General features: G+C 37.8%; 3 protein-coding genes across 4 annotated transcripts; 2 read left to right on the plus strand and 1 right to left on the minus strand.

Moving 5' to 3' along the window:
* The first annotated feature begins 36,541 nt into the window (after positions 1–36,541).
* On the plus strand, positions 36,542–120,986 carry LOC150080464 (uncharacterized). Its single transcript, XM_090381979.1, has 3 exons — positions 36,542–37,226; positions 75,602–76,157; positions 120,906–120,986. Exons 1-3 carry the CDS (start codon positions 36,704–36,706, stop codon positions 120,967–120,969), a joined length of 1,143 nt encoding a protein of 380 aa, XP_090238105.1. The 5' UTR covers positions 36,542–36,703; the 3' UTR covers positions 120,970–120,986.
* Positions 120,987–239,628: 118,642 nt separating this feature from the next.
* Stt3B (catalytic subunit 3B of the oligosaccharyltransferase complex) lies at positions 239,629–487,161 on the minus strand. Of its 2 annotated transcripts, XM_090381685.1 has the most exons (18): positions 486,966–487,161; positions 472,494–472,602; positions 444,769–444,878; positions 435,987–436,075; positions 425,710–425,798; positions 406,964–407,029; positions 392,075–392,174; positions 384,084–384,182; positions 373,640–373,786; positions 355,503–355,706; positions 321,641–321,867; positions 315,054–315,241; positions 294,669–294,840; positions 271,386–271,559; positions 271,132–271,245; positions 256,668–256,874; positions 244,544–244,595; positions 240,603–240,691 (listed from the first exon to the last, which is right to left on the minus strand). In XM_090381685.1, exons 1-17 carry the CDS (start codon positions 487,145–487,147, stop codon positions 244,593–244,595), a joined length of 2,280 nt encoding a protein of 759 aa, XP_090237811.1. In that variant the 5' UTR covers positions 487,148–487,161; the 3' UTR covers positions 240,603–240,691; positions 244,544–244,592. The 2 variants fall into 2 exon arrangements, with proteins under 2 accessions (XP_090237810.1, XP_090237811.1); XM_090381684.1 differs by lacking the exon at positions 244,544–244,595 and having other exon boundaries at positions 239,629–240,691.
* A 29,588-nt stretch (positions 487,162–516,749) lies between these two features.
* LOC150080466 (dietrich's hyaluronidase-like) lies at positions 516,750–546,961 on the plus strand. The gene is made up of 6 exons (XM_090380700.1): positions 516,750–517,019; positions 532,251–532,495; positions 532,853–533,002; positions 535,244–535,439; positions 541,404–541,751; positions 546,827–546,961. The coding sequence occupies exons 1-6, from the start codon at positions 516,750–516,752 to the stop codon at positions 546,959–546,961; spliced, it is 1,344 nt and encodes a 447-aa protein (XP_090236826.1).
* Positions 546,962–550,365: the final 3,404 nt, after the last annotated feature.

Below are 550,365 nucleotides of genomic sequence, written 5' to 3' on the forward strand. Positions count from 1 at the left end.
CCTTCCTTCATCCTTCCTAAAATGAAGTCTCCAGACCTATATGCAGTACTCAAGATGCGGCCCAACCACTGCCTTATAAAATGAGATAATCACTTTCTTATCCCTGCCAGATGGGCATATTACAAGACTAAACCATTTCATTATAAAAGGACAATTAGAGGCACTTCTTTTCGTAGTATGGAATCCCCAAATAAGCCTTCTTATACCTGAATCACCATCATGTGTTATTGTTAAATCAAATCTCAATCTGTTGGCATTTTAATACCTTTAAAAGGTAAACGTTCCTTGAAATTCTTTTCCCTTCAAAGGTGGTACTTGTGCATATGTCCGCTCTGATGTTCCCTGTCAAAAACTTAATAATTTGGAATCTCCTCTTTTCCGGCTTAAAATCTCTTTACCTCGTTCTATCAAATTATTCCGCTGCGTTTACCGATTTCCCAATTCCACTAATGTTTGGAACGCTTTGACTTCCTTTTTTTTAAACTCAGTTTTCTCTGGTCCAACTTTCCTAACAGTGAGGTAATTTTCCTTGGAGATTTTAATGTTCACAAGTCCAGCTGGCTTCAAATTTCTAGTCATACAGACCCAGCTGGTGAAGAGGCTGGGACTTTTGAAATTACAAAGACCTCGCAGAGATGGGTAATTTACTTACCAGAATAAGACAATCCGAACCACGCAGCCAACACACTTGATCTTTCTTTCACAAACAACCCTTCTAAGTACACGGTCGAGGTGAGTGGTCCACTAGGCACCTAGATCTCATTTTGCTGATGGTCTCTTCTTTAATAGAGCCTTACTCTTTGGCCACACGGCCTCCGTAGCCGAGTGGGCAGGAGCGGGAGTGTAGTAGCACACGCTCTTTGAGTAGACCGGGGTTCCAGCCCCTGACTGCTGAATACGGTCGATCTGCCAACCCGCACTGGACCAGCGTGGCAGATTATGGTCCATTTCCCTCAGCATGAATTGTTGAGGAGGCTTCCATCCTGCAGTGGGTTGATATTTTTACTCTTTGGCCAATCTCAGCCTCCTGTTATTTGGTATTACAAGAATGAAAAATGGAATCATTTGCGAAATTTCTCTTCTTTTCCTTGGTTGGATTAGTTTTAAATCTTCTGATGTCGATGTTTTCTCAGATCGCGTCAATGAAATTATTTTTGTAGGGATGAAGTCCTTTATTCCATACGCCATCTATCTGAAACTTAGTTTTCCAATGAATGTGCTAAGGCGGTTCAGGATTAGAGCGTTACAAATCGCAATTGGCTTATATCCAAATGTTCAAGTTAATTTTCTGCCTATACCAAAAGTAGTAACGATTGTAAAACAATTATTAAGCTGTTTCAAACAAGATTTTGTATAGGCTAAGATTACAAAACATGGTTCAGGTTCAAACGGTAATCGAACATTCTTGTCTCTTACCAAGGCTCTTCAAAAAGTGCAAGTTTTGTCTATCTGTATTCCCACCTCTGGGGATTCCATTGCCACCTCAACTAAAGTTATACACAGTAAAAAGTATCGCAAGTTCCAATACCTTTTTCTTGTTTGGGGTTTTCATTAAATAAATCGCTGTAATTGCAACCTCCACTGACCTGATGCGGTAGTCATCATCATCATCAGCCATTTTCAATCCACTGCCGGATGAAGGCCTCTCCAGCAACTTTCCAGTTTCTTCTGTTTTGTGCAATGGCCATCCATTTACTACCCACAAACTCATGAATTTCATCTATCCAACTCCGTCGTTGTCATCCAGGTTTTCTTCTAGCTCCTCCTGGGTACCATTCTGCTGTTATTTTCTTAGTCCATCTGTCATCATGTCTTCGAGCTATGTGTGCTGCCCAAGACCATTTTAGTTCTTTAGTTTTGATAAGAATGTCCTTTATTTGTGTTTTCTGCCTAGTCCAAGTGTTTCTCTTCTTATCTAACAGTCTGATTCCCAACATAATTCGTTCCATTCTTCGCCGTGTAGTTCTCAGCTTCTCTTCCATTCTTTTGGTGAGTGCCCAAGTTTCACTTCCATAAGTCATGGTGGGGAGTATACATTGGTTCATTTTTTTACGTTTCAGACAAACTGGGATATTGTTCTTCAGTATGTGACTATATTTCCTGAATGATATCCATCCAAAATTTATTCTTCTCTTGACTTCCAGCCTTTTATCATTATTACAGCTAATAACTTGTTCCAGATAAGTATATGACTCCACCTTTTCAATTACTGCTCTTTCAGTCATTGTGTCCCTTTCTGTGGCATATTTGTTCATCATTACTTTTGTTTTAGCCATATTCATCTTTAGTCCAAAATCCTTACTAACTGTGCATAACTGATTAAGATTTTCCTCTATTTCTTTGGGATCGTGGCTTATGACCACAATGTCATCTGCAAATCGTAAATAGTTTAGGTACTCTCCATTCACATTGACTCCTTTGTTGTTATTTGGTTTTTAGGAGCATTAGCAACTAAAGCCATATTGCTCCGGGGATATGCGATGGTCATTCCCTGACCTTTCCGCATCCTTCGTCTTTGGTGGTCACGGGCTCGAACCCCGGTCTAATCAAGAAGCGTGTGCTACGCACTGCCGCTCCTGCCCACCTGGCTACTGGGCGCCCTTGACTCCTTTCTGCGACCAGTCTAATCTTCTGAAAGCTTCCTCAAGGGCAGCAGTAAATAGCTTATTGTGTTTCCTTGTCGAACTCCTTTCTCGATTTTAAATTTGCTACTGTCTTTGTCTAGTCTAATAAAGGAGGTAGCGTTCTCATATATTTTCTTCAAAATCATAATATATGGGGTATCTATGCCTTGTCTTTCCAGTGCCCGAAACATTGCCTTATGCTGTATGGAGTCAAATGCCTTTTCATAATCCATAAATGCCAGGCATAATGGTGTTTTATATTCATTTGCCTTCTCCATTAGCTGTGATATTATGTGAAGGTGATCCATAGTTCTTTTTTTTTTTTTTTTTTTTATGGAAACCCCAAACACGAAAGGTATCAAAATCTATAGTACTTAGTACCGTCCATGGGTTGAAAGAGAAGTATGGGGGGGGGATGCCGGAAGCTTTGCTCTAGAGACTAAACATGGGTTTCACCACTTCAAGCCTCCAATAAGCAAAGTGGTGGTATTGAGAATCCTGTCAGTATTCTTTCTGACCTGTTAGTAATGACCCTTGTGAACAACTTGTAGATGTGGGATATCAAGCTAATTGGTCTATAATTTCCAATTTCCAATTTATCTCCTTTCTTATGCAGCAAAACTATGATTGCATTATTCCACTGCTTAGGCGTCACACCTTTTCTAATGCACTTTGTGAAGAGCCTTGCCAGTTTTTGTGTTATGTCTCTTCCTCCCAATTTTAACAACTTTATAGTAACTTCATCTTCCCCCGGGGCTTTCTGATTCTTCATTTTCTTCAATGCATGTTCTACCTCATCAGGAAGAATATCGGGTATGTTGTATGTGTCGCTAATTTGCGATCCAACTTCCCCACTGCTGGCATCATTCCCATGCTCCTTGTATAATTCTCTATAGTACTCTTCTGCTATTTGAATTATGCCTTCTCTGGTGTTTATAAGTACACCATCGCTATTCTTCAGTTTCAGTATCATTTGTCTTTCTGTATTACTGCTTATGGCTGCTGATTTAAATCCTTTGTTTTCCCTTAATGCTTGTTCTACTTTTCTTGTGTTAAATCTTCTTATGTCCTCTCTGAGTCTCTTTCTAATGGCTTTGCATAACTCAGTATACTCAATTTTCTCCTTGTCAGTGTTTATCTTGTCATTTGTCGCCTTCGGTTCATCATAACAAGTGTTTCTTGACTAATTTTTTCTTCTTTGGATTTCATTTTCCCTATAGGTTTCTTGGGCTTTGTCACTTTCAGAAAGTTGTAATATTCCTCGTCGATATCTTGGTCCTGAGCAGAAGCTCAAACTTGTTCTTAACTTCCAGTACATACTGTTTTTTTCCTCTTCTGTTATCTCAAAGACCTTTGTATTATTTACTCGAGCCAGTTTTTAACTTTCCTTTCCTGCATCTATATCAAGTGTACATCTTACCATTCCGTGATCACTTCCAACATTTACCTTATTCAGGACGGTAACATCATTCACGATATATCTTCTGTTAGTGAGGATGAAGTCGATTTCATTAGTAGTTAATGCATTTGGACTCTTCCATGTCCACTTTCTGTTCACCCTTTTCTTGAAAAAAGTGTTCATTACTGAGAATCCTTGAGATGAGATTCTGCAAATTCCACAAGTCTTTCACCTCTTTCATTTCTTTCACCAATTCTAAAATTTCCTATAGTTCCTCTTTCTTTTTTTGCGCTGTTTTGTCTTTTTCCAACCTTAGCATTGAAGTCCCCCATAATAATAGTGTAATGGGTTTTTTGCTCATCCAGAAGACTCAATTTCGGTGTACGTTTTTTCAACCTCTTCATCATCATGGCTCGATGTTGGTGCATAAATTATTATAAGCTTTAGCTTGTACCTCTTAGAAATCTTGAGTGTTATTCTTGACACTCTTGGCGATGTACTTTTGTATTCCAAAATGTTTTTTAATCTTTATGGACCAGAAACCCAACTCCACCTTCACTCCTTTCACTGTTTCCATTGGTGTACAGTAGATTTCCACTTGATAAACTTGTAAGAGATTTATTTCTTCTTCTTGTTTCAGCCAAACCGATGATATTCTAATTCACATTTTCTAACTCCTTTTCCAGCTGTAATATCCTGTCTTCACCGATGAGCGATCTTACATTGTAACAAGTCAAGTTCAGTTTCCGTGCATGGCAGCCTAGTCGTACCCAGAGATTCTTAGCACCCTCTGCTTCCACTCTGATCCTCTCGCTGCCGTAAGAGGGGGAGGGGGTGAAAGCCGCTGGGGACTGAGGGCCATTTGTTTCGTCGTGCTGTCATATGCTGGAGGGTTTGGTCTTTTCGTCTTCACGCTGGACAGGCGTCTTAAAGAGAACCACTCTACACGTTCGTTGCCACCTAAGTGTCGTAACAGGGCTTACCATTGAGAAGGTGTGCATGCGTGGATTTTAGGGAGGCAGGCCAAGCGGACTTCTAAATCTTCTGTAATAGAAAGATATTGGTTCCATCACTGTTTTAGACTGGGTGTCTGATAATACACAGAATACCTGTTCCCTTCTAAGTCCCGATGCGGTAGTGCAGGAGCATAAATATAAAATTTTTTTATTATTCAATAACTACTTTTTTTTTTTTTTCATTTATTGCACTGTGCGGTCCCAGCCAGCTTTCTCAGCAATCCTGCAATCCATTTACAACGCTGTACCACTAACAAGGTGGATTACAATTATCACAGATTCCCTCGCAGAGGCTCAATTCGCTCTCAGTGTAATGTCCATATCATAATGCAATATTATGAAGGTATGTGACACTAGAAATTCCCAACATAAGGTTATGAGGATTAAGCTGACACTTGTATGTCCACTGTGAAGATTTAAAATACTGTAATTAAGTATCTGGCTAATGCCCGTCCATTTTCAACGAAATCATCCTTCTGAATAATTGGATCGAAATTTTTCGAAGTGCGTAAAAATCTTCATTTGTGCTAACTAACAGTCTTTCACATCTAGGAGTAAGAGTGGAGATTAGGAGCTTCTTCAATTAATTATCTTCTCAAGTCACAATATTCAACACATTCATAGAAAAGTGATTCCATTCTTTCGGGAATCCGCAAGTACTAATGGTAAATGATAATGGTAAACCAAGTTGCCAACTGTTTACGATTATGATTTACTATCGGAAAAAAATTTGCGGTATTGTTCCAACGTTCTTGCCACCATTTTACCAATTATGTCCATAGACACTTCCTTTCCTCTTTGTAACTCGCATCACAATCTTTTTCAAGTGGCAAACAGTTATATGGCCCCTTTCTCAGATAACTCATCGATAGAAAAGAGGTGTGTGTGTGTGTGTGTGAGAGAGAGAGATGGGGGTTTAATGGCGCACGAGCTGCTGGGGCTATAGTTGAAAATGATAAAAAAACAAATTTCAGATATAATCACTTTGTTTTATTAAAGAGATATTTTAGAATTTATGATACATTCCAATTTTTTTTCAAAAAAGAGAAAAATTCATTGATGTTTGCATGGTCACCAATAACATGTTTTAATGTCTTCGGTTCTCGAAGATTTCTTAGGGAAAGGAGGATGGATATTCTGTCCTGATGATAGTGAGGGCAGTCAACGAGAATGTATTTGACTGTTAAGTGTGAGGAACAGTATGGACATTGAGGAGGTTCCTCTCCTGTAAGTAGATGAAGGTGAGTCAGGTATGTATGTCCTATCCGTGCTCGTGCAAGCATTACTTCTTCTCTTCGTACTGTTTTGGTGCTAGAGCGCCAAAGCTGTGGATCCTGTTTCAACTGATAAAGTTTATTATTGGTTTGGGTGTGCCATAGCTCTTTCAACTGTGCAAAATATGTTGTTTGTATGATATGATTATAGTCAGATTGGAATAGGAGCAAGGGTTAAATCATAAGTTGATGGATTTTTGGCAGTTTTGTCAGCGAGTTCATTCCCTTTTATCCCCGAATGGGCTGGGATCCAGCAAAAGGTCACTGATTGATGACGTTCCTCAAATTTTAATAAGAGGCTTCTGATTTGGTTTAACATAGGATGAACCTTGTAAGAAAAGTTTTGTATTGTTGTAATTGAGCTTCGAGAGTCAGTGTATACAACATATTTTAGAGATGGGTAGAGATTCAGGTTTTCTAAAGCTAACGGAATTGCACAGAGTTCTGCAGAGAAGCTGCTATACTCAGGTTGAAGGGAAGCAGAAATGATTGTAGTGGGAAATACTGCTGCTGTTCCAAAGGCTGAATGTGATTTGGAGCCATCAGTATATATTGGCAATAAATTAGCATATTTCTGCATCTGTCTTGTATGGAGTTGTTTCACGTTGAGTGACGGTAGGTGATTCTTTCCCCATTTTTGAAGATAAGTATCACAAGTTAATTGAGGAGGAGGTGTCCAAGGTGGGTGAGAGCATTTCACTACTTCTAGCCTGTTGACATTAGGAATATTCCAACTCTGTGTTATCTCAATTAGGCGTAAGCCTGCAGGTCTTATTTTACTGGGTTTATTTCTATAGAGGTTTTGCAGTGGTGGATTAAAGAGGTGTGGCTCAATAGGATGCTGACAACAACTTTCTATTCGGGCTGCATACTTAAGAAGTAATGTTTTCCTGCGGAGACAAAGGGGGGGGGTTCATGTGCTTCAATATATAAACTACGGGTAGGAGATGTCCTGAATGCACCAAGGGCAATCCGCAATGCACTATGCTGTATTGGGTCCAACCAGCGTAGTATACTCTTTCGGGCAGAATCGTAGATTGGAGCACCATAATCCAAACGGGATCTGATCAATGCTCTGTATAAGAGAGCAAAGATGTACGGTCTGCTCCCCAAGACAGGGCAGATAAAGCTCTAAGTATGTTCAGTGTTTTGAGGCAGGATATTGTTGGTCACTGGAATGGTAAAATTTGACATCTGAAGTTCAGGATTTGTATGCATTTTTCATTGATTACAAAAGTGGATTGCAACAGTTTTCTGTTGAGATAGACGATAGCCATTGAGTCCTGTCCACCTTTGGACCTTATTCAAGGATATCTGCAATTGCCGTTCAATGGATTTCATATTCTGAGAGTGGCAAGAAATGGAGAGATCATCCGCATAAAGATAGGTCTCAACTGTATTTGGAAGTTCTTTTGTGATATAATCAATTTTAAGGGCAAAGAGGGCTGCGCTCAATACAGAACCTTGTGGCACTCCTTCCTGTAAAAATGTCATAGAAAGCGAGTTGTGGTATCGAACTTGGAACGAACGATTCTGGAGAAAGTTCCTGATGAATATAGGAAGGTTGCCTCGTAGACCAAGGGCATGGAGGTCGCTGAGAATGTCATGGTGCCAGGTAGTGTCAAATGCCTTCTCTATATCTATGGAAACCAAAACAAGATGTTCATTTTTTTTACGAAGGCATTGCGAATTGCAGACTCTGCCTTGATCATGAGATCTAAGGAGGACTTGTTCTTACGAAAGCCATGCTGATTATTATTCATTAGGTGTTGTGTTTCGATGATCCAAACAAGTCGATTAAGAATAATTTTTTCAAGTAATTTACCGAGGCAAATGGGGAGGGAAATTGGTCGGTAATTGTATGGCTTCGTTGGGTCTTTTCCAGGTTTCAAAAAAGGCAAGAACTGTGGCTTGATGCCAAGAGCTGGGATAAATGTTTTCCAAAAAATATCCGGTTACAGTAGACCAGAAGTATTTGCAAATTTTTGTCACCAAGGTTTTGTAACATAATGTAAGATATTCCATCTGGCCCAGCTGCGCTGTTGCGGGTTGTTTTAATGACATGTAGAAGTTCATGATATTGAAGAGGCTGGTTATATGGAAGGAAAACTGAGGTTCGAAAGTTGATGGCTCCTTGTTCAGTCTTGGTCTTTATTTTCTGAAAATCCGCAGAATAAGTTGAGGCTGCTGAAAATTCAGCAAAGGTTTTGCCCAAGGCATTTGGACAAAACCTTTGCTTTTTAGGCATTAAGATTAACCGTGGTTGGTGATCTACGAAATAAATTCCATGCTTTATTTTTTTAACCATTTTTTAACCCAATAGTTAAGGTGCCGTCGGGACTGGGGATTCGACAATGGAATTGAACATTTAATGTAAGATATTCCATCTGGCCCAGCGGCGCTGTTGCGGGTTGTTTTAATGACAGTAGAAGTTCATGTAGAAGTAATGTAATCTGTGGCTTCATCTATCTACTGTGTTCGTATATATTGCTCATCCAGGGTGACAAAAGATTGAAATTTGACCCAGTTAGCTTGAAAGAACTTCCATTTCCTGCAGGGTTTGACTTGTGGTGGTTGTGCAGTGAGCAGATCACAAATAATCGAAAAATTATCACTGCCCAAGGGGTCCTCCATAACAGACCATTCTATGATTGGAAACAGAATCGGGGAACATATTGATAGATCGATTGCAGAAGTTTGTCCAGTTGGTAATTGTATGTGGATGGGTACACCAGTATTAAGAACAGTAAGGGTTTGCTTATCTAGAAAAGCATCAATTAGGCGGCCGTTTGTATCTAATTTTGTTCATCCCCATAAGGGGTGGTGGCCATTGAAATCACCCAAGAGGCAGACAGGGAGTGGTAATTGCATTAGCAGGTTTTCAAGATCTTCGTAAGATAAGGTATGGCTTGGTGGGAGGACTGATACTAGTGTTAACGCAATCTGGGTTATCAAACGTACGGCAACAACTTCAATTTCAGTTTGCAAAACAATTTGTTTGGTCGGGATCTTTGAGCTGACCAAGATGGCCCCGCCTCCACAAGCAGCCTTTGAAGTATTACGATCTTGTCGATAGATGGCATAGTTCTTTATGTTAGTGGAAATTTGAGAAGTTAGATAGGTTTCCTATAGACAGAAACCAACTGGAGAGTACCAGTTAATTAAGACTTGAATATCATTAAGGTTGCTAAGAAATCCTCTGCAATTCCATTGCAGAATATAAGGCATTACTGGTGTTTAGTAGAAGAAGCTGTATCTGAATGTTTTTTTTTTTTTTTAATGTGACTGGCTTGTGACGTCCAGGCTTTGGTTTTTCTTTTTTGGAGAAGAATGGTCGACCGGTGTCCATTTCTTCTTCCGCATGTATTTCTAAGATAGGTTCTTCTTGTCTGGATGAGTCAAGTGTATCCATAGATGTTTCTTGGATATTTTTTTTAAAATGTGAGCTTCGATTATTCGATGTAGAAGCAATCACTTGGGGAGGAGAAGGAGATGTTGCTGGTACTGTAAGTGCAGTATTATTTGCCTGGTTCAACTGCTTAGGGATAATAGACTGTTGCTGGGAGCGAAGAGCCCGAGCCCAGTCAGAGATTGAAGTGTTTGAAGGGACTGTAACATCAGTTTGGGTGGCCACTGATTGATATTTTTGCGCAATAGTGGCGTATGTACGCTTAGTCATACTGTGAGCAATTACTTTCCTTGTTTCTTGAAAACTTACTTTGTTTTCAATCTTATAATTCACAATTTTCTTTTCAGTTTTCCATTTTTCGCATGACCTTGAATAAGCAGGATGGGTTCCTTTACAGTTGGGGCAGGCCATTTCTTTTACTGAGCAATCATTTTGAGTGTGGTCAGAGGACCCACAATTGGGACAAATTTGATTTCTTCTGCATACCGTTTGAGAGTGGTCATACTTTTGGCACTTAAAACATCTCAATGGATTAGGAATGTAGGGCCTAATGCGACAAAATAGATATAGCCTAGATATAGTAGATCGAAGCTGGTATGTAGGGTCTTTGGCACCATACCGGTGGTTGACACGATGGAGATTGTCGTTACTTGTTGCATATGCCATATCTCTTTGATCTCCTTCCTTAGATTCGTGTCCTTCCTGATTTTTTTTTTTTTTTTTCTCATGGATTTTCTGGACGTTGCAACGGCTGAATACCGCTATGTCAATCAGGTAGGTAGCTTGGGCCTTCTTGTCCATGAGGGTTATGCCCGGTCTGTTGTGCAGGTTGTTTTATCCTTTATTATGGCGCGATCCCAGTACAGCTTGTGGATTGGGATCTTTAATACTGCTGGGGTTCATGCTTTTAGTACGGTACACTTTCTTTGATCAACTGGTATTTCTTTGCTAGTTTCTGATGTATTATCCTCGCTACCTGGTCGTGTCTACGAGTGTAATCAGTCTGGGTGATCACGTTGCATCCCGCAGTGATGTGATGGATCGTTTCTGAGCAAGGTGGCATCGTCAACATGTGTCATCTCGCACTCCGGGCTCTTTGACGATGTATTTTCTATAGTTTCTGGTGTTGATTACCTGTTCTTGGATGGCGAGCATGAATCCTACAGTTTCAGACAAGAGCGTCCCTCTCGTGAGCCATGCATTGGAAGCAGTTTTATCTATGTGATCTTGATGGAGGTCATTGCAGTGTCTTCTTTTCCCGTCGTTCTAGCTTCGTTTGTGCCGTCTGGGTAGGCGCATCATAACCAAAGTAGCTTATGCGCCATGAAAACGCCCACAACAACAACAGCCGTCTGGGTGGGAAGGGACTCCTCGCTTAGGGTGAGTGGGGTATACCGCTTGTCTATCTTCCTTATGGTCTGATTATTAATTATTATCACTTTCTTTGTCCACAAAAATGTGGGCCACTCAGGAACGGCTGTGTACAAGAAGGGTGTGCTATTTACAGACTGAGGTACCACATGAACAATTTATTATAAGTAGAGTACATGCGGGCATATTCTGAAGAGAGTATCTAGAAGATTAGTAGTTGATCTTTTGTGTATAACGGCATGTAGGTACTCAAGCTTTGGTCCAAAGCAGTGCGAGCAATTGCTGGTTGAATTACTTTTTCATATATTTTGAATCGAGAACATCAGTTAGATTGATAGCAAGTCTTTAGAAGATTTTATCTTCTTAATCTTTGGAATAGGCTTGAATGATCTCCAAATTGATGGAACGATTCTAGAATTTGTTTGAAGATGTGAAGGGGAGAAGGTCTACTATGTATGTGCTGCATATTTTTATTATGAAAAGTGGGAAATCATCTGGACCCACAGTAGCTTTGTTTGTTTGGTAATTTGTTTACGACATCAATAAGGTTCTCTCTAGATATTTCGATATCATCCATCTGCGGCTTAGGTAACCAGCCCTCCTGTGAGAGAGAAGATTATAAATCAGGTAAATCTCTCTGCTTAAAATTGCATTGTGCCCATTCCTGGACTAGTTTTTGGTCAAAGAATGATGTGGATACTGAGAAAGAATCCTTGTACCCCTCTTCAACCTATCTAGGACAACTTGATTGTCGACTTGCCTTTCCTTTTTCAAAAAACATGCTCTTTCTTTCTTACAGATGCTAAGGTCTGGAGGAAGTTGAGATTTCTGCCATTTTCGGTAGGCCTTCTGCTTCCTGATGAAAGCCAACTTAGTTTCCTTATTAAAATCCTGATTGGACTTGTTACAAATCCTGCCTTCTTTGGCTACACCATGGAGAGCAATCAACTTCAACTGCTTCGAAAAGTCAAGAATGGCATTCTCTAATGACTCAGAATAAAGACGACCTCAGTCAAAACGATTTAAGCGCTGTAACTTGGTGTCTGGCTTCAGATATTAATAGAGAAGGAAACCTTTGGCGACTTTGAGAAGTATGCATCAGATAACGCAAGGGAACTGCTCTGTAGAGATAGTTGACATGTAATTCGCAAGTGATTTGATTGAAATTGGAAGGTGTTAGGTAGACGTTTGATGTCCGGCAGGTTATGGAAAATTAGCCCTTTTCCTCTAGTTGCTGGGGTAATTATCCACATGAAGTCAAAGGTCCGAAGTGCGACCTCGAGGTCTACCAGATCATCTCCATGCTTAGGCGGTGGCAAGTTGAAGTCGCCCGCTACCACAGTTGGAATTTTTGGCATTAAATGTGTGGCTAACCATGTTAAGATCTGAGTTCTAGAATCTTCATTGTGATCTGGGGGATGTATACCAAGCTGCATTGAATTTGGTGAAGGATGCTCCTCAGCGTCGTATAGATTGCCTCAAAGTTGCTCGATTGGCTTGCTCGTATCCTTGTTGGATGTAAGTGACCATTATAGAGGATTTCAACACCTCCACTCCGTCTGGTTTCCCAAAATTTCCCAATACGTTTGTAGGTGTTTATGGGAATAAGATCCAGCTGCCTATATCCACGATAATCATTTTTTTTTAAGATAGATGACATCGAACTCAACTAGAAATAGGAAGGTCTAGAGGAGATGAAGCTTATTTTTTCAGACTGCGTACTTCTGCATAAACCAAAGAAGCTTTTTTCCTCCATGTGATTCTGGTTGCTATGCTTGCATATCTTGACTGGGTCTACTCCTCTCCTGACATGGCTTTAATGACGGTGCCTGCGGCCGAGCACCTAATAGAAATAAAGTAAGAGTATGCCGGCTATCTAGTTTTGATAGACTTTACATCAATATTTATCCCGTGTTCTTGATACTTAAGTTGTTGGTCCCAGTCTTGAAACGAATATTCTTTCCCGGATCTGGACTAATGATATATTATAGACCTCTTCAAGTCTTCTCGACTGGAAGACAGAGGCTCGCATGGGCCAAATACTTTTGGCTCATGCATAAAAGAAAATGTTCGTGGGGAGCTTTATCTCTCTCATGGGTGCGCCTCTAGTAGTCTTCGGAGTTTCTGGGCACAGTACGACCGCCAAAAGTGCTAGACCATACCATGAAAAACTACCCTTCCATAACTCCACCTTCTCCAAACTTAATTTTGCCACAATGCACTTCAGCAGCAGACGTTCTTCAGGTATCCTCCAGACTCCCCATCTGATCGGAATAGGATGTAGAGTGGAGTGTGTAGAGTGTGTTTAGTGTCAAACGGCACCAGGGGTTTCCCCCATCTCCGCGGGCTATACATTGTGGGTGTGAAACAGAACACTGTCAATGCCAGAGGTTTAAAAGTGTATGGATTTTGTACATGTGTAGTGTCGTGTACCGTTGTTCCTCTGGTCATTTAGCCGCTGGGCCCCTAATGGGACCCAACGTTGTCCACACTCTGCCTCGTGGAGGCAGACCAGGTACACCAGTATTATAGTTATTTACTCTGGCAGGTCTTGCCACCTAATTTTCTGAGATTTCAGTGGCAAGGACCTTAAAAAAAATAATAATAATAAATAAAAAAAATAAAAATAGAATAAATAAATATTAAAAAAAAAAAAAATAAATAAATAAATAATAAAAAAAAAAAAACACGTTATAGTTATGGGTCAGCCAAAAAGAAGTACTATTTATGCAAATAAATGTTGTTAAGTTTTTGGGTGTAGGGTTCAAGCAATTTAACAATGGTTCAGACACTAGTAATTATAATTAAAAGAGAGAGAGAGGGGTGGGGAGACTGAAGGCTGGGGGGAAAAGACAGAAATAAGGGGTCCATAGAGAAGATGACCCCCAAATCAGTGGAGCAGGCCCATGCCCCACCAGAGAGAAGGGAGGGGCGGCGAGGGAGGAGGAGACCAGAAGTCACCTCCCCCTCTCGCCCGGGGAGTGGAGGCAAAGGGCCACGCAAGGAAGCGTGGCTTAAAAAAAAAAAAAAAAAAAAAAAAATTCTATAGAGTCCCAAAGGAAGGTCTTGTATCTGAGTGAGAACCAGTTTCGTTGAGTCCAAGGATGGTTAGTTTAGTCGTGGTGCCTGTTCTTGATCCCTGTAGATAGCAATAAGTGTCCTCCTTCGGGTGAACAGTCCCTGGGCGAATTTTGTCAACTCCTTATACTCCTCTTGCGAGTCCAACAGGTTTGATTCCCTGTCGCGAGGGAAGTAAGTCAGTATTGTCATCAGGAGGCAGCGGAGATCCTCATAATTTTCACAGTTGTACATTATGTGAGACCATGTCTCCACTTCCCCACAGACACATCGGGGATCGTTTACTAATTTAAAACTGTTTAGTTTGGCATTCAGATAGTAGTGAGTTTAATCACTTAATGATGACTGCTTTCGCAGCTAGCAACAGTGGCTCCGGATTTTGATCTTTCTACACTGCATGGAAAAGGCCTCAGTTCTATTACCGTCAAGAAAGGAGGAACTTATGGGAATTTAACACCGAGCTTAGTTGATTAAATCTTGGGTGAGGGATGAATGCCAGCCCCCTTTCCTGAAACTCTGGTTTTAGATAATGTAGATAGAAAACAGCGACTTTACTTTCTTTTTAATCTAACACCACGAGCGCTAATTAAGATCCAGTTCCATCAGAATAATTATTTCTCAGCGGATGGTCTTTTACCGCACGTCTTTTAGAACACAAATAGCTGGTTAAGATGTTTTATAAACTCCATGAATAGAACTTGATAATGTAGATGAACTGAGAGAGAGAGAGAGAGAGAGAGAGAGAGAGAGAGAGAGAGAGAGAGAGAGAGAGAGAAGAGAGAGGGGCGAAACAAAAGAGACAGACCGATAGAATTTCTTAATAATATGATCAATCAGTAGATTCGTTTCCAGAGAGAAAAAGGGGGGAAGGATAGCGCGATATAAAATGGATCGATAAGAATAGAGAGAGGGAGGGATGGAGAAGGTAGACAGATATCATAAATTTGTGATAAGAATGAAGCAACTATACATGAGAAGAGTTCCGAAAGGTAAACGAAATGATTTATGGTGTTGCAGACATGGAGAGGAACACACCAAAAGGTTGACGCATTTTTAAACATGTTAAACAACATCCGTTTCAGTGGCATGAACGACTTGTTATCCCGCTCATATTGCCACGGGAGCCGGCTAAAGTCCAGTAATGGCTGCAGCTGGGGAACACATGGTAGCTGTTATTACTCTCCCAAAATGCATTAGTGGCTGCCATCCACGGAATAGGATCGTTATGGCCGGTGCTCCTCAGGAACACGACATCTGCTGCATGAAGACTTCAGTTTTCTTCGCCTGACGGTGGCCACAGTGAAAGGCCTTTTATCCGTAACTTACATTACAGCAGCAGTGAAGGAGATTAGCTTTATTAGTTATCCGCGCTGGAATAAGCTGCCCAAACATTAATGGATTGATTTCGAAATAAAAGTGCCCTATACACACGCCGCGCGAGATCAGATACAGAAATAAACACCGTGATGGGCTACTGCAGATGGGGGTGTGTAAAGACTCCAAGTAAATGGTTCGATACCACTTTTGCCCCATCTCCTTCTAAAGCCTGCTCGGTTAAATTTCATTCTCTCGCTCCATCCTTTATTCGCTGCGGTTTCAAAATGGCCGACAGGAGTCAGCCAGATCCGATGACGTCAGAGACGTCCTCTTTCGGAGTCGACGATGTGAGAAATCGTCCACCGGCGCAATCCAGATTAGTAACCATGGTTACACAAGAAAGCGAACGAATGACCCACATTTGACTCTAATTAGGCTGCCAGCTCGGGAACTCTTTAATCGACTTCCTTTTCGGTTTCAGTATTTTCGCGTTTCCTCTCAGTACGGATTCACGCTATGTATTTAGCATCCAGGATTGCGAATTGACTCGGATTTTCTTTAGTTGGGATTCTAAGTTGAATCTCTAACTTGCGTGACCCTCCATCTGGTGTTGGAACTTTTAGTGAGAACCATCCTTGATTACACATGCCTTTTTGACAAATTCTTCTTTCATTTCTCAAAAAGTAGTCTTCCTGATTGATGTAAACCGTATTCTGATTGTTTTGGAAGTTTGGGAGTAATGTCTAAATCATCGAAGCCACAGAGAGATGCTGTGGAATTCTTTAATAATGTTATGGCATGAAATTTTGTCTAATAACGTTATGGCAATCTTTGAATTTGGGTGAGGTGAAGCAAAGGAAGATTGTAACTATCTGTCAACGGTGCAACAATGTACGATATGATCCAACAAATAAATAGACCCATGTGTAAGTTTAATGGGTTTTGTATGGATTAGTTCGGAGATATTACGAGGGACGTTCGAAAAGTTCGTGGTCTGATTATTAAAGGGTTTATTTGAGAATACTGGTAACAAATTACTTTTTAAGATAATCCCCTTTGGCGTCAATAAACTTTTACCATCGATGCCCCAATGCGTTGATTCCAGTTTGCGAAGAAAGTTTTCTCTTGTTCCTCCAGAAATTCATCCACTGCAGCAATGACTTTACTGTCTTTGGGAAAATGAATGCCAGCCGGGTATTTTTTTCAAATTAGGAAACGAATGAAAGTCCGATGATGAGCTAGAGCTAGTAAAGAGAGATGATCCTAGATTTCAGAGCCGCACTCATCAGTGCAGCTTTGAAATCTAAGATTGCAGTAATGGCGATAGTGGTCTTTGGAGAAGTTAAAACGCATGACACTGTCCGATGAATCCTTTTTCACTCCGTTTATCACAATATGAATGACAATATGGAAGGAGCAGCAAGAGACAATCGATCTAATATGTACTGGACTCTAAAGAGGAGAGCTCCCGTTGGGTGTTTCTGGTGTACAATGTACTACCACTCGCCACCCTGAAGAGTTCCAACTCTCGTGTGTACAGTACTTACTGCCAGCAGCAATAGGTACTGAGTTCCAACCAACACTGATGGTGTTGCACCCAAACGGCCTTGCCATTGTTCAGAGGGCAAGGACTGAAGTGCTGAGATTTTTTGGGAAATCCTCCTTGACCCTCACAATCCTGGGATTTCAACCGAACCAGGAACCTGCGGTATTGGAGACCTAGTTCGATTCAATCAAGTGTCTGATACCGCAGAGAAATCCAACCAAGATCCTTAGAGAATCCGACCAAGGAACTGCAATTTCAAAATGGCCGAAACGGGTTAGTAAGATCCAATGACGTTAGCGATGCTATCTTTCGCAGTCAACGATGTTAGACATCGTCTGGCAGTGCAATCCAGATTAATAACCACAGTTACACAAGAAAGTGAGCGAATGACCCCATTCGACTATAATTGGGAGATCAGCTCGGGAACTCTTTACTTGAACACCATTTCAGTTCAGCAGTTTCAGCTTCGTATTTCCTCTCAATATGGCTTCGCGCTGTGGAAATTCGTATTAAAGTGACATCAACTGCCAACGAATATGCGGAAACTGAAGAGAATGCCGTTAAAAGAACCAACATTGCATTGCCAGAAAAACGTGCACACACATTAATTTCGTCCAGTAGGCGACTAAATACAGCGACCAACTCGCTACTGATTACACTCATTCGGTACGGTAATATATTAATTTATCAGGAACCATTATGTGGTTCCTGATAATTACAACTTTCAAGTCCAAACCTTTTATAATTAAGGCAACCCTATAAATAAATTTGAAAAAAAAAAGAGTCGAATTATTGCAGCAAACTTCCACAATTTCTACTACTATGGTGTGGAATAAAACCGAATCAGTGAGGAAAACTGGATAGACACGCATGGAATTTGTGGTTCACACAAAAGGTTATACCCACATATTTCTCCAAGTCTGTGGGATCTGACATGTCTGTTTGTTTATTTGCTAACGGACTTGCTAAAGATGGTGGGGCAAGGAGACCAAGAAAAAAAAAAGTAATTTTTACTTCATTATCACGTACGAGACAACTTTCCCTCCCTCCCCTCTCCTTCGGCGAATAATTGGGTATAAAGATGGCCGAAGCTGCGGTGAGGATGTCAGCGAAACACTCCAGCGTTTGTTCCCTCCACAAAGGAGCTATTCATAAATTCGGTTAAACCAACTGTTCAGCCTCAGCAACTTCACACATTTCGTGCAGCCGAGTGTGGTGTTGTCTCGGTAATAATACCGGCGGGGCCGTAGAAAAGGCGGGCAACTGTTTCTAAGGGTCACGATGTATGGCTGGGGGGTTCTGCTCTCCAGACTTAAGGCCAAACGGTTATCTGAGCACGCTAATTTTCCGACCTGATCTCACGTCCCGATTACATCTACTGATAAGCATAATTACGCGGTCAGCACGCTTGTAATTTTCACACCTGCACGCATGCGCGCGCCTCTCCTACGTGCGTGGAACCACTTGCGCCAATTGGCAATCTCGCGTGAGGGTGTGCGGAGGGGGGGGGGAGAACAGAATGGAAAAAAAAAAAAGGAGAGGGGAAGAAGAGAGAGGACGCATAACTATAATCTGTACGTAGCGCACACGGGGCCCGAGCAACGCGTTTTCATAACGTTTCATTATTCCATACGACGCTATAATGAATGACCAGGGTCAGAGTTCAGGGCAACAGGTTGCATTGTCACTCCGTACTTCCAGCACATCTCTGCTGAACACAAAACGCTCCGGCCGAAGACCAGTTCCTTTTTTCGTGCTTTCCGGCCTACATTTTCGCTGAGCGGTCACATGGAAGGAGGCAAACTGCTCGTGAAATCCCATCTTAAGAAGTGGGCTGCGACACGCATTCCTCTTGAAACCATCTCTAATGCATCCTCCCTGGAAGTCTGCAGTCGCTAATTATTCCGCAGCAAAACAATCACTGTTATCGGGGAGGGGGGGGAAGAGACTTAGAATTAATACTGAAGGGGGGCAGAGAGAGAGAGAATAGACTTAAACCAGCTCCCGACCTTCCTCACCTTTTCATTCGATCAGAAACTCCAGGCACGTGTTCCTAACGCCCCCGTGTCTACCGCGGCTTTCCAAAGTAGACGCAATTTGATGGTCATTGAGCTCCCCTCACCCACAGAAAGGTTATTTATCTTCTCACACACCAGCTGTAGGGTGTTGGTTATCTTATTAGCATGCAAAACAGACTTTTTGACTGCTCAAGCCGACTTGGCAAAAAGCAGCCACAAAAGCGCCCCACCGAGTGGAATACAATACATCATTAGCTATTGACTATAGCGGGGTTATGGCCTCGTTTCTTGTAAATATTTATACTTCCAGCGTTACAAAATCATGGGGTAGATATACTTATCAAAGAAGAATATTAGACGGTTATCAATCACTGAGCAATTTTCTGTGACATAAATTTGTGTTTGAATAATTTTTTTCTCTTTTGTATCCTGTATGACACCGTTTACTCTAGCTTGAACAGTTATGATTCTTAAAAGGTATTTCTTAGTGAAGGGTTTATGGCTAGGAAAAATCCTGGTGGTCACGCACAGAGAGAGAGAAAACAGATACGTTCAAAGTGTAATTCGAGTGCAAAGAAGTCATTAAAATGAATTAAAAGGCAGTTAGATTCTTTCAAGATGCTCTGCCATTAATTCGGAAACAAATTCTGAAGAAACTGGATCAGTTGGACAATCTGAAGGGTGTTGCTGATGGTATAAACAGAAATAAAAGTGATTCCCCGAATATTAAATTACAAAAACATTTTAGTTTATTTCTTAACTGCATAGTTAGCAAAGTTATCTTAGTCCTTTAATGGACTAATCGGTTTTATTCTAATTGTACACTAATGGACAAAAGTTAAGGTACAGATGCAACTGTTTCAAAATGACTGATACAAGTTGATAAACTTTTTTTATTAAAGTACATTGTTATGATGAAACAGTCCGTTGAACTAATGGGAAAAGCCCTCAATTTCTGAATTTTATCTACTCATCTCATATTAAGAGTCACATAAACTTACTTGAAGTTTCAAAAGAATTTATTACGCAATTCTACTTCAAAAGAGCATCTTAACTGGCATGATAAATCTTAAACTGGTGTAATTTCTTTAATATGTTTACCCTGCAACTAAAGGCTACATTCGGATGATTTAAAGTTTGTAAATAAACTCATTAATTGCGTGATAGATGTTTCTGGAATACTTCGTGAATCTTTTTTTAATTGCCCTATTGCCCTGGAGACATCATCCATTATTACGTCATCCACCTGCCAAAACTAATTATGCTCATTAGGTTTTTTCAACCGTGTCAATGTATTTAAGTTGTGCCAACATTGATATTTTTCTTCGCACAATTAAAAATAAATAAAAAAGCCGAAGGAAGAAATGCAGGGAAGAGAAATAGTTTTATAATATTGTAGGGTTTCATTTTTTTATTGCTTGTAATTAGTTAAAATATTATTGATTAATCGTTTGGATAATTACAAATTTCATTTAACTTTAATCCGATTTTTAAACAAATATATTTGCATAAGTTCTTTTGCACCTTCAAAAACAGGTGATTGTATAAAAATGCGTAATAATCTACTTTTCTTTATGCCACTATTGGCATACAAAACTCTTCTCTCTTCACGCGTCCGTCCGACCGCATGTAATAACTCTACTCTCAATGGATAAATTTTCATTAAATGTTATATTTGGCTCTTTTTTGGCAGATTTGTAGAGTCATCCAAACTTTCATCAAAATGAGACCAACAAAAACCGCCAGTTATTTCTTTTTTGTTTTCATATGTACAACGTAGGCTATCCATACACCATATATTGTAGCTGAAGCTCTGGTTGGCGCTTACAAGTCATGGCTTTTTGCATATCGTAGGACTGCATTGGAGATGCTTTCTGAGAGAAGAAGTACTCAAACTGTGCCGTTTTTCTCTAAAAGACACATGGTGTCTTCCACACAAATTAACTTGAAAGGTAAATAAATAAAGCGCACAATTTTCGGATCAAACAAGGCTAAACAAACCCCACACTGTCATCTACACGTGACTGGTTATAGCATTACGAGCGCGAAGTGCTGGTCCATTCGTCACAGTCCCAACCTTACTCCTTCTGACTTTCATCTGTTCTAGCTCTGAAAAGCAACTGGCAGAGAACCGAATCAATGATAAATATGAAGTTCAACGATGCGCTCACGTCATTGACCAGATTCAAACTCAGGTCTTTTCCATCCGTTGTGGGGAAGACAGCAATTCTACCAACTGTGCTACCCAAGAGGGCATAGCAAGTACTGTGTTCTAAAGAATCTCCTACACCTGCCTAATTTCAGAAGATAAAGTGAGTAATTAAAGTAACAAAACCTGATTCAGGAGTTGTCAGAGGCCATTGACAGGACCTTGTGTACCATAGGTATACATTCTGTCCTGTGGATTTTACTTTTCTACATCCTGTAGTTCTTTAAGCCTTTGAGATAACAGGAATAGTTCACCAAACACAATCTTGGATGGTTTATCCAGTTTTCTGGTGTGAGCGTATGAAAAATGATCGGATTCCATGTTTGTTTTCCTCAGACAAAATCGGATTTTTAATCCCTAAGAAAACCGACCATAGAACACAGGAAATTTACAGTCCGATGTACAGATGCTAGCCTTAAGCTACTTTGCCCAACTAATCCACCCAAGCCTCCTTTTATGTCCTCGGTAGGCCTTTGGCCAACTAGTTTATACTTTGGCATAACCTAAACTGTATTAGAATTTGCTGCCTCTTTGTGGCTACCTCCGCCAAATTAACTTAGAATTTAAGAGAACTCCAGTTCTGTTTAAAATTCCAAAGCCTACAGAAATTCAAATCCAATATCAACCAACTCTTTTTTGACTTCAACTTTTAACCCATTCACATCTCTAGAAGCTAGATGGTTCGACAACTTCTCGCGTAATTTCAACCCAACAAACCTGATAAATCAACAATTGAGCATGTAATTGACAAACACTGCAAATATTAATCTCTATCAACTCAAACAGCTAAACCACTAAAACCGCATGAAGTCTTGATGAGTAGAAACGTCCGTTAAAAACAGCAAAGGATGGTATTAAGAAAACGGTTTCTTAGAGATATTTTTTAATATCCTGATGATGCTGGATCCGGAAAAGCAATGAAATAATTGACTGGTAATTATTTTATCTGACAAAACAAAAACATCGTGGTAGAAGTATAAAAGAAGGAATTAGTCATTCGGTTTTTTACCAATACTTAGGAGGGATTGGGGAAGCGAAAGGAGGGGAGTTGAAACACATCGTGACTATGACCGCAGCAAAAAGCAGATCAGTGCCGGTCAATTAAGGAAATATTTCCATGCAAACACATTCGTAAGAATTTCTCATGAGCCACAGATGGAGCGCGTGTCTTGGTGCGATGGGATTCCAGACAGAGTTTAATGGTTTCCAAAGTAAATGAACACAGTGCAGCTAAAGTATTGCCGTGAGGTTAAAAGACGAAGGTCAAACTAATCAATTTCTTTGAGGTTTGCAGTTTTGTACTTGCAACTTCTTAAGACAAATCTGAGTAATGATAGGGTTTTATTTACAGATGAAACTACCAGTTGGATGGTGGTTAAGCACATACGGGCCTATCTCGGCAAAAGCGATTGTTGCTTAGCGGTGCTGCTGCCCAGCACAAAGCGACACGGGCATCCGTGGACGAGTCCCTGTGCGCGATGATTGATAGGAAAGTAATAATCGCTGCGGTGCCAAAATTGCTCTCCACCCTTTGCACAATCCGAAGTCGTGATTCGAAAATGACGCCACATGGAAAGTACTCTGTAATATTTCCCATCGCACATATCACGTTTCGTGTTGTTAAGGTGTCTGCCTCCATTAACAAGCCTGCACTTGGACACAGGATGGGCGTGAATTTGAGGAACGGGTAATTAACTGGCTTGAGTTCCGGCTGCTGTTACTCGCGGGGGCTTAACTTTGTCTTTGTGTTTCTTCTCTCGTCACTCCCCCTATTCCCGTCCCCTCATTTTCGCCAGTCGTTGCTTACCGACGGTGTTTTGCGAGGTGCCAAAAGCGTTCATATTCGTTTTTGATAGTGAAGTCTAAATCCAGTGTCTTTCCTCTTGGCGTGGCATCCATTCGTGGAAGAGACCGGACTTGTTTTTGTCCACTGATCGGCCCAGCTGATAGGGGTTGATCCGAGGCTCGAATTAAAGGGAGAAAAAACTGTAAAACGTGCAAAGATTTAACGCATAGCGAAGTAAGACGTTGCTAGCAAAGATACAATTAAGACAAGAAGTATAAACTGCGCGCACATACGAATACGACAAAATGAAAACTACGCTAATAAAGTAAACATAAGTTCTGAATATTTAGCAAAATGGCGTTTTAGAAATAAGTTTCGATAAACTGCGTGTATTTGTTAATTAATTAACAAATTAACTGGTCGGTTTCTCCCCCCCTTCCCCACGAAACTTCGGTGAAAAAAAAAAAAAGCCCATAAAAGTTGCTCGCATCATTAACAGAATTCGAACCCGGCCTCTTCTACCCGGTGTGGGGAGTAAGGTGATAATAACTACAATATTACTCGCAAAGACACTAATAAAAGTTAATGTGATTTATTAGGGACGTACATAAAGTTATACCAGATATTTATGGTAAGCTGTAATTTCTGAAATATACGAATTAGCTGTGCGCACCCAAAAGTGAGTATCCAGCGCACCTTAATATGTGGTGATAATCACAATGGGCACATACTGCTAACGAATGTTAATGTTTCCTAGTGTTATTAAGCCCACTCTTCCATGAGAAGAGTTCATAACTTGTAACGTTCGGGGAGAGGAGGGGGGCTTCTGATAACTCGAAATTTTTCTGCTCATGGATCCAAATCTGGAGACTACAGCAAATATCATGACTGCGAAAAATAGTCCGTCAGGAGAGGTGCATTCTATGTGGGAAAGCATTGTCTTTTAGAAGACACTCGTGAACCCATTGCACTTCAGTTTTTCTCTCCAACACGTGCATGACACATTATGCCTGCTCAGATCATCAAAGACACCTCTACTGTAGCGATGGTTCCTATGATGCTTATGGGTTAAGTTTCGAGTGGCATATCATCATATCTCCATATGTTAAGAATCGAACTGCAGGCCTGAACCTGGACTCAACTGATGACGAACTATATGAATCAGTTGACATCTTCACAACCTAGTTAAAATGCACTCTTTTGTACATTGAGATACTTGTTACCGTCATCTGACCCTCTTTCATTCTGCGACGGCTCTCCGCCGCAATGAATCCATCATGCGACGTTTCAGTGCCCATTGGACTACGAAACATCATTCAGACATGCTTGATATCCGATTGCAATCGAACTGAGTTACGCAAGGCCAAATCGTCCTATTGAATACCACCCAACCCATACTTGCATGCCAGAACGATATGCACATGCGCACACGTGTTCAGTTGAGTTGCGTTTTCATCAGTTACTCCATCTATTTGTGCAATTTCGTTTCCAGTTGTTCAAACTCAACTGCATCTTAGCATTTGTCCCCTAGGGTACATGCAAGAATGTCTCAATGCCAAGAGTGTTAACTCTAACATTGTCTTGTCTTATTTTTAGTATTGTGGCTCTAAGCTACTACTTCAACCAGCTGTACGCTTATAAACAACGAAGTACTGACAGCTTAGCAGTTACGTCAATGAACAGCATATGCGTGCATAGGGCAATGAAAATGCTCACATACTCATGAGACACGTTTGCATAATGAGACGAACTGCCTGGAGGACACGATTAATGCGGAACGCTATCTGAAACGTCCTCAAGACTACGTTGTTCCAACTCTTCAAAGCATGGGAATGAACGTGGAAGAAGCATTTTTCTAGCAAGGTTGGGACAAGACCATATAGGGAATGCTACTTTTCATTTCCTGAAGCAACATTTTATCATCTGTAATCGATGTCCTGGACGACATGAGATTAGATGGTCTCAGACACTGCACACTCGTTGATTATAAATCTCTAATTGTTTTCTGATATTACTGAAGAGCAGAAGAGTGAAATGGCAGCTTCTGTGGGGAAAATTTCTGAAGATAGACTAAAAATGCAGTTATGATGAACTTCGATCAACTTCTACGAATGGTGTTGGATGCACAGGGATCACATGCTTTTGCTTGAATAATACGACTGCGCGCACACTGCACTCAGTTAACAATTGCGATGTCATGTAGATTCATGTAGATGTCGAATCCAATCACTGTTTTTTAAAAAAAACTTGTGGCTACAATTTAAAGAAATAAGTTTATACTTCGAGACTGTCACATGAACCACAGGAATTTACGAGAGAAATTAGAAGAACATTACCGTTGTGTCAAACGGATTCAAACACGGATAGCGTGTATAACTGCGTAATAGCACGCTGATCACTCGGCTAAGGTGAATCCAATAACGTACTGAAAAATGAAATGAGTTTGCTTAATTTCATTATCTTTCAATTGTTATTTTTAGTAAAACTTTGAAAATACGTTTCATTTCTGCACGGTACAGAGTCTATTAGTCAGATTCGATGTAAATTAAACTCGGGAAACCTAAATTTATAAAATAATAATAACAGAAAAAGAACCACTTCTTACGTAGAATGAGAGAGGCAAGGTCCAAAAATAAGGTAAAACAGTTAATTAATAGGGAAGAATTAGAAAAATGCATCCATTTTTACAACTAACAGAAAGAAGTCTTTTAAATGAAATCCATCAAACTATTTAAAATGTGCATACAATAAACAAGCAATAAACAAACATAATAACACACGGCATAGGTCAATGAAAAAAACGAATTCCTGCAATAATTTTAAGATTTCAAAAAAGGCATGTACAAGACACACGTGACGCTCGTCCACCTTGACCCCAGTATGCTCCAGAATTAATAAAATAAGAGGAAAAAAAAAAAAAAACACGAGAATGAGGTTAAGGGTTTGTTTGGATGTTTAGAATAGGAAGAAGAGACAGCAGCCTGGAGCCTTTGCAACAGTGGAGGAAGAATTGAAAGAAATGGGTATAAATCTGTGGCCAGTGTGGAGGTGTTCCAATTACGAGATTTTTTCTGCTGAGATTTTCTCATTGCATTGTGGGCTGGGCTAAACCCCACAGAAATTCGCTTCTCAAATTTAATGTGGAGCAGACAGGGGTCAAGGTGGATGAAGCTCGTGTCTGTCTTGTCTTGTACATGCCAAAATTATTCGGTATTTATTTTCAAGAGCGCTCAGGAAAAGGAACAGAAGACAAGCTTAATGTTATGTCGGTGGTATCTTGTGTCCGTAGCATGAGCAAGTTAGCTGCAGATGGAATACAACGCTGGACACCGAAACGTGCTCCTGGACTTCCCCGCTCACTACACTAATTACGATTAACCCGACTCCCTGATGGTCTTTCTGTGAGCCGGTGATGAATGAGACCGGGCAGGGGATGTGTTTCAGTGTCAGGACTCTGTTGCCCGTGGTGACCAGGCTACAGCTGACCGTTCGAGGGCCCCCTTTGTAACTTCCCCTGCCGTCATAGGGCATAAAGGAACCGCCCGTGGGGAAGGGATACTTTAGTACACTTCGCTTCGTTGACTCTCTGAGAAGTGACAGCGAGGTCAAACTCGGTTCACGTGCGTAAGGGTGTGAAGAAATATTTGGGTCGTCAGGAGAAGCGCTGTCATTGGACGAGGAGTGAAATGTCTTTCAGCATCTTGCTATTCTAGAATTACTAATTGTTTCGGGGGTGCTGTGTAAAGGGAAGGAATGCAACATGAGGCAGTCAGTTGGATTCCTTTTCTTCCCAGCTCTTTCAGAGGTTTGTGTGATTGTTGCCAGGAAAAGGAAGTACGTCACTGCAGCCATGCATCCTATTCCCTCCCTATCCCCAACACAATATTTTGATTAAAGCAAAACCTAACCTAGCTGCTTTGTTAATATATGAAAGTAAAGGTAAATTATTCTGGAAAAGGGGGGATGAAAGATCACGCTGGTATATTAAAAAGAAAAATCTGTTAATAAAAAACTTTTTCCCTATTTTTCCCCCCAATTTGGTGTATGAAAGTTAAGACATTAAATTCATCGACACACAGCTTGGCTGATTACTTAGACAAAATACTTTGTTTACAGTTCGGCACAGATTGGCTAATAGAGTCCACTCGCCAGCTGATGAGAATCCATTCGCTTAGAAACAGCTGGCCTGGCAGCGTCTCAAATTATAAAATGGATAGCGGATTCACCTGTTTAGGTGCTGTACAATTTATATGGAGGGGTGGCAGAAGCACTCTGTCACCATTGCATATAAGCTAGACACTGGAGCGAATTACTCCAAAAATGGCAAGACGTGGGGCCTAACTCAACTAAAGGAGCATTTAGGGCAACTTCCTTCACAGTAACTAACATAAATGCTCTAGGACAGAAAGAAAACTCATGGATGCAAAAAGAAACCTTTGCTCTACTAAAAGTAAGATCTTCCACAGAAGACAGGAACTAAAGCTGAACGTTCATATACAGAAGGACCTACAATGACAGTCACCTCTTCATCTTAACGAAGCAGCAGCCTTTTTTTTTTCCTCCCTTGGGAGGCGTGAGCTTCTAGCGATTCAGGGGGCCTGTGATCCCGAGAGAAGGGTTACTCCTCCCCCTGAACGAATTTGTTGTTTATTTATTTTAATTCTATTATTTTTTCTCAAAGGGGCCTCTTTGAAAAGCAGTTCTCACAACCCACTGAATTTTCCCAACTGTTTACCAGTCGTCTTGTAATGTTTTTTTTTTACCCAACGAATCAATTACCTTCACAGTATTAAAAAAATTTTAAACAAATGTCACTTTTTTTATTTCCGTGTACAACTGCGCAACAGTATGTCCCATCAAGCTGTACACCCCTTTATTCAGAATTTAACATCATGACTCCTGATGTCAAAAGGTGTTGATATCAGCAGTCATGTTGAAGTTCATCAGGACAACATGACTGCTGATGAACAAGTTCAGTTAATGAAAGAGAATTTCTTAATATGTAGTTTGATGAGAGGGACGTGAAATGTAAGTTTTTTTTTTTCTGGTGGATTAAGACAGAACATGAAAACAGAAGTTCAGCCACTAGAGATGATCTTGTTCAGAAGTCTTCTATTAAAAAGCGATTTATGGTAGCTAAGAAGTCAGAGACGAAAATGCTTCCAAAGATGCGGTAGAATATATGGTGTAAAATATGCTTTGAATTTTCATGAAGAATTTAGAACTTCAAAAGGTGAGATATCCGATGAGTTTTTCTTGACCGATTCTAACATAACGATCGATTTTATTTTGCAGGTTTACTGAATTGGTGAATTCCATTAAAGGAAAGATGAATCATTTACTGTCCGGGAACCTTTTAAGTGTTCCTGTTAATAAATTTAGACTGCTCAAAGCTGCATGGTCCAGATAAAGTAACACGGAGGATCTTCCACGTGAGTGATTTTAAAATCGGCATTTGATTTATGAAATAAGAAAATTTAATGTTTTTTTGACTCTTTCTGGAAGCAACAAAAGTAATGGTCTTACACTTCAAGGGATGAATTATCAGTCCGTTAGAGTATGACTAATAAAAAAAAAAATAGCATTTTGAAGGATCATTACTACTACATTATAACTATTAATGATCCTGTTCAGAGTATACTGACAAGCTCAATAAATATTCTGCATTTACATTCGCTTGTGAAAAACTTTAGAGATTGAAATACCAGAAGCACACCAAGTCATATCAGAGTTAAATCATTTTGTGATAACTAAGAAGAAAGAGAAAGAGAAATTGTTGAAGCTAAAAGTAAAGAAGGCACCCGATTCTGATGGGACCTATCCAGTTATATTAAAATAAGCGGCAAAAGAGGTCAAGCAAATCTTTGGCTGGCGATAATTATGAGAACATTTTTGGATACAGAGAAGTGCAAATATCTTCCCTATTCGCAAAGGGATTAAAAAGTGAAGTCAGCAAATACAGACCTGTAAGCTGGACTTCTGTACTTGCGAAAATAATGGAGTCAAATAATAGTTAAAGAAATAATGCAGAATCATCTAGGCAGGAATGCAGTTAGACGGCATTCAGAGCATGGAACTATGAAGGGGCGATCTTGCCTGACCAATCTGATTGAGTACTGCGACGCAACAAAGGAACTAAATGCAAAAAAATAATTTTAACATCATATACTTAGATTTGAGCAAAGCTTTTGATACTGTTTTCACAATTTAGACTGCTGTGCAAATTGGAACAGTGGCAAATAGGCATTATGGGCTTATCAATGTCTAAGTTTGAAGACGATACAAAGATTGCCAGGATGATTAAGGACTCCACAAAAGCTCTAGAAAAATTAGGCAAATTCGCTGAGAAATCGCAGTTGAAATTCAACATTGACAAATGGAAGGTATTGTATAAGGGTTGAACTAATCTCAGAATAACATCAACTTTATGGTACCGCACTAAGAGCAGTAGAGAATGAAAAAAGACCTGGGGGTACTGTGTAGTCAGAGATAAATTTCTCTGAGCATTGAGATGATTTACTAGAACAGCTCATTGAGTTTTGTCAATGATATACAGGAATTTTGCCAAAAGGGAAAAGGAGGTGCTTATCCCATTGTATAAGGCAATGGCCACATCTTGAGTACTGCATACAGGTCTGGAGGCTTCATTTTAGAAAGGATGTGGAACTGTTGGAACGGGTGCAGAGAAGGGCAACAAGATTAAAGAGAGAAAGAAAAAACGTACTCTTACCAAGAAACGCCTCAGTTCTGCAAATTACGGCGTTTGAAAATTAAGCACGAGCAAGGAGATTTGATGAGGTGTTTAAGGCTTTGAATGGATTGAGTAAGCTCAATACTGACGTTATCCTTCCTCCTGTTCAGACTACACACATGAGACAGAGAATAAATTTAAATTGAGGAAGATGGTTGCAGAATAGATGTGCAGGAATTTGCCTTCAGCGCAAGTAGTTAATTGTTGAAATGAACTGCCATCTTCTGTTGTTGAAGTGAAATTATTAGTGGAGATGGACAGGTGATGTAAAAAGAGTTTTTTTCTTTTGTATTTATTTTATTTATTGTTTGGCTGTTGCTGTATAAGCTTGCTTCCCTTCCTTGAATCTTTTGCCAGTGCTCATTAATTAATAGAACTAGTCCTCGAAAAAAAAAAAAATGAAGATAACTGCATAGATGAGAACTTGAAATACAAAATATTTCAAAGTAATCAAAGTCACTGATAAAGATGGAGAATAAAATAACTCTGATTAATGATGCCTGCGGGGCACTTTCAGGTGGAGTACGTGTGTATACGGAGAAATTAGTATTCCTTAAGTTGATTCTGTTTCCTATCTCAGGTATAGCTCATTGTCCATTTTTGAAGCTTGTCGTCCTAGGAGCATAGTAAATTCAACTTGACGAGTTTGAAATAACGAGTAAGACATCAAATGCACACACTGTAGGAATATCAGAGACACGGTGTCACTCAGACATAAGCGATGCTGAATTTGAATGTGGGAAGTGCAACGTATACTTGACTTTTCATACAAAAGTAGAAATACTGTTCAAGGCTTACACCTAAATGAATGTCAAATGAACTAATGAGACAAGTGGCATAGAAGAAAAATGCATTGGAGGATATAAATTACCAGGGGGTGAGAGAAGCTACAGAAAATTAAGGGAATTCTCTGGCAAAGAATGCAAAGAAAAAGAGCAAAGACTTTACTTAAATTAACGGTAGAAGGAAGGGATTGGACCACTTCACTAGAATGGTTTAACTGTTGATAATCCTGCTCTGGTTGCTGACAGACTGAATAGGTATTTTGCTTCTACATTCGCACATGAGAATTCTTTAGGGAGGGGGATGCCAGAAGTTTATCAAACTCTAATAAGGAGCTAAACGATTTTGCGAAACAGAGCACAAAGAGGAAGAGAGATTGTTGAAATTATACAAGAAAAAAAAAGTCCCTACGGTTGACGGGGCCTATCCAGTCATATTAAGAGAGGCAGCAAAGGGGTAAGCAAACCCTTAATCATAATTATGGGAGCATCTTTGAATACAGGGGAGGTCCCTGTGGACTAGAGATGTGCCAATGTATCCCAAAGTCACAAAAGAGGATCAAATGGTGCCATGAGTAATTACAGACCTGTTAGCTCAACTTTTATTCCAGAGAAAATAATGGAATCACCGGTTAAAGAAGCAATGCAGGACCATCTAGATAGGAATGCAATTATACTGCAGTCACGTGGATTTGTTAGGACATTGATTGGATACTATGATGCAGTAACAAAGGAACTGATGCTAAAAATAATTCTGATATCATATACTTGGATTTCAGGAAAGCATTTGATACTGTTGCACATGGAAGACTGCTGTACAAATTGGAGCAGAATGGTATTAAGGGCAAGTTGCTGCTATGGATAAAAGGATGGTTGAGTGGAGAAGACAGAGTGGTAATCAATGGACACTGCTTTTCGTGGACTGATGTTATTAGTGGAGTTGTTTTTTATATTTAATAATGATATGGATGAAGGTATAGGCTTAATGTCTAGTTTGCACATGACATAATGGTTAGCAGGATGGTTAAAGACAGTAATCAGACGAAGCTACTGCAACATGATAAATTAGGCAGGTGGCCTGAGAAATGGCAGTCGAAGTTTAATATTGACAAATACAAGGTACTTCCTGGGTAGCAGCAGTCCCAGATAAACGTATTGTGTGTGGTACTACACTCAGGTTAGTGGAAAATGAAAGACCTGGGGTAATTGTGCAGTCAGATACGAAGTTTACTGAGCAGTGCAGCAGGCTGCCAGGACAACTCATTGGGTTTTGTCAATAATATATTGGAACTTTGCTAGAAGGAATAAGCAGGTATTATCCTTTTGTACAAGGCCATGGTTAAGCCGCGTCTTGAGTACTGCATACAGGTCTGGAGGCTTCATTTTAGAAAGTATGTGGATCGGCTGGAACGGGTGGTCTTACCACGAAGGGCTTCAGTTCTGCAAATTAGTGTCTGAAGACTAAGCACCTACGAGGAAATCTGACTGAGGCATTTACGGATCCCGTCTATGACGCAAGGAGCTTTAGTGGGCTTTTTTTTTTTTTTTTTTTTTTCTACTCCGTGGCTGAGTTAGTCGGTCTCAGGCGTAGATAGCAAGGTTTTTTCCTCCAGAAACTGGGGTTTTTTCATCCAGCAAAACAGGCAAATCGACCAGAGAACACACGCAATTTACAGTCATAATACATATATGGGTATATGTACGAGGTTACAGGTGGACATAATATAATAATTTGTATTTGAGGCGTTTACGGCTCTAAATGGATTGGGCAAGCTCAATGCTGATGACGTTTTTTCTCTTGCTCAGATTACACACACACATAGGGGGGGGGGGGAATTCAAATTGAGGAAGAATAATTGCAGAACAGATGTGCAGAGATTGAATATTGGAGCAATCTTCCATCTGTCGTTGTGAAAGTGGGTAGTTTGAATAAATTAAATGTAGAATTAGAGAAATTATTCTAGGGGAAGTCGTGTGGAAAATTGTGTGTGTGTGTGTTTTTCTGATGCTTTATATTTCTGATGCAAGAAAGCAAGCTTACAAGCTTGCTTTCTTGCATCATTTGCCGCTGCTAATCGTAGAACACTTTGCACTAGTTTCTAGTAGGAGGCAGCAGGAATTTGTGTCCATTCCTCTTTCACTGCAGCCAAGTTCAGCTGTAGTAGAGGGACGTATTGGAGGTTCAGTAGGATGCAGGTCTATCTGGGTCGTTGGCCAGGCTAGTTGGGAGACTTTCGATTCCTCAAACAAGATTTTTACACTGCTCGCCGTACGGGATGTGGCATTATCGTGCTAGAACATGAAGGGACGAGCATTTCCATAGAACTACAACGCGAGCACCTCTAAGATATCAGAGCTGTTTTTTTTTTTTTTTTTTGGCACTACAACCAGCGAACCGAACCAAATTACAGAAACAGCCCTCACACCACGACCTCACGTCCTTAAACTCCATTGAAGCCATAATACACTGAAGTAAATGACGTTCCTCAGGCATTTTCCACAACCACACTTTACCATTAGATCTGAATCTTGCGTAATGCAACTAATTCCATTAGAGCCGAATCCGCTGTTCGATGAACAGTGAACTAGACACGATCGAAACGACACAAAGCATGCGATGGTGTAGTGTGGAGCTCGTGAGTAGCAATCCAACAATAACCAGTACCATGAAGTTCCTTAGGACAGTGGACGCACTTACTGACGTTCCTGGGGATACCTGTAGCTCCAACGCAAGGATTTCCAAGGAGTTGCTAGGTGGATAGATAAGTTTCCTCTCAGCACTTTCTATCCATCAGTTTGTCAGGCCTACCTGACCGTTTGCGTACACCTCTTAGTACACCCTCGTACATAGCCCATGAATGGAATAAAATCAGTATAGCAACATTTAAATTCATGTATTTTTCATAATATTCTAGAAACTGCGGAAACTATATGTACTTTTCTAGTTAGCAGATAATCGACTTTGGGGAAGGCCTTACATCCATATAATCCTTTAAATGCTCCTTAACTTCTGCCAGCTCCAGGTCATGGTGGTATATGCTGAATACGTATAGTATATGAATTATACACGTATCGCGTATATCATCACGTAATAAAGATTATTTATTTGTTTATTTACAGAGAGGGGTGTACCGATGCTTTTGGTATGTAGTGCATTTTTTTACATATGAATTACATATAGGAAATATATCTGCGCACATACTGTATACATCATCTATTAGTTGATCTCAGTTCGAATATAACTAAATTAAAATTAAAGAAATTTATTAATGGGTTCGTTCAACTTTGCCCGCATGTTGCGCTTCGAAATTCTAATTTTGGTTTATGACAGTAAATGAACGCAGTATTTCGCTTTGTTTGGGTTATCTGAGCTGTTGTATTTAAAATTTAGCCAACAGATTTAGAATTTCTTCAATCTTACTGCGCCGTCTCATTCAATGTGCTGTTTCGAAAAGAGACTGAAAATAGACCGAGGGACGTACGGGTGTGGACCAAATCAGAAAGTTTACATTTCTGTCTGAAGAAACAAGATTACGCTTGTGAGGTGTGTGAAGGTTGAATGTGGCCACCACATGACACGCAGACTCTCCCTGTTCCAGGCTACATCTACCATAGGGCTACTGAAATTTAAGATAAACCAACACGCTCAATGAAGGCCATCCGCGTAGAAATTAGATCGTCCAATTCTGTTAGGGGATCGGGAGAAATAACAGCGAAAAGTGTCAGGCGATAGAAATAAAAAGCAGAATCTAAAAGGTCGGTTTGGCGCGGGAGGGGTGTTTAATAGATCACCTGAAACCTTTGTCTATCTCGGGGCTTTTTGCCGCTAACAGGTCTTTCTGCAGTTCACACGTAAGGGATAGATAATTCGTTCTCGTGCAAGGCCCTACCCCGATACAGTGTTTAGTAAGGCCGGTCCCGTTGGGGTGTCTATTCAGTATGTTGCGTCCAACGTTAGATTTATGAACCGGGCAGCAGAGAAAGTTTAGGAGTGTGGTCCGCCGTTTCATCAGCCAACCTTTCACAACTTCACCCCTCCTTTCCCCGGTTCCCCCTACGGTTACACAAAGGTGCGAAGTCTGCCAAGCCCGGGGGGGAGGGAGTTTGGTATAGAGAAGACGGGTCAGTTGGTAATGAGCCCGGCGTTGTAGGTTGTCATGAAACAGCGTAATGGCGAGGGAAGGTTTGGTCCTTTGACTAGGAAAATTCGTCATGCAGTGGGGCATGACCACGCCAACACCTCTCCGATTAGAGGGCTGCGAGGGACGCTGGTTAATTAACACTGGCATGGAAAGGGGCGAAACCCTGGGTAAGTTTCAACCACAAGGAAACACATAACCATAGTTTACTGAGCCATATTTTTCTGTCCGCCTATAGACTGGGTTTACTTTAACTACGCACATCCACTGCCATTATCCTACAGTGTACATTAGGAATAGACACTCGGGGAGCCCCAAAAGGTCTTTATTTAAGTGTCCAGTTGAAATTCGTCTGGTTAAATAATTTCTCGTAGACTGTTGTTAAGTCAGTTTTCGAATTAGGCCTAATGTGTGCAGGAGGGATTCATTTAACAAGGGATTAGCTCGTATTTTTGTTGAATGTCCTAAAATATATCTCTGCAGTAAACAAAAAGAAAGATTTATAATACCTCGGTAATTAAAAATACTGAATAAAAACATTTTATAAATCAAAATCGACAAATGACTTAAAAGAGAAAATAAAACCAAAAATTAGTTTAAAATACTAGAATTATGACGGGCTTAAAATAAATTTATCAAAATTATGGAATACTTAAATTATATCATTTGTACGAACCCAAATAAATCTTTGTCAGGTATTTACAGCATTATATCCTAAAATTAGTAATTATTTCTTGTTTTTCAGAATTCACGAAGGGGTAGCAGGCGTCACTATATTGTCCCTAAGTATATTCTATGCGAAATATATAGATTAATTATAGGTATTTTCCTTGGAATTTGGTAATGCTCGTATACCAGCATACAAAGTTTTCTTTGATGCCGATTTTCATCCCAGTTTTGTTCGTTTGATAAAAAAAAAAGGAATTTGTGTTTGAGTGGATGGATACTGTGGTCAGCAGACCAAATCGAACAACTACTTTGGCCACAGTTGAGTCCAACAGTGGTTAACCACGAGCATCTTTTTGTTTCATTGTTGAAAACATCGCTGGGCCCAAACAGATATCTTTTATGGCTCTCCGAGTTATCTGTCGTTTGTACAATAACGAATAACGCAAAAATATCAAAGCAACCAGACTGCAAATATATCGCCGGGAGGAAAAACTGCAAAATAAATTACGAGCATCCAAACGGACTGTAAACATTTTTATCTGCGTGCAGTGAGGGCTAGAATCGCGTTCTTCTGGCAAGATGATGTACAAGGAATGTTTTAATTCCACTTGGTGAGATCCACCGGGAAGATAAGCGAAGCAAAATTACGACCGTCTCGGGATGTTTACTGTGGATCTCCAAGAAAGGGAAGTGAGAGCTGCGAATCTCGACTAATTTATCTTAATGACTGCAGGCCCGTTGTTCATATCCGCAAGAGAGAATTAGCGAAGCGTCTTACATATGAGAGTTATGGGTTGTTTAATGATCCACACTCGTATGATTCATGATGTTTATCCCAACAAAAAATATCACGTGACCCCGCCTTAGATGGCTCGCAGAAGCTTCCGTACACCGCTAATCCATCAGTCTCCGTAACTATCAGTGGTTTCGGCGGTTTGTTTCGGGCCTAAACAGTCGCCGCTTCCTCGGGCCAATCACACCGTCTCGCCGACACTCGCCAGCTGTCAGACGAAGACTTTCCGTCCAATGGACGCCGTCGGCAAGGAGGTCACATGACCGGCGCAGCAATGGCTGACAAATGAAAGCACTAACGTGGTACGGGGTAATTTGAGAAAGACTGATGAATTTCGGAGGGGACCACCCCTCAATTTAGGACACTTACTAATCGGGCATCGGCCATGAGTGTTTATCGCCAGCGTGGTGTCATCGAAAACATCCCCCAAGTGGCCGACATGAAGTGCCAAACAAAACCAAGTGGCTGCGAAGTGTAGATTGTGTTGATCACCTCGGCTGCTGACCTGACTATCACGTGCTCATGCAGCGACTCTCGGCACAGTCTGCGTTCACTATAGACTCTTTGATTTCGTCTCCCGCAAGTGCTGCCCATCGGACACAGTGCGGCGGGCCTACCCTGCCGTTTCCTTTTCTCTACAATGGCTTCTTGTTCTTCCCGCGTGCTGGATTGTACCCCGGATTACCCTTCCCGCAGCCCGGGTCGCTGTGTCCACCCGGCGTCCCATCCCCGGAGTTGCAATCTGCCGCCGCTGCTGCACAGGCCTCTCACCTAGTCGGCTCTGGCGCCGTCATCTCTCCCGCTGTGTATAGTACGGCTTTTGGCTCTCCCGCGGGAACCTCCCTGCGACCTCCGCTTCCGAACTTGACGGCTGTGGTGTCTCACGGCTTCCCCAACCCTTCTCCTGTGTCTGCCGTGGAGGACTCTCCGAAATCTACTCATCTCGGCAGCGAGGACGATTGCCCTTACGTTACGACACCCGACAAGATCTTCAGCCAAAGATACGAGTTGAAAGGGAGTAAAAGTGCGGAAAAAGACAACGCAGGTAAGTCTCCGAAACCATTTTGGCTCTCTTCAATCTTACCCTTTAGTGCGCTCGCTTTATTTGGCCAGCAATATTAAAGAAACATCCGTCAGAGTGTGGGAACTTTGAACTGAGACTGTCCGGTTAGAAAGCAGCAAACGTACACCATCCGCTTTCCGGATAACAGGAATAAACTTCACCTTGAGTTCAAAAAACAAGTATTGATCTCGAGGTTAAGCAAATATTACTTCAGAAAAATTGTGTGAAGGTAAACAATTTTCCTAATACACCCTCAGAATACGCATAATCCACGCGATTAGGAATTCATTCCTGAAAATAAGACTCAAAAAGTCCTTGTTTGGATTTTATGTTTCTCAATAGAAGCAAAGAATCCTACCTTACATTACTCGCTGTTGACACTATCGAAAAGATTCTGCCTCAACAGCTTGTTGGATCCATTCAAATCGAGCAGGAAATGTTCTTGTGCTCTAACAGACGAATTTAGTGTTGTTACTGACACTTAGTAACTTTCTTAACGCACTCAGTCTGTCAGTTCAGTTCAAGATTGAGCGGTGGGCAATATTTACTAAGAGTGCTCTCCAAGAGTACTGAAAACACATTTTGCAACTTTGTTTCTGTTGTATCTCCGTGGCAGTATAGTGGTTTTCGCCACTGGTTGCCAGTTCAGGAAGGTTCAGCTCAAATCGCCACAGCAACTGGATTTTAACTTTAGTTTCTTAAAGGCCTTTCTCACTGAGGATTGTAATTTTCCAATTTCTGGAAGAAGCGCAGGAGTTTTATTCCTGGAGTATTCCTGGTTTTTCATCCTATAAAACATGCAAATCAACCAGTGAATAAATATAACTTGCATTCGAGCTTCTATCACTAATTGGCTGATTAACAATCATAATTATTATTATAAATAAAATGAAGTTACACTCATGATTATATCCATTAACTTGCGGTTAATAATCCCATTAATACAATCCATCAATCTCCATCTTGGAACCCATTCAATGTAATGTGATGTAGTCACTTAAACAGGGTGTGCATCAGGGAACGGTTTCAAGTATCGCTGTCTGCTTAAGACGTAAATGTCACATCATTTGTCTCAGTCTATTTCCGTCCTTACATGCTTTCTAGGTTTCTTCTTTTAGCGAGCTCGGAGACAAGACACCAATCACCGTGTTCGAGCCTTCGTTTACAACTTAAGATACTAAAGATCCCAAGTCACTAAATTTTCCCAGTCAAGTAATTATTGTCCAGTGAGATAAATGTTAGCTACATTCTCTGTTCTGCTTCATGACTTAGTATTAAAACAAACAGAAATAGCGCAGGGGATATCGGGGACTCCTGAGGATACAGACACATTTTTGTTTAGCAAATCCATCAACAACCTCAACTTATATTAAGTTTGTAATATTACATCATTTTAAATGGACAAAAATAGTTTACCCTATCAAATGATCAACTGTTTATAGTTAGGCTTATAATGCAGCCAGTAGCTGAAAGGAAGTGCCCATATTTGTGGCGTCGCGCAAGCTTGAACTAGCGAATATCTCAACTCCGTACCCGCAAGCTGAGTCAGAAAGAAATGGCAAATTAGATGCGCGGAAATCGTCAAAAACAAGGCATAACTGTCAATAACGGTAAGCAGACGAAGCAATAATCAATATCCGATTTTAGCAAGTGATATTCGTTGTTATGCGTAACAATCGATTAGTAGCAATTGTCGATGGTGAATTGTTAGACGATGCAACAGCTGTATTTATCATTGTAACAATCAAATTAAGAAACCATTCTCGCAACAATCAAGAAACGAAATGATTGTGACGCGACAATCCAAGAGCGAACCAACTGTTACGCAACAATCAATGAATTGTGGGGAGGGGAATGAAGATTCAATTAATCTATATTAAGGAATGGTATCTTTATTTTGGCTGTATTATTCCGCCTGCCGGTTCACGCATCAATAAATATGACATGCGCGACTTGACATAAACCATTGCAGGTATATTAAAAATCCCATTAGCAGGTAAACCAGTTTGACCGAAAATGTTCCTCTATTATTTTAACCCTCTCATCGTAATCCATATCTTTGCTCCACCTCGGGGGCTTAATGGTATGTTTCTCACTAACATGCAGCCTGTTGCCTGGTGTGCACGATTCGCATTGCATCCTCCTGCTTGGAATTCCGCGCCTAAGAACTGGTTTTGTCACCTACGTGTAGCGCTCCAGCGATAATTACAGTTCTGTACACTTGCCTTTTCTAAAACTTTCCTGCAAACCTTGTTATCTTAACTAGGAAAATTTGTAGATCTTCTTCTGACCGATTTTAATCGTTCTCGGCAACAGATGTGCGCTTTTACCTCTCCTCAATCATACGTGCCAAGTGAGCGCACGTGAAGAAGGACCTCACGTCATAAAAGAAGGGAGAATAAATGAAACAGGAGACAAACGGAAATAAAAATGAAAGAGAGATAATCTGTTTTTAGCACAAATAACAAATTCATAAATTCCTCGAACTGTTATTTTTGGTGATACCTGATTATACACAGGATTTACCACCATCGTGGCCCAAGAGAGAATACGTTTTGGAACTAGGGGTGGTCCCTTGGGACCGATCCTAGGGATCCTGTCCCCACTTCTAGTTTCCTAGTTCAAAACAATGTGGATTTTTTTTTTTTTTTTTTTTTGTTACTACGACCACAGCAAAGAGGGGTTCGTTATGCGGCAGTGTGCATTAAAGGAAAGGCTAATATGGAGAGAAAAAAAAAAAAAAAAAAAGTAAACAAATAATTATAAAATTGAAGGTTTAGACGAATAGTAAAGGGAAGTAACTCAAAAGTGACAGTTTTCATTGGGCAATTTTCTGATAGGTAAGGAGTTATGACATTCGGAAGAGAAATAGGTGTATGTATGGAACACAGGGTGGAAAGCAGTTGCTAGTCGGTTTTGAGGAGTGAAAATGTAATTTTAAAGAATGCATATTGTGCCTATGGCAGACCCGTCTAGCCTTGCTTCACAAAGAAGAGATGTAACTGGATCTAAATGATCCAATTATATCTCGATAACGTGGGTGGAACATTAAGAACGTAAGAAACCATTAAACCAACAAACTTGTATATTTGCTATTAATGTAGAAAAGAGACTATGAAGCTCAGTACATTTTATCTGCAATTCTGGGTATTCTTCAGTTGAACAAAAAAAACAAAGAGTTTGAAAAAGAAAATCCAAACTTCGCCTGAAACCGACTAACTCAGTAAAGATGTAAGAAAAAATCCACAAAAATTCAAACTCAGGTTTTTCCCCTGTTTGGGATGACTATAACCACTGCATTAGCCACGAGGACTGTAATGATAAAACAAGAGTGCTTCAGATTAGTATTATAGTTGTGAAAGAAAAAATGAAAAATATGAGATAAAGAAATAAAACAAAAAACGCTTAAAGAAGTACTCGCCAAAAGGGAATATGAATGTTGTAGGCAAAGATAAGTGGAGAGTAAATTTCATTATCAAGAATGAATAGAGATAATTAGAGCAGAACATTGATTGAATAACAGATTTGTCCTTATGACAAGTTGTGAATTATAGTATGAAATTATTCGCATTTATTCAGAAGGCGTTCTATTGGATAGAGTCAATATTTGACAGATGTTATACAATTATAGAGATTCCATTTTAAATAGTCATATTGAGAATTAAAATAGCAGTCAGTATTGGGGCCAATAGGGCTTTGAGGGGAGCTTTGAATCAATTAGTTGAAAACCTCTTCCAATTGTATTCAAATAAATCTTGTGTGTAAACTAGTCTTTCAAGAAGACAGCTAGCCAAACATCGGTGGAATTTGAATCGATGAAATCATTTAGCATCACAACTCCGATAATGAGATTACTAATGAATGCATTCTTTAAAAAAAAAGAAACAACCACTTCAATGGGAATGAAGTGGAGCTTCATCTTGCTGGAATACGTTCTTATGATGTCACATCGTTCACGTAATTTAAGACGATGCCTAACAACGTCGTGGCATGTCTTTCTCCATTTACCATTGTCGTTTAGAGTATCCACACTAACTTCTTCCTCAAAGAAATATGAGCCAGAACAATGACGATGTAATGGCAGACCATACAGTAACTTTGGCATCCTGGAGGGGCGTATCGATGTAAGCATGGGGTTCTCCTTTTCTCCAAATGCAATTTATCGATTACCTTGGGATATTTATTCAGCTGTTTGCCCCTCAAAGAATATTTAATCATATTTACCAATCAGTGGCTGATAGCCTACAACTTCTAGGGATATTATCGCTGAAGTTTTTAAACTTTCTTCGGCTATTAGAGTCGCATCAGAGCGATCAAACAGTGCACACTATATTCGTCCACTATCACCCAGACGTTTTTATTTATAAACGCCCTAAGGTAAAATTCACCAACCAATAAATTCAAATTCATCGTGCAAAGTTATTTCGTGGTGATTTTGTATTTCTTGTCATTATTTAAGGTGTTTCAGAATTGCACCGGAACAAATTGAGGTGTACATTCTGTAGCTAAATATAAGGCAAAAAGTTCCTATAAACATCCGTCTCAAAGGTCTTAATTTCCAAGATTTTAAATACTCCATACGCTTGCGGATGAAGAATTTAGGCGATCTAACAACTTTCTGGTATTTGTAGAAGGAGATAAGTGTACACCACGATGTGTTTACTCTTCAACGTTTGCAATTCGTGGAAATCATGGAAGGTTTCTCTATGATGTCAAGTGAAATATGTACGAGTACGTGGTGGAAGTCTATTAGTCTGTTTCTCAAAGTCTCTCTTCACAGGCAAATGTTTTGAGATTTGGTACTCGTCCAATTGGAAGTTTTTAATAAATGTCATACTGTAAACGATGCGGCTGTCTTGGAACCTGGAACTTAAATAACAGACACGTTGACGCTGCTAATTGTACTCTGCAGCACTGGTTACTCACAAGTGAGTAATTGGTGTAATTCATGCAATAAAACAACACAACGGACTCCTTTTGGTTTAAATACACGATGCCCACCTCTTGTGTCTGTACATGGGACTGGATGAAAGCGCATGATGGGCCTCTTTTCTGTTTCTTCTTGTGTTTAGATGTATCCATGCATAAATGTGACGATAATGAAGCAATACGTCAATTCTAACCTATAATAAATCAATATGATAAAATTAATAAAATAAAAACATTTTAAATTTGTAGAATTTTTTTCGGATTATTAAAAATGAATTTAATTTTATAAAAACATAATATTGAGATCTCGCGCGACGTATTTTTCTTCTCTTTTGTTAATAAACAAGCAATGGGAGGTTTCTCTAAGATGTCAAGAAAAATAAGCACAATTACGTGGTGGAAGTCTAACTCTTTTGTGGAAGAGTATTCGAGAAGATTCAATTATACTGGTTGAAAAGAGATATTAGTTCTGTCATCAATAATAATCATGTGATTATAAACTATATGAACTCGAGTATCCAAAATGGAACACCACGATGGTGTCATGGACTCAATACGAAAATTTCCATTGAAAAGACAAGACCAATCCAACCAAATGAATAAGAAACTTGAAATACACTTAATCAGATTCCGAAAAAGAATATTATAGTGAAATATTAAAAGGAAGTTTCTTTTTTAGGGGGGAGGGAGGTTTCGAAGTTTCCCGATGCCTTCTTTAACGTCAGATCATTTTTTTATTATTAATTTCATTTGACTTAATGGTATTGCTGAGAACGAATTCGAAACAGTCGAAAAGTGATAATCGAAATCGATTCCTTTCTAGCCTTCACTGCAATTTCTGGATGTTGTATTCTGTTCGCGCGCAGTCACTTTCTTTTTCTCTCTCTCTGAATACCTTTTAGAGTCATTCGTGACGTTTATCTGCCGATTAGAGTGCTTTGTGTGAGAGTTTAATAATCCATTAAAGACAACTCGGTGTGCTAATGAGGTCGTCGCTGGATTTTATGAACCAAAAGGACTTTCTAGTTCATTTCAGTTATTTAAATGAATAACATCACGTCTTCATTCGGGGATCGATCACACTATGACCCCAACCATGGCGACACGAGGTGCAATACCAGTCTACCGACATATTACGCTCTCTCTCCACACACACACACACTGGAAGGTTTCTACATCTCCTCCTAAAATAGATATTGGCAGCGTTGTGTTTACGCTACCATCGTAACTAGAGGTGTGTGTTAAGCGCCGAAGCAACTAAGGCAATGAGGCGTCAGTATATTGTGTCTAAATGCGTGTATTTCGCGGTCGGTTCTATTTGCTGGATGAAAAACCAAAACTTCTGCGAATAAAAATCAGGCAATCCACTTCTGAGAGGGACTATCTCAGCCACGTTGTGAAAAAAAGTCCATAAAATATTGATCACGTTATTCAGGGATTCCAATTGAATCCTTTTTAACTCTGTGTGGAAGGAGGTTGATTACAGCCACTGTATTACCCGCGAGGGCATCATGAGTAGAGAAAGAACGTATTTCTATTTGCTAGTATGTCGCCCTCTCTTATTATTTATTGAATTTTTAAACCTTGCATTGCGTTGTCTTGTCCTTTAAATCCTTACAGACACCAGGACTCCAGTCTCATTGCTGGAAATAAAGCTGCAAATACCAATATCTGCGAAACACTGTTATTTACAAAAAACCCACGAACTTTTTGTAATTATAAAAACTAAAATACGATAAGTGATAATGCCAGTCTACTTTCCACTACTAAGAAGAAGCTTAATATTTATTTATTCCATCGAAAGATGGTGGCAATAAATAAATATAAGCTTTAAGAAATTCACTGGACACTTGTACGTACTTAAGGACTAGTTTACAGTTTATTTTCCAAAAAAATAAACAGAAATAAACAACCCGTTTATTTCAAGCGTAGTAATATAATGTTTCATACGCCGATTGGTAAAGGGAATCCATGTCGGGCACTGCACCAGAAATATTTTCGAAGATGGAGAAATAGATTGTTAAAACAGGAAACAAAAATCCAGTAGATTGGGATTAAAAAGATCTCCAACAAATCCTAAAATGATGCTCGCGAGCACCGGGTTCATAGACTATTCTCAAAGCCAGTCTCCGTTTAAACTCACCACCGGAAAAAGATTAAGAACCCAGATCTGCTGCCACCCGAGCTCATGGTGTTCACCTGTACAAGAACGTCGCTAGTACCGTATTTCGAACATCGCTTTAAGTATCAGCGGCAATCCCATCGCGCGGTAGCGCCAGACGCTGTTAGCCGAGGATATGTATCAAGGTTCGTAAGCTGGGGGCATCTAATGATCGGCTTACTGTCAACGAGACGTCTGCTTCTACGCCGGATAAAAATGTTTCTTTCGTTTGGTCGACCATATATCGCTCACGAGATTAATGTCAGATGTCAGTCGCTGATAAACGTAACAAGAGAAGATTGCTAAAATAAACAGGAAAGAGTTCGTCTGTTTGTAGTTAGCCTGGACAGATAATGTCAGGAAACAAATGCGATGCATCAGTGTTGTTATTATTCGTGTCCAGAGATAATTTATTTCCTTACAATTGGATGGAATTCCAGGAAAATGCAACCTACAGAATAATAGCGAATTGACGTGGTATTTATTGAGTAATATCAGATGTGTACCACGCTAATATAGAAAAATGCTGCTAAGTAATCAAACAGCTTTACTAAAATAAATTGATTACGTGTTTAGTCTGCTGCGAAATTGTTTCAAAATAATAAAGGATCTTCCCTCGCGTTTCACGTTCAAAAAATGTCTCGGGGTATCATTTCTGTTGTGACTTCGTAGAACTCCTGCCTGCCCTTGTCCATGTTAACTCCAGATCTAATACGACGCGTTGACGTGCAAAGATTAAAACAAAAAGTGATATGTGTCTTGCATCTGTTAGCTCTGCCACATGTTTAATCAGAAGTGGTAGGTGTCTACGTATATATGCTCGTGACAGATTACTCTGGTGTAATGGCGATGTGGCAGATCCCCGTGTTCAAATTTCGCGTTTTTAGGAGGTGTTAAAATCTACAAGTGTTGTTGTCGTGTACAAGAGCCACAACAAATTCGATGATTTTAAAGCGTATGGCTTCTATTTAACAGAACAAGACTGACTGGCTGATTTCGAAAGTCCTGATATTTGAAAGTGGAAACAGGTGCTAAACATGTTCCTGCTATGATCATTTCTCGTCTGCATTGTGGGATCCAATTATTTGTTAGTAAAACTGCATCAAAGTTCTATTGAGCCTTCAAAAGCTCATTAGAACTTTGATGTAGTCACTTTCCGGAAATTCTACTTGACTAATACAATATCACGGCGTTTCAAGGAAATATAATATTTTCTGAAGATTTTTACAGGCTTCCCTAATTACCCAGTAGCCAATTCTTGCTTAATAATTCTGCTCATCCACTGAAACCTTTACTGGTAACACAGTGGTTAACAATTGTAGCCCTTAATTTCTTTAGAGCAAAAAGAAACCAAAAACAGTATCAACCGAAAGGACCATGTGCACCCACTGAGGCACGAGTACCTCCCGGTTGAATAAAAAGATAAACTGCAGCCATTATCAACCCACTTGCAGGATGGAAGCCTCCTCAACATTCATGTTGAGGGAAATGGATCATAATCTGCAACACTGGTCCTGTGCGGGTTTGCAGGTCGACCGTATTTAGCAGTCAGGGGCTTGAACCCAGGTCTACTCAAGGAGCGTGTGCTACTGCACTCCCGCTCCTGACCACTCGGCTACGGAGGCCTCTTAATACCACTGCCTTACTGCAGCTGTATAAGGTTTCACATCAGGATCGAAAACATCTTGAGCGACTGAGGATTCATATGTCGGAAATAAAGTCCGAACACAGTCTAGATTGTTATCAGCCTCTGCCTTTGCGCCAGAGTTAGATCATTCAAGCTTGTTGTCGTAGATCGACTTCCACCAGATCTTCTCGTACCAGTCCTTGGCTGGAACATTCTTCAAAGTCTCGGGACAGGACACTGGAGATATGAATCATTCATCTCTTAATCGCAAACATATAGGTAGATGGTTCTTTTCAGACATACCAAGCCCATCGGCAACCCTGGCATGACTGGTTAGTTTACCTAACGAAGAATAAGCACACGTTACTGTCTGCAAGCATATAAAATGCAGTTGCTGGATAAGTTAAGTCACCGATTACGTCACTGTTGGGGCTCGTCATAATATACATGCAGTTTGCGAAATCAGCGCCAACTTCTTTCAATAAGTAATGATTCGTTCACCTTGGGCAATATATGCATGTAATATTTTAAAAAGTAGGCGTGTTGCTTAAGTTTTCGAAATCAGTATCGTTTATTTCCAGACACAAGCGTCTTTCCTAAAGTAGAATGGACCCCCAGCTTTGTTATTCCACGACTTCACACCAGAAGGAAATCATCAATTATCAGAAGGAAATCAATGTGTCTACAAGGGGATTGGAATGAGTACCTATCGAATGGAGAGGTACTGAAATGCACAAAGTAAGCTGGAAAAAGGAGATAGATAGTGCAGAGATGGTGTGAAGCGCACTCCGAATAAATGCCGTACCTTCCTTCATTCCATGGATTTGAATCCAACCCTGAAGAACCTTGAAAACTTATCAGACAGTTACAACAACCGCCAACGAACATAGAAATTAAAGATCATACAGGAATTGGCTAACTTCACCACGGATGCAGGGAGGGGATAATATACATTTTGTGGAATCATTGCCCAGAAGAAATATGCCTTCATAAAAGTAAACGTTAAGGAGCTATTACTGTTATAAATCTTGTTTATGGTTGCGAACTGATGGGGATGTTCTTTTCATTCTACTGGGGGTGCTGTGTTTTCGTTTCATTTACGGTTTGCGCGATTTTGTCTTCCTCCAAGTGAAAAGAGAGAAACATTCCAATTACAACGATTCATATTTATTAAAAAAAAGTAGGTTTGTGTGTGTTTGTGATCACCATCATCCCCATTCCGGATGAAAAAGGCCAGGGTTCCAATCATGGGTAAATGAGGTAATTATCAAAAACGGGGCTTCTATCTTCCTTGATAACATTTCTCCATATCAGCAATATCTTGATTAAAAGGTTCGATGTGTTCGTCGTTAACGTGTCAAAGATTATCTGGGAAAAAGTCTAAATTGGAACGGATAAAGTGTATGTTCAGAGACGCATGCAACCGAGATTTTAGTAGGTTTGTAATAAATCCTGCATAAAGTTTTTTACGATTATCTGCTGTGTGTTGTTGCCCACAAAATTTTGACAAATATGAAGGATTTCAAAGCTTGACGTTCCCCTGTACGTCGCACAACCAACGAAACATCATATGAAAGCCCACTTCTGGTCCTGATCTCCTAATTTGCAAACCAAAATGATGTTCACGTACTTTCATTAATAGGGACTTTATAGTCTGTCTGATTTTTACTCCAGCATAGAAAATACAATTAAGAAATTGTATTACTTCTCCGAACTCATACAGGCGAGAAAGAACCTTCCCTCGAGAAAGCCAACGAATTTCAGTATGCAAGAATAGTTGGTGATGAGTACCCATTTCCGAAATCAGTTTTTAAAACTGTACCAAGTCCATATTTATACAGCAGTGAAAAAAAAAAAAATGTTTTTCAACGTTGTCCAGTGTAATTAACATAGCCAATAACGGTGCGCTTTATATTCAATAAATAGTATAGCAATTACTTAATTATGTGCTTCATTAATATTAAATTTGGCAATATATACATCGGGTAAATTGTAAAGACAATATACTCTCTTGAGCAAGCACTACTTCCAGCTATATTTCTTCTTAAGTAACTGTCCCATTATTGCTGTCTTTGATTTGATCTCTGTCAATCCATTGCCGATTTGTCTTGGAACATCAACAATAAATTTTAGAGAGTTGTTCTGTGTGTGCTCCGGGTGTGATGTATTTAAAATTTTACAGTTGCACTCGTTGCAATAGCTGCTTTCGATCCATCAATGCATATTTGATCTGCGAATTTTCTGAGACCGCGTGCTGCATGAAATTTCCTAATATTAATTGGCTAGAAAACGTTTTCCGCAATGTTGAAAATTGTCATAGGAGGGTATATACTTTAGCATAGTCCACCTGGGGGACTAACCTTTTTCCTGATGTACACTGGTGTGCAAAACTTAAGGACCAGTCAGGTTTTCACCTGTAGCTTCTCATAGGAGGGGCCTGGATATGGGAAAAGCATACCAAAGGAACCTCGTGAGGTACAGAAATGAAAGAAACAACACCGACACAACAACAGAAACAAAACGGTACAGAGGGACTTTATTCAAAAATGGCAACCTAGCACTGGCTGCCATGATACAGATGATCACTGCCAAAGATGGACCAAAGGGAAGAGGTGGTCTTCAGTAGGAGACAGTGGCATAGCTACCGTGTAATTGCCTCCGGGCCCTTTAGGGGCCTGGCGTCTTTGGCTGTCTCCTGTATCTGCAATTTTCATTAATTAAGTAGGGGCCCGAACATGTTCTTTGCCTCCGGGACAGAAAAAGGGTACGTACGCTAGTGGTAGTTAATATGGCTACCCCTAATGTCGATGCAGGCTTTGCACCGCCTGTCCATACTTAGAACAATGTGGTTGATAAGTTCTTGCGGTAACATCGTCCGGTAACATTCTTGCAGTAACATTGCGGTAGCCATCTTCAGCCAGTGAACATTTTCTGGTGGGTGTGGACGTGCCGCTAGGCGTCTCCCCAGAGTGTCCCATGTATGTTCGATGGGATTTAGATCGGTCGGTTGAATGGGCAGACCAAACCATACGAACAATGTCCTCACTTTCCAAAAGCATACCAACAGCTCCAGTGCGATGGAGTGTGACGTTATCATCCATAAACACGAACTCGGGACCAATGGCACCTCGGAACAGGCGCACATGGGTAAGGATTACCTCAGTACAGTGGCGTGCACCGGTTACAGTACCGCCTTCCAGTATCTGGAGTTATGTATGTCCATCCAAGATAACGCCTCCCCAGACGAGAACACCTCGACCACCATATCGATCCCTTTCAGTGATGTTTGCGGGGTGATACCGTGTGTTAACCTCTGGCCAGATTAGCTGATGTCCAGAATCGCTGCTAAGATTGAATCTACTCTCATCAGTAAAGAGTACCTTACCCCATTGCGCTGCTGTCTAGTCCTTGTGTATGATGCAACACTGTAAACGGTGTCTCCGATGGGCAGGTGTTAAAAGGTCCACAGTGTACTGGTTGTCTGGCAAACGGTCCACCTTTCTGGAGTTTCCTGGCCACAGTAAACCGTGATATCCTGCATCCTGTGGAGCTGGTTTGTAATGGATCCCGCTGTCTGGTGTCGGTCCCTCTTGGCCTGTAGGAGTATATAGTGGTCATCATTGGGCGTTGTTGGTCTTGGACGACCGACACTGGTCCTTCGAACAGTTGTACCTGTCGTTCTCAAGGCCGACCACGCACGCGAGACGATGTTATGGGCGATACCGAACTCTGCAGTCACACTCCTCGCACTTTGACCTTCCAAATTATTCGACCCCCAGGTAAAGTCATCCAGATGTTGTCTACTGGTCATTTCGTTGTCTGTAGCACTGTATGAAACCAATCGAACGTCTGTAACAATCGTGCTCACCATTCGGAAATTTGCACATAACTGCTGAACTGCTGCTTTTATGTGTTTATGTGAGCCCTCTCAACACGATTCAAATTTTTGCATGTGCACCAGCTTTCTACTGAATGGCCACAGTTGTGCAAATCGCCACAGGCCGTTTCGTTTGATTTTGTGGTTGTAACCTTTAGAAATAGTGTTGGTCCTTAAGTTTTGCACACCAGTGTATGTTATTTAGGAGAATAACATTCCTTTTGTATATTAACTCTTAAAAACAGAAACTCTTGCAGCGCAATTCCAATTAACTTGTGTCCATTAAGGTTACCTATACAGAGTTTTTTTTTTTTTTTTTTTTGTAGTTGTTGGCCCATCGGCTTCTGTGGCCATAATGCACCTCCCAAGGTTTTTTCAGTACTTTGATCCAAGCCCGAGGCGGGATTCGAACCCGCGACTTTTGGGTTGCCAGGCAGGCACTTTACCCACCCGGCTAGCCCGGTCGGCTCTATACAGAGTATCCCAGGAGGAATCTACCAACAAGAGTGATTAATTGCTAAGTTCTGGACAGTCAGTTAAAATGTGTCTAATTTATAAAACTGTGTCACAAGAATTGCTCATAGGAGAGTCAGAGTCATCAGCAAATACGAATGTGTCGGATGACTGCGTCCTATGCGAGTCCAGGCAAGAACAACTTCCTCCTTACGATTCCTGCGTAGACTAGACTATCACGGTTCATTTACAGGCTTCATCTGATATAATTTGTTCGTAGTCTTGTCTATTTCATGAATCCTGCCATTGGGAGTACACCTTTTGGTGTATTATTGGCTTGTGGTCTGTATAGGGGACTGACAGGCAGCGACTATTATTAGGAATTTCTGATTTGGCTGCGGTGTCAGCCAAATCATTTCCCCTAATCAATCCCAATATGGCTCAGAATCCAGCGGAAGCTGATATCGTATTCACGTTCATGTAGAGAGTGGATCTTCTGCTGAACTTGAGAAGAACTGGATGATGATTATATCTTACCAATAATAAAGCGCGTAAGACGCTCAAAGAATCCGAATATAAAATGGACCGTTGGTGCTAGTATTCACCAATGCGGTCCAGGGTTAACTCAACAATGTGCAGCTGCAGTAAATATGCTGCATTCAGGGTGAAGCTGCTCTGATATAATGGTGTCTGTAAAGACAGTAGCAGAACCTACATATGATTCCGAATTCCAGCCGTCTGTGTAAACTGGCGCGAAGTCAGAATGTTCAGCTCGGTATGCTGAATAGAGCTGCAGGTAGACAGATGGAGTGTCCGACTTTCCTCCGTTTTGGGAAAAGTCGCCTACCGCAACATGAGTATACCAGGGTGGAAGGGACTGCTTTGGTGTTTGGGCAACCTTTTCTACCTTTATTTTAAGTTCTCTGAATAGCAACTGGCAGTCTTACGGGAGTTGTATGAACTTTCCCATCGTGGCTCTAAAACGGATGGCCAGTTAGGATGGTCCATCAGGGATTTCAGTTTAAAAGCATACTTTAGAGAGAACTGCTTACGTCGAAGCGATAACGGTGGTTCATTTGCTTCAACGTATAGGCTCTGGACAGGAGATGTTCGATATGCTTCAGTAGCGATACAGAGAGAGAGCCTGATGACAGATATGATCCAGTCATCGAAGTACACTGTTCCTAGCTGAATTGTAAACCAGGGACCCGTAAAGAATAGAGAGAGAATGGAGAATATTCAGGCCTCTCGCGCACTTTGTACGTAGTTGACGGATGTGATCCAGAAAGGTCAGTTTTTTTTTTTTTTTTTTATATCAAATACGGGTCCCAAGAATTTAGTGCCTGCCGCTAGTGGAATAGCATTTTGTCCAAGTCTTACGGGTTCAGGATGAAAATTACGCTTACGACAAAAGTGTACGCAAATGGTCTTCTATGGCGAGAATCTGAATCCATTAGCCAGTGGCCCAGGAATTAAGGGATCAATGGCTTGTTGCAGTTGTCTTTCAATAGCCATCATGGTGCATGACTGAGAGAATGTGTTACTAAAGTCATCAACGTAGAGGGCGCTGTTTACAGTTGGAACTGTTCTGTGATGGAATTTACATTGATGGCGAAAAGCATGACACTTAATACCAATCCTTGTGGTACTCCCTCCTCCTCTTAGTAGAAGGGACGAGAAAGTGAAGATTCCACACGAACTTGGAAAGACCGATTGGCTAAAAAGTTTTTAATAAAAACAGGGAGATGCCTTCTAAGACCAAGGCTATGCAAATCTTTTAAGATGCCAGATCTCCAAGTTGTGTCATACGCTTTCTCCTTGTCAAAGGACAGACACCAAATGTTCTCGTTTTAGGGAAGTATACCGGATGAATGTTTCCAGTAGGCATAAAGGTGTTCCTTGTCCTATATCTTCCGACCGTAACCCTTTAGACTATTGCTTCTGTGGTCACTTGAAAGTGCTAGTATACGCAAAAAAAGAGGTTATCAATGCACTAAACTGACTAACGAACGATAGAGCTAACGAAGCGAGCATTATGATGCGTGGAAATGTGTATCAAAATATAAAGCAGACATTTTGAGCATCTATTATAAGAACATTTTTGACATTCATTTCTTAAAATAATATATTTAAAACTAAGTTTTAAGCTGATTTTGAAACGTTTTAAAAATGATAAATAAACGTGTAATTCGGTATTCTAGTTTTTTCGTACAACTGCCATATTGGTTCGAAATTGGACCCATGTTGATATGCAGGGCTGTGCAAATGGAGGATGCATTGAATGCGCCGCACCAGGGTCCCCGATCTAGGGGACCTAATAGAGGGAAACAGTCTCGACATAAATAAACGAGGCCCCTTAACCTCTTTTGCATCCGGGCCCCTAAGTACTTTTGGGCGGCCCTGTTGATATGAACTCTTTTTTCCCCCTTAAAATCACTCAATGAATAAACCACTAAGTTTGGCAGGTTCCTTCTGGGACACAGTATAATTTCGAATAATTGAGGATCAAAGAATGTGGCTGATTTTGGGTGTGGAAAAAAAAAGACTGAACTTTAGGCTCATACTTGAGTAACAGAGTCTTACTCCTCGGATGAAGTAGAGATTTATTTGTTCCCATATGCAGACCACACCATAGTCTGTAGTTATCCTGAGAGCACTACGGTGAATAATAGCATTGAACGTTGTGGGGACACGTATTTTGACAGAATCATAAGCTAGAGCGCCATAATTCAAGTGGTACCTGATTAAAGAACGATATAAAAGGATTTGTCAGTATCTCATGTCATGACGGCGATTGCTGGGAGGATATTTTGGGTTTTTTAGGCACAGTTTGTAACTATATATACATTCAGTGAACACCTACCTAATACGTTGTTGGGCACAGTTAGCACGGCTGAAAAACCCCAAATAACTCACAGGAAGTCCTATTCCCCGTGTCAAAATCGGCTAACTATAGCCTCGATTGAAGAGGACTTTTGAAATTCCTCCAGTTGTAGACTGGCTCAAACTCAGACTTCCCAAAACGATTAGTAAGTGGCGAAACCATTATACTGTCACAGAAGACCATCTTTAAATCATAGTATTTAGGGTACGGCACCACCGGTGGTCTTCCACAACTGCGCCTTAAGTTAGTATACTTTTTAACTTTCCGAACTGTGATCAGTTTATGCAAATATTAATTCCTTTTCATTTTTAGATTGACACAAAGGACGTAACCGCCAATATTTAAGGGTTAATATACACTCCTGTGCTAAGATAGGTAGTTTTGCATATGTTGGATTTGAAAGTTTGGTTGATGGTTTACTGTCCATGACTTAGTCGGAATTATGGCTATTGTAATCCATCTTAGCAACATGGGCATAAACTGACTGTGCAAATTAATACTTATTTCCGTATTAATTTGATCTTGTAAATTTTGGTGTGGAACATCCATACTTCTATTTAAAAACAGAGCAAGAGACAGTTAACTACTGGGGTCACACTTCCTTGAAGGAGTCAGTGTATTGCATATTGCTCCCCTCTGGATAACTGTAGCTAGAAGGTGCCAGTTACAATGTATAAAAACATTCAAAAATAAATTCGTGTATAAATACACTATATTGCTAATAGTAACCGGATACCTGCACGTTTCAAAGGCTTTTATTGACATAACATTTAATGATGTTTCAGCCCAACTTTCACGCTAATTAAGCAGTGTCCTCGTTGATAGACTCAGGATATTTTTGATAACAAGAAGGCGGTATTTTGGCTGATTGTTTCCTGAACATAGCGGTCAATTCAACTACTGATTGCTGACGTGTTGGCTTGGGCCGAAGCTAACGTTTCAGTTTATCCCAAAGACGTTCAATCATTTCAGCAGGCTAATGAAGCTTTTGCAAGCCCAGGTCTTCAAACTAAGTGAAGTATAGCATAGTATACTGTCATGCTGGAGCAGAAAAGAACCATCCCCACATTGCTGCCAAAGTGTAAGAAATGCAGAATTGTCGGAAACTACGCATGGAATTCATTGTTCCAAGAAGGACGGCCAATGATCATTCATTAAATAGAAAAACCATATACCATTATCACTTCATAACAGTTTTCTAACGTTCCAATGACCAATTACGATGGGTTGTGTATTGCGTGCTGTGATGTTGAGAGTGTGTGTGTGTATGCGCGCGCTCTTTCATAAAAGCAGATGCCAACTTCTTACGTATCGTCCAATTTCCTCTGTCTATTATCTGTCCCTGTGGCCTCCTGGTTTACAGTATTCGATGAGGATTAATGAGATTACGTACCTCTTCTAAACGCTCTCCGCTCTCTTTCCGTCAGTTTCTACGGTACACTCGGACATTTCTAGTGTATTGTAGTACCGTGACATTTTCATTTAATGATTACGTCAGCCACGTTTGAGCTATTTTGGTGTTTGCACTTTTTCCGCAACGGCACAAATAAAATTGGTTGCTAAAATGGCATTCTACGATAACGCCCCGTTGGAAATCACTAAGCTCAACTCGTGTGTGTGTGTACGTTAAGCGCCAAAGCAACTCAGGATATGAACTTTAATGTATTGTATCTGTAAATTGCGTGTATTCTGTGGTCGATTTGCCTGATTTTTGAACGGAGAACCCATGCTTCTGGGATATAAAACCATGCATCCCTCACTTGAGACAGACTAACTCAGCCAAGTTGGGAAAGGCCCATAAAAATTCCTCGCGTCATTGACGGGATTCGAACCTGGTGTGGTGAGTACCGTGATTGTGTCCGCTGTAAGTTCAACGTCCCGCCCCATCTACTGTAATTCTTTGTTTTGCTTTCTTCTAGCGTGAATATATAGTTGCTTTTATACCTATTCCTGACAGTGAACGACGATTATGGTTCAACTTTCCAAAATCCCATAGGATACTTTTTGGAATATAATATCACAAAGTAAAATATTAACCCAGTCCATATTCAGATTAGAAAAGGGCTAATAATCTACAATTTCCGAATCAGGAAAGAAACTGGCGCCGAATAAAACACTTTAGTTAAACCAAATAATATAAACACCCATTTAAAGATTAGTATAAACGCATTTTTTAATTTATAGTTCAAAGACTAAATATAACCATGAGATCGTGAAGATTAACTATAATCACGTTTACTTCATGGAGACTACTTTGAAAAGTTCCTAACGATTGTTGATAAAAAGCCGTTTCCATGATATTCATTAATGCACTCCTTCCAGTACAGAAAAATAATTACTGAAGATTTATCAAGGGTTAATAGGTTGTTGCTTTCCAATGCAGTTTATGGATTCATCCTTGTTTAAATTTTTTTATCAATAACGAATAAGAATAAAGCACCATCTTTAATTGTATTTAAGTTGTGTTCTTTGTTTTGCCGGTGTCTACAGAAGATCGGATTCTGGAGAGCATTGAACTGAATCTCGCTTAAATACAGATCGTAATACTGTTTTAATATTTTTTAAAATTAAAAATAATGATTACCTTTTCGAAAATTTGCGTGTTTTTTTTTTTTTTTTTTTTTTCGTACCTGGGATATATAATAGGTACGCAAATTCAACCATAGCAGCATAAAATTGCTCTTCTAAAGATGTCTTTTTATGTCTAAAATACCAGTACAATTTAGCAAGTCAGAAGTATTTGTTAATGTCTCTGAGCCACAATAGAACATCTCCCGAATATTACTAGTAATGGCTACAGCGTTATTTGTCATTATATTGCCATTACAATGCATTAATTTTATCAGCACTCCTATATCTGAGGTTCCGACATAATTGTACCATCCATTTCCACTAAACCTTTTCTCATAAGCGCGCAGTCTATTATTTTAAAATTAGGCATTTTAATTTCGTAGATCTACCCATATTTGGTTTATTAAGGGAAGGATCCGAGCCTATATGGAGGGGACATCGCTTGGGGCAATATCCTAAATTCTTATGATGTACAGTGTTCGTGCACATCATAACACTTGAAGTGGGACATTGTATCCATTCTTCCACAGGACGGTTCAATATTAAGTTAATAGGTCACGCATTAATTCGCCATTATCATCCACATCTTCAATCGAGCGTCCAAATCCAGTAGATTTGTTTGGTTGTGATAACACTCCTACATATTAAAAAAAAAAAAAAAAAAAAAAAAAAACCTTTTTTTAATGGAAATTGGTGAACTTGTGCAATTTTTATTTGCTTATTCAAATCTTTTATTCATTTTATTTCTTCCCCTACCTAACGGATCCAACATGATCCTCATTTAAGTACGGCATCCATTACAACTACTCTCTATTCAGAGTGAGGACACCACAATATGGAACGTTGGAGAAAACAAAATACGTTATTGCCCAGATGGATACAGAGGAGTTTTGAAATAGCTTATTTGATAAAAGGTTTAAGGCCAATTGGCGACTTAGGCCTCATTGAGCAGTGCATGGTATGTTTGAAAGTTGTGTGCGTGTGTTCTGTGGTCGATTTGCTCTTTGCTGGATGAAAAACCCGAGTTTCCAGGAGAAAACTCTATGTTAACCTTACCTGACACCAACTAAATCAGCCACGTTGTGATAAAGACCCATAACATTTCTCACGTCATTGGCGGGATTCAAACTCAGGTCTTTTCCACCGGGTGTGGGGAGGACGGCGGTTCTACCAACTGTGCTACCGCGAAGGTGAAAGAGAAGCAGCGTTCAGATGATTTTTGGAACGAGACCAGTATTTTAAACGTAGTTTACCCTATGATTGGTTGGTTGTTTTAGGTTTTATTAGAGCATCAGCAAATAAGGCTATAATGCGCCAAAGCCAAGTCATAAAAGAGAAGGTTTATATTTCAGTGACCAAAAAAATAGGTCACTATATGTCAAGATGTAAAGTGGGCACTCGAGTAAAATATGGTCTTACAACTTCTCTTACTGTTAAAAAGGTATCAACACTGCTCACACATAGGACAGTCATCTACCCTAAGCAAGAATGAATGAGCAAGATGACTGTGTCCTATGCAGAGGCGAGCTAGAACAACTTCCTCTCGGCGGTTCCTGCGCAGACTCGACTGCCATGGTTTGATTACGGACTATCTCAGAGCTTGTTTGTGACCTGCCCATGCCAAGATTGTTGTCACTAGGAGAGTAATCTTTTGCGTATTAATTGCCTGTGGTCTGTATAAGGGACTAACAGGCTACGGTTGTTCTGGGGTTGAGGTGACTTGGCTGCAGCATCAGCCAGTTCATTACCCTTGATCCCAGTGTAACTAGGGATCCAACAGAAACGGATGTCAAAAGAACGTTCAAAGAGAGAATGTAATATCCGCTGAATCCGGGTCAGGAACGGATGAGGATTATATTTCATCCCTGATAAAGCCTGCGGTATACTTAAAGAGTCTGTGTATACCATACAACTTTGGTAATTGTGGGTTTTAATGCTGTCCAAGTCTAACTCAGTTGCATACGACTCTGCTGAGTATGTGCTGCATTCGTTGGGCATCTTCTCAGATAGTGTTATTTGGGAAGATGGCGGCAGATCCGACAGATAACTCCGACTTCGAGCCATCAGTGAAGACAGGAAAGAAGTCAGAGTATTTGGCTCGGTGGGCAGCAGAAAGTTTTTGGTAGACAGAGTTCGAAGTGATGGCCTTTCCCCACTTGTTAATGGAGAAATTTCACGGTGGTGTTCGAGCATGCCGGGGTGGGATTGGTTGCTTTGTGGATATGGCAACATTCTCTACGGTTATATTAAGCTCCCCGAGTAGGTCCTGGACAGGAATACCAAAGGGACGGTTGGCAGTCTGACGGGTGTTAGAAATTTTCCCATCGTGGCTCAAAAACGGATGTCCGTGTGGGATGGTCTGGCAGGGGTTTTAGTTTGAAAGCGTACTGTAGAGACAACTGCTTCGATGTCTACGATGACTACGATGCGATAGTGATGGCTCATATGCTTCGACACAGACTTTGGACTGGAGATGTTCGAAATGCTCCAGTGGCAATGTTTGTTTGTTTGTTTGTTATTTGGTTTTCAGGAGCATTAGCAACTAAGGCCATATTGCTCCGGGATATGCGGTGGTCATTCCCTTGACCTTTCCGCATCCTCCGTATTTGGTGGTAACGGGCTCGAACCCCGGTCTAATCAAGAAGCGTGTGCTACGCACTGCTGCTCCTTCCCACCTGGCTACGGAGGCGCCTTCCAGTGGCAATACAAATCGCCTCATGGTGGATGGTATCCAACCATAGAAGCACGCTGGGTCTAGCAGATGCATAATACCTGGGATCCGTAGTCTAACTTAGATCGCACGACTGTGCGATAGATGCGTAATAACTTGCATCGGTCTGCACTCCAAGAGATACATGAGATAGCACGTAGGATGTTCAATCCTCTCATGCATTTCGTACGTAGTTGACGGATGTGCTACGTACGAAATGCATGAAAACGTAAAAAGGTCAACTTAAGAGCCCCAAAAATCTAGTCTCGGGTACTACTGGAATAGCATTTTGCCCTAGTCGCAGTTCACGTTCGGGATGAAGATTACGCTTGTTGCAAAAGTGCACGCAAACGGCCTTTTGCGGAGAGAACCCGAAGCCATTATTCATTGCCTATGAACTCAGGTGGTCAATGGTATGTTTCAGTTGTCTCTCGATTGCCCTTATGTCGCAAGAATGAGAGAAAACGCTAAAATCATCAACATAGAGGGCACAATTCACATTTGGAGGAAGTTCTTCCGTGATGGAATTCATTTTGATGGCAAAAAGCGTAACACTTAAGACAGATCCTTGAGGGACTGCCTCGTCTTGGCTGAAAGGACGAGAGAGGGTAGATCCTACACGAACTTGGAAGGAACGATGAGTTAAAAAAGTTTTTGATAAAAACTGGGAGATGACCTCTAAGGCCGATGCTATAAAGGTATTTTAAAATTCCAAATCTCCAAGTTGTGTCATACGCTTTTTCCATATCGAAGAACACGGACACTAGGTGTTTTCGTTTTAAAAAGACATCTCGAATAGCAGTTTCAAGCCAGATTAAATGGTCCAAAGTGGACCTATTCCTTCAGAAACCACACTGTACTCTGGAGAGGAGCTCATTTACCTCCAAATACCGTTTAAGGTAGGCGTTTACAATTTTCTCCAGAATTTTGCACAGACAGCTAGTCAAAGCGATAGAGCAGTAGTTTGTTGCGATTTTTGTTTACCCTATGAATATGAGAGTTTAAGTAAGGTGTGATTTCTGGTAGAACTCAAAAAGTGAATTAAACAAGTATGATAACTCGATTTTCAACTAAGGAGTGGAGCTTTGGAATGGGACGTCTCATATCTCGATGTATTCTTCATTCACTGCGCTAAAGTTCGATTAATAATATTCAAGGTGTCTGTGCAGAAACCTGCACACTTATGATGCAACTTAATTTTCTGAAACTAGTAAGCATGCTGTTAAAAATCTTCTCATAGTCATTTGATTTATAAATACCTAAAGATTTTTTCACAACGCATGCGATTGTAATCTAGCATCCGCTTTTTGTGTGACAGAAGTTGAAATTATCATCTTGCGGCATTTGATTTCTGGTCCGTCGAAAACACCAGTGCAGATTTCAAAATCACTTATGTCAAGAATTTTTGAAACAGTGTACCGAAAGCCTCTTTTCATCTGTGGCTTTGACAAACGGTTTTATTATTCAAGTTTATTTAATTAATAGATATCAGAACTGCAATGGCTGAATACGTTCTACATCAATTAGTTAAGAAAAAGAGGAATTACCTCTATGATGTCTCGTAGCGCACTTCTGTGCTGATACTCTTTGTTGAATCAACTATAAAAATAGTTTATATATATTCCACACTCTCGTGGACAAAAATCAATGATCCAATACACCACAAAATCGGAGACCCGCAGACCCCAAGCTCGATCCCAAAATACATCGAATCACCAACCCTAAACTTTGAATGAGAGAATACAAATCCGTATTTTAAAAACAATTTAAAATGCTTTGAAACCAAATAAATAATGAATCCATTCTTTTAACACTTTAAAAACAATTATTAAAACATAAAAAAACATTAAGAATCCTCTGAAACATTTAGAAAAACAAAATTATTTTAGTTTCTTAATCCTCTCTGAATCCTCTCCAGAACTTTTTTTTTTTTTTTTTTTTTGGTGCATTCTAACCATTGCCTTGTACAGAAGGTTAATGACGTCCTTCTCCCTACTAGCAAAGATCCTATAAATTATGGACAGGGCACCATCTTTCTAGCCGCCCGTTTACACTGCATGTCAGTTTGAATCGTACCACCTGTGTTTTTCGTCTTGAACCGCTTTTAGCATCTCTTGCTGCAAGATTTATAGTCCTCAAATGAATGGATCATACGCATAACCTTATGTTTAGAAGCATTAAACTTAAGTTACCATTTTTTCGAATTTTTTTCTTCCCATATAGGCAACAGATACAATTCGTTTGAAACATCATGGCCTGGCTCGAATTGTCAACTACCCTTCACAATTTCAAATCATCAGAAAACTGACAATTCTCCCTGAATACCTCAGTCAATATCGTTTATGAAAATTCAGATAGGAGGGTACCGAACACCATGCACTGAGGGACCCATTTGTTACCCAGGTCCGTCCTGAAGGTTGACCATTTATAAAAACCCTCTGTCTTCTATCTTTGATCCACTCAGTATACGATCCTACCACTGATCCCAATTCCTTTCTGTTTATGTAGCAGCCTCTCATAAGGGACAGTATTAAAAGCGTTACTAAAAACTAAGTACTGTATATAATATAAAAAACGTCCCTTCTATACCACTGTTTAATGACTACATCACAATTTACTAGACTGATCAGGCTTGATCTCCCCTTAACGAAACCATACTAGGATCTATTCAAGATACCATTTTTGTCAAGATGATGCTGAATCGGATCCTTAATCACAGACCCCATAGCTTCCCTACCGCAGAACTCAAACTTTTGTGTGTCCTCAAACTATAGCTGTCCAACTCCTCTTAAGCACCACCTCTGTTGACTAGAGGCATTAGCACTTCTCCAGTCCAAAGAGATCCTGCCAGAGTTCAATGATGGTCTCACTAACATTCCCAGCGGTTTTAATTATAACTGAATATATACAATCTGCCCATAGTGTCTTTCGCTCCTTTAACCTCAGTAGCTTTTCTAACAAATAATCCTCCCCAAGAATCTTTGGTGAATGTTTAAGGTGCCGGATTGCTGTAAAATAGCGATCATTATACCACAATTTTACAGCAATCTGACTCAAAGATTCGAGATTGCATCCAACTTTAAACATCGACGAGAAGTATCTGTTCAACCTATCTGCCATTTCCGCTAGGCTTTCTGTGGATCTTCCACTGCACCCAATTAAGGGAATTATTGGATTTACTCTTTTTTTTTTTTTTTTTCTATTCACATAAGAAGAGCGAGCTTTCTTAGCTCTCTTTCCTACTACTTTTGCTTGGTTGGCTTTCTCTCGTCTTACGCCAACATTTTTTTTTAATGACATATTCCCTTATAATGCTCACACAAATCGGAATCCATACTTTGAAAATTCTTTTCGTAGTTTTACTCAAGAAAAATCGTGTACACCAATGGCATAAATCTATACGCCCATCGCTCTTGCATTTTTATTTTTTTATTTTTTTGTGTGTATCTTCTGGAAGACGTGTTTTTGTTTAGTGATGTAGTAGTCTCCCCCCAGAAGACTCCTCTAGGTACAGGTTTTCCATTTCGTCCTAGACCTACTCCAGATTTTGTTATTTCGATTTTTGTGGAAAAGGAAAAATATCAGTTGGAAACACTAATGGAGATCCAAATTCCCCTCGGTATGATTCTACAGACATGTGCTACCTGTCAGATCTAAGTAACTGAAGTAAGACTACACTTTCCAATCCTCTTTCCGCATCGCAACCCATCCTAGAATACGAACTAGTTCTATGACCTTTTGTGTTTAGAATTACCATAAAAGAAGTCAATTGGAACAGGGTCTCCGATGAAGTGAGCCTCATGCAAATGAATGGCGTTCATTAGCCCGTTCCTCTTCACCCCCCCCCGGGAAACATCAAAAGTTCAATTTTCCATCCTTCTCTTTTGCCGTTTCGTTTTTCTGTTTTCCAATTAATTATAATCAATCTGTTTATCTTGACATGTGCAAATTAGTTCCTGAATTTAAGTTCAGTTTTCTTTCTCATCCCTTTTTTTTTTTTTCTTACGTTTAAAATTATCATTGCAGCAGACGCTGGGCTACAGCGTGAAAATGCTTAAATATATTTTTGCTCATGACTGTCACGAGCAGCCAATTAATGTTAACTGGTTTCCCATTCAAATGCACGCTTAAGGAATTCAAATACTAAGAGCCCTTGATGTCACACTTCACGCGGGTTATGACGTAGTCTACATCAACAATAAGGACACGCTTATCACCTCCATTGTCAGCTAATAACCAACACGCGGGTTTATCACATTTAACAACACGCGGGTTTATCACATTTACATTGTTGCACGTGTGACGTAAGCTGGTTTATTTACATTTTGCACGCGTGAATAGCCGCACTTTTATTTGGTCTGTTCAGTGCGTGACCAGGAGACAGTTCAATTATTGTATTTATTGCTGATATCGATCAATCAGGTTAGGGACTCACTGTCAAGAGAATGAACGATAGACTATTTTTAATTATTTCCATCGCACATGACTAAACGGAAAGCCCTCGAAGTAAACCAAATGCCAGTAAAAGTGGAAATATATCAATTAGCTGATAATATCAGATGATGTTCGATGCGGCTGTGCTTTCTAAGTGAACATAAAAGCACCAAACTGTCAGAGAGCAAACCTGGAAAATCACAGCAGTCTTAATGACGCGTGTCTCAAGGGGGCAAAAGGTCCCATTTTTGTTCCTCATCGGCGATTGCAGACATTTCTAGTTTTTCTTATTATTATTTTGTTTTTTAATCATCCGGTAGTTAATGGATCTCAGGATATGGGGCTCTTTCCACCGGATACTCTGGTTTTGCAACTCGCAAAAAAAGAAGAAAAAACCACTTTAAAAGACTTTCAACAATCTTATTACCTGTTCAGGCGTCTTAGTGGCCTCTTTGCGAAGTAGAAAAGAAAGAAAACCACAAAGAATAACATTTGGCATTTAAAACAATAGCCGCAATTATTTTTCGAAGTAAAAGCGGACATATTTAGATCATGGTAGACTTCTATTGTAGAGCTTAATACATGGAAATATCAAGAGATTCGAATGAGTTGCAGTCATTTATATCCCACAGAATTGCGCTAATTCGTTTATTGAAATGAGTGATCGCTTTAGACATTTGAATCTTTCCGAACATCTGAAGACAAAGTGTTTTTGAGTCCAGATTACTCTTTATTCGCTCACTGGTTAAAATTATGCCGAATCCGCATTCGTCACTTCCAAGAAACGAACGCGTTGTCCCATAGCAGACCAAAGGAATACTTACCAAGCAACACCACCGAACAAAGTCTGTAGTCGATGCTTCGCTCTATTCTTCAACCAGATTCTCGCAACGGGAACCTTGTCTGCGATCTACAGCGAATAGTTGGCTATAACCAAAAACAATAGCCGAAGTACTTCAAGCTAAATCTGTAGGAAGAACACAGATGAAGATTTTTGAAAAACCATATACACGATGATTGTCTTGCATTGCTTCTGTCCCAAGCGTCATTATGTTCTGGGTTTGAATCTCGTCTGCAGTGAACAGCCTGAAAAAAATTTCAAAGAACTCGACAAATTGTTTGAGAGGATGGATAGAAGAAATGGGAGTATAACTACACATATAGTCCAAAAGATCGGCTATAACATTGATAGCAACTGCAAGATACAATCGACAAGACGACATAGCTGGATATTTTGATCTTGGGTATCAAGTGTATGCATATGATCGGATACCTCTAGATTCTCGTCTTCATGCTGAAAGTTACGTGGATGGTACTGGAAACACTCATATCGATCTAATAGCTTCGATTTCGTACCAAAATCTTCAGTGGTGCACCTCTATTCTAGAAAGGATGTCCCCAGGAACGAACCATCTCAGCTGCCCACTTTTCTGTTATTCTGGAACCATTTCAATCAAGGCCTGAAATTATTTATCGTTTCGGATGATCCTTAACAGGTGTCAACTGGCGAAAAGGTAATGTAGGATCTGTTTTAGGATGTTTGACCTTTTGATTTCTTTCAAAGCAGGATGGTGGAAACCCTGGGGTCTACCACAACAACACAAATATCCCTGTTCAAAACAGGAACATCCTCGCCCAACCCGCAACAGAGCGATGGACTCACCGGAAATACAAACCATAATCTTGGCCCTCCATGTACTACACACTTCTAGACATCTGACTGAGCCAAGGGTGACCAATAGTTGGTAATAATAATAATTTATAACCAACAGTAGTATCAGCAGCAATATTATGACTCGCGTGTTTGGCGACTGAAGACATGCTTAGAGATTTCATTAGTCTTCGATAATTTCTAGTTGCTCTGATTCTTATCATGCAAGTTCCCTTTCAAGATTTAAGGAAAGATGAAGGCTTTTTCGAGTCTAGCAATTGCTTAAAGCAGAGCTCTGAGGGAAATAAATTCTGTCTGTAAAATTCCGAGAATTCAATTGACAATAAGAGTATTTTTTATTCCTCGATACACTAAAGTCAATAGTAGCAGACACGTTAATCCAATTAGCCGCTACTCAGAAACCGAAAGTGATCAATCACCATCAAAAGATATTTCGAAGTCTTAAGAAGGTATTATTTGCTTCTTAATATTTTTTACCCCTCAAGAAAAAAAAAATAACAGCCTGCTGAGGCTGAAACACCTTAACACGTTCTCTCTCATCTCGAATAATATGTTTTCTTCGAAGTAGGAGTTGACTCTGTGTTCATAACAAGGTTGGATCCAGACATTTATTTGCAGACTTTTATTCTGCTACTGCTAATACTATTATTAAATTTCCATTAAATCTCTTTTGAAAGAAGGTGCAAAGTAACAACTGGCACTGGGGGTAGACTTTTAGCACGTGATTATTACTTATACGTCTGTATAGTTCTACCGCTGTGAGTGAATGCCGCAATTCACACCGACAAGTGGTCAACTGTAAAGGTCACCAAAGGAGACTGCAAATTTGAAGCCAGTAATAACAGACGTCTCTTTGTGCATCCCCTGGCAGAAATCTTGTTAGGGAACTTGATCCTACTGCGGCTGGTAAGTTTGCGTGTGGTTTTCAAGTAAAAAGGACAGACAAGAACGACTCGCGACACTTCGGCTTGTTCGTGTGCAACATTTGGAACATGAAATTCAAGTGACACAAAATTTAAGAGGGCGTTCACATCGCTCGAGTGGAGCTGTTCGTTTTAATTACTGGGACGATGTAAGAAACCACAGCTGTTGGATTTAGTTTAAATACGAAATCTGTAATGGTTCCTAACAAACTTGTCAGAAGGATGTTCCTTCGAAATGCCTTAGCAACAACTCGGTGTCACTAAGCGACACGACCTTTGCATAGTGGGTCACGCCGAAAAAAGTATATAATTAAAAGGAAACGCGTCTTTTCTTCCACCCCTCTAATGGTACAGCATTACCACAATAGCAGTACTAAGTACAATGCTGATTAAAAGTAGTAAGCGGTTTTTACAATCTCTCATTGGATGGTACTAGTCCTGAATAGCACCTAACGTTAATTAAAAATTGCATTGAGGATGGAGAAAAAGATAATTTACTTCTGATTTAGAATGACAACAGATTGATTTTATTCCTGAAGAATGGAAAAAGTTACTGAAAGATATTATATATATATACACCCACACAAACCCCTTTTCTTAAGGATAACGCAATAGACCTTAAAGTCTTTAGGGTGGACCATAATGTGCATAGTATTAGGGTCATGGGTGGTAAGATGTGCGGTCCCTCAAGCTCCTTATTGGGTCCCCCTCTTTCTAACTTTCATAAATGATATTGAAGGTATCTAGTGGAAGCTGTCAAAGTCCGGGGTTGATTTGAAAGTGAGAAGGAGTTAGCAATTTTAACCACGCCTTGATTCCAACAAGACTTGGCTCGGTTGCAGCCCGAAAAATGGCAACTAAAGTTTAATACTTCTAAATGTAAGGTTACGCATTTGGTAACAATGAAGTAAAATACAAGCTAGGAGAAAGAAGTTAAGTTATTGAGGATGAAAGAGACATAAGTGTTAAGATTCAATCTGGCATGAAAGTTTCCAAGCAGTGTAAATAGACGGTTAGGAAGACACACGGTCTCCTGTCTATGATTTATAGCGTGTTTGCTAGCGGGGAGAAGAACGTCATTGTCCCTCTCTGCACAAGGCGATGGTCAGACCTCATTCGGAATATCGTACCTCGGGTCAGAAGATCGCACCCAAAAAAAAAAAAAAAAAAAAAAAAGAACTTCTGGAGAGGGTTCAAAGGATGAATTAGTGATGAGTACAAATCGATATACATGTACATATGAAAAACGGCTTAGAAGGTACGGATTAGCCTAGTGGTCAGGCGCGCGGGTGCATAAGTACACGTGCCTTGAGTGACCGGGGTTCAAGCCCGTGACTGCTGAATACGGTGCTGTTTCTTGTATTCTGTCTATCTTGTGAACTCCTCTGACCGTTTGGTCGTCCCGGAGTATAAACAGAAAATTTATTTATTTATTATTTAAAAAGTTGGACAACTAGACATAACGGGGAGATCTGATTGAGGTATAAATCGCTGATGCTATTCATTAAAATGAAAGAGGTCTGTCATAGTTGAGACAAGAACCAAAGAACTGAAATATAAAATTTCAGAGTTTAACAGAAGACTGGATCTGAAAGTTGACCTATGGAAAGCGGGTTGTCGAACAATGAAATAAGTTGCGTCCTAAAGAGATAGAGGCGGTGAGTCTAGCTAAGTTCAAAGGAAAATTGGATGATTACCTTGTGAGAATAGGAATAATATGAATATTCTGTTTTATGGATTTAAATATTCTTTCAGTAGCATGGCGCGAAGACATTTCAAGAAATGGAAATTGGTAAAATAATGAGCACTTCAACCTGCATGGAGTGTAATCTGCCTTTAATTTCTTAAAGAAAGTGATGACATCTTCATAAATCTAATCTAATTCTTTAAGAACAATCTAATTTCTTAAGAAATTAAAGGCAGAGTACACTCCACCAGATTGAAATTGTCATTATTCCACCAATTGTCTTTTATTATTATTCGTTTATTTTGACTGATATCCAAAAATTTCGCTTCCTTGCACCATCTGGTCTTACTAACAGTAAACTAAAAATTGTAGTCATTTAGTAACTTTCCTTCCTTTACTAGAGATGTTTTTTTTACTTCGGTCATAATAAACGAAATGTAAACTAATCATGATAACCGTATATAAGGTTGGCTACCTGAAGTATTTTAGATTACACTCGTGTTTTGAAAGGTTGTAGGATATCATGATCCAGTAGCTGCTAATCATGATTAAAAACAACCAGTGAGAAACATCTCAAAGTCCGAATGACAGCTAAGTGAAGAATTGTCGAACACCACAAACGTAGCTGCTAGTGAAGAAATCTAGCTGTCGTAGAACAGTTATTTTCAAGATGGCAGCCTTTCAGTTATATTGCTGTTCAACAGTGAACTGTTATTCTATTTTGACTGTCTGAAGGAGTTAAACTTCGTTTAAGTTACCTGAAAAAATGTGTAGGCATAATGGCAGCAGTTGCTTTTCGTCGAACAACCTGTACAAGTAGAGTACATCTTATTTTGAGTCCTTGATGAACAACTTATTCAAAAGGACAACACATCGATCACTTTGAATTCAACGCTCGCTCTTGTATATTGCCAGACCAACATTGAAATCCATACAGGAGTTGATATTTGAGACTTTTGTACCTACCATACTTATTTCTGATGTGTGGGTCACTTTTATTATCCAAATTTCACACATAGAATCATAAAGTGTAATTCTATATTCGATCACAAGGGGACGTGCTGCCATTGGCCAAGAAAGCTATGTATTTAAGTTTGGCCATTCCGATGGAATATAATCGGTCGTATAATGACAGGAAGCTTGTGATCGATATTTTGTGCAACGATTCAGTTTAGTGAAAGTTCAAGTCACTTTAAAACTTGGGGCTACATTCAGAAATGAAAGTATCTGTTACTCCCTAGAGGTTTTTTCGATGGTCCCTAAAACCAAGATCGAACATGCGCTGTCAAATTAGTGATGAATAAGCGGATGGGTACATTCTTATGAAAAAGGACTACTGTATATCTTAAATCCAAAAGGTTTTGGTTGGGAAGTCCTTAATTTAGAGTCGCTGACCAGAAGGTAGCTAGCCAGTGGTTACTCTTTGTAGTATTAAAAATAAATGAACAGAAATGCATATGTAAAAGAAAATGTGCAAGTTGTGGACTGTCCAACAATATCTACTCCTCGTAGCCTTAGTTTTCTTGTCATTACTTTTAAAAACAGCTAAAGATCTATTCGTGAATGTTGGTAGAAGTGTTCAACTCTAGAGAATAACAAATGGATCCAATGGCTGCACTGCTGGTGGTTTAATTCAGTCTGTTTTGTTAGTGGGTCTTCAGTGCAGTACTATTAGAAGTTAACGATACCATAATAATGGCCCTAACAGATCGTTAAGGAAATACAAGGAACTCCGGACAGAGGGCTGTAATCCCAATCAAAAAACTAAAAATGCATATCGTGTTGTTTTCCTGTTTCAAAGGAAAATTTTATACATAGTCTGTCTTAGGCTGTACAGTATTAGTAAAACTTTTCCAGGTAGAATCACATCCCCCACCACCACAAACAGCTTCAAATAACATACTTGTACTTGTGAAAAATGGACATTAAGGTAGATTAGAAATATATCTTTTATTTGAGTTGGGTAGCCGACTTAGGTCGATTACAATCGGCGTCTTCAAAATGAACCACTTTAATGGGTGGGGGAGGGAAGCTGGAAAGTAAATAATACCCTGTCTGACCTCTCAAAATTCCGAAGGGCTAGTTAACGTCGATTCTTACTAGTAGGTGTGAGGGATCTTTTCGAAAAGTCAATGGGGCCGTGATTTCGAATATTTTGATTACTACTGCGATATTTTGAAAGTTCCATCTTCGGTGGGACGCACGTTTTACTTTATGCTGGCTGGCTGGTTAGTTGTTTGGGGGCTTATCGGTGCATTGACTGATTTGCTCACAGTTGCCTAATTCACTGATCCTTATGGTTATACATTTCTTGGTAATTGAGGAATATGGCGCTTATGGTTATTGGTATTTCTTAGTGTAATTCGTGGTTGTTTCTTTAAGTAGAATTGGGAAAATGGGAACGGAGAAAAACTTCCGAAAAGATTTTGGCATGCAAATTTCAAATTTCTGTACCTTGGTTCCAAAAAGGGTTAAGGTCAATTTTATTCATATTGTGTTTATAGCATGATTGAACTATTATTTTGTTGTACTCGTATCTTTCTTGTATTAAAACGGAAAGTGTCTAGCGCTGTTCTGTTACTGAGAGAGCTTTTATTTTGTTCTTTTTATTTACTGCATTAGGTGGTCCCTGTCAAATTCAGGCAACCCCGCCGTATATTCACAGTATCTTATATAAAGTATTACAGATACAATGAATAGCATCGTACAGAGAATGGAGTACATCCATACAAAAGTAGGCAGCAGTGGCCAGTGTCCATCCGCACAAGAACTCTCCAAGAAAATAGGATAGTTTTTTTTTTATAGTCACAAGAAAGTCACAAGTCACTATGACTATAAGAACTATAAACACAGCATGCGTAAAAATTGACAGCGGTCCTTTTAGAATGAAGGCACTAATTTTAATATATTATTTATCCTGCATTATAGAATACTTTCATCGTTGTAAAAAAAATTGGTTTAATCGAATCCAAAAGTTACTCTTTTTTGTTACAAAGCAATTATTACAATTTTGCCACCTTTCGGTATCTCCATTTTTATTTGGACATGGTATGGATCTAACAGTAGTAATTGAGGTTAAACTGTTCTGTCGGTGTATCAACAGTGATCTCCCATGACTCTTACATTTCGGAACCAGGTCCACTAGGATGACACAGTTTTGGTTCCCCAAAAAGAAGCATGCAGAACTTTTATGCTAACTTTTTATGGACGGTTAATTATGAGTGTTATCCTTCCACAATTCTTTGGTCTCTGGATTATAAGAGAGGAATCTGAACTTCATTATCTGTGGCAATTTGGCTAAAACATCCTACTAGATTTGCTTTATGACAAGCAAGAATAGACTGGTAAATGCAGAGGTTTTTTAGAAATTTGATCCAGCATCTGGCATCCATCACGAACTGACTTTTGCTTTGTAGATTTTTTCACCGATTATACCATTAAACTTGTGGTAACCCCTCAAGTTCAATTGACTCTCTACTACCTTTGAATTGCTATCGAAGCTAGTAGCGTCAATCGGACGCTGCACATTTTGCAACAAACTACAACCATCTCACTTGTGAGTTGTAAAGGTTTGTGCTGAATGTGCAGTTTAGCCTCTCGTGAGAAAGAATCAGGCGACAAAACGCTATTCTCCAATAGCGCAATTTATAGCGATTCAGGTCGCAGAAACGTGACTTTTATAACTCAATACCAAGCTGTAACTAATGGTTGAATGACAGCAAGGCTAGTGCAATGTACTATTTACCTAATGTAATAGCACGGGAAAGAGATGGAGATACTCTCTTCTACTCTTCTCTCGTTACTATCTCGACCTCAGTTTTTGGATTATTTGTGTGGAATTTGGAAGAGTCATCTCTTGGAAGAGTGTCATTATGACATTGCATTTGAACAAGTTCAATTCTTTAATGAACAGTGTGATCCGGGATTACTTTAAGGATAGAAAGAATTGCTGGAAACCCGACAGGTGATCAGAAGCGTCCACAAGGATCGGTCTTCTGCCTCCTTATGTGAAATTTAGTTTTGGAAGAGTGCTTGTGCAAGAATTTCTCATGTGTGAACATAATCGTCTAAGCCGATGTTTTGGTATTATTTGTAGAAGGTGATGGTTGGAACTAGAGAACTGGTGAAATCAGTTGATGAATGAACTGAGTGAATAGTGCAAGTTGCACAAATTGATTTTATCTACTGCAAAAATGTAGATCGTACTTTTGAAGGTAGAAGTTGTCAGTGAATCAACATCTGCACATCTTGATTGGAGCAATCAATTTGCAATCCGTTACAGAAAATACTTAGGTATTCATTTAGATATGGTCTCGAATTTCGGTTCGCACATTATATACATCTCGGATAAGATTTAGAGGTTTGTTGAAGCCAGCAAGGAAAATATGGAAGGAACGGGCAATAAGGGACAAAGCACTGGACTTTCTGTACGATTCTACCGTCCTTTCAGTTGTATCTTGGTGTCTCCGCGTGGACTGAATATGCACTCCAGAAAAGAAATACAGTAGTAGGAAGTTGCTTTCGGTTCAACGCGTGATCTAAACGTGTCATGGCATTCCGTACCATATCAATTAAAACAATTCAAATTGAATATGGTAGATTGCCAGTGGACTAGCATCTAATGTTTAGAAGCAAGTGCTATTATATGCATCGCTAAATTGCCTATCAGTTCATAAGCATTGAACTAGATCAGTTAAACGATCCACGGAAGGAAAAGAAACTGTTTGTTGTAGAGTTTTAGGTGCATCAGCAATTTTGGATATATCGCCCCGTATATAATTTATTTGTAAATTGCGCGTGTTCTGTGGTCGATTTGCTGTTTCCGGAAGGAAAAAAGCATGACCCTCGATTGAGACCAACTAACTTAGCCACGTTGTGAGAACGTCTCATAATTCCTCACGTCATCGATGGCATTCGAACTTTGGTCTTTTCCACCCTGTGTGGGGAGGAGGGCGATTTAACCAACTGTGCTACCCTCGAAAGCAGAAAAAGGAACGATTGTGGGAGTTGCTAATGGTTAAATGGTTGGACCGAATCGGATAAAGAAGTAGTCACTCACAGGTTTTTCCCATACTTTAGCTGAGTGCCATATCAGGGATGCAAGTGGTTCGTTCCAAATTTGCATTGCATGTTTCTATTCGCAGGGCACAGATCATTTTTTGGCAAACTGAACGAGTGTGGTGTGTCTGACTAGGCAAATTGCTTCTGTGGAGTTAAGCAGAGTGCGGCAGCATATCTTATACCAATGCTGAGAATACGAGGATCTCCAGCTACAATTAGTGGAAGTTGCTCGTAGCTTAGTTTGTCTGAAAGAGGAAGAAGAGACATTGATGGTCAAGATAAAAGAAAGCTTTTGTGTTTTCCAGCATTTTGCACAGGAATATTTTCGTAGAATACGGCTATAATTAGAATATGAGGAGGAAATGGTAAGGCAAAATTAACAAAGTCTGTCCTTTGTGGCCTGAAGATGTAGCTATGTTTACTGCATTCCATTAAACAAGTTCAACAACAAGATAAATATCATCTCTAAGTTCAGTATGGTTCCATGTGCTGCACAGGCTTACTGCAATGGTCAGTTTTAGGCCTTACATACTATTGTAATGGTGAGAGAGAGAGAGAGAGAGAGAGAGAGAGAGAGAGAGAGAGAGAGAGAGAGAGAGAGAGAGAGAGAGTGTGTCAGTCAAAAACAGAAGGGAATCAGCAAGAAAGTGTTTGGGTGTTATTATACTTTATTCTCTGCATGATATTCCAAAACTTAAATTTGTACGATAATGGACTCTGGATTGCCAAAGGTTGTCAGGAACTGCCTAGTATAATAATAATAATAATAATAATAAATAAATAAATAACTGTTCTCTCGTTTGCTGTAGACAATGGGCGGAGTTCATTTTTGTATGTCACTTTCTACATGGGCACAATTATATTCCTTCTTTTGATGCGATAAAATATTTGTAATAAAATAATATTTGTATAATAGAGTACACACATTGCAAACACAAATCTTCGTAACCATTATAGAAATGTTTTGTTTCTGTTCCTGTCAGAAAAGAAATAGATTTAAACGGATAATCATCCCAATGAAGCAGCATTGTTTGGACACTCCTGAGTTACTACAAGTGTAGTCGGTTTTATGCGGGCATTACTTTATTAATACTCTGAACCGCAAGGTCAGCCCTCGGCGATATGCCGTCCACAGTTATTCATTAATCCCTCATTTTTTCTTCTCTTTCGTCCCACTTGCAGGAGACATAAAAGCAACCGCTCAGCCTCCTTTTACAAGCTGCTAAAAACGACATTCGTTACTCGCACACGCTGTTCATTATCTGTTCGCGTATATTCCACGAACGTTAGCTGCGATGCTGGCAGATGTTGAGAATGGTCGTCGAGTTGTAGCAATTTCCAAACCGAACTCATAACGGGATCATTATCAGAGAACCAAAAGCACCGCTGTTGGCAGCATCCAGTAGCCAGTCCAGGAACAATGGTTTGTTTTAACGGTTTCTTTGTGAAAATCTCAGTTATCACGACTTTTTCGACCGTTAACACCACCTACTCCCCAACCGTAGCACTCCACCCTCACACAGAGACGTATATCGCCTTCCACACCCTGTCACGTTCAAATAAGGTCACTTGTCCCGGCAGCACGTAGGGTCAAAATCGCTCTCGCCCCTGTCGGCTGACCTCGGACACTTTGGCACGGATACGAGCCGACACGTGACGCCGATCTCAGTCACCTCTTTGTTTCGGTGTTAAGAATGTCATGGACGGTCGATCTAACCTGTATGGGAAGCTTGATTAGACGTGTAAGTAGCTTATCCCTTTTCGACTTCGATCGCCGCTGCCATTCTAGCGAGCACCGATAATAGGCCCGTTTTGTCGGCTGTGCACTATCTCCCCCAACTTCTCCCCCATCGCAAGCTCAGCTTGAACAAACGACCCGCCTAAACCTAGTTTTCCGACGACTCTCTGACCTTGCAGGTGGCGGAAGTTCAGTTTCACCCTCTCGAAGCCGAGAGGGTGAAAATTGGCCCCCCGTTGAACAAGTCACCATTAAAGAAAGTTGTTCCTTGAGTCATTAGAGGCTGACATTATCGCGTGCTGTTAGAGTTCTGGTAAATGATAAAAAAAAAATAAATAAATACACACACACAAAAAGATTTTATTCAGCAGGAAAATAGTGTAACTTGGTGTTAAGATGATACAGTGTCCATTCAAGTGTGAAGAAAGAGTTGTAAACACCTCAGGTTTTTTTCTAGCATCATTAATTAGGCGTTTGAAAGTTCATCCGTTCACTCGGTGGACCAGTCCCTTTTCTAGCTTCAAATGCCAACAAGCCATCAGAAAACTTGAATTATTTTAATACCTGGTCACATAAAGGAGGTTTGGTTTTCCAAGGAGTAGTTTTTCGTGGGAGTATTGCACTGAGAGAGAAGAAACGAAAACAGGAAATGGTAAAAAAGGAATAACTTGTTTGGACAATACAATTAAGGAAGCATGAGAAGATTGGGGTAAATAAGCATAAACAATGATGACACTGGAAAATTTTCACGATAAGAAGTTGACAACATAATTAGCTAGAAAACGAGTGGAACATGGAAGAACCCATTGGAGATTGCATCGTGATAAACTCACTCAACAAATACGGAAAAAGCAGCTGTTGTACACAATCCGGATGCGATGACGAAGAGGTGCAAATAGATTTCACGAGGCTTCTCTGAACGTACGGTTTATCCCCTCTTGCAGAGTATTAGTTCCCGGACGTAACTTAAAATGCAACAGTCCGTAAATTATCTTTATAATGAAGGAACAAAAACAAAATGAGACAGACTTATGGTGTAGCAGTAGAGTTTCTTTTTTTCTCATTTATTTTAGGTTTTTACACACACGCACGCACACAGTAAATCCCTGTTCAAAATACCACATTATGTTCATACGTTTTAAATAAAAAGCTTCTCGATTGAAGCAACGCATGTTATTTAGAGTAGTGCAATACCTATGCAACTCGTGGCAAAGATTCTCAATAAATGAGATCGATGCCCTAAACTGCAAATCCGGTTTGCTCATAGCTATGTACAGAAAGAGGCCGTGATCGATAAGTACAGTGACTTTAAAATTTAATGTAAATTATAGCCTTTAAGTATTCATACAGGTTTAACTCTTAGCCTATTAAAGCTGAGACTTAGGAAGCCGCTAGTTTCATGCCTGAGTTAGGCACAATTTGAGGCTTCAACCCCATAACGGACTAGAACGATACAACAAAAATACAACTGGTGTGATTTTTTTAATTATTATCTGACCGAAAAGAAGTTGGAAGTAGTTATTGACAAGTTTTGAGACACTTTTTATACCTCTACATTGTACTTTAATATCTGTGCTTGTTAATCAGTAAACAAGAGCAAAACGCATTAATTTTTATTTTTTAATTTCAGCCCACAAGCCTCCTTCCAGATCGGCAGCTTCTAGTCATTCTTCTAGCCATTCATCGACAGGTCTCAGCCCTGGCTCCAGCGTTTCCAGTCCGGAAGGAGACCGGTCATCGTCTCTCACGGAGAAATCGACGTCCCGTCGCGACCCGACAAAGGAAGTGGTGGTCACCAAAGAGAATTTGTGTAACAAATCGAACGGACACAAAAACAAACCTGCCAGTCAGTCGAAAGACGGTAATACCTCTGGCAAAACCCGCCGCAGGAGGACAGCGTTCACCAGTGAGCAGCTGCTGGAACTCGAGAAGGAGTTCCACTCGAAGAAATACCTGTCACTCACAGAACGTTCGCAGATCGCTCACTCGTTGAAGCTCAGCGAGGTTCAGGTGAAAATCTGGTTTCAGAACCGACGTGCCAAGTGGAAGCGGGTGAAAGCGGGACTCACCTCAGGGAGATCGACGACAAATCCCAACGCCCCGAAGATTGTGGTGCCGATCCCGGTGCATGTGAACAGGATGGCCATCCGAAGTCATCACCAACAGATGGAGAAATCATCAACCAGGTAGTTTTCACCTTTCCGTAGTGCCCGCCTAGATTTTTCCCACTCTTTTATAGATGGAGGTTTGACATTTAACGAGACTTAACGAACAGAAAGTGAACTGGACTCGTCTCTCTGTATATTCCACTATAAGTAATCTGTAAACAGGGCCCCAGAAATAAAGCTTGTACAGTCTTGTAAGTGCTAAAAACAAAAATAGTTTTTCAGTACCTTCATTGGTGATCATAATCCATTAACACGAGGTCTGTTTGAAAAGTAAGATAATTTTCTGAAAAGATATTTGATCTTAGAAGACTGAAATTACCCAAAATTAATGCACATTAGTGCACCACTTTTCGGCATAGTGGACCATCAACAGTGAAGCACCTGTACACCGTGTCAAGGGTGTGCCTCTGTCGTATAATTCGGGGACATTCCCATTCAACCGAGTTTGTTTCAACGCCACATTTAAGCTCATCATCATTGCTGAATCAGTTCCTAGCCAGATATTCTTTCAAAGCTCTGAAGCAGTGTTGCTTCAGGGCTTTGAAAGTCTTGAAACAACCTCCTCACATTTAACACTATACTGTACTTCGTTGTGCAAATACAGACTCGTCTTAGACAAAAAATATACTGCTAGTAGTTGCTGAAACTTTTCTGCCAGTTTAGTTCCTGTGATGCGTAAAAATCAGATAATTGCACACAATTCTTCGTTTATCCACATTTTAAGTATGACAGCCATATTAGTTTAGTCAATTAATGTCAACGAATGTGTATAGCGTCTTTTGACACGAAGAAAAGAAACGTCGCGCATGTCTTTATTCGTGGGATATTTCACTGTTCGGGAAGCACCATTTCTCCCTAAAAACACCTTCCTTACTTTTCGAACAGTCTTCGTATGCCTATCAAGCACGAGCCTGTTATTAGATTCTATGACATCAATGAAACATCTTAATCAGCACTGGGACTTGGATTCTTAATCTTGTTCAGGAATGCAAATTTCAATGTTAATTAACTAGCAGGTGATTTCATGAGATTTTCTAGACGCTAAGAATTTAGTAATTTTTAGTTCATCCGCAAGGAGCACACAGTCTAATGATGGCCAAAATGTGTTAAAAATATATTTTTATTTATATTTTTCGGTTCAATGAAAAATGACCAATATAAATTTTAACAAGTTATAGGAATCCGAATTAAACATCATTTAACATGTAAGGTGGGCGGTGGAGTTCTCTAGGCATCTCGAGATTTGACGTTCTCTTATTTTACATCTATAAGTCACTTTTAAACTTTAATTTTCATAATGGCCTCCTTATCTTCAATTCGTAGCCCATGCTTTAAAAATGCTTAGATACAATTGCAGTTGGTTTCTAGTTTAATTTATTTTCAACCAGGATCAGTTTCAGGTCCTTAACTATCATTTTTGTTTGTTTTTTTGGTGATTTACAAGTACTTAAATCCAAGTCCATTCTTCTCTGAATGTAGTCAACAATTGGTTGATGTGGTCTCTTTCGAATGAACTCATTTAACTCCGATTCACAATTAGAATCCCGGTTTTGGACATTCAAAGTGTTAAATGTCGATAATCTAAGATTATGGATCGGAGTTAAATGAAATGAGTTTTGTCTTTAGTTTGAAGTTTCCTTGATCAACTAATTTGGTGGCATGGTATGGTACTAGATGCAATCTTTCTCGTGTGTATGACTCCTGTAAGAGTGGACATTTGGGGTCAAACATTTGAACGCTCTCACGCCTACTAAGTACAAGGAAACGAAATAATCCGATTTATTTTTATACTTGAAGCAATGAACTAAAAGTTGAATAAATAATAGAGGAAAGAAGGGTTAGGCTCGACCCGAGAAACCGGTAAGCTGGGCGATATCCTGGAGCGATTTCCCAATTATCTATTTGTATCTATATATTATTAAAGGAACGCTAGAAAGTGTCATTGCTCGAAGCTCAAAACACACCGCTAGTAGACATTGGGTAGAGTTTTCTTGTGCTTAAGACAGGTAGGGCCCGCCTTGCTCTTGGCTCGCATTATCATTCATGAGCGAAATGGCTACCTGCTCCAAAATGGCAGAGCCACACACGCAGGCAGGGACCTTGAACAGCGTTACATTTCGATGCTAGTACGAAAGCACAAACAGTCAGGGAGACTTGTGCAGACAGCTGGAAGTTGTGATAACGAAACATCTGCATGGAAACATGTGACCATAATACTGCGTGATTACAGAGGAATCAGCTATCTCTTCCTAACAAATCAACGCACACATCCGGAATCATATCTTGTTTTCGTTTTCGAATTCTCTCTGTGCATTCCTGTATAGCAAAATCTAAACTTAGCAATAACCGAAGCATTAAAAAAAAATGAAAAAAAAAATCGAAATGTCTCTGTATACAGATTTTACGTATTTAGAAATGCGCCAGGAATTAATTTGTGAACCGAAAATGGTGGTATTAAGCATGAATAGTGATCTAATTAAATGCAATTATCTCTAAATAAACCTAAAGATTATGAGAGAATTTTCTCAGTATATTATTGCTTGTATTCTAACGAGTAGTACAACTTGTTGAAAAAAAGACTAATTATAAAAATTAAACTATTGCCAGTTGGCGAACAGTTTGAAAACCGGATATAATCCTAAAAGCCTAGAGTGCCACTCCTTATTTACAGTTCAAGTACATGGAAACATTTGCTCGGTGAAGTCTCTGTTTAAGTTCATAAATCGCAACAGCAGCATTGTGAATTCGGCTTATGAATGATTAACAAGGTTGCTCAAGATGATGCTTGATTCTCGACCATCTTGTGGACGGATGAAGCTCACTTTCACCTAAATGGTGATGTAGTGAGTGGAGAGATTGTGGCATATGCACCGAGAATCTTCAAATGATCGTCGAAAGATCACTTCAACTAGTTGAGGTAACCATATGGGGGCAGCTTTACATCAATCTTTGTTATCAGACCTTTCTTCGGTGGAAAGAGGCTGTTTGCAAATAATCACTGTTAAGGAACATGCCTGAGCCTGTTACAGACTAAGATTATTGTTCCGTTAAGTGAACGTGCTTCTCTTGATGACATATTTATGCAAGACAGTGCTACACTCACATGTGAAAGTCTTTTTACGGGAATCATTCGGTGAATGTTTCTCGCAGAAAAACTTGAAGAATAAATTATCAGTCGGCATTTTCTGCATCCTTGGCCTTTCAGATCTGCAAACTTCGCCTCTGCAGACTTTTGATTAGGGAGTTATTTGAAATGTCGGCCGTAGAGAACAAAACATTCGAAAATTTGCTTGCTGATTTCATAATCTTTTATGGCTGCCACGTCAAAAAAGGTGACCAGGAGGATCCTGTGCAGCCCACCCAAAGTGGAATATGAAAATAATGGTAACTGGCAATAATCAGAGGAGATATACTAATATACACGTTAAATAAAATTCATAAATTATACGAACATTCAGTCTAGACTGCAGTCAGCCAATGGGTGAACATACGTTATTCAGAATACAGTATATTAAAAAAAAAAATCTATACTCCTTCAGCACGACCACATACGTCAGAGGTATTTACGAGTAGTAATTTTACGATTAATATTATTAATAATAATCTGTATTTAACGACCACGTGGATTCAAACTGCTGTCAACTGAAACGCGTGTACTATCTTACTTTCGAGTTCAGCACTCTTACGTCCAGGTCTTTGATACTGTTTGTCAGTTACTGGATACAGAACTACAACATTTAGATCAACCAGTGGTGGACCGTTTCGTTCTTAACTGAGAACAACGTCCTAAAGTCGATTTTCTTTTATATTTTTGGTGTGATGTTCCTCGAGAATCGGCTTCCGGACTATTGTTGATCTGCAATTTAAGAGTATATCATGGATTGTTAAACTCATATACACTCCTCCACTCTTAATATACCTCCCCTCGCATGCGCGCGCACGCACACAAAGAAGTTGTTGGTGTGAAAACTAAGTTTAGCGACAAAGCTATAGGACCATCCACATGGATTTGTCAAAAAGTACGAGGAAGAGGTTCAGAAAAGATTTGTTTTCACCCAGAAGTAGTTGCAATAGAAGGTTGAAACAAAAACAACGTATTAGACTTTTTCAACATAATCACCGTACAGAATGACACATTTTTGCCACCTGTCAATAAACTTCAGCAGGTCACTATAGAAGTAGTAGTAGTGGCATGTGATGCAAGAAAGCAAATGTATGAGCTTATGCAGCATCAGCCAACAAAAAAAAAAAAAAAAAAAAAAAAAAAAACACCATTCCCTCCAAATGCCTGTCCAGTTCCTCCTTAAATTTATTCAACCTATCAACTTCCACAACGACAGACGGAAGTTTGTTCCAGCAATCAACCACCCGCTGGCTAAAGGCAAATTTCCGCACATCTATTCTACATCTGTCTTTTCTTAATTTGAATTTATGCCCCCTTAGGTTCGTAATCTGAACACGTGGAAGGATCCCATCAGGATTCAGCGTGCTCAACCCATTCAAGGCCTTATATACCTCAATCAGATCACCGCGCAGGTGCCTAGTCTCCAGCCACTGCAATTTGCAGAACTTAAGCCTCTCTTGGTAAGGGGATCCCTTCATTCCCCTCACCAATCTTGTTGCCCTTCTCTGTACACGCTCAAGTAAACCTACATCCTTCCTAAAATGAGGCCTCCAGACCTGTACGCAGTACTCAAGGCGTGGCCTGACCATTGCCTTATACAGAGGGATAATCGCCTCCTTTTCCCTGCTAGAAAAATTCCTATATATCATTGACGAAACCCCATGACCTGCCCTGGCAGCCTGTCTGCATTGCTCAGAAAACTTCATATCTGCCTGCACAATTACTCCCAGGTCTTTTTCATTTTCTACCACCTTAAGAGTAGTACCACACAGTTGGTACGTTTCTTTGGGGTTACTTCTACCCATATGCAGTACTTTGCATTTATCAAGGTTAAACTTCAGTTGCCACTTCTTAGCCCATCTGCCCAAATTATCTAGATCCTGTTGCAGTAGCACACTGCCATTACTGTCATTAACAACCCTGCCAACCTTTGTATCATCTGCAAACTTCGACATTAAGCCTGATATACCTTCATCAATATCATTGATAAATATACAAAACAACAGTGGACCTAACACCGAACCCTGTGGGACTCCACTAATAACATTAGTCCAAGAAGAGCAGCACCCATTGATTACCACCCTCTGTCTTCTCGCACTTAACCATCCTTTTATCCATTGTAGCAACTTACCCTTAATACCATTGTGCTCCAATTTGTACAATAGTCTTCCATGCGCAACAGTGTCAAAAGCTTTCCTGAAATCCAAATATATGATATCAAAATTATTTTTCGCATCCAGTTCCTTTGTAGCCACATCATAATATCCTATCAAATTTGTCAGACAAGACTTTCCCTTAACAAACCCATGCTGTGTCTGAATTATTGCTGCAGTCTTGTCTAGCTGATCCTGCAATGCATCTTTAACCAGTGACTCCATTATTTTATCCTGAACAGAAGTTAAACTAACTGGTCTGTAATTACTCTTGTCACCCTTCGATCCCCCTTTGTGAATTGGGGATACATTTGCACATCTCCAGTCCGTGGGAACCTCCCCTGAGTCCAAGGATGCTCTCATAATTATGGCTAAGGGTTTGCTTAGTTGCTTTGCCGCCTCCTTTAATATATTTGTAACTGGATAGATCCCATCCACCCCAGGTGCTTTTCTTACGTTTAACTTCAACAGTTTCTCTTCCACTTTGCTCTTAGTTATTACAAAATCAATGAGCACCCTGCTACAATTTGATAACCTTCTGCCATTTTCAAACCTTAATAATTCCTCAAGTGTGAATGTAGATGCAAAATACTCATTCAGTTTGTTTGCTATCTGAGCAGGATCATCAACAGTCGAACCATCGATGTCAAGTGGACCAATCAGATTCATCCCCTTCCTTTTAGAGTTTATATAAATAAAGAAATACTTGCTGCTTTTCTTAGCATATTTTTCCAAGGATTTCCGTAATCTGCCTTCGCCTGCCTAACCTTCTTTGTGACCTGATTACAGATTGGTTTATATCTGCCATAGGCTTCTGAGTCGCTTGATAATTTATATGCATCCCATGCATTTTTCTTCTCTGTTACGAGTCTCATTAGTTCATTTGACAACCATTTAGGCCTAAACCTTGAACAATATTTCTTAATAGGTATGAAACTTTTAATAGCTTCCACGATTAATTCCTTGAATGCTTCCCACTTAGAATTTACTGTTGATAACATTGTCAGTTGATCCCACTGTACAGAATTTAAACACTGTCTCAGAAGGAAAGTCTTGTAACTTTCCTTCAATCTACAACTCGGCAAGAGAAGTCATCTAATCATCAGCAGCAAAGCATCACGAAAATCAACTTCGGGGTAGGAAAGAGAAAAATTCAAGGGTGCAAGATCGGGGAATAAGCAGCATTCATCAATATTTCAAATCCATATTCGTGAGCACATTTCACTGCAGCATGCGGGGATTGCGCAGGGGCATTATTGTGAAGCAGGCGCACACCTTTTAACACCTTTCCTCGTTTTTTATTTTAAAGCAGTACGTAGCTTTATGAGGAGGTTGGAATAATACTTTGCTGTCACCGTATTGTACAGACCTTTTGAAGCTCACTTACTATTAACACAACGCTGATCCCAAAAAATCCATTGGACATTTTAGTTTCTGGATAATAATGATGGATCCAAGTTTTATCCATGGTAACTAACCATGAAAAAAAGTTCTTGCTTTTCCTGGCACATTGCACCCTTTCCTTCTTCTGGTAGGGGGCCAGAAAGTCTGGGAACCCATCTATCCATAAACATACGCAAATGCTTATTAATGCATCAATTTTTGCAATACAGCATTTGCTGAGTGTCCTGTGATTTCTTCATCATGCACTGAGGGTTTTCCACATCTGAATTATTTATACCAATGTTCAACAATACTTCTCCATAAACAGTAACCGTTTATTCGTGGATTGTTTTGAGTGTTTTTCCCTTGTAGAAAGAGAAACCGACTCACTTATCTGTATTCCCCTATCCATTGACACTTGCATTCAGCGCTGCAAAGAAAATGAATTGTCAGATCGAAAACAATTTGTGCAGGATTTTTGCGCACCTTTCTGACATGCCCAAATAAAAGTGGGTTTTCTGCGGTTTGCGAAGGCAACTAAGATCATGAAGCGTCATTATATAATGTCTGTAATTGCACGTATCCTTTGGTTCCCTTGTCCATTTTGAAGAGATGAAAAACGCGATTTGCGGTTGCTGTTGTAGTAGTAGTTTTAGGAGCCATCAGCGACTAAGACCATATTGCTTCGTGTATACTGTCTGTAAAGTGAGTGTGTGTTGTGTTCGATTTTCTGTTTGCTGGACGAAAAACCAGAGTTTCCGGGAGAAAAAACCATGCACCCTCGCCTGAGACCGACTAATTCAGCCACGTTGAGAAAAAGTCCCATAAAAGTTCCTCCTGCCATCGATTGGATTTACTCAGGTCTTTCCCACCCAGTGTAGGGAGGATGGCGATCCCACCAACTGTGCTACCACGACGATCCGATTTACGGTAGAAAGCGACCACACGTATTGCCTGAAACAGACTGAAAATGCTTAAACTTACAAACATCGACGATCTTGTTATACCCACTACAAATGAAGGATTCACTTTTAGAATGGTTCTCTCCAGTTCATAGAAAGCATGAGGATTTTTTGTGTCCCACTATCATATGAATTGTGTCCGTGACATCACAAACGTGTAGGTCCTGTGTATTCCCTTGTATTTATCATTTCTACAGTTGTACAGCCTCATTATATATAAATTACTAAACAGAATTAAAAACGACTTCATTCGGATTGTTCGAATACACAATTCCACTGTTGCATTCTCTGAATGAATCAGTAATATATTATATGTTTCAGTGCACTTGGCTGACTTCGTATATTAACAAAAGAATGAAACGGTCTCTTTAACGTTGCGAAGTACACAAAATTTGTCGTTGTGTGCTTAGCCCAGTCGCCATCTTGCTTCTCGCAGTAGTTTCACCTTTGAATAAACTTTCATTGCTGTCTATAAACTACTTTCCAATGAATAATTTTAAGGCAGCGTAGACTTTGACAATCCAGTTGACGCCTCGCTTCCAACTAAGCTAGCTGGTGAAGTGGGTGCTTCTCTAACCCCCGAAAACAGCCCTTCCTGCTACAACCTTATCACAGCTCTCGAATTTCCTGTAAAACTGAGCACAAAAGAGTTCCGGTAAAAAAATAAAATCCCACCTCAGCAAACAAAGCTTTCCTAATTGCTCGCCAAAGGCTAACCCCCCTAAGGTCCGTGTCTTATGAAATCCCCTTTGTTTGGGGTCTAAACTGCTAACTTCATCGGCGTATCAGAGTTCGTTGTGTGTTGGTCCCAGCGAGTGTTGTCAGTGCTCTCGTTCTGCGATCCATCGATGCATAAGGAGATGTTGCTGCTGACTGCCGTCACTGGTAAATGATAGGGGTCGGGGAAACGGACCATATTTGTAACCCGTAATTTAACTGTCGACGACGTGCGGTTTTCCAAGAAGCAGATTTTTCATAGTGGAACGCGAGAAGGGATGATAAAGTCTTCACGAAAGGAGTTAATACATTAGTGCGAAATACATACACATCAAGTCGCTGACTGCTATAATAGCGGGCAATCATTCTACTCAGAAACGATGGGGTATGGGGAAACTTGACGTTCACACAGAGTTGCTGACAGGCCAGGGTAGGAATGGATTTGTACAAATGGTACAGGTTCGTTTATATATTGGTCCAATGTCTTTGTGTTGCCACGATCAATAGGGTACTTCAATTAGACAATTGTCAAAGAGTAGCGAGGGTACTGCAATCACAACACACGCCTTGCTACAAGATTCTTTCAGCATGTATAGACTAAACAAGGAATAGGGGTGTTTGTTTCGTATTTAAGGAATCTCGGGGTCGAAAATTATTACCCTATAGTTGTCACTGCCTATACATTATCATTATACAATCTGTTCTCAACATATGAAGATAGTTAGGCTTAACACGAAGCATTTCCAAGCTTTTGTAATTATTAATTTTTCACTCAATGAAGAAGAAAATTCCGCGATTGATATCCCTACAACCCCATCAGGTAGAGGGGTCAAATGTCACCGTTCACCTAACGACAGATGTGTGCTTTTAGCATATGGCAGCTACATTTCCCCGACAGCTGTCGATTCTCGATCGGTACGAGCAACCTTAAACCAGTGCGAATTCTGTGTTCGGTTCGTGCACACACACACGGACACGTGCGTCGTCCGCACACGTGCTAGTTCCGAACTACCCTTAGAACGAGTCTTTTCTACGTTAGACACGTCAGCACAGTGATTAGAAGTAATAGGAGACCGGAAAAGAAAACAGCACTCGAAGCGGTTTAATAAGGAGACAAAGAACAAGAGTGTACAGTAGGCAGCAGGATGGACTGGGAAAGGGAGGGGGGAGTGTGTGTGTCGTACAGGGGAGATGTATGGGCGGGTTTGGTAAACATGGCTTGGTAGTTGGACAACGTTCACATCGACACTACTAATTACACAGTGACGTCATGGCCAGACAACCTCCCCCCTACACAATCCCTCCAGTACCACCCTCAGCATACTGATTGGGGTTCTCGCTGCTGAGGCAAGAAGAATAACAGATCCCCCTCCCGCATCGGTGTGAAATCGACAGTTTTGTTGTACAGATCAACCGATAACGCATTGGTTGGCCCCTTCTGATAGGAAATCGGTCTGGGGCAGGGAAATGGTAGAGTGCACCCCGTCATGTGAGCATGAAAGGTTATGCGGTACAAACAGCGATGTAAAAAAAATTGGGTAATTTCATGCCAACAAGCAATTAAGCGATGCTTGACACGGAAGAGGTCGAGAAGAGATCCATCTGAAATGTGAGAAGTGATACCAGAGCGTGGATGCAAATCTTGCTTTATGCCAGGACCTTCCAATATATCTGTTTATTAATTGGATCATCTTGACACGATTTTGAAGATGGACAGAGGGCATTATAGAGATGCACTGAGAACATTAAGCAATCTTAATACTGCAATTCTTTGGGTAATAGACACATGGCCAAGGCTTCAATTTGTTGAAGGCGTGAATTGTTTCACTCTTTCCGCATCCTCTGCATTTGGTGGTGACGGGCTCGAACCCCGGTCTAATCAAGAAGCATGTGCTACGCACTGCTGATCCTTCCCACCTGGCTACGGAGGCGCCTTGGAACGTTGTAGTTTCTCAATCACATAATAAAAATTGGATTTCTTAAAGCCAAGGACAAAGAGTATTCCCGCATATTCCCGGAGCAATATGGCCTTAGTTGCTAATGCTCCTAAAAACCAAATAACAAACAAACAACGTTCCAAATCTGTAATGAAGGCCCGAAACATAGTTAAACCAATGCTAGTCAACTGCTCTTGTTCTGTTCATGTACTTCTTAAATGATTTTCGAAAATTCTAGTTTCAACATATATTCATTTCGTTGGTTGCCTCGGGACAATGATGCCTAAAGAGTGTTAGGTGCATTGTGTTCATTTCCACAACAGTCCAAACATGTTATCTTATAATTGAGCTGAATTCATTAATTAGCCTACGATTAGCCTAACCTAATCGTAGTGCAAGTTTGATATATTTTTATAATTTTTTAATAAATAGTGTGCAGTCACTTATAAATATTTCGAACTAACCAGTGATATATGTAGGGCATCTTTGATTGATAGAATTCCAGACCAATGGAAGAGCCGAGAATTAAGAAAAATTGGGCTGAGTAATTTTTTTTCAGGTTGAGTAATTATTTCATGGTCCAGTGGCACGGGGATGCAGTATTCCTAGTATCCGGAACGATCGAAGTGAGTGAAGTATGACCAGATCATTCTTTTTAAAACCACCGATAATTGCATTTCACAACTGCACTGAGTGATCACTTTATTGGATACAGTTACGTAATAGCGATTAGGGCCCCACCCCCTTTAGTGATCAGAAGTCTCGATTCGTCGTGGTAAACATGTCTTCCCCCAAATGAGATGTCGAAAGCGTGCGACATCGATATTGGTCCATGTCGACTCAACTGCTTCTCAAAGTTGTTCCGAATCTGTACTCCGAATTTCTCGTTCCGCCTTATCCCACAGGTGCCTAAATGGATTGACAGCTGTTAATTGGAGAAGTCAGCAGTAGGCTGAATTCATTTTCATGTTCCTGGAACCAGTTCTTTACAACTCTGGCCTTGTGACAAAGAGTATTATCCTATTGGAAGAATTAATAGATACATTCCAGCCACGAAGGGATGCACCTAGTGACGAACAGTTTTTCCAAGTAACACGGACATCCAAATGCTGATCCCTGCTAACAAAGGACTCAATGTGCACCACAAAAACACTGCCTACACTATTACACCCCACTACTAACCTGCATTTTTGACACCTGGCAAGATGGTTCCATGGACTCATGCTGTTGTTTCCATATGCTGGTCCTCCGAACAGCGTGAAACAGCAAGAACCAGGATTAGTCAGCTCAGGTGGCGATGTTTCTGAGCCCAATATTTCTGATTGTACCTTCTTTGCCGACAGGAGTGGAACCCGGTTTGGCTGCGACATCCCATTCGTGACAAGATAAGACAGGTTGTACATTCTGAAGCGCCTCTTGGATTACCACTGTTTCGCTGACTGTTGGAATTGTATTATTATGCATATGTTTTGTCAGCCTCCATCAAACAGCCCTTGCATCAATGAGCTGTTTCCGACCACACGGTCGCCATTGGCTGGATGTTATTTGGTTATTGGACCAATCTCGATACCTAGACGCAGTCGAACGTGAAAAAAAAAACTAAAGTTAGAGTTTCCAAGGTACTCATACAGGCGCATATGACACCGACTACCAATGCTACGCTTAAAGAGTTGCTTAAATCTTTCGCACTGAATTGCATTCACAGCACCATGCGTTTCTGCCCACCTGGCACGATAGGTATAGTGCAGCGGGGTCTCCCCCAACATGGCGGAGTCTCCCAGATGCCGCTTGACAATCAACGCTATACCCACCTGGACGCCCTCTTATAGTCGGTAGACGCATGTTTTTAAGGAGTAATACAAATTTCTATTTTAAAAGTAAACATTAATTTTATTGTTCATAAATAAAAACAGATTCTTATAAAAACAACAAAACAGAAAATTTAAAAGGGGAAGGCGCCCCTGGGCTATGCCATTTAGCCCAGTGGTTGAGGGATCGTACAGAACAAAATAGGTGCAGGCTTCGGAAAATCTTTAGAATCGTACATTATTATTTATTTTAAGCTCTCTATTGAATATTATCTACTCGCTTTACTTATAGCGAGTATACCAAAAAGGTTAATTCATTTATTATTTCTTTTTCGATTATGAACACCAAAATTATCGAAATATGAAAATAAAATTAAGAACATTCACCAACTTAATTGTCACTAAAGTAACATTATTGTTATACGCTATTGGGTAAACTAGAAGTCAAACCGAAATGAAAATAAGTTCCGTGTTTTAAGACAAATGGTATTCACACCCCCTTGCGTTCCCTCGTAATAAGCACGAAATGTTTCTCACCGGAATCTTTTTGAGATGGCCGAGTGGGTGTAGATCCGACCAGAATGCTTCGTAGCTGAATTCAAAATAGATTGGCGTCAATTTAAACGAAGAGGCTTTTGCTGTGTCCGGGTGATACGGAGACAACCCGGTACCTCTATTACAGTGAGGTCACGTAAAGCATCGTTAAATTGTTTACACTGAAAGCGTCCCTAACGATGACCTCTAAGAAATTATCCATCTGTTAACACGAACACGACCTCGGGCACATATATTTAGGCTTAATGAACTAAACGTTTGTGTCTATTCCACACTGAGTGGAGAATCTAAAAAAGAAAAGAAAAAAAAAAACAATGAAAGACCACAGGGGAAAAAAATAATAATAAAAAGCTGCACTTGAACGCTTGGTCCTCGCGACCTTTTTCGTTTCTGGCGAGCCGTTATCAGTGTGTCTCATCTGCCGCCGAAAAGCCTTCGGGTCTGAGAATAGTAGGGCCGTTGTGTCGTACTCAAAATGATTAATTTCAGGGCTCCGACACCTTCGCTGTAGAGATCAGAGCCTATTATATCTTGACAGCGAGCAGGGAGCTTTACGCGATATTTAATTTGTGGGTTAACGATGCGAGGGGGAGCGAGGAGCCGTCCTTACAATGGGCAATTTCCGCCAAATGGCCGCTAATGGCAGATCGACTGTTCAAGCTGCAACTAATGGCGCGCGAAGAAAATGACACCCCTTCTGCCGAAGCCTCCGAGCCTTGGAACGCCGGACGAAGGAATGGAGGCATCATTTTTGAAGTACGTATTTACCTTGCTATTGTGGACACGGCCACTGCCGAGGCGGGTCCCCCGTGTGTGTGTGAGCCCGAAACGAAATCACCGGACTACTGAAACGCCGTCCAAGAAACACACGCGCTTCAATCGGATATCGAAGATAATTGAAACGACCGCACCTAGACGTGTATTATGGATCGAGGGCTGTTATGGGGGTGGGATTTGGGGAAAAGAGAAGGGGACAATCTGTCTTTGTTTGCGAAAGCGTTGGTCAGACGATAAAAGAAGAAAAGAACACGCAACCGTTCGCTGTTACAACCCACAGAGTTTCTAGAAATAACCGAAAGGAAGCTATTAGACCTATGCTGGCCTAGTTCGGCACCGTTCCGAATTCAGGTCGATGTTCCAGGTCTCGCGCTTCAACATTTGGTTCGGTGACTTCAGTAGACATTGATCATAAAACAAGACTTGTCTTGAAAATACCGTGTAAAATAAGTAAATTTTTTATACGCCTGAGGATCAAGTAAGGTCAGAGGAGGTTTAGACAGATAAGATCTTTAAAAATAAATACGGTACTTTTAAATGTTTTTAATTTAAGGCACAGTCTATAGATCTCGGGTCTTCTTAAATCAGTGCATGTTTCGAAGAATGAAAATATTTCTTGCACACATACAAGAAAAGAGAATAAATAATGTCTATTCGTAATAAGGTACAGCAAATTCGCAAAAAGCTCTCATGTGTAGGTCCCCGTGACAGTATAGTAGTTTCACCACTCTTTTAGGGAGAAGTCTGAGCCCGAGTCGCTCATAGACTGGACTTTAAGTGCTGTAGTTAAGCAATCTCAGACAGGAGAGCAGATTTCTCCTCCATTTGTTATTTCGGATTTTTCATCCCACACAACGTGCAAATCAATTCGTGAACACATTTGCGCAGACATGATGCAATATGGCTTGAGTTGCTAATGCGCCTAAAAAACACCACAACCAACAACACTCATATGGAAAGAAGTGCAGTCGCTTCAATGCGAACAAGTCTCAACTCTATGCTGTCACTAACCACACGGTCATGTCATTCTAGCCAATCAAGCGTTAAGAATAGTTATTTTGCTTTAATTATTCTGGTAAAATTAAGTTGGGCATGCTGATAATCTGTACACAATGAACCAAACATTTTCATTATATCGAGTGTTTTATTTATTTATTATTATTTAATTAATTAATTAATTTTATTTTTTGAAAAAAAAGAACTCATAAACACATAAAACCACCCACTTTAATAAAGAAAACCATTATCCGGAAATTATAATAATTGATAATTTTAAATTGCGCTTCAAAAATGCAACAGCAATAATTGATAGAGGGCGCTTCATACAATGAAATGTCAGGTTGGCTTGTAATCTGGCGAGTCAGCTACTGGGAGTTTATTTTCGAGAAGTCCAAGTTATTCAGTGGCTATCCATTCGTTCTCATAATTCTAAAAGACATTTCCTAGGTGTAGAGAGAGAGAGAGAGAGAGAGAAAAAAAACGCGCACACTCCGGAAGTTCATATTACAGAGGATACCATACCGGAAGTTCACGTACTCGGGAAGCGAACTAGAGGAAGTCTAAATTCAATTGTTTACATTTTACTTTAGCATATTCAAGACTTCTTGTTTTTTTTACAAACATTTTTTTTCCCCTCCAATAAAAAAAAAAACTTTCTATTTATTTTTCTTTCATCTCTTTAGCAAATATATTTCTAATAAAAAAAAAAAAAAAAAAAACTACACAACTGATCCGCGAAGGTGTAAAGTTTATTAAAGGGAATATCAAATGCATTTCAAAGATGGAATAATCAACATTTAAAATGAATGCAATCTCCACAAAACATCTCACTATAATTGGAAAGTTTTTTTTTTTTCTCTTCTCTCTTTTCTGTTGTGTTTCTTAATACGCTCTGAATTTTTCAAAGCTCGAAATCAGTAGGAATATTAAAGAAGGAAAAAGAACGCTTTTTTGTAAGGCAATAAGACGTTGTTTTTCTTTTCGGGAACGCATTCCTTAGCATACTTTAAATATTTACGAGTGTAAATTTTATTCAGAAGTAACGTAACATATACAATAATCACCAAAGTAATGGCAGAATAATATTTCTACTGACCGGGCTGGTCCAATATTTTTTTCTTCTTTTTTTTTTTTCTTTTCATTATTATTGCCTTCTTAAGGGAAAATAAATCTCGAGCCACCTTGCGCGCGAAAAAGAGTTCTTAGCAGTGAAACTGTCAACTCGTCTCGAGAACATGCAAAAACGCCAAAACGATGGAATTATTAAAGTTTTCAATGAACCGTGTTTGATTTAATAACACAGACAGCGATAGAAAAGAAATTACGTCAGGCACTTCAATTATTCCAGCAGACGTGTCGGCCGCCAGCTAAAACTGTCAGGCGGACAGCGAAACGCCGCCTTTCAGACAAAGGAACTGTCGGGTGTCATTTGCCGTTTCTTTCTGAGTGTAGCCACGATTATGATGATTATCATACAAACCAGAATTAATTACGGGGTCCGGCTTCGGCTGCGACGTCTGCATGTGTCTACGAAATTGAATATTGGCATCGAATTCCTCCTGAATTATGAATAACTCCCGTCAACTGCGCGTCCGTTATTAGTGGTACGCGCCTCCCCGAGAAAAGGATGCTGTAGTGAGCGTCCGCCACCAAACTTTGCATTTAATCGTATCGTATCATTATTTTATATTCATATCGACTACACCTGGCCAGTCAGTCGGGTAGGCAGTGACAGCCGTGCGCGCGCGAGAAGGAGCTTTACGAAGCTTCCACAGACTTCGGCAGCCAAAAATCAGCTTTCTTTCCCCCCTTCTCCACAACCACCCTCCCCCGTCCTTTCGCATTCTCTGAATCTATCGCTCTCTCTCTCTCCCTTCTCGGACGCTGGGGGTTCTCCATCCTTCCGTGGCGATGAACAAACGGTTTGACTCCGCCCTTGTGTCACTATCGCATTAGACGCTACGGGATGCGGAGCCGTATTTTCTAGTCGCACTGCTATTATCACTGAGGGGTGTGTGTGCATGGGGGGCAGAAGGCTGCCTATGAAACCGTGTTTTTGGCTCGTCTTCGTTTCAAAAGGAGGGAGAAGTCAGCCGAGAGCTTTGTGAAAGGGATGGCAGTCGACAGCGGGGGGTTGGCCAAGTGCGAGAGAGGCCCACGCACGGAAGCTTGAAAGTTCACGTTAAAAAAAAGAGCAAAATATAATAAAAATAAATTAGCGTTTTTCCTCGAAACATCCCAAATGACGAAGATCGCTAGGTGCCTGTCGGGTGGCGCTGTACAAAGAGAGACAAGGTGCAGCATCACAATCTGTCGGAGACCGACGGTGGGTGACCGGGAGGGGGTCGAATTCCTTCTCACAGTGGGTTGTGCGTGTTTTCAGTGAGGACATTGAACGTCACAGGCGAGACCCTGAATTTTGACATACCTGAGTGACCTGTCATACACACCGGCGAGGATATGCGAACGAATGAAAAATGTCCCTTCGTGTATCCCCTTCTATAGTATCGCGCATTGTATATGCTCTCCGTTAGACCCGTGAATGGATTACTAATGGTCCTAATTGTGCAGCCCTTCATAGGATTGTTAAGCCTTGCCACAATATAAACAATATGTGCCTCATGCTCTGTTAGGCCTATTTTCGTTTTTTATACGCTTCTTTCAAAGCCTCTTTGCCGGCCTCCTCGCTTTCTATAAATCATTGAGTTCCCCGCAGACCCTTTTCTGCTTTGTACAATCCACCAAATTCCGCTTTGTACCAATAAAAGGAGGGAGGAAAATGTCAATTAATTTTGCTTTCCGATTACCGCTGCGTGAATATTCAGCCCGTTCACTAACCTGATGAAGGTCGAATGTAAGTCATCCGAAAAACCGATTGTTTGATGTGACTCAATGCGCTTTTTTTTTTTAATATAGATTTACTTAATGCCTTTACATTTATTGTGAAAAGATTAAATGAAATTTAGACATTTCCTCCCGCCTGAGGCTTTGAAGGTATGACTGTTGGGTTGACATCAAGCAGTAGATGAATACACGTTGTCTGCATCAGTAAAGAACTTTGCTTTTCGTCGTTGGATGAGTGGTAGCAGACATTGGATGGTACCACGCTGAAGCAAAACGAAAATCATTAAGAAACCGCCCCGTTGAGCCTCTTAAGAAGATATACAGCAAGGCATGCTTAATACGTTAAGCATTAAATAGATTTAAACTCTTCCTTATTTTTTATGAATACCCGACGGGTCTTGTTACGTGATAATGGACCACTGCCTCACCTCCGTAGTTAATAACCCCCGATATACAGTATCATCGTGGATTATCTAATAGATAATCCACGATGTTGAGATGCCACGGCACTTCTAAATGATTACTACAAGTGCCTCACCTCTGTCAGCTAGTTTAGTTCAACAGGAAAAACGTTTAACAAAAATTAAAGTCGCGATGGAGACTGATTTCACTATTAGGGAAGTTGGAATAAGAAAAAAGTCAAGGTTTAAGGAAAGAAAGTCGAAAAGTTCGCAGTGATTTGAAAGACTAAATGTGTATACTATACAAACGTTGCCTTTGTAACCGAAGGAATCTTTGAATGAGTGATTTAGAAGTGAATTCAGTGGTTGCAGGGGAAATATGCAGCGTATTTATTTATTAATTCCATACGGTCATTCGATGATGACTATAAACAAATCCTCCTTTTCTTTTCTGCATTTGGTTGTTAAAAACAAGTTCTGAAGTAATTATAAACTTGTATACAGCTATTTCATGCATACAACTGGTTTTCAATGATATCATATCAGTATTATTTTCAGTTGGTTTTTTATTTATTTTTAACATTTTGAAATAGTTAACGTTTAAACAAAAAATATCTTCATTAAAATTACAGCTAGAAGAATCTATGGTTACTATTTTACTACCATGAATAAAATAAATAGCTAGACTTCGTGATAATGATCATTTCCTAGGTAAAAAGTTGCCATATTAGGGTTACCCCAAAACAACATCGTCCACCAATATATATGTCCATGAACTGCGTGTATTCTTAGTCGGTTTGCTGGATGAAAAACCCGACCGAATTTCTGAGAGAGAAAAAAAACACTTGCTATCCTGGCCTAAAACCGACTGACTTAGTCAAGGAATGGGGAGGGGGGGGGAAGGAATGCCATTAAAAGATCCTGGAGTCATTGAAGGGATTCGGACGCTGGACTTTTTTTTAAGCTGTGTGGGAAGTATGCCGATTATAACCACTTTGCTACCGCAAAGACCATAAAATGTGTAAAAATCGACTATGCTAATGAGTATTATAGTAGTGCATGGGCATGAACTGGACTACAGAACGAACCTTGTTCAGTTTCAAGCAGAAAAACAGCAGAAGCTAACCTCAGCTAGTTGGAACATGGACAATTATTATTAATCAGTATTTTATTAGCGATTTTTGGTTCACTTCCTCTGAAGTACTAGGTGGAGGGTGTACAATGTTGGGAATATAGATCTAATAACAACAGAGCCTTGTGAGATTATATAACAATACCTCATGTAACAGGTATTATAGGATTGTTATATAATCATTAATGCAATAATTCGTAAATTAAACATAAATTAGAGGCATAGTGCCAGGAACTGTCATTAGAATTAGTACTGTCTATATACAGCTTACAGTTATACAATATAATAATTTTTACTTAGAGTTGTTAATTCCCATTTATTCAAATTCATTCAGAAACGTTAGTATGGATTTATTTATAATACCTTTTAAAGATCTATCGGCAAAAGTTTATAATAAAGTTATTATTCTCTTGTAGAATCGACAGACTAAACTAAGTTTGCGTTTTCGAATTACAGGAGCACCAAAGTAAAGGAAGAAATCCATCAGATCTTATAAGCTGGCTTTTCGATAGTTATATTTAAGTATCAGTCGTCTGTAGATACTGTCATTAGTAAATTTGTATACTCTTGTACGAAATAAATAAATTCTGTTTATACTCCTGGACGACCACAGGATCAAAGGAGTTTGCAAGATAGGGAGAATACAAGAAACAGCACCTAATTTGGCAGTCACGGGCTCGAACCTCGATCACTAAAGACGCGTGTGCTTATGCACCCACGCGCCTGACCACTTTTATATTTTACAACACTGCAACTGCTACGCTTGAAGTATTATAAAATATTTCCTGGAAACATCTTTAGACCTAAGATGTTTTTCAGTGTAATTCTGAGGGGCGCCATTTTGGTTATTTTCTCTGGTTCTTTTGTCCGAAATAATGCTCAACAGAGGGGGAAATAAATTCATCCACCCAGAAGGTTTGCAAGGTGGACATATTCTTGGCGAAAAGTATCTCCAGGCCATCAATAATTGTGTTTGTCTGTAAGACGGGTCTGATTGCGAGTGGATTACCGCCCTGCAGTTCATCCATCGCTAGATCCAGTATTCTATAGCTATGAATTTGTTCTGGTACCATATGGATGTTGTGGACCAAAGATCTGAGTCATGTCTGAGAGACGACTTTTCCCATAGAGTGGTATGGGAATAAGACATCTCTACATATACTGACTTGTTATCGTAAAGTTCTGACAGCCTATTAGTCCTTGGCGGATGACCCAGAAGACAGCATAGGTTTTTCTTCTTAGTGCGCATGAAGTGTTCCTGGAAAGTGAGGTCTTCATCCCAAATGAGATATTGGTCAGAGCGGGATGAGACCCAATGTATTCTTTTCCAGTTCATGAAGACTAATTGGGTGCCACATTGTATGACTTACTGGTAGAATTTCGGAGTCTAATTTCCACCTGCCGCAGAAGATGAAAAAGTACAATCGCGAAGACACTGCGTATTCTGGCAAAAAAAAAAAATAAAAAAAAAATAATAATAATAATAAATAAGCCTGGAAAGATCAAACGAAATCGCCACTACAACTGCAGCAAAATCACTTAGTGGGTTCAGGAGCGTATGGTAAAAGTGTCACCGTGAACACTCTACACAGAGTATTATATCGTACACAGAATGGCTTTCAGGATCAAACTGTGGATCACAAACAATCTTAAAACTCATGCTCAGAGACAATTATAATGACACCGTACTCACAAAGGCGGGACATTGAAGGGATGTCCATGTGTTCTTTGGAGTCATGGATCATAGTATTCGCTGTTCAAATCTGATGGAAGAATCTGGGACTGGTAAGACCCAAGTAAACGCTGCCATAGTGCGATGGAAGTACGATGCTTTCCATGGTATCGCATTGGATCACCGAGTTTGTTAAGCAGTAAAATGAATGGATTATCGTAATTTGATGTTCTAACAGTGCGGAGCTGATGGAACTTTACACAGAAAAATTTCTGCAGTCCAATGCTATCTGCAACAAAGCGCAATATGTGATTGTCTGGTTTTACGAGAACGAGGTGCTGCCACTAGGATGGTCATCTCAGAGCTGCGATCTTAATCCTGTTGAGCATCTGAGATTATGTTTCAACATTTTTTTTTTTAAGTAACGGAACACTTGGGAATGGATAAGAAATTTATTAATACTAAGTATTTTATTATTATTTTTTTTTTATGAAAACCCCAACGAAAGATATTATAACCCGAGGGCGAAAGCGAAAACCCAGTTTCGTAGATGCAGAGGAAGCAATATTTGTGATGTGCTTATATGCTAAGAGAGAATTAGAAGTCCCTAATAGAGATGCGATTTTGTCTAAAAATTTGAGTGTGTCGCCAAAGGTAAGCACGGGAGCAGAAACCGTACTAGCGATCATTGATCAGACGAAAGGTTTCTAGAAAATTAGAAGCTGGAGGTTACTGGATTTTTCAATTACTTTAAAAACAGTGGAAGTGCAATAGGACGATAATTGGATGGGTGGGATTTATTACCCTTTTCAGGAACTAGATAGGTCTGAGCATATTTCCAGGCATTCAAAAAACACCAGCGGAATAAAAAAAAAAAAAGTGTAAAAAGGAGACACAGAAGAGGAGCAAGCTCAGGAGCACAAATTTTGAGAATAAGTGGAGAAATACCATCATGACCTGGAGCTTTCTTGGCATCAAGGCTTCCAAATTTTTCTGACGTTCTATTAACGGAAGACTACAGAAAACATTGAGTAGAGTGTACCTGGAATGGTGGGGGTGGTTTATCAAAACCATCAATTTAAGAGTTAGAAGAAAAGTAGGATGTAAGGCCAGCTTTATCTTTAGCTGAGGCGGAAATAGAACCATCAGATTTTAACAGGGGTGGGAGTACAAATATGCAAAACGTTACGGCCAGTAGCTTGCCAAGAGACTAGAATGCTCGACAATTGTTTGGAGAAGAAGCAAGTTTTCTACTCTTAGCCTGTGCAAAATTTATTTTCGACCGATTAATAACTTCTTTACAATTTTTGCTAAATTTGATGGAAGCAGAAACTTGTAGATTTGGATACAACCCAATTGCAATATCTAACATTTATTGGAAAAACCAAAGCAATTAACCCCACTCCATTGTCCGTTCACATAAAGCCGAGGTTTAGATAAAGGAGGAGATTTTAAGGTGGAGTGTGGAATAAAGGATTTCATCCCTCCAAGAATAATTTCACTGACATGACCTAGAAAACATTGACATCAGAAGATTTAAAACAGTAATCCAACCAAGGAAAAGTCGAATAGAAATCTTGCAGATTATCCCATTTTGCATTCTTGTAATGCCAAAAACACGCTGAGAATATCCAAGAGAGAAAGCACTCATTGCAGAAGACATCACCAAGTTGTGATCTGAGGCACCCAGAGGACCACTCACCTCGACCATGTACGTGGAATGGTTGTTTGTAAGAAAAAGATCAAGAGTGTTGGAGGTATGGTTAGAATTATCTGATATTCTGGATAGGTAAATTAATCATCTTTTCGAGGTCATTATAAAAAATAAACGTCTCGGCATCCGAAACAAGTCTGTATGACTGAAAAACTCAAGTCAGTAGAGTTGTGAATATTAAAATCGCCAAGGAAAATTACCTTACTGTTAGAAAAACGGCAGATCAATAGAGGCAACGGTTGAATTTGACAAAATAGGGTAGAGATTTTAAGACACAGAAGATCGAAAAAGAAAAAAAATTAGATTTCGAATTAGTAAATATCTGACAGGGAACATCGGAGGTGATATATGCATAAGTACAGTACTACCTTTGAAGCGAAAGGGATAGCCTAAGACGAGCAGTGGTTGAATGAATCAACAGATAATTGGGATTTTGTCAGAAAAGTAATTGGGGCTTGGCAGTCTTGCTGGAAATGGAGTTTTGAGATTGTGACTGAGACCACGTATATTTGTGAGATGAACAAAGGAACTGTTTGGGAGGTTTAGATCTTTCACAGAATTTGTTCTATTAGTTGACTATTCATGGTGTATTCAGCAGTAAAGAAAACCTTGGGGAGGGGGGGGGGGACATGTTGTACGAAGTAATGAAATTTTGGATATGACATGCACACAGCAAGAACATACTCAGCTCCTTAACATAACTTGGCCTCAACAAGACCAGCATTCACACTCGTCGGGCTATTTGTCAGGGTAGAGGCAGCGAGATTATATAATAGTGCCGATTGTCTCCTACAGAGCTACCAATAGGTCCGGTTGACTATCTAGCAGCAGTGGCAGAAACAGAAGGTCATCAGACAGAGAATAGAGAGAGACTGTTAGAGATCAGTCTTAATTAATCTAATTGCCCTCTTTTGAATGGAATCTAGAAGTTTGAGAGAGGTTTGGGGGGCACCCCTCATGATGCGGAAACAATAACTTGACAGCGAAAGAGAAAACGCAGTTTTTTTTAGATACAGAGGTAACAATATTTGTAATGTCTTATGTCAAAAGAGAATGGAAGTCGGGGTACTCTCCAATAGATATATGATCTTGCCTAGAAATCGGAGTGTCGTCGAAGATAAACACAGGAGCAGAAGAATCCTTTTTGCAAGATAAGACAGGACTGAGTTTTAGAAGGATTTTAATCAACTAATTATCTTTTTCCCACTGGAGAATTACCTGGAGATCAGATTTAAGGAATTATTAGTGAATATTCGAGAAGTTGAAGCTGTTTGAGTAGGGAAGGGTTTCTCAAACTGAAAGGTGGAATGCAATGTGCTATCATCAGCAAAACTATGGATAGGATTACTGGTCAAGGAAAAAAAGTCATTAATGTACAAGATGAAAAGAGTGGAAGAAAGAACTGAATCTTGGGGAACATTAGCATTATTGGAGAAATTAGAAGACAGAACCATCTACCATCACCAGCAGTGAGCAGCCAGAGAGAAAACTGGATACCCAATTAAAAAAAACAGTGGACAAACCATACATTAGCGTTTAAAACCATCAAAAGCGTATTAAATGTCAAGAGTAGCTGCTTGAGTTTTAAAACTTTTCCATTGAATTTGTCCAGAGATGGGTAACATATCGCCAGTGGATCAACAATTATGGAATCTATACTGGCGATCGTTGGAAGGTTTATAGATAGTTCAGAGTTGGCGGCAAATTGATTTCTCCATTACTTTAGAAAGAATAGAAGTAATTTCAATGGGAAGACAATTGGATGGGAGGGATTTGTCACCCATTTTAAGAACTGGCTAGATATGAGCAAATTGCCAAGCAGAAAGAAAAACACCTTTGGAATAAGAAAGTGAAAAAAGGCGATGATACAGAACAGAAGTTCAGGACCACAGATTTTGAGAACAAGTGGAGAAATACCATCAGGACCTGGAGCTTTCTTAGCATTAAGATTGTTCAAAATCCTTCTCACATTTTTGACGAAGACAACAGGAAACATTGAATGGAACGTACTGGGAATGGCGGGAGGAGGTTTACCAATGTCATTAATACACGAGTTGGAAGGGGGAAAAATAATCAGGTCAGCTTTGTTCTTGGCTGAAGTGGCAATGGAACCAGCTGGTTTTGACAGAGGTGGGCAAAATTTGCGGCCCATAGTTTTGGCAAGTGACCAGAATGCCCAGCTACCATTTGAACAAGAAGCAAGTTTTCTACTCTTAACCTGTTCGAAATCTTGTTTGGACTGATTAATAACTGCTTTATAATTGTTGCGAACTTTGGTGTAGGCAGAAAATTAAACTGAAGATTTGAAACAAGCCAATTACGATATGAAACATTCTTTTCTTGAACAGAAGCCTTAGCACATTTATTGGAAAACCAAGGTTTAGATAAAGGACGAGATTTTAAGGTGGAATGTGGAGTAAAGGGTTCCATCCCTACAAGATTAATTTCACTGACGCGATCTGACCAAACGTTGACATTAGAAGTTTTGAAACAGTAATCCGACCAAATGGAATAATCTGCGAGATTTTCTTATGTATTACTGTAATGCCAAACAACACGAGGTTAGGAAGACCATGGTAGAAAGGCACCATTGAAGAAGAGACCATCACCAAGTTGTGATCTGAGGATACGTGATCTGCCTAGAGGACCACTCACCTAGACCGTGTACTTAGAAGGGTTGTTTGTGAGAAAAAGATCAAACGTGTTGGCTGTGTCATTAGATTGTCTATTATTCTGGTAGGTAAATGAACAATCTGTGCGAGGTCATTAGTAATTGCAAGTCTCAGCATCCTGACAAGCTGGGACTTGTGCATTCGGCACAAATACATAACGTAAACCCGGGCCTAGAGAAGGGCACCGGGCAACAGCTGTCTTATATTGGCGGTGGTAAAATACTACGCACATGTTTTTAAGCTAGATTTGTTGAGGTTCTACGCCAAAACAGATTAACTAGGTGGAGATGGGCTTTTGCCTAGGAGCCACCCTTGACTCTGGGATACACGTACGAAGTGTACCAGGAGGTACAATATAATGTCTTATATATGTGTTGTTGTTGTTATTATTTGGTTTTTAGGAGCATTAGCAACTAAGGCCATATTGCTCCGGGATATGCGGTGGTCATTGCCTGACCTTTCCACATCCTCTGTATTTGGTGGTGAGGGCTCGAACGCCGGTCTAATCAAGAAGCGTGTGCTACGCACTGCTGCTCCTTCCCCCCTGGCTACGGAGGCGCCTATATGTGTAACGATAATGTTAATGTATATAAAATTGTATATACATATTTTTGTAAGTATTATATATATATATATATATATATATATATATATATATATATATATATATATATATATATATATATATAATCGTGTGTACAAATAAATGGAAAAATGGAATGGAATGACAAGCTGGGTCCGTATGATTAGAAAACGGTATCCAGCTGGAGCTGTGAACATTAAAATCACCAAGGAATATTGCCTCACTGTTAGGAAAGTTGGACTGGAGGAAATAAAGTTTCAAGAGAGGAAGTCAAAGAGTTCTAACTGATTAGTGGAGTTGGGAGAACAATAGAGGCAACAGTTGAATTTGAGAGAACGCGGTAGAGAGACTTTAAGCCAGAGAAGATCGAAAAAAAGATTCCAAATTACTAAGTCTCTGACAGGAACTATCAAAACGGACATATGCACAAGTATTACCTTTGAAGCGAAAGGAATCATACAGCGAATAATTCGGACAAGTCAGATGAGCATTGGTTGAATCAACCGATAACTGAAATTCTGTCAGGAAAAGAACATGGGGTTTGGCAGACCGTCAGTGGAAATGGACATCACTGAGATTAGAAGTGACACCACGTATATTTGTGAAATGAACTAGGAAGTGTTTGGGGAAGTATTTGGAAATGAACTAGGAAGCGTCAGAGAGAAAACTGGATACCCAATTACAAAAGACAGTGGGCAAACCATACATTAGCGTTTAAAAACCATCAAAAGCGTTGAGTTTTAAAAAACTTTTCCATTGAAATTGTCCAGAGATGGGTGAACATAAGCTAGAATATAGCCAGTAGATCTTTTCGCAGATAAGTTTGCTCTATTAGTTTGATAATTCATAGTTTTGATACTAGAGAGCTATTAAGTGCTCGATATTTCCTATATTCTATTATATTATGAATCAACAGGGCTTACCTTTATTTTTGATATAGGAAGCTTCTTTTCCAACTCTCCTCGTCCAACTCGCTAATAATTCATGGGGAAGGCGATATCAATTTTGCACGACATTGTCATAAAGTTAGATTTTGGAGGTCTAAACTGGCTAATAATTAAGGATCGATTTTTTCTTTTTGGTGCTGTGGCTGGAATTTTGAGTTAAATTTAGGGGTCTAATAATTGGATATGGGGTGGGGGGGTGGGGTTATTCTCTACATTCCTTAAGTCGGACTAGAACTTTCCGGGGTGTCATGTTCACAGGAAGCTACTCTTCCTGTGAACACGACACCCCGAAAAGTTCTAGTCCGACTTAAGGAATGTAGAGAATAACCCCACCCCCCACCCCATATCCAATTATTAGACCCCTAAATTTAACTCAAAATTCCAGCCACAGCACCAAAAAGAAAAAATCGATCCTTAATTATTAGCCAGTTTAGACCTCCAAAATCTAACTTTATGACAATGTCGTGCAAAATTGATATCGCCTTCCCCATGAATTATTAGCGAGTTGGACAAGGAGAGTTGGAAAAGAAGCTTCCTATATCAAAAATAAAGGTAAGCCCTGTTGATTCATAATATAATTCATAGTGTATTCACTAGTAAGAAAAAGTGGGAGGGGAAGGACATGCTGTATGTAGTAATGAAATTTTTGGATATGGCGTACACAAGGTAAAAATATACCCATCTCCTTGACATAAAGTGGCCTTGACAATGCCCCTCGCACACACTACTCAGACTACTTCCAATCACTATTCGGCAGACTAAAGGCAGCGTGATTATATACTAGCTGATCAGGAAGCCTCCTAGACAGTTACTAATGAGTTCGGTCCGATGTACTAAATAGCAGCCGGCCTGCGAACATCGTTTTAGAGCTGCATCTCTAAAATGTAAGGAAGCCTGGATCGGAAACGAAATGTAAGGAAGCCTGGATCTTGTCGTGATGTCCCTCATAACGTCAAAAGACATCAATCATACTGCATGATGGAAAAGATGGAGACGGTTTACTGGAGCTTTGCTCTAGAGACTAAACATAGATTCCACCACTTCAAGCCTCCAATAATTAAAGTGGTGGTATTGCACCGGTTGATGAGTCATATACCACCTAGTAAAATTTGGATCTCGCCACGATGCCCGTCACCCTCGGGCAAGGGAGTTTTGCTCTGGAGACTAAACATGCGTTTCGCCACTTCAAACCACGAATAAGCAAAGTGGTGGTATTGCACCTGTTGATTAGAGTCATTTACCACCTAGCATTGCCTGGTAACAGGGAGGGATCGCATTATTCCTCTGAACTGTGGACACCACACCTCGACCCCTGCTTATGTTGGTTGACACCTGGGTGTCACCTGCAGTATACTAGGTGCACACTGGAGTTATACTCAGAGTAACTAGTCTCTCACCATCTTGAAGGTGCAAGCAAAGGATTTTTGTTGTCGCAGAACGATCGGACTTTAGACTTCCAGGTAACAATTCCTAGCTTTTCATACGTGAGAAAATGACTGACAAGTCTCAAAGGCCAAGTAATTAATTATAACAAATTATGAAATTAAAATAATGAATTAATAAATTAATTCATTATTTCACAAATACACATATATAAAAGCTCAACAAAACTTTTCGGAGTGTTCGCGCTTCCATAATACACTAGAGCAAAGCGAAGATATGGCTTAAATTAAGCCGCTTCTGAACCTTCAGGATGACATCTCAACGTTTAAAGTGGCACTTAACAGTATACAAATTGGCCAGAACTCGAACTGGTTCTTAAAAACGTTTTATGAAAGGAGACTTACGCTTCAGACAGTCTTATAGTGCGGAAGTGCATTTCATTAAATGGATTAAACACTATATTTATTAAGAAGGTTCGGTTAAGACCCAGATATTCAAAAATATTCCCGAGGACAAAAAACTACTCATAATTACTTCTCGCTTTCAACCTACATGAAATTCAGTTTGCAGGATGAAAATCACTGCCGTACAGCTATAGCCGTTAATCTTTATTAGCGAGCTTTCATTTCAATAGTTGCCGTTTGTTTTTAACACATTTTCATTTTATTAAGTATAGGACTGGTTAAGGAGCAGATCTACTTAGGAATTTTCACTTGAGGTAAACATTTCTTACGAACCCAGTCATAGCTGCTGGTACAAAATGAGCAAACCTGATGAAATCCTTATAAGCGGGCAAGAATTATGTAGGTGAAACTCGATTGAAAATGAAAACCCTAGCATTATTTAAAATAAAATCTTATTCAAGATATGGGTCGCCTTATTAAGGTGACCAAAACTTCTCGTTCATGATGCTTCAAAGTTTGATATGATGAAATCAAGACAGGATCAGCCCACCCCTAGAATTTAATTTTGCCAATGTCTCACCACTACCCCCGCAGCCAAAGGTAGCCTAATGGAATAGCGACTTGCTGGTATGATGTCCAAAACTAATCAAGAATTACTATATTTTGCATTTGTCATTATTTTATCAGTGTTTCACGAATTATACAAAAATTTAAAATTTCCAGTGTGATTTATTAATTTGGTACAATAAATAAAAATATGACCGTAATGTACAGAAATTCTGGGAGTAGAGATTTAAAGAATGTGATTATTAAAAAATAATAATAATCTAACTTTCGTTCTGTAAAATGTTTGGCATTCCGTTAAATTCTTTCTCGAGATGATCAAGTGTTTTCAGCAAGGTTCTTTGCTAAAAACAGAAACAATTTAACCGAAAAGAAAAGGTATAGTGAAATTATAAACACTGCTGCCAATTTTAGGGTCTTTATTTCCTATCGAGGAATGGTTAAGCTAGCTGTGTCGCTAGAGCACTTAGGTTATGAGGTCAGTATATTGTATGTGTGTATTTTTTTGTCGGTTTTGTTGTTTGTTGTGCACGAAGCCCAGCTTTCCAGAAAGGTGGGAACTATGCAACTTTCTCCCGAGACAGACTAGCTCGTCTATTGTGAAAAATCTCGATTTCTCGCATTACTAACAGAAGTCGAACTCAGTAGTTTCCACCCAGTGTGACAGGATGGCGATTATAACCACTGGCTACTCGCCAACGCCCACTATCGATAAATATCCTCTTCTAAAACACTCCTCCCTTAGGCCGAATTTATTTCCACCTTTTTAAGGGAATCGATGATTGGCCAATAAGAAAATTATTAAATCCGGATATAGGTCTATAGTGAAGAACTAACAGTTGAATAAAAAGCAAGATAATAATTTAACCGAAATGAAAAAATAGGAACGATCAAACAGCAAATCAATTATTTGATGAGCGAGTTCTTTTGTGAACGTCTTTTTCCCATACGAACACACAAAATGTGATATTTGTAAGATGTTCAAGTTCTGACATCCCAGCATGTGCAGTACGAAATGCCCTCGTGGGTAAAGAGTGATTATAATCGCTATCCTCCCCACGCCGAGTGGAAAAAGCCCGATTTCGAATAAGGCATGTGCGCATGCCTTTAATCTATAAAGGTAATTAAGAGGTAAATAACGTACAAGATGATGGTAGGTGTTGGTTGATGACATGTATAATCTCAAATTGTCATTAGATAGAGACATGCATAAACATCGCCCATTACGGTTACGTACACTTCATATTTATATGTTGCAAAACAGCAATAAATAAATATTAATCTCATAGCAAGTCAGAGTACGTTGCAAAGTCGCCAATTAGAACGCATTACCAGACTGGTTTAACAGTCAATCAACGTAAGGATTGTGCATGAAAAACAGATGGATTTAAAAGCGAAAAAAAAAAAAATAATAATAAAATAAAATTGACAAATATGTTCTTAAGCTAGATCCAAATCAGATTCATCATCAACATCAGCCATTTTCAATCCACTGCAGGATGAAGGCCTCTCCAGCAACTTTCCAGTTCCTTCTGTTTTGAGCACTGGTCATCCATTTACTACTCAAAAACTCATGAATTTCATCTATCCATCTCCGCCTTTGTCTTCCAGGTTTTCTTCTAGCTCCTCTTGGGTACCATTCTGTTATTTTCTTAGTCCATCTGTCATCATGTCTTCGAGCTATGTGTCCTGCCCAAGACCATTTTAGTTCTTTAGTTTTGATAAGAATGTTATTTACCTCTTATCTAACAGTCTGATTCCCAATATAATTCGTTCCATTCTTCGCTGTGTAGTTCTTAGCTTCTCTTCCATTCTTTTGGTGAGTGCCCAAGTTTCACTTCCATAAGTCATGGTGGGGAGTATACATTGATTCATTATTTTACGTTTCAGACAAACTGGGATATTGCTCTTCAGTATGTGACTATATTTCCTGAATGCTATCCATCCAAAATTTATTCTACTCTTGACTTCCAGCCATTTATTATTACAGCTAATAACTTGTCCCAGATAAGTATATGACTCCACCTTTTCAATTACTGCTCCTTCAATCATTATTTCCCTTTCCGTGGCATACTTGTTCATCATTACTTTTGTTTTAGTCATATTCATCTTTAGTCCAAAATCCTTACTAACTGTTCATAACTGATTAAGATTTTCCTCTAATTCTTTGGGATCGTGGCTTATGACCACAATGTCATCTGCAAATCGTAAATGGTTTAGGTACTCTCCGTTCACATTGACTCCTTTCTGCGACCATTCTAATCTTCTGAAAGCTTCCTCAAGGGCAGCAGTAAACAGCTTCGGAGATATTGTGTCTCCTTGTCGAACTCCTTTCTCGATTTTAAATTTGCTACTGTCTTTGTCTAGTCTAATAAAGGATGTAGCACTCTCATATATTTTCTTCAAAATCATAATATATGGAGTATCTATGCCTTGTCTTTCCAGTGCCCGAAACATTGCCTTATGCTGTATGGAGTCAAATGCCTTTTCATAATCCACAAATGCCAGGCATAATGATGTTTTATATTCATTTGCTTTCTCCATTAGCTGTGATATTACGTGAAGGTGATCCATAGTTGAGAATCCTGTCCTAAAGCCAGCTTGCTCTTTCGGTTGATTCTCATCAAGTATTCTTTCTAATCTGTTAGTAATGACCCTTGTGAACAACTTGTAGATATGGGATAACAAGCTAATTGGTCTATAATTTCCAATTTCTGATTTATCTCCTTTCTTATGCAGCAAAACTATGATTGCATTATTCCACTGCTTAGGCATCGCACCTTTTCTAATGCACTTTGTGAAGAGCCTTGCCAGTATTTGTGTTATGTCTCTTCCTCCCAATTTTAACAACTCTACAGTAACTTCATCTTCCCCCGGGGCTTTCCGATTCTTCATTTTCTTCAATGCATGTTCTGCCTCATCAGGAAGAATATCGGGTATGTCGTATGTGTTGCTACTTTGCAATCCATCTTCCCCACTGCTGGTATCATTCCCTCGCTCCTTGTATAACTCTTTATAGTAGTCTTCTGCTATTTGAATTATGCCTTCTCTGCTGTTTATAAGTACACCATCGCTATCCTTCAGTTTCAGTATCATTTGTCTTTCCGTATTACTGCTCATGGCTGCTGATTTAAATCCTTTGTTTCCCCTTAATGCTTGTTCTACTTTTCTTGTGTTAAATCTTCTTATGTCCTCTCTGAGTCTCTTTCTAATGGCTTTGCATAACTCAGTATACTCAATTTTCTCCCTGTCAGTGTTTTTCTTGCTCTTCATTTGTCGTCTTCGGTTCATCATGACAAGTGTTTCTTGACTAATTTTTTCTTCTTTGGATTTCTGTTTACCTATAGGTTTCTTGGGCTTTATCACTTTCAAAAAGTTGTAATATTCCTCGTCGATATCTTGGTCCTCAGCAGTCTGCAGAAGCTCATACTTGTTCTTAAGTTCCAGTACATACTGCTTTTTCTCCTCTTCTGTTATCTCAAAGACCTTTGTATTATTTACTCGAGTCAGTTTTTTCCTTTCCTTTCCTACATCTATATCAAGTGTACATCTTACCATTCTGTGATCACTTCCAACATTTACCTTATTCAGGACGGTAACATCAGTCACAATATATCTTCTGTTAGTGAGGATGAAGTCGGTTTCATTAGTTGTTAATCCATTTGGACTCTTCCATGTCCACTTTCTGCTCACCCTTTTCTTGAAAAAAGTGTTCATTACTGACATTCCTTGAGATTCTGCAAATTCCACAAGTCCTTCACCTCTTTTATTTCTTTCACCAATTCCAAAATTTCCTATAGTTCCTCTTTCTGCGCTGTTTTGCCTTTTTCCAACCTTAGCATTGAAGTCCCCCATAATAATAGTGTAGTGGGTTTTCTGCTCATCTAGAAGACTCTCAATTTCGGTGTACATTTCTTCAACCTCTTCATCATCATGGTTCGATGTTGGCGCATAAATCATTATAATCGTTAGCTTGTACCTCTTAGAAATCTTGAGTATTAGTCTTGACACCCTTGGTGATGTACTTTTGAATTCCAAAATGTTGTTTTTAAAATCTTTATGGACCAGAAACCCAACTCCACCTTCACTCCTTTCACTGTTTCCATTGGTGTACAGCAGATTTCCACTTGATAAACTTATAAGTGATTCAGATTAACAGACCTTAACTGCACAGAATTAAAACGCTTCACATGAAAAAAAAAAAAAAGGCAAAAAAAGAAAAATTATTAACTGATAAATTGAAAAGCTCAATAAGTACAGTAGAAAGGAGGAAAACACTAAAGGTCAGTAAAGTCATTCACAATCGATATATTAATGGGAAACGAGTTCAAGACATTAACGATGGGATGAGATATGGCTGTACTTGGTACACAGGATTTGAAGATTTTCAAAGGTCTGGAATATCGTACACAAGTGGAAAGCAGTTGATCATGTTCAAATTTGTCCGACAATGTTCGGTTTTTGCTACATCGGCCATGGAGATCTCACATTCTAACAACAAACGGTCTCCGAACAGCTGATTGTGTTCGGAAAAAATAGCATCCAAAGATATAAAAAAAAAATGTATATCCAAGAGGACCGAGTACGTTGCAACAGGAGTTCAGCAGCCACAGATGCAATGTATCATTGCTAGTTTACATGAATGGAGGACTGTTTGGAGCTACGAGTCTACCTTCAACAGAAGAAAAGAACTTGGGAGTGGTCCAAACCCATAAAATGTTTTTAAGAGGACTGAACCATTACACCCATGAAAAAAACAGTAGTGGGGTTATGGTTTCAACCTGATCTTTGTAGTATGCCATTGAGTCAACATTGTTTCGAAATGGCACTCCTTTAACACCGTTTGGATATATTTTTATTACCCGAAAACCTCACATTTTACAATACGGCAATGCCTTATGTTACGAAGTTAGGAATGCTACGCTAATGGTTTGGCCATGAAATCTGAGATTGGAGTGAAAATAACTCCGCTTTAAATAACACCGAAAGAGCATAAAAAAGGAACTATATTTAGTACAACATTTTGGCAGCTCAATTAATTCATTCAATCCCAACCTAAAAAGTGTTTCCGCAAGAGGTAATTTACAAAAACCAACCAAGATGGTGCGGTTTTCACGTACCCGATCGGATGTTTCCAACTTTCATTCCCCCAACCTTATATGTACCAAGTAAAAAAAAAAAAAGTAAAGTGCAGCCATTATCAACCCACTGCAGGATGGAAGCCTCCTCAACAATTCATGCTATGTACCAAGGCATGCATTTAAATCCATACCTAGAGGACTTTCCAATGGGTAATGGTTACAATTGCAGCCCTTCAACACTGGAAGGAAAAGGTTTTGATCTGAAGCCCATCTCAACGGAATGAATGTCTGTTAGCTTTTTTGCGCCCTGTGACCGAATGAATCATTTTCCGAAGAGGGTTTGTAAGATTCCTCCTAAATCTTCTCCTACAAGTTTGCGTTGAGTAAAATGGGTAAAGATATCCCGCTTGAAAAGATGATCTATTTTCTGTATTTCTTAACTGGCTATTATACTGAGATACGAGGAGTAGTTTTTCCTTTTAGTTACTAAGAATAGAAGATAGGTGTCGGCGTTTCGAGAAATTCTTTATTTATATATATATTTTTTGTTTTGTTTTCGACTGGCAGTTGGACTCATTTTAACTTTAAAGTACAATGCAGATTTCGTAAGAGCTAACTTAACTTTCGGCCATCGTTGGGAGCACAGTGAATATAATTAGTCTTTGCCACACCGGTTGGGAAAAGGCCTCAGTTCGAGACCTGTCAATTTTATGGGCATTATTCAGAACTTGGCTGAGTTAGTGGGGTCTTAGGCGAGGGTTGCATTGGTTTATCTTCCGGAAACTCGGAATTTTTCGTCCAGCAAACCGACCAAAAATACACGCAATTTACAAACACCATACTGTCCCCTCCATAGCCTTAGTTGCTGTGGCGCTTTTGCACACACACACACGCATTCACTCACTCGTACAACTTTGCGTATAATGTATTTTCTTATATATACACATATATTTTTGTTTAATTCCATGTACAAATTTAGTTTAATTAAAATGAAAGCCGATTTCGATTGTTCTGGATCCTTTCTTTTATGACATCTAGAACTGACCAAGGATATACGAGGAGAGCATGCGCTCAAAAAAAGAATATCACATGTCACCAAATATTTTGACACTGCTTTTAAAGAACGACTGAAAATGATTTGTGAAACAAGTTGATTTTTAATATTTAAGAGCCAGGTTTGCAACTGTTTAATAAAATAGGACAAGTCATTGGGGACTGAAGAAAAGAAGGTGTACAGAGTTGTGGCAGGAGAAAGGGAAAAAACAACCATTGCTCGCTTCAATGCAGGAAAAATTTAACAAAAATAAGCAAAAAGGTTTGAAGAATGGATACTTCCCGGGGCTGTGATTTACATGAATAAAGATCAGCAAGCATAAAACGGTTAAAAGAATCCAATTATTTCCCATAAACCAGCTATTTCATCCTGCATACGCCTCCTGGGCTTTGCGTCAATTTTAAACCCTAGTGACACGTAGTTCTCAAATTGCAGCCCGCCCTATTCGGCGCAGATTACCTGGATTTAATGTCTTCGTTTTGAGTCATACTCAAAGGATGAGGCAAATTCTTCAAAACATTGGGTTCGGTGTATGCAATATATATCCTGTGAAAGGAAGAATCTGAGACAGGATCTCCCTTTTCATTGAAGAGTTTATTCAATACATTTTAAAATTTCCTCGAAATATCTCTTATACCCAATTCACAATATACAGGATGTCTGATAAGCAATCTCTATTTTTTTTTTTTTTTTCCATTTCAGTTAGAAAATTACATTTTGGGCATTTAACTCGATGACAAATAAGATTTCAACAGCATATTCACCCGAATTACCCAGGAAACTCTACATGCACCCAGACAGTAGCATATAATTCAGATTTAAAAAAAAGTTGGATGCTGAGTTGCCCAGAATGGTTTGGATTTTTTGCCCCAATTCACCAAGAAACCTTAGGTGAACGTTGCAAAATGTCTTGTTTGGTCCAATACCAAGTCAAACGGCGTTAAAGTTCGATTTTTAACACTTTACGACCAAATCCCACGTCCAAAAAAATTATCCAGCTACTAACGAATAGTGAGAAATAACAGAGGAGCACCATCATGCTTAAATACTTTTTCTTCAAATGTTTCTTCTTGTAGAACGGTTAGTAATACGAAAATTTCAGCATCTGGCATTTTCTCCCCAGTCATTTATGAATTGCAATGTACCTAATAACGAGAGTTTCATCCTTCCTGGCAAGGAAGAATAGAACACTATTCTTCCTTGCCAACAAATGTTTTTGACCATGACAACATGTGTTCATCAAATTTATGCTTCCGTCGGTCTGCTGGAAATAAACACACGTGGTACCACCATGGTTATGATCCTTCCAGCGTGTAGAAAAGGCTACTTTCGAACCCCAACGTTGCTGAGTTAGCAATATCGCGAAAGGGTTGTCTAGTTTTGATTACCGGTAACTCGAATTTTTCGACTTACCAGTAATCGAACAAAATATGAAACTATAATTCCCGAATAGAATTTACAGCCATAATACAGTGGCACCTCATTAGAACAAAAACTTTCACAAGCAATTCTTAGACATGATTTTTCTATAGTCGACATTGCATTTCGTTTTTTCAACATAACATGGATCGCGTAACGTGTCATCTCACTTTCTCGTGAAGTTTATTCGGTATATTTTTCTTTACTGTGGCTGAATGTGGTTTGAATAGCTGAAACATTTTCTTTTTTAATGTCAGCGATATTGAGGGCCTCTTGCATTTTAATTTCATCTTAGGCTGAACCCGTGGCCATGAACTTCGCGTGATAATTTAATTGTTTTAAGGTACAATATTGCATGTCTTCTATGCATAACTTTCCACCTTCTTTGGATTTCGATGACAGATTGTAAGCTTTGTATCTTGCTACGACATGCACACCTTCTGGGATGTTTAACAACAATTAGTAATCTCCATATTAGTGGCAGTACAGTTATTATATCTCTCTGCTCCAAGAGTTATAAAAAAATAAAACAGCAGACCGCTGCCATAAACAGTGTTTAATATGCATTCCCTTAAAATAATCTCTTATTATTTTGAACATTGTTTATTTTTTTTAGTTCTCAGCCGGGTTGTATTGAGCAAATGCCGGTTAAGGCCAAAAAAGCATCAGTATATACTACTGATGTATTCTTTAAGCTGAAAAGTTGGAAATAACTTGGAATTTCCACTTCTCTTACATCTATAACGATTTTTTCCTATCTGAGTTGAACCCAAATCTTTTCAAAGCGATTCACGAATAGACACTGCAAGTAATTTCTTTACATACCCTGTTATTACTCTTTTACAAGGTTTAGGAAGATATGATATCATTTTTCCACGTACGGTTGATTCTTTTTTTCTCATTTGCCTCTTTAGAAGTTCAGAAGTGCGTGGATAACAAAGATTATACCAACTGTGCTATCCCCGTGGGTAGCACAGTTGGTTTAAGCTATATGGTCTTCCCGTTTCTCTGGATGAAAAATTAGTATTTCCTGATGAAAAGCAGTCAAAGTTAAAAAAAATCCTCAAAACTTCCTCGCAACATTGACGGGATTCTAGCCTTAGGTGAATTTAGTTTTAGAAGAATTTTATTAATAACATTTTCTTCAAATCTTGTGTTCCCACCACCAAACTCATTCACTCAAGTCTGAAAATCTTTAATTCAGTGTTCTCTCTAAACTCACTTTTTAAAAACATTCCTTTTCCCTAAAGTGTGTTAAGATCGCTCGAGATAAATCCGCCTTTCCTTTTTCAGCTAAATGGAAAAGTCGCAAGGGTCGAAATTAAGTTCTTCATAAATTCAAAGTGATTTCGAAAAATTTGATAGTAGAAAACTTGCCTCATATCGTAATAAAACTGAGTGTGACTTTTTTTACATCATTTTGTTAAAAATGACCAAATGTCCATATTCTGTCTTATTTCCACCCCTTCTATTAAGCTATTTTACAGGGGCGGGGGGAAAAAACTAGCCATTTTAAAAATGAAATGACTACTGTGCAAATTGAAAAGATATTTATTATTATTACAGTTTAATAATATACTTTAAAGCATTTTTACACTCCTCGCCGTTTCAAAATGATGTCCCTTAAAAAGGGCCACTACCACCATTGCGAACACAATTCTCTACTCGTATTCTCACATTATCCATTGCTCTGTGTAATGTACCTGGAAATGTTATTTCAATTTCTCCAGGAATGTTTTGTTTAATTTGTCCAAGTGTCCGTGGATGGTTTACGTAGACTTTTGATTTTAAGAAACTCATTAAAAGAAATAGCAAACAAATAAGTCTGGTGATCAATTTATGTTACCAAAACGAGACAAATGTATTAACAACCTCGGCCTTACTCGCCTGCCATTAAACACTTCTTTATTCAATACCGATTCTGATTTTTGTGTATAAAGAGAGCAAAAGGATCTAAAACCAGAAAATCTTCCTAACTTGAAGAATGGTTTATCGTTTTTAAAGTAATGGAGAGAAAGAGTGGTGTACGAACATCTCACTTGCGAGCAGCAACTCTGCCACGAAGATCCATGTCTCTCTCTTTCTCTCCTACAGATTGTGGACGTACGTACGGACAGTTCTTTGGACATATGGCAGGGCCGGTCCCAGAATTCAATGGGGAAATGATACAGTTCAGAGGTGGGAAGGACTAATAAGTGTTCCGGTGTTGTTATACGGTTTTAAGCGCATCTACAACTCGGGCCATACTGCGCCTTATATATTATGTCTGTAAAGTGCTTGTGGTCGATTTGCTGTTTGCTGAACGAAAAACCCGAGTTTTCGGGAGAAGAACCATGCTACCTTCGCCTGAGACCGTCTAACTCCAACAGGTTGTGAAGAATACCCATAAAAAGTCCAGACGTCGATGATAGAACCTAACAGATCTTTTCCACACAGTGTGGAGAGGTTAGTGATTATATCAACTGTGCTACCCACGAGGGTGTGTTCCGGGGAATTAAGCTTTAATCATCATTTAACAGTAAAAACGCCCATGCTATTTCGATCATAGGAGCTTTTAGCCCCTTTAGCTCATACATGGAACCGCCTGACATCTGGAGATGCAGGGCGACATTTTTCAAAAAATTAATAACTCTGTTCACTTTCATCACTTTCTTCGGTGATCGGGGATTCTTATCCCCAATTTTTTCATCTTTTAACTACATCAGTTGCATAGTAGTGACATAGTATTTAGGGTCAGGCATTACCGGTGGTTTCCCACATCTGCGCCGTATATAATCTGTCATGGAATGCAGAACTACTGCAAAGCCAGAAATGTCTGGTTTATGAGTATTATGCTTTGTTCTGTTGTGTCTCTGGCTGCTTGGCTGCAGGGCCCCTAGTGGGAATCTAGGTTGCCCGCCACTACCACTGGGAGGTGAGCCAGGCTGTCCATCATACTCTGGCTGGCCTCTGTCAGTAGTCAGTTTCAAGGCTGGTCAGATATAAGCAAGACACACATTTTGATATACACGTGACACAGTTGCAAATGCTTCGAGATCATTTCTCGAAATTCAAAAAGTAAAAAAACTTTATTTTCTTGATATTCGTGTTAAATATAAATTTAAAGTATTTCCTTATTAAGCTTAAATGCCTCAGTTTAGTTAAATTGCTTTTCCAAAGAAGACATCGTACATCCTCATTAGCTCTTAAAGAGCAAATCAATACGATGTTAAACCAACTTTCTTTACTCTGTCCGCGGAGTCTCAAAATCTCCATTGCGGCCCTTAGACGTGTAAAACATAGAGTACGTCTTCTGTAGACTGTGCTCCAATGACAGCAAAATAATGTATGATATTCCGATACTAGTAAAACTAAATTATCAAAAAATTAGTAAAAAAAAAAAAAACCAGTTGGGTTGTTTTAGATTAACGTTAAGCCAACCCAGGCTATGACGCATCGGTGCGTCATACCTGTAAATACAACGAATTCTAAGGCCCTTAGTCATGGCGAAATGAAAACCACTATATCCGATTTTCAAACTCAATTGTCAACCAGGAAAATCTGGTCTAGGTTTACGCAACCGACCTCAAACCTTTCTTGATATAACAGCTAGGCAATGTTTTCTTTTCTTGGTAATATTTATAAAACGTGGTTATTTCTTTCGCTTCTTCATTATTTGTTTTCTTAATAGCTATTTAATTTCGTGAAAATCAAAAATCCGTCTAATCAAAAGAATACACTTCGCATCGATAGGATGATTATAATCAATACTCCCCTCCGCACAATCCCACTCCACTGTCCTTCTCACCCACGTTCAATTTCTGCTGCGTGCCTTTCATGCAAGTCGATTCATAGGCCCTTCTCTTTTGAATCGGTATTTGCAGTTCTACCACTTTCCTATTAAGTAGTAAGAACACGCGCTGCTGTTAACTACCACCCTTGCACTGACAAACTCAGTGAAATAAGTTTTTTTTCTAGCCCGTCGTCACTTCTGTTCTTTGGAATAATTTTCATTCGAGTTGATTCCCTAAACATTCCAGATATTTAAGTATCCACTGCCAATAATCATCTCCTTTTCAACTAATTCATCCCAAATTAGTTTGGGTTGTTTTGGAGTAAGCACGAAGGACAAATGCCACGAGAAGCCGTATTCCCTTGTATCGTACGGTCTGTCTGCCTGTTTTTGGGATGAAAAACGTAAGTTTCCATAAAACTCTCAGCCCAGAAAAACCTAAAAAAAGTTCCTCATGTAGAAACAGGAAGTGGACCAAGGCCTTCTCCACATGGTATGAAAGAACAGCAATCGTAGTCATTATGCGAGGTTTCATCTGCGATACGAGGAACTGTAGATTGAAATACAGTTTTTAAATAATCATAAAAATATACCAGCTGAATCTTTAATTCTGTTGAGCAGGTGAATGGAAGCCATTTGTCATGCTTGTTTAATAACGCAAGTGTGCAATAGTTTTTGCAAAAAAGCGTTAAACAATTACATGATGTAATCTGATGTAAAATACATCAATATTTCCAGTTGGTTCGAAATATTAATGCATCCTCTGTAAATTTCAAGCGTTGTTACTTGTATGACTCTTTGTTCAAGATGGGCAAGCAATTAGCAATGCTTAGGTGAACTGCTGTTATCAACTTTTACAAATTTGCTGGATTCCTAATCGCCTTTGTTTTGGGGGGAGGAAGCAAACTCTTAGAGAGGAAAAACAGTATCAATCATCAGCGTTCTATATTAAAACAAATCCATGAATTCGAAATATCAACTCTTCTAAACTCAAAATTTCTCTGTACAAACATCAAAGAGCAAAATCGTGGCTACTGCTTTCTAGTATGGTACCCAGAGAAAAATTAACGTGATCGATTACTGTCAACGGGTAACGTTCTTGATTACTCTGCTCGATTGTATGATCATTAAGCAGAAACTGGAGGCGAAGATGACACGGTGTAATATTCCGAAATATGACTTCCGACAACGTGATTAATCTCTACTAAACCTTCAGATCTCAGTCGAGGAAGAACATATTGAAAAGCCAAGATGAAATTCTGATTATCTTCGTAGGCTTAGTGGCTCATTGTAGTGACGCAAACTAATAAAAATCGAAATGAAGAATGTCCTGGAACCCCGAATATATAAATTTATTATTTCAATCACAAACGCCGATTACAGAAGAGCATCCCTCAACGATTGCCTTCAACCCTATCGCAAATTGACATAACGGGACTCCGTGTAGATAATGCTACTTTTTTTATCATTCATTAATATAGAGGTCGTTCGCCGGGAATCCACTTTGACGTGCCCATCGCTATCCGCAGTCCGTTCGGTTTCGTCTCATGAGCTATGACGCTTATGCTTCAGTATAATTGAATTTCTGGAACCGCTTAGCCACCCCCTCTGGGAGGCAGGGATATTCGTGCCTGATATCGCACAATCTTCCTCCATAATTACTCTCCAAAGTCCGGCGCACCTTTCATGGTCGTGACCTACGCGGCACAAAACTGTCGCTCACGCGAGACCTGCAGGGGCAGAGACGTGAGGCGTGGCACCAGTTACCTATGGCAACGGGTGGATGGTGCTCCGACATGTTGTCATAGAAGCCTTCCAGTTGTGATGGCACATGACATGTGAGAGTCTCCGTCATATTGCCATGATAATAGGGTTAGTGTTTTTGGCTCTGTTAATCGGGGAAAGACCCACAATCTCCCCCCTCTCCCTCAGAATACACCCTGGGTATTAGGAGGTGTTAGTTCTTGACGCCTTTCGCCAGGCAGGCGATGATAACAGGAAAATAGCTCACTCCCTGTAGTGAAGGCGTGGCGATTTACATGAGAACCTGAGGTTTGCAAACATCATCAGCTCCCTCCTTCCCCCCCACAGCTTGTCCCTGGAAGTGAGAAAGGCAATTACAGCACAGCGAGACTGACGTGTTAAAGACAAGAGCCTACTCTTCTCATCCGAGTGGTGTACACAGTTGTCAAGTTGTGTACACAGTCATTACAAAAGGCAATACATTGCTGGCCCACCTCGATATTAAACTACCAGATGCTTGTTGGGTGAGTTTTTAGTATCCAATCTGAAAATTATTAATTTAAGTTAATACGATTGTGTACGCTACTGGTCCACAAAATCGCTTCGAGAGGATGCTTCCTCGCATTGTCTGCTTGTAGTGAATGTTGCGATCAAGGTTAGCGACCTTCCCCATCAATCGTTTTTGTGGCCGCGACTGTACTTCACAATTTAGTAGATGAAATAAAGGTGGTATCAGTTATGGATCTCATTCACGTATTCCATTTGCATGAAGTCAGCGACCGTCTGCTCCTTGAAAGAACTCGCAGATCGAGCCGACTAGGAAGCAGCAATGGTTGCGATCTAAGAAGATAAAAAGTTAATCGGACATCACACTTCAATAAGTGGAAATGACTTCAGCAGGGAGGATGTACAGTTCGACGTCTTGATATTTTCCACTATTTGCACTTGAGAAACGGCTAAGACATTGTGACCAGTGGCGCCACCTCGGGAGATTAGTGAGGATAATACGACTACGTGATATGCGGAAATCGCGTTGCCAAGATGAGAAGTTTCTGTTCTTTGTATTCAATTGACATCTGTTTGGTCACGATTTCCACCCCACGGAGAGAAGAGCTACCTCTTCGATACACCACCTCTGAAAACATCAAGGAAAGCGGGAATAATATTGGCAAGCTCACGTGTTGTACAGGGGTTGTTCTCTCACCATTACCCTCCGAATACCAGGTAAGAATATCCCTAACGGTTACTCATACATCACTCTTAATTGCAGAAGAAAACACTAAGAACGTGATCGTGCTGCAAACTCCTGATCGAGTGCCAATATTAGCAAGGTTTCATGAGTTCCTTCGGGATGGAGGGCACGCAGGGTGACAGGAGAAACATCGGGGAAAAATAAATGATATTTGGGTCCCACTATAGGAACATACACAGAAGGGAGAACACGTTCACTGGATGCTTTTCTATAGAAGTTCAGGGAACGGAAGGGGGGATTGGATTATCGACTGCTCAGTTATGAATGACTGGGGGAAGATCGACTATCATTTCGATTATGGGAAGGAGACGATTGTGATATTTTGAGTAGACAGGAAACGAAAGGGGTAGAACAAGCAAAGGCCGAACACTGATAGATCTAAATTTCAAGAATCGATGAACACAATGCACAGTGAATCTCTAGCACAGGTCTTGTTATTCACATATTTAATAGCACTACCTTTAATCAGTATCATGTGTGTCAGTATTTTTACACTCTATTGAAAAACTTCTTTGTTACTGCACATTAAGGCCGAATCCCATTTTTCTGTTGCATCTCAATATCATTGGTTAATCCTGTCACATATTCCTGTTTTATATAATACAATATAAGTCTTGATTATAAAATCATTTATTTCTTTATTGCGTGTCTTTTTAACTCTTTTAGATGTTGATAAAGATTAAACATTAACTCCACAACGCTGCTTATTCCTAGTTTACTTTTGTAAATGTGGGAAGACCTTCAGTACTAGTTTATTTCGTATAAGTGTAAAAATGTTTACTCTCATCATAGGTTCTTATTATAGTAATAATTTTGTTTAAAGTATCATTTAATTCGATGGTCCATCATGGTACTAGTACAATGTTCTTTAATACTATTTGAGTTTAATCCGATATTTACAAGAATTATCTTTTAATTCTGTAACACGTCTTTGTTAAAGCGGTTCTTCAAGTTATGTTCACATTTTGCGAAGACTTTTTCAATCCACAATTAATTACTACGGATACAACACGGGTCAGAGACTGGAACCTTGACCTTCTTAGCAGGATTTTCGTGCCCTGCCCTTAGAGAAATTTTCTATTTAAATAACTGGTTGTTTAATTTCGAAATATTCATCAATTGCCATTCAGCGAACATATCCTTGATGACATTGTTAATGACAGCAGTAAATCTATTTCAAAACGGAAATGAGATAAAGTCAAGTAACTGGCAAACAAAAAAACTGGCACTTAATCGAAGTTGGTTTAGGTTTCGAGTAAGTGGTGTATTTATCGTTGAAATGTTGCGCAACGAACAGAGGGTGCACTGGAGTTCATGATAATTTGGCTAATGCAGAGAGAAAAACGAAAACCCAGTTCTGGTAATCTCGCTCGTGGAGGTGAAAGGGCAAATTGCAAGTAGTCATTATCCGTTTAAGGGAAAAGAGAAAATTCCACGTTGTCAGTCAGTAATCGCCTTGACTGGAAATCGAGGCAAGGATTGATAGAGGTTCATAGTATGAAGCGGGTACCTTTATATCAACGCATACATTTCGTATTTTAGTTTTTTGAGAAGATAAATCATTGAATCCTCAAAGTACGTAACTGAAATTACTAATAATAACCTAACGAAAGAGTAAACCAAAAATTGAGAATTTCATTTAGTGTAGACATAAAAATGTGAATATAATATTAGCATCGCCCAATTTAATGGAACTTTGATTCATTTCTTGCAGCGTCCGTCTTCCAGGAGCAAGTGGCATTCATCCGTCTAGGAATTCCTGTTTAACCACATCTTGAGGCCTACAAGTGGGCTGGACTAATTCGTATGAAGGCATTCGGGCACTTTCCGTAGCATTCAACAGGACTTAGTGGAAGAGGCAGGAACGCTCAATAGCAGAACTTCCGCAAAATCTCAAAATAAAACAGACACTTCAAGTGCTGTCTTAATGCAATAAAATTAAACCCTTTCACTGTCTGTAGTCCTCATCGATTTAACCAAAGTGCCACAGTGATGTTCGTTGAAATATTTATTAATTCCGTGATGGTCCAGGACTCAGGAATATCCACTAATAGGTACAAGAAATTGAAACACTGTTAAAATCGTTATTGAAGCTCCTTGAAATTGATTTTAATACTTCGAAAAAAAAATTGAGTTTCCAGAACAATTGAAAAATGTTATCAAATGTACAGGAATTGAAATAAACCATCTAAATGAATGTTTGTGATATAAGTTTGGTATTTGTCTGATTTTTCTCTCATAGTATGACACGAAAACATAGTCAAAACCAACTAAAACGTATTCACCTTAAATTCCCTGAATCAGTTTCAAATTGGGAGATTAAACATGGAGGGAATTTAGCATATCAGGTTTTACGTTGTTATCCATATTTTAAAATATAGTTCAAAGATGCAAATAGTCTCATTATTGATACATTCACGTTAAATTCTTGTGCGATATATCTGCACAAGAATGAATTAGTGTTTATCGTGGTAATGTATGTTTGTACCAAATAAATAAATAAGGATTTGGTCTAGGTATTTTGAAATTAATTTGTTCAAGTAAATTACTTCCTTTGATTAAGAAATGTACTATTAAAAAGTAAATAAAATCTCATGGAATTCTATTTGAGTTCTTGTAACTTCATAATGAAAATCGATTCCATGTTTGAAGTACATATATTTTATTATGTCTAATTTGAATGGTTTCAATGTTTCAAATAAAATATTTCTGTTTGCTGGAGTATGTCAGACAATAGCCTCATAATCAGGTATTGTGGGAACTGTTTGTAGAAAGAGATAAAAACGTTGTCAAATTGAAAAACTTTTACTGAATCCTTTGATCACGCACACGAATGGTCATATTGTTCATATGGATTCCCAGATGTAAGCTGAAGCTACAAACATTACTTAACTATCTCATACTGGGTGATAATCTTTTATTCCAGCCTATGCAGAAAGTACCAACTATTTCGGACAGTAACACTCGTGAAAGAAATTTCTATATTATGATAGTCCACAAGACGGGGACTGCTTTCTACCAACAACACTTATTCATCTATCACAGAACCAAAATTCTTAACTAACCCTGAAATTGTTTCTCTGGACTTTGCTGCAATAAAATCTTACTTTAAACTAACTGAAGAAGGAAAAAAACCTACTGTCAGCTTGATAAATACCAGTCCACACGAAAAACGAAAATGTATATACTCCACCTTACTTACAGAATTTTCCCTGCTAGGATGCATCGCTCATGGTTTTAAAACCTTCCATGTTTACGCGTACAATGACACAAAAATCACCAATGCCAGCCTAATATATTAAAACAAATTTGGCATTCAAAGAGGTTTCTCCATTCCTTGATCTTGTATATTTAGAACAGTTGCTGTCATGATCTCATATGATCAACTTAATCACAAACGACTATGTCTGTAAGTTCATATTTTTGCTTTTAGCTCGCGCTTCTACAAAGTTATCGTACATTGCACTTCCAGCTTTTCTTTTTGGCGTGTCTCCTTAGTATAATCCTAATGCATGCAGTGAAAAGACCCTGCGGTACTGGTTTGATAATAGCGTGCATGTAAATCAGGCGCCTATTGGTGTGCATGGGAAATTCAATTGCGGTGAGGAGATGAGGGATACACACGACTTCATGTTGCAAGAAGTCATGTCATGAGACTGAATAAAAATCACAGTCACATCTCGAAACAACAAATCCTGAATTTGCTTCTTCCAGAGAAAACTGGAAGGGTTCTATTAATCGCGTAGATTACAAATAGATGGAGTAACCGATGTGAAAAGATGCTGGTTTAATCACTTAACTATGCCACATTGCAGAGCACAATTTTGTAAAATTATAAAGTAAAAATTAGCGTTTTATCACACTAGTTATTGATGGGTGAGCTACATCAATGGAGGTTTTAATTTGATTGAACAATTTTGGGTGAAAATGACACGACATGAGAAATCAGACAATGCCTGGATGAAATGCAGAATTTTCACTGTTGACGATTATTAATAATAATAATAAAAAAAACACCATCAAGCAAAGTTATGCGTGATATGGGAATTTTCTGCTATTCATGTCAGAGTATAAAGCATCGCTCTTGCCTGATTAGTTGTTTAAAATTTGTGTCGAGGTAAATTAGGCCATGATGTGTCACTATATTGTCTGACAATGTGTGCATCTACGGTTACGATTGGTTTCTTGTTTGATGGACGAAAAACTCAAGTTTCCACGAGTTGAACCCAGACATTTTTTCCCACATGATGTAAAAAAAAAAAACAGCCAATTGTGTTTTCCGCGAAGACCATATCGTATGGAAATTCCCTTAATGGTACTGTTGCAGTATATTAGAACCCATCGGTTTCTTGTTAGACGCAGTATGGAGTCCATTACACTCAACTCCATTTCAATGTTAATATATTTCTGATGTTTTTAAGTATGTTTTTTATTTTTCAATAAAATTTTGAAAATAAGGTTCAGTTTGATTATTTTTATCCTTAGCAATTATGACTACTAATAAGCCTCTGTCTAATGGGGAAATTTGCCGCTTGTTGGAAGAGTCGTTTATAGAGACAATGGCGATAAAGAATTTGCTCCTGAAACTAAAAGTTCTACTGATGAAGATCACCATCTTCATATCGACTATCAAATCTTCTTCTTCAGAGGAAGATAACTAAAAAGATGATTCTTTCATTTTCAGCTGCCCATATACAAAGATGCCCTTGAAAGTGATATGAAGGTTCACGAAAAATTGCATTTCACGCCAGATATTTTGCGATATGTAGTAGACAATACAAATTGGGAAAATATAAGAAATGGCAAGCTGATATGGACCTCATCCTTCTTGTGCAAAAGAAATTGTATACTTCTCAGCTATTATGAAATTTGGTAAGGAAGATGTTCCTAATTTGCTTCAGATATCATAGAAAATATACTTTTAGTATATTTGTTCGTCCTTTTGTAGGCTCAGATTTTATTGCGCCTCTACTAGCATTTTTAATAAATGCTAGAAGTTTTTCCACAGAACCCACTGGAAGTCAAACCTAATCTCAGTTCAGCAGTCCATTTTGTTTCCTATTTAAATTTATCAAAAGGCTTCCCAAGCCACTCCATCTATTGACAGTAATCAAGTCTTTGTTGTTATCAAATAAAATTCATATCAAAGTTTTCAAACATTTTTCTAATGTTGACTTTGCTTATATATATATATATATTTTGAATTTAAAATATTATAAAACTATTCTCCTCAGATGATTTGCGTCAGTTTTGCATAATATATGATATACCTTTGTCATGTAAAAGTTTAAAACAAAATCGTGTTTCTTAGAAAATACGAGCATATAAATGTCATTTTTTTTCCAGCAGCACGGTTAAGGTTTGAAAAAATATTCAATTATTAAATGTCATTATGGACAACGAATTACTATTAAATGTCAGAGTTAACTGATAATCTTGGTGTATGAAATTTATTCGCCTATCTTCCTTAGGACCTGATATTTTCCCTTCCTCTCCCTGCGATGATATGCTGAGGCCATGCGGCCATTCATAATGGCCGCATGGCTATTCATAATTCAAGATATGCTCACTACATCCAACGCCAATCCTGGTACACAGAGACACGAAGCAATAGACATTGCAACAATATTAGGAGATAATGTGAAGCGATGAATCTGCATTGCATGAACGTATCCAGACATTGAGTATTGCCAAAAAATCATGCAGGCATCATTCTGAGCTCACAATGAATGTTCAGTGCTAGTAGCATACATTGGTATGGCCAATTTCTGTGCAGGAAAAGAGCAAATTCACAAGGACTAAATGCAGTTGTTTTCTCCCTCTCAGCTCGAGAGAATGTGGGAGAAATCTATTTGGTCTTCGCACAGGATGCAAAAAATTGGATAGCTACGGCTCTGCTTGTCCCTATTGGATTTTGTTCATGGACCCCTGAATGCTGATGCCTCCCGGATATCCTACACCTGGAGTCAGGAACCCGCAGCTCCAGGGCCATATGCTTCTCTCATTTTTTACACTGAGTAAAAAAAAGAAATCAAATAATTATAATCAATTAATTGAAAGAAAATAAGTATAAACATCTCAATATCTTCTATCTTAACAACTATCTTCTCTTATGCTGTTTGTCGTGCTACTTCTTTTTGAATATCCTATATATGTTTGGCTCCCGAAATTTGCCATTTGTTCAATTTCTCAAAAAGGCTTCCGACCCATGTCCGTTATATTCTACTCTTATCAGCACGCCAGCGCCCTGTGTCACATAACTAGACCAATATCGTAGTAGTTGGGGCACAATATCCTCTTTTGAAGGTATTTAATCCTTCACTGTCACAAACATTCTGTCGGGTATGAGAAACTGGGCTTACTATCTGGGAGTCTAAAACGCTGATGGAACTGATAGTCAGGTGACACTGGAGTCAAGTGGCCAAAATTTTGGCCAAGTCCGGTCTTTCTGCAACAACCAAATCCTCTGCTTGCACCTTCACGATGATGAACAGTTAATAATCCTGGATATACCCCTCCATGTGCAAGTCTGAAATACGACTCCTAGTATACTGGAAGTAGCCACAGAGGTGTGAACCAACGTAAGCAGGAGTACAGGTATGGCGTCTACACCACATAGAGGAACGACGCCTCTTTGTTACCAGGCAATATACTAGGTGGTAGATGACAACTGGTGCAATACACCACTTTACTAACTGAAGACTTCAAATGGTGAAACCCGTGTTTCGTCTCCAGAACAAAGCTCGCAAAATCGCCATCTCTTTCAGCATGCAGTATGATTGATGTTTTTTAGGTTGTGATGGGCATCATGGCGAAATCGAATCTTCCTTACATTTCGAGGGTACAGCTCTAAAACAGTGTTAGCAGGCCGGCCGCTAGACAGTCCACCGGACCGAATCTAATGATAAATCTCCAGGAGGCATCGGCATTACAGGCGTATAATTCAGCGGCCTCTACTCTGCCAGATAGTGACTGGAGGATGTCAGAATATTGAGTCCATTTTCGAGGCCACGTTACGTCAAGGAGCCAAGTATATTCTTGCTTGCTGTGTGTACGCCATATCTAGAAATTATTACTTTACACATATCCTCCTCACCTTTTCTTACTACTGAAATACATCATGAATGGTCAAACTAACAGAACAAGCTTGTCCGCGAAACGATCTAAATCTCTAAGCACTGCCTCGTTCATTTCACAAATATACGTGGTCTGGGTTCCAATCTCAATTATGTCCATTTCCACTTAGGTTTTCCAAACTCCACTTAATTTTTCTAGTAAGATCCCCATTATCAGTTGCTTCAACTACTACTCATCTCGGTTGTCCTAATTATTGTAGTACGATTTCTTTCTCTTAAAAGGCGAACTTGCGCATATGTCAACGCTGATATTCCCTGTAAGAGACTTAGTAATTTGGAATCTATTCGATCTTCTTTGGCTTAAAATCTGTCTACTCCATTCTATCAAATCCATCTGTTGCCTTTATCGTTCTCCCAACTCCATTAATCCCATTGGAACTCTTTGACTTACTTGTTTTGAAACTTTACTTTCTCCAGTCCAAACTTTCCTGACAGCGAGGAAAGTTTCCTTGGTTATTTTAATGTTCACAACTATAGCTGGCTACCGTTTTCTAGTTACACGGACCCAACTGGTCGAATTGCTGAGGCTTTTGCAATTACTAATGGCCGTGTACCGATTGCCCATTTGCCTACCAGAATACCAGACAATCCTAACCACACACCCAACAGTCTTGATCTTCCTCACAAACAACCATTCTAAGTTTATGTTTGAGGTGAGCGTACTCTGTACACCTCAGCTCACAACTTAATGATGGTTTCTTCTCCAAGGAAGGCTTTCTCTCGTGGCCGTTCTCAGCCTCGTGTTGTTCGGCGTTACAATAATGCAAAACGGGATGACCTGCGAAATTTCTCTTCTTTTCTTCTTTAACTTCAACTTTTCAAATATTCACTACCAATTCCTTAAATGCTGATCTCCATATAATTCTCCATTAGGGCAAAGACAACTTAGATAATTTCAGAATTATCTAAGTTGTCTGAAACTCAGTCCTGTCTCATATCTCGCAAAAAGGATTCTTCTGCTGCTATGCTTATCTTCGATGATACTCCTATTTCTAGATCAATCTCTATTAGGAATTACTTTTTATCTCTTGGCACAAACATTACAAATATTGCTTCCTCTGCGTCTAAAAAAAAATGTTTTCTCTTTCGCTCTCGGCGTTACTTTTCTTCCAAACAGCTGTTCACTATGTACAAATCTCAAATCAGCCCTGCCATGGAATATTGTTCCTACATCTGGGGTGGTATACCATAACCTCTCTCAGGCTTTAGGCTCCATTCAAAATAAAGCAGTTTGGTTAATGATCTTTCCATTGTCTCAGACATTCTATTTCTGCTGCATGCCTTTTCTGCACATACCCCACGGGCACTGTTCTTCTGTATTGGCTTCTATTCTATTCTCTCCACTCCCAAAGTCGGTCCGAACACTTACTCCAACCAGTCAACATCCCTTTACTCTCCAACTTCAAACTCACAGAACCAATTTTTCTTATTATTCATTTATCCTTTCAACTTCCGTTTTCTGGAACAACCTTCCTTCATACGTATTTCCAGAAAATTACAATCTACGGACATTAAAATCTATTGTCAACAAGCATCTCTTTTCATCTTTTCAATCTTCAACTCACACACTGTACTGGTTACTTCAGGTTCTAATATCTTTCCAGTTTGGGTTTGACAAAAAAAAAATTTCAGGTGGTGTTGAGATGAACAGCTGTGAGAAGTTTTGCGACAGCAGACAAAAACTAGATGAAGTTGTTCAGCTTCTATGAAGGAACCGCGTCAAGGAATAAGTGGGACAAAATTCCATTGTTTACACATAGAAATGTACGCAGCGATCAACTAAATCAAATGGTATCCACTCAAAAAATATTAACTTTTGCGTTTATCAGACTTTAATTTCAATTTCCTGTGCTTCGCTGTGTTTTAAAAAGGAGATATTAATAGTTTCATTCATTTTATTGAAATTAGCATATTCTCTGGTCATTCTCCCAATTTGGCTCTGTTCTTGTAAGTGTTCCAAACACGTTACAAGGATAAAAGGAACACGCGCATTTTCTATTCACTCACATTTGTACTAAAGTCTAACGCAAATTAAAAAGATGTAAGTAACAGATCCTTCTTGTTCCTTTCGTCTCTTCTTTTCTCTGGCGGTCATTTGCGGAACAAGGCGAAAGTATTTCTCCCTCAATTTGGAATCTCTTCCTTTCTTGTTTTTTTTTTCTTCTCCCTCCCCCACGCCTTCCTCTTCTTCTCGTGCAGCCAGACACTAGAGGGAGTGTCGCTGATCACACGGCAAGCTTCCGATAGCTAATGTTCCTTTTTCTCACCCATGCTAAACTGCTGCGAGTGTATCTAACATTCAGTCGACCCCTGTTAGTCTTCCCCTCCTCCTTCCAGGGTCTTGTTCGCTTCGCAGGAGTTAAGTCTGACACAACATTCAATCGACTGACTCTCGCCTCTCTCTCTCCACCCCAGCTTCCGACACATTATCGCAAGTGCCTGGTCAGTGGGCATCGATCTCCGTGTGGTCATCAGCAGCCGCTTCTGACCCCAGTGTTCTATAAAAGTAACCCCCACACTTTACAGCCGTAGCTACTGATCGATTGGCTCCAGAAGTAATTGGCTCTTCTAGGAGACTTCGTAACAGAGACCTGACATTAGTATCCATGATCCCCTGGAACAACCAGGCGCTAACGAGCACTGGCTTATTTCAGACTCCCATCTTATACTCCCCCTGACAAAAATGTGCTAATTTATAGAGTGGCCGTCTTCGCAAACTCAACTTTCATTTTTCTTGAGTCGATGAGTAGCTGAATGACACGACTTCGTTAATCTTGAATCATTGACATCCTATGGTTTTAGTATTGCAAAACGCATCAATATTCGTCTGATATTTCACTTCCACTGTCTGCTTCCTTTTTCTTATCACTAGGGTGGTTCAAATCTGGAACACAACCGCTTTTCATTTTGCTTTAGATGAAAATTAACATTACTTTACTTTGCATTTATATTTTGTATAATACATACATCAGGCGCTCGATTACGACAGTTCTCTTTAAATAAGTCTTTCCTTTCCAAAGTCACACGGGACGTTTTGAACCAGATCATTATGTTTGTGCAGTATTTCATTAATATTTAATTTTAATAAATGCTTTTAATTTCTTGACAATGGTTCGTAATTCATTCAAGTAACGAATTGCTTAAAAATATAAAATACAAATAAAAAAAATTGTACTTCGAAAACTTAAGAAAAAGTGCGATTTTATAAATGCCAGTGTTAAATCCGGACTGGAGAACAAAGAGGATTACAAACATTTAAATGGCGAAGAATGGAATCCGCATGTGTGTGTTATCACCATGGATTTAACTTTAATTTCTTGCCCATAAAAAAAAAAAAAAAGATTTTAAAGAAAAAACGTTTACGAGAACACCAAGCAAATTATAAATCATTTATTATATGGTGGACTATAAAAATTCAGAAGAGTGCCTTTGGAACTGGGGTTCAAATTCAAAGCGATGCCAACAATCCCATGAACAGTTCTTTGGGTTGTGTTTCCAAGTTCTGGAAAGACACTGTATTATCTTTCTTCATGGAATGGATATTAAAATATGTAATTTATTGATCTCTATAATAATCCTGAGTAAACAAAGTAAATAAAATAAAAACGTGTAAAAGTCATTAAATGCCAATATGGTCCTTCGCCAACTTTAATAGCCATATTATAGCTCTCAGAAGAGGAAGCCATAAACTAACCTTTGTGGTTTTTGTTATGGGTTTTTAGCGTGACGAAGTATCTTCTCAATAATGGCTTCCTGGGGACAGTTGTAACACTGATTTCAGCAACGGTTATAGCGTACAGGATGACGAAGTTTTAGCCTTGTTCTACCACGAGAGAAAGAAAGAAATAAAGAACATTGTAAACCTTGAGATAAACCACAGACTGGAACGCTAGCGACAGATCATTTGGATGTAATTATAAACGAGCCTAAGGGAGAACCACATGGGACTTAATAGGGTTAAAATGAATGGAAGTCTCGCCTTCAACAACGACATAAAATCCAAACAGTAGTTCAAGGATCAGTAAAGGTGGGTGACATTTTTCAAACATATGCGATACGTATAAAGTTTAAAAAGAGGGGAATATAAGATTGATATGTATAAGGTGAATAAATATGGCGAGACTGGATTTTTAGGAAGTAAACAGTATTCGTGACTATCGATTAAAGGATGAGGGTAGATATTGGGATACTTTAAGACATTTGGAGATGGCGTTGAATATTGTGATGAGCTAGTATCAGTTACATCTCCCGTTTTTATAAACCGGAATTACATGAATATGATTAAAAGCAGAATGGTAACTACTATGAATTGAACAAAATGATTAGAAAAGGAAGAGGAGAGCTACCTTTTTTAAAAGAGAAGGTAGGAATTGCAACTGGATCAGTAATATTAGAATTTTTTTAGTGAGTTTAGAGAGAAATAAAATCATGCTAACATGATCCTGTTGCAACAATTGTGGTTCTTTGAAGAATAAAACAAGCAGATGTGACATTTTTAAAATCATATCTGGACAAATAAACAAATTATTAGTAATCAAGAATAACACCAACTTTTCTACGTGTTCCGTTAATTTTGTTGAGCAGTGCATTAAAAGCTGCCACTCATTCAACAAAATTAAGGTCTGGCTGTCACAGAAATGTCTACATATTTTAAAATGTTTCTTTTACGTAAATAAACACAACCCTAAATGCTAGTTAAGATCAACAATTATCGAACGAGTTACAACTTTAAAGACCTTGCGATTATTACAGACTGGAATATTAATTTCTCAAATCATTAATCAGCAACGAATAATAAATAAACGAGTCTAGGTTATTTAGACACGCCTTAATACGTAAAAGTATATAAATAACGAGATTATAATAAGCCTGTATTCAATGTCAAAGATTTTTTAAAGACTAGATTCTAGAATAAATTCTACAAGAATCAAAATTAACAACTGACCTACATACGCATAACTAGGCCAATTGGGAGAATACAGCAACTGCGCATATAGTAGTAGTAGTAGTAGTAGTAGTAGTAGTGGCACTTGATGCAAGAAAGCAGTGTAGGAGCTTATGCAGCATCAGCCAAAAAAAAAAAAAAAAATCACACCATACCCTCCAATTGCCTGTCCAGTTCCTCCTTAAATTTATTTAACCTATCAACTTCCACAACGACAGATGGAAGTTTGTTCCAGCAATTAACCACCCGCTGGCTAAAGGCAAATTTCCGCACATCTATTCTACATCTATCCTTTCTTAATTTGAACTTATGTCCCCGTAGGTTCGTATTCTGAACAAGTGGGAGGATCCCATCAGAATTCAGCGTGCTCAACCCATTCAAGGCCTTATAGACCTCAATCAGATCACCGCGCAGGTGCCTAGTCTCCAGCCACTGCAATTTGCAGAACTTAAGCCTCTCTTGGTAAGAGGATCCCTTCATTCCCCTCACCAATCGTGTTGCTCTTCTCTGTACACGCTCAAGCAAATCTACATCCTTCCTAAAATGAGGCCTCCTGCCAACCCTGCCAACCTTCGTGTCATCTGCAAACTTCGACATTAAGCTTGATATACCTTCATCAATATCATTGATAAATATACAAAACAACAGTGGCCCCAACACCGAACCCTGTGGGACTCCACTAATAACATTAGTCCACGAAGAGCAGCACCCATTGATTACCACCCTCTGTCTTCTCCCACTTAACCATCCTTTTATCCATTGTAGCAACTTACCCTTAATACCATTCTGCTCCAATTTGTACAGTAGTCTTCCATGCGCAACAGTGTCAAAAGCTTTCCTGAAATCCAAGTATATGATATCAAAATTATTTTTTGCATCCAGTTCCTTTGTGACCACATCATAATAACCAATCAAATTTGTCAGACAAGACTTTCCCTTAACAAACCCATGCTGTGTCTGAATTATTGCTGCAGTCTTGTCTAGATGATCCTGCAATGCATCTTTAACCAGTGACTCCATTATTTTACCCGGAACAGAAGTTAAACTAACTGGTCTGTAATTATTCGTGTCACCCTTCGAACCTCCTTTGTGAATTGGGGATACATTTGCACATCTCCAGTCCGTGGGAACCTCCCCTGAATCCAAGGATGCTCTCATAATTATGGCTAAGGGTTTGCTTAGTTGCTTTGCCGCCTCCTTTAATATAACTGGATAGATCCCATCCGCCCCAGGTGCCTTTCTTATGTTTAACTTCAACAATTTCTCCTCCACTTTGCTCTCAGTTATTACAAAATCATTAAGCACACTGCTACAATTTGATAACCTTCTTCCATTTTCAAACTGTAATGATTCCTCACGTGTGAATGTAGATACAAAATACTCATTCAGTTTGTTTGCTATCTGAGCAGGATCATCAACAGTCGAACCATCGATGTCAAGTGGACCAATCATATTCAGCCCCTTCCTTTTAGAGTTTATATAAGTAAAGAAATCCTTGCTGTTTTTCTTAGCATCTTTTGCCAAAGATTTCTCGTAATCCGCCTTTGCCTGCCGAACCTCCTTTGTGACCTGATTACAGACTAGTTTATATCTGCTACAGGCTTCTGCGTCGCCTGATAATTTATATGCATCCCATGCATTTTTCTTCTCTGTCACGAGTCTCATTAGTTCATTTGATAACCATTTAGGCCTAAACCTTGAACAATATTTCTTCATCGGTATGAAAAGTCTAGTAGCTTCCACGATTAATTCCTTGAATGCTTCCCACTTAGAATTTACTGTTTGTAACATCGTCAGTCGATCCCACTGTACAGAATTTAAAAACTGTCTGAGACCACTGTACTCCCCTTTACGGAAGCAAAAACCCTTTCCTTTACCCCTGACGGTAGTTACCTCTTTGAGTAAATCCCACTTCAGCACACTGTGATCACTGCCACCTAGTGGTTCCTTTATCTGCAAATTCTTAATACACGAATGATCACTGCTGATAACCAGATCAAGAGTATTACTTTCTCTGGTTGCCTCTCGAACATGCTGCTGCAGAAAACAATCATCCAATAAATCCACAAAAGTCTGACTAGTGTGTGAGTGACCAACCCACAAGTTCCAGTCAATATCTGGGAAGTTAAAATCCCCCATTATAAGACATTCTGATTTACTGGCCCACTCTATTTCTCCGTACAATTGTTCATTGTACTCATTCGAGTCATTAGGCCTATAACACACTCCTACTCTAATTTTTGCTTTCGCAGTGCTTATGTCACACCAAACTGACTGAACAGTGCACTGTTCATCTATATCAACTGGATGCACTTCTTTTGATTTTATGTTTTTCTTAATTAACAGCATAACACCTCCTCCCTTTCTGTCCTGCCTATCCTTTCTGTACACATTGTACTCCCCAAATTCCAGTTCTGCATTCCTTATATCTGTGTGACACCACGTCTCTGCTATCCCAACAATATCCGCCTTTGATGTCTTGACCAACACTTCAAATTCATCAAATTTATTTACTATACTTCTAGCATTGGTATACATGCAAGCATACATGCTCCTGTGCCTATTCCTTATTACCCTAACACATCCCATATACCCAACTATTCCAGGATGACTGCCATCCGTCCCTGAAACCCCCAACACCCCTCGCTCCAGGTCGCTTCTTATTCTAATAGAAGTTGTGCAAGAATTATATTCACTTAATTTTATTCTTTCTATAAGTTTGAAACGTTATAGGTAATATGGTTGAAGTTTAAGGTTCAGCAACTACTTTTTTTTTATCTTTCTATATATTAAAATAATTTTCCTCCCAGTGATATTTATTCGGCCAATGGGAGAGAGGGATGCGGTTACGTGGTAATACGTAACAAATACTAAACAAGAGCTTGTTTTACTGTGGTAAAACAAGCTTCTCAGCTAAATAAACCTCATGCACGCGCTTTGTTTATCTAGCATACCACGCGGCGGTACCATTCTCGATTTCCATATATGACGTATTTATGTATTCACAGCTGGGGAAGAGACAGTGTTGAAAGCTTCTGTAAGTATTATATTTTATCAAAAGAAGCGAGCGCAGCCCCCTAGTTATTATTAAAAAGAATTTAACTTATCCCACAACATAATAAACGTGAATACCATAGCACTAAAACACTACTGTTGTTCATACTTTCGATTTCCATCATTTCTTCACTTCATTCGACTACGAAAAATTCAACTTATCTGATATTTTTGCGAACACTTATTAAAAAAAACATTACCCTTAATTTGATAAATTTACGCCTTCTCTGATGTACATTTATAAAAATGGGAGTATCAAATTATTATCTTTGAACAGCTCATCTACTCTACATATCGAAATTGTGATGTTTTAATACCTCGCTTACTTTCTCCCCACAGGAGAAAAGGAACTGCGCGAGACATCAAAGGCCTGTCGTAATTTTCTACATCAATGCAGGGGGTTGTGTTCACACTAATGTCCAACTCAAGCAAATCAAATTTTACACATTTGCACCCCATTCCGCTGTTCCAGAGAGAAGGGGAGGGTGAGTGGGATAGGAGAAGAGAAGGAGGAGAGTTGGAAAATCCCTCCCATCATTTGCTCCACTTGTGATCTCGCTATTTTCCTCGCCAGTTTGAAAAAGACCGGTATGGCAAGCACGTGCCACAAAAACATGCTTCGATATGGGAGGTCACAACACCGTTCGTCACAACTCCTTTCTAGTGTGTCGGTACATTTCTTACTCACCCCAGAGTGGGGAATGTGTCTTGAAGGGGGAAAGGGGGGAGAAATGGTGATGGATGGCCCGCTGAGCGCGACAGGGAAGGGGTAAAGATGACTTGGAAGCCATGATGGATTGAGGATCAACCCGTCCTCCTCATTACGCTACATGAGGGTGGCGGGATTCACAGACTCCTCATCCCACCGTCTCACCGTGTCCCTGAGGTGCTGTCGATTACGGGCGAATTTCTGCGGTCATCTTCCGCCTCCCAGGCCGTTCGTCCCTTCGGAGGCGATTCTACCGCACTACGTGAGGAACTTGAGGGGTAATGACTGCGAGGAAGACTCGCTGCACCCTCGAGAGCAATTCTTTGATGTCAGCGTGAACCCGAGTCGACAGTGGTGCAAAGTTTTCTTTCTAGGATGTGTTACTTTCAGTATTAATGATGATGATGCGGGATGTTCTCTTAATACTTGTCAAGTGTAGTTTATAAAAGTAAATATTCAAAAATATAAAGCTTAGTTACTCCGGGAAATGAATTATTATAAAATGAAACCCTTAATTGGCACTGCACACCACAGGAATGAGTTTTGGCTCGTTTTTCTAGAATATTAGAAAACTCAAACCTATATCCATTGGAAATAGTAGCGTAGCTAGGGTGAGGCATGTGGGACACGTGCCCTGGGCGCAAAATTTGGGGGACGCCTTTTTATGGTTAAAAAATGCAAAAATTCCAACAGAACAGTTGATGGGACGCTATCAACCCTAGTTATGCCACTAATTGGGAAACTCATTTAGTGGCTCCACAGCGAATGGAAGTTTGAAGTGTTCCAAAAAGCTATGATGGACAAAGTGTAAACCAAAAGCAGGTTGTAATTATAGAACTGGTGGACAAAAGATAGTCAAATGGAAACCAGCTGATTTGGCCGTCTCAAAAACATCAGATTTTTATCGTATCTTTTTTTCTCATTTGCCACAACAAATGGGTGGAACTTATGGACCGCATTTCGTTTTTTTTTTCTTATACCATTAATGTAGCTAGTAAATTTTAAGATAAAAATCCACAGATTCTGAAAGTGTGGGGCGCAATTATTTGGGGGGGGGGGAGCGTGTTGTTTTTACGAAACACCAACGAAATTTGGGCAAACCATCCCACTAATGCAGGCGCGTGTTTTATTCAATATTTGCGATTAAATGTATTGAGAATGGGCTTCCCCATTCCTTTAACTTCCGTTTCTAGGTCTTCCCATCAGCTCCTTCAACTATCACCCCTTTTTTATCCAACATTTTAACTATCACCCCTGCGCTCCCTTTCCAATAAACATTTCAGTTTTTCCCCCTCCTGGAGGCCTCCCTGGCAAGCTCAGATGCAGTCAAGGGTTCTTCTCTGCCAGAGACTATATTACTCCCTACTACACTCGATCTGCCTCCATAGAGCGATGGATGGTACTTGGGGTCCCACTAGGTTGGCCTCGGCTAAATGGCCAAAGGAACAACACACCTACACTACATTATGCAGATCAACACAGTTTCAAATACAGTTTCAAATAACCTATAGCAGGAAGAAGAATAGGAAGCTCAAGGTCTGTTGTTCGCTGTTAGTATGGAGTGGTAAGCCAAGCGAATAACCTTGAACAGTCCATTGCTTTTCTCTTTGCTACAGCATGTTAATGGCCATTGAAAACGAGTTCTAACACTTAGTTTCGTAATAAAATTAAGTCACTCTCGCCTTTTTATTTGCTTTTTTAAATTTTTCTGCTCTTCGTCATTTTGGTCCCCAAATTAAATCTAAATTTGCTTCCACCACACCGAAAGATTACTTCGCCCCTTACATTCACGAGATTTTGCAACAAACCAGTTGGCTGTCGTTCCCCATCCAAAGGATGGTGCTTACTTCTTACGAGTCTGCTTCCTCCTCTCCGAAACAAAACAAAAAACAGCCCGAAAAGCGTTAATTCAAAGCAACTACACTGGCAGATATAAAAGACGTTCCTCTTCCCTTTAAAGAATACTTCCCCGCTTGAAACCTGTAATCACAGGTGGCATGAAGCAAACCCGCTTTTCAGATCTGTGTGCAAATCTGTGCATTTGGCGGTTCGTACAGCGTGTGGCCATTCGAGGGTGACTTTACCGTGAGAGGGGCGGTTTCATTCGCCATTTCGTGCCTACCACTGACGGTAAACAATGAGCGGTGGTCCTTTTTCTTCGTTCCGAGATGACACGCAGGCCGGTTTTCCCTCTGTCCTTCGATGTCCATTACAGAAACTATTGTGCCGTAAGGTGTTAGGGTCAACTGGAAGGTCAAGCCATTGCGATGTTCGGATAGCGTCGGGGTGGATTCGAGAGAGAGAAAGGGGGGGATGGAATTCGTCGTCAAGTCTGGCACGTAGGCCCGCCACCTGAAGGGCGAGTGTCGGCCCAAATAACAGGTTGTGTAAGCGGCGATGCCCGTCAACGGCTGACAACTGTAACCGGTCCCAATTAGCGCCGATAACGATCTGATGATATCCGGGCCACAGGTGGACCCCTTCGATACCCTGACTACCACTTAGCGGGCCCGCTGTCGTTGACAGCTCCTTATCTGCTTGATCTCTGAGGCTGGTCTTGAGACTACGGATGAACCAGGTCGTCATCACGGTCGGAGAAAGAGAGGAAGGGAGGGGGGGGGGAGTCGTCTGACGGAAGGCTCTTGTCTGGCGGCGTTTCGCGGTGACAGCTCAGTAGACGGATTTTTGCACGGCATCAATGCAGATTAACAATGGCCTTTGATCACAGAATCCAGATAATTTAGGTATCAACTCCTCCACCCAGTTTTGGCTCCTGCAGTTTTTATCCTCCACGCCCCCCTTTCTCCCCCGACTTCCTCTTCGTCAATGAAGCCCTTCTCGAGTCCCTGTATGATTTATTGAGCTTAATCACCTTATTAAAGGGCGGAGTGAAGAAGATCGGGTTGTCCTTGTGATTAAAGTCCATAAACAAAGTTCTCAGGGTGCCCATTCTTTATTTATTTTATTTTTCCCCCAGGCATCTGCCGCCTACTACAACAACCTGGGGTAGCGCCGTCTTTCTGCACATGTGCTAGAAACGGCTTGCTAGATTGATTTCCTGTCCCAACTTCCAGTCAGAGAAACGCAGAAGAATTAGGACAGAAGATATGACTAAGAAAGATCTAATATCAATTTTGTAACATTATATTTTCAAAGACCAATCCCTACACATGGTACAAACGATCCTCATGTAACAACAGTAATATCCAGTTATCCTTCCCATTGTATGTAATAATACAAAAAGTTTATGTAAAAGGTGGCCTCTGATCAACATACTACATTTGATATCGCTCAGAAGTAAATGCAAGGCCAAAAAAAAAGACTGTCAAATCACAATCTCCTAATAGGATTGAACTGTTCAGTCCACATCTAGTCTCTTCTAGAGATCTGGATTCGAATCTTGTCGGCGACTGTTGGAATTCAAGTTCTCTTCAATCGTTGTGGAGTAGAGTTCCCCACCTGTGAACTATTTTGGGTTTTTCATCCAACACATTTGAAAGGCATACACAAGACTCAAAGTCACTTTATATGTTGCACAAAGAAATATAATGGTACGTGGCAAGGAATTTTGGTAACTGACCTTAACATCAGTTTTCTATTTGCACAGACGTATAGTAGTTCTGAATATCCCATTCTGTCTCGATATTTCTTTACATTCTAATTCATTTGACTTTTCTAACATCTATGGGTAGCAAGAGGCTGAAATTGAATTCAGAGAAATGCTCAACAAGACCAAATTAAGTCCAAAAAATATTCCTTATTAACCTCTCAGCAGATGGCTGGATCTGACCTTTTCTTTCTATTTTGTTTTCCTTGCAGAGAATCCGTGCCAAACTGTCCAACGCTCACATTCCATTCTTTATAAATTTAATCCAAATTGGTGGATTGGTCCTGAATAAAGTTCATCGGCACGGTTTTCCTATCTGTCTATTTCTCTTCTGAAACGGATTAGTTTGGGCGTGATCTTTCGCTTAGTACACTCAGGATGTTTACAACGAAAAGGTGTCCACTAAAATTTTAGGGGATTTAATCCCAGTGTCGCTGTTGTCTTAGTAGTTAAACAAATAAGCGCCATGATGAATAAGTCTTATTAGCTTATTTCCAATAGTGTCGTTTAATTTCAGCTGTTGCCGAGAATGCTTAGTGAAGACTTTAAGAAGGGCAAAGTGTGTACGCAATAAGTGCGATGTTGCTACACAGATGTGTGAAATGCCTCGCGGGTCAGTCTGTGTGAGCGGGGGGAACTCAAACGCACTAGTAACTAATGGCTCTAATTACCCCCATAAGGCGTCTGTACATTACGGCCTCTTCACAAGAGCTCTCCGGACATTAGAGGGGAACAAAGACTGTCAAGTGGGTCTAATGAGTCCCTAACCATGCAATTATTCGTAGAGAAAGGAGACGCTCAAGATTTACTGCGAAGCTGGCTTGTTGATGGCTTTTGTGTGGTCTACTCGCATCTCTGTCAACGTAGTGGACATTTCCCCTACTCGATCGCGGCACCCACTTCAATTCATTTGCACCTTCGCAAGGAATCTGATGATTTCTGATGAAATCTGAAGCTTCACTTAAGGATAAATCACTCGCTCCCATCGACCGAGAAAGTGTGTCATCGTAAGAATTCAGATCACAACTGATAGGCAGTAATGCCAATATTTAAAAGAACTCCTCTACTCTCACTCCATTGGTACACTAGAGAAAGAAACATCGTCCAATAGTTATTCTGGATATTAGAAGTAAAAATATAAATGAATCTTTAGCCTGGCTGTCTTCTTTTCCGTGGTGAATGGTCAGTGTGTTGGTGGTGAGACCTGGCCCTGGAGTTATAAACACAAAACTTGTTTATTCAATAATAAAATGAAGCTGCATAAAATTATCCTGAAAATTGCCAAAATTGGTAAAAAAAAAAGTTTCCAAAGTGTCTCAAGTAGTCATTCCAACTTTTTAATGCAAACAGAATATTTTTTAAATTCTTTTTTCTTTCACCTGAGAGCGTGAGAAGTTTGAGTTTCTCCCCCCCCCCCCCGTGTTCAAATGCACCTGATACCACGAAATATTGCAATATTCTTGTACTGTGAATCTTCTTATCTCCAGGTTCGACAGACAGTCGAGTGCAAGGTACGTTTCTACGCGCGTTTCAGTTTACCATGGTTCAAAGCCGACCGGGCTATCCAGGTGGGTAAAGTGCCTGCCTGCCTGGCAACCCAAAGGTCGCGGGTTCGAATCTCGCCTCGGGCTTGGATCAGAGTAAAATGCAATAACTTTGGGAGGTGCATTATGGCCACCAGGGCCTTGAAATTGGAGGTGAGATGGAACGAAAAGAGAATATTACATAAAGTATGTTGCATCAGGACCCGTGTTCATGATGATACTAAGCCACAGATCTGGATGGAGGGCGGAGGACGGGGGTGAATCTTAATGATTCATTTACTCTATCCAACTACAACGATCTTCAAATATTTTGGAAATACAGGTTCCGTTCTAGGAGTTTTAACCTGGTTGTGGTACTGACTGAAGGAACGGTTCTGACAGAGGCCTTTGAATAAAGAGAACAAAAAATAGAAAACACATTTATTCACTGAATGCTCTATCGGGATATTATTATACAGATAATTTCAACTTACGTATACAATTATAAGAGGCTTCTAAGTATGTGTATGCACACACACATACACTTATAAGCCTCTCTTTATACTGATGAACTCGATTAACTAAGGCGGTTGCTCGCCTTTTTTTTTTTTTTTTTAATCTGTCTTGCTTAATATTGACGCTTTTATTTAAAATGCATAATAATCTGAAGTTAGGATTAACGCCGCTCAAATGATGGTCATTAGACTCAATGCATAACTAAGTGTCCATATTTAGGTAAACTTTAATAGGCCCCTACATGGGTTGGATAAATTATATATATATATATATATATATATATATATATATATATATAAAATTTATTACTCATAGATATATTATGTTAAATCTATTTATTTGCACTTGTTCTGGAAGGAGGGAGCGTGAAACTTATGAATGTTTTAAGGAACTCAAGACAAAGAAACTCAAGACATAAGGAACTCAAGACAAAAGTTTGGACCCACTGAGTTAATATATCGACAGAAAATCTGGGACGAAAGCTTCTAAGAATATTTTAAACAAATCCTGGAATTTCATCGATGATCGAAGCTGCTGTTCAAAATTTATCGTAATATTTTTCTAGGGTGGAAACTAGATGGAGAATTATTGAATCGAAATAAAATCAAAATCCTTCCCGGTGACCAACAATGTGTGTTGACAATTTGGTGTAGATCCAACTTTGCCTTCTCCATCTTTCTTTGATCCTAAAGGCTTCCCGGAGACCAACGAAACATATGCTAAAAGTTGTGTTGATCCAACTTTTCTTTCTCGAAATTTTGATTACTGATTTTTAGGAATACTGGGTGAAGGAATATTGAATCAGAAACGTCGAAAATGTGGTATAATTTTACCTTCCTTAAAGAACAATGCTGCCCAAAATACAGGATGAAAAAGAATTGCATATCATAGATTCTAGCAGTTTCTGACAACGAAATGAACAGAAAATGTGCTTTTCGTTTGGTTTTTTCGATAACGCCATAGTTATTAATCGAAAATTATTTCTTTGGGTAATACAGATTTGATCTTTTTTTCCTGCATATGAATGAATAAACCAGTTTGATTCATTCTCTTGAAATATAAAAGAGGCGTCAATGACTGAAGCCTCACACCGCATAGCAAATCGAAGCATTATCTATTTAAAAAAAAAATTATAAAACAAATATGAATGATAAGGAAGCAATAACCAGATAAAGATGAAGTCTAGAGCCAAAATAAAATTTCTTATATTGTTATCCTTTTGGTAGTTCAAGAAAGAGGTTCTTGGGGTCACACTTATTCATTCATGACCCTGTTTTCGCTATAGTTTCATTATAAAAAAAAAAGCGAAACCATGAGACATTAGTTAAGTTTTCCCCTTCCTCATTATGTTACTTTGAAAATTGGATGTTATTCGTGCTCCCTGTGCTAAGCTTTACTTCCGTTAATTAATTAAAAATCGGAATTTGATTTCAATACATCAAATTTTAAAGGGGGATTTGACCAGTTCAAATTCTTCGCCGTGATCCAAAGGCCATTACAATTTTTTAAAGAAGTCTAAAGGAGTCGGGACACAAGAGTCGTTAGCCCAAAGAGAGCAGAGTACACACTATTTTATCTCCATAGTTGACGTAACCATGGAGATGCAACTTTAATGAGGAGATCACCTGAAGAACTCTCAATTAACAGTGTGGTAATGAATATTAATAGAGGAGAAATTGAGGAACCTGTTTGGTTTCTCATTATTATGCCGCCACGATTTTCGTTATCTCGAGAACTCAATTTGATGGCCTTCACTCAAGTTGGAACGTTGAGTGACAACGGAAAAGTCTTCCAGATTGTGTGTCTGTGAGAGAGAGAGAAAACTATATGGCTCCACCTAAATAATCCATCACAAATTTAAAGATAATAATATCTAGTTTCTTAAACATTTACTTTAAAAAAAAGAATCTTTATTAGTATATTCGAGGAAGCCAAATTCATTTCAGAACTGACAAGATAGTTATTCTGGAATTTTGGGTTATTTTTTGAAAAATTTCACCGTATCAATTCCAGTTTTATAGTTATCATTTACATTCAAGCATATAAGTCAGCCTTTGCAGCACTAAAATATCGCCTAAAATTTTAAAGTCGTCTTTTAAAAACCCTAAACTTGAATTAAAAGCATAAGCCTAGGGCGAGAAAGACATGAATTAATACCAATATATTTAAAATTCATTGAGTAAATATTTTATACAAATATAGACTGTTTATTACTTAAAACAAAAAAATAAAAAGCCTAGAATTTGTTCACATTTTTCATCAGAAGAAAACATTTCATTGAATTAACCAGGAATCGTTTTTTGATTTACTTTTCGAGTTGTCAAAAAGCGTTTCCATATTGAGGCACTTTCAGAGAAATCAATGAATAGAGAATTCAGAACAATGTTAACAGGTAGCAAGAAATGGCTCAGTTGTACGGGGTGTTTCAGAAATGATGGTCAATAATTTAAAGGTGAAAAATAAAAACTAAAATAAGCAAAAATCCCAGTGAACATCGGGCGCAAATGAACCGTTTTCGAGATAATGCACATTTTATATTAAGATCCGCCACTGACTATGGGAGCACTAGTTTAACAAAAAGCTGCGAATCCTTTGCTAAGGATGATTTTACTAAACATAAGATAATACATTTTTAATTTTTGGTTTCAACACCACAGGATTTTATACAGATGTTACAAAAGCTGTTCAAAATGCTGTCCTTGCATTAGTCAGCTTTGTAGTCTTCTCTGCATTGAGTTGTGAATCCTCTCAGGCATTCCTGGGTCATTTCTGAATTGCTGAAAGGCTCCTTCAACTTTGTTAATGTCAGAAGTGTACACCAAGCTTTTTACATGACCCCAGGTACAAAAATCCATAGGATTTAAGTCTGGTGATCTGAGAGGCCACATTGCAGGCCCACTTCTACTTATGCACCGTTGACCATACCTTCTACTTAGATACCGAGTCGCAACTCGAGCAAATGTGCCGGTGTCCCATCATGCATAAACCACATGTTCTGGCGTTGCTGAAGTGGAACATTAGCATCTTCAAGAAGGTCTGGAAGAACATTCTGCAGGAACTGAAGGTACAGCTCTCCTGTTAGCATGTTTGGCAGAAAATATGGTCCAATTAGACAGTCTCCTAGTAGTCCTGCCCAGACATTCAACGAGAAACGTTGCTGATGTCGTGACTCGTGAATTGCATTAGGATTTTCGTTGGACCAAACGTGACAGTTATGAAAATTAAAAATACCATCACCAGTAAACCTAGCTTCGTCAGTGAACAAAATGTTGTTTAAAAATTGGGGGTTCGGGACAAACTCGTGTTGCATCCACTGGCAGAAGTTCATTCTGGGAGGGTAGTCTGTATTGTTGAGACCTTGTACATGCTGGATATGGTAGGGGTACAGTAATTGGCGATGTAAAATTTGCCACACACTATGACTCAGTACACGCATTTGCAGAGCAACCCCCTCTTGTCGAAATTTCTGGATTTTGTTCTATTCTTTTTAACAGTCTGCGTGGTAGCACAGTGGTATCGTCACCGTCCTCCCCACACCGGGCGGGAAAGGCCCGGGTTCGAATCCCGTCCTTTTTCGCTCCGTGACTGAGTTAGTCGGTCTCAGGCATAAACAGCAAGGTTTTTACCTAGAAACTGGAGTTTTTCGTCCAGCAAAACAGACAAATGGACCATAGAATACACGTAATTAACAGACATAAGACACAGCACGGCAGATGAATTTAATTATTCGGGTGGCCTAAAAATAGTTTTTTTTTTTTTTTTTTATTCTTTCTAACACCCTTTCCTCAACTTCAGGTGTTATGCTTCTGGGCCTACCTGCTCGTACTCCATGCGCGAAGTGCCCATGCTCTCTAAGGCGTTGGTGTACCCTGATGAATGTGTGCCTGTTGGGCTGCCTTCTGCGGGGAAATGCTTCTTGGTACAAATGTGCAGCTTCGAGTGCACTGCCGTTGGCTTTACCATACATGAAGTGCACGTTCGCATACTCTTCGTTGCTGTAACCTCTTTCCATATTGACTATCCTTTTGACAAGTACTGGTATGTCTGCTACGTCTCAGAGCATTGAGATGGGAAAGGGAGAGAATGAGCATAACCTAACCTAAACAAACAAGTCAGTGGTGGATCCCAACAAGAAATGTGCAATATCTCGAAAACGATTCACTTAAGGACCCATGTTTAGAAAGCTTCTTTTGCATATTGTAGTCTGTACAGTTCACCTTTAAATTATTGACCTTCACTTTTGAAACACCCTGTATAATCAAAACCTTCCATGTACATATACAACGTCAATAAGGGTGATGTCACGTGGTCTCCCATGTTGGTAGGCTGTCGTTTCGTGACCGTGTACTTAAAGCTTAGACAGTGGTACTACTCGATGCAGATTTTGAACATAGTATATACAGTATGCGAGATTCGAAAGATGACTAAAAGAGGGAACAATTTATACAGAGAACGATTAACCACGAATTTTCATGGCAAAATATAGAAGTTCATATACAGTATCTACAGAAAAACTTTGAAAATTGATCTGCCCTTCCTTATATTTAAAATAAAATTGGGGTGGGCCCTCTCAGAAAATTCTCCCCTCTCCCACAGCTACAGATTGGACCCTGGATAAAGATTTCATTACTTAAATTTAGGCGCTCTTTCATTACATATGAGAAGTTATTAGGTGCTTTCCATCATGATAGAGGTTAAAAGAAAGTCAACTAAATTTACCTTAATGCGCAACTACAAAGCAGTTTAACTGATCTGGATTAGCAAGGAGAGGATCTTCTCATTGCTTCATAGACTCGAGTAAACCATTTAACTGTTAAATTGTTAGTTTTATTTAATTCCGGGCACATCATTTGCACATTGGAGAAAACTGCTGATAATTACAGCCTACGTCAGTCATTTGCCCTGCGTGAATCACAGGTTGTTTCTTCCTCGGATCCGCCCATGGAAACTCGCGCAGCAACTTTGTACTGCTCTGTCACTAGAAGATGTGTGGCATTTTTGGTAAGCATCTAACAGTGAAGCGCAGTTGTTTCAAATTATCGCCATGACATATTCTCATCTGTATTTCGTCCAAATATTTTAGGATGCGTCCCAAAGGCAAAAAGAAAAAAAAGAAGTTGTGTTAACGAGTTAGTAATTACTCATACCTCGATGATATTTAGTAAACAGAACTGCTTACGTTAATGACCAACTAACTGCATTATGTACGGTGTTTTGTTTTCAGTTCACTTTGAACATTTTATAGCTGGATGAAAAGTCAGTCCGTAGCTTGTTTAGCCTTTCTGTAATCTTTCCTCCTTGAAAGATTTATATAAAAGTTCGCATTATTTTGTTATGACAGTACACAAGTTGTTACCAGAAGCCCAAGTTAAAGTTTGAATTTATTCTTTACTTTAAGAAAGTCAATCATTTTGTCTTTCAGTTTTAGTATAATGGTTTTTTCTGTATTATTGAACTGGATTATTACTAACAAAAGACGTCACATGTACAAGAGTAATAAGAACGCCAAATCCCAAAAGAGCCCGTGTGCCTTGGTGGTGTACTTATTTTGTGTCACTCAACTATTATTGTGCATGAGCGGCGTATTACAGTTGGTACAGTCTAAGCAACTGTAGAAAATTTGGTGCATGAGCACTAGCCTAGATTGTTGTTTAGAGGATTCAGCCAGAGGACGAAGCACTGAAGCCACTAATAGCCTCTGGAAATAGATAGCTCAATAAATAGACTGTACTGATAACATCAGATTTCTGAGGGAGGTATAACAATAATTGTTACAGCGTCCGCCATCTTCAGTAGGGTGTTGTCCTCCTCTCTCTTTGCTGCCACCCATCGTAGCTATGTCTTTGCATAGGAGACTTCATCTCCCATGAAAATGATTGCAAGATGTTCATCTGCTTCCCAGATTCAACGTGTCTTAAAGATCTCCATAGATGCCACCCTGCAGGTCCCAGAGCTTGCTACATTCCTTAAATCCAGCAAAGGCAGCGCAAATCCTGTCCACAAAGGAAATGCTAAAGAACAGTCTTCCTAAAGGGACACACCTTCAAAAGAGTCCAGCATCACTCATACTTAGAAATTGTTAAGGCCGACCAACTAATAGGGAATGGAGTTATTCCTGGGGATTTCAGCCCACATAGCATCTCGCCACGGCCAAAGGGAAAATCCCGGGAGCATTGCTGAGAGCAAAACAGAATTTCAAAAGCGTCTTCCACTCATCACAATGCATTATCAGATGCGTATCCTCAATAGCCCTATATACCTCTGTAATATGAGCCTCAACATCAATGATACTGCTTAAATGCACCTAGGGATGGAATGCTGGATCCTCTCCTAGCTAATCTAGGAAGGTCCATCATATCACAAAGTATCCTATATACTTCCCTAGGATGAACTGCCCGGAAATTTCCTCATTCTGGCAAGATTGATCTCCAATTGGATGGCAGATCAGTCTTGCCAGGGTGCGAATATTGATTTTTGTTATAAAAAATTTTCCTACAAAGCAGACTCGCTATTTTTCCTAGATGGACTTCACCTAACTTTTCTTCAGAGACTGTTCCGAGACTAATACGCTCGACATCTTTAATGAGCTCTGAGGAGCAAACATCGTCCAGTAATCCATCTCCCAATGCTCAACCAGTTACCTTGTTATAACTTCTTATTAAAACATTTCATCACCCGCATAGATTATACCCTAAACGAAGTGATTACAGGTTTTTTGAGGTTCTATCATCAGCGTGGGTGAGATACTGGATTTAAGAGCCATACTTAATGGAAATATGAGTTTCCAACCGCATAAATAAGATCTCAAAGAAAGCGTTTCGTGCCTTGGGGCTATGTAGAAACAAACAGGTTTCGTAATAATAATTTATAGACAGTTTTGATGACGTCATTCTGAACGAATCCCCACTTTTTGCATACTGGATTAACATAATATCTAGCCAATATCGATATGAACTATTGGTGTTTACCGATGATTAATGCGACGTATGAATATATAATTTAATTTCGATTCAATTATTCACACATGTACGCTTCTTTGGGCAATTTTACATCTGTTTTCTGCGGTTTTTTTTCTAGGACACAAATGACATTTTACACCCCAAAAATTGAGGTTGCCATAGCATTGTCAAGCAAGTTGAAAGGCCCTTTCAGCTTGGCGCCTCTGTCACTCATTGGCGCACCCCCCTTGGAGCCAACGGTGTCACCTGAATCCTTTAAGTTTTTGCCATGACGGCAAAACCAAATGGGTAGGTTCGCCCGCACTTTGTGAGGATCGGTAGTACCGCCTATTATGCCAACAGGCATCTCCCCCCCCTCCCCAATACAGCCCGTTCTGTAGGCATCACTGCCACTGGGCCGTGCTTGATCTGATTAGCCGTAACAGGCCGTTGTAGCAAGCGATATTAAGCCGCTTTGCCCCTTTGTTGGTTAAGCGGAGCGTTTAGGTAGCTGATCGCTACGGCAGCTGAACGTGCCAATCATGAGACGGGGAAATGTACAGCGGTGTCATCGACGACTTCAGATTAGTGACACGTGATTGTCGTCTCTAAAGTCACCCACAATGTGGTGAGTTAGCGTTCGGTGACTCCCTCTTTCATCGGGACGCACACAACACCATTCGGTAACCCCCAGTGTGCTTGTTCCTCTTGGAAGTTGCCCGGTTACTAAGCCGTCTGGATCGGATAATTCTCTGGACACACACGAAATGTGTGCTTGGACAACACTTCAAGTCAGGACGCATCAACTTCCTTATGGAGTTGGTTGACTGTATTTTGCGCTCTTTTTACCACTTCTGACAAATGCACTAAAGCTCAAGGGCTCCTAATTTAAATTCACGCAACTCCTTCATAACGGTTTTCAATATTAAAAAATCTTGACTGTACTCTAGTTTTTCTCACACACTTGCAAATACCTGATGACAATGGTATCCATTCTCAATGTGAATGCACTCTAGCGATACGCAGTCACTTTACTATTATTTAAATGAGCAATTTCCCTCGTAATTCTAAAAACGAAAGCGGGGGTTCACACCTCAAAACAAATGTTTCGAAGCCGATGGTAAAAGCGAAATTATATACACCGGTTCTGATTTTCTTCAGCCACGATTAATTACGAATGTGCTCCGAAAAATCCTCCTGAATAAATCGAGCGGTCAAAGCGCGAAGGTTCAGGAATGGACACGTTCAATTGACCGTGGTTCTAGCTCACATGACTGTTAAATACACTACTCGTCTTGAATTCTCAATCATGACTACGCCTCTGATCCCACGCGGTTATCATTGAGTACAAACAGAAAATTCATTTTTTTTTCTTTAAGTTTAACAACAGAAGCGCTTTGAAGGGAATTTTGAAAGTGAATTTATGAAATTTCTCTCCAATTCGAGGATAGGGTTACCTAAGATAATTATATAATTTGATGGTGTGGAGAGGAAGTAAAGAGTGTTTTCACTTAAGGAGCGTTTTGTAAACACTCTTTAAATGAAAATTAGGCTAGTTGAGAGCTGTGATAACTGAGATTCATACCAGTCAGATTCACGGCGTATCATACTATACAGGGTGATTCAGGATTAATGGTAAATAACCTTAAAAATTGAGGTTATAGTATCGATTATTCTGAGTGAAAACGTTCATAGAAACATGCCAAATTCTCGATATATACGGTGATACAGCTGTTTGAAACTGGCGCGCACAAAGCCATTATGAGAGGTATGAAAGAACGATAAATGACAGTTTTTTTATTTCTTGACTTTTTGAATGATACAAAACACAAATAATTGACAAATTTTTTTTACAGTTCACAATAAATGTTCGAAAATCCCACCGCCAATCTCAATGCACTTTGAAACTCTTGTGGTAATATGCCGTGTTGTGCTTATGAGGTCGTCTTGCGTTCCTTTATGAGGGCAGCAGAGTCCAAAATGCGAGCGAGCAATTAGTCTCTTGTATTCACCTGTTCTTTGTATACTGCGCTTTTCATCCATCCCCACAAACAAAAATCTAACTGAATGAGGTCTGGAGACCTTGGTGGCCAATGAACGGGACTACCGCAGCCGATCCATCGTTCAGGGAAAGTTCGATTTATGTATCGTATCAGCAGACGGGTATAATGTGCAGGAACTCCATTAAGCTGAAAGTACATACCAATCTTTGTAGCCAAGGGAACATCCTCCAATAGTAGGGGAAGTTCGTTTTGCAGAAATTCAAGGTAAATGGGCCCTGTAAGACAATTTTGTAACACAACAGACCCAATCAACCTATTGTCGATGATACCGCACTACAGAAAAGCGATGTTGAAAATTGTTTCTATAGTGGCATGTGGATTTTCGTCTGATGAGAGTTACGGGTGTTGTTGATACAGTCACTGGTGAAAGTAGCTTCATCGCTGAACAGTATTAAATAAATCGGCGATTAGCATTTACCCACCGCGTGACAAAATTCCAATCGCTGGGCGTCGTCTCCTGGTTGAAGATGTTACACCCGCTGTATGTGAAATGGATACAAGCCGTGCTCACGTAATGTTAGCCATACAGTCTCATGCAGTTTGGTGTAAACGCTCTTGAATCCGGTATTCTGCGATTAGAAAACCGTCGACGGTATTCTCTACAAGCAGCAGTAGCACTTCGACCACAAAAACCGTAAACAAACGCCTCATTCAGCATGTGTGAAGATGTTCTTAACAACACTTCTAATACCAAACAGCGTCAGACTATAACTGCTTCTTGGTCACATCTGATTCAGGGAGCTGTGCGTGCCAGTTTCAAACAGCTGTATCTGCGTATCCATTGAGAATTGGACGCGTTTATATGAACTTTTTACTCAGAATAATCGATACTATAACCTCCCAAAATATTTACTATTCCACCTGAATCACCCTGTATATCTACTCAATACAGTAGAACTCTCCTTTTATTAGTATTATTTTTTATTGAGAAATAAAAATATTCCTTGCAGACTATCCTTCTTCGTAAACCTTATACAAAATAGTCTGCTCGCGAAAAAAAAAAAATTCTCTGCGCTATTCCGTTAACTATCTAAACTGTCCAAGAATTTAAAACAAAAGGACTCTTGATTTTTTAAGGAGTTATTACATTACAACAAAAGGACTTAACCCATCACGATATTTATACTATTGCTAGAAAGCTAATCACTATAAGTTACAGCTTTCTTTTTCAATATACATAAAGTTCCTATTTTACACACCGAGTCAATTCCAGAACAAGACATTTCTTGTCTAAGCGTAATTCAGGATGTCTTTAATTTCCAAAATCCAATCCCTTTCCCCGAACCCCGTGAGGTAGATACGAATTCAGCATGGCCTTCGATGTTTTAAACTTCAAACAATTCAATATCTGTTTGAATGAGGTAAACAAATGGTGGATTTTTGTCCATCCGGTTAAACCTACGATCCACTTAAGACTGAAGCGTATTCGTCGTCTGTGGAAATTAAGTCCGTCAATCCACGTGTGTAAAAACGAGAGGTACCCGTACTGGGAAAATGCAAAACCTTTTACTACCGGGACAGCATTTAAAGATCGCGTGGGCTTGGACATAAATTAAAGCTTAAAATTAAACCAATCTGTTATCATCGCAATGCAAAAACAAGTTCTTGTTTTCCACCTTAACAACGCTCTACTGCACTCTAAAAAAAGAAACCAATGCCTTTCGGTGAATTATAACCCTAATTATCAGTGGCTAATGTTGGCTTCACTGAAGCATGGACGTGAAGGAACGCACAGAAGCTACGCAGAAGAAAACTGAATAAGAATGTTCTCCCGAGCTTTGTTTTTATTATTGATTCGCAAATTCCCCACTAGTGGAAATAGGACTTAACGAAAAAAGAGAGAAAGAAATAAAAAAACACTTACTTCAACATATACAGTCAACTTTCTATACGACTTAGCGTCAAATGAAAAGAGGTCATGATAATTCGTTTTAACTTTAACGGCACCACAGACAAAAGGCACATGCAGTACAAATACTACTTAGGAATACCACTTATTAATGTGGCAATATCACTAAAAGTGTAATTTTTTTCATTTCTAATATCTCAAAGCGCCCTCTACAAAATAAATAAATAAATTTAGTTCCATAATTAAAACTAGAAAAAAACTTTATATCGTGTGATTCTTAACTCTAGAAAACAAGACTATTCAGATTTTAAGACCAGCAAACCGTGTTTATTTATTGTAATATAAACCAAATTGGCTTTGCATTAGCAATACTCTCTTGTGCAAGAATGGTCTGGTCTGGTCTGTTACGCTGGTGAAGGCTCAAAGTCAGAACGGCTGATGTAAGATTGTAGTTCGCAGAGGTAACGACAGTTTTTGAGTGTCTGCAAGGAAGAATGGGTTGGCATCGAGATCTTTCCGACTTCGAACGTGGATTGACTGTGGGGGCAAGATATGCATGTATCAGTATTAGTATTAGTATTAGTATTAGTAACGGCCGTATGGTGCAAGAAAGCCTATGGCTTATGCTGCACCAGCCAAAAAAAAAAAAAAAAAAAAAAAAAATCCGAACAAAACAATGATAAAAACAAAAATTAAATAAATAAATAATAATAATTAATAAAGAAATAAAAATAATAAAATGAAATTAAAAATTAAATAAAAAGGAAATTAATCCTATCATCCTATGCGCTTCCCTTACCCGAAAGTACTATCCAGATGACCTTTGAATTTCCCCAAACTGTCGGCCTCTACCACCCATGAAGGCAACTTATTCCAGTAATTTATAACTCGCTGGCTAAAATAAAACTTCCTGCAGTCCAATCTAAACATTTCCCCGCGTAACTTGAATTTATGTCCCCTAGTTCTAGCATCATTTATAATCTTGAAAATTTTGTCCTCATTCAGTTTACTGATGCCTCTCAGAGCCTTAAACACCTCAATCAAATCTCCTCTAAGGTGTCTAGTTTCCAAACTCTGCAACCCACATATTCGAAGTCTTTCTTCATAAGGACGCCCTTTTGCCGATCTCACCAGGCGAGTTACCCTTCTTTGCACCCTTTCAAGAAGCTCGATGTCTTTCTTTAGGTGCGGTCTCCATACTTGAACACAGTATTCCAAGTGTGGTCTAACATAGGCCTTATATAATGGGATTATCACGTCCCTATCTCTACTTGCAAAAGTTCGATAGATCATCGATAGGACACCATGGGCCTTCCTTGCAACCTGTTTACAATGCTCAGAGAATTTCATGTCTGACCGTATCGTAACACCCAAGTCCCTTTCCTCCAGTACTGGGTTTAGTTGAACTCCACCAAGTGAATAAGTTATTTTGGGATTACTGTTTCCCAGGTGTAATACCTTACACTTTGTTGGATTAAAGCACAGCTGCCATTTTTCTGACCATTCTTGAAGTCTATCTAGGTCTCTCTGAAGAAGCTGAAGAAGTATCTCGACAACAGCCAACTCCTGTTCTGTACGTTTCTTGACGCAAGAAATTGCACCTTGCATGGGCACATCAGCACCAGACCACCAACATGTAGAATCTGTCGGGTGGTCTGATGAATCCCAACTCTGTTGTGCTGATGGACATATCCGTATTTGAAGAGAGCAATATGAGGCACTGGCAACTGATGCACCGTTGGTGTTCATCAGGCTGGAGGTAGTAGTGTTCCCGTTTGGGAACTGCTTTCGGCATGTCCTGGGTCCTCTAAACACCGTTAACCAATGGCTCGATGGGAACGCTTACCTTTCTATCGTAGCCGACAAAGTATACCCCCCACCCTGCATGACAGTGTATCCAGACAATTCCGACGTCTATCAACAAGACAACGCTACCAGACCCAGCAGGTTGCTAACTAGTTTCAGAAACATGGTAATGAATTATCTTTTCCTCCCATAACAATCAACATGGGGAGGAGTCCACGTTTTTTACAGTAAATGGTGAATCAAACAGCAGCACTAGATTCGTCTGTGGATGGAAAGTCAAATCTCACTGGGTACTGAGTGATCATCCTGTCATATTTTATGAAATCAATACGCATAGGGAAAACAGTGTTGGCTTGAGCGCTTTGCTGTTAAGCATGCAAAATGGGATAACTTTGAGAAAAGTCTTCAGGGGACCATGATCGTGGTCTGAGTTATCTAACATGACAGGTGAAAACTCAGTGGGGTTTTTGCAAAAAAAACAATTTATGATGCGTGTGTAGCTGCTATGAGTCTGCACAGTAGCCAGTGGTATCTTCACCGTCCTCCCCACATCAAGTGGAAAAGACCGGAGTTCAAATCCCGTCGATGACGCGAGGAGTTTTAATAGGCTTTTTTCACTCCGTGGCTGAGTTAGTCGGTCTCGGGCGTAGATAGCAAGGTTTTTTCCCCAGAAACTGTTTTTTTTTTCCGTCCAACAAAACAGGCAAATCGTCCAGAGAACACACGCAATTTACAGACACAAACACGGGTTTATGTATTGAATTACGGGTAACCCTAATATAATAATTTGATTTTCTTTTTTTTCTTTATTTTTTTGTAGCTGCTATGAAGCGGAAACAGATAAAACGACAGGGTAAGTGGTGGACACCTCAGCTTACTCTATTGAAAAAACAGGTTAATAAGGCTAGGAAACAATTTCAGAAGAACAAACGTTATACAGGGTTGTTAAAATTAAAATATCCCTATGTAGAGGGCTCTGGAGCGAGTTCTAAGGTTCGCACTGAAGAGAAATTTGGACAACAGGTACAATAAAGAATGCGCTCGCCATTTATTGGAGAAAAAAAATTTAGTTAAAAAAAATTGTCACTGTATGGCGCGTAACTATCCTAGTTACAATTATGGAAATAACTTACGTTATTTGCATAATTGTAACTAGGATAGTTACGGTTGTGGTTGTGGGGTTTTTTGAAGAACTTCTGGTTGTGGGGTTTTTTGAAGAACCAGGTGTATCGGGAAGGATGTCAAACTCTGGCAGATCTGAAGGACAGCATTAGATGTTTGTGCTGTCCGCAAAGTGATTGCGAAACTTGAAGCGACACGACATCTTGGTGTTCAACCAGGTGGAGCTCGAAAACGAGTGGACTCCTCTCGTGTTGAAGACGTGGCTATGGCTGTCGTGAATTTATAAAGTCAATCTCCATGTGGTATCGCAAGTGTGCCAGTTCTTTCTCGTGAAGTGAACATGCTGTATTTCTCTGTAAGGCTAGTAATGCGTCAGGTGTTGCGTTATTATCCTTACAAGATGCACATGCTACAGCAGCTAAACCATGGTGACACAGATATTCCTTTCACATACACACTTCAGTTTCTGGCGCGAATGACAGTGGATATCACTTGGCCATGGAACATCCTTTGGAGTGATGAAGCCCACTTCTGCTTAAATGGACAAGTGAGTGCGCACAACTGTCGCATTTGGGCAATAAAAAATCTCGAGTTATCCAAGAGGTCCCGTTGCATTCTCCAAAAGTGACAGTGTGGTGTGGATTTACAGCCACATTCATGATTGGGCCATATTTTTTTGAACAGGTAACACCGACTAACCCCGCACCTGTTCCGTCACTGGACAGCGATATTATGAAATGTTGGCAAATTTCGCAATACCAAAGCAAAGATGGTGCGCCACCGTTGTGACCAAAGATTGCTAAGGCAACAATTTACGTACGAACGGGTCATCAGCTGTTGTTTCCAGACAACTTTGCCACCCGGTTCACGGACCTCACCCCATTCGACTTCTCGTTGTGGGGTTTTTTGAAGAACCAGGTGTATCGGGAAGGATGTCAAACTCTGGCAGATCTGAAGGACAGCATTAGATGTCATGTGCTGGCTACTCCAGTTGACATGTTACGTTCTGCTGTAAAAAATGCTGTTCTTCGAATGGAAACTGCTGTTGACCAAAATCAGCGCCATATAGTGACAAATTTTGTAACTAATTTTTTTTTTTCCAATGAATGGCGAGCGCATTCTTTATTGTACCTGTTATCCAAATTTCTCTTCAGTACGAGCTTTAGAACTCGCTCCAGAGCCCTCTACATAGGGATAGTTTAATTTTAACAACCCTGTATATTCTATTGCCAAGGGCCACATCGAGACGTGTAATTGGGAAGATTCCATGAGTGCAATCTTAGATCACCATATAAGTAACGATAACGTGGCTGATAACTCATGTGTTAATCTAGAACATCGTTTATGCATACATTAAAGAATTACTCTTTACTCTTGAACTTCTCGCCGTTGTTAAATCCATTAAAAATAACGAATGCCCAGGTATGAATCTACTAGAGGGAGGAGTAATCGAAAAGTTCTGTAATCTTTATTCGTACGAATTGTTAGTTTTTAATAACTGTCTAAGAGATGGTGTATTTCTGTCTCCCTGGAAGGATGCATTGCTCAAGATTATCCTAAAATCTTCAACCAAGCCAACCAGTTCACCTGCTTTATATAGACCTATTGCATTGCTTCCTGGTCTTGGAAAAGTTTGAGAAGCTTTTAGCCATGCGGATTACTATAATATCTTTATTGCAAGTAGTGAATACAATAGTTACATGGATGTCTGGTGCAATAATACCCATAACAGCGACAATGATAGGGGTTACTATCTACCAAAGCAGTAATATTGGCGTTTCTAACAAACAATATGGTTTCATTCCTGGTGGAGTGAAACCATATTGAGGATGCGCTTCACTCTTTAGTTCGCAATGCTCGGGAATTTTTGTAGACTTTGCAGGGCCTTTGATTTCATTAGTTGGGACAGTGTGCTGATGATGTTGAGCATGGCCAAATGTTCTTTTAATTTTATCTCTATAATTAGGATTACTTTAGGGATCGCACATTAACAGTTAAGCCGAATTTTGGATCAATTACGCGTCGTGTGACTGAGGCTGCCCTCAGGGATATGTCTTTGGTCCTTTAATGTGGAACTTGGTTTTGGAAGATTGGCTCAAGAGAGAATTTGACCACTCAAACACAATATCTTATGCAGATGACATGATAATACTTGTGCACAGAAACATCAGAAAGGAGCTTGAAATGAGGTCTGATTGCATATTGAAAGAATTATGCAAATAGTGTAATTTACATAGGTTGACAATCTCTACACCCAAAACTAAAATCATGATGTTGAAGGGTAAATTGGCTCCTAGCAAACCTCCTCTCATAAGGAGGAATGGTATTTCCTTACAGCAGGTGTTAATGATTAAATACTTGGGAATATGTATTCCCAGTGGCTTGAACTTTATATCTCGCATATTAACTATATATCAGAAAAGTGAAGAAATTTATTGCAATGATCTCAAGAATAACTTGGGTGGAATGGGGGACAAAGGGGAAAGCACTCCATTTGATTTATGATTGCATTTTTCTGCCAATTGTTAGGTATGGCGCTTCAATCTGGGTTGGCCATGCAATCAAAGTAAGCAACACCAGAAAGCTCTATTCTATACATCGAGTTATGTTACTCAAAATGGTTATGGCCTGCAGAATGGTTTCACAGAGCCTTTGCAAGTGTTAGCTGGCAAGATGCCACTTGATTTACAGTCGGTATTTAGCAGCCTGCCGTTTTATTTGAGCAGAGGTATAAAATCTGAGTTGCTGGGCATCGAAATTAACACTTTAAATGACTTAAGAAACGAAAAGAGGATTTGGGAGCTCCTTTAATAAAAATGGCAAAACAGATGGAATTTTTCGGAAAAAGGTAGAATAGCATTCAAAATTTTCCCTTATGTTAATGGTGTAAATTACAACAAACCGATCTGGTTAGTACCTAAATCTATTGTACCTTTTTAGGGTCAGGGTTCATTTTTTGCTAAACTGAATGGTCTTGGAATTGTAGGAAGCTACAACTGTACATTTGGTGATCTGGGAACATGTGTTTAATTGTGTGGAATATGCTGATTTGCGTTTGGATTTACTGAATAATGTTGATAATGTAACTCGTCTGGTGTATGGGACTGAGCCATTACTTATTAAAACAAGGGAAAATTTTACTGCCTTTCAAAATTTTGCAAATTCTGTTTTCAAGAGAAGAAATATACTTTTGCAATTGGAAGAGTTAAGATTGAATAATGAATGAATTGGTCGACTGTACCTTTTTATTTACAAGGAACAGTATGTTATTTTTATATAGGAACAGAGAAATTCCTTTGCAGAAGTGGGCAGGATGTTGGTACTCTTTCCTTCATGGATGGGTGTCCACTTCTGCTCCTGCCAACGCAGTTGGCAAGAAGCCTTAGTTGTTTTTCTTGGATTTGATTCTGCAATAACACCTTCTTCCAGCTTTGGTTTTGCTGGTTAATATGAGTTACCTCTGTTGCGCTCTCTGACTGCTGGTGGATGGTTGTTCGTTGAACTGTTTATCTTTTGGAGATTATCGGCGATGATCAGTCTCTAGGATGTGATGCTGGTGCTCATCTGTGGACAATGTGTCTTTATCGGTCTCAGTTGTGGCCTGCTTGTCCAGCTCGAACTGTAGCCGACAAGGTAATCATTGCACAGTATAGTTCATTTGTCATGTGATAATTCAATTGAATGATGATATACAAATGTCTCATGTATACAAGAATATTGTATATTGTACCATGTCTATATGCACGGCAGATTTGTCAGATTTTCTTGGCTAGGAGCCACTTTACTCAATAAATGAAAAAAAAAAAAAATAAATAAATAAATAAATGAATGAATAACCCACCACCTCACCTGATCTCAGCCCAATTGGGTATGTTTGGGACCTACTGGAAAAGGAAATTCGATGCTACGAACATTCTGATAATATGCGGGAATTTCTGAACACATTGTGCAAACCATGAGCAACACCACCACAAAACAACATGGAACACTTAGTGGAGTGCATGCCAAGACGTGTTTGGGCTATATTAGGGGGAAAAGGTAAGCCCATGGGCTTATTATCTCAAATTAGACAGTCCATTATCAGGAAATTGGGATTCACGAAGCAACTCGAGATATGACAAATTTAGTTTGCCCGCTCTTGTTTCCCTAGTGGGTAGCGCAGTGGGCATGATCATCATCCTTCCCATATCGAGCAGAAAAGACCTGTCCATGACGCTGGGAATTTTTTATTTTTTTTTTGGAAGTCGGGGGGGGGGCTTTTTCACAATGTGGCTGACTTAGTCTCAAGCGAGAGTTGGATGAAAACCATCCAACTCTCGGTGGATGGTTTTATCTCTTGGAAAATCAGATATTTCGTCCAGCAAGCAAGAAACTCGACCATAGAATACACGCAATATACCGAAGTTTCATAGTTGCTTTGGTGTTTTACATACACACGTTAATATTTATTTATTTTTTTTTTGGTTTTTCAGGATATCATCATGTTCACGGACTAAAAAGCGGGGAATAATTTAATGGAAACCCCTACTCCCTCCGCCTCGGATCAGCCAACTAAAGCCCAGAATGAAGAAGCCTTTAAAAATTCCTCTATTATGCGATGGGATTTGAACTGAGCGGCTACACGATACGAGTGGTGTAGCCGCTATAACTCACCACAGCAGGCTTACTTCTGTCACTGACCATTCGTCAGAACTGATTGTGGAAGGTGAATTTTTCAACAAACAGGCATAAGTATTTAACCGCGCTCCAATGACATCGAGAAATTTATGTTCTTTAGTTCATTTGAAATTAAGCCTTCTCCCCTGTACTGCAGTATGTGTTTGTGGAGAGATGGGATATAAATTATGAAACAACAGGACTAAGAGATGCAGAACAGGAATCGTACAGGATTAATTAAGGTGTGCTACGATATTATCAATATTAGTTATAATAACGGGTTATAAGAAGACAATGACCAGTACAAAATAAGTGATAGTTTGTTAGGAAGATTATTCAGTTACAACGAACTAGGAAATAAATATTGAAATATCAAAGAAAAAGAGTATTAATTACTCCAGCTAAGGAACAACAGGGAATTTGCTCAAAATGTGGCATGAAGTTCAGGCTTTTGTCTTATTTCAGTCCTAGATCCATATGCTTCTGAACTTTTTTTTACCTTGATTTCATTCAGGCTTATTGATATGTGATTAATTTTCTTGTTAGTGAAAACCATTTGTGACGCCTTGTGCTCATTTAATCGGAGCCCGATGCAACTGAGGTACTCTTCCAACTCGACGATTGCGGAATTTGCATCATTGCTGCTTGACTGTCACTGGTAGTTTGAGGTGAAGACAAATTTCGAGTCCTCTGAATAAAAGACAAATTGCTTTTGATTCTGGGCCAGGAAAAGGTGTACTGCTACCGCATAGAGAAGAAGTGCGTGAAAGATAGCTTATTGTCTAAAATAGTCTCAAATAAGTCGAAAATCCTTAAACCTCGATGACTCGACTCTTTCGATTGATATATCATTCAGGATTGATGTTATCCTTTTTATTTCTGTTGGTAAAAGTAATTTTAGCAACTTTTTCTGGATTCAGTTCCTGGCCTATAGTCTTGAGGTTCTCTACCAACTCTACTGTTCCACGTGGAAAGAGGCGAGACGCAAATGAGGCTTTATTGGTATCCAGATAAAGATTTTATGTCGTCCGTGTAAAAGATGAATTCATTATGCTGTGACATTAAGCAATTCAACACTGCGGCGAAGGAAAACTGCAGCCAGGACTGTTCCTGTGTGCAATCTTCCACCCTGTAGTGGAATTTTAAGGACGTGCTTTTCTGCTTCATAACAATCTATTGGTCTGGAGTAACTGTTTGAGTACATAGAGAGCAATTCACTTATCCGGAGGTAGTTTCTCCAATTCCAAGAACGGAATTCATATAAACTCAGCCGCGATGACTAAAATGGAGACTTCGATTTGGTCCTTATCCTGTACAGTTTTCTCTATCCTGAAAAAACATATCTAATAGTAATCATTAATCTGCTTTTCCTTATGACGGAATGTAAATATAAAATTTAATTTTCATCCCACAGACAGTCGCAAATCCATTGCAAATTTTTTTTTATTCTTTGGAACGAGTTTGGAACTATCGTTTACAGCCTCCACCCAAGAGGTTTGGAATTGCCGTTTCCAAACCGCTTTGATGGAGGCCGTCTCCAGAATTAGGGAATTCTAGAAAATTATAAAAGAGAATCTTTAATTGCAGTATAGATACATAGAATTAATTCCGTCACAGAAAAGTGGTGCCAGGGGTTTAGAAATACATTTACATCTAAATCCATACAGATTGTATGAATACAGATTATACGAATGGTTTCAAGTACTCGTTGTATGAGCTGCAAATTTTTGCTAAAAACAGAAGGAACTGTTGGGTACAATCGTACATTTGACAGAGCGAGTTTCTGCTTAGAGATCACGATTGATCTCTAAATCGTGATCTCGAAGTAACTGGAATAAGAGCGTGATCAAAACATGAAATGTATGATGCACCGTCCAGGAAGGTGCAATCAATCCCAGATGAAGATCAACGATTTAGAAAGATTATCTTGCTGTTTGCAAGTGTGTTCCGTAAAACTAATTTTTTGGCCCTAATGAATGCTGGCCATGATTTTTAAATCTATTAAAATTGTATTGAGTATGCTTACTGTGCCAGGTCTGTATGCACGCTTTTTGTTGCAGAAAAATGCTTTTAATTTCTTGGAAAACTAAAGCCTCTTTCATTAGCAAATCTCTATTCCTTGAAATCACTCTTCATTAATATATTTCAAAGAAAATAATATTTGAACTATATGTTTCTAATTTGCGTGTCCTGGTCACTTAGTGGTTTCTTTAACGAGAATTCGAGTGCCGGAGGAGATGATCGGAGGTAAACTTGCAGAAGTTATTGCTCTCTTAAAGTTGCGTACACGAGATCCAGCTCTGCAGACCTCTTTAGGGAGAGTCTAGGAATGTAATAAATCAGGGGAAAGTAGGAAGTTGTTCGCGTCTTCTTTAGATTAAATTCTGTTCTTGAATCAAGATTACGTTAAAACTAAGCTATGAAACTGTTATTGTTATTCACGAACAAGATTAGCAACTCAATAATAATAAGCGATGGATAACTCAGTTTCTTGGTAACTATCCATAAAAATACGTTTACTGTTTAGTAATTTTTTTTAGAACTTTCAGTTATAATTTTTAAACAACGCCGATTCTTCAAAAAGACATACTGTGCTGAAAGCAACCGTATCCAGACACCTGCTCTCAGGGTGGAAAATGAATCTTATCAGTAAAACCTTTTTGTATAAAAAGGTCCTATTAATACGATTAATAAATGAGTATCATTACAAAACATTTACCAGGTTTTTTTCACATGCACAATTAGCAAGAACAAGGATTACAGATTTTCCGTTCTCCGACTCCAGTTTGTAACGTGATGCTCATTTATTAAAATATTTATTGTGGTGTAACATGTTAATTTATTTCTTGCTGGATATCATCTATCGTCTCATTTTAAGATGTGATTAAAGCTAGAGTATTACCTTTTCATATAGTGAGGGAGGGGGGTTGCATTTTCTTGTTTGCATTCGGTGCTTTAAAGTCTTGGCATGGCCATGGAATTTCGCTTGGAAAACAGCAAACGATTTTCATCCATAATTAATATTACGTAAAAAAATACACGAACAAGTTCCCATTTCACGTGTTCAACACCATTATTTTTTATAACTAGCTAATTCGTCCTGGTAGAGTAAGTAGCTTGTACGTACCATGAAACATTTGGTTTCTGAATGGTAGAAGGATGGAAAAAAATCGTTGGTGATCGTGGCAAAAAATTCTTTGCTGTTAAGGGGAATTCCAAAACACCTTCAGTTCAACCACAGTAATCAAGTCCCAACTAAGAAGATATTTTTCTGCTATTACATAGAGCTACTCGCAATGGAGTCATGAATTGTCCATTGTCCTACTGTTTTAGTAGTTTCCAGTACTTCTGAATCTTTTACGAAAACCTGAAAATGGCTTTCAATTAGAAACAATTTAAGCAAGAGACATTTATGACCGGTCAGCCTCCATCCTTCTCATCGCTTTCCATTTCAAATCATCGCATAAATGCCACCAGTGGGGAATTTTTTTAATGTAATAACTACGCAGTGTCTCATTTTCACTCTTTCAGGGACATTGCAGTCACGGGCCACCAGCATGGATAACGTTGAAGAATCGAGACGATTTCAAGGTGGTAAGCGTGTACACAGAACGCATTTGGTAATAAACTTTATTCCAAATGAAAAATAAATATCAACACTTCGTTTTCTTATACGCATGGTATAAGAATTTTTTTGGTAGAATCAAAAAGGTAGCGTCAATGAAAATGTTTAGTCCACCTAACGCGGGTATATAGAACAGGAGGTATATTTTATATCGGAGATGAAAGCTTTCGGGAAACTGGAGTAAAAACCATTTGTCCATCAAAAGAGTGGTCTTGTATTAGATATAAAACATGGAAGGCAAATTGCTTCTGCCTTCAGTGTTTTCCTTTTATTGTTTGCCGAATTCTTTTCAATTCAAACACAATTTGAAAATGAAATTCAACTTAAAACTATAAAGAAAGAGCATACTCGGAAATGTTTAGAAGACTAACTTAAAATAACAACTTTCAGTGTTTAAGTTGCAATCTGTTAGAAGTTAGGGAACCAAAACAAAAAAAAAAAGTTCATCTAAAAAGCGTGTCCGGTAGGTGGAGCGTAATAGAAAATTTATCCACGTGGCCTCGTTAAATTGTTAAAATCAGCCGTAATGAGAAGAAGGGGAGCCTTCTTCAAGCCCTCCAGCTATCCTGTTGTGGCAATTAACCGCGTATGAAAATAGTGAAAAATGCTATAAGCGTAAAAGTGTGTGGGTAATGAAAAGTTTGTTTCCTTCGAGAGAGGTAACAACAATAATTAAAGAGAGATCAGGCTAGTATTATGTTTAAATTACGGCCAATATTTAGTTAGAAATTTCTCTTACCAATTTTTTCTTCTTCTTTTCTCTTCTTCTTCCTGAAACGCAGCAAAGAAGTAAAACACTGCACATCGACAGCTTTAACGGCGGCAAATCACCAAACGACCGTCAGCTGACGTCACTTTTATAATGTGGAAACAAGAAATATTGGGCGCTAATACACCAAGGAAAAAAGCTATAATGAGAGAAAGAATCGACACGGGACATCAGATGGTGGTAATGATAGGCTGAAGGCAATCAGCTTAGCCTGCCAGCATGTTTTTTCTTGGTTCATTACGCGAGAGTTATTGCGGTGGCATCGGCAAATCACCACGTGTACGTATAACGAGTTATTACACATAAAAATTACTATTTCATTGATTTCTTTACTAATAGAGCGATTAATTCGTTCGGATCGATCAAATAAATACTAAGTAATCGACACACGATTTTTTTTTCTGTGGTTCGTTAATGACCACCAACTTGGGTGTGTCCTGGCAATTTGTAGACACTGTTGACACTTGAATACCTCTACTGTAATGTGTCGTGATTTGCCGTTTTCTTTTTAAGGATTTATTTTTCTGTTTTATTCATTTATCATTTTCATACGCTGGCAAGCCATCAGATCTAAATCCTTTTTACTTGAGAAAAATACGCGATTCTTTTATCTTTTGACAAACCAACTTTCGATTATCGGCGACTCGCTACTTATTGAAATAAGTTCAAATGAACAGCGATCCTAGAAAGGAATATATTAACATTCATCTAAAAAACAGTATGTCTGAATTTCTTATAGTTTGCATTATTTACTTTTTCGGTAATATAGGTCCAACGCCATGTGAATCTTTACTGGAATCTTACTCACTTGTCACTCTTTTGGCGATGTTTAGGTTCAAATCCCGTCAGAGATTGGAAGAATTTATTAAAAATGCCAGTTGTATCAAGGATGTATTTAACTGATCTCGGGCAAAGGGAATGGAGTGCATCCCATATGAGTTATTCCGTTTTTTGAGCCAACGAATATACACTTGTCTTAGATATGATACACGATAAACCACAGGAACTAGAGCAATATGGACAAAGTAGTCTATACACCAAAAATAACAAAGCAACAAGCTGACATCTTAATAATGCAGATTCCTGACATAATATTGATGTAAATGTAATAGTTGTGTGGCTTGTGCAAAATAAGAGGTTAAACTTAACTTCTGTGATAAACACTGCAACAAATTCAAAAATGGCATCGGTCAGGTCTTTGCTAGATTAGTGCAAATGCATCTTAAGTAACGTTTCCCCAGTAGAGAAGACCATCCACTGAGAATTAGTAGTCCTTGAGGTTGTCACAGACATTCTCTCAGATATGCCAGACAAGCTGTACTTGCTACCTGGGAGTCTAAAACGCTGATGGAACTGATATTCGGGTGACACTCAAGTCAAGTGGACCCAATTTCGGCGAAGTCCGGACGGTCTGTGACAGCCAAATCCTCTGCTTGCACCTTCACGCTGGTGGGACTGTTAGTAATCCTGGGTATAACCTCCATGCACAAGCACATGGTGGGTAACCACCCAGGTGTGAACCAACGTAAGCAGGGGTCGAGGTGTGGCGCCCACACCACATGGAGGAACGCCGCCCCTCTATGTTACCAGGCAGTACTAGGTGGTAGATGACTCTCATCAACCGGTGAAATACCACCACTTTGCTTATTGGAGGCTTGAAGTGGGGGAACTCATGTTTAGTCTCTAGAGCTAAGTTCCGGTCAACCCTTCCCTATCTCTTCCATCATGCAGTATGATTGATGACTTTTGAGGTTATGATGAACGTCGTGGCGAGATCCAATATTCCTTACATTTCGAGGGTACAGCTCTAAAACGGTTTTCGCAGGCCGGCCGCTAGTTAGTACACCGGACCGAACCTATTGGTAACTCTCTAGGAGGCTTCCGGATCAGCTAGTGTATAATCTTGCTACCTCTACTCTGCCAGATAGTGACTGGAGGGAGTCCGAGTAGTGTGTATGCGGGGAGATTGTCGAGGCCACGTTATGTCAAGGATCTGGGTATATTCTTACCACATGTACGCCATATCCAAAAATTTCATTACTTCATACAGCATGTCCCACCCACTTTTTCTTACTATTGAATACACCATGAATTGTCAAACTAATAGAACAAGCTTACCTGCGAAAAGATCTAAACCTCCCAAGGACTTCCTAATTCATTTCACAAATATACGTGGTCTCAATTCTAATCTCAACGATGTCCATTTCCACTTGCAGTCTGCCAAACCACATGTACTTTTTCTGACAGAATCTCAGTTATCGGTTGATTCAACTACTGCTCATCTCAGATGCCCAAATTATTCGCTGTATGATTCCTTTCGCCTCAAAGGTGGTACTTGTGCATATGTCCGTTCTGATATTCCCTGTCAGAGACTTGGCAATTTGGAATCTCCTCTCTTCGATCTTCTCTGGCTTAAAATCTCTCTACCTCATTGTGTCAAATTCATCTGTTGTCTCTACCGTTCTCCCAACTCCACTAATCACTTGGAGCTCTTTGACTTCCTCTCATTGCAACTTGACTTTCTCCAGTCCAACTTTCCTAACAGTGAGGTAATTTTCCTTGGTGATTTTAATGTTCACAACTCCAGCTGGCTTCCGTTTTCTAGTCACACCGACCCAGCAGGTCGAGATGCTGAGGCTTTTGCAATTACTAATGACCTAGCACAGATTGTTCATTTACCTACAAGAATACCGGACAATCCGAATCATACAGCCAATATGCTTGATCTTTTTCTCACAAACAACCCTTCTAAGTACACGGTCGAAGTGAGAGGTCCTTTAGGCACTTCAGATCACAACTTGGTGATTGTCTCTTCTCCAATGGAACCTTTATCTCATGGCTATTCCCAACCTCGTGTTGTTTGGCATTACAAGAATGCAAAATGGGATGACCTGCGTGACTTCTTTTCTTCTTTTCCTTGGTCGGATTACTGTTTCAAAACTTCTGATGTCAACGTTTGCTCAGATCGTGTCAGTGAAATTATTCTTGCAGGAATGGAATCCTTTATCCCACACTTCACTTTAAAATCTCATCCTTTATCTAAACCTTGGTTTTCCAATAAATGTGCTAAGGCTGTTCAAGAGAAGAATGTTGCATATCGTAATTGGCTTGTTTCTAATTCTTCAGTTTCATTTTCTGCTTACACCAAAGCTCGCAACAATTGTAAAGCAGTTATTAATCAGTCCTAACTAGAGTTTGAACAGGCTAAGAGTAGAAAACTTGCTTCTTGCCCTAATGGTAGCCGAGAATTCTGGTCTCTTGCTAAAGCTATTGGCCGCAACTTTTGCCCATCTCTGCTTCCACCTCTGTCCAAACCAGATGGTTCTGTTGTCACTTCAGCCAAGGATAAAGCTGACCTGCTAGCATCCCATTTTTCTTCCAGCTCATGTATTAATGAACTTGGTAAAACACCTCCCACCATTCCCAACACGGTCCATTCAATGCCTCCTGTGGTCTTCCGTCAAAAGGATATCAGAAGGATTTTGATGAATCTTGATGCTAAGAAAGCTCCAGGTCCTGATGGTATTTCTCCACTTGTTCTCAAAATCTGTGCTCCTGAACTTACTCCTATTCTTTGCCGCCTTTTTTCTCTTTCTTATTCCAAAGGTGTTTTTCCTTCTGCTTGGAAATTTGCTCATATCCAGCCAGTTCCTAAAAAGGGTGACAAATCCCTCCCATCCAATTATCGTCCCATTGCAATTACTTCTACTCTTTCTAAAGTAATGGAGAAATCAATTAACCGCCAACTCTTAAAGTACCTAGAAACCTTCCGTCTGATCAACGATCACCAGTATGGATTCCGTCAGTGTCGATCCACTGGTGATATCCTGGCTTATGTTACCCATTTATGGACTACTTCAATGGAAAGGTTCGGTGAAACACAAGTAGTTGCTCTTGACATCTCAAAGGCTTTTGATCGTGTTTGGCATAAAGGTCTTCTAAACAAGCTTCCATCTTATGGTTTGCCAACTGTTTTTAGTAATTGGTTATCCAGTTTTCTCTCTGATCGCTCACTGAGGGTGATGGTAGATGGCTCTCTGTCTTCTAACTTCTCCACTAATGCCGGTGTCCCCCAAGGTTCAGTTCTTTCCCCCACTCTTTTCCTCTTGTATATCAATGACCTTCTTCCATTGACTGGAAATCCTATCCATAGTTTTGCCGATGATAGCACATTGCATTCAACTTTCCGTTTTGAGAAATCTTGTCCTGCTCAATCAGCTTCAACTTCTCGAAAATCTGCTACCAATTCCTTAAATGCCGATCTTCAGGTAATTCTCCAGTGGGGCAAAGACAACTTAGTTGATTTCAACCCTTCTAAAACTCAATCTTGTCTTATATCTCGCAAAAAGGATTCTTCTGCTCCTATGCTTATCTTTAGTGACACTCCGATTTCTAGGCAAAATGATATATCTCTTTTGGGGATTACCCTGACTTCTAATCTCTCTTGGCACAAGCACATTACAAATATTGCTTCCTCTGCATCTAAAAAACTTGGTTTTCTCTTTCGCTCTCGGCGTTACTTTTCTTCCAAACAGCTGCTCACTCTGTATAAATCGCAAATCCGCCCTGCCATGGAATATTGTTCCCACATCTGGGGTGGTGCCCCCAAAACCTCTCTCAGGCTTCTTGATTCCATTCAGAAGAGGGCAGTTAGGTTAATTAATGATTCATCTCTAACAGAGTCTCTCCACTCGCTTTCTCATAGACGCACTGTTTCTGCTGCATGCCTCTTCTACAGATACTTCCATGGGCACTGTTCTTCTGAATTGGCTTCTATAATTCCCGCTCTCTCTTTCAAAACAGTCCGAACACGTGCCGCCACCAGCCAACATCGATTTACTGTCCAACTTCAAACCCACAGAACCAACTTTTCATCTTCCTCATTTATTCATTCAACTGCCGTTTTCTGGAACAACCTTCCTTCATACGTATTTCCTGAAAATTACAATCTACAGAAGTTCAAGTCCAATGTCAACAAATATCTTCTTTCATCTTCTCAACCTTCAACCCAAGCACGGTACTAAGTACTATAGGTTCTAATACCTCTCGTGTTTGGGGTTCACATAAAAAAAAAAAAAAAAAAAAAGTAGTCTTCTCTACTGGGGAGGCATTACTTATTCGAAGTATAACCGAACAGACAACTCTTTGTTCAGAATATGAGATGCAATAAAACGATGCCACTAACCTTAGTTCAATTTACTGCGTATAGACATGATGCATTTTCACTAACTTATATGTCTGAAATACATTTCTGTAAGACCCTGTATTCTGTTTTGTCATTTATCAGTTATTCTTGTCTCTCGCTCACTCAGATCGGTCTCAGAGTTTCACTGCTACTGTCCAGTTGCCTTATTATGTAACTTAGAACTGAAAAGTTCTGTGCTGTAAATAAGCAGGGAAAAACTTAATTGTTTCCACATTGACTTGACGCCAAATAGGAAGACATTCATAAACATGTGGTCATCTTTCCGACTCTCCCAGACTGCTTGTCTCCAGCAGACATTCTTTAAGGAAAACGTGTTCTCCTCAATGTTGAAAAAGCTGGTGAGGGGAAACGAAATTCCACAGAGGCAGTGATGTGATGAACGTGGCAAACTATTCATTTTCTCCTTTGACAACCGCGGTACTCGTCTGGGGTCGGAGGAATGTTGCCACCCACAATAACGATGGTTGTCTAATACAGAGAAGTGATCGCCACAGGTTTTGGGGATTCAGAAACGCTTCAAAAGTTGACGTCTGTTTGTAACAGAGGCGTCATTTTTCGTTCTTTCTTAACTACAAAATAAATAACAAACAACCTCACTTCTACGATGTTTTTTTTTTTTTTTTTTTTAAAAACAGCATGAGACTTACAGTGGCCTGCCTTAAATTAATTTTAGTTAGATTAACATCAAATTTATTTCATTTGTTTTCTTTGTATTTGAATATTCATTTTATTTATTGTATTTATAGTTTTTAACATCTATAAAACTTCAAAGCAATTAAATATTTTATTTAAATTAATTTTATTTATAAATGAATAAGTTTAAAAACGTATTAAGTATTAAAATAATAACTGCCATTTATATCGAATATAATATTTATATTTGTTGAAATTTGTTGTTTACTTTGTTGAAAGAAAAAAAAACAAAACTTCCTTTTCATCGAGTCACATAAGGATTACACTATATCCAACTGTTCATAACAGAATATATTTTTTAATTTATTAATTGTTTTTCTTTTCTTTTTCTACCTTTTGTCACCTGATTTAAGTTAATCCCCTCCCCTTTGTAACACTTTTTTTGTTTCGGTAATCCAAATTCCTCGTGTCAACATTCTGTTTCTCTCATTAACAACTAATGTATTTTAATAACATTGTGAGCTTAATCAGCAGATTGACTAACTATTTTCGCTAATTAATTGGTATTTGCTGTTATTAATTCATAATTCCATAATCTCCTTCCAATAAGCAGCGTTAAGTATAGTATACTTAAATTGGCAGTAAATGAAATAAATAAGATGAATTTTCATAAATGTTATTTATGTACAGAATGAAAGAGTCATTTAATCGTAAAATACGTAGCGATCATTACAGTTGCCCTCACACTTCAGCAATTTTCTGAAAATCGGAACAGGATGAAAAACAAAGTATGTTTTATACTTTATTTAAACATTAACTGGAAGTTAGCTAAATGTTTATATGCTAATGAGAGATTCGTGAATTATGAGAAAAGAAATTCGTATAGACTACTTTAATGGAAAAAATATTCATCGAATCAACCATTTGAATTTTATTTCAGTTTGTTAACTGATAATTGACAGTAGAGATGGCGCCAGTGTAACGAGAAATCCAACTGTCATCAACTATATGGGGAAAAAAAAGAAAAATGTTGGTGTTCTTCGGATAAGAATGTTAAGTGTTCGCTTCTCGGTGAATTTTTCAAGGGTATTTCTGTCTATTTTTCATCGTTTTCAAAAAGTTGTTGCTACTTTTGTTTTATTTTTTATTTTTATTTTACTTCGATGCCTTTATGGCGTATAGGTCTAATGTCTTAGGAATTTTCTTCGAGCTACAATTAAGTATTCTAAAATGAGAAAGCAGCCATGTTTGTTTGTTTTTTTTTTTAAATGTGAGCTTAACTGGAAATAATTAATTTTAAATCGTTATGTTAGTTAACTCTTAACAGTGGATTTATTTATTAAAATATAATACAGCTTGAAACTTTGTTTTGTTTTGTTTTTTTAAGGAAAAAAAATGAGGTTTGCGTTTTTCTTTAATTTGCCTTCCTCCAAATGGAACAATACCAACTTAGAAACATCTTGTCAGCGAGAGCAGCGAGTCCTTATTCAAAAAGATGTTCAAAAATGTATTTCTGTAGTCTATTCATGATGCACACAAATAAAAAAATAATAAAATAACTCGGAGAAAAATGTCCAAGTTAACCGTACCGTAGGACTGCAGAAATTGAAGGACTGCTGAAACATGACCAGAGTGAGCTAGTATGCTGAAAGCAAAGTATGGTTTCTGAAAAATTCGAGGGTTGTCTGTAGAAATATTCCCAAATGTAAACAAATAACACTTGTAACGTATTTTAAGTGACTCCGACTCTCATGAGCCGATTAATCTGCAATGCAGAGAATTCTTCCTCAGATAATGGAGAGTTTATTGTATATTTGTTGCTTTTTTTTTTTTTTTTCCATATTTTCTAACAGTTCATAAATATTTTATTTACTTCAGTACACGAGTGGGAGGGATCGAAAAAGATTTGTATTCACTCAGAAGTAGTTGCGATTGAAGATTGCAACAAACACCTCGTATTTTTCAACAATCACCGGACAAAATGATCCCTTTTTCCCACCTCTCAGTACATTTCCGCAGGCCACTTTTGTAGAGGTCCTCTGACTGTCCTTCAAACCACGACTCGGCATCAGACATCATCTTATCGCAGCAGCAAAGTGTTTCCACTGAGAAAGGACTTCAGGACAGAAAAGAGGAAGAAATCAGAGGGTGTAAGGTCGGGGAAATAAGCAGGATGGGGCAGTATTTCAGTTTTTCCTAGCACATCGACAACATTACATTTCACGTGCACATTGTGCCCTTTCCTTTTGGTAGTCTTCCGAAGTCTGGGAACCCATCTAGCAGACACTTTACTCATATGCAACTGTTGATGTTCTCCAGACTACACTAATTTCGAATCCTGTAGCCAATTTTTTTTTTTTTTTTACGCTAATACACTTCCAGGTCAGAGGACCTCTACATAGCCATGTGGGCAGGAGCAGCAGTGGTAGCACACGCTTCTTGATTAGACCGGGGTTCGAGCCCGTGACCACCAAATACGGAGGATGTGGAAAGGTCAGGGAATGACCACCGCATATCCCCTGAGCAATATGGCCTTAGTTGCTAATGCTCCTAAACATAAACAAACAAAGAGGACCTGTACAATCGCGATTTTCCAGGATTAATGCCTTAATTTTTGCAACACCCTCTTCTGTTACAGCAATTGCTGGGCGTCCTGGAATTTCTTTATCTGAGGTTCTTCTACATTTGAAATGTTGATACCAATGTGCAACAATACTGTAACCTGGGCAGTTTTATCCATAAAGAGCAACCATTTCTTCGCGGATTGTTCTGGGTGTTTTTCCTTGGAGAATGCGGAACCGAATCACTGATTTGTATTCCACTTTATCCATTGTGACACTTTACTTCATTCAATTTCGATCTGACAATTCAAAAATGAATTGGCAGATCGATTTGACATACATTTTGTGTGGTTGTTATGGAGATTAAGGTATCAAACAACAACAAAAAAATTCATCCTTCTTTCTCAACCACTCCTGGGTGAATTACAAATCATTTTTGAAGCCCTTCGTATATAGAAATATATATACGAATTAGTTAGTGCGAACTTCTTTTAAAAGAAACTGACTATTCTGCAATGGTATCGGCTCAGTTAATATTTCAAATAGATTCCCTCTTAGCTTGAGTGCATGGACATGTTTCATTCTCTCAGTCTAACAAAGTCGGTCACATAAACAGTGAGTAAGCTGCTCTCCAAATAAAACAGTGGTGGGCCGATACGTACTTAGTGATAAGTCATCTGTCCTGGCTGTCAAGGAAAGAGAGAAGACAAGCAACACTGCTACTCACATCCTCACTGCGAGGCCTAACTTGTGTCCCTACTCAACTCCCTCGTTAGCAGGGTGTGACAGCGGCACGAGGACACAGAGAGGTCTGACTTTTACTAACCATTTATTAATAACGACACAGGTGCAGACAACCTCATCTCTCCGTTACCTAATAGCCCCTATTTTTACCAGGGGGATGAGAAGTAAAGGGAAAAAGAGGGTAAAAAAAAAAAGCGTTACTTAGTTCTTGAGGAATGTAGTGGATGTTACAGAGACTAATTACTCGCACATGCGTAAAATGTACACAGCGTTAACGTGCTGGCCGCGGTTTTGGGAGCGTCACGCTCTGACTGTCGTCAGCATCTCATGGAATCCGCCTCGAGCTTTTCCAACACCTTGCTCTGCTCCGTTGATGGATGGCCTCTTATTTAGGGAAAATTAATGGGTTCGGTTTTTTTTTTTTTTTTTTTTTTTTCTTTCGAGGCAGAATCCTGACAAGCGAAGCTCGTTACTTGCACAAGGAAACAGTTCTTCCGCTCCCCCCACCAATTCCCCCTTCTGCGAGTACCCTATCTGCCTGAAAGCTGCTATTGACCAGAATAGACAGTGTTTATTGACATTATGTAGTCCGCCACTAGATCGGCAAGTGTTGTACAAATGTAAGGCGTATCCATCTCCGTCATGTCAGACGCTTCGCGCGAACAAACGATGCGGTATGTAGAAGCACCCCCCTCTAAGTGAGAGATAGATAGACAGATAGATACATCCCAGAAGCTATGGTCCGGACTAAAACGGTTTCTCTTTTGAACTGAGTTATCTCTGTCCTCCCCTTTTGTTCCCCCTTTGCGTAATTTGAGTAGAAGATTGTGTCAGCTGATGGAAATAGTGATCAACGTTGATTTTTAAATCTAAAGTCAAACTCGTCCTGCCAATCAAATTCGTGAGGTGATGATTATAGTCATTTTGTCTGCGACTCAGGGTTAATCAAAGCGCCTTCAAGCTGCAGTTGTATTTCAAATTATTATTTATTTTTCTTCTGGAAGTTGTACTTCTTTGTTTGTGCCCTTCGGTTAATAATAGGGTAGAAGAAATAACAGAAACGAATTTGCATTTCAGCATCTGTTTTACGGATTCATTTCCATATTTGACCGAGTTCAAGATTTAAATAACTTAAATTCTCTTCTTTTTCCTAAATAAGGTTTTTATTTGTATATATTTTTCTTATAAACTAATTGGATTACAAATGTTTGAATACAATATGTATAAAGTTGGTTTTTTTGGGTTTTTTTTTAAAAGGGCTAAACTTTAGATCCAAGCAGCTACAGCTAATTTATAAAATTAGCTCAATATAGAAAGCACATTTATTGGTATAGTAAGGGAAAATAATATGCGGTTCAAGGCCCGTTTGGTCCACAGTGCAACTATGGAGTGGGTAGGACTAATGAATGACTCTGAGCCCCCAAATATTTTTCTCTTAACTATAGCAATTGTGGTCTCACCCTTCTCATTAGGAGAACTTGAGAGAAAATGCGTGGGCTTTGTTTAAATAATCTAATTCCTGGACCATTTAGAAAGAAGCAAGAAAAAAATTATCAAATACAACTTTAATAAGTACAAGAAGGGATGCTCATTTTGTATAGACGATCTCGGTGGCCGCTTGAAGTGCCAAGTTTAAGGGGTTGCTGTCCATATAGGCGAACTAGGCGGGTAAATTAGGCTACATTTCAAGAAAAAAAAAAAATTTAAAAATTAAAATGGAAAACATGAAATTAAAAATACAAATAAAAAAACTTGTCATCATTCAGTACCCATGCGTGTACGGATGGGTATTGACCTAATTATTATAATATAATTAATAATGACTTTTATTTCTGTGAATTTAAAATACGTCAAATATTTTACTTACTGGAAAGATGAATAATATTTTAGCAAAATTATTTTTTAAATTGCAACGGGGAGTGTCAAGATGACAACCACCGAAATAACTCAGCCACAATGACTGAACAACACAACAAAATGTTTCACAATTTGGAAAAACGCCAACGTACACCTAACCTTCAGATTTGAGGGGGATACCGACTTCATAGTTCTCCTAAGGTACCAGTTGTTGGCAGCTAGAATTGGATCGCTCCTCACTACAAATATACTGTTATTATTCAGTCGCTCTATGTAACATAAAACGAAAAAAATAATAAAGATAGTACAATCATGGGATACTATAACGTTCTACGAGTAGCTCCAACAGCCAGAATTCCTCTGCAACAGACGCTTCGAGAGTGGTGAGATCGGCAGATCCCCACCCAATATAGAATGGAATAAATGGTGTTAACGTATCGCTTGGTTATGCAAAGTTGATACTGCTGCATTTATAAAGACTGCTATACAAAGTGGAGGAGTGTGGCATTAAGGGCAAGTTACTGCTATGGATAATGGGATGGTTGAGTGGGAGAAGCCAGACAGTGGTTATCAATGGAAACTGCTCTTCGTGCACAATTGTTATCAGTGAAGTCCCCCAGAGTTCGATGCTGAGCGCTGTATTTTCTGTATTTATTAATGATGTCGATTAAGGTATATCAGACTTAATGTCTGAGTTCGCAGTTGATACAAAAATTGGCAGGGTGATTAATGACAGTAATCAAAGTATGATTCTGCAACAAGACCTAGAAAAATTAGACAGATGTACTGAGCAATGGCAATTGATTTTTTATATTGACAAATGCAAAGCATTTCATATTGGAAGCAGTAATTCCAGATTAACGTATCATCTGAGCGGACTACATTCAGGGTAGTGGTGTTTATTTGCTACATTTAGTGGTGTTTATTTGCCTTTCATTCTAGCTTTCTATCAAAAGCAACTTTCTAAATCAGGGTGTTGTTAAAGTAAGGACATTAGTATGCCAACTAGTAATCGACAGATCACAGTGTGGTGTCGCCTCAGAGAGAACACCACTGTAGTGGATTTAGTTGGATTTATCTTCATTCCATAAGTAACGTAGTTTGATAGCTGGCTGAGCTGATGGTTAATAGCTAGGTTGTAGTTTTCGGTTCATTTTGTGCATGAATGGTTATCAATAGCGTGACATCACCACAGCTTATGAAGTTTGGCTCTCCGTGGAGGAATGGCAGCAGCATATCAGAAAACAGCAATGCTGACATCACACCACCGTGAGGGATCTCTACTGTTATAGGTCTAGATAATCTTGGTCAAAAATATTCTGTTTACACTCCAGAACGACCATAAGAGTTTACAATTAATCATTTCAACAGCAAGTATTCTTTGTTTCCTATGGCACACGAAAATTGTTATTGACAAATTTTTTTTTTTGTACTTAGGGCGAAAGGCCATTGCTGTCATAGGATGCAATTTTCTTTCTTCTGGGATACGTCATATTTAATACCATATTTCGTATTAATGTAAAAGATCACACTGTTGTTCACCGATGGGGAACAACAGTGTGATCATTTATTCAAAAGACCACTTATGGGCCTCCTGCTTTAAAAAAGAAACCTCACCCGCGCACTACAACTGTTGGTCTTCATTTCAGACATAAACAGCATTACACACAAACCGATTTACACTCAACACAAAGCGCTCTATGTTGTTAAACTGAGTGAAAGCCACTGTTTAATGCTTCGTTTGCGTTACTTTTTATATTCGCTACGACCCTACAATCTCTCTAAGCTTATTTCAAGGTTCATCTCATTGTTCCTTCCAGCCAATAAGCTCAATCATTCACACACATTCAAGTTGCAGCAAGAAACGACTTACCTGTTCTCTTCCAAGTGGTTGCCTTTGAGTTTCGTTTCTCCATACAGTTGACGCTTCTGCAGCTACGTCTTTTGTCTCTGCAAATTGGGAGGGGGAAAATCGGACAGGTGATCCAAAAGGTATGAGATAGTGCTGCTCCTGAAACTAGTTGATGTGCAGTTCACTTAGTTTACGCAGAATAATCGATGGGAAATGGTGAAGTTCTGTAATTTATCTCCACTTATGTGAAGCACACAGTCAGTTTGCAGCACTAGAACGCAAGAGTGAACTTGTCATATTAGTTGATTTATCGTTCTGATGCACTTCGACGTTTTATGCTATTATGCTTTAGGTGTTATGCCATTGCCAGCATGTGGAACTTGTTGGAATTAATTTTCCAGTACATTTTATCATAGTACTGTAGATGGCTAAAGTGCAGTTTCCTCTCATTTTATATTATATATAACAGTTATAGCACTGAAACAGCACGTTCAGTATGGATCCGTTGGAAGCCGCCCCCCACCTCTTTTGATTTTTTGCAATTTGCTTACAAAGGATTCGGGTATTAGCTGTTCAAGGAATCATTTGAATCCTTTTCAGACACACCCCTAAATTCAGAAACCGAAGACACCCAAAGATTACAAGTCTATCTTAATAAACCGTACATTTTAAAAATTTTGAGAAAGTCATTGTGCGCTGGCCATCCTTCGTAAACATTGATTAGTGTCTATTTACTCCGGGCGAGTAATTTGTTTTCGTTATATTAAAGCGCTCTCACAGCAGGTCGAGAATTTTACCGGGCCGCCCTCTGAAAAGTGCTGCCTAAGGTCATCTCACAAACTTACCCCTGGTCCTGGAAAAAAACGAACAATACCATCCTACACACACAGTCCAAAAATTAGATACTTTTATTCACTATCTAGAAGGACCACCTTTTGTCCTAATTGCAACCGGTACACATCGTGGCATGGATTCCACTAGATGTCTGAGGAAACCCAGTTCAAGATTTTACCATTATTCTATCAAGATATTTATCACCAGCTGCATTGTGATCAGAAGAGAACTGAAAAGTGGAACTGCTCTTTCCAGCATATGTCAGACATTCCAAGTTGGATTCAGATCTGGAGAATAAGCGACCAGGGAGGATGATGGAAATCTTGGAATGGTCCTCGATCCATTCATGTACATTTTTGCATAGTGGATAGTTGCATTGTAGTCTTGAAAGAATCAATAGCAATCCTGACAAAAATGAGGCATTGCAGGGTGAAGTTGGTCCGATACGATAGAAAGATATTCGTTGGAGGTAACATGGCCTTCTGACAGTATGGGCGGAACTACTCCGTACGAAGAGAACATACCTCATACCATGGTACCACCTCTGCTTGAGCCCTGGATACGAGACAGTCTAGACGCATGGCTTCGTGAGGTTCACGCCACACTTTCACCCTACCATTGGTGCAAAAAAGTGCAAATCGAGACTCGTTATACCACATGATCTTTTTCCACTATTCCACAGTCCGGTATTTCTTGTTATTAGCGGCACCACTCCAATTGAATCGTTCGATCGAGTTTTTGCAGAAAAAAAAGTGCCTTTCGTATAGACACACAACTACCAAAACCAAATTTCCACTACCGGCGAATAGTTCGTTTGGAAATGGATCTTTCTTTGCCTAAATTGAATTTTTCTGTCATTGCACATTGGAGTTGAGATTTCATTCTTGGAACACTGACTTTCTGCCGCATTTTTTTCCTTTTAAAGCTGAATTCTTCTTTCGTCTTCCACTTATTGTATACTTTTAAGATGGTTGCTTTCAACACACCAGCGATTTGCTTTGTTTTTTCAAATTCCAGCTCCTGCTAAACGTGTTACAACAATAACACCTTTCTGAAAATCTGAAAGATCACCTGTCTTCCCCATAACTGGATTGGCTAAGAAGAACCACGAAAGTGTACGGTATTTACTTGATACCAAGAACCTTGTGATTATACCATATGACAACTTAAATTTGCATAAAGGTAAAAAAGTTAAACTGCAGCCATTATCAACCCACTGCAGGATGGAAGCCTCCTCAACAATTCATGTTGAGGGAAATGGACCCTAGTCTGTCACGCTGGTCCAGTGCGGGTTGGCAGACCTACCATATTTAGCAATCAGGGGCTTGAACCCCGGTCTACTCAAAGAGCGTGTGCTACTGCACTCCCTCTCCTGAACATTCGGCTACGGAGGCCTTAAATTTGCATATTGTACGTTGAATTATATGCTGATGCCTGCTACAAAAGGTTTCTAATTTTTTGGCCAGTGAACTTATTTACAATGTTGTCAGTTACACTAATTTTAGTTGTTAATCAGCTGATGTATTTTGGAATGTCCTCCTTTTCTAGGTTCCCAGAGTTTATTCCATTTTGCTTACATTTTGTTCAGCTTTGTGGTGTTATTTTCTGAACTGAGAAATGTTAGGAATCCTTTTAGAGACTTCATTGCCCTAATGTATCTGTCCTGGTCCCTACATTGTTGATTACGAAGTTTCTTTTGTATGTTGAATATCACAGCATCTGTAAAATATGGTTTCATGTCGTATAAAAGCTTTTGGGGTAATTAAGCCTATTAGACCTTCAACTGAAGTCCAGCAGACGGGTCAATTTTTTATTTATTTATTTTTTTTGACTTTAGTAATGTGATGAATAACCTCTTCGTGTTTATGAATTAAAATTGTATCAAGGAGTTAGGTCTCGGTATGTTAAAATTGTATCAAGGGGGTTAGCCCCGATATCTATCCCCTTCAAAGGAATTTTTAGAGTGTATTTTTAGGACATTTTAGATTTTTAAAATGCTGGTGGAAAAAAATATGAATATAAAACTTAAATCCCGATTTGTCGAATTGCACTGGCAAAATCCAGTTTCTGTCCATGGCAAAAACAATATACTTCATTGGCAAATAACGAGTAAAATCGTGAAGGGAAAGCCACATCGGCTTATCAGAAAGACCACCCAAAATTTTCTACAATGAATCTGAGATCAACTCACAAACAAACGTGATGTATATTGGAAGAAATTTGTCGTGACCCACAGAAAATCCTTCCTCCCCTTTCCAAAAATTAGAGATCTCCATCGTTCTTTAAATTCAATTGAAGTGGAAACTAATAAAGGTGAGCACTTAATTTTTATTAATAATTAACTACTCAGATAATAATGTACTCCACCAAAACGCGATATCGAATTCTTATGCTTGAAGAAAATAAATTTGGATTGCATTTCATACGCTGCAAAACTTTTTTTCTCAGATGTTTGCTATTCACTTAGTAGGGAAAACAGTAACTGTGTAACATTAGTATTTTGTATACTCCCTTCAAAAAATAAAGATTCATACCCACACACCAGGACTGCTTTGAACTCCTTGAAAACTAATGTGGAAGTTTTCGTTTTGCAGTTTGTACCAGAAAATACTCTTGCTGATTTTCACAGAGAAATTAAAACCACAGTTACGTTTGCCCGCCTTTCGATATTACACGCTTCTAATTTCAGCTGACCTGGATCACTCATGGTACATAGGTATTCAACAGTTGGTCATTTCTGAAGAATATAAAGAATTCTTATGAAATTGGAACTGACTAACATGGACGTCTGGGCTTTCTCTTTTGGATTTCTGAACCAGAGAGTTTTGACAAAGATTTGTTGCAGCTTCAGCCATGTGATGGTTGAGTACGTCCATCGAATGTTTGGGCTTCCTCTGAAGTGTCTTCGCATGTATGTCATGCAATCGAAAGATTCCGTGCGAAATTCAATAAAAGATTAACAACACCCGATCTTAATTTTTGTATTTGTAAATACGCTAATGTTTATTCAACTGAACATGTATAACAGCATTAAAAGGTTTGACTACTCCAAGAATACACGACTAACTTTATAAACTAAAGAAAGATTTTAAAGAAGGAAAAACTTCCCAATTTCCTTTTATTACATGTGCTACTTATCATTAAAAGAAAGAATAAATTCTAATTTTGACGTGTTCAAATTTGCAATGCTTTTCAATGAAATCATAAACAAAAACAAAGTACGCATTGTTTGACAATAGTTTTCTCAAACGTCAATGTTTTAAGGCCTTTGTACAGATTTCCACACACGTACTGAAAATTCAATAAGAATCTGTACTTGTAATTTCTACATTACAAATAAAGCCTTTGCTGTTATACGTAAGACCAAACTGGAGAAGCTAGTGCCACTTTTCAGGAGTTTCAATCGAATTAACAAAAATTGCCATACTGAACACCAGTACCACTTATATCGAAATAGCTAACAGACAATCCAGTGTATGAATTGCGCACCAGGGAAGCACAATTCATACATTGGATTGTCTTGGTCTTCGGTGAAATTCGTCTTTTTTCTTTTAATTCAGGGATTACTTCCAGTGCAGTTGGCATGGACTTCTTGAATCCAACCTCACAACTATTAATCACTTAGTAATGAATAGGTAAACACTACTTCAGGACCTCGTGGGTAGCAGAGTTGGTAGCATTGCTGTCCTCCCACAACGGGTGGAAAAGACCGAGTCCCGTCGATGACGTGAGGAATTTTTATGGTCCTTTTTCACAACGTGGCTTACACATCGGAGTTAGTCGGTCTCAAGCGAGTGTAGCATGGTTTTCTCTCCAGAAAACTCTGGTTTTTCGTTCAGCAAACAGAAAATCGATCACAGCACACGCAATACCAGACAATATACATGAAGCAATACGGCTTTAGTCGCTGATGCGCCTGCAACAACTGCTACTACTTCAGAGTTTTGCATCGAAAAAAAGACAAAATCGTGCACCATTCGAAATTTCTTGACTAGGAGTCGAATTAAGGATATTAACCAGAATTAAACAGATTGATTTTCAGCGAAATTACCTACCGAATAATTCATTTGTTTTGATATTCGGACTCGATCGAGCTCTCTGTCGAAACGTAGGCATTGTGTAGTAATAAGTGTATATTATTTGCGCGTATGTTCATAAGGCCATTTGCATGTTGTGCTGTTTGACAAACCTGGAGTAACTCAAAGGAGGAAGAGGAGGGACTTTACTACCCTCTGCTGGAGATCGACCAATTATATTTAGTTTTGACTGAACATAACACGATAAAATAGATCGAGGCTTCCATCATTAGTTTACCCCGAAAACGAAACAGAACGACAGTACCAATACAAATCAGAATTTCAGGACTTATTTAAGAGGATCACTTAGCAATGGGCCTCGTTTTTATTATTATTTATTTTTTTTAACAAAGTTATATTTATGCTACACACCGGTACTGGTACATTGTCTAACTACATATTTCCTACCCCTTATTATGTTATTTACGCTCATTGGGCTAATGACATCGTTTATCCACAAGCGATGTTACGGTAACAGTCGCTAAACATGACCGACTTCATGAAAGCCGTCAGAAGCAGGGTGCTATTATTTAATTCTTGGTGTGTAAGAAAGGAAGTATTGTAAGCATCCATAAGCAACAACAGGCGTATAGGGACGATGCTGTCGACCGCAGCACCATTGGTCGCTGGGACAAGTCAATTCCGAAAGGTGAATTGTTACAGACTTATCTCTCAGAAAGGAGAGATTGCATTTTTTAGGAGTTCCGGAAGTTTTGATACAGGCGATTATGTATCGTGCGGACTGCGTGCAGAGAGACAAACGAATGGGTTTTAATTTTGTTTCTTAAATTGCATATTTTGAAAGGTGGAAGTACAAATTTTGAAGGTGGTCTAAAATTATCTGTTGTTTGTCGATCACAATGTTTTGTTACTGAGAACAATATAACAAAATAATATTTTATTTTGGGGGTCCGGCGGTAAATATAGGAATAAAAAGGGATCTGAGACGAAAAATGCTTACGTGCATTTTTCAATTGGCTTATTTGTGTTTCACATCGTATACACTGCTCTACCATTAATATCCGGACACCCCTCCATGGATGGGGAAACAGGTCCTATGCATGCAACACGTCACAGGACCTGCTATAAATATGCACAATGGGATTCGAACAGGCAATTGCAAAAGTGGGCATGCAAGATGACACATTCAACAGAATTATCTCAACAGTTCAACATAATTGATCACTTCAACAAATGCCAAACGCTGATTAACATAGTGTAAGGAGTGCGAATCCTGGACTGTAGAGCAGTGGAAAACAGTCCCATGGACAGACGAGTCGAGGTTTGCACTCTACTAGTCTGATGGCCGTTCCTCCGTGTGGCGAATGCCAGGGGAACAGTTCCTTCCTGATTGTATCCTACCAATAGTGAAGTTTGGTGGAGGCAGTGTCATGGTATGGGGTTCTTTTCATGGTTTGTCTTGGGCCCATTAGTCGTTATCGACAAAATCATGAATGCTGTGCAATAGCAGGACAGCCTGAACAATTATGCACTTCCAACATTATGGCAATACTTCGGAGAAGGCCCATGCATGTATAAGCAAGACAACGTGCCATGCCATACTGATCGGGTCGTAACAGAGTGGTTTGAGGACATGGGTGTGGAAAAGTTGGATTGGTCAGCCCAGAGTGCTGATCTGAACCCTATCGAGCATCTTTGGGATGTATTGGATCGTCGGGTACGAGCACGTCGAGATCACCCAAAGAACATGGCCGAACTGGTTGCTGCGTTAAAGGCCGAGTGGAGGAATATATCACCTGACATTTATAAAAAACTGGTTGAGAGTATACGGCGAAGATTCAAGGTCGTCATAAAAACAAAAGGTTTCAGCACAAAATTTTAAATGAAACAATAAAAGCTCTTTTTTTGACTAAAGGCACGTGTCTGGATATTAATGGTAGAGCAGTATACGTGCATAACCGGGTAAAACGAATTTGAGGATGGTCGACTACAATTTGTGATAACAATAAGCCAATTCCCACTCTGCTACACAGCAGGTTATTCGTAGCCTAAAAATACTGCAGATCTGAAAATGTGACCTTCAGAGACACAAATAAGTCGGTGGGACAATGTATTCCTTGATTTTTTTTGTCTGTGGATTAGTCACAAGAGAGTTAAAAACGTTTATTACCGTATTAACAAGAAGCGTCCTCTTTTGGCCATCAGTATTGTTCAACGCAAGGGTTAAAATGGAAAACAAATGAAACCTTTTTTTGTCATGCAGGTGCATGACATTGCCGATCGTCTGACGAATCCGAACGGCACTCCAGTCCATTCCGAGCCCTGGTTCAATATAAATCTTAGCGGTAGACGTGAGTTAGAACAAAGGATCTTCCCGCAAAATGCGTGGACCAGTTACGGTGACATTCAGGTTTCTATGGTTCCTTCTTTTTCGATAGTGAAAGTCGAGGTATGTAGATTCTTCGCTGTCATTTGACATTTAGGGTTATAAAGAGAGTAGTCCTGGAGATAAGTTTCCAATAATGCGGCTAAATATATCGCACGTCAGAACAATCCTGCCCAAGGATTTTTCTCTGATAGGATAATTCGGAAGAAGGGCAGATAACTAATCTACAATGCAATTTGTACTACCATTTCTTGCTTTTTGGCGTACATGACAGCGAAAAATTCTGGCATTCGCATGTAGGAAACAGTCATCCTACATGAGTCCAAGTCTTTGAGAAAAGTGACTATTTTACTCGTTCTCCTTGTACTATAGCTTGATATTATTTTCGGGTGGCGAATGTCACTTGAACAGATCTGTCTGGCTTTAAAGTTGGCTAGTCCACAATTCGATGTATTTGATTGTTTAGATCGAAGGTTAATATTATGAGATCAGACGTATCTTTAGACGTGTAATGGGTACTTCGAAAGTTCTCTTAATCAAATTCACGCGAATTCTGTGGATGTTGAGTCCCTCAATAAACGAGCTCAAATTGCAGACAAAAAAGATAAGTTTCTTGCCTGAGTGAAAAACATTATCCAATGACCAACTCACTGTAACAAGCGTTGTCCAACTTAGAAACAGATCTGTAGACCTCTGTATTTATGGAGGTGATTTCACCTTTTAGACTATTATTCACTTGTCCACAGGTTTCAATGATGACTACGACCTAGTAATGAATCCTGAAATAGATTCCTGAGTAGAGATTATGGGTTACATACGAGCGGATTGAAAAAAGATTTGTATTCATTCAGAGGTAGTTGTGATAGATAGATGAAAATTTTTTGTTTGATAGCTTAAATTCCCCATAGCAGCCACACAAATTTTGGTTTTTTCGATCTGACGATTCATTTTTTTTTTCTTTGCAGATCAGTGATCGGTTCCGCATTCTCCAAGGGAAAATACCCAAAACCATCCATGAAGAAATAGTCGCCATTTATGGAGAAGACTGTCCAAGTTAGTGTTGTTGCACAATGGTATAAACAATTAAGATGTGGAAGAACCTCAGTGCATGATGAAGAAATTCCAGGACGCCGAACAACTGCTGTAACAAAGAAGAAAGTTTTGCAAAAAGTGAGGCATTAATCCTGGAAGATCGCAGTATTAGCGAAGCACTTCCATCAGCTTGTTTGTCAATCTCTAAAATGATTATATTTCCACTGAACTTCCTGGACTGATAAACGAGGGGATACAGCAGCAGTTTCTTTACACAATACGATTCAAAGAGACTCTGTTGCGCCTATTTCAAGTTAGGAAATTGCAGAAAAAAAAAAATGACTGTTTTTTCTGCCTTTTAAAGAATACATCCCCCTTTCCCCGAAGCTATCACGAAAGCATAAAAATTCTCTCGTTATAAAAGGTACTGCCCACCCCACTAGAAAATAATAATAAAATGCTATCATTTTCCGCCACATTTGGAGATATATTTGCTCAACAAAGCCACATCTATGTCCTCGGGGACCTAGGGAGAAGGAGGGGGTTACAAAGTTGACAGTTACGCAACATCGCTCGCGCACATTCGTTCATCGTCACGCCTCTGTAACCACGTGAGTCTCGCTACATCGTGCCTTTTAAAGCCCGCTATAAAACGGCTCTCTTTTGAGCATGGGCACGTGCACTTTTCTTCCTTTTTTTTTTTTTTTTTCTTCACTCCCCTCCCAAGCTCGGTATGTTGCCGATATGAAACATAAGGCCTGCACCTGCGAGAGAAATCGCAGACGTACTCTAACAAGTACGGGAGAGAAAGGCGTGCCTGAGAAAGAAGGGGAAAGTCAGGCACCTAATTAATTCATCCGGTTGTTCAGTATTCTGGCGACTGAAGATGTAATTAAAATGTTCCCTCAGCAACTGGTAGACGGAAGACGGGAGATATCTCCACCACATGTGGAACACGACAGCAGATTTTAATTAATGTGAACATGTTGGCTCATCTTGACAGTTGTTAAATTTATTCTTTTTTTCTTTTCTTTTTTCCCTTACCTCTCCTTTCCGTCAAGAATTAAAGGCAGAAATATCAAAATTTTATCATCCATTTGATGATGAATTGTAGAGTATTTTTCATTGTCTTTATCTCTTTGGCGAACAAAAGCAAAGTTTTTATTAGTACTTATGATGACGTATATTCTTTAAAAAATATATTAAAGAGCGCTCATAATATACTCCCGCGAAAGTGAATGATGGCAGATCATAAAAAATCTACAAACGTATTATATGTCATGCCATTCCCAAGAATCAAAGCGAGGCATTTGTTCCAGCAGAGTCCATGAAAAATTTTAACTCCGACAGGACCTTATTCGTGCAAATGTTAGAAATCAAAAATGAACGGACGGAAGGAGAAAGAGGACCAAATACCAACAAACAAAACAATAGCAAATCTAGCTAAAGTATCATTCAATCTTTGCTATTAGAGTAGATGGCATTAGCTGCTCGGTCTACAGTTCAGACAATGATAGCATTGATTACCAGTATTCCAACCATCTGCGAAGCTGTAAGTCGTCAAAACTGAAGCATTTGGGGGGGGTCGTACGTGAAGATGAAAAGGCTATTATAGTAACTTTCACCACCCAATCATTTTTAACAGATATGGAGAAAGAAATGTGAATTTTATCCTGGAAAGATACGCAATAAAATGAATTTTTTTTAGCAATATCATCATTCCAGATTTCCTTTGTAAAGACGTCAGCGAAGTTGTTATTTTATTAGGGTTTTAGGAGCATCAGCAACTAAGGCTATATTGCTCCATATATACTGTCTGTAAATTGAGTATGTTCTGTGGGCGATTTTCTATTTGCTGGACGAAAAACCCGAGTTTCCGGGAGAAAAAACATGCTACCCTCGCCTGAGACCGACTGACTCAGCCACGTTGTGAAAAAGGCCTACAAATGTTCCTCACGACATCGACGGGACTTGATCTCAGGTCTTTTCCACCCGGTGTGGGGAGGACGGTAACTAAAAGTTTTTATTACAGTTCTGTTTTTAATAATGACCTTTTTTAACAAGGTTTTGTTTATAGGTAAAATGATTCACGTTTCAGGATGACGGTATTTTTCGAACTTTTATTCTGAAAGAAGGAAATAATAAAGAGATTTTTTAAAATTGGATTTGTGTAATATGGAAACATTCACTGACATTCATTCAAGATACCGTTAAGACACCCACCACCCAAGCCGAAGCTATATGTGGCTTAGAACTTAACATTTTTAACTCATGCCGTATAATAAAACTCAATAAATTATTAATTAATTTAACACAACTCAAAATAACACAAGTAACTAAGATTAAGAGCTCATTATGCCGCTTGGCCCAAGCCAAGTGAGATAAACTTTCGACATTCATCGTAAGTCCGGCCTATCCCAATGGACTTGGTTTCCATCCTTGCGACTGGGAGATGGGCTCTACTACCAGCTTGTATTTGCTCTCTCTTTTTAAACACAGCATAAACAAAAGCATTAAAATAAGCAAACTTATATTTTTACACAACATAGGCCATAAGGATCTTTGCTCAAGCCTTCCCATCAATATCTCCAATCGACTCCTGATGTTGACATAACAGCTGCAATAGAACATTATATGTTCAAATGTTTCCTCATGGCCTCCACACGGGCAATTCTGATCTTGTGTCAACCCTAACTCAGAGTCGTTTAGCAACACCGTGCCCGGTAATAAGGAAGGCTGCATTCACACCAAACTGCTGCCAGACTTTCTTCCTTACATCAATAATATTAACGCAAGAACATGTAGGTAGCCCTACCTTTATCTGAGGTATCCACTTCCTTTATCATTCTAACATTAACTCTGACAGTACCCTTCTTTTCTCAGATTGTACATCTTGTCTGGTATACAGCCTTCCATCATCAGGGCACGAACTCATATTTAAAGCATAATTAAAGCATTCACTGATAAAGAAAGGGTTTGTTAAAAGAGTTGTAATGCAAAGTACTTTTGAATTAATTAAAAACGTGACAATATTGATTATTACTATTATTATAGGTAATAAATTTATGTTGTACCATTACTGGTATATACACAAACAAAAGTATTAAAAGTAGTGTGCATTTAGTCACAAGTAAATCACGAACAGGCACGATATGGCTCAGAAGGTCCTTGTGCCAAAAATCCTCAAATGCAACAACAACAATAGCAGTTGTGGGATAATAATTCACATTTTAGGTGCGTTTGATTATCAAATAACGCACTAAAGAGGTTACAGACAATCTTTTGTTAAACACTTCTCAAGAAGCGGTTAACAAAAGCGAAGTTTTGTTTAACTAAACTTCACCACGTGATGTTCACTTGACAGGTAGCCATAAGGGGTAGCTTTTGTAGCAGTTCTTTTTGGAGGGGGAGAGAGAAACGCATGAGGGAAATGGGTCAACCTATTTTCATGGAAATTAGTAGAAAGGTCCCTAAGAATACTATAATAAATAAGTCCGGAAATTTTGAAAGAGATCAAGGCTGCTGTCTCCATATTTACAGCACCCTCTCTCTAGATGGAACTGTGGGGGGTGGCATTGAACTCAAAATTAAACACAAAACTTCCTAAGAGACCAAAAGAAAACATGAAGTGAAAATTTGGTGTTGATTTGACTTTACTTTATCAAGTGGTAATCAAACGTCCGAAACATGCTTCCAACTGTATGGCTGACTTCAAATTTAATGAAAACAAATTAGTACGTAATACATTATATTTCTGGCACGTTCGATTTTTACTTCTTAAATTAATTGAACTTTTTATTTTTCTGTGAATAACAGAAATGAAAAGTAAATAACGAATTATTATATTGTTACCAATTACTAATTAACTAACTAATAATATAAAAGAGTAATTGTTTTCACTTCACTGTACATACCTCTCAATATAATATTTCCTCCTGAATTTTTAATAAAAATTGAAATGCAACACGTATTTCACGGATTTTCAACGATTTAACAAAATATACAAATGGCAACTCGTACCTCAGATCGCAATACGCAGCAGAAACCGCTCTTTTGTGGTTCGAGTGGTGTTTCAACTGTAAAGATAGATTCAATATTGAGTAGCACAGCTCTGATTCATACTATCTAGATTCAATGTACATATTTAACTCATCTGCCACGTCTGCTGGGATTTATATGACTTTTTTACATCGATCAAGTAAGGGCCTATCCAGCACACTCCGGTTTTCTTTTTTGTATTCCTTTACGAAAATAAATATTTTCTTCTTTTTCATTCTTTGTTAGTGATTTCTCGTATTCAGCATCAGTAGTCTTACACCATCAGTAGCTATAATACGCTTATGATACTCATATAAATCAATATCTCGCAATAGTCTCTAATTATTACACATCTTTTCTCTTTTGCTCAATTACATCCTTAACCTATCTTGCCATCTACCTGGGCAGCTTTCTTTTGCAAAACTTTTATACTGGAAGAAACGCATTTATAGTTTCCAGAATAAATGCATTTCATCTGGTATCCAACAGCATATAGCTGTCTCTCCAGTTAATAGGAGTCAAGAAGTGCCTATCTACTGCAATTTCTCCCCCTCTTGAAATTTCAACCCCCATCTTTTCCTTTGACTACAGAAATCTTTTTGAGCACAACATTGTGGTCACTACCTGCTATTAGTTCCTGCACCATCATATTTTGGATGCAGTTTGCTTCTTTGTTGAGAACCAAGTCGAGGATTTTGGAGCCCTTTTACTTTCTCTGATATGTTAGAATGAATAACAATTATCCAGATGACTCAAAAATCTGTTTACCCATAGCATATTGCCAGTCATGAATTCCATTCTCTAAGAGGCAGGGTTGAAGTCGCTCATAAGGAATGGTTGCATTGTTGCCCATTCAAGTTGCCTATAGAGATTTCTGTCAAAGAATCGTTTTTGTTTGTAACATACCCCGATTATCACCTTCCACCTTCCATTTACCCCAAGACATCTTGTACCACACAGAGTTAACATCCATCTGAACATGATCTCACTCTGGGTACAGTCTGATCGCTTTCATAGAAATGTTGATAAGAAGCGTGATCCACCCTTTCCTTCGATCCTCCATCTTCATCCTGAACATGTTATACTCACCATAATGCAATTCTTCATCCCTTATCTCTGGATGGATGGCAGCATGTCTCCTTTAGTCCTATCATATCAACATTGATTGACCTGAACCAAAAGCTCAAATTCGTTTATTTAGAATACTCCCGTCATTGCTATATAGACAAATTAAAATTAAATTTCATTTTGTTTTTTTTACAAACCCCTTTAGCTTTTGATGCGCCCCCTTTTAGCTTCTTAAACACATTTTCTCTGGTGGTATGTTCGTGGTGGTTTCTGCACCTATTTCAATGTGTCTTTTTGTAAAAAAAAAAAAAAAAAAAAAACGTAATTACAGGTTGGACACAAGTTCTCACAGGGAGGATGCAAAATGTGGTTTTGTTCCATATCATTAACCTGCATCATTCCAATGGCTCCCCTAATCCCCCGAATTATCAGTTTCCTTGAATTCTTAAGACGTATTCCATGACATTAGCAAAAACCTTTGCACCTCCATTGTTTAAATTCATTCCATCTTTACAATACAAATTTCTACTGGTAACTAGGACAGGCCACGCTGCGAAAAACTTCCCCCCCCCCATAAGTTTTGCAGAGTCTCCCAAATCTAGAGTTAATCCACAATGCTTTCATCCTATCATGGCTGGTCAGAATTGCAGACACAAGAACATTTTATTCTTTTGTCAAGAAATAGAAGTTCATGCTGGAAACATAATCTAACTCGATTTTTACCGAGTTAGATTATGTTTTAAGTCATTAGAATCCACATAGATCACCGTACCCTTTAGTACCCTTAAAGTTCTATAAACCTCTGTAGCAGTTGTTGTAGCGCAGTGTAAACTTTCGATTATACACTGAGTGACTATTTTATTAGGTACACCTATCTACAAAGTAGCCATTCGATCTCCTTTAATCCTCAGAATAGCCTGGATTCGTCGTGGCATGAACTCAACGAGTTCATGCATGCTACTCATCCAGGCTTCTCTGAAGGCATGCCATGCACCCGGAGATGCTGGTCCATGTTGACTCAATTGCTTCCCATCGTTATTAGAAATTGAATAGCTGCGGATTTCTACTCCAAGAGTTCGTTCCACCCCTCCCACAGGTGCTAAATTGGATTGAGATCTAGTGAGTGGGAAGCCATTAGAAAATAAAATTGAATATCTTAATCAGAAAGATTAAGGAAATCGATGATTTCAGTGAAATAATAAACACATTATGATTTGCTTAAAGAAAACCATGCCATTTTTTTTGATTATTCATTTTTATTAAGTGTTTATTTTAACGACCCTTATCAAACAAAATTATTGAAATCTTTAAACAAAATTATTTAAACAAAACAAATTTATTTAAATATATTTTTTAAACAAAATTATTGAGACTTTAGATATATTCGGCAACGTTGTCACAATATTAAATAGTGGGACAAATATTTGAGAAAATATTTATATTTTATTAAATATCCAAATTAAATATTAAGTTTTATTAACAAATATTTGTGAAAAATATTTGGAAAAAAAATGTCACGTTGTGATAATATTTTATTATCTACTTTTACATGCATTTACCGGTTGGTTGGTTGTTTGGTTGTTGTAGGGTTTTAGGCGCAAAAGCAACTTATGCCATATTGCGCAGTATATAATGTCTGCAAATACACTGAGTGATCACTGAATTATGACCACCCCTATGACAACTGAATGCGACCCGTTGAACACATGGCGCCTCCGTAGCCAGGAGGGCAGGAGCAGCAATGCGTAGCACACGCTTCTTGATTAGACCGGGGTTCGAGCCCGTGACCACCAAATACGGAGGATGCGGAAAGGTCAGGGAATGACCACCGCATATCCCCGGAGCAATATGGCCTTAGTTGCTAATGCTCCTAAAAACCAAAATAACAACAACAACATTGATCACATGAGGTACGAGAGTGCGGGGTTATTCGACCTGCGTAGCATAGATAAGGTGTCAGTGGTTCAGTAGGTAGTAAAATTCCGAGCGTGATTGGTAAAAGGAAGGATTTATCGGACTTTGATAAAGGACAGATTGTGGGTGCTCGACGAGCTGGTGCCTCGATTTCCCAAACGGCTGAACTGATGGGGTGTTCGACAGCCGCCGTAGTTAAAGTGTACTAGGACTGGCGCCAAAATGGTCAAACAACGACCCGACGGCAAAACTGCAAAGGTCAGCGAAAGGTTGAAGTTAGAGGTGAGCGCCGGGTCCGACGACTCGTACAGTCGAACCGGCGTAGCACTGTTGAAGAGTTGACTACCCAATACAACATGGGCCAACCCGGAACAATATCTGGCATGACCATGCGTCGCACGCTCGCACGTATGGGCTATCCTCTCCTAACCAAGGTTCATCGGCGTAAAAGACTCGCCTGGTGCAAAGAGCATGCAAGTTGGACGTTAAAATACTGGAAGAAGGTGTGCTGGACGGATGAGTCGCGTTACTTACTCCACACCGTGGGTGGTCGTGTACAGATTTGGCGTCAACAACATGAGGCTCTTCATCCATCATGCATGGTATCAAAAGTGAAGACCGATGGAGATGGTTGTATGGTGTGGGGCATGTTTCACTGGCAGAAACTTGGACCCTTGGTGCATGTGGAACAACGTATCATTGGTCTCAGCTATCGTCAACCGCTTGCTGACTGTGTACACCCCGCTATGTTGGAATTTTTCCCGAATGGCGATGGTGTGTTCTAAGATGACAATGCGCCGAGCCATCTGGCACGTGTTATGCAGGAATGTTGCGCAGGTTTGAGGAACACAGTTCTGACTTCCAGCATATCGAATGGCCTCCGAACTCCGCTGATATAAATCACATAGAACACTTGTGGGACACTATGGAAAGGCATATCAGGCGTCTGGATACACCAATAACCTCCATACCTGCATTGCTGACCGCATTACACACAGCTTGGTTGGCTATAGCTCCCGAACGCTTGCTACGTCTTGTTGAATCAATGCCACGTCGGATAGTTGCTGTCTGAGGGCAAAAGGAAGACCTACGAAGTATTAGGTAGATGGTCATAATTCAGTGATCACTCAGTGTACATAATCTATTATGAACGGATCTACATTCCCCATCCGTATAGCTAAGCTTTGTCTTGACATGGACTATAAAAGATGGAAATATAGTTTTAGGTGAAAGATGTTCAAAATGCCTTGGGGACAATTCTAGGGGTATTGCTGGAAACGTTGGAATTTCTAGGAGTGCTACCAGATGTGTATAGCAATTATGATGGCACATTCTGGCATAAAGGATTTACCTTCAGTTCAAATGAGTGCGAAAAGGGATTTTTCAATTCAAACATGTTGCATTTTAAATGTTCTAATAATTATAAAACTCCGGTTACATTCACAGAATTAATTACTTACAGCGTATTCTAGTTTTTACTACTGACTGAAAATAATACATTGCTAACTTCCCATAACCTTTCAAGGTCGCTTATTCCATCCCACTTTTCATCAACAATAAACACTAACAAACTCTCCACAGAACGTCAAGAGCTGTCGATTCCGTGCCCAGATGGCGGCATTATTTCTTTCTTTCGTACAAGATCGACGATCCTCCCTCATCCTCTGGTTACAGATCCCAGATTAGCGCGAGAAATAACGCCTAGTGAAACGCCGGCTGATTTGACAGATTCACGGGTGGCCGACCGATGCGGAGAACCCTTTTCCTGGAGCTGACCAGCGGAAATTGGCACCTACCTGATCAGCTCAGCCTCCGTCACGGACCCGTCAAAAAATAAAACGCTGATAACGAACCGTCGAGACGGGTTGACACACAAGGCCACAGATGACGGGAGGAGTTCACCCGAGGTGTCAGACAAACCTGTTATACACAGGTGTCAATTATCACCTTGTCACCCCACCAGAATATGGCATAATGATAAATGAAGAGAATGCAGGCCTCCGCTTCCTTAACTCTAAGGCCCAAATATGGTCTCTTAAGGACAAATAATTCTGGCGCAGAATTTTATTTAATTATAAGAGGGTAATAATTAAATAATTACAGTATTAATTATTACTCTCTATACAACTTAGGCGGGCAGTGTCCGAATGGTCAGTGCATCTATAGAGTTCCGTACATTGCGTGTTCGAATCTACTGGAAACCCAAAAATACGTAGTCCAATGTTAACAATGAATCATTGTAGTTGAAGTTGTACAATCCTTCAAAATCCTTCTTTAAAATCAGTGAGATCAAAATATAATATAATAATAAAATACTTCGTGGATAGAACAGTTGGTATAATCACCGTCTTCTCCACCCGGCTATAAAAGACCTGAGTTAGAATCCCGTCAATGACACCAGGAATATCTTTTTGGGGGGGGGGCTTCACAACATGGCTGAGTTAGTCAGTCTCAGGCAAGGATAGCATGATTTTTCTCCCGGAAACTCGGGTTTTTGTCCAGCAAACCGACCACACAACACAGGCAATTTACAAACATTATTTATTTATGGCGCAATGTAGCCTAAGTTGCTGATGCGCCTAAAACCCTACAGAAACAATAGTATTAGTTAAGGGCGAATGATGCAAGGAAGGCGATTTCTCCTGCATCAGCCAAAAAGAAAATAATAATAATATAATAAAAATAAAGAATATAAAATATTAATACAAAACAGAATCTTCATATATTGTCATTCCCATAAAGTAGTTATCCAGTTCTTTGAATTTAGTCAGACTCAATGCCTGTTCCACATTGGGAGGCAACTTATTTCAGTGTTCGACAACCCACTCCCCATAAAAGAGCTTTTTGAGATTCAATCTTCTGTTAATCCCTGAAATTTTATATTTGTGTCCCCTGGTTTTTGTCTCAACTACGAGGAAGAACAGATCTTCCTCATTCATTTTACTCAACCCCCCCCCCAATGCTTAAATGAGATCTCCCCTTAGATGTCTAGTTGTCAAATTTTTCAGTCTACACCTTTTAAGCTATTCCCCACATGTACATCATTTTGCACGTGTCACTAATCTGGTCACCCTTCTCTGAACCCTCAACAGAAGTTCAATGTGTTTTTTCAGGTGGGGTGTACAGACCGGAATGCAATATTCCGAATGCGGTTTAATCATCGTTTTGTATAAAGGGATAATGACGTCCTTCCCCCTTCTGACAAAGGTCCTGTAAATCATGGAGCAAACACCATGTGTTTTCCTAGCCGCCTGATTACACTGAATGACAATTTTCATGTCAGGTTGAATAATAACAAGTCTTTTTTGTCTTCAGCTACTTTTAGCTCCTCTGCCCGAGGAGAAATCCTGCGAAACTCCACGATTTCTCCTCGCCAAATTCATAACCTTGCATTTAGAAGCATTCAAACCATATGCGCAACTGATCCAAGTCATTTGTAAGCAACATATCCTGGCTCGAATTATTAAGTACCTTTTTTTCTTTTTTTGTTAAGTACCATCTTCAAATCATCAGCAAAACTTTTTGATAATTTGGAGGTGGAATCAGCAGTGCTTGCTGACGATCAGCAAAAGATTCAGGGGATGACCTACATTGAACCAGTGGATGTGGATCAAACAGTAATAATAATTACGTTGCAACTAAATTATTTTAGTAGCCCATACTTTCATTGGAATTATTCGGCTCTTTCTCAGTTCAGGACTTGCTACTTAGATAAACATTTTAAGTACTATTTTTACTAAAAACAAGTCACTGAAACAGACAGAAAATAATTCAACAGGCTTTCGTTTTAAAACAGTCTTAATTAAAGATTTTTCTGAAGTAAATAAAACGAACATATGTTGGAGGTGAGTTAGTGGGTGCGGATCACGCAGTAATAATAATTATCATCATAAAATTTATATCTCTAAATAACCACTATTATACCACGTGAGTTTTTTTTTTTTTTTTTAAGTTAGCCTGTTGACTGAATTACTGCACACTCAGGTAACGTCATTCCTTCTTTTTATTATTTTATTTTTGAAGAATGATCGTAGGAGACTTACACATTGTCTCCTTCCAAGGAATGAAGGAGAACTAGGCATTCGGTAAGCAGGAGGCTGTTAATACAATCAAGTATGGTCTGATGATGGGTTCCAACAAGGTTCCCGAAACGTTAGCTAACTGTGTAGTACAATTATTCAATAGGCTGAATAAACTAACTAAAAAAACTCACGTGGTATAATAGTGGTTATTTAGACGTAACGTCCTTTTCTAACTAAATTGCCATCATAACTAAATTATTTTAGTTTATTTAAAGTTGGAGACAGTAACATTACAAAAAATGGTATTAAGTCGCTTATTAAATAAATTCTATTCGCTCTATATTAAATTTAAATGAGATTTTAGAGGGTGGTGATTTCTACTAAAATTTCCTACCGTTTCGTTTTCAACACTGAGGAAGGATTTTGTAACCGCACTGAAACGATTCCCGATTTATATACAATAATATATACAGAATAAAACACATTTTTTCATGTGGTATCGAAAGCGTTCTAGAAAGATGCTGGTCCACGTAGACTGGACCGCATACCACAGTTGCGTCAGACTGTGGGAGACGATAAGCAGATCCCTGCTGCGAACAGCTGGTTCCAACCCATCCTAGTACTCAGTCGAGATGAGATTCGATGGCTGAAAAAGCCAATAAAGAATACCAAAGTCCCCCTCATATTCTTTTCCTTTATGTGAATATGAAGTGACACACCTGGTCGGCAACGGTCAAAGCAGGTTGCGATATTCGGATGCAAAAACACTCCCCACGTCATATTTTCCAACCAGTCTGCAATATTGACACGTGGCAAGAAGGGTCCATTGATATGTTGCTGTTGCCATATCCGGATCGTGCTGTTAGCATGAAATAACTGGAATTGGAATTCATCAAACCAGGCGACCTTTTGCCATTCCTAAAATGTCCAACGTCGAAGTTCCTCTGGCCACTGTACCCGTAGCTAAGCACAGTGGTCATAATTACCATCTTTTCACACTGTATGAAAAAGTCCCATGGTTCAAATCATCAACATTGCAAGGAACTTTAATGGAATGTTTTTTGCACAGTTACCAAAAATGAATCGGTGGATGGTCTGCTTTCGTACAGAAAATAGGCAAGCCGATCAGAGAAAATGAAAATTACAATCCACTATGGATGCATGAACTTCGGTTTGGATCACCCTAAATTTGAAAATGTTTGTACTTTTTTTTAGCTGACAAGTTGGAACCGGTGAGTTCGCCTGACTCTTTACCCTACGAGTGGTAGGATCCGACAAACTGTGTTTTCCTAGTACCCCTGCGCGCACTGCGCTCTCATTTGACAGATTCTCGCCATTCAGATTATACGATTCTTTCCTTCGTCTCTGTCTCCCCACCCCACATTAGAAAGCAGTGTCCGACCACAGGATTTTCGTCCGCTAGATGTTTTTTGGTTGTTGTATTAGTATTATCCATATAGTGCAAAGAAGCCTGAAGCTTTTCTGCACCAGCCAAAAATATTAATTAATTAATTAATTAATTAAAAATAAAAATAATAAATAAATAATAAAATAAAATAAACTATCTACTTGATTTCTTCCTCACGTAGGTGACCCTTGAATTTCCCCAAGCTGTCAGCCTCATTCACTCCCACAAGTAACTTATTCCAATAATTAACAACCCGTTGGCGGAAATAAAACTTCCTGCAATTCAATCTAAACTTCTTCCCCCGTAATTTGAATTTATTGCCCCTACTTCTGGAATCTTTGTAATTTAAAATTTCTCCCTCATTCGTTTTATTACCACCCCCCCCTCAGAAATCTGGTCCTCTCCAGAGTGCCTGCTTTCCAAGCTCTATAGCCCACATATTCGAAGTCTTTTTGCTGATTTCACCAGGCCATTTGCCCGCCTTTGGACCCTTTCAAGAAGCTCGATGTCATGTTCTAGATGTGATGTCAGTTTTTAGGTTGTATCAAACACTGTGTGTTGCAGACACTGCTTTGCGTGAACTCCCCAGCAAGGTGACAGTGATACTCGCTGGAGCTGACCATCATCCTGTACTTAAATCACTTAGGTGGTCGCGCTGCTGGCTCATTCTTTCTCGTTCTTTGCACAGATACAAAGAATTCCTCAGTATTTGGTTATCATCTGTATATAGCCTAGTTCGGACATGTGATACTCTCTGAGGGCGAGGTAGATTTCCTGGATGATAGGGGTTTACCTAATAAACAAGCCACTCCATGCATAACTAATAGTTTTTAAACCGGTTATTGAAATTTGTTGAATCATTTTAAGTTTTTGAGGAATAATTTTAAGTCGTACATGATTTGACTTTGAAGTGTAATTAATCACATTGTGTATTTTTTATTATTATTGGATTGCATCCTAAAGACTAATAGAAAAGATCTATTCTATGATAGCAACAAATTCTATACGATTCTATAAAAATTCTATAAGATTCTATCAGAGACGAAAAAAGTTCGACGAATTTAAACATTCCTTTTTGTTTTTCTTGGTCCACGAGAAAAAGTTAATTTCCGCTGCCTGATACCAAAGAGGATGATGGATTACCATTGCTTTTAATTTTATGGCGGTTCCAAAAGGGATGCTTACTACTTTGTTCAGTATATTCGTTTGTATCTCTATCTCTCTCTTTCCCTCTCGCTCAGCAGCCATTCCCTAGGGCACTATAGAACGGTGCATGCACTGCGAGGGAAATTGTCTAGAAGTACGCGTTTAAGAGGGGTGTTAAATTATTATCTATCTAAGGTACTTCCCATAGTTATATTTCAATGATTTATGATTTAGCATGTTCCTACATATCTCAACTAGAACCATACTAATTTTGATCCCACTATGTTTTTAGGTTGTGCTGCTGTAACAGAAATAAGGAAGACATCTGTATGAAATCATGGATTTGCTGAAATTGGAGCATCGTTTAGTCATCAAGTTTCTCACTAAAGAAGGAAATGAGCCAAAGACCATTCATGAAAAATATGGTGGATGTATATGGCAACAGTGCACTTTCAGAGTACCAGGTAAAATTCCGGTCAAAACAATTCAAGTGGGATGGAGAGTCCATCGAAGATGATCCACATCCAGGAAGGCCTGTGATAGCGACCACTCCAGAAATGTGTCAAGCTGTAGACACCCTTGTGCAGAATGATATATGTTTAAAGTTGTCCCAAATCTCTAGGGAAAGGGACATATCTGAGGGAACAGTTATAACCACCCTCTATGAACATTTGGGGATTAATATGGTCAGTGCAAGGTGGGTTCCTAGATTTATGACCCCTGTGCAGAAGCAATTCAGAATACAGTGTTGTAAGGAGAATTTACAGCTTCATGGAAGGGATTCTGAAACTTTCATCTCCAGAATTGTTAAAGGCATTGAAACATGGGTTCATTACTGTGATCTTCAGACCAAACAAGAATCAATGCAATGGAAGCACAAGGGTTCTCCCCCACCGAAATAATTTCGGACACAACCTTCAGCTGGCAAGATTATGGCCACCATTTTTTGGAATGCTGATGAAATTTTGTACATTCACTACTTAGAACACAAGCAGGCAATCACTGGGGAATCATATGCATCCCTACTGTGCAAACGCCGTAGAAAACTTTCCGGTGGTATGATGCTTATTCAGGACAACGCACCAGTGCACAGGTCACATGCTGTTGCTGCTGCTTTGAGAGACTGTGACTTTACAGAACTTACCCATTCACCTCGCAGGCCAGATCTGGTCTCCCAGCGACTATTTCCCGTTTCGACACCTCAAGAAAAACTTACGTGGACGTCGCTTTGCTGATGACAATGAACTGAAGTCTGCTATTTCTGCGTTATTTTATGGACAGGACAAAGAATTTTATTTGTCTAGAATTTTATTTATTTGTCTTTCCTCATTGCCAACAAAATGGAACTAGTGTATTGAGTTCACGGGAGTTACATTAAAAAATAAAACCAGATTTTTGCCTCTATCTCATTTCCTTCATAGGTAGGTAGAAAATTTATTGAACGCCCTTCGTACCATTAGCTATTCCGGGCTGTTTTCAGAATTTAAATGATCAAACCCTATTTACTTTTGCTATATTTGTTATTGATTAATTATGTAATAAATTTCCTTTAACTATATCGTCAAGGAAATTTAATTTGCCTGTTGTGAAGGGGTTGACCGATGCATTTCCCTTCATGCATAAAATTTCGCGAAAGAAGTGTTGCATGATAGGCGGGGTTTGATGTTATTGCTGCTTGGGTGACATGCACATTGAGAAGGGACAGAGCCAGGAATTTATATAATCTATTTGCTGTGTTAAATTGATTATTCCCATAGTTTATTCGTTTTTCTGTGTTTCTAGAGATTCAGTTATTTTATTTATTTTATTTTTGTCCACATTAAAAAAAGTTTCTTGGTTTACTCTAGTAAATTCTTAAATTTTCTATGAAACAGCTTTTTAAATCTTCATTGCGCAGGGAGAGCATAAAATAATTTCCAACGATAAATTAGATTAACATTGCATCCGCTATTTAATCGCTCTGAAATGATCCCAACAATTCAAGAAAGTGTTGCCCTTACATTTAATAATTTGTTATTATTAAATGGTTCATCTGACCTGGATTATTATTATTATTATTATAAAGCATATAAAACAGACTCCTTCATTGTGAATAATTGTAATTTCTTGAAATCTAGGCCTAAGGTAATATTAAGACATCAGGTATGCTTTTTGAGGAATCACAAACTTTCAATTCACCTTTACATTTTTCAATATCAATTTACTAAACGATGAAACAGAAAATGTAATACTCAGATACTCTGCAATCTTAAATAATTATGGATTTGAACACACCTTATTTGGAGCAACAAGGCAACAAAGGATGGAGGGAGATAGAACAGTAAGCTCCTGCTTAGATCATCTTATAACAAATATAAAGTTGAAGTATGCAAATTCCTACATACTACCAAATCAACTTTCAGATCATAGAACATGCATACTAATAATAGATATGTATTCAAAACAACACCCATGTGAACATAAAAAATTAACAAATGTTGCGAAGAACAAATATGTATCAACAGGCAAGCTGAAACCCAACACAGAAAACATGTTAAGACAAGAGCAAGCATCTTACACAACAAATGTAAATGTCTTTTCAAATAAGATAATACAAATAATAAACAATTCGAGGATTAATACGGAGAGAAAAATAAATCTCTCAGCTTGAAACACAAATTCTAGGAGTAGCAGGATTAAACATAAGAAACCTTGGATGACAAGAGAAATAGAAGAATTAATGTGTACAAAGAGATAAATACTTCAGGCAGTATAGAAATTGTCCATCAAAGATAGAATATTATCACAATTATAAAACAATTAGAAATAAATTGACAGGTTTGATTAGAAAGCAAAAAAACACTTACTACAATCAACTTTTTATGGATAAACAGATAACTCTGTTTATCCATAGGCTTTTGATACTGTTGCACATGGAAGACTGCTACACAAATTGGAGCAGTGTGACATTGGAGGCAAATTGCTGCTATGGATAAAGGGGTGGTTGAGGGGGAGAAGACAGAGAGTGGTAATCAATGGGCACTGCTCATCGTGGACTAATGTTATTAGTGGAGTCCCTCAGGGCTCAGTTTTGGGTCCATTATTGTTTTCTGTATTTATAAATGATATTGATGATGGTATATCAAGCTTAATGTCCAAGTTTGCAGACGATACAAAGGTTGGCAGGGTTGTCAAGGACACTGCAGACACTATGCTGCTGCAACAGGATCTGGAAAGGTTGAGCAGATGGGCTGAGAGGTGGCAAATGAAGTTTAACATTGACAAATGTTAAGTACTACACATGGGAAACAGCAACCCCAGAGCAACGTATCAACTCTGTGGTACTACACTGACAGTGGTAGAGAATGAAAGGGACTTGGGGGTGGTTGTGCAGGCAGATATGAAGTTCTCTGAGCAGTGCAGACGGGCTGCAAGAGTAGATCATGGAGTATTGTCAATGATATACAGGAATTTTTCCAGCAGGGATAAGGAGGTGATTATTCCCTTGTATAAGGCAATGGTCAGGCCACACCTAGAGTAGGAGGCCTCATTTCAAGAAGGATGTAGAGCTGCTGGAACGAATACAGAGAAGGGCAACAAGATTAGTGAATGGAACAAAGGGGTGCTCTTACGAAGAAAGGCTTAAGTTTTGCAAATTACAGTGTCTGGAGACTAGGCACCAGCGAGGTGATCTGATAGAGGTGTATAAAGCCTTGAATGGTTTGAGCATGCTTAATGCTGATGGGATTCTTCCTCTCGCTCAGAATAATCACCTGAGAGGGCATAAATTCAAATTGAGGAAAGACAGATGTAGGATAGACGTGCGGAAATTTGCCTTTAGCCAGCGGGTGGTTGGTTGGTGGAACAGACTTCCATCCCTTGTGGTGGAGGTTGATAGCCTAAATAAGTTTAAGGCTCAGCTGGACAGGTATTTTGAACGAACAGAGGGGTGAAGTGGAAGTGGTTTTTTTTTTTTTTGGCTGATGCTGCATAAGCTTGCTTTCTTGCATCAAATGCCTCTACTAATGCTAATGCTAAAACTCAAAAGGATAAATGGAGCATTATAAATAACCTGCTGAGTACAAGGAAGAAAAAGTCAACGGGAAATCAAATCAAAACACTATTAGAACAGGTATCTGGTACAAATAAACAATATGAGGCTGCAAACAGATTTGCCAAAGCTGTATTAGAGCTCAGTAGATACAATATACACTATTGCCAAGACTCTCTTGCTCAAAAAGAGCAAGAGAGTCTTGGCAAACTCTTGGAATGATCTGAATAAGAGAAGGCAATTTTTGTTAAAATACAAAATACTATATCCAATTCAAAAATTGAAGTTAAATTTATTCTTGAAAAATCTTAACACTATTTATGAAGAGTTGAATCTTCAAAGGAATGTTTCACACAACTTAAGGAATCCAAAAGCAGTTGTTTTGACTCACCCTAGGGTACTAAATAGATTTGGAGATAAGCATACAATGAACATATTAAATAACTTGTTGGCAAGCGTTGATTTCAGGCTCAGGAGAGGTTATTGAATCTCAAAATTAAAATTCGTAGTAAGAAAATTTTTGATACTCAATGATACAGCAGAATAGATTTTCAATGCGGATCAATCACTACCTCTCTTTACAGAGTGGTATGTACTATGTGTAATGACTTCATTGTCTTTTCTGTTAGCTAACAATTTTGTATGCAAAAACTGATTTAACTGATGAATTGCAACTTGTTATCAAGAAATTTACTTTTCTTAACGAGTTCTTGTATAATAAACAAATTCAAATGATAAATAAATTTGTATTGTATTGTATTAGCCATATGGTGCAAGGGAGCCTGAGGTTTATGCTGCACCAGCCAAAAAAAAAAAAAAAAAATTGAGTTACACCCTGAGAGAGAGAGAGAGAGAGAGAGAGAGAGAGAGAGAGAGAGAGAGAGAGAGAGAGAGTAGAAGGTAGAAGGGAATCACCAAGGAAGAGAAGAATGATGATATCCAGCTGAGGACCCTGGGTGTGCCAAGCCCATACTCACCAGATGTGAGTATGGGCTTGGCACACCCAGGGTCCTCAGCATTAATCTTAATGTCTCTTCTACAGACATTAAGATTAACCCCCGGGGTTAATCTTAATGTCTGTAGAAGAGAGAGAAAGATATTGAAGAGTTTTGGTCCATGTTCCGCTATATGACTTGAACAAATTTCAAAGGAAGTGTGCATGGTGCTCCCTGAAGCGGTAGGCAAACAGCTTCAGATGAGGAAATGTCCCAAACTGGTCAGGAAACTACCTTAACATCACCTTAAGGCATTTGCAGTCCAGGTTTGAGCTACTGAACGCCTGGATATTCCACAGAGAACAGTTTTAAAGGGCATTAAGCAAACAGCACAGCTACATCCATACAAGATCAAATCTGCTTAATCGATAACGTCGAATAATGATATGATCAGGTTGGATTTTTCTAACATTGGTTTATGAAGATTAGTTGAAAACTCGAAATGGCTAGCTGTGGACAGGCAGAGCTATCTACCTTCATGATACCGTCAACACCCACAAGCTTTTATCAATTGGGAAAATGAGTACCTCCATGCTTATGTTCAAATTCTTCTTCGTAAGAAAAAAAGTTACTGTATGTTGTGATTTTTGATCGTTCAATATTTCTTTAAGAAATAAATTAATGGGTTAAAGAAACTATGACAGTAAACATACGATTACAATAGATGTTTCTGTTCAGTATTGACCTGGAGCAATTTAACAACTCTTTGTGAGTAATTTTGTCTCTCGGCTAACCTTAATACAGAAATTGAAAAAGAAGGTGACAGTATCGAATACTTGAGTTCAGGTTAGATATATTTTTTTCCCAACCAACTTTTATAACGTATGGTATTCCCTCGAGATAATAAATAAATATTGGAAAGTCACCACACTGCTAAATCGCTATACTTTACATATTATTGGGAAATTCCTTCCTTCCTTTCTTCCCCCAGCACTGTGAATCATACCTCAATAATAAGGGTGCGAAAGGGAGACGTACGCTTGACCCCCTCTACCGACAGCTAACTATGTGTCAAGGATCAATAATACACTGGTGTGCAAAACTTAAGGACCAACACTATTTCTAAAGGTTACAACCGCAAAATCAAACAAAACAGCCTGTGACGATTTGCACAACTGTGGCCGTTCAGTAGAAAGCTGGTGCACATGCAAAAATTTGAATCGTAATGAGAGGGCTCACATAAACAGATAAAAGCAGCAGTTCGGCAGTTATGTGAAAATTACCGAATGGTGAGCATGATTGTTACAGACGTTCGATTGGTTACATATAGTGCTACAGACAACGAAATGGCCAGTAGAGAACATCTGGATAACTTTACCCGGGGGTCGAATAACTGGGAAGCTCGAGGAAGGTCGAAATGCGAGGAGTGTGGCTGCAGAGTTCGGTATCGCCCATAGCATCGTCTCACGTGCGTGGTCGGCCTTCAGAACGACCGGTACAGCTGTTCGGAGGACCAGTGGTGGTCGTCCACGAAAAACAACCCCCAATGATGACCGCTATAGACTCCGACAGGCCAAGAGAGACCAACAGCAGACAGCGGGATCCATTGCAACCCAGCTACACAGGAGCACAGGACGCAGAATATCGCGGTTTACTGTGGCCAGACGACTCCACAAAGATGGACTGTTTCCCTTTAACACTTAGATGTTAAAGGGACACAGTACGCTGTGTCCTTTTAACACCTGCCAATCGGAGACACCGTTTACAGTGGTGCATCGAACAAGGACTGGGCAGCAGCTCAATGGGGTAAGGTACTCTTTACTGATGAGAGTAGATTCAGTCTCAGCAGCGATTCTGGCCGTCAGCTGATCTGGCGAGAGGCTGGCACACGGTATCACCCCGCAAACATCATTGAAAGGGATCGATATGGCGGTCGAGGTGTTCTCGTCTGGGGAGGCGTTATCTTGGATGGACGTACACAACTCCAGAACTGGAAGGCGGTACTGTAACCAGTGCACGCTACTGTACTGAGGTAATCCTTCCGCATGTGCCTCTGTTTCGAGGTGCCATTGGCCCCGAGTTCGTGTTTATGGATGACAACGCCACACCCCATCGCACTGCAGCTGTTGATATGCTTTTGGAAAGTGAGGACATTGTTCGTATGGATTGGCCTGCCCGTTCAATCGATCTAAATCCCATCGAACACATATGGGACGCTCTGGGGAGACGCCTAGCGGCACGTCCACACCCACCAGAAAATGTTCACTAGCTGAAGATGGCGCTGACAGAGGAATGGACGATGTTACCGCAATAACTTATCAACAACAACATTGTTCTAAGTATGGACTATGGACTGGCGGTGCAAAGCCCGCATCGACATTAAAGGTGGCCTTATCTCCTACTGAGGACCACCTCTTCCCTTTGTTCCAGCTTTGGCAGATGCATCTGTATCACTGCCAAAGATGGCAACATAGCAGCCTGTGCTATGTTGTCATTTTTGAATAAAGTCCTTCTGTACCGTTTTGTTTCCGTTGTTGTGTCGGTGTTGCTTCCTTCATCATTTCTGTACCTCACGAGGTTCCTTTGGTATGCTTTTCCCATATCCAGGCCACTCCTATGAGAAGCAACAGCTGAAAACCTGACTGGTCGTTAAGTTTTGCACACCAGTGTATGACCAAGATCTATCCGTCAAAGGAAGCGCCGTGCTATAACAGAGCTGACCCACAATTAAAAACATCAGTACATATGAACAAAAGGCATGCGTCCATGACGGATCCAGAGAGTTATTATGGAGGGAAGGAGGTATAACAATGATAACATATTTCTAGGAAGGGGCAATTGAATTTATCTTGAATTTTTAAACAACTTTTATGTAATACAGATAGAATACGGATAGCTACCATGCAATTACTTAATAAACCACACAGTCCTCTCTGCATCCTCTACTAGTATGCATGCTGCTCAGTTTACTGAATTACATTTAATGGATTTAGACACGTTAATTCACAATTTCTGGAACCGAATTCTGAATTTATACATTTTATATAAAGAGTTAATTTACCTTTCAATTTAAAAATTAGCCGGGAATTGTAATTTGACTTTTAGGATTTTGAATTTAGGTTTCCTCATAATAATACATTTCGTTCTATTTAAGTACGTTACAATAAATGTTTTTTTTTTTTTTTTTTTTTTGGAACTTTAATAAAAATTTAAATATCATTGAAAGTTTTTTTAACCTTCACTATAGTTAAAATTGGTATGCAGAATGTAAAAAATTTTTTCGTCTATTACTCAAGAAGTAAAGGCCTAAAAATTTAAGCCTTAACCTCGTTCCTAAGTGGGACTATGTGAATTAATTCACAATTTGCATGAATCCTCGTTTCCAAAGAGAATTAAATTTCGGTTTTAGGGATAGGTTAGTGTATCTTCTTGTTGTGAGTTTTGTTGGTGAGTAAGTCGAGTTTCTCTTCCAGGTGAGGAATTTTCCATCAGTTTCTGTGAATCAAAAAATTAAATACGATTTCTTAGAAAATAACAGCAGGTTAGTTTCGTTCATTATATGAATTTATTTTCCATTTCTTAATTTGTTAAGGATTATCTTGTGCTTTAATTTGAAATTATTTTAGTTAATATACCTTTTTTTCTTTGACAATTCTTGAAAATGAATTTCGAAAAAAGAATTCCCCCACAGATAGTATCTTTACCTCGTCGTGGCGGTGGGGCTTGCGTGTTTCAATGATCTACAGAGATATGCTGGTGGTAGCTTGCTACCGGTAGGGCTTCCCAAGCCAGAAAGGTTTGTAGCTAGAGACCAGACGAAAAAAGATATCCGGGTCCTACAGGTTGGGGATTGATGCAATGGCCCAGCTCCCCATTCATCATAAGACGTCCTTCCAATGCTAAAAGACCTAACAGAGAAGCAGCTATGAACAGAAGAGGACTAGTGGACGGAGATCGGGAAGATAGAAGAAAATGGGGGGAAAAAAAAGAATAAAGGAATGACTTTATCGATGTTAGGTTGAGGAGAACCGTTGTAATAACGGAATAAATCCTAAGAAGAAGAAAAAAGAATTCTAAACTTTGTCTATTCTGGATAAGCATATTCCGGTAATACAAATTCTTTTTGTTGTTTAAATTACTGTTCTGGCGAACTTTTGCTCATAGATGTGAAGTAAAATTACCCTTTTTTTTTTCTTTTCTTTTTGATATAGTACATACCGATGTGACTTATTGTGAAGCAGGAGAATGATCATGTTTTTGAGGATTCTGTCAAAAATACAAATTTTATTTTTATTTCTTAAGGGAAGAGATTGGCACAGGCTTAGATACTGAACTAGTTTGCAGATTGCAATGCCTTCTTGTATCGTGACTGGAATACAGACAAAAAATCGTTTATATATACATACTCACACTGGTTATATACACACATATATAAAAGAAAAGATTTCAACCGCGTGTACTCCACGCTCTTAGCATGGTTTAGAGAAATTGGCAGGAACGTTCCAACTTCATGAGAAGCAGTCAGTTAAGATGCACCGAAAGAAATAAAGAAAGATATTTTTCCCTGGACGACTGCCGAATGAGGGGGAGAAAAAAGGAGGAGTGTCAGCATGAGCAATGACGTCAGTATAACCCATCCGTCATCCTGCCAGCGAAAAGAATTCGCTCGTGTTTTACAAATCAAAGGGCCATCCACTGAAGCTTGCCATGTCATAAACACTGAGCACCCAACCACTTGAGATGTTGGTCTGCGGGAGGGAGGGAGGAATGGCGGTCATAATGCATCAGTTGCCAGGGCCAGTGGCCAACTTAAAAGTCCAGCACAAGCCAGATATTCATAACGCTGTGACGCTTAAAGCAATTAGGCATAAATCTCGTGCATCGCCATCAACAGAAAGCTTGTACGTAATAACAAACACGGCGGGCCCCCCGGTAATGACTCCACGGTTTCACGGCATTTGACACATGGGTGCATCTTTACATATTTATCTGGTCCGTAAATGCGATGTTTCCCAGCAAGTGGGCTCCACTCCGCGCGCTCTTTGCGGGGGCCTGAACACTAGGACATCGCCCTAATGGCACAGTACGATTCATCACGAGCTGATCGTCTCGCCTTGGTGCCCGCACTTGGTGTATTTATCATCGTTCTTAGAGAGCGTCTTGTTACCCCAGACGCTACGCTTTTGTGTGTCGTACCGACGGAACCCAGAGAGAGCAGCTTCGGCAGACACCACAAACCCGCCTCCTTCAGGAAGTAAGACTAAACGGTGCGGACGTAATGGTCTCTCACGTGAATGATCCGCCACTGGAAGAACAGACGCACAAGTGGCACGCGATCCCACAGTGCACTCAGTAATGGAGGAAAGAATGAAATGCAGACATGCTTCTGTGTACATGGGCAGCGAGTTAGCAACGCGCTGGATCTTCACGTCACCGGCAGAATCACACACGGAGAATACGTCGTGGGAAGTTTGGTAGCCTGTTTGTGTCGAGGCACCCACTCTACTACCCGCCCGCCAACCGCACAAAGAGTTGCAAGCGTAGCGGCTCATCAGACTCACTTTTATCATTGGTCACGTCACCAATCCTTTCTTCTCCTTTCCTCCCCACTCACTCCATCCCATCCCATTTCCCCCACTTCTTTTTGTTGTCATACACTACTTCCCCGATATAGTTTTCGCTGCCCTCTGCTTTTAGCTTACCATTAGCTCTCCCAACAGTAAACAACAGTATCAGTCTTACTAAGGCAGAAATAATACAATATCTATTATTCTATTATGCTACGAACGTAACACAAATAGAATGAAGATACGACAGAGGAAATTCTAATACGAATATTACAAATTTGATTTATTCCAGACAAGCTTTTTCATAAAGTGAAGTCAAATAATAAATTCACCGGAGGTGTCAGTACAGTCATTTAGAAGGTCAGCTAACGCCTAGTGCTGTCATTTGTAATTATTTGAATTCACTAATCTGCCCCACATCTGTTTTCTTAGCCAACCCTTCACATTCGCTTGTTTTCAGTGATATACAAGAAAGAGAGAGAGAGAGAATATTCTGTCTGCAGGTTTCTCAAGGTCTCTCTTCTTTTTGTTAATAACACGTTTTGAGTTTAATTATATGTACCATTAAAATCGATTGGCTTCTCATTTTTATTAATTTCTATACAAAACAAAAAACATATCGCAAATATTCTCAACAAATTTACAAAAGAACAACGTCTGAAGCCACCGTTGTCTTACGAAGGAAATGGCTACCTTATTCCTGTTTGTCAAATATTGTGACATAACAGCCAAAACGTTTCGGTAACTGTACTGTTTCTTCTGGATTGACTTCGTTTATTTTAAAAGTTAACCTAGTGTTACATTTTTTAAATATTGTAATTGTGCAAATAGATTACAATAGCGCGTTTAATACTAACGAACACAATACAGTATTCAGAGTTTCTTCTCATTTCGAATATTGGAAAGAAAATAATTCTTTCCCGATTGTAATTGCTGAGAATAAAGCTCCCACAAACGATTTATTGGTCATTGATAAATCCACCGGATGGCAATATAGCTCACTAGTAGACTTGATACATTTTTAACATGTTTCGACATTTGGAAAAGAGATTACCAGTATGTGATCCAGAAATCTTTTAATAAGCTTGTGTTTGTAGTATCAACATCATGCGTGGAATCCTCAATCGCAAGATTTTGAGTATAAAAATCTGGTTCACAATCCTGGTCATAAAACCGAATGTGTTCTTTGACACATTCGGTTCAATGAAACAGATGGTTAAAAGGAGCAAAAGTTTTTGTAAACCGGCTTGTAGAATGATTTTTATGATACTGAATGTTTTCAATACTGAAAACATTTCAATACTGAAAACATTCAGTGTTTTACTTTTCTGCACATCTGTTGAGAGACAATGAAAAAAAGCAATATTCTTCATTTAAAATAAAGTAAATTTTCTATTTATACTCCGGGACAATCACACGGTCAGAGGAGTTCGAACAATAGAGAAAATACAAGAAACAGCACCGTATTTAGCAGTCAGGGACTTGAACCCCAGTCTTTCGAGGCGAGTGTACTTATGCACCCTCGTGCTTGACCACTTCGCTACGGCAACCTCTTTAATTATCAACAGTGACTCTTCACGCATTAAGAATCTGCAGATGAAGGAACCACTAGATAGCAGTGATCATAATGCAGTATATTCATGTTGGATTTTACTACAGATATAATTACTGTACAGTATCTTGCTTTCGTAAAGATGACTACAATGATCTTTAATTGTTTTTAAATTCTTTTCAGTGGGACAAACTGATAATGTTACAAATTCTAAATGGGAAACATTCAGGGAAGTAATCTTAGACGCTACCAAGCTTTTTATGTCAAATAAGAGATACTTGTTCAGGGTTTAGACCTACATGAACTGATGAGACTAGTGGCAGAAACGAAAAATGCAGGGGGATGATGATAAATAATCACAGAAACCTCATAAAGCACAAACTAGTCTGAAATTAAGCCACTACAGCGGTTAGGCAAGATAAGGCAATTTACGAGAAGTGTCTGACAAAGAATTCAAAGAAAATTAGCAAAGAATTCTTTGCTTTGTTAACACTGGAATGAAAGAGATGAACCACATTGGCGGAGTATAAAAGGCATAACTATTGATGATCCTCTTCAGGTTGATGACAAACTGAATAAATATTTGCATTTACATAAACCCATAAAGTTTTTAGGAATGGGAATACAAAATTATATCTAGTTATAACTGGTAGCTAAATGATTTTGTGGCGGTGATATCTGAGAAGAAAGTGGAAGAGAAATTGTTGAGCTAAAAGTAAATATGGCACCTAGGGCTGATATGATCAGATCAAATGAGATAAGCAAACCCTTAGCCATAATTATGAGAGCTTTGTTGCATTACGGGTCGGATCCATGAATTGGATATGTGCAAGTGTCTAATCAGTTCACAAAGGGTGAAATGAATAAATAGAGACTTGTAAGCTTGATTTCTGTTACAGGGAAATAAGAGTCGATTGTTAAAGAAGTAATGTAGGACCATCTAGACAGCAATGCAGTTATACTGCAGTCACAGAATGGAGTCACAACAAAATGTGATGTTGTTCGAGCGATCTGATTGGATGTATGGATAAAGGGATGGCTGAGTGGGAGAAGACAGAGAGTGGTTATCAATTGGCACTCCTTTTCTTGAACCAACGTTATTAGCAGAGTTCCTCAGGATTCAGTGCTGGGCCCATTTTTATTTTCTATTCAGTATGAGTTTGCTGACGATACAAAGGTTGGCATAGTAGTTAATCACGGTATTCAGGGTATGCTGCTGTTAACACAAGCTCTAGAAAAAAATAAGGGCTAAGAAATGGCAATTGAAGTTTAATATTGACAAATACAAGGTACCGCATACAGGTAGCAGTAATCCCAGATTAACATTAGAACCTTATGGTACTACACCCAGGGTGATAAAAAAATGAAAAATACCTGGGGGGCGGGGGTAATTCTCCATTAAGACATGAAGTTCTATGAGCAGTGCAGATAGCTGCCATGACACCCCATAGTGTTTTATGAATGATATATACAGGAATTTTGCCAGTAGGTATAAGGTGGGTTGGTTGTTGTAGGGTTTTAGGCGCATCAGCAGCTTAGGCCATATTCCACCGTATATGTGTCTGTAAATTGTTTTTCTTCCTGAGTTTCCGGGAATAAAAACCTGTTACCCTCGCCGGAGACCGACTAACTCAGCCACATTGTGAAAAAGGTCCATAAAAATTCCTTGCGTACTTAAGGATTCGAATTTACGTCTTTTCCGCCCGCTACAGGAATAAAGAAGTGATATTCCCATTGTATAAAGCAATGGTTAGGCCACATCCCGAGTACCGCATACAGGTCTGAGGGTTTCATTTTAGGCAGATGTATTTGTTGGAACGGGTGCAGAGAAGAGCAACAAAATCGGTGAGGAAAGCAAAAGGGTTTCTTACCAGGAAAGGCTGCAGGTTTGCAAATTGCAACGTCTGGAGACTAGCCTCCTGAGGGAGACCTGATTGAGGTCTTGAATGGATTGAGTAAGCTCAATGCTGATGGATTCCTTCTTCTTCTTCTTCTTGCTCCCCTCACCAATCTTGTTGAGTTGAAATTTAAGGAAGGATGGTTGAAGGCTGGATGTGCGAAATTTCTGAATTGTCTTCTATAAGTCAACATACTTTTACTCTCCAACTTCAAACTCCAGAACGAACTTTTCTTCTTCCGCATTTATTCATTCACCTTATAGAATCCATGCGGCGCAGCATAGATTCTATAAGGTGTTTTAGTGCGTTTAACTGTAATCATTCTTCCAGCAAAATATCGAGTAGCTGCTCAAAGTTGAAGGAAGAGAAAATTTAAGGAAGAATATCCCACACATTCTCAATAAGATTGAGATAAAATTAATATGGGACCAGGGAAGATGATGGAAATTCGTGTCGTGTTCTCCAACCAATTTTTGCACAATGTGCTGTTGCATTCTCATCCATAAAACGACCATCATCTTCGGGCGGGATAAAAGTGTAACATTGCAGGGTGCAGTAGATCTGATACAAAATCCAGGTACTCCTTGGAAAACATTCGACTTTCCACAGGTATCAACGGACCAGTCCGTGCCAACAAAACATTCCCCGTACCACGATACCACCTTCAGATGCTTGGGTTGTCCTAACTAGGCAAGCAAGGTCTCTCGGCTGGTGAGTTTTTCACCATACTCTCTGCCAACCATCAGTAGAAAGTGTATGTAATTCGCCTGACCACATAACTTTTTTCCATTGTTCCACTGTTTAATCAAGACGTTCTTTTGCACTTCTGCAAGCGAATTTTTCTGTTTTTCTCTGAAAAAAATTGCTTAAAAATAGGCAGGCGACTGTCAATACCCAATTTCTTCAATCCCCTACGCATAGCACGGGTTGAAATAGGATAGTTCTGGGCTTTGTTGAATGCAGATGTAATTTGCTGCACGCTGGATATCCCATTTTTCCGTACAGTCCTTCCTTATAGTACGACGGCTTCGTTGTTAAAGTATTGTTTTCTTTTTCTTTTTTTGCCATATTTACGCCTTTGAGATGTGGAAGAAGCGCATGTTTTCTGTTCGTTACAAACCTTTGAGATGAATGCTTTGAGAAACCAGTTACGCCTTTAGTTTATAGAATTGTAGCTCCTGATAAATTTGCACCCACGATAAGACCTTTTCAAAATCTAAAAGATCATGCGTTTTTCCCATTCTGGCTTCAGGTTAGTGCAGTCTTTATACGAGGCAACACGTCCTCACCCACTTCACAGTTTTCTTTACATCTACAGTAAACCCCCGCTATTCGCGGGGGTTACGTTCCTGAGAAATGTCGCGAATCCCGAAAACGCGAATACTGAGTTATGGCTCCCATAGTAATAAAGGGGATCCGTTCCAAAGTATGAAATATATAAGAAAAACTAGTCTAAAATTTTGTCTACGTATGTATTATATGTACCTTCAGATGTGAGAAATCACAGGTGGCGCCTGACCCTAACACTATGTACCTTCATAATATGACTATGTACATAGACAGTACATAGTGAAATGCAAACATATGGCATCGAAATGAAAATAAGAAACAATTTAATATTAAATGTAATATTTATTAGAAATTTAAAACAAATCTTTCAAACCAACGCCTTTGCTAGCTAAAAAACTTATCCCGCCAGTGCTATCACCAGTTTCGCTAAAGTGTTGATAAAGGAGTTTTGCCTTTTCGCGAATGATGAGTGAACTTAACGGAATTTTATTTTGAGTTCGGTCTTCTATCCACAGATTTAAAGCTTTTTCCATTTTTTCTAATTTAACATCACGAGTTACAGAGCAAATTTTTGAAGCAATTAGCGCGTTTTCACGGACACTACGGCAGATTTTTTTCTTCCGATTTCTTGATTGATCGTACCGTTAACTCATTGATTTTATAATGTTTTGCCACTGAGGAGACACTTTCACCATTAGAAAGTTTGTCTAATAACTCAATTTTATTCGCCAATGTCATCACCTTCTTTGATATTTTCACATTTCTCTTTTTATTCGTAGCCATATTTTTGTACGGGTTAGAAAGAACTTGTCCACAATAAAGTCACTTTCTTCCGTTAACACACTCGAAAAAGTCTGTTTTACACTGCAAAACGGTAGATTTATCATTTTTGTAAGCATATTAATTTATAAATTGATAAATTTATTCAATTTATAAACATATAAATTAAAAGCAAACGACGAAACCTTCCATGACAAACGCATAATACATACTGCACAAGGATTAGCGAGAAACATCCACGCTCGCGATTTTGTCACCCCTCTCCCCCCCCCCCCACCCACTGAGCGCTGTTTTGACCGGGAAAGATAATTTTAGCCACGCCCATGTTTTTTATGGCGGAAAATATTCACGGCGCTTTAAAATTCACATTTTTTTAGGTTTCATTTTATATTAAATTGGCGATCGCGAATACGCGAAACCGCGAATACAGATACCGCGAATAGCGGGGGTTTACTGTATTTGCATTTATTCTGTCTGTGACTATCTTAATACAAAGGTTCGCTTTTTCTTTTTTTTTTTTTTTTTTTTTTTTTTGGGCAATGTATGTGCGATAATGGTCACGCCTGCTTTGAACTTCAATGTATGTACAATAAGCTACGGTAGTTTGATATTTCCCAGGTATTTGCCAAATGCACTTGTCGCACCATAGCAAATATTACTTTTGTTGCGGTCCATAGTCATTTTTGCATATTGGTTGCCCAAGCAGTAATGTACGTGTTGGTATGACACTCTAGTTAAGTGACTTTTAACCGTTTTTTTTTATATAAAATTCTCTCCTTTTCAAAAAAAAAAAAAAAAATGTTAGAGCATTCCTATAATTTTCAGGCACATTGTTTTATTCTTTCCTCCCCCGTTCTAACTGCTCCAAGTTTTTTTTTTTAAACTTTAAACAACTTAAATGTAACTGATCAGTTGGAAAAATTATCTCTATAGGCAATAAACACGCCATCGTACTTATAATTGCGCAAATAAGAGAAAAAAAAAAATTACATGTACATAAAATAAGTCCATTTTTTCTTCATACATATATTATAATTGCATATGCATATAATTTTATACAAGCAGTAATGAATGAACTGTACCCTCACAAATATCACAGTGGTTATAATCACTCATTGACGGTATTCCCACACCGCCTGGAAAAGGCGGTGTGGGAATACCGTCAATGATAGACACCCTGAAATGTGGTCTTCGAATACCGTCGATGAATTTTTAATGGGCGTTTTTCACAACCTGGCTTAGTTAGTCAGTCTCAGGCGAGGATAGCATACTTTTTTGTCCAGCAAGCCGAAAGAAAAATGCAGTACACACAATTACAGATACAATATATACTGCATTGTGGCGATCTCTTTAATTTGAATTTTACTTGTTCTCTTCTCCCTACCTACAGTCCTTCTCCAGGATCCACCCCCTCCAACTGCACTTAACACTCTTCTTGCTCCTTTTTGCCTGGGATGATGCCTTACACTCTGCCATTCCTCGCTGTCTTCCCTGTCTTCCACTTTCCTGTCTTTTCGCTGTTCTCTCGTTGGTCCCTCTCCACTCTCTCTCCTGCAAGAGTGTAGACGCCCCATCAAATGTTTTCTACTCCCTGGCCCGGTTCCTCGTGCCAGTGGAGGGATGCTGGGAGGTGCCTTCGTGGTGATTGAGCCTCCCAGTAACGAAGAGGCCAGTCAGACAACACACTACTCACACAACCCACATCGACTGGTTTTGCAATGTTGTGCATCATCAAAGAGTACTTAACGCGGATATTTGGGAAACCACAGGAATCGAGTAACAATAACACTATGTCCACTATACTGATCCCCCCAACCAAAGCCTTGATTGCTTTGGCGCTTAACAAAACCACAGTGATCGATAAAATCAGAGGAAAAATTATAATTAAATTACTGCGAAATTTCAGCTTGTTTAGATTAAATTAAAACTTTGTGTCCTAATGTAAAAACTAGGTTTTTCTTATAGGTCAAAATTAAATAATTTTCTTGCCAGAAACGGTTTCTTAATTTAGTGTTTAATTCCAACAGAGCACAAAAACTTGTCTCACATAAATAGGCTGATGCGAAAGTTAAAACTATTGCCGCTTCATTTCTTTTGAATTTGCTGAGTGCTTTAACAGCATTTTCAAACACCCAAAATTTAACAAGTGAAAGAAAACCTTTCCCCACAAAAAAACGTAGAAAAATAATAAAACGCTGTAAAACTAAAAACAAAATTCAGTTCTCTCAAAATGGCAGTTATGCGTCGTACCCCCCCCCCCCCCACACCACTTTACCAAGACGTCTCTCGCATATCACCCCAGTGTTTCTCGAAAGTTGGGGATACGCGAGATACACATAAGGTATGATTGAGAAACATCGTTTTAGTTCATCTTTTTCTTTAACGTATTATGTCAGAAAAAGCAGTCTTTGGAATGAATGCCACTCCAGTTGCCCTATGCATGGATATTGTCACGTGTTTCTGTCAAAATGCTTTTCGTAAATCAGCGTGAACAGATACTGAAAAAAAGTCATCCAATAAATCCACAAAAAACTTGCTAGTGTGCGAATGACCAACCCACAAGTTCCAGTCAATATCTCGAAAGTTAAAATCCCCCAATTATAAAACATTCTGATTTACTGTCCCACTCTATTTCTCTGCACAATTGCTCATTTTTCCTTTCCCAATGCTTATGTCACACCAAACAGACCAACATTGCATTGTCCACCGACATCAATTGGATGCACTTCCTTAGATTTCATGTTTTTTTAACTAACAGCATAACCACTCCTCCCTTCCTGTCCTGTCTATCCTTCCTGTAAACATTGTACTCCCCAAATTCCAATTCTGCCCTGCTCATATCTGTGTGACACCGCGTCTCTGATATCCCAACAACACCTGCCTTTGATGTCTTGACTAGCACTTCAAGCTCATTAAATTTATTAACTATACTCCTAGCATTGGTGTATATGCAAGTATACATGCAGTTCTGGAAATCTCCATTACCTTGCTTTCCAGGCTGCTGCTCATTCTAATAGAGCAGTGCAAGAATCACTTTTGCCTCTGCCTGCGGCCACTGTTCACCTTTTAGTCTGTGTGTTCCCCCAAGCTAGCAGTTTCCCAACCCACCTAACACTGCCTCGATAGCATCAGCAAATATTCTTGCACCCTTTCTATTTAAGTGTACCACATCCCTCTAGAAGCAGCCTCTCCTGCCAACAAGCACAGACCAGGCTGAAAAAAATTCTACCCCTTGAGCCTTGCACAATCTCTCCAGGGTCGAATTGATCAATAAGGCTTTCCTCATATACTACCTACTATCGTGTCTGGGCAGAATTGCAGATACTTTCACATTCAACCCTAACTCGCGACTTTTTTTTTCAACACTGACTTGTACTTGTTGAGTAAATCTGCAGATCTTTTACTCTTAATGTCATTAGTTCCAACGTGTACAACAATATCACCTTTTGTGCCCTTAAAAGATGATATCTGCTCTACGTCATCAACTTTTGCCCCTGGCAGACATACCATGGTCCTGTTCCACATATCCTTCTTGCATAGTATATTACCCGTCTCCCTGACAACAGTGGTACTACACTGACAGTGGTAGAGAATGAAAAGGACCTAGGGGTAATTGTGCAGGCAAATATGAAGTTCTCTGAGCAGTGCAGACGGGCTGCAAGAGTAGCTCATGGTGTCTTGTCAATGATATACAGGAATTTTTCTAGCAGGGATAGGGAGGTGATTATTCCCTTGTATAAGGCAATGGTCAGGCCGCACCTTGAGTACTGTATACAGGTCTGGAGGCCTCATTTCAAGAAGGATGTAGAGCTGTTGGAACGAGTACAGAGAAGGGCAACAAGATTAGTGAATGGAACAAAGGGTTGCTCTTACGAAGAAAGGCTTAAGTTTTGCAAATTACAATGTCTGGAGACTAGGCACCGGCGAGGCGATCTGATAGAGATGTATAAAGCCTTGAATGGTTTGAGTATGCTCAGTGCTGATGGGATTCTTCCTCTTGCTCAGAATAATCACCTGAGAGGGCATAAATTCGAATTGAGGAAAGACAGTTGTAGGATAGACGTGCGGAAATTTGCCTTTAGCCAGCGGGTAGTTGGTTGGTGGAACAAACATCCATCCCTTGTTGTGGAAGTTGATAGTCTAAATAAATTTAAGGATCAGCTGGACAGGTATTTCGAACGGTGAAATGGGATTGGATTTTTTTTTTTTTTTTTGGCTAATGCTGCATAACCTTGCTTTCTTGCATCATATGCCTCTGCTAATGCTAGTCACCTACAATAATTAGTTCCTTTGGGACCAGCCATTTTGCCTTTGAGATTGCCTCTGTGTTGCCTGGCGCACAGGAGTGAGCTCTGTCGTTGAGCTGAGCAGCTGAGAGCTTGATGGGCCTCTCATATTAATTTCTTCGAGGGAATTTACCCTACAACTGAAGCTCTCATAGACGCCCATCAGAACGTTGAGTTGGCACCTAATTTCTTGACACTCTAGACACCTAGCCCACGCAAAGGCATCCTTCTTGGCTAGATCATGTCCTGTTTTAGAAAGGTCGGCAAATATTTCACATTTCGCACATTTTTTTGAGACTGATGCGTTGGAGAATCGTCTCCTTCGTTTCTCTCCCGAGTCACAGCACTCTCGCTGGTCTGTGATCTTTGCTTCGAAGCTCTAGTCTGGGTCATGATTTCCGTTTAAATACAATTTAATTAACAATGAAATTTAATAAGATTAATATTATTTTTGATTAATTGATAATACTATAATAAGCTAACAGATTCCTAACACAGTGCTTCGTATTATGCTATCTAGTTTTACTTTATATTTTACTTTATCAGTTCGTGATATATACGTTACGCAATTTCTTATCGACTACAATATGGCGGCTAACTCTGATTCACAAGCTTTACTGGGCTTTAATTATATTAATCTGGCCATTTTTAAAATGTCAAAAAAATATTTTCAAAATTTTTGATGCTATCTATGAATAAATTATTCCAAAATTATGAGAAATTTATTTGCAGTAGCATTACAGAATTATTTTTACATTTAAACTCCATTGAGCAGTTAACAGCTAGCGCAGTACTCTCCAAACTTTGGAATACTTTGCATGTACCAAAATTATTACGATTAGCAGTGGCAGATGATGCAAGAAAGCAAGCTTATAGAGAATCAGCTAAAAATATATATATATATTTTACCTATTCATTCCCTCCAATAGTTTGTCTAGTTCTTCCTTGAATTTATTTAAGATATCAACTTCCACAACAGACTGAGGTTTGCTCCAGAAATCAATCACCCAATCAACTGACTGATGGCAAACTTCTGAACATCTATTCTGAAACCATCCTTCATCAATGTGAATTTGTGCCACCACCTGTGTGGTCTGAGCAAGAGGAAGAATCCAATCAGCAATGAGCTTGCTCAATCCATTTATAGCCTTAAGCACCTCAATCGGATCAACTTGCAGGTGCCTAGTTTCCAGATGCTGCAATTCGCAGAGCTTAAGCCTTTCTTGGTAAGAGTACCGTACCCCATTTGTTCCCCTAACCAATCTTGTTGTCCGTCTCTGTACTCATTCTAGCAGTCCCACATCCTTCCTAAAATTAGGCCTCCAGACCTGTATGCAGCAATCAAGCTGTGGTCTGACCATTGCCTTATACAATGAGATAATCACTTCTTTATCCCTGCTAGTAAAATTCCTATATATTTACAAAACCCCATGAGCTGTCCTGGCAGCCTGTCTTCACTGCTCTGAAAACTTCATATCTGACTGCACAGTTACTCTATTACACTACCCTGAGTGTAATACTGCTACCCATATGCAGTACTTTGCATTTGTCAATGTTAAACTTCAGTTGTCACTTCTCAGCCCAACTTTTCTAGATCCTGTTGTAGCAGCAGCATACTATCATTACTGTCATTAAAAACCCTGCCAACCTGTGTATCATCTGTAAACTTGGACATTAAGCCTGATACGCCTTCATCAATATCACGATAAATATAGAAAAGAATAATGGTTCAAACACTGAGCCCCTGTGGTGAGGACACTGTTCGTATGGATTGGCCTGCCCGTTCTCGTCGATCTAAATCCCATCGAACACACATTATCAGCTGTTCTCAGTGTACAGAGTTTAAAAACTCTATACATTGAGACAGGTGACTACAGTTCAAACTTTGCACTGTAGTCACATGTACAATAGCAAAAACCCCTTCCTTGTTGGTAGTTACATCTTTAAGTATATCCCAAATCAATACACTGTGATCACTGCCACCTAGTAGTTATTTTATCTGCAGATTTTTAATGCATGAATAATCACTGCTGATGATCAGATCAAGAATATTATTCCTTTTTGTTGCCTCTCTAACATGCTTCTGTAGAAAACAGTCATCCAATATATCCACAGAAGTCTTGCTAGTCTGTGAGTGACTAACCCACAAGTTCTAGTCAATATCTGGAAATTAAAAAAATCTTCCATTATAAGACATTCTGATTATTTGATATCATGACATTTTCATTTAAGATGCTGGAACATGTAACATACACAATATGCTTTGTTGTGTTTAAGAGAGAGAAATGAGGAAGATCCGTGGTACTTAGGAAACGTTTAGCCATGGCCACCCAAAATCAGCAAGGTTAGTTAGTTATTAACTTTCAAAAGAGAAAGAACTTCCTAAGCTCACTGATTGTCAAGTATTAAACACATGAAGAAATAAGTATCATAAATTTTAACATATTACTCAATAACTGTATTTTAATCAATTAATTTCATCAAAATATGAAGTGAAAGGAAAACAGATTCAGAACAATAATGATGTGATGACAAAATCTGGTGACACCCTTTGGGACACGATACCTACTTTGGAAAGTTTTCAGTGTCTCGATTTAAAAAACACACACACACAATAAACAGGCATTTTAACAGACCTAAAGACTTCAGTAATAACAGACAGCATCTACTGAAACAGAATTTTCATTTGTATGGAACCCAGTCGTGCAACTGCCTGTTTGATGGTATTTGCCATCAAACTAAAGAAGTTGTATCTAAAATTAATATATAATAAAACAATTTTAAAATATAGCAGTGCCATGGAGCCAGAATTTTGCTCTCCATCACTTTTCATCAGCCAGCCAAATATGTCAGATATCAGTAGGAACAGGGCTTAGAGCAGAAGTGCATATGTTGAAGAGGAACTGAGTTTCATTTTGCCATATGCATCAATAAGTCACGTACATACTTGATTATTAAAAATAAGACATTTTAATAATGAAAGCGCTATGTTCCATTCTGCAAAATTATCCACTTTGAGCTCTGTGTAAGGAGTAATATGAAACTCCAGCAAGAATACTTGGGGCTCAGACCCAAGTTCCCACTGCCACTATATGGTACAACAAAATTTCCATATCCTTCTGCCTATAACTGGCAATGCAATAAAATACATTACTGCATTTGATGCCAACCCCCTCCCTCCTAGTATGCATTTCCATAACATTTTAGGGTATTTCTTTTTGTTTTAACAGACAGGCCCTAATCACACATTGTCTATCTAATAGAGGTTTACTGAGTATATTTTTTTTATACCGAATAATATATATTTGATACAAACCAACAGAAAACTCTGTATATACACATACAGAATATGTGTCATAAAGTTCTCTTACTCTGCAGCCTACATTTTACAATGATAATGAACAGGAAGATGAGATTCAAACTTGGAATCAACTTTGGCACTGATGAAGAGAACTGGAACAAACTTCCATCTGTCGTTGTAGAAGTTGACAGCTTAAATAAATTCAAGGCAGAACTAAACAAACATTTGGAGTGAATAGATGAGTGAGATGGGAAGGTTTTTTTTTTTTTTTTTCTGGCTGCTGCTGTATAAGCTTGCATCATATGCCTCTACTAATGCTAACTGTCCTAAGAATCTTGAATCATTGTTACGCATGCAAGATCTGCACTAGCACTTGCAACTTTGTGATCTAGAATAAGGACTGGCCTCTGCACAGCAATTTATAGCAAGAATAGAATGTATATCTTGCATTTCCTTCATAACTTGTTCGTTACTGTGAATATCTGAAACTTCTGGCATTTTGACATCAATTCATGTGATCCAAGAATAGCTACTGCACGACTGTATGGAATCTATCATTGGCTCCTCTTTTTGAAATCAATGCAAATAGGATCTCTGACAAGCTGTACTGTTCAAACATTGCACACTTGATAAGCAACATCACATAATATGAAGTAAATATCAACACATATTGTTTTCTACTACTGAGAACTGTCCCTTTTCCCAATATCACTTCCATTATATCAAAATGTTTATACTAAAAAAGGTTTTAGGGCTGAAAGCCTCTGACTGCAAAAAATTCACTAATAAAACAAATTAGCGCATAGTATTATTTTAGGTCGTAGTAAAGAGGTTGAAGGACAGGGTGGATGCCCTCGAAGAATTTAAATTGAGGGGTCCATCAAGCTCTCAGCTGCGCACATCAATGCCAGAGCTTGCACTTGAACATCAAGCAACACGGCGGCAAACCCCAAGGCAGAATGCGCTGGTCCCGAAGGAACTAGTTGTTGTAGGTGACTCTATTATCAGGGAAACGGGGAACATATTGTGCAAAAAGGATAGAAGGAACAGAACCAGGGTATGTCTGCAAGGGGCAAAGGTTGATGACATTTTTTTTTTTATGTGAACCCCAAACACGAGAGGTATTAGAACCTATAGTACTTAGTACCGTGCTTGGGTTGGAGGTTGAGAACACGAAAGAAGATATTTGTTGACATTGGACTTGAACTTCTGTAGATTGTAATTTTCAGGAAATGCGTATGAAGGAAGGTTGTTCCAGAAAACGGCAGTTGAATGAATAAATGAGGAAGATGAAAAGTTGGTTCTATGAGTTTGAAGTTGGACAGTGAATGGATGTTGGCGGCACGTGTTCGGACTGTTTTGAAAGAGAGAGCGGGAATTATAGAAGCCAATTCAGAAGAACAGTGCCCATGGAAGTATCTGTAGAAGAGGCATGCAGCAGAAACAGTACGTCTATGAGAAAGCGAGTGGAGAGACTCTGTTAGAGATAAATCATTAATTAACCTAACTGCCCTCTTCTGAATGGAATAAAGAAGCCTGAGAGAGGTTTGGGGGCACCACCCCAGATGTGGGAACAATATTTCATGGCAGGGCGGATTTGCGATTTGTACAGAATGAACAGCTGTTTGGATGAAAATTTACACCAAGAGCGAAAGAGAAACAAAGTTTTTTTAGTTGCAAAGGAAGCAATATTTGTAATGTGCTTGTGCCAAGAGAGAGAGAGATTAGAAGTCAGGGTAATCCCCAAAAGAGATATATGATTTTGCCTAGAAATCGGAGTGTCACTAAAGATAAGCATAGGAGCAGAAGAATCCTTTTTTGCGAGATATAAGACAAGACTGAGTTTTAGAAGGGTTGAAATCAACTAAGTTGTCTCTGCCCCACTGAAGAATTACCTGAAGATCGTCATTTAAGGAATTGGTAGCAGATTTTCGAGAAGTTGAAGCTGATTGAGAAGGACAAGGTTTCTCAAAATGGAAAGTGGAATGCAATGTGCTATCATCGGCAAAACTATGGATAGGATTTCCAGTCAATGGAAGAAGGTCATTAATATACAAGAGGAAAAGAGTGGGGGAAAGAACTGAACCTTGGGGGACGCCAGCATTAGTGGAGAAGTTAGAAGACAGAGAGCCATCCACCATCACCCTTAGTGAGCGATCAGAGAGAAAACTGGATAACCAATTACTATCTTATCTGGGTTCTACTGTATATTAAAAAACATGTTTTTTTTAATATACAGTAGAACATAATATATTAATATACAATGATACGTACTTGCACTTAACACGTCATACAAATGGTAGCTATAAGCATACCTGTTTTTCCTACCCCTATTAATGGCAAAAAAGCTCCATTATATCGTCAAGTCCTACAGACAACTTTCATAAGCTACGCAGACTACAGGCTGGAAACACTGGCCTAGAGGACATATACCCCCAGAAATTTACAAAACAAGCATCAATAGTATTATAATTCCAAAGACAACCAAATAATCTGGCCAAATGTGGTGCCTGCCTGAATGCATACCTTTTGCTTAGTTATCTGCAGGTGAACATCTAAAAATGTATTTAAGCAGCTCTACCTACCAAGATGCCACTTTTACAGTGTTTGTCTGAGAGGCAGTTTTCTTTTGGCTCCACAAACTTCCTTGCAGATAGAACTGCAAATATAACTCTTACTAAAAGAGATAAAATTATCACTTTAATCATTAGGGTACATCAGAATCTCAGCCCCATTATTCCATTGTATAATGTCTGTACAAGAAGGCAATTTGCATGTTTTGTGGACATGGAATGACTTAAAACCTTGGAATAACTCATAGGGAAAAGCTGACTCCCTCTACCTGAGATCAGATAACTATAGCTCCTGAGATTATGACAGTCTGCAATAGGATTCAAAACCTAGATCTCTCTCCAATTGAGTGACCAGTGGTGATATTGGATTACAATTATGGAGAATCTTACCTTATCAGAGATAGGCCACTCTTTAACACTGTTCCCCAAGTGCTACCCTTTTAAAGCTTTTTATCAGCAAAATAAAATTCAAAATTGTTCACTTTTGATGCAATCCTATATTTTCAAATACTTTTTTTTTTTTAAAACCTTTAGAACATGCACATTTGCTCTTGTTCAAACTCCCCTCCCTTCTTTGGATGTGGTGTAATTTGTTACTATGGGAAGAAAATGTTGCTAAGAATAGTGGCAAGCATCACTTGTGAAAACAAAACTCATGTTCTTTGTGCTTGGCAATCAAATGGTTTATGCAACCACTTTTTATTTACATTCATGAAAACAAAACTCAAATTCTTTATATGAGCCAGCACGTGCCAACAATTCAAGCTGATCGCACAGGACAATACCATACTATCAGAATTGGACAGAAAGACCCTACTAATTTTAAACTCATATTTTTAATAATTGCATAAAGAAAATGTATAATTGAGCAATAATTGCATAGAGAAAATGTATTTGTTATTTTATTTCTTTAAACTTCTTCATTAACAAAACAATGGTGCAGGAAAAGAAATGCAATAATTCAGGAACACTAAAATTGACATGATGCCACCCACTCTAGCAGATAATTTTTTTACATTTAATGGCCTCTGTAGTACTTGGGGGTTAGTTCTGCCCATTTTGGAGTTAACTGAGCTTTCTTGAGAACGGAAAGCAAGGAAAACACAAAAGCCTATGTTTTAACAGTTTAACAAAAACTTATCAGCCTTTTCTGAGTAAAACTCAATGATGAAAGAGATTACCATTGGACAGACAATGATGACTTAAAATAATATTTAGTGATTAGTTCAAAATTAATTGTGAATATGAACATGGCAAGTTTGCATGTTTTCTGGTGAATCACTGAAACCATAGTTTGCAACCGATAATATTAAGTTCCCAGTGAATATTATCCTGTGGAGTTACATTAGCAGTTACAATACTGGACACAATCGATATTGTGAAGAAAATGTCACAATTACTTTCTCTAGAGATCATTTCCCTGCACAGTGCATTCACATTCCAACATAACTGCACCATGTTAAACAAGTAAAATTTTCAGTTATTTGACTGGAAAGAAAACACTGCCTTGGTTGACCAGTTCACCAGACCTTAGTCCGACTGAAAAAGGCTGAACAAAGGTAAAAAAAAGTAATGCAAAGAAACCTACACAACACAGAGGTAACTGAGACTGTTATCAGTGCATGGTATCACAACATTTCAAAAGATGATGTGCAAAATGATATCAATTCTATATTGAGGTTTTAGAATATTATTACAGATGTGTGTATGAAATCTGCTATACTTGTACATATGCCTGTTAAAATTAATTTGCACTTTGAAAAATAATGCAAATGTTGTAAATTTAATCATATTTCTGTTAATTTTTTTTCTCATATACAGTCCAAATAGTAAGCCCAGTAAATATCGATCTCATGCAAAGTATCTCATGCAAAAATTCAAATATTTTCAATAAAACAAAGAATTTAAAAAAAAAGAAGTTTCATTGCAATTAATTTTCACAGCACTTTGTGTAGTAAATACACGCGCACACACACACACAATGTCAAAAAAAAAAATCATCCATAATTATGACATGGAATGACATTGATGGAAGACTACTGCAAACATAACACGATGGTTTGAGAGGTTATGTTGTGGAAACAAATGGCCAGCAATACTGCAACATCACACTGGATATAGCTATATGTGTATACCTGGCTACTTTTAGAAATCAGAAACTGGAGAATTTTTAATACAAATCAGTTAAAGACAAAGGAAACAGAAACATAAAGAGTTTCACAAAAAGTGCATTTTAAGGAGAGCTGTGGTGTTCTTTAGTATAAGTTAGGCCTAATTGTTATGGTACATTAAATATACTGAAAGAAAAACTTTTAAACAATCAAAAGTACATACAGTTCATTTAATTATTGCTATTTGTCTATGCCTCTAGTATTTAAGGCTTATAAAATTAAATTCATATACTGTATAAGGAAATTGATTAATATTAGCTTATTTAAACACGAATGACAAATCTGCTACCTCAGTGAACATCCTGGTATATTCTGTACGCTGAAAACAGAAAAGCTAAGAATTTAAATATTGATTAGGTAATTATGTTAGTGTGAAGTTTGGTATTTCTCTAGTATGATATTCACTTCTGATGTGCATTAGCAATTTTTTTTTTTTTTTAACTAGAAAAGTATAGATGCGTTGTGTTTATGCAAAAGTGCCCTATGTGCCCACACCCATGTTAATTTCATAGATAGTTGAGGATTCTTTAATTCTGCCTGCTTTAGCATATTAGGCTTAACTTATACTAAAGCAGATAAAATCACAGAAGTTGGGTAAAAAATTATTTTTGAATAACAAGGTTGTTATTATTTGCTGTTACTATCCAGGAGTGTCAGAATAAAGAATAAAATTATAAAGTGCACCACATTCAACTATTTCTTGCTTTTTATCAGCAGCATCCAGTCAGTTTTCTTTTTTTTTTTTTTTTTTTTTTGGCTAGGGGACTGAAACAGATAAAATGGCCACAGGTTGCAAAAAGTTCTTTACTACTAACTACACATATTTTGAAACAGAATTTAACTTTTTAGCATTTAATAAATTTAAACATCCAACAATTATTAGATAATACTAATGCCATTATTATATGTTGTAATAACATTCTTAAATACATAAAACATCATATTAGCAATACAAAACACTGAATATTACTTAAAACAGATAATTTGAAATGACATTTTGTAACAACATAGTTTTAACCTTGAGAGAAGGGGGGCACACAGCATTTAGGACTGCTTATATGGCTAGGGAACTGCACAATGTGAAGGGATGGGCTGCACAAGGCTTGCAGGTTAGCCACTCCTGCCTTTTATGCAGAACAACGTAATCAGTATATAAAATAAACTGAATTCATGCTCATGGGATTGCTTTTTTTTCTCCTGCCACATGAGAAAAAAAAGGATCAAAACTCTTACAGGTATGGAGGAGGGAGTCCCCCATGGACGGACTGGAGAGAGTGGTCCTACATCATGGCTACCATGATCTGTTGATCTAAATTCAATGTCATGCATAAAATTCTTGTCACCAGTAACTAAATAAACAGAAATAAAATAAGAAATGAATACTGTTAGTAAAAGCTACTTTAGTATTTTTTACTGATATATTAGTCTGTTTAGTTGGTGGCAACAAGGATTTTATGCACATTTTCCTTGCTGCTCATGACCATCTTTCCCTCCTAATATTTTCAACTCCTTGGACATCTTTCTTCAGGGTCACCTGGAGGAATTTGTGTACTATAAGACAGTTAACAGTATGGAGGATATGGTGGCCACTAGTGTACAATCTGCAACACATGCAGGTATTTCTTGGCATACTGAAGCCTGTTTCACATAGGATGACCATTTCAACATTTGCTCCTGTAAGTAATTGGGTGAACAATAATGTCTTTAATGTCAATAATATCTTGAACATGATGCACTGTTTGGCATGAGATGCTTTACCCTGTTATGACAATATATTCACCATTCCTTCCTCTTTAGTATACATGCACAAGGCTGTTGTGGAAAAAAAATCCAGCAATATTCAGGACATCACATTTGATACACACTGGATGTAACATCACAAGCACTGCTGCCTGGTTTTCTTCATAACATAGCCTCATGGAGCAGTAGGTTGTATATTCAGTTTGCAAAACCTTCCATCACCAAATGGGGTGTGTGTTTGTGTATATAATCTTGAACATTTTCTGTAAAATCAAGGCAGCATCTGAAGCCAGGTGACTACTAAAACTATTATTACAGATTTTGAACAATGTAATTTTATTTTAAATTCTTTTCTAAATAGAGCATTAGTGCCATTTCTTATATAGCATTTATCAATATATAAAATTTTCTGAGGTTTCATTATTTTTTTGTACACAAATTGTACTTGTTATTCCATTATTTAAAAATCAATTTTCTTATACTCTACCTAAAATTAAATAAAAACAAATAAAACGCATATCATCATATTATTAACATACAGCAGGGTAAATATGCACAACTGTTATGCAATTATTATAATGAAGTTATGCATTCTACTGGTGTAACGACTTTAATGAGTATAAACAGAAATTTATTTATAACAAAACAAGCCAGAATAATTGTAATATATTAAATTACCTCATACTAATATCGAACAAAAATTTTACAACACAAATTCACTAGGAGCAGAGAAGTTTTAAAGTTCTTATGGCAAGTTTTTCATCAGTAAAATAATTGCATGTGAATTATAAACATGAAAATTACTAAGCAATGGCAGAAAATGAGGAGAAAGTGGATAAATTGATTTGTGAAAACTGACACATTGAGATCTGGGAAATGTAAGAGTGGAAATAGCTTTAATGAATTAAAAATAATTCTGGGCAATCTGGGTTACAAGAAATTGTGTGTGATGTCAGTTCCACAAAGGATAATCTGAGATCACAAGGAGCAGAGAAGGCTTGGACTGATCATCTGGAGTGGTATGAAACCATAGGCAACAGTTTCCTGACAGCATCATGACTGAAGATGAGGTTTCGGCACCAGAGTCAAAGTGGTAGTCTACAGAATGGCCACAGGAGGATTAACTGATAAAGAAGAAATTCAAGGCTCAGTCATCATGTGTTACATTTTTTGGGTCAAGAGAGGGTTATCCTCATGGATTTCCTGGAATGGAGAGAGAGACACAATCAGTTCTGCTCATTATGTGAGAAATTCATCACGTAAGAAACTGAAGACAAATTGCAAGGGTGAGGCAAAAGAAGAAAGGAAAATTTTTCCTTTGCCATGACAATGTCAAACACCATATCAGCATCTTGACAGGGAAGACCCTTGCAGAATTTGGGTTCTTTGTTCTATCATTCATATCCTCTCTACAGTCCCAACCTTGCATCATCACACTTTCACATGTCTGGTATATTAAAGATGAACTTCATTGCGGAAGCACTTCACTGATGATTGTGTTTTCATTACAACTATCTAGAAACAGTTCTTGGAGGCTGACAGTGGAGAAAATGTATACAAAGTGGTGGTGAATATGTGGCAACTAAATGTAAGTACAGTGAAACCTCCCTTAAACCACACCTTTTGTTGTGGACATTCAAGCTTGGGTCATGGCCAGAAGTATTAGAAATTACATGTTAAGTGACCTCTCAAAAACAAACTAATACAAACACAGACATTTTAACATGTGTCCTTGTATCTTCAGCCTCCCTGGACTGGACACTTTCTAGTAGGTCAATGGGATTTGCAATGAAGGTAAGTGAAGATCAAGGTCATTACAGAAATATTATAAATAACTGGATGTGAAATGGCCATGGTTACTCATGGAGCAGATGGCACAACTGATATGTTGTTAATATGCTCACCACTGCTGGCAGGGAATGCTAAAAAACTTATATGGACTGTCTGATAAATTTCCACTGGGCAAGCATGACTTAGCAAGGCAATAAAAATGCCAGATTTAGAGATGTTGCTAGAATTAAAAAAATATTGCAGCAAGTTCATACATACTATTCAGTTATTGGTACTATACATAAAAAAAAAGTGTTGGAATACATCTGCATTACATTTCTTTCAAGAAAAAAAAAACAATGAATTGCACTGAATGCATAAGTAATTTTGATCAATAGCCCATGGGGATTTTTCATGTCTACATATATATTTTAATAAAAATGCTATGTGAGGCTTGACATTACTTTCATGAGTGTTTTAATAGCAGCAGCATCCAGATTTCTGACTTAGTGACGATCAAAATTTTCCCATGCCAACACATACCATTTTCACTCAGCAGTGAAAGATGCTGGTTGTTTAAATATGTGGCAATAAATTTCCTGGACTGGCATTGTCAAAGACATTCAATGAGTATGAAAATAAATGGAAGTGGTATGTCGTAGTTCAAATGTCCTCCAAACACACGGTGGTATGGGAACTATCCAAGTAGGCTGAGTTGCCAGTAACTGCCTTCATTAGTAGCATTAACATTCCATATCATGATTTTGTAATGAAGCAACAAATGAATATCAAATTTTGCTTTAAACTGGACAAATCTTCAACTGAAACATACAAAATGTTAAAAACTGTTTATGGTAATGAAACTTTAAAGTTGTCAGGGTGTTTGAGTGGTAATCAGTTCAAAGACAGATATGAAGATGATCGTGACGACTCAAGAAGTGGACATCCACAACTTCTCGAAATGAGGCAGAGTTGCAAAAGTTTGGAAAATTGTGGCAAGAGACTGTCATTTGACCCTCAGAATAATGGCTGATGTGTTGGATATGAATAAGATGATTTGTCAAATTCTGCTTGAAAATTTACAGAAAAGGAAGGTCAGTGCAAAATTTGTGCCACATAGCCTCACAGATGAGCAAAAGCAAAGAAGAGTGTCATCACGCAAAGACTTCATCCAGACTTGTTAAGATAATCCTATTTTCTCAACAATATTGTCACCAGAGATGAGTGCTGGGTGTTTCAGTATGGCCAGAGATGAAGAGTCATAACATGCAGTGGACTTCAAAATCATCATCCAGGGCTTAGTGGAGGGTATATACCATATACCCTCTGGATAATTTTTTTTTTTTTTTTTTTTTTTTTTTTTTAAGGTGAATAGCATATACTTTCTGGTTTTTGAGAGACTTGAAAAAACAAATTATTAAAATATTTACTGAAAATTAAAAAATAAATTTATTAGAATTTAACTCTTGGGCAATACTTATAGTTTTATTGTTTTTAATATATATGCTGTATATTTAAGTAAGTAAATATGCCATATATATATATATATATATATATACACACACACGCAGGCAACCCCTGTATAACACAGTACTTCTACAAAAATTTTGCTCTAACACAGTTTGAGAATTATGGAAATTCTCGCATAACACAGTATTTTTGAGCTTTTGTGCTGGGTTTTGTTTGTTTTTTTTTTTTTAGGAGCATTAGCAACTAAGGCCATATTGCTCCGGGAAATGCGGTGGTCATTCCTTGACCTTTCCGCATCCTCCGATTTGGTGGTGACGGGCTCGAACCCCAGTCTAATCAAGAAGCGTGTGCTACGCACTGCTGCTCCTTCCCACCTGGCTACGGAGGCGCCTGCTTTTGTGCTGGGAAATACCCTACTATTATGTTAGATGTAAGTTTAAACGCTTCCATTCCTTTTTTTGTGAATCCCCACTGTTGACTCGCTAGTCGTCATCGCCTTCATGATATTCTTCTAAAGCACATTTCTGGAGGTCACTACCATAAAAAAATAACATTTTGCAGTTTCCGGTTTATTGGGCTTCTCTGTTAGTGTAATCAATTATAAACGGGTAGTAAACTATCTTCTTGCACTTGTTCTAGTACTGACAGCTGGAATTGTGGGTTTTCACGTTATTATGGCGAAATGTGTTTCCCCTTCCATGAAATATTCAATCAGATAAAAAACATTTTCAGAAACTCATTACACTCCGTATCTCACTTGTGCATATCGTGTTTGTTGTAACTTGTGTGGCACCATGTTCTTTGTTATTAATTGCTTATCATTTTTACTGTTTTAAATTTTACAATCAAAAAACAAAATAAATAAGTCAGTGAACAGAAATATCAATTAGGATGTACACATTACAGTACATATTAATTAAGCTATGTACATAAGCGTAAATTTATTTTCATTTTGCTAACTGGAAAATATTCTTCAATTTTCACGTATCATTTAACTTTAATTGGTAAAGTAATAAAGTTAAATTTGTGCTTTATATCTTTAAAGTGGGGGTCCACTGTATTTTATTGGGAGATTCCCAGGTTAGGTTCTGTGCTATTGAACTTGTGCTTGTTTGAGACCATAAAAAATTGCGACTTCGAAGCGTGCAGCTTGTGACAGAGAACAGAAAGTATACAAAATCTAGATGTTGCAGAAGAGATTATGCTTAACAGTAATGAAGAAGAAAATTAAATGAACGCATATTATGACATAAGTATCACAGTTTGTAAGGTAAGACGTTTGTTCAGTTATTACTATTTAAGTTAAAATATTAAGTTATTACTACTATAAAAATTAAGTTTCCGATAGTTATTAAAAAAAAAAAGTGTATTTTTGTTAGCTTTTTAAAACATAACCCCCCCCCCTTTGTACTGTTGTACTGGTTCTTAGTCCCAAATAATACAATTTCGCATTGCACGAGATTTTGTAGGAACCAAACTACCGTGATATTCGAGAGTTACACACACAGGTATACCCTCCGGAATTCAATTAGTAAGCACAGTATACTCTCTGCATACATAACATTCACAGAGTATACTTTCTGCTAATTTTACGACTACAGCAATGTCATCACCTATATCCAAAAAGTTTTGTTTACTGAAATCAAGGATCACAGACAATGCTGATTGTGTTTTACAACAAACAGGTAACAAATTCCTTGTGATTCACAAGGAATTTGTTCCTGAAGTGTTGAGAGTCAACACTGTTCTACATGCAGGTGCTTCAAAGACTATTGAAGTGCATTTCCCAGGTGAGGCTGCAATTTCAAGAGAAAGGCAGCTGATTCTTGTTACACAACAATGCTACCACCCATACCAGACTTGTGAACACACTTCTGAATTATACAGACTAATCATCTACCCTACCCTTCTGATATAGCACAAGCAAACTTCTTCCTTTTTCCAAAGGTGAAAACTGCACTCAAAGGAAAGAAATTTCAGGATGCTGACATAAATAAAAAAACAAAACCCCCAAACTGAACATCTCTTTGGATACCTTTGCTGACCCTTTTCAGAAACTTTTAGAAGTGTAACAAGTGCATTCATAATTGCATTTGTTAAATTAAAACCAGTTTTGAGCTTCTTCACTTTGTGTTCTTTTTATTGCACCAGTATAGTAATTTTATTAGCATACCTCATACAAAGTTTGTAAAAGAATGAGAAGTTTACTTCAATATGATACGTGGAACACTTCCATATGATACTCTCCAGAAATTAAAATGCAAACAATTAAAAAATCGAAAATCTTACATTACAGTAAGAAATTAAAAATCAAATGACCACAATTAAAAATCAATTTTAACGCAATTAAGTCAAAAATTAATTTAAAGAAAAAAATCGCAAAAAAGATTTTCCTTTCTCACTGTTCTTTTTATTGCACCATTTTTTTTTTTGTTAAATTAATTTGACTTAATTTTTAATTGTGTTCATTTGATTTTTAATTATTTCTTACTGTAATGCAATATTTTCGATTTTTTAATTGTTTGCATTTTAATTTCTGGAGAGTATCATAAGGAAGTGTTCTACATATCATATTGAGGTAAACTTCTCTTATTCTTTTACAAATATTGATATCAACATAGAACATATTGAGCATTATAGCTCTGGTTCATATTATCAAATACAGTTTGTGTTATGCAGGTTTTCTCGAATACTGGTCAAAATTATCCTATTTTGACTGAATTACAAATTTAGTTTTTGAAGAAATGCTTCTTGCTGCTTACAGCTGGGTCTGTATGCAGGAATTTAGAAATTCAATAAGTTAGGGTGCATTACATTTCTAGTGTGTTTGCATATAGCAATAATTCACAATTCGTAACAGGGAAAAAAAAAAAATCTTGTGCACAAACTAAGAGAACCTTGTTTCTGTGCATCTGCCATATTTCCCATTCATTCCTCCAACCAGGGTGTAGCAGATACACTATCTAGTGCTTCAGCCACAATATACAGTATATGGATAGACTACATGGCATATATGAAAAAATAAATAATTGCTGGATTTCTATTGGTCTGATTCTAATGAAATTTGGGAAGGCTTGACAAAACAAAATTCTAAAACAGCCAGATACAAAACATCATGCAAACCAACCTATTTGATAGTCAAGTAATTACATGCAGGTAGACAGACAGAAACGTTAATTGCCAAATTTCTACTGGGCCAATTTTTATGAAATTTGGAATGGCGTGACAAGTCTCCCTGAAAGAACTAAATATAAAATTTCATCAAAATCAATCACTGGGATAAGAGTTATTGCATGCAGAGGACACATGGACAAAGCAATAATTTCAGGATTTGTACTGGTCCAAATTTAATGAAATTTGGGATGGCTCAACAAATATTTCTAAAAGAGGAAATATAAAAACTATGAAAATCAATCCATGAGGAATCAAGCTATTACAAGCAGATGGGGGGGGGGAAGTACATGGGAAAGACAACAGGTACTTTATACATATATGCTAATGTCCCTACAAAGAGGAAGGGGTCATATCCTATTACATTAAAAGAATGAATATAAATTAAAATTAGTAAGTGAACTAATGAAAATGACATTGCCAAAATGATGCCTTAAAGCAATTTATATTAATTTTTACAGTATATAACAGAGCTATGATGCTCAATACATTCTACACTGATATCAATATTTGTAGAAGAATAAGAAAAATTTACCTCAATATGATACGTAGAACACTTCCTATTCTACAAATATTAGTTTATAAAAGTAATTATGTGTTTACTAAAAGTTGTTATTTATTAAAAGTTAATTGAAACACACATACATACAAGGATAACACAACAAAAAACAAAAAAACGCCCTCCAAGTAAAGAACCAGTTAGAGTGAATTTCATTTTTTCAAATTATTGAAACCAGCCACATCGATCTCTGCAAAACAGAAACCTCTTTACAGTGGGCACTTCCTTCTGACCCAATGTTGTCTGCTTTAGAGAGGATTCACTGTATTTGAAGTACACAACGTAAAACACTTTTCTGGTTTCTACAGTGGTACTGTATTTCTTCACAAGAGTATTTATGGTGCAGATGAGGGAAACCACTGGTGGCACCTGACCCAAACACTATGCATTTGAAGTACATTCCACATGTAGAATCTTTCCCACATGAATTCTTTAGGGAAGGAGATGCCAGAAGTTTATCAAACTAACAGATAGCTAAATTATTTTGTAATAACTGAGAGGAAACTGGAAGAGAAATTGAAGCTAAATATAAAAAGGTACCTGGGGTGGATGGTATATATCCAATTAAGGGAGGCAGCAAAGGAGGTAAGCAAACACTCAGCCACAATTATGAGAGCATCTTGGGATTCAGGGGAGGTCCCTATGAACTGAATATATAAGAATGTATCCCCAGTTCACAAGGGGGATCAAAAGATGACATTAGTAATTACAGCCTTGTTAGCTGAACTTCTGTTCCAGAGAAAATAATGGGGTCGCTGGTTAAAGAAATAATGTATAACCACCTAGACAGGAATGCAATTATAATGCAGTAGCAAAGGAACACTAGATGCAAAAAATAATTTTGATATCATACTTGGATTTCAGGAAAGCTTTTTATATGGTGGCACAAAGACTGCCGTACAAATTGAAAGTGTGGCATTGACAAGTTATTAATATGAATAAAGGAATGGTTGAGTGGAAGAAGATAATAGTTATTAATGGACAGTGCTCTTCATAGACTAATTGGGTTGTTTTCTGTATTTAGTAATGATATTGACAAAGGTATATTAGGCTTAATGTCTAAATTTGCAGATGATACAAAGGCTGGCAGGTTGGTTAATGACAGTAATAAAGGTATGCTACTTGCAACAAGATCTAGAAAAAGTCAGCAGATGGGCTGAGAAAAAGCAGTTGAAGTTAAACATTGACAAATGCGAGTACTGCATATGGGTGGCAGTATTTCCAAATTAATACCAACTGTGTGGAACTAGACTCATGGCACTGAAAAGTGAAAAAGACCTGTGGGTAATTGTGCAGCCAGATATGAAGTTCTCTGAGCAAAAATCCATGAGCTGTCTTGGCAGCCTGTCTGCAAGGACAGATTATGGGGTTCTGTCAATGATACACAGGAACTTTGCTAGCAAGGATAAGGAGGCAATTATCCCAATGGTCAAGGCAATGGGTCAACCAGTGAAATACCACCACTTTGCTTATTGGAGCCCTGAAGTGGTGAAAGCCATGTTTAGTCTCTAGAGCAAAGTTTCCGGCATCCCCCTCCCCCCATACTTCTCCTTCAACCCATGCACGGTACTAAGTACTATAGGTTTTGATACCTTTCGTGTTTGGGGTTTTCATAAAAAAAAAAAAAAAGGCTGCATAAAGGTCTGGAAGCCTCATATTAAGAAGAATGTGGAATGTTGAATCAGGTGCAGAGAACAGAATGGCTCTTACCAGGAAATACTTCAGTTTTATAAATTGCAGCATCTGGAGACTAGACATCTGCAAGGAGATCTGACTGAGGTGTTTAAAGCCTTGAATGGATTGAGTAAGTTCAATGCTGATGGTATCCTTCATCTTGCTCAGACTACATGACAGGGCATAAACAAACTAAAGAAGGATGGTTGCAGGACAGATATATGCAGGTTTGCCTTCAGCCAGCAGGTGGTTGATTGTTGGAACAAACTTCCATTTGATGTTGTGAAAGTGGGTAGCTTAAATACATTCAAGGAAGAACTATACAAATATTATCGGAGTGAATGGATGGAGAGGTGATGTGGGAGGGTTTTTTTTTGTTAATGCTTTATAAGCCTGCTTTCTTACATCATACATACTATATAACATACAGTTTAAATGGTATACTGTGCAGTGGCTGAGAAAAATTGAAGCATTAGTTTCAGAGGGACCTTTGTAATACATGATCACACTGAAATTGCTGTTACAAATGTCTAAACCCAATTAAAAGAGAATTTGCATTCCTTACATTTTGCCTTTTTTCTTAAGGAAAAACTATAGATATCACCATCCTACTTAGCACAATTTTAAAGTATGCTGTATAATCAAATCAGATAAGATGATATCAAATAAAACTGGCAGATACTTCAATTTTCAATCACGGGGATCACATTCCGCTCCCACTGAAGCTCAAGGATTAGGCATATGTTATCCCCTATAATATCTCTGCAATCTTATAGTGAAATAAACTGACACAGACTACTTCTTCTAGAAGAGGAGATCATTAAGACTGCTTTCATGAGTTGCCACAGTATTGCATTGCTTCAAATAAAGAAACCAATATTTGCATTAAAAAAGAAAAAAACAAAGCTGATCTTTTGTAAGTTTGCATAGGGAGCTTGATTTGATTTGATTTTTAATGGCGCATTGGCAGCTAAGGCCATAATGCGCCAAGTCAGCATAGGGAGCATAAGCTGCTACCTTCATAAGGAGTGATCTCAATATTGCACTACTTCAAAGCATTTGCTGTCTGAACAGAAAGTGCTTTTAACAATAGTGAAACACTGAGGTAGTTCACACTGTGAAGGTGTCATTATCTGTACTCAAACAAATAGCAATTCTCTTCTGAATAGGGAAATGCTGTTTATTTAAATAGTTATCCTCTTAAATGTTCCTGTTCATACTCTAGCTCGACCACTAGGCAGGTCAGCGGAGTTTACAGTAAATCTTAAATCATATGGTTGTTATATTTTGACCTGTGGAATTCTGCTACCTGTTTTTTCATCAGGGCATACAATAGAGCAATTGTACTCAGTATGCGCACACGCACACTTACTTTATGGATTTTTTTTTTTTTTTGGCAGTTTTAAACCTTAATTCTGCAGGTATCTTATATAATGGCATAATTTTCAAATTTGTCCATATATGGGAGTGGGGGAACACACACAAAGTTCAATGGGTTCTCAAGCAAAAAACAAAATTAAGTTATGAATCTATTTTTGCATCTGTTTATACAAAAGACCAAATAACCAAACAAGATTATATTCACAATTTTATTGTCGTTATTTCTATATGAAGTTATGAACTTTTCAAAATCCCCTTGTAGTAAATAAACATATCGATGAAATAATTATAAGACTTCTAAAGATTCCTGCAATACAAATGACAAAAATGATTATTCTTACAATGATTCTTTATGGTATGTTGCAAATGCATGTGCACAGATGTGTATTTATGTTACTATAATTCTCTGTGTACACTATGTGCTGTATATTTACAGAATTTATTACAAAATTAAGTTTCTTTAATCATACTATGTTCTTAATATTTTTTTCATATAGAGAAGATATTCATAATGAACAATAAAAATTAAATATCATACTCAATCACTCAAAATTAATAATAACTTAAAATTAATTATAAAATGAAACCTATACAAAAAGTTCAGAGTCCGTAAAAGTTTGTGTTATATTAAGATTTCAGTTTTGAGTGGTAATAAAAACCATCCCCTCTTTAACACTGCATTGAAAATTTCCATAGCATGTAATCAATTTACATATTTCAGTGCCAAGCAGAATGGTGATATTTATAATTTACTTTGAGTCCCAAAACAAATTTTTCAAAGGTCATTTTAAAATTATTTTAATAAGTGTTTATTGCTGTCATTCAAAAGGGGTAATACCCAAAAATTCCTGTGTTTACATCAAACACAAAGTTCAGTTTAAGTTGCTTTCGGTTACTATCAAATCACTTGAAAATTATGATTTTCTCTTACATGAAAAAAGTTTTATAATTCAAGAGAGTTTTTATTCAGCTTATTCTAGTCAATCATATTCAAACTCATTATCCTAGTTAATCATAGTAAATCAAGATAATTTCCTACATGACAAAAAAAAAAAAAAAAATCTGTACACATATACATATTCTCTATCAATGTTAAATGTTTCAAATATTTATTACATTGGGAGCATGCGTAAGTGCACGTGTGTGTGAGAGAGAGAGTTATTATTACTCCAATGACTATACCATGGAATCTCTGATGTGTCAACTTACTTTTCTCAGAAAATGTTCCTAAAACTTCAACTTCAACTATTTTATTTCAAAAATATCAAGATGTCAAAGGATAACTAGAGTGAAAGCCCATTATTTTTTACAACAAAAAATAAAGATATGTTACCAAGGTAGCTCTTGAGGAAACATTGGTGTGATTAAAGTTATCGTTAAAAGTAAGTTAAAAATCATAATACTACCTCCTGTTCACAAATCATCATAAATAAAAACTTTATATAAAGGTTCTGAACACCTGCATAATGCCACTGCTAGATTTCAACTTTAAACAGTAAGCAGAATGGTACATACAGTACATAAAAGAAAAATAAATTTCAGTGGTATGGAATGTAGAAACTTAAGTTTCATGGAAATTAAATTACTGTATTTTAATCAGCACTTAAAACCACTTCTAATGACTTCTGGCTGCACACACCTAAACTGCAGGTCGACATTAAGAATCTCTGGTGATGAGAATTCATTTTTAAGAAATGTGAATTTTTCCAGTGTCTCAATAATGCTGCTATCACTCCAAAACAGTAAATGCTGTCATTAAAATTCATGTGCACAAGTATTGAACACATGCTCACATTTAAATATACTCTTCATAATTTTTTAAATCTTTTGTAGACTAGATCCAACTGTTAAGTGTCCACCCATGAATAAAAAATAGGACATTTTAAATATATGTAGTCTCTTCCCAACAAGAAACCATGACCTCTGAAACAGTGCACTAATGGAGTTTAGTTTTAAATATTCCTTTTTATGCTTTTTTGAGCATGAATGGGCGTGAATCATAGACTGGCACTTCATTTATGCATAATAGGCATAATATGAAATTGTAACATTTTCTGGTTAGAAGCTTTATCCAGATGAAGGGATTTTTATAACGGCAGTACAACAGATTTATTAGTCAATGATAGGCACTAATTTTGGTAGGGCAACCAAACAGCACCATTTTCCCAGTTGAGGACCACTCAGCAGAAGACACCAAGGTGATCTGATGAAAGTTCTTAAACAGCAGTTCTAATGATTTTCTTTCCTTTGATAACTGTTGGTCTATTTTTGATGGTTCCTTTTTTCCTTTTATTTGTCTGCAAAAAAAAAATATTTTTTTTTCTTCAATTCATCATTATTAAAACAAGAATGATCTAAAAATGATTTTGAAATATAAAGTAAAATTTTTGTAGCAGAAAAATAAATATACACCATGCTTTGTAATGACCCCCATTTTTCATAGGTATAATCATTAGTAATGGGCATAATCAAATGATTTTCATAACTGAATGATTGATAACTGACTATATGCAAATTAGTTGATTATGAAATTGATAATAGTGACAGAGCAGAAGCACTGTCCAGAACCACACCCACACACAAATATATTAAGAAAAAAAGAGGGGGGGGGAGAAAAGAAAGGATAAAAAAGATTCATGGACTAGGGCTATTGATAATTAGAGAAATCCAACAACCATGATGAATATAAGTTTAGTAATAAGATCATTAGGAAAAAGAGAAATAGAATATTTAAGAGAAACAGAAAGGTACTAAAGAGCAGGTATAATTAGTTTAGAGATAGCCAAAGGGGGAAACATTATGTTAAATATATGTAGTCTCTTCCCAACAAGAAACCATGACCTCTGAAACAGAGAATAAGCAAAAAAGATATTTCCGCATAACATGCAACCTTGGTGTCACTTATCAAACCTTGTCTTTGTTTTGAATATAAAATACATGTCATTAAGGTTCAAGTTAAAACTAAGAGAAGAAAAATAATTTAGAATTAAGGCATTAAGAAAATTAATGCATAATGGAAACTACATCAAAATGAAAGTAAAAAAAGGGGGGTATGCAGTAAGTAGTTTATAATTAGTTCCAGTTATGAACCAATTAGAACTGCATGCCTAATGCATATGCCCTCTTTTTTTACTTTCATCTTGACGTAATTTCTTCTTACATTTAGGGAGTTAACCCATCCCTAGATTAACTTTAAAATCAAAACCAATGGATAGCTCAATCTGTATTTTGCCAGATAAAACAAAAAATCTCTACTGGTTACCACAATATACATACATAAATTTAATGTCCAAAAATCAAAAATGGCAGTGCTATAATAAATGAACTTTTTTGGAGCATCTGGTAGACTCCATGCATCTGCTGACATTAACAATTTTATACAATGATAAGTGTTAAAGGTTTAAATGCTTCTGTCACATTTTAAATATAAAGCTTGTGCCTTAAAATCACCCATTAGCACTAGTATAATACAATCCATAAGAACAAATCTCAGATTATTCTAGAAGACTTGCTATAATAATATCATACTGGATAATAATGAGGGGAATTAAACTATCAGAAAAATAATGATGATGGATAATATGATTAAAATTTTATGAAAAAAATTTCATATTGTCTATGAGAGAGATTTATTACGAGCACACAGAACACCATTCACCACACTTATTTTTTTCTTATCTCTTGCTGTAGCAGAAGTGATTTCCAGGTAGGTGTTTCAGGTCCTCAATACTTGTTTCACCCATCTTAAATTTCTTCATCCATCTTTGAACACCGGTAACATCAATGAAAAAGTATTTGGGCACCCCTCCATTAATATTGTGTACTGTGTTAGAAAGTTAATTATTTGGTTTTTAGGAGCATTAGCAACTAAGGCCATATTGCTCCGGGATATGTGGTGGTCATTTCCTGACATTTCTGCATCCTCCATATTTGGTGGTGATGGACTCAAACCCCGGTCTAATCAAGAAGCGTATGCTATGCACTGCTGATCCTTCCCACCTGGCTACGGAGGTGCCCTGTGTTAGAAATTCCCCACACATAAATATCAGTTCAGACATACCAATACAAATCTCACTAATTTATGCTAATGTAGATTGCTGATCAGAACTTATACTATGAATGTGAACTAGTGATGGGATGTCACATCAGTAATCTATGTATGCAACTTCAATCCGTCTAAACACCAAAACATTGATTATGGCAAATGTTATTCAAAGACAGAGGATCACAGTTGATAACAATAAAAAAGGTATATACTGTCTCAAAGATAGTTTGTTTCATGCATTTGTTCATGAAAAATGAACATGGAGTAGGTAGAAGAGGCTACAAGAACACTTGTAAGAACATCAACTATCCATAAGGAATTGCACATAGGCCCAATATCAGTCACTAATGTAAAATAGTGTTTGAATGGTGTTCCCGATGTTCACTGTTCAAGTCCAGTGAACATCAGGAACAAGGGCACAAGGTGTTGTGGAGTGACAAATCTTGTTACACAATGTTTCATTCTGATTGCCATATCCAAGCATAGAGATTGCCCAAAGAGCACTCCTTGCTAGAGTGTATTATCTCAACATGGGGTTTGGTGGAGGTGATCTGATGGTAACAATCTGGGATGTTTTAGCTGGCTCAGACTTGATTTGTTGCCTGAAACCATACAGTTCACAACTTACTTGGATGCTTTGAATAATTATGCCCTACCCTACATTATGGTAAAAAGCAAATGCAGTTCCTCATTGACAGAATTCAAACCTAGGCCTTCTCCATGTGGCACAGAAGGCCAGCAATTATAACTGTGCTACCCATAGCAACCAAACATTCATCAGTGACAATCTGAAATCAGGAAGTTATATTGCTAAATACTTGTTTTTGGAAGGTGCCATACAATGTAATGACATTGAAGGTGGAGGTCTGGTGAACAAGAAACCAGCTGGATCAGCCAGATTATCTTGTTGATCTAAACAACATGATGAAGTATGGGTAGCACATTTTAATAAAATTAAAATGTGCTGAAATGTTCTACCCATAACCTGTTCCTACAACTGTGTCTAGAAGGCAGTACAACTTACATTACAGGTGTACAGCTATATAAACAGCTTAGTTTGATTTCCAGCAGAACAATAATAAATGAATTAACCAAAATGTATTTCATTAAATGCTTCTGTATTTAAGTCTCTTCTAGCCTTAAAACAACATTTCAAACTCATTTTGGGACATACCTCAGGTATTTTTCTGCCATTATTTCATCAATAATTAAGAATGTGGCTGAGTGGTCAGGAGTGAGAGTGCAGTTGCACATGCTCTGGGCAGACTGCATGACTGCTAAATATGGTTAATGATTGTATTCATGATTATTGTAAACTCCTCTGACTTGGTGGTTGCACCGGAGTATAAACAAGGATATTACATTCTTATTTTACACACTCCAGAAATAAAAATACCATTCTGCACTTCAGAAAAGTTGCCAGTTGAAAACATAACTGTTGGACATTAACTGAAAACACATGCAACTAACCTAATCTGACTGATCAAGCACTCTGTTGTTCTAGACCAAAATTTATGCAATATTATTTTTATTTACAACAAAAAACAGAAAAAAGGAATACAAATCATTTATTCCAGGCTATGAGGATTATTAATTCCTAATCATTAAGAAGCCATAATTTTATCTGATTAATTAAAATCAACATGTCATACATACTTTCCAATTATGTAGGTGGCCTAATACAGCTTTGGGTCAGAAAAACTTAAAAGGATTAATCAGACATGAACTGATTAACTACACAGAATACAAATAGATAACTGCAAATTAACACCACTTAAATATCAGTATTTGAAATTTTAAAGTGGAGAAGCACATCAGATGATATGAACTAATAGCAACAGTCATCAAACATCCTTCCTACATCCATTACACATTCCTAACTGTGTACAGAAAACCACATATACACAAAAACAAAATAAAACAAAAAGATAAAAAGAAAAAAATGACAGTCAGTAGATAAAACCAAATACCAAGTACATGCAAATAAGATAATTAGAAATCAATAATGTAAAAATTGAATTAGGCATACATTTCAAGCCAAGCATACTTTGGTAAGCACAACTTACAGAAAAAAAAATTTCACCTAATAACCATGCAGACTAACCTCTTAGTCTCAAAAAAGGCCTCTGACAAAATTCCAACAGCATTTAAGGTTACTGCAAAAAAAAAAAAGAGAAGAGAAAAGTGTGGAATATTATTAACACATCCTGCACATAGGTACTTCACTTTTTAAAAGGAATATTTATAGTTCAATGCCTTTTTTGTTTGTGTGTAAGTCTTTAAAACGAAAATAAAACTCAAAATATCCACTGCATATATTTTTAGAGCACTAACTTTAGGTTTCTTCAAACTTTCTCTCTCAGGATAAGAACATAGCAATTATTACAAAAATAATAAAAAAAATAAAAACCATAGTTTCATCAAACATCTTCATTGTACAGAAATTTGAATGGCACATTGTACATGAGTCAACCAGACCAAGTTTTTAATGTTTAGTGGCAAGAAAGAAGTCTGACCCACTGAACAGGGGGGGGGGACATATATGGGATGATATGAGATTCTTAAAAATGCAAAGCTTTCTGTTAATCAGGTAAATAGTGGTTGTCATATTGGGTACCATATATCTCACTACAGAAACACAAGGAAATCCAGCAATGTATAAGCTGTGTCTCTTTCTCCATACTATAAAGAGATATTTTTACACAAACTAATAACTGCTGGCAGAACTGTTCCAATTATACATCTGCAGCTGGCTCAGAATCATTCCACAAATTATTCTCATACTCACTGTGATAGCTGTCCTTTAAGCCTCAGTGTTTTTTTCTTTCCCCAACTTTCATATCAACTTAAAATCATGTAAAGGGGGTTTTCCTGTTATCCTAAGTTCCTTTGAATCAAATTATACACACTCGAGAACAGGACACTGAGTATTATAATATAAAAGGAAGGTTTTAGCTGATCACTAGTGAGCCTGTACAGTAAAAGTGTCCAGCAAACTGTCATCATATAACTTCCTAACTTCATAATAAATCATATGTAAATAATACAGATGTTTAAAGTTGTGTTACTTAGAGTTTACACATGTCAATACTGTTTGGGGGGGGGGGGGTGTTAGACTTACCTTCCTAGAAAAGGGTGGAGTAAATCAAAATCAATTTTCCATAGAAGAAAAGATACAAGACAGAATTATGATTTCAAGCAATTCCCAATGTATAACATTTAATGGATATTAAACACTTTAAATATATACAACCATACCTGCTTTCAATTTTAGATTTTGACAGTCCATTCTTATTTAGCATAATCATTTTTAGGCATGTTCACGTACTGTCCTCACCATTTACATCCACTTGTCTGTCTGTTCATTCATCTGCATTAACACCTATACTCCCGATAGACAGATTTTAATGAAATTTTACATTCAGCTCTTTTAAGAAAGATCTGTCAAGTCATCCCAAATTTCATTAAAGCAGGATAAATTAATGTCCAATTTTTGCTTTATCTGGCAATTATTATTATTATTTTTTTTCACACATCTCACATATGTTAACCATATACTGTAACTGAAGCTGTACATTAACCTTGTTGAAGTGCACTGACTAGAGCAGGGGTTCTCAACGGGGGCAATATCACCCCCAAAGGGGCACAAATTGGTTTTTGGGGGACAAAAAAAATCATGGGTATTACAATGGTTTGTGGCCCTCCCAAGTTCAACCCTACCTGATGGCATCTTATTCCTTAATTTTTAATAAAGGAATAAGATGCCATTGTGTTTTCTTTTCCCCTGAGACAACTGATTCTTAAGATATAGGTATATTATATTAGGAGTGAGTAAGAAATTTTGATAAAAGGAAGATAGTGGGCATGATCTAATTCAACCACCTTTGCTTTTCATAGGCATTAAATGCCTAGGTACTTTCAGAGGCAATGTCTCCACAATCCTTTGCATTTGTGCCTTTCTGACAGCTGCAACCATGGCAGTGGCATGATTTATTTATTATTTTGTTTCACTGGTCAATATATGAGGTGTGGATAGGATGAGGAAATGTTTCAGTCTGTTTCTACTTTCTAGGCAACAATTAATATTGATTTATTGTTTCCTTGTGGAAGCTGTTTATTTTTGATCCACAGTGCTATTGTGAGTGGCATGAGCTATGAGAGTTAAATAAAAATAGTTTATATTTTATTATTTAATTCTTTGTAGTTATTCAACCCATCATCAATCATGTTAAGTGCTGAAAAGAAAGTTTCAACAGTATCTGAATAAATATCTAGCTTATGGTTTTATTGAAAGCCCATTCGACTCAAGGCAGCCCATGTGTCTTATGTGTAACAGTTCTTTTTTCAAATGAGGCTATGAAACCATCAAGACTTTTAGATCACTTAAAAAGGAAACATCCTGATAAAGTTGGTAAACATATTGAATATTTTAAAAATTTAGAACAGAATTTTGAGCAACAGGGCACTGTTACTTCCTTATTTAAGAACACAAACAAATGATGATGGATTGATTGAGTCTTATAAAATTGCAGAAATCATTGCAAAAACTGATAGTGCTCATACAGTTGCTGAAACTGTTATATGACCTGCATTACAGACTGTAATTTCAACAATGATGCATCAAAATCCTTCCAGTATTTTAAAAGCACTGCCATTGAGCAATGATTCAATTTGAAGACGAATTGATGAGATGTCAGTTAACATTGAAGAGCAGCTAATTGACAAGCTAAAAATGAGAAAATTTTATATTCAGATTGATGAATTCTAAGTTACTGACAATAAGGCCCTTCTAATGGCATACATTCATTATTTCAATGATGAGTGTAAATTGCAAGAAGAGATTGTTTGAAAAAGCTATAGAAACTGACTGTACTGAGGCATCCATTTTTACTGCTGTAAAAACACAGTTTGATGAAAAACAAGTACCATTGGAAGACAAAGGTTTTATAGCCTACCTAAAGGAAGAATGACCCAAAGTTTGCAATACACTGAATTTTGCACCAACATCATCTGGTTGCAAAAAATATTAGTCCAGTTCTTTATCACTCTCTCAGTATTAAAACAATCAATAAAATAAAGTCACATAGCAAATATGATCGCCTTTTCAGAAAATTTTGTCTCGACAATGAAGAACAGTATGTGAGGCTTCTTTTCCATACAGAATTCAGCTGGCTTTCTAAAGGAAACTGTCTAACAAGATTTTTAAACCTCTTTGATATGATAATTAGTTTTTTTAGAAAGCGAACAAGACACAGATTTAGCAAAGAAGATCAGCAAACACAAAAACAACATATACTATATGGCTTGGATTTTTTCAAAAACTTAATGAAGTATCACTTCAATTTCAGGGGGAAATTAATTATGGTGATAGACTGCAAACATGTATTAAAAGTTCTCACTGAAAAACTGGAAATATTTTAAAGCAATTCAATGAGAAAACAATTTCATGGTATGCAAGGGTTAGCTGAAATCAATGAATCTCTCACTGAGAATGATCTTAAGAATTATTCAGATCATTTGTGTTGTTTAAAAGGTGAAATGAAAAATAGATTTTCAGATTGATTTTCTTTTGAAGTGAAGTTGTGGATGTTAGATCGAATTGGAGTGTTGCCAGGTCTGCTAGCGAAGAAATTCAAGAACTCATTGAATTAAAATGTAACAAAGAATGCATATATAAATTAGAAAAAAGTGGAATGGATGAGGTATGGTATTAAAAAACAACTAAACTTCTTTATCCAACAATGTGGTCTGAAATGGCCAAAGTACTTCTTTGGTTTCCAACATCTTAAATGGTTGAAAGTGGTTTTAGTTTAGTAAAAAAAAGAAAATTAACAAAAGAAAGAAACAGAACTGATATATGTTCAAGAGGATAACACTAGAATTAAACTTACGAACAATCACACCGAACATTGAAATTTTAGTTAAGAAGCATCAGGCTCAGGGATCCCATTGAATAAAAATTGTCTAAAAAAGCCCTTTAGGGGGAAATAATTAAAAAAGGTTGAGAAACAATGGACTAGAAGGATGAATGGTCCGTGTGGTGGATGCACAGAAAATAAAAATTCTTGGTTTAAAGTATGCATATGAAGGTACCATCTTGTACAAATTAATGTGAACAAAATGGGAATTTTGGTATATTGTCTTTTGTTAACAGCTATTTATAACTTTATTTTCATTTGTTTCTTTATGGGATTGCTTGATGTCCTATTAAATCAATGTTTGTTTTAAGAAAGAATTCAATGATTTATGCATAAAGCTATGTTTTTAAATAGAAATCCTGAGATGGGCTTTAGTTTTTCATAGATTTTTCACTGCAGAAATGGAGTTGACTCTATATAACAAAATAATCAAGCTGAAACAGATTCAATTTCATCTCAAAGAAAAGACTGATATGTCTGATCCTTATATGTCTGACTTATAAAAATACTGCTGAAACTGGTGTGAAAATACACAATTAAACCAAGTTTAACTGCAGATTTCTGGAGGTTGGTTGGAGAGCTCATAAAACAATCAAAAGGCAACTTTTGATTCAAGCTGTGAATTAAAAATACTGGACTAGAGAAGATTGAAGAAAAGTTCCCATTTCTGATGAAAACCATTTTGAGGTGCAGGGAATGAGATTTATGCATCTAAGAAGGTCACAGATGGTTAGTTTTTTATGGTGCAAAAAATGACCTGGGTTATAATGTGCCATGTCACAGTTAAAGCTTAAAAAAAGGTTACCTCGTCAAAAGGTTATACATATACATCAATAAGTAAAATTCAGTATAATGGCAAAAACAAAAATTGTTCTATATTATATAAGTGTATACTTATAAAAAAAAACTGCTGCCAACATGGTCATTGTCAGATAATATCTGATTGATGGTCAGATGAAGAAAGTGTATCAGCTAAGCATATGTAGCAGACTATTAAACAGTTTATTTAAAAAAGTTTTGGGGTTGTTTTCATATCAAGATACTGGATCCCTTGTATTTATAGATGGAATGATGGATGACAAATACTGTACAAAGAAAGAGACAATGATTTGTGTTGTGATAAAAGTGTGGTTCTCTCATCCAAAAATAAATGAAACTTGCAAAAATATTAATCGATTCCATGCCAAAGTGAGTAAAGATTTCTCTGTTCACATCGCACTTTCACAGTTCATAGTTTTTTTGTTTTTTTTTTAATGAATTACTGCTAATTCTTATTAATTATGAAGAGCCATGAAACATTATATTTCAATTTTTATTAAAATATCAGGAGGAAATAAGAAAATTACAAAAATGTTGACTAAATATTACATTGTGAGGTATATGTTACTGTTTATTTGATTAAATTATAGTGTATGAAATCTGGAGGGGAAAAGTAAAGTATGTTACGAAAATATCAGGTAAATATTATTTGAGGTAAGTGCAGTGAAGTGGAAAAAATTACTTTTATATATTATTAGTTAATTAATTAGTAGTACAATAATTCATTATTTACTTTTCAATTCTATTAATCACAGAAAATGAAAAATTTCAATTTCATAAAATTGAAAAATGAACACACCTGAAATGTGATGCACTGCATACATTTCCTAAATTGTTCTCTTTGCTTTTGCTTCTAATTTTAATAGTATTTCTGCTATATTTCTTTAAATACCATCACTTCAGTCGACATTTTTATCAATCACTTCTAAAGAGCCAACAGCAATGAAAACCGAGTAAAAATACTAAAAAAAAAGATGCTTAGCATGAGTGCACCATAAGGCAGACTGATGGGGAGACATCTGTGTTAGAATCAGCCTAATAATACGTGCAGGTTAGGCTGTTTTAAGTAATAGACGTTTTATTTTATAAGACTATTATTGTTAAAGAATGAAATATTATTCAAAAATGCTTGAAATCAAAAAATTACAAAGACATTTAGAATTGGAGAATATCACAAGACAGACTGATTGCATAAAACATGTTTGATTGTGTGCATAACTATTAACATCATCTGTAAATGTGTGAATTAGACTGTTATAAGTGATCACATGGATGTATACACTAACCATAGAAAGAAAGTTTTACAAAATATTATATCAAGAGAAACTGTTAACTTATTGTAGTAATGTGTATTTATCTAATGTAATGAATAATAATGAGGGTACTTGGTTAGTTTCTAATACAGAGAAATCACCCTCTCACATTTTTATAATGTTTCAGAAATCAGACAGGTTTAAAAATCAAAAACAAAATATGATTTTCGATCATTTGAATTTAGAATCGTGTTATGTTGTATAATCTTGTATATGTAAGATTATATACAAGTTTTTTATTCGCAGGAATAAAAGATATGCATTGTGATGAATATCTTGATTATTTTCAGTTCAAAAACATATATCCAATAATACATTTTGATGTTAGCAAGCATTCTGATGTTAACATCAAATCTATTGCAGTTTTATTTCAGAGAAATTAAAAAAACAATGAAATTATTGAATATACTGTTTAATTTTATCTTAAAAGAAGGAAAGTTACAATTATTGGATAAAGAGACAGTTATTCAATTGAAAAAAATAAAAATAAAAATAATAAATAAAAATAATTAAATGAAAATTCCTGAAGACCATCCCTTTAAACCTAATACTGGAAAATGGGATGAATTGTCTAGAGACCTAATTTCTCTGAGCAGTTAGCTATACAACTTAAGGATTACCTCAACTGGAAATTATTTCTAAAGAAAAAAAATCTCACAGAAAGCTTTATAGAAGAATTTCACGAAAAGACTGGAATCTAATATCTAAACATCATGACTTCCCCTTAACAATGCATGGACAAACCCATGCTGTGTCTGAGCATTAACTGAAGTTTTGTCTAGATGATCCTACAATGCTTCTTTAACCAGTGCCTCCATTAATATCCCAGGAACAGAATTTAAACTAACAGGTCTGTAATTACCTGTGTCTCCCTTTGATCCTCCTTTGTGGATTGGGGTCAACATTTGCACATCTCCAGTCCATGGGTACCTCAAATAATTATGGCTAAGGGTTTGCTTACTTCCTTTGCTGCCTCCTTTAATATAACTGGATAGATTCCATCCACCCCAGGTGCCTTTTTTATGTTTATCTTCAACAATTTCTCCTCCACTTTACTCTCAGTTATTACAAGATTATCTAGCTTACTGCCAGAGTTTAATACACCTCTGGCATTCCTTCCCTGAATAATTTCTCATGTGTGAATGTAGATGCAAAATATTCATTTAGTCTGTTAACTACCTGAGTAGGATCATCAACAGTTGAACCATTGATATCAAGTGGACCAATCTGATTCATCCCCTTCCTTCTAGAGTTTACATAAGTAAAGAATTCCTTGCTGTTTTTCTTTGTATTCTTTGCCAAATATCTCTCATAAATGCCTTTGTCTGCCTAGCCTCCTTTGTGACTTGGTTACAGACCAGCTTATATCTACTGTAGGCTTCCAATCACCCTTTAATTTATACGCATTCCATGCATTTTTCTTCTCTGTTACATGTCTAATTAGTTCATCTGACATCCATTTAGGCCTAAGCCTTGAACAATATTGTTTAGTTGGTATGAAAAGCCTAGTAGCTTCCAAGATTAATTCTTTGAATGCTTCCCATTTTGAGTTTGCTGTTGGCAACATCGTCAGCTGATCCCACTGTACCGAATTTAAAAACTGTCTGAGACCCCTGTAGTCACCTTTACAAAATCAAAATGCCTTCCCTTTAGCCTTGATGATAGTCACATCTTTAAGTAACTCCCACATCAGTACATTGTGCTCATGGTCACCCAGTGGTTCCTTTATCTGCAAATTCTTAACGCATGAATAATCACTGCTGATAATCAGATCAAGAGCATTACTCCCTGTGGTTGCCCCTCGAACATGTTGCTGTAGAAAACAGTCATCTAATAAATCCACAAAAGTCTTGCTAGTGTGCGAGTGACGAACCACAAGTTCCAGTCAATATCTGGAAAGTTAAAATCCTCCATTATAAGACATTCTGATTTACTGGCCCACTATTTCTCTGCACAATTGCTCATTATACTCATCAGGCCTATAACAACACACACCTACTTTCATTTTTCCTTTCCCAATGCTTATGTCACACCAAACTGAACATTGCATTGTCAACCAACATCAATTAGATGCACTTTCTTAGATTATGTGTTTATTAACTAACAGCATAACCCCTCCTCCCTTCCTGTCCTGTCTATCCTTTCTGTACACATTGTACTCCCCAAATTCTAATTCTGCACTGTTTATGTCTATGTGATACCACATCTCTGATATCCCAACAATATCTGCCTTTGATGTCTTGACCAGCACCTCAAATTCATCAAATTTATTAACTATACTCTTAGCATTGGTGTACATGTACATATACATGCACCTGTATCTACTCTTAGTAACCCTAACACAGCCCACGTATTTACTTGTTCCACTATGAGTCCCAGCAGTCCTGGAAATCCCCATTGCTTTTCTTTCCAAGCTGCTGCTCATTCTAATAGAAGCAGTGCAAGAATCAATTTTGCCTCTGCCTGAGGCCACTGTTAACCTTTTAGACTTGGGGGTGGGGGAAGTTAGCCCCAAGCTAGCAGTTTTTCGACCCACCTAACTATGCCTCGATAGCATCAGCAAATATTCTTGCACCCTTTCTATTTAAGTGTATCCCATCCCTGTAGAAGCAGTCTCTCCTGTTAACAAGCACAGACCAGGCTGAGAAAAATTCTATCCCTTGAGCCTTGCACTATCTCTCCAGGGCCGAATTTATCGACAAGGCTCTCATCATATACTCCCTCCTATCATGTCTGGGCAGAATTGCAGACACTTTCACATTCAACCCTAACTCGCGACTTTTTTTCAACATTGACCTGTATTTGTTGAGTAAATCTGCAAATCTCTTACTCTTAATGTCATTAATTCTAACGTGTACAACAATATCACCTTTTGTGCCCACAAAAGATATCTGCTCTACAACATTATCAACTTTTGCCCATGGCAAACATACCCTTCTTGCATAGTATATTCCCAGTCTTCCTAACAATAGAGTCACCAACAATAACTAGTTCCTTTGGGACTAGCGCATTCTGCCTTGGGGATTGCCTTTGTGTTGCCTAATGCACAGGAGTGAGCTCTGCCATTGAGCTGGGCAGCTGAGAGCTTGATAGGTCCCTCATTAATTTCTTCGAGAGCGTTTACCCTACACCTCGGGCTCTCATAAAAGCCCATCAGAATGCTGAGCTGAGATGGTGCCTAATTTCTTAACACTCTAGACACCTAGCACACACAAAGGCATCCTACTTGGCTAGATCATGTCTGTTTTAGAAAGGTCGGCAAACATTTCACATTTCGCACATTTTTTGAGACTACGATGCATTGAAGAATTGCCACCTTCATTTCTCCCCCGAGTCAGTACTCTCACTAGTCTATGATCTTTGCTTCATAGCTCTAGTCTGGGTCATGATTTCCATTTAAATACAATTTAATTAACAATGAAGTTTAATAAGATTAATAATATTTTTTGAATAACTGATAATACTATAATAAGCTAACAGATTCCTGATACAGTGCTTCGTATTATGCCATCTAGTTTTACTTTATACCTTAGGCTATCAGTTCGAGATATACAGGTGTTTCAAAAGTGATGGTCAATAATTTAAAGGTGAACTGCACATACAACATGCAAAAAAGCCTAGTAAACATGGGTCCTTAAGCGAATCATTTTCGAGATATTGCACATTTCTAGTTGGGATCCATGACTGACAAGGTAAACTGTACAGAGCTGGGATCCACCACTGACTTGTTTGTTTGCTACGTCTGTGAGACATAGCAGGCATACTAGTACTTGTCAAAGGATAGTCAACATACAAAGAGGTTACAGCAATGAAGAGTATGCGGACATACACTTCATGTATGGTAAACCCAATGCAGTGCGCTCCAGACTGCACATTTGTACCAAGAAGAATTTCCCAGCCGAAGGCAGCCCAACAGGTGCACATTCATCAGAGTAAATCAACACCTTAGAGAACATGGGCGCTTCGCACGTGGAATACGAGCAGGTAGGCCCAGAAGCATAACACCTGATGTTGAGGAAAGGGTGTTAGTAAAAACATCCTGTAACATGTAACATCTCTAAAATCCTGTGGTTTTGAAACGAAAAATTAAAAATGTATCATCTTATGTTTAATAAAACCACCCTTAGCAAAGGATTCACAGCTTTTTGCTAAACTAGTGCTCCCATAGTCAGTGGCGAATCTTAACAGAAAATGTGCATTATCTTGAAAACGGTTCATTTGCGGCACGACGTTCACTGCGATTTTTGCTTATTTTAATTTGTACTTTTCACCTTTAAATTATTTACCATTTTTGAAACACCCTGTATATACGTTACACTATTTCTTATTGACTACAATATGGCGTCTAGATCAACAATATTGGTGCCAACACTGGGAGTCGTAACTTCCAAAAATCTCTAGTTAAATTCAAAATAACAAGCTAACAAACGCTACTAAAACTATTTAATACCTCTGTAAAACACAATGCAGTATATGTTAATTAACAAAGAATATGGTAAAAATTAAAAATACTTATCCCTTTACAGCAGCCAAAAACCCACCGACTGTTCTCTTCTGAGACCAGAGCACCCTGATGATTAGTCTGTGTATCCGCCCAAGCTAGCAAGTTTTCTGACCCATCTAATTCTGCCTCAATAGCATCAGCAAATATTCTTGCCTCTCTTTCTGTTTAAGTGTATCCCATCACTGTAGAAGCAGTCTCTCCTGTTAACAAGCACAGACCAGGTTGAGAAAAAGTCTACTCCTTGAGCACAATCTCTCCACAGCCGAATTGACCGACAAGGCTCTCATCATATACTCTCTCCTATCATGTCTGGGCAGAGTTGCAGACACTTTCAAATTCAATCCTAACTCGTACTTGTTAAGTAATTCCGTCAGTCTCCTACTCTTAATATCAAATTAATGTTTGAAATGTTTGTTTATAACAATGTGCAAATTATCTTGAAATTTCTAGTATATCTTTTATCTGTGTTTCCAAGAAATATCATACACAGTTAACAGATGGCAACACAAAAATAACTGAAAATTGGAGGAGACTGCATCTTCTAAACTAGCTATAACAGTACAAGCATATTCTGTAAATCTACCCATACTCTGACAGGAGTTCACACACTACAAAGTTATTTCACAAATTCGCATGAGCAGGATGACTGTAGAAATTTGCCTATACTCTCTCAGGAGATACAGAACAAGATGATGCTTAAATAATAGCATAATATTGACTGTGGCAGCCACGCTGGCTATAAAAAGCAAAGACAAAAGGAATCATCTTTCAAGGAGGAACTAAGGTTGAATGTTAAAACAACAGTGTTTCATACAAATATATTACACAAACTTTAATAATTTTTAACAGGGATATTATAAAAATTCTTGCCACAACTGATAAAACTGAAGAAATAAGGACTTTAATAAAATAAATAATAATTAAAACTCAATAGATTAAAAGCATAATGGCAGCTATGGATTGGTAAAGAGTATAAAGGAGCACACTGCTCCAACACTACTAGAAGTATAATATTTGTATTTGTTACTTTTAATTTACTCTACATCTATATTCTTATCATCATTATATCATGTTTATCACATATTACACATATGAAGTTGCTATACGGTTCTAAATGAGCTGTTAGGGAACAATTTTATAATGCAGCATATTTTTTTGTTTTCAGTTGTTTACAATACATTGCAATGAAGGATTTTATATACCATTAGTAATACTGTTTTCTAAATAAAATTCTTGCCCTTTTATTCAAATTATTAATAAAAATGACATGTCAATTCATTTTAAAGCTAAAGAATGGCCTTTGATAAATACTTAAGAATGTCAATTTTACTTGGGGCAGGTGCGTTTTAATAAAGGAATATGCTTTAGTTCTGAAATTTGAATACGGCTGCAGGATCTTTTTTTGGAATGTTACTTTACTGAAACCTACCAAAGTCTCAGATAGCTTTACAGAAGATTTTGTCAATTCAATCAAATGTTTAAAAGAATTCTGTTGACAGTTTAGTTCTGAAAAAAAAAAAAAAAAAAAAAAAAAAAGTAACTTTCCTTGTGAGATGTAGCCATCCCAGTCAAAATATGGTAGAACTAAATTCTTATATGCAATTTAAAACAGAAACAGTATAATGGCATAAAATAATACACAGAGATGTCATTGGAGCATATTCAATACATTACCTTTTTTGAAACAAAAATGTGCTTGGGCTTAACTTTCCTTTCACTGTATGGAACACGAGGACGATTTTCTGGTTTTTTTACACGATAGATGCGTACTAACCAATGTTCTGTAGTATATGCTTCTTCAAGATGCTCCAACTGGAAATTTTTGTTGCCAATTTCCATATTTCGTGTGCGGTCAAACCCTGATGGCGTCCTAAAGTCAAGCTATAAATGGTATTATTCATTAATAATTTTAGAAATTTATCAACATGAGACAATTTTTAAAAAAATTGTCATTAAAATATTTGAAAACTTGAATTATAATATATACATTAATTGTACAGTCTTCTCCCACACTTTATTTAACCTCTACATCAATATTTGGTATGCACATCAGGTTTCTGGGAGCATTGGCAAGAGGAGTCTGTCAGCAGGTAAGAATTTAATCTCATGTTTTCTATTGTAATGGCAATTCAAAACTTAATATGCAAAGGTGAGTTGGAGAGTTACCTACAGGAGGAGGGAAATGCATAGGTTGTCTATTTCCTTTTCTCTTATTATTTAATTATTTTAATTAAATAAAATAATTATTTTATTTTATTTTTTTGGCTGGTGCAGCATAAGACTTCCTTGCACCATATGACCCTTATTAATACTAATCTATATTCTTATCATTATATATTTAATCCATTAAGTTAGAGCAAGAATTATTTTATAAATGAAGTTATCATTATAACTTTATCGTGTATTACAAAACTAGGACTGCAAAGTATCAAAATTATAGAGAATACAAATATTTCAAAAGCACATTTTAGTTAACATGATTGCAAACAATAACAAAGTTTAGTTACATTAAATACAGTCTATCATAACTTAAGTCATAGGATACTTGATTATATAAAAAGCGTATTTATTTATGCAAAGAAGTTAGTAACATGTTGATCAGCTTTAGCTGTAATGACTGCTTCAATGCATAACAGAAAACTGATAATTATTGGTAGAAAGCTAGCAGTGTTATGTTTGTTTCTTCTTTAAAGTATGCATATGCTCCACTTATGAAGAGGACAGTCTTTGCCTTGCCTATAATTCTGCATTCCAATTCAGAATTATAGAGAATACAAATATTTCAAAAGCACATTTTAGTTAACATGATTGCAAACAATAACAAAGTTTAGTTACATTTAATACAATCTATCATAACTTTAAACTTCCATTAAACTGTCACAATGCCAAAATCACACAGAATTATCCAGAACATCAATATGCAAAGAAGCATATTTACAAACGTTAATAACTTCTTACAACATGCTATTAACTTCTTTGCAAAGAAGCATTTGTGGTTCCAAACACAGGCCCCCAGAGCTGGTCCATACAATTGGACCAAGCACATTACAAATATTGTTTCCTCTACATCTAAAAAACTTGGTTTTCTCTTTCGTTCTTTGCGTTACTTTTCTTTCAAACAGCTATTCACTCTGTACAAATCGCAAATCGCTTTACCATGGAATGTTGTTCTCATATCTGGGGTGGTGTCCCCAAAACCTCTTTCAGGCTTCTTGATTCCGTTCAGAAGAGGGCAGTTAGGTTAATTAATGATTCATCTCTAACAGAGTCTCTCCACTCGCTGTCTCATAGACGTACTGTTTCTGCTGCATGCCTTTTCTACAGATACTTCCATGGGCACTGTTCTTCTGAATTGGCTTCTATAATTCCCGCTCTCTCTTTCAAAACAGTCTGAACACCTGCCGCCATCAGCCAACATCCATTTACTGTCCAACTTCAAACCCATAGAACCAACTTTTCATCTTCCTCGTTTATTCATTCAACTGCCGTTTTCTGGAACAACCTTCCTTCATACGTATTTCCTGAAAATTACAATCTACAGAAGTTCAAGTCCAATGTCAACAAATATCTTCTTTCGTCTTCTCAACCTCCAACCCAAGCACGGTACTAAGTACTATAGGTTCTAATACCTCTCATGTTTGGGGTTTCTCTAAGAAAAAAAAAAAAAAAAAAAAAATACAAGAACCATCCCTAAACCATGACAGCTCCTCTTCCTAAATTCATAAAGCACAGTTGATAAGCATTCTCCAGTCTCAAATGTATCCATCTGAAAGTACATGATTTTCAGTTGGCAGCATGAATTGCTGCTTCACATTTGAGCTTTGGTATGCCTTGCACCAAACCAATCAATGGATTTGTTTTTGTTGTCAAAGGCTTGTAGGCTGTAACTTTTCCACAAACATTCATGGCATACAGCTCTGCTGTAGAAAGGCAAGGCTGTCTGTGACAGATTGTGGCTCCAAACTCCAACTCTCTAGGGTTTGGTGGAAAGATGAAATAATCAACAGTCTCAAGGCAAGTTCACTGCTCTAAGTCAGTATTTTTCATCTATATGGTTATTTCTTGGTATCACTATCACTTCTAACTCTTATTTCAATATTGACAAGTTAACATTTAGCAATATGCACATTGCCTTTTTCTGCATTTGCCAAAAATGCAGCAGCAGCATTGTCTGTCACCTTCAAGAGTGGCCATCCAATTCTACTTTAGGCTTTATAAAGATCTCTACCTCAACCAATGTGGTGGAAAATTTATTCCAATGATCCAACATGCTACCTCCCCACACCAAAAACACACACACATCATGAGATCTAACCTTCTGTTACTCCACAAAATTTTGAATTGGTGGTCCCTGGTTATTCTGACTTATTCAGTTTTTCAATTCTTTTTTGCTTGCTTCTGTAAGGTCATCCATGATCTGTATGCCCTGCTAATAATTATAATTACATTTATTGGCATAATTTATTAGGTCTTATCCTTGCTGCAAAATTTCGTTCTCAACCCGTGTTCTATATAGCACACATGCACCATAGTATACAGGGCATGTTGAAAACAGAAGCAAGAACATTGCCGTCTTTCTCATAATTTCGGTAGATGACCTCTGACGAAGACACTGCAATGTAGTCTTATTTTGCTAACTATTTGTCTCTTTTTCATATCGTACTTGGTTACTTCATCCTACCATATATCACTACATTTCTTATCCATTCCTTCAAGTTCACTTCATGTATACTGTAGATTCAATAGTATTAAACACAAAAGCTTCTTCACACTTTTTTCATACCAATATGTATATACATTACGGCTGTAGGGCACGTTTGCTTTTGCAATGTCCCTGATCCATAATTAATGTTATCTTCCTTTTCACTACAATTACTCTTGACCCTCTACTCTTACTTATTTTCTTAATACTATTTTATATATATACAGCAGACTCAATTTACCGGGATCGGATTAGCTGGGACACTTCGACTCCAAATTAAAAAAAAAAAAAAAACCTGAAATCAAGTAATAACTAGAATAGGTTCTGTTATTGCAAAACATCTGTATAAACAGATGTTTTGCAATAACAGAACCTATTTTGTTGCTTTCTTGTTGCTCATTTAAGACTTGCAAAACATCTGTATAAACAGATGTTTTGCAAGTCGTAAATGAGCAACAAGAAACAGTGTTATAACTCGTCATTAGGAGATTATTGTGTCTATTATCTTGCAAACCCCAATATCTTCACACCTGTCGCTAAAAAAAAAAAAAAAAAAAATTTAATTTGTTTCAATCTGTTGCGTCAATTATGTTCCATCACATTGCAAAAGGACAAATCACTAAAAAAAAAAAAAAAAAAACCGAGACCAATTTTTAGTTTGTTTTAGTGCGTTGCGTCGATTGTTGCGTTCCATCACACCACAAAAGGACAAATTTTGTTTCAAAAGGTTGAAAACCGTGCATCCGTTAAATCTCTAAAGAACCATTATAATGTTGGTAACCAAACCATACATGTCATTTTAAAAAATAAAAGGAAGCTAAATAAAGGGTCAATTTTAAATCATTAGATTTAAAATAAAGGGAAACATCATATTGGACATGCAAGTAGTACACAATTTTTTTTTTTTTTTTTTTTTTAATCTATCGCCATACTTTTTACGTAAGTTGCTGAACATTTTTCGATACAGTAAGTCCCCGACTTCTGTAACGTTTTTTATATATTTTTTTATATGACTGAAGATTTCAGTCACACACATTTCACTATAATAACTTAAAAACCCACAGAATTCCAGCTATCAATATTATTGCAAACGCAATAAGATCAAGTTTACTACCCGTTTATAATTAGATGCACTAACAGAAAAGCCCAATAAACTGGAAAGTGCATATTGTTTTTATGGCAATGACCTCCAGAAACGTGTTTTAGTAAAATGGCAGTTCGCATGGGGTGATAATAGTGAGTTTGCCTTAACCCTGTGAAATTCTTTTCAGAAAATTTTGTTATCATGGTGCCTACTAAGAGAAAAGTGACAGCGGTACTAGTAAATCTATCAAGAAAAGGAAAGCGATCGAGTGGGATCAGAAAATTAAAATAATGATGTATGAAAATGGTCAAACATCAACAAATATCGTGCACAATTCAGATTTGTCAGTGGTAACGGTGAACACAATCATAAAGGAGAACAGAATACCAGAAGCAGTGAAGCGATTGGCACTAATGACGTCAACTATAATAATAACCAAGGCTACAAAATATAGGTAGTTCTCGACTTTACGAGTTAATTCGTTCCTAGCACACGCTCGTAAAGCAGGAAGTTATTTCCCATAGACAAAGTTAAAATAGGGGTTACGTTATCAACAATGAAATTAGTTAGCTAATTAGTTTATGTTTAAACAATGATTGATTTATCCAAAGAAATGAAACCGTAGCCTGTAAAATCAAGCTAATTATAACAGAGAAATTAATTACGACTTACAAATGTTAAAGAATGTTTATCCTTCGTCATCATCGACTAAATGCACACTCGTTGATCACTCATTATTGGCACAGCACTCGGTGTGTTGCATGAGAAGTCGTCTTCTTCAGAAATGTTTCAAGAGGCTTTTGTTTCCAAGATAATCTATTTTCTTTATAAATTTCACAATATCATGCATAAGCATTTTTTAGCGGCACACACAAATTGCAACTAACACGATTCGCGTAGAGTAACAAGTTTACGAAGCTTAAAAAAGGAATGAAGAGAAGATTCTGAATTTGTTTTTTATATGATTGAAGATTTCAGTAAAGGTGAAACACATTTCACCATAATAACATAAAAAAAAACCACACAATTCCAGCTATCGGTATTTTCACAAATGCAAGAAGATCGAGTTTACTACCCATTTATAATTGCTTGCAGTAAGAGAAAAACCCAATAAACCGGAAAGTGCAAATTGTTTTATGGTTGTGACCTCCAGAAATGTGCTTTAGAAAAATATCGCAAAGGTGTTTAAAATTGATTCTTATAACAGAACATAGGATAACAATGCATTTTAATGATTTGAATTGGTAACTAATATAATTTACAAACCACACTCACGACCTTTTATATGGCCTTAAGGTCATGTTTGTGACGACCTTAAAAATGACATTTTAGAGAGATAAATAGCTTAGTTATACAGTGAAAATTTTAACTTCCGAGATCTTGAAATGAATTACCAAAAAAAAAAAAGTGTTATTGGGTTCACATTACAATCTTTTAACGATACGATGGTGTCTCTGGAACAGATTAATATCATAAAGCTGGGTACACTGTATTGTATAGTTATGCATGTAGTTTGAAATGTGGTATTTATGAATGTTAACATTCATTTTTTGCAATTAATGTTCATATTTTCGATTTTGTTGATACTTGATACTTGGGGAAAAAAACTCGTAAACCCGAGAACTCGTAAAGCGAGAACTGCTTGTGCATATCAGTTTTCACAGTACGATAACATGTGTGTTTTCTTTTCTTTTCTTTTCTTTTGTGCCACTGCGGCTACTTCACCGATGTCCCCAGATAAAGTTTTTAATTGAACTAATTAAAAATATATAACTATTTTTCTTCATTCTTCCGAGGATATTATGTGGTTTTTGTAATTTTGGCATATCAGGGATATAGTAGTAATATTTTATTAGTCATTCCCAAGTTACGTAAAAATCGATTTACGTAAGAAGTCCTGGAACATATCTCTTACATATGTCAGGTAGTTACTGTATTTTTGGATTTAATATAGTCTACTGTGTGTGTGTGTGTGTGTGTGTGTGTGTGTGTGTGTGTGTGTGTGTGTGTGTGTGTATATATATATATATATCACATATATAAAATCCAGTTGATGCTCTGTTAGCAGTTAAGAGTGGGCATTGTTTAGTCTACATATTATTTATTTATTATTTTTTATCTTCTGAATCTATTCAACATTTGTTTTGTCAGTTTTAGTTTTTGTCAGCTTATGTTTAAACAATGATTGATTTATCCAAATAAATGAAAACTGCCTGTAAAATCAAGCAAATTATAATTTAAAGAAAGTATTTATGACTTACAAATGTTAAAGAATGTTTATTCTTCATCATCATCGATTAAATGCACACTCGCTGATCACTCATTGTTGGTTTGTTGCACAAGGAGTCTTCTATCAGAATTGCTTCAAGAGGTGTTTCCAAGATAATCTCTTCTCTTTTCTTTATAAATTTCACAATAGCATTCATAAGCATTTTTTAATGGCACACACAAGTTGCAACTAACTAACATGATACGCACAAGTGAGATTGCAACTAACATGATTCGTGGGGAGTAATCAGTTCACAAAGATTAAAAAAAAAAATGAAGAGAAGATTCTGAAAATTTATGTTTTTTACATGATTGAAGATTGCAGTGAAGGGGAAACACATTTCACCATAATAACATAACAACCCACACAATTCCAGATATTGGTATTTTTGCAAATGCAATAACAGAAGAGTTTACTACCTGTTTATAATCGATTGCACTAACAAAAAAGCCTAATAAACCGGAAAGTGCAAATTGTTTTTGTTTTATGGCAGTGACCTCCAGAAATGTGCTTTAGAAAAATATCACAAAGATTTTAAGGGGGAAAAGAGAATATTATTCATGTGGGGACTAATGACATTAAGCATACACAACTGACGATTTGTTAGACAAATACAGGACCATGCTGAAGAAATGTTGCGAGTTAGGTCACAATATCCATGTGTCTGCAATTCTGCCCAGGCATGATAGGAGGGATTATATGCTGAGAGCCTTGTGGATTAACTCAAGACTTGGACTCTGCAAGGCTTTTTGGGGGGAAATTCCTATCAGCTCAACCTGCAATTGTAGATAGAAGGAATCTGTTTTGTAGAGACAGGATACATTTAAACAAAGGTGATACAAGAGTTTTTGCCAGTATTATTGAGGATACCTTAAAGGTTCAGGGATAATGCTAATTTGGGGGGGGGGGCAAGAGTAATATAGATACCCATTTATCTGATAGTATTGGTAAAATCAATGCTTGCACATACCTCAAGAGTATGTTTGTTACTGCAACAGAACATAGTCGCAAGATGTTCTGTGGGCAGAAACGTTTCAAATGAGCGGGTAGCAAATGCCAGGGAAATGAGCTTAAATAACTTTAAGGGGTGTGTAGGGTAGTTAACTATACAAGAACACCAAGTCTTAATTGTTCATACAGTAATGTCAGAAGCGTCGTCAATAAAATGAGTGATTTCGAACTGTTGGTTAGGACAAGTAATGCTGACATAATAGAGCTTATGGAAATGTGGTGCCACCTGATGATAGGGGATGATGAGTTTCAGTACGCTATGTATAACGTGTTTAGGAAGGATAGGGAAGATAGAAGGGGTGGTGGGGTCATGCTTCTTATCAAAATCAGCTTGAGTGCGACTACAGCTTTCCCCGGATTCAGACATTTCGCATGCTAGTATACAATCTGTATGGTGTGAGATAGTTAGAAACAAAGGTATAATGAGAGTGGGAGTAATCCACAGGCCAGGTGATTGTGAAGATTATGATGAGAGCTTCTACATGCATATGGAATGGGCAAATAATCGTGAATGTCTTATTATGGGCAATTTTAATTTGCCTCTAATTGATTGGAGCAAATGGGAAGGAAACTCCACTCGGGACAAAAAAGTTTTAAATTAACCAAATGATTGCTATTTGTATCAACATGCCAGGGAAAGTACTACGCAAAAGAATACTCTAAACCTCACCATCACCCATGAACCAGATGACATAATAGGGCTGACAGTACAGGAACCAGAAGCAGGAAGTGTTCACTGAATTCTACAGTGGACAATGAACAGAGAGGTAGCAGTAGTTAAAGGCAAAGGAATGGGTTACAATTTCAAGAAAGGAAATTACGATGCCTTAAGGTGCTACATGGCCTCTATTAACTGGGTAAATATCTCACAGACAGCAAATACAATTGAATTATGGTATACGTTTAAAACAATAATCACAGAAGTCTTGAATGTGTATACTCCACAAGGAGAATTCCAAGTTAGATGAATAATGAAGTTGCCAGATTACTTGAGCAGAAAAAGACTGCATGGAAAAGTTACAGTGCAATAAAAAGTACTGAAGCCTATATAACATCTACAAATTGATCTGTAATAATTCACACTGAAAAGGTAAGGCTGGCAAAGGCAGATTATGAGAAATCGCTGGCAAAGAGGGAAGGGGGATAAGCAATTCTTCACAAATATAAACGCAAAGAAGAGAAGGACAAACCAGACCATACCTTTATGTAATGGATGTGGGATAGTAGTAGGTACCTCAGCTGATGTTGCAGATGAACTCACCAGTTACTTTCCATCGATATTTACAGAAGAAAAACCCTTTATGTCAATGAGAAATTACGGGAATGAAGTTTAAAAAATATAATTAATGATGTTGAAATTTCATGTTTATTTAATGAAAAAAAACTTTCAAACCTACAGGCCAGTAAGTCTCCCGGGGTTGATGGCATTTACCCTTTAATCTTAAGGGAGGCAGCAAGTGAGTGCATTGAACCATTGAGGCAAATTATGAGAGATCAATCGGGAGTGATTCCATTGCATTGGAAAAGTGCCAATGTATCTCCAGTACATAAGGGCGGTTCTACGAGTGAAGTGGGAAATTACCAGCTGGTCAGTCTAACCTCAGTAGTTGGGAAAATCATGGAGGCAATGATCAAAGGTGAAATTCAGATAAAAATAGAATTCTGAAGGATAAGCAGCACGATTTTGTAAAGGGAAAATCATGTTTAACTAATCTGGTTGGCTATTTTGACAGGGTCACTCGAGAGTTGGACCTAGGAAATAATTTTGATGTTGTTTATTTGGATTTCAGCAAGGCATTTGACACAGTCCCACATGAGTGGTTACTTTATAATCTGAAACAGGTTGGAATCACAGGGAAAATCCTTAGATGTATGGCTTCAGGGCAGGAGGTTGTAATAAATGGTTATTCCTGAGATTGGGTTGATATAAGAAGTGGGGTTCCCCAAGGATCAGCATTAGGACCACTGTTGTTTTTGATTTTCATAAATTACATCGATGATTTATGATGACCTAGATAGACTTCAGGGATGGTCAGAAAAATGGCAGCTATGCTTTAATCCAGCAAAGTGTATTGCACCTGGGGAACAGTAACCCCAAGGCGCCTCCATAGCCAAGTGGGCAGGAGCAGCAGTGGGTAGCACACACACATGCTTCTTGATTAGACCGGGGTTCGAGTCCGTGACCACCAAATACGGAAAGGGAATGACAACAGCATATCTCTGGAGCAATATGGCCTTAGTTGCTAATGCTCCTTAAAAAAAAAAAAAAAACACCAGTAATCCCAAAATAACTTGTACACTTGGAGTTGAACTAAAGCCGGTAGTGGAGGAAAGAGACTTGGATATTACGATACGTTCAGATACGAAGTTCTCCGAGCATTATAGACTGATTGCAAGGAGGGCCCATTGTGTCCTATTGATGATTTATCGAACAACTGCTAGTATAGATAAGGAAATCATAATCCCATTACATAAAGCTATTGTTAGACCACGGGATACCATATTGAAGTATGGAGACAACACCTAAAGAAAGACTGCTTCTTGAAAGGGTCCAAAGATGGGTAACTTGCCTGGTGAGATTGGCAAAAGGGCACCCATATGAGGAAAGACTTTGAATATGTCGGTTGCAGAGCTTGGAAACTAGGCACCTTAGAAGAGACTTGATTGAGATGTTTAAGGCTCTAAGAGGCATAAGCAATATTTTTTTTTTATGTAAACCCCAAACACGAGAGGTATTAGAACCTATAGTATTTAGTACTGTGCTTGGATTGGAGGTTGAGAAGATGAAAGAAGATATTTGTTGACATTGGACTTGAACTTCTGTAAACTGCAATTTTTAGGAAATACGTATGAAGAAAGGTTGTTCCAGAAAACGGCAGTTCAATGAATAAACGAGGAAGATGAAAAGTTGGTTCTGTGAGTTTAAAGACGGACAGTAAATGGATGTTGGCTGCACGTGTTCGGACTGTTTTGAAAGAGAGAGGGGGAATTATAGAAGCAATTCGGATGAACCACGCCCATGGAAATATCTATAGAATGCACACAGCAGAAACAGTATGTCTCTGAGACAGCAAGTGGAGAGACTCTGTGAGGGATGAATCATTAATTAACTTAACTGCACCTCTTCTGAACAGAATCAAGAAGCTTGAAAGAGGTTTTGCAGGCACCACCCCAGATGTGAGAACAATATGTCATGGTAGAGCAGATTTGCGATTTGTACAGAGTGAACAGCTGTTTGGAAGAAAAGTAACACCAAGGGCGAAAGAGAAAACCAAGTTTTTTAGATGCAGAGTAATCCCCAAAAGAGATATATCATTTTGCCTAGAAATTGGAGTGTCACCAAAGATAAGCATAGGAGCAGAAGAATCCTTTTTGCGAGATATAAGACAAGACTGAGTTTTAGAAGGATTGAAATCAACTAAGTTGTCTTTGCCCCACTGGAGAATTACCTGGAGATCGGCATTTAAGAAATTGGTAGCAGATTTTTGAGATTTTCGGCAAAACTATGGATAGGATTTTCCAGTCAATGGAAGAAGGTCATTAATATACAAGAGGAAAAGAGTGGGGGGAAAGAACTGAACCTTGGGGGTCACCGGCATTAGTGGAGAAGTTAGAAGACAGAGTTCCATCTACCATCACCCTCAGTGAGCAATCAGAGAGAAGACTGGATAACCAATTACAAAAAAAAAACAGTTGGCAAACCATAAGATGGAAGCTTGTTTAGAAGACCTCTATGCCAAACATGATTGAAAGCATTTGAGATGTCAAGAGCAACTGCTTGTGTTTCACCGAACTTTTCCATTGAATTTGTCCATAAATAGGTAATATAAGACAGAATACCACTAGTGGATTGACACTGACAGAATCCATACTGCCGATCGTTGATCAGACGGAAGGTTTCTAGGTAGTTGATTTCTCCATTACTTTAGAAAGAATAGAAGTAATTGCAATGGGACAATAATTGGACGGGAGGGATTTGTCACCATTTTTGGAACTGGCTGGATATGAGCAAATTTCCAAGCAGAAGGAAAAACACCTTTGGAATAAGAAAGGTGAAAAAATGCGGCAAAGAACAGGAGTAAGTTCAGGAGAACAGGTTTTGAGAACAAGTGGAGAAATACCATCAGGACCTGGAGCTTTCTTACAAGATTCGTCAAAATCCTTCCAACATCCTTTCGACGGAAGACCACATGAGGCATTGAATGGAGCGTGTTGGGAATGGTGGGAGGTGTTTTACCAAGATCATTAATACACGAGTTGGAAGTAAAATGGGATGCTAGCCGGTCAGCTTTATCTTTTGCTGAAGTGACAACAGAACCATCTAGTTTGGACAGAGATGGGCAAAAGTTGCAGCCAATAGCTTTGGCAAGAAACCAGAATGCTTGGCTACTATTAGGGCAAGAAGCAAGTTTTCTACTCTTAGCCTGTTCAAACTCTAGTTTGGACTGATTAATAACTGCTTTACAATTGTTGCGAGTTTTGGTGTAGGCAGAAAATGAAACTGAAGAACTAGAAACAAGCCAATTACGATATGTAACGTTCTTCTCTTGAGCAGCCTTAGCCCATTTATTGGAAAGCCAAGGTTTAGATAAAGGACAAGATTTTAAAGTGGAGTGTGGGATAAAGGATTCCATTCCTGCAAGAATAAAGAATAATTTCACTGACACGATCTGAGCAAACGTTGACATCGGAAGTTTTGAAATAGTAATCCGACCAAGGAAAAGAAGAAAAGAAATCTAGAAGGTCATTCCATTTTGCATTCTTGTAATGTCAAACAATATGAATAAGGGGCTGTAATTTCAAGTTACGGGGAGTGGGGGGGGGAGTTGTTTAGACTGGATTGCAGGAAGTTTTATTTTAGCCAGCGAGTAATAAATTATTAGAATAAGTTACCTACATGGGTGGTAGAGGCTGACAGTTTGGGGAAATTCAAAGGTCAGCTGGATAATTACCTAAGGGAGGAAGGAAATGCATAGGTTGTCCATTTTTTTCCCTCATTAATTATTTTTTTATAATTTTCTTCTTATTTTTTTAAAAATTTTCTTCTTATTTTTTTTCCTTATTATTATTAATTTGTTTTTATTCTTATTATTTTATTTTATTATTATTTTTTGGCTGGTGCAACATAAGCCATAGGCTTCCTTGCATCGTGTAGCCATTACTAATACTAACTCTCTGTCTACAGGTGAACTTCATGAGATCTAATCCCAAAATTTTTATTTATGTCTCCAGTTCATGTCTCACCTATAAAGGAGAACACACTTACCTCAATCATTTTATTCAACCCTTTCAGCACCTTATAAGGTGCTAATATATTTCTCTCAATCAGATCTTTCCTTAAATTTCTACTGTTGAACCAAGCAGTCCACACAATCTCAGCCATTCTTCATGGGTGTGTCAATTTGCACGTATGAAGAATGCATATATTTGCAACACTAATCTTGTCACCCTATGTATTTGGTGAACCAGGTATTTTTTTATTATTATTATTTTTTTATTATTTATGATATCAAGGTTAGATTAAGATATTCCCAAACAGTCCTGGGAGTAACTTCAGTGAGTAAAACATTCATAAAAACAATTAATGCTTGTTTCTCAAAATAAAGCTTTTATCTAGCTTAGGCATGTCAAACTGTTGGGTCACAGCAACCCTAAAACAGCTGTTGTGTGGGCTCAAACGTTGCCAACTTTTACAAGTTAACAGTATTAAACCTATAGGAAAATGATAGTAAATGGTTATACTTAAATAAGATACACTAGTATAAATTTAAAATAATTCATAAATTATGTAATCCTTCATAAACATTGCTGGTCATAAGGTTTTATTGTGCCACAGGAAATATGTAAAAATATTTCATATATTTCTTTCAGTAATGCAATGCCAAGTATGCCATGCACACAGCTTTTGCTGTAAGTTTCAGAGAGCCACTAGCGTGGCTCACAAACTTCTAAAGACCACTAATGCAGCCAGAAAACACCTCAGAGTTTGAGACCCCTTTTCTAGCTACAACCTAATATTTTAGGTTGTAAATATAACCTAATATTTACAACCTAACACTTACAATAATAATTCAAGGATAAAGAGCATTTATATGTATTCTAAATTGTTCAACTATCTTCACCTCTATTTAGCAATAAGCTTTCTAGCTCCATTCAAAAAATTATAGGAACAGCATATAGATTTCATCCTTCTTTTGTTGCACTTTTAAACTGATCGTTACCTAATAATCTCAGCACTCAGAATAATTTTAGAAGCTGAGGATAATGAGCAACCTATGAGATCTAAGCCTAAGTACTCAGTACAAGTGAAGTTTAACAAATAAAACAGTGCAATATATCAAAATATGATACTCTAGCTCTGCTATACTGTGCAAGACTGGCATTAAAATGGTGGGCAAGATGATGGATACAATACAGGAATGATGTATCTTGCTAGGAATGAAATCCTTAAGTTATCACAGCAATGGTTTACCGACCACCAGTTAGCAACACTTACTAATCCAACAGGCATCACTTATGAACTGACCCTTGTACAAAGCAATGGTTAGGCCACATCTTGAGTACTGCAGGCCTCATTTTAAGAAGGACATGCATCTCTTGGAAAAAGTGCAGAGAAGAGCAACTAGAATGGTCAACTCCCAATAGGGCACTCTTACATTAAAAGAGTTCAGTTCTGCAAACTGCAGTGCTTATAAACTAGGCACCTGCAACGGAAAGTATTTAAGGCTTTAAACAGATTAAGTAAACTAAATGCTGATGATAATCTCAGACAACACACATAAGGGGACAAACTAAAAATGAAAAAAGGATAGTTACAGGATTGATGTGCATAAATTTGGTTTCTGTCAGAGTAACTAACTGTTCAAACAAATGGAAGTGGATAGGTTTGAATAAATTTAGGGAAGCATTGCATTAAAAAAAAAATGTATTAGAGGGAATGGACAGATGAGATGGGGTTTTTTTTTTTAATGCGGTATAAGTTTGGATCATTTGTAGTTGTTAACAAAAAAAAATATAATTCTGCTATAAAAATAACTGCATAAATTAAACTACTAATTAAATTATTATTTACCTGAAGTTCTCCAAACCTATAATAACTTAATTTATACATAAGACAGTTTAATAATATAGGTGATCCATGTTCATCAACTCTAAATTCTCCTCTATCTGTAAAATAGTCGCTTTCCTGAAAAGTAGGAAAGGGAGGGGAAAAAAAAGATAATTAAGTATTTGCAATCAGATATTTAAATGAATAAAATATCACTGAAACAGTATGCAAATACATTTTGTACAATTTTCAAATACTAAGTGACCTTCAAAACTTACTCTAATATCTTTTGGATGTTCTCCTTCTGCTATTCGTACCATCCACAGAAATTTATTGATGTCATCGCCTGAATAGCCAATAACACCCCCAAAGATGACTAGAACATAATCAACATCTAAAGATTTCATAATTTCATAGGCTGCACTTTCGTTGGAAGCCATAGCCTTTCCAACCTGAAAAATTAAATGATTAAATTATTCATATACCAGTATAAGCATTTGCTTAATCTCATATAATCATTTTAAATTTGGGAAAGCTGCTGCAACTTTACAAACATAAGGGTCCTGGCAGCATTGTTTTGAGCATTTTTTACTCGTTCCATTCTAAGTCTTAGGAATTTTCACAATATACACATTTATATACTATTCCAAGCACTTTAATGGTTAAAAGAATAGGATTGAAAAAAAAAAATTGTTGAACCATTAAAGGGCAAGATAAAAGCACAGCTCTAAATTAAGGACCACTAACTGATTCACTATTTACTTTTTGCTAAATGTAGAGAAAGTCGTCTTTTGTTATGATAGCTTTTTTTGCAACTTTCTTCAGAAGCTACAATAACTAAAACAGAGTTAAAAGTGCAGTTATATACTACATAATTAGAAATGAAAATATCATAAATATAATTATTAAATACACAATCTGCAGGGGCAGGTAGCTGTACTTAGCCTCTTTATCACTTGCTGATAGAATGTAAGATTCTTAAAGAACCTTGTTTCGCACATTGTAAATCCTGGAATAACTATGTGCATGATACCTCTGCCTGACATCAGCTAACTTCAACTGAAGCTCTTTAATTTCTCCAGTCTCAAACAGGATTCTAACCTATCTCTTCAAATGAGTTAGCCAGATGGCTTGAAAGTTCACTGGCAGAAGAGCATGCATTGACTGTGAGGCTCCAGTTCTTATGCAAGATGAAATGGATTATTAAATGTGGTGATAAAATTGAATCCATTTTAGGAATATAAATACTTCGATATTTTATTCCCCAAAAAATTGTAGCACTACCAATGATTCCTGCAGGTTATGTAAAGACTGAGGTAGATAATTCTTCAAATAGGCCTCTGGGGTTCGGTAAATTCATATTGTAATTTTAAATGTTTCTCACCAACCACCGATTAAAATAAGACATGGAAACTAGAATTTTAAAAAACTGTTTACTACTATATTAACAATTAAAGTAACTTTACAACTAAAAAGGATAAAATACATAAAATATTTTAAAAAAATATATATATCTCAATAAAATACATCAAAATATACCGGGTTAAGAGTGATAAAACCGACCGTAGCTTTCGAAGGCTCCTGCGTTCTTCTTCAGCGGTAGCTTCCTTGTACCCCTAAGTTATGCGATAGGTGGGTCCGATGAAAATCGCTTAAGTCGAATTCGCGTAAGTCTGGGTACAACTTTGCATATAAATACATATAAATTTTGTTTAATTGGGACCAAGGACTAACAAAAACACTAGTTTAGAAGAAAAATATTAATAAAATTGCAGTTCTTTATATATATTAATACAAAATATGTATTAAAAAAAATAAATGACTTACGTAAAAAAGTTATTTCAATGTCGATGGCTTCATAAAATCTAACAAATTCGTCTGACGACACAGAGTTCTTTTTTTCACACAGAATTTCTTCGTAGCAAGCTAATAATTTTTTTATTCCTTGCTTTGTAACTATAACGCGTTCTTCGTTGGAGTCTGTTTTCTAAAATTTTTAAGCCCTTTTCAATCGAGCTAAGACCTTCTGTCAAGTTTGCAATTGTCATGTGCTTTTCGCCATTGCCTCATTTAGGCCTGTAGCACGTGCAATATCACATGGTCTTTCATTTCGTTCAAAGCGTTTCACAATTTCATATTTTTTCTCTATCGACAGAGGCGGACTGGCCATAAGCCTTATCGGGGAAACCCCGGTGGGGCGGAGGCCTGTGTGATTTTGGCCATAAACCATAGTATGAGGCCACTATAAATTTTCCCGGGTAAGAATTTTTGATCCAGTCCGCCTCTGTTTATCGATAATTGCTTTTCTTTTTCTCTCTGAGTCTGCAGTGTCTTCACCAGTATGCTTCCTTTTCACACCTTTTAAGTATTTTACTATTTTTAGGGAAGAAAGCACAATTACAAAACGAGGAGGTGAACAAAAGATGAACAAAATTCAACTTTAACAAAAGATGAACAAAATTCAACTTTACTGCGCATGAGCTGCACACATATACAAGGATTTGTATTCCAACTGTCATATTTATATGTGTGCATTCGAATTCGTGCTCAACGTTTGTCGGAAATTACATCGTTTTCACAAGAGAAATGGATCGCGTCGGTGGAGCCGTATACAGTCAGTCCTCGTATAACACGCGTTTATACGAGGACTGACATAAAACAATAAAAATCCAGTTGCGTTTCTGCTAGTGGAATCTGTTATAAACTGGTAGTAAACTCCATCTAATTGCATTTGCGATAATACCGATAGCTGGAATTGTGTTGGTTTTTACGTTATTATGGTGAAATGTGTTTCCCCTAAAACAATACATTTTCAGAATCTTCTCTTCATTCCTATCATGTTGCGTTCGGTTGGGGTGATTCTGCGTTCAACTGCCATTTCTTGTAAACACAAATGGTGAATCGTGCATAAGCCAATTCGGTTTGTGTTATATTATAAGATATTGTTACCGTATTTATAAATAGTGTATGATCGAATTCGTGTAGTGTAAACACGTGTTATACGAGGACTAACTGTATACGGCTCCACCGACGCGATCCATTTCTCTTGTGAAAACGATGTAATTTCCAACAAACGTTGAGCACGAATTCGAATGCACACATATAAATATGACAGTTGGAATACAAATCCTTGTATATGTGTGCAGCTCATGCGCAGTAAAGTTGAATTTTGTTCATCTTTCGCTCTCACTCTCCGCCGTCGCACCGTATATCGATAACATATGAAAAACGACCTTGAAGATAGTGGGCAGCAGTGTTGCCAAACGAAAAAAATCAAGAACCGCGTAACTCCAAGTTCGCATAAGTCGGGGTATTACTGTACTGCGGTGCATCTTAAGTATCAGCAGGTTCACGGTCTAAATCACGTGTTCTGTTCTCTTGTGTACTGGGACCAGAAGCAGCTCGGGAGCACGTCATATGAAATTGTTCACCCCTTCTGAGGATCGTAGCCTCAAAGAGGGGATGAATTCGTAAACCTTTGTCTCTATTGATGTTCTCTGTCGAATTAATCCACAAACTCTCGAGCCACTTGCGGTCCCAGAACCTATGCACCCGATCAGTGATGATAGCTTCATCTAGGGAGATCTGGTGTTGCTTCTCCCAAAAATGCTCGGCCATGGTGGACTTACCGTAATCTGCATTTCTTATTGCCTTAGTGTGCTCCCCCAGACGTTTTTTGAGACTGCGCTTTGTTTCCCCCTACATAATATTCTCCACAATCCGGGCATTTAATACTATAAATGACTCCACTAGCATTCTCTTTTTGAATGGGGTCTTTTACATGTGACACAATTGTGTGCTTCCGGCCTGGAATCTGCACACAACACGTCTGATAATTTCTTAGTACCCTAGTTATATGCTTAGTTAAGTTCGGATAGTAGGAATGTATGCAGTGGCTATTGGAGTAAAGGGTTCACCTCTCCTCTGATTTTCTCCAATATACTTTTTTATAATCCTCTGGGGGTAGCCACACTTTGTAAGATCCACCGTGACACGTTCATATTCTTCTTTCCTACCCTCGGAGGTACTACAGTGCGATTTTGCTGTCTATTAACGCTCTGACCACACTGTTCCTATGATCATTGGTCTGAGCAGAATTATAGTGTGAGTACTGGCCTTTGCACATCTGTTTCCTATAGACTTTAGTTTTTAGTTGTTGGCCTTCTCTACAGACCAATACATCTAGGAACGGAAAAATTCCTTCTTCCTCTACCTCCGAGGTAAATTGTATGAATAGGGAGAAGCCATTTAAGAAATTCAACACTTCATTTTCACTCCCCCTTTGAATAATTGAGAATGTATCATCCACATATCTCTTCCATGGGCGCATAGGGAGATCTCGACCATTAAATATTCTAGCCTCTAGCTTCTCCATAGCTAGATTAGCTATAATCACACTAATAGGGGAGCCCATGGCTGTACCGTTAACCTGCTTATACATAATATTACCAAAAATCATGGTAGTGCTTGAGAGGCATAGTTCTATACCTTTACAAATATCTTCTAAATTTAATTGCTTTCTACTTCTCAAGGTGGTATCGTTCTGTAAGGCCATGTGTGCACAAAGTACTTCATGGTCGATAGGAATACACGTAAAAAGCGATGTCACATCGAAAGATATCATGAGGTTTGCTCATTGGTGTAAGGCACACAATCTTATACCCCGAGGCTTTCAAGTAAAACTCCCATTTGAGGATGAACGACTATTCAACGTTGCTAAGTGGTATAAAAAGATCTTAAATATATGGATTGAGAAACTACATGGAATTTATACCACATCAGGGGAGACAAAAGACAGTGTTTTAATAAGATAAGTGAGAGGGTGACTTCAGTACATCTGTCACTGGTGATTAGTATGGTGTCAACAAAAACAAGACAAATTTCTGACATCTATAGACAGAGGCATACGGGGAAGTTCGATAGACTCAGAGAGCAAACTAGGTTCAGAAGCAATAGTGATAATACTGCTAATAATTTTATAGTGAACATGAGCAGCAAACAACTAACCAAAGAACAGATAGAGGCTTTAAATTTAGGACCAAAATTTGCTATGATTCCACCAAAAATACCAGTTGCAGAAATAGCGATGGGTGTGGAAAGAGCAATAAATAAGCTGCCTGAAGATAGGGCAAATGAAATTCGATTTGAAACAGCAGCCATTCTGAGTCAAGCCAAGAGGGCCCCTGCTAATCTTAGTGTGAAACAGAAATTAGTACTTAGGAGCCTCAAACAAGATGACAGTATTGTGGTCTTACCAGCGAACAAAGGTAGACTAACAGCGGTGGTCCTTGATAATGAAGAATATCTAAGTAAAGCGTTAGATCTATTGAATGATCAAACAACTTATAAGGTCATTCAAAAAAGCCCATTGATGAATTTGGAATGTCAGGTAAATAGAATGGTTCAGAGTTGGCTAAAGTCCAACAAAATTTCCAAAGAACAGTATTGGACATTACATGCCACAGGGAGCCAGATACCAAGATTTTATGGCTTACCGAAAATACATAAAGTGGGTATACCCCCTTAGACCTATAGTTTCATTCATTGGTAGTCCCACACATGCCTTGTCTGGTTTCTGGCCAAAATACTGTCTCCATTAGTAGGAACTTCCAAATTCAGTATCAAAGAAAGATTTTGTGCACTTCATAAGAAGTCAGCACACAGAAGAAAATGAAACTATATCTTTCGATGTGACATCGCTTTTTACGTGTATTCCTATCGACCATGAAGTACTTTGTGCACACATGGCCTTACAGAACGATACCACCTTGAGAAGTAGAAAGCAATTAAATTTAGAAGATATTTGTAAAGGTATAGAACTATGCCTCTCAAGCACTACCATGATTTTTGGTAATATTATGTATAAGCAGGTTAACGGTACAGCCATGGGCTCCCCTATTAGTGTGATTATAGCTAATCTAGCTATGGAGAAGCTAGAGGCTAGAATATTTAATGGTCGAGATCTCCCTATGCGCCCATGGAAGAGATATGTGGATGATACATTCTCAATTATTCAAAGGGGGAGTGAAAATGAAGTGTTGAATTTCTTAAATGGCTTCTCCCTATTCATACAATTTACCTCGGAGGTAGAGGAAGAAGGAATTTTTCCGTTCCTAGATGTATTGGTCTGTAGAGAAGGCCAACAACTAAAAACTAAAGTCTATAGGAAACAGATGTGCAAAGGCCAGTACTCACACTATAATTCTGCTCAGACCAATGAGCAGAATTATAGTTAACCCTCTCTTTGTTCATAAAATTATGAACAAAGAGAGGGTTAACACATTGATGCTACATCATGTGAACTCAATTCACAGCAGAAGACCTCTTAACCAGTGCCGGATTAAGGCATGGGCTAGCAGGGCCCTTCACCATTCTTTAAGGGGTGCCAAATTTTTACAAATCATGAAATATATATCCTTGGTAAAGGGGTGCCAAAATACCTTGGTCCGGCACTGCTCTTAACACCCTGGCAAAGATGTGGTACACTACACATAATGTACCACCAGTGATGTACCACATCGCCAACATGTTAACTGACTCACTGGATTAACCAACACTCTTTATGTCAAGAGCTCACATGTTGAATGACATAAGAGTTTTAGAAGAAGAGAGAATGAGGAAGATGAATAACCAAGCCTTCTGGTATCCATGAAAACTGATAAAAATGTGAACTAGGTAAGGACAGTGATTAGATGAGATCATTGTTTAAACATTAGAATGGATGCATCAGATCTCAATATGGACAAAGAAATAGTTAGACAAATTTTAACTAGAAATTTAGGCATGAGAAAAGCATGTGTGTCAAGATGGGGCCAAAATTTTGAATGAAGATCAAAGAATGAGAAAAATCCCAAGTTAAAAAAAAAAAAACACCTTAGCTGTAAACTGAGGTTTTGTTATGCAGTGTTAATCTGTGTTAACTTCTTTTCTCTTTGTATATAATTTTATAGAACCCAAAGTCAAGGCTTAAAGATTTCAGCATTGAAATTTGATACAGCTGATTTTTAGTTATTGGGACTATTTGGGTCTAATTATTTTTTCATATTTTAAAGAATTTTAATATTAAATATTTTATTTTATTCAACTATTTTAACTTCCTTACTTAGTAGTATTTCCATGCAATGTTCTTCAAGTTTATTTATGCCTCAAATAACATTTGATAGCCTATAACATTGGGAGGACAGAAATAGATCATATCCCATAAGTAGAAAAAGATGTCAGATGTGCGTAACAAAGACATACCCACACAAGTACTAACTACTTACTTGTTACCATCTAATTTGACTGAATCAAATGTTCTATAGTTGTGATTCTTGTTTGATATCTAAAAACTTATTTGTGCCTTCCAAATTTGTAACCACTGTTTTTATCATGCTCTGTGTGATGTATATATATTCACATATATTTTATTTATTTATTTTTATTTTTTCCCCCCTGCACCATACAACTAATAATAAATGAAAATAATCTTGTTTTTTTTTTTTAAGGCGGTGCAAAAATAAACATCCTTTTAGCTATTCTTCCCCATGCTAATCAAGTGTCTTCAGGGTTACTTAAAGTCAGCACAGGTCCCAGAGAAAATACTTCACTGAGTCAGACTGCCATTCCACATAGTGATCCAGAGTAAAATTCTGGGCACCCTTCAACAATGCCCAATAAAAAGCATAATGCAGATTGCACGGCAAATATGAAGAACTCTTTATTGCATACAAAACGCACATGCCATACACAATACCCTTCATGGCTACAAGCTAGGGGTTAATCAAGTGTCTTACAAGTGGCTAACAAGCTGGTTAATGTATATCAGAAGACATACATTAACCAGCTGGTATACATTAGTGATCTTTAGTTTTAGTATCCAAAAACAATTTACGGCCATGCATATTCCTAAAAATACAACCCGTAAAAGGGAAAGTAGTGTGCAACAAGTTTCTTCATTTCCCAATTCTTGTTAACCTGTCCAAGGGGTACTATTTTTTATAGGATTTTCCCTTAAAAAATAAAATGTGCATTAAAAAACCAAGATATATAGCAGCACACTAACAAAAATATCCAGAACTATACTGGGATTATTAAATTAATCATTTTCAGCATGGAATGAAAAGTCTGCATTTTCAATCTTGCTTTGTCATGCACTGAAATGATGCACCTTCCAAATTGTCTTTCACCAACCTACCATACACCAAACTGTCTCATGCACTGGATTATATCATATACTGAATTGTTGTGCACCGAATTGTCCTGCATCAAAATGACACAACATGACCTGACCATTTCAGGTCAGGCATAACAGAGACAAGAAAATGGACAGTTGCTGAATAAAACAGAGTTAACTATAATTCCAGGAGGCCGTATCCAATTGCAATCATTAGACATCTCAATTAACAAGCCCATTAGAAAATTCATGTGTGACAAGTGGGCCAAAATGAATGGAGATGTCAAATCGAGATTTGACACCAAACAGATAAATGAAGCAACTGAAAGTTTAGATCATAAAATCAGTGCGTTGATATATTATTGGCATTATACATTAGCAAATTTTTGCTAATGTATAATTAACAAAGGTTTAAGATGTGCTGCATTCAACTGATATTTCCACTGGTCATGAAATGTTTATCTCATTGCCCAAAACAATTGTCATATGTATACAGTAGAACACGGATAACAAATTCCCGCATAAGAAGTTTTAACCTGTACTAGGTTTGGTTTCTTAAGTTAATTTCAACTCTACAGGGTGTCTCAAAAATATTGGTACAAACGTTTAGGGGAGGTAGGTAACATCTAAAGGAATGTGAATTGCATAGGAACCCATAACCGGAAACGTCACCGTAAGTCGCTACACAGCGCTGTTCATCAGTTCGCAAGAGGGAAAATTTCTGGTTTACTCATTCAAACAGTAGTTGCCGCACAAAGAGCATGCATCGATATACAAACTGTGAGCTGGCAGACATGACCTAGTGTATGGATTAGCGGAGGGACCCACATGGTGTGCACCCCCATGCGGTGCAACATCGCTTCACGATAAATGTGTGGGCAGGTATGGTCGGCCCATACCTGTTACCATCCCGCATGAACTCCGCTAAATATAGGATCTTTCTTGAACAAGTTCTACCAGGGTTACTTGACGATGTTCCAGCAAATGTGAGACGCAACATTTGGTTTCAACATGTATTGTATAAATATTTTAGGTCAGACATATCCAAGTGGCCAAGTTTGAATACAGAGATACATGGGTTTGAGGAGACTTAAATTCAAGCCCACATGACTGCTAAATAATACAGTGGCTAGATATGGTTAACATTTATATTCATTGTCAAAATTATTACTCCTCTCACCTGCTGGTTGTGCCAAAGTATAAACAGAACTTTTTATATATACAGGGTGTCCCAGGAGGAAAGGTCAATATTCCAGGTGAAAGGATGTCATTTTAAGCAAAAAAGTTCATATAAACATGTGCCCTATCTCGAATGGTTTCCAAGATAGAGGCATTTGAATATTTATTTTTCAAGTGACAAATTTGGAACAGTTTATAATAAATTTTCAAAAATGCCACCATCAACTTCAATGCACTTTTCTACTCTGATGAGAACATGGCATGTTGCTTGTCTAAGTGTATCTTCTCATTCCTTTATATGGGCAATAGCGTCCATTATGCAAGCTAGCAGATCATTTCTTGTATCCACCTTTCTTCTGTACACTTCACTCTTCATCCAACCCCATAAACATAAATCTAATGGGGTTAGGTCTGGAGATCTTAGTGGCTAGTTAATGGCACCACCAAGACCAATCCACTGATTAGGGAAAATTCGGTCCGGATGTTGCTTCACATGTCTGGTAGAATGGGAAGGGGCCCCATCATGCTGAAAGTATATAGCACACCATCTGTGGCCAAAGGAACTTCCTCTGGTTGTTCACCTAATGTATTTTGCAAAAACTGGGCCTATCAACAGGTTTTCGATCATATCATACCACACAGTGATTGAGAAACGAACTTGGAAATTTGCTTCCACTGTACCATGTGGATTCTCGTGCGACCATCGATGAGTGTTGTGTGTTTTGTTGATTCCATTCTGGGTAAACTTGGCTTCATCAGTAAATAGTATTGATGGAAGCACTTCATGATTGGCATTTCACCAATGACAAAATTCAAGGCACGTGGCACTGTCCCCTATGTGAAGATTTTGCACACGCTGTGGGTGAAATGGGTACAGGCTCTCTTCATGTAGTGTTTGCCATACACCTGTCCATCAAAACAGAGAAGTGCAGAAAGTCTTCACGCACTAATTGTAGGACTGTGCTGAACCATGTTCAGAACGTGTTCCCTTTCCTGCACATTTTCTTTATGTCTTCATTCAGATGAAACACGAGCCATTCAGATGAAACACGAGCACTGGGAAGCATACCACTTTCACGCAATGGGTTGAAAATTTTGGAAAACACTACAATCCAGAATTTGACAGGTAGGAAAATGCCAATGGTATTCTTCAACAGCAGCAGGGGCACTACCATCGCAGAAGCTGTAAACATATAGCATATCTGCATATTCGACATTAGTAAAAACGTGCGGCATTTTTAGCAAACACTTCTACAATTAGAACTGACAACTGACGCTACTCACTAATTTGCTCGCAGTCTGATTCACTTCTACAGTCACAACAATCAACTGATAACTGGCAACTGACAATCAAATGGGAGGGAAAGAAAATATTGCACGTCAATTTCAAAACAAATGTACACTAAAGTAGTTCTATCTCAGAAACCATTCGGGATAGGGCACATGTTTATATGAACTTTTTTGCTTAAAATGACCTATCTTTTCACCTCCTAGGACACCCTGTGTGTGTGTGTGTGTGTGTGTGTGTGTGTGTGTGTGTAGGCAAAAAATTTTGGGACACTTCTAGGATTTGTGCGAAATGAAATGTACCTATCTGCCATCCACTTGCTAGAATAAGTATAAGAGCAAGTGTATTCTTGCTAGACATAAGCAGATCAGTGGAATTCAGTAGATGAGTCAAGGTGACTCTTAGTGACTCCCAACAGAGGGTCATTATAGGATGCCATATTAGCAATTAATCTGCTTGCACCATTGCAGCAAATCTGCAACACTCTAGCTCAACTGGTTGACATAATCACAAAGAGCAAGAAGGTGCTCAGAAGAGTGGTACATAAATCCTGTCAGTCCTCAATGAATACTATCAACCAAGAATTCAGGGAAGCTACAGGAAATGCTGCTAGTACAAGTATGATATGTATTTGTACTAACATAATTTCCTATGGAAAGAGAAAGGAATTGCACAGCACTGGATTTTATGTAAGAGCTGCAGCACACAAATAAAAAATCACAGCACCTGCTGTGATTTTTGGTTTGTGTGCTGGAAAGCTATGTTATTTATTTTTTATTTATTTTTTTTTTTTTATGAGAACCCCAAACACGAGAGGTATTATAACCTATAGTACTTAGTACCGTGCTTGGGTTGGAGGTTGAGAAGACGAAAGAAGATATTTGTTGATATTGGACTTGAACTTCTGTAGATTGTAATTTTCAGGAAATATGTATGAAGGAAGGTTGTTCCAGAAAACGGCAGTTGAATGAATAAATGAGGAAGATGAAAAGTTGGTTCTGTGGGTTTGAAGTTGGACAGTAAATGGATGTTGGCTGGTGGCGGCACGTGTTCGGACTGTTTTGAAAGAGAGAGCGGGAATTATAGAAGCCAATTCAGAAGAACAGTGCCCATGGAAGTATCTGTAGAAGAGGCATGCAGCAGAAACAGTGCGTCTATGAGACAGCGAGTGGAGAGACTCTGTTAGAGATGAATCATTAATTAACCTAACTGCCCTCTTCTGAATGGAATCAAGAAGCCTGAGAGAGGTTTTGGGGGCACCACCCCAGATGTGGGAACAATATTCCATGGCAGGGCGGATTTGCGATTTATACAGAGTGAGCAGCTGTTTGGGAGAAAAGTAACACCGAGAGCGAAAGAGAAAACCAAGTTTTTTAGATGCAGAGGAAGCAATATTTGTAATGTGCTTGTGCCAAGAGAGATTAGAAGTCAGGGTAATCCCCAAAAGAGATATATCATTTTGCCTAGAAATCGGAATGTCACTAAAGATAAGCATAGGAGCAGAAGAATCCTTTTTGCGAGATATAAGACAAGATTGAGTTTTAGAAGGGTTGAAATCAACTAAGTTGTCTTTGCCCCACTGGAGAATTACCTGAAGATCGACATTTAAGGAATTGGCAGCAGATTTTCGAGAACTTGAAGCTGATTGAGCTGGACAAGGTTTCTCAAAATGGAAAGTTGAATGCATTGTGCTATCATCGGCAAAACTATGGATAGGATTTCCAGTCAATGGAAGAAGGTCATTGATATACAAGAGGAAAAGAGTGGGGGAAAGAACTGAACCTTGGGGGACACCGGCATTAGTGGAGAAGTTAGAAGACAGAGAGCCATCTACCATCACCCTCAGTGAGCGATCAGAGAGAAAACCGGATAACCAATTACTAAAAACAGTTGGCAAACCATAAGATGGAAGCTTGTTTAGAAGACCTTTATGCCAAACACGATCAAAAGCCTTTGAGATGTCAAGAGCAACTACTTGTGTTTCACCGAACCTTTCCACTGAATTAGTCCATAAATGGGTAACATAAGCCAGAATATCACCAGTGGATCGACACTGACGGAATCCATACTGGCGATCGTTGATCAGACGGAAGGTTTCTAGGTAGTTTAAGAGTTGGCGGTTAATTGATTTCTCCATTACTTTAGAAAGAGTAGAAGTAATTGCAATGGGACGATAATTGGATGGGAGGGATTTGTCACCCTTTTTAGGAACTGGCTGGATATGAGCAAATTTCCAAGCAGAAGGAAAAACACCTTTGGAATAAGAAAGTGAAAAAAGGCGGCAAAGAATAGGAGTAAGTTCAGGAGCACAGGTTTTGAGAACAAGTGGAGAAATACCATCAGGACCTGGAGCTTTCTTAGCATCAAGATTCATCAAAATCCTTCTGATATCCTTTTGACGGAAGACCACAGGAGGCATTGAATGGAGCGTGTTAGGAATGGTGGGAGGTGTTTTACCAAGATCATTAATACATGAGCTCAAAGAAAAATGGGATGCTAGCAGGTCAGCTTTATCCTTGGCTGAAGTGACAACAGAACCATCTGGTTTGGACAGAGGTGGGAGCAGAGATGGGCAAAAGTTGCGGCCAATAGCTTTGGCACGAGACCAGAATGCTCGGCTACCATTAGGGCAAGAAGCAAGTTTTCTACTCTTAGCCTGTTCAAACTCTAGTTTGGACTGATTAATAACTGCTTTACAATTGTTACGAGCTTTGGTGTAGGCAGAAAATGAAACTGAAGAATTAGAAACAAGCCAATTACGATATGCAACGTTCTTCTCTTGGACAGCCTTAGCACATTTATTGGAAAACCAAGGTTTAGATAAAGGACGAGATTTTAAAGTGGAGTGTGGGATAAAGGATTCCATTCCTGCAAGAATAATTTCAATGACACGATCTGAGCAAACGTTGACATCAGAAGTTTTGAAACAGTAATCAGACCAAGGAAAAGAAGAAAAGAAGTCTCGCAGGTCATCCCATTTTGCATTCTTGTAATGCCAAACAATACGAGGTTGGGAATAGCCATGAGATAAAGGTTCCATTGGAGAAGAGGCAATCACCAAGTTGTGATCTGAAGTGCCTAAAGGACCTCTCACTTCAACCTTGTACTTAGAAGGGTTGTTTGTGAGAAAAAGATCAAGCGTATTGGCTGTATGATTAGGATTGTCTGGTATTCTTGTAGGTAAATGAACAATCTGTGCTAGGTCATTAGTAATTGCAAAAGCCTCAGCATCTCGACCTGCTGGGTCGGTGTGACTAGAAAACTGAAGCCAGCTGGAGTTGTGAACGTTAAAATCACCAAGGAAAATTACCTCACTGTTAGGAAAGTTGGACTGGAGAAAGTCAAGTTGCAAAGAGAGGAAGTCAAAGAGCTCCAAGTGATTAGTGGAGTTTGGAGAACGGTAGAGACAACAGATGAATTTTACACAATGAGGTAGAGAGATTTTAAGCCAGAGAAGATCAAAGAGAGGAGATTCCAAATTGCCAAGTCTCTGACAGGGAATATCAGAACGGACATATGCACAAGTACCTCCTTTGAGGCGAAAGGAATCATACAGCAAATAATTTGGACATCTGAGATGAGCAGTAGTTGAATCAACTGATAACTGAGATTCAGTCAGAAAAAGTACATGGGGTTTGGAAGACTGCAAGTGGAAATGGACATCGTTGAGATTAGAATTGAGACCACGTATATTTGTGAAATGAATTAGGAAGTCCTTGGGAGGTTTAGATCTTTTCGCAGATAAGCTTGCTCTATTATTTTGACAATTCATGGTGTATTCAATAGTAAGAAAAAGTGGGTGGGACATGCTGTATGAAGTAATGAAATTTTTGGATATGGCATACATGTGGTAAGAATATACCCAGATCCTTGACATAACGTGGCCTCGACAATGCTCCCCGCATACACACTACTTGGACTCCCTCCAGTCACTATCTGGCAGAGTAGAGGTAGCAAGATTATACACTAGCTGATCCGGAAGCTTCCTAGAGAGTTACCAATAGGTTCAGTCCGGTGTACTAACTAGCGGCCGGCCTGCGAACACCGTTTTAGAGCTGTACCCTCGAAATGTAAGGAATATTGGATCTCGCCACAACATTCATCATAACCTCAAAAATCATCAATCATACTGCATGATGGAAGAGATAGGGAAGGGTTGGCCGGAACTTAGCTCTAGAGACTAAACATGGGTTCCACCACTTCAAGCCTCCAATAAGCAAAGTGGTGGTATTTCACCGGTTGATGAGAGTCATCTACCACCTAGTACTGCCTGGTAACATAGAGGGGCGGCATTCCTCCATGTGGTGTGGGCGCCACACCTCGACCCCTGCTTACGTTGGTTCACACCTGGGTTGTCACCCACCATGTACTTGTGCATGAAGGTTATACCCAGGATTACTAACAGTCCCACCATCGTGAAGGTGCAAGCAGAGGATTTGGCTGTCATAGACCGTCCGGACTTCGCCGAAATTGGGTCCACTTTGACTAGAGTGTCACCCGAATATCAGTTCCATCAGCGTTTTAGACTCCCAGGTAGTAAGAACAGCTTGTCTGGCATATCTGAGAGAATGTCTGTGACAACCTCAAGGACCATTCGGTCCTTGAGGAGTGACATTATGGAGTGACAAATCACAGTACACAGCTTTCCAATCTGATGAACATGTTTGAGTCTGATGAATGCCTGAAGAATATCCAGTATCCATATCTTCTTTTGTATTGGTTCATTATGAGTAGGAATATCTTCAGTAACCATACTTGTCAAGTATAATTATGATTTCCTGCAGTATCTGAACTTTTTAATCTTATTAGTGGTTCGGAAGTGGAGGAAATATCAGGAGAATTATTATTGGAGTTATTTGGGGAGAAATAATATACACCTGACATCTACATATCAGACCGGTATAAGAGCAACTCCATTCATACTAGACATAAGCAGATCGATGATATACAGTGCAACCTCGACATAACATGCCTATTCATACTACAGTTTCGGATATACTGTTGGTATGTTCATGCCCCCAAAAAGAATTACTGTATTTCTTCAATTCTAAGATGCACTTTTCCCCCCTATAAAAGTCTCTAAAATCGGGGTGCGTCTTACAATCGCAGTTTTTTTTTTTTTTTCAAATTTTCCCACGCTTTGCACATCACCACACGTTTTATTTTTACGTGGAAACCTCGCCTCCAAGTTTGACCGTTATCACATTCTCCAATTCCATTGGAGAATAAAGTGGCATGGGTGATTTCACGTGCTTTCAAAATGTGAAGCTACCGTTATTTCATTATAGTGGAGCTCACTCAGCGAAAACTAGGAAGTTTTGTTTGTATCTTTGAAAGTACGTAAGAAGTGGAGTTACTGTATTTTGTTAATTCTGATTCCTTATTGCACATTAAAATGCCAAAAGACTGTACTACAAAGCTGCATTGAAATGAAAAGTTACTGTGTATGCAAAAGAACATGGAAACAGAGCTGCAGGTCGACATTTTGACATTAGTGAAGTAAATGTTCGTAGTTGGAGAAATTATCACGATTCCATATTTTTGTGCAAAGCAACAACCAAGTGGTTTACAGAACCTAAGAAAAGATTTCCACAAGTCAATGAAGCTGTGATACGTTTTGTAACAGAGATGCGCAAAAGGATTACCCATCACTTGACAAGCCATGTAATTGAAAGCTAGAGAAATTGTCAAGTCCCTCAGAATAGAGAAAATCATTTTTAAGGCAGTCACGGCTGGTGCAACAGACTTATGCTTTCGTAGTGGATTATCGTTAAGGCGCCAAACATCTATCTGTCAAAAAATTCTGCAGACTTCCAACAGAAGCTGATTAACTTTCAGCGACAAGTGATGAAATTAAGGAAAAAAAGAAACTGAGTTTAGTCAAATTGGAAATGCTGATGAAACCCCAGTCTTCTTCGATATGCCTCGAAATTACACAGTCAATGCTAAAGGTGCTAAAGAAATCAAGATTATAAACACAGGCTACGAAAAGTAGCAAATCATTGTGATGCTATGCATCACCACTGATGGTCGAAAGTTGCCACCATATTTAATTTTAAATAGAAAAACCATACAGAAGAATGAAATTTTCCCTGACATTTGTCCGAAAGTGTCAAAAATAAAATTGTGCAAAAACGTGGTGACTTAGTTGTGATTCCTGGTGGCATGACTAGCCAACTGCAGCCACTCAACGTTTCAGTCAATAAACCATTTAAGGATTACTTGAGAAAGGAATATGAATCCTGGCTGTTGACCGACAACCTTCCGCTGACACCTTCCGGAAAAATTAAGAAAGTGCCGGTATCAAAATTGGCAGAATGGGTATCAACAGCTTGGAAGCTGATCCAAGAAAGAAGAGTAAAGCACTCATTTAAAAAATGGTGCATCATCAATGCTCTCAATGGCTCAGAAGATGATATATTATGGAATAATGAAGATAACGACGGCTCGGAAGAATCTGACCCTGAATGCAAAGTAGACTGATATTGATTCAGATATCGACGGCTCAGAAGATTCAGAAGGAAGTGATGAATAACACACTTAATGATAAATACCGGTACTACTGTTGTTAGTAAATTGAATTCTATTATAATAAAAATATTTGTTAGATTTATTTTTGTGTTTTATTTTATTTATTTATTAATTTTTTCTTAGAACCAAAGCTTTTTTTCTGAAATTAAGGTGCATCTTACACTCGATGCCATCTTAGAATAGAAGGAATAAGGTTTGAAAATACAGTAGTGTGTTAAAAGAACTAGACTTTCACATTGGAAACTGGAAATGGTGAATACTGTATATATTCGTATCTACTATTTAGCTAATTTCCCCTATTGGAAATACAACTGAACTTGGTTATAACGAGCGTCAAGGGACTGACAAAATTTCCTCATTATTACTATTACTCACTACATCAGTGATAAGTTAAATCTACCGCCTATTTTTTTTTAAATTCTCAACTTGATAAAAAGATAGTCAAAAATTTTTGTAAGAAATGTTAGAGAGAAAACGAAATAATATCAGTATATACCTACATATTATTTGTATTAATAAGCTTGTATAAGATACAATACACTTAATATTAAACAGAATTTGTCTATAATTTTAAAACAATACACTTAATACTAAACGCAATTTATTTCTGCGTAATTAAAAACAATACTAATTAATAATAAATATTACTTCAATTAGTCTTTTTACTGTGGTGAACCACTGATGCAATGCTTCATTTACATTTGTAACTCACACTTTCCAATCCCCTTTTTATTGTGGTGAACCACTGATGCAATGCTTCATTTACATTTGTAACTCACACTTTCCAATCCTACCCCCCCCCCCCCCCAGTTATGTTCTTTTCCAGTGCCGATATGTAAACATGTTTATTCTTCCACAATGACGAATACTGTTGAAGAGGACAAAAAAAAAAAAAAAAAAAACTTTTTACATACTTTATTTTTTGTACCATGTTCTAACTCATGAATAATTTCAGCTTTTTTGCGAATCGAGAGAGACTTTCTTTTGTTAGTAGACATGTTTTCAAAATTCTTAGAAAGTCCTGAAATAAATTTATGGTTCAGTGAATACAAGACAATCTGTAAATAGAGTAATGAGACAACAGAAATTACAAGCAGAACCCAATGCACTATTGTATAGCCCCCCGTCCCCGAAAGGAAAAGGTTAGGCCATAAACCAGCCCCTAATCCGATGCAGGTGGTCATAAAAGCTAAGTCACCCCTTTCATTTTTGTCTATTCCAAAAATTGGGTTTTTTTCCAACTACCTGAGCAATTAAGAATTGTTTGCACAGTTACCAAAATTTGTACGGTATATTCATGTAGTACGCTTGTTAAAGCAGTGAGTGATTGTATGGGAATATGCTTAAATTAAAATCATTATGGCTTTTTGCTCATTACAGCCACGATCTCGTTATTTCCATGCTCGTTATAACCAAGTTCAACTGTACTACCATATTTCCAATAAGGAAAATTAGCTAAAAATTGGCTGTATATTCACTTGGATATATCCAGCATTTGGTTGCAGAGTAATTTTTATAAACAACAGGACTCAGAGACTAATTACTGTAGATAACTAGTTTCTTCCCTCAACTAGAGATGCAATAAAAGACTATTAGTGGAACACTAATTAGAAACAGCTATCTCTGTATTCTCCTCCAGAGATAGCTGTATGGATACCATTCATCAAGTGCATGACATCAGTTATGAAGTAAATTTTTGTAAACAACAGCACATGATATCCTTTCTTCAACTACAAGTTACATTTAGGATACACATAAGTGACAAGTGATTTATGGAGAAATCACGTGAATTCACTTCGGCACTATGAGAGGCCAGAAAGTTTGGTTTTGATTGTTTCTTAAAACATGGTAAATTCTAGAGCATCAGAAATAAATACATGGGAAAATTAGTAAATCAGTAGAACTGAGGTAGCAGCCACCAAAAGAAAAAAAATTATGGAGTTGAAGAAAAGTTAAAAATTATCGAGAGTTGAGAGTGGCAAAACAAAATGCAGTATATTTCAAGAGTAGTATGGAATTCCAGAAGGAATGATTCAAGGCTGGATAAAAGAGGAAGAAAAATTACATTCATTTGTAGATTCCATAGAAGATAAAGTCTTCTTCTCCAAAGAAAAGAAAACTAGAATTTGTGAAAACAGTGATGTGGACCACAGTTTTTTGGAAAGTGAGTTTATACTATCAAGTGAGACACCACTGGCTTTCCAAAAAACTTGAAGAAAAGGCTCTGTTAGTGTTGGATCACTGTCACTGCCTACCTCATCCACCTCGGCTGATATCTTGAAATCGAAAGATGGAAAGATCAGTCTCATTTCTACTAAGGAACACAAATGCACTAATTCAGCCCATGGATCAGGGCATTATTTGAGCCATCAAAGCCTACTATCATGATGAGCTACTTGCTGGTATTGTGAACTCGGAAATTCAAGTTCTAGAATTTCGGAAAACACTAACACTGAAAGACATTGCATAAAATATTGGAATAGCATAGGAGAAAGTATGGGCAACAACAGAAAACTGCTGTAAAAATGTATTTGAAAAGAGAAGATCACTAATAATAACCTTGAATTAGCAGCATTTTCAAAACAAGCAAAGGCTGCTTGTTGTTGTTATTTGGTTTTTAGGAGCATTAGCAACTAAGGCCATATTGCTCTGGGAATATGCGGTGGTCGTTCCCTGACCTTTCCGCATCCTCCGTATTTGGTGGTGACGGGCTCGAACCCCGGTCTAATCAAGAAGTGTGTGCTACGCGCTGCTGCTCCTTCCCACCTGGCTACAGAGGTGCCTAAGGCTGCTTGTAATGTACTTGGTGGCAGGCAGAGCAAATGACCTGGCTGACTGGATTAAGGGAGGTGTTAAAGCTACAGTTGTGCATTGTCTGAACAAGAAAGAAATTGCAGCCTCTGTGAACAGTGGGAAGACAAATAAACAGAAGGCCAGCGACAGAGGGAGTGACTTAGAATACAATGTGAATGAATTGTGTAAGGATAAAGAAACAAAAATTAACAAAGTGCTTGCAAATATTAATGAGGTGATGGTGTGGTTAGAATGCCAGAGTGATAGTGTATATCTTCATTTATTGCATCTGGCCACTATTAAAAATTATGTACTGAAAAAACATCAGTTCCAGCAAACTAAATTACAACTATTTCAGAATGGATGCGTAAAATGTAAATCCATAACTGCATTAGTAGAATGTAAATTGAATGATATAATCCTTATATGTCTTTTAGTCTGTATACATATAAAACATTAGTAATGTTTCACAAGTACATTCACTAAATTTTATGAGTATACAGACTTAGTAAATAAAAAGTATTTACTAAGTAAAGTCTATTTATGTTAAAAAATTGGGGGGGGGGGGGGAACAAATTCTTTGGGCTATAACACACTTTGCTTAAAAAGTGGGTATTAAAATTGTCACTTGACACACATTTTATCAAGGTTGCACTGTGTGTGTGTGTGGGTAAGATGTATTAATATTAAATATGCATAAATGGTAAAGTACCAGAAATTAACAAAGTGCTTGCAAATATTAATGAGGTGATGGTGTGGTTAGAATATCAGAGTGCTAGTGTATATCTTCATTTATTGCATCTGGCCACTATTAAGAATTATGCACTAATTAAGAATTCTGTCATCAGTTCCAGCAAACCAAATTACAACTATTTCAGAATGGATGCATAAAATGTAAGTCCATAACAGCATTGTGTATTAGTAACGAACATTCATGCTATCATACTTCTATTGCTATTTTTCGTCTTTATTTATTTAAAATACTCCTTTTTCCCTTCCCCATCCTCAATTTAATACCTCACCCTTATACCATTTGCTTGTTCCAAATCTATTTTTAAAATAGATTGATTTCTGATCTATACAAAATTAAATCCTACACTAAATTCCACATATTTATATTAAACATTGATATTAACCATTTTTATCCCAACTCGATACTTACTTTTACCTAAATAACACTGCCTTGTCCATACTGTATTAGAAAGTGCTAATTTCATTTTCATTCCTTTTTGGCCTTTCACTTTTCTTCTACTACTAAGGACAAGTATAGAAATGCAGTTCCTGATACATGGTCAGGTGGAGTCCCCTGTGAAATACCTGATCATGTATCAATATTTATTTCAGCTGACATCAGATCAAGCATTTTTGCATTACTTATATTAAACTGTTTACTAAAAATGTTCTCCCCTCCATATCTGATGACAGCTATACCATTTTCATTTTATTAGTATTTTGTTGTACTAATTTTACTTTACAGTTCCCCCAATTTATACTGGCTTGGAAATTCAACCCTTAATTTAATTAATTCATCATAACCTCTAGGATATTAACATTCTTTCACTAATCTACTACTCTTCTTTTTCTACTTTCCTCACCCTTATAGTTACTGGCACCTTGTGTAACTTTCACATCCATTTATGCATACTCAATTTAATATATCTTATATACACACTCTTGCATCCTTTAATGCTGCTTTGAGCTTTTAGGTGCATCTTTCGTACCTAATTTATTAATCTTGAATTCACTGAAACCATTTCACCAAATGTATACCTCTTTTCTATGTAACTCTTTAAACATTACCTTCAAAGAGTTACATTGAATACCCATTTATATATATATATATATATATATATATATATATATATATATTGCCAAAAATATTCAGACACTGAGATTTGGGAAAAATTAAATCTTTGTTTCAAAAAAAACACAACTGTTACCGTATTTCCCCATGTATAAGACGCACCCTTCTTTGAAAAATTTGGGGTCTAAAAACTGGGTGCATCTTATACAGTGGTTGTAGATTTTTTTACTTGCATTTCCCGCTTTTTCGTGTTTGTTGTCTTTGCGCTCATTGTTTCGCACTTGTTACCGGTATATTAGGTTACGTTTTGTCATGTTCTGCCCTAAACGGCTCAGAAACAGTGCTGAATTCAAGTTAAAAGTGATCCAGTTTGCAAAAGTGAATGGAAATCGTGCTGCTGAACGTAAGTTTAGTCCTCCTCCAACTGAGAAAACGATCCAAGACTGGCTACGGGAAGAGAAACCCTACTGAAAATGCCACGGCAGCAGAAGGCCATGAGAGGCAAGTCAGCAAAATGGCCTGATTTAGAGAGGGAATTGAAGATATGGATTGAAGAGCAAAGGGCAATTGGAATTCCTTTGTCCACAAAGATGGTTCAGCATGAGGCAAGAAGAATTGCTGATGAAAAAGAAGTTACTGATTTCAAAGGAGGACACAATTGGTGCTTCAGGTTCATGAAACAGAATGGACTAAGCATGCGTACATGCACGAGACTTGCCCAAAAGATGCCTGAAAGCTATAAGCAGAAGGTCCTTGAATTTCATCGTTTTGTCATTCAATGTCGGAAGACACATCAGTTTGAGTTGGGACAGATTGCAAATATGGACGAAGTCCCCCTTCAATTTGATGTCCCAAGTAGAACTGTAGATAAGGGGATGAAAACTGTAACTGTGAAGACAAGTGGACATGAAAAGAGCCATTATACAGTTGTTCTAGCTTGTTGTGCCAACGGAACCAAGCTGCCTCCTATGCTGATTTTCAAACGCAAAACAATGCCAAAAGAAGACATTCCTCGAGGAGTGATTGTCCAAGTTCATGACAAGAGTTGAATGGATCAGGATGGGATGAAGATCTGGTTTGAGAAAGTTTGGAGCAGGAGACCAGGTGGGCTCTTATGCAAACCTGCCCTATTGGTGCTTGATCAGTTCAGGGCACACATAACAAAAAACACAAAGAAGATTGCTGCAGAGCAAAAAATAAAACTTGCCGTCATACCTGGAGGCTTGACATCCCAGCTCCAACCACTTGATGTCAGTATTAACAAACCCTTCAAAGCTGCCATGGGACGAATGGAATCAATGAATGAAATCTTCTGGGGACAATTTGACCAGCAGGAAGAGTGAAGAAACCAACCATAGGAGAAGTTTGTACCTGGATGAAAAGATCCTGGGATAATATCAAGATTGAGATCATTGTCAAGGCATTTCAAATGCCATAGATGGAACTGAGGATGAGGCAATATATGAAGACAGTGATTTGTCATCAGACACAGATCAGGATAAGCTAATGGATGGGAGTCGTATGAATTTTATGATGAATAAAACTGGAGTTCAATAACTTTATGTAATACATTTTTTTTTTTTTTTTTTTCAAATTCTGGGCCCCAAAATTAAGGTGCGTCTTATACAGGGGGAAATACAGTATTCTGATTGTATTTTTTTATATTTTATGCAAAAAAACAGAATCAAACATAAAAACATGTTCAATTCCTTGTATTTTATAAATTTCAATTTTTAACTTTGTATACTATTCTCTGATGAAAACCGATTATAATTTTTAAATTTTTTTTATTTTTTCCTGCAAAGACTTACTAAAGCAATGTGACTGTTATTCCATGTGTTATTATCTACTAATGTTGTTCGATTTGCCATGCCTGCTATTTGATAACCATAATCCCACCAGGACATCACTCTGGAATTATCAGCTGTATTCTGAGACAGCCAATAATAAGCTTCTCTAAAATCATCAAGGATAACCCTTGACCTGAAAGAGATTTCAAAAACAAAATAATTCACACACATCTATTAAATTAAAAATAATAATACATAACACAAGAAAACTATATTCTTAATCATAATATTTTGAATGCTTTTTCAGATTATTAAATTAACAGTATTAAATTGAAGTTCTTCACAAACCTATCAAATGATTTTGTAAAATGTGGTGTGGTTTTTTTTGTACACCCTCTCAAATAAGACCATATGTTTGTGTGAACAACCAGCTACTTCAGTAGTGTTACAGCATTACATAACTGCTCAAAGATGCATCACACTTATAAAATTAATAGCAGTTTACTACATAGGTTACAAGCTTGCAGTTTCTGTCTGAGCCAATGAATTTCAAATCTCAAATTTTCTATTCAACCTAATAAATCTCTAAATGGGTGTTAATAATGTATGATGTAAGCATTCTATTCACACTCACAGATGGAGTTAGATCACATTTGTGGGATAAATGTTTTCGTAGCAGAGATGATATCTTCATTCAGTTCATCAGGTAAAAAACATGCAATTGAAGTGTAGGCCATTCCTTTCATGTATTTCCAAAATTAGGTTTATTCTATCTTCCAGGAAATGTTTCATCCAAAAACTAGTAATGCAACAATAGCATGCTATAAAGCTATTCTGGAGTATAAACAGAATTGATTTTATTTTTACATTTCTTAAATAGTTGTCATCCAGGGATAAAAATACTAGTGACAAACTCTGAATGTAAGAAAAAAATATATACAGGGTGATTCACTACCAGTGCAACAAACTTGCAGGAGGTGTAGGGGCACAAAGACGAATTGGAATCGCATAGCATTGCAGGGTCTGAAATGCCTTCGTCATGCAATAGAGGACGTTGAACGGGAGGTCGCGTGAACAGCGATCCCACTGGAAGTCAGCATTTGCAAACCGGTTCCCAAGGCAGTAGGATGGACGAGTATTCAAACGTTGAACTGGATGACATGCACCTCGCATATGGAGCTGCGGACTGTAATGGGCGCGCCACTCTGCGCCGGTACCAGGAACCGTTTCCCGCACAGGCGTGCTCCTCATCATACGATTTTCATACGTGTGCACAGAAGGTTACTTGAGACTGGTTGTTTCACAAGAGGTAGCATGAATTGAGAGCGAACGACGAGGACACCAGACAACGAGGAGAATGTCCTACGTATTGCAGAAGGCAATCTGAGTACGAATACTCGAGCGATAGGCCAACGATTGGGTATTTCCCAATCCACTGTATGGAGGATACTGTCAACAAACCAAATGAGTTCACACCATCTGCAATGCGTCCAATCATTGGAGCCTGCAGATTATCCACTCCGCAGGACTTTTGCTACTTGGTTTCTTCAACAGAAACAGTTCGTAAATGCTGACTTCCAGCGGGATCGCTGTTCACGTGACCTCCCGTTCAACATCCTCTACCGCATGATGAAGGCATTTTGGCCCCTGCAATGCTATATGATTCCGATTCGTCTTTGTGCCCCCTACACCTCCTGCAAGTTTGTCGCGCTGGTAGTGAATCACCCTGTATATAAAAATTTCTTGAGAAATGAATCATATGGTTGCTATTCTCTAGGAATCTAGATTTTTACAATTTCTTTCTGGTTATAACTTTAAAAATTTTTTTCCCTGGTTGCAATTTAACCAGCTGTGGTACACATCTTAGCAAGCTTCGAACCAGAGCAGCAAAGCAAAAGGTTCAAGGTAATGGGAATGCCATGGCTCAGAGGTGAACTGAAGAGAGGAAGGGGTCATCCTCTGAAATGTACAGCTTGTTCAATGTTTGTGGAGCATTCAAGGACAGGACATGATGTTACTAAGAGAGATGTATTTGTGTGCTGTGCTCTATGTAAAGAGAGTAAGGATGTTAGGAACCAAACCAGCATTGTTATGGGCCTTTATGAAAGCTTGAAAAACTGGGTGGATGCCCTCAAAAGATTTAAACTGGGAGGCCCATCACCCTCCCACAACAATGCCAGAGCTTGCACATGATCATAAGGCAATGCTACTGCCTGATGATTCAGCAATTCCCAAGACAGAATACAATGATCCCACAGGAGCTAGATGCTCTCAGTGACTCTATTGTCAGGGAAACAGGAAATATATTGTGCAAAAGGATAGGTGGACCAGGGTGTGTCTATCACAGGCAAAAGATGACATTGTAGAGCAGATATCTTTTAAGGGCACAAAAGATGATACTGTTGTACACATTGGTTCTAATGACATTAAGAGTAGGAGATCTGCAGGCTTATTAACAAGTACAGGTCAATGTTGAAAAAAAGTCACAAGTTACGGTTAAATTTGAAAGTGTCTGCAATTCTGCCCAAAACACAAGAAGAAATATATGATGACAACCTTGTTGATCAATTTGGCCCTGGACAGATTGTGCAAGGGTCGAATTTTTCTCTGCATAGTGTGTGCTCATTAACAAGAGAGATTGCTTCAACAAGAATGATGCTACATAGAAAGGGTGCAACACTATTTGCTGATGCTATCAAGGCAGTGTTAGGTGGGTCAGAAAACTGCTAGCTTAGGGGGATTCACAGACTAATGGATTAACAGTAGCCGCAGGCAGAAGTCAAAGTGATTTTTCTACTGCTTCTATTGGAATGAGCAGCAGCATGGAAATGAAGTTGCCTGGGATTTCAAAGTAAATACAGAAAAAGTAAATACATGGGCTGTGTTAGGATAACTAAGAATAAAAACAGGTGCATGTATACTTGCATGTACACCAATGCTAGGAGTATAGTAAATAAATTTGATGAATTTGAGGTGCTGGTCAAGACATCAAAGGCAGATATTTTTGGGATATCAGAGACATGGTGTCACACAAATATAAGAAATACAAAATTGGAATTTGGGGACTACAATGTGCAGAAAGAATATAAAGGAAGGAGGGATTATGCTGTTAGATAAGAAACAAAATCTAAGGAAGTGCATCAATCTGACATGATTGGACAGTACAATGTTGAGTCAGTTTGGTGTGACATAAGCACTGAGAAAACAAAACAGAGGGGGAAAAAGTGTTATAGGCCAAATGACTCTAATGTGTACAAAGAACTGTACAGGGAAATAGTGGGCCAGAAAATCAGAATGTCTTATAATGAGGGAATGTTAACGTCCCAGATATTGATTGAAACTTGTGAGTTGGTCACTTGCACATTACAAGACTTTGTGGATTTATTGGATGATTGTTTTCTACACCAGAATGTTTGAGAGGCAAACAGAGGGAGTAATACTCTTGATCTGATTATCAGTAGTGATTATTCATGCATTAAGAATCTGCAAATAAAGGAATCCCTAGGAGGTGGCAGTGATCCAGTGTACTGATGTGGAATTTACTTGAAGTTGTAACTATCATCAGGGATAAATTTTGCAAAGGTGACTACAGTTTTTAAAAATTCTATAGAGTGGAACCAATTGATGATGTTACCAATAGCAAATTCTAAATAGGAAGCATTCAAAGAACCTTGGATGCTACTGGTCTTTCATACCAACTAAGAAATATTGTTCAAGGTTTAGGTCAAAATGGATGCCAGATGAACTAATTGAGAATTTTGCAGGGAAGAAGCATGCATGGGATGCATATAGATTATCAGGCAATGCAGAAGCCTATGGTAGAAAAAAAGGAGGTTAGGTAGGTGATTGCAGATACAAGAAATCTTTGGTAAAGGATGTAAAGAAAAACAGCAAAGATTTCTTTACATATGTAAATTCTAGAGGGAAGGGGGATGAATCAGATTGGTCCACTTGATATTGATGGTTCAACTGCTGATCCTACTCAAGTAACTGACAAACAGAATGAGTATTTTGTATCTACATTCACAAATGTAGCAATTTTGTACGGTAGTGGAGGCCAGAAGTTTATCAACTCTAACAGGGAGCAAAATAATTTTTTAAATACCTGAGAGAAAAGTGGAGAAATTGTTGAAGTTAAACATAAGACACCTGGGGTGGATGGGATCTATCCGGTTAGATTAAAGGATTTAGCAAAAGTAAGCAAACCCTTAGCCATAATTATGATAGCATCCTTGGACTCTGGGAGAGGTCCCCACGCCACAGACTGGAGATCTGCAAAAGAATCCCAATTCTCAAACAGCCTGGATTTGTTACTGGGAAGTCTTGTTTGACTAATTTGAATCGATACTATGACATGGTCACAAAGGAATTCAATGAAAAAAATAATTTCAATATCATATACTTGGATCTTAGGAAATCTTTTGATACTGTTGAACGTGGAAGACTACTGTACAAATTGGAGCAGTAAGCCATTGAGGGTTGCAACTATGGATAAAGTGATGGTTGAGTGGAGAAAGACAGTAGTAATCAATGGACACTGCTCATCATGGACTAATGCGATTAGTGGAGTCCTCCAGGGTTTGTTGTTCTGCCCACTGTTTTCTATATTTATCAATGATATTGATGAAGGTATGTCAAGCTTAAGGTCCAAGTCTGCAGTAGATACGAAGCTTGGTAGGGTTGCTAATGACAGTATGGTACTGCAACAGGACTTAGAAAAGTTGATCAGATGGGCTAAGAAGTGACAACTGAAGTTTAACATTGATAAATGCAAAGTACTGCATAAGGGTAGGAATAATCCCAGAGTATTGCACCAACTGTGCAGTACTACACTAAGGGTAGTAGAGAATGAAAGACTTGGGCATAATTGTGCAGTCAGATATGAAGTGTTCTGAGCAGTGCAGACAGGATGCCAGCACAGATCATAGGATCTTGTCAATGATATATAGGAATTTTGCTAGCAGGGATAAGGAGGTGATTATCACCTTGTATAAGGCAATGGTCAGGACACACCTTGAGTACTGTATACAGGTCTGGAAACCGCATTTCAGGAAGGATGTAAAGCTGATGGAACGAGTACAGAGAAAGGCAATGAGATTGGTGAGGGGGGACAAAGAATTGCTCTTATCAAGAAAGGCTTAAGTTCTACAGATTGCAGCATCTGGTACTAGGCACCTGTAAGGCAATCTGATTGAGGTGTATAAGGGTCTTGATTGTTTGTTTTGTTATTTGGTTTTTAGGAGCATTAGCAACTAAGGCCATATTGCTCCGGGGATATGTGGTGATTATTCCCTGACCTTTCTGCATCCTCCGTATTTGGTGGGCACGGGCTCGAACCCCGATCTAATCAAGAAGCGTGTGCTACGCACTGCTGCTCCTGCCCACCTGGCTACGCAGGCATCATATATACAAGGGTCTTGAATGGTTTGAGCAAGCACAATGTTGATGGGATTCTTTCTCTTGCTCAGATTACACACCTGAGGAGGCATAAATTTAAATTGAGGAAGGACAGTTGCAGAATAGATGTGCAGAAATTTGCCTTTAGCCAGTGGGTAGCTGTTTGCTGGAACAAACTTCCATCTGTCGTTATGGAGGCTGACAGCTTAAGTAAATTTAAGGCAGAACTACAGCTGGTTTAAAAAAATGGTTTAATGGAGTTTTTGGTTGATGCTGTATAAGCTGGCTTTCTAGCACCATTTGATTCTGATAATTCTAATACTGGAGAGAACAGTGGAGGAGAAATTGTTAACATTAAAAGTAAGAAAGGCACCTGGGGTGGATGGAATCTATTCAGTTATATTAAAGGAGACATCAAAGAAAGTAAGCAAACCCACAGTCATAATTATGGGAGCATCCATGGGTTCATGGAATGGTCTCCACAGACTGAAGATGTGCAAAAGTATCCCCAATTCACATATGGGGACCAAAGAGTGACAAGTAATTATAGACATGTTAGTATAAGTCTGGAATTTGAGGTTCTCACAGACATTCTCTCAGATATGCCAGACAAGCTGTACTTGCTACCTGAGAGTCTAAAACGCTGATGGAACAGATATTCGGGTGACACTCAAGTGGACCCAATTTTGGCAAAGTCCAGACAGTCTGCGACAGCCAAATCCTCTGCTTCCACCTTTACGATGGTGGGACTGTTAGTAATCCTGGATATAACCTCCACGCACAAGCACATGGTGGGTGACCACCCAGGTGTGAACCAACGTAAGCAGGTGTCGAGGTGTGGCGCCCATACCACATGGAGGAATACCGCCCCTGTGTTACCAGACAGCACAAAGTGGTAGATGACTCTCATCAACCGGTGCAATACCACCACTTTGCTTATTGGAGGCTTGAAGTGGTGGAATCCATGTTTAGTCTCAGAGCTAAGTTCTGGTCAACCCTTCCCCATCTCTTCCATTATGCACTATGATTGATGACTTTTGAGGTTATGATGAACATCGTAGTGAGATCCAATCTTCCTTACATTTCAAGGGTACAGCTCTAAAATGGTGTTTGCAGGCCACCCACTAGTTAGTACACCGGACCGAACCTATTGGTAACTCTCTAGAAGGCCTCCGGATCAGCTATTGTACAATCTTGCTACCTCTACTCTGCCAGATGGTGACTGGAGGGAGTCTGAGTAGTGCATGTGGGGGGGCATTGTCGCGGGCACATTACGTCAAGGATCTGGATATATTCATACAATGTGTATGCCATATCCAAAAATTTCATTACTTCTTACAGCATGTCCCACCCACTTTTTCTTACTATTGAATACACCAAGAATTGTCAAACTAATAGAGTAAGCTTATTTGCAAAAAGGTCTAAACCTCCCAATCACTTCCTAAACCTCCCAATCACTTCCATTTCCACTTGAAGTTTGCCAAACCCAATGCATTTTTTCTGACAGAATCTCAGTTATCGGTTGATTCAACTACTGCTCATCTAAGTTGCCCAAATTATTCGCTGTATGATTCCTTTTGCCTCAAAGGTGGTACTTGTGGATATGTCCGTTCCAATATTCCCTGTCAGAGACTTGGTAATTTGGAATCTCATCTTTTCGATCTTCTCTGGCTTAAAATCTCTCTACCTCATTGTGTCAAATTCATCTGTTCTCTCTACCGTTCTCCCAACTCCACTAATCACTTGGAGCTCTTTGACTTCCTCTCTTTGCAACTTGACTTTCTCCAGTCCAACTTTCCTAACAGTGAGGAAATTTTCCATGGTGATTTTAATGTCCACAACTCCAGCTGGCTTCCGTTTTCTAGTCATACTGACCCAGCTGGTCAAGATGACGAGGCTTTTGAAATTACTAATGACTTGTACAGATTGTCCATTTACCTACAAGAATACCAGACAATCCTAAACATACAGCCAACATGCTTAATCTTTTTATCACAAACAACCCTTCTAAGTACACGGTCGAAGTGAGAAGTCCTTTAGGTACCTTAGATCACAACTTGGTGATTGTCTCTTCTCCAATGGAGCTTTTATCTCATGGCTATTCCCAACCTCGTATTGTTTGACATTACAAGAATGCAAAATGGGATGATCTACGAGATTTCTATTTTTCTTTTCCTTGGTCGGATTACTGTTTCAAAACTTCTGATGTCAACGTTTACTCAGATTGTGTCAGTGAAATTATTCTTGCAGGAATGGAATCCTTTATCCCACACTCCACTTTAAAATCTCATCCTTTATCTAAATCTTGGTTTTCCAATAAATGTGCTAAGGCTGTTCAAGAGAAGAACATTGCATATCGTAATTGGCTTGTTTCTAATTCTTCAGTTTCATTTTCTGTCTACACCAAACCTTGCAACAATTGTAAAGCAAGGTAATTAATCAGTCCAAACTAGAGTTTGAACAGGCTAATATTAGAAAACTTGCTTCTTGCCCTATTGGTAGCCGAGCATTCTGGTCTCTTGCCAAAACTATTTTCTGCAACTTTTGCCCATCTCTTCTCCCACCTCTGTCCAAACCAGATGGTCCTGTTGTCACTGCTAGCATCCCATTTTTCTTCCAACTCATTGTATTAATGATCTTGATAAAACACCTCCCACCATACCCAACACGCTCCATTCAATGCTTCCTGTGGTCTTCCGTCAAAAGGATGTCAGAAGGATATCTTGAAAGAAAGCTAAGAAAGCTCCAGGTCCCGATGGTATTTCTCCACTTGTTTTCAAAACCTGCGCTTCTGAACTTACTCCTGTTTGCCGCCTTTTTTCACATTCTTATTCCAAAAGAGTTTTTCATTCTGCTTGGAAATTTGCTCATATCCAGCCAGTTCCTAAAAAGGGTGACAAATCCATCCCATCCAATTATCATCCCATTGTAATTACTTCTACTCTCTGTAAAGTAATGGTGAAATCAATCAACCGCCAACTATTAAACTACCTAGAAACCTTCCATTTGATCAACAATCGACAGTATGGATTCCGTCAGTGTCGATCCACTGGTGATTCTGGCTTGTGTTATCCATTTATGGACTAATTCAATGGAAAAGTTTGGAGAAACAAGCAGTTGCTCATGACATCTCAAAGGCTTTCAATCGTGTTTGGCATAGAGGTCTTCTAAACACGCTTCCATCTTATGGTTTGCCAACTGTTTTTTTGTAATTGGTTATCCAGCGTTCTCTCTGCTCGCTCACTAAGGGTTTTGATAGATGTCTCTCTGTCTTCTAACTTCTCCAATAATGCTGGTGTCCCCCAAGGTTCAGTTTTTTTCCTCTTGTATATTAATGACCTTCTTCCTTGAGTGGAAATCCTATCCATAGTTTTGCCGATGATAGTACATTGCATTCCACTTTCCATTTTGAGAAACCTTGCCCTGCTCAATCAGCTTCAACTTCTAGAATATCTGCTACCAATTCCTTAAATGCTTGTTTGTTTGTTTGTTTGGATTTTTTGGCGCATTAGCAACTACGGCTATAATGCGCCATGACTAGGTAATATTTAAAATTTTTTTTTTTTTTAAATTCTCGGTGACCTAATTAGTAAGGCCACCATGTCCAGATATATAATAACAAAGATATAAAAAATAAATCAATAAAAATGTAACAATAGCATAAATTAAATACAATTAAAAACTTTTATTAATTTAAAATAGCTAAAAACAGCAGACACGTTGTCATTGTCAGATAAAATCTGACTGAGTGTATACGGCTCAGTCAGATGGTTAAAAGCGGTAAGACGGATATTGCTAAAAACTGGACAGTCAATTAAAAGGTGTCTAATCGTTAAAATTGTGCCACAGGACACACACATAGGAGGGTCATCAGCCCTCAGCAAAAACCAATGAGTTAAATGACTATGTCTTATGCGGGTCCGGGCAAGAACAACTTCCTCCTTACGATTCCTGCGCAGACTAGACTGCCACGGTTCAATTACAGGCTTTATACGATATAATTTATTTGCAGTCTGTCTATTCCACGAATCCTGCCATTGGGAATGTATCTTTTGATGTACTATTTGCCTGTAGTCTGTATAGGAGACTAACAGGCAGCGGTTATTATTGGGAATTGCTGATTTGGCTGCGGCGTCAGCCAAATCATTTCCCCTAATCCCAATGTGGCTGGGAATCCAGCAGAAGCGGATGTCATATTCGCATTCATGGAGAACGTGAATCTTCTGCTGAATGCTAGACAGAACTGGATGAGGATTATATCTCACAGATATTAAAGCCTGTAACATGCTAAGAGTCAGAATATAAAATGAACCGTTGGTATTGGTATTTACTAATATGATCCAAGGGTAACTCTACAGCGTGCAGCTCTGCAGTAAATATGCTGCATTCAGAGGGAATCTGCTCTGATATAGTGCTGTCTGTAAAGACAGCAGCAGATCCCACATATGATTCCGACTTCGAACCGTCTGTGTAGACTGGCGCGAAGTCAGAATATTCAGTTCGGTGTGCTGAATGAAGCTGCAGGCAGACACATGATGGAGTGTCCGACTTTCCCCAGTTTCTAAGCGACAAGTCGCATGCCGGGACACGAGCATGCCAGGGTGGAAAGGGTTGCTTTGATGTTTGGGCAACCTTGTCTACTTTGATATTAAGTTCTTTGAGTAGCTCTTGGAAACGAATACCAAAAGGACGATTGGCAGTCTTTCGAGTATTGTATAAATTTTCCCATCTTGGCTCAAAAACGAATGGCCACGTAGGATGGTCTGGCAGGGATTTCAGTTTTAAGGCGTACTTTAGAGACAACTGATTACGTCGAAGTGATAACGGTGGTTCGTTTGCTTCGACGTATAAGCTCTGGACAGGAGATGTTCGAAATGCTCCAGTAGCGATGTGTATAGCCTGATGATGGACGGGGTCCAGCCACCGCAGGACACTGTCTCGGGCTGAGGAATATACCTGGGACCCATAATCTAGTTTGGATCGCACACGTGCACGGTAAAGCCGAAGAATGGTACATCGGTCTGCTCCCCAAGATGTAGAGGAGAGCGAGCGGAGAATATTAAGCCCACGTGTGCACTTTGTGCGGAGTTGACGAATATGATCCAAAAAAGTTAGTTTTTTATCGAATATGAGTCCCAAGAATTTTGTGTTTGCTGCTACTGGAATAGCATTTTGTCCGAGCCTTAATTCGGGTTCAGGATGAAGATTACGCTTGCGACACAAGTGTACGCAAACGGTCTTCTCCGGCGAGAACCTGAAGCCATTTGCAAGTGACCAGGAATTCAGACTATCAATGGCTTTCTGCAGTTGTCTTTCAATAACCCTCATGTTGCACGACTGGCAAAAAATGCTAAAGTCATCAACATAGAGGGCACTGTTTACAGTTGGAGGAAGTTGTTCTGTGATGGAATTTACTTTGATGGCAAAAAGGGTGACACTTAATACTGATCCTTGTGGTACTCCCTCCTCTTGGCTAAAGGAGCGAGAGAGTGAGGATCCCACACGAACTTGGAACGATCGATTGGCTAAAAAGTTTTGAATAAAAAAGGGCAGATGCCCTCTTAGGCCTAGGCTATGTAAGTCTTTTAAAATGCCAAAATCTCCAAGTTGTGTCATACGCTTTCTCCATGTCAAAGAACACCGACACCAAGTGTTCCCGTTTTAGGAAAGCATCCCGGATGGATGCTTCCATTCTAATAAGATGGTCCAAAGTGGACCGGTTCCTTCGGAAGCCGCACTGGATGCTGGAGAGAAGGTCATTTGATTCTAAATACCATATTAAACGAGAATTGACCATTCTCTCCAGGATTTTGCACAGACAGCTAGTCAGAGCAATAGGACGATAGTTGGTGGTGACTTCTGGATCCTTTCCTGGCTTAGGGAAGGCAAGAACGATTGCCTTTCGCCAGGAGTCCAGAAACTGCCCTTCAGTAAAGATTCTGTTATACAGAAGGAGCAGACAATCCATAGATTTTGGTGAAAGATGTTTAATCATTTCATAATGGATGCCATCTGGTCCAACAGCACTTGCTTTGGAAAGAGTGAGAGCTCTTTTCAGTTCCTCTATAGTGAACGCCCCGTTGTAGGGATAGAGGCCCTTGGTCTTAAAATTAAGTGCTTGTTTTTCCAATTTATGTTTCAGGACCAGGAACTCTGGGGAGTACGAGGATGTTGCGGAGATGTTAGAGAATGTTTCCCCAAGAGCATTGGCTATTGCAGTTGGATCTGCAATAGCGCATCCATTATAATCTAGGATTGAAGAAGGGTGGGATGTATATTTCCCCTTCATTTTCCGGATTTTATCCCAGACTACCTTAGAGTTGGTAGACTGGTTAATAGATGATGTAAAACGGATCCACGATTCCTTTTGACTCTGACGACGGATGTAGCGTGCTTTGGCTCGTGCACGTTTGAAGGCTATAAGGTTGTTCGTGGTAGGATATCGGCGAAATATCCCCCACGCTTTGTTTTGAGCCTTTTTTGCTGCTGTGCATTGTGAATTCCACCAAGGTTTGGGAAATGGTGGAAACCGGGCTGATGTTTTTGGGACAGCATTAGCAGCTGCTTGGACGATGATTTCTGTGATGTACTTAACTGCATCATTGATAGGCTCTTGACTGACTGTGCTAAGATCAAAATTTGCCTGATGTTGGAAGGCAGTCCAGTCAGCCTGATCAATCTTCCACCGTGGTAACCTAAAAGGAAGACATGGTCTCTCACTGTGTAACAAGGTTATCACGGGGAAGTGATCGCTTCCGTATGGATTCTCCTCCACTTCCCAAGTGAGCGAAGGGAGTAGAGAAGGGGAGCAGATAGAGAGATCAATGGCAGAAAAAGTACGGGTAGGCATTATTGTTTGTTCCATTATTTAGAAGGGAAAGGTCATTGTCATCGAGCATACGCTGTATGACTCGTCCCCTTCCGTTGATGTTAGCATTACCCCACAGGGTGTTATGTCTGTTAAAATCCCCGAGAAGTAAGAAAGGGGGAGGCAGCTGCGTTAGAAGATCATCAAGGTCTGCCTGGGTGATGTCAGTCCCAGGTGGCAAATAAATGGAGCACACAGTTAATAGAAATCCCACTGAAAGGCGAATTGCAACAGCCTCTATGCTGGTTGTAATTAGCAAGGGCTGCACTGGGGTCTGGTTACCCACGAGGATAGCCACTCCCCCATGTACAGGGCCATCCGCAATTCTATCGTTTCGAAAAAATGTGATGTTGTGCATGGTGGGATCATCATTTGCCTTTAGATATGTCTCCTGCAAGCAAAAGCAAACTGGCTCGTGCTTTTGCAGGAGGGCCTCGATGTCATCAATATTTTGCCGGAATCCACGACAATTCCATTGTAGGAATTTAGCCATTATTTGGACTTGGTGGGTCCATCAGGCGGCTTCCGAGGTGCTGAGGGCTTACTTTTATCAGTCTTGGGTTTCTCTTTTTTGGGGAAGAATGGACGCTGTCCCGTGTCCATTTCTTCCTCCGCAAAGAGTTCCAAGACTGAATCTTCGGGTACCTCCTTCTGCCCGACATCCATGTTTTCTTGGGTACTAGGGGGGACTTCCCCTTTCTTATTCTTTTCTTTCGTAATTACCTTTGTTAATTGTGGTGCGTTAGGAGGTACCGATATAGGAGTGGCAGCTGATTGGTCCTTCTGTGCAGGTTTTTAAGAGTTTTTAAGAACTTAAGAGATAACGCGCGATGGGAGTGAAAGACTCCTTTGGAGGAATGGTCATGTCCATCTGAGTTCCGACAGAACATCTCCCTGCTACCTTCTGGGCGTAGGTAGGTCTGTTGATATTCAGGGGTTTCACCGATTTCCTTGCCTCCTGGTATGATATATTTAGCTCTGCCTTCAGCCGTTGAATTTCTTTTTCTTCTTTCCACCTCTGGCATGCTCGTGAATAGGCCGGGTGTTCGCCTTCACAGTTAATACAGGTGGGTTTTGCGGCTGAACATGCTGTTGTTTCGTGGTCCTTTGCACTGCATCGAGCACATGCAAGGACTCCACGGCAGGCCATTTGAGAATGTCCATACTTCTGGCATTTAAAACATCGTAAAGGGTCCGGAACGTATGGACGCACTGAACAGTTGATGTATCCAGCTTTAATCTCGTCAGGAGGTTTAGGAGAGTTAAAAGTCAGGATAATGCTCCTGGTTTTAACAATTTTTCCATCCCTTCGCGCAGTGATTCTCTTGACGGCAATGACTCCCTGTGGTTTTAATTCGGAGCAGATTTCCTCCTCGGTGACGTCGAGAAGGTCCCACTCCGAAATGACACCTCTCGATGAACTGAGTGTTCTGTGTGGTGTCACTGTTATAGGGATTGCTCCGATTGATGTTGTTCGGAGGAGATGTTCAGATTGCCTGTCATTTTTAGTTTCAATTAAAAGGTCTCCAGAACGAAGCCTTTTAACTGATTTGGGTGAACCTGCTAACCCATCTAACCCTTTTTGAATGAAAAAGGGCGACATTTTACCAATCGGTGTCTCATTGGTAGAATGCATGATTAAGAACCTTGGGACTGGCCCTCATGGTAATTTGGTTCGCTGCCTCTTTGTAGCAATAATGCTATCTGACTCTCCGTCTCTGGTTTCAGATAGGGACCGGGTTGGGGCCCCTGAAGAAGTTAGTTTATCAGGATTCATGGAGTTTATTAAATTGTTCAGTGCCCGGGCTCCCCACCCACCACGGAGCCCAAAGGGACGCCCACTACCCAGCATGCAATAAATGCGCTCGGGAGTGGGACGCCAGGGCTACCCAGACACCATACCCGCACCGCCGCCAGCCTGAATCCTGTCCCTCGGACCATGAGGGTAGGGGCGTGGCATTGACACGGTTGACCCTCGCAGGCGAGCCTACTAGCCGATTGATCCTAGCCGGGCCTTCCAGGACCACCTGTCTTGTCGAAGCAGGGGCCAAAGTGGTCTATTGAAGCTGGGCCCCTCAACCACCAGGATCCCCCTTTCCGAATTTCCACGGGTTGCAGCACACGGCAAACACGCCGGATTCCATTGATGTAAGCCTGGAACTTGGGCTGTGGGCGTTGGATCCCAGTGATGCTAGTCTGGAAGTCCAGCAGCGTCACTGGGAGGTCCCCTCACCACGTACAGGTGCCCACATCGAGAGGTCCTTAAATGCCGATCTCTAGGTAATTCTCCAGCGGGGCAAAGACAACTTAGTTGATTTCAATCCTTCTAAAACTCAGTCTTGTCTTATAACTTGCAAAAAGAATTCTTTTGCTCCTATGCTTATCTTTGGTGACACTCCATTTCTAGACAAGTTGATTTATCTTTTGTGGGGATTACCCTGACTTCTAATCTCTCTCTTGGCACAAGCACATTACAAATATTGCTTCCTCTGCATCTAAAAAAAAAAACTTGGTTTTCTCTTTCACTGTCTGCGTTACTTTTCTTCCAAACAGCTGTTCACTCTGTACAAATCGAAATCTGGCCTACCATGGAATGTTGTTCTCATATCTGGGGTGGTGCCCCCAAAACCTCTTTCAAGCTTCTTGATTCTGTTCAGAAGAGGGCAGTTAGGTTAATTAATGATTCATGTCTAACAGAGTCTCTCCACTCGCTGTCTCATAGACGTACTGTTTCTGCTGCATGCCCCTTCTATAGATATTTCCACGGGCACTGTTGATCTGAATTGGCTTCTATAATTCCCGCTCTCTCTCTTTCAAAACAGTCCGAACACCTGCCTCCACCAGCCAACATCCATTTACCGCCCAACTTCAAACTCACAGAACCAACTTTTCATCTTCCTCGTTTATTCATTCAACTGCCGTTTTCTGGAACAACCTTCCTTCATACATATTTCCTGAAAATTTCAGTCTACAGAAGTTCAAGTCCAATGCAACAAATATCTTCTTTTGTCTTCTCAACCTCCAACCCAAGCACGATACTAAGTACTATAGGTTCTAATACCTCTCGCATTTGGGGTTTACATATTATTGCGTTTAAATATTTACGATTTTATTGCTTTATTATGATTAGATGTGCTAATGTATCACCAAAACCCAAAAGGGGTTCAAAAGGTGACACAAGTAACTACAGACCTGTTAGTTTAACTTGTGTTACAGGGAAAATAATGGAATCACTGGTTAAAGGAGCATTGCAGGATTATCTAGACAAGACTGCAGTAATAGTTAAGACAGCATGGGTTTGTTAGAGACAGGTCTTGTCTGACCAATTTGATTGGATACTATGATGTGGTCACAAAGGAACTAAATGCCAAGAATAATTTTAAAATCATACACTTGGATTCCAGGAAAGCTTTTGATATGGTTGCACATGGAAGACTGCTATACTAATTGGAGAGGTAAGGGGAAGCTGCTAACAATGGATAAAGGAATGGTTGAGTGGGAGACAGCAGAGAGTGGTAATCAATGGACACTGCTCTTTGTGGACAAATGTTATTAGTGGAGTTCCCCAGGGTTCGGTGTTGGGCCCATTGTTGTTTTGTATATTTATCAATGATATTGATGAAGGTATACCAGGTTTAATGTCCAAGCTTGCAGATGACACATATGTTGGCAAGATTGTTAACAGTAAAGACAGTATGCTACTTCAACTGGATCTAGATAAGTTGGGCATATAGGCTGAGAAGTGGCAACTGAAGTTTAACATTGACAAATGCAAAGTATATGGGTATCAATAACCCAAGAGAAACATACCAAGTGTGTGGTACTATACTCAAGGAAGTGGAAAGTGAAAAAGACCTGGGGGTAATTGTGCAGTCAAACATGAAGTTTTCTGAGCAGAGCAGACAGGCTGCCAGGGCAGGTCATGGAGTCTTGTCAATGATATATAGGAATTTTGCTAGCAGGGACAGGGAGGTGATTATCCCATTATACGAGGCAATGGTCAGGGCACACCTAGAGTACTGTGTACAGGTCTGGAAGCCTCATTTTAGAAAGGATGTAGAGTTTATAGAATGAGTACAAAGAAGGGCAACAAGATTGGTGATGGGAACAAAGGGGTGCTCTTACCAAGGAAGGCTTAAGTTCTGCAAATTGCAGCGCCTTGAGAGTAAGCACCTGTGAGGTGATCTGATTGAGGTGTATAAGGTCTTGAATGGTTATTGTTATTTGTTATTTGGTTTTTTTAGGAGCATTAGCAACTAAGGCCATATTGCTCCGGGATATGCGGTGGTCATTTCTTGACCTTTCCGCATCCTCCGTATTTGGTGGTGACGGGCTCGAACCCCGGTCTAATCAAGAAGCATGTACTACGCACTGCTGGTCTTGAATGGGTTGAGCAAGCTGAATGCTGATGGATTCTTTCTCTTGCTCAGATTAAGAATCTGAGGGGGTACAGTTTCAAATTGAGGAAAGATAGTTGTAGAAGTAATGTGTGGAAATTTGTCTTCAGCCAGCGGGTAGTTTATTTGTGAAACAGACTTCCATCTTTTGTTGTGGAAGTTGATAGCCTAAATAAATTTAAGGCTGAACTGGACAAGCATTTGGAACAAATGGTGAGGTGAAATGGGAGGTTTTTTTTTTTTTTTTTTTGGTTGATGCTGCATCGTATGCCTCTACTAATGCTAAGTGTTTGGGAGGTTTAGATCTTTTCACAGATAAGCTTGTTCTATTAATTTGACAATTTATGGCATATTCAGTATCTAAGAAAAGGTGGAGAGGATATACTGTATGAGGTAATTAAAATTTTGGATATGACATACACATGGCAAGAAAATACCCAGATCCTTGACAAAATGCCTCAAAAATGCCACCCTCTCCAATCACTATCTGGCAGAGTAGAGGCAGCAAGATTATACACTAGCTGATCCAGAAGCCTTCTAGAGTTTCCAATAGATTAGGTCCAGTGGTCCATCTAGTGGCTAGCCTGCAAACACCGTTTTAGAGCTATAACCTTGAAAAATAGGGAAGATTGGATCTTGCCATGATGTCCTTCATAACCTTGAAAGATATCAAATCATACAGCATGATGGAAGAGATGGGAGGATTGCCAGAGCTTTGCTGAGGAGTCTAAACATGGGTTCCACCACTTCAACCTCCATTAAGCAAAGTTGTGGTATTGCACCAGTTGATGAGTCATCTACCACCTAGTATTGCTGGGCGACACAGAGAAGCAGCATTCCCCCATGTGGTGTAGTCATCACACCTTGGAACAAATGGAAGACTGTTGCAAACCAACGAACCAATGTTGGTTTGCACCTGGGTGGTGACCTCCATTATGCTAGGTGCCGTATTTCAGGACTTGCACATGGTCGATTATATACAGGGTTAATGACAGTCCCACCTTCACCCATTGTGAAAGTGAGACTGTTAGTAACCGGCAATACTAGGTGGTAGATGAGTCATCTACCACCTAGTATTGCGAGGTGACACAGAGGAGCGTCATTCCTCCATGTGGTGTGGTCACCACACCTCGATCCCGGCTTACTTTGTTTTGCATGTGGGTGGGCACCTCCAGTATGCTAGGTGCCGTATTTCAGGACTTGCACATGGAGGTTATACTCAGGGTTACTAACGGTGGAATTGTTAATAACCCCCACATGCAAAAGCAGAGGATTTGGCTGTCACAGACCGACTGGACTTTGCTAAAATTGGGTCCACTTGACTTGACTTGAGTGTCACCCATTTTTCAGTTCCATCAGTGTTTTGGACTCCCAGGTGGCAAGCTCAGCTTGACATACCTGAGAGGATGTCCGTAACAGCCTCAAGGACCAAACTCAGGGAAAAAACTGAATTCACTCTCTGAATTATAGGTGGCAGCAACATGTTAAAGCAGGAACAATCCATTCAAAATTATTTTGTGATAACTGAGAAGTGGAAAGGAAACTGTTGAAGTAAATATGACATCTGGGGCTCAGGGGATTGATCCAATTACGTTAAAAGCAGTGAAACACGTGTAAGAAAACCTTTAATCATATTTAGGAGAACATCCCTGGACTCAGGGAAGGTCTCTACAGATAAGATATGAGAAAATGCTTCCACAATTCACAGAGGGAGGGGAGCAGATCAAAGGGTGAAGTAATTACAGACCCGTAATCTTCACTTCCATAATAACGTAAATAATGTAGTCAATGATTAAAGAAGTAATGCAGAACCACTAGGCAGGAATACAGTTACACAGTAATCATAGCATGGATTTGTTTAGAAGCAATCTTGAAACAAACTTCTATCTTGTGTTGTGGAAGTGGGTAGTTTGAATAAATTTAAGGAATTCAACAAATTATTAGAGATGGACAGGTGATGGGGAAAGATAGTTTTTTGCTGATGCTGTATAAGCTTGCTTCCTTATATCATTTACCATTACTAATAATACTATTATCCCAATTAGTTCTCTCTTCCTCGATGGTTAGTTTTCTAACTTTGCCAGATTCTCATTTGTTAATGGCACTGTATGTGATATGAATAATTTTCAGACCTCATTTTCATCAACTTCACAAATCCTGCATATTTTGCAATATTTAGTTTTAGTTTACATCTGATCAACATATTTTTCAAAGGCATGAATGGCATCATGATAAATTTTTCCAGCAGCTATTGATCAACTGCATAGAAACTTCCTTCCAAGCTTGTCCAATAATTTCAACACAATCAAAATATTAAATATGCTCCAAAAATCCTCCACACTTTTTTTTTCATTGGTCATGTCAAGTTTTGGCAATTAATTTCCTAAAAATGAGACAAATAATATGCCTTAAAAACACTTATAACTCCCTGGTCCATGAGCTGCATTGCTTATGTTGTACATGGTGGTAAAAAACACTATGTTAACATTTAAACAAGCTATTGGAGTCAAGAACACAAGTAGTGATACTGTTTAAATAAGATGAAACTTAATCCAGATTTTTATCTTCACAATATGTCTTTACTTTGGACACAAAAAAAACTTGACAAACCAGACACAGAAAACCTATTTTGTTTTACATATTTTATGCCATGATTTCCACATTACTGGCAGTGAAGCTCTAGGTTATTCTTCAAAACAAAGCTATAGGATTTTTGAATGCAAGCATAGCAAAAAAATTTGCTTGATGGAAATTAATCGTGCCTAATAACTGCCAGGATTTAAATAATAAATGCTTAAGTAGCAAGGATTCCCTGTACTCATGGAATTTGAAAAGATATCCAACAGTGTCTTTCTTGGCTGAAATTAACAATACTAAAATAATGGTTGTAGTTTGAATGCAAAATGGACAATAGTTGTGACAGTCATATCTCTTCTTATTGCGTGAAGGAGGAGCAATAATTAATGTATGGAATGTTAGCATTTAGGGTATTTCTATGGCAAGTTGAAGAGGTTTGGAATTTTTCTTGGAGGCACTACCACATCTCTCTTTTGTAGAGGCATTACTACATTAAGGACCTTCGTTATAAAGAACATCTTAGTATTTTGAACAGTAATAATACTTGTGAGGTGTCTGTAAAATGCATATTCTATGGTCAGTCTGCCTGTTTTGCTGGATATAAAAACCACAATTTCTAGAGGGGTTATATACCTCTTCCCTGTTTATGTAACTGAAGCCTGACTAACCCAGCCTGAAAAATAAGCCCTTAAATTCATCCCATATTGATGAGATTCAAACCCAGTTTATTGGCAAAACTGTAAACATGTTTTCTTTAAATTTTACATGCAAATCTGAAAAGCTGACAAATGATGCTGACTTTCACACATCCTATATTTCAATACACTAACATCAAATTACGTAAGCATTTATTAACCATACTGAATACAAACTAGAAAGATAATAAGTTTTACATCACCGTCTTTTACTCTCCTCTGTTTTTCTAAATATATGCATTAAAAGTAAGATGATATTTTCGATTTTGAATAATTTCTTTGGTTTACCTCTTTAGTAAATGTTAAAAGTACAAAAGTGTGAAAAGGTTGATGACCACCAAAATTATCTCTTTCATTGATATGGTAATTGTACCTATAAAACAGACATGACTCAGTATAAATAGAGCAAATGTAAATATAAAGTCCAGAGAGGTTAATGCATAGTATATAAATACTATAAAAATTAACTTACCCATCTGAACTATAACTTGCTAATACAATACTAGGACTGGAATAGGCATTGCTTGTTACCCATGTACAGTGGACGGCAAACATCATTAAAATCATCACCATCACTACCACAATTACACTGCGCACATTAGTGCCTAACCCTGGACTTTCTTTAGACTGGTCTGTTTTTATTTTACGAATCTTCCCTGCCTAAGTAATATAACAATAATTACATATTGCATGGAAGGCTAAAAATCTGATTTTGCATTAAATTTACATATTTCCTAATTGCAAATTATAAACTATATTCAATTAAAATGCCCACTGTTACTTAAAGGAATGAGACATTTTATACAAACATTTTAAGAAACTGCTGTTATACAAACACATGCAAACTGATGGCTATGCAAATATTGCACAGAGCAGTGCATCATTTCCATTTTAAATTCTATATGGAAATTAACTCAATAAATTTGAACATGACAGATAGTGGAATTCCATACAGCAGGACTTAGAATATACTGGATTTCAGAGCTATGAAAACCTGTAGGTCATATTTCTAAAAAAACTGTGCCAGAAGTTGCCAAAGAATAACCAAAAAGGTTTAGGAAGGAAAAGCAGAAGTTGATAAGCAAGTACAATGCACACAGAGAACTGAATCAATATAGAACCCACAGAAAGCTGCTAACTACAAACTTTTCATCCTAAAAGTTAAGTGTTTTCATCAAATGGAAGAACTAGGGTATGTGACAACCCAAAAAACATTTTTAAAAGAGCTGTACTGTTACAACTGCAAAGCAGAATGGTTGCATTTTGATGGTTTAGTGTTTTCTTTTCATTGTAAGGTGGTGGATCAATGATTTTTGCTGACAGTACCTTTGTAGGAGAGGCTCCATCTGTTGTAAGGTTTTAGGCACATTAATGACTTAGACTTTGTCTGTAAATTGCATGTGTCCTATGGTCGATTTGCCTGCTTGCTGAATGAAAAACCGGAGTTTCCAGGAGAGAACAAAAAAACCATGTTATCCCACCCAAAACCAACTAATTCAGCAATGTTGTGAAAAATGCCCATAAAAATTCCTCACATCACCAATGGAATTTAAACTCTTGTCTTTTCCATCCAGTGTGGGGAGGACAACAATTCTACCAAATGTGCTACTCACAAGGCTGCAGGAGAGGCAAGATTATGATTATACTGGAAATACTATTTTGTCAAAGTTAATGTGATGTGATTTTAATGCACAGGACATTACATTTTCAAGAGAACAAGGTCCAAAGTTTTGGGGAATATACTTGCCGGTGCAGGACGACCTACTCAAACTCCCAATCTCAACTCAAAAATAAAGTTCCACTGTGGATAAATTGAGATTTTGTCAATAGAAATCTACATAACTTGTCCATTTAAAATCTATTCTGCTGGAGGAATGGAGAGATATTTCTGTTCAGACTTATCAAATTGTACAAATTGTTCTATTATGGACAGAATGATGGCCTACAATGTATTTAAATGATGGCCTACAATGTATCTGTAAGCCATTTTTTAGAAGTGTCTGCAAATATGAGTGCATCAATTAGCTTAAGCATATCTGTCCATTCATGTATTACAACTCAATAAGCAATTAATGGAATTTTGAAATTTTATATTCAGCTTTTTAGAAAAGCCATCATATTTCCAAATGTAATTAAAATTAGCCAAATAGAAACCTTTTTTTGTTTTTAAAAAATAAGCGAACAAGGCCTCTTATTTTTGTATTTTTATAAATTACAAAAAAATATTAATTTAAGATAAAAAAATTAGTGCACCTGAACTGTAATGCAATATGTATATTATTTAACATGGTGTCTTTCATTCTAGTACTCTAATACTTTTGGTAGCATTGTATATAAACAAAGTAAAACAGTTACACAAGGCATCTCAATAAACTTCCCAAATTGGTCAGCAAAGGCATCCAAAGAGATGTTCAGTTCAGCAGTTACATTTTGGGACTGTCTTCACAAGTCTGGATGATGTCTTTTTACGATGACACTTTGTTGCTTCTACTCATTTGTGAGGTACAAATTTTGCACAGACTTCCATTTCCCCTAAAGCTTCATGCAGAATTTGAAATATCATCTCCTTATTCATAACCAACTAATAAATTATTAATTGAAAAAAAAATTCATACATTATAAAACTAGTGAATGCTGAAAGTATTCACAGAAGGGGTGTTTGGAAGTTCTAAGACCTTATCAGAACTGTTTAAAGCATTAGGGTTGATTTCCTTTTTGAAATAGTGACCCTCACATGAAATACAGTTCTCAAATGTATGCATCAGTTTAAGATCAGGAAGCCTAAAGATCATATGGAGAAAGGTTTGTGCTATGGTGGGGGGGGGGATGGATATTCTAGCAATTCACTTCTAATGACATTTGCTGCTTCTCACAGGTAGCATGTGGTCTTGCCTTTTCCTGCATCAGAACCATTGCTTATTCAGACTCTCAGCTGGGCTGAGCTGATGTTCTATAAGCTTGCCTCCTTGCATCATTTGTCAGTAATAATAATACTAATCTCTGCCCCCGCTCCCCCACCTGATGCATCCCTTAAATGGCACTATAGCAGCCTACAAATAACAATCCACAGTCACTGTGTTTAGGCTTGGGTAAGTTTTTATTTATCAAATATCAGGCAAAATTCAGACCTTTTGGGGGTTATGAATTGCAATATTATCCATTAAAAACAAATTTTTTATTGAAGTTTTGGCATTGGCAGAGAAATATCATGTACATGTTGTAGTTAATGTTATTAATGATGCCACATCAATATTAACTTTTCACATCTATCTGCATGACTGGTGTTCCATACATCATAATAAAGGTTGCTTATTTTATAATTGCCTATAAAAATGGATATTTTATATCTTTTAATGATTGGGAAAATATAATACTTTGTCTTATATATTGTTCCATTCATTTAAAATGATCCCTTTTTTGGCTGAAGATTCACACTGTAACTGAGAAGGCAATAGAATTTGTTGAAAGAGTGCCATACATTATTATTCTCTTTTAGCATTTTCATTGGTTGCTTGGTTCCAGGTCGGTTAGCATTGTGATATATGTTTGGTTGTTTCTTGTAGTCCTAGTATGGAACCCATGATGCCATATACTGGGACTATGAACATGTTTATTATTACTGCTTATTATGACTTGAGCTTCTCACAATTTCTTATGCTTGTTAGCATTTCAGAAAGATGCTAGAAATGTTTTCTATATTATGTCATTCACGTAATATTTCACCATTGCACAAATGTCAAATTCCTCATTTTGTAATTAATATAGAAGAAAAGATAAAGGTTAATGTGTAAAATTATTACTGCCTATTTTGTCAGAACATGCTGTTGGAAGAGACAGCAGAAGTACTTTGGACCTCAATCAATACCTTTTGCCACTTGGTCACGATTTCTATTTTTCCCTACAATGTGGCCTGCTTTCAAGGTTCTATGAGTAGTAGATTTGATCCCAATGACAGGAGGAACTTCTACGAACTTTTCATGCAAGGCCCTCCCCCCGAAACAGACAGACAGACCATAGAGGGCATGTGGTCTATATTGACGAAGGCATTCTTACTCGACTTGTTAAAATGAAAATAACTATGAGCTGAATAGGTTTAGTGTGTGTGTGGGGGGGGGGGTTAGGAGTTGGGATGTGGTCATTTGACAAAAAAATCAACTTTGTTTCCTCCTACGCTAAATAAATTGAATTCACCATCAGGCTCATATCAGGTTAAGTAAAATTAAAAAATTGTCCCATGCTTGCTTCTGGTGGGAAATATTCATTTTCAGATTATTCGTGTACTGTACTCTGCTTGCGGAATGAGATAGGCATCAGAGACATTGTCTTTACAAAGTAACTAACAGTAGAAACTGAAATAACTTAATAGATGGGGAATGATCATACCAGTATTATAAAGCAGAATGTAATTTTAGTAAATATGCTTAAACTGAATTTTACCTAAATTGTTCTATGCATGTGTGAATGTCAAACAGGTTAGATTAACAATTCTGTCCAAGCAATTGAAAAGAATTATTAATCCTTAAATTGGCCATTTTTATGACAAAAAGTACAAAAGAACAGCGAAATTTTAGTTTAACTGTGCCACTTTGGAGGCTTGTAGACAGAAAATGGTTAATCACATACAGCTGAAATTTAGAGACATATCCACCATAGCATTGCATTAGTACTGTACAAGCTTAATTCCAGTGCATAAGCTAATACAGTTGAATCTCTCATCTCTGAAATCCCAGTTATTGACATTCAAACAGGAAAATCTTTCCTTTGTCGTCTCTCCTCTGTGGTGTAATGAACTTTTCATTTTCACCATTTGTGGAAAAAAAAATTAGACTACTCTCCTCGGGCATAGTCTAGGGGGAGTTATGTTGCAGTGGTGCTTTGCAGTAAAGATCTCTACTCAAATCCAGCCTCTCATGGAAAAAACTTCGGATCTTTCTGGTCAAGCAAGGCTGAGTTGGTCACTCTGGTATGGAGATCAAAAAGGTTTTTTCCAGATTTGATTAAAACCAAAAACTAAAAAACCAGAATCTTGAAATAACTGGGAGTAAAGTGGAGGAGAAACTGTTGAAGATAAACACAAGAAAGGCACCCGGGGTGGATGGGATCTATCCAGTTATATTAAAGGAGGCGGCAAAGGAAGTAAGCAAACCCTTAGCCATAATTATGAGAGCTTCCTTGGACTCAGGGGAGGTACCCATGGACTGGAGATGTGCAAATGTGACCCCAATTCACAAGGGAGGATCAAAGGCTGACACAAGTAATTACATACCTGTTAGTTTAACTTGTGTTCCGGGAAAATTAATGGAGGCACTGGTTAAAGAAGCACTGCAGGATCATTTAGACAAGACTTCAGTTATAGCTCGGACACAGCATGGTTTTGTTAAGGGGAAGTCTTGCCTGACCAATTTTATTGGATACTATGATGCAGTCACAAAAGAACTGGATGCAGGGAATAGCTTTGATATTATATACTTGGATCTTAGAAAGGCTTTTGATACTGTTGCACATGGAAGACTGCTACACAAATTGGAGCAGTGTGACATTTGAGGCAAATTGCTGCTATGGATAAAGGGGTGGTTGAGGGGGAGAAGACAGAGAGTGGTAATCAATGGATACTGCTCATCGTGGACTAATGTTATTAGTGGAGTCCCTCAGGGCTCAGTGTTGGGTCCATTATTGTTTTCTGTATTTATAAATGATATTGATGATGGTATATCAAGCTTAATGTCCAAGTTTGCAGACGATACAAAGGTTGGCAGGGTTGTCAAGGACACTACTGACACTATGCTGCTGCAACAGGATCTGGAAAGGTTGAGCAGATGGGCTGAGAGGCGGCAAATGAAGTTTAACATTTACAAATGTAAAGTACTACACATGGGAAACAGCAACCCCAGAGCAACGTATCAACTCTGTGGTACTACACTGACAGTGGTATAGAATGAAAGGGACTTGGGGGTGGTTGTGCAGGCAGATATGAAGTTCTCTGAGCAGAGCAGACGGGCTGCAAGAGTAGCTCATGGAGTATTGTCAATGATATATAGGAATTTTTCCAGCAGGGATAAGGAGGTGATTATTCCCTTGTATAAGGTAATGGTCAGGCCACACCTAGAGTACTGTATACAGGTCTGGAGGCCTCATTTCAAGAAGGATGTAGAGCTGCTGGAACGAGTACAGAGAAGGGCAACAAGATTAATGAATGGAACAAAGGGGTGCTCTTACGAAGAAAGGCTTAAGTTTTTCAAATTACAGTGTCTGGAGACTAGGCACCAGCGAGGTGATCTGATAGAGGTGTATAAAGCCTTGAATGGTTTGAGCATGCTCAATGCTGATGGGATTCTTCCTCTAGCTCAGAATAATCACCTGAGAGGGCATAAATTCAAATTGAGGAAAGACAGATGTAGGATAGACGTGCGGAAATTTGCCTTTAGCCAGCGGGTGGTTGGTTGGTGGAACAGACTTCCATCCCTTGTCGTGGAGGTTGATAGCCTAAATAAGTTTAAGGCTCAGCTGGACAGGTATTTTGAACGAACAGAGGGGTGAAGTGGAAGTTGGTTTTTTTTTTTTTTTTTGGCTGATGCTGCATAAGCTTGCTTTCTTGCATCAAATGCCTCTACTAATGCTAATGCTAAGGTTTTAACCCCTCCCCCTTGCAGACAGACAAACCAACTTGAGAACTTAACATCAAGTATTGTAACATTATATACCAATTATATAAGTAATGGCAAATTCTAATTTGTAACACTTTATTCCTTAATCTATAATAATAAAAGATTCTATTTGGCTGTGTCTATCTGTCTGTGTCACGTTAAGTCATACCAGTGTGTTTGAATGGTATAAGTGGTTCAGAGATGAATGTGAGGATGTTTGCAATGATCCAAGAAGTGGACATCTCTCAAAATGAGGACAGAGTTTCAAAAGTTAGGAAAATATTGGCAAGAGATTGTCATTTGACCCTCAGAATGATAGCTGATGAGTTGGTTATGAATAAGGAGATGATATCTCAAATTCTGATGACTTGTTGTTTTAATATAAAGAAAAACTTTCAAAAAATATGAAGTTTACCTTATCATATAAATTTTTATTCCCTTTTCTATCTGCTCCATCACTTTCTTCACTATCACTATCTGCAGCATTTGATGAGGATTTAGTATTTTCATCATCCTGAAGATAAAAGCTGAAGGCATTGGAGAAGGCAATGGCACTTAGTACACAAACCACAGGAGTTAAAGTCAGCATCAGACGAACCATTACACCAGCGAAATATACAGCAGTAATAGCATACAGTATAACTGAAATTAAAGCAGAACATATTCTAATGCATCATTAAAACTTTATTACATTTCACTCATGATAAAACAATTGCAAATTTATACATAAGAGTAATAAAAATATAAATTCTTATAAAAACTACTCATCTCAGTACAACAAAAGAGCAGGGGGTCACAACAGGTTATCTCTCCCCTCTTGATGAACTCATTTCTTGTCTTGCTCTTTCTTTTGCGAAATGTCAATGAAATAATAACCACAGACAGAGCCCACTAACAGTTTCTAGGTAACATCATGCTTAAACTTCAGCAATTAACTGCCTACTGCAGAACTATTTATTTAATGGAATTCTATTGGAGTAAGTTTTATCAATTACAATTATTAATCTGAGTTTTTTGTTCACTCTTAAAGACTAAGTCCAACTTAGTCAAAGCACTAATATCTAACTACATGTCACTCATACACCCATTTGACTGTTACTATTCATACTACAACATAGAACAATGGAGATGTTCTTCTATGTTGAAAGCCATCCACTGCCACTACTGAATCAGGCTCAATTAATCATTGTATTACGCTGTTTTTGCCGAGCAAAACCACTCCCATTAGAGAGAGTGCATTTGTTTCTGGCTCTAGTGTCCACAAACTGTTTTAAGCAGTAAAGCCCCTGACTACAGACTTTGGCATATTCAAAGATTAGTGCTATTTGAACTGTAGCCAATTCAATACTTAATGACAAACTTTCCAGTATTCCCTGTGAGGTAAAATTACTATACTGACACAATGTATCCCCCTTTCCCCCCTCAAGCCTTTTGTTTTCAAATATCCATCACTCCAGAAATTTTGGATAGAATGAATAAGCTGGTTGATAAAACAGATATGCTTTTTCCATTGAATCCCAATGAGCTTACCACATTCTACATATGCATCCAACACCTCAGCAAAAAAAAGTCTCAAGTCAGTTAATTCTTGGGTGCACAAGACTAATCCCTACTCACTGTTCCTTCCCCCCCTAACTATGACATCCCTTGTCATTCAATGATTGTTTATTATAAAAATCAATAATTATCAAAAAGTATACCAATAACTCAATCCACACAATCACTGTTACTCCTTCATACTAGCTCCACTATAAAAGTACCCTGCGGTTACGGAGGTAAACTGACACATCAGCACGAATCTACATTTGATGTAAACGGTGGCCAGGGCTCCCACTCACAAATTTTAAAAAAACTTAGATTGCAACTTAAATAAACCCAAAAAAAACCTAGTTTTCATCATATAGTATAGCAACACAAATAAGATAAAACTTACCATGCAAAAATATCTTTTATTTAATTGTAATCAGAATTTTCATCCCATTCAGTTCCCTCCACATTTATTTTTTGAAGTTCTTTCATTTTTTTTCAAACATTCTTCGTATCTTTTATGACAAGTTCCTTGTATGACTTCTTTTACCAATTCTGATTTAGGTTTCCATGTATAGCAATTTTGATTACATCTATTTATCACCTGTTTTGCCATTAGTCGATTTTTCACAGTTTCTGGTTTAAGGGAGTTTGTGGCTTTTGTTTTTATATGGTTTACTTGGGAGAAGATTCTTTCTACTCTTGCCGAAGAGTGAGGTAAAATAGCTAGACTGGTCATAAAGTAAGATAAAATCTCATATTTAGAATTATTAAAGCCATCTTTTACATTACGTAACAGATACCATAACTCAGGGATGGTTTTGTAAGAGAAATCTAAATCTTGATTTAAACGAAATGATCTCCATTCATCATCTAGAAGATCTAGTTTGTCTTCAGAAACAAGGTGAGGGAACTGCATTGCTAAATGGAAAATGGAGGATGGCGAATTGGCACGATCATGTATCACTGCTGGGTGAAGAACATTGAGACTGGCGATAATTCCATCATCATTTAGAGGAAATCTTTTTCTGATTTCCATACAAAGTTCAACAAGAAATTTTAAGCAATCATTTTTAAACCTGCTTTCACTGTCACCAAGTGGTGTTGAATTTAATAAGGCCATACAACAGCTTCCCAAATATATTTTATTCAGAGGCTTATGATTTATTGTATTGCTTGGATCAATTTCAACCAGCTTGCACGAAGTAATGACTTCTTTTATGAAAAAACTAAGAATATTTTTATACTCAATTGAAACCATTGAATGAAGTAAGTGCAATCTGAAATGCTCAGATTGAAATTCAATATTCAGGCAGTTTATTTTCTCCAGTACATATCCTAAAAACAACAACATATGCTTAGTTCCTTTGGTGATCATAGTATTGTAAATATTTCCTGCACCATCGATTTTGTCAATTTTTGATTGAGACTGAAAATAAAGAACTAACGCATCCCACTGCTCAATAATAATTTTTATTACATTGCCATGGGATAACCAACGAGTTTGTGCTAATTTGGGGATTTTATGCTTAGCAGTATCTACAACATCTTGAATCATTTTGAACGTTTAATCTTTTACTACTACGGGAAAAATAACAAGAGATATCTTTTATAAATATTTCTAGATATGATGGCAGTACCTTGACTGAATGACTAGCACATAATGCAAAAGAATGGCAAACACATGCCATTATAAATACTGATGGTACATACTTTTTTTAGCAATGACTGGAACCCACTCTTAGTACCCATCATAGTGGCACAATTATCACTTCCAGAGCCAACGAGATTACTTATTTGAATATTTTTTTTCTATGAAAAGATCTTTTACAGCTTGATAAAGCCCTTCTGAAGTACCATTTTCGACACAAACAGTGTCAAGTAACACATCTACAACATCAAGTTTTTGAATATCAAAATATCTAACAAACAACAGCTAGAACTTGCGATAAAGATAAATCTGTACTTTCATCTATTATCATTGAAAACTTGTTGTTTCTGCATATGTTAGAAATGTATATATTTTCATGATAGGCTATGCCATCTTGTATAAGATAAGAGACTTTAGTCGCCTTCATCTGAACTTGTTTTGCAATATTGCTATCATGAAATGCTTTCTTACATGCTTCTATACGGTGATCACATTGCGCAAATGGAACATTATGCTCAGAAATGGGTGCAGCAATTGTTAACTCTGCCTTTGCTACTTCTTCATTCTCCGTAGGTTTACGTTTTGTGAAGAACGTGTCTAACGTTGAACTTGTCTTAGCAATATCTGCACTTTTTTTTTTTTAACTGTATTTTTATGCACTAGTAACATCGATTTATTGGCATTCTTTAATTTTATTTCACAACAAATACAGTAAGACGCACCTTTTTCATTACTGTCTTCTTTCAACCAATCTTTAATTCCGGATCTTCTAACCATTCATTTCTAAAATTTTGAGTATACCACCGTTTACTCATCTTTCTCTGTGGGGAACAAGTTTCAGACATTGTGGGCAATTTGTGGGTATGGCTAATTAGCAATTATCTTATTTAAAATGTTCTATAAAATAAAAAATAAATCACTAATCCATTAACATAAAATAGAAATAGTCACTACAATTTAAATTTATTATATCACTGTATGTAGTACACGCATAAATGTAAAAATCACACCAAATAATGCAATAATACCACGAACGATCACTAAAGACTGTGCAGTAAAGACCGCCTTCCGCCTGCTCAATAGGCTGTGCATACATGTTAGTAACACGAACATGTAAGAAGCGTAATTTCATAGTGTAGAACCCTGCGAAAACTTTGAAATCCTTTTACATTTGTAGTATTTTGTACAAGCACTTGAGATATTACAAATTATGATCAGTATTGTTAGAATATAAAATTAAGAAAATTGTAAACTGTTATTAAATGTATTAAATTTTATTGTATTTACAAGGAATAAAAATAAATTTTGACTTAAAATTAAAAATTACCGAAAAAACCCAGATAATGAGATATTTTTGTGAAAAAAAAACCTATCAACCCAGATGACAATCAAAGAACCCAGATCTGGGTGGAAAAACCGAGGAGTGGGAGCCCTGGGTGGATAGTGTCCGACAGCAGCTGTGAGAATTTCTTGGATTTTCCGGTTTCAAAAACCATGGATCTTGGATTCTTCAAGTTATGTACAACTGATAATAACTAGTATTATTCGGGTAAGCTTGTTTGTATGCATTCAAAAAACATTACTGGTTCTTTGAATGCATTTACGTGCAGTACTTTGGTCCTTGAGGTTGTTGCAGACATTTTCTCAGATATGCCAGACAAGCTGTACTTGCTATCTGGGAGTCTAAAACACTGATGGAACTGATATTCGGGTGACACCCAAGTCAAGTGGACCCAATTTTGGCGAATTCCAGATGGTCTGTGACAGCTAAATCCTCTACTTTCACCTTCACGACGGTGGGTCGGTTAGTAATCCTAGGTATAATCTCCATGCACAAGCACGTGGGTAACCACCTAGGTGTGAACCAACGTAAGCAAGGATCGAGGTGTGGCGCCCACACCACATGAAGGAAAAGGAATGCCGTCCCTCTGTGTTACCAGGCAGTACTAGGTGCTAGATGACTCATAAACTGGTGCAATACCACCACTTTGCTTTTTGGAGGCTTGAAGTGGTGGAACCCATGTTTAGTCTCCATAGCTAAGTTCCAGTCAACCCTTCCCCTATCTCTTCCATCACGCAGTATGATTGATGACTTTTGAGGTTAGGATGAACATCGTGGTGAGATCCAATCTTCTTTACATTTCTAGGTCACAGCTCTAAAACGGTATTCACAGGCTGGCCGCTAGTTAGTACACTGGACTGAACCTATCGGTAACTCTCTAGGAGGCTTCCGGATCAGCTAGTACATAATCTTGCTACATCTACTCTGCCAGATAGTGACTGGAGGGAGTCCAAGTAGTGTGTATGCGGGGGGAATTGTCGAGGCCACGTTACATCAAGGATCTGGGTATATTCATATCATGTGAATGCCACATCCAAAAATTTCATTACTTCAAACAGCATGTCCCACCCACTTTTTCTTACTATTGAATATACCATGAATTGTCAAACTAATAGAGTTAGCTTATCTGCAAAAAGATCTAAACCTCCCAAACACTTCCTGATTCATTTCACAAATATACGTGGTCTCAATTCTAATCTCAACAATGTCCATTTCCACTTGCAGTCTGCCAAACTCCATGTACTTTTTCTGAAAGAATCTCAGTTATTGGTTGATTCAACTAGTGCTCATCTGAGTTGCCCAAATTATTTGCTGAATGATTCCTTTCGCCTCAAAGGTGGTACTTGTGCATATGTCCACTCCGATATTCTCTGTCAGAGACTTGGTAATTTGGAATCTCCTCTTTTCGATCTTCTCTGGCTTAAAATCTCTCTACCTCATTATGTCAAATTCATCTGTTCTCTCTACCGTTCTCCCAACTCCACTAATCACTTGGAGCTCTTTGACTTCCTCTTTTTGCAACTTGACTTTCTACAGTCCAACTTTCATAACAGTGGGGTAATTTTCTTTGGTGATTTTAATGTTCACAACTCCAGCTGGCTTCCGTTTTCTAGTCACATCGACCCAGCAGGTCAAGATGCTGAAGCTATTGCAATTACTAATGACCTTGCACAGATTGTTCATTTACCTACAAGAATACCAGACAATCCTATCCATACAGCCAACATGCTTGATCTTTTTCTCACAAACCCTTCTAAGTACACGGTCGAAGTGAGAAATCCTTTAGGCACCTCAGATCACAACTTCGTGAATGTCTCTTCTCCAATAGAGCCTTTATCTCATGGTTATTCCTAAACTTGTATTGTTTGGCATTACAAGAATGCAAAATGGAATGACCTACGAGATTTCTTTTCTTCTTTTCCTTGGTCGGATTACTGTTTCAAAACTTCTGAAGTCAACGTTTGCTCAGATACTGTCAGTGAAATTATCCTTGCAGGAATGGAATCCTTCATCCCACACTCCACTTTAAAATCTCATCCTTTATCTAAACCTTGGTTTTCCAATAAATGTGCTAAGGCTGTTCAAGAGAAGAACGTTGCATATCGTAATTGGCTTGTTTCTAATTGTTCACTTTTATTTTCCGTCTCCACGAAATCTCAACAATTGTAAATCAGTTATTAATCAGTCCAAATTACAGTTTGAACAGGCTAAGAGTAGAAAACTTGCTTCTTGCCCTAATAGTAGCCGAGCATTCTGGTCTCTTGTGAAAGCTATTGGCTGCAACTTTTGCCCATCTCTGCTCCCACCTCTGTGCAAACCAAATGGTTCTGTTGTCACTTCAGCTAAAGATAAAGCTGACCTGCTAGCATCCCATTTTTGTTCCAACTCATGTATTAATGATCTTGGTAAAATACCTCCTACCATTCCCAACACGCTCCATTCAATGCCTCCTGTGGTCTTCCGTCAAAAGGATGTCAGAAGGATTTTGATGAATCTTGAAAGAAAGCTAAGAAAGCTCCAGGTCCCAATGGTATTTCTCCACTTGTTCTCAAAACCTACGCTTCTGAACTAACTCCTGTTCTTTGCCGCCTTTTTTCAATTTCTTATTCCAAAGGAGTTTTTCATTCTGGTTGGAAATTTGCTCATAATCCAGCCAGTTCCTTTTTTTTTTTTTTTTTTTTTTTTTTTTTTGATTTGGTAGTTGTTGGCGCATCGGCTTCTGTGGCCATATTGCACCTCCCAAGGTTTTTGCAGTACTTTGATCCAAGCCCGAGGCGGGAATCGAACCCGCGACCTTTGGGTTGCCAGGTAGGTACTTTTACCCACTCGGCTAGCCCGGTCGACAGCCAGTTCCTAAAAAGGGTGACAAATCCATCCCATCCAATTATCGTCCCATTGTAATTACTTCTACTCTCTGTAAAGTAATGGAGAAATCAATCAACCGCCAACTCTTAAACTACCTAGAAACCTTCCATTTGATCAACGATCGGCAGTATGGATTCCGGCAGTGTCGATCCACTGGTGATTCTGGCTTGTGTTACCCATTTATGAACTAATTCAATGGAAAACTTTGGAGAAACAAGCAGTTGCTCATGACATCTCAAAGGCTTTCAATCATGTTTGGCATAGAGGTCTTCTAAACAAGCTTCTATCTTATGGTTTGCCAACTGTTTTTTTGTGATTGGTTATCCAGTTTTCTCTCTGATTGCTCACTGAGGGTGATGGTAGATGGCTCAGTCTTCTAACTTCTCCACTAATGCTGGTGTCCCCCAAGGTTCAGTCTTTTCCTCTTGTATATTAATGACCTTCCATTGACTGGAAATCCTATCCATAATTTTGCCGATGATAGCACATTGCATTCCACTTTCCATTTTGAGAAACCTTGCCCTGCCCAATCAGCTTCAACTTCTCAAATATCTGTTACCAATTCTTTAAATGCTGATCTCCGGGTAATTCTTCAGCGGGGCAAAGACAACTTAGTTGATTACAATCCTTCTAAAACTCAGTCTTGTCTTATATCTTGCAAAAAGGATTCTTCTGCTCCTGTGCTTATCTTTGGTGACACTCCGATTTTTAGGCAAAATGATATATCTCTTCTGGGGATTACCCTGACTTCTAATCTCTCTCTCTTGGCACAAGCACATTACAAATATTGCTTCCTCTGCATCTAAAAAAAAACTTGGTTTTCTCTTTCGCTGTCTGCGTTACTTTTCTTCCAAACAGCTGTTCACTCTGTACAAATCGAAAATCTGGCTTACCATGGAATGTTGTTCTCATATCTGGGGTGGTGCCCCCAAAACCTCTCTCAGGCTTCTTGATTCCACTCAGAAGAGGACAGTTAGGTTAATTAATGATTCATCTCTAACAGTCTCTCCACTCACTATCTCATAGACATACTGTTTGAGGCACCTCCGTAGCCAGATGGGCAGGAGTAGCAGTGCGTAGCAGACGCTTCTTGATTAGACCGGGGTTTGAGCCTGTGACCACCAAATACAGAGGATGCAGAAAGGTCAGGGAATGATCACCACATTTTCCTGGAGCAATATGACCTTAGTTGCTAATGCTCCTAAAAAAAAAAAAAAACCAAGCCAACGTACTGTTTCTGCTGCATGCCTCTTCTACAGCTATTTCCATGGGCACTGTTCTTCTGGATTGGCTTCTATAATTCCCGCTCTCTCTTTCAAAACAGTCCGAACACATGCCGCCACCAGCCAACGCCCATTTACTGTCCAACTTCAAACTCACAGAACCAACTTTTCATCTTCCTCGTTTATTCATTCAACCGCCATTTTCTGGAACAACCTTCCTTCATACGTATTTCCTGAAAATTGCAGTCTACAGAAGTTTAAGTCCAATGTCAACAAATATCTTCTTTCGTCCTATCAACCTCCAACCCAAGCACAATACTAAGTACTATAGAATCTGATACCTCTCGTGTTTGGGGTTTACATAAAAAAAAAATAAATAAAAAAAAAAAATAAAAAAAAAAAAAATAAAAAAAAAAAATAAATAAATAAAAAAAAAAAACAAAACACGATTGTTACAGCTTCAACGGTAACAATCCTACTGTTGCAATGCCTCAAAATTCCAAAAATTGGGATAAATTTGATCAAAATAGCTGGATACGTTATTTGCAAGGAGAAATGTGAATTTCAGCTTAAATTAAACACATATTTGCATATAAGAGTACTTTTCTTTGTGTGTGACCATTTTCCCACCAAAATAGGAAAGCATTGCATCTTGGGTTTTAATACAATTACAACTGTAAAAAATACCTTAAATTACTTCCCTGAATATAAGGAACATTATAATCATAGCAAAATGACTGGCAAAGACCAAAACTCAAGGGGGAAAAATTGAAAAATCAAAAAATTTCGAATGTAATCCTGACTTGAAGGACGTGCCTGATTGTGAGATAGAGATTCTAACAGAAAGAACCCAAAGCAATGAAGAAACTACAAAAGACAACTTAGAAGCTTACCCCCTTGGCCATCTTAGATAAAAAGGAGAATGATAATTTAGAGCCAGAGGTAACAAAGAGAAGGGGAGGAGAGGAGATTTCAGCTTATAAATCAAATAGAGAATCCCATAAGACAAATTAAAGAAATGAAGCTGTTCCTAGAAGAGTTCCTTCATAAACAGACCAATAAAATTACATCTGCAACAAGACTGAAGATAGTAAACTGTGGTCTGTTTTGGAACATAGTAATTGAACTTAATACAGAAAACAGTGACTTAGGAGAAAAAATAATTATAAAGAAATAAATACTTTGACTTATATCCATGCAGCAAGGACCAGCAAAGCACATTCATCACAAACTAGACACACATCAGCATTAGCAGAGGCATATGATGAAAGAAAGCAAGCTTATACAGCAGGAGCCAAAACAAAAAAAAAAAAAAAAAAAAAAAAAGCACTTCCCAATTCACCCATCCATTTGATCCAAATGTTTGTCTAGTTCCACTTTGAATTTATTTAAGCTGTCAACTTCTACAATGACAGATGTAAGTTTGTTCCAGCAATCAACCACCCACTCGCTAAAGGCAAAAATTTCTGGGCATCTATTCCACAACTGTCTTTCCTCAATTTGAATTTATATCCCTTCAGGTGATTAATCTCTGCAAGAGGGAAAATTCCATTAGCATTGAGCTTACTCAAACTATTCACGGCCTTATACACCTCAATCAGATCATCTCGCAGGTGCCTAGTTTCTAGACACTAATTTGCGTTCACTTAAGCCTTCCTTCGTAAGAGCAACCCTTTGTTCCATTCACTAATCCTGTTGCCTTTCACTGTACTTGTTCCAGCAGCTATACATCGTTTCTAAAATAAGGCCTCCAGACCTGTATTCAGTACTCAAGGTCTGGCCTGACCATTGCCTCATATACAATGAGATAATCACCTCCTTATCCCTGCATCACTGACAAGACACTATGAGCTACTCTTGCAGAATGTCTGCACTGCTCAGAAAACTTCATATCTGACTGCACAATTACCCCCAAGTCCTTTTCACTTTCATTCTCTACCACCCTGAGTGTAGCACAACACAGTTGATATGTTACTCTGGGGTTAATACTACCCAAATGCAGTACCCATATGTAGTATTGTATGTGTTAAACTTCAGTTGCCAATTCTCAGCCCATCTGCTCAACTTTTCTAGATTCTGTTGCAGTAGCATGCTGCCGTTAACAACCCTACCAACCTTCATATCTGCAAACTTGGACATTAAGCCTAACAACATCATCAATATTAATAATAAATACAGAAAACAACAAAGGACCCAACACTGAACCCTGGGGGACTCCACTAATAATAAAATTACTCCATGAAGATATGTAGCCATTGATTACCAATGTCTTCTCCCACTCAACCATCCCTTTATCCATAGCAGCAATTTGCCCTTAATGCCATGCTACTCCAATTTGTACTGTAGTCTTCCATGTGCAACAGTATCAAACTTTCCTAAGATCCAAGTATATAATATTATTTGGAAACTATTTTTTGCATCCTTTGTAACCACACCATAGTACCCACTCAAATTTGTCAGGCAAGACTTCCCCTTAACAAACCCATGCTGTGTCTGAATTATTACTGCAGTCTTGTCTAGATGATCCTGCAATGCATATTTAACCAGTGACTCCATTAATTTCCCCGGAACACAAGTTAAACTAACAGGTATGTAATTACTTGTGTCACCCTTTGATACCTCCTTTGCAAATTGGGGTCACATTTGCACATCTCCAGTCCATGGGGACTTCCCCTGAATCCAAGGATGCTCTCATAATTATGACTAAGGGTTTGCTTACTTCCTTTGCTGCCTCCTTTAATATAACTGGATAGATCCCATCCACCCCAGGTGACTTTTTATGTTTAACTTCAACAATTTCTCCACTTTGCTCTCAGTTATTACAAAATCATTTAGATCACTGCCAGAGTTTAATAAACCTCTGGCATTTCCCTGCCTGAATAACTCCTCATGTGTAAATGTAAATGAAAAATGCTCATTCAGTTTGCCAGCTACATGAACAGGATCATCAACAGTTGAACCATCGACATCAAGTGTACCAATCTGATTCATATCCCCTTCCTTCTAGAGTTTACATAAGTAAAGAACTCTTTGCTGTTTTTCTTTGTATCCTTTGCCAATGATTTCTCGTAATCTGCCTAACCTCCTTTGTGACTTCATTACAGACTAGCTATATCTACCATAGGCTTCTGTGTTACCTGTTGATTTATATGTATCCCATGCATTTTTCTTCTCCGTCCAGTGTCTCATCAAGTTCATCTGTCATCCATTTAGGCCTAAACCTTGAACAATATTTCTTATTTTGTATGAAAAGTCTAGTAGCTTCCAAGATTAATTCTTTGAATGCTTCCCAATTAGAATTTGCTATAAGACTAAGGAAATATCAAAGGCAAAAGAAATGAACAATCATTATAAATGCTACGTACAAATCAAGTGAGGCAATCAGCGATACCGTCATGACAAAATTATAACCTCACTTGAAAGAAATAAAAGTGAATAACATGAGAAAAATAAAAGATAATGGAGTTTTAAATGAAATAAAAACTAAAGAGGATGTTAAAAAGATTGAAACCAACCCAGAGGTAATAAAATTGGGACTGAAAACAGAAAAGCCAAGGGGCAGGAAACCCAATATTATTATATTTGATATCCCTGAGAATTCTGGAAAGAGATCTTATGCTGGATTTCTGCAATAAAAATTTCATTAATATAATGGAACTAGACAAGTTTGCCAAAGAATTTCTTCTAAAAAGTGAGACAAAAAACAAAAGAAATGGGCAATTCAATATCATTCTGGAAGTGTCACCCAGAATTTGGAAAAACCTACAGGTTGTTATTTGGTTTTCAGGAGCATTAGCAACCAAGGCCATATTGCTCCGGGGATATGCGGTGGTCATTCTCTGACCTTTCCGCATCCTCCGTATTTGGTGGTCGTGGGCTTGAACCCCGGTCTAATCAAGAAGCGTGTGCTACACACTGCTGCTCCTGCCCACCTGGCTATGGAGGCACTTGGAAAAACCTACAGGGATAACAAAGAGTCTACAATGGCTGGACCAGCCATAAATTCAGGGAATACTTTCCCATACAGAATTGCTTTAACTCATATGGTCATACTGCCAGAGACTGCAGTTAGAAATCTCCTGTCTGTGGCCACTATGGAGTCACCGGCCACAATTACAAGAGCTGCCAAAATAAAAATCAGCAGCCAAAATGTGCTATTGTAAGGCAGCAACGGCAGACTGGCTATGCACATAGCATCAGGGATGACAAATATCCGTAACAAAGAGGGTAAAACTTATACTAAGACAAACTATGGGCCAGATTTAAAGCATATGTGACAGGACTCTAAACCTTGTCCAATTGTATGCTCAAAGAGCAAGAGCTGTTGTAGATCAGATCAAACTCAAATTAGAAGAAAGTAACACAGCTATCTTGATATTCCACGAACCCTACACACACACACACACACACACATGGGTAAGGTTAAAGGATATCCAAAAGGCTATAAAATCACAGGATATACCTCAGGTGTCCCGTCTACAGCAATAGTGGTTAAAAATACCGACAGTCACAAAGGTGGGTCACATCTGCTCCCCAGTGGCAGTGTGTGCCCATATCACCAGTGCTGTAGAACTGTTTTACATTATTTCACTATATTCCAGACCAAGATATAAATCTTAACTATTGAATACTTAGAAGCAATCATAGACTTGCTACCTACTGCAAATATCATAGTGTGTGCACTGATGTAAACTGCCAGTCAGCCTTATGACATAGCCATATGGAAGACAAAGCAGGCACATACAATGGCCAGATATTTTCAGCTTATATACCTACCTCACCCTCTCAAGTGTTAAACCAACCAAATAACCTCCCAACTTTTTAGCAGTATGTGGGAGAGTGACATTGACTTTACTCTTACCACCAATTCAATACCCCATAAAATTACAGACTAGTGTGTCTAGTCAGTCTGGACCACATCAGATAATTGAACCACCACCTTAAAACTAAACAGGCAATTATAAACAACCCAACACTCCTTGTTGGATATCAAAAGGTATAATCTTAAAAAGGCAAACTGGCAGATTTTTGCAGAACATACAGCAGCTGAGCTGCAAAAACAGGAAAATGAGTTGCCTAGATCAGGCAACTGTAGCCCAGACAAGCAAACACTGACTGTGACACACATTTAAACAAAAACAGCAAACCTGTTTATCCCACAGAAAAAACCGAGGAAGCAGGTAGTCCCCTGATGGTGCCCTGAACTGACTATACTCGGGAGAAGAAATCTCGCAGGTCATCCCATTTTGCATACTTCTAATGCCAAACGACATGAGGTTGGAAACAGCAATGAGATAAAGGCTCCATTGGAGAAGAGACAATCACCAAGTTGTGATCTGAAGTGCCTAAAGGACCTCTCACTTCGACCGTGTACTTAGAAGGGTTGTTTGTGAGAAAAAGATCAAGCATGTTGGCTGTATGATTAGGACTATCTGGTATTCTTGTAGGTAAATGAACAATCTGTGCAAGGTCTGTGCAAGTAATTGCAAAACCTCAGCATCTCAACCAGTTGGGTCGGTGTGACTAGAAAACGAAAGCCAGCTGAAGTTGTGAACATTAAAATCACCAAGGAAAATCACCTCACTGTTAGGAAAGTTGGACTGGAGAAAGTCAAGTTGCAAAGAGAGGAAGTCAAAGAGCTCCAAGTGATTAGTGGAGTTGGGAGAACGGTAGAGACAACAGATGAATTTGACACAATGTGGTAGAGATTTTAAGCCAGAGAAGATCGAAGAGAGGAGATTCCAAATTACCAAGTCTCTGACAAGGAATATCAGAACGGACATATGGACAAGTACAACCTTTGAGGCGAAAGGAATCATACAGCGAATAATTTGGGCATCTGAGATGAGCAGTAGTTGAATCAACCGATAACTGAGATTATGTCAGAAAAAGTACATAGGATTTGGCTGACTGCAAGTGGAAATGAACATCGGTGAGATTAGAATTGAGACCACGTATATTTGTGAAATGAATTAGGAAGTGTTAGGAATTAGGAAGAAGTTGAATGGAGATTGGGATTATACCAAGTTGCCCACTGATTATCATTTACTATTGGAAAAAAAAATTTTCATTACCACTCCCTTCAACACAATTGCTCCAATGTTCTTGCCACCGTTTCACCAATTCTGTCCACAGATGGTTCCTTTCCTCTTTGCAACCTCACAACACAATCTATTTCAAGTTCAGTGGGTGAATACAACAGCCCTTATCCCTATTAAGCTATAGCGTCCAGAAAACATTTATATGACAGCCACTTTTTTAGATGATAACTCATCAATAGAAACACCAAGTGTGACTCCAGTGGTAGACAATCTGTCAAAACTTGTAGTGCATCAGTAGACACTATTAAACAGGCCATACACATCTTCAACAGAACAATTCGCTGAATTGAAAAAATTCTTTCACACATTGAATTTCTGCAAAGTGGAGCTCAACCAGATATGTGATGCATATACCACAATTGACAGGTAAATGCAGTCATAAAATAAGGCCAATGCTTTGCCCCTGATGCCCCATTCTTTCCTTGCAATTTGCGAGATCATGGCCACAAACGTTCGAATTTTGTAGGCAATGTATGTGATGTGGGTTATGAAGTGTATTTGCCTGTCAGTCATCACTCCCATATATTTTAAGAGTTTTAACTTATTGAAGACTGGCTACACCAGCACAACCCTTGGATTCCTCATTACTGATAAATGGCCCTTGTGCAAATCACACAATTCCTCAGCTCTGATAAAACAAAATTAGAATGCTCTTCCAATTGTGATCAAGAGTCGCCCTTCACTAATATAACCAGTAGTTGCAAATATAGTTGCATTTCAGCCGATCATTTAAAACTAGGTTCCACATCATAGGCTCAAATAAGGATCCTTGTAGACTTCCTCCCCCATGAACATTCTGGTAACTAGCCCAGAAGCAGACTTAACAGTGACTTTCCTATTGTTGAAGTAATCACTGTGTACAGAATATACCTTAGGGGAACATTTAGCCTTGCATAATACCATTAAGACACTTTGTCAGTTGACTGTATCAAACGCTCCTGCAAAATCAATGAAGATACTTAGACAGTATTTCAAATGCAATTGTTGCATTATAATCACTAGCTGCCTAAACACATTATCCATTCCCTTGCCTTGAGTAAAACTGCACTGTGCATCCAACAGGATACTATTGTAGCAGATATATCACATTATTCTGACAGCCAACATATGTTCATATATTTTCCTCAATCCGCTCAGCAATGCTATTGGACAGTATGAATCCACCAATTCCGGAGGCTTCAATGGCAATTTCAAAATTAATTTCAACACTGCCTCTTTCCAAATATCTGGGATCTTCCCTGATATTTGGAAAGTATATACAGTAAGCAGATGTGCTGGCATTACACAAAAACTTCTTTTAATTACTTCACCCTCAACCAGATTCATACCAGGACACTTATTTTTTATTTTATGAATGCAATCTCAAACTCCTCTGTTTGAAATTGGGCTTATTTCCCATGCCAGTGTAGTTTTCATTAAGCAATATCATCTTTGTATGCTAATATTAGTTTCATTCTCATTGCAATGGTTCAAATCTCCCACGAAATGGTACAGTATGCGTTATACTTTCCTTCCAAGTATGAGTCATTCCATCCTGTAGCCAGAATTGAATGCACAACATCTCCAGCAGGGTGCCATAATTTTACAGTTTATGCACCTATCCCCAGGGAGTGTTGTTTCGACATGTTTGTGCAGGCTCTTCAATACATTATACTTTTCTCTAATGATCATTTATGTTTATTTCTGTCTTGCTCTCCTGTATTCATTTTTGAGGACTTGTTTCATTGCCTCCCCTACGCTCTGATAGTTTTCTTGCTTTAATGGTTTCCTTATTTAAATCAAAAGTTTTTCTAAAACTTTTGATTTAAATTTAGTAGTATAGCATTTTGTGATTTTCTGATTAATCTGGTGTACTTATTCTTTACTCAGCCTTGTAATTGCATAAATGTATCGGTAAGGGTATCAAATCCACGTGTTACAAGTTGCAACTCCGCTAAACGAGAAGTTTTTTTAGCCATATTTAGCCACTTTATTGAATATTTTTTACATCAAATTATTTTCTGTAAGTAGCTTATAGACCTAGTAAGGATCGTTAGTTTATTCTGAATTTAGACAGCGAGATTTAAAAGTTAATTAATACTTAAGTGTCCATAGATTTACCATTCATAACTTGCCGTCTTTGTCATACAATACGTTATATACCGAACAAGATAGCATTAGTATAGTATAGGTTATAATATTGTCAGGTGATCGGTAGAATCTATTAAACTTGTTGAACTTCATTGTCAATTAAATTGTACTTTTAACTAAATACACATAATGACTTAGATTACAAGCGTAACATAATTAATTAATACATAACTGATATGGAAGTTATATAAAGGGAACTTGTAGATAATACTTGACGCTGAAAAATATATATACTGTTATAACTGTGTTGGGATACAAGTTTAGGGTTATAATTTTGAACTGAAATTTAAATTAATAGAAATCATGACTCAGACCAGAGCAGCAAAGCAAAAGGCTCAAGCTAATGGAAGTGCTGTGGCTCAGAGGAGAACTCAGGGGGGGGGGGCAGTTCCCTTCTGAATCACAGCCTTTTAAAATGCACTGCTTGCATGATGTTTGATATTGCCATGGGGATGTCTTTGTGTGTGTGCGCATGCAAGGGGTGTATCGAAATCAGAGAACAACTCAGCATTGTTATGGGCCTATATGGGAGCTTGAAGGGCAGGGTGGATGCCCTCGAAGGAACTAAATTGCAGGGCCCATCAAGCTCTTAGCTGCCCACATCAACCCCAGAGCTTGCACTTGGTCATCGCGCAACACAGCAGCAACCCCGAAGGCAGAATGTGCTGGTCCCAAAGGAAGTAGTAGTTGTTGGTGACTATTGTCAGGAAAACGGGGAACATGCTTTGTAAAAAGGATAGTTGGAACAGGACCGGGGTATGTCTGCCAGTGGCAAAGGTTGACGACGTTGTAGAGCAGATATCATCTTTTAAGGGCACAAAAGGCGACATAGTTGTGCACGTTGGCACTAATGATATCAAAAGTAGGAGACCAGCAGAATTACTTAACAAGTACAGGTCATTGTTGAAAAAAGCCATGAATTAGGATTGAATTTGAAAGTGTCTGCAATTCTGCCCAGACAAGATAGGAAGAAGTATATGATGAGACTTGTCGATCAATTCGGCCCTGGAAAGATTGTGCAAGGGGCTCACAAGGTGTAGAATTTTTTTCAGCTTGTTAACAGGAGAGACTGCTTCTACAGGGGTGGGATACACTTAAATAGAAAGGGTGCAAGAATATTTCCTGATGCTATCAAGGCAGTGTTAGGTGGGTCGGAAAACTGCTAGCTTGAGGGGAGACAAAGACTAATAGATTAACAGTAGCCACTGGCAGAGGTGAAAGTGATTCTTGCACTGCTTCTGTTGGAATGAGCACAAGCCTGAAAAACAAGATGCAGGATATTTCAGAGACTGCTGGGAGATATTGCGGTACATGTAAACATATGGGTTGTGTTAGGGTAGCTAAGAATAGAAACATGTGCATGTATACTTGCATGTACACCAATGCTAGGAGTTTAGTAAATAAATTTGATGAATTTGAGGTATTGCTAAACATCAAAGGCAGATATTGTCAGGATATCAGAGACATGGTGTTACACAGATATAAGGAATGCAGAATTGGAATTTGGGGAGTACAACGTCTACAGAAAGGATAGACAGAATAGGAAGGGAGGAGGGGTTATGCTATTAGTTAAGAAACACATAAAATCCAAGGAAGTGAAACCAGTTGACATCGCTGGACAGTGCAGTGTCGAGTCAGTTTGGTGTGACATAAGCATTGGAAGTAGGAGTGTGCTATAGGCCTAATGACTCTGATGAGTATAATAAGAAACTGTAAAGGGAAATAGAGTGGGCCAGTAAATCACAGAGCCTTATAAAGGGGGAATTTTAATTTCCCAGATACTGACTGGAATTTGGGGGCTGGTCACTCACACACTAGCAAGGCTTTGTGGATTTATTGAATGATTGTTTTCTACATCAGCATGTTCGGGAGGCAACTAGAGGGAGTAATACTCTTGATTTGATTATCAATAGTGATTCTTCATGCATTAAGAATCTGCAGATAAATGAACCACTAGGTGGCAGTCATCACAGTGTGCTGAAGTGGGATTTACTCAAAGAGGTAACTACCATTAGGAGTAAAGGGAAGGGTTATTGCTTTCGTAAAGGCGACTATGATGGACTGAGACAGTATTTAAATTCTATACAATGGGACCAACTGATGATGTTACCAACAGCAAATTCAAAATGGGAAGCATTCAAAGAACTTATCTTGGAAGCTACTAGGCTTTACATAACTAAGAAATATTGTTCAAGGTTTAGACCTAAATGGATGTCAGATGAACTAATGAGACATATGGCAGGGAAGAAAAATGCATGGGATACATACAAATTAACACATGACACAGAAGCCTATGATAGATACAAGTTGATCTGTAACCAAGTTACAAAGGAGGTTAAGGCAGGCGAAGGCAGATTACGAAAAATCTTTGGCAAGGGATGCAAAGAAAAACAGCAAAGAGGTCTTTACTTCTATAAACTCTAGAAGGAAGGGGATGAATCAGATTGTTAAACTTGATATTGATGGGTCAAGTGTTGATGATCCTGCTCAGGTAGCTAACAAACTAAATGAATATTTTGCATCGACATTCACATATGAGAAGTTATTCAGCGAGAGGAATGCCAGAGGTGTATTCAACTCTGGCAGTAAGCTAGAGACTCTTGTAATAACTGAGAGTAAAGTGGAGGAGAAATTGTTGAAGATAAACACAAGAAAGGCATCTGGGGTGGATGGGATCTATCCAGTTATATTAAAGGAGGCAGCAAAGGAAGTAAGCAAACCCTTAGCCATAATTATGAGAGCTTCCTTGGAATCAGGGGAGGTACCCACAAACTGGAGATGTGCAAATGTGACCCCAATCCACAAAGGAGGATCAAAGGGAGACACAGGTAATTACAGACCTGTTAGTTTAACTTCTGTTCCAGGAAAATTAATGGAGGCACTAGTTAAAGCACTTCAGTTATAGCTTGGACACAGCATGGTTTTGTTAAGGGGAAGTCTTGCCTGACCAATTTGATTGGATACTATGATGCAGTCACAAAAGAACTGGATGCAGGGAATAACTTTGATATTATATACGTGGATCTTAGAAAGGCTTTTGATACTGTTGCACATGGAAGACTGCTGCATAAATTGGAGCAGTGTGGCACTGGAGGCAAATTGCTGCTTTGGATAAAGGGGTGGTTGAGGGGGAGAAGACAGAGAGTGGTAATCAATGGACACTGCTTGTCGTGGACTAATGTTATCAGTGGAGTCCCTCGTGGTTCAGTGTTGGGTCCATTATTGTTTTCTGTATTTATAAATGATATTGATGATGGTACATCAAGCTTAATGTCCAAGTTTGCAGACAATACGAAGGTTGGCAGGGTTGTCAAGGACACTACTGACACTATGCTGCTGCAACGGGATCTTGAAAGGTTGAGCAGATGGGCTGAGAGGTGGCAAATGAAGTTTAACATTGACAAATGTAAAGTACTACATATGGGAAACAGCAACCCCAGAGCAACGTATCAACTCTGTAGTACTACACTGACAGTGGTAGAATGAAAGGGACCTGGGGGTGGCTGTGCAGGCAGATATGAAGTTCTCTGAGCAGTGCAGACAGGCTGTAAGAGTAGCTCATGGTGTATTATCAATGATATATAGGAATTTTTCTAGCAGGGATAAGGAGGTGATTATTCTCTTGTATAAGGCAATGGTCAGGTCACACCTAGAGTACTGTATACAGGTCTGGAGGCCTCATTTCAAGAAGGATGTAGAGCTGCTGGAACGAGTACAGAGAAGGGCAACAAGATTAGTGAATGGAACAAAGGGGTGCTCTTACGAAGAAAGGCTTAAGTTTTGCAAATTAGTGTCTGGAGACTAGGCACCAGCGAGGTGATCTGATAGAGGTGTATAAAGCCTTGAATGGTTTGAGCATGCTCAATGCTGATGGGATTCTTCCTCTTGCTCAGAATGAAATGTCTGAATAGTTGAAAGTGTCACATCGATATTGGATTCTCCATTTACTGTCCAAAATGTGTGTTCAGATTGCAGGTTTTGAATGAACAAGTCATATTGAGTAATCACCTGAGGGAGCATAAATTCAAATTGAGGAAAGATAGATGTAGGAAAGACGTGCAGAAATTTGCCTTTAGCCAGCGGGTGGTTGGTGGAACAGACTTTCATCCCTTGTCGCGGAAGTTGATAGGCTAAATAAGTTTAAGGCTCAGCTGGACAGGTATTTCGAACGAACAGAGGGGTGAAGTGGAAGTGTTTTTTTTTTTTTTTCTTTTTTTTTTTTGCTGATGCTGCATAAGCTTGCTTTCTTGCATCAAATGCCTCTATACTAATGCTAATGGAGAGATGCCAGCTCTGGTGTCTACCACTTGACCGGAAAACGTCTTATTTGGGTGCATCTCACAGCCTTTGCAGGCATCTCCTGTAATCAATCTTGTAATAACTGGGCAGCCCGAAGTTCTAGGCAGCACACCAATCTTGTCCAGTATTAACACTCCAGTTTTGCAATGCAACTGCTCATCAAAAGTATCCCAGTTTGCTGAATTTAATGAAATTCTACACAATACACCCTGTGTATCCCTAGGTTCACTATGGGATGGCAGTCTCAACTGGAACTTGATTACTCGATGCATACCCAATCTGGTTCAACAGCCCAATTAGTGACTAACTGAAATGTCTGAATAGTTGAAAGTGTCACATCGATATTGGATTCTCCATTTACTGTCCAAAATGTGTGTGTTCAGATTGCAGGTTTTGAATGAACAAGTCATACTGGTAATTAACTCCTCCAACAATTGTCTCCGTTCATTAGTAGATCTGCTGAACCACGTTTTTCGAGTTAGAGCTCATGCACATAATAACCCTCTCGCTTTTCAAATGGTTCAGCAAGATTTCAATGTAATTCAAGCGTAATGCAATGTCACCATCATGATGAAAATATAAATGCTCACCAAATAAAATTTAATCTCCTCAGTTTCAAAACAAATATAAACTACATCAAGGGTACATTATCGATGGATCAGGGTGACGGACAAGTTGTGATTAAATATGAGAATTGTGGCACGTAAATTGCCCTGACTGCACAAAGAAATTTTGGTGCTCAGCGAATGGCCCATGACTCTACCGTCGCATTCGCACAGCTCCTGAATGCAAGCAAGATAAATTTTTTCACAGCTGCAGGCTATTTGCAATTCATCCACATTTCTGGACCTTTGCCCATTGAGTTATATATTATATTAACAGTCCAGTAATTCTTTGTCACTCCAATTTGTGCCAGAGATTCCTGCGTACCAATACGTTGCATGTTCCTAAGTCCACTCTTACGTTTATTTCACCGATACATTATTATGTAAGGAGTAATCCATCCGTTCAATTATAAGTTTCCACACCTTTTCATATTCCCGACACTTTATCTCCGAGTGGCTCGACCTATTCCCTCTCGACATACAATTCACACGACATCGGTTTGCATATATAGCACAGTTACAGTATGAATATTTATTTTTAGCACAATGACTGCAGACTGGTTGACAGCATCTACGCATTTTCAAAGTGTGCCTGAATGATTAACAATTGTAAAATATGGTACGAGATAAAGTGAATTTACTCCATAGGACATCATTCCTACATACATCCATCCCTGACGTAATAGTTGTAGACACCCTGACCCCTCCATTACCCAATTTCTACCAGTTTTAACTTTATTAATGTTGTTGAAGCATATTAAAATTTCAATTTTCCATTTCCATCTTTGTAATCTTCATGTAATTTAAATTGCATTTGTAAAGGTCATTCATGAAGTCTTCCTTACTTATGTCCTCTTCTGCATCATAGACTTAATTTTGGGCCTGGTCTTTTTGGTTTTTAAAAGTAATGACGTTCAGAAAGCTGTCAGCAGAGCTTTGACAGGTATGCTAAAAGTCCATGAGAATACATAAGATGAGGTAAACGGCAGAGAAAGGCGTCGTTTTGGGTTAGTAAATAAAGACTACATTGATCGTATAAAACAGAATGAGAGATTAAGCAGCTGGGGGGGGTTCTCTTTTCTGTACACATACTGGACATGTCTTGTATCTTATGTATGGTGGCCTCTAAACTTTAGTTCAACTCCACCAAATACTACCACATACTACCAAATAATGAAATTTCTACTAATTTAGCATTTATAAGAACAGCATTCTTCCATGGGAACTTCTGCAGCATGTAGACACATACAACCATAAAGTACTTCCTCACTGAGCAAAAGAACAGTATCTTCTGTTCTTTTAGACTCTCCATAATCTTGGCAGTAGCTAAGATTATGGAGTCTCCATAAACATAGCATACTGCTTTTCTGATCACTTCTAACCTCTTCTTTAAACAAATTTGCCAAACATTTGCCGGCAGTTGTTCTAGCAGTCTAATTACATATTTAACCAAGAGCACCCAATGCATACATCTCAAATTCTTTTTTTACCTCAGTGGCATGCATCAGGTAAAATTATTTAAATCTATCTTTTCTTCTAGCACATCTTCCTAGATGGTAAGAAATGTCCACTTTCACAGTATGACATGCAACTCTTTACAGCACATGAGTTAATAAGATAACATGAATAGCCCATTAACACCAAGTGTTCAATCTCCACTTTTGTACCCAGTAGAGTTACCATCCAATTATGGCACTAAGAGCAAGCTGCTTTCAATTTTAACTACTTTTTTTTAATTATAAAAAGTCACCACAACAGGATATAGCTTGGAATCATCTTGACTACTGCCATCTGCAGCAGTCCAAAATGGCCCGTTTTTCAGAACCACCAGTAAACTTTCTTACCCTAACCACATGCAATTTCACTAATAATGCATGTTGTTTTTGTTCTTCCAGAACTGCATTGTTTTACCTATTTCACCATCAGGAGACATATTTCTGAGTAATGTGCTTGCATGATCATAACTCGGAAGGTTATATTCTATGACAAAAAATACAAATATGCAGCACATATAACATCATTACTGCAAAATGCAACATCTATTTTTGCATTTTTTTCTTATGCACTGAAATGCTATCTTTATTTCACAATATATTGAAACTCGCCTTTGTTTTCTTAAATTTTACATTGTGTTTTTTTGGCATCTTACTGAAAAAGACATTGCTAATTAGCCTCACAACAGAACTGAAATGGACTGCACAAATGGCACATTTCTATTTTTCAACACAGATACCTGATACCAATTTGACAATCTGTTAACAAAAATAACAGAAATTCACAAAATTTTAAAAAAAATCCAATTTTAACATAGTTTTATTTTTTTTTGTAGAAAAAAAAAATATAGAGAAAAACTGGGCTTTTGCAGAGTGAAAAACCCTCTGTCATCAACTATATTATGATGGTCAAATAAAGTAAAAAAAGATGGAGTCTCCATTGTAAATCTGCAGAGCTGGAGATGAGTATTGTATTATTTGATTCTTAGTGCCTTTACTTGCTGTAAATCCTGCTTTTCAAGCAATGTAATTTAAATTATTACCATAGCATATGGCAAACAACAAAAGATCAAACAGATGCTAGAAGGTTAATTCCATAACTCCCAGATACCTCAATACCACACATGAAGATATTGCAGAACATCCACAAAAACATGTTATTAAAAAAAAAAAAAAAAAAAAAAATATATATATATATATATATATATATAAATAATGTGAGGTAAAAGTTAGGCAAAAGTAATAAAAATAAATAAATATGGCTATGTAGCTATCATTAGAGGCAGCAAATGCACATCCTCCACATGATGCCTAATTATATCTGATAATTAAAATAAATGATATTTAAAATAAAAACATCAGCCAGTAGTACGGCAATAATACAGAGCAAAACGAAACGCAAAATAATATAAAATAAACAAACAGGGAAAGGAAAGTAGAGATGATAGGACCAAAAGGTAGTCGATAATCCCCTGTATAATTTAGTCAATTAAGTCATTAAACCCAATTAATAAAAAATGATGTAAATTTAAAATAATGCCAATTATAAATAATTTAGCGGTACCCCCCTCGAAGGTACCAGTTCCAAAAGACGTGAAATATCACCAAAAAAGGTTAAAGAAACTACCAAAAACTAAAATATCAAAATAATAGATCAAAATGATAGACTGACCATCATGCCCCATATCGACAGAGGACCACGAGGCCAATAATGGTCATGGAATCGCTGCATTTCATGCATGATGAAATGCAGCGATTTCATCATGATGCATGATACCAATTTTAAATACACCACCAACCGTTTATGACTGATTGAATAAAATAAAATAAAATAAAATGATAGAAAAGACTGTAAAATAATATTTACAAAAAACTTTTAATAATTTACAAAAAACTAAACTATAACAAAAGTAAAATAAGTAAATAAGTTAAAATGCATTAAAATATAAATATAAAAGCGATAAAAAGACGATAAAAAACACTAGAGCTTTCGGAGGTGTCTTCCTCCTTCCTCAGTAATAGTGAGACTTAAATGACACATCCTTAAATACCAGGTTCACGGCACACGTGGATGACCAGGCGCATACTCAGCATCCCTGTCACTTGTACCAGAACCGGAAGTGGTCTGGACCCGTGGAAAATTAAAACGTTTGTCTCTTGTCAAAACCACCGCCTCAAAAAGGGGGTGAAGCCTAACTCCCCTGTCTCTATTTATACTATTGTTACCAGAGGACCCAATCCACAGACTTTCCAGCCACTTTTGGTCCCAGAATCTATGTGCCCGGTCAAGGATGACAGCGTTGTCGGGGGAGATCTGGTGTTGTTTTTCCCAATAGTGCTCGGCAATGGCGGATTTATTGAGCTCTGCGGTCCGTATCGCTCGTGAATGTTCTCCCAGACGGTCCTTGAGACGCCGTCCTGTCTCCCCCACGTAACATTCCCCACAATCCGGGCATGTGATCTCATACACGACCCCACTACTAGAATCCCTAGTAATGGGGTCTTTGACCTGTGACACTACTGTGTGCAACCTCCGGCCCGGAAGCTGCACACAGCGTGTCTGAAAGTCGCGAAGCATTCTCGCAATGCGATCTGACAGGCCCGGATAGTAGGGAACATACACTGTGGTAAGCGGTACAGGCGGAACTACCCGATTGGGCTCTTCCTCTCTGTTGTATTCATCAATGACCCTCTGGGGGTAACTGCACCTCATAAGATCCGTCGTGATTTGCCTAATTTCCTTCTCCCCCTCCTCAGGGGTACTGCAATGCGTTCTCACCCTACCCAAAAGTGCTCTGGCCACACTATTTTTATGTTGGACAGTCTGTGCCGTCCTATAATGTGTGTACTGGCCCCTACACATTGGTTTCCTATAAACCTTAGTTCTAAGTCTGGGGCCTTCCCTATATACCATTATGTCCAGAAATGGGAGGGTACCATCTATTTCTACCTCCGAGGTAAATTTTATGAAGGGGGAGAAACCATTGAGAAACGAGACCACATCTTCCTCTCTCCCCTTCTTTACAATAGTAAACGTGTCATCAACATATCGTTTCCACTTCCGCATAGGGAACTCCAATCTTGCGAAAACCCTATTCTCAAATTCCTCCATAGCCAGATTTGCAACAATGGCGCTGATTGGAGAACCCATGGCTGTACCGTGAACCTGTTTATACATCACTCCTTGGAAAACCAAGGTTGTACTAGAAAGACATAATTCAACAGCACCACATATATCTTCTATGTTTAGGTGGGATCTGGCACTCAAAGTATTATCCTTTTGTAAAGCCAACCTTACACATTCCACCCCATGTGCTATGGGGATACAAGTAAATAATGCTATAACATCAAGTGACATCATCATCTCGTCCTCCCCTATTTCTTGACTCCTTACAAAGTTCACAAACTCCGCACTGTTTCCAACGACCAACGCGGACCGCCCCACAACCGGGGAAATCAGCTGCGCCAGATATTTTGATAAAGCATACGTAGGGCTACCAATGAAGGAAACTATGGGCCGTAATGGAACATTCTCCTTGTGTGTCTTGGGTAACCCATAAAATCTGGGCAGTCGACACCCTGTTGCGTGCATGGACCAATACTTGTCCTTTGGAATCTTTTCCATTCTTAGCCAGGAAAGTAGCATCTTATTTACACGCTGTTCTAAGCTAGCCAAGGGGTTTCTCTGAACAATCTTATAAGTACCATTATCACCTAATAAGTCTAACGCTTTCTTTCGGTAATCTTCTTTGTTTAATACCACAGTTGATCTGCCTTTATCTGCTGGTAGGATTATAATATCTTCGTCCCGTTTAAGTTCTTCTAGTGCTTTCTTCTGTTTCGGGGTAAGATTTGGAGCAATCGTTTTTGCTTGGCCCAGGATGGCGACAGCTTTAACACGAATTTGATTAGCAATAAGTTCAGGTAACTTACTAATTGCCCTCTCAATACCCATAGATGTTTCGGTAATTGGAGGTTTAGAGGGTAGCAATGCAAACTTAGGTCCAAGAGCCAAAAGTCTCTCTTGTTCTTGGGTTAACGATTTGCCACTTAAATTTTGAATAAAGTTGGAATGGTCGCTACCCCTAAATACAGTGGACTGCTCCTCTAATAACGTGTGAAACTTCCTAATATGTCTCTGTTTATAAGAATAGGTAATCCTATTCGTCCTCTCCAGAACTAACCTCTTCACACCTATCAGGTGTAGGGGGGACAATCTACTACTAATATCACCTAATGCTACATCAATCAATCTCCTATTATGTCTCAAGTCATCATGAAGTTTCTGAATCCATGTATTCAAATTATGCCACATGGATTTAGGATCAAGGCACCATTTAAAGATGCCCGTTTGTCCAGGATTATCACATGGTATCAAAAGAAGGTTTTGAATACATGGATTCAGAAACTTCATGATGACTTGAGACATAATAGGAGATTGATTGATGTAGCATTAGGTGATATTAGTAGTAGATTGTCCCCCCTACACCTGATAGGTGTGAAGAGGTTAGTTCTGGAGAGGACGAATAGGATTACCTATTCTTATAAACAGAGACATATTAGGAAGTTTCACACGTTATTAGAGGAGCAGTCCACTGTATTTAGGGGTAGCGACCATTCCAACTTTATTCAAAATTTAAGTGGCAAATCGTTAACCCAAGAACAAGAGACTTTTGGCTCTTGGACCTAAGTTTGCATTGCTACCCTCTAAACCTCCAATTACCGAAACATCTATGGGTATTGAGAGGGCAATTAGTAAGTTACCTGAACATATTGCTAATCAAATTCGTGTTAAAGCTGTCGCCATCCTGGGCCAAGCAAAAACGATTGCTCCAAATCTTACTCCGAAACAGAAGAAAGCACTAGAAGAACTTAAACGGGACAAAGATATTATAATCCTACCAGCAGATAAAGGCAGATCAACTGTGGTATTAAACAAAGAAGATTACCACAAGAAAGCGTTAGACTTATTAGGTGATAATTGTACTTATAAGATTGTTCACAGAAACCCCTTGGCTAGCTTAGAACAGTGTGTAAATAAGATGCTACTTTCCTGGCTAAAGATGGAAAAGATTCCAAAGGACAAGTATTGGTCCATGCATGCAACAGGGTGTCGACTGCCCAGATTTTATGGGTTACCTAAGACACACAAGGAGAATGTTCCATTACGGCCCATAGTTTCCTTCATTGGTAGCCCTACGTATGCTTTATCAAAATATCTGGCGCAGCTGATTTCCCCGGTTGTGGGGCGGTCCGCGTTGGTCGTTGGAAACAGTGCGGAGTTTGTGAACTTTGTAAGGAGTCAAGAAATAGGGGAGGACGAGATGATGATGTCACTTGATGTTATAGCATTATTTACTTGTATCCCCATAGCACATGGGGTAGAATGTGTAAGGTTGGCTTTACAAAAGGATAATACTTTGAGTGCCAGATCCCACCTAAACATAGAAGATATATGTGGTGCTGTTGAATTATGTCTTTCTAGTACAACCTTGGTTTTCCAAGGAGTGATGTATAAACAGGTTCACGGTACAGCCATGGGTTCTCCAATCAGCGCCATTGTTGCAAATCTGGCTATGGAGGAATTTGAGAATAGGGTTTTCGCAAGATTGGAGTTCCCTATGCGGAAGTGGAAACGATATGTTGATGACACGTTTACTATTGTAAAGAAGGGGAGAGAGGAAGATGTGGTCTCGTTTCTCAATGGTTTCTCCCCCTTCATAAAATTTACCTCGGAGGTAGAAATAGATGGTACCCTCCCATTTCTGGACATAATGGTATATAGGGAAGGCCCCAGACTTAGAACTAAGGTTTATAGGAAACCAATGTGTAGGGGCCAGTACACACATTATAGGACGGCACAGACTGTCCAACATAAAAATAGTGTGGCCAGAGCACTTTTGGGCAGGGCGAGAACGCATTGCAGTACCCCTGAGGAGGGGGAGAAGGAAATTAGGCAAATCACGACGGATCTTATGAGGTGCGGTTACCCCCAGAGGGTCATTGATGAATACAACAGAGAGGAAGAGCCCAATCGGGTAGTTCCGCCTGTACCGCTTACCACAGTGTATGTTCCCTACTATCCGGGCCTGTCAGATCGCATTGCGAGAATGCTTCGCGACTTTCAGACACGCTGTGTGCAGCTTCCGGGCCGGAGGTTGCACACAGTAGTGTCACAGGTCAAAGACCCCATTACTAGGGATTCTAGTAGTGGGGTCGTTGTATGAGATCACATGCCCGGATTGTGGGGAATGTTACGTGGGGGAGACAGGACGGCGTCTCAAGGACCGTCTGGGAGAACATTCACGAGCGATACGGACCGCAGAGCTCAATAAATCCGCCATTGCCGAGCACTATTGGGAAAAACAACACCAGATCTCCCCCGACAACGCTGTCATCCTTGACCGGGCACATAGATTCTGGGACCGAAAGTGGCTGGAAAGTCTGTGGATTGGGTCCTCTGGTAACAATAGTATAAATAGAGACAGGGGAGTTAGGCTTCACCCCCTTTTTGAGGCGGTGGTTTTGACAAGAGACAAACGTTTTAATTTTCCACGGGTCCAGACCACTTCCGGTTCTGGTACAAGTGAAAGGGATGCTGAGTATGCGCCTGGTCATCCACGTGTGCCGTGAACCTGGTATTTAAGGATGTGTCATTTAAGTCTCACTATTACTGAGGAAGGAGGAAGACACCTCCGAAAGCTCTAGTGTTTTTTATCGTCTTTTTATCGCTTTTATATTTATATTTTAATGCATTTTAACTTATTTACTTATTTTACTTTTGTTATAGTTTAGTTTTTTGTAAATTATTAAAAGTTTTTTGTAAATATTATTTTACAGTCTTTTCTATCATTTTATTTTATTCAATCAGTCATAAACGGTTGGTGGTGTGTTTAAAATTGGTAGTATGGATTATCCCAACCTCAGAGGCCTTATTGCAGATGATGCATGATGGTCAGTCTATCATTTTGATCTATTATTTTGATATTTTTCATCATGGGGCATGATGGTCAGTCTATCATTTTGATCTATTATTTTGATATTTTAGTTTTTGGTAGTTTCTTTAACCTTTTTTGGTGATATTTCATGTCTTTTGGAACTGGTACCTTCGAGGGGGGTACCGCTAAATTATTTATAATTGGCATTATTTTAAATTTACATCATTTTTTATTAATTGGGTTTAATGACTTAATTGACTAAATTATACAGGGGATTATCGACTACCTTTTGGTCTTATTATCTCTACTTTCCTTTCCCTGTTTGTTTATTTTATATTATTTTGCGTTTCGTTTCGCTCTGTATTATTGCCGTACTACTGGCTGATGTTTTTATTTTAAATATCATATTTATTTTAATTATCAGATATATATATATATATATATAAAGACAGTACACATAAAGGTCAGACAATCTGACCAAGTTTTACAGTTATTTCTAACCACTAGAGAACTAGCCCATATAATCCAGCAGCAGATCCTACCCTGCTACCATAGAGGTCATCATGAATCTTCCAGTTGAAGATCCTCTCATGGCCAATGCATCTCTCCTTCATGTTTATTTCCAATGTTTCCAACCTCATTGCCTAAGACTACAGGCTTACAAAAACAAAATACACTGTGATCACAGTATGAGCAACCTTACAGACCAGACCACATTGTCCAATCCCACAAATAAGACCACATCTTTTCCCCAAGAATTCTTCACAGGTTTTGTGTCACCTGTAAACTTGGAAGAATTTTGCTACTATCTAATGCACAAGCAGATTTAAGAAAGGTTCCATAAACATATCATATTAACACAAACTACTAATTTCTGTAGCTGGTCTGCAATTAGTAAGAACTTTTAGCATTCAAAGAGCAACACAAGCTACAAAATTCTGACTTCTCAAGCCAGACAGTTCTGGGTCAGATATAAATTTAACTAGGAAAACATTTTAATATATTTTATTATATAAACAACAGTGCAGTCAATGTACATTTATGCATTAAAATGCATAAATATACTGCTTGGTATAAGTTTTCATTATATTATTTTTATATGAATGTTTGGCTGTAAGTAGTAATTTCTGATAACATCAACCATTTTAAATTACATTTCAATATTAAATCAACTAATATTTTTTTTCATCTAAAATCAGATTTTGAGAGAGAAAAAAAAACTTGAATTCATAAAAGAAAGAAAAAAGCTTTTTTGTCTAGATGTCTATAAAAGTGTTACGAGGGTGTTCAATAAATTGCTATCTACCTACAAAGGAAAAAAGGTAGAGGCAAAAATCTGTTTTGTTTTTTTAATATAACTCCCCTGAACTTCAATACACATGTTCCATTTTGATAGCAATGAAGAAATACCACACAAATAAAATTCTTTGTCCTGTCCATCAAAGAACACAGAAACAGCAGACTTCAGTTCGTTATCATCAGCAAAGCGACAATCAACATACATTTTTCTTGAGATGTCAAAAGAGGAAATAGTCACTGGAAGCCAGATCCAGACTGTGAGGTGGGTGGGTAAGTTCTGTAAAGTTAGTCTCTCAAAACAGTAGCAACACCATGTGACCTATGCACCAGTGCGGCATCCTGAAGCAGCAGCATACCACTGCAAAGTTTTCCACAGCGTTTTTCCTTTATGACATCCCTTAGGTTGTACAGTAGGGATGCATATGACTCTCCAGTGACTATTTGCTTGTGTCCCAAATAGTGAATGTACAAAATTCCCTCAGCATCCTAAAAAATGGGCCCATAATCTTGCCAGCTAAAGGTTGTATCTGAAATGTTTTGGGTGGGAGAGAACCCTTGTGCTTCTATTGCGCTGATTCTTGCTTGGTCTCAGGATCCCGGTAATGAACCCATGTTCAATCTCTTCCATAAAGCTGTAAATTCTCCTCACAACAGTATTCTAAATTGCTTCTGCACAGGAGTCAAAATTCTGTGGACCCACCTTGACTTTAATCATCCTGAATGTTCATGGAAGTTGATTATAACTGTTCCTTCTATCATATTCCCTAGAGATTTTGGAAACCTTTAAATGCCTGTCATTCAGCACAAAGGTTTTGCACAGCTTGGCACATTTCTGGAGTGGTTGCCATCACAGGCCTTCCTGGACGTGGATCATCTTCAATAGACTCATTATCCCACTTGAATTGTTTTGCCTGGAATTTCACCTGGTACTGTGAATCTGCACTGTTGCCATACACAGCCACCACACAATGACCTTTGACCCATTTCCTTCTTGGTGAGAAACTTAACTGAACGATGCTCTAATTTCAGCAAATCCATAATTTGATACAGGTGTCTTCCTTCTTTCTGTTACAGCAGCACAACCTAAAAACATAATGGGATCAAAATTAGTATGATTCAAATTGAGATATGTAGGAACATGATAAATCATGACTCATTGAAATAACTATGGGATGTACCTTGGGTAGATAATTTATTGAATGCCCCTAATATGTCTTCAAAAGTACTACTATTTAACTACAAAATACAGCCACTCCACGGCTTACGTAATACTTGACTTACGGAAATTCGACTTTATGCAAGTTCTTGCCGGCCGGTGCAAACTTAAAAAAAAAAAAAAAAAAAATCATGGAAATGTATTTTGCATACTGTAAGAATAAATAGGGGTATCGTGAAAATATCGTAATGTGAACCCAATAACAATTTTTTTTTTGTTATTTGCTATATAACTAAGCTATTTATCTTTCTAAAAGGAAATTTTTATAATGGAAATTGCACTACACTTTCATCGTTATCATATGTTCCATTATAAGAATCAATTTCGAATGCCTTTGTGTTATTTTTCTAAAACACATTTCTAGAAGTCACTACCATTAAACAAAAACAGTTTGCACTTTCCGGTTTATTGGGCTTTTCTGTTAGCGCAATCAATTATAAATGGGTAGTAAATTCTATGTTACTGCATTTGCAATAATACCGATAACTGGAATTCTGTGGGTTTTTACATTATGATAAAATGAGTTCCCCTTCACCGAAATCTTCAATCACATAAAAAACAAATAAATTTTCAGAATCTTCTCTTCATTCTGATTTACTTATTACAATGGTGGAGGGAAAGGGACCAAAAGAAAGTGCAAGTGCTGGCAGTACTAGAAAATGAAACAAAATATATTTAGAAATGAAGATGATTAATTAAGAATCATGAAGCAGGGCAAAGTTCATCATCTATTGCAAGGAATTAGGTCTCGTTGCTTCAACAGGGAATACTATTTTAAGGGACAGTGAACGTATAAAAGAACATGTTAAAGAATCAATGCATTTAAGATCAACAGTGATCACAAAACAGCATTCCGGTGCTATATCAAAGATGAAAAAGCTATTAATAATATCGATGGAAAATCAGATTCAGAAGCAAGTGCCCCTGAGTCCAATGGCCATTCAAGCAAAAGCAAGAAGTATTTATAAAGATATTAAGGACAAGTACAGTGAACCCCAACCCAAGTTCGTGGCAAGCAACGGGTGGTTTAATAGGTTCAAGCATCGCACTGGTTTCCACAACATTAAAGTATGCAGTGAAGTCACCAGTGCCGATTCTGCAACTGCAGAGAAATTGTGATATGTTGGGAAAAAAATCATTCTAAATCTCCACAGCCCTCAACTTCTACTTGCTGATGTTATGCCTGTCTCTTCTCTTTTTGTAATTTTATAATTTTGAAATTTTTGTACACTTTTATCATTTTATCATTTTTCCTGTGCATGAGTTAAAAAAAATTGAATAAATAATTCTATTTACACGTTCGTTGAGCATTTCTTTTTTTGCTTCAATCAAATTTGCGAGTGCTGCATAAGCATTTAGGGAAATTCTGACTTACATAGAGTTCCGCAGAATGCAACCCTTACATAAGTCGGGGAGTGGCTGTAATTGAAATTGGTGTTTTCAGTTATACTTTTATTGACATACCTTTCTTTGTTCCTCTTTTGAGGAACAAAAAAGGTATCAAAATGGCAAATGCCAAATCTCTGTGATACATAAGGAAATTAACTTCTAAAGATTCATAGATTAATTTGAAACAAATGTTACTTACTGAAGACTCTTTCATCATTAATACTTTTTATGCAATACCAAAGCCCCACAGGAAATGTTGATACTAACACATGAAGATCAAAGAAAAATGAGAACCACGTTGTGGGTTGATGTTCGGATACTGAAGCAATAATTGGAATATGAATTTTGGCATACCCGGTGTCCCATAGTGAATAAAATCTTCCACTCCATGGTGCAATATGACCTGAAATTAAGTTAAGACTTACGGAATAAATCACCACAAAATTACCAAGTTATACTACTTTTCATTGTGTTGTGTAAATATTTCATTTTTACATAAAATAGCTTTCAGCACCATGATTGATATCCAGAACTGCCAATTCTCCATTAGTGTAATACAATCACCCTAATTTTTAACTTCCAAACAGGTAAAAATGTTCTACACAGTAGTTCTATCAACCATATGAAATTTTGAGGATACTCTATATAATATTTTTATGTACTATTTTAAATGTATTTCCCTTGCTAATCTTTGCAGGCTGAATTTAAATTATGGACTAATGTGCCAGTCAAACAGCAGGCAAATGGGAACAGCTGCTGCTCAACATAACTGATTGCTTATGTGAAATCAATGCTAAGTCATATATATGTAGGTTATTCAGTCAAGTTCCATTTTCAGCCAGAAAGAATAACTTTTTTTTGTCAGATCTATATAACAGTTGGGCAAATTTTTTTTGGCAATTATAATTATTTGTCATTTTAACACAAAGCCAAAAAGTAGGATACACATTTGTCATTCACTTCCAGTTAGTTTAAAGAAAAAGACCTAAAACAATTCATAAGGAGAAAAGTGTCATATATTGGAAAGACTACCCATCCTAGAGTGCTGTCAGAGTGGTGTATGCAATTCACATGGGGAATGTATTAGTATTCATGATGCAGTTTCACAATTCCCAATAACTACTGTCACTAAGAATTTGCAATTTAGCTCATGATGTCCATCTCAGTATTGCCTCTTATGGAAAGCATCATGCAAATCCACTTTCACATGCATAAGATTTCAGTCATCTTCCAAAGATGTAAAGGCAGAATTATACAGAGCAACTTTTAAACAAAGATCAAATGTAAGAAAGTCAAAAGGTGATTTATGCAGAGATTGCAATTATTGGTGTTTATTTCTGTTTGTTTTTATTTATTTGCCCTTTTCTTGGTTCTTCCATAAAGAATGCAATATAAAAGTGAAAACACCAATAATGATGATCAGAATGATTTTTTTTTTTTTTTTTTTATTAGTCAGCTAAGATGAGACCCATATTTACTATTTTGGTAAATGATAAAAGGAATTCAATTTATTCTGCATCAACAAAAAAAGTCAACTGATCATAATTTACCCATTACTAAACAGTAATCAATGACCAGTTCCACTTTGGATTTGCAGATTCTCTACCAACTACTTTGGTAGGCACCTTATTCCAATGGTCAATAGCATGCTGCCCAAATAGAGATCTAAACAAAATCTAATCTTCTCTTGAAATTTTATATTCATGTCATCTGCTGGCATGAATATACCTCTTCCATTCATTCTGCATATTCTTTTAAGGGTGTTAACCACCTCAACCATGTCATCCCTGATCTGCAAGCTCTGTAGTCCACATCTTCTAACACACTCCTTATGGGGACAACTCACAGCACTCCTAACTTATCTAATTTACATGTCATTGGACCCCTGTCTAAAATTTGTTTTAAGTGATATCTACAGAGACCTGAATAAAATATTCTTTATAAAGAAGAACAATGATGTCCTCCTCTCTGCTAACAACAAAGATCCTAGAGATCACTGATAATAGATCCAGAGTGCTTACGTTGCAAGTCTACTCAACTCTTTCTCATCCTAAGTCACTTTTAATTCCTTTGCCCCCTCCCCTCCCCTCAGCCAGCAAGTCACCTCCAGATTTCTTTTTACCAAATGCAAGACCTTATGTTTAGTAGAATTAAACTTCAACTGCCATCTTTCAAACCATATTGTGTAACCAATCTGACTCATTCTAAAGTGCTATGGCTTGGTCTTGATTATTTACCATCCAACAACTTTTAAATCACAAGACAACCTTGATGGCTTTCTCTGGGTACCCTCATCATCATGAAAAAGATGAGGAACAAGGGGAGCCTAACCGGGGAACCCACTCATAAAACTAGTCCACTATGAAGAATGCTCATTTATTACCACTCAGCCAGCCCCTTAATCTTCTTAAGGATCTCTAAATAATCCCAGCATTAAACCACCTTCTATAAAAATTCCAAGGAAAGCTGACCAAAGGTGTGCTCTTGCTCCGCAAAAATGTTCCTACACACAATACACTGATACACTTACTGTCACAGGGAGAACAAGCCCAATGAGGCTTTAAAATACTTGACTCTTCCTTTACAAATGCTCTCTCTCCACTCCCTACAATGTACTTTTCTGAGATCATGTCATGTTGTGGTTTTAAGGGCATTTTTACATTTAGAATCCCTAGTAAGAATGCCTGTAATGTAAAAATATGAAACATATTTTTCACGGAGAAAACACATTAAAAGTTTCACATAGAAAACCGTACATTTTTAAAAACTTTGTTACATGAAAAGTTGACTGTAAGAGATCAATACAGACTACCTACACTCTTTACATCTTGACAAAATCATTTATCATTCAGCAATATGTTACAGCACCTTTACTACATAACCTTGATCACTTGCAAACTGAATTAAAGCCCAGAAGACAAAAATAAAATTCCCCATGACACCCATGTGTAAGAACAGTCTCAAACTCAGTAGCCAACATTCTTAACTGCTTTATAATTAGTTAAAAGTTACCAAAACATCCCTCCATCCTTGTAAGTCATCTAACTTTGTTGTTGAATTATCAGTTCCAAAAACCCTAATTATCTTTACTGTTCTTTTATGTTGAAAGTTTCAGTAAGTTTTCTAAAAAATGCTTCTTTGATTTTATTTTTGTAGTCTTTTTTTTTCTTTCCTAATATCTAAAATTATTTTCGTTATAAGTGAATCTTCATTCAATCATTTTCAGTTTATCTGATGAAGTATACGAAATTGTTTCTTACTTGGCCTAGATAATTACAAAAAATTAGTTGTAGTAAGAAACAATTTCTGCCATTTTTTCACTGTAGTGATATTCATTATGCAATTCTGTATGAATACAATTAACTGTTTAAGTCTGCAAATTATAAATTTATAATAGTACGAATATAACTTTATAATGTAATTGTACAACGCAATATGTAACTTAATTTTATGATGTAGCATATATACTTCATATAAACTGAGAACAGTGAAATGTAAATATTGCATTTATGTAACCCTTAGTTTAGGATGGTACTTTAAATTTAAGCCAAGAACATGCCTAAAACCAAGCACTATCTTAACAGCAGAACAAAAAAAGCTCACAGTGGAAATGCTTTGGCTCAGAGAATTGCTGAGGGAGGCTTTATGAATCAGGGTTTTATAGTGTGCACTACTTACAGAGGCCTCTGCAGAGGGTTACAAAGCAGCCAAAGGTGATGCCTCTGTGGGTTTTCAATGGAAAGAGTGCTAGGAGATTAAGCAAAAATTCAACGTTCCAATGTGTGAATATGAGAGCTTGAAAAAGGAAAAAAAAAAGGAAGGATGCCATCTACATGTAGAGGACTCATCATTGTAGAAACCATTATCTTTTAAGGCCACAAAAGATTATTTTGTCGTAAATGTTAGTAATGGTATTAAGAATAGATAATCTGAGGATTACTTAACAAGTATAAAACAACAGTAAGATAAAGCCATAAGTTAGAATTAAATTTGAAAGTGAGGAATTTTGCCAAAACATAACAGGAGGGAATACATGTTGAGAACCTTATCAATCAGTAGGGCCCTGGACAGATTGTGCAAGGTTCATGGGATAGAATTTTCTCAGTATGGGCTGTTTTTAGCAACTAAGAGATACTATTAAATGTTATACCTAAACAGATGACAGATTAGCTGATGAGACTACTGGCAGAAAAGAAATATGCAGGGATGGTTATAAATTATTAGAAATAACAAAAAGAAATAACAATAAATATGATCACATAAAGCAACAGAATTTATATACAATTATACTGTAAATGGCTTTAATTTCACTTTTGATCATAAGTAGTTGACAAAAATAACTAGCAATACCATTAATCAGAATTCACTGTGGTTTAATGGTAGCTGCAAGCAGAGGCAAAAACTGAATTCCTGCAGTGCTTCTATTGAGCAGCATGCTGCGCCAGATGTGGGAAATTACAAGGTCTTTTGTGGGAGTCCTCATATGACAAGCAAATATATAGACAGTGTTAAGGCTACTAAGAGTAAAAACAGGCACGCAAACTTGTACACTAATATAAATCAAATGATAGAAGCCATGCATTCCCAAAAATATGACCTCTATCTTTTGATTCACTGGTGATGATTATATTAGCATTAACAGATGCATAGCATTAGCAGATTCCACAACAAAGGATGGAAGTCTGTTCCACCAACAAACTACCCGCTGGTTAAAGTCAAACTTCCCCACATCTGTCTTTCCTCAATTTGAATTTATGCCCTCTCTGGTGATTATTCTGAGCAAGAGGAGGAATCATATCAGCATTGAGCATGCTCAAACCATTCAAGGCTTTATACACCTCAATCAGATCACCTCTCAGGTGATTAGTCTCCAGACACTAATTTGCAAAACTTAGGCCTTTCTTCGTAAGAGCAACCCTTTGTTCCATTCACTAATCTTGTTGACCTTCTCTGTGATTTGGTTTTTAGGAACATTAGCAACTAAGGCCATATTGCTCCGGGATATGCGGTGGTCATTCCCAGACCTTCTGCATCCTCGGTATTTGGTGGTGACGGGCTCGAACCCCGGTTTAATCAAGAAGCGTGTGCTACGCACTGCTGCTCCTTCCCACCTGGCTACGGAGGCGCCGACCTTCTCTGTACTTGTTCCAACAGCTCTACATCCTTCTTAAAATGAGGCCTCCAGACCTGTATACAATACTCAAAGTGAGACCTGACCATTGCCTTATAAAAGGGGATAATTACCTCCTTATCTCTGCTAGAAAAATTCCTGTATATCATTGACAAGACACTATGAGCTACCCTTGCAGACCATCTGCACTGCTCAGAAAACTTATCTGCCTGCACAATTACCTCCAGGTCAGTTTCGTTCTGGGGCGCCTCCGTAGCCAGGTGGGTAGGAGCAGCAGCGTGTGGCACACGTTTCTTGATTAGACCAGGGTTAGAGCCCGTGACCACTAAATACGGAAGATGCGGAAAGGTCAGGAAATGACCACTAAGGCCATATTGCTCCATATCCATGGAGCAATATGGCCTTAGTTACTAATGCTCCTAAAAACCAAATAACAAACCTTTTCGTTCTCTACCACTGTCAGTGTAGTACCACAGAGTTGATAAGTCACTCTGGGGTTACTGCTTCCCATATGTAATACTTTACATTTGTCAATGTTAAACTTCATTTGCCACCTCTCAGCCCATCTGCTTAACTTTTCTAGATCCTGTTGCAGCAGATTACTGTCAGTGTCCTTACAACCCTGCCAATCTTCATATCGTCTGCAAACTTCGACATTAAGCTTGATATACAATCATCAATATCACTTATAAATACAGAAAACAACAATGGACCCAACACTGAACCCTGAGGGACTCCACTAATAACATTAGTCCACGATGAGCAGTGTCCATTGATTACCACTCTGTCTCCTCCCACTCAACCATCCCTTTATCCATAGCAGCAATTTGCCTCCAATGCCACACTGCTCCAATTTGTTCAGCAGTCGTCCATGTGCAACAGTATCAAAAGCATTTCTAAGGTCCAAATATATTATCTAAGTTATTCTCTGCATCCAGTTCCTTTGTGACCACATCATAGTACCCAAACAAATTGGTCAGGCAAGACTTTCCCTTAACAAAACCATGCTGTGTCCGAGCTATAACTAAAGTCTTGTCTAGATGATCCTGCAGTGCTTCTTTAACCAGTGCCTCCATTAATTTTCCTGGAACAGAAGTTAAACTAACAGGTCTATAATTACTTGTGTCGTCCTTTGATCCACTTTTGTGAATTTGGGTCACATTTGCACATCTCCAGTCCATGGGTACCTCCACTGAGTCCAAAGAAGCTCTCAAAATCATCCTTTGCCAAGGATTTCTCATAATTTGCCTTTGCCTGTCTAATCTCCTTTGTGACTTGGTTACAGACCAACTTATATCTATTGTATGCTTCCATATCACCCAATATCAGGGTGATATGGAAGCATACGTCATATCAACATGTCAGGGAAAGTATTAGAGAAAAGAATATCCTAGACCTCATCATCACACATGAATCAGATGACATAACAGGGCTGACAGTAGAGGAACCAGTAGCAGGAAGTGATCACGGAGTTCTACGGTGGATGATGACGAGAGAGGTAGCAGAAATAAAAGGCAAAGGAATGGGTTTTAATTTCAGAAAAGGAAATTACGATGCCTTAAGGTACTACATGGCCTCTATTAACTGGGTAGATATCGCACTGAGAATGAATACAATTGAACTGTGGTACGCTTTTAAAACATTAATCACAGATGCCTTGAATGCGTATATACCATTAAAAAAAATACTCCACGAGAAGGGTTCCAAGTTGGATGAATAGTGAAGTTGCCACATTACTTGAGCAGAAAAAGGTGGCATGGAAATGTTACAGAGCAATAAAAAGTACTGAAGCCTATAACAGCTACAAGGTGATGTGTAATAGAGCCACAGAAAAGGTTCGACAGGCAAAGGCAGTTTATGAGAAATCACTAGCAAACAGAGCAAAGAGGGGGTTTTTTTTTTTTTTTTTTTTTTGATTTGGTAGTTGTTGGCGCATCGGCTTCTATGGCCATATTGCACCTCCCAAGGTTTTTTGCAGTACTTTGATCCAAGCCCGAGGCGGGAATCGAACCCGCGACCTTGGGTTGCCGGGCAGGTACTTTACCCACTCGGCTAGCCCGGTCGGCTGCAAAGAGGGGGGATAAAGAATTCTTCACATATATAAATGCCAAGAAGAGCAGGACAAATCAGATCGAACCTTTACGTAAGGGAAAGGGGATAGTAATAAATACACCAGCTGCCGTTGCAGATGAACTCAACAGTTATTTTGCATCGATATTTACAAATGAAAAGCCTTTTGTGGCAATGGGAAATTGTGGGAGCGAAGTTAAAAAATATGTAATTAATGATATTGAAATTTCGCAAGATTATTTAATGAAAAAACCTTCGAGCCTACAGACCAGTAAGGCTCCTGGAGTTGATGGAATATACCCTATAATCTTAAGAGAGGCGGCAAGCGAGTGCATTGAACCATTGAGGCTAATTATGCGAGCATCACTAGACTCTGGGGAGATTCCCTTGGATTGGAAAAGTGCAAATGTATCTCCCATACATAAGGGTGGCTCTAAAAGTGAAGTTGGAAATTATCGACCTGTCAGTCTGACTTCAGTAGTAGGGAAAATCATGGAGGCAATGATCAAGGGTGGAATTCAGGATCATTTGGATCGAATTGAAATTCTCAAGAATACTCAGCATGGTTTTGTAAAGGGAAAATCATGTTTAACAAATCTGGTTCGCTATTTCGAAAGGGTCACTCACGAGCTGGATTTAGGGAATAATTTCGACATTGTTTATTTAGATTTCAGCAAAGCTTTTGACTCAGTCCCACATGAGCGGTTGCTTTATAAGCTGGAACAGGTTGGAATCACCGGGAAAATCCTTAGATGGATAGAAGGATGGCTTCAGGGCAGGAGGCAGAGGGTTGTGATAAATGGCTATTCCTCAGATTGGGTTGATGTAAGAAGTGGGGTTCCCCAAGGATCAGTATTAGGACCACTGTTGTTTTTAATTTTCATAAACGACATTGATGAAGGGATAGAGGGCGTGATGTCTAAATTTGCAGATGATGTTAAAATTGGTAGAGTAGTTAATGATCACTGTCAAGCTGAGCTTCTTCAGAGAGACCCAGATAGACTTCAAGAATGGTCAGAAAAATGGCAGCTGTGCTTTAATCCAACAAAGTGTAAGGTATTACACCTGGGAAACAGTAATCCCAAAATAACTTATTCACTTGGTGGAGTTCAATTAAACCCAGTACTGGAGGAAAGGGACTTGGGTGTTACGATATGGTCAGACATGAAATTCTCTGAGCATTGTAAACAGGTTGCAAGGAAGGCCCATGGTGTCCTATCGATGATCTATCGAACTTTTGCAAGTAGAGATAGGGACGCGATAATCCCATTATATAAGGCTTATGTTAGACCACACCTGGAATACTGTGTTCAAGTATGGAGACCGCACCTAAAGAAAGACATTGAACTTCTTGAAAGGGTGCAAAGAAGGGTAACTCGCCTGGTGAGATCGGCAAAAGGGCGTCCTTATGAAGAAAGACTTCGAATATGTGGGTTGCAGAGTTTGGAAACTAGACACCTTAGAGGAGATTTGATTGAGGTGTTTAAGGCTCTGAGAGGCATCAGTAAAATGAACGAGGACAAAATTTTCAAGATTATAAATGATGCTAGAACTAGGGGACATAAATTCAAGTTACGGGGGGAAATGTTTAGATTGGACTGCAGGAAGTTTTATTTTAGCCAGCGAGTTATAAATTACTGGAATAAGTTGCCTTCATGGGTGGTAGAGGCAGACAGTTTGGGGAAATTCAAAGGTCATCTGGATAGTACTTTCCGGTAAGGGAAGCGCATAGGATGATAGGTTTAATTTCCTTTTTATTTATATTTTATTTTATTTATATATATATTTTTTTTATTTATTAATTATTATTATTTATTTTATTTATTTATTTATTTTTATCATTGTTTTGTTCGGATTTTTTTTTTTTTTTTTTTGGCTGGTGCAGCATAAGCCATAGGCTTTCTTGCACCATGCGGCCATTACTAATACTAATAATTTATGTATCCCATGCATTTTTCTTCTCTGCCATATGTCTCATTAGTTCATCTGACATCCATTTAGGCCGAAACCTTGAACAATATTTCTTAGTTGGTATGTAACGCCTAGTAGCTTCCAAGATAAATTCTTTGAATGCTTCCCATTTTGAATTTGCTGTTGTAACATCATAAGTTGGTCCCACCGTATAGAATTTAAATACTGTTTCAGACCACTATAGTCACCTTTACGAAAGCAAAAACCCTTCTCTTTATCCCCTAATTGCAGCTAACTCTTTGAGTAAATCCCACTTCAGCACACTGATCACTACCACCTAATGGTTCCTTTATGTGAAGATTCTTAATGCATGATGAATCACTAGTGATAATCAGATAAAGAGTGTTACTCGCTCTAGTTGCCTCCCGAACATGCTGATGTAGAAAACAATCATCCAATAAATCCACAAAAGCCTTGCTAGTGTGTGAGCAACCAACCCACAAATTCCAGTCAATATCTGGGAAGTTAAAATCCCCCATTATAAGACTCTGATTTACTGGCCCACTCTCTTTCCCTGTACAGTTTCTTATTATACTCATCAGATTCATTAGGCCTATAACACACTCCTACTCTCAATTTTGACCTCCAAATGCTTATGTCACACCAAAATGACTCGACACTGCACTGTCCAGCAATGTCGACTGGCTTCACTTCCTTGGATTTTGTGTTTCTTAACTAATAGAATAACCCCTCCTCCCTTCCTATCCTGTCTATCCTTTCTGTACACATTGTACTCCCCAAATTCCAGTTCTGTATTCCTTATATCTGGGTGACACCACATCTCTGATATCCCAACAAAATCTGACTTTGATGTTTTGAGCAATACCTCAAATTAATCAAATTTATTTATCAAACTTCTAGCATTGGTGTACATGCAAGTATACATGCACCTGTTCCTATTCTTAGCTACCCTAACACAACTCATGTGTTTACTTGTACTGCAATGACTCAAAGCAGTCTCTGAAATACCCTGCATCTTGTTTTCCAGGCTGCTGCTCATTCCAAAATAAGCAGTGCAAGAATCACTTTCACCTCTGACAGTGGCTACTGGCAATCTATTAGTCCTTGTATCCCCCCCAAGCTAGCAGTTTTCCGACACTCACCTAACACTGCCTCGATAGCATCAGCAAATATTCTTGCGCCCTTTCTATTTAAGTGTATCCCATCCCTGTAGAAGCAGTCTCTCCTGTTAACAAGTACAGACCAGGCTGAAAAAAAAATTCTACCCCTTGAGCCTTGCACAATCTTTCCAGGGCCGAATTGACCGACAAATCTCTCATCGTATACTCCTCCTGTTGTGTCTGGGCAGAATTGCTGACACTTTCAAATTCAACCCTAATTCGTGGCTTTTTTTCAACAGTGACCTGTACTTGTTAAGTAATTCCGCCAGTCTCCTACTCTTAACATCATTAGTGCCAACATGTAAAACAATATCACCTTTTGTGCCCTTAAAAGATTATATCTGCTCTACGTCATCAACCTTTGTCTGTAGCAGACATACCCTAGTCCTATTCCACCTATCCTTTTACATGGCATGTTCCCCGTTTCTCTGACAATAGTCACCAACAACTACTGGTTCCTGTGGGACCAGCACATTCTGCCTTGGGGGTTACCGCTGTGTTGCGTGATAATCCAATACATGAATATTTCCCCCCCCCCAGAACTTTACACAAGATTATTTATGCTGATATAAAAAATTTAGTTGTTTTAAATAATCTAAATTGATACAAATTTAAATAAAAATATAAATTTAAAATGATATAAATAATCTAGTGACCATCTATTTTAAAATTTTTAAATTTTAAAATAGATGATCACTTTTGAAAATTTTAAAAATTTTGTTTTAAAATTTTGTTCCTGTGGCCAGTCTCTTCCCACTTTCTCCAACAAATAAGGAATAATTGAAATCAATCATAATATAACTTTTACCATCGCTTTCCCATTCCATCTATACGTGTAGGCTCTCATCATACTCTTTGCAATTTTCTAATCTGTAGCATATCCCCCCACTCACTCTCTCTCTCTCTCTCTCTCTCTCTCTCTCTCTCTCTCTCTCTCTCATTTTACCTTGCTTCCAACAACTTCAACCACAGATTCTATGTTAGGGTGCATTCTGAATCAGTGAAAGCTTTTGTCAGGTTAAGGTTACTTTCGTTTAGCATTAGCATATGATGCAAGAAAGCAAGCTTATACAGAATCATCCAAAAAAATAAATAAAATCTTCCCATTTCACCCATCCATTTGCTCCAAAACTTTGTCCACTTCCTTGAATTCATGTAAGCTATCAACTTCCACAACAGATGGAAGTTTGTTCCAGCAATCAACTATCTGCTGGCTAAAGGCAAATTTCCACACAACTATTCGACAATTATCTTTTCTCAATTTCAGTTTATGCCCCCTCAGGTTTGTAATCTGAGTAAGAGGGAGAATCCCATCAGTATTGAGCCTGCTCAATCCATTCAAGGCGTTATACACCTCAATGAGATCACCTAGCAGGTGCCTAGTTTCCAGACGCTGCAATTTGCAGAACTTAAGCTTTTCTTCGTAAGAGCAACCCTTTGTTCCATTTACTAATCTTGTTGCCCTTCTCTGTACTTGTTCTAGCAACTTTACATCCTTCCTAAAATGAGCCTTCCAGACCTGTACGTAGTACTCAAGGTGTAGCCTGACCATTGCCTTATAAAAGGTGATAATCACCTCCTTAACCCTGCTAGCAAAATTCCTCTATATCAGTGACAAGACCCCCATGACCTACTCTGGAAACCCTCTACACTGTTCAGAAAACTTCATATCTGATTGTACAATTTACCCCCAAGTCTCTTTCAATCTCCAATAGAAGCATGACATCTACTTCCTAAATACATTATATATACCAAACAATCAAATTCATCATCTGTTTCTGAATGACAACTTGTTTATGTGATCTCTATTATATCAGCATCAGCTGTCCTAACCAGGAGTTCAAATTCACTGATTCTTTACCTTACTGCAGATTCACTCCATGAAGTTAAGTTTGTTTCCCCTACTTAAACTTCCCATTCATTTGAAACATTGCCAACATTATCTTTTGCAACCACAAAAAGAAAATTCATAAATGTATGTAAATGTTACTTTGACCCATATCATCATATAAGCATGTATCTACATTGACCCTGCCCCTCCACACTAGGGGTGAACCCTTAAGGTATCCTCAATAATACTAGCAAAGACTTTTGTTCCTTTGTTTTAAAAGGATTTCACATGTACAAAATTAGTTCCATCTATACAAGCGTGAGCTACACTGATAAAAATTTCACCCAAAAGCACTGCAGAGTCCAACCCTTGGATTAATTCAGAAGGCTTTCAACATATATTTCCTCCTACTGTGTCTGGGCAGAATTGCAGACAAACACATTTGGGCCTAACTCGCAGAATTTTTTCAGCATGGTCATCTATTTGTCTTTATTTTGTCTTTCATTCTGAGTTGTTTCCTAGTTATTGAGATAACCATAATTAAGGTCTGTTTTCCATTATCATTTCTGTGCTGATCACTGACATCAGGGATTAAAAGTAGTACAAGTGTTTTAATTTCACAAATCATCTTTTGTCCTATATTTATCCAACAAATCTTCAGTTTGTATATGCTTAATATCATCAACCCCACATGAATAATAATGCTCTCTTTAACCTAACCCCTCCCCAACCCAAAAGTTGACTGTTGTTTACATCATCAATTGTTGCTCCCAGCAGACACATTCTGGTTTTAGTCCAACTATTCTGATAAGAAAAAATGCTACCTGCTCCCCTAACAACAGAATCTCTTGATAAAACTAAATCCTCTTGAACCAGAGCTGTATACACTTGACTATTCTGTTCTGAGAGCTGAATCATTAGTATATCATGTGGCAAGTCACTGATACTTCATACCTAGACAAGTCCCTAGTTTTATTTGTCTCTAGGGAATCCACTCATTTCTTCACTTCTTCAGTGACTAAATTTTATCTAGTAATACACCAAATTTTAAGTTAAGATTGGTACAACAAAGAATAACTGATCTTGAACTTGGAATACATAACTCACAAGTGAAATTACAAAGGCCATTTCCATCTGAGATATATCCTCAGAAAATGTATTCTAAGTAGTATCTACCATTATTAAGGTAGGAACTAAATTTGTACAGTAATACAGATAGCAAAAATTTATTAACTATTGAACTTTAAACTTACAAGATACAAAAAGAAATTTAACTAACAGAATTAGTTTTACAAAAGGAAATTACCAAAATTAAATTTATAAAATTATAAAAAATTTATAAAACACTAAAGAAATTAAAAGCAAAAATTAATCTAGTGAATTCTTTACCCAAACATCTAATCCTTTAAAATTAATCTGCAGAGTGAGAGAGCTGTCTAGGATGGATCTACTTTCAGCAACTGCCAATAGTTACTAATTACCTATGAGCAATATATATTTAGTAAACTATTTTCAGCAACTGCCATTTGCGATAATACTGATAACTGCAATGTGTGGGTTTTTATATGCTATTATGGTGAAATGTGTTCCCCTTCACTAAAATATTCAATCATATAAAAAACAAATTTTCAAAACTTTTTTTTATATGATAGTTATGAAAAATCTTCTCTTCATTCCTATTTACGTATTACAATGGTGAAGGGAGAGCGACCAACAGAAAGTGCAAGTGGTGGTAGTGCCAGGAAACGAAACAAAATTGATTTAAAAATGATGAAAGTTATTAAGAAGGACGAAGCAGGACAAAGTTGGTCATCTACTGCAAGAGAATTAGGTCTCGCTGCTTCAACAATGAATACTATTTTAAAGGACAGTGTACATATAAAAGAACATGTCAAAGGATCAACATACTTAAGATCAACAGTGATCACAAAACTGCATTCAGGTGCTATGTTGAAGATAGAACAGCTATTAATAATATGGATCAGACTCAGAAGCAAGTGCCCCTGAGTCCAATGACCATTCAAGCAAAAGCAGCAAGTATTTATAAAGATATTAAGGATAGGTACGGCAAATCCCAACGCAAGCTCGTGGCAAGCAACGAGTGGTTTAATAGGTTCAAGCATCGAGCTGGTTTCCACAACATTAAAGTATGCAGTGAAGTCGCCAGTGCGGATTCTGCAGCTGCAGAGAATTTGTGATGTGTTAGAAAAAATTTATGAAGGCAGCTCAATGCAGCAAATTTTTAACGTTGATGAGACTGCTCTGTATTGGAAAAAAATGCCTGATCGAACATACATTGCCAAAGAGGAAAAGGAAGACAATGCCAGGTTTCAAGGCTTCAAAAGATAGGGCCAGGCTCTTGCTTGGGGCTAATGCAGCAGGAGATTACAGATTAAAACCACTGCTTGTGTACCATTCTAAAAATCCTTGCGCATTTAAGGGCATCAATAAAGCCACCCTACCCATGCTTTTCCGATCAAACCAGAGAGCATGGATAGCAATATCTTTTGAAGATTGGTTTAAATGCTGCTTCATTCCAGAGGTTGAAAAATATTGTAAAGACGACATTCCTTTCAAGATTTTACTTCTATTAGATAATGCTCCTGGACATCCTACGCATCTAGATGATTTCAATTTGAATGTGAGAGTTATATTTCTACCGCCAAACACAACTTCACTCATCCAACCTATGGATCAGGGTGTTATTTTGAATTTCAAAGCATATTATTTATGCACAATATTTGCTCAGGCATTGTCTGCAGTAGATGACGAGAAAAAAATTTACGTTAAGAGACTTTTGGAAATCTTACAATATTTACCATGCCATCTTAAACATTAATAAGACCCGGGCGGAAATTACTAAAAGTTGTTTTAATGGCGCATGGAAGAAAATATGCCCTCAGCACATAAAAGGCTTCGAAGCATTTGAAAAAGATGAATCATATGAAGAGGTTGCAGATAAGATTGTAAAGGTTACAGAGCTACTTCAGTTGCAGGTTGATGTCAAAGACGTAGAGGAGTTAGAGGAAGAAGAGAAGGAATTATCTAACGAAGAACTTATTGACTTGCAGGCAGCAATAGTGAAAGAAGAAAATGCTGACGAAGCACAAGATGAACCAAATGAGGAGCCCAAATGTTTCATCACCAGAGAGATGGCAATGGCATTTTGTGAAATTGCATCGGCAATGGCGAGGTTTGAGAAGATGGATCCTGACAGCGAACAATTCTTAAAAGTTCGTACTGATATGCTTGCTTGCTACAAAGAAATCTACGATAAAAATAAAAAAGCCACTGTCCAGTCATCCATTAATATGTTCTTTCGTAAGGTTGACCCCTTCTGAATCTCCACAGTGGCATACTTATCAGCTGAAGACGTCGATTCTGGCAACAATGCTCGATGGGTAAAACTTACTGACGTTATGCCTGTCTCATCTTTTCTTTTGTAATTTTTCTTGCATATGAGATAAAAAATTTAATAAATAATTCTATTCACATGTTCGTCGAACATTTCTTTTTTGATTCAATTAATTCAGCGAGCACAGTTGCGAGTGCTGCACAAGTATGGAGGAAATTACGACTTCGTTAAATCCAACTTATGTAGAATGCAACCCTTACGTATTGTTCTTGTTATTTGGTTTTTAGGAGCATTACCAACTAAGACCATATTGCTACGGGGATATGCGTTGATCATTCCCTGACCTTTCCACATCCTCCGTATTTGGTGGTGATGGGTTCGAATCCCGGTCTCATCAAGAAGCTTGTATTACGCACTGCTGCTCCTGCCCACTTGGCTACAGAGGCACCACCCTTACATAAGTCGAGGAGTTCCTGTATTAGGAAAAACTATTGACAGCGAAAAAGAAAATCTCTTATGTCAAGATATAATAACATAAGAGAGGAAGTCACACGGAAATGGAATTTCAAATCTTCTACAATATATAACATTATGCAGTATAACGTCAAAATAGAGAATAAATATTTGAATTTTTCCCCCCAGTAAAGTAAATGATTTCTAGTCTTTTCAACTCAAAAAAACTGATTGGTGAAGTAGTGGTAGCAGTAGTAGTGGCAAGTGATGCAAGAAAGCAAGCATATGAGCTTATGCAGCATCAGCCAAAAAAAAAAAAATAATAATAATAAAAAAATAAACAATCCCCTCTAAATATCTGTCCAGTTCCTCCTTAATTTCATTTAACCTACAACTTCCACAACAGATGTAAGTTTGTTCCAGCAATTAACCACCCGCTGGCTAAAGGCAATTTTCCGCACATCTATTCTACATCTGTCCTTCCTCAATTTCAATTTCTGCCCCCTTAGGTTCGTAATCTGAACAAGTGGAAGAATCCTATCAGAATTCAGCGTGCTCAACCAATTCAAGGCCTTATACACCTCAATCAGATCACCTCGCAGGTGCCTAGTCTCCAGCTGCTGCTGCAATTTGCAGAACTTAAGCCTCTCCTGGTAAGAGGATCCCCCTTCATTCCCCTCACCAATCTTGTTGCCCTTCTCTGTACACACTCAAGCAAATCTACATCCTTCCTAAAATTAGGCCTCCAGACCTGCACACAGTACTCAAGGTGTGGCCAGATCATTGCCTCATACAGAGAGACAATCACCTCCTTTTCCCTGCTAACAAAATTCCTATATATCATTGACAACACCCCATGACCTGCCCTGGCAGCCTGTCTGCATTGCTCAGAAAACTTCATATTCGACTGCACAATTACTCCCAAGTCTTTTTCATTTTCTACCACCTTAAGTGTAATACCACACAGATGGTACGTTTCTCTGGGGTTACTTCTACCCATATGCAGTACTTTGCATTTTTCAATGTTAAACTTCAGTTGCCACTTCTCGGTCCATCTGCCCAAATTTTCTAGATCCTGTTGCAGTAACACACTGCCATTACTGTCATTAACAACTCTGCCAACCTTTGTATCATCTGCAAACTTCGATACTAAGCGTGATATACCTTCATCAATATCATTGATAAATATACAAAACAACAGTGGACCCAACACCGAACCCTGTGGGACTCCACTAATAACATTAGTTCATGAAGAGCAGCACCCATTGATTACCACCCTCTGTCTTCTCCCACTTTAAAAGTTTTACAAGTAAAGGCACCATGTGACTGCTGTTATGTTTTTGTGTGTTGCTAAACAGTTAAGTCATAAAACTCTTAAACATTACTTTAAAATCAGTGATGAGCCACCTTTTCAGCACAAGGGCCAATTCAAGGGAAAAAAAAAAATGTTTGCAGGCTACATAAAAAATTATATCTATATTTTTTTGTTTATTTAGCATTAATGACATTACAATTTGACCAATGTCACCAAATCAGGTGAACAAAACTTTGCTTCTGCCACAAATTGCCATGATTTGATTTCAGTTTTTATGGGTGACTAAGGCAATGATGTGCCAAGTCCAGAAACTGCCTTGATACTGAACTACATTTTTTCCCAAATGACATCAGCAAAAAGTTTAACTGCCACTTAAATAAGCTGTTAGAGTAGTGGCAGTCTGTTTCAAACTTACATCAGATAGCAAGTGATCTCTAGTGAAAAGGAAGTTTTACAAACATAGCAGTGGCTCACCTTTTAAATAAATGACAGATTAACAATGCCACAGAGCAACATTGCTATCTGTTATAAGCATTAAAGAAACACTGCACTTACTAAGCAAATTTTAAAATAGCAGAGAGAGAGAGAGAGAGAGAGAGAGAGAGATATGACTTTACTATTAGAGAAGATATTTGGAAACTTATTATCAAATATAGGAAGTTAAAGTGCAAACTAAAATTAATTTAGTTCTATGTAAATTCTATAAATGTTTCTTAAAAGGATAAGTACTCTATTAATTTAATTAAATGGCAAGTGAAAAGTACACCGACAAAAATATGACAAAGAAGTTCAGAGGTGATTCACTTAAGAAATAAATCTGAGTAAATGCTACAAATATTTCTTAAAAGGATAAGTACTCTAATTTAATTAAATGGTAAGTGAAAAAGGACATCACATTATCAAATCCTGTTTAGACACATCACAAAGAAAACTGCTACAACACAGTGAAATGGAACTAACTTGAAAATTTCTGCAATTATATTCATTTAATATTTTACAAACATTTATATTTTAAAAACATTTTATAAGCAACAAAATATCATGCAGAGTTAACTGCCAAATATAAACCAAAATAAGACTGATATTTACCTGTATACGTTAAAACAACAACAGTAGAGAAAACTCCTCCTGCTATTATTGCAATTCCCACAAAAAACAGAGTTTTCAATTCTGCCTTTGAAATATATGACTGAATATACTTCACAAATGCATAAGCATTTAAAAAAACAAAAATACCTGAAAATAGAGTAAATTTTCATTTTGTATATATAAAAATAAAATTTCATAATCTTTATATTTCCAACATATTATCAATAACAGCAGCACCTTTGTAAAATTCAAATGGACTGCTGAATTCTAAATCATTAACTCTAAATCCTTAACACTTAAACATTACTTTAAATCAATGATAAGCACCTTTTTGGCCCAAGATCCAATTCGAGAGAAAAAAAATATTTACAGGCTACATAATAAATGAACTATAATTTTTATTTATCATAAATGACACTACAATTTGACCAATGTCATCAAAGCAGGTGCCTGTATTGAAGTGGCCACTGTTATTATATATAAAATAAGATTTATGAAAATATTGAAAGTGCATATATGTACTTGTGCATTTCATCATTATCCAGAACCTAAACCAAGAGCAACAAAACAAAACACCATGATAGTTATTTTTATGAGATGACACTTCTACTTCATTTATATATTTCTATCACAAAAGTATGTTTTATTATAAACAAAACAACATAAATTATTTAATAATATTTTTAATGGTGTATAATAATCATTCGACTTTAATATATTTTTTAGTTTCATGTTCCTGAATTTAAATTGCAGGCCACACCATAAAGTCAGGTGGCCATTTGCCTCCCATGCACTGCATTTTGCTCATCACTGCTTTAAATGAAATATGTATGATGATTTCTAAAATACTAATTCACTAACAATTATATGTCAAAAAGTACACCGATGAGCCAAAGTATTATGACCAGCGAGTTGTTATGCAAATCGAAGCAACTGCAGGTGAACTGCAGCACATGCGCGGGGGAACACTGTATAAAAAAAAACACCTGATACTGAGCTCCGTTAATCAGTGTTGCTCTTGTTCTTCAGAAAGGCAGTGGACTTAAGCGAGTTTGACAAAGGCCAAATTGTAATGGCCAGACAACTGGGTCAGAGCATATCGAAATGGCACGGCTGGTGAGGTGCTCATGGCAGCATTGGTTAATATCTACTGAAAGTGGTCCGAGGAGGTGGAACCCACGAATCGCTGGTGAGGTGTTGGAACAACCACAGCTCATCGATGCTCAAGGTGATTGAAGGCTCTCCTGGATGGTACGTGGCAACAGAAGGGTGACTGTGGTGCAACTCACCAGTAATTGGAATGCTGGTGATGGGAGTAATGTGTCACAACACACAGTACATTGAACCCTACTGAAAATGGAGTTGCATAGCCACAGGCTGCTCCGAGTGCCCATGCTACCCACGGTTCACTGGCGACAGCACCTACAATGGGCACATGTGCAGCGAAACTGGACCTTGAGCGATTGGAAGAAGGTTGTCTGGTCCAATGAATCATGTTTCCTGTTGCACCATGTGGACGGCCAGGTATGTGTGCATCATTTACCTGGGGAAGTGATGGCGTCTGGATGCACCGTGGGACGAAACAAGCGGTGGCACTGGTGTCATACTTTGGACAATGTTCTGCTGGAATACCCTGGGTCCAGTCATCCATGTGCCAAGCGCTCTGTCTACCACTTACCTAAACATCATTGCTGACCAGGTACACCCTTTCATGGCAACTGTCTTCCCCTCTGGCAGTGCCGTCTTTCAGCAGGATAATGCGCCATGCCACACCATCCGGATTGTTCGAAACCGGTTCAAGGAACATGAAGAAGACCTCCAGGTATTGCCCTGGCTTCCAAATTCCCCTAGACATCAATCCCATCTAACATCTGTGGTTTGTGTTGGAACAGCAACTCCGATCTGTGGCGTCTCAACTACGGACCTTACAGGAGTTAAAGGATCTGCTAGTTATGTGTTGGTACCAGATAAAACAAGACACATTTAGAAATCTTATAGCATCCAAGCCTCACCAGGTACGAGCTGTCTTGGCTGCACGTGGAAGACCAAAATCATATTAGGTAGGTGGTCATAATGTTTTGGCTCATTGGTGTATTCGCTATAAAAATATATATACATACGTAGTCCAAATAATTCAATCTGCAATTTTTCATCAGCGGGATTTTGGCAACTAGCATTAAACTACTCATTCACTGCAACATAGTAATGCAGAATGCAGCAGTTGCATACTTCACTAGAAGTATCTGCAGGACCTAATGGTAAGATAGATAAAACTGTTGAGCATATTACTGGTTGTGAGTTAGGAATCTCATCTTTCGTAGGGTCACATGGGTGAATATTTTTGGCACACAGTCGGGACTGTATGCAGAATGTCAGTAGCACATAAAGCCCTTTCTTAGCATGCAAGTTAACTAAATACAGTAGCTCCAATATAAAGTGAGGTGACTTTTTTTTTTTTTTTTGCGAGTATGGAGTGAATGCTGTGAACATATTTCAGAGACAGTTTATATTTATCTTTTTTTTTTTTTTTTTTTTAGTTACTTAATCCACCCTTTGTTAATTCACTTTAACATTCAAATCAAAAAACCATTTTATTTACCAAGGAATCACTCAGTGCTTTCCAAGGTAAAATAAAACACTAAACCACATAACAAAGTAAATTACACCAAGGTAGCTTTGCATTGGCAACACCCCCTGTGTAGGAATGGACTAGACTGCGATTCTGGTGAAGGTGCAAATTCAGAAACAGTTGATATGAATTGTAGTTCATGCATGTGGCAATCAATTATTGAACATCAGCAAGGAAGAATGGGTCAGCATCAAGACCTTTCAGATTCCAAATGTAGAATGACTGGGGACAAGATGTGCAAGTGTCAGTTTTTCAACAAGAGTCAACATGGTTAGTGTTTTCGTTTTGTGGTGTCACAAATCTACCACAACTGGCTCAACAGTACCAAACAACCAGCTAAAGGTCACGCATGGAACACCACACGTGGTCAACACCATTGCAAGCGTTGCATGCTTCAATCTCAAGACACAGCAGCAACTCAGCACACAGTGGCCAAGCTAACCATCTAGTACACCATAGGAATAGCAAGACCAATATCCACATGGACTAAGCACTGGACATTAGCTTGAATACGCTATAGCACTTGATGGTTGTAAAGGATACCCATGTTCAATGTGAGACAAGAAACTGCACCAACACTGGACCACCAACACGCTGAAATCCATCTCCTGGTCTGATGAATTTCATTTCCAACTCTATCATGCTGATCAGAATATCTGGAGAAGGTAACATAGGATCATGGCACATGGATGTACTGTTGGTGTTCAGCAGGCTGGCAACAGTGGTGTTATGATTTACAGCCTGTTTTCATGGCATGTCCTAGGTCTTCTGATTGTTATTAATCAACAGCTCAATAGGAAGCTTACCTTTCTATCATCGCTGATGAAGTACATCCCTAACGATGATGGTATAATCCAGAAAACCCCGGCATCTATCAACAAGATAGCACACAAGGCCTAGGAGGTTGCTAAATGGTTTCAGGAGCATAACAACGAATTCTCCATCATCCCATGGCCACTCAACTCACCCGATCTCAACCCAATAGCGCATGTTTAGGACCTATTGGAAAAGGACATCCACTGCTACAACTTGACATTGTACAGGCATTACATTGGGCAACTCTACCACAGGATACTCTGCAACACCTTGTGGAGTCCATTAATTAAGTAAGTGTTGTAAAATGCAAAGCCAGCCATTTACTGCTGTAGTTTTTTTGCTGAATTTGCTAGAGGGTTAACTGTTTTTTCATAAATCTTAGTTATATTATCATGTTTGTTCCTACAGCAGTAAAGTTATTTTTCACACGGATATAATGTGGTCCATCATACTGGAAGGAGGAATGCAATGTGCTGTTACTATCAAAACCATGGATAGGATTTCCAGTCAATGGAAGAAGTTCATTAATATACAAGAGGAAAAGAGTGGGAGAAAGGACTGTACCTTGGGGAACATCAGCATTAGTGGAGAAGTTAGAAGATAGAGTCATCTACCATCACCTGCAGCAAGCAGTCAGGGAGAAACTGGATACCCCATTACAAAATACAGTTGGCAAACCACAAGATGGAAGCTTATTTAGAAGACCTTTATGCCAAACATGATCAAAAGCCTTTGAAATTTCAAGAGCAATTCTTTGAATTTCACAAAACTTTTCCACTGAATTTGTTCATAGATGGGTAACATAAGCCAGGGATATACTGGCTTATGTATACAGTAGAACTTCAATTGTCCTATTTACCATCAGGCTCTGTTAGCAGTCACTTAACCTCACTAGGGCACAATACATTGTGATATTGCCAACATGTCATTCAGTCTTTGTTTACAACCCACTATACACAGTTGTACTCCAATCTCATTTCATATTTTAATAATTTTTGTTTAGTAAAACCATTGAAATGGCAGAGAAACATAAGCGAGTAGTTGTGGGATTATCACAAAAAATTGAAATAATCAATCTTCTAAGAAAAGGTGAAAGTGCTACAAATATAGCATCAGTTTATGGAATAGGAAGAACAACAGTAAATGATATAAAGCATGATGCAGACAAAATTGAAAACCACACGTTGAAAATGGAAACCACCAATGTTAATGTTAAAAGTCATACTAGTAGTAGTAGCATGTGATGCAAGAAAGCAAGTGTATGAGCTTATGCAGCATCAGCCAAAAAAAAAAAAAAAAATTCACACAACCATTCCCTCTAAATGTTTGTCCAGTCCCTCCTTAACCTATCAACTTCAACAATGACAGATGGAAGTTTGTTCCAGCAATTAACCACCCGCTGGCTAAAGGCAAATTTCCGAACATTTATTCTACATCTGTCTTTCTTAATTTGAATTTATGTCCCCTTAGGTCATAATCTGAACAAGTGGAAGAATCCCTTCAGAATTCAGCATGCTCAATCCATTCAAGGCCTTATACACCTCAATCAGATCACCGTGCAGGTGCCTAATCTCCAGCCATTGCAATTTGCAATGGCCTCTCTTGGTAAGGGGTCCTTTAATTCCCCCTCACCAATCTTGTTGTCCTTCTCTGTACATGGTCAAGCAAATCTACATCCTTCCTAATATGAGGCCTCCAGACCTGTACGTAGTATTCAAGGCGTGGCCTGCCCATTGCCTTATACAAAGGGACAGTCACCTCCTTTTCGCTGCTAGCAAAATTCCTATATATCATTGACAAAACCCCATGTCCAGCCCTGGCAGCCTGTCTACATTGCTCAGAAAACTTCATATCTGACTGCAAAATTACTCCCAGGTCTTTATCATTTTCTACCACCTTAAGTTTAGTACCACACAGTTGGTACGTTTCTCTGAGGTTACTTCTACCCACATGCAGTACTTTCCATTTGTCAAGGTTAAACTTCAGTTGCCACTTCTCAGCCCATCTGCCCAAATTTTCTAGATCCTGTTGCAGTAGCACACTGTCATTAACAACCCTGTCAACCTTTGTATCATCTGCAAACTTCGATACTAAGCCTGATATACCTTCATCAATATCATTGATAAATATACAAAACAAAAGTGGGCCAAACCCTGTGGGACTCCAATAATAACATTAGTCCATGAAGAGCAGAACCCATTGATTACCACCCTCTGTCTTCTTCCACTCAACCATCCTTTTATCCATTGTAGCAACTTACCGTTAATACCATTCTGCTCTAATTTGTAAAGTAGTCTTCCATGCGCAACAGCGTCAAAAGCTTTCCTGAAATCCAAGTATATGATATCAAAATTATTTTTTGCATCCAGTTCCTTTGTAACCACATCATAATATTCTATCAAATTTGTCAGACAAGACTTTCCCTTATCAAACCCATGCCGTATCTGAATTATTGCTGCAGTCTTGTCTAGATGATCCTGCAATGCATCTTTAACTAGTGACTCCATTATTTTACCCGGAACAGAAGTTAAACTAACTGGTCTGTAATTACTCTTATCACCCTTCAATCCCCCTTTGTGAATTGGGGATACATTTGCACATTCCAGTCCATCAGGACCTCCCGAGTCCAAGGATCTCTCATAATTATGGCTAAGGGTTTGCTTACTTACTTTGCCGCCTCCTTTAATATAACTGGATAGATCCCATCCACCCCAGGTGCCTTTCTTATGTTTAACTTCAACAATTTCTCCTCCACTTTGCTCTCAGTTATTACAAAATCATTAAGCACCCTGCTAGAATTTGATAACCTTCTGGCATTTTCAAACCTTAATAACTCCTCATGTGTGAATGTAGATGCAAAATACTCATTCAGTTTGTTTGCTATCTGAGACAGATTATCAACAGTCAAACCATCGATATCAAGTGGACCAATCAGATTCATCCCCTTCCTTTTAGAGTTTATATAAGTAAAGAAATCCTTGCTGTTTTTCTTAGCATCCTTTGCCAAAGATTTCTCGTAATCTGCCTAACCTCATTTGTGACTTGATTACAGAGTAGCTTATATCTGCCATAATCTTCTGTGTTGCCTGATAATTTATATGGGCCCCATGCATTTTTATTCTCAGTCACGAGTCTCATTAGTTCATTTTATAACCATTCAGGCCTAAACCTTGAACAATATTTCTTAAGAGGTATGAAACTTTTAGTAGCATCCATGATTAATTCCTTGAATGCTTCCCACTTAGAATTTGCTGTTGGTAACATCATCAGTTGATCCCACTGTACTCACATTTACAGAAGCAAAAACCTGTAAAACAATGAAGCTTGCTAAAAATGAACAATCTGATACTGCAAAGTTCCAATGGTTTGTTCAAAAATGAAGCCAAGGAATTCCATTGTGGGGACCTATAATAATCATAAAAGCCATTGAAATCAATAAAAAACTAGGTGGAAATCCTTCAATTAAAGAATAGCATCGGATAGTTGGACAAATTTAAGTTTTGCCATGGTATTCGACAGGTGTCGATCCAGGTTGAGAAGCTAAGTGCAGATAGTACGGCAATTTCTGTTTATCACGAAAAACTACAGAAGGAAACAGCTAATCAAAGTTTGGTTAAAGACCAAATATACAACTGTGATAAGAATGGCCTTAATTGGAAGGCACTACCTCAAAAGACACTGGCTTCAATGACTGAACACATGGCATTGGGATATAAGATGCAAAAAGATCGCATCACTAGAATGGTATGTACTAACGCCAGCAGTAGTCAATAAGTTGCCTTTGGTTGTTATAGGAAAACCAAAAAAGGCTAGATCATTTAAAAATATTAATTTAAATTCTTTGCCAGTTAAATATTTCTCATAAAACAACATATGTATGAGCCAAGATATATTTCATGATTGGTTTCATAAAATATTTGTACCATGCCTAAGATCACATTTGGCATCAAAAGGTTTACCACAATATGAATTGCTACTGATGGACATTGCACCTACTCATTCCATACACGATTTAAAAAGCAATGATGGCAAAATATCATGGCACTTTCTGCCAGCAAACAAGACAACTCTCAATCAATTGATGAACCAGATGTGTGATTGAGAGTATGAAATGTCGTTATCGCAAAATGTTCATTCAAAAACTTGTTTCAGCAGAAAATCAATTAGATGTGATTGAGTTTTGGAAAAGCTACACTATAAAAGATGCAATTTTCAATGTTGCAGATGCCTGGAATGATGTTCAAGTTCAAACAATACAAAAAAGCTGGAATTTTAGACGACAATGATTTTGTGCAAAGAGATGACAATTTCAGATGACTCTGAATCTAAAGAAGAAGAAAAAGCTGCTGCTGATGGAACAACAAACATAATTAGCCACTGTGAAGAAGAACCTATGTTGTCAAAGTGCATTGAGTGGTTCAAGGTACAAGAAGAAGCAGATGTTATGCAAGTCTTACTTTTGTGTAAAATTTGTAACATTGCCTCCCAAAAATCCCAAGGGAGTGATGAAACAAAAGAAATTGACGGACTTTTTTTAGAAAAAAAAATTTAATTATGTAATATTGTTTTCTTTTAAATTTTTTATGACACTACTAGACCAATGTAAGTCTAAATATTAAAAATAGGTATGTATGTAGATATGTACTATGATTTTTTGATGACCCGGTAAAAAATAAATAATAAAGTTTAATTAAATTTCATTATGTTATGTATTTTGTAATAAAATAAACAAGTTAGATGACCCGGCCTATTGTAAGTATAATGTTTTAAATGTACATATTCTATTATCCATCATGGTGTTGGTCCCGTACCCTGAAGGACAATCAAAGTTCTACTGTATAGTGGAGCAACACTGATGGAATCCATACTGCTAATCATTAATCAGATGGAAGGAAGGTATCTAGATAGCTTAGGAGTTGGCAGTTAATAGATTTCTCCATTAACTGAGAAAGAATAGAAGTAATTGCAATGGGACGATAACTGGACAGTAGGGATTTTTCAACCTTTTTAGGAACCGACTGGATGTGAGCAAATTTCCAAGCAGAAGAAAAAACACCTTTGAAATAAAAAAACTGAAAAAGGGTGACAGAACATGAGCAAGTTCAGGAGCAGAGGTTTCAAGAACAAACAGAGAAATACCATCAGGACCTGGAGTTTTCCTATTATCGAGATTGTTCAAAATCCTTCTGACGGACATCCTTTTGACGGAAGACCACAGGAGACATTGAATTGAGTGTACTGGGAATGGTGAGAGTTGGCTTACCTAGATCATCAATACACGAGTTGGAAGAAAAATAGGATGCTAGCAGGTCAGTTTTATTTTTGGCTGAAGCTGCAATAGAACTACCTGGTTTCAACAGAAGGGGGAGCAGAGATGGGCAAAAGCTGCGGCCAATAGCTTTGACAAGAGACCAGAATGCCCGGCTACCATTTAGATAAGAAGCAAGTTTTCTACTCTTAGCCTGTTCAAAATCTAGTTTGGACTGATTAATGACTGTTTTACAATTGTTGTGAGCTATGGTGTAAGCAGAAAATGAACATAGAGATTTAGCAACAAGACAGTTATGATATGCAACATCCTTTTCTTGAACAGCCATAGCACATTTATTGGAAAACCAAGGTTTAGATAAAGCATGAGATTTTAAGTTGGAGTGTGGAATAAAGATGTCATCCAAGCAAGAATAATTTCAGAGACATGATCTAAGCAAACAATGACATCAATAGATATAAAACAGATCCAACCAAGGAAGAGTAGAAAAGAAATCTCTCAGATCATCCCAGTTTGCATTCTTGTAATGCCACACAACATGAGGTTGAGAATGGCCACAAGAGAAAGGCTCCTTTCGAGAAGAGACCATCACCAAGTTGTGATCTGAGGTGCCTAGAGGACCACATACCTTGACTGTATACTTAGAATGGTTGTTTGTGAGAAAAAGATCAAGCATGTTGGCTGCGTGGTTAGGATGGTCTGGTATGTCAAGGTGTGTTTGCTTTTATTGCGGTCTCCAGGGTTTCCCCCATAAGCCACAGTAGCATCTGAAAGGCAAAGCTAAGGCTGGCAAGTGTATGTATGTAAGTGTGTGTGTTGTTGAGTGTTTAAGGTAGGTAGGTAAGTAGGATTGGTTTGTTTGGATTTTATTGGCACATCAGCAACTAGGGCTATAATGTGCCAAAACCACAAGGTAATTAGAAAGGAAAGAAGGAAGATCTGGTAGGTAAATGAACAATCTGTGCGAGGTCATTAGTAATTGCAAAAGTCTCAGCATTTCAACCAACTGGGTTGGTGTGACTAGAAAACAGAAGCCAGCTGGAGTTTTGAGCATTAAACCACCCAGGAAAATTACCTCCTGGAGAAAGTTAAGTTTCAAAGAGAGGAAGTCAAAAAGTTCCAAGTGATTAGTGGAGTTGGGAGAACGATAGAGGCAACAGATGAATTTGACAGAATGTGGAAGGGAGATTTTAAGCCAGTAAAGATCACAAAGAGGATATTCCAAATTACTAAGTCTTGTGCATATTACTAATATGCACAAGTACCACCTTTGAAGCGAAAAAACATTTGGAAAAACAAAGGAATCATTGAATAATTTGGACAACTGAGATGAGCAGTGGTTGTATCAACTGATAATTGGGATTCTATCAGAAAAAGTACATGGGGTTTGGCAGACTAAGTGGGAACCTATAATAACTGGGAAATGATAACATTTCATTTAATAGTTTGCTACTTTTAAATCCCAAATACCAAGAAATTGCAATTCAATTAATAAATACATGTGAAACAAAAATTAATTTTACTAAAATGTTATTGCATATAATAGCATTTCAGTACTAATCACCATTAAATGCTGAAACTGTTATTAGATACTAGAAAAACAGCTTCCACAGTATAAAAAAAAACAGTGGGAAATTATTCTCTTGATAGCCTTCATGATATAAAATTAGGTGAAAAATTTTACATGATAAATGCTCTCAAAGCATAAGACTTTTCAGAAGAATACTAACCTGCAGATGCCATATGTTCACTAGTTCTTACGGGCTGGAAGCCTACAAATGGAATTTGCATGGACAAAAGTAAACCTAGGATGTAAAATGTTGTATATGCTGCAAGAAAAAAAAATGAATAAAATAAATTATTTTTAAATGTTTAGAAATTGATATTTTGGAAAATTAAATTACTGAAATTTTCCATTAAAATAAACAATTTTGCATCTTTGAACTTTTCTGCAAGTAAAATATTAATGCAAGTTTAGGAAGTATCAATTAAATTTTACAACTGTGCAATTTTAAAACTACAACATGAAATCCTACTATTCAGATTACTGTTTATATTAAAGTTTAGATTCATTTGTGCAGTCAGATATTCGAAGCATAAATGTTATTGAGCTTTAACGTAACAAGTACACCATTCCCACGCTAACATGTGCTTGATTTGGTATGACGTTTGTAAACTTTGAAAGTTTACAAGAGCCATCTCATATTACGGGTTGTTTAATTCTTAAAGTACAACAAAAACACTACTGAACTTCAAGTTAATAAAATAATTAGTCTACTGATTTAGACCCAGTTGGTTTACTATATTATGGGAAAACTTGTTTCCCATAATATAGTAAAAAACTTCCTACACACTGCTCCTTCACACTAAATTAATCTGCTGACATTTCTGAACCCACTCTTGCACAAAATAAAAGAATAAATAGTCTGTTTAAAATTACATTGTCCTTACCCCTTCTGAGGAATACATATGTATATTTGTTTTTATACTTTTAAGGTTGTTTTAAAAAAAGGTCATAATAATGTGATCAAATTTATATATGAATTCTCTTGAATTTTTCAACAGGTCAGAGATGGTGTATGGTTTAAAAAGATGATAGCACCAAAATAGTCTAGAAAACTGGGGGAGGATATCACATCTGTTAGTTTGTTAACCAAACTGGGCTTATAAAGGCTGAAATTACCTAGAATTCAGATCCAGAAGTTTTTTTAATTCTAATTTAATTTTTTGAGTTTTATTCTAAAGTTGGGTAATAAAGTCAAAAATAAGAACAAATTAATATTTAAAAGAAATTCTGTAAAAGGTTTTAATTCTGACAGATTTTAATTGCATTTTAATTAAAACTAAACAAGAAATTTGTCTCTTTAATTCTATTTTCTGAACCACTTTTCCATACTTTAAGTTTATTCGGATGGATTCATATTTTATGAAAACTGTTAAAGGAACAGTTCTTTACCAGGACTGTTTTACCATTACATTTACAATACCATATAAGTATAACTGATTTTGCAGTCATGGCTGGCTTATATTTTTTAGTTTCATCAGTTTTGTGTTGGTCTGTCAGACCTGGTGCAACCATTCATATTTGATAGTAGGGTGTGACTATGTCAGGGTTAAATTAAGCATAACTCAAATGGGATCATCTTTTTGTCAAAACATAAAGATCAAGCCGGGGGGGGGGGAGAACTATTAAAATGCTCATTAAAGTACAAATGCTAGGCATAAATACTAAGTAGGAAGAGAATGTAAAACATCTGTAAAAAAATCCCTACCATCCCAAAGTTAATCATAATAAAACTAACCTTGAAATCAGAATTATACTTTAGTAATGACTACTCTTATACCTTATGAATATTAAGATAGTTTATTCAGTTAATAACTAAATTCCTATATATTAAGATACATTTCAGGAACCTTGCCAGTACACATCATCAGGCCATATGTCAGTAAACTATCTTAATATTCACGTGGTATAGGAGTGGTCATTACTAAAAGTATAATTCTATGGAAAAACACCACGTAACATCCTCCCCCAACTATATTAAACTTGAAATTTCTAGAGAACTGCCACAAATATTTCAAAGACATCCTGAAATGGCAATTTACAGTTTCCAAACTTAAAATGATATTTATCATGAATTAAAAATTTAGGGCTGAAAGCCTCAAACTACAGAAAACTTACTATACATAAGTTACTGCATTCATCAAGTTTGTATGTAGTAAGTCAACCGAAGTTGATTACATGACATTGTTTAATTTATAAGAAGTAAATACACAATATGAGATGTAAATAAAACGATGCCATGTAATCAACTTAAGTTAACTCATTACAAACAAAATTGATGTAATGCACTAACCTGTATGTCTTAAGCGTGAGGCATCAGAAAATTCACTTAGGGTGCTATGTTGAATGTATGGTAAAACCCACCCATTTCATCCTCTAGGTGACCTACTAAGGCATTAAATTTCAGAGCTTATTAAATTTCAATTCTGTTGTTTTCTCTAATAAAGATTGTGGGGTAAGGAAGCTTAACTGATACTTCACCCTCTTTCATTCATCTTATTTAGAGCTTAAAAAAACCATCTATAGCAGAAGGTTTTTTAAAAGAATTAAATAAACAGAAGAAAATCTTGAAATAATCTGCTCATGAATATTCAATAAATAGAATTCAGCAATATGACTGGAAGTAGTCTCTCCCATCCCACCCACACACAGGTCAGTTTTTAGAGGGAATCACCATGTTTAAAATAACTGGAAACATAATAAAAGAATGTCAATTTCGATAATATCCATGGCACTCAACTTCATTTGTTGACTCAGGGTATTATTGATATCTAAAAGGTTTCTAACTGCCTCTTTAGCCCTATCAAGGTTGAAACTGGTGTAAAGCAATTCTGTGAAATGAATATATTTGATCATTAATATCAATCCCTACATTCTGAATTAAAGAATATAAATAAGTCATATTTCTTATTCTATAGGTAGAATTCACTATAAGCAGTCTAATAACTTTAACCACAAACCTGGTTAATTTTACTGTATTTGTATTTCAGAAACTAACATAGACCATAAACTTTTCTCTGGTTTATGTAACTATTAGACTAAACTAAAGTAACTTTACAAACTATACTTTAGTAATTAATTAAGTACTAAAAAATCAGTTATTTTCTCCTGATATTTTAGATACCTCCAATTGTTTCCAAGTTTCCTTAGAATGCCAAGAACTGGGTTTACTACCTTATTTAAGACAGGTTTAGATATGTGCGAATATATGTGGAGATGTGTAAATGTATCCCCAATTCACAAAGGGGGATCGAAGGGTGACACGAGTAATTACAGACCAGTTAGTTTAACTTCTGTTCCGGGTAAAATAATGGAGTCACTGGTTAAAGATGCATTGCAGGATCATCTAGACATGACTGCAGCAATAATTCAGACAAAGCATAGGTTTGTTAAGGGAAAATCTTGTCTGACAAATTTGATTGGATATTATGATGTGGTTACAAAGGAAATGGATGAAAAAAATAATTTTGATATCATATACAGGTCGACCATCACTAATCCAGCCACCAGTAATCCAGTTCCACCGCTAATCCGGACATAATTTCCGCCAAAGTAATTTCAAATTTCCCATGTCGGTGCACTGACCTGCCACTACTGTTTTGGTGGCATTGGTTACAGCATCGTCTGTTGACGCAAACTATTGTACAAAAGACTACTGTACAAATTGGAGCAGAATGGTATTAAGGGTAAGTTGCTACAATGGATAAAAGGTTGGTTAAGTGGGAGAAGACAGAGGGTGGTAATCAATGGGTGCTGCTCTTCGTGGACTAATGTTATTAGTGGAGTCCCACAGGGTTCAGTGTTGGGTCCACTGTTGTTTTGTATATTTATCAATGATATTGATGAAGGTATATCAGGCTTAGTATCGAAGTTTGCAGATGATACAAAGGTTGGCAGGGTTGTTAACGACAGTAATGGCAGTGTGTTACTGCAACAGGATCTAGATAATTTGGGCAGATGGGCTAAGAAGTGGCAACTGAAGTTTAACCTTGATAAATCCTAAGTACTGCATATGGGTAGAAGTAACCCCAGAGAAACGTACCAACTGTGTTGTACTACACTTAAGGTGGTAGAAAATGAAAAACACCTGGGAGTAATTGTGCAGTCAGATATGAAGTTTTCTGAGCAATGCAGACAGGCTGCCAGGGCAGGTCATGGGGTTTTGTCAATGATATATAGGAATTTTGCTAGAAGGGAAAAGGAGGTGATTGTCCCTCTGTATAAGGCAATGGTCAGGCCACGCCTTGAGTACTGTGTACAGGTCTGGAGCCCTCATTTTAGGAAGGATGTAGATTTACTTGAGCATGTACAGAGAAGGGCAACAAGATTGGTGAGGGGAATGAAGGGATCCTCTTACCAAGAGACTCTTAAATTCTGCAAATTGCAGTGACTGGAGACTAGGCACCTGCACGGTGATCTGATTGAGGTGTATAAGGCCTTGAATGGGTTGAGCACGCTGAATTCTGATGGGATCCTTCCACTTGTTCAGATTACGAACCTAAGGGGGCATCAATTCAAATTAAGAAAGGACAGATGTAGAATAGATGTGCGGAAATTTGCCTTTAGCCGGCGGGTGGTTAATTGTTGGAACAAACTTCCATCTGTCGCTGTGGAAGTTGATAGGTTGAATAAATTTAAGGAGGAACTGGACAGGCATTTGGAGAGAATGGCATGATTTTTTTTTTTTGGCTGATGCTGCATAAGCTCATACACTTGCTTTCTTGCATCACATGCCACTACTACAGGTCGACCATCACTAATCCAGCCACCGATAATCCAGTTCCACCGCTAATTCGGACATAATTTCCATGGACGTAATTTGAAATTTCCCGTGCCGGTGCACTGACCTGCCACTACTGTTTTGGTGGCATTGGTTGGAGCATCAACTGTTGGCCCAAACTAGTAAACACTAGCAAGCCATTCCCACTTGTTTTTCTGCATTTATTATTACAACCTGCTCACATTCAGCCCCAGCCATGGTTCCAATGCATAAATGAAGTGCCTCTCGTGGTGTAAAGCGCAAATACCGTACATTGTCCATAACAGATAAAGTTGAACTTCTGAGAAAACTCGACAGCGGTGTGTCCGTGATAAGTTTAACTCTGCTTAATTGTAAATTCCAATAATTTCTCTCAGTTCCACTTATTTTAGTAATTTTCTTTTAGCCATTCCTTTTCAGATTTTTTTTTTACAACACACTTGTACAAACTTGCGGAAAAACAACACAATATGATGGATAATACAGCATGCTAACGAACTTGTTTTCACAAAATCTCTAACAATACTGACAAACTTATTGCGCCGTTTGAGAGTTTATTTTATTGCAATTAGTTTTACTGCAGTGCTCGCCGCGTGTGCAATAAACTAATCACAAACAACCTTCATACGTATGCTGCAATAGCGTCGCATGGCTTCTCAAGAAATAAAGTAACCTACTGAGCCACGTTGGCCACATATATGTGACATAAAAAAATACCCTTTTTTTTGGATATTTTAAGTGAAACAAACGACAACTGACATTACAATATTTATTTTAGAATTACTAATCAAATTATTTGCTAAATATTTTTTGGTCCCTGGGAAATGTTTTTCTTAAACTAGCTTGGCAGTAAATGTGTTAAAGGTAGGATGAAATGGTTAGCTGTTGGGTAAACTGTATTTGCTAAAAGTAACCACCAGTGATTCGGCAAACTCACTAATCCGGCACCCACAGGTCCCAACGCTGCCAGATTAGTGACGGTCGACCTGTACTTGGATTTCAGGAAAGCTTTTGACACTGTTGCACATGGAAGACTACTATACAATTTGGAGCAAATGGTATTAAGGGTAAGTTGCTACAATGGATAAAAGGATGATTGAGTGGGAGAAGACAAAGTGGTAATCAATGGGAGCTGCCCTTCGTAGACTAATGTTATTAGTGGAGTCCCACAGGGTTCGGTGTTGGGTCCACTGTTCTGTATATTTATCAATGATATTGATGAAGGTATATCAGGCTTAGTGTCAAAGTTTGGCAGGGTTGTTAATGACAGTAATGGCAGTTTGCTACTGCAACAGGATCTAGAAAATTTGGGAAGATGGGCTGAGAAGTGGCAACTGAAGTTGAACATTGACAAGTGCAAAGTACTGCATATGGGTAGAAGTAACCCCAGAGAAAAATAAATAAAATAATTTATAAAAAAAATAAATAAAATAAAAATTTATTTATAAAAAAATAAAAATAAAAATTACGTATTTCATTTGCCCATTCCTTCTAATAATTTCTCCAAACCCTCTAAAAAATTTTCAAACTATCCAACAACCAATTACTCTGTGGCTGAATGCACACTTCTAAACATCTGTTCTGTAACCATTCTTTAATATAAATTTATGTTCCCTTATAAGTATGTCATCTGAGAAAGTGTAAAGATGCTATCAGCATTTAATATACTTATTCCTGTTAAAGCCTTATATGCTTCAATTAGGTCATCACACAGATACCTAATTTCCAACAAATGCAATTTACCAAGCCTATTTTTTCTTGGTAAGAATATCCATTTGTGCACCTAACTAATCTTGCTACTCTTCTCATTTTCCACACTCTTTCTAAGACAGTTATGTCTTAGAAAGAGTGTGGAGAATGAAAATTCTCCACACTCCTAAAATGTGGTTACAAAATTCCTAAAATGAGGAATTTTGCTAAAATGAGGTTACAAACCTGTAAGCAGTATTCCAGATATAATCTAACATTACCTTATTTATATAACAGGATAATCTCCTCTTTGTCTCTATTAGCAAAGTTCCTGTAATCATTGGGAGAATCTTAAGATGTTATAGCTGCCCATTTGTACTGCTCAAAGAACTTGAAGCCAGACTACACAATTACCCCTAAATCTTTTTCCTTGTCAACTACCTAGAATTTGGTACTTCCTAAATGGTACTGTCATTCCAGTATTACTGCTACCCAAATGCAGTACTTTGCATTTATCAAAGTTGAATCTCAACTGCCACTCTGTGTTTACTGATATCTGTGATTATCTACTGTACAAAGTTTATATCAGCAGCAAATTACTACTTGAAACATGTTGTTCAAATATTTATTTTGGGTTTGGGCTAATGAGATAATTTATAAAACAGCATGGCAAAATACTTTATATACTCTTGAGACATTTTAAATGTTAGTAATTCATATGGTTTTGGTGTGTTTTTTATATTTCCAGAAACTCAAAATCCTGCAATCCTAGTTTTCAGGGGCATGCATAAAAATACCAAATTGTTTTGTTTCTCCTGCTTCTAACACTTTTGTTACTATGTACTGCACAGTCTTTCTTATTGAATTTCCATCCTTCATCACAAAATGAGGATGGAGATATAATCTACCTTCTGCATCTGAACTCTATAGCCCTTTTCTAGAAAGAATGTTCTTATTTCACACATCTCGTACTAACTGAACAAGCAACTTCCTTTGAAACTGCTTGTGACAAAGGTTCTTTTGAGATGGAATGCCATCTAAACAAAATAAAACTGTTCACAATTGAGATTTCTAAAAGCAAAAAAAAAAAAAAACTTCCACCAAATCACTGATTTTTGATTGAATTAACTCAGTTCTCTCTATAGCACCTATATTTCCAAAAGTTTGCCCCCTTCCCCCAACTTTTCCTATATCAGTTTTGGTATTATAGAAAGAAGAAAAAGAACAGGATTTTTTTGTTTGTTTTTCATGCTAATATTTTATCTTTTTTTGAAAACCAACAATCCTGTGCTTTTTCAGTTTTCTTGTAGTCTATCTCTGATAATAATCCCATCATGTTTCCTATAAAATTGCCTCTTAGGTGTATATTTAGTTCATGAAATTGTTCTGCTAGTTAGAAATTAGTGTAAAATCTGACAGTGAATAAATGAAATATACTATCTCCAATACTATAAAGAGTTTTTGAATGAGATGAAGCATGATCCCTGAAATAAAAGCAAAATCTGGTTTTATCAAGTCAGTAGTAAGTTTTCCAAAATATGGATATATTCATGAAGCTTTTCATTACTTTTGACCAAAAATATGTTTAAATTACTTTTAAATATTCCAAATTATAATCAGCAGCAATATGAAAAAAAAAAAAACTTATATAGCATATTTAAGGGAATTACTTTAAATTGAATTTAAAAAAAACTGAAATAAACACTTACCTACATAAATCCTATGTGAGAATCGTCCCATAAGAATTAAAACAAAGACATGAAGAGGTATGAGGTTAATAATATATACATAACCACCCCAGGCTGATACCTAAAAATTAGATAATTGTAATAATCAATAATCAAAAACAATGCTTATTTACTTTGTTAATATCCATTATGGTGCTAAATCAATTGTTATGATTAATTTGGCAGTTCACATGAAGTAGAAAAATAAATCTTAATACAAAATAGTGATCTTTAACACAAATAATCTTTTAAGTTGCAGCTGATGTTTTTAACTGTGTGTAAAAGATAATAAATTCAGCAGTAGTAGCAGTGGTGGTGGTGGTAGTAGTGTCATGTGATGCAAGAAAGCAAGTGTATGAGCTTATGCAGCATCAGCTAAATAACCTGTATGGCAAACGGGTTAATTTGTCCTGTGATATTCATTTAAACAATGCTAATAAATTGTTTATACCAGTCTGCTGCCTGAATCACTTCATCTCAACCAAATAACTTACTCCCATATTCCGTTAGCTGTTAAAATTTGAAAAATTTGCAATATTCAATACCAAATCACTGGTCTATAACAATACAGTTTTGAATTTAGAATATCTATTAAAGCAATATTAGAATTTCTTTGAAATACAATCTTCAGCATTTAAAACTAATTCATAGATTTAGATAAAAAAAAAAAAAAAATTATGTACATTAATGTCAGTATAGCAAAAGCCACATTAACAAAATATTCAGTATAATGAAATCACTGCCCATTCCCTGCCAATTTATTTGTGTATCTTTAGGCAAAAAGATTTTATTTTAACAAATATCATAGAAACAAAAATCAGTTTAGCACATTAAAAATTCATACTACTACAACCAAAAAAAAAATAAGTACATAAATAAATTTAAAAAAAAAAAAAAATATATATATATATATAAAATGACAAAGATGCAATGAAATTACTGAAAGTCTTAGTAAACAGGAATGAGAAATTAAAATATATAAAAATAAAATACATACTGGGTTATGGATCCGGGGTACTACGGTAAACGTATAAAAAACCGGCACACATTAAAAAATAGACAAAAAGGTGATTATCAGCGTATTTGTGTATTTTGTAGGGAAGTTGAGCTATCAGGCGTAATAACCTGATAGCTCAACCAGGAGTGGGTGTCAGAGTACGTGTGAACAGACAAAGTTTTCACAGTTCCAGCAAATAGAGAAGTTTTTGCTTTTTTATTGACTTAAATTGGCATATTAATTTATTTTTTAGAGTTGCTTTATATTCCTAGTAACAATACTTTAGTTTAAATTGAATTTAGAGATTTTGTAAGGTTATTACTTAGTATTGGTAAGGGTATCAAAAATACACGTGTGGACAGGTTTTGCAGCTCCCGCAAACAAAAAGTTTTTAATTATACTTAGCCACTTTATTGACTTAATTGTTAGATTAAATTATTTTCTATAAGTAGCTTATAGACCTAGTCAAGCTCCGTAGTTTATTTTGAATTTAGATAGTGCGATTTGGAAAGTAAATAATACCTTGTGTCTCTAGATTAACCGTTCGTAACTTGCTGCCATTGTTATAAGATATGTGTGCTAGCGTAAGGTTTAATGGAAAACTAGATAGCAAGTATAGTAGTATCAATTAATCATTAAAATCTATTAATCTTATTAAATTTCATTGTCATTTGAATTGTACTTTTTTTTAACTAAAAAAATTTGGCGACCTAGTTATTACAAACGTAACATCATAAATTAATAATATAAGTTGACAGGGAATAAGAAAATCATATTACGTAACTCGGAGATAATATTCGACACCTAAATACATATATATATATATATATATATATATATATATATATATATATATATATATATATATATATATATAGTGTTATTACTGCATTGGGATATAGGTTTAGGATTATATTTTGTATTGAAATTTTATTGAACTTGAATAGAAATCATGCCTCAGACCAGAGCAGCAAAGCAAAAGGCTCAAACTAGTGGAAGTGCTGTGGCTCAGGGGAGAACTGAGGGGGGCACGATTGTCCTCTGAATCACAGTCTATTGAAATGCACTGCTTGTTTGATGTTTGTGGAGCAATCAGAAATGGGACATGATATTACCAAGGGAAATGTCTGTGTGTGTGCGCGCGATGTAAGGAGTGCAGGGAAATCAGGCAGCAACTCAGCATTGTTATGGGCTTATATGAGAGAGCTTGAAGGACAGGGTGGATGCCCTTGAAGGATTTAAACTGAGGGGACCATCAAGCTCTCAGCTGCCCACACCAGTGCCAGAGCTTGCACTTGAACATCACGCAACACCGCGACAACATCCAAGGCAGAATGCGCTGGTCCAAAAGGAAGTTGTTGTAGGTGACTCTATTGTCAGGGAAAAGGGGAACATATTGTGCAAAAAGGATAGATGGAACAGGACCAGGGTATGCCTGCCAGAGGCAAAGGTTGATGACGTTGTAGAGCAGATATCATCCTTTAAGGGCACAAAGGGTGATATTGATGTACATGTTGGCACCAATGATATTAAGAGTAGGAGACCAGCAGAATTACTTAACAAGTACAAGACAAGGCTCAAAAAAAGCCATGAATTAGGGTTGAATTTGAAAGTCTCTGCAATTCTGCCCAGACACAATAGGAGGGAGTATATGATGAGAGCCTTGTCGATCAATTCAGCCCTGGAGAGATAGTGCAAGGCTCAAGGGGTAGAATTTTTCTCAGCCTGGTCTGTGCTTGTTAACAGGAGAGACTGCTTCTACAAGGATGGAATACAATTAAATATAAAGGGTGCAAGAATATTTGCTGATGCTATCGAGGCAGAGTTAGATGGGTCGGAAAACTGCCAGCTTGGGGGGATACATGGACTAATAGATTAACAGTAGCCACTGGCAGAGGTAAGTGATTCTTGCGCTACTTCTATTGAAATCCAATTGAGCAGCAGCCTGGAAAGCAAGGCAATGGGGATTTCCAGACTGCTGGGAGTCATAGTGGAACAAGAAAATACATGGGCTGTGTTAGGGTAACTAAGAGTAGAAACAGGTGCATGTATACTTGATGTTTGTGGAGCAATCAGAAATGGGACATGATATTGCCAAGGGGAATGTCTGTGTGTGTACACGATGTAAGGAGTGCGGGGAAATCAGGCGGCAACCCAGCATTCTTATGGGCTTATATGAGAGAGCTTGACGGACAGGGTGGATGTCCTCGAAGGATTTAAATTGAGGGGACCATCAAGCTCTCAGCTGCCCACACCTAATGAATCTGATGAGTATAATGAGCATGTACACCAATGCTAGGAGTATAGTTAATAAATTCAATGAGCTTGAAGTGCTAGTCAAGACATCAAAGGCAGATATTCTTGTGATATCAGAGACATGGTGTCACACAGACATAAGCAGTACAGAACTGGAATTTGGGGAGTACAATGTGTACAGAAAGGATAGACAGGACAGGAAGGGAGGAGGGGTAATGCTGTTATTTAAGAAACACAAAATCTAAGGAAGTGCATCCTATTGATGTCAGTGGACAATGCAATGTTGAGTCTGTTTGGTGTGACACTGGGAAAGGAAAAATAAGAGTAGGTGTGTGTTATAGGCCTAATGAATCTGATGAGTATAATGAGCAATTGTGCAGAGAAATAGAGTGGGCCAGTAAATTAGTGTCTCATAACGGGGAATTTTAATTTCCTGGATATTGACGGTAATTTGTGGATTGGTTACTCCACATTAGAAAGGCTTTTGTGGATTTATAGGATGATTGTTTTCTACAGCAGCATGTTTGGGAGACAACTAGAAGGAATAATACTCTTGATCTGATTATCAGTAGTGATTCTTCATGCATCAAGAATCTGCAGATAAAGCAACCACTAGGTGGCAGTCATCACAGTGTACTGAAGTGGGATTTACTCAGAGATAACTACCATCAAGGGTAAAGGGAAGGGTTTTTGCTTTCGTAGAGGTGACTATGGTGATCTGAGAGAGTATTTAAATTCTATACGGTGAGACCAACTGATGATGTTACCAACAGCAAATTCAAAATGGGAAGTATTCGAAGAATTAACCTTGGAAGCTTCTAGGCTTTTCATACCAACAAAGAAATATTGTTCAAGATTTAGTCCTAAATGGATGTCAGATGAACTAATTAGACATGTGACAGAGAAGAAAAATGCATGGGATACATATCAATTAACATGTGACACAGAAGCCTATGATAGATATAAGCTGTTCTGTAACCAAGTTACAAAGGAGATTAGGCAGGCAAAAGCAGATTACAAAAAATCTTTGGCAAAGGATGCAAAGAAAAACAGCAAAGAGTCCTTTACTTATGTAACCTCTAGAAGGAAGGGGATGAATCATGTTTGTGCACTTGGTATTGATGGTTCAACTCTTGGTGATCCTGCTCAGGTAGCTAACAAACTAAATGAATATTTTGCATCTACATTCACACATGAGTTATTCAGGGAGGGGGAATGCCAGAGGTGTATTCAACTCTGGCAGTAAGCTAGATAATCTTGTAATAACTGAGAGTAAAGTGGAGGAGAAATTGTTGAAGATAAACATAAGAAAGGCACCTGGGGTGGATGGAATCTGTCCAGTATATTAAAGGAGGCGGCAAAGGAAGTAAGCAAACCCTTAGCCATAATTATGAGAGCTACCCTGGACTCAGGGGAGGTACCCATGGACTGGAGATGTGCAAATGTGACCCCAATCCACAAAGGTGGATCAAAGGGAGACACAGGTAATTACAGACCTGTTAGTTTAACTTCTGTTCCAGGGAAATTAATGGAGGCACTGGTTAAAAAAGCACTACAGGATCATCTAGACAAGACTTCAGTTATAGCTCGGACACAGTATGTTTGTTAAGGGGAAGTCTTATCTGACAAATTTGATTGGATACTATGATGTAGTCACAAAGGAACTGGATGCAAAGAATAACTTTGATATATTATCTATTTGGATCTTAGAAAGGACTTTGATACTGTTGCACATGGAAGACTGCTGCACAAATTGGAGCCAAATTTCTGCTATGGATAAAGGGATTGTTGAGTGGGAGAAGACAGAGTGGTAATCAATGGACACAGCTCATCGTGGAGTAATGTTATTAGTGGAGTCCTTCAGGATTCAGTGTTGAGTCAGTTGTTGTTTTCTGTATTTATAAATGATATTGATGATGATATATCAGGCTTAATGTCCAAATTTGTACACGATACGAAGGTTGGCAGGGTTGTTAATGACACTAATGACAGTACACTGCTGCAACAGAATCTAGAAAAGTTGAGCAGATGGGCTGAGAGGTGGCAAATGAAGTTTAACATTGACAAATGTAAAGTACTACATATGGGAAGCAGTAATCCCAGAGTAACGTATCAACTCTGTGGTACCACACTGACAGTGGTAGATAATGAAAGGACCTGGGGGGTAACTGTGCAGGCAGATATGAAGTTTTCTGAGCAGTGCAGACAGTCTGCAAGAGTAGCTCATAGTGTCTTTTCAATGATATACAGAAGTAATTTTCCTAGCAGGGAAAAGGAGGTGATTATTCACTTGTATAAGGCAATGGTCAGGCCACAACTTGAGTACTGTATACAGGTCTGGAGGAATCAATTTAAGAAGGATGCAGAGCTGTTGGAACAAGTACAAAGAAGGGCAACAAGATTAGTGAATTGAACAAAGGATTGCTCTTACGCAGAAAGGCTTTAGTTTTGCAAATTATAGTGTCTGGAGACTAGGCACCTGCGAGGCGATCTGATTGAGGTGTATAAAGCCTTGAATGGTTTGAACGTGCTCAATGCGGATGGGATTCTTCCTCTTGAGCAGAATAATTGCCCGAGAGGGCATAAATTCAAATTGAGGAGAGATGGTTATAGGATTGATGTGCGGAAATTTGCCTTTAGCCAGCGGGTGGTTGATTGCTGGAACAAACGTCCATCTGTCATCGTAAAAGTTGATAGCTTAAATAGATTGAAGGCAGAATTTGACAAACATTTGGAGCAAGTGGATGGGTAAAATAAGGTGGTTTTTTTTTTTTTTTTTTTTTTGGCTGATGCTATGTAAGCTTGCTTTCTTGCATCATGTGCCTTTGCTAATGCTAACTATAGGTGAATTGAGGGAACCTGTATGCTAAAAAAAAAATTTACCTGAAATAAACTGCAATTAATATAAGCATAATTATAGTAAGTACCTAAATTTATGGGTCTTAGGACTTTAACTACTTAGGACCCACAGCTTTAAGTATGAAGTAATGTTGGCTATGATGTATACTTATACTTTTTACGCATACATCATAATATTAACAGAGACCTGGCTTATTGCAGTGGCTCCTACGATTTTCGCTGCCGACCCTCAGTCGAAGTAGTTAAAGTCCTAGGACCCACAGCTTTAGGTACTTACTATAATTATGCTTATATTAATTGCATTTCATTTCAGGTAATTTGTTTTTTTTTTTTTTTTTGTTTTTTTTTTTTTTTAAAGCATACAGGTTCCCTCAATTCTTCCATGGTTATTAACACTTGATAGCTCAACTCCCCTACAAAATACACAAATACACTGATAATTACCCTTTTGTCTATATATATATATATATATATATATATATATACACACAGTAAACCCCCGCTATTCGCGGGGGTTACGTTCCTGAGAAATGTCGCGAATAACGAAAACACGAATACGGAGTTATGGCTCCCATAGTAATAAAGGGGTTCCGTTCCAAAGTATGAAATATATAAGAAAAACTAGTCTAAAATTTTGTCTATGTATGTATTATATGTACCTTCATATTATGAATATGTACATAGTGAAATGCAAGCATATGGCGTCGAAATGAAAATAAGAAACAATTTAATATTAAATGTAATATTTATTAGAAATTTCAAACAAATCTTTCAAACCAGTGCCTTTGCTAGCAAAAAAACTTATCCCGCCAGTGCTATCACCAGTTTCGCTAAAGTGTTGATAAAGGATATTTGCCTTTTCACGAATGATGAGTGAACTTAACGGAATTTTATTGAGTTCGGTCTTCTATCCACAGATTTAAAGCTTTTTTCCATTTTTTCAAATTTAACATCACGAGTTACAAAGCAAATTTTTGAAGCAGTTAGAGCGTTTTCACAGACACTACGGCAGATTTTTTCTTCCGATTTTTTGATTGATCGTACCGTTGACTCATTGATTTTATAATGTTTTGCCACTGAGGAGACACTTTCACCATTAGAAATTGTCTAATAACTCAATTTTATTCGCTAATGTCATCACCACCTTCTTTGATCTTTTTACTTTCCCTTGTTATTCGTAGCCATATTTTTGTAGGGTTAGAAAAGAATTTATCCACAATAAAGTCACTTTCTTCTGTTAACACACTCGAAAAAGCCTGTTTTACACTGCAAAACAGTAGATTTATCATTTTTGTAAGCATATCAATTTATAAATTGATAAATTTATTCAATTTATAAGCATATAAATTAAAAGCAAACGACAAAACCTTCCATGACAAGCGCATAACACATACTGAACAAGGATTAGCGAGAAACATCCACGCTCGCGATTTTGTCACCCCTCTCCCCCCACCCACTCAGCACTGTTTTGACCTGGAAAGATAATTCTAGCCACGCCCATGTTTTTTTTATGGCGGAAAATATTCATGGCGCTTTAAAATTCACATTTTTTTAGGTTGAATTTTATATTAAATCGGCGATCGCGAATACGCAAAATGCGGGGGTTTACTGTGTGTGTGTGTATATATATATATATATATATATATATATATATATATATTAATTTATAAAATATATTTACTTATTTAAAAAAACAGATAAAATTACTGGTCAGGACAGATTAATGCCATCAGAGATGATTTAACATTGCATTTGTCTGAGAATATACAAATATTTAATTTAATATATACAAAGGGTACTAGGAAAGTTTTGCAATACAGCTTTGTTTATTTAATTTTTTCAAAGTAATTTCCTCTACATTCAATACACCTCTCCATCCTCCGAAACCAATCTTTAAACCAGTTCTGCCAAGTTTCTTTAGGGAGTAAAGCACACTCGTTGTCCCAAGCCCGTAGAAGGTCCTCATCACTGGAAAACCGCCTCCCTTTTAGCTTCATTTTCACATGCGGGAACAGTGCAAAGTCGCAGGGAGCAAGGTCTGGACTGTAGGGAGGGTGCTCGAGAAGTTTCAGTCCTGTCGGGTCAAATATTCGGTACAGGCTTTGGCGCGGTGAGCTGGAGCATTATCGCGATGGAGGTACCAGGTGTCCATTCTTGACTTTGGCCGCAGGTTCTTCATAGATCCAATGACTTTAGGCAGGCATTGTTCAGTATACCACTTAGCTGTGACTGTCTTCTGCGTGTCCAAAACGACACATTCCACAATTCCACTCGATTTGAAAAATACAGCTATCATTTTCTTCTTTACAGATCGGGATTTTCTGACAATTACGGGTGTGTCGTCATCATCAAAGACCCAAACTTTGTTTTGAGCCTTGGTCGGCAGATCGTAATAGTACAGCCAAGTCTCGTCACCTGTCACGATGTTGTTCACATACCGAGATTGTCCCTTATCAAACTTTTTTAACATCTCCCGGCACCAAGTCACACGTCGTGTCATCTGCTCTTCAGTCAGTTGATGCGGCATCCAGAGAGAACAAAGTTTCTTCACGTGCAAATGATCTTGCAGAATCGAACGAATTGTTGGTGCATTTAGGCCCAAAGTACCCTCTATCTGTTGGTAGGTTACTCGCCTGTTTTCGTCAAGCATTTTCCTCACAGCAGTAACGTTTTCCTCCGTAACTGACGTTCGTGGCCTTCCCGGCCTCTCAGAATCCTCCAGAGTGAAATTTCCCCTTTGGAATTCTCTATACCACCTGAATATCGTTGTACGATGTGGACAATCATCATCTAGTGCAAGAGTCATTTCTTCTAAGCACTGGTCTATGGTTAAACCACGCACGAAATTATACCGCAAAACTGTCCTTATCTCATTTCATGACCATGATGCCATCGCAAGCACTTTACACTCTCACTACTAATGAATAACTGAGCCCATCGACTTGGCGCGGCGGCTACTATGCACGTATGAACATGTCTCAACATGCAGCAACAAGCAGCTTCCTGTGATTCATTGTTGCGTCATATTGCAAAACTTTCCTAGTACCCTTTGTATAGCATAAAATGGAGGTGAATATCCGCAACTTACAAAGGACCCTATCAGCCTCTATATATAGTGCAAAGCCAATCAAAATCATAATCAAGCCAATCAAAATCATTATTGGTTTATGCCATCACTTTGCTATTTACCGGTTCATTTTTCTAAAGAAACAGAAAAACTTGTGTATATATTTTAATAATGTTTAAGTTTTTTTTGGCTATCTGTAGGGCTAGCAGTTATTTTTGCCAGTCTGCCATTATTTTCATATTACGTAATTTCAGATAACAGATTATAATATGAATTATTATCAACTCTAAATTCAGCTTTGCATAATCTAATTAAAACTTAATACTATTATTTATACTATATTTAGTATATCATAATATGGTTAGGCTGGCATATACTAGCAGAAACAGATAGCTTAAATTGTTATTGATGGCATGTTTGAGAGGTGCTAGCCCCATGATGATGTGCCTTTCGACGTATGCCTATTTCGATAATAACTGTTAAAATTTGGTATTTTTCTGTATTTTGTATTATGATTTTGATTGGCTTTGCTCTGTATATAGAGGCTGATAAGGTCCTTTGTAGGTTGCAGATATTCACCTTCATTTTATGCTATATCTATTGTATTAAATAAATGTGTGTGTGTGTGTGTGTGTGTGTGTGTGTGTGTGTGTGTGTGTGTGTGTGTGTGTGTGTGTGTGTGTGTGTGAGATCATTAAAGAAATTTATAAAAAGGAAAATCTTTAAACAATGATGCATTTTTTGATCTTTGATATTTAGCATTTGGCAATACTCCAATGATTTACTCAGTTCTTAGTTGCTTGTTTGAAATTAGTGGCTTCTGATCTGTCTACATTTGTAGTCTTACTTGAGTAATTCTGAAAGTGACAGGAGTTGTTTATGTGGAGTTACATATTTAGTGAAACAAGCTAGTAGTGATGTGCCAGCATTAAAATTGTTTTTTTTTTTCCAGTTGTATATAAAAAAAGTTGTTTACATCATATAATCCAAGGGGTGTGCTGGTTACGGTATTATAAATTTGAAAGTGCAAGAGATTGTAGTCTCACATTTGTATCCCCGCCCCCCAGCAGAATTAATAAAAGCTTTATTTTGTTGAAAATAACCAGAATTAAAATACACAATTTTTACATTTTTTAAATTTTATAAAACTATAATTAATAATTTAATTGCTATAATTATTAATATGTAACTTTTAGAACACTTAAGGTGTTCTAAAAGTTGCTCTTTGACCTACGACACCCATATCATAAGTCGATTGTTGCAAGTCAAACTTTTTTTTTTTTTGTACATAAAGCATTTATTTCTTTTTTTAATAAATTGTTTATTTATTAAACAATTTTTCCTTTCTTTTTTATCCCACTGTACAAGGGCACATTTGGAATACTGTGTTTAAGTAGGGAGATCTCATCTGAAAAAAGACACTTAGCTTTTTGAAAGAGTCCAAAGATGGGAAACTCAAATGGTGAAATCAGCAGAAGGATGACCATATTAGGAAAGACTGATTATGTGAGCTACAGAGATGGGCAACCAGGCACCTCAGAGGTGACCTGATTGAGGTTTACAAAGCTCTGAGAGGGATTAGTAAAATGAATGAAGGTGGAATTCTCACTGTTATAAAGAATTCCAGAACTAGAATTCAAATTACAGGGGTTAAGGTTTAGATTTTATGTAAGAAGTTTTCTTTTAGCCAACAAAGTCATTGATTGTTGGAAGAAGTTGCCCTCGCAGGTAGCTGAGACTGATAGTCTGAATAAATTCAAAGGTTGACTGGATACTTACCAGTGTGAGGAGGGAAGCATATAATTTGTGTTTTCTTATTTTTATTTATTTATTTTTTTCCAGCACAGCATAAGCAGAAGGATATAATATATATATATATTAGAATAAGGTTTAAAATAATAAAATAATGCCAGCAGTACGGCAAGACAAGAGCGAAAAAACAAAATTAAACCTAGATTCAAATCTAAACAGGGAGGGAAGAGAAAGGTAACAAGAATAAAAATATATTGCAACGGAAACTCTAAATTAATTTAGAAAATCTAATTATACGAATAATAATTCATTGAAATTTAAAGCCAATTAAATAGAAATTTAGCGATGCCCCCTCTGATGGGCACCAGGTTCAAATTTATGTGAAATATCACCAAACAGAGATTTAAACCATTCACAATAAACCAAAACAAAACAAAAATAGACTGACCATTATGCCCCATCTCAACAGAGGACCACAAGGCCAATAATGGTCAGGGAATCGCTGCATTTCGAACGCTAAACAAATCGCCGCAAAGGCAAAACGATCGCAAGATTAGTCCACCACACCGATCCCCAGATTGAATCGCCAATGCAGGGAATTGAACAGCGGTGGTCCTGATGCAGCGAAAATCAAAAATAGAACAGACAAGAGCACTCTAGTGCAAAGCCACACAACTGACAAAGTAAACTTAACCCGTTTATATAAACGAATAATAAACTATAGATGGCAGTACAGGCGCAGCGTTAGCAATTCGCCCAATACTATCATGTGACAATTATATTTAAATAATGTTGGAAAAGAAGTATTACTTAATAAAAATAAAAAGGAGGGTACAGCACACATCAGAGGCAGCAAAAAGCATATTCCTCTACATGATGCTTGAAATATAGTTGTATAAATTAGAATAAGGTTTAATATAATAAAATAATGCCAGCAGTTTTTTACAATTTTTTATTTTTGTTTTGTTTTATTGTGAATGGTTTAAATCTCCGTTTGGTGATATTTCACATAAATTTGGACCTGGTGCCCATTAGAGGAGGGACCGCTAAATTTCTATTTAATCGGCTTTAAATTTCAATGAATTATTATTCATATAATTAGATTTTCTAAATTAATTTAGAGTTTCCGTTGCAATATATTTTTATTCTTGTTACCTTTCTCTTCCCTCCCTATTTAGATTTCAATCTAGGTTTAATTTTGTTTTTTTGCTCTTGTCTTGCCGTACTGCTGGCATTATTTTATTATTTTAAACCTTATTCTAAATTTATATGACTATATTTCAAGCATCATGTAGAGGAATATGCTTTTTTGCTGCCTCTGATGTGTGCTGTACCCTCCTTTTTATTAAGTAATACTTCTTTTCCAACATTATTTAAATATATATATATATCTTTGATGTCATAAACATGTTACTCAATTTCAGGGAGCATATGATGCCATTATCATATACTGTTGTTACAGCATGAACTCTTACTGCATGCAAATGTTTGTGAAACATTTGCATGCAGGAATTCATCTCATGGAAGTTTCTTGAATTTCATGAATATCAGTCATAAGGACTCATGTCCAGTAACTTTTCTCTGAAGTATTATTATAAGTTTTTAATTTTGCATACCCCCTTTCTATGGATATAATACACACTGACTTGCATTGTAGCTTATAACCCTATTTTTTTGTAAAATAAATATATTCTGTTATATAATATTCTTATATAACAATGAAGATTAGTAATAACCATATGGCAGAAGGAAGCCAGACCTCTGCTCTTCCCCACCCAAAAAAAAACAAACTACTCTTGTATTTCCCATCATCTGACAGGTACCAAACCAGCTGGTCTTTGAACTTCTGCAAGCCATCATCACCAATTACCCATGGAAGCAAATTATTCCAATGATTAACAACTTGCTGGCCAAATAAAAAATTCCCACAATCCAATCTGTCTCTTTCCCCTTGTTTGAACCTGTACTGTATGGGTTTAGCATCACTTAATGTCAAAAATAATAATTTCACCTTAATTCATTTTACTTTTCTCACCCAGAGCTTAATATAGCTTAATTTATATAAACATAGTTGCAACTATTGACTCAAAAAGCTGGAGATCAGCCAATTATAAGCAGGATGAAACAGGAGATTTTTCAGAATTTTGTAGCATTCAACACTGCACCAAAAATTAAATTTCAATGACAAAATACACATTTTATATTAAAACACAGCTACAGGGATGTTTACTAGTACATTATGCTTTCAAACATTAGCTTACCTAGGATAATTCTGTCTGTGAATTTAGTTTTGATTATCTACTATACATCAACTGATTATGACTGCCTTGAGAAAGACATTATTGCAGATTTTTGCACCCCTTCAGAGTGAATGCTAAGTCAAAGTTTTGTTTATAAAAACAGTGCTGCTGGTTAAGCTTGGCTGTCAAGATCATTTCCAAAGCTTCACTAGAAAAAGATCAGAATTAAGTTTTATTTTCACCTGGTTAAAATAGGTTGAAATGAGGAATAATTAAAATACCAAGAATGATTTTGGATAATTTGTCATATTTCATGCTTCCTTGTGCACTTGTCATTTCCCCAACTAAGGACCACTGTACATAGATTCATTCTTCTTTCATAACAGCATCTGGTAGATTGACTGAAAAGTGATACTGTAAAACATTTACTATTTAACTTTAGCAATAGTCTAGAAGAAAGAATGGAAACTTTCCACAAAAATTTTAAAATCTGAAAATAACGTGCTACCAATTTGTGAAATCTTTACTACCTAGGCATTTGCAAGAACATTTTTAAATGGAATTTTCATACCATATAGTCATGGGCAGCAATAAAGTATTTCCTCACTGAACAAACAGGATATTCTCCTGTTTTAGACTTTAATTAACCTTTGCAGAAAAAATTCCTACAACTGTCACAATCGTTTGTTCACAAGAATCATCAGAACCAAAACTGAAGTGGAAGATTTAAAAACGTTTTAATAAACATAACATAAACATAGCATAATAAACATAACATTCTTCAAGATATCCAGGAGTAATGACCTCAGTACATGAATGTGAGATACATTGGATTGAAGAGTCAGATTAAATTGAATATCTGACTCAGACCTGCACCCAATCATCTCAAAGACTAAATGCAGAAAACATTACCCTACAAATCAATAAGCATTTCATATTTTTCTAACAAATCTTATTTTTCTGAATTCATGCTGATTGAATCATCTTGTAGTATTTCACATTGTTTACTGTATTCCAGCATAATCATGCCATTTTGGACTGGAACTGATGTGAAAGTTTTAACAATGTTTTTCTTAGAAAACACATTGTTTTAGAAAAAAAATCCTAACATTTGACGCCGTTTGCTATCAGGAACACGCTACAGAATTTATGATATGCAACACTGCATGTCAAATTTCATGCTGGATTCGTGACAACAAAAGGAATTGAACTTTCTCGGGAATTTTTTTGAAAATTAAGTATTTTTTAGAAAAACAACATTAAAGTTTCACAATGTCACTTCTGATATCTGAAAATGATATCAGAGAAATAATCAAAATTATATGATTACACCAAAATATATTAAATACTAAATCATACTCAATATAATCAACAAATTCAGAAAATAAATATTAAATAAACATGAAATGTCGGTTGCTTCATAATGTACCCCCCCATCTATACAATAACAGTGCAGGAGAAACTTATGTTATGTGATGATGAGATGCAATTATTATTCACAAGAAACATTCAATATGACTGCAGTTTACACTAGAATTAAGTTCCCCTCACCCCAATAGGAATGAATGAAGGCAATTCCCCAACACAGCTCAATTTTCTTTTTTTTTTTTTCCCATCTGAGATAGTTTCACTTTGAACATCAATCCTATACAGAGGTAATTTAATACAAATGTTATTTAATAAACTTGCCCATCACTTACCATATAAAAATAGGCTACTGCTGTCCATGCTGCCCAATAGATTGTACCACTTTTTACTGCTCTCACCTAAAAAAAAAAAAAAAAAAAAAAATGCACTGTATGCTTCAAAATATGACAGTACATTCCAAGTAATAATAACATCAGTTTAATGGCCAACAGAAACATATACAGTACAACCATTGTGTAAACATGTGTAAATCTGTGGATCAATCCAGCAGACACCTCCAGCCTACAGGACAGATCCACAATAAGAAACATTAAAACACATCAATTCATCATACACATAATCAAATGAGCTAAGAAATGGCAGTTGAAGTTTAACATTGACAAATGCTGGGGTTACTGCACATAGGTAGCAATAACCCCAGAGTAACTTATCAACTCAGGGTAGTGGAAAACGAAATTCTATGAGCAGTGCAAACACTGCCAATACTTATCAAGTTTTGTCAATGATATACAGAAACTTTGTAGCAGGGATAAGGAGGCAATCATCCCTTTGTATAAGGCTGCATCTTGAGTACTGTATACAGATCTGGAGGCCTCACTTTAAGAAGGATGTAGATCTGCTGGAACAGGTGCAGAGAAGGGCAACCAAATTGGTGAAGGAAACAAAAGGGTGTCTTACCTTAGTTCTGCAAATTGCAGTCTTGAGACTAAGCACCTGCAGTGAGATCAGATTGAGGTGTTTAAAGCCTCGAATGGATTGAGTAAGCTGAATGTTAAATGGTATTCTCTCCACTTACTGAGACTACACACATAAGGGGGAATAAATTCAAGTTGGCGAAGTATGGTTACAGTATAGATGTGCGGAAGTTTGCCTGCAGCCAGTGGGTGGTTGATCGCTGGAACAGGCTTCCATTTGTCATTGTGAAAGTGGATGGGTTGAATAAACTCAAGGAAGAACTAGACAAATTCTTGGAAGGTACAGATGGGTGAACATTTTTTTTAGCTAAAACTATATAAGCTTGCTTTCTTGCATCATTTGTGATTATACTACTACTGCTACTCCATATAAAAAGATAAAAATTAAATTTTAAAATAAGACAATATTTTTTAAAAAAAATAATATGAAAGTGATTCTTGCACTGTTTCTACTGTAACATACAGCAGTAAGGTGTTAGAGATTACAAGGCCTGCTGGGGGGTCTTCACATGACAATCAAATAAATGAGCTGTGTTAGGATCACCAAATCAAAAACAGGTGCATGTATACTTGCTTGAACACTAATGGTAGGAATGTAGTAAACAAATTTGATGAGTTTGAAGTACAAGTTAGGTCATCATGGAAATTGTAGGGTTATTGGAGAGATGATGCCACTCAGACATAAGGAATGCAGAATTTGAATATGACGAGCATAATATATACAAAAAGGACAGAAAGAGAGGAAGAAGTTGCTTTTAGTTAAGAAGAACAAAATTCAGCTGACATGGGGGGGGAGAGTCAGTGTAACAATGAGTCAATTTGGTGTGACCATCACTAGGAAAACAAAAATGAGTGGCAGTGCATTATAGCCCAAATGACTGTGATGAGTATAATGAATAACTCAGTTAAGTAGAGTGGGCCAGTAGATTGAAATGTCTTAAAATGGAGGGGGGGGACTTCTGTTTTCTATAGCAGCCTGTTATAAGGCAACAAGAGAAGCTGTGACAGTTCTTCATACTTAAAGAGTATGCAGATAAGTGAACCACTAGCATACAGTGATCATAATACAAATGATATGGGATCTACTTACAGATATAACTAACGTCAAGGTTAAAGGGTGGGGATTTTGCTTCTGTAAAGGCAATTATAGTCGTCTTACACTATGTTTAAATTCTTTTCAGTGGGGCAACTGCTGAAGTTACCAACTGAAAATTCTAAATGGAAGGCATTCAAGAAATAATAATTGAAGCTATACACTTAGCTTTTTGTACTAAATAAAGAGATTGTTCAAGGTTTAGACTTAAATCAGATGAACTGATGAGACTTGTAGCAGAGAAGAAAAATGCACTGGATGATTATAAATTAGCAGGGAACATAGAAACCTATGGTAAGAACAAAATAGTCTGCAATCAAGTCACTAAAGGTGGAGGTTAGGCAAGCTAAGACAGATGAGATGTCCTTGGCTAAAAATGCAAAGAAATGTAGCAGAGCATGTTTATATTAACACTACAAGGAAAGCTATGGCCACCAGATATGAATAGAATAGCTACTGATGATCTTAAAAGATATTTTTTGGCTAAATGACTAAGAGTATGAAGGAGATTGCTTATGCATGGGTAATGTTTACACATCATTTCTACTACCAAGGTAGTTTTTAATGCATCATTTAAATTCCCCATTTGGAAACATGTTGTAAATACCTTCACAACAAGTTTACAAAGTAGTGCATACCTTGAAAAAGTAACACCACCTATGGAGAAGACTAATGTTACTTATTCTCATAGGATACCCAGGCGGCACTGTTTCGAATCTTGTTGGCCTCTCATCGGTAGGTGGGCAGGTATCCTGTTGTTGCAATAGTGACAACCCAATTATGAAGTATAACTCCACAATATGAGAATGCCTGATGGTGTACGTGGTTTAATCTAAAAGGTACTTCTTGGTTAAATGCCTAAGAGTATGAATGAGGTTGCTTATGCATGGATAATGAACACACATCATTTCTACTACCAAAGTAGTTTTTTAATACAGTCAGTCCTCGTATAGCACGATAGTTGTGTTCCTAGAAACCCTCGTGCAATGCAAAATCATGCAAAATAAACAACAGGCCCTATGGAAAAAAGAGTTAGGTGCCGGCCACCCAAGATTGAACACACATTTGTAACCAAAACATTACCAAACACAATAAATAATCGTAATAAAATTCTTATGTATTTTATTACGACTATTAAGTAATAAAATATTACTAATGCTTTTGCTTCTATCGTAAGAAAACTTGTTTTTTGTTTGATTTTCTATCCAAACAGATGACAGCCGTTCCATCTCTTCCAATTCTTTGTGTCTTAATCTAATAGATTTTAATTACACTTTGAGTTGTTCCTGCTATGAAAGTTTTTTATTTTCTCTGCATTCTTTGTAATTCTCGGCGTTGCCTCATTTAGGTCTGTAGCACGTGCAATATCACAGTCTTTCATTTCGCTCAAAGCGTTTCACAATTTCATATTTTTTCTCTATCGACAAAGGTGGACTGGCCATAAGCCTTACCACGGAAACCCCGGTGGGACGGAGGCCAGTGTGATTTTGGCCATAAACCATAGTATGAGGCCACTATAAATATTCCTGGGTAAGAATTTTTGACCCAGTCCGCCTCTGTTTATCGATATTGCTTTTCTTTTTCTCTGTGAATCTGCAGTGTCTTCACCAGGACACTTCCTTTTCACACCTTTTAAGTATTTTACTCATTTTTAGGGAATAAAGCACAATTACAAAAGGAGGAGGCACGCTTGATACACAAACAAAGCTGCACGCTTGTAGCAACTGAATAAACAACCCCGTAAAGGCAGAGATACACTATTAACACCTCGCATTTTACTCAAGCACATTTCTAGGGGTTACTACCATAAAACAATAAAAACAATTTCCATTTACGTTTCTGCTAGTGGAATCTGTTATAAACTGGTAGTAAACTCTATCTAATTACATTTGCGATTATACCGATAGCTGGAATTGTGTTGGTTTTTATGTTATTATGGTGAAATGTGTTTCCCCTTCACCGATATAAAACACAAATACATTTTCAGAATCTTCTCTTCATTTCTATCGTGTTGCGTTCGGTTGGGGTGATTCTGCATTCGACTGCCATTTCTTGTAAATGCAAAGGTGAATTGTGCATAAGCGAATTCAGTTCGTGTTATATAAGATATCATTCCCCTATTTATAAATAGTGTATGATCGAATTCTTGTAGTGTAAACACGTGTTATACGAGGACTGACTGTACATTGTTTTAATTTTTTTAAAATAATTAAATGCACAAGGCATAATACTTTAAGAGTTTAGTATCTATATAATATCGGTGTTTTGATACACCATAGACACTCTTAAAAAAAACTACAAATCGCACAATAGACAATGATACATCATAGACACTCTTAAAAAAAACTACAAATCGCACAATATGAGAGATGCCTTTTGGCATCTCTCATATTGTGCAACTCACTTCACAACTGGGTCGTCATGTCTGCAATACTAGGGTACCTGCCCACCCACTGATGATAGGCCAATAGCCCTGAAACATGTCTGGGTGGTGGTACTCACTGAGAATAAGTAACAATAGCCTTCTCTATTAGTGAAGCGTTACTTATTTGAGGTAGTGCAGCATCATGGCAACTCGTCGTGAAGGCAGAGCACAATATGAGAAAGAGCAAATTATGCCCACAACAACTACTTTGTAGTTTTTTGAAGAGTGTCTATGGTGTATCAAAACACCGATATTATATTGTTTTAATTATATCTCATATTGTGAATACTTTCACGAGTTGCCATGCTATTGCACTACCTCGAATAAATCATGCTATACCTATGGAGAAGACTACTGTTACTTATTCTCGGCAGATACTACTACCCAGACGACACTGGTTCAAAGCCTGTTGGTATATTTTTTCATACTCTTAGGCATTTAGCCAAGAAATATCCTTAAGATTAAACCACACGCACGCACACACACCCCACCATCAGGCAACTCTCATATTGTGGAGAGTTATACTTCTTAACTGGGTCAGTATTGCAACAACAGGGTACCTGCCCACCCACCGATGAGAGGCCAACAAGCTTCGAAATGGTGGTATCTGGGTGGTGGTATCTGCCAAGAATAAATAACATTAGTCTTCTCCATAGGTGAAGCATTACTTATTCAAGGTATTGCAATACCAAGGCAACTCGTTGTGAAGGTGTTCACAATATGAGATATAATTAAAACGATGCATTAAAAATTAACCACCTTGGTAGTAGAAATGATGTGTGTGCATTATCCATGCATAAGCAATCTCCTTTATTGATGATACTGTTTAGAATGCTGACAAAATAAATAAGTATTCTGCATCTACATTCATGCAAGAAGAATTTTCAGGGACGGGAAGTGGGTGAGAAAGGGGAAGAGAAACTGCTGAAGTCAAAATTAATGTATCTAAGGCTAACAGGACCTGTCCAGTTATATTAATGTGTTCACTGCCCTTTATGTGTTCCTTGAGATGCTTCTGTGGGGCATTTCCCTCGGCACACTGGAAAGTAGGCAATGTTTTTTAGTATATGGATTTCATCTGTGAAGAATCATTACTCCAAGTAACACTGGCATCTGTTGTTTGTAGCATTCTAAAATAAACAGATGCAGTTGAATGAGATTCAGCACATCACTTGAATAGAATTCTATTTCAGTATCAGATGACATTATAAAAAGCTGATTCAATGTTGTTTCCTTAGCCGATTCCTTTTCAGTCCGCTTGTCCCAGGCTGTGGATCCATTATAACAACCTTCAGGGTAAAATTTTATAGGAAAACACTTTTTACACAAAATTTAATCAGCAGACTCAGTTGTTCACATGTGCCATTCCTTTTACAGAGCTCATTTAACTGGCTGCAATTGGCTAAAAATGGGTCAGTTGAATGGACACATCTACATTAAGGCACAAAAAATTCAGTTGCATTTTGGATGCAAATTTGCATTCTGGCAGTGAACATGTTAAATGAAACAGCAAAATAGCAATAATTAGAGCATTCTTGGATTCAGGGAAGGCTCTTATATAGGGTGTTTCATAAAGGATGCAACAGTATTATAGAAATTTTAACAAATCACACAAAAGGGAAATAAATTACACATACTTTTACCTTTACAATGGAAAGAAATTACACAACCTTTACAACAACTGTTGGAAATGGTTTCCACTCGCCTGGATGCAGGTTCGTACCCTTTTCATGACATTTGCAGCCACCTTACGTAATGTTTGCAATCTCTTTTTCAGTGTTAGCCTTCAATTCGTCAAGAGTATGAGGATTGTTGTGAAACACTTCACTTTTTAATCGTCCCCAAAGAAAAAAAAAATCTGGAGGAGTAAGATCTGGAGATCTTTGGGGCTACAAGTTTTTTTGAGATCAAGCAATCTCCAAAAAATTTCTGTAACATAGCCATAGTTTCATTTGCTGTATGGCAGGTCACACCATCTTGTTGAAACCAACATTCTTGTTCATTCACCTCCAACAATGCAATAAACTGTTGGATTATGTCACAATAAACTTCTCCATCCACAGTTTTGTCAACAAATATAGGCCCTACAACACGACAGCATGAGATGGCGGCCCAAACCCCAATTTTGAAGGTATGTAATGATCATTCGTGATACGCATGTGGGTTTTCACTGCTCCATATTCGGCTGTTCTGACTATTCACATAACCAACCAAGTGGAGAAACAAGCCTCGCCACTAAAATAAACACGATCCAACACTTCAATTCCATTTTCATCAAGTATTCAATGACAATACTATACACGTTTTTCATGGTCAGGTTTTTTCAGTTCCTGAACTGACACCGATATGGTAAGCATGCAATTTTAACTTCTTTGTAGCCCTGAAAACAGTAGTTGGTGACAGTCCGGTTTTAGAAGATAACTTCCTAAGCGATTTTCTTGGTGAGCGGGTTAAAACGTTCATTCAGATCATCCAGAACATTCACAGTTAACAGTGATGGCTGACCGGGGCTCATTTTGTCCTCCACACTCCCAGTCCCACTAAAATTTCGCAATTATACGCAATATTGCTGACATTGGGGACAAACACCCGAGGAAATTTCATCTGAAACTCGTCTTGCACACATTTATAAGATTTATACGCAAAGTAAGGCTCCACAATGGACTGGATGCCTGACCAAAACTAATGCATGTTACGGTTATTCAACTACTTACCTCGGGTAAACTTGGATGCAGTGCTCACTGACACTTCAAACTTGACATAACATTTGCTTGCCCGTAAGTTCTACCTTCTTCATTTTAGGGTTGCATCTTTTTTAAGAAAGGCCCTATACATTGGAGGCATGCAAAGGGTAACATTAGCATTTACAGATCTGTAAATGCCATTTCTGCTCCACATTATTTTCATAATGAAGTAGTTAAAGGAGTATTGCAGCATCACCCTAACAGGAATGGAACTATATGGAAATCATAACACTTTCTTGTTAAATAGGAATCCTGCCAGACCAATCTGATTGGCTACTATTACAAATGAGTAGCAAAGAAACTAGATACAAACAATTTTGACATAGTGTATTTAGATTTTAGTAGAGCTTTTTAGACACTGTTCCACATAAAAGAGTGCACTACAAATTGGAGCAGTGTGGCACTGAAGGCAAGTTATTGTTATGGATAAAGAGAAGATTGAGCAACAAAATACAGAGGGTAATATAAATGAGTGCTGCTCTCCCTGGATAAATGTTACTAGTGGAATCCCTTAGGGTTCAGTGCTGAGCCCCCCTTACTGTTTACAATATTTATTAACAATATTGATAAATCACATATCAAGCTTATTATCTAAGTTGGCAGATGGTACAAAAGCTGGTAGGGTGATTAGTTACAGAAATCAAGGCATACTACTGCAGACAGACTCAGAAAAGTTAGGTATATGGGCTGAGAAGTAGCAATTAACATGTAACATTGATAAATTCATGATAGAGCGTATGGGCAGAATAAAATACCACTTAGGTAGTACCACTCAATAGGGTGGTGCCAATCTCCAGAACGTCCAGCCTCTGATCCCCAAACTTAGCTATATGCCCTTGAAAATGTTCTTCCATGGTTTCAGAACAACAGGGCTTAAGTAACCCCACTGCACCAGCCCTACCAATGAACAGTCTATGTTGGTTGGTGTAGTGTCTATGATGGTTGGTTGTTGTGCACACAACAACCAACCATCATAATCAGAGTTTTCCACATCAGCAAATTAGGTCATATTGCACCATATATATATGCCTGAAAATTGTGTGTGCTGTGGTCAATTTGTTGCTTGCTGGTTGAAAAATCCAAGTTATTCTGGAGAAAAAAAAAAGCATACTATCCTAACCTGAGATCAAATAACTCAGTATGACTGAGTTATTCGAAAAAAGACCCGCAGAAATTCCTCTCATTATTGATGGAATTCAAATTCAGGTCTTCTCCACCTGGTATGGGTTGGAGGCGATTATACCAACTGTGCTACCCACAAGGGCTCTGAATATGATTGAATATATTGCTTCTGATTATGAACTTTGCACTGAGTGCAAAGTTCATTTTTTCTTGTTTGGTTCAGTTCATTATTTACTGTCCAGATTTAATTCTTTCCATCCCTGCCAACGATGACAGTGCAGTAAGTGAAAGAGGTTTCTGCATCTGGACCAAGAAAGTAAAGTACAGCTGAACCCATTAACTGCTAATATACTATTTCCACAGAATAACTTCCAATTACTTTCTGCTGTCCTCAATAACTACAACTTATTTCTCGTGCACAATTAGGCTGGCCAAAAACAATGAGAGCAATATGAAAAAAAAGATGCTATTCCTCTGCTATCACTTCTTTTGTTTAGTGTCTCTTCTACACTACCTTGTTAGTTATTGATTCTCCCTCCCTTTGCTGGCACTTTGCTTCATTGTTTAATTGCTCACTTCCCCGTCACATGGGTATGGTTCACTTTGACCAATTCACACCTTCACCCCCCCTCACTTTGGGTTGCTTCAACTATTATAAATATAGTCTACAGCCGTGGTGGCGAACCTATGACACATGGGTCAGTATCTGACCCACGAAGGCTTTGTAAGTAACCCACACGTTTATTGTAATATTGGCCTACTTTTTTTTAATTATAACAGAGAGAAAATATAATCGAAAATATTAAACAGTTATAAAATATAAATATGTAATGTCAGATTTATAAAAAAATAAAAAAATATATAAATAAAAAATAACCAAAATCCAAGTGGAATGTGGACATCGCGCGTCGGCAAACAGTGTTCTATTGTATTAAACTACACATGTGGGTGACTCATTACATTGTGACATAAACTTGGCACGATTTGTCGTTGCATTGAAGAACGGAGATGTATCGTGCTAGTACAAAGTTACCAGCTCGCACTCTTGCAGTATTGGACTAAGAGGCAGACTTGACGTACACGTCTAGAAATGTTAATAATAAATTGATTATAACTTAATTTTTCTATTGTCAAATTTTCTCATCTACATAACCGATGTAAGTATATTAAGTGAGCCTGTTTATAAAAGTTCATCTAAAATTATTGCATCCTACATATATAATATACATGTAGGTTATAAAAATATATATATATTATACATATTTTTTGCAGGCATAGCCCTGAACTATGTCAGTGGTTAAAAAAATGAAAACTAACATTACAAGCTCCAGACCATATCAAACAGAATGGTTTGGTAAATATGGTGTGATTGAAAAGAATAAAACAACTCTGTGTTATTTGTAACGAAAAACAGACATTTTGAAAAGTTGAATTCAATTCTCGGCTTCTCAACAGACAAAGAAAGGAGAGAATATTTTTTACAAAAGAAAAAACAGAATGATTCACAAACAAGTGTTTTAAAAACTTTTTTGACTCCGAAAAATAACATTACAGCTGCTAGTTTTCAAGTAGCCCATTGCATTGCTCGCCATAGGAAACCTCTTTCAGAAGGAGAATTTGTAAAACAAGCATTTTTAGAATGTAGTGCTACTCTGTTTTCAGATTTTAAATAAAAAGACTTGATTATAAAGCGTATAAATGAGTTACCAATAAGTTGCAATACTATTAAAGATCGAGTAATAGAATTAGAAAGAAATATTCTTCTCAAATACATAATGACTTAAAGTCTGTAGAAATGTATTCTATTGCTTTAGATGAGAGTACTGATGTAAATGGTTATGCACAACTAGCAGTTTTTGCTCGATATAATGCAGGCAATATAATGAAAGAAGAGTTAATAAAACTAATAACATTGAAAGGAAGGTGTACTGGCCTTGATATTTTTAAAGAATTTGATAATGCATTTAAAAAAATGCAAATTGACCTACAAAAAATTGTTTCTGTAACAACAGATGGTGCTCCCAATATGGTGGGAAAAAAAACATTGGTTTTATTCAGCAGCTTAAGCAAAATATTAGACATTCTCTGATAGAATTTCATTGTATAATACACCAGCAAGTTCTATGTGCGAAGCAAGGTTTAAAAACATTTTTAATGTAATGCCAGTTGTAATTAAAGTTATTAACTTTATAAACGCAAGAGGTCTTAATAAGCGAGAATTTGCACAATTATTAGAGGAAATTGAGTGCCAATATTCCGGGATTTTGACATACAACAATGTTCGATGGCTCAGTTGCAGCCAAGTTCTTAATCGGTTTGTCATTTTATTAGACGAAATAAAGCTCTTTTTGAATGAAAAAAAAACAATATTTATGGCGAATTTTCAAATATAGATTAAATCATTTAGCCAATGTTCTTATGTGATATCACTCAGCATTTCAACGAACTGAATAAAAAACTTCAGGGACGTGGACAAATTGCATTAATGATGTTTGAAAATATCAAAATATTTATGAAAAAACTTGACATCTTTACTAAAGATTTGGAAATGAGCACCATGAAATATTTTCCTCAATTACAAAAACATTTTTAAAATACTAAAGATTTTGAAAATATTCTTGACATTCAAGAAAATGCAATTAAAAAATATTTAACCATTTTGCAAGAAATAAAACAAGCTTTCCATGAGAGATATAATCAATTTAAAAGTTTGGAAAATACATTTCGCTTTATTTTATGCCCACATAAAGCAGAGTACAATACAATGCAGCTAAACGATTTTATGTGGCTAGGTATCACTAACTTAGAAATGGAATTAATTGAATCCAAAGCAGCATAGTGTGGAAAAATAAATTTGAAAACTTTATTTTCGAAGTAGAAGGAAAAATTTCAGAAAGTAATACAGATAGGCCTAATGAAGATCCCACACTAAAAGTTGAAAATATTATATTAAACGCATGGTATTCTTTACCGAACAATTTTACATGTATGAGGAAACTGGCTAACGCTCTTCTCACATGTTCGGGTCCACATATTCATGTGAAAAATTGTTTTCCTCAATGAATTTTGTTAAATCTTCCAACAGGAATAAACTTGGAAATGAATTGCCTGCAAAATGTATTAAAGTAATGAACACGAAGTATGTACCTAATATTAAGAAACTGTCTGAAAGTAAGCAACAACAAATTTCGCATTAAATATACTTTTAATCAACTTTATTACACATACCGTATCTATAACTATGTTAATTATTAATGAAGAATATTCCAAAATAAAAGCATTTTCTTTTATTCCTTGCTCATTCAAATACTTTGTGCAGAAGCAATACTGGTCATGATGTCACCTGGCACGGTACAAGGTATCAAATCAAGCTTCAATATTTACTTTTTTTTTTTAGCTCTTCCATTGCAAAAGTTAAAGTTATAAATCAAAAAGGAAACAAACCTTTTTCGGATTATTTCAAAAGTGAGAACCAAAAAGATTCAACTGTCAACTTTATCTCTTAACAAAATGTTTGATGTTTCCAAATAATTGGCACCCTTTTTACCCCCTCCCTAATTGAGGCCACTAACTTATGACTCACGGGCTAGTATTTAAAAAAGAAATAAAAATAATTGACCCACTCTTCAAAAAGGTTCGCCATCAATGCTCTACAGAGAACTATCGGCTTTCATCTTTGGTCTCCGATGTAGCTCTGTATTCGCCGCACTCACCTAATTTCACCGATTCTGGTCTAAGCACACAGTAAGTTGTCAATTACCTGACTTTATATTCCTTTATCTTAAGTTACTTTGTTTAAATTTTATACTGGGCTTTTTGCCTTCATTTTTTAATTCAAACTTTCATTCAATTTTCCTTTAACAGGATTTAATCGACATTTTATCTTTTCAACTTTACTTGAATTTTATTCCTTCCTTTTGGTCTCTGTCGGGTCAGCTATGATATACACGTTTCGTACGTATACATCATAACAGAAACCCTGCTTATTGTGGTGTCTCCTACAGTTTTGGCTGCCGACCCTATGAAGAAGTAGTTGGACCCACTGCATTAGGTACCATTTTTGTTATCATTATTATTTTTATGTTAATCTTAATTTCATTTAATTTCAGGTAATCTGCTTTTACCTTGCAGGCATTCTCAATTTTTTCCAGGTCAGCACCCTTACCCAATACACTGATAAAATACATTTGTCTATATATATATATATATATACAGTAATACCCCGACTTACGCTACCCCGACTTACGCGAACTCGGAGTTACGCGGTTCTTGATTTTTTCGTTTGGCAACGCTGCCGCCCACTATCTTCAAGGTCGTTTTTCATATGTTATCGATATACGGTGCGACGGCGGAGATTGAGAGCAAAAGATGAACAAAATTCAACTTTGCTGCTTTTATATCAGTGAAGGGGAAACACATTTCACCATAATAACGTAAAAACCAACACAATTCCAGCTATCGGTATAATCGCAAATGCAATTAGATCGAGTTTACTACCAGTTTATAACAGATTTCACTAGCAGAAACGCAACTGGATTTTTATTGTTTTATGGTAGTAACCCCTAGAAATGTGAGGTGTTAATAGTGTATCTCTGCCTTTATGGTGTTGTTTATTCAGTTGCTACATGCGCGCAGCTTTGTTTATGCCTATCAAGCGTGCCTCCTCGTTTTGTAATTGTGCTTTATTCCCTAAAAATGAGTAAAATACTTAATTAAAAGGTGTGAAAAGGAAGCGTCCTGGTGAAGACACTGCAGATTCAGAGAGAAAAAGAAAAGCAATTATCGATAAACAGAGGCGGACTGGGTCAAAAATTCTTACCCGGGAAAATTTATAGTGGCCTCATACTATGGTTTATGGCCAAAATCACACTGGCCCACCGGGGTTTCCCCGGTAAGGCTTATGGCCAGTCCGCCTCTGTCGATAGAGAAAAAAATATGAAATTGTGAAACGCTTTGAGCGAAATGAAAGACCATGTGATATTGCACGTGCTACAGGCCTAAATGAAGCAACGGCGAAAAGCACATGACAATTGCAAACTTGACAGGTTGAAAATTGAAAAGGGCTCAATTGTAAAGGGCTTAAAAATTTTAGAAAACATAGACTCCAACGAAGAACGCGTTATAGCTACAAAGCAAGGAATAAAAAAATTATTAGCTTGCTACGAAGAAATTCTGCGTGAAAAGTCGTCAGACGAATTTGTTAGATTTTATGAAGCCATCGACATCGAAATAACTTTTTTACGTAAGTCATTTGTTTTTTTAATACATATTTTGTATTAATATGTATAAAGAACTGCAATTTTATTAATATTTTTCTTCTAAACTAGTGTTTTTGTTAATCCTTGGTCCCAATTAAGCAAAATTTATACGTATTTATATGCAAAGTTGTACCCCGACTTACGCGAATTCGACTTACGCGATTTTCGTCGGACCCACCTATCGCGTAACTTCGGGGTATTACTGTATATATATATATATATATATATATATACAGGCATACCTCGGTTAACGTTACCTCTGATAACGAAGCCTCGATATAACGAAGTCGGCAATTTCAAGCCCCATTTAACATAAAAAAATATTCCAATTTAAGACCAACGCCCGACAATCATTCGATTGGTGACTGACGGCGACTCGTTACGTATTCCCGAGCTGCGGGCGTGTCTGTTATAACAGTTTTGCGCGTCAATCGCATAATTTAGTTGTTGTTTACATGATTTGACGTTGTTTCAGTGTGGCGCATTGCAATAATCGACGTAGGTTCTGTGTAGCATTACATAACGTAGATTTTGTAAATTTTAACAGAAATATTTTTGTTTTAGTTAATTAAAATGTCAGAATAAAAGAAAAGAAAAGCAATTTCTTTGGAAACTAAACTAAATATCGTACGACGTGTTGAAAGCGGCGAAAGAAAATCCGATGTGGCACATTCTTTAGGATTAGCGCAATCAACTTTAACAACCATACTAAGTTCAATCAGAAAAAATAAAACAGTCTGCTCAGAATTGTACAGATGTTACAGCGGCAAAATTAACTCGCTTAAGGAATCCAATTTTAGAAAAAATGGAGAAAATGTTAACTTTGTGGATAGATGATATGTCACAACGTCATATGCCTTTAAGTCAAATGGTGATTCAAGAAAAAGCATTATTTTTGTTTAATCACCTGAAATCTAAACAAACTGAAGAAATTACGGAAACCTTTTGGGCTTCTCGTGGTTGGTTCGAGAAATTTAAAAAAACGGGCCAGGATTCATAGTGTAAAATTAACAGGAGAAGCTGAAAATAAGTTTCCAGAAAAACTAAAGGAAATAATTGAACGTGAAAATTTTCCACCAAATTTGGTGTTCAATGTTGACGAAAGCGGTTTGTTCTGGAAACGGCTACCAACAAAAAGCTTCATTTCTATTGAAGAAAAATCAGCTGCTGGGTTCAAAGCAGCCAAAGACCGTTTAACGTTACTCTTTGGATCAAATGCCTCTGGCGATTATAAATTAAAATTGTTATTAGTTTACCATTCAGAAAATCCGAGGGCGTTAAAAGGTAACATAAAAATGAATTTACCTGTAATATGGAAAGCAAATAGAAAAGCGTGGGTTACCAAGGAGTTATTTACTGATTGGTTTGTTAACCACTTTTGTCCTGGAGTAAAACGGTATTGTCAAAAAAAAAACAACTTTGAAGAAAAAGCTCTTTTGTTGTTAGACAATGCTCCTGGACATCCTACTGATCTTAACACGTTGGACACATGCATTCCTGTCAAAGTTGTGTTTCTTCCAGCAAACACAACTTTCCTGATTCAACCATTGGATCAGGGAGTAATAGCATCATTTAAAGCTTATTATCTGCGTCGAATTTTAAGCAATTTACCTGAACTAGAGGATAAAGAGGAAATGACAGTTAAAACTTTTTGGAAAAACTACACCATTAAAAACGCAATTGAAAACATTGATAGTTCTTGGAAAGAAGTCACTAAGAAATGTTTAAATGGAGTTTGGCGCAAAATATGGCCAGAAGTTGTACTAGAAGAAGAAAATAACATCCAAGAAATTAGAAATGAAGTTATCCAGATGGCTCAATCAATAGGTTTCGAAAATGTCGATGAAGAGGATGTTAGAAATTTATTGAATGCAGATGATGGTTTTTCAGTGGAAGATTTAGAAAACCTTGTTAGCAACGAAGACAAAGATAATGAAGGCAAAGTTAAAGAAGTTCCTGCCGAAAAAGTGTTAACAACCAAAGATTTAAAAAGGTGCTTAAATGACATTGAAAACGTTTTAAATTTTTTTAGTGAAAATGATCCTGATTTAGGAAGAAGTGTTATAGTTAAGCGATCAGTGTTAAATGCAATAACTCCGTATAGGCAATTGTTAAATGAAAGAGAAAAAAAGCATAAACAATCAACTTTAACCTCATATTTTAAAATGTGATTTCACTTTGTATGTAAGTTGACTGTTTATTTAATAAAACTTTTCTTTGTTCGAAAAAAAGCTTTTCATTTTCTTTAAGTAGGAACGTATCTCTATTCTGGCCATAGTATTTTTACCTCTGAAAACGAAGTTTCGCTTAACGAAGTAATTTCGTGGAACGCATCCTATTCGTTAATCGAGGTATGCCTGTGTATGTATATATATATATATATATATATATATTTATTTTTTTTTTTTTCTTTTGTGGTTTGCCAGAAAGGTTGTGGATACAAACAATACAGATCAGGTTCAAGTGTGGTTCCAGTTATACTGATATGTGGTATAAATATGTTTCATTCTTTTTTATTTATATATTATTTGTTATTTTTATGAATTATATACAATACAATAAAATATTAATAGTATTGACTGATATTTTAATTTAAATCGATTATATTATTATTGACATGTAGAAAATAATGCAAATTTTCTTATGTTATTTTTATTTTAATTTTTTATTTCTATTTATTTAATTTTTGTGGGTTCTAGTTACTTCCAGTGAGCGTCATTTGTGGGTCTAATACAGTGGACCTGTGCAGGACTCTAGAAAAGCTATTGTATGGGAGACTGGCAGCACAAACTGAGATTTACTAGCAGAGGGCAGTGAATCTCAACAATGACAGCTGTTCCAACCTGAGCATGCTGTGCTATAACAGTCTACTTTAGGCTCTGGTCCGTTGTACACTTCAACACAACATCCCCTTCCATTAGACAGAGACAGTCCAACCTCTAAACCTAGCTACATCCACTCAAAGATATCCCTCAATTATTTCAGCACAACAGGACCCAGATAACCCACCCAAGGTGCCAGCCCTACCATTGAAAAGAAAACAACTCCTAAACTCTGGTGGTGAATCTCAGCAGTCAACAACTCCCAGTCTGAGCTTGCTGTGCTGGAAAACAGCCTCAACTTTGCACCCACACCTCCCACAGACTTACCAACATTGATTTTTTGGCACAACCTTCAAGATACAAACAGGAGTAAGCTGAACCTGGAGATCACCAGAGTCCTTCAACAGTGCAAAGTACGCCAAAATCTTAGCCAAACATAATAACCTTCTTAAAGAGCAAACTGTCACTCTGAAAGCCCTGAAAAAATGATTCTTCCATCCAAATCTTCAAAGCAGACAAAGGGAACACCATAGTAATCATCAATATTCAAGGCTATAACCAGAACTATATCCAGTCAGATACTTCCACTTACACAAAATTAAGAAGGAATCCTATAAAGAAAGGGTTCCTTCTTACCATATTTCCCCATGTATAATACACACCTTTTTTCGAAAAATGTGGGGTATAAAAACCGGGTGCGTGTTATACAGTGGTTGTAGATTTTTTTTTTACTTGCATTTCCGGCTTTTTCACGCTTGTTGTCTTTGCACTCACTGTTTCGCACTTGTTACCGGTATTTTAGGTTACGTTTTGCCCATGGTTATATTTCCCCATGTATAATACACACCTTTTTTCGAAAAATTTGGGGTATAAAAACCGGGTGCGTGTTATACAGTGGTTGTAGATTTTTTTTACTTGCATTTCCGGCTTTTTCACGCTTGTTGTCTTTGCGCTCACTGTTTCGCACTTGTTACCGGTATATTAGGTTACGTTTTGCCACGTTCTCCCCCCCCCAACAAGTCTGGGAAATCAAAGTTCATAAATGTGGATATCCTGTGAGATCTATTGTCAGCAGAAAGGTCTAACCAGGCAAAAAGTAGCATTTTAGTTGGTTGGTCTTTAATACAACCTCACATCTATCAAAAACACTCAAGACCTCAATAAGCTCCATCCCATAAAGCTTAAATCTAGCAACCAATTGGTCTCATTTGATGTGGATACTATATTCACTAATATCCCCTCTCCAAGAAGTAGTCACATGTTGATTTGAATTATCAGGACAAGACACGCCCACTGTCTTTCCAACCCCACTCATTCCTCTGACATCACCAACCTAATCCGTGACCATTTGAACTCCATCTCCAAACATCAAGTTGGCTTGGGACAGAAGTTGCCAAGTAGCTTCCCTTCCTGGATATGCTACTTTGCAGATCAGACCACTCAATCACTACAAAAATACATCAGAAGCCTACCAAATCACACAAGATCCTCTTCTTTCAGTCTAACCACCACCACCACCCACCACCACCAATCCACAAAGATTGGAATTTCTGAATCACTTGTTATTGTTATTTGGTTTTTAGGAGCATTAGCAACTAAGGCCATATTGCTCCGGGGATATGCGGTGGTCATTCCCTGACCTTTCCACATCCTCCGTATTTGGTGGTCAGGGGCTCGAACCCCGGTCTAATCAAGAAGCGTGTGCTACGCACTGCTGCTCCTGCCCACGGAGGCGCCCTCTGAATCACTGATCCCTCCATGTCTGCATTTTATCTTCATTCATAAAGGGTACCTATTATGAATGAAGACTTTCGAGGATAGTAGCTTTCACCTTAGAAAAGCTTTATTTTACATCATCATCCCATTCATCTCTATAGTGATAAGATTGATAAGTGATAAGATTGCCCGGTTATCTAGAAAGCACAAAATCAAAACAAGATTCTCAGCTTCCAGAAACATTCAGGAACTTCTCAAAACATCCTCCCGCATTCAGAAGTCAAAAATAAGCACCACATGTATCACATTAAGTGCAGGGTTTGCAGAGGAGTTTTATGTAGGTTGGAGCCAGAGGAAGCTGCTCAAAAGGATCCATGAATACAAAAGCAACATGTCTTGGGAAAGTTAGATTTGATCCAGCCCTATGTTCTGTTACAACCATTGTCAGAACTTCAATGAATTTATAACACTTTCCAGAGATCAGCACAGGTTGCGGGAACTTTTTAAAGAATGTCCCCACATAAAGAAATTATGGCTCACCCCAGTTTGATCAACAGATCAAGAGGTTTTTGATTAACAATGACCTGGTACATGTTTTCAAAGGCAAAGTCTTAGCACAAATGTGCTCATGCAAGGTTAGATTTAAGATGTCTTACACCCCAAGTATATATGCTTTGTCTCTGTCTGTCTCCCTCCCTCCCTCTTGATGTATTTTCTTTTTTTTTTTTTTTTTTTTTTGTTAAATGAAACTAACAACAAAGCATATGTGTCCCTAGGTAAATTTCTACTTTGCTTAGTGGAAAATCCAGTCATGTGTATGCACACCCAAACGCAAAAAAAAAAAATAAATAAAAAATAAAAATAATTATATAGCAAGCTCAGATTTCATTTATACTTTATATTCAGTTAAATACAAATACTCACCCAAAGATAATATGTGAACATCAGTGCAAATATGGCAATACCTTCATTGTCATAGCTACCAGCTACAGATCGGCTAATATAGCCTGGAACTGAATAGAATGGCATGTAAGAAGCATAATATGCAATAAATATATCTCTTAACTAATCTATAAAGAATATAATATAAAATTAACATATAAAGTTGGCAAAAATTAATTACTTATACTTCACCATAGATGAAGAACAGCTAACATCACAAGCAATCACTTCAGTTTTTCTGAGGCCATATGACAAAAAGTAGGATTAACCCAGCAACCAGCAATATATTTTTACAGCAGGGTAATTATTGATTCTTTCAAGGTTCTTTATAGCAATTTATGAATAACAATACACTGTAATAGCAGTTGGTCAATAATGACATATGACCTAAATCAAATAATCAGATTGAAGGAATACATTGATTTTCTTAATTCCAACTGTATGTAAAATTAAGAATAAAATGTCCTTTAAACCTATCACACTAGCTCTAAATGCCATGTTTTAAAGCAATATAATAAAATAATGCTATCTGATAGAAATTTCAGTTACTTCCTTCCTAAAAGTTCCCTTGCTGCCCTAACATGCTTCAATACTGAAGTGCTTGTCCTGTGAGCAGGTAGAGACATACCCTACTTCTTAATTCTCTTGTATGCTACTAAGATAACCTTGGCTGAGGCCAACTGCAGAAATGTGTACAAAGTAAATGCTAACTAAAACTTGGGACTAAAAAGCCTCATGAGTGCAATATTAACTTAGAGGGGTAGAATCAATTTTTGAAAATTGTCTCAGATTTAAAATAAAATTTACAGTAGAGTCCCAAATATCCGAGGTTCCATGTTATCCAAGTTAGCCTTAGCTCAATTTTTACATAATGGCTAAGTGATGCCTTAAAGGGTTGTTTGTGTTCATATGTATGATGAGTAAGACTGTGATGAGAACAGACTGCTGTACTAATTCACGGAATTTCAATGACTCATCTCCCTCCATGCCCCTCCACCCACCCACCACAAAACTTCAATGGTTTTATCTATCGAGTTCAGTTTGAAATCTCGTTCGAGCGATTTCGCTTGTGACTAAAAAAAAAAAAAAAAATTAAATTTTATGTTTATACTTTGGCATGACAACCAGGTCAGCAAACTTTACAATAAATCGTCAATACAAATATTTATCGTATTTAGTAGTCATGGGCTTGAACCCCAGCCCACTCAAGGAACGCATGCTATGTACTATCACTCTTGACCACTCGGCTATGTCAGGCGAACAGCAGAATGAGAGTATACCCGCCGATCTACTATTGTTGAGACACCTGAGAAACATTGCATCAAACAAGCAAGGAACTTCTTTAAAACAAGACTTTGAAAGACTTTTTTTCTAAAGCCTATGCTGTAATCACGATGATGCATGTACAGTATATGTACTGTATGTACAGTACAATACTATGTAAGTAAATAAACACAGGCTAAGGTAAAAAAACCCACACAAGAAGCATGGAAAATTTCGGCAAAGTTTAGCTGTGAAAGTGCAGTATACTGTACTTTGCCGTACCGCACTTGTAGTGTTGCTTGCTTAGTAATCAGACAGTGGATGTTATCGGTCTGTAGTAGAAGTCGAAAATGATATACTGATTGAGAGGCAGGCATGACGGAACAAATTATAACATCAGTTTAGTCATTGGTTGGCATTATGACATGTATTAATGAATAAAGAATAGTGCATAATTAGTTTCGGAATGAACGGCATAAAGATAATATTAATGAGGAATCTTTTAAAGTTGGAAGAAATTTGTGGAGAAAAATGAAATGTTGCTTCAACTTCCTTGATTTTTTGATGAAATATAAATTAATAAGACAAACTGTACTGTTTGAAGTGCAATAATTATTTTAAACTAACTGAATCATGAATGGAGTCAAATGGAAAGTTCTGGCATTGCAAAATATGTTCTGCACGTGCAAGTGTCTTTAAAAATAAAAAGTAAAAATACAGTAATAATAAACAAATTATCCTCTAGTCCAGGGGTGGCCAACGAGTTGATCGCAGATTTAATTTCGGTTGATCACGACGAATTTTAAATATACAGTCATCCCTCGATTTGTGCACCTTGTGCAATGAAATTTTTGAGATGGTAGATAGCGGCACATTTTGAAGGAAAAAAGTAGATTGCATCACAAATTAAGTTGGCCACTCTTGCTCTAGTCCACCCATGATTCTATAGAAAAAAGGTCAGGTTCCCCCCTCCACTTCGGGAGGGGTTCAAGCTCCCATGGGATTCAATTTCTACTCCTGACCGATAACAACCACAGTCTGTTTACCGAGCGAGAAACAATACATATGCGTCACGGCACACTACTTTCCACCGGTAAACCACTCCAAAATTTGCTGTACTTATCGTGTGGGCTTTCTTTACCTTCGCCATTAAGGAAGTACATGTATATATGTACTGTAAGAAAAAGAATACAAGTATTCTTTTTCTTACAGTACATATATACATGTACTTCCTTAATAGCAGGAATGAGGGAGATCCTAGAGGTGAGGATCTCCCTCATTGTCGCAAGGTCAGTATAAGAAAATTTTCCGTGTTAACCAAAATGATTGGCCGGTTAACAATGATTGTTAACCGGGCAATCATTGCTAGAGTTTGACCACATCCAAGCTGTTTTTGGTCCACATTAGCTTGGATAATCAGGACTACTGTATTTCTGATGAAACAGTTTTATTTTATAAAGCAAGGTTCTATCATTGTTTTATTTGATATATAGTTTAAAATTTAATTATTAAAACAAGTGGTATATTTATTTCTTGCTTAACTATAAACTAAATAAAACGATTAGTTTTATACATAGGGAAGAGGGGGCTGAATAGATTCATTTATCATTTTAGAGGGTTGCAGTAATCCAAAGTTTGAGAACCTGCTTTAACTTGTTCAGTATCCCATCCAAGTATAAGTGAGGTAACAACACAACTAGTCAGTGGAATGCACAAGTATACTCATTTGACAGCAGTACATTTTTTGACAAAGGATGGCAATATCTGTTTTAAGTGCTCAACAAAACTGATTACAAATTCTGCTCTCAGAAAAAAAACTGATCTGCTTTTGCCCAAAATCTGTCAACAGGTTTGGCAGATGGAGTATCTATATTTAGGGAAGACTCTTGAAGAGACATTTAAATTATATTTTGCTTATGGTTTCTCATAGCAAGATGGTAGTAAATTAGATATCTAGTAAAGCAGCAGCAGTAAACATGAATAGTTCTTTAGACAGATTTGCCATGTTTTGAATAGACCAAGTCACATTAACACAATGCAAAATGAATCAGAATTCCACACAAAGCTGTATTTATTATTTTTTATATTATTTTTTATTTATTTTATTTTTAAGTAAAATTTTACCGAGCGAGAATTTATTACATATTTTAAATCATTACTCTCTTTATCACCTCTGATTAAAAAAATTTCATAAATAGATTTTAAAAAAAAGCAATATAAAGAATTCAGCTTAACTTTAAAAAAAACTGATACCCAGTTACTGTCAGGAGGGACAACCTCTGCACTAAAAGGGTTAAACCCATCAAACTAATGTTATTTTTTCCATATAATTAATGTTGCATTAACCATTAGCACAAGACTTTCACTAGCCAAAAACTTGTCAGTAAGATACTAAACAACATAATATTTAACACCTCAAATACACCACCATGATCACAGTTCATGTTTATAGGGAACTTGTGATAACAATCACCAACATTATTTTAAATCAGTCTCCACTGTATAATTAACTCCCCTTTCCCAATTTTGTTACTGACTACAAAAATGGTCCTTGAATTTTGCATTCAAGGATCATTTTTGTTGGAGGTAAGGGGAAGAATTGCTACCATGTGTTACAGCAGTATTTGTTAAATAGAAAAAAACATGAATTAATGAATAATCAATTATCATTAACCCTTTCCAGATTACAAATTTTTGTTGTGCTTTCATTTCTGCAGTCTAGAAATGAAATTCACTGTCTATTCAGAATTTCATCTCTGGGTTATCACAAATTACTAATTACAGGTGGCAAAGTGTGTGTGTGTGTGTGTGTGTGTGTGTGTAAGCTGCCAATGCCAAAAGTATGGAAAAATATTAAAAGGATAAAAAAAAATTCTGTACCAGATATATAATGTGTCCTGCTGCTAGCATATTTAATGTGTTTTACATTTAAAACACATTGGCAGGCATTAAAAACGTTTTATTTTCAGATATTAATAAAATTTATAGATAATAATATAACAATGTTTTTATTTTATTAATAATAATTACATATCAGTTACTGAAAGTATTGGTCTGTGATGACTAAAGTAGAATATATTATTTTTACATTGAAGAAATTTTAGTTCAAGACTAAATACACCATCTATAGTTGTTCCATTATGTGTAGTATTTATCAAAAGATCTGATGACATGTCCAAGTTGAAGAATGTTTTCATAAATGTGCAGAACTCTTTTCCAGCCTCAGAGTTTAAATGTAAAGAAAAAAAATTACATTCAATCTGAAAACACCAGGTGACTTGAAACCAGATGTGTTTTCGAATTAATGCATTTGCCAGTTTCCGAAAGTTTTCTGTATCTTAAAACCTTAATATTTCTGTTTATAAATTCTGTTTCATATTTTCCACTATTCTAGAAAAACTACTGCAATTTTCAGAGGTTTGAAAGGTTTTTTCCTCTGGTATAGAGCTAAGATAAAGCCCCATGCAAAATTTCATTACATTTGGTCCAGTAGAAAATAAATTATTGTTGCCATCATACAAGTATGATTGCAACAATACAAATTACAATAATTAGCTTCTGGCGGAAGCTGAAGATGACATCACTTCCGTAATGCTTTTCGCATGACGGTTTTTCGTTACAAAATTTTTAGAATAACACCAGTAAAAACATTTTTAGCATCAATCAGGTAGAACTATTGGTCACAGAGGACTTCAGTTTTCACAATAATACTTTTCGAGTTAGAATTTTTAGAGAATAAAACCTTTACATTTAGTTTTAAATAACAGGCACAGTTGCACAGAGTGATGTCTGACGGCAAAGCGAGCATAGATTACTTCAAAAGGCATGCCAATCATTAATTTTCCATTATTCATCATGTTATCTTTGCCTAACTACGTTCTGCCAATTAGCTGTATTACAACTGTCAGTTGACAAGAGCTAATTTATGAGTTTCATTTGTAATGACAAAGGAGGCATGAACATCTATTTCAATGGAACAGATATTTCTCTTGAATCACATTTTTATCTTGTTCATTTTTATTTTGTTCCAAAAATCCTCATCTCATCTGCACAAATGGCACCACAAAGGTAAATTAAAAAAAAAAAACCTGAAACTCAAGTGTGGTGGTCTGGAGCAAGAAAGGTTACCGGCTCTCTGGCTGGCACTAACTGCCAGGTAGCATTTAGTGCTCCATACAGTCATGCTTTGAATTTTAGTTCAAAATTCATAATTAATAGTTTAACCATTCACATTTCCAAGTCATATGTAGTACTTTCCAAAGGTTAGTCCGAAAAAAATGTTCTACTTATAAAGTGAAATTTTTCAAAAAAACAATTAAAACAAACTGTTAAGGAAAAAAAAGCTCCATTTTCTTTATTGATTTAAGATTTAATTTTTTATACTTATACATTATTTTATATTCATATTGCATTTATTTATTATTTTTTTTATACATTCTGATTTATGTATTTATTTATCCTTCCATTCTTAACTCTCAACCAGATGCAAAAGATTTCTAATAAACCAATGTGAGACCAGTAAAAGCTGAAGTGGACCAAGTAATAGAAGGAATGGGCAAAAAGAATGATTCTTTAAGGTAAAATAAATAAATTTTACCCAGAGGCTTAGAGGGGAACAGGTATCCTGTGTGTTATCAGACACTCGGCCTAAAACACTGATGGATCCAATATCTCTCTATTACAGAAGATTTAGGAGAAGTCCGGTTGGCCTGCCTCCCTAAAATCCACTCTTGCACACCTTCTTGATGGTAAGCCCTGTTATGTCACTTAGGTGGCAACGAACGTGTAGAGTGGTTCTCTTCAAGACGCCTGGTCAGCGTGAAGAGGAAAAGACCAAACCCTCCAGCATATGAGAGCACAACAATACAAATGGCCCTCAGTCCCCAGCAGCTTTCACTCTCCCTCTTACGGCAGCGAGAGGATCAGAGTGGAAGCAGAGAGTGCTAAGAATCTCTGGGTACGACCAGGCTGCCATTCACAGAAACTGAACTTGGCCTGTTATAACGTACAATCACTCATCGGTGAAGACAGGATATTAGAGCTGGAAAAGGAATTAGAAAATGTGAATTGGAATATCATCGGTTTGGCTGAAACAAGAAGAAGAAATGAATCACTTATAAGTTTATCAAGTGGAAATCTGCTGTACACCAATGGAAACAGTGAAAGGAGTGAAGGTGGAGTTGGGTTTCTGGTCCATAAAGATTTTAAAAACAATATTTTGGAATTCAAAAGTACATCACCAAGGGTGTCAAGACTAATACTCAAGATTTCTAACAGGTACAAGCTAAAGATTATAATGATTTATGCGCCAACATCGAGCCATGATGATGAAGAGGATGAAGAAATGTACACCGAAATTGAGTCTTCTAGATGAGCAGAAAACCCACTACACTATTATTATGGGGGACTTCAATGCTAAGGTTGGAAAAAGGCAAAACAGCGCAGAAAGAGGAAGTATAGGAAATTTTGGATTGGCGAAAGAAATAAAAGAGGTGAAAGACTTGTGGAATTTGCAGAATCTCAAGGACTGTCAGTAATGAACACTTTTTTCAAGAAAAGGGTGAACAGAAAGTGGACATGGAAGAGTCCAAATGGATTAACAACTAATGAAATCAACTTCATCCTCACTAACAGAAGATATATTGTAAATGATGTTACCATCCTGAATAAGGTAAATGTTGGAAGTGATCACAGAATGGTAAGATGTACACTTGATATAGATGTAGGAAAGGAAAGGAAAAAACTGACTCGAGTAAATAATACAAAGGTCTTTGAGATAACAGAGGAGGAGAAAAAGCAGTATGTACTGGAACTTAAGAACAAGTTTGAGCTTCTGCAGACTGCTCGGGACCAAGATATCGACGAGGAATATTACAACTTTCTGAAAGTGATAAAGCCCAAGAAAACCATAGGGAAATAGAAATCCAAAGAAGAAAAAATTAGTCAAGAAACACTTGTCATGATGAACCGAAGACGACAAATGAAAAGCAAGAAAAACACTGACAGGGAGAAAATTGAGTATACTGAGTTATGCAAAGCCATTAGAAAGAGACTCAGAGAGGACATAAAAAGATTTAACACAAGAAAAGTAGAAAAAGCATTAAGGGAAAACAAAGGATTTAAATCAGCAGCCATGAGCAGTAATACAGAAAGACAAATGATACTGAAACTGAAGGATAGCGATGGTGTACTTATAAACAGCAGAGAAGGCATAATTCAAATAGCAGAAGACTACTATAGAGAATTATACAAGGAGCGAGGGAATGATACCAGCAGTGGGGAAGATGGATTGCAAAGTAGCAACACATACGACATACCCGATATTCTTCCTGATGAGGTAGAACATGCATTGAAGAAAATGAAGAATCAGAAAGCCCCGGGGGAAGATGAAGTTACTGTAGAGTTGTTAAAATTGGGAGGAAGAGACATAACACAAAAACTGGCAAGGCTCTTCACAAAGTGCATTAGAAAAGGTGTGACGTCTAAGCAGTGGAAAAATGCAATCACAGTTTTGCTGCATAAGAAAGGAGATAAATCAGAAATTGGAAATTACAGACCAATTAGCTTGTTATCCACATCTACAAGTTGTTCACAAGAGTCATTACTAACAGATTAGAAAGAATACTTGATGAGAATCAACCAAAAGAGCAAGCTGGCTTTAGGACAGGATTCTCAACTATGCATCACCTTCACGTAATATCACAGCTAATGGAGAAAGCAAATGAATATAAAACACCATTATGCCTGGCATTTGTGGATTATGAAAAGGCATTTGACTCCATACAGCATAAGGCAATGTTTCGGGCACTAGAAAGACAAGGCATAGATACCCCATATATTATGATTTTGAAGAAAATATATGAGAGTGCTACCTCCTTTATTAGACTAGACAAAGACAGTAGCAAATTTAAAATCGAGAAAGGAGTTCGACAAGGAGACACAATATCTCCGAAGCTGTTTACTGCTGCCCTTGAGGAAGCTTTCAGAAGATTAGACTGGTCGCAGAAAGGAGTCAATGTGAACGGAGAGTACCTAAACCATTTACGATTTGCAGATGACATTGTGGTTATAAGCCACGATCCCAAAGAATTAGAGGAAAATCTTAATCAGTTATGCACAGTTAGTAAGGATTTTGGACTAAAGATGAATATAGCTAAAACAAAAGTAATGATGAACAAGTATGCCATGGAAAGGGAAATAATGATTGAAGGAGCAGTAATTGAAAAGGTGGAGTCATATACTTATCTAGGACAAGTTATTAGCTGTAATAATGATAAATGGCTGGAAGTCAAGAGAAGAATAAATTTTGGACGGATAGCATTCAGGAAATATAGTCACATACTGAAGAGCAATATCCCAGTTTGTCTTAAACGTAAAATAATGAATCAATGTATACTCCCCACCATGACTTATGGAAGTGAAACTTGGGCACTCACCAAAAGAATGGAAGAGAAGCAAACTACACAGCGAAGAACGGAATGAATTATATTGGGAATCAGACTGTTAGATAAGAAGAGAAACACATGGATTAGGCAGCAAACTCAAGTAAAGGACATTCTTATCAAAACTAAAGAACTAAAATGGTCTTGGGCAGGACACATAGCTCGAAGACATGATGACAGATGGACTAAGAAAATAACAGAATGGTACCCAAGAGGAGCTAGAAGAAAACCTGGAAGACAAAGGCGGAGATGGATAGATGAAATTCATGAGTTTTTGGGTAGTAAATGGATGGCCAGTGCTCAAAACAGAAGGAACTGGAAAGTTGCTGGAGAGGCCTTCATCCTGCAGTGGATTGAAAATGGCTGATGATGATGACCCAGTCCATCTAATAGCTTTTTTTTTCTGAAAAAATAGGGTCTCTAAGGTTTCATGTCTGGTACAGTATTCATTATGTTAAAATGTACTATCAACAATTATTGAATTGTAAGACAGGTTCACCACCACCAACTTTGCATCATGCATTTGTGCTTTTCCATGCTGGTTGTGTTGTTCTTTATAAAAGTATTTTTGGTGCCAGTAATGATGAAATATGCAGTTCATAGGAACAATCCTGTGCAAGTAATAATTGTCATAATTGGTGGTAAACTGATCAGATTGTTCCAGGAAAATAGTTTTCACTTTGCATAAATAGAATCAGCGTTTCAATAGTTGGTGCCAATATAAATTTTTAAACTTTGCAATGCCAGTGTGAATAGTACACATGGTCAGATGTGGAAAGATGGTATTGATGCTTGTGTGTTAATGGAGTATTAAGTGGAATAACAGCTCTTTACAAAAAAAAAAAAAAAAAAAATTAACTCTGCCTTAGGTCCTGTTCCATGATTAGACCATTTATTTTAAACAGAGTGAGAATTCTGAATGTGCTATTAAATTTTACTTAAGTGACACATGCACGTGTGTGTGTTATTTTATTGTTTGAATTGAGTTTGTACATCATAATCATGCCTCTTTCCTTCAAAGGCAATAACTATTATTTAATTATATATTAATTTGCTTTTATTACCTATTCATCTTATTAAATAAATCAGTCTCTTAAAAATTGAAGTGCTTAGGGGCACTCATACTGGCATAACTTTTTAAGTTCATATTTCCAGTTTCCTGCACTTCAAGTGTTTTATTATAATCATAAATACCAGCTGTCTTTTGGAATACCACACCACACAAGACCCTAACAAACAAAACCTTTATAACTGGTAGTGGAAACCAATTTTTAAGAAACCAATTTTCAAGAAATTAATTTCAAGATTTTGAGACATGACATTATTAATGACATGTCAGATAAGTAAACATTCCAATTTAAAGAGAATATGTAATTAAATAATATATGTAATTAAATAATTAATTCAAAATGCAGACCATGATTTTTTTAAAAAGATATTTACTAATCATGTTATTATATCATGAAACAGTCAATCACCTAGTCCACTGAATTCAGCAATACACATATTTTCTGTTGACACTGAATAGCCCTTAAAGAATATGATTACATTTACCTATTGCAATAAAACAGGCAGCAAAAAGGCCAGCACTCTCATTCCATAATTCTTTGGTTAAGAAGTATGTTGCTAATGCAGTGAGTCCACTAATTTAAAAGAAAAAAGAGGAAGGAAATTCTTTAGTTTTTAATTATTAAAAAGCATTGCTAGAAAAAAAAGAAAGAAGCATTTTAGTTAACTATTCATAAAATCAAAATAGTACACAAGTTGTGTAAAGGACTGTAAGAATATAGTTAACAAAAATATCATTAAATTACTGATATGAATTACAGTATTTTTTTTTATTTTTTTTTTTTTTCAAAAATTCGTTGACTGTTTGTCCCATAAACTTTCGTCACGATGAAATTGTCATTCCTTTAATGATTTCTTTGGTTTGGAAAAATAAAATAAAACCAAATGGAAATGGAAAAATAATATAAAATCCTAAGGATGATGAAAGACAGCTTCAGAGTGTTTGAAAAGGTGTTCAGAAATTGTTGCATAAGCAAGAGCATTGTCATGGAAAAATTTCCTATTATTAATTTTTTCCTAGAACCAGGTTCTCTTCATTCTGATTGCACCAGTCAAATACTTAATTTCTAAGTATGCAGTCTTGTTAACAGCATGATCACCTACCAAATTCATAATGAATGTCTTTATAGTTAAAATATAATTCTGGCATAATTTTTAACCTTCAGACCTGTCAATCTGAATTTTTCTTCCTGGAAAACTTTCATTCAAAGGACTGATGTATTATGTGATCATAAATTTCAGCCAGTTATTGAAAACTTCAGCTCCTGTTTTCATCTATTTACCATTAAAAACTGAAACAAAGAAGCTGCATAATAATTTCATGTTTAACACAGCAGTGGTGATACCACCAATTGTAGAAAAGACAATGGACACTAGAGCGACAGATCTCAAAATTTCTTCTCAATTTTTGAAAAAATTTTTTTTTAAAGAAATTTTCAAAATAGATAACTACAATTAAAAATACTATTACTCTGCAATACCTGCACACAGAGCATCATGTTCGGGGGATCTATCCTGATCCATTGATCATATGTGCACTCCGCTGTAATCAAGGGATTGATATAGGCCCCAGAACGTAATGCTCATTATACAGGTAATTATCACATAGTAACAGTGCTTTCAATTGTGGTTATCTCTTAATCAAAAAATAACCCACAATGGCAACAATGTTTTTATAAATATGAGCATCCTTGGATTCAGGAAAGGTCCCTATGAACTGGAGAAGAGCGAATATATCCCCAATTCATAAAGGGGATCAAGATAACATGAGTAATTACAGACCTGTTAGCTTAACATCTGAATTCCAGGAAAAATAATGGAATTATTGGTTAAAAAAGTAATGCAGGACCATTTGGACAAACATGCAATTATACTGCAACCACAGTGGATTTGTCAAGGAATAGTCTTGTGTAATCAATCTGATAGGCTACTATTATGCATTGACCAAGAACTGGATGCAAAAAATAATTTTGATATCATGTACTTGGATGTCAGAAAAGCTTTTGATACTGTTTTATATAAAAGGTCAGATGTACACATAAGCAAGCAGTCATATGTACAAATTGGAGCAGTATGGTATCAAGGGAAAGTTGCTGCTATGGATAAAGGGATGGTTGCGTGGAATAAGACAGAGTGGTTATCAATGGGTACTGCTGTTCTTGAACTAATGTTATTAGTGGAGTTCCCCAGGGTTCAGTGCTGGGTCCATTGCATTTTCAGTATTTATCAATAACATTGATGAAGGTATATCAGGCTAAGTTTGCAGAAGACACAAAGGTTGGCAGGGTGGTTAACAATAGTTATCAGGGTGAGCTACTGTAATAAGATCCAGGAAAATTGGGTCGATGGGCTGAGAAAGATACTGCACATGGGTAGCAGTAACCCCAGAGTAACTAAGGTAGTGGAGAATGAAAAAGACCTGGGGGTAATTAAGCAGTCAGACGTGAAATTCTCTGATCAGTACAGACATGCTGCCAGGAAAGCCCATGGAGTTTTGTCAATGATATACAGAAACTTTGCTAGCAGGAATAAGGTGATTATCCCTTTGCATAAGGCCATGGTTAGGCTGCATCTTGAGTACTGCATACAGATCTGGAGGCCTCACTTTAAGAAGTGATGTAGATCTGCTGGAAGGGACACACACACACACACACACACACACACACACACACACACAGGTGAAGGGAACAAAAGGCGCTCTTATCTAGAGGCTTCAGTTCTGCAAATTGCAGTGTCCTGGGACCAGGCACCTGTGGGAAGATCTAATTGAGGTGTTTAAAGCCTTGAATGGATTGAGTAAGCTGAATATTCATGGTATTCTTTCATTTGCTGAGACTGTTTGTTTGTTTGTTATTTGGTTTTTAGGAGCATTAGCAACTAAGGCCATATTGCTCAGGGAATATGCGGTGGTCATTCCCTTGACCTTTCCGCATCCTCCGTATTTGGTGGTGACGGGCTCGAACCCCGGTCTAATCAAGAAGCGTGTGCTACGCACTGCTGCTCCTTCCCACCTAGCTACGGAGGCGCCCTGCTGAGACTATATGAGGTGGCATAAATTCAAGTTGAGGATGAAGTTTGCCTTCAGCCAGCGGGTGGTTGATTGTTGGAACAGGCTTCCATATGTTGTTGTGGAAGTGGATGGGTTGAATAAATTCAAGGGGAGAACTAGACAAATTTTTTTTTTTTTTTATGCTGATATATACATGCTTGCTTTCTTGCATCATTTGCCATTGCTACTACTTGTTTAAAGTTATGATTATAAAAATTCAAATTAATTTTTTTTTAATTCAGGTGAAAAACAAAAAGGCATTATAAATATAAAATATAAACATGAAATTATATCTTCCATTGCTAAGTACACTAAACTTCAACATCATGCATGCAACTCTTTCAGCCTCAGGTTTCTGCTTGGGCTATATCAAGCAGAATTCTAAAGATACTAATGCTTAGTACCTTTATCTGTTTAATAATAATTTTAAAAAATTTCAACTTCTGAACATATGGCCATTATGGTTGTATGTTTGAATTTGAATTTTTAATTATTATTAGAGTTAAATTTAATTGAAACTGCAGAGACCTTAGTCCATAATTCGTATAATTATTTAATTATTATGTCACTGTACTTGTTTCAGACTTCATATTTACACCGATGAGCCAAAACATTATGACCACCTACCTAATATGATGTTGGTCCTCCATATGCAGCCAAAACAGCTCATACCTGGCGAGGCATGGATACTACAAGATTTCTAAATGTGTCTTGTTGTATCTGGTAACAACACGAAACCAGCAGATCCTTTAACTCCTGTAAGGTCCGTGGTTGAGACACCACAGATCGGAGTTGCTGTTCCAACACAAACCACAGATGCTCAATGGGATTGATGTTTGGGGAATTTGAAGACCAGGGCAATACCTGGAAGTTTTCCTCATATTCCTTGAACCAGTCTCAAACAATCCGGGCAGTGTGGCATGGTGCATTATACCGCTGAAAGACAGCACCGCCAGAGGGGAAGACCGTTGCCATGAAAGGGTGTACCTGGTCAGCAATGCTGTTTAGGTAGGTGGTAGACGACAGAGTGCCCAACACAAGGATGACTGGACCCAGGATATCCCAGCAGAACATCGCCCAAAGCATGACACTGCTGACACTGCTAAAACTGGCTTGTTTTCATCCCAAGGTGCATCCAGATGCCATCACTTCCCCAGGTAAACAATGCACATGTACCCAGTCATCCACATGGTGGAACAGGAAACATAATTCATTGATGCTGTTGCCAGTGAACCATGGTTAGCATAGGCACTCAGAGCGGCCTTTCGGCTATGCAGTCCCCTTTTCAGCACGGTTCGACGTATGTGTTGCAACACATTACTCCTGTCACCAGCATTCCAATTACTAGCAAGTTGCACCACAGTCACCCTTCTGGCACCACGTACCATCTGGGAGCCTTAACTCACCTCGAGTATCGATAAGCCATGGTCATCCAACACCCCACCGGCAGTTTGTGGGTTCCCCTCCTCTGACCACTTTCGGTAAATACTAACCACAGTTGACTGAGCACCCCACCAGCCATGCCGTTTCAGACACGCTCTGACCCAGTCGTCTGGTCATTACAATTTGGCCTTTGTCAAACTTGCTAAGTCCGCTGCCTTTCCCATCTGAAGAATAAGAATAACACTGATTAATGGAGCTCAGTATCAGGTGTTTTATACCGTGTCCCGACCCACGCACACATCATAGTTCACCTGCAGTTGCTTTGATTTACATAACCACTCATTGGTCATAATGTGTTAACTCATCGGTGTATATTTTTTATATTTTGTGTACATATTGTGTATTATAGTTATAAGTCATTGTTTAGCAAACGGGAGGCAAAATTAGGATAGAAATAGACACTCCTGCCCTCGTATTACACTGCCCAGAGTGTGGAAAAGTTTAGTTGTGTAGGAAAGTAAACAGTATACGATTAAAGAATACAAGGTTGGTGCTCAGGTTATCCAGGAGCCCAATTTCCCATCAGTGTTAGTAACGGCCCTGAACCCTGGGGAACTCAAGTAATAACATTGGTTCACGAACAGCAGTGCCCATTGATACCACTCTGGCTTCTCCACTCAACCATCCCTTTATCCATAGTTGCAACTTGCCCTTAATACCACACTGCTCCTTGTACAGCAGCCTTTTAAGGGCAACAGTAACAAAAGCTTTCCTTTACTAACACGGATGGGAATTTGTGCTCGCGGATAACCCGAGCACCAACTTTATATTCTTTAATCATATACAGCCAGGCCTCACATAACGTGAGTTCGATTAACACATTTTTTAGTTACTGCTATTTGAAAAGGTTATACCACTTTCCACGATGCACGTTTCCAGTTTAACGCGATTTTTTTTTTTTTTTTTTTTTATGTGATAGTCCAGGAATTAACCACCCACTGGCTAAAGGCAAATTAACTTCAACAATTTCTCCTCCACTTTGCTCTCAGTTATTACAAAATCATTAAGCACTCTGCTACAATTTGATAACCTTCTGGCATTTTCAATCCTTAATAACTCCTCATGTGTTAATGTAGATGCAAAATACTCATTCAGTTTGTTTGCTATCTGAGCAGGATCATCAACAGTGGAACCATCGATATCAAGTGGACTAATCTGATTCATCCCTTTCCTTTTAGAGTTTATATAAGCAAAGAAATCCTTGCTGTTTTTCTTAGCATCCTTTACCAAAGATTTCTCGTAATCTGCCTTCGCCTGCCTAACCTCCTTTGTGACTTGATTACAGACTAGCTTATATCTGCCATAGGCTTCTGTGTCACCTGATAATTTATATGCATCCCATGCATTTTTCTTCTCTGCCACAAGTCTCATTAGTTCATTTTGACAACCATTTAGGCCTAAACCTTGAACAATATTTCTTAATAGGTATGAAACATTTAGTAGCCTCCACAATTAATTCCTTGAATGCTTCCCATTTAGAATTTGCTGTTGGTAACATCATCAGTTGGTACCACTGTACAAAATTTAAAAACTGTCTGAGACCACTGTAGTGACCTTTACGGAAGCAAAAACCCTTTCCTTTACGGAAGCAAAAACCATCAGGGGTATGGTAATTATATATCTTTATGTAAATCCCACATCAGTACACTGTGATCACTGCCATCTAGTGGTTCCTTTATTTGCAAATTCTTAATACACAAATCACTGCTGATAACCAGATCAAGAGTATTACCCTCTTTGGTTGCCTCTCGAACATGCTGCTGCAGAAAACAATCATCCAATTAATCCACAAAAGTCTTACTAGTGTGCGAGTGACCAACACAACAAGGTCGATATCTGGAAAGTTAAAATCCCCCATTATAAGACATTCTGATTTTCTGGCCCACTATTTCTCTGTACAACTGTTTGTTGTACTCATTTGAGTCATTAGGCCTATAACACACTCCTACTCTTATTTTTGTTTTCGAATCTCTTATTAATGAGAGTTGATACTGTTTCATTTGATCGATATCTAGATCAATATTTGTCATAGCAACGCGAAGAATATTTTCTAAATTTACGCCAGAAACTCCATTAAATCAAAAATATATACAAAACAGTGGACCACTTATTTTTATATATATATATATATATATATATATATATATATATATATATATTATTTTATTTATTATTATTATTTTTTTTGAAAATGACTGCAGACCGGATTACACACATTCACAGGCCAGAGTTGGCCTGCAGACTGGAGGTTACCCACTCATCATAGGCTACTGATATTAAATTTTGGACACTATTTCTATTGCTGGGAAAATCAGGGATGATATCAAGTAGAGAAAGGTAGCAGGTGTATATGAAAGCTAAAAGCTGGGGGCAACATCACAATAGTTACACCTCCCTTGTAACAGCATCTTATTAACTATTGATACAGCCTCAGTAGTTAATAATATGCTGTTACTCATGATCAGGAAACAAATACATTCAGAAACATTATGGTGTGGATATGTGATAATATTGTTGAATAAATTATTTTCAGTTATATCAAAGGCAGAGTGTTTTTTGAACAAAAACTAATGAAATCAGGCTAATGAAATCATCCTTTCAGGACTGAAATAAAATAACTTAACACCAAGCAAAAAAGGAAAAAAAAAAAAATGCCTAATACATATGTATAATGAATAAATACTAGAACTCTTACAAAAACTTAGAAATACTAGTAGAGATGACTACAAGAATACAACTTAGTATCTTGTTGAAACAAAAAAAATTTTTTTCACTTTTGATTTACAGGCTAATGAGTCACATGTTTTTAATTCAGTAAAATTATGCTCACCCACATTATACAAGCTCCCCAACTATTAAATACTATTTTTCAAATACACACAGTATTTCATAACATATTTAGAATAGTACTGTAGAGCGTCAGTTATCCGAAATAATTGTTGTCAGACCTCTTCTGGATAGCCAAATTTTCCGGATAATCGAACTGGAAAATTTTCCAAATAATTTTTCCGGTAAGATTAAATAAATTTAATCTAATCGCAATTTAATTTAATTAACTTATTCGTAAGGTAAGATTAATTAAATTTAATTTACAGACTAGCTTATATCTGCCATAGGTTTCTGTATGGTAAGATTAAATAAATTTAATCTTGCCATACAATTAAATTAAATAAGATTAAATTTTTTTTAAAAAATTATAAACCAATCTAGGAAAACAGAAACATCCATCCATGCATTTTTATACAAAACGGAAAATTTAGAAAGATTTTTAAATGCTCTCAGTTTTTCGACTTACCAATAACGAGCATGGACAATCTGTTGTGTGTCCCAGTGGCATTTGCACCCATAGCAATTGCAACTCGCTATTTTCACATCTTAAAACCTGGTGCGGGCATTTCACTTTTAGTGGCTAGGGTTTTTCTGGGTAATGCTTTCCATAATAAGCCTGTCTAATCAACATTATAATCTTATTCTTTCTTGTAATTTGCTATAACTGAAGCAAACTTACTTTTAAATGAAACCGCTGCCGATTTGTCTGCAGTAAGTTTCTCGCCTTGAATCTAGCTCACGTATACCATGTCTCAGTTTAAAGTTTTTCAGCCAACCTGTGCTTGCTTTAAAATCTTCATTACCTCTTAATTTTCAATTAAAATCCAACGCTTTTTCACACAACATTAGACCAGACACTGGTTCACCTAAACTTCGCTTCTGAAGAAACCACAAATAAAGTGCACTCTCTAAAGCAGCATTTTCAGGTTTTGACATGGTAGTTTTCCTGCTAGATTCTCCTTCACTACCCATAATCAACACAAATTCTGTTATAGCACTGGAATTTTTCTTGATGTCGTAAATTGTTGAAGTCCCCACATTTTTAAAATCTCTTTAGAGAGATTTCCTAAACTTTCACCTTTTCTAATTCTATTAATAATTTCAGTTTTTTGTTGCAATGTTAAAACTGTTTTCTTTTTGTTCAAATTTTACTGTACAAAATTAAGAAAAATAATAAATTGCACAGTTTCGGGCTGGTATTATTTTTACTGAATCCGGATGGAGCTGTACTAATCTGAAATGGATGGAACTATATTAATCTGAAATTCACTCATGGTTTACAAAAAAACCCAGTACTGTAATCTTTTTTCTAAAGTACATTTCTGAAGGTCACAACCATAAAACAAAAACAATTTGCAGTTTTCAGTTTATTGGGTTTTTTGTTTATACAATGTTATAAACAGGTAATAAACTCAATATTTTGCTTATTATAATAAAAATTCAATTTACAAATGCGATCACTATAACTGGAGCTTACTGTACTGCCGTTAATAAAAAAAAAAAAAAAAAGAAGAAAGATCAGCCTTTCAAATTATTCTTGATAACTGATGTTCCAGATAACCAACGTTCTACTGTACTTAAGAGATGGTTAACCAGACTTACAAGATAGTGCAGTGCTCCATTTCTGTACGTAGTAAATTAACCAAAGTTAATTACATGGCGTCATTTCATTAAATCTTATATTGTGAAAGCCTTCACAATGAGTTGGTTCATAATGTTGCCATTGTAAAGAAACAATGCCATGTAATTAACTTCATTTAACTTCTACATACAGAAATAATGCACTGCACTAACTTGTACATCTGAAACTTTTAGCCCTAAAATTTTGACTGAGACTGTTAACCATTAAAAAACATCTAAAGCAAAACAAACAAATGAATTTTTTTTTTCACATGAAGTAAAATCAATTATGAACAATATTCTAAAATAATTATCAATTATTATTACCTGAATACAGGAGCTAGAAATACACAGATATCTCTTATATGGACAGGTATATTCAGCAGTGAAAGTACATAATGAATGGATCCAGAAGTAATCATCAATCCAGGATAAACCTTTCATGGAAAGCAAATTAATATATAAAATAGGTTATTTATAATAATAAATAAATATGAAACAAATAATAGACACATTGATAAACTAAAGTTGATCAAATCTCAGCAATTTACAAAATTATAAATTGCTATTATGGTTTAACTTGTGCACCTTATAGGTTTTTATACAGATAAAATATTTTAAAAAATCTATCCTAAATATCAAAATCTAAGCTAATTATAACAAAATAATCTAACTATCTTACACTATCAATTTTGTGGCATATTGACCGTTACCACTGGTAAGTCACAGAGTGCTGCAAAGCAATAGGGAAGCAATATGAATCACTGATAACAATGGTAACAGTCACATAGCATTAAAAAGGCATGATCTATATGCATTATTAATGCATGTAGATCATGCAGCTACTCATATTTATCATATGAATCCACCATGATACCACTGAACGTTTGGAATAAAGTCAATAAATGACTTAAAACTGGGCACTTCTTAATGTACTCATTACCTTAAATAGTATGGTGGATATAATTTTCATTAACTTTGTTTTTTATAAATTAACATTAAACCATGATTAAGAATCATCACAACAGCTAGTAGATATTTTCATAAGCATATAAATGCAGCCAGAAATATCCTGTGGAATATGTTTCAAGCATATATAGCAAAAATATATTTTTAAACTTATTTTAAGTTTAAACTGGCGTGTGGGTGGTGGTATCCACTGAGAATAAATAACATTAGTCTTCTCTACTAGAGAAGTGTTACTTATTCAAAGTAGTGCAATACCTGGTATCTCGTGAACGTAGCCACAATATGAGATACACAATTTAAAACGATGCCTTTCACACTATGTACGTAGTTTAATTTATGGGTAAACTATGGCGTATCTACACTGACATTATATATTTAAAGTTTAAATAAGTTTTGAAATAAGCTTTAAGAATAAAAACTTTAAAGAGTTATGTATTTTCAATATATGCTTGTTTTAAAAATAATTTTAAAAAATTAAAGAATTTTATAAAAACAAAGAATTTGAGAGCTTGATTTAATTCCACTACTTTCCCACACTTGACTGAATTTTTCCACAATCAAGTACATAATGTAAGTCAATCATACTGAAAATAAGTTAACAATGGATCGGTAAATGAAATCAATGTATGCTGATCTCTCTCTCTCTCTCTCTCTCTCTCTCTCTCTCTCTCTCTCTCTCTCTCTCTCTCTCTCTCTCTCTCTCAGGGTAATTTGAGAATTTTTTTTTTTTTTTGGCTGGTGCAGCATAAGCATCAGGCTTCCTTGCACCATGTGGCGGGTAATAATAATAACAATGATGGCTTAGTGTTTTTTTTGTATTGTGGATAGTGTAAATTGTAATGTAGCTCCAGGGGTTTAACCCAACTCAACGTCAAGCAATGTGACGAATACAAAATCTCTGTAAAGGCAAGTTTTATGTAGGGTTAGAGAGTGTTCATGTAGTGTTATTGTGGATTATGTTGGATGTGTTGTTCATCCGGCCTCTTAGCCTTGGGGCTTGTGTTTTCAACAGAAACCTCTAGTTTACCATCCAGTGCCATGAGAAGGCGGGCCGGGCAGTAGGGAGTATGAAGCACTGGTAGGGTGAACACTGAGGTAGCCAAGGGAGAGCCCAGTTAAAAAAAAAAAAAAAAAAAAAATGTTAAAATTAGGAAGGAAGTGGGGTGGACAGGAAGTGGGAGTGTTAAAGTGGTATTAGTAATGGCTGCATGGTGCAAGAAAGCCTACGGCTTATGCTGCACCAGCAAAAAAAAAAAAAAAAACCACGAATAAAATGATAAAAAAACTAATAATTAATAAAAGAAAAGGAAATTAAACCTATCATCCTATGCGTTTCCCACACCAGAAGCTACTATCCAGATGACCTTTGAATTTCCCCAAACTGTCAGCCTCTACCAATCCATGTGGGCAACTTATTCCAGTAATTTATAACTCACTGGCTAAAATAAAACTTCCTGCAGTCCAATCTAAACATCTCTCCCCATAACTTGAATTTATGTCCCCTAGTTCTAACATCATTTATAATCTTGAAAATTTCATCCTCATTCATTTTACTGATGCTTCTCAGAGCCTTAAACACCTCAATCAAATCTCCTCTAAGGTGTCTAGTTTCCAAACTCTGCAACCCACATATTCAAAGTCTTTCATCATAAGGACGCCCTTTTGCTGATCTCACCAGGCCAGTTACCCGTCTTTGCACCCTTTCAAGAATTTCTGTCTTTCTTTAGGTGTGGTCTCCATACTTGAACACAGTATTCCAAGTGTGGTCTAACAAAAGCCTTATATAATGGGATTATCACGTCCTTATCTCTACTTGCAAAAGTTCGATAGATCATCGATAGGACACCATGGGATCTTCCTTGCAACCTGTTTACAATGCTCAGAGAATTTCATGTCTGACCGTATCATAACCCCCAAGTCCCTTTCCTCCAGTACTGGGTTTAGTTGAACTTTACCAAGTGAATAAGTTATTTTGGGATTAGTGTTTCCCAGGTGTAATACCTTACACTTTGTTGGATTAAAGCATAGCTGCCATTTTTCTGACCATTCCTGAAGTCAATCTAGGTCTCTCTGAAGAAGCTCAGCTTGACAGTGATCATTAACTACTCTACCAATTTTAACATCTGCAAATTTAGATATCATGCCCTCTATCCCTTCATCAATGTTGTTTATGAAAATTAAAAACAACAGTGGTCCTTGGGGAACCCCACTTCTTACATCGACCCAATCTGAGGAATAGCCATTTATCACAACCCTCTGTCCCCTGCCCCGAAGCCATCCTGATATCCATCTAAGGATTTTCCCAGTGATTCCAACCTGTTCCAGCTTATAAAGCAACCGCTCATGTGGGACTGAGTCAAAAGCTTTGCTGAAATCTAAATAAACAATGTCGAAATTATTCCCTACGTGTATAGTATAATTTAATGTAATAATATGGATAAAATGGATTAAGATTAACAATTAGTTAAAGATTAGACATGAAAATCTTACTATCACAACATTGGATGTGTTCTTTCACACTCTCACTCATACTTTCACTCATTCATTTTACTTATTCTTTTCTCTCTGCACTCCGAGGCCCCTCAACTTACTATTAATTTTCAGTTGCAGTGCAGTCCCAGCTGCATGCTTTACATGCCAGTGAGGTGTGCAGTGGGTGTGTTGGGGTTGTTAGTAGCTAAGTTCAATTAGGGTTAGTACTTATTACTAGAGCACACACACGCACACTAAAATAAGTGTATAATAACAATGTTTTCTCATTCACCCAATTGTATTCATTCCTTCACTCACTCCCATTTACCATAATGCTCAGTCACTCTTTTGCTTCCATACTAGGTCACTCTCAATTCACGATAACTCACATCCATACTCTTTTACCACATTTACTATTACACCTTAACACATTCATGCAGTACTCAGCTCATTCATGCAATTCTTTCTTTCTGCAATGTACTCCCAGCTACCAAAGCCTATCAATGTTTTTCAGCTGAGGAGCATCCCTGGCCCATACATCTCCCTCCCCTTTTAAAGGTTGTTTAGTTGGTGTGGGCAGCCCCAGGTCCCTCACCAATGTAGGGTGGCTGGGGGGGGGGAAGCACAGTCATCAATCCAGTAATTGTCAAATCCAAGTATCTGTTCAATGTCATCCTCAGGGAGACATGGGCACTTTGACTATTGATTATTGCTTGTCTGTGGGTGAGGCTGTAGAACCTGTCTTTGTATATTCCATCTGATTTGAAATACTCTTCGAGAGAAGTTTGCGACGGCTTTGTATTTTCTTCCATAACAAATCGATATTCTTGTCCCCTTGAGAGGGGGCCAATTTCAGCTATTGATATCACTCTCAGTAGTATTACTTCGCTTTGGCATACTGTACAGTATTAATAAGCAGGATAAATTTGAAATAAGACAAGGCAGCAAAAATGAAGGGCAACGACTCTTTGCAATATCAGCGTGGTAAGTGCTTTATGTTATATGAGTCAGTGAGACACTCATCTGCCTGAACAAACGAACATACAGTAGTACACATAGCTATACAATACTAAGTAGTACTGTAGTATTGTATAGCTATGCACATGTCTTGAAATGCTGTATTTATGAATATTTAGCATTATTGATTGCAATTAAAAAAAAAATTAATGTTCATATTTTTGATTTTGTTGATACTTAAAAAAAAAACCGCAAACTCAAAGTGAAAATTCGTAGAGCAGGAACTGCCTGTATTTATTTTAATATTTTTAATCTGTTTTTCAGCATTAATCTCTATAACCAACTGCAGTTCAATATATGCAATCAATACAATAAAATAAAAGAGAATTATTTTAAATGAAACCATTAATATTTTAAAATTAATTTTAATTGAATATTTCAATACATATAAACTAAAATCACACCTACATGTAATTAGGTTACACATGCACTGTGGTAGTTACATCATTCATTACAAATATATACTAGATTAAAAGCACTAAACACAAAAAAAATAATACTCCAGGGCTTTCTGAAACAAAATATTTCCTTTCAGTGGCCTAAATCTTTGAGTTAGAGCAAACAACCATTAGTATGATAGCCAACTATAATTAGAATGAATGCACTGGTTCTAGTCCAATCACCAAAGTTAAGCAGTGTTATGCCCACTTAGTACTTAGGAGGACGACCACCAGGGAATACTGGGTATAGTTGGCTTTGTGAGACTAGGCACCTGCGAGATGATCTGTTTGAGATGTTTAAAGCTTCGAATGGATTGAGTAAGCTTAATGCTGATGGGATTATTCCTCTTACTCAGACTACACCCATGAGGGGACATAAATTCAAACTGAGGAAGGGCAATTTCAGAATAAATTTGCCCTTAGCCAGCAAGTGGCTGGAACAAAATTCCATCTGCTGTTGTGTAAGTTGATAGCTTAAATAAGTTAAAGGAAGAACTATACAAACTATTGGAGGGAATGTATAGGTGAAATGGGAAGGATTTTTTTTTTTTTTTTTGGCTGATGCTGTACAAGATTGCTTTCTTGCATCATATGCAACTACTAATGCTAATATCAATGAATAAGGCATAGCTACATCTACATTATAGTATGCATGCAAGAAAGTGTTTGTACTACCATGACATCAATATAAAATCTGTCTAAGATTCAGTGATTCAGAGACAGGATGAAATTGGCATTCCCTCGATAATGACTCAAGTTGTACTTTGCATAAACAATATGGATACTCCTTGATTCACTTAAGATGAGTGAATGTGCTTGATCAAGAATGACTGTATCCTTGAGATAGAGCCAAATACTGCTCTCCATGAGTTTTCCACAACAGCAAACTCCCAAAGTCAAAGTACAATCAGTTCTGCTATAATGTGCATTTTAACAACACAAATTTGTCTAATGCAACTAATGCATTAGGGAACAATGCTAGTATAATGTGATTTTTGCATTGGCTCATGCGCGAGTAACACCAGGTGAACGCAAAACCGGCACCAAGCTCAACTTGGTGACCTGCGCAGCTTATAAAGTCTACACACACAAGGTTATGACTGTACTTAATAGTATCATCCTCCCCCAAGGATGTGAGATAGGATGATGACTTTCTTCCTGTTTCCGATGACCCCCTGTTTGTGGTAGATTGTATTATTAAGACTTCTTTGTACTTGCTACATTTTCGGTTGAGTTCCCTGGTCCATACAGTAGACTCATGAACTTTTAAATGTGGTTTTCAAAATATATGAAAATCAATGTCACTGCCTCCAAGTTTCCCCACCTAGTAGGATTTTCATGCTCCATCCTAGCATGGAGCTTATGATATAACTGGAGAGTGTGTACCTGCCACACTGTCAGTCAATACAGCAGACTATATTTCTGCTTTCCTCAACTTTGCACCTGCAAGAAATCCAAACCACATCTTTGTCTCTATCAAGATGGTCAAAAAAGGTGATGTTTGATACATATCAATGATGGCTGTTAATATCCCTGTTAAGAGCACAAAGTATGTCATGGGTTTCCTTAGTTCATGGATCAGTGATGTGGCTGACAGATGTGGTAGATGGGTCTGAATGTTAAGTAATGGCTACTTTTTTCAAATCAAGAGAAATTGTAGCCCTTATGATTGTGGTTGCAATGTACAGTGCAGTCTGGCTGAAGAGATGGTGCAATGTCTAACTATGGGTACTGCAGGAAGATTGTAGCTCACAATCTTTCCTGGTATCACACTTACCCTCTGTCTCAATGGATATGAAAGATGAAGGTAACAGATGGAAACTTTTTTTTTTTTTTTTTTTGTTCGTGTCAGACAGCACCTGGGATTTCTCCCATGGAGGCATTTGTGAGACAATCTGTTAAAACATGGATGAAAATGTTAATGACATTTACAAGTTTGCATACTTCTGAGTTGGACATTATTTCCAATAACTCCGATGTAATAGTGAAAAGAATGGCAAATGTTTCCTATTAATGTGTGCTAAAATGGCCCACATATCACTCTGAAGCCTTGCATTTTCCCCTCATATATCAGTTCTGTGGGTGTATGAGTGATCAGTATGGGATACTGATAACTCATACACCCACATTTAAAATTAAAAGCTCTACAATTTCTCTGTATGTTATATTAATTATAATGATATCTATCTATACAATAAAAAGTTTTCCTCTTAGTGATATTTATTCGAGCCAATGGGAGAAGAGGGTGGGGCAATTACATCACTTATTTGAGCCAATGGAATACAAATGTGCAGGTAAATAATTACATGGGTCATTTCCTGATTAGATTTCGATCAGTTCGTTATGTTAGTATAATATTATTATTATACAAATAATAACAAAACTATACAAATATTTACAAAATACTAAACTATTTACAATCATATCTCTACTATATCGGGATGATGGGTTCCTTCATTAGCTGACAATATACAAAAAACGTTACAATGGAACATCAAATGATGCAGGGCGTGGTCATATAACAGACAGTGAAAATGTGCACGAGGTTGATGAACGTTAAATGGAAGGAACACAAATGGATTACTGGGCAGAATCAGACACTTGCTGTTGACAATGTAGAGCACATATGTAGGAAGAATGCCAGCGTTCGTATCATTGCAAGACAACTGCCTCCATAACATTCACCAACCTTGTGCATATGCTTCACTGTCTAATACAAATATGCAAACCATATTGGGACAATGAGTCACTTCATTAGCTGATAACCATACCCGGCATCATTTGACGTTATATCGTAACATTTTTTGTATATTAATATCAGCTAATGAAGTGACTCTTGTCCCAATATAGTTTGCATATTTGTAAACAGTTTAGTATTTTGTAAATAACAGATATTTATTTAAAGTATACCCAGTATAAAATAAAATAAAATAAAATATTTCCAGTAGCTTTCAGAACTCGTGTCCCTTTCTCAACTGACAGAATTTTTTGAATACATTACAAGCAAAGTGTGGCACGTTACTCATTCGTCATTGTTGTAGCACGGACGTGTGCTGCCTTGCGCCAGTGATCATCCATCAATAAAACGGTTGTCTCCAGGATTGGATGTATACGCATGCCTTTCTGGCGATTTAATGCCTTAGGGTTGTTTATTATGTTTAGTGACTCTAGCCATAGGCGGTGGCGAAAGTGTCGCGCGTGGTCCACTATCTCAAAGTCGCGCTTGGGGTCAAGATCGTGGTTGGTAGCCCAAAAATGTTCTGCAAGCGCGGACTGGTCAGTTTCGGCAAGCCGGATTGCTCTGTCGTGTTCCGTGAGGCGATCCTGGAGACGTCTCGATGTCTCACCTACGTAGCAACTGTTACAGGCCCTACAGGTGATACGGTACACTACATTGCTGCGTAAGACAGCAATGTAGTGTACCGTATCACCTGTAGGGCCTGTAACAGTTGCTACGTAGGTGAGACATCGAGACGTCTCCAGGATCGCCTCACGGAACACGACAGAGCAATCCGGCTTGCCGAAACTGACCAGTCCGCGCTTGCAGAACATTTTTGGGCTACCAACCACGATCTTGACCCCAAGCGCGACTTTGAGATAGTGGACCACGCGCGACACTTTCGCCACCGCCTATGGCTAGAGTCACTAAACATAATAAACAACCCTAAGGCATTAAATCGCCAGAAAGGCATGCGTATACATCCAATCCTGGAGACAACCGTTTTATTGATGGATGATCACTGGCGCAAGGCAGCACACGTCCGTGCTACAACAATGACGAATGAGTAACGTGCCACACTTTGCTTGTAATGTATTCAAAAAATTCTGTCAGTTGAGAAAGGGACACGAGTTCCGAAAGCTACTGGAAATATTTTATTTTATTTTATACTGGGTATACTTTAAATAAATATCTGTTAAACTATGGACCCCAGTACTCCAGGCCCATTTGTCACTATTTTGTAAATATTTGTATAGTTCATAAGTATTTTAAATATTTGTATAGTTTGTAAATATTTTAGTCCTGCTCTTTCAGATGCAACAATATTCCTCGTGCATTATGGAACCCGAAGTAAAAGGCCTTTAACTAAGTGACCTATGTAAACGCAGGTAAATAATTACATAGTGATATCTATTCGACCTTGAGAATGCTGTGTGGTGGGGCCAATGGGAGAAGAGGGATGCGGGTCACATGGTACAAGTGGGTGAGGCAATTATGTCACTACAAATGCACAGGTAAACAATTACATAGGTCATTTCCTGATTAGATATCAATCAGTGTGTTCTGACAGATGTCTATTATGCAGAAAAGATTTGGCTTACTTCGTCATACCTCTTCATTTTACGTTGAATCATGGGGGGTTCGTGAGCAAAGCCCCCTAGTATTAATTATTATTAGTATATGTACCACAGCAACACAAATCACAAAATAAAAATTACCAGCTCACAATTTTACAGATTATTTTTCAATCTGTAAAATAATGCTGCTAGCTTAGCAGCTGTAATAAAAGTTGCAGTTAGCACAATGGTATCGTCACCATTCTCCCCATACTGGGTGGAAAAGACCTGGATTCAAATCCTGCTGATGACGCAAGGAACTTTTATGGGCTTTTTTCACTTCATGGCTGAGTTAGTTGATCTCAAGCGTAATGGCAAGTTTTTTTCCACAGAAACTGGGTTTTTTTTTTTTTTTTTTTTTTTTTTTGTCCTGCAAAATTCCCATAATGTAAAAAACATTATGGGAATCCTGTAGTCTCAAAATTTTGTTAGACATGTTGGACATGTCTAACTTGTGTAGTCAAGACCTGCTAATTTTTGTAAAATTGGACAAATGCTAAACTTATTGTGATTTTCTCTTGTGGAGGATCTGTGTCTCATTTTGAATTTAAAATCAATGGTGTGAATTTAAATCAAATAAAAATAGTGATAAATAGAATATATAGGCTATTAAGAAATATTATAGGAATATTAAATTTTAGAAATATTATATTTTAAGTCAGAAATTCTCTTACCTCAGATTTTTTCAGGAATGAGTGCATCCGGGTAAGATGTAATTAGAATAGTATTGAAATAAACCTAGTAAGAGGAGAAGAGAATAAAAGTAAGCTTTGACCCTAAATCCATGCATGACGAAATAATTAGAAGTATAAAGGGAGATGAATTCCCAAAGCTTGATGGGGGCTTTTCATTTATACCATCTTCCAAGGGGAAGCGAACATGTGTCGAAGGCCACATTTATAGCTCAGGCACGTTCCATTGCCATATTTCAAAAGCATGGTGTTTGAGTAGGTGAAAGGAAGATCAGAAGGAAAATTTCTGCCTCCTCGTATTTCACTAATACTTTGGGAATTTGAAAATTTAGAGATTTAGAAAAGCTTAAAAGGTTTTTTTGGAGAGAGGATATGAAAGTGTCCACTTGGAAATCCGAGTGTGCGACTACCCATCCCAGCAAGTATCCGTCCAGGACAGACTTCTACTAACGGGAACAAGTAGTCATGCACCTGGATTTCCAAGTCGACACTTTCATATCCTCTCTCTCTCTCTCAAAAAACCTTGAAGCTTCTCTAAATCTCCAAATTTTCAAATTCCCAAACTATTAGTGAAATACGAGGAGGCGGGAATTTTCTTTCTATCCTCCTTCTCTTCCATTCACCTACTCAAACACCACACTTTTTAAATACAGCAATGGAACATGCCCAGGCTATAAATATGGCCTTCAACATGTGTCCACTTCCCCTTTGAAGATGGTATAAATGAAAAGCCCCCATCAAGCTTTGGGAATTCATCTACCATTATACTTGTAATTATTTCACCACGCATGGATTTAGGGCCAAAGCTTGCTTTTATTCCTTTGTCTTCTTACTAGGTTTATTTATTTCAATACTGTTCTAATTACATCTTACTTGGATACAGTAATTCCTGAAAAAAATCTAAGGTAAGAGAATTTCAGACTTAAAAAATAATTTCTAAAATTTAATATTCCTATATTTCTTAATAGCCTATACATTCTATTTATCACTATTTTTATTTGGTTTAAATTCACACCATTGATTTTAAATTCAAAATGAAGCTACAGATCCTCTACAAGAGAAAATCACAATGTTAGCCTTTTTCCGATTTTACGAAATTTAGCAGGTCTTGACTACACAAGTTATCTGTACACATGGATATATGAATTAACTTTCTGGGTGCCCTAATGTAATAGTTTGTTTGTTTTATCCTCTAGCATTTATTGCCATGAGGGGAATTTGTCACTCACCAATGTAACACTTTATTTTGGTAAGGCAAATAAATATTTATTTATTAAAACCATATTGAAAGTGAATTCCATAAGATAAATAATATAATTGTTTATCTTATGGAGTTCACTTATGTTTTCATGATAAACAATCTTGGAATATTTATTTTTCCCTGATAAATTAAAATTTTGCTCTACCAATACTGAATATGAAACTAATTACAAAATGCTCTCTGAACAATGTTTGCACAATCCTAATGAAAGTGGGACATGATTGGTCATGCTGTTATTCTTCATCATATTCCTTCAATTAATAAGATTCATTCTGTAAATAATGCTGCTAGCTTAGTAGCTGTAATAAAAATCCAACATACTGTACCTCTATCAAAAATAGCGGCAAACCTTGCAAGATATACATAGACTATGATGATCAAGGTTGGTTGTGTTGTTAGGGTTTAATGGAGCATGGACTACGTTGGTCATAATGTGCCAGTTCATGTGGTATGATGTGTTTCATAGGTGTTTACTTTTAATGCGAGTTGTTCCTTTTTGCCTGATTCATATTAATTGGGTTAGTCTGTTGCTTGGTGTTTACTTTCTTACAGGAGGTGGTATAAATTAATAACATTAGGGAAGGTAAAAACATCTGTAAAGTCATCTCTATCATTTAAGAGATCTGCTAGGGTGCGATGTGTCCTATAAACATCTTTGAAGGCTTGTTTGCATTCTTTTGCATATTTAGGACAGTCTATTGATATATGTTTTACTGTCTGGATACTATCACAAGTCTGACATCGTGGTGGTTCTTCTGCTTGCAATAGCAAAGAATGTGTAAAATGGGTATGCCCAACATGTAGTCTGGCCAGTACTGTTTCTTCTTTTCTCGATTTTCGTGTGCTAGAAACCCAGTTTTCAATTTTCTGCTTTATTTGGTACAGTTTGCAGATTCCAAGTTTCTTGCCACTGCATCTGGCATGCACGTTGTATCACAGATTTGTAATCAAAATAGGGGATTTTTTTTTTTTTTTTTTTTTTTTTGATTTGGTAGTTGTTGGCACATCGGCTTCTGTGGCCATATTGCACCTCCCAAGGTTTTTGCAGTACTTTGATCCAAGCCCGAGGCGGGAATCAAACCCGCGACCTTTGGGTTGCCGGTTAGGTGCTTTACCCACTCGGCTAGCCCGGTCGGCTTCAAAATAGGGGACTGAGATTTCTTCTCCAGTCTGCAGTATGGCTTCTTTTGCTAATCTGTCTGCTGCTTCATTTCCAGCAATCCCTGAATGTCCCAGGATCCACCAGAAATGTATTTCCTGTTCATTTACAGCACAGTCAGTTAGTATGTGTTGTATGTGCCAGAGGTTTGGGTGTGCCTCTACTTTGCATGGCTTGTAATGAACTCAAGGAATCTGTGTATATTACACTTCTTTTGTAACGCATACCTTGTATATGAGTTAAGGTGATTTTTTGCATGTACAATTCTGCAGTGTATACACTGCACTCTTCCGGTAGTTGTTGTGTTAATGTAATATCTGGGAAAACAGCTGCTGCTCCAACTAAAGTGTATGTTTTCGACCCATCTGTATATATATTGGGATATAGTCTGAAAATTGAAGTCTATGTGTTGCACTTAGCTTTTGAAAGATTGTTGCAGGTTGAATACCTTTTTATTCCATTTCTGAAAGGAGAAGTCACATATTGGGATATGTAAATCCCATGGTGGAGGGGTGTGAACTGCCATGTGCACTATATTGTCTATATTTAGGTTACGTACTGCTAAAAATTCTTGCATTCTGATCCCCAGGGATCAATTTGCTTGTTGATGATTCCGATAAATATTTCGGCAACATGGATCAAAGAGCGTCTCCCAAGCAGGGTGTCCGAGCATAGATTTTATTTTAATTGCATAATCCAACACTAGTTGTCACCTAAGAGTTAAAGGTGGTTCATTGGCTTTGGCATACAGACCACTAATGGGAGAGGTACGGTAGGCACCAGTGGCTATACGTAGTGCATTGTGATGAACTGGGTCTAGCCATTTGAGAGCTGTTTTCCGTGCTGAATCGTACACTGGGGCTCCATAATCCAACTTGGATCTAATTAGTGCTTTGTATAGGTTTAATAACAAATAGCTGTCTGCTCCCCATGCTGTTGATGAAAGGATTTTAAGTATGTTAAGATGTTTTGTGCAGCTTTTACATAGCTGCCTGATGTGTTCCACAAAAGTAAGTTTCTTATCTAAAGATAGTCCGAGAAATTTTGCTTTCGGTTGCATTGGTATAATTTGTTCTTCTAGTTTTAATTCAGAGCCAGGATGGAGATTTCTTTTGCAGCAGAAATGTACACATATTGTTTTTTTGTGTTGAAAGTCTAAATCATTATCTAGTGCCCACTTACTTATATTGTTGATTGCACATTGTAACTGCCTCTTGATAGTTCTCATGTTCTATGACTGACATTAGAGATACTAAAGTCATCGACAAAGTCATGTCAGACTGAAGGAGGGAGCCGATTTGCGATCGAATAAATTTTTATGGCAAACAAAGTGGCACTCAAGACTGTGAGCCTTGTGGGACGCCTTCTTCTTGTTAGTAGATTTTGGAGAAAGAAGTTTGTACTTTGACTTGGAAGGTTCAGTTCATAAGGAAGTTCTGAATAAATATAAGAAGATTAACTCTGAGTCCAGCATCGTGTATGTCTTTTAGGATCCCATATCTCCAAGTGGTAGCATAAGCTTTTTTTTCAATGTCAAAAAATACTGTAACCATATGTTGTGATCTGATAAATGCATTCCTGATGTTGACTTCTATCCGAACTAGTGGTCTAGTGTAGACCTGTAACGTGTAAAGCCACATTGCATTTGTGAAAATGTTATTATCCTCTAAATACCATATCAATCTCTTATTTTTCATTTTTTCTAGTAATTTTCCTAAACAGCTTGTGAGGGCTATAGATGTGAGGGTTATAGTTGCTATAAGGGATATAATTTTCATAAACAACTTGTGAGGGCTATATTTGCATGGATTTATTAGGTCTTTGTCAGGTTTAGGGAAAGCTAGTACTATTGCGTGGTGCCATGTGTTTGGAAATACATTTTCTTGAAATATTCTGTTATACAGTTTCAATAAATTTTCTAATTCAGTCTTATTAAGGTGCTTGATCATGTAGTAATGTATGTCGTCTGGGCCTACTGCACTTGGCCTAGCTGTGGACAAAACTTCGTGCAGTTCATTTATTGTAGGGCTCATTACCTTTTGATTTATATTCAATCCTATGCTTTTCTGCTTTTTCTTTTTGGATAAGAAATTCCGAATGGTATGAAGCTTTCGCTGATACTTTTGCAAAGGTCTCACCTAATGAATTTGCAATAACGGTAGGTTCAGTCAAACTAATTCCATCGCAGACCAGTATTGGTGATGGCCTATTTCTATATTTGCCTGTCATTTTTCTTATTTTATTCCAGACTATATGTGCATTTGTTGTTTTGTTTATTGTAGATGTGAATTTGATCCATGTTGCTCTTTGACTCTGCTTCCTAGTGAATTTAGTGCTATAGTTCGCATTCTTTTGTACTCAATCAGATTGTCTATTGTGGGGTATCTGTGAAATCAGTTCCATGCCCTATTTTGTTGTTTTCTTGTTTCAGTGCAATCACTGTTTCACCGTGTTTTCAGATGGTTTCGGAAATGTGATGAAGTCTTCGGGATTGTTAGCTTGCCTGCGTTTTGTATGGTTTCTGTGACATGTGCTAGTGCAACATCTACTGTTTCCTGTTGAATGATATTGGTGCTGAAAACCGCTTTTCTCCTAAATGCTTCCCGATTAGCTTTTTCTATCTTCCAGCAGGAAGTCCTGCTGGTATGATATGGATATTCACTTACCAGTGTGGAAATTACTGGATAATGATCACTACCAAGAGGATCCTCGAATACTTCCCAATTAAATTATTGTGTAAGGTGTAGGAGTACATATGGTAAGGTCCATAGCTGTGGTGGTTTGAATTGGAAAGTGTAAGTAAAAGTGTGGTTGCCCCCTGTTAAGAAGTAAGAGGTTGTGATTGATTTTCTAGCAGTTGTTCAATAATGCATCCTCTTCTGTTGTAGTCTGAGCAATCCCACAAAGGATTATGTCCATTGGTCCACTTGAGATCGATGGGTCAACTGTTGATGACCCTGCTCGGGTAGCTAACAAACTAAATGAATATTTTGCATCGACATTCACACATGAGGAGTTATTCAGCGAGGGGAATGCCAGAGGTGTATTCAACTCTAGCAGTAAGCTAGAGAATCTTGTAATAACTGAGAGCAAAGTGGAGGAGAAATTGTTGAAGATAAACACAAGAAAGGCACCTGGGGTGGATGGGATCTATCCAGTTATATTAAAGGAGGCAGCAAAGGAGGTAAGCAAACCCTTAGCCATAATTATGAGAGCTTCCTTGGACTCAGGGGAGGTACCCATTGACTGGAGATGTGCAAATGTGACCCCAATTCACAAAGGGGGATCAAAGGCTGACACAAGTAATTATAGACCTGTGAGTTTAACTTCTGTTCCCGGAAAATTAATGGAGGCACTGGTGAAAGAAGCACTGCAGGATCATCTAGACAAGACTTCAGTTATAGCTAGGACACAGCATGGTTTTGTTAAGGGGAAGTCTTGCCTGACCAATTTGATTGGATACTATGATGCAGTCACAAAAGAACTGGATGCAGGGAATAACTTTGATATTATATACTTGGATCTTAGAAAGGCTTTTGATACTGTTGCACATGGAAGACTGCTGCACAAATTGGAGCAGTGTGGCATTGGAGGCAAGTTGCTGCTATGGATAAAGGGGTGGTTGAGGGGGAGAAGACAGAGAGTGGTAATCAATGGACACTGCTCATCGTGGACTAATGTTATTAGTGGAGTCCCTCAGGGTTCAGTATTGGGGCCTTTATTGTTTTCTGTATTTATAAATGATATTGATGATGGTATATCAGGCTTAATGTCCAAGTTTGCAGACGATACAAAGGTTGGCAGGGTTGTCAAGGACACTACTGACACTATGCTGCTGCAACAGGATTTGGAAAGGTTGAGCAGATGGGCTTCGAGGTGGCAAATGAAGTTTAACATTGACAAATGTAAAGTACTACATATGGGAAACAGCAACCCCAGAGCAACGTATCAACTCTGTGGTACTACACTGACAGTGGTAGAGAATGAAAGGGACCTGGGGGTGGTGGTGCAGGCAGATATGAAGTTCTCTGAGCAGTGCAGACGAGCTGCAAGAGTAGCTCATGGTGTATTGTCAATGATATATAGAAATTTTTCTAGCAGGGATAAGGAGGTGATTATTCCCTTGTATAAGGCAATGGTCAGGCCACACCTAGAGTACTGTATACAGGCCTGGAGGCCTCATTTCAGGAAGGATGTAGAGCTGCTGGAACGAGTACAGAGAAGGGCAACTAGATTGGTGAATGGGACAAAGGGGTTCTCTTACGAAGAAAGGCTTAAGTTTTGCAAATTACAGTGTCTGGAAACTAGGCACCAGCGGGGTGATCTGATAGAGGTGTACAAAGCCTTGAATGGTTTGAGCATGCTCAATGCTGATGGGATTCTTCCTCTAGCTCAGAAAAATCACCTGAGAGGGCATAAATTCAAATTGAGGAAAGACAGATGTAGGATAGATGTGCGGAAATTTGCCTTTAGCCAGCGGGTGGTTGGTGGGTGGAACAGACTTCCATCCCTTGTCGTGGAAGTTGATAGCCTAAATAAGTTTAAGGCTCAGCTGGACAGGTATTTCGAACGAACAGAGGGGTGAAGTGGAAGTGGTTATTTTTATTTATTTATGTTACTTTTTTTTTTTTTTTTTTTTTTTTTTGGCTGATGCTGCATAAGCTTGCTTTCTTGCATCAAATGCCTCTACTAATGCTAATGCTAATGCTAATTCATATCTCCCATCAGACAGATTGGGGGAGGTAGTTGTTGCTGTAATGCATCTAGGTCTTTGTAAGAAACATCTCCTGGTGGAATGTATAACGAACATATGGTTAATAGGTACCCTGCTATTGCACAAATTGCTACCGCCTCTAACCGGCTATCTATATGCACCTATTGTGTTGGTATTCTGTCATTTACTAATACAGCAACTCCTCCATGTGTTATACCTTCAGTTATTCGGTCTCTTCTGTACATTGAATAGTTCCTGATATTCAGGGTATCTTGTTGTTTAAAGTACGTTTTCTGGAGACAGATACAGATTGGTGTATACTGAGTGATCAGATACTGGACGTCATCAAAATTAGCACGTAATCCTCGACAGTTCCACTGAATAATTTTATCCATTATTTATATTTGCTCAGTCCCTCGAGCTGTTTTCGTTGGGTGGATGTCTTTTGTTTTTCTGTCCTTATTCTATCTCTTTGGGGAAATACCGGTTCTCCAGTATCCATATCTTCTTCTTCAGCATGGATTTCCAACACTTCATCATCTACCTTTCCTTTTTTCTCAATTCCATAAATTCGGAGGTAGGTTCATGATCCTTCATTACTCTTACATTGTTGCAAGGTTGGAGAATCTGAGGGGACTGAGATCGGTGTGTTTACTGTTTTCTCATGTTAATCTTGTTGCTTTGCTTGAAGTATTTGACTTGTGGAGAAAAAGATTCATTTGGAGGAACAGATTTCAGTTTTACATTCCACTGATTTAAATTTAGTCGCTACTTGTGCGTACATTGTTCTACTGGTTATAGTTGGCTGAACCATTTTTCTTGCTTTTTGATATGTAATATTGTGGTCTGTTTTGTATTTCTGTATTTCTTTTTTCCCATCTTTCCAATGTTCTGGAGTCGAAACAACTAAACAACACACACACACACACACACAATTTTACACACATTTCTGGCCTGTTACAGTGCTCTGTAACCAATCACAGTTTACAAAGGCAAAGTTGAAATTTCGTTCAGGTGCCGTCCTAAATAAGATACTATACTATACATGTTCTGGAGTCAGCAGGATTTTCTCATTTACAATTTGGACACTTTGGGGTTAGAGATTTCATCAGATTTCAATCTGATGTTCTTTGGATCCACATTTAGCACATGTTGTGTATTTCTACATGCAGTCTGTGAGTGTCCGTATTTTTGACATTTGAAACAGTGCAAGCGATTTGGGCTATATGCTTTTATTAGGCAGTTCAAATATCCTGCTTTTACAGTTCTTTTCGTGTGTTAAATGTCAGAATTAAGGTTTTGGTAGGTATTATATTTCCAATCTCTCCGAATAGAAATTCATTTTACATTCGTCACTCCTTGATTCTTAATGTATTAGCATGGGCACATGATGCAAGAAAGCAACCTTATATAGCAACAGCAAAAAAAAAAAAAAACACTCCCTCTCATTTCACCCATTCACTTGCTCAGAATTTTTGTCCACTTCTGCCTTGAATCTGTATGAGCTATCAACTTCTACAACAACAGATGGAAGTTTGTTCCAGCAATCAACCACCCACTGACTAAAGGAAAACTTCCACACACCTATCCTACAACTGTCTTTCCTCAATTTGAATTTATGCCCTCTCAGGTGATTATTCTGAGCAAGAGGAAGAATTCCAACAGCACTGAGCATGCTCAAACCATTCAAGGCTTTATACACCTCAATCAGATCACCTTGCAGGTGCCTAGTCTCCAGACATTGTAATTTGCAAAACTTAAGCCTTTCTTCGTAAGAGGATCCCTTTGTTCAATTCACTAATCTTGTTGCCCTTCTCTGTACGTGTTCCAACAGCTCTACATCCTTAAAATAAGGCCTCCAGACCTGTATACAGTACTCAAGGTGTGGCCTGACCAATGCCTTATACAAGGGGATAATCACCTCCTTATCCCTGCTAGAAAAATTCCTGTATATCATTGACAAGACACCATGAGCTACTCTTGCAGACCGTCTGCACTGCTCAGAAAACTTCATATCTGCCTGCACAATTACCCCCAGGTCCTTTTCACTCTCTACCACTGTCAGTGTAGTAACACACAGTTGATACGTTACTCTGGGGTTACTTCCCATATGTAGTACTTTACATTTGTCAATGTTAAACTTCGTGAAGTAAAAAAAATATGTGGAGGTTCTAAAGTTTGAGACTTTAGGACCTCCACATATTTTTTTTACTATGTCATATATCCAAATTTAGCTATTTGATCTTTCATAACCACTAAAATGTGTCAGAAAAATGCTTCAGTGAATAATCCATTGTTCCATTTCAAAGGCGTACAACCATTACGTGAACATTTCAACCTATATGAAGTAACCTTAATAAGATATTTCCAACAGAAAACGAACAGATTTTTTTTTAAAAAATGCATTCGTTCACAGATTATCCCAAAATTCTCACAAATAAAAATACAAGCAAATTACAGAAATTTCAGAAGAGAATTCAAAAGGGCTAGCATATCCATAGTAAAACATGCACTAAAACAAAGGGCCCATGCAAGGGAAAAATTTCTACACTATATCCACAGAGTATAAAATTAGCCAGTCTCGACTACTCAAGTTGTCTGTCCAACTGTTAAACTTCAGCTCATCTGCTCAACTTTTCTAGATCCTGTTGCATCAGCATACTGTCATTAATGTCATTAACAACCCTGTCAACCTTCGTATTGTCTGCAAACTTAGACATTAAGCCTGATATACCATCATCGATAGGATTAATGAATACAGAAAACAACAAAGGACACAACACTGAACCCTGGGGGACTTCACTAATAACATTAGTCCACGAAGAGCAGTGTCCATTGATTACCACTCTGTCTTCTCCCACTCAACCATCCCTTTATCCATAGCAGCAATTTGCCTCCAATGCCACACTGCTCCCAATTGTGCAGCAGTCTTCCATGTGCAACAGTATCAAAAGCCTTTCTAAGATCCAAATATATGATATCAAAATTATTCTTTGCATCCAGTTCCTTTGTGACTACATCATAGTATTCAATCAAATTGGTCAGACAAGACTTCCCCTAAACAAACCCATGCTGTGTCTGAGCTATAACTGAAGTCTTGTCTATATGATCCAGCAATGCTTCTTTAACCAGGCCTCCATTAATTTCCCTGGAACAGAAGTTAAACTAACAGGTCTGTAATTACCTGTCTCCCTTTGATCTTCCTTTTTGGATCAGGGTCACATTTGCACATTTCCAGTCCATGAGTACCTCCCCTAAGTCCAAGGAAGCTCTCATAATTATGGCCAAAGTTTTGTTTACTTCCTTTACTGCCTCCTTTAATAAAACTAGATAGATTCCATCCATCCCAGATGCCTTTCTTATGTTTATCTTCAACAATTTCTCCTCCATTTTACTCTCAGTTATTACAAGATTATCTAGCTTACTGCCAGAGTTTAATACACCCTCTGCCATTTCCATCCTTGAATAATTCCTCATGTGTGAATGTAGATGCAAAATATTCATTTATTTTGTTAGCTACCTGAGCAGGATCAACAGTTGAACCATTGATATCAAGTGGACCAACATGATTCATCCCCTTCCTTCTAGGGTTTACATAAGTAAAGAACTCTGCTGTTTTTCTTGGCATCCTTTGACAAAGATTTCTCGTAATCTGCCTTTGCCTGCCTAACTTCCTTTGTGACTTGGTTACAGATCAGCTTATATCTATCATAGGCTCCAGTGTCACCTGTTAATTTATATGTATCCCATACATTTTTCTTCTCTGCCACATGTCTAATTAGTTCATCTGACATCCATTTAGGCCTTAATATTGAACAATATTTCTTAGTTTGTATGAAAATTCTAGTAGCTTCCGGTATTATTTCTTTGAATGCTTACCATTTTGAATTTGCTGTTGGTAACATCATCAATTAGTCCACTATATAGAATTTAAATACTGTCTCAGACCACCATAGTCACCTTTACGAAAGCAAAAACCCTTCCCTTCACCCCAGGATGGTAGTTACCTCTCTGAGTAAATCCCACTTCGGCACAAGTGTGATCACTGCACCTTGTGGTTCCTTTATCTGCAGATTCTTAATGCATGAAGATTTTGGAGTTAGTTGCTGATTTCCTCTTCAGTAATGTGCAAGAGATTCCACTCAGAGATTACTCCCCGCAAAGAATTTAAGGTGATATGGGGGTGACCACTACTGGTATACTTCCAAAGTTCGATACCAGTAACTTTTCTCAATGTCTGGTACTGGATGTTTCAACTAAAAAATCTCCAGATCGGAGTCGCCCAACCATTTTTGGTGCTCCAGCTAGTCCTTCCAAGACTTTTTGGATAAAAAAAAATGGGGATTTCCTTCCTAATGTCTCTTCTCCAGTGGAGTGAATGAATAGAAATAAGGGCATTGGTGTTGGTTTTAAACCATCTGTTCTTTGCCTTTTGGCAGTATTTTCATGATCTTCAGCAGTTCGAGATAGCAGGATCTTCTCTGAAGTCCCTTGGGAAGTAATGACTTTACTACTCATGTTTTGCTCTTTTTAGCCCTGGGAGTGTATCTTCGAACTCGCAGGTTTCCGGCCATACCACAAGGAGGCAAGAGAGGTGCCACCAAGTGACCAAGCGGCAGCTATAGATTAGTAGAGTTGGTGGTTAGTTTGAGAATAAGGAAAAAAGAAAGGTGACTTTCCTTTTTGATAGTTTGCTAGGTCCTTTTAGCAATACCTACTTAAGTACAGAAAATAAATATCGCTATAAATGTAATGAACTAAATATAATAGAGAAGTGCACTATAGAATCATTTTAAGTCACTTGATCACTTGGAAAACTCGGGGCCCTCATGATAATCAAAAAACAAACTGGCAGTTCAACCTCCCCACCACTGGATTTCTTAATTATAATGGCAAACCCAGGTAATGATAATATGAAACTATATAATGGAATCACTTCAGCATTAGCATCTGATCCAACAAAGCAAGCTTATAAAGCAGCAGCCAAAAAAAAAAAAAAAACACCTCCCATTTCACCTACTCATTCCCTCCAATAGTTTACTCAGTTCTTCCTTGAATTTATTTAAACTATCAATTTGCACAATAACATATGGAAGTTTATTCCAGCAATCAACCACCTGCTGGCCAGAGACAAATTTCTGCACACCTATTCTGCAACCGTTGCAGAATATATATATATATATATATATATATATATAAATATACACCCCCCCTATTCTGCAACTGTCTTTCCTCAATTTGAATTTGTGCTCCCCCCCTCATGTATGTATGATCTAAGCTAGAGAAAGAATCCCATCAGCATTGAGCTTGCTCAATCCATTCAAAACCTTAAATACCTCACTCAGATCACCTCACAGGTGCTCAAGTCTTCAGACGCTACTGAAATTTGCAGAACTGAAGCCTTTCTTGCTAGGAGCACCCCCCCCTTTGTTCCGCTTGCTACTCTTGTTGCCGACCGGGCTAGCTGGGTGGCTAAGGTGCCTGCCTGGCAACCCAAAGGTTGCTGGTTCGAATCCCGCCTCGGGCTTGGATCAAAGTACTGCAAAAACCTTGAGAGGTGCATTATGGCCACAGAAGCTGATGCGCCAACAACTACAAAAAAAAAAAAAAACACCTCTTGTTGCCCTTCCTCTGTAACCCATGAGCCGTCCTGGCAACCTGTCTGCATTGCTCAGGACTTCATATCTGACTGCACAATTACCTCCAGGTCTTTTTCATTTTCCAGTAACCTAAGTGTAGTACCACTCAGTTGGTATGTTACTCTCAGATTACTTATTTGTATTATTGCTGATAAAACCTTTTTATCATCTGCAAAACTGGACATTAAGCAAGATAAAAAATTGTATATATATATATATATATATATATATATATATATATATATTTATTTATTTATATATACATAAAAAAAAACAACAGGAGGGGAATCAAGATAAAGGGTATTTCAGAAGGAACACTCCTAAAATAATTTAGAAAAAGCCAATTTACACAATACTAAATAACAAAAATTTTAGAATATCCCAATTAGTTGAAATTTAGCAACCCTCCGGAAGACAGCACCAGGTCCAAATTATGTGAAATATCACTAAAAATGGAGATGAAAACAAACTACAACACTTGACCAACAAAATGAAAATTTAGGCTATAGATGACAGTATGAGCAGCATTAGCATATAGTCTCTCTAATGACATTTTAATAAATTAAAAACTAACTAAATATACATAGAATAGAGAGAAAATTAGTAAAGCTTAGTAGAAAGAGAATTAGTAGCTACAAAGCATGCTGCACTGCATGCTGCTTATAATAAATTAAAATAAAAAAAAATGAAACAAATGCCAATATGCAGCAAACTGGTAGAGCAAAAAGTAAAAATAAACCCATACATAATAAAACAAAGGGAGGGGAAGAATCAAGATAAAGGGTACTGCAGAAGGAATACTCCTAAACTAATTTAGAAAAAGCCAGTTTATACAATACTAAATAGCAGAATTTTTTAAAATTTATATTTATATATATATTAGATACTATTATTCACTTCTGTTTTCAAATTTTTTCAAAATTTCAAAAAAAAAAAAGCATGCTTCACAATGCACCAAATCTGAAACATGCATATCTTGCTTCCCACAGAGTAACATCCGGTGTGAGTGAGAGTGTTTAGTGTTATTAATATCATGTTTTGTTTTCTTGCCTTTATTTATGCAAAAGTAATAACAAATCTTTTAAGAGCAAATCATGTTAACCACAGATGTTTAATAGTAATACTGGCTGGCCAAATGCAAGGAAACCACAAGCTTTTGATGCACCAGCCAAAAAAAAAAAACAAACAAACACATTATGCGACTCCCTCCTCGTGAAGGTAATCATCCAGTAGACCTTTGAATTTCTTCAAACTGTCAGCCACAACTACCTGCAGAGGCAACTTTTTCTAGTAATAGACAACTCACTGGCTAAAAGAAAACTTCCTATAATCTAGTCTAAACCTCTTTCCCTGTAATTTGAATTTATGGCCCATAGTTCTGGAATTCTTTAAACAGTGAAAATTCTGCCTTCATTCATTTTACTAACTCCTCTCGGTCTAATAAACCTCAATCAGGTCACCTCTGAGGTGCCTAGTTACCAAGCTCTGTAGCCCACATAATCAGTCTTTCTTCGCATGATCACCCTTTTGCCAATCTCACCACAAGAGATTGCAAGTCTCTGGACACGTTCAAGAAGTTCAATGTCATTTTTCAAATGAGGTCTCCATACTTGAACACAGTATTCCAAATGTAGTCCTACAATTGCCTTATACAGTGGGACTATGACCTGCATATCTCTACAGAATCATGTTTGGTAAATCACTGATAGGACACAATGGGCTTTCCTGGCTGCCCGTTTTTGCCACTTAGAAAACTAAGTATCTGGCTGTATTATAACTCCCAGATCCCTTTCTTCCTCTACAGTTTTTAACTCAACCCCACCAAGTATATAATTTATTTTGGGGTTGCTATTTCCAAAGTGTAAGACCTGACATTTTGCTGCATTAAAACATAACTGCTACTTTTCTGACCATTCTAGCAGCCATTCAAGTCATCCCGAAGGAGTGCTGCTTGGTACTAATCATTAACTACTATATCAATTTTTATGTATTATGCAAATTTTGACATCAAGACTTCTATCCCATCATTGATATTGTTTATTGTTTATGAAAATCAGAAACAGTGGTCCAAGAACCCATCCTTGAGGGATCCCACTCCTGACATTACACCCATCATGTTACAAGGTACACCTTGCTCAATGACAATTTTATTGCAATGACAGTTGAAAATTACCCCAAATATTCAGTTTGTTATATTCCTCATCTCATTATAACAAGTTAAAAATAATTTCTAGAAATGTTAAAAAGCATATCACCAAACAGTGCTCCAAGCTGATTAAAAATAAAACCATCACTGCAACATTTATCACCAAATCAAAGCATCATTCAGTAAGTAGAAGGCACTCATGCTATTTTCACATGTTTCTGTGCTTGTGATTCAACTACAGTCAGTCCTCGTATAGCATGATAGTTGAGTTCCTAGAAACCCTCGTGCAATGCAAAATCGTGCAATATGAACAACAGGCCCTATGGGAAAAACAGGGTTAGGTGCCGACCAACCAAGATTGAACACACGTTGGTAACCAAAACATTACCAAACACAATAAATAATTGTAATAAAATGCTTATGTATTTTATTACGACTATTAAGTAATAAAATATTGATAATGCTTTTGCTTCTATCGTAAGCAAACTTGTTTTTTGTTTGATTTCTATCCAAACAGATGACAGCCGTTCCATCTCTTCCAATTCTTTGTGTCTTAATCTAATGGATTTTAATTACACTTTGAGTTGTTCCTGCTATGAAAGTTGTTTTTATTTTCTCTGCATTCTTTCTAATTCTCGGCATTGCCTCATTTAGATCTGTAGCACGTGCAATATCACATGGTCTTTCATTTCGCTCAAAGCGTTTCATAATTTCATATTTTTTCTCTATCAACAGAGGCGGACTGGCATTAAGCCTTGCCGGGAAAACCCCGGTGGGCCGGAGTGATTTTGGCCATAAACGCTAGTATGAGGCCACTATAAATTTTCCCGAGTAAGAATTTTTGACCCAGTCTGCCTCTGTTTATCGATATTGCTTTTCTTTTTCTCTCTGAATTTGCAGTCTTCACCTGGACGCTTCCTTTTCACACCTTTTAATTAAATATTTTACTCATTTTTAGGGAATAAAGCACAATTACAAAACGAGGAGGCACGCTTAATACACATAAACAAAGCTGCGCGCGTGTAGCAACTGAATAAACAACATCGAAAAAGCAGAGATACACTATTAACACCTCACATCTTACTAAAGCACATTTTTTGGGGGTTACTACCATAAAACAATAAAAACAATTTCCAGTTGCATTTCTGCTAGTGGAATCTGTTATAAACTGGAAGTAAACTCTATCTAATTACATTTGCGATTATACCGATAGCTGGAATTGTCTTGGTTTTTATGTTATTATGGTGAAATGTGTTTCCCCTTCACTGATATAAAAAACAAATACATTTTCAGAATCTTCTCTTCATTCCTATCGTGTTGCGTTCAATTGGGGTGATTCTGCGTTCGACTGCCATTTCTTGTAAACACAAACGCGAATCGTGCATAAGCGAATTTGGTTCGTGTTATATAAGATATTGTTCCCCTATTTATAAATCGTGTATGATCGAATTCGTGTAGTGTAAACACGTGTTATATTGGTTTCCCCCTCAATGGTCCCTTTTGAAATGGGTCCAAAATACTCATGAAAGGAAGCAGCAGCATGGAAATAGGTTAAGACATCAAATATGAGTATAACATGGAGAAAACTATGGCCTGGTCATATCCAAAATTACCTAGGATTGGTGGAGCCAACAGATGATATACAAAGCAAAAAAAGCTAGCTTAAATAATATTGGGAGGCTGATATAGTACACAAATATTACCAGTTATTGTATAAACTATGAATATGTCAAAAAGATTCATTTTTAATGACCTTGACCACCTACAACAGAAATTTCACTGGGAGTATGTGATTGACTATGATAAAAATAAGAGTTCATTTTGTTATTCTATAATTTAATTTTCATTTCTTCCATGGGGATGGTTTCATGTTAGATAAACCAATGATCCATGAAGTTTCAAACCTCTTATTATTATTCTGTTACATAGTTAAGCTGTTGTCATTAAGTCATTTATGCAAAATAGGCCAGTCTACTTCCTTCCCTATTACAGCATTTTGCACTTATCTGATTTATGCACTTTTCTTTAAATTTTTTTAATGAACAGATCTATTTAACAAGAAATAATGCATTTTTTTTTTTTTTTTTTTTTTATTTCCCAAGAAGGGCATTCACTTAACAAGTCACTTTTGAAGAATTTAAACTTGGCAATACGTGAGATACATTTCTACATATTCTCCAAAGATTACAGATGAAAAATGTAAATTTTTCATCTGTAATTTTTCATCTTATGATGAAAGGTTAAAAAAAATTAACCAAGATATGGAAGCAATGGCAAGATCATTATTTACAAATGAGTAAATCCAAGGGGGGAAAGGGACTTTGGAATAACAAATATCCAAAAGTAAGTGAAGAAAACTTAGTATGGTATGGGCATGTAAAATGCATGAGAGAAGTGATATTGCCTAAAGTCCTAAACAAATATTCAAAGCAGGTAACAGTCTTAGAGGTAGACAAAGTATAAGGTGGATTCATGGTGTCAAGCAAGCAAAGAAAAAAGAGCCTACCCTGACCAGGACTAAAAATCTAAAAGGAATACGACAGCACAGCAAAGAGGAAAATAACAAATGCAGCGTTGATAATCTACAACTGATTCGTAGCATCATAGCAATGCAACAAATCAATCAAATACACCCACTGACTATAACAAATTTGGATGTGTGCTTTTAAGTTATTATCGAATTATTTTTCTCAGAGTTCAACTGATGATACTTTTAACAATGAATAGAGGAATTCTTAGATGGGTGATTGTTAGATTAAAAACATCTAGTGATTTTTCCACCCAATTTGTATAACTCATTAAAAGAGAAAGCTGCATAAACATTTATTCTATATTATTATTTTATCTCTCTTCCAGAGACAAAATCTTTTTTATTTATAGATGCTTGTGGATAATGAAACAGTGATTAAATACCTACTGATTTCATTAATACAAGATATTAATATATTTTGCTGATTTCAGGTTAATATTTTTAATGTTATAATTAAAAGAAGAGCCATCCCAGTTAGAGGATACTTATCCAAATAACAAAAACATCCACATAACAAAAACATTCTGATTCTGGATTTGTTATAAAGTGATTTGAATATTACATTGTGATGTCCCTAAATTAAAGCACATCTTCCTCTGAATGGAAAAAAAAAAAAAAAAAAATTCATTCACAATTAACTTTTCATTAATAGTGCACATTTAAACATAAGAGACTTACTGTGCCCCCAACTATCCTTCCTAGAGGATACCATGCTCTTTCATCAAACCAATTAAGAAAATTATAAAATCCATTCTTCACCATGAAGTGCGTTGAACGATAATTGAACCTATAATAAAAAAAATTTCATATAAATACTATATAAAATATTCTATATTATACAGAAAGCTAGTTTTTGAATACCATCAAATATGATATAAAGTAATCATAAAGTAATCATAAAATCCAAACTAATTATAAAATCATTCATAATTGTAATCATTAATGATTTTATGTTAATAAATCTTGTAAAATAATGTATGCCAACTGATGCATAGTTCCCAAAATTTGGTCACTGCCACTTAGATATGGGTTTTAGTATTAGTAGTGGCAAATAATGCAAGGAATCAAACTTATACAGAATCAACAACAAAAAAAAAAAAAAATAATAATAATCACTTCCACAGCACCAGATAGAAGTTGGTTCCAACAATCAATTACTCTCTGGCTGAAAGCAAATTATCACACTTCTATCTTGCAACATCCTTTTCCAGTTTAAATTTATCTCCCCTTATAAAAATGTCATCTAAGAAAGAATAAGGATGCCATCAGCATTTACTTTACAAGAGATCTGAATATAGTTACGTACTACAAAAGCCAACTTTTTTCAGAAGGCCAACTGGATGTCTTCACTACAGTTTTAATAACCACCACAAACAAGATGAAGGGGAATTTTGGGCAATATTTTTTAAGGAGAAAAGTGAGTCTTATGGTTCAGAAAATAAGGTGTGCATGCGAGCATTTCTAAAACTGGTGCATTTAATGCTAAGGGAAAGTAGGTCACAATCATTAAAGTAAACAGCTGGCCAAGAAAACCACTTATCTTAAAATGTGCAATGTCACTAATTTGTGTGAAAAATACTTAAATCTCCCAAAAAAATTTTGGGAGATTTAAGTTTCCACTGGCAATTATGTTCTCCATACCTCACATTTCAATTTTCACTTACATTAAAACTATTAAAAATACAAAAAACCTGAAATACAAAAAGAGGGTGTATATGTTTTGACCATAATTTGCCATTTGTTCATCAAATCCATGTGGTGTCACGTGGATTTGACCACATGGCATGCATAATTCTGTACGTATACAATGACCACTCAGTTGGGATAACTAATCTTGCTTAGTAGATGTCAATTATACACTCCCACTGGGAAACTTTGCAATACCCGTGTTCAAGGGTTTGAGAGCATCTGTCAGTCAATCAGAGAAATAATCTTATTTGCTGTCACAATGTGTTAAGATTTCGTACTGAAAACCACAAATGATTCTATTAATGAGCATCACTGATGATAAAGATGCAAATTTATCAAACAAGTAATGTCATGTGCCAGTACTGATTTACAGAAAGGACAGCACATCCATGGCAGTTCAATAGGATACTCCTAAATTATGAAAGGGCCTTTAGATATTTTTAAATTATCATTATTGTACCATATGACACTAATGACAGTACACTGCTGCAACAGGATCTAGAAAAGTTGAGCAGATGGGCTGAGAGGTGACAAATGAAGTTTAACATTGACAAATGTAAAGTACTATATATGGGAAGCAGTAACCCACGAGTAACGTATCAATTGTGTGGTACTACACTGACAGTGGTAGAGAATAAGAAGGACCTGGAGATAACTGTGCAGGCAGATATGAAGTTTTCTGAACAGTGCAGACGGTCTGCAAGAGTACCTCATGGTGTCTTGTCAATGATATACAGGCATTTTTATAGCAGGGATAAGGAGGTGATTATCCCCTTGTATAAGGCAATGGTCAGGCCACACTTTGAGTACTGTATACAGGTCTGAAGGCCTCATTTTAAGGATGTAGAGCTGTTGGAATGAGTACAGAGAAGGCAACAAGATTAGTCAATGGAACGAAGGGTTGCTCTTACGAAGGAAGGCTAAAGTTTTGCAGATTACAGTGTCTGGAGACAGCACCTCCAAGGTGATCTGACTGAGGTGTATAAAGCCTTGAATGGTTTGAGCATGCTCAGTGCTGTTGGAATTCTTCCTCTTGCTCAGAATAATCACCTGAGAGGGCATAAATTCAAATTGAGGAAACACAGTTGTAGGATAGATGTGCAGAAGTTTGCCTTTAGTCAGTGGGTAGTTGATTGGTGAAACAGACTTCCATCTTTTGTTGTGGAAGTTGATAGCTTAAATAAATTTTAGGCTGAGCTGGACAGGTATTTGGAACGAACGGAGGGGTGAAATGGGAGCAGGTTTTTTTTTGGCTGATGCTGCATAAGCTTGGTTTCTTGCATCGTATGCCTCTACTAATGCTAATATATCATAGGCTAACGTTGAGTTATAGCAGTAATAATCATACAAAGCCCATTATGGCTTACAGGCCAGGATTAAAATGCAAAAAATTAGTTTCTGGTAAAGATGCGAATTGTGTGACAATTGTAACCGAAATGCTACAATTGTATAACAATCACTCACTTATTGTAGTTAATTATATTACTTAATTAAATTGCAATTAAACAATTGATTACTCACTGCATCAGGGATGAAGTGAAAAATTTGGAATACAGCTGGGGCAAAATTCACATTTGTCATTGGATATACAGCTGAAGCTAGTCTAAGCAATTATATGAGACAAGATAGATCAGGAAAGAAAGAAAGACGCTAAGTCACTCAAAGTTATTCATAATCATGACAAGGAAGGTGCAACAAGGGCACTGCATGATATGGATAGTGACAATTAATAGACCAAAAGCATACACTCATAATAGTAAATATGTTATATCTATAAAAGAGTATTCGTGGGCCAGTTTACACGTTGTGCGGGCTTCAAAACCCAGAATAACTCAAGGGAATAATCCTACAGCCACTGCCTGAGATTGGCTAATTACAACCTCAAATAGAGAGGACTTTAGAAATCCTCCACGTCATCTATAGGAACTGAACCCAGATGTCTCCTAACAAGTGGCAGAAGGCAATGTTCCATTCTGATTATTCCAACTACGATGACATGGGGGATCAAACGTGTGGGAATGGCTAATGTTTCCTAGCAGTCAGTTCTTGCAATAATTGATTTTACTTGGGGTTGATTCATTTAGTGCAGTGCCAACAATTATCACATTTGCAAATTTGCTAAAAATTACAGCAAGGTCAAATGTTAGAGACTATTTAGATAGAACAAACAAATTCCAAGGATGAAGTTAATGGGATAGCTGAAGATAGGAAGGGAGGATAATGTATTGTTCGTAAATATAAAAATGAATGAAATTAGCTTTAGCTTTTGATGTGAGTAGAGACTAAGCTATTAAAAATTAACATTAACAGACTAGCTGTTTTCATAGTCTTATTTTTATTTTACATAATATACTTATTAAAATTAGACTGTTCTTGTTTATTGTTTCTTTTCTATTGAGATGACCATCCAAGCTTTATTACAACATTAGGTATTCTCTAATTTTAAATTATAAAAGCCGTTTTGCTAATTATTTACTTGTTACCATTGCCTGTTACATAATTTTATAAATATATGATCCATTAATCCATCTGTAGGCATGAAAAGGATTGTTCTTCCTCTAATCATGTGGGGATTACAGGAAATAGGTGTGCTCTAATTTTCAAATGATGTGGAATCAATTAGCACCTACAAAACTATATTTGGAAAATCAACAAAAAATAATTAAATTGTCAATTTTTTGATGCCATCTTTATTTTCAATATTTTCTGAACGTAACTAAGAAATTATATTTTTTATATTAAAAACATATTTTAAATTAATTTTTGAAATTAAAACTCCTTTTAGACCTGTCAGCAAGCAAAATGCAAATTTAAAAACTGCACACTTCAACAGAAATTGCAGGCCTCAAGATCTGTATGCAGGTCTGGAGACCTCATTTTAAGAAGGACGTGGAGCTACTGAAAGGAGTACAGAGAAGGGTAAAGAGATTTGTGAGCAGAACAAATCTTACCAAAAGGCTTCAATTCTGTAAATTGCAGCATATGGAGACTAGGCATGTGTGATCTCATTGAGGTTATTAAGGGGGTTTGAACGGATTAGCAAGCGCAATGCTGATGGAATTTCTCTTGACCACGCACAAGGGGGCACAAATTCAAATTGAGGAAGGACAGTTGCAGAATCTATGTGCAGAAGTTTGCCTTTAGCCAATGGGTGGTTAATTTTTGGAACAAATTTCCATCTGTATTGGAGGGAATGAATAGGTGAAGTGGGAGGTTTTTTTTTTTTTTTTTTTTAGGGCTGGACAGATGTGCAAAAATTATTTCAGCCAGAGAGTAAGTGATTGTTAGAACAAACTACCATCTTTTTTTACCATAGTACATTACATTAATTTAAATCATTTTTAATTAAAAAAAAAAATTCTTATTGGCAAATAGTTTTGTATTTGCCAAGATTGGGTATCTGCCCAATGGATGTAAATCTGATTTAATGTCTTCCTTTAGTGCTCAAATCCTATCGTTCTGAGCTAGTTTGAACCTGGAAATATGATTTCTTCAATAAGGTTAATTATTCAAAAATACTTTATTTCAGCTTACTCTGATAGTTATACTTCTCTTTTACAATGAACTTTACCAGTAACTGTGGCAACATCAGAACAGTCATTCTTGAAATTAAGTTAATTAAAAATTTAAGTACAATAACAGGCAAAAGGCATTTGCCATTTTATCTAAAGAAAATCAAACAAGTGTGTAACTCATATCAATTGTTAAAAAAAAAAAAAAACACTTTTGCTGAAATGAAAGAAAGAAAAGTTAAAATCTAACTGGTGTGCCCATGTGAAGCTTGGTATTTGTATTTCTATTAACATTAATAAATACTGATTAAAATTTTGATTAGTTTGTATTTGATCTTTATATTTTCTATTTTATATATGTATATGTATTTAATTTATTAGGTATATATTTACAGAACTATTTCTGATATTTTTTTTCAGTGTTTGCCAATAAAAGCATCTATTATTAATATATCAATTATATTATAATTATTATTAATAAAACATTTTTATTGAGAGGGCCCAAAATTATCTTTGCACCCACACTAGTGATGGTACACCACTGACTGTACATTAAAGGGCACCTCCGTAGCCAGGTGGGAAGGAGCAGCAGTGTGTAGCACACACTTCTTGATTAGACCGGGGTTCGAGCCCATCACCACCAAATACAGAGGATGCGGAAAAGTCAGGGAATGACCACCGCATATCCCGGAGCAATATGGCCTTAGTTGTACATTAGCCTGCTAATGCTCCTAAAAACCAATAACAACAACAGTACATTACACCAGTCTTTTTCCTTATCAACTAACGTGAGTTTGCTGCTACCCAAATGGTAAGTTATTTCAAGATTACTCTTATCCAAATACCTTGCATTTATTGACGTTAAGCCTCAAATGCCATTTTTCAGCCCATTATGGAATAATGGCTCAAAGTGGAATAATTTTTTGAAAGCTACTATCATTAACCATTGTGCCCATCTTTGTATTATCAGCAAATTTAGATGTCAAAATTAAAATACCAACATCTATATCATTAATAAATACTAAAAACATTAAGGACCCAAAACCAGCCCCTGTAGAACTCCATTCAAATTAGTCCATGAAGTGCAAAAGCCATTTCGAGGGTTTAGTATCAAACAACATTAACTACAAAATTGCATTTTCTTTTTGCAATAACTTTAGTTTTACTTTATACAAATAATGCATATCACGTCATAGAACTGTATCTCTGTAGTACTTTACAACTTAGCTTAGGCTGTAAGTACATTTCCAGTAAACCAAGAAAATATCAAAACTTTTTTTGGTTAATTACAAAAACCAACTACAAAATGATTTTGTAGTTAATGTTGTTTGACACCAAACCCTTGATTTATAACCACTGTTTGTTTCCTAACACTATCATCCCTTTATCCACAACAGTAACTTGTCCCTAATACCACATTGCATAAATTTAAACAGCAATCATATATATGGTACAGTATCAAAGGCTTTACTGAGATTATGTCAAAATTATTCTCTGCCTTCAGTTCCTTTGTGATGACCCCATAGCAGTTAATCTGGTTGCTCAGGCATGCAGGGCCACTGCAAGTGGGTAGGCGAGTAAGTATGCCAAATTTTTTGTCTGATATTGTTTTCTGACTGGTTAACACTTATCAGTATTCAACATTTAGGGTGGCAAATTTCATTTTGCTTACTGGCGGCACATAGGCACGCAGCACTACTGTAGGCATGATCTCCCTTTAACAAATCCACTCCTATCGGGGTGATCTTGTTACTTCAACTATTGACTTCATTATTCACCCTTGCAGAGAGGTCAAACATACAGGTTTGTATTTACTCACTTCACCCTTTATTGACTGTAAGCAGGTTGATCTTATGAACTTTTGATCAAATTAGACTTTACAAGACATCACCTACCAAAAGTAAAATGAACTTGAAAGAAATACTTTCAAGTATGTAATTAATATATACTATATATGCATATACAATAAAGTACAGCAAAACTGGCTCTTCATAGGAATGACCATGAGACCAGAAGAGCATTAAAAGTGGTATAAGTTGGAGTATTATAATGGTAGCTTACAGCACTTCTGAAAATTGGAAGATTGCACGGTGATTTTTTTTTTTTTTTTTTTTTTTTTTTTAATCTGCAGAGTAATAATACACAGTTTAATCTGTATATGTTTTTACAGGTGTTTACCTATAGTTCTCAGTACATTATTTTATAGCATTTTTGGCCAGAGTTTTTCAAGTAACAATATAAATATATGAATAAATAAATCTGTTTATTTGGTGTACCAGAGAATGAATTACATTCCCATTAACTGATGACAACTGATAAGGATTTACTACAGATAAAATAAAAAATTTAAAAAAAAGTGCTGCTGAGTGATATTTACATTATCATATAAACAAAAACAGAAGGAAGCAAAATAGAAAAAAGAAAACAAACAAAATGGTTTCCTGGCAGTACTGTGGTCTTCTAAGAATAAGAATGAATCTACGTTGAGATGCTGAATAAATCTGAGCAAGGGATAAGGCAAGAACCTATTGTGAAAAAAAAAAAGATTTGATAAAGAGAAATTAATGAAGGCTTCTGCCTAGTAATCCTGTGGTGGGGGAGTCATGCCAAGTATTTGAGAAGAGTTCAGACACTGTATGTAATGATGTTATCTAGAGCACTTCTTGAATTGTAGAACCCAATTTAAATTTTGTCATTATGATACAAGATATATTGTTTACATTGATAAGTATATTTTAAAAAAAAATCCAGTTTGTTTTGAATAGGATACATAATTCACAAAGTGGGAAAGTAAACTTGCCTATGGATACATGTAAGACTCCATTTTATAGGTGTGTAATGAATCAATATTTACATAATTTAATTTTGGAAGGCCAGTATAATTTGTATACAGGATAATAAAAGAAATGCTACCTCTTAAATACTTATTTTTTGGGTGATAATTACGATTCTTAAATAAAACTAAATACAGGTTTGTATTTATAATATACAATGGACCCCTGCTTTACAATTGGTTCACTTTACGATAAAATCGCTTTAGTTTGAGGCAAGGAGGCATTCTATCACCACTACTGTTCATAGCTGTCATGAATGATGCGCAATGTAGTGGTGGAACAACTTGGACAGGACCAGATGAAAGTCATGCTCTTTGCAGATGACCTCTGCATATGGGGAGCAAGCAGGGAACAAGTGCAATGGCAAGTTGATATATGGGCTAGTATGGCCAATGAATTTGGACTGGTTTTCAGTCAGGAGAAGAGTGAAGTAATGGTTCTAAAGAGGAGTGGCGAGCTTGACAGATACATTACAATGGAAGGGAAACAGCTAAAAATGGTTAACAACTTCAAGTATCTAGGAAGCACCATTACAAAGACTGGAGTAATAAATGAAGAAATAGGTAGAAGGATACAAGCAGGCAGAAATTTTTATAAGCAGACAAGAGATCTGATTTGGAACAGGAACATACCACTAAAGTGTAAGAAGGCTATATATCAGGCCTATTACATACCAATTCTGACATATGCATCTGAAACTTGGACTATGAGGAAAAAGGATGAAATCAGAATTCAAGGGCCAGAAATGAGATTTGAGGAGCATAACCAGAAAGACAAGATGCAACAAAATCAGGAATGATGTGATTAGGGAGAGAATTCAGATTGAAAAACTCCAGAATAGGATTGAAAGGTCCTGTTTGAAATGGTTTGGATATGTCAAAAGGATGAACGAGAGGCGTTTGCCAAGAAGGTTTGATTTACAATTAAGGCAGTAATTGTAATAGATGTCATTAAGAGAGGAGGAAATTGGAGTGAAATCAACAATGGAGAGAAGTACACGGACAGGGCATGGTGGCGAGACTTCATACGTTGACCAGTGGAATAGCGGAACAATGACCGATGACTACACAATATGTAGTAAGCTCCAGTCATCGTGATCATATTCACAAATTGAATTTTATTCTATTAAATGGCAATTCTAATAAGCAAAAATATAAAGCACAAATTTACACTTTATTATCTTACAATTAACAAAATTAAATAATACATGAAAACTGGAAGAATATTTTCAACAGTTTAGCAAAATAAAAATAAGTTTACTCTTACATAGCATTAATACCATATATGTACATACTAATTGATATTTCTGTTCAATGGCATTTTTTTTGGGTAGTAAAATTTAAAACAGTAAAAAAAGATAAGCAATTAATAACAAAGAACACAGCGTACACAAATTGCAACTAACAAGATACGGGCAAGTGAGATACGGAGTAACAAGTTAACGAAGCTTAAAAAGTAGAAACAGAGAAGTTTTTTTTTTTTTTCTTTTTTGGAAATTTCATGGATAGGGAAATACATTTCACCATAATAATGTAAAAAGACAGTTATAGGATAGATGTGCAGAAATTTGCCTTTAGCCAGTGGGTAGTTGATTGCTGGAACAAACTTCCATCTGTCGTAGAAGTTGATGCAAGGCAGAACTAGACAAACATTTGGAGCTAGTGGATGGGTGAAATGAGAAGGGTTTTTTTTTTTTTTTTTTGGCTGATGCTATATAAGCTTGTTTTCTTTCATCATGTGCCTTTGCTAATGCTAAAAACCAACAATTCCGACCATTGGTATTATTGCAAATGCAATAAGACCAAGTTTACTATCCGTTTATAACAGATTGCACTAACAGAAAAGCCCAATAAACCAGAAACTGCAAATTGTTTTTGTTTTATGGTAGTGACCTCCAAAAATGTGCTTTAGAAAAATAAAGGCATTCAAAATGGATTCTTATAACCAAACATGTGACAGCAATGAAAGTGTAGTGCATTAATAATTTGAATTGTTTTTTTTTTTTTTTGAAATTTGATTCTATAAATCAGCTGATTCTACTAACCAGCAATCATGTTAACCAGCATCTGCTTATTTCACTTTACAATGGGCTTATGATTGTCTCCAACCACATAGTGGTCCTTCCTCTCAGCTAATAGTAGTGTATGTAAATGTGTTGGCCACGTGTTTTGTTTTTGCATCCTTTATTTGAAGTGATTTTTTTTTTGTGTTATGCTTTAATCGATATATTAGTTTTAATCAATTTTTTAATCAATATATACAATTTCCATTATAAAAATGACCTTTTAGAGAGATAAATAGTAGTTATATAGTGAAAATTTCAACTTCCAAGGCCTTGGAACAAATTACCAAAAAACAATATTATGGGTTCACAATATTTTCACGATACGATGGTGCCTCTGAAATGGATTAATATTGTAAAGCAGGAGTCCACTGTAAATAAATTAAAATCGAGAAATGTTTCTTAATTTATGCTCACTCATAATAAAATTATTTTTTTCCAACAGCAGTAACATCTTACAGAATTACTTTATTTACATAGTCACTTTTGCATCCATATATTCTTTACCATCATATATATATATATATTATTGTTGTAAATACACCATAGTTTACCCATAAGTTTTACTATATAAGTAGTGTAAAGGCATCGTTTGATTTTATATCTCATATTGGGCTACCTTCACAATGTAATACCAGGTATTGCACTACTTCGAATAAACACTTCTCTAACAGAGGAGACTACTGTTATTTATTCTCAGTACGCACCACCACCCAGACAGCACCGTTTCGGAGCTTGTTGGCTCACTCATCTGTGGGCGGGCAGGTACCCTGGTAATGCAAAAATGCCGTCATAGTTGCAAAATTAATTCCACAATATGAGAGATGCCAAATGGTGTAGGTAATAATATTTTTAAGACTAAATGCACAAATAATGTTATGGGTTGAAATTAACTATATAATATTGGTGTAACCCATATTGTGTTCTTATTGAAGATTATGATAATGATATCTGGTCAAGTTTACAGTATTAGGAATTTGTCAGTTGTGCAACGTTAATGCTATTGTACACAGGGCAACTAGACATTATACGTGCAAGAAATTGTATTGGTCGATTTACTTAATTAAATGTTATTAATCTGTAGGGAATGAGGTGTATATGGATTAGGCTACCAAGTTAGGAAATGTAAACTAGCTTTAGACTGGGAGGCCTATAAACGTAATATAAATGAAATGGTATTAAAAATAATATGATGCTAAGTAATGAAAATAATGCTAATAAACAATGTAAATTGCAAAAAACATTCTCTCACTCGGCCATCAATCTGCTGCTACTTGAAGTAGCAGATTGATGGCCGAGTGAGAGAATGATTGATGGCCGAGTGAGAGAAAAACATTCTCTCACTCGGCCATCAATCTGCTGCTACTTGAAGTAGCAGATTGATGGGCAAGTGAGGGAATGTTATTTGCAATTTATATTGTTTATTAGCATTATTTTCATTACTTAGCATCATATTATTTTTTAATACCATTTCATTTATATTACGTTTATAGGCCTCCAAGGCTAAAGCTAGTTTACATTTGCTAACTTGGTAGCCTGATCCATATACACCTAATTCCCTACAGATTAATAACATTTAATTAAATAAAATTAACCAATATATATATATATATATATATATACACATATTACAAATCTGAGGGGGACATAGATTCAAACTGAGTAAATACAGTTGTAAAATAGATGTCCGGAAGTTTGCCTTTCCATCTGTTGTGGAAGTTGATAGCTTAAATAAATTCAAGGCAGAACTAGACAAACATTTGGAATGAATGGATCAGTGAAATGGGAAGGGGTTTTTTTGGCTGATGCTGTATAAGCTTGCTTACTTGCATCATGTGCCTCTACTAATGCTAATATACATAAGTAACAGACATCCTTACCAACTGTAAAAATGTTTTACAAATGGTTAGGATACAAGTCTACATACAACTAAAGAATTCAATGAAACTAAACATCTGCACACTATGTGTTAAGGTGTCTTCAATACACAGATTTAAAAAATATAAAAGATATTTTTTTAAATATCTTAATTTATTTACACTCTTTGTGGTTCAAAACAAATTCTGTTCACCAAACTATGATGCAACCCTATTTTTTCCCTTGGTTTCTCTATTAATCAATGAAAAAAATCTCTAGTGAATAAGGTAAAAAAAATCACCCCGGTGCACCTATAGGTTTTCACAAGGATCAATGGGCTAAAAAGAGCCACAATGGCAAAGGCAAACTCAACTGTACCTGTCCAAAAGTTAGCAGTTACAAAATAAAAATAAATTGCCAAATCCTCTAATTACGTTCATCTATTATTTAATTATTATTATTAGCCATATGGTACAAGGAAGCCTCAGGCTTATGCTGCAACAGCCAAAAAAAAAAAAAAAATTCCCAAGTTACCCCCTGTGTGTGAGAGAGAGAGAGAGAGAGAGAGAGAGAGATCACCAAGAAAGAGAAGAATGATGATATCCAGCTCAGGACCCTGGGTTTGCCAAGCCCATACTCACCAGATATGAGCCCCCAGGATAAATATAAGAGCCCCGGGATCTATATAAGCAATGCAAGTAAATAGGTTTAAACTGTAATAATTCATAATCTATAATAAATTTATATTAAAGTATACTTTTCATCTGATAAGTCTCTGTAATAATGTGTAATAAATTTATATTTAAACTATACTTTTCATCCGATAAGTCTCTTTTTTAACCATCTTTTATATACATATATACCCTTGCACCCTTGTATACATATATACAAGGGTGCAAGGGGTGCACTGCACCCAAGCACCAACATTCAAGGGGAATCTTGAAAACCTGAAACTCACATACACATATGAAGAAAATTTTAAAGGGGGGGGCACCAAATTACACCTGGGCACCACATACCCTAGGAACACCCTGCATATATAGACCAATATGTCATCAATGCAAATACTAATTCTGAAGGATGTAAAAAAAAAAAAAATGCAGTCAAGGAAATAATTTAATATAAACTCAAATTTAACCTCCTAACAGGAATATAGGGATCATTTTTGAGACTGTGTGTGAGAATTCTGTTCACAATGCATAAACTCTATGCTTTCCAAGGTAATTTTTAAACTGTTTGATTGAGAATTCTAAATCTCCATTGAACAGGATCAAAATGACCTTGACAAATCTTGCATACGATTTCATGGAACTGCCAGCAAGTTAAACTACTATTCAAATTTTTATAAACCAAAAAAGCAGGGCTAATATGCAATGCAAAGCAAATCTTTTTGACACAATCCCAAAATTAATCAGGATATCTTAAATCTCAAAATTAGTCGGCATATTTGTTGAAATTTATACTTCAAAAATTCGTGACACATATTTGCAAACAAAGACATACAAATGTTTATTTGTTTACTGGTGACCAATTAGTTAAGTAGTAAATTTTAAACATAGAAAAGCAATAAAAATGTAATTATTATTACTGCTATATACATAGAAAATACAAAAACTTCATCAAATATGAATATAAAATTCTTTGTTTTTTTCTATTCTTTCGAAATATATATATATATAAATAATGTGGTACTATCCATCACTTTCCTCCTTTCATTGGCATTCTGTTTACACATGCTAACCTAGGCCAAATTCAATGGGATGCAGAAAAATAGTTGTTCTAGGACCCTCAGACCAATGGAATTACTATAAGAAAATCTTAGTTAACTATGTTTAAACACTAAAGCAACAGTATACTGTGTATGATAACTTGCTGTTTGCTGGACAACCCCCCCCCCCCCGAGTTCCAGAAGAAAACATGCAACCCTTGATTGAGACTGCCAGAACTGCATCATGAAAAATGCCCAGAAAAATTTCTTGCATTGCTGACAGGATTCAAAGTTGGGATTTTCCCCCACCAAGTATGTAAGGATGAAGAGCATAACCACTGTTACCTGTGAGAACACAAATAAGAAGTCGTAGCTTTTAACTGCCATTTCATCCAGTGAATTTTAAGCAATTTCCTTCCATCCCCCATTCTCTTTCTTATATTATTCCTAAATTTCAACTAACCACAACTTTATATTGTTAGGGGTGGGGGTGTGTGTGTGTGTGTGTATATATATATCCCTCTAAGTTGGTTGTACCAGGGTATTGTCCTTTACTGGATGGCATTAAATGATTTTATCAATGTATAAAATGAAAATAACATTTGCGAAATATATTCACACACAAGAATAAAAAATAAAACTTTCTGCTGACTTCTATTAATAAAATTTTACCAAACCAAAACAAGAGGGAAGAAACATACCAGGCACCAACTATTTTGGTCTGAATTGGCTATTATTTTATATTAAGACCACTGACGGGGTAAACGCAAATAATTCTAAAGCGACGTTAAAAAATCTAGTTCATTGGAGAGGGAACTAAAAACATTTCCCAGGTTTCTGCTTCTCCCAGTCGAAGTCAATCAAATCAAAACAAGCGAGAATTCATTCAGGGTACTATTTGTGTGTTCATTTAAAATGGCCAATTTTTCACACCGAAATCGCTGATATTGATATCTGCAAAATATATTCTAAGAAGTAACTCATTAAAGGGTTTTAAAAATAATCATATGGCTGAGCGGTTCACAACTTTTGTCCACTGGACAATAACAAAACGGAAATCATGCAACATCTCTTGAGTGATGTTGCATGTTCACAAATTGTGTTGGCAAGTCTGCAGATCAGTTTCTAATTGAATGAAGATTTTTGTATCATGCATTTTACGTGTGCAATCTCCTCATTCTGTAACTTTTTTTGCTGTTGTTTTTCTTGGTTACCGCAGAAAAAAAAAACATACAATTTTAATTATGTGTGTTTTGCTTATCTTTCATAGATCTCTCAAATAACCTGTTCCTTTGCAGGAAAGGCACAAAGGGCTCGTAGAAAAATTCTGCATCTAATTTTTTTTTTAGGAAACATGAAGAAAATTATCAAAAATTAGTGAACAGTAACAATTCTAAGCCAATGCCATTGACTGCCATTAGAAGCCAATGTAAGTTGTGAAAACAAGTTGGAAATACTTCGTCCTGAAAGGTAACCACGAAAACTTACCACGGATCGAACTCGTGTATAATACTTTCGAAACGTATAACAGCAAACAACCTAGAACTGAAACCTGCTAACCACGCAAGGCTTAAAATCGTAAATCTCAATAAACTCTGCCAACCAATTGCTTGAAACAGAGGATTTTTGGTGGAAACTTTGGCATCTTGTTTGACGCCGGGTACCGCCATGTTTCATATGAGATTCAGCCACGTCTGGATTTTCATTATAAACAACCCAATGGTAACACGCCAACAGTTCCCAGTATCACTACTGACACCTGCAATCAAATAAACTGAGTGTATTTTATTCACTTTCACGGTATTTTCTTATCCTACGACTACCGTTGAAAATCAATAAAAAACTAAAATGAATTATGAAGTTAGGTAAGACTAAATGATCATTAACGTAACGCTAAGGTAACAAAGACTACGAGGCTTCGATATACATCTAATCAGTTCTGCAATTGTATATATTCTTCCAACAATCAGTTTGTTGTTTGCTGGACGCAAACCCGAATTGCCGATGGGGGGGGGGGACTACAAGCCACCCTTAATTCATACCCACTAAATGTGCCAGTAAGTGAAAACTGGCCAATTTAGTGGATCTCAATTAAGTGAGTTTTCACTATATAATGAAAACTCACTTCTTGCTTCCCATACAGCATATACCATATGCAGCAAACCTTCAAAAAAATTTATGGAAAGTTTAACAGGAAAGTTTGCCGTTGTAATTTCTTGAGCAAAACGTATAACAGCAAACAACCTGGAACTGAAACCTACAAACCACGCAAGGCATAAAGCCCTCGTGGGTAGCAAAGTTGGTAGGATCGCTGTCCTCCCCACACTGGGTGGAAAAGACCCGAGTTAGAGACCCATCAATGACAGGAGGAAATTTTATCGGTCTTTTCCACAACGTGGCTGAGTTACTCGGTCTCAAACGAGGGTAGCATGGTTTTTTCTGCCGAAAACTCTGGGTTTTTTTTCCAGCAAACAGCTGGACGAAAAACCCTTTCTTGGTCTATCCTCGACTATTATTGGTCCTTTATTTCTTCGCATGAAGGCAAACAGAGACATGACAAGGCACTTGTCATGTCTCAAGGGTAGATCCCTTGAGCTCATCTACTACAATATTTTCATTCCAATTCTTCTCTATGCTGTAGAAGCATGGTACAACCAGACCAACAAGCGAATCATTGAAGCCCATCTTGAACAGACACAGAGAATCATCCTGATACATATGACTCGCGTTTCAGAATAATCTGCAGTACTACGAATAATTACTCATAATCTTCCATTGGATTTTCTTCCCATTTTCTACAGGTTAATTTACTGTGTTCGCAAGAATCAAGTTTCCTCGTTCCTTGTATCCAAACACAGGTCGACATCGATAGCAAAGCAGAGAGAAAACGCAATTGGGCAGAAATCATTTCCATCTGGAAGACTCGTTGGCAGTTGGTGACAAATGTTTTATTACCAGCAAGTTCTTTCCGTTTGTCTGTTCTGTCAATAAGAAATGCCTTCAATCATTTATACGAGTGATTTACCACACCCAGAAACTTAATTTCTCTTAACTGGACGTGGCTTCATTAAAGAAAAAGATGCATGATCTGGGTATTTCTGGCACCATCTATCTTGACCTATGGCAAAAACTACTTGCAGCATAAACGTGACCGCCATCCAGGGTCGTGCCGTCCCAAGGGTACAAGGGTACTGCAACCAGGCGCAAACATTCAAGGGTGCTTGAAAACCTGAAAACTTACATATACATATGAAGAATATTTTAAAGGGGGTGCCAAATTTCAAGTGGCACCTCAGCTCCACATACCCCAGGAATGTCCTTGCTGTTATGCAAACTGTTGAAATAATCAGTTTCAAAGTTTCTTGCACACATTTCTTCACATTTGCTACTTTTCTCTTCAAACAAAGACTCCACATTCTAGCATCAATTCCTCCACAAACATTCTCACAATCACCCATAATGTTTCAGTCTGCTGCTCTAAGTTATTATGATTTATTTCCATGCCAGGGTCACCACTTAAACACTGGGTCCTCCCTTTTCCAAGCTATACCAGTAGTGTGCTACAGGCAACCTAGATGACAACTTTACTTCTGGATAGGATGACAACAACTCCTTCCCTGTCCTTGGATTTCTGCTCTACAGAAGGGAACCTTCTCTTTTGCTGGTGCATTTCCCCTCCTGCACCTTGCTTTAATTCAAAATGCTGACCTGGATAGACCCCATCTCATTCGGGTGGGATTTAAATGCAAATCTTTCCACAGTACAAACTCCGGCCGTTTCTCTCGTATCGCAGAGGATCTGATGAAGACGAAATCTCTATAGTAGGTTCTATATGCAGTTGTCAAGCTTTGATTCAGCATTGACATTAGTAGGGGCATATGATCCAATAAAGCAAGCTTATATACTATCAGCTAAAAAAAGAAAAACGACTTTCCCGTTTCATCCATCCATTCACTCCAAAATCTTGTCTAGTTCAGCCTTCAATTTATTTAAGCTGTCAACTTCCACAATGGCAGATGGAACTTTGTTCAACCACCCGCTGGCTAAAGGCAAATATCCGCACATCTATTCTACAACTCTTTCTTCATTTTGAATTTATTCCCCTTCAGGTGCGGAATCTAAGCAAGAGGAATAATCCCGTCAGCATTGAGCTTGTCCAAACAATTCAAGGCCTTATACACTTCAGTCAAATCACCTCACAGGTGCCTAGTCTCCAGACACTGCAATTTGCAGAATTTAAGCCTATCTTGGTAACAGCAACCCTATATTCCACTCACTAATCTCGTTGCCGTTCTCAATACTCGTTCTAGAAGCTCTACATCTTTCCTAATTTGAAGCGTCCAGACCTCTACACAGTACGAGTGGTTGGTTGGTGGAACAGACTTCCATGCTTGTCGTGGAAGTTGATAGCCTAAATAAGTTTAAGGCTAAGCTGGACAGGTATTTTGAAGGAACAGAGGGGCGAAGTGGATGTGGTTTTTTTTTTTTTTTTTTTTTGGCTGATGCTGCATAAGCTTACTTTCTTGCATCAAATGCTTCTACTAATGCTAATGCTAATGCTACTTATACAAGGGGAAAATCACCTTATCCTTGCTAGCAAAACTGCTGTATATTTTTGACAAGACCCATGGGCTGCTCTTATTTTTTACAAGACCCCAGCCTGTCTGCACTGTCAGACAACTTCGTATGAGAAGGTACAATTATCCCCAGGTCTTTGACATTCGCCACCAGAAATAGTGTAGTAACTCACAGTTGGTACGTTACTCTGTGCTTACTGATACCCAAATGCAGTACTTTGCATTTGTCAATTTTAACCTTCAGTTGCCACATTCAGTTGTCCATCTGCTCAATTTTAACCTTCAGTTGCCACTTCAGTTGTCCATCTGCTCAACTTTTCTAGAACCTGTTGAAGTAGCGTACCATCCTTACTGTCATCAACAACCCTCTCAACCTTCGTGTCGTAGTAGTGGTAGCAGCATGTGATGCAAGAAAGCAAGTGTATGAGCTTATGCAGCATCAGCCAAAAAAAAAAAAAAAAAAAAAATCACACAATTCCCTCCAAATGCCTGTCCAGTTCCTCCTTAAATTTATTCAACCTATCAACTTCCACAACGACAGATGAAAGTTTGTTTCAGCAATTAACCAAACGCTGGCTAAAGGCAAGTTTCCACACACCTATTCTACATCTGTCTTTTCTTAATTTGAATTTATGCTCCCTTAGGTTCGTAATCTGAACAAGTGGAAGGAACCCATCAGAATTCACCTTGCCCAACCCATTCAAGGACTTATACACCTCAATCAGATCACCGCGCAGGTGCCTAGTCTCCAGCCACTGCAATTGGCAGAACTTAAACTTCTCTTAGTAAGCGGATCCCTTCATTCCCCTCACAAATCTTGTTGCACTTCTCTGTACACGCTCACGTAAATCTACATCCTTCCTAAAATGAGGCCTCCAGACCTGTATGCAGTACTCAAGGCGTGGCCTGACCATTGCCTTATACAGAGAGACAATCACCTCCTTCTCCCTGCTAGCAAAATTCCTATATATCATTGACAAAACCCCATGACCTGCCCTGGCAGCCTGTCTGCATTGCTCAGAAAACTTCATTATCTGACTGCACAATTACTCCCAGGTCTTTTTCATTTTCTACCACGTTAAGTGTAGTACCACACAGTTGGTACGTTTCTCTGGGGTTACTTCTACCCATATGCAGTACTTTGCATTTGTCAAAGTTAAACTTCAGTTGCCACTTCTCAGCCCATCTACCCAAATTATCTAGATCCTGTTGCAGTAGCACACTGCCATTACTGTCATTAACAACCCTGCCAACCTTTGTATCATCTGCAAACTTCGATATTAAGCCTGATATAACTTCATCAATATCATTGATAAATATACAGAACAACAGTGCACCTAACACCGAACCCTGTGGGACTCCACTAATAACATATGAAGTTCTCTGAGCAGTGCAGACGGGTGCAAGAGTAGCTCATGGTGTATTGTCAATGATATATAGGAATTTTTCTAGCAGGGATAAGGAGGTGATTATTCCCTTCTATAAGGCAATGGTCAGGCCAAACCTAGAGTACTGTATACAGGTCTGGAGGCCTCATTTCAAGAAGGATGTAGAGCTGCTGGAACGAGTACAGAGAAGGGCAACAAGATTAGTGAATGGAACAAAGGGGTGCTCTTACGAAGAAAGGCTTAATTTTTGCAAATTGCAGTGTCTGGAGACTAGGCACCAGCGAGGTGATCTGATAGAGGTGTATAAAGCCTTGAATGGTTTAAGCATGCTCAAGGCTGATGGGATTCTTCCTCTCGCTCAGAATAATCACCTGAGAGGGCATAAATTCAACTTGAGGAAAGACAGATGTAGGATAGACGTGCGGAAATTTGCCTTTAGCCAGCGGGTGGTTGGTTGGTGGAACAGACTTCCATCCCTTGTCGTGCAAGTTGATAGCCTAAATAAGTTTAAGGCTCAGCTGGACAGGTATTTCGAACGAACAGAGGGGTGAAGTGGAAGTGGTTATTTATTTATTTATTTATTTTTTTGGGCTGATGCTGTATAAGCTTGCTTTCTTGAATCAAATGCCTCTACTAATGCTAATGCTAATACTAACATTAGTCCATGAAGAGCAGCACCCATTGATTACCACCCTCTGTCTTCTCCCACTTAACCATTCTTTTATCCATTAGCATTTAGCATTAGTGAGACATTTGATGCAAGAAAGCAAGCTTATGCAGCATCAGCCCCCAAAAAAAATAAATAAATAAATAACACTTCCACTTCACCCCTCTGTTCGTTCGAAATGCCTGTCCAGCTGAGCCTTAAACTTATTTAGGCTATCAACTTCCACGACTTCCATTCTGAACAAGAGGAAGAATCCCATCAGCATTGAGCATGCTCAAACCATTCAAGGCTTTATACACCTCTATCAGATCACCTCGCTGGTGCCTAGTCCCCAGACACTGTAATTTGCAAAACTTAAGCCTTTCTTCGTAAGAGCACCCCTTTTTCCATTCACTACTCTTGTTACCCTTTTCTCTATGCGTACCAGCACCTCTACATCCTTCTTGAAATGAGACCTCCAGGTCTGTATACAGTACTCTAGGTGTGGTCTGACCATTGCCTTATACAAGAGAATAATCACCTCCTTATCCCTGCTAGAAAAATTCCTATATATCATTGACAATACACCATGAGCTAATCTTGCAGCCCGTCTGCACTGCCCAGAGAATTTCATATCTGCCGGCACAACCACCCTCAGGTCCTTTTCATTCTCTACCACTGTCGGTGTAGTACGACAGAGTTGTTACGTTGCTCTGGGGTTGCTGTTTCCAATATGTAGTACTTTACATTTGTCAATGTTAAACTTCATTTGCCACCTCTCAGCCCATCTGCTCAACCTTTCCAAATCCTGCTGCAGCAGCATAGGGTCAGTAGTGAGTGTCCTTGACAACCCTGCCAAACTTCGTATCGTCTGCAAACTTGGACATTAGGCTTGATATACAACCATCAGTATCATTTATAAATACAGAAAACAATAATGGACACAATATTGAACCCTGAGGGACTCCACTAATAACATTAGTCCACGATGAGCAATGTCCATTGATTACCACTCTCTGTCTTCTCCCCCTCAACCACCCCTTTATCCATAGCAGCAATTTGCCTCCAATGCCACACTGCTTCAATTTGTGCAGCAGTCTTCCACGTGCAATAGTATGAAAAGCCTTTCTAAGATCCAAGTATATAATATCAAAGTTATTCCCTGCATTCAGTTCTTTTGTGACTGCATCATAGTATCCAATCAAATTGGTCAGGCAAGACTTCCCCTTAACAAAACCATGCTTTGTCCGAGCTATAACTGAAGTCTTGTCTAGATGACCCTGCAGTGCTTCTTTAACCAGTGCCTCCATTAATTTTCCGGGAACAGAAGTTAAATTCACAGGTCTATAATTATTTGTGTCAGCCTTTGATCCTCCTTTGTGAATTGGGTCACATTTGCACATCTCCAGTCTATGGGTACCTCCCCTGAGTCCAAGGAAGCTCTCATAATTATGGCTAAGGGTTTGCTTACTTCCTTTGCTGCCTCCTTTAATATAACTGGATAGATCCCATCCACCCTAGGTGTCTTTCTTGTGTTTATCTTCAACAATTTCTCCTCCACTTTACTCTCAGAGATTATAAGATTCTCTAGATTACCGCTAGTGTTGAATACACCTCTGGCATTCCCCTCGCTGAATGACTCCTCATGTGTGAATGTCGATGCAAAATATTCACTTAGTGTGTTAGCTACCTGAGCAGGGTCATCAACAGTTGACCCATCGATATCAAGTGGACCAATCTGATTCATCCCCTTCCTTCTAGAGTTTACATAAGCAAAGACCTCTTTGCTGTTTTTCTTTGCATCCCTTGCCAAAGATATCTCATAATCTGCTATCGCCTGCCTAATCTCCTTTGTAACTTGGCTACAGGTCAACTTGTATCTATCATAGGCTTCTGTGTCACGTGGTAATTTGTATGTATCGCATGCATTTTTCTTCTTTGCCATATGTCTCATTAGTTCATGTGACATCCATTTACGCCTAAACCTTGAACAATATTTCTTAGTTGGTATGTAAAGCCTAGTAGCTTCCAAGATAAGTTCCTTGAATGCTTCCCATTTTGAATTTGCTGTTGGTAACATCATCAGTTGGTCCCACTGTATAGAATTTAAATACTGTCTCAGTCCATCATAGTCGCCTTTACGAAAGCAAGAACCCTTCCCTTTACCCCTAATGGTAGTTACCTCTTTGAGTAAATCCCACTTCAGCACACTATGATCACTGCCACCTTTTGGTTCATATATCTGCAGATTCTTAATCCATGAAGAATCACTAGTGATAATCAAATCAAGAGGATTTGATTATCACTTTGAGATGATGCGGAAAACAATCAACCAATAAAAACACAAAAGCCTTGCTAGTGTGTGAGTGACCAGCCCCCAAATTCCAATCAATATCTGGGAAATTAAAATCCCCCATTATAAGACTCTCTGATTTACTGGCCCATTCTATTTCACTGTACAGTTTCTTGTTATACTCATCAGAGTCATTAGGCCTATAACACAATCCTACTCTCAATTTTGATCTCCCAATGCTTATGTCACACCAAACTGACTCGACACTGCACTGTCCTGCGATATCGACTAGCTTCACTTCCTTGGATTTTATGTATTTCTTAGCTAATAGCATAACCCCTCCTCCCTTCCTGTCCTGTGTATCCTTTCTGTAGACATTGTACTCCCCAAATTCCAGTTCTGCATTCCTTATATCTTTATGACACCACGTCTCTGAAATCCCAAATATATCTGCCTTTGATGTTTTGAGCAATACCTCAAATTCATCAAATTTATTTACTAAACCCCTAGAATTGGTGTACACGGAAGTATACATGCACCTGTTCTTTTTCTTATCTACCCTAACACAACCCATGTGTTTACTTGTACCCCAATGATTCCCAGCAGTCTCTGAAATATCCTGCATCTTGTTTTCCAGGCTGCTGCTCATTCCAATAGAAGCAGTGCAAGAATCACTTTCACCTCTGCCAGTGGCTACTGTTAATCTATTAGTCCTTCTATCCCCCCAATCTAGCAGTTTACCGACTCACCTAACACTGCCTCGATAGCATCAGCAAACATTCTTGCACCCTCTCTATTTAAACATATCCCATCCCTGTAGAAGCAGTCTCTCCTGTTAACAATACAAGTTGTTAAATAACATTATATATATAATGTATTTCCTTTTGATATTGATTGTCACAAATATGAATTATGTTTAGTACTAGGTATATATGATACTTTAAATGAATGTTAGAGAAAAGAGCAGATGCTAATTCTTTGTTTATTTTATTCCATATCATGTTACTGCATCGAGCGAAGAGTGTGACATGGAAACTACATTGTGTGTCCTAGAAGAAGTGAATTCCCAGTGATCCTCCAGACTAGTAATAAACAGTTTCTTTAGCATGTCAGAAGTATGGTTTCGCAGAATCGACATTCACAAACAGAAAGACATTCTGCAGCATACTTAATGAAGAAAATAAAAAGTGTGAACTCAAAAGACATTTTTGCAAAAATTTATGAACATTTTCCATTTAGTGAACAAAAACATTATATCTCCTGAATAATGTTAGTATTCTTTTTAGCTTTTAAAGTCTTTGTAGTAATGGTTCGTTCGACCAAGGTATGGTTATCATAATCGGAATTGAAGCAAATTGACATTGACCATCCTCAGATGAAACTTGTAACATATTGAATGTTATTATATAGAATGCATTGTTTTTTTTAAGTACTATGTTTATTGATTAAGGTCTAACCCCATTTTGTTTGTTTTTTTCTCCCCCCAGCCGAAGGTTTCTGAATTTTATCTTCAAGTTCGACAAAACCAAAAATTTTGATCAGGCAAATTCTTCTTTTCCTTTGTCCAAAATTTTTTGGCGATGGAACGGAGGAGTGTAAAAATGTCTTAATTTTTACCTTTTGGCTTGCTTTTGAAAAGCAGTAATCTCTCCATGTCACCCTATGTTTTGCCACTACTGTATTTGGAGAAAAACGATCCCTTTTCTGCAGAAGGCTATTTTTGTCTGCTCTAGCAGGTGCCCCTTGGCGTTGAGCTACAGAAAGCAGCAGTTGAGACGCTTTCCCACCATGACAAAACCAAAAATTTTGATCAGGCAAATTCTTCTTTTCCTTTGTCCAAAATTTTTTGGCGATGGAACGGAGGAGTGTAAAAATGTCTTAATTTTTACCTTTTGGCTTGCTTTTGAAAAGCAGTAATCTCTCCATGTCACCCTATGTTTTGCCACTACTGTATTTGGAGAAAAACGATCCCTTTTCTGCAGAAGGCTATTTTTGTCTGCTCTAGCAGGTGCCCCTTGGCGTTGAGCTACAGAAAGCAGCAGTTGAGACGCTTTCCCACCATCATGAGTTCGATTAATTTGCAGCAAGAGAGCGTCACTCAATCGAGTCGAATAAACGTCGTGGATTTAGATTTCACGAAAACGATGGGGAAAGTCTGATTCTTAGCGGAGAAATCGGAGCAATGCCAGGTAAGGAACATACCTTTGAGGTGAAATCTGAACTTGATAACTACGGGGTGATTGTTGTCTGCTAATTCATAGAAATGAACAGACTTAAGATCTAGTGATTACCTCTTAAAATGTCACCCCATGCAGATTTGAAGTTCCTCTTTCTCCTCTGAAATTCCTTTTTAATGGTGTCAGATCTCGGCGACAACAGACCCTGGGATTTCTTTCCCCCACAAAAGTAGCCTTTTGACCAATATGCGGATTCTAAACCCAATAAAGGGGGGGGGGGACATACATAGGGTGAAGAGGGAGAAAGGAAGGGGAGTCGTTTCTGGCTTGGCGATTGTGCTGATGGTTGTTAAGGAGTTGTTGAAGAAGCAGAAAAAGAGGAAAAGGAAAGAGATCTGAAATCGCTCTCAATGGACCGCTCTAGAGAATCCTCGAACCCCCTCAAATCGCCTAGGAGTTTTACTTTCTGGTAAGTGCTCCCATGTTTTGATAGCAAATTCAATGGAATTATCCAACAATAAGTCTATCCCTCCCCCTGTATTGTTGTCATTTATTTACATCTCTCCTCCTAGTTATACACTATGTTAAATGTATATTTTGTGTATCATCAACACGACCCATCATTAAATGTATTACTATCAATATTGTTAAACTTATATGTCAGCTTTACACTGGTACCTAAACACTTAGATAGTGAGATGTCCATCAATTCCTTTGAGTATGAGCAATAGCTATTTACCAAAGGCCACACGAAGAACACGACCCAAATAACAAACATGTAACATACACACTGTAGTCTGTAGCCATATCCTAGAATAGCATTGAGTTCTCTCTTCTTTGTTTTGATTAAACTAGTGACCAATTCTAGTTACCCTGGAAAATATTTACAATAAACCATGTTTTGTTTGTTCACTTTGGCCTCATGACCAGTCTCTTACCACACACACACACACTGTCCTAGCACGACTTTTATAAGAAAAGAACCTTAATCTGCGGCACTTTGAGGCCTAACTACTGGAAGGGACTCCGAGTGAATTAACACAATGCCTTCTTGATATTGCAAGTCTATTCTCCACATCACAGAATAGGTCTTGAGTATACAAGATGTTTGTCCTAAAATAAACAATTAGTTGATCATATAAAACACAAGAGCTTTCTGGATCTTGCCTGGAACCCTCATAGTATAGTAAGAGATTATTGCCATAATTGTCATGGAAGAAGGTCATCTAGTAAGTGCACTATAACAGAAAGTCTGCAGATACAGTTAAATTGTATTTAAACGGAAATAATGCTACATACTAGAGAAGTAAAACAATGCGCACAAAGTAGTGAAAGTGCTGTGGGTAGGGGGAAGAGCCAACGGGGAAGGTTCTCCAAAGCATCACAACCTGAAACAATGTGCAACTAATGAAATGTTTGCAGAGCTTCTCGAAGAGGATAAGATCTAGCCAAGGGGAATTCTTTGTGTGTATGTGTGCTGGGTGCAAAGACTGTGAAGAAATTAGGCACCTACTTAGCGTTCTAATGGGTGTTTCTAGACGTCTGAAAAGTAAGGTAACTGCTCTCAAAGAAATTAAGATGGTTAAATGGATGAAGACGGAGAGTGGCTACCACCGAGCACTGCTCTCTGTGGATTAACGTTATTAGTGGAGTTCCCCAGGGTTCAGTGCTGGGTCAATTGTTGTTTTCAATATTTATCAATGCTGTTTATCAGACTTACTGTCTCCGTTTGCAGATGATGCACAGGTCGGCTGGATGATTAAGAACAGTCATCAGAGAGAGCTATCACAACACGATCTAGGAAAATTAGATCAATGGGCTGAGAAATGGCACTTGAAGTTTAACATTGACAAATGCAAGTACTGCACATGGATAGCAGTAACTTAACAACCTGTGCCACTACACTCATGGTAGTGCAGAATGAAAAGACCCGAGGGTAATTGGTAGTCATGCATGAAATTCTCTCAGCAGTGCAGATATGCTTCCAGCGCAGCTCATGGAGACTTGTCAATCATATACAGAAATTTGCTAACAGGGATAAGGAGGTGATTATCCTCTTGTATAAGGCCATTGTCAGAACGCATCTTAAGTATTGTATGCAGGTCTTGAGCCCTCACTTTAGGAAGGATGTGGAACTTCAGGAACAAGTGCAAAGAAGAGCAACCAAATTGGTGAAGTGAATAAAGGGGAGTTCTTACCTAGAAAGGCTTCAATTTTACAAATTGCCGCGTCTTGAGACCAGGCACATGTGGGGAGATCTGATTGAGGTATTTAAACTGAGACTACATACATGGAGGTATAAATTCAAGTTGAGGAAGTATGGCTGCAGGATAGATGGACAGAAGTTTGCTTCAGCCAGTAGGTGGTTGATTATTGGAACAGGCTTCCATCTGTTGTGGAAGTGGATGGCCTGAACAAAATCAAGGGAGAACTAGACAAATTCTTGGAGGGTACAGATGAGCAAACCTTTATTTTGGCTGATGCTATTATAACCTTGCTTTCTTGCTTCATTTGCCATTACTAGTACCAACTACTATTACCTGGGTGTCTTTACCTTTTTTCATAAGGTATGAAAGTCTCCTGCCTCTTTATATTCTTTATATTCTTCCAGAGCACCACAATTTATGAGAGCCTTAATTGCTGAATTGTGCGTGTACCAGGAGACCGATAATTATATCCTAAAACAGGCCTCTGAGGTAGGGAAAATTCATGTCTAGGAAATAAACTCATACACTGATCATTAAATAAAATTTTACTGTTAACTAAAGTTTTTTACAAATGATATAAATAAACAAATATAAAACAAATGTAAATAAACAAATTATTTACAATAAACTAATGGTTGTATATTAAGGAATGCTAAAAACTGTAATAAAAGATCATTTACTATAAAATATACTAAAATATAAAAATTAAAAGCACTAACGGTTTTTAGCGCTTTTAGGGCTTTTAATTTTTAACGGTTTTTAGTACTTTTAGATCCTGAATTCAGATCCGGAATTCGTCTTGTTTGGTTACAGAAAACCACAGCGAATGACACCATAAATTTTTAATTTTTATATTTTAGTATATTTTATAGTAAATGATCTTTTATTACAGTTTTTAGCATTCCGTAATATACAACCATTAGTTTATTGTAAATAATTTGTTTGTGATTTTATATCATTTGTAAAAAACTTTAGTTACAGTAAAATTTTATTTAATGGTCGGGGTATGAGTTTATTTTCTAGACCGATAATTATACTGACACCAAGAACCTCTTTCTTAGTGTGGGATCTTGTCTTCAATAGCTATTCTGTAGGTCAACATTGGAGAGCATGCTTCTGCATTTTCTGTCTTTTCCCTAAAGTACTCTTGGATTTCGTAAACTTTTCTTCTGAGTTCACTTCCCACTATAGGCTTCCTTTCTCTCCTTGCTCCTGGGGATCTCTCTCCTAATATCTCCTGTATGCCTTCCTTTTCCATCCGCATGCTTACTACTATTAACCTCCTCTTCTATTCTCATGGGCTTGCTTGCATTTTTGTTGCGATAAGCATAGAGGAAAACCAGCCAGCAGTTCTGTAAAACTCTGACGCTGACGGCCCGACTCACTGTGGCAGGGACGGCAACTATCTAGCTACTTTCCCGATTACTGTTGCTTGCTAGTTGGTGACTGTGAGGCCAGTCATACAACAAAAGCAATGTTGAACACTGATTTCAGAGTGAAATTTTACACCAGGACTTCCCACAGGTTTATGGGAAACCGTGGCACCATATGGACAAGCAACACGATGTCCTTATGTTCTTTGTCTAAATTGATGCCTGCCAACTCATGCGAATCCGGCAATAGCTATGGGAAATTCTCCAAACAAAACAATTAATTTTTATTTTGCTAACGATATGGGCATTTTTAAAATCCAGTCTTTTATACAGAAGTATAACTTCACTGTTAGCCAAATTCAGATCCGGAATTCGTCTTGTTTGGTTACAGAAAACCACAGCGAATGACACCATAAATATTCTTTTAATTCAGCATGGCTGCACAGTTGAAATAAGCTCCAATAAACGGAGGAGACAAATTTATCCTTCCAACATTGCCAGTTTCTCACAGTCTAACTCACCGAAATTCCTGAATTTATGCAGCTCGTCCCCTCTGGAGCAAATATGAAGATTTAAGGATCATGGACCAAACAAATCTTCACCTCCCAGTCATAACCAATAGCTAACAGCATTTTCAGCTCAGTTCTGTACATGTCATTCCATAACCCCCACACAGACTAAAAGGTTAACAGTGGCCGCAGGCAGAGGCAAAAGAGATTATTACACTGCTTCTATTAAAATGAGCAGCAGCATGGAAAGCAAGGCAATGGAGATTTCCAGAACTGTTGGAAGTCATAGTGTAACAAATAAATACATGGGCTGTGTTAGGGTAACTAAGAGTAGAAACAGGTGCATGTATACTTGCATGTACACCAATGCTAGGAGTATAGTTAATAAATGTTATCAGCTTGGAGTGCTAGTCAAGACAACAAAGGCAGATATTTTTTGTATATCAGAGACGTGGTGTCACACAGATATAAGCAGTACAGAATTGGAATTTAGGGAGTAAAATGTGCACAGAAAGGATAGACAGGACAGGAAGAGAGGAGGGGGCTATACTGTTAGTTAAGAAACACATAAAATCTAAGGAAGTGCATCCAATTGCTGTTGGTGGAAAATGCAATGTTGAGTCTGTTTGGAGTGACATAAGCACTGGGAAAGGAAAAATGACAGTAGGTGTGTGTTATAGGCCTAATGAATCTGAGGAGTATAATGAGCAATTGTGTAGAGAAATAAAGTGGACCAGTAAATCATAATGTCTTATAATGGGGGATTTTTACTTTTCAGATATTAACTCGAAAATAATTTTCGGTTGGTTATTCGCACCCTAGCAAGACTTTTTTTGGATTTATTGGATGACTGTTTTCTACAGCAACATGTTCGAGAGGTAATCAGAGGGAGTAATACTCTTGATCTGATTATCAGCAGTAATTATTCATGCATTAACAATTTGCAGATAAAGGAACCACTGGGTGACAGTGATCACAATGTACTGACATGGGAATTACTCAAAGATGTAACTACCATCAAGGCTAAAGAGTAGGGCTTTTGCTTTCGTAAGGGTGACTACAGGGGTCTCGGACATTTTTTAAATTCTCTACAATGGGATAAACTGATGATGTCACCAACGTTAAATTCTAAATGGGAAGCCTTCAGGGACTTAATCTTGGAGACTATTAGGCTATTCATTTCAACTAAGAAGTATTGTTCGAGATTCAGGCCTAATAGATGTTAGATGAATTAATGAGGATCGTGGCAGAGAAGAAAAATGCATGGGATGCATATAAATTAGCAAGTGACACAGAAGCCTATGGCAGATATAAGCTCGTCTGTAATCGAGTCACAAAGGAGGTTAGGCAGGCGAAAGCAGATTACGAGAAATCTTTCACAAAGGATGCAAAGAAAAACAGCAAAGAGTTCTTTACTTATGTAAACTCTAGAAGGAAAGGGATAAATCAGATTGCACCACTTAATATAGATCGGTTGACATTGCTGATCATGTTCAGGCAGCTGATAAACTGAATGAGTATTTTGCATCTATATTCACACATGAGGAGTTAATCACTGAGCGGAATGCCAAAAGTTAATCAAACTCTAACAGAGAGCTAAGTGATTTTGTAATAATCGAGAGCAAAGTGGAGGAGAAATTGTTGAAGTTAAACATAAGGAAGGTACTTGGGGTGGACGAGATCTATGCAGTTATATTAACGGAGGCAGCAAAGGAAGTAAGCAAACTCTTAGCCATAATTATGAGAGCTTTCTTGTACTCAGAGGAGGTCCCCATGGACTGAAGGTTTTCAAATGTATCACCAATTCATAAACGGGGTTCAAAAGGTGACACAAGTAACTATATACCTGTTAGTTTAACTTGTGTTCTGGGGAAAATAATGGAGTCACTGGTTAAAGAAGCATTGCAGGATGATCTAGACAAGACGGCAGTAATAGTTAAGACACAGCATGGGTTTGTTAAAGGGAGGTCTTGTCTGACCAGTTTGATTGGATACTGTGATATCGTCACAAAGTAACTGAATGTCAAAAATAATCTTGATATCATATACTTGGATTTCAGGAAAGCTTTTGATATGTTGCACATAAAAGACTGCTGTACAAATTGGAGAGGTATGGCATTAAGGATAAGTTGTTACAATGGATAAAGGGATGGTTCAGCTGGAGACGACAGAGAGTGGATATCAATCGAGACTGCTCTTCGTTGACAAATATTATTAGTAGCGTTCCCTAGCGTTCGGTGCAGGGTCCATTTTTGTTTTATGTATTCATCAATGATATTGATGAAGGTATATCAGGATTAATGTCCAACTTTTTCAGATGATACAAAGGTTGGTAGGGTTGTTAACGACAGTAAAAACAGTATGCTACTCCAATTGGATCTAGATAAGTTGGGCAAATGGAATGAGAAGTGGCAACTGAAGTTTAACAGGGAGAAGAAAAAGTTGACAAATGCAAAATACTGCATATGAGTAGCAATAACCCTAGAGAAACGTATGAAGTGTGTGGTACTATACTCAGGGAAGTGGAAAGTGAAAAATTCCTGAGGGTAATTGTGCAGTCAAATATGAAGTTTGCTGAGCAGTGCAGACGGAATCCAGGGCAAGTCATGGAGTCTTGTCAAATATATATAGGAATTTTGCTAGCACGGACAGGTAGGTGATTATTCCATTGTACAAGGAAATGATCAGGCCACACCCAGAGTACTGTGTACAAGTCTGGAGGCCTCATTTTAGAAAGGATGTAGATTTGCTAGAACGAGTACAAAGAAGGGCAACAAGATTGGTAACGGGAACAAAGGGGTGCTCTTACCAAGAATGTCTTAAGTTCTGCACCTGGAGAGTAGGCATCTGTGAGGTGATCTGATTGAGGTGTATAAGGCCTTGAATGGGTTGAGCAAGCTGAATGCTGATGGGATTCTTCCTCTTGCTCAGATTAAGAACCTGAGGGAGCACAGTTTCAAATTGAAGAAAGAGAGTTGTAGAATAGATGTACGAAAATTTGCTTCTAGCCAGTGGGTAGTTGATTGGTGGAACAGACTTCCATCATTTTTTGTGGAAGTTGATAGCCTAAATAAATTTAAGGCTGAGCTGGACAGGCATTTGGAACGAATGGAGGGGTGAAATGGGAGGGTTTTTTTTTTCTTTTGGCTGATGCTGCATAAGCTGGCTTTCTTGCATCGTATGCCTCTACTAATGCTAACTTCCCTCTTCAATGTCTATATTTTGACCTGCAGGAGCATATTCAGACAACCATCCATTTTCAAAGCTATTTGACTCCATTAATCAGATCCGGCCCCTTGTCTATTGGTGCCCTGTGTGAGATTTATTGGTACACCTTTTCCTACTTGACATTTACAGCAAATCAGGGAATTTTTGGGGAATTTTACACCCCTTAACTTTTGGCGCCTTGTTCGGGGGAACCGTTCGTTCGTGCCTTAAGCCGACCCTACTATTAATTTTGATATTTAACTTCTCACTGATATATGGTTCACAGCAAGTATTATTCTTCATTTTGGAACAGTCATGCTCAATTTCACTCTACAGAACAATTGGAATTCTTATGTCATGGTGTCACTACTTTAAACTCCAGTCTGATCAAAATAAAATTAAACATGAATGGAAACCTTGACTCATACTAAAGGAGAAAAGCAACGGGCTCATATTAGCGGGAGTGCTATAGCTCGGGTGAGAAAGGGAGATATCCTCCTAATCACAGACTTACGAAATACACTAATTATGTGACGTTTGTGGGCTCATCTGAAAAAATAGTGCAACCAAGGGAAATATCTTTGTGTATTCGATGCAAGTGGTATGAAGAAGGTAGGTATGAACTCAGCGTTTTGATAGGCGTTTATGAGAACTTGTGGTACAGGATGGATACTCTAAAAGAAATTATCCATGAGCCTTGCAAAAACAGAGGCGACCATCAAGCTCTCAGAAGTCCAACTCAATGCAAGAACATACATTTGTGACTCAACAACACACTGATAATTCCGAAAGCAGAACGTGCCGCTTCCACAGGAGGTAGGCCTTCGTGGATTGCATAATTGGTAGGATCGCCCACACCGGATGGAAACGACCTGAGTTCGAATCCCGTAGATCATGGAAGGAATTTTTATAGGGTCTTTTTCACAATATGGCTGAGTTAGTCGGTCTCAGGCGAGGGTAGCATTTTTTTCCTCCCAGAAACTCTGGTTATTCGTCCAGCAAACAGAAAATCGAACTCATGACACGCAATTTATAGATAATATACACGGAGAAATATGGCCTTAGTCGCTCGTGCTTCTAAATACCAACAACAACAACAACGGGGGGGGGATAGTTTTTGACAGTGATGCTTCTATTAATGAAATGGTAAATATATTGCATAACAAGAATAGTAGTAGTAGTGGCAAATGATGCAAGAAAGCAAGCTGATATAGCATCAGACAAAAATAAAAAACACATTTCGCCCATTCATACCCTCCAAGAATTTGTGTACTTCTCCCTTGAATTTTTCAACTCATCAACAAAAAAATGGAAGCCTGTTCCCACAATCTACCACCTGCTGACTGAATGCAAACTTCCGCACATCCATCTGCAACCATCCTTCCTCAAGTTGAATTTATGCTCCCTCATGTGAGTAATTTGAGAAAGTGTAAGAATACCATTAACATTCAGCTTACTGAATGTTAATGGTGTTCTTCCATTTGCTGAGACATTTAATGTAGCAAGTGCCTGGCTGGAGACGCTGAAGTTTGCAGAACTGAAACCTTTTTAGATAAGAGCACCCTTATGTTCCCTTCAACAATCTGGTTGGCCTTCTCTGCGCCCCTTCCAGAAGATCTACATCACTTTCTAAAGTGAGGCCTCCAGACCTGGCCTGTATAAGGCTATGGTTAGGCCTACTCAAGATGTGGCCTAACCATAGCCTTATACAAAGGGACAATCACCCCCTTATCTCTGCTAGCAAAGTTTCTACATATCAATGCCAAAACCCCGTGAGCTGTCCTGGTAGCATGTCTGCACTACTCAGAGAATTTCATGTCTGGCTGCACAATTATCCCCATTCTCCACTACCCTGAGTGTAGTACCACATAGTTAATAAGTGACTCTGGGGTTACTGAAACCCATGTACAGTACCTCGCACTTGCATTGTTAAACTTCAACTGCCATTTCTCAACTCATCGACTCAATTTTCCTTTATGTTGTTCTGGTAGCTCACCTTGATGACTTTTGTTAGCCTCCCTACGAACTCTGTATCATCTGCACACTTCGATATTAAGCCTGATATACCTTCATAAATGTCACTGATAAATACTGAAAACAACAATGGACCCAGTGCTGAATACTGTGGAACTCCACTAATAGCACGAGTCCATGAAAAGCAGTGCCCATTGATAAACACTCCCTGTCTTCTTCCACTTAATCATCCCTTTTTCCATAGCAGGAACTTGCTTTTAATACCGCATTACTTCAGTTTGTACATCAATTACTTCAGTTTGTACATCAGTCTTTTTTTTCGTAATGTGGCTGAGTTAGTCGGTCTCAGGCGCGGTCTATCTCCGGAAATTTGTGTTTTCTTTCCAGCAAATCATCCTCAGAACACACGCAATTTATAGGCAATATACACGGAGCAACATGGCCTAAGTTGCTGATGCTCTTAAATTTAAAAAAAACCAAAAAACAAACCAGTGTTTTATGTGCAACAGTATCAAAAGCCTTCCTGAAAAACTAAGTATATAATGTCAAAATTATTTTTTGCAACCAGTTCCTTGGTCACTGCATCATAGTAACCCATCAGATTGGACAAGACAGCCCCTTGACAACTCCATGCTGTAATTGCAGTATAAATAGGAGGAATATGATCACGGTATGTCTGCCAGTGGTACTGTTACATATGTAGCTATGATATTAAGAGTAGTCGTAATCTAATTAAGAGCAATACTCTAATTATATTAAGAGTAGTACTCTATTATTGTTATTGTTATATCATGGTCACCTGGTAATTTCTTACATATACCTGAATTTGTGTCTGTAAATTGCGTCTTCCCTGGTCGGTTTGCTTGTTTCCTGGACGAAAAAATCCAACTTTCTGGGGGGAAAATCTTGCTATCTATTCCTGAGACCGATTAACTCATCCACGGAGTGAAAAAAGCCCATCAAAGTTCCCCGCGTCATCGACTGGATTCGAACAAATTTGAATGTGTCTGCAATTCTGCCTATACAAGAGAGGAGGGAGTACATGTTGAGAGCTTTGCAATCAATTTGGCCCTGGAGACACTGTGCAAGATCATGGAGTAGAATTTTCCCCAGCATGGTCTGCACTTGTTAACATTCCTGTTAGAGGAACTGTTCTAACAGGAATGGAATACACTTAAGTAGAAAGGGTGGAAAAATATTAAGGGCACAAAAATTGATATAGTTGTACACGTTGGCACTAATGATATTAAGAGTAGGAGACCGGCGGAATTACTTAACAAGTACAGGTCACTGTTGAAAAAAAGCCGTGAAATAGGGTTGAATTTGAAAGTGTCTGCAATTCTGCCCAGACACGATAGGAGGGAGTATATGATGACAGCCCTGTCGATCAATTCGGCCCTGGAAAGATTGTGCAAGGCTCAAGGGGTAGAATTTTTTTCAGCCTGGTCTGTACTTGTTAACAGGAGAGACTGCTTCTACAGGGATGGGATACACTTAAATAGAAAGGGTGCAAGAATGTTTGCTAATGCTATCGAGGCAGTGTTAGGTGGGTCGGTAAACTGCTAGATTGGGGGGATACAAGGACTAATAGATTAACAGTAGCCACTGGTGGAGTGAAAGTGATTCTTGCACCGCTTCTATTGGAATGAGCCGCAGCCTGGAAAATAAGATGCAGGATATTTCAGAGACTGCTGGGAATCATTGGGGTACAAATAAACACATAGGTTGTGTTAGGGTAGCTAAGAAAAAGAACAGGTGCATGTATACTTGCGTGTACACCAATGCTAGGAGTTTAGTAAATAAATTTGATGAATTTCAGGTATTGCTCAAAACATCAAAGGCAGATATTGTGGAGATGTCAGATATAAGGAATGCAGAACTGGAATTTGGAGAGTACAATGTCTACAGAAAGGACAGACAGGATACAAAGGGGTGCTCTTACGAAGAAAGGCTTAAGATTTGCAAATTACAGTGTCTGGGGACTAGGCACCAGCGAGGTGATCTGATAGAGGTGTATAAATCCTTGAATGGTTTGAGCATGCTCAATGCTGTGGGATTCTTCCTCTTGCTCAGAATAATCACCTGAGAGGGCATAAATTCAAATTGAGGAAAGACTGATGTTGGATAGACGTGAGGAAATTTGCCTTTAGCCAGCGGGTGGTTGGTTGGTGGAATAGACTTCCATCCTTTGTCGTGGAAGTTGATAGCCTAAATAAGTTTAAGGCTCAGCTGGACAGGTATTTCGAAAGAACAGAGGGGTGAAGTGGAAGTGGTTATTTTTTATTTATTTATTATTATTTTTTTTTTTTTTTTGGCTGATGCTGCATAAGCTTGCTTTCTTGCATCAAATGCCTCTACTAATGCTAATATTTGCTGATGCCATAGAGGTAATATTAGATGGGTCGGAAAACTAATACCCTTGGAGAAGATACACAGACTAAAGGATTAACTAGAGCCGCATGTTCTATGATAACCCACAGCCCTGCTGTGGGTTATCATAGAACAAGTAAATGGGTTCTGTTTGGGAAACTAAAAGTAAGGACAGGTGCATGTATATTGGCACATATACTAATGCGAGGAGCATTGAAAATAAATCGGGTGATTCGAATTACAGGTTAAGTCATCAAATGCAGACTTTGTAGAGATGTTGGAGTCACTGAGACTAAAGTTGGTGTCACTGAGAAAAAAGATGCAGAATTTGAATATGGTGAGTACAATGCTTACAGAAAGGACAGACAGGACAGGAGGGGAGTTATGCTCTTAGTTAAGTAGCAGAGTAGGAGTGTGTTATAGGCCCAATGATCCTGATGAGTACACCAAACAACTAACAAAGAGAAATAGAGTGGGCCAATAAATCAGAATGTCACATAATGTAGGATTTTAAAATTACAGATATTTACTGGAACTTGTGGATTGGTCGCTCACACACTAGCAAAACGTTTGTACAGTTATTGTACAAACCGCTGTGGAAAACAGTCATCCTGTTTTCTACAGCGGTATGTTAGACAGGTAACGAGAGGAAGCAAAATTCTTGATCTGATTATCGGCAGAGACTCTTCATGCATTAAGAATCTACAGGAAAACACCTGCTGGGTGGCAGTGATTACGGTGTACTGATATGGGATTTCCTTAAAGACAACTTCTGTCATGGTAAACGAAGGGCTTTTGCTTTCGTAATGGTTACTTCAGAAGTCCCAGTCGCTTTTAAAATTTGATGCAGTGGGACCATCCGTTGATGTTACCAACAGCAAATTCCAATTGGGAAGCATTCAGAGAAGTAATCGTTGAAGCTAATCTTCATACCAAATATCATTCCATACAATTGTAATTATACTCCATATTGTCGCCGGAGTATAATTACAATCTGTCTAGACAGGATTGTAATTATACTCGAGTGACAATATGAATTTGTTAAAGGGAGATCTTCTCTGACCAATGTGATTGTATACTATGACCCCCAGTAACAAAGAAGCAGATGAAAAAATAAATTTTCATATCACATAATTGAATTTCACGAAAACTTTTGATACTGTTGCATATAAAAGACTGCTTTGCAAATTGTAGTAGTTGTCATTAAGGTCACGTTACTACTACAGATAAAGGGATGGGTGATTGAAAGAAGAGATAGTGATCATTAATGTACTGCTCTTCATGGGTTAATGTTATTAGTGGATTCCCTGCTGAATCACTAATTATTAGTGGTTCAGTGGTGAGCCCATTATTGTTTTCTATATTTATTAACGATATTGATGAAGGTATGTCAGGCTTAAAGTTTAAGTATACAGATTATACTAAGGTTAGCATGGTGGTTAATGACACCATGCCAGCCATTGTAGATCAAGGAAAATTATGCATATGGGCTGAGAAATGGCAGTTGAAGTTTAACATTGAACAATGCATGATAATTCTAGATCTCAGGAATTCTATAGTAATTGTGCAGCAAGATATTTATTATTTATTATTATCTTTATTTTCTTTTCGGTTAATAGCCGTAAGAGACACCCGCTTACGGCTATTAACCGTGGGGAGGGTGTACATTCATACATACAAAAATAAGTTATATACATAATTATCCATTTAAAATTTATGCATATCATTGTCTTAATAAATAATACAAATTGTCTAATTAACAAATACAAATTGTCTCTCATTGTCTAATTACAATATACATAGCATTGCCTTATTTTTACATGGCAGGCAGATAGAAAGAGAGCATAAGCATAATTTGCAATTTTACAAGGAGTTAGAGAATGTTCACATCTACACCACTATTTACAGCGAGTTCACAGAAAGATAAGACGTATAATGTAAACATAACAGGAGCATAAACAGTCCCGACCAGTTCATTCTGCATTTCCTGCATTCTGTTTTGTTTTCATCTGTGGGCTTCACTCAACATTTATAGGTGGAGTAATGCATTTCGAAACATTTCAGTCCTGTACCTCTTCTCTGTGCAAAGCTTTTCTGGGTCTGCTTGAAGATCGTTGTAGATCTTAATGGTGTTAAAAGGAAAAAATTGCTGAAGGCTTCCCAGCTGTGTGAGCACGCTACTGAGTGGAGGGGATGGTGTCCTATTCGCCCACCTTTGCGTCATACGGGGCCGAGTCAGCAGGTAGTCAGTTTTCGGCGAGTCGATTCTCCCGGTCAGCAGTTTTGCAAGCATGAGAATGTTCATGGTGACAATTATGTGAAACCAAGGCGTGACATCCAAGTTGGCATATAAAATGGCTGCGTAGTGATCCTGTTTAACCATCTCAGCATCCAATACTCTAAACCCAGGAAAGCCTTGATGGTAGCATCTGGGGCAGAAGACCAAATCTGAGATGCGTATTATTATTATTATTATTAGCCGTATGGTGCAAGGAAGCCAGAGGCTTATGCTGCACCAGCCAAAAAAAATTCCAAGTTACCCTGAGAGAGAGAGAGAGAGAGAGAGAGAGAGAAATCACCAAGAAAGAGAAAAATGATGATATCCAACTCAGAACCCTGGGTGTGCCAAACCCATACTCACCAGATGTGAGCCCATGGGGATAAAAATCTGCTTTGTTCTTTGTAGAGCAGGATGGGGATGACGCATCTTAAAATATACTGTTTTACAAGATCAGGGTTCCTGATACCTACCAGTTCCTGTTTGGCTCCACTATAATACAGTACATACATGCAAGATATGAAATTCTCCCAGAGAATTTCATATCTTGCATGTATGTGCTGTATTATAATGGAGCCAAAATGTATGTATTATAGTGGAGCTAAAATTTGTACAGTAGTCTCCACGTGCAACAGTATCAAAAGCTCTTCTGAAATCCAAGTACATACATCAAAATTATTATTTTTTTTTTATAATTGTTTTTGCATCCAGTTCCTTATTGAAGACATCGTAGTATCTAATCAAATTGATCGGACAAGATTTCCCCTTAAGGAACCCATGGCTGAAGTATTACTGCTAAGCATTATTATGTATTAAGTAATAATCGAAATATTAAAAAAAAATTCATTTTATAAAGTTTATTAAGTTGTTCTACAGTAAACCACCAATTTCCGGCTTCAGCTGTATTCTTCTTTCCTGGATTAGAAATCTGGATGCAGAAAACTCCTCTGCCGCACTAGCATTGTTGGCAGGGGTGGCAAAAATTAAATCCGTTCCGCTCTCCAGCAGAGGGGAGGAATGCACTTGAAAAAGACTAAGAAACTGTATACCCTAAAATATTACCTGCCATACATGGCAGGTAACATTTTAGGGTATACAGTTTCAATTCCATGTCCAAAGATATAAAGATGTGTGGAGTTTCAACAATGAAACTCCACACATCTTTATATCTTTGGACTTGGCGCATCACTGCTTAAATTGCCCATGAGCCTTAAATTCTAATGAAATAATACTTTGCAAAAATAATTTTAGATTTACCTCGATGAGTGTAATCCTAATTTAGTGTTCTTTTAATCTGCAATTTTTGGGAAATTTTTAAATGTTCTTCTATCAGTTTTGAACTGAAGGATTTCATATTTAATGCCAATTCAATTTCTAATCCTGAAACACTGGGGTATAATATAAAATAATAACATCATTAGAGATAATTCAGAAATCTAAAAGGGCGTCTACAATCTCGAATTTTTATCTGCTCTTCATTAGAAATACGATATTGGGAGAAATGGCGGAAATGGCGGAGAGGTAAAAAAATAATAATAATTTTAAATCTATAAAACTAATCGTACCTTTTAGGCGATTGTTATTGTAATAGGGTTTTTAGGAGCATCAGCGACTAAGACCATAATGTTCCGTGCATACTGTCTATAAATTGGATGGTCCTTCTGTGGTCGATTTTCTGTTTGCTAGGACAAAAACCCCGAGGTTTCCGGGGGAAAAATCATGCTACGTTCTCCTGAGACTGACTAACTCAGCCATATTGTGAAATATGGCTCAAAAAAATTCTTCACGACATCGATGAAACTCGAACTCAGGTCTTTTCCACCCGGTGTGGGGAAGACGGCGATTACCCACTGTGCTAACCACGAGGGCACCTTTAGGTGAATGTATGCAATTTATAAAGATATCAGTAGTTGATTAGTGTTGTGTAATTCAAATCGCACATTACGATACTTAATTTATTAAAAAATACTACTTGAATGAAAACAGTTAGGTTATGAGTTAATATATTAAATATTTTACATTCAAAAACTGCCCGCGAAAAGCAAAATTTCAGAAGATCCGATCCGCACTGCGGTAATCTGCGGGTATCCTAACCGATGCCGGACTCTATTACAAGTTATGACTGTAATTCAATTTTAAAGTTTGGTAATCCATAAAAAACAAAATAAGCATATTTTAACCATTTATCTAGCACATTTAACATGCCCTCGTGGGTAGCACAGTTGGTATAATCACCGCCCTTCCTACATAGGAGGAAAAGACCATAGTTCGATTCTCGTCAATGACGTCAGAAAGTTTTGTGAGACTTTTTTTTTTTTACACAAAATTACAAGTAAAAATGGGTGGTGGCTGAGTTAGTCGGTTTCTGGAGAGGATAGCATGGTTTGTTGTCTCCTGTAAACTCGAGTTTTTCGTTCAGCAACAGAAAATCATACAAAGAAAATCACCACAGAACACAAGCAATTTACAGACCAAGTCGCTGATCTGTGTACTGCAACAACCAACATTTAACATTAGTATTGGCAAATGATGCAAGAAAGCGAACTTATATAGTATCAGCAAAAAAAAACAACAAAACTTCCAATACACCTGCCTATCTCTCTCTAATAGTTTGTCCAGTTTTTCCTTGAATTTATTAATATTATCCACCTCTACAGCACCAGATAGAAGTTTGTTCCACCAATCACATTTTCACCTACACGCTAGCTGAAGATGTATTCAAACGAAGCATAGACTTTTGGAATTATGAGTCCAGTTGTACACAAATTTAAATGAAATCACCTGCAATCGCCATCACATGACAAGCCAAGATATACCATCGCTGTAGAATTTTGCTAGTTACTGGGAAACTAATCTGCCCCAATTTTCAAGGCGCCCTCATCCAAGTAAAAGTCATAATAATTCGATACGGCCATTCGAGATGTGTGGAAATTTGCCTTTAGTCAGCGGGTAGTTGATTGCTGGAACAAACTTCCATCAGTCGTTGTGGAAGTTGATAGCTTAAATAAATTCTGGGAGGAACTGGATAAACATTTAGAGCGAATGGATGTGTGAAATGGGATTTTTTTTTTTTTTTTTTTTTTGTCTAAGCTTGCTTTCTTGCATCATATGCCTCTACTAATGCTAAAACATTTTTTAGCTAATGCTAAAACAGATTTTTAGAATTTTTTTAGCTAATGCTAAAACATAAATATTTAGCACAAGAGATATCATATAAGTACAATACAAAAATAAATACGATTTCGATGCTTACAGTTTGAAGGAAATATCAGATCTTGATGTGATCAGTACAAAGCGACGGTTGAGGTGACCAGGGGGTTAAGTCTGTGGCAGTCCTCAATCCACATGCATCCACACCACCAAATCACGTGACGTATCATAACGCCCTGTCCACTTAACGTCCAGCTCCTTGTGCTAACATTTCTATTCTCGGCAGCTCCTTGCGCTGCTGGCTTTCCGACAGAGTGTGACAGATGCAGCTCTTTCCAATGAAGTTTGGACTTTGTCTGAAATTTAATTATATGTATATTTATTTTTTATGTAATTTGATTATTCTCAGTTTGCTCATATCAATCTTTTTTGGTCATAGCAGTTTTTCCTTCCCTGTACTTGGGCAAACATGAGAGGGAGTGTATAAGAGTACTGCTAAATTATGTGTAACTGAAATGGGGTTGCCATTGGTTGGCTGGGACCGCTTTAATTAATTAATAATAAATAAAATAATACCCACTTCACGTCTACCATCTCCCTTTGTACTGCAGTTGATCTCAGCTTTCCCCAATTTGATCGACCTTCCACCTTACCCCGAAAATTGAACTTTGCTAGTGAGAGTGAGTTTTAATTAAGCACATCCTCAAAGATTTCTTTAGCATACTGCCCTCAATTCTAGCTGTTCTACCGTCATAATAAAATTTTAGTATTTTTACTTAGGTGAGGTAATTATCTAAGCTTGTTCGTAATTTGTGGCGGTCCCACATGTTGATGCGCTGGGCAGTCTCCTAGTTACTTAGTGGATAGCACCAGCCCCGAACATTTGCCATCTGTCTTATTTCAATGGTTAACAAGATGCAATCTTTTGCAATAAAGGCTTAAAGTCACACGTCCCGGAATCGCTTATTTATTACCATGACACCTACTCGGGTGGGCTTCTAACTTTTATTTCGCATTCAGACAGAACCTTGTGCTTTGCATTTATTCAATTATCGAAAAAATCTATAGGAATATTAGTAAATTAACCAATTAAAATCTAGAAAGAACAATAGTGTGTTTCGAGCATGACCAAATTAGGGACGGATTCAAGCAAAAAAAGTATGGTTTTTTTTAGATTTTCATTTTTGGCTAGCGAAGAAAGGTTATGTTAGTTTAAACCAGTAATTCGGGAAGGATTCAAGCAAAAATAATCATATTAAATCATTGCCAATGATGAGATATTTAGCTTTGATATAAGATTAGACTTAATATAAGAAATGAGCACTTTTTGTTGATTATTTTTCAATTTAATGTTATAAAATCGTTCTATTCATCCCTCTGTATGTCTTTTACTCCTATACTGTTGAATTCAAACCTTCAGTGCTCGCTACTTATATTTCTCATGCTGAGTAATGGATGAATAATGGAATGGATGATTTTCTTAATACAAGTATGTAGATTTTTATGGGTAACATAGGGGAGTTAGGTCTCCTGTACGTCTTCCTAAATTAAATTGTTGTCATTTACATAAAATAAAATATTGATATTTACAACTGATTGCCATTTCGTTTACAAAGGCTGAACATGAACACCACTTCACGAATAGACATACCTTTCATCGATAAAAAAAAAAAACATTGAATCGCTGTATTCGGTGAGCAGTTTTTAAGCAGTTTTAAAAACTTAGTTTTTAGCAGTTTTTAAGAATAAATTTTCTGAAAAAAGCAATGGACATTCATAAGTTTTGTCAATGATAGCCCGAGAGTCTTCAGTTATTCTCAATTAATTCCTGAGCACATTTCATGAAATAGCGACAGAGAAAAAAAAGTCATGGCAGTCTGAATGAGATGAAGAAAAAAAAAAAAAGGTTTGAACCTGAGCTTGGAATTTTTTTAAAGAAAAAAAAATTGGAATTTTAGAATGCTAAAAAAAACATGCTAATAAGTTTGTTTGCATTGGCTGCATTCGAAGACCAAACAATGAAAATGCAAAAACCACACCATGCTAATACTGAATTTATCCAGCATTATCTATCTTATCACATCAGAAGATATATATTCAAAGGTTAGTGAGGGAGGGAGTGGAGCAATCAAGATGCGATAACCCTCCCCCCCCCGCCCTCTGCACTGTAATGGAGAAACAGTGAATATATTGCTTCCTGATTTCGTGAACAGTTATACTGCATATTCTTAATAAAAAGAATTACTATATTATCCATTGCTCCAATTCGAAATACTGCAATCGTTCTGGAACTCTGATATTTAGAAACAAAAACAATATTATATATATATATATATATATATATATTTTTTTTTTTTTTTTTTTTTTTTAATCTGGAGTTTATCCAACATTACACACCACTTCTCATTGGTTCTGGATATTCTCAGACACAATTAATTATAGTTCTCTTTGAACGTATAATTGGAAACAACCATCCTAACGTTTTATAAAACTTTATTTATTATTATTATTTTTTTTTATGTAGTTTAACAACTGGTGCGCTTTCGACTTAAAATTCTACCAATTTGCAAATTTTTCGAGTACAGCGTGTGACAGCACTACGGTAAGCACAATTGCTAAATGTGAATATGCACCCAAATTAACGATTACTCTGACAATTCAATAATAAAAACAGCAAGAGCTTATTAACTGAAACCTCACGAGCTGAGTCACTTAATAATAAGCTCTTGCTGTTTTTTAATATTGATTTAGTAAGACTTAGAGACTAGAAGCCATCGTACTATGACATTAATCAGTTTTAGGACAAGAAACGTTAGCTAAATTTTTAATAAAGTGACAAAATGAATACATACCTAAAAAAAGGGCAGGGCACCAACTTTTTGAAGTTCTTTCTTTCAAAATCATTATCGAAGAAAATGTACATTTTTTTTTTTTATTTTATTCCTGGACTAATGCCAATATCTAATCTTCCGGCTGTGACTTCCCATTTGAAGTAACCAATCATTCTTTAGCAGAGTTTATAGCAGGTGTTAAAAAGAATAGCAGATGTCAAGAATCGTAAAAGAAATGTTTTAGTTACACAAGAAAGTTATTTTACCTTTGACTGTTGATTTTTCTCCAACGATGGGTTATCTTTTATTCGTGCTTCAGTTTTTATGCTCACTGTTGATGGTTTTAACGTTACCTGATTTCAAAGTGTTTTGGAATGCTCCGTCAGATTACTGTTCTAATAGATACAACCTCAATCTAACTTCAATATTGAGACGGTACGAAATATTGGTGAACACAGGAGAGAAGTTCCAAGGGGATAAAATAGCTATATTTTATGAGCGTGATCTCGGGCTGTATCCAAAAATCACTCCTGAAGGAGACATAAATGGAGGAATACCGCAAGTATGGAAACCTAAGTATTGTCTATTGTAAAGAAGTATTTTTTATTACAATATAATGTAATCAGCAATACATTAAATGACAAGAATTCAAAGTCAATTTTCAAATGTCTATTTAAAAAAAAAATCATAACCACTGTCGTGGTGTTATCTCCATGTTCCCCGTATGTTCTGTTCCACGTAATAAATTATTATTATTATTATTATTATTACTAGTCATATGGTGCAAGGAAGTCTGAGGCTTATGCTGCACCAGCCAAAAAAAAAAAAAAAAAAAATTTCTGACTTACCCTGAGAGAGAGAGAGAGAGTTGACTTCTATTGCTGTGAATTAATTTGATGGTGGGCTTGAATAGAAGAATTGCAAAAATAATAAATATTTCAAGAAAATCTTTCCTCTGCACCCCTAAAAAGCTATCAATGTTTGCGTGTGAGTTTTCAGCACTTATGATCTACGGTTATTTCATTTGTTTCCAGGGGTCACGCATTTATAAAACAGAATTTCTGTTGATTGGTTTATTAATATTCATCACCGTTATATGACCATTGATTCCTTTTGGGTCGTTTCCAGGAACTATTAACATATCGTGTTTGTATTATTCAATGTGTACTGTGGACAGATTTTTACCTGTATGAGGAACTTAAATCCAGTGGCGTAGCGAAGCCCGTCCTCCTTTTCTGAACCCATAACTAAATTGGAGCCATTTAAGTATCACGGAAAATAAAAAATCTTTAGAAAATGTTATTTGATTATATTTAAATGCTAAATAAGACAACTTCCCCTTAAAGGTAAGAATATATATTCTTTTTCTTTTATAACAAACCCTTCGTTCTTAACCTAAAGAAATCTTGCGAGTTCTAAGAGATTCCAAGAACTTTTTGAACGATTCCATGGTTGATCTATTTTTTTTTTTTTTTTTTTTTTTTTTTTTTTAACCCTTTATTAGTCCACTTGGACTGATTAGAAATCTGGCGTGACTGCTTGGTTAAAGATTGGAGGGATTCAAATTCGCGAAGTCCTGCATCTCCTATTCGAGACCGACAGATTTGGTTGTTAAGTTACCATTAAAACTGTAACAAATAATATAATATTGTAACCCATTAATGAACAAAAAAAAATAATAATAAAAATAAATAAAATTTTAACGTGAACAGCTTGTTATACGCTGTATATATAAATAAATAGTATAATAATAATATACTGCATTAAGTAAGAAACTGAAATGTAAATACACGCAGAACGACTAATTACAATCTGGTCAATTATATGTATGTCTGGCACAGGAAATGCGGAAAAAGAGATCCCTCTTGCGGTACTTTTTCCGATTAGTTATACAGGATGTACTCTGCATAAGTAAACCGAAAGTTATTTGTCAAATTTAAAGGATGACAATTCACCTGCTAGTCAACATTGTGTTTTGCGAAAGTCTGTTTTCCTCTGGTTATATACATTTGCAAGTAAATTTAAAACTGCATATTTTGACTAGGTGTGTGTGTGCTAAGGCTATGAGGCATCTATATATTGTGTCTATGAATTGCATGTATTCTGGTCGATTTGCCTATTTGCTGAAGGAAAAACTGGAGTTCTCGGGAGTAAAAAACCACGCGACTGTTACCTCAGATCGGCTTATTCAACCACGTTATGAAAAAAAAAAAAAAAAAACCCTATAAATATTCCTCGCGTCGTTGAAGTGAAAGTTTTCTCCTTCACTGGTTCTCCCCACCATACCCTCTAGTCAATACAGTAACCCTACAATTAATAAAGGGGGGGGGAAATGTACCGGTTAAATCTCGCAACATTCATACATTAACCCCAGGGGCTCACATTTAGTGAGTATGGGCTTGGCACACTCAGGGTCCTGCGCCGGATATCATCCTTCTCTTTCTTGGTTATTCCTCTCCCCCCCCCCCCTCTCTCTCTCTCTCTCTCTCTCATAAAGGAAAATATTTTTTTCCTTTATGTGACCAAGCGACTTTTAAGTAACATATGTCATGGAAACTTCCTAAAGGAAACGACATTGCGAATATCAGCTAATTTCTAGCAACTGATATAATATCGTGTTCCCGTTTCCATGGACACAGTGTCAAGAGACCACATAGGTAACTGTAAAGTCAGTGAATAATTTACTAAATTGTTATTTTAGTGTTTTTTTTTTTTCTTTTCTATAAATTCAAGAAAAGTCAGCTAGTGCAGATTAAATCTGAATTTTCGATGTTCAGTGTGTTGTTGAAGTTCAGAAAATAGGCTGAAACGCATCAGTGCTTGCTTTCGCAAAGTATGCGAGTAATAATAAAAATAATAATAAAAACCAGCTGGCACCAGAAAAATGTAATGAACTTGAACAAACAGAACTTCATTAAAGATATTCTGCCTATAGAATAGGGCTGGATTTACATATACGATAAACAAGTTACAGCTTAGGGGCTCACATTACAAGGGGCCTCCCTCCAACTTACAAAATCCTTTTTTAATATTGTAAGAGGTGAATCGCAAGAAGAAAGGTGCCTCATACATGTTACGCGTACATCTTAGGGCCACAATAAGTTTAAATCCAGCCCTGCTTTAGAACATACAGTAGTTCAGCTCGGCATGTGATTTAAAAGAATTAAATAATTTTTTTTTTTTTTTTTTTTTTTTTTAAATCCGCTATTAAGTATTCTTCTCATGCTCCAGGAAGTACCCGGAATAGTATACCGTAAGCTGAAGTCTCTTTATATTCATTTGGATTCTCCATTACTCACCCTTCCTTTCCTCTCTCCTCGTTTCCCAACATTGAAATCTGCCTTACGAGGAAGACATTTTACCAATGACCGTAATTATCGCGAAGTCCTACCGGTTTCTTCTGCGTTTGACCAACATGACAATGGCGAAAAATCCTAAGAAAATATTCTTACAGTCATCGATGGAGGTTTCGAATCAAATTTTCCACTTGACAAGAACAAGTTATTACCAAGTCACGAATGTCTCGGTGATGCAAGCATAATAGTGGTGATCAAGATTCAACTTTTTTTTTCTTTTTTTTAACGCATATGTAAGCATATTAATGATGATAATAACCTCATGAAATTTTGGCAACTCTCCATAAAGCTCACTAACTATTTGTTACGCCTTTATGTTGGCGTCAACGCTGTATTAAGAAAAGATCCACGAGGGAAATGAAAAATTTTACGACACGGAATGCTCGTCAGGTTAATACATGAAGAACGCAGTTTACGCATTGTCTATGACGAAGAGGAACGGTATTCCGGGGTCCATTCTGAGCCCTGGCTACAATCCTTCTGAAGAGAGGATCGGAATGAGCTGCTGTATAAGTAATGGCCGCCACATGGTGCAAGGAAGTCTATGGCTTATGCTGCACACCAGCCAAAAAAAAAAAAAAATAAGAAGAAATTTTTTAAAATAACAAAAGAAAAGAAACAGACAATCTATGCGTTTCCCTCCTCTCTGGGTGTAAGGTATGTTAGTGTTTAACGGCTCCTGGGATTTCTCCCATCTCCGCGGATGTACATTGTATCGGGTAAGAGATTTGAAGGTATGTGGGGGCATGTGCTGTATATTGTGTTGTACCCTTTGTTCCTCCGGTCTATTAGCCGCCAAGCCCCCAGTGGGACCCGACGTTACCACACCGTGCCACGGGTAGGCTGACCGGATGTACCACTGATGTTAGAGTACTGTGGCGGGTTCTGCCACCTACTTTCCTGGGATTTCAGTGGCTAGGACCAGATTTGAGAATGAGATGATCGCTGTTTCTTGAGCAACGGTTGTAATTTTAACAGAGCGTAGGGTTGTTCGCTGATAACTTGTTCTAGGGCCAAATAGGTCGGGCAATAATTTTGATGTGTTTAGATTTATACCTGTGGGGCATATATATATATATATATAAAAATCCCGTTGTATAAGAGAAAATTAAGGGAGGAGATAGAAGGAAGGGGCCGACAGGGAAGATGGGCCCCTGCTGACAGTGTGGCATGCCCAGTGCCTCACCAGAGGGAAGAGTGAGGTGGCGGGGGGACGAAGCTTCCCACAAAAAAAGCCATTGTGTAAGAGAAAAGTAAGGTGAGGACAAAATACCGGATGGTAGGAAACAGAAGAAAGAGGCCGACAGCGAAGATGGCCCCTGCTGACAGTGTGGCATGCCCAATGTCTCGGCAGAGGGAAGAGTGGGTTGGCGGGGGGAGGCGAAAACCACCAAAAAAAAAAAAAAAAAAAAGATAGAGATACCCTGCAAATGCAGGGTAGGTATAGCCAGCACTGCCAGTCAGTAGGAGCCTAGGTAACTATCCAGCTGACCTTTGAATTTCCCCAAACTGTCAGCCTCTACCACCCATGTAGGTAACTTATTCCAGTAATTTATAATAACTCGCTTGCTAAAATAAATAGAGTGCATGCCGTTTCATCTTTATTACTTTCCCGGCTGCCATAATTCTACACATTGATATTCATGGGGTTTTTTTTTTCACGCGAAGTGATGGATCTCTCAATCCAAGGCAATTTTAGATACAACCAGGCCACAGTTTTCTCCAAGATCTAGTCATATTTGATTTCATAATTTTCTTCCACCTTGCTTCTTCCTTTTTTGAGCGGTTTTTGACCCATTTCAAAAGGGACTGTTGGAGGGAAACAAATAAATGAATCAAGTAAGCACAGAACAAGTGAAAATCGCATATGGAGTATCCCTATTTACTAAACTTATTAAGTTGAATAAATAGGGAAAGTTAAAAATATAGTTGTCGAGATTATTGGAACATACTCAACAAGACTTTTTTTTTTCCCCCATACCTTATCAGTCTGCAGTATAATGTCTTCATCCTTGCCGCTTATCTAGAAAGGACTAATCCTCCGTGACAGTATACCGATTTAGTCACGTATTTGGAGAGGGCTGGGTTCGAGTCCTCTCACAGAATAGAGAAATTCCTAAACGCCTGTTCAACCAGGGCTGCAATTAGCCTATGGCAAGCGGAAGGAGTATGGTTACCTCTTTAGTTTTCCTCGACCATTGAATGTTTGATTAGAAACTGAAAACAGAATATCATCAAAAATCTAGATTATTAAATATAAAAGTCACATTTTATTTTTTTGAAATAAAAATGAGTAAACAGTTGTAGCCACTAAAAATGCAGTCTTTCCTTGTAAAGACTGGCACCTCAGACGAACGTTTCCTGTAATTCATTATCTGGGAAAATCGTTTTAAAGGTTAGACCACTTTATTCGAAATCCTTGTTATCTACTCTTTTGCTAAGGAATTCAAAATTACAAAAGTCATTACAAAGAAATGATGAAGTAATAATTACTTGGTAAAATGCAAAAGTAGGGATTGTTACCGCCTACACAAATCAGCATGTGCTTAAAAAGTTATAACACGCCTGTTGTAAATTGAAATATTTTGTCTCCACCACGTTTATTGCTATATATATAAATCATGTATATTTATTATTATTATTTTTTTTTTTGTTACTGTGGATTATCTCGTGTGCATGAGGGGAAAAAAAAGTGGTATATATATTTGTTGTTTATCCAAATTGTAGAGGATTATTATCCTAATGGAATATTCAACTTTATATAGCTGTGTTTCGGTACAGCTTTATAAAGTTTTCCGAAGGAATAACATCGGTTATAAATAAATTCGATACAGTAATAACCAGTTTTTCTTTTAATGACAACCCCAAGTACGACATGTATTAGAACCTATAGTACTTAGTACTGTGCATGGGTTGAAGGTTGAGAATATGAAAGAAGATACTTCTTGACGTTAACTTGAATTTCTATAGATTTTTCAGGAAATAAGTATGAAATGAGGTTGTTGCAAAAAAAAAAAAGAAAGTTGAAGGAATAAACAAGGAAGAAGAAATTTTGATTCTGTGAGTTCTGAAGTTGGACAAAAAAAGATGCTGACCGGCTGCGGCGTGTTCGGGCTGATGTGGAAGAAAGAGCGGAATTATAGAAGCTCACGGAAGAATAGTGCCCATGGAAGTATCTATAGAAAAGCATGCAGCAGAAACAGAAAGTCTATGAGACAGCGAGTAGACTTTGTTAGAGATGGGTCATTAATTAACCTAACTGCTCTCTTTTGGAGAGAATCTGAGAAAGGTTTGGGGGCACCGTCCCAGGTGCCCCCAAACGACGTGGTAACATTATTCCATGGTTGGGCGGAATTGCTATTTGTACAGAGTGAACAGCTGTTTGGAAGAAAAGTAACACCGAGAGCGAAAGCGAAACCCCAGGTTTTAGATGCAGAAGAAGTTATATTTGTGATATGCTTATGCTAAGAGAGATTAGAAGTCAGGGTAATTCCTAATAGACATATGCTTGTTTGTTTGGTTTTTAGGAGCATTAGCAACTAAGGCCATATTGCTCCGGGATATGCGGTGGTCATTCCCTGACCTTTCCGCATCCTCCATATTTGGTGGCGACGGGCTCGAACCCCGGTCTAATCAAGAAGCGTGTGCTACGCACTGCTGCTCCTTCCCACCTGGATAGACATATGCGATCTTGTCTAGAAATCTGAATGTCATTTAAGATAAGCACAGGCGCAGAAGAATCCTTTTTGAGAGATATAAGACAGTAACGAGTTTTAGAAGGATTTAAATGAACCAAGTTATTTTTGCCCCACTGCAAAACTACCTGGAGATCAGGTAGTTCTGCAGTTGGGCATTGAAGCTGTTCGATCAGGGCAAGGTTTCTCAACCTGGAAGGTGGAATGCGCAAATCTTCCATTGACCAGAAATCCTATCCATAGCAAAACTATGGATAGGATTTCTGGTCAATGGAAGAAGATCATTAATATGCAAGAGGAAAAAGAAACAGAGAGCCATCACCCGCAGTGAGCGGCCATAGAGAAAACTGGATACACATTACAAAAAAATAAATAAATAAATAACCAAAATAAATATGAATTCGTGATAAATACGAAAAAAAAATTACTTTAATTGTTCTTAGTATTACTTGAATAGTTCCATGGCTCAATTGGTATTTTATAGCCGACCGCCTTAAAAGTACTATTTCTTTTGAAAGGCAAAATATATCGGGTGACTTCATTCAAAATGATCAGGTGAAAAATCCCTTAAAAAGAAGCTGTAAGTCTCTCCTTAAGCAGTTGTAGGTGGCCACCTTGTATAATGATTTCGTGAAATAATCCTTTAAATTGTGATCTTTGGAATTTGCTAAGAGAGATTTAAACACAGCAATTTAGCAAAAAAAAAAAAAAAATCATTTCCAGCGGGCGCGTCGGCCCCCAAATAATTTACCCCTATGAACATCCAGCATTAAAATCAAATTCTATTCACGTATAGTTTTTCATAAACGTTTTAAAGATGCAAATTACAAAGCAGTGAGCAGAACAGTAATCGTTATTTTAAGCAAGCCCAACTCTTAATTATGTCAGGGTGTTTAATAAAAATAATGATTAATGAAGGGAGTGAGTTGTCTTCTCGTCAAAATTCCGACGATGAGAAGTCATTAGGACTAATGAAGTCATCATGGGGAAATCAAAGTACCCACAGCAATTCATATTAGTTACATAACATTTAAGACTATAATTTTGGAGGAACCTTGCGCTGTTTTTTTCTTCTGATCATTATAAAACTTGAGTATCGCCAAAACCAATAACGATTATCAAAGAACTCTGAAATAAGAGAAAAAGCTTACTCAACGAGACCCTGACCAAATAAAATAATATAAAATTTGTATTGAATTTTAGAGCTGCTTTAGTATATTTAAAATCAAATAACACAACGGATTCATTAATAATTATCATGCAAATATAAATAATTCCTACCAATGGATGAATGAGAAGTCTGTGCAGTTACCGTAGACGATAAGTATTATTAGCATTAGCATTAGTAGAGGCATATGATGCAAGAAAGCAAGCTTATTCAGCATCAGCCAAAAAAAAAAAAAAAAAAACCCTCTCCCATTTCACCCCTCCGTTCGTTCGAAATACCTGTCCAGTTGAGCTTTAAATTTGTTTAGGCTATCAACTTCAACAACAAGTGATGGAAGTCGGTTCCACCAACCAACCACCCGCTGGCCAAAGGCAAATTTCCGCACATCTATCCGACATCCGTCCTTCCTCAATTTGAATTTATGCCCTCTGAGGTGATTATTCTGAGAAAGATGAAGAATCCCATTGGCATTGAGCATGCTCAAACCATTCAAAGCCTTATACACCTCTATCAGATCACCTCGCCGGTGCCTAGTCTCCAGACTCTGTAATTTGCAAAACTTAAGCCTTTCTTCGTAAGAGCAACCCTTTGTTCCATTTACTAATCTTGTTGCCCTTCTCTGTACCCGTTCCAGCAGCTCTACATCCTTCTTGAAATGAGGCCTCCAGACCTGTATACAGTACTCAAGATGTGGCCTAACCATTGCCTTATACAAGGGAATAATCACCTCCTTATCCCTGCTAGAAAAATTCCTGTATATCATTGACAAGACACCATGAGCTACTCTTGCAGCTCGTCTGCACTGCTCAGAGAACTTCATATCTGCCTGCACAATTACCCCCAGGTCCTTTTCATTCTCCACCACTGTCAGTGTAGTACCGCAGAGTTGATACATTACTCTGGGGTTACTGTTACCCATATGTAGTACTTTACATTTGTCAATGTTAAACTTCATTTGCCACCTCTCAGCCCATCTGTTCAACCTTTCCAGATCCTGTTGCAGCAGCATAGCGTCAGTAGTGTCCTTAACGACCCTGCCAACCTTTGTATCATCTGCAAACTTAGACATTAAACTTGATATCCCATCATCAATATCATTCATAAACACCGAAAACAACAATGGACCCAACACTGAACCTTGAGGAACTCCACTAATAACATTAGTTCACGTTGAGCAGTGTCCATTGATTACCACTCTCTGTCTTCTACCACTCACCCATCCCCTTATCCATAGCAGCAATTTGCCTCCAATGCCACACTGCTCCAATTTGTGCAGCAGTCTTCCATGTGCAACAGTATCAAAAGCCTTTCTAAGATCCAAATATATAATATCAAAGTTATTCCCTGCATCCAGTTCTTTTGTGACTACATCATAGTATCCAATCAAATTGGTCAGGCAAGACCTGCCCTTAACAAAACCATGCTGCGTCTGAGCTATAACTGAATTCTTGTCTAGATGATCCTGCAGTGCTTCGTTAACCAGTGCCTCCATTAATTTACCTGGAACAGAAGTTAAACTAACAGGTCTATAATTACTTGTGTCAGCCTTTGATCCTCCTTTGTGAATTGGGGTTACATTTGCACATCTCCAGTCTATGGGTACCTCCCCTGAGTCCAAAGAAGCTCTCATAATTATGGCTAGGGGTTTGCATACTTCCTTTGCTGCCTCCTTTAATATAACTGGATAGATCCCATCCACCCCAGGTGCCTTTTTTATGTTTATCCTCAACAATCTCTCCTCCACTTTCCTCTCAGTTATTACAAAATCATCCAGCTCACTGCCAATGTTTACTTTACCTACATCATTCTCCTTCCTGAATAACTCCTCATGCGTGAATGTAGATGCAAAATACTCGTTTAGATTGTTAGCCACCTGAGCAGGATCCTCAACTGTTGAACCATCAATATCCAGTGGACCAATCTGATTCATCCCTTTCCTTCTCGAGTTCAAGTATGTAAAGAACTCCTTTCTGTTTTTCTTTGCATCCTTTGCCAAGGATTTTTCGTAGTCTGACTTTGCCTGCCTAATCTCCTTTATGACTTGGTTACAGACCAACTTATATCTATCATAGGCTTCCATGTCACCCATTAATTTGTATGTATCCCATGCATTTTTCTTCTCTGCCACATGTCTCATTAGTCCATCTGACAACCATTTAGGCCTAAACCTTGAACAATATTTCTTAGTTGGAATGTAAAGCCTGGTAGCCACCAAGATTAGTTCCTTGAATGCTTCCCATTTTGAGTTTGCTGTTGGTAACATCATAAGTTGGTCCCACTGTATAGAATTTAAATACTGTCTTAGACCATCGTAGTCGCCTTTACGAAAACAAAAACCCTTCCCTTTACCTCTGATGGTAGTTACCTCCTTGAGTAAATCCCACTTCAACACACTGTGATCACTGCCACCTAGTGGTTCATTTATCTGCAGGTTCTTAATGCATGAAGAATCACTACTGATAATCAGATCAAGAGTATTGCTCCCTCTTGTTGCCTCACGAACATGCTGATGTAGAAAACAATCATCGAATAAATCCACAAAAGCCTTGCTAGTGTGCGAGTGACCAACCCACAAATTCCAGTCAATATCTGGGAAATTAAAATCCCCCATTATAAGACTCTCTGATTTACTGGCCCACTCTATTTCCCTGTACAATATATTATTATACTCATCAGAGTCATTAGACCTATAGCACACTCCTACTCTCAATTTTGATTTCCCTATGCTTATGTCACACCAAACTGACTCGACACTGCCCTGTCCATCGATGTCAACTGGCTTCACTTCCTTTGACTTTATGTGTTTCTTAATTAATAGCATAACCCCTCCTCCCCTCCTGTCCTGTCTATCCTTTCTATATACATTGTATTCCCCAAATTCCAGTTCCGCATTACTTATATCTGTGTGACACCACGTCTCTGATATCCCAACAATATCTGCCTTTGATGTTTTGAGCAATACCTCAAATTCATCAAATTTATTTACCAAACTCCTAGCATTGGTGTACACGCAGGTATACATGCACCTGTTTCTATTCTTAGCTACCCTAACACAACCCATGTGTTTACTTGTAACGCAATGACTACCAGCAGTCTCTGAAATATCCTGCATCTTGTTTTTCAGACTTCTGCTCATTTGAATAGAAGCAGTGCAAGAATCACTTCCACCTCTGCCAGTGGCTACTGTTAATCTATTAGTCCTTGTATCCCCCCCAACTAGCAGTTTTCCGACCCACCTAACACTGCCTCGACAGCATCAGCAAAAATTCTTGCACCCTTTCTATTTAAGTGTATCCCATCCCTGTAGAAGCAATCTCTCCTGTTAACAAATACAGTCCAGGCTGAAAAAAATTCTACCCCTTGAGCCTTGCACAATCCCTCCAGGGCCGAATTGATCGACAAGGCTCTCATCATATACTCCCTCCTATCGTGTCTGGGCAGAATTGCAGACACTTTCAAGTTCAACCCTAATTCACGGCTTTTTTTCAACAGTGACCTGTACTTGCTAAGTAATTCCGCCGGTCTCCTACTCTTAATATCATTAGTGCCAACGTGTACAACTATATCACCTTTTGTGCCCTTAAAAGATGATATCCGCTCTACAACGTCATCAACCTTTGCCCCTGGCAGACATACCCTGGTCCTATTCCACCTATCCTTTTTACAAAGCATGTTCCCCGTTTCCCTGACAATAGAGTCACCAACAACTACTAGTTCCTGTGGGACCAGCGCATTCTGCCTAGGGGGCTGCCCTGTGTTGCCTGATGACCACGTGCAAGCTCTGGCGTTGATGTGGGCAGCTGAGAGCTTGATGGGCCCCTCAATTTATTTCCTTCGAGGGCATCCACCCTGTCCTTCAAGGTCTCATAAAGGCCCATAACAACGCTGAGTTGTCGCCTGATTTCCTTGCACTCCTTGCATCGTGCACACACAAAGACATACCCCTTGGCAGTATCATGTCCCGTACCCGACTGCTACGCAAACATCAAGCAAACAGTGCATTTTAATAGACTGTGATTCAGAGGGCAACTGCCCCCCTCAGTTCTCCCCTGAACCACAGCACTCCCATTAGCTTGAGCCTTTTGCTTTGCTGCTCTGGTCAGAGTCATGATTCCAATTTAATTCAATAAAATTTAAAACAAAAATTAAATCCTTAAGTTATATCCCAAAACAGTTATGTTATATATATATATATATATATATATATTTTTTTTTTTTTTTTAGGTATCTAGTGTTCCCTTTATACAACTTCCGTATCACGTGTACCACTATAGTTATGTATTAATTATTTGTTACGATTAAGTCGTTATATATATTTATAGAGTTAAAAATACAATTTAATTGACAATAAAGTTTATCAAGATTATTAGATTTACTGATTAATTGACAATATTATATTATGCACTATACTACACTAAGCTTATGCTATCGTGTAAAAATGGCGGGAATTCACGAACGGTATTTCTACGGACTCGTAAGTATTGATTAGCTTCGAAATCTCGCTATCTCAATTTAGAATAAACTAAGGATCCTGACTAGGTCTATAATCTACTTATAGAAGATAATTTGATATAACAATTGGTTAATAAATCGACTAAATTTGGTTAAAAGACCTCTCGTTCAATTTGTGACACGTGGATTTGATACCGTTACCGATACTAAGTAATATCTACGAAATCTCTGTCTAAGTTAAACTTTAAACTAAGTATCGTAACTAGGAATATAAAGCTACTCTAGAAAATAAGTTAATATGACAATTTAAACAATAAAGCAGAAAATAAATCAGGAAAAACTTCTCTGTTTGAAGAGCTTTAAGGAGCAATGTCTGCCCAGGATAACCTCGCACCCAGACTCGAGGAGTGTTACTTGCTGCCAGTTTGTCCTACACAACGCTAAACGTACACTAAGCTACAAAGGAAGTTAGCATTTTAATTGAGGAGGGTAAAAGTATTTTATGAATATTCCTTAGATTTTTGAGATTTACATAAACAGTTCAGTCTCTCTTGTTATATCATTTGTTATCGGAAACGAATTGCTCAAGATTGTCTCAGGTCTATCAGTGCTATTGATCAACCTGAGTTGTGGGTTGATTTTGTGCTAGAATTGTGAAAGCGTTTACCAGTTGGTGTCTAATCAAACAGAATCATAAAAATGGTAGAAAGTGTAGCTTTATGGAAGCTACAGAAGGCGTCTCTTTTAATTACACTGAGGCAAAACTTTTTGGAGCGTAGTAACTTTTCATTTTAACAAATAAAACAAATTTTCTGGGCGAAAAGTAATTTTCCATTTGCTTTGCACGTGTCTTTAAGAGCCTATTGTCTTCATGTCCATCTGTCCGTCAAGATATAACAAACCTATTTCCAGTGTACGGATTTTCATGACATTTTATATTTAACTCTTTTACAAAAATTTTTCAAGCTGTCTCAAATTTCACTAAAATGAGACCAACAGAAATTCTATAGTTATTACTTTTTTTTATAATAAACTGTGGCACTGTATATTGTTTGTTGCCTCTCATTAGTATGTTTAAAGTATGTCCAAACCTGTACAAGGAGAAGAAATATATCCTCAGTGGCCATAACTTTCTGTGACAGAAAGAATAAATAAAGCAGTCAGGTAACTTGTGAGCTTTGGAAGGGTGAGGAACCAGTTATGCTGAAATAAAAAATAATACACAACTACCTAAATTGGGTTCCAAAGCACGGGATATAACGACACGTAACCAGATAAGTAAATAAAACAAATAGTAAGAAACCCCGGTTCTCACAAATCCGTTGTCTGTAATATCTCATTACACTAACCCTATATCTCTGCTGGGAGATAAACAACACGATTCCATTTGAAAAGGCTTTTTAGAGTTTTGCCATCACAAACCGGAGTAGAACGCACCAATGAACGGTTACGAGAGACAAAGCTCCTCATCGCCCATCTGTCAACACTCCTGAATCAGTCTTCAAAAATATAAGGGTGGACAGAATGGAAACGCATGATATGTAAGAGTAATTTTTTTTTTAATGGCTGTATGACGTACTTATGAACATGCAGTGATGATTTTTTTTTTTGTTTCTTGCAGTAGTACTGTGAAGGAAAGACAATAAAAGCTGATATTTATTTAGAGGTGATATAAATAGGTAGATGAAGAAAATGACCCACCTGTCTGAATTCCAAAAAGGTCAAATTGTTTAGAAGACGCATCAGGGACTTTAACTGCAGATTTGTGTAACGTATTCAGAGCAAATGTATCGAAAGCGATGTCTGCATTCCCCAAGTATGGAAAAATAAAATCTGATAGGACGAACTGTGGTAGAAAATCAAAACTGAAAAGGATTGTAGGAAAAAAACATTAAACAACTGCCTCAAAAATAACCTGCAGGACTTAAGGTGAGTTTCAGTAATCCAGTTTCTAGCAAAACAGTTCGGCGAGAATTTCATAATGCTGAACTTTAAGGAAGAGCCGCTATTATCAAGCCACTGGTTACTGATGGTAATGGTAAAGAGGGGATACAAAGGTGTAAGGAGCGAATCATCATTCACACCTTTTCCAAAATCAGGGAGAGTCTGTTTGGCGAATTCCAACTGAAGTGCATCATCCTGCCTGTCTTCTACCAATCGTCATATATGGAGGAGGATCGACAATGGTTTGGGCAGCAATATTTTGGCATTATTTAGGTCCTATCATCACTCTGAACGGGTATTACTGCCACTGGAACCTTGATCTTCTGTGATCAGGTTCATCGTATGGTGCAAACGTTGTTTCCCACAAACGATGCCATGTTTAAAGATGATAATGTGTCAATACCACAGCCAGATGTGTCCAATCTTTGTTTGAGATGCGTGAAGCTGAGGCTAAGCATCTCACATAGCCTGCACAATCACCAGACTTCGGCGTTATTGAGCCACTGTGGGCATATTGAGAGATGGCAATGAAAGCAGATTTCCTCCACGTTCATTGCTCAAGGAGCCTGAAACGCTCCTCCATGAAGAATGTTTCAATATCCTTCTTAAGACAGTTCCAAATTTATTGGAATCTGTTCCACGTAGAATACAAGCTGTTTTAAAAGCAAAGGGTGGCCCAATCCCATATTAGTGTGTACCTGTAACTCATATCACAGGTGTTTCCATTATCTTGTCCACTCCCTGTAATTTACTATACATTCCAGCACAGACTTAAAATTAGTTATTTTAGAATTGTGTATTTTTGTGTGATCCATTTACCTCTTCTGAGTTAAACGATCTCTCGCTCTCTTTCTAACATTAAATCATGAGTTCTTTGCAGTGCAGACAACAGTAAATCCACTCACTTTGATCATTAGACTTATTGTTAAAAAAAAAATCTTGATTTTCGGATAATACAGATACAGTATTAGTTTTTGAACACAAGCAAAATTATGGTTTTACACTTTTTTTTTTTTAGGCGCGTTATTTTAGTGGATGAATTTTCATGAAATTTTACATTTCGTAACGCACTGCTACATTAACTAACTTTTTTTGATAAAATAATTGTGATATAGATAATAATAACCGCAAAAAAAAAAAAAAAAAAATTACAAATCTTAATCGTCTAATTTCGACAGCTTGGTGACCTCGTAGAACATTTGAAAATGGCTGAATATGATGTAAAGAACGCAACCCTAGAAGAATCTTGGAATGGTCTAGGCGTAATAGACTGGGAATCCTGGAGACCAGTATGGGAATTTAACTGGGGTGATATGAGAGTCTACCAGAACAGATCCATCGAACTGGTTCGTACAAAAAATCCTAACTGGACAGTCACAAAAATCAAGGAAACTGCAAAAGAGGAATGGACTAATTCGTCGAGGTAAAATAACTATTTATTTCCTTAAGATGGTATATTATCTCGTAATAAACTAACAGTTTATTATAGAGACAATTTATCGAAGCAAACTTTTTTACAGAGATAATAAAAATTTTACCGAGACAAACTCTGTAATAAACCTTTAGTTTATTATGTTTAGAATTTTATTATGTTCAGTGATAAGCGTTCTATAAAGTTCGGTTGGTTACCTAACTTTCTTTGCACTAATCTATCATTTGTTTTCTTACATTAAATTGTATTAAAACACCCTGTAAAGTCATATTCCCATGGCTTGTTTGTTATTTTTCAATTGTGTTTCACCCCAGAAAGCAATTTCTTATTTATTATTTTTTTTTCCAGGAAATGGTTTCTCGATACACTTCTCCTGACTAAACGTGTACGTCCGCTGGGAAAGTGGTGTTATTATCTCTTCCCAAATTGTTACAGCTATGCTGGAAAAAGGCCAGAAGATTTCTATTGTAGCTCCAGCACACAGGATGAAGATGATAAGTACGGTTAAAATTATTGATCCATTAGTAAGTTGTTTAGGTATTTATAAAAACAAAAGCATATTAGGGAACTTGAATAATGCATAAAATTGAAAGAGTACTATGACGGTTTATATCCTACACCCTCCCCCCCCCGCCCCACTTTTCGGATGCGAAGGACGCAATTACCAAACTTAGTAGTAGTTTGATAGTAGTAGATCAATTAACAAAGCAAATCTGGAGATATTTGACACCCCTGGACACTTGAAGAGGCAACTGAAATTGCTAACTTCATCCGTTAGCAGAACCTTAAAATTGACACACACTCAGTCTACGACTCTGATTGTGTAATGTGTGTGAAGAAATACCAGTGTCCTACCTTACTCCTACCTGCTCACGAAATAGGACGGATCAGTCCTATTTTTATTTATTTAGTTTTATTTTTATCTGTAGACTTCAATTTCCTGCTCTTTATGTACATTTAGTTTTCGCTTTACTTTGGAAATGTATACTCCAAGCTTCTGCTTTGAAGCTGTGTAATAACGCTTTGTAGCTGCACCCTCAGGCACGTTTGATTGCTGTTTTGTAGCTGTTAACAATAATAATAATAATAACATGGTGTCCTTGCTGATGTGAAGCTGGGGTGTCGTGTCCTTCCGAATGCTATCATTCGGAAGGACACGCGACGATCTTTCAAACTTTTTCGAAGGTCGAGTTGCAACTATTTCATAGTGGCATAGTGTTTTGCGGAAGGCAACACCGGTGGTTTCCGACATCTGCGCCATGGTACTTTGTGAAAAAGTACAGAATCTCTGTAATTCCGCGTTCCAGGGAGCGCCAGCACAAAAAGTGTAATGTCTGTTTTGTGTCAGAGTAGCGTTATGTTCCGTTGTTGTCTCTGGCTTCTTGGCCCATGGGACGCCACGTTGCTCGCCACCACTACTGGGAGGTAAGCCAGGCTGCCCGTCATACTCTGGCTGGCCTCTGCCAGGGTCACCTGAGCTTACTGACAGAGGCCAAAAAAAAAAATTTTTTTTTTTTTTTTTTTTTTTTGTTGAAAGGAGGCACTAGCTTACAGAGATCACAATGATGAAAAAAAGTGGGCGGATAGGGAACATTGTCCACCCTGTATTAGGCGAAATTTAGATTTGGGGATGGGATTATAAAGTTACAGGGGAAAGGGAAGAGGGATAAAAGCCACAGGGACAAGTGTCCCTGTGATCTCCAGAAGCCAATGGCACCCTGTAATCCCGCGTTCTAGGGAGGGCCAGCATCCCTCACCAGAAGGTGCCAGCGGAATCCTACCCTTGTAGGTTCGCACTAAATTCCGCTGTCTGCAGGGAGCCGGCAGACAGCCACAATCCCGCACGATTTCGGTGTCAGCATTATCCTACCCTTACGGGTTTGCATGTATCCCGCTCTCTGTAAAGCAGTCCACAGAGTGCCAGCAATTCTTCATTAAGACGGTGCAGACAATTAAAACCCTTGTGAGGTCATGCCAGTCGCGTCATGGTGGCTTCTATTCCAGTCAGATTGTCGAGTTAAGGGCATTTCGTTGTCCGTCGCTAAGTTCACCGAGTTTATTTCTTCTGGTTGTGAAGACTGCTTGAGCAAATCCGGTCAGGACTTTGTAGGAACTTTCTTCGCGGAGGAGAAAGTATTCCTGATCTCCGGTGTTACTTTGTATTTCTGTGAAGAATTTTAGCCTGTTGTCCTCATATGTAGAGCACCCGTTGCACTTTTTCCGTCTGTAAACCAAAATTTTATCGCCATTCTTTGCTCTTACCTTAAATCCACGGCGACGTGATTTTGCCGCGCTAACTTAAACACGACTTTGCAGTAGAACTTCGCAAGAAGTTTATTCAGAGGTACTTTTTTTTTTTTTTTTTCAAAAGTCGAAATTAGTAGTATGACATTTCTAAAACAGAAAAGTGAAGCTCTAAAAAACTATGCAACTCTAAAAAGGGTGAGATAGTTTCACTTTCTGTTTAGAAGTTAGCGCCATTAATGATTAATTCAAGAAAATTTCTGACACGATGCTTTCCACGTTCAAATGATTTTGGGCCCTCAAAGGAGAAAAAAAAAAAAAAAACCCTGAGACTAAAGGTGGATAAACCTTCATCAGACTAAGGAAGAAAAGGGGAAAAAATTTATAAGCTATCTTTTGCCCACCACTCGTTATTGGTGTTTTTTTCAGTTTCTCTTTCAATTTGTGATACAATACGGATAAATAAGATAATCTACTATATTATAATTCCAATAGGTTATCCTGGTTGTGGGAATCATCGACTGCACTTTGCCCATCAATTTATACCTTCGTAACGACAGATCGTGATTTTGATCAAAGGCTATGGCTGGCTAATGGAAGATTACAAGAGACTTTGAGAGTTGCTCAACCAAGGATTCCCATATATCCATATATTAACTACTTTATGTCGCCTGGGAAAATGGTACCCGAGGTAAGAGTTTCTGAATGTTTACACAGTACGTTCCACTTATAAATAAGCATACATATCGAATATATGATGACAGTAATCAAAAATCAGTGCTTTTACGTATGCACTTTTAGACAGTTTGGTAATAGTCGTTAGCTGACACTCCCATCCATTCCGAAGTAGTTCACTGTTTTTCAGTTCGGGCTTGGTTCAACGAAAACAACATTGCGAGTCTTTAAAGATTTGCGATGTTATCATCGAACCAAGTGGTATTTAAATAAATAAATTTTAAATTTTCTGTTTATACTCCGGGACGACCAAACGGTCAGAGGAGTTCACAAGATAGACAGAATACAAGAAACAGCACCGTATTCAGCAGTCACGGGCTTGAAACCCGGTCACTCAAGGCACGTGCACTTATGCACCCGCGCGCCTGACCACTAGGCTACGGCGGCCTTTTTTATTGTAGCAGTATGGCAAAGCGGTTTGTCATGCTGGTTGAGGTATGGGCTGTTATCAAAGCCTACATCACATTAAAGTTTTAAGCGTCATTAAATTTTGATTTTGCATTTTAAATTAACCTGTTAATTCTAAATTCCATTCAGAAGAATTAACGGATTCCCACCCGCCATGAAAAATACCTCTGAACTAGATATTGGCCTCGTCAAATTATACTATTAGAACAGTGTAGTCCCATTAGCGGTTTCATATGGGAAATTCCGATTCCTTAATCGGATGAAAATGTGCACTGTGATCAAACTCACGAAAGTCGGTCCACTGAACACAAATAGAGGAAATAAATGAACAGAAAGAAAAGTTAGTACGGAGCAGAATCCTGTACTGATGCTAGATGGTTGATGTCTCTTGACTAGTTGGTAAGAAGTGGCAATTCAAAAGAGAGACCCCTTGTCAATGTATGATGGAGAATGAAGAGTTGTGAGCTGTCACTGTTCTCTTCTGTAGACAATCGAGAATTTTCAGAATGCTCTAAGGACATCTCGGATGTGAAAAACAATACCCCAAGGGAATTCCATGTCAAAGTTTAGAAAAATTTAACAGTTTCTTAAAAGAAAAAATATCGATAGGAAACAAAGAGAAAGCATAGTGTTCTGAACAAAACAAACCAGAGGCGGCGCCTCAGTAGTCAGGTGGGCAGGAGCAGCAGTGCGTAGCACATGCTTCTTGATTACACCGGGGTTCGAGCCCGTGAGCCACCAAATACGGAGGATGCGGAAAGGTCAGGGAATGACCACCGCATATCCCGGAGCAATATGGCCTTGGTTGCTAATGCTCCTAAAAACCAAATAGCAACAGCAACCAGAGGCGGAACTACTCAAAATCAGAGTAGTTATGGTATGAAAAATATGACTGGCCATAAGCGCAAATGAAGTCTATAAAATACTTAAGGGCAAAGGCCTCGTGCTACGAAGTAGAATGACTAACATATAGGTTAGTGCAAAAGCATCATTTTAACGTAGTCATCTACCAAAGTAGTTAAATTAATTAATTAAATTGGCATCCATTAGGTTATATCTCATATTGTGAATACCTTCACAACGAGTTGCCATTGTATTGTATTACCTCGAATAAGTAATACTTCACCAATGGAGAAGACTGCTACTTTATTCTCAGCGGATACCACCACCCAGACGGCTCCGTTTAAAAGCTTGTTGGCTTCTGCTCGGTGGGTGGGCAAGTACCCTGGTGTTGCAAGCCCACCCGCCGAGCAGAAGCCAACAAGCTTTTAAACGGAGCCGTCTGGGTGGTGGTATCCGCTGAGAATAAAGTAACAGTCTTCTCCACTGGTGAAGTATTACTTATTCGCGGTAATACAATACCATGGCAACTCGTTGTGAAGGCATTCACAATATGAGATATAACCAAAACGATGCCAATTTCATTAATTAATTTAACTACTTTGGTAGATGGTTACGTTAAAATGATGCTTTTGCACTAACCTATATGTTAGCGAAAATAAAGTTTGTTTTTTTTTTTTTTTTTAAAGAAAAGCATTGGAATAATTGAATTTAGAATTAATTTTTAACAATATACTACAAGAGCTATTATTTACATAGCTTATTTCAAAGCTATAGGATTTTCTGCAATTTATTATTTTATTATAATAATTTAATTATAAACTGAGCAACTGGGAGGGAAACTCACTAGACAAGAACACTATGGACTTGACCATCACCAGTGATCCAAATAGCATCATAGGGTTAGGGGTAATCATGAGGTGCTAAGGTGGACAATAACGAGTGAAGTCTCTGTATTTAGTAAGGGCAGTTGTGTCAGGACAGGGGATTACGGCAGTATAAGATGCTACTAAAAAGACAGCCTGCAGAGAAAGAGAAAACAGAAGAAACATTTCAAATTACTGAATAATTTGTAAGCCGTTGTTATGGAAGTTACATAAGCAAATGTCAAGAAACAAACAACGAGGTTATATCTTTACAGAGTAGTGCGGAGTAGTTATTGATAACCCAACTGATAAAATGAATGGCTACTTCGCATCAATCACGACATTAACGAACAATGTTGAAATTTACTGAGAATAACAAGATTGGAAGAGTATATGTTAGCATAAAGCAGTACCCTTTCAAAACGACTTGCATAGGACTCAGATGGTCAAATAAGTTGCAACTGTGGGTTCTAATACTACAAAATGCAAGGTCAGGCAACGCTTAGGAAATAACAACCCAAGTGATTTACACGCTTGGAAAGGCTGAAATAAATGGTGGAGGAAGAAAACGATTTGGGGATTACAATCCATGAACATATGAAGTTATGTTCATGGATTGAACAATATGCGAGATTTAAGATGGCTTATAAACTTCAAAACCAAATACTGTACATTTTCAGGATAAAAGCCTTACGCTGTTACTATAACAGTATTAGCATTAGTAGAGGCATACGATGCAGGAAAGCAAGCTTATGCAGCATCAGCGAAAAAAAAAAAAAAAAAAAAACCCTCCCATTTCACACCTCCATTCGTTCCAAATGCCTGTCCAGCTCAGCCTTAAATTTATTTAGGCTATCAACTTCCACAACAAAAGATGGAAGTTTGTTCCATCAATCAACTACCCGCTGGCTAAAGGAAATTTCCACACATCTATTTTAAAACTGTCTTTCCTCAATTTGAATTTATGCCCCCTCAAGTTCGCAATCTGAGCAAGCAGAATAATCACATCAGAATCCAGCATGTTCAACACATTCAAGGCATTATACACCTCAATCAAATCACCTTGCAGGAGTCTAGTCTCCAGCTGCTGCAATTTGCAAGACTTTACAACTGTCTTTCCTCAATTTGAAACTGTGCCCCCTCAGGTTCTTAACCTGAGCAAGAGGAAGAATCCCATTAGCATTCATCTTGCTCAAAGCATTCAAGGCCTTATACACCTCAATTAGATCACCTTGTTGTGTCTTTGCAAGGAACACCTGCAGGTGATCACCTTGCAGGTGTTCCTTGCAAATTTGCAGAACTTAAGCCTTCTTGGTAAGAGCACCCCTTCGTTTCCCTTACCAATCTTGTTGCCCTTCTTTGTACTCGTTCTAGCAACTTTACATCCTTCCTAAAATGAAGCCTCCAGACCTGTATGCAGTACTGAAGGTGTGGCCTGACCACTGCCTTATACAAGGGGATAATCACCTCCTTATCCTTGCTAGAAAAATTCCTGTATATCATTGACAAGACACCATGAGCTACTCTTGAGACCGTCTGCACTGCTCAGAAAACTTCATATCTGCCTGCACAATTACCCCCAGGTCCTTTTCATTCCTAAATGGAAAACAATCAGGGAAGCTATTAATCTTTTTATTTCAACTAGGGAATATTGTTCAAAGTTTAGAGGTACACAGTTGACGGATAAACTAATAAAAATTAGAAGCATATAAGAAAAATTCATAGGATGATTATTAATTATCAGGGGACATAAAAACCTGTGCATTCTTCCAGAATGGTATCAAAACCTTTTTAATACCATTCCAGAAGAATGCAAAGAATACTTTGCATATGATAACAGAACAAAGGGGATAAACCATATTGGCCCATTAGATATGAATGATACAGCTACTGACGATCCTGTTCACATTCTGAAAAATTGGATAAATATTTTGCATATACATTCACACATGACATTTTTCATAATGGCAATACCAGAAGTATACCATTTATAACTGGAAACTAAATAATTTGTAGATAACTTGGAAAAATGTAGAAGAAAAATTGTTAGAACTAAATAAGGAACACAAGGCTAATGAAATCTATCCAATTATATAGAAAAAAGCAATGAACAAGGAAAGCAAACCATTGGCCATAACCATACAAGTATCCTTGGAATCAGTGGAAGTCTTTACAGACTATAGATATGCAAATATCTCGATAAACAAAGGAGATAGTAGCAGTAGTAGATGCATTTGATGCAAGAAAGCAAGCGTGTATGAGCTTATGTAACAACAGCAAAAAAAAAAAAAAAAAAAAAAAAAAAACAATTTCACACATCCATTCCCTCTAAAAGTTTGTCCAGTTCCTCCTTGAATTTATATAAGCTATCAACTTCCACGACAGATAAAGTTTGTTCCAGCAATCAACTACCCACTGGTTACTCAAGGCAAATTTCTGCACATCTATTCTACAACTGTCTTTCCTCAATATTAATCTGTGCCATCTCAGGTTCATAATCGGAGCAAGTGGAAGAATCCCATCAGAATTGAGAATGCTCAACTCATTCAAGGCCATATATACCTCAATCAGATCGCCTCGCAGGTGCCTAGTCTCCAAACTCTGCAATTTCAGAACTAAAGCTTTTCTTGGTAAGAGGATACCTTCATTCTCCTCAACAATCTTGTTGCCCCTCTCGAGCAACTCCGCATCCTTCCCAAAATGAGGCCTGCAGACCTATACACAGTACTCAAAGCATGGCCTGACCATTGCCTTATACAAAGGGACAATCATGTCTTTTCCTTATTAGCAAAATTCCTGTATATCACTGACAATACCCCATGAGCTACTCTGGCAGCCTGTCTGCACTGCTCAAAAAACTTCATATCTGACTGCACAATTTTGTAGCAGATTAAGGCAAAAGCCTGAGGTTTTTTATGCAGCTGTGATCAAACTAGTAATTTTGAAACTTATACGCCACCTAGCATCTTACTTATTGTGAATATCTCTCATCTCATTACTGGATCGTCAGGTCTTCACTACACGATGCCTATTTACTCACCGACAAGACTCCAATAAGAGCTTGAACAGCGAATTTGAATAATGACATGCAATACTTCTACTCTGGAACAGTGACAGGTGAAGCTAATGGCTTTCGAAATTCAAATGCCAGCTTGGATCAGTACCTACAAGAGGAAACTTCCCTGTACTGCCTACTTCTGTAAAGAGAAGTCGAGAGCCAACGCGGGCCAAGGTACAAGTTCAAGACGAGCCTTCCCTTGTTTTTGTAGAATTTCTTTTCAGATTTTCAAAATGAATTTTATTATATATTATTAATTAAAAATGTAATATTAAGGTCTTGGCCGGGTACTGTAGGTCACTAATTTCCCTCCTCTTCGGGCTGTTTCTGTATTTTAGTTTTAATGAGATCGATATCTCAATCGATAGCATAAATATTGCGCTAATTCTTGACTTTCACCAGTTTATGCCTTTCAACTCTGCGATCGAGATTTAAAAAAATATAATAAAATAAATAAAAAAATCATTATTAGTATACTGTATAAGTAACTCCTGAACATTCTCTAGTTGGAGTATAACGATTCATGCGATATCTGTTCTCTGGATCCCTCCATGTAAGGGTTAATATTCCTTAAGAAATGAAATTCTTAATATATTATTCCATTAGAGAAAAGGTTAATTAGTCAAGATAAGTTGTTAACAGTTAAATTAGATGGATAAAAAAGCGCACTGTCTGTAAATGTATTTCGATTAAAATAATTGTTTTACTGTTACTAGGCTAAATCTCCTTTTTATACATTTTCTTACAGACGGATTTCTATCGTATGTTAGGCCAAGTGGCATCTCTTGGAATGAATGGAGTTGTGATTTGGGGTTCTTCTAGCAGCGTTTCTTCTAAAGAAGCGTGCCGATTGCTAAAGGATTACGTTGTGAATATTTTAGGACCAGCCATCGAAACTGTAAAGTGGAATTCTGATCGTTGTAGTAAAACCATTTGTCATCACAGAGGGAGATGTTCGTGGCCGTCCAACACACTTTCTGCATGGAAGTTAATGATTGAAAATGGCGACAAACCTTTCAATCCCGCTGATATTGTTTGTAAATGTGAAGGAGGATATTCTGGACGCTACTGTAATTCTATACGTTGGATCAACAGGGTATTTTTAAAAAAAAATATATGGATTAAAACGTTTATGATTTAAGTTTTTATTTGTATAAATTACATCCTATGACTTTATAGCTTATAACAAATCGAAGTTTTGTTTTCTTTGAAACCTCGAGGATCTAAAATATTGTTATGTATTGTAATACAATCACAGTAAATAAATTTTTTTTTCTTTAAATTTGATTAAATTACTTTAATCAAAATAGTAAACCAAGTTTCAATACATGATTTAATTTAAATGTTCTAATTTGATTAACCCTTATAATGGATCACTAACAAATAGAATGGGAACAAATAAAAGATAAATACTTTTAAGAACTTCTGAAGATAAAACGATGAGGTGAACAACGGTAAAGAAGTAAAAGCAGCAATGAGGAGAAATATAATAGAGCCATTAAAAGCTGTGGCTGAGATCATGAAGCATTCATTAAGGTGAACAGTAATTGGATATTTAAATTTCAGATTTTAAAAGATAAAATGGTACATATCTGCAGAACTCACAGCAACACTCGTGGGAGTGCGAACACTTGACTGTCAAGTCATTTTAGAAACTTATTAGTCTTCGGGGGATACAAGGTTGCTAGCTTTGGGGGGGGATATAAGGACTAATAGATTAACAGTAGCCACTGGCAGAGGTGAAAGTGATTCTTGCACTGCTTCTATTGGAATGAGCAGCAGCCTGGAAAACAAGATGCAGTGTATTTCAGAACCAGCTGGGAGTCATTGCGGTACAAGTAAACACATGAGTTGTGTTAGGGTAGCTAAAAATAGGAACAGGTGCATATATACTTGCATGTACACCAATGCTAGGAGTTTGGTAAATAAATTTGATGAATTTGGGGTATTGGTCAAAACATCAAAGGCAGATATTGTTGGGATATCAGAGACGTGGTGTCACACAGATATAAGTAATGCGGAACTGGAATTTGGGGAATACAATGTATATAGAAAGGATAGACAGGACAGGAGGGGAGGAGGGGTTATGCTATTAATTAAGAAACACATAAAGTCAAAGGAAGTGAAGCCAGTTGACATCGATGGACAGGGCAGTGTCGAGTCAGTTTGGTGTGACATAAGCATAGGGAAATCAAAATTGAGAGTAGGAGTGTGCTATAGGTCTAATGACTCTGATGAGTATAATAATATATTGTACAGGGAAATAGAGTGGGCCAGTAAATCAGAGAGTCTTATAATGGGGAAATTTTAATTTCCCAGATATTGACTGGAATTTGTGGGGTTTTTTTTGTTTTTTTTTATGAAAACCCCAAACACGAAAGGTGCCAAAATCTATAGTACTTAGTACCGTGCATGGGGTTGAAGGAGAAGTATGGGGGAAGAGGGATGCCGGAAACTTTGCTCTAGAGACTAAACATGGGTTTCACCACTTCAAGCCTCCAATAAGCAAAGTGGTGGTATTTCACCGGTTGATGAAAGTCACCTACACTCGCACATTAGCAAGGCTTTTGTGGATTTATTGAATAATTGTTTTCTACATCAGCATGTTCGGGAGGCAACTAGAGGGAGTAATACTCTTGATTTGATTATCAGTAGTGATTTTTCATGCATTAAGAATCTGCAGATAATGGAATCACTAGGTTGTAGTGATCACAGTGTGCTGAAGTGGGATTTACTCAAAGAGTTAGCTACCATTAGTGGTAGTAGAAGTAGTAGTGCCATGTGATGCAAGAAAGCAAATGTATGAGCTTATGCAGCATCAGCCAAAAAAAAAAAAAAAATCACACCATTCCCTCCAAATGCCTGTCCAGTTCCTCCTTAAATTTATTCAACCTATCAATTTCCACAACGACAGATAGAAGTTTCTTTCAGCAATTAACCACCCGCTGGCTAAAGGCAAATTTCCGCACATCTAATCTACACCTGTCTTTTCTTAACTTGAATTTATGCCCCCTTAGGTTCGTAATCTGAACAAGTGGAAGGATCCCAACAGAATTCAGCGTGCTCAATCCATTCAAGGCCTTATACACCTCAATCAGATCACCGCGCAGGTGCCTAGTCTCCAGTCACTGCAATTTGCAGAACTTAAGCCTCTCTTGATAAGAGGATCCCTTCATTCCCCTCACCAATCTTGTTGCCCTTCTCTGTACACGCTCAAGTAAATTCGACATCCTTCCTAAAATGAGGCCTCCAGACCTGTACGCAGTACTCAAGGCGTGGCCAGACCATTGCCTTATATAGAGGGATAATCACCTCCTTTTCCCTGCTAGCAAAATTCCTATATATCATTGACAAAACCCCATGACCTGCCCTGGCAGCCTGTCTGCATTGCTCAGAAAACTTCATATCTGCCTGCACAATTACTCCCAGGTCTTTTTCATTTTCTACCACCTTACGTGTAGTACCACACTGTTGGTACGTTTCTCTGGGGTTACTTCTACCCATATGCAGTACTTTGCATTTGTCAAGGTTAAACTTCAGTTGCCACTTCTTAGCCCATCTGCCCAAATTATCTAGATCCTGTTGCAGTAGCACACTGCCATTACCGTCATTAACAACCCTGCCAACCTTTGTATCATCAGCAAACTTCGACACTAAGCCTGATATACCTTCATCAATATCATTGATAAATATACAAAACAACAGTGGACCCAACACCGAACCCTGTGGTACTCCAATAATAACATTAGTCCAAGAAGAGCAGCACCCATTGATTACCACGCTCTGTCTTCTCCCACTTAACCATCCTTTTATCCATTGTAGCAACTTACCCTTAATACCATTCTGCTCCAATTTATACAATAGTCATCCATGCGCAACAGTGTCAAAAGCTTTCCTGAAATCCAAATATATGATATCAAAATTATTTTTTGCATCCAGTTCCTTTGTAACCACATCATAATATCCTATCAAATTTGTCAGGCAAGACTTTCGCTTAACAAACCCATGCTGTGTCTGAATTATTGCTGCAGTCTTGTCTAGATGATCCTGCAATGCATCTTTAACCAGCGACTCCATTATTTTACCCGGAACAGAAGTTAAATTGACTGGCCTGTAATTACTCATGTCACCCTTCGATCCCCCTTTGTGAATTGGGGATACATTTGCACATCTCCAGTCCGTGGGAACCTCCCCTGAGTCCAAGGATGCTCTCATAATTATGGCTAAGGGTTTGCTTAGTTGCTTTGCCGCCTCCTTTATTATAACTGGATAGATCCCATTCACCCCAGTTGCTTTTCTTACGTTTAACTTCAACAGTTTCTCTTCCACTTTGCTCTCAGTTATTACGAAATCATTAAGTATCCTGCTACAATTTGATAATCTTCTAACATTTTCAAACCTTAATAATTCCTCACGTGTGAATGTAGATGCAAAATACTCATTCAGTTTGTTTGCTATCTGAGCAGGATCATCAACAGTCGAACCATCGATGTCAAGTGGACCAATCTGATTCATCCCCTTCCTTTTAGAGTTTATATAAGTAAATAAACCCTTGCTGTTTTTCTTAGCATCTTTTGCCAAGGATTTCTCGTAATCTGCCTTCGCCTGCCTAACCTCCTTTGTAACTTGGTTACAGATCAACTTGTAGCTATCATAGGCTTCTGAGTCGCTTGATAATTTATATGCATTCCATGCATTTTTCTTCTCTGTTACGAGTCTCATTAGTTCATTTGACAACCATTTAGGCCTAAACCTTGAACAATATGGTTTTGTTAAGGGCAGGTCTTTCCTGACCAATTTGATTGGATACTATGATGTAGTCACAAAAGAACTGGATGCAGGGAATAACTTTGATATTATATATTTGGATCTTAGAAAGGCTTTTGGTACTGTTGCACATGGAAGACTGCTGCACAAATTGGAGCAGTGTGGCATTGGAGGCAAATTGCTGCTATGGATAAGGGGATGGTTGAGTTGCAGAAGACAGAGAGTGGTAATCAGTGGACACTGCTCAACGTGGACTAATGTTATTAGTGGGGTTCCTCAGGGTTCAGTGTTGGGTCCGTTGTTGTTTTCGGTGTTTATGAATGATATTGATGATGGGATATCAAGTTAAATGTCCATGTTTGCAAATGATACAAAGGTTGGCAGGGTTGTTAAGGACACTACTGACGCTATGCTGCTGCAACAGGATCTGGAAAGGTTGAACAGATGGGCTGAGAGGTGGCAAATGAAGTTTAACATTGACAAATGTAAAGTACTACACATGGGAAACAGCAACCCCAGAGCAACGTATCAACTCTGTGGTACTACACTGACAGTGGTAGAGAATGACAGGGACCTGGGGGTAATTGTGCAGGCAGATATGAAGTTCTCTGAACAGTGCAGACGGGCTGCAAGAGTAGCTCATGGTGTATTGTCAATGATATACAGAAATTTTTCTAGCAGGGATAAGGAGGTGATTATTCCCTTGTATAAGACAATGGTCAGGTCACACCTTAAGTAGTGTATACAGGTCTGGAGGCCTAATTTCAAGAAGGATGTAGAGCTGCTGGAACGAGTACAGAGAAGGGCAACAAGATTAGTGAATGGAACAAGGGGTTGCTCTTACGAAGAAAGGTTTAGTTTTGCAAATTACAGTGTCTGGAGACTGGCACCGGCGAGGTCATCTGGTTGAGGTGTATAAAGCCTTAAATGGTTTGAGCATGCTCAATGCCGATGGGATTCTACCTCTTGCTCAGAACAATCACCTGAGAGGGCATAAATTCAGATTGAGGAAAGACAGATGTAGGATAGATATGTGCGGAAATTTGCCTTTAGCCAGCGGGTAGTTGGTTGGTGGAAAAGACTTCAATCCATTGTTGTGGAAGTTGATAGCCTAAATAAATTTTAGGCTCAGCTGGACAGGTATTTCGAACGAAAAGAGGGGTGAAGTGCAAGTTTTTTTTTTTTTTTTTTGGCTGATGCTGCATAGGCTTGCTTTCTTGCATCATATGCTAATGCCAGTCATCACTAGTTATCGCAGATGATGCTCTACTTTCGCTTGCGATGATGTCGGGAACAAGAATAAATCAGCGAACATTATTTGATTACGACTATCTTCTTTAAATACTTATAACCCGAAATGTTTTTCATATAAATACATCTTACTTATAAACTGTTAACTTATAGCATGTTATTTCCGAAATATGCACATTAGCCCATGAACAACTAGAAGAAGAGATTGTAAACTTCAAGGGAGGTATGATCAGGCTTGAAAACCGGGCATCGCCGACAAAAGCACTCTTGATAGTAACTGAAGGCTAATCTGGACTTCCGTGTCACCAGGATGTAGTTTGCAATTTAAGGTTCAACTGCAATTATTACTTAAGTTTGCTATTTAAGTAATAGCTGATACAAAGTTTGCTTTTCTAGGTGATCAGTGGGATTTTGTGATTGAACATTTGGGGTATATACATAGTGATTGGGGACGCGGGGCTACCGGTCGTTACCAACAACTGCGTCATAAAAATCCTTGTGAAGTACACATTACTCTAAAAGCGAGACAAAAGCCTGTTGTATGTGAGTAGTATTATGTTGGGTTCTGTTGCTGTGGTCTGGCGTTTGGCCGCAGAACCCATAATGGGACCCCACGTTGCTCGCACACATCGCTAGGAGGTAAGCAAGGCTGACCGTTATTCTCTGGACCTGCCATATAATTATCTGAGCATTCAGTGACAGGACCTATATATAACAAAAAAAAAAAAAAAAAAAAAAACACACATAAGTCAAGTCGGGGGGATAGTAAGAAATATTAGCAGAGACATATGATGCAAGAAAAAAAATTCATTTATACTCCGGCACGACAACAAAGTCAGTAGAGTTTACAATAAATCGTCAATACAAATATGTATCGTATTTAGTAGTCACAGGCTTGAATCCCGGTCCACTCAAGGAACGCATGCTATGCACTCTCGCTCCTGACCACTCGGCTACGCCAGAAAGCAAGCTTATACTGCATCAGCCAAAAAAACACCACCCTTCCCATTTCGCCCGTCCATTCTCTCCAAATTTTGTCTAGTTCTGTCCCGAATTTATTTAAGCTGCCCACTTCTACGACATATGGAAGTTTGTTCTAAAAATCAACCACCCGCAGGCTAAAGGCAAATTTCCGCACAACTATTCTACAATTGTCTTTCCTCAATTTGAATTTATGTCCCCTCAGGCGATTAATCTGGGCAAAAGGAAGAATCCCATCTGCACTGGGCTTGCACAAACCATTCAAGGCCTTATACGCCTCAAACAGATCACCTCGCAGGTACCTAATCTCCAAACACTGCAATTTGCAAAACTTAAGCCTTTCTCCCTAAGAGAAACTCTTTGCTCCATTCACTAATCTTATTGCCTTCTTTGTGCTTGTTCCAGCAGCTCTACATCCTTTCTAAAATTGGGTCTACAGACCTGTATACAGTACTCAAGGTGTGACTTGACCATTGCCGTATGCAAGGCGATAATCACCTCCTTATATTGCGGCGTAGAGGAAGGCATTCGCAAAAATCCTCCTTGTGAATAAAATTTTACAATAGTTTTCCTTTTATTTGTTGTGATTAAGTATAGATTTTTTAAAGTCGCCAAATCTATACAATTGCAGGAGAGATCAGAAAGATCAGGGACTGACTAATGTTTGGGAAGCATTAGTTAAGGCAGATGATGTACGAAAGCAAGCTTACAGAATCAGCCAAAAAAAAAAAAAAAAAAACCTTCCCGTTCCACCCATCCATTCACTCTGTCTCTAGTTCAGCCTTGAATTTTTTAAGTTGTCGACTTCCACAAAGACAACTGGAAGTTTGGTCCAGTAATCAACCACGTGCTGGCTAAAGGCAAATTCCCGCATATCTATTCTACAACTCTTTCCTCAATTTGAATTTATGCTCCAGCAGGTGCAGAATCTGAGCAAGAGGCAGAATACCATCAGCATTGAGCATGCTCACACCATTCAAGGCCTTATAGACCTCAATAAAATCACCTCACAGATGCCTAGTCTCCAGGCTATGCAATTTGCCTTTCTTGGTAACAGCAACCATTTGTTCCACTGACCAATCATGTTGCCCTTCTCTGTACTCGTTCTAACAGCTAACCCCGGGGACTCACATCTGGTGAGTATGGGCTTGGCACACCCAGGGTCCTGAGCTGGATATCATCATTCTTCTCTTTCTTGGTGATTCCCTTCTACTTTTGACTCTCTCTCTCTCTCTCACAGGGTTACTCGGGAACTTTTTTTTTTCCTGGTGCAGCATAAGCCTCAGGCTTCCTTGCATCATATGGATATTAATAATAATAATAATAACAACTTTCCTAAAATGAGGCCTGCAGACCTGTATGCAGTATTCAAGTTGTGGCCTTATACAAGGGGATAATCACCTCCTTATCGCTGCTAGCAAAATTCGTATATATCATTGCCAAGACCCATGAGCTACTCTTGTAGCCTGTCTGCACTGCTCAGAAAACTTCATATCTGACTGCACAATTAACCTGAGGTCTATTTCATTCTCCACTACCCTGAGTGTAGTACTGCACAGTTGGTATGATACTCTGGGGATTACTGCTACTCATATACAGCACTTTGCATTTGCAAAGTTGTGGCCTTAAGTTAAACCTGCAAAGTTAAACGTCAGTTGACACCTCTCAACCCATCTACTCAACTTTTTCAGATCCTGTTGCAGTAACGTACCGTCCTTACTATCATTAACAATCCTACCAACCTTCGTATCGTCTGCAAACTTGGACATTCAGCCTCATGTACCTTCATCAGTATCATTGAGAAATACAGAAAACAACAATGGGTCCAAGATGGACTCTTAGGGTATACCAATTATTCCACAAAGAGCAGTATCCATTGATTACCACTCTGTCTTCTCCTACTCAATCCTCCCTTTATCCATAGCAGCAACTTGCCCTTACTGCCATACTGCTCCAACTTGTACAGTAGTCTTCCATGTGCAACAGTATCAAAAGCTTTCCTAAAATCAAAATACTGTATATGATATCAAAATTATTTTTTGTATCCAGTTCCTTTGTGACCACATTGTAGTATCGAATTAAATTGTTCAGACAAGACTTCTAACAACCGGGAAATTCAAATTAAGCGACATATCTTTAGCCTATAATACTGGAATTCTGGGTGTTCTGCAATGTAGTCGCTGTGAGCCTTTTTTTTTTTAAATTAAAACTCCAAACACGAGAGGTATTAAAATCTATAGTATTTAGAACAGTGCATGGGTCGTAGGTTGAGAAGATAAAGAAGATATTTGTTAACATTAGATTCGAAATTCAGTAGATTAATTTTCAGAAAATACGAAGGAAGGTTGTTCCAGAAAACGGCAGTTGAATGAATAAATGAGGAAGAAGAAAAGTTGGTTCTGGAAATGTGAAGTTGGACAGCAAAAGGATGTTGTGTGGTTGCAGTGCGGGAACTATAGAACACAATGAGAAGAACAGCGCCCATGGAAGTATCTATAGAAAAGGCGCGCAGCAGAAACACGACTATGAGACAGAGTGGAGAGTCTATGTTAGAGTTGCGTCATTAATTAACCTAACTGCCATCTTTTGAATGGATTCTAGAAGCCCGAGAGGAGAGAGGTTGGGGGCACCCCCTGAAATGTCGGATCAATATTTCATGGTAGAGCGGATTTGCGATTTGTAAAGAGTGAACAGCTGTTCGGAAGAAAAGT

Source organism: Mastigoproctus giganteus, chromosome 9 (genome assembly GCF_048544385.1).
Source record: "Mastigoproctus giganteus isolate SK-2022 chromosome 9, ASM4854438v1, whole genome shotgun sequence".
Classification (NCBI taxonomy): domain Eukaryota; kingdom Metazoa; phylum Arthropoda; class Arachnida; order Uropygi; family Thelyphonidae; genus Mastigoproctus; species Mastigoproctus giganteus.

Excerpts from the sequence above, each read along its gene's own strand:
- LOC150080464 (XM_090381979.1), top strand. The coding sequence starts at position 36,704 with ATGCAGCGACTCTCGGCACAGTCTGCGTTCACTATAGACTCTTTGATT. Across the intron at positions 37,227-75,601 it reads TGCGGAAAAAGACAACGCAG|CCCACAAGCCTCCTTCCAGA; the intron begins GTAAGTCTCCGA and ends TTTTAATTTCAG. Across the intron at positions 76,158-120,905 it reads ATGGAGAAATCATCAACCAG|CGTCCGTCTTCCAGGAGCAA; the intron begins GTAGTTTTCACC and ends CATTTCTTGCAG.
- Stt3B (XM_090381684.1), bottom strand. The coding sequence starts at position 487,147 with ATGGCGGTACCCGGCGTCAAACAAGATGCCAAAGTTTCCACCAAAAAT. Across the intron at positions 271,560-294,668 it reads ATAACAGTCACATTGCTTTA|GTTGGAAAGGCTATGGCTTC; the intron begins GTAAGTCTTTGC and ends TTAATTTTTCAG. Across the intron at positions 256,875-271,131 it reads ATAGGTTTGGAGAACTTCAG|CTTGACTTTAGGACGCCATC; the intron begins GTAAATAATAAT and ends TACCATTTATAG.
- LOC150080466 (XM_090380700.1), top strand. The coding sequence starts at position 516,750 with ATGGGTTATCTTTTATTCGTGCTTCAGTTTTTATGCTCACTGTTGATG. Across the intron at positions 535,440-541,403 it reads CTGGGAAAATGGTACCCGAG|ACGGATTTCTATCGTATGTT; the intron begins GTAAGAGTTTCT and ends ATTTTCTTACAG. Across the intron at positions 541,752-546,826 it reads CTATACGTTGGATCAACAGG|CATGTTATTTCCGAAATATG; the intron begins GTATTTTTAAAA and ends GTTAACTTATAG.